Source organism: Oncorhynchus mykiss, chromosome 4, assembly GCF_057628025.1.
Source record: "Oncorhynchus mykiss isolate SJ-2025 chromosome 4, ASM5762802v1, whole genome shotgun sequence".
NCBI lineage: Eukaryota > Metazoa > Chordata > Actinopteri > Salmoniformes > Salmonidae > Oncorhynchus > Oncorhynchus mykiss.
In genome coordinates this window covers 34,829,255-35,301,569 of record NC_143025.1, presented here as the reverse complement: position 1 = coordinate 35,301,569, position 472,315 = coordinate 34,829,255, and the positions used below count along the sequence as shown (strand labels likewise).

Below are 472,315 nucleotides of genomic sequence, written 5' to 3'. Positions count from 1 at the left end.
TGTCAGGTTGGGTGTGAAGCGTCGCTGCACAGCTATTTTCAGGTCTCTCCAGAGATGTTCAATCGGGTTCAAGTCCGGGCTCTGGCTGGGCCCCTCAAGAACATTGAGGGGGAAAAAAGCCACTCCTGCGTTGTCTTGGCTGTGAGCTTAGGGTTGCTATCCTGTTGGAAGGGGAACGTTCACCCCAGTCTGAGGTCCTGAGCGCTCTGGAGCAGGTTTTCATCAAGGATCTCTCTATACTTTTCTCTGTTCATCTTTCCCTCGATCCTGACTAGTCTCCCAGTCCCTGCTGCTGAAAAACATCCCCACCGCATGATGCTGCCACCACCATGCTTCACTGTAGGGATGGTGCCAGGTTTCCTCCAGACATGACGCTAGGCATTCAGGTCAAATAATTGAATCTTGGTTTCATCAAACCAGATAATCTTGTTTCTCATGGTCTGGGTGCCCTTTGGCAAACTCCAATTTAATCAATTTTAGAATAAGGCTGTGACTTAACAAAATGTGAAACAAGTCAAAGGATCTGAATTGTTCAAATACACTGTATGACCTTCAAAATCATATACAGTTCTGTAAAAATTGTCTCATGAATTCAAGCAATGACCGGTTCCTTGAACTTAATCTCAAACGTTCTGTGTAAATCCTGTTTTGGGCTAACCTGTGAGGTTTGCTGGTACAAACACTGGGAGAGTCTTCTCCTAAGACAGTAATAATTCAGTTGACCGTTTTACTCCATATAGAGGTAAATGTATCACTACTGTGATTTAATGGTATGACGTATTAAGCTCTCAAGCTATCCGAAAGTGTGATTACATATACTGCAAATTGTAGTCATAATTGTCATAAGCATGTCAAACATCGTTAACCAGTGTAATTAAATAGTAATGGAACCACCAACAAATAACACCAAAACAGGACATAAGCAAGGCAAAAATTTACTGAAACAAAAATTGTTTACAAAATGCATGAATGATAATATGGAAGAAGTCCAGCGTTCATTTATCACAGACACAGGAAAGAGGTCAACGTTCAAAAGGTCAAACACGAACAGGCCAGGGAACGGTCCCAATGGTACCCTACTCCCTATATAGGGAATAGGGTTCCATTTGGGATGCTGCCAAGATCCCTAGAGTCAACCGTTTATCTTTCAATAAACTACTTATTACAATAATTACATCTCAGTGTCTTCCTGGCTGTGAATATAGAACATGTATCATTATAAAACAAAGCAATAGTTATTTTTGATAGAAAAGTAATTTTCCTCCATGTATTATAAGTCTTAAGTTTTTCCATACTATTGAATGATGATGATAAAAACCTTTTGCTCAGTGGTACTGCTGTGAATGTGGGCCTTTATAACTAACTGTAACCCATACTGTCAGTTCTGTGACTCACACACTCAATTAGGGTCACAAAATGCTGGGAACTTTCTCAAAATTCCCACGTTTTCCAGAAATCCCAGATTGGGTATACCTAGATTTCCTGCTTATTCCCTCCTGATTCCAGGCATATTCCGACCAGGATTTCTGGAAAACGTGGGAAAATTTTCCAACCCTACACTCAAGACAACAGCAGTTTACAGACAAACAATGAAGACAATCTGAAAGCCACCTTATCCTATATCCTATCCTAATAAGTGCATCATAGTTGACGATCTTGGCCGAGTGGAGATGGGTAAGAACATCTTATAGATGTAGAATTCACAATAATATTTTCAAACATGTCCCCCCCCCCCCTCACAAAATAGCAAATTGCAGCACACAACTATTAAAATGTCCTCTCAAACTGGACTTAAATAAAAGTGCAATGCACAACTTTCATTAAATGAGTAAAGAACCAACTTGGAAATAAATGGAGAGCCCACAGCAATTCTGAACAGGCTATTTCCAATTCATCGCTATAGCAAAAATAGAACATACATCATAATCGTTTTGAAACCTCTACAGCATTGCAACTGACAAACTGTCTGTATTGCAGAAGTTACTTTTAGTTTCTCCAAGCACCATATAATAAATATGCTGGTAAAAAAAACAACTCAAAATGGAAAAAGCTATATTCAATGCATTCCTACAAAATGTATAGGAATGCAGTCAACAGTGTGAATCTGCTAAGAGGAGGCAGTATTAGTTACTAAAATGGCATTGCACCTCCTTGAAATCAAACATAGGTGCAAGTAGCACCATAAACTATACTGAACAAAAATATAAAGCGCAACATGTAAAGTGTTGGTTCCATGTTTCATGAGCTGAAATAAATGATGCCCAGAAATGTTCAATACGCACAAAAAGCTTATTTCTCTCAATTTGTACACAAATTAGTTTACATTCCTGTTAGTGAGCATTTCTCATTTGCTAAGATAATCCATCCACCTTACAGGTGTGGCATATCAAGAAGCTGATTAAACGCCACTATCATTACACAGGTGTACCTTGTGCTGGGGATAATAAAAGGCCACTAGAATGTGCAGTTTTGTCACACAACACAATGCCACAGATGTATCAAGTTTTGTGGGAGCATGCAATTGGCATGCTGACTGCAGGAATATCCACCAGAGCTGTTGCCAGAAAATGTAATGTTCATTTCTCTACCATAAGCCGCTTCCTTCATTTTAGAGAATTTGGCAGTACATCCCATTTCTGTCTGTAATAAAGCCTTTTTTTGGGCAAAAAATTCATTCTGATTGGCTGGGCCTAGCTCCCAAGTGGATGAGCTTATGTCCTCCCAGGCCCACCCATGGCTGCGCCCCTGCCTAGTCATGTGAAATCCATAGATTAGGGCCTAATTTATTTATTTCAATTGACTGATTTCCTTATATGAACTGTAACTCAGTAAAATCATTGAACTTGTTGCATGTTGTGTTAATATTTTTGTTCAGTATACATAGGAAAATATATACATATGTACGTAAAATAACAACTGGCAAACATGGTCAAATATTGAGTCAGAAAACACAAGTGTTTGAGGATGAGTGGCAATAACTTTTGTGTCTGCTTCACTCCCTTGAAGAAATCCTTCCTACCACTGAATTATATTGAGTGAATTGTTACTATCAGAAAGTTTACATCTTGTTTGGGAGCAAAAATCAAGGGCCAATATCACTTCATTCAATACACAAATTACTGATACTGGGCACTGGCAGACTAGCATAAAATGTGACATGGATGGTAATAACCATAGGGACAGGTTTCCTGGACACAGACCAAGCCTAGTTCTGGAAAGATATTTTTGGTCCAGGACAAGGCTTAAACAGTGTCTGGGAAACCAGTGCCTAATGCTGGAATGATGAAGGGATGAATTGAAGAAAAAGACAGTCTAAACTAGGGGTTGGACAGTTATTTTCAGAGGAAGTCCTTTAGTCAGAGCTACACTTACTCACTCAGTGGATAAATTAAGGTAAAGTGAGCAGAAGTCTGGATAAGGAATATCAGTGCTGGTGATTTGTTGGTAGAGTAGGCTACTTCATGCTGTAGTCGGCAGGCTACTCCATGATGGCTCTGTAGATCACAGGTTCGATGTAGTCTCCTCTGTACCGTGAGTTGATCACTCTCTGCCTCTTCGACTGCTGGATGGCCTCCTTGTCCTCAAATATACCATCGAAACGCATGTCTGACGCTTTGGACTGGGGAGACGGGGCAGGGTACACACGGAAGATGAGGATTACTTCATGGTCCATTGTCACAGGGAGAAGACTCATTAACAATTGACAAACATGCTGGAGAATAAGATCCAGTAGACTGCTACAGTAGAGTGAAAAAGTTCAGAGTTGATATACAATGTACAAAGGTTAGCAACTTCGGATTCAGTATATTGGATAGCTCACAGTACACTCACCAGTCTTGACTTGACTCTCTTGGGCAGCTCCTCATCCAGGGTATAGACATCATCTCTCTTGGCTGTTAGTTGTGACCCGTCTTCAAACTCCACCTACATCAAACAACACCATCAATGCCAAAATAACCACATTTGATGTCTCTCATAGCAAACAAAATAATGGTTTCATCACAGATGTTTGATGTATTGCTTGCTATGAGTTTTAAACCATCTGGGAAAATGGAGCTGATCAATTAGATAGCAAAGCAGTCTTTCATATAAGACTGTAATCTCTTTCTGCATAAGGTATATTGTTGCTACGGGTGAGTATGAATACTGTTGCAGTACCTGGTACATTTGGATGACGTGAGCAGCCACAAACTTAGCCCCGTAGACTAGACCATCTGTCCACCGGACCTGCACTACCTCCCCCTGCGATGGGGGGCCTAGCTGGGCACAATTCCGGCTCTGACAACAGAAAACAACATTAGATACAATTCTACGAACATACTATTTAGCAAGCACCAAAAAGGCATCACACAATTTCAACCAATGTGTAGTACAGAGCTGGGATGATAAACCGAAAGTTACAGACATTGACATGGCCTTCCTCTTACCGAAGCATTTTGTGTACGTCTGTAATAAACAATGTGATAGACAACATTCCTGTAGATTGTTCTAAAACCATTATTTGGTCAACAGTAATAGCCTATGCATCATGTTGATTCGTGCTATGAAAGTATCTGCCTGTCCCTGTTTCGCTGTCAGCTGCTGTGTGAGCGAGCCACTCTCACTTCCTCTCCCCACTGTGCGCACGGAGGAGGGAAATATGCATTCTGAGAAGCACAAGCATATTAACGTTGCTCAAAATGCAATTGCGGAGAAAAAGACTACTGTTTTTCAAAACCACTACTATATTTCTCACCTCTTTATATTAAGTTCATGGCACCACTTTACAACTGGATATGTTACATGAAATAGCTTAATTTTTTAATCATAGGCCACCATCTCAGCTGTCTTACTTGGCACTGGAAGAAAATGTTCTAGAGCCCTGCCGCTAATTTAAATTAACTGTCCATTAATGATTGTTATCAAGAAAAATAGTTACATTCATCACAATATTACTGTTTGTCCATATCGCCCAGTTCGAGCACCTCCACCCCAAAAAAATTGACCATTATTTATCGCCTATTCATCGTTATCACAACAAAACCAAAAAACGGGTACATTTATCACGCTGTGGACTGTTGTCCATTTTGCCTAGCTCTCTAAGCAATCAATAAACTAATCATGAACAGCATATGAACTACTGAACCGTAAGTCTCCTTACCACGATGTCCTCGGGAAAGAGGTTGTCGCTGAAGGAGCCGTCATCAAAGTTGACCTCATAGAACGTCTCCTTGGAAAGCTGCACCACGTCACACTGGTAGTAGCGGCCATTTTTGTGCTTACAGATCACCCTCTGTCCCACGGTGAGCTCATGCATGGCTGCTTTGTTACGCTGAGAGAGGAGAGAGATCAGTGATGATTACATGGTCATCCACAGGATTAGCATCAAATAAGAACTATCAACCTCTTTGGACTGGAAGCACATGGGCACACTTGTGGGAGTTTTCACTCAAATTTAAAACCTAGTCATGTTTATGCAATACAATGTGGTGAGCACAGTCCTGAATACACTGAGTATACAAAACATCCAGATAAATCCAGTTCAATCAGTGTAGATGAAAGGGAGGAGACAGGTTAAAGAAGGATTTTTAAGCCTCGAGACAATTGAAACATGGACTGGGCAAGACAAAATATTTAAGTGCCTTTGAACGGGGTATGGCAGTAGGTGCCAGGCACAGCAGTTTGTGCCAAGAACAGCAACGCTCTGGTTTTTCCACACTCAACAGTTTCCCGTGTGTATCAAGAATGGTCCACCACCCAAAGGACATCCAGCCAACTTGACACAACTGTTGGAAGCATTGGAGTCAATATGGGCCAACATCCCTGTCGAACACTTTCGACACCTTGTAGAGTCCATGCCCCGACGAATTGAGGCTGTTCTGAGGCCAAAGGGGAGTGCAACTCAATATTAGGAAGGTGTTCATAATGTTTGCTATACTCAGTGTATATAGAAGGTTTAGAAACTACAAGGCAAAGTATCAGAAGAATGTTCCCAACTAAGTCCCAAAACAGAGGCCTTCAGAGTTCCCCGTCTGGTGTATAGCTTCCTCTTTCTGAAAGACACCAAGTAAAGTACAACTGATGTATACCTCTGTCTGAATAGGGCCCTTGTGCCGGCAGCAGGTGACGTAGACCACGAAAGGCCACTCGTCTGGCTGCATGAGGACCCCAGCGGCCTGGGCACAGGTAGGGTGGTAGGCCGTAGAACAGCGGCCATGGGAACACTGCACACAGCACCCGGACGTCTTCTTCATCCTCTTCTTACAGTAGTAACATTTCTGCACATCACAGATAAGCATAAGAACATGCTCAGAGAAACAGGAAAGGGAAGTCTGACAGGGAAAACTAGGCCTGTATGTCCGGTCAAACAGTATACAGTAGCATGCTACATTCTCTTCAAATACAATGGCTGTCATGTTTCCTGTGAAAGGGCTAAATTCAGAAATAAGGCTTTGCAGAAAGAGATGTCATTTCATATCCCCCTGATATGACATGTCAGAAGTTCTGACTGACTGGGCTTAAATCCCAAACTCACGACATCCTCTAAATAGCCTAGTCTCTAGTCCAAGAATGGGCAAGTTTGATGGGGGTGGGGACCACAGATCATTTCCTGCACTTCTACACATTTTGCCATAGGGTGGAGAGAAATGTTTACAGATTTGAATATGATATCTCAGTGAGGTCCCCCGGTCAGTTTAGATAGCTGGCCGCTAAAATAACTTAGCACTCTAAACTATTTTTTGCAGACATGGGCTAATTGAGTGACTATCAGTGACTCATATAGAGGAGGATGTGTCAACTATTCTCAGGTTTTGTCATGCAAATAACATATTACTTTGACATAATATGCTGAAGAGAAGATATTCCGCCACTCCACTCTTTTCAGTTTGCTCCTCTTAATGCACCTTGGTTGGAGAGTGAGGTTGTGAGTTCCTATCCCTTAGCACGTAATAACATGTTGATGGTTTGTCCTCTGACAAATCAACTGTAAATTTCGGTGTTCCTCAAGGCTCCGTTTTAAGACCTCTGTTTTCACTATATATACAGTGAAGAGAACAAGTATTTGATACACTGCCTATTTTGCAGATTTTCCTACTTACAAAGCATGTAGAGGTCTGTAATTTGTATCATAGGTACACTTCAACTGTGAGAGACGGAATCTAAAACAAAAATCCAGAAAATCACATTGTATGATTTTTTTAAGTAATTAATTTGCATTTTATTGCATGACATAAGTATTTGATCACCTACCAACCAGTAAGAATTCCAGCTCTCACAGACCTGTTCATTTTTCTTTAAGAAGCCCTCCTGTTCTCTACTCATTACCTGTATTAACTGCACCTGTTTGAACGTGTTACCTGTATAAAAGACACCTGTCCACACACTCAATCAAACAGACTCCAACCTCTCCACAATGGGCAAGAACAGAGAGCTGTGTAAGGACATCAGGGATAAAATTGTAGACCTGCACAAGGCTAGGATGGGCTACAGGACAATAGGCAAGCAGCTTGGTGAGAAGGCAACAACTGTTGGCGCAATTATTAGAAAATGGAAGAAGTTCAAGATGACGGTCAATCACCCTCGGTCTGGGGCTCCATGCAAGATCTCACCTCGTGGGGCATCAATGATCATGAGGAAGGTGAGGGATCAGCCCAGAACTACATGGCAGGACCTGGTCAATGACCTGAAGAGAGCTGGGACCAGAGTCTCAAAGAGAACCATTAGTAACACACTACGCCGTCATGGATTAAAATCCTGCAGCGCACGCAAGGTCCCCCTGCTCAAGCCAGCACATGTCCAGGCCCATCTGAAGTTTGCCATTGACCATCTGGATGATCCAGAGGAGGAATGGGAGGTCATGTGGTCTGATGAGACAAAAATAGAGCTTTTTGGTATAAACTCCACTCGCCGTGTTTGGAGGAAGAAGAAGGATGAGTACAACCCCAAGAACACCATCCCAACCGTGAAGCATGGAGGTGGAAACATAATTCTTTGGGGATGCTTTTCTGCAAAGGGGACAGGACGACTGCACCGTATTGAGGGGAGGATGGATGGGGCCATGTATTGCGAGATCTTGGCCAACAACCTCCTTCCCTCAGTAAGATGGATGGATGGGTTGTGGCTGGGTCTTCCAGCATGACAACAACCCGAAACACACTGCCAGGGCAACTAAGGAGTGGCTCCGTAAGAAGCATCTCAAGGTCCTGGAGTGGCCTAGCCAGTCTCCAGACCTGAACCCAATAAAAAATATGAAAGTCCATATTGCCCAGCGACAGCCCCGAAACCTGAAGGATCTGGAGAAGGTCTGTATGGAGGAGTGGGCCAAAAATCACTGCTGCAGTGTATGCAAACCTGGTCAAGAACTACAGGAAACATATGATCTCTGTAATAAATATTAAGTTCTGCTTTTCTGATGTATCAAATACTTATGTCATGCAATAAAATGCAAATGAATTACTTAAAAATCATAATGTGATTTTCTGGATTTTTGTTTTAGATTCCGTCTCTCACAGTTGAAGTGTACCTATGATAAAAATGGCAGACCTCTACATGCTTTGTAAGTAGGAAAACCTGCAAAATTAGCAGTGTATCAAATACTTGTTATCCCCACTCACACCTCTTGGTGATGTCATTCAGAAACATCATGTTAACTTTCACTGCTATGCGGACGATACACAGCTGTACATTTCAATGAAAATTGCCCTCCCTGGAAGCCTGTCTTTCTGACATAAGGAAGGGGATGGCAGCAAATGTTTTACATTTAAACTCTGACAAAACAGAGATGCTAGTTCTAGGTCCCAAGAAACAAAGAGATCTGCTGTTGGATCTGACAATTAATATTGATGTTTGTACAGTCATCTACGTAAATTTGCAAAAATGTATCCCTTCTTTTGTCACTTCTAGATTAGACTACTGCAATGCTTTTACTTTCCAGCTACCCGGATAAATCACTAAATAAACTTCAGTTAGTGCTAAACACGGCTGCTAGAATCCTGACTAGAACCAAACAATTTGATCACATTACTCCAGTGCTAGCCTCTCTACACTGGCTTCCTGCTAATGCTAGGGTTAATCTCAAGGTTTTACTGCTAACCTACAAAGCATTACATGTGCTTGCTCCAATCCATCTTTCCGATTTGGTCCTGCCGTACATACCTACACATACGCTACGGTCACAAGACGCAGTCCTCCTTATTGTCCATAGAATTTCTAAGCAAACAGCTGGAGGCAGGGCTTTCTCCTATAGAGCTCAATTTTTATGGAATGGTCTGCCTATCCATGTGAGAGAAGCAGACTCGGTAAGAATCATCGCTTCAGTAGGTCCTATGATTGAGTGTAGTCTGACCCAGGGGTGTGAAGGTGAACGGAAAGGCACTTGAGCGACGAACCACCTTTGCTGTCTCTGCCTGGCCGGTTCCCCTCTCTCCATTGGGATTCTCTGCCTCTAACCCTATTACGGGGGCTGAGTCACTGACTTTCAAGGTGCTCTTCCATGCCGTCCCTAGGAGGGAGTGGGTTGAGTCTGTGACGTGATCTTCCTGTCCAGGTTGGCGTCCCTCTCGGGTTTGTGCCGTGAGGGAGATCTTCGTGGGGTGTTTCAGGGTAGTAAGTTGGTGGCTAAAGATATCCCTCAAGTGGTTTTGGGGACTGTGCTTTGGCAAAGTGGGTGGGGTTATATCCTGCCTGGTTGGCCCTGTCTCGGGATATAGTCGGACGGGGCCAGTGTCTCCCGACCCCTCCTGTCTCAGCCTCCCGTAATTATGCTGCAATAGTTTGTGTCGGGGGGCTTGGGTCAGTCTGTTATATCTGGAGTATTTCTCCTGTCTTCTCCGGTGTGCTGTGAGAATGTAAGTATGCTCCCTCTAATTCTCTCTCTCTCTTTCTCTCAGAGGACCTGAGCCCTAGGACCATGCCTCAGGACTACCTGGCCTGATGATTCCTTGCTGTCCCCAGTCCACCTGGTCGTGCTGCTGCTCCAGTTTCAACTGTTCTGCTTGCGGCTATGGAACCCTGACCTGTTCACCAGACGTGCTACCTTGTCCCAGACTTGCTGTTTTTGACTCTCTCTCTACCGCACCTGCTGTCTCTAACTCTGAATGATCGGCTATGAAAAGCCAACTGACATTTACTCCTGAGGTGATGACCTGTTGCACCCTCTACAACCACTGTGATTATTATGATTTGACCCTGCTGGTCATCTATGAACGTTTGAACATCTTGGCCATGTACTGTTATAATCGCCACCCTGCACAGCCAGAAGAGGAATGGACACCCCTCAGAGCCTGGTTCCTCTCTAGGTTTCTTCCTAGGTTCCTGCCTTCCTAGGGAGTTTTTCCTAGCTACCATGCTTCTACATCTGCATTGCTTGCCGTTTTAGGCTGGGTTTCTGTATAGCACTTTGACATCGGATGATGTAAAAAGGGCTTTATAAATACATTTGATTGATTGACATTCACTGTGTTTAACTCACCAGTTTAAACCTCTGTAGAGGAATCCCACTCAGATCCACAGGGCTTCTCTCAGTGATGTTCACAAAGCGAGCCTCCAACACTGCTACTGCACACAGCACATGGACCCACCTACAACACACAAAAACATGTCAACACACACAAAAACATGTCAACACACACACACACATCGTTAGTGGCTTATAAACTAAACCCTAGTAGATATATTTAATTAGAACGTCTAAATATGTGAACATAAATCAATATACTGTTGATTAGAGTTGTAGAGTAAATGTTCAATGTGTGATTACTGATTGCTAGACTAGACCACTCCCTGATCTAAGGAAATTTGACTGGCACACAAACTTACTTGTTGTTGTTGGCTTTCTGCAAGGCTCCACCCCTCAGCGAACACAAACAGCAACTCTGCAAACAGGAAAACAAACTGTCAGCCCTCATCATCCAAGTCATCTAAACATAGATGTGGTTCCTGCTACCTGATGACCAGTATCAGTTAGTCACATATCATTAGGAGACTACCGCAAACACTACTGCCAGATCTAATGACTGTTTAGAGTACTGCAAAGTTTGCAAACACTATTGACAGTGACAGTAACAGAGATTTGGGCCAACTAGGTGAGGTGAGTCATACATAGAGAAGGGCCACTGAGCTGTTGTAGAGACAGACACTAACCTCAGTCATGGCGTTGGCCTTACAGCGAGCACACTTCCAATCCTTAGTAACAATCTTTGGATCCACGCCATAACAGCCTGGTAACACAAAACCAAACACCAGGTCAGGGGACAAAATTAACATAGCATACACCAAGAGCTAGTTTGGGAGGACGATTGGCAGACAGGCATTGACAAAGTCTTAAGTCTTTCCTTCTTAATGTTGTTGTCCTGATCTCAATGACAGAGCAGCATTCACTTTCAGTCCCCGAGCCAAAACACACAATTCGCTCAATCCTGCCAATGACGCATTGGCATCAGTCATTACTATGGTAATTCAGTATGGTGCTACACATACCTCTAATAATCGAAGGTTAAAGATAAAAATCCTAAAAATAGAGATGTTTCTATTTTATTTGCACGTTTAGTATTAATTGATCTCTTTGCTATGTTTACTCCCTAAAGTGTTCCCATTCCCTTTAATTAGTGCATTGAAGACATCGTCCCCACAGTGACCATACGAGCATACCCCAACCAGAAGCCATGGATTAAATGTGACATCCACACTAAACTAAAGGCTAAAGCTGACACTTTCAAGTAGCGGAACACTAATCCGGACGCTTATAAGAAATCCCGTTACGACCGGCTATGACCTCCAAACAGGCAAAGCGCCAATGCAGGACTAAGATTGAATCCTACTACGCCGGCTCTGACGCGCAACAGATGTGGCAGGGCTCACAAACTATCACAGATCAGAGGGAAACCCAGCCGTGAGCTGCCTAGCGACGTGAGCCTACCAGACTAGCTAAACACGTCAAGGCAGACCACACGGAACCATGCATGAAAGCACCAGCTGTTCCGGGCGACTGTGTGATCTTGCTCTCAATAGCCAATGTGAGTAGGACTTTTAAACAGGTTAACATTCACAAAACCGCAGGGCCAGATGGAATACCAGGACGTTTACTCCGAGCATGGGCTGACCAGCTGGCAAGTGTCTTCACTGACATTTTCAACATATCCCTGTAATACGTAGCTCTGTAATACCAACTTGTTTCAAGCAGACCACTATAGTCCGCTTGTCCAATAATGCCAAGGTAACCTGACTAAATTACTTTTTCCCTGTAACACACGTCCATAGCCATGAAATGCTTTGAAAGGCTGGTCATGGCTCACATCAATACCATCATCCCAGACACCCAAGACCCACTCCAATTCGCTCCTGCCCCAACAGATACAGAGATGAGGCAATTTCTATTGCACTCCACCCTGCCCTCACTGGACAAAAATGAATACCTATAAGAATGCTGTTCCTTGAGTATAGCTCAGCATTCAACACCATAGCCCCCTTCAAGCGTATCACCAAGCACAGGACCCTGGGACTGAACAACTCTCTCTGGATGCTGGACTCCCTGACAGGCCGCCGCCAGGCGCTAAGGATAAGCAACAATACATTCGCTACGCAGACAATCAACACGGGGGTCCCACAGGGGTGTGTGCTGAGTCCCCTCCTGTAATCCCTGTTCACCTACGACTGCGTGGTCTCACACAATGGTGGTAGTACTTATCACCGACAACGATGATGCAGCCTATAGGGAGGAGTTTAGAGACCTGGAAGTGTGGTGCCAGGACAACAACCTCTCCCTCAAAGTCAGCAAGACAAAAGAGCTGATCGTGGACTAGAGGAAAGGGAGGGGTGAGCACGGCCCCATCCACATCGATGGGACTGTAGTGGAGCAGGTTGAGAGCTTCAAGTTCCTCCGTGTCCACATCACTACAGAATTAACATGGTCCACATACACTCTTTACAACTGTGTGGGTGTATGACAGGGCTTACTCCCCATCCAGGAGGCTGAAAAGATTTGGCATGGGCCCTCAGACCCTCAAAGTTCTAAAGCTGCACCATTGAGAACATATTGACTGGCTGCATCACCACTTGGTACGGCAACTGCAAGGCACTACACAGGGGGGTTGAGTACGGCATTGTCAAAGACTCTAGCCACCAAAGCCATAGACTGTTCAATCTATTTCCTGCACCTCAAGCGGTACCAGTACACCAAGTCTGGAACCAACAGGACCCTGAAGCTTCTACCCTCAAGCCATGAGACTGGTAAAAAGCTAATCAAATGGCTAGCCATTCTACCTACGTTGATCCTTTTTTGCAATGACTATGCACACACTGGACTCTACCCACACACACACACAAAGCACATCCACACATGCATACTGACACAAACACAGCTAATGTCTTATCTATCCTGTTGCCTAGTCACTTTACCTACCTACATGTTCATAGCTACCTCGTACTCCTGAAAATCAACTCAGTTCTGGTACTCCCTGTATATAGCCATGTTATTTTTACTCATTGTTATGCACTGCATTTATTCCTCATGTCACTATTTCAAATTGTTGGAAAAGGACCCGACAGTAAGCATTTCACTGTTAGTCACGAAGTATGTGATTAATAAAATGTGATTAGATTTGACAAGCTTAGGTCCAAAATAAGCCCATAGAAATGCACTGGGCTAATTTTAGAAACGTCTCGCAGTGCCTCTTCCTTTCCGGTGTATATCAAATGTGTCAGAGTAAAAGAAAAAAAAAAAACAATTCTAGGCCTGAAACAGCCTGTAGTTAACTCCTCTAAATCAAGTCTGTCCAAACAGCTTGCTAGAGTAGAGTATAGCTGTTAACCCTGGTATTACAGTTAAGGGTACAGTACAGCCTATGATCTCTCCAACTATAGCTGTAGGTAAACCTGTTGACTAGAAGCTTTCTGAAGGCTTCTAATACCCTACGTACACAACGCAGTTGCACACCTCTGCATAGTTGTTTTGCTACGCCACAGCTATTTTGCATTGCTACTTGTAGTTCATCTATGCATACGTACGTAGGGTATAAACGAGGTTTGAGGGTCTGCAAAAACTATGAGAGTACGTTATGTTGCGAGTACTGACTGGTGTGTAGTTAGTTAGTAAGTAGTACTGACTGGTGTGTATGCGGACACTGCAGTGGGAGCAGCTGATGAGCAGGCTGGTGCCGTCTGGCTCCAGGTGAGGGGTGGTGGGCGCCAGGGCTCCAAGCGCCTGCTCCTCAGCACCCTCCTCTGGCTCGGTGGTGGTAGTGAAACACATCTCAGCGATCAGAGGCTTAGTCCTCAGTCTGCCTCCAGGCAACACCACTGGAGTGTCCTTACAGTCATCAGCACACTCCGTCTGGAGATTTAAAAAATAATCATATTTAGCACCACTTGGGAGGACAATGGAGGATCATTTAAAAAACATTTTTACAGTTATTTTTTTTAACTGTTTTTTGGTTTTTAATCGCTTTGATGTAATTTTCACAGCTCTTAGTACTAAACTCAAAACATCAACAAAAAGGCAGTTGTTTCAAAACTAACCACATTTTCAATTGACTAAGTACAACACAAAATCAGTCCATTTTCACCAAATTTAAATCAGTGTCATCTAGAAATACATATTTTGCATTGCAATACATGTTCATATAAAGTAATTGCCTGTCACAATGCACTGCTCACATTACTTTTGATATGATTCTCTTCTGCAAAAATACATTTCACTTACTGAATCCAACTGTTAATTGATGACCACTTAAATGTTTGGTAAACCTATAGATTTTACATGTAAACTGGTTTGTCTACTACAGATTGAGAACTGCATCATGAAAATGTACATTGTAAAGTAGAAACATAAAAAGTATGATTTACACTACCGGTCAGAAGTTTTAGAACACCTCATTCAAGGGTTTTTCTTTAGTTTGACTACTATCTACATTGTAGAATAATAGTGAAGACATAAAAACTATGAAAAAACACATGGAATCATGTAGCAACCAAAAAATAATAATATATTAATATATTTGAGATTCTTCAAATAGACACATTTTTCCTTGATGACAGCTTTGCACACTTTTGGAATTTTCTCAACCAGCTTCATGAGGTAGTCACCTGGAATGCATTTCAATTAACAGGTGTGCCTTCATAAAAGTTAATTTGTGGAATTTCCTTCCTTCTTAATGCGTTTGAGCCAATCAGATGTTTTGTGACTAGGTGTATACAGAAGATAGCACTATTTGGTAAAAGACCAAGTCCATATTAAATGGCAATAACAGCTCAAATAAGCAAAGAGAAACGACAGACCATTACTTTAAGGCATGAATATCAGTCAAATTGGAAATTTCAAAAAGTTTCCATAACTTTTGAAAGTTTCTTCAAGGGTAGTCTCAAAAACCCTCAAGAGCTATGATAAAACTGGCTATCATGAGGACCGCCACAGGAACGGAAGACCCAGAGTTACCTCTGCTGCAGATGACAAGTTCATTAGATTTACCAGCCTCAGAAATTGCAGCCCAGATAAATGCTTCAGAGTTCCATCCCATTTGGTTTGGGCTTAGTGGGACTATAATTTGTTTTTCAACAGGACAATGACCAAACACACTTCCAGGCTGTGTAACGGCTATTTGACCAAGAAGGAGAGTGATGGAGTGCTGCATCAGTTAACCTGGCCTCCACAATCCCCTGACCTCAACCAAATTGAGATGGTTTGGGATGAGTTGGACCGCAGAGTAAAGGAAAAGCAGCCAACAAGTGCTCAGCATATGTGGGAACTCCTTCAAGACTATTGGAAAAGCATTCCAGGTGAAGCTGGTTGAGACTGCCAAGAGTGTGCAAAGCTGTCATCAAGGCAAAGGTTTACTATTTGAAGAATACAGAATATTGAAAATATTTTATATTTGAATTTGTTTAACACTTTTTTGGTTACTCCTTGATTACATACGTGTTATTTCATAGTTGTGATGTCTTCACTATTATTGTACAATGTAGAAAATAGTAAAAATAAATAAAACCCCTTGAACGAGGTGTTCTAAAACTTTTGACGGGTAGTGTATACTCAAATTAACTACAATGATGACTTAAGAATTTAGTTCACAGTAAGTTTTTTTTTTAAATCAGATATTGAGAAGATCAGGGATGTACTGTATGTAACAAATCAAAGTTAATTGGCCACGTACACGTTAAAGCAGGTACAGTGAAATGCTTGAAATGCTCCTAGCTCCTACAGTGCAGTAATTTAATATAGTGGAGTATTTGCATATGATCTCAGTGATCATTGTCCCATAGTCTGTATAACATGCTGACCAGACCGGACACGTCGCGTGCGCGAGCGTCACAAAATAAATGTAGAAATCCATGTTATTCAATTATTGCGCGCCAACGAGCGTCTGGAAGGAGGAGGAGAGATGACTACAAATGATTCGGTTGGCCATTTTATGTGTGGATTAATTGTCGGAGTAGAGGACCTTGTGCTTTTCAGGTAAAATGTCAATGTTTATATCCAAGGACAAATTAGCTAGCAACAGCAAGCTAGCTAAATAGGACAAATTAACTAGCTAAATTGCCATACATGTTTAATGCTTTTCGACCTGTCCCCAAATTCATGTAATTGGTTCAGAGTTTGTTTTGATATTTTAACCTGTGTGTCGTGATCGCGTTTGATGTTGGGGGATAAAATACATTTATGCACGATGTCGGACGCGCGCAGCCGGTTTGGGTTCCATTTTAGAGATACGAAACAGCAAAATACAAATTCATGTTTAATTAAGATAACATTTCAAAATGTTTCTGCTAAGGGTTTTTACATGACTGTCTCCTGTATTCCTGACCAAGTCTTGGCTTTAGAAAATCCCTCCTCCATATTTGTTCTCCTGGCAGATAAACACGCCCCTATTAAACAATTAAGAGTCAAAAGATACAGTGCATTCATAAAGTATTCAGACCCCTTGACTTTTCCCACATTTTGTTACATTACAGCTTTATTCTGAAATTGATCAAATTGTTGTTCCTCAATCTACACACAATACCCCATAATGACAAAGCAAAAACAGGTTTAGAAATGTTTGCTATTGTATAAAAACAAATCAACTCCCCGAAATCATATTTAAATATGTATTCAGATACCTTACTCAGTACTTTGTTCAAGGGCCTTTGGCAGATATTAGAGCCTCAAACCCATGCCAAATCTTTTCAGTCTCCTGAGGGGGAAAAAGGTCTTCAGAATTGTCTTGGTGTATTTGGACCATGATCATTTGTTGGCGATGTGGACAGCAAGGAACTTGAAACTCTCGACCCGCTCCACTACCATCGCGTTATATGAACTGCAACTCAGTAAAATCTTTAAAAGTTGTATGTTGCGTTTTATATATTTTTTCAGTATATTTCACAGTAAACATATTTTGGATCAATGGTTGTGTGGCGAGAGAAGATTACAGTCAACATAAATGTGAAATTAAAGGTTCTGAATGTAAGACTGGCTGCGTTACAAGCTTTACCATTTGAGTTTTGTGACAGAGTTTAGAAAATTCACCACATACTATACTTGTGAAAATAGTACCAAAGCGATTAATAAAAAGGGTAGAATTCAAAAAGTAAAGTTTTTATCTGTGCACTCGGTATGGCCATGGAGAGACACAGCAATAGAGCTAAATTCAGACTAGGCATAGAAAACATGAAATACCAAATTCACTGTTCAAGAGTACTGAGTGAGGTATACTACAATACAACTACTTTTCTCCTAACGCTAAGCGAAGAAAATAAATCACCTAATAAGAGCTTTACTCTCGTTAGGAATTTACTTTAGGAATCCCTTTGAGACTAATGACTGAGAGGATACACACTTTAGCTTCCAAAATCCCCTGTTAAAGTGTCTGAGTGCTGAGTGTCTCCTCCTCTCCTGCTGTTGAGCACTCTCCTCTACTCTCCTTTCCTCCCTCCTCACCCGCTGGTAGGTCTGGAACAATGAGCACACGGAGCAGTATGGGACCTGGAGGCCCATGCGACGGTTGTACTCCTTCTCTCTCTTCAGGCTGGGGGGTCTGTTCTGCCACAGATGGACAAAGGGCTTGGCCCACAACTCTCCCTCTAACCCATCCTCTTCTACTGGGGGCTGCTCTGACAGCTCTAAAAACAACAAAACAAAGATTGTCTAGCGTTAGCACAAGCCATATCCAAAGCGACTTACAGAAGTGTCGATATTGACAGTGGCCCATGAAGGAAATCAAATCCACAATGCTATATGCTCTAATCCCCTGAGTTATTGGAACCACAGACAGTTCTAAAAACACACACAGACAAACTACTATCATCTCATCGAGTATGCAAACATCGAGTGAATGATGCTCTTTTCTATTCAATGCCAGAACATGCCTGACACTGCTTTCCTTAGATCTTATCCAATATTTAGGAAAAGGAAGCCTAACTTGGGCTGAACTATGTGAATGAAGAAGTAATATTTGCATTCACCCTCGTCACTCATGCTGTCCTTCATCAGAGGGTGATGGCGAGGCAGCTTCCCCAGTTTGCTTTGCACACCTTCATCCTCCGCTACCTCTTCTGCCCCCTAGTGGAATAAAAGGGGTTAACAACATAATCATTATAGCGCTGATTCATTGAACATGTACAGTATATAGCTGACCTCAGAAAAATCATCATAAAGCCAATCCTACAGACAGAGGTTAAGTGACGTGATGTTTGGACACTACTCCTCTTTTCCTGCGTCTCTGCTCCTCCACCCCTCTCACCTTGCTGTCTTCCTGTTCCTCTGCTTCACTATCACTACTATTGCTCCTCATGTCCTCCTTGCTCTCTCCCTCGCTGTAGTCTCCCTTGGCGTAGCTGTGGACATGCAGCACGTCTGTCGGGCTCAGGGTCCTCTGGAAGAGTCGGTGAGCAGAGCTAGGGCTGTTGGCTGGTGCTGGAGGCTTCACATCCTCACTGGGGCCGGCCTTCTCTGAGCTCTGGGAGGAGGGGCCTGGTACTGCTGGTTGGGTTGATTGACTGTTAGTCTGTGGCTGAGACTTAATTAGAGTGGATTTAATAGAGTTATTGGCTTTCATCTGAAGTGCTAGCTTTCGGCTGGCGTTTGTGTTTCGGTTGGTCTGTGCGTTGGGTGGTAGCTTTGTTAGCTCAATTTTAACGTCCTCCGGCTTCGGCTCTGAAATAAACAACAAACAACATGAAAAGCTGGAGGCACAAGGCAATGTCTAACTCAGTGGTTCTCAACTGGTTTTTGCCTCGGGACACAAATTAAAATCAGGTAGTCTGTTGAGACCCAATATTCGCAGCCAAAGTACAATCTGGAACACTATTTGTAAAGCTATATTGATAGTAAATGTGGCAATTATGAAAAGGGAACAACATTACCACCTCTATTTGTCAATAATACATATTTGCCCACATTCTTGATGAAGAATGTTAATAAACTCACTGTCTTGAGACCACAAAATCAACCATAATAGTGCTTCTATATTGAAAATACTGTGACTGATTTTTTAAAATAAATTCAGCGATAAAATGTTTTAAATTTTAAGTTCATTATCACTTCTACACACTTTCTACCTGGTTTACGTTGTTTAATTAAGAATCCGCCCCCTTTTTTCAATTTTAGCCTAAAATGACATACCCAAATCTAACTGCCTGTAGCTCAGGCCCTGGAGCAAGGATATGCATATTCTTGGTACCATTTGAAAGGAAACACTGAAAGGAATGTTGGAAAATAACACAATAGATCTGGTAAAAAATAATAGAAAAAAGAAAAAAAACATTTTGTATTTTCTTGTACCATCGTCTTTGAAATGCAAGAGAAAGACCATAATGTATTATTCCAGCCCAGGTGCAATTTAGATTTTGTCCACTGGACTGCAGCAGTGTATGTGCAAAATTTTAGACTGATCCAATGAACCCATTGCCTTTCTGTTCAAAATGTTGTTTCAAGACTGCCCCAAATGTGCCTAATTTGTTTATTAAAACTTCAGGATAGGGGGCAGCATTTTCACTTTTGGATAAATAGCGTGCCCAATTTCAACTTCCTGCTACTCATCCCCAGAATATAAGATATACATATTATTAGTAGATTTTGATAGAAAACCCTCTGAAGTTTCTAAAACTGTTTGAATCATGTCTGTGAGTATAACAGAACTTATGTAGCAGGCAAAACCCAGATGACAAATCATTCAGATTTTTTTTATTTTTGAGGTCACTGTCTATTCAATGAGTTTTCATTGGGAAACTAGTTGGGAAACTAGCCAAAACTATTTCTAAGGGACTTGTTTGCAGTTCCTACCGCTTCCACTGGATGTCACCAGTCTTTAGAAATTGGTTGAGGTTATTCCTTTGTGTAATGAAGAAGTATGGCCATCTTGAATGAGTGTCATTTGAAGTCTACTTTTTGAGAGAGGAGCATGACTTGAAAAGTAGCGTGAGTTTGTTGTCTTACTGTATTGATTGTCCCGTATTCAATTTGATGGATTATTAACGTTTAAAAATACCTAAAGTTGTATTACAAAAGTAGTTTGAAATGTTTTGGCAAAGTTTACAGGTAACTTTTGAGATATTTTGTAGTAACGTTGCGCAAGTTGGAAGCTGTGTTTTTCTGGATCAAACGCGCGAAATAGACATTTTGGATATATATCGACGGAATTAAGCGTACAAAAGGACCATTTGTGATGTTTTTGGGACATATTGGAGTGCCAACAAAATACGCTCGTCAAAGGTAAGGCATGATTTATATTTATTTCTGTGTTTGTGTAGCGCCTGCAGGGTTGAAATATGCTTTCTCTTTGTTTACTGTTGTGCTATCAGATAATAGCATCTTATGCTTTCGCCGAAAAGCATTTTTGAAATCTGACATGTTGGCTGGATTCATAACGAGTGTAGCTTTAATTTGGTATCTTACATGTGTGATTTAATGAAAGTTAGATTTTTATAGTATTTTATTTGAATTTGGCGCTCTATATTTTCCCTGGCTATTGGCCAAGAGGGACGCAAGCATCCCCCCTATCCCAGAGAGGTTAATAACTTTTCATGTTCAAAATTGTGCACTCTCCTCAAATAATAGCACAGTATTATTGCACTGTAAATTGGACAGTTCAGTTAGATTAACAATAATTTAAGCTTTCTGCCAATATCAGATATGTCTATGTCCTGGGAAACGTTCTTGTTACTTACAACCTCATGCTAATCGCATTAGCCTACGTTAGCTCAACCGTCCCGTGTACGGGACACCGATCCCAAAGAAGTTTTAATTAAGTTCAGACTGGACTATTTATTGAATGTTTTTATTCAGACACCTGAGAACCATTCAAAACCTCCCATGACCCAAATTGGGGTTGCGACCCACCAGTTGAGAATCGCTAGTCTAAATGATCTCCCTCAAGTCAATCTGCAGTAGACTAGTGTCAGTCCCTTTTTAATTGTTTGGTAGCATAGTCAAAGATTAACTGAGGTACCTTACCTTTGTACCTCAGTCCATATACAGTATTTATGTATAGATTGAATCTGGTGGGTAATTATTTTTTTCAGTGAAGAACAAATTCTTATTTACAATGATGGCCTACTGGGGAACAGCCTTGTTCAGGGGAAGAACATAATTTTACCATGTCAGCTCGAGGATTCGATCCAGAAACCTTTTTGGTTACCGGCCCTAAAGCTCTAACCACTAGGCTACCTGCTGCCCCTTAAGGGACAAAATGAAACTGTGGTTCTGGTGTTATACTTTGTATTTCATGTTATTGAGAAGCTTCCCATGAACACAATTGCTCTTATTTTATGAGATATCTTATTTTAAAGTGATCTGAAAAGTTCAAAAAAGGTCAGACAGGTCAACGTTAATCTCTAGTCAATAAGGCACCAAATCACATGTCTGGTTTCTTAAATTCAACACTTTTTTGTCCAATAACTCAAGATAGGTTGGCCATACTGTTCTGGGAAAAAAAAAAAATACTGCTATGCAAATGATGCATTTAATATGCAAATGTAGCATTACAGAATACAACATTCCAGTAATTTAAGCCCAATCATTTAAAGTAGGGTGGTCATATTATTAACAAATCTTAATGCTTTATGAAAAACAGAGACTAACAATCAATGAAATTAGAATACAACTTCTAATACTACTTTACGCAAATATAATACATAATATGCTAATTAGTCTGTTCATTTAAAGTAATGCGGTCATATTGTTTTATGCAGAACTAGGAGTTCACACAGAGGAATAGGGTACAGCCCGCGCACACACATTTTCACACAAACACACAGGGGGAATAGATAATCATGAACAAAAAAGTAAGGTTACTATTTACCAATTAGTAACTGTTAGGCTGTATACTGAATATACAAAACATTATGAACATCTGCTCCTTCCATGGCAGACTGACTAGGTGAAAGATATGATCCCTTATTGATGTCACTTGTTAAATCCACTTCAAATCAACCACCACCCAAAGGAAATCCAGCCAACATGTCAACTGTGGGAAGCATTGAAGTCAACATAGGCCAGCATCCCTGTGGAGTTGAGGCTGTTCTGAGGGCAAAAGGGTGGGGGTGCAACTCAATATTAGAAAGGTGTTCCTAATGTTTGTTATACTCAGTGTACAATCACAGTTATGTTGGCTGTCCCACAGAATTAAATGTTCTAAGCACAGCATGTGCTTTAAATTTGGGCTCATATCGCGTAAATATCACAACATGCATATTTGATTTTTAGACATGGTTAACAACTTCCATACTCATGTTTTAAAATAATGTATGTATTTTGATGCCCACATTGACATTAAGAGAAAATTGAATTTGTTTTTTATAATTTTTTTGTATAATTATTGCATAGCGTCCATCACGGGGTCACCTAACTGAGGTACCTTTGTGTGCTGGGGTGTGTCCTCCACTCCACTTTTCCAGCTTGACTTTCTTTTGCGCTACCTCTCCTTCCTCCTTAGCTTGCTCAGCGTCTTCATCCTCCTTTGCCTCCACAACTGCTTCCCGCTGGCGCTTTTTCCCAACCTTCAGCTTCAGGTTGCTGTAGCACAGGACAGAGAGGGGAACTGTCAATGTTTTTTATATGTCTCTTTTGAGACACTAGCTCAAAGTGGTGAACAAAGAATTAATAAATTATTTTATTTGATCATTTAAAAAAAAAGGGGAAATCTGCAGTAGAAGCAACAAAAAGTGTTGGGGAAATGTAACAAATTCATAGACAGAGCTTTGGATGCAAGGACTGACCATCCATGATATCACAAGTATAGTTTAAAAATCAGGAATTTAACCTTTTCTTGCCCAGGAAACACCCCCAGTGTAATCAACATTTTCAAATGGATTTAGTAGAAATTCTTTCATTATTTTGACCCCCCCACATTATAATCCAAGATGCTGGTAACTAACCCAAGATACACCCCTGGTGTGGTTTCCAGTGGGAGCAAATGAAGCATAGTGGGTAGAACAAGCAAGGACGTGGGAATAGGGGGCGTTCTAGCATGTATTTTCTACACATGCAAAGTATGCACAGTAGATACAAGACACTAGTTATTGCACACTACTCCGAAGTGTGTAATAACTAAATTCGACCCTTCTAAACACTGCAATGTCAAGTCCACAAAACTTAGTGCCCTCTGTTCGTAACGGATTCTAGTTTTGGGTACAGAAAACTGTATCGAGTTCGACTATTTCAACAATGAGAACATTTGCAGAAAGTCGGCCAAGTTTCATCTACCGCCATCTTCACCAATTTCTCGCCACTGGACATCCTCTCATGGTGGTTGGAAGTTCTAAACGGATGCTTCAGATACAGTGCCTTCAGAAAGCAATCAGACCCCTGGACTTTTTCCACATTTTGTTAGATTACAACCTTATTCAAAAATGTATTATAGTTTTTTCCCCTCATCAATCTACACACAATACCCCATAATAACAAAGCAAAATGTTTTTAAATAGATGTTTGCTAATTATTTAAAATTAAAAGACTGAAATATTACATTTACATAAGTATTCAGACCCTTTACTCAGAACTTTGTTGAAGCACCTTTGGCAGCGATTAGCCTCGACTCTTCTTGGGTGTGACGCATAAGCTTGGCACACCAGTATTTTGGGAGTTTCTCCCATTCTTTTCTGCAGATCCTCTCAAGATCTGTCAGGTTGGATGGAGAGTGTTGCTGCACAGCTATTTTTAGGTCTCTCCAGAGATGTTCGATCAGGTTTAAGTCCGGGATGTGGCTCAGCCACAAGGACATTCAGAGACTTGTCCCGAAGGCACTCTTGTGTTGTCTTGACTGTGTGCTTGCGGTCGTTGTCCTGTTGGAAGGTGAACCTTCTGTATATACAGTGCCTTGCGAAAGTATTCGGCCCCCTTGAACTTTGCGACCTTTTGCCACATTTCAGGCTTCAAACATAAAGATATAAAACTGTATTTTTTTGTGAAGAATCAACAAGTGGGACACAATCATGAAGTGGAACGACATTTATTGGATATTTCAAACTTTTTTAACAAATCAAAAACTGAAAAATTGGGCGTGTAAAATTATTCAGCCCCTTTACTTTCAGTGCAGCAAACTCTCTCCAGAAGTTCAGTGAGGATCTCTGAATGATCCAATAATGACCTAAATGACTAATGATGATAAATACAATCCACCTGTGTGTAATCAAGTCTCCGTATAAATGCACCTGCACTGTGATAGTCTCAGAGGTCCGTTAAAAGCGCAGAGAGCATCATGAAGAACAAGGAACACACCAGGCAGGTCCGAGATACTGTTGTGAAGAAGTTTAAAGCCGGATTTGGATACAAAAAGATTTCCCAAGCTTTAAACATCCCAAGGAGCACTGTGCAAGCGATAATATTGAAATGGAAGGAGTATCAGACCACTGCAAATCTACCAAGACCTGGCCGTCCCTCTAAACTTTCAGCTCATACAAGGAGAAGAATGATCAGAGATGCAGCCAAGAGGCCCATGATCACTCTGGATGAACTGCAGAGATCTACAGCTGAGGTGGGAGACTCTGTCCATAGGACAACAATCAGTCGTATATTGCACAAATCTGGCCTTTATGGAAGAGTGGCAAGAAGAAAGCCATTTCTTAAAGATATCCATAAAAAGTGTTGTTTAAAGTTTGCCACAAGCCACCTGGGAGACACACCAAACATGTGGAAGAAGGTGCTCTGGTCAGATGAAACCAAAATTGGCAACAATGCAAAACGTTATGTTGGGCGTAAAAGCAACACAGCTCATCACCATGAACACACCATCCCCACTGTCAAACATGGTGGTGGCAGCATCATGGTTTGGGCCTGCTTTTCTTCAGCAGGGACAGGGAAGATGGTTAAAATTGATGGGAAGATGGATGGAGCCAAATACAGGACCATTCTGGAAGAAAACCTGATGGAGTCTGCAAAAGACCTGAGACTGGGACGGAGATTTGTCTTCCAATAAGACAATGATCCAAAACATAAAGCAAAATCTACAATGGAATGGTTCAAAAATAAACATATCCAGGTGTTAGAATGGCCAAGTCAAAGTCCAGACCTGAATCCAATCGAGAATCTGTGGAAAGAACTGAAAACTGCTGTTCACAAATGCTCTCCATCCAACCTCACTGAGCTCGAGCTGTTTTGCAAGGAGGAATGGGAAAAAATGTCAGTCTCTCGATGTGCAAAACTGATAGAGACATACCCCAAGCGACTTACAGCTGTAATCGCAGCAAAAGGTGGCGCTACAAAGTATTAACTTAAGGGGGCTGAATAATTTTGCACGCCCAATTTTTCAGTTTTTGATTTGTTAAAAAAGTTTGAAATATCCAATAAATGTCGTTCCACTTCATGATTGTGTCCCACTTGTTGTTGATTCTTCACAAAAAAAATACAGTTTTATGTCTTTATGTTTGAAGCCTGAAATGTGGCAAAAGGTCGCAAAGTTCAAGGGGGCCGAATACTTTCGCAAGGCACTGTATATATATATATATACATACACACACACACACACACGTGTGATGGTGAGAAAATGTTTTTGTCTAAATACAGCTTTCGACGAAGCTGTGAGAAGAATTAAAACTTGGTCAAGCTTCTCTAGTGTTAGTTACTTACTCTGAAAAATAAGAACCTAACATCATCAAGGATGTCTATACAGTGACTTGCGAAAGTATTCACCCCCTTTGGCATTTTTCCTACTTTGTTGCCTTACAACCTGGAATTAAAATTGATTTTTGGGGGGTTCGTATCATTTGATTTACAAAACATGCCTACCACTTTGAAGATGCAAAATATTTATTATTTTTATATTGTGAAACAAACAAGACAAAAACAGAACCCTTGAGTGTGCCTAACTATTCACCCCCCAAAGTCACTACTTTGTAGAGTCACCTTTTGCAGCAATTACAGCTGCAAGGCTCTTGTGTTAAGCTTGGCACATCTAGCTACTGGGATTTTTTTCCCATTCTTCAAGGCAAAACTGCTCCAGCTCCTTCAAGTTGGATGGGTTACACTGGTGTAAAACAATCTAAGTCATAACACAGATTCTCAGTTTGAGGTATGGGCTTTGACTAGGCCATTCCAAGACATTTAAAATGTTTCCCCTTAATAAACCACTCGAGTGTTGCTTTAGCAGTATGCTTAGGGTCATTGTCCTGCTGGAAGGTGAACCTCCGGTCCCAGTCTCAAATCTCTGGAAGACAAACAGGTTTCCCTCAAGAATATCCCTGTATGTAGCGCCATCCATCATTCCTTCAATTCTGACCAGTTTCCCTGTCCCTGCCGATGAAAAACATCCCCACAGCATGATACTTCCACCACCATGCTTCACTGGGGATGGTGTTCTCAGGGTGTTGGGTTTGCGTCAGACATTTTCTTCGATGGCCAAAAGGCTCAATTTTTGGCTCATATGACCAGTGTACCTTCTTCGATTTGTTTGGGGGAAGTCTCCCACATGCCTTTTGGTGAACAACAAACATGTTTGCTTATTTTTTCATTAAGCAATGGCTTTTTTTCTGGCCACTCTTCCATAAAATCACAGCTCTGTGGAGTGTACGGCTTAAAGTGGTCCCTGAGACAGATACTCCAATCTCCGCTGTGGAGCTTTGCAGCTCCTTCACGGTTATCGTTGGTCTCTTTGTTGCCTCTCTGATTTATTCCCTCCTTGCCTGGTCTGTGAGTTTTGGTGGACGGCCCTCTCTTGGCAGGTTTGTTGTGGTGCCATATTCTTTCAATATTGTAATAATAGATTTAATGGTGCTCCGTGGGATGTTCAAAGTTTCTGATATTTTTTTAGAACCCAACCCTGATCTGTACTTCTCCACAACTTTGTTCTTGACCTGTTTGGAGAGCTCCCTGGTCTTCATGGTGCCGCTTGATTAGTCATGCCCCTTGCTTAGTGGTGTTGCAGACTCTGGGGCCTTTCAGAACAGGTGTATATATACAGACTGCTCAAAAAAATAAAGGGAACACTAAAATAACACATCCTAGATCTGATTGAATGAAATATTCTTATTAAATACTTTTCTTCTTTACATAGTTGAATGTGCTGACAACAAAATCACACAAAAATTATCAATGGAAATCAAATTAGGTCTGGATTTGGAGTCACACTCAAAATTAAAATGGAAAACCACACTACAGGCTGATCCAACTTTGATGTAATGTCCTTAAAACAAGTCAAAATTAGGCTCAGTAGTGTTTGTGGCCTCCACGTGCCTGTATGACCTCCCTACAACGCCTGGGCATGCTCCTGATGAGGTGGCGGATGGTCTCCTGAGGGATCTCCTCCCAGACCTGGACTAAAGCATCCACCAACTCCTGGACAGTCTGTGGTGCAACGTGGCGTTGGTGGGTGGAGCGAGACATGATGTCCCAGATGTGCTTAATTGGAATTCAGGTCTGGGGAATGGGCGGGCCAGTCCACAGCATCAATGCTTTCCTCTTGCAGGAACTGCTGACACACTCCAGCCACATGAGGTCTAGCATTGTCTTGCATTAGGAGGAACCCAGGGCCAACCACACCAGCATATGGTCTCACAAGGGGTCTGACAATCTCATCTCGGTACCTAATGGCAGTCAGGCTACCTCTGGCGAGCACAAAGAAATGCCACCCCACACCATGACTGACCCACCGCCAAACCGGTCATGCTGGAGGATGTTGCAGGCAGTAGAATGTTCTCCACGGCGTCTCCAGACTCAGTCACGTCTGTCACATGTGCTCAGTGTGAACCTGCTTTCATCTGTGAAGAGCACAGGGCGCCAGTGTCGAATTTGCCAATCTTGGTGTTCTCTGGCAAATGCCAAACGTCCTGCACAGTGTTGGGCTGTAAGCACAACCCCCACCTGTGGACGTCGGGCCCTCATACCACCCTCATGGAGTCTGTTTCTGACCGTTTGAGCAGACACATGCACATTTGTGGCCTGCTGGAGGTCATTTTGCAGGGCTCTGGCAGTGCTCCTCCTTGCACAAAGGCGGAGGTAGCGGTCCTGCTGCTGTGTTGTTGCCCTCCTACGGCCTCCTCCACGTCTCCTGATGTACTGGCCTGTCTCCTGGTAGCACCTCCATGCTCTGGGCACTACGCTGACAGACACAGCAAACCTTCTTGCCACAGCTCGCATTGATGTGCCGCACTACCTGAGCCACTTGTGTGGGTTGTAGACTCCGTCTCATACTACCACTAGAGTGAAAGCACCGCCAGCATTCAAGTGACCAAAACATCAGCCAGGAAGCATAGGAACTGAGAAGTGGTTTGTGGTCACCACCTGCAGAACCACTCCTTTATTGGGGGTGTCTTGCTAATTGCCTATAATTTCCACCTGTTGTCTATTCCATTTGCACAACAGCATGTGAAATGTATTGTCAATCAGTGTTGCTTCCTAAGTGGACAGTTTGATTTCACAGAAGTGTGATTGATTTGGAGTTACATTGTGTTGTTTAAGTGTTCCCTTTATTTTTTTGGAGCAGTGTACTATACTGACATCATGTGACACTTAAATAAAGTCAACCTGTGTGCAATCTAACTAATTATGTAACTTCTGGAGGAAATTGGTTGCACCATATCTTATTTAGAGGCTTCATAGCAAAGGGGGTGAATAGATATTTAGACTTGTTTTCGTGCTGCTGTGCGTTTTGTTTCTAACCTTACTTTGCTACCTGCCAACTTCCCAGTTTTTACTTTTTAATTACCATTTATATTTTTAGTTTTCCCCACCTTGCTCGACTTTTTCACTCTGGACACTTTATCTGGACGTGTTTCGTCAGGACCTCCACCAGCCGAAGCTAAGTAAAAACATTAACATGATGCCTTCTAATTGCAGTCGCTGTACTCATAATATACAGGAGAACGATCGCCTTACAGCGAGGATAGCTGTGCTGCTAGCCTAGCTTCAGGCTCAATCGTTAGGCAAGGGTAATTTAAGTGTAGGAAAGAATGAAAGTGTCTGTGCCACCAGTAAGTACAGATAGTAGTATAAATCCCCTCGCACAGTCCCCGCAGCCAGACAACTTTCTCATGGCTTCTGGAAGGAAATGCTGTAGGATTGCTCAACCGGTGTCACTCACTCATTCAGCCGAAAGAAACCTTCAACCGGTTCTCCTCATTAAGCAGCGAGTCGGAGTCAGAGGCCGAGCCTTCTCTGGTCTCTACTCCTCCCATTATGAGGTCTGAGACGCTGAAGCCTCCCACCATTAGCTCTGACAAATTGAAAACACTAGTCATTGGCGACTCCATTACCCGCAGTATTAGACTTAAAACTAATCATCCTTGGAAGCCTGTGTTTCAGACATAAGGAAGTGGATGGCTGCAAATGTTCTACTTTTAAACTCGGAACAAAACAGAGATGCTTGTTATAGGTCCCAAGAAACAAAGATCTTCTGTTGAATCTGACAATTAATCTTGATGGTTGTACTGTCATCTCAAATAAAACTGAAGGACCTCGGTATTACTCTGGACCCTGATCTCTTTTTTTTAACAAACATATCAAGACTGTTTCAAGGACAGGTTTTTTCCATCTACGTAACATTGCAAAAATCTGAAACTTTGTCCAAAAATAATGCAGAAAAATTAATCCCTGCTTTTGTCACTTCTAGGTTAGACTACTGCAATGCTCTACTTTCCGGCAACCCGGATGAAAACAACTAAACAAACTTCAGTTAGTGCTAAACACGGCTGCTAGAATCTTGACTAGAACCAAACAATTTTATCATATTACTCCAGTGCTAGCCTCTCTACACTGGCTTCCTGATAAGGCAAGGGCTGGTTTTACTGCTAACCAACAAAGCATTACATGGGCTTGCTCTTACCCATCTTTACGATTTGGTCCTGCCGTACATACCTACACGTACGCTACGGTCACAAGACGCAGGCCTCCTTACCATCCTTAGAATTTCTAAGCAAACAGCTGGAGGCAGGGCTTTCTTCTATAGAGCTACATTTTTATGGAATGGTCTGCTTATCCATGAGAGACGCAGACTCAGTCTCAACCTTTAAGTCGGCCTCGTCTCAGACAGTAAGTTGGTGGTTGAAGATATCCCTCTAGTGGTGTGGGGCTGTGCTTTGGCAAAATGGGTGGGGTTATATGCTGCCTGTTTGGCCCTGTCCGGGGGTATCGTCGGGCGGGGTCACAGTGTCTCCCGACCCCTCATGTCTCAGCCTCCAGCATTTATGCTGCAGAAATTTACGTGCCGGCCGGGCTAGGGTCAGTCTGTTATAGCTGGCGTATTTCTGCTGTCTTATCCAGTGTCCTGTGTGAATTTAAGTACACTCCCTCTCAGAGGCGGACCTGAGCTGTAGGACCATGCCTCAGGCCTACCTGGCCTGACGACTCGTTTCCCCAGTCCACCTAGCCGTGCTGCTGCTCCAGTTTCAACTGTTCTGCCTGAGGCTGTGGAATCATGCCCTGTTCACCGGACGTGCTACCTGTCCCAGACATGCTGTTTTCAACTCTCTAGAGACAGCAGGAGCAATAGACTCTGAATGATCAGCTATGAAAAGCCAACTGACATTTACTCCTGAGGTGCTGGCCTGTTGCACCCTCTACAACCAAAGTGATTACTATTACTTGACCCTGCCGGTCATCTATGAGCATTATAACAGCCAGAAGAGGCCACCCCTCATAGCCTTGTTCCACTCTAGGTTTTCTTCCTAGGTCCTGGCCTTTCTAGGGAGTTTTTCCTTGCCACCGTGCTTCTACACCTGCATTGCTTTCTGTTTTAAGCTGGGTTTCTGTACAGCACTTTGTGACATCAGCTTATGTAAGAAGGGCTTTATAAATACATTTGATTGATATGCACACACCACTTTCCGTTTTTTATTACAAGTTATTTTTTGGACAATTTAATTTATGTCCATTACATGACATCCAAATAAACATCCAGTTAAATTACAGGTTGTAATGCAACAAAATAGTAAAAACAGGAAGCGGGATGAATACTTTTGCAAGGCACTGTACTTTGCTCCGTTCATCTTTTCCTCAATCCTGACTAGTCTCCCAGTCTCTGCCACTGAAAAACATTACCATAGCATGATGCTGCCACCACCATGCTTCACCGTAGGGATGGTGCCAGGTTTCCTCCAGACGTGACGCTTGGCATTAAGGCCAAAGAATTCAATCTTGGTTTCATCAGAACAGAGAATCTTGTGCCACGATACAATCCTGTCTCGGAGCGCTACGGACAATTCCTTTCGACCTCATGGCTTGGTTTTCGCTCTGACATGCACTGTCAACTGTGGGACCTTCATAGACAGGTCTGTGTCTTTACAAATCATGTCCAATCAATGGACTTTACCACTTGTGTACTCTTGTTGTAGAAACATCAAGGATGATCAATGGAAACAGGATGCATCTGAGCTCAATCGAGTCTCATTGCGAAGAGTAAGAATACTTACGTAAATAAGGCATTGCCGTTTCTAGTTTTAAAAAACCTTTAGCTTTGTCATAATGGGGTATTGTGTAGAGATTGTTTTATTTAATCTAGTTTAAAATCAGGTTGCAACGTAACAAAATGTAGAAAAAGTCAAGGCATCGGAATCTTTTCCAAAGGCACTGTATATACATCCGGCGAGACATCTGTCTCACTTCTACATTAATGTGGATGTTACCCTGATCACAGATAATCCTAAATGACTTGTGAATAATGACAGAAAAAGTTAGAGGGCCAAAGGTCATACCCCCAACACATGCTAACCTCTCACATGCTAACCTCTCACTAGTACCAATAACAGGGGAGGTTAGCATGGAGCGTTGGTGATTAACACTGGCCAAATGAGGGTAGATTTTGTAATTGGTGGGTAAGAATGTATATTTTACCTACCACATTGGCCACACACTATTTGGCAACAGTTTTATTTATTATCCAAAGCCCACCTGTCGAATTGACAAGGCAACTTAAGTATGACTTTGTCCTCGTGTTTCTTGGCCATTTAAATATTTTGTTCACATCCTATTTTGGTTTTCAATGTTAATTTGAGTTTGCTGCAACATTCTGCTGCTAAGTGCCCGAGTTACCACTGAAACGGCCTGTCCCGGGCCAGCTGAACCACTGTCTCATCTAACGATTGCTCCATGGTCAATCAAGCACACTCTCCAAAAACTGTATTCATTAACTTTTAGTCACTGTCTCTCCTAAATTTGTGTGCTTCTACATTTCTACTTAGAAGCACATCATGTACTCCTTGTAAAAAATGTTAGCGTAGAGCCCTGAACTATAATAATAAATAGTCCGTATCACTCAGCATTGTGGCAGGGAAGGAACTTTCTTGATGTTCATCTGTTTGTATTATTGGATCTATACCAAACAAAAATATAAAAGCAACATACAACAATTTTACTAAGTTACAATTAATAAGGAAATCAGTCAATTGAAATAAATTAATTAGGCCCTAATCTTGGGAGCCAGGCCCACCCACTGTGGTGCCAGGCCCAGCCAATCAGAATGAGTTTTTCCCCATAAAAGGGTTTTCTTACAGACAGAAATACTCCTCAGTTTCATCAGCTGTCCAAGTGTCTGGTCTCAGACGATCCCGCACTTGAAGAAGCCGGATGAGGTGGTACTGGGCTGGCTTTGTTACACGTGGTCTGCGGTTGTGAGGCTGGTTGGATGTTCTGCTAAATTCTTGAAAACAACGTTGGAGGCGGCTTATGGTAACAAAATGAGTATTCAATGCTGTGGTGGGCATTCCAATTGCATGTGGCATTGTGTGACAAAGCTGCACAATCTTAATGGCCTTTTGTCCCCAGCACAAGGTGCACCTGTGTAATGATCATAATGTTTAATCAGCTTCTTGATATGCCACACCTGGCACGTGGAAGGATTATATTGGCAAAGGAAAAATGCTCACTGACAGGGATGTAAACAAATTTGTGCATTCAATTTGACAGAAATTAATTTTGTATGGAACATTTCTGGGATCTTTTCTCACATGATGAGTTCATATTTTTGTTCAGTGTAAATTGTCTTAACAGACGCAGTTCACAAAAATAAAATTAAGCGACATACCCCTTTACTTATTAGTAATAAGGTGTAATCATGGAGAAAAAAAACGAACTTGTTGGTAAAACATTTTTTTTTAAATACTTAAAAGTACCAGCCACTCAGATTTTTTTTATCTACCTCCCACAGTGGCTGGTGGACGAAAAATTATTCCCACCCTGTTAACATGTGTTATCTTTGACCATCTAACTTTCTCACTCATCATTATTCACAAATCATTCAGGATTATTCGTAATCATTTTTTACATTAAAAGTGACTCCAATGACAATGCATTATTTACCATTAATTTCTACTGGGAACAAAATGATCAAAACAACCGAATCAAACTGCCAATGCATCCAACAAGTGTGTAGGATCACAAGCTTGATAGTCATTGCGTTCTAGGAATATGAGACCAAATACTAAACTTTTGACTACTTTATTTATAAGGATCTTTAGGTGCCAATAATTTTGACCCCTACCGTTAAGGGAAAAAAGTAATACTTGTATATAGTAATACTATATTTTCAAAGAAACGTGGGTCATCCTTATTTGGACCGTATAGGTTAATAGGCCATATCGGTTTAAGGTCCAATAACATTTTAAATCATCCATCGACCTTGATCTGTTTGGACAATTTGTACATTTGGATCAAAATGACTGTTAATATTCACACCTTTTGAATTTCTTTGCCCATGGAAATTTTTTTTTTTTTTTAAATTCACCCCCCAGTCCTTTTTCCACACAACTTCACGTAAAATTGTTGAATGAGTTTCCTGTAAACAATATAAATTATATTCCTTCTCTTTTAGCCAGGTAAATACTTATCGTCTTTTCTTAGTGCTAAGCCATTACAATTATAACTGGCTAATACTTATTTCACCACAATGACATACAAGTTTCAAATCTATTTATCATATATATATACACACACACACACACACACATATATATATACATAGATACATAGATACATAGATACATAGATACATAGATACATAGATACATAGATACATAGATACATAGATACATAGATACATAGATAGATACATAGATAGATAGATAGATAGATACATAGATAGATAGATAGATAGATAGATAGATAGATAGATAGATAGATAGATAGATAGATAGATAGATAGATAGATAGATAGATAGATAGATAGATAGATAGATAGATAGATAGATAGATAGATAGATAGATAGATAGATAGATAGATAGATAGATAGATAGATAGATAGATAGATAGATAGATAGATAGATAGATAGATAGATAGATAGATAGATAGATAGATAGATAGATAGATAGATAGATAGATATACACTCATCGTTAAAAAGTACCATAGTGATTGAGTGTCCATATATAGCTATACCATGATTTGTGCATTGCTACTAAGTAAACCTGACAGGGTAAGTGAGAACAGTAAAGTACAGACCTAGTCTCCTCCTGTGCAGTGGTGCCTGGGGTGTCCTCCTCCTGGTCAGGGGCCTCGCTGGGGCTTGGACCCTCCTTCCCAGGCTCCCCTGTCTTCTCTCCCGTCAGGAATTCAGCAGCCTCTGGCGTGGGCTTGGAGTGGTCAATAGGAATGTTGTCTTTCCCTGCCTTCCATGCCTTGTAGCGATCTGGTTGGAACTTCCTCACAAACACATCCATGGAGATCTTCACCATGTCTTTACGGCACGAGCACTGGGAGAGATAGGACAGGGATTGGTCATGAGAATATAATACAATAAATGCCACTTACTAGACTCTTAGCCAAGGCAGCTTACAGTAAGTGAGTGAATGCATGGATTCTTTTTTTTTTTATGTGATACTTGCTGGAGTTAACTTCTCTAGGGTAGGGGGCAGCATTGGGAATTTTAGATGAAAAGAGTGCCCAAATTAACCTACCTGCTACTCTGCCATAAAAGGTAGAATATGCATATAATTAGTAGATTTGGATAGAAAACACTGAAGTTTCTAAAAATGTTTGAATGATGTGAGTATAATAGACCTCATATGGCAGGCAAAAACCTGAGAAAAAAATCCAACCAGGAAGCGGGAAATCTGAGGTGTAGTTTTTCGACCCTTGCCCAATCGAATACAGTGTCGATGGGGTCATGTTGCACTTCCTAAGGCTTCCACTAGATGTCAGTCTTTAGAAACTTGTTTGACGCTTCTACTGTGAAGTGGGGCCGAATGAGAGGGGATTGAGTCAGAGGTCTGCCAGCAGCCACGAGCGTTCACATGAAAGCGACCTGCGTTCCATTGCATTTCTGAAGAAAAAGGAATTCTCCGGATGGAACATTATTGAATATTTATGTTAAAAACATCCTAAAGATTGATTCTATACACTAACGGAACGTTTTGCTAAAAAAGCTAATAAAAGTAGATATTTGGACATAAATGAACATTATCGAACAAAACAAACATTTATTGTGGAACTGGGATTCCTGGGAGTGCATTCTGATGAAGATCAAAGGTAAGTGAATATTTATAACTATTTCTGACTAATGTCGACTCCAACATGGCGGATGCGGTCTCTGCCTGGCCGGTTCCCCTCTTTCCACTGAGATTCTCTGCCTCTAACCCTATTACAGGGGCTGAGTCACTGGCTTACTGGTGCTCTTCCTTGCCGTCCCTAGGAGGGGTGAGTCACTTGAGTGGGTTGAGTAACTGATGTGATCTTCCTGTCTGGGTTGGCACCCCCCCCCTTGGGATGTGCCGTGGCGGAGCTCTTTGTGGGCTATACTCTGCCTTGTCTCAGGATGGTACGTTGGTGGTTGAAGATATCCCTCTAGTGGTGTGGGGGCTGTGCTTTGGCAAAGTGGGTGGGGTTATATCCTTCCTGTTTGGCCCTGTCTGGGGGTATCATCAGAAGGGGCAACAGTGTCTCCTGACCACTCCCGTCTTAGCCTCCAGTATTTATGCTGCAGTAGTTTGTGTCGGGGGCTAGGGTCAGTTTGTTATATCTGGAGTACTTCTGTCTTATCCGGTGTCCTGTGTGAATTTAAGTATGCTCTCTCTAATTCGCTCTCTCTCTCGGAGGACCTGAGCCCTAGGACATTGCCTCAGGACTACCTGGCATGATGACTCCTTGCTGTCCCCAGTCCACCTGGCCGTGCTGCTGCTCCAGTTTCAACCGTTCTGCCTGCGACTATGAAATCCTAACCTGTTCACCGGACAGTGGTAGAGTGGTAGAGATACTTTTAATGATCGGCTATGAAAAGCCAACTGACATTTACTCCTGAGGTGCTGACTTGCTGTAAACTCAGATTTGTGGATATAAATATGAACTTTACCGAACACAATACATGTGTAACATGAAGTCCTATGAATGTCATCTGATGAAAAGCATCAAAGGTTAGTGATTAATTTTATCTATATTTCTACTTTTTGTGACTCTTTGGCTGTGTTTTTCTGTGACTTGGCTCTGACCTACCATAATCGTTTGGTGTGCTTTCGTCGTAAAGCCTTTAAATCGGACACTGTGGCTGGATTTACAACAAGTGTATCTTTTAAAATGGTGTAAAATACATGTATGTTTGAGGAATTTTAATTATGGAATTTCTGTTTTGAATTTGGCGCCCTGCAGTTTCACTGGCTGTTGACAGGTGGGACGCTACCGTCCCACGTACCCAGGAGATGTTAAATCCATAACCTTGCCTTTGCTAGTGCCATGCTTTTACCAACCACACGACAAAACACCATTCACACACACAACCATATGACCTGGAATCACACATTCAATGTGTTAATTCATTTGTACATATTAATTCATCTGTACATACCAGTGTGGCTATTTTGCCATAATCAATCCATCGCTGTGTGGCAAAGTTGGTGGACTCTGCACAGTTGAAGCCGTGGTTGAAACCAGCATGGTAGCCAAAAGGGAAGGTCACTATGAACTGACCTGCCTCCTGCGTGATCTAAACACACAGACACACACAAGTCAGACCACTGATCTAAAGAGGTGGACACTAGGGTTGGGTGATGTCAATCTTTGTCCTATAGTGATTAAGTGCACACAAACAGTGATATGATGGTATCGGCCAACTCCCCCAACAAGAACCGCTAGCGCGAGCTCGCTTGCGTCAGGAAGGACCAGCAGAATCATGACAAAGGTATTTTAGAGCCAAACCTTTTTAAAGTTGCCTATTACGCTATGTTCGAGCCGTGGCGAGAAAGATTGTGCCCACACACAAGTGACAGTCAAGGAGCCTCAACTGCAGAGCACACAACTCTGCTGTCCCCAGAATTGTATGAATATTCAATGAGTCGCATTTTAATAAATGCTCTCTTATTATGCCTAGGCTTCTATACATTGTAGGTAGGCTGTAGCCTACATTGCTAATAATAGGCTGTGGAAATAGGCCTACTCTACGCATAGTTTCTTTAATAAGCTATACGCTTTCTTTTGACTTCATTCAATTCTTCTATCTTGATATTGCTTGCTCAATTTCACTTTTTTGCCTACATACAGTGCTTTCATAAAGCATTCATACCCTTTAACTTATGCCACGTTGTTACAACCTGAATTCAAAATGGATTAAATAAAACATCACACCCATCTACACACTATACCCCATATGACAAAGTGAAAACATGTTTAGACAATACAGAAAATCTAATTTACTTAAGTATTCACACCCCTTTGCTATGACACTACAAATTGAGCTCAGGTGCATCCCATTTCCTTTGATCATTCTTGAGATGTTTCTACAGTTTGATTGGAATACACCTGTGGACAATTCAAATGTTTGGACATGATTTTGAAAGAAACACACCTGTCTATTTAAGGTCCAAAGGTCGACAGTGCTAAGTCCAAAGAACTGTCCGTACATCTCAGAGATAAAATTGTGATGATGCATATATCTGGCGAAGGGTAGAAAACATTTCTAGAGTGATGAAAGTTCCAGGAAATGAAAAAAAAATATTGAACTACCTAGAGCCGGCCATACGACCAAACTGAGAAACCGGCTAAGGGCCTTGGTCAGGTAGGTGACCAAGAACCCAATAACCACTGACATAATTACAGAGTTAAATTGCTAAGACTGGAGAACCTGCCAGAAGGACAACAGTCTCTATAGCACTTCACCAATCTGGGCTTTATTGGAGAGTGGTCAGACAGAAACCACTCATGAGAAATTAAACACGATAGCACGCCTGGAGTTCGAAAAGACACATGAAAGACGTGGCAAAAGATTTTGTAGTCTGGTGAGACAAAGATTACGCTTTGGCCTGAATGCAAATCACTATGGCTGGTGAAAACCAGGCATAGCTCATCACCAATCTAACACCATCCCTACCGTGAAGCATGGTGATGGCAGCATCATGCTATGGGGATGCTTTTCAGCGAGAGGGACTGGGTGGTAAAGATAGAGGGAACAATGAATAGAACCAAATACAGGCAAATCTTTAATGAGAACCTGCTTCAGAGTACAAACAACCTTAGACTGGGGCAAAGATTTACATTCCAACAGGACAATGACCCCAAGCCATGCTGAAATGGAATGTGAATGTCCTTGAGTGGCCCAACCACAGCCCAGACTTGAATCCCATTGAAAATCTGCCGAAAGACTTAACACAGATGTGCAAAGCTGATACAGGCATACCTAAGACGACTCAAAGCTGTAATCGCCGCCAAAGGTGCTTCTACAAAGTATTAACTCAGGGGGTGAATACTTATGTATGTAGCTTACAGTATAGCCAGAAAGTTTTTGGTCAGTAAAGCTGATTGTATTATGCCATTGAAAGAGAAGTCACCTTCTCAAATGGTATGCCGTATTTCTTCAGGATGGAGGGTGAGATTAGAGTCATCTTGTGCCGCAGGAAAGCTTCACAGCTCTGAGCACTCCCAGGGAAAAACCCTGCATGAGAAGAAGTCAATTATGTTAAGAATTCTGCTGACTACTCTGGACATAGATACACAATAAGGAAAATTATTTTCAAGTACCTTTAGCGAGACGCTCCAATCTCTTCCCATGTTCAGGGGGAACAACATACCTGTAGAGAGATAAGAGCAACGATGTCAGTGGTTGTCAAGATGCTATGTGTTAGGTAAGTAAATAAAATAAGCTTTGTCCTAGCCAGAGCGGCCCATAGGGTAGTATGAAGCAGCTCGATGTACAAATACACCTCCTGGACAAGACGCTAGTGTTGGGTGTTACGTATAATAATAACAACCCACACACGTTTAATTTGTAAACTGTAAAATCGACATACAGTAAATATCTATTGGTATAACTTCACTGCACTGAACCTTCTGTTTTTCTAACTATGCAAAATAAATAAAACTAAACTCTACCAGGACTTGGGCTCTCCAAAGTGAAGGTAGTTGATGCTGTAGAGATCCATGTCTTCAGTGTGCCAGGCGAAGGTACTCTTCCACATGCCAAAATACAGGTAAGGAGTGTTTACCCCTTTGATCTTGATCCCACTCTCTCTCTCCACAGTGTCCAGGATAGTGTTCAGATGACCAATGTTCCACTCTGTCACGTCCTAAGAGAGAGAAAGCAGAGACGATGTTGTTAAAGGCCCAGTGTAGTTGAGGTTGGAAAAATACTGTGAAAATGATAAGAGCGGTTTCAAAAGGCAGCCTGAAATGTAAGCCTGTTGTGGTGGGATGGAGTTTTGGCCTGCTGGTGACATCACCTGGCGTTACATTTGTTAATAGACCAATAAGAGTTCCAAACCAATAACAGCAGTTTTCAGTTTCTCTCCCCACTCAGACCACTGCCAGACAATCCTAGAAGAATTCTTGCTTGAGAAATTGCTCTTTGCTGAGAAGCTATGTTCTCAATTAAAATGGTCAAAAAGAAAACGGTTGTACAGTCACAAGATACTTCATTTTTACCCAGAAATGATTTGATATTGATATAAAAATGGCTGCTTTGGAACTTTAAGGGTGACGACATTGACATTTAAACAGAAGGCTGTGGGTTCAAATCCAAAATGGAGCCAAATGGAGGGCTGATGTTTGGAGAATACATTGGTAAAGTAAAAGCTTGTTTAATGACAGTGAATGGTCTATTGAAATAGAATTAGAACATGGAATGGTCATGGAATGAGATGGAAATCACTCACTGGATCATAGAGTGTTCCGTTGACATCCGCTCCATAGAGAGGGGGGTTAAAAGTCAGGTTCTTCCAAAACTTTCTCTCCAGCTCATCAAAATCCACATATCGGGGGTTACAGAACCTACAACAAAAGTAACAGAAGATAACTAAACAAGTAGGGCTGTATATGTTTCCTTTTCAAGACGATTCGATACTTTTCTAGATACATGCCATGGACTCCAATACGATACAGGAACGATTTGGTGCGACTCAGTTTGATTAAAAAATTAATCGATGCAATTTGGTTCGATGCACTAACATTTGCTGCATAAACATTAATTTTTCATTTGAAATTAAAATCTGCTGAGCTATGGTGTAAACTTGGGACTATATCAAAATGGGGTAGGCTGGTTTTTCAATATTGTCAACACTATTTCTTGGAAATTTCTCCAATACATTTTAATATTTGTAGCTACTTTCAGTTAATACCTGCAGTCAACTTCTGTAATACTTAGATGTAAGGTTCTAATTATCAGTAAGAACAAGACACTATGAAAGCTCAAACCAAGTTTATTCTTCTCAAAGGATCGAACAGCTGAACAGACAACATATTCACATAAAGCACTGATATTTAACCCTTTCTCCAATGCGGAGTCTCCTCCGACACATCTGAACAGCCAATGCATCTGTTGCTAGTAAGAACTTTAGTGATACCCATTCTTCCTCACTTCATTTGACCTGATCTCAGCCCCAAAGTGCTCACTCCAACTCACGGCTGTCATGGTGACTGGTACCAGACTGTCTCTTCTCCCAAAAGATCCCTGATGGCTAACAACAAATCCTGACAAAGTAAATGTTACACATTACCCTCTCTTCCTCAGTGACATGAATACCACATTATGAAGTTCCCCAGAGCAGTTGAGCCAGTCACGTGTTTGTTTGTAAATAGCATAACAGGAGAAAGCAGGAGCTGGTGAGTCCATAACGTTCTAGAACTATGGGCAAGTCTCTGTTGTGCAACGCACAGGAGGTGATGAAGTTGCACTTGTATGAAATTCAATGGCTAAATGTTTGCCATAAGCTAATGGATTTCTGCCAGAAGTTAAAACAAGTTCTGGAAGAGATGCATACAGTTACCATTTTCCCCCCCTTTGCTACCTACTAGCGGTTTTTCCTCCTCCATTATCCCCCTCTGCTCAGTGTACACAGAAGAGCATTCATCACAACTTTGTTGATTTGCACAGTTCCCCCCCCCCTCGCTCACTCACTTTTGCTTGGAAATGTCCGAACTCACCAAAAATTACATTTAGTAGCTACTAACTATGCTTGCATAACTTTGAGCTGGCTTTGCAATTAGTTATGTTCGCTTTCGCTCGTTACCGTTTAGCTAAACACTGTCTATGTAATGTCACTATTAGTTTGTGCTAATTTTGTTAGCATTCTGGTAGAGGCCCAATGGGATGCTCTAACTTTGCCGCCCCTTGTGGGCCATGCCGGTAATACCGTAAATTCAGGGATGAGGAGGACGGTATGACGATATGAAAATCTGGATATGGCCCAAGCCTACTTTGGTGTATGTACTATGTAGCAGTGCTGAGCCACTGATATGCAATTAACTAATCTTTGCAGATTGTGTTTGAGCTAGTAATGTATCAATATTTATCATTTACAAATAAAAAATACACACTGCATTCAGAAAGTATTCATACCCCTAGACTTTTCCTCAAAACACAACACCCCATAATGACAAAGCGAAAGTCAATATATTTACTAAAAACATATCTTATTTACATAAGTATTCAGACCCTTTGCTATGCGACTCGAAATTGAGCTCAGGTGCATACTGTTTCCATTGTAGAAACAGCTCATGGATGATCAATTTGAACAGAGTCCACCGGTGGTAAATCTAATTGATTGGACATGATTTGAAAAGGCACACCCCAGTCTACATATTGTCCCACAATTGCATGTTGGAGCAAAAACCAAGCCATGAGGTCGAAGGAATTGTCCGTAGAGCTCCGAGACAGGATTGTGTCCGCACAAATCTAGTGAAGGTACAAAAACAAATGTCTGCAGCATTGAAGGTCCCCAAGAACAGTGGCCTCCATCATTCTTAAACAGAAGACATTTGGAACCACCAAGACTCTTGCTAGCCAAACTGAGCAATTTGGAGAGAAGGGCCATGGTCAGGGATGTGACCAAGAACCCGATGGTCACCGACAGAGCTCCAGACTTCTTCTGTGGATATGGGAGAACCTTCCAGAAGGACAACCATCTCTGCAGTACTCCACCAAATCAGGCCTGTACGGTAGAGTGGCCAGACGGAAGCCACTCCTCAGTAAAAGGCACTTACAGGAAACTCAGAACATGAGAAACAAGATTCTCTGGTCTGATGAAACCAAGATTGAACTCTTTGGCATGAATGCCAAGCACCACATTTGGAGGAAACGGGTGGCAACATCATGCTGTGGGGATGTTTTTCAGTGGCAGGGACTGGGAGACTGGTCAGGATCGAAGGAAAGATGAACGGAGCAAAGTTCAGAGAGATCCTTGATGAAAATCTGCTCCAGAGCGCTCAGGACCTCAGACCGGGGCGAAGGTTCACCTTCCAACAGGACAACGACCCTAAGCACACAGCCAAGGCAATGCAGGAGAATCTTCGGGACAAGTCTCTGAATGTCCTCGAGTGGCCCAGCCAGACCCTGGACTTGAACCCAATCAAACATCTCTGGAGAAACCTCAAAATAGCTGTGAAGCAGCGCTCCACATCCAACCTGACCGAGCTTGAGGATTGGGAGAAACTCCCAATATAGTTGGGCCAAGCTTGTTTTTATTTCATCTTTATTTAACCAGGTAGGCCAGTTGAACAAGTTCTCATTTACAACTGACCTGGCCAAGATAAAGCAAAGCAGTGCGACAAAACAGACTTACACAATCAAACGTACAGTCAATAACATAATATCGTCATACCCAAGAAGACTCAATGCTGTAATCACTGACAAAGGTGCTTCAACAAAGTACTGAGTAAAGGGTCTAAAATCCTATGTCAAATCCTATGTAGATTAAGGGGGAAAAAAACAATTGAATCAATTTTAGAATTAGACTAATGTAACAAAATGTAGAAAAAGTCCAGGTTCTGAATACTTTCCGTAGGCGTTCCTTTGTCCAGGTGGGAAAAGGCAGTGTGGAGTAGGATTGAGATTGCATCATCTGTGGATCTGTTGTGGCGGTATGCGAATTGTAGCGGGCCTAGGGTTTCTGGGATGATGGTGTAGATGTGAGCCATGACCAGCCTTTCAAAGCACCTCATGGCTACCAACGAGAGTACTACGGGGTAGTCGTCATTTAGGCAGGCTACCTTCACTTTCTTGGGCACAGGGGCTATGTTGGTCTGCTTGAAACATGTAGGTATTACAGACTCAGTCAGGGAGAGGTTGAAACTGTCAGTGACCACACTTGCCAAATGGGCCACGAATGCTTGGAGTACACTTCTGGCCCCGCAGCCTTTTGAATGTTGACCTGTTTAAAAAGTCTTGCTCACATCGGCTACAGAGAGCGTGGTCACACAGTCATCCGGAACAGCTGGTGCTCTCATGCATGCATGCATTCAGCCCGTCTGGTAGGCTCACGTCACTAGGCAGCTCGCAGTTGGGTTTTCCTTTGTAGTCCGTAATAGTTTGCAGGCCATGCCACAGCCAACGAGCGTCAGAGCCAGTATAGTAGGATTCAATCTCAGTCCTGTATTGACGTTTTGCCTGTTTGATGGTTCACCGGGATTTCTTATAAGATTACGGATTAGTGTCCCACTCTAGCCTTTAGCTCAGTGTGGCTGTTGCCTGTGATCCATGGCTTCAACAGTGTTTTGAGAAATAAAGCCAATATTACAACCATGTGTAGCCTATAACAATGTATCATGTGTCCTATAACATGTACCATGTGTAGAACTTTGTTAACAATGTGAATGTACTATATTACAACCATGTGTATAACTATGTTAAAAATGAGTACCATGTTTAACAGTGTGAAAGCTCACTTGTCTGTGTTGGCAGTCTTGCGGAACTCTCGGACGGTCATGGGTTTCTTTTGGATGTTGTACTGTGTGAAGAGACCGGACTGGCCAGTCACCACTTGCTGTATAGGAGCAGGGATCACCAGGTCATCTATGTCATCATAAGTACGTCTGGGCTTCCAGTCTTTGGGTGAAATAACCTGCAACACACACACACACACAAAACATAGCATTGTCTTAATTTATGCAGAGTGTATTCTTTATAGAATGGGATATAAACATTTGAAACATAATATGCATAAGCAGTCATCATTCTATCTTCAGAACAAACACACACACACACACACTAACCTTAGCCATTCCAGCTCGGTGAGCTCCTTGTGACTCCATGTAGGCGATGTAACGGCTGAAGTCCTTAAACTCCTCCATGGAAGGGTGAAAGGTCATGATCTTGGAGCCAGGAGTCTGCTGGGATGCAGTGTCTGTTGCCATCCTGGAGTTGTCCAGTGTCTGCAGATCAGAGCAAGAGAGAACATGTGTCTGTGTTAATTGCATCACATTTTGATAGCCAATCCTTCACCTCTGACTTATCATTTTGTGTTAAAGGAAATGTTCACCCATTTTGAATGTTAATTTCTTGTTGTGCATCTGAGTGATGTCCTACCGATTCCCAGGGTCATTTCATGTTTATGTTAGATATTGGTGTTCAAGCAGGCAGAAATCCAGCCGGTATGCATAACACAGCCATAAAGTCGCTCTCACTACAATGAAAGTTAACAGGAATAAGACTTACATCGCGAAATCATACATTTCACATTCAATATTGGCTGATGTCATAACTCGGAGGACGTCTTCTCTCGAAAAGGGCCATTGATATTTTTGTGATATTCCTACCTCAAGAAATGTGTAATTTAACAGAGGGTCTAGCACATTTTTCCTATTTGCCTGCCTCCTTAGTCCAGGGTGCATTGCATGATGCCGCTGTCAGAGATATTATAAGAATCCAAGGAAACTATATCTCCCTTCTAACACCCCACCCAGCAGACTGTCAACCAATCGCTTTCACCTTGTCATGCTGCGTCACGCAGTTGCTAAGATAATCTTCACGCAATCCCTTCTCAAAGTCAGTGTCAAATGTGTCTATTTTCCTCGAAAGTACGTAATGTCACGATTCCAAAGTTATACGATTCTACAGATAGCAAGTTAAATTCTCACATCACGGAAAAGATTTGTAATGTCATACTTCTTGCTGATGAAATTCATGCGCCCTATAGTCTCACATTCACTTCTTCATGTCAAAATAATGGTGCCAGATGGGGGGAATCCCGTTTTATGAGCTTCAAACGAAATAAACAATGAGGAAAACAATAACAAAATTGCCTAACTTATTTTGTACATAATGTTGCTGCTACTACTGTCTCTTATGACTGAAAATAACTTCTGGACATCACAACAGCGGAAGGTAGCCTAGTGGTTAGAGCGTTGGACTAGTAACCGAAAGGTTGGACTAGTAACCGAAAGGTTGCAAGATCGAATCCCCGAGCTGACAAGGTAAAAATCTGTCGTTCTCCCTCTGAACAAGGCAGTTAACCCACTGTTCCTAGGCCGTCATTGTAAATAAGAATGTGTTCTTAACTGACTTGCCTAGTTAAATAAAAGGTTATTAAAAATTACTAAAAGGCGATTGCTCACTTCGAACTGGATGAAGATTTTCTTCTTTAACTTCTTATGGCTGGGGGGCAGTATTGGGTAGCTTGGATGAATACGGTGCATAGAGTAAACTGCCTGCTACTCAGGCCCAGAAGCTAAAATATGCATATTAGTAGTAGATTTGGATAGAAAACACTGAAGTTTCTAAAGCTGTTTGAATGATGTCTGAGTATAACAGAACTCATATGGCAGGCAAAAACCTGAGAAAAAAATCCAACCAAGAAGTGGGAAACCTAAGGTTTGTAGATTTCTTGTAGAAGTCTTTGCCTATCCAATTTAGTGTAAAATTTGGTCCGATTGCACTTCCTTAGGCTTCCACTAGATGTCAACAGTCTTTAGAACCAAGTTTCAGGCTTCTACTGTGAAGGGGGAGCGAATAAGAGCCGTTTGAACCAGGTGTCTGGCAGAATGCCATGAGCTAAGTCTCACGTGCGGCCGTGAGCACGAGCTCTGTTACTTTTCATTTCTAAAGACAAAGGAATTGTCCGGTAGGAATATTATTGAAGATTTATGATAAAAAACATCCTAAAGATTTATTCTATACATCGTTTGACATGTTTCTACAAACTGTAATGGAACTGTTGTCTGAACTAAGTGCCTGTGCCTTGTGAATTTGTGAACTAAACGTGCAAACAAAAAGGAGGTATTTGGACATAAATGATGGACTTTATCGAACAAAACAAACATTTATTGTGGAATTGGGATTCCTGGGAGTGCAAAGGTAAGTGAATATTTATAATGCTATTTCTGACTTCTGTTGATTCCACAACATGGCGGGTATCTGTATAGCTTGTTTTGGTCTCTGAGCGCTGTACTCAGATTATTCCATGGTGTGCTTTCGCTGTAAAGCTTTTTTGAAATCTGACACAGCGGTTGCATTAAGGAGAAGTATATCTATCTTTAATTCCATGCATAACACTTGTATTTATCAACATTTAGGATGAGTATTTCTGTAAATTGATGTGGATCTCTGCAAAAATCACTGGATATTTTGGAAGCAAAACATTACATGCCAATCTAAACTGAGATTTTTGGATACAAATATGAACTTTATCGAACAAAACATACATGTATTGTGTAATATGAAGTCCTATGAGTGCCATCTGATGAAGAGCAAAGGTTTGTGATTCATTTTCTCTTTCTGCTTTTTGTGACTCCTCTCTTTGGCTGGAAAAATGGCTGTTTTTAATGTGACTAGGCACTGACCTAACAATCGCATGGTATGCTTTCGTCGTAAAGCCTTTTTGAAATCGGACACTGTGGTGGGATTAACAACAAGTTTATTTTTTAAATGGTGTATAATACTTGTTTGAGGAATTTTAATTATGATATTTCTGTTGTTTGAATTTGGCACCCTGTACTTTCACTAGCTGTTGTCAAATCGATCCCGTTAACTTCTTATGGCTGAAATCCCGTTAACACATTCTACCACTAAGCCATAAGACTGCTGAACAATTAATCAAATGGCCACCCGGACTATTTACATTGACACCACCACCCTTTGTTTTTACACTGCTACTACTCACCGTTTATTATCTATGCAGTCACTTTACTCCTACCTACATGTACAAATTACCTCGACTACCTGTACCCCTGCACATTTACTCTGTACTGGTACCCTCCTGTATATAGCATCATTATTGTTATGTGAACTGCAATGGTTGGTTAAGGACATGTAAGTAAGCTTTTCACACCTGATGTATTTGGCACTTGTTACAAATAAAATGTGAATTGATGGAGCGCATTTCTTTTACCAGAATCGCCCAGAATGTACCGTGCAACCCTTTGACGTAGCATGGGCAACATTTCCCCATCTCTTCAAAAGTATATCTGCCATTGCGAATGTCAGACTCCAAGCACATCGATCCGCAAATTGACCATGGTGAGATTGTAGACTCCTAAATTGACAGCTGTAAAATCGCCTAAACAAACTGCACTAACTAGCTACGTTACATGCTGATCTTGTCCTTGGTATTATTGTGTGTAGCTATGTTTGCTTGCTAGCCAGCCAGCCAAACCATAGAGGGCATTGCATTGCAGATTTTGTAGTCAATTTGAGCTGCATAGCATAGCATTCCCAGAAGGCATGAATCATTAAGTCACTGTTGGTTTTACATTTAAGACATGACTCTGCCGTTGTGCTATAGCATTTGTGAATTCTGTCTTTGTATAAATTATATCAGGAATAATTAATGGACTGTAGCTACTGTGGCATTGCATCGTTGATAACATATACAGTCTCGACCACCTGTCGCACACCAACTGTTTGTGTAAACTACTTAACACTGCTTGCTTAGCGAGTACCACTTCCTTCCGATTTGGCCCATACCCAGCGCAAACATTATTTTTTTATTTTCCACCACGTACCACTGGGGACTGCCTGGTTGGGAAACACTGATGTAGAGGGCTACTCAGGGAACGAGCTTGAGTTGTGTAGCTACTGGATCTGCTCCTTCACAATGTGTGGCACCCACTTAGGTGATGCCTCAGCAGCTCTGGGTGCCAGAAAGCTCACCACACACAGTTCAGAGTAGTAGTCAGTCGTCCTCACTACGAACCTTCTGCCTCAGTACTGCATTCCTTTCCTCCAGTGGTCACCAACCGGTCGATCGCAATCGACTGGTCTATCGCCAAACATTTCTGTAAAAAAAAAAGCCTTTTTTAAATTAAAGAATTCCTCGTAGTTGGTGGTAGGTGCACCCAATCTGCTGCCCTGAGCGGCGAGTAGGGGAAGTGTTCCGATTTTGAAGCATTTCAAACTCTGCCTTCCGGGGCCTACCGCTGACCAATCGGATAGCTCAGATTACCGTGTCTACAGAAATGAAGCAGGTGTAAAAAGAAAGCTACAGCAAAAAGATTTCAAAATCATGATTAGAGTAGGGGCTGTCCCCGACAAATTTAAAGTTGTCTGTTCTTTCGACCAATCTACTTGTCAATTTAAGTGTATTTTTCCACGTTTTAATAACATCAACTATATGTAAGCTACTGAGCTTAAGACACACAAATGACCTGAGCCAGAGATCAGGACAGCCTAACCAAACAAAAAACAAAAAAAATTATATTGCCAACTATGTAAAGAAAATTGCCTACATAATGCCTACATAATGCCAACAAATAAAAACATAACAGCCTGCAGGTAGAAAATATACTAATACAAATAAATATCATGGCCTGTCTGCAAGGAAATTGAAACATTGTATCAGCCTAAAATGTGCTAACAAACTTGCAACATTGTATATCCTGGGCCCTCAGAGTTTCCCAGGCCAGTGAGCTCCAGACAGACACAGCTGTAGGCTATTTGCGCAAGGGATAAAAAGTAATCAGGTAGGCCTATTATGATGTTTCCACCGGATCAGAGGATTACTTTTTTTTCTCCACTTTTCACACTGATAGGAAAGGAAGTTAGCTGGAAAGATTGTTCAAATAGGCTACATTGAGGAACTACAGTCACTCAATGGATGTAAAAACAGACTGTTTACTTGCTGTTTGAAGTGAAGAAAAGATTACTTGGAGAAGCTCATTAGTGGTGGTTAGTTCAGATGTGGTTAGTTCCAAAAGGGCACATTTATAAGTCTACATTAGCGCGCAGGACAGGTAGCCTAGGCCTACTTCTATGCGTAAACAAGGTGCGCGTCCTAACTCAACATTGAAAGAAGCGCTCCAAACCAAACACAATTAATAAAATTGACAACTCGTAAATGTAATGAAATAAACCAAAACTTGTTTCTCATAAGTGAAGCCCATCAACCTGGGGCAGCAGGTAGCCTAGTGGTTAGAACGTTGGACTTGTAACCGAAAGGTTGCAAGATCAAAGCCCCGAGCAGACAAGGTAAAAACTTACATGTAAAAATCCACTGTTCCTAGGCCATCATTGTAAATAAGAATTTGTTCTTAACTTACTTGCCTAGTTAAATAAAGGTTAAAAAAAATAATTTAAAAACAGCCCATCGACCGACCAGTTGACTAAATGGGGTCAGCCCTAGACTCGGGAGAGACTCAACAAATACAGCAAAGAACAGCTGTTTTTGAGTGAGTTCATGTTTAAGTTCTGTCAATACTTTTTATAGGCCATAAAATGTGCGTTCATCGTGCTACAACCAGCATTGCATCTAATGAACGAGTAGAAATGTGCATCAATAGGATTTCATTTTTATTATTAGCAAAAAAATTTATCAAGGAATATTTCACTTTCTCTGTTCATAGGAGTAACAGCATGAATTTGTTCATGAGGCAGAAATAATGCAGTGCAACTAAGTTTCGCCATCAGCTGGAACACAGTGTCCCTTTTTGGTCAGTGTCAGAAGAGGAAAGGGAGAGCGGAGGGATGTTGAGCAGCGGACCCTCATCAGTCTGCTGCTCTCTCCCTCAGCTGAGACTGACCATCAGATGCAGGCACAATCAGCCCAGTAAAATAAAGCAAATTATTTAACTGTGCTCACTCCGCTGTGCCTCACAAGTAATGCAACAGCAACAGATCATATATCCTACCTTAAATGTTTTAATATAACTAACAATGCATTGGCAGGGCAATTCAAGCAAAGCCAATATGCAGTGATAACATATTGGGCCTATAGCCAACTGCACAAACCTCATTGCTACGGTACTGCTTAATGTTGCATAGGATTACTTTTTTAAAGTAATGTTCCCCAAAAATATAAGCGGTGGATCTCAGCTTGCACTTTGACTAAGAAAGTGATATTTGACTAAGAAAAGATTGGTGACCACTGCTTTGCTGCAGCTTCCATTCCTCTCGAGCTTCAGGTGACTCTTCAATTGATATTTTCAAAAAGGATCAGGCACCAGCAGCCAGGTGAAACAAAAAAGCTGCTACAGTGTCCAGATGCATCATTGAACAGAAACAAATTAGCCAGCTAAAGTAGCTAGCTAAGCCATAATGACTTTACCTGCCAGTCCATCTGCACATCTGTGGGTCAAAACCACCAGAAATATGCAATAAAACTCAATGTTATCAAAAACAAAACAGCTGATAAAAAAAAACGTACAAATAAATGTATATGTACATATTTACAGGAGCTCTCTGCTTAGTCTAACGTTACTACTATGGCAACTACAGAAGTGTATACTATCATCACACAAAAACACAGTAGAAGAAATACATATTGTGGGGCCAGGTAGACAATGTCGTCAATTACTTCAGTTCAGAATGCTAACGACACGTTAGCTAGTTAAAGTTAGCTCTTGGCATACTAGCTAGTTAACTAGCTAGATGCCGGTCGTCACTAGTTACCACAGCCAGAGTCATAAACCCCGCCTATTTCTAAAATGTATCTTCTTAACATTTTATTTTAAACCGAACCTTACCAAACTGCGAACCTTATGCATAACTTTCAAGTAAGACTAAAAAGCAAATGTTTGTTTTAATGAGTTGCGATAGTCATTTTGACTCTGTGGCTGTAGTAACTAGATACTGACAAATACCTAACGTTAATATCAGCAACAACAACTCAAATTTAAACGAGACAGTTAGCTAAAATTATCTAGCTAACGTTACCTCGCAGTAAGCCTTTACTAAATTCTGATCTCCTCCGTGAGACGGTAGCTAGCTTCGTATGATGCTAACGTTGTTGTTGTCTTAACTTTTCCTTCCTACAACATAAAGCTAGCATGCTAATATTCCTCAAGACAGCTAACGTCAGCGAATTGCGAAGTCCCTGCCCACTCGCAGATTGGACGAAATCCTGATGAAATTAATTCCTACATTTGTGATTGGTTGAATGCCAAGTCATTTAACGACGGGCCCAGTGTTGTCACCTACCCCCAGAAAAGAGCGTTAGCAAGATGCCTTACAAACCTAGCCAAATTAATAATTGTTTACTTAATAATGTAATTCAGCTATAGCAAAGACAAAGTAATAGTAGTTGTGTCATGTCATACTGACAAACGTTAAAGATAACGCAACAACTGGTAACGTCACAACTTTGAGAAGCAAGTAACGTTAGTTAGTACGTTACGCTAACGTAGTTTTGACTAAGAGCGAAGACCATTTTCAGCAACATTACTTATCAGTAGTTAGCTACTTTTGTTTAAAATATTAACTTACGCTTGACGACCAAGTAATGAGTGATTGCTACTTCAAAATCTCCAAAAGCAGAAGATTATTTGTTCACAATTCACCATGGGTAGGAAAGATTGTCCTCCATTAAGTTACCCAGTGTCGCACGCATGCTCAGTGCGTGTTTGTGCACAATGCTTAATGAGGGCGTATCCAACGCTCAACCGAGACCAATCAAAATGCACTATTTTGCTATGACTCCGCCTTGTTAAATTACTCATGCCCTGCAAATCGATTTATATGGTATAAATCATTAAAAAGTTGGATGATGTAAAGAAAAAAGATTAAGTCTAGGACATCTAATTTCTCTGTACAAATACCAAATCCTAAAAGTGTAGTCTTTCCGTGATCTGTTTTTTCCACAATTTAAAATATTATTTAGCAACTGAATCTGGTTAATGAGTGCCGAATAATTAATAATGTAAATTGTATTATCTTTATGTTCAACACAGTGAGTATTCCTCTTTGGAACCTGGAGTTTACCCAACATGTCACCTAACATTGTTCACCTAATACCTTTTTAAAAATATTTTTTGTTGTTGAAATTGCACTGTTGGTTAGAGCCTGTAAGTAAGCATTTCACTGTAAGGTCTACTACACCTGTTGTATTTTGCGCACTTGACAAATATACTTTGATTTGACATGTCGAACTGTTACTGTAGATCTGAACAATTCTCAACATCCTCCTAGTCACAATGCTGGTACCTACTTACTACTGTAAACCAAAATTCATTGTTTCTATCATTTTGTGACCATAATATTCCAGGGGTTCTGTCAGGACAGAGTGGCTGTATAGCAGTGTGCATTGGCTGGAGGGGTATCCACCACTATCAAGGGGATGGATAAAGGGGGAGCAGGTCCATGGACGGATGGGGGTGGGAAGACAGGGGAACAGTGTGTGTGTGTGTGTGTGTGTGTGTGTGTGTGTGTGTGAGTTGTGACTGCATGTTTGTGCGCGTGAGTGCATGTGTGTGTGTGTGAGTTGTGACTGCATTTTTGTGCGCGTGAGTGCATGTGTGTGTGTGTGTGTGTGAGTTGTGACTGCATGTTTGTGCGCGTGAGTGCATGTGTGTGTGTGTGTGTGTGTGTGTGTGTGTGAGTTGTGACTGCATGTTTGTGCGCGTGAGTGCATGTGTGTGTGTGTGTGCGTGTGCAGGGTACAGGCAAATCTCAACACAGGACAGTACATGGAATGTCCACAACATAGACAAAAAAGACCCATGCAACCACCACATTATAAAAAACCAAATTTTTCAACTTTATTAACATCAAGGTTTTTGCAACATTTTTTTCCTCTCCTTTTTATTAACAAATAGAAAAAAGATTGAACCCCTACGTTACTATTCGAAGACAAAGTGAAATGAATCCTGTTTTGTAGTCCATTCTTCCGGGCCCACTAAATCCAAATTCACCTCATTTTGCAATTCTATAGTACCACTTAAGAAAGAAAAGCTTGACTATAAGGTAGAGATCCTCCACCGTACATTGATGCTGCTTCTTTGTGTTACAGGAGAATTTCCTTCTGTACCACAGTGAGGAGATAATACAGTATAGTACAGCAGTTATACCATGGATGTAAAGTCAGTGACAGTCAGAAGAGACGTTCATCTGGGTTGTTGTCAGTTACTGTATCTGCAGAGCTGGCCAGTCATTGGGAGTTGGACCAGTCGTTTGCAGATGGACATGTGCAGTTCATAGTTCAGAATCAGAAGGGTAATCAGAAATACATGGATGAATAACTGTCTGTCTGGACACTTCAACACTTCTCATAGGATGGTTGTTGTTGGGGCTGTACATTAGTCTGTGATGTGGAGCTCTGTATATCTGCTTCTCCAAACTAGGTATAGCTTGTCAGATCAGACCAGAGCCAGGGTCCCAGTTCCTCTGTGACATTCGGGAGTGATGGTTTGGTTCAGTCAACCTCAGGCCATGCTCGACCTACCTGGATATAACAGAACAAACAACTTTTCCATGTACCGGTAGTATTCTGTATTTATTTCGCTGTGTCTAGAGTTTGGACCGGAGCTCTTTGAGCGACAGGCATTGAGAAAATCACAGTAAACAGTTATTGGGTATCTGTACATGGCAGATTTTTCAAAAGTCATCAAGATTAGCCTATTCAGTTTTTTAACCATACAGTGCATTTGGAAAGTATTCAGACTCAGATAGTATTCCGATTTTGTTACATTACAGCCTTATTCTAAAATTGATGAACTAAATAAATAAATAATTTAATCAATCTACACGCAATATCCCATAATAACAAAGCGAAAATAGGTTTTTAGAATTTTTTGCAAATATATTCTATTTTAAAAGCAAAAATACCTTATACCTTATAAGTATTCAGACCCTTTGAAACAGGCTGAGACCAAAATTGAGCTCAGCTGCATCCTGTTTCCATTGATCATCCTTGAGATGTTTCCACAACTTGATTGGAGTCCACATGTATTAAATTCAATTGATTGGACATGATTTGGAAAGGCACACGCCCGTCCATATAAGGCCCCACAGTTGAAAGTGCATGTCAGAGCAAAAACCAAGCCATGAGGTCGAAGGAATTGTCCATAGAGCGCAGAGACAGGATTGTGTTGAGGCACAGATCTGGGGAAGGGTGCCAACAAATATCTGCAGCATTGAAGGTCCCCAAGAACACAATGGCCTCCATAATTTGGCAAGTAGCCTAGTGGTTAGAGTGTTGGGCCAGTAGCCAAATGGTTGCTGGATCGAATCCCCGAGCTGACAAGGTAAAAATATGTCCTTTTCAGAGGCAGGGACTGGGAGACTTGTCAGGATCGAGGGAAAGATGAACGGAGCAAAGTACAGAGAGATCCTAGATGAAGACCTCAGACTGGGGCGAAGCTTCACCTTCCAACAGGACAACGACTTTCAGCAAACAGTCAAGACAACGCAAGAGTGGCTTCGGAACAAGTCTCTGAATGTCCTTGAATCTGCAGAGAAGAATGGGAGAAACTCCCCAAGTACAAGTGTGCCAAGCTTGTAGCCTCATACCCAAGAAGATTCGAGGCTGTAATTGCTGCCAAAGGTGCTTCAACAAAGTACTTAATAAAGGGTCTGAATACTTATTTAAATGCTCTGTTTTTATATATATATATACATTTGCAAACATTTCTACAAACCTGTTTTTGCTTTGTCATTATGGGGTATAGTGTGTAGAGTGATGGGGCGAAAAAAAGTTTTTATTCCATGCTAGAATGGTAACGTAACAAAATGTGGAAAAAGTCAAGGGGTCTGAATACTTTCCAAATGCACTGTATATAGGTTTATTTTATAGTAGTCCACTAACTCTGGTGTATGTGTTTGATCTCTTTTTGTGGAGATGGCTGGTCGTTTTGTAAAGTACCAGGAAGTGAAAAGGCGTATAAAAGATTGTCCCCCATATACCACTGAATACTACCAGAGAATAGCGAACTTTAGAATATTATAATTATGGTAAAAAATAAAATTATTATTAGCAGCTCTGAGTATGCATACGTCTCCAGTATTAATAATAACTCGGAGCATATTAAAAATTCATGTCCCCTGTGCAAAAAAAGACAAGTAATTAATTTAAAATAAGACACGTTAAGACATACAATAACCAAAGTATAAATGATTAGACAATAAATTCAAAATAATAATAATAATAATCACATACTTATAATGGGTAATAATTTTGATATTGATGCATAATAAAAGCAGAAAAATAACCGTTGCTATATCAGCAGTAGTAGGAGGCAGAAATAGTGATTTTATGTTGTGTGCATTACGTATAGAGACGTCAGAATGAAGCACACTGAGCATTTAGATAATTTCTTGAGGAGTAGATTTTAGTAGTGGAGGGTTTTAAAGCAGGTTTATTATGCCAGTCAGTCCAGGAGTACTGCTCCACCTGATTGAAGGTTGCCCAGTCAGACTTGTGCTCTCTCTCTCTCCTCCTCACCCCTCTCCCTTCTTCCTCCCCCCTCTCCCTTCCCCCCTCAGGCAGTTTCTGGACTTTGTCAGCCGGGTGTATATGGCTCAGAAGGGACACACTGGCGGCGCTCCGGAACCCCAGGAGTCCCAGTGCATTCTGAGAGTGATTATGTTGCATAGTGGTCAAAGCTGCCAAGGTACTCCAGAGCTGCCCTGTAGCACAACTGGTACTGGTCCTGGGAGGGAAACAAAGAGGGGCAGAGCAGTGTCGGTCAAGAGAGTGATCTACAATCACAAATAGAGCCACGTTACCCCGACCTACATGGACAAATTACCTCAACTCAACTGTACCACCGCACATTGACTCGGTACCAGTACCCCCTGTATATAGCCTCGTTATTGTTATTTTATTATGTTACTTTTTATATTCGTTTATTTAGTAAATATTTTCTGAACCCTATTTCTTGAACTGCATTGTTGGTTAAGGGCTCGTAAGTAAGCATTTCACGGTAAGATGACCTGTTGTATTCGGCGCATGTGACAAATAAAATTTGATTTGATTTAATAGTTCTGCATTTGCCTAGGAGAGTATTCGTAGCAATATGTTGAAATAACTACACTTTATTAATCTAACCCCACATCCCAGTTTCCTCCCGATATCTGCCTACCTTCCTCTAACATTATGGCACAGTATCATGACAGGACATCACACAATATAAATCTGATTCTATATAGTCCTATCCCCTCTCTAACCAGTCTATCCCAACATACTGTAGCGTTGTGACTGCATTGTACCTCTGTCTGCACCATGGCAGGTCTCTGGGTCCTCAGTGTTTTGGCGGTATGGAAGATGTCCACCACCCCCTCGTACCTCATCCTCTCCAGCACGATACTCAGGGTGATGAACACACCAGTCCGCCCAACACCAGCACTGTGGAGGAGCAAAGAGAGGGTTATACACAGTAGATGCGCACACACGAGCACACACACACACACACACACACACACACACACGTATGCATAAATACACACACGTATGCATAAACACACACACAATGGTAATTATCATTGGTGTCCCTTACCTGCAGTGCACAGAGATGGGTCCATCCTGTCCGAACTGTTCCTTGGTTTTATGCACTTGGCCAATGAAGTCGATAAAGCCCTCTCCAGTTTTTGGCACCCCTTGTTCTGGCCAATCAGTGAATTGGAACTGCCGAATGGTCCTGGACTGGCCATCCTTAGAGGTGGTGAGGAATGGATGATGGGCATAAAGTGAGTATTTTCTTTAAGCCTTATTATTAGACATTATAAAGGCTCATACATGCTTATACAGCTACATAAAGCATTATACCCACAGAATTTGAGTAATGTTACCAGTATTGTTTTAGTGTGTTCTCAAGCTACTAATGTCTTTACTGTAACGTGCAGAAACTATTTCTACACACAGAACATCAGAACATAACCACAGTGCAGAGATAATTATATGTGTACAAACAATTCACTGGGAAAATATGCTTAGCGTACAGCTATGTACAAAAATTAGCCCTTTGCATAGAGCAGAGAGAGATATACGTCACTAGGGAGAAGAGGGAGGATGGATGGAGAGATGGACTTACCCTGGCGTCTGTGACCTTGAACTCTCGGAGGATGTACTGGGGCATGTTGTACTCAGCCATGGGGTCCACTACAAAGTACTGGTACCTAGCAGAGCGCTCAGCAGGCCAGTACTGATGGCACTTTTCCTAAGAAACAGAAAACAATGACAGAACTGTCATATCAACAATTCCATCCATTAGTGTGTGTGTGTCCATGCATGCGTGTGTTTGTGTGTGCTTGTATTAACAGTGTATGTACAGTATCTATGCCACTCACCCGTCCCATCTCTCTGAGTTTGGTGAGCATGACGACAATGGTAGAGTTGTGTTCCCACAGCATCCTCCAGAAGTCCTCTGTGGTCTCTGCTAGCGGGCCCTGGGTGGCTATGTAGGCCTTCTGTTGCCTGAGAGACACGGAACACGAGTTACGTCAGGATACAGGAAAGGCCATGACACAGGGAGTCAGGATAACATCATAACTACAAAGGATATAAGGTACACTTCAATACATCCCCATAGACCTAGAGTATCCACGCTGAGCCCTGTGTGGTCCTACTGTGATCTGAGAGGCCCTTGTGCTGATAATGGGGTCTGGGCTTGGTGTATTTTCATTATGTTATGCTGCTGACAAATTAAGTTCCTATTCTCTTCAAGGCAGTGAGAACCGCAGCGTTGCAGCTGGGATCCAGTTCCACTAGATCAACAGTAGAGGGCAGTGTGAAGCTGTGGGAGTAGTGGCGTTAATGTGATTACGTTTCTGTCAGGAATCCCGACAAACATGTGAGAGTCAGCCCAAGACGCATACATTCGTACTGCCAGACACACACACACACACACACACACACACACACACACACACACACACACACACACACACACACACACACACACACACACACAGCAGGAAATGAGTGACCATGAGATTACAGCAGCTATATGGTCTGCTCCTCCATGTTATAGGCTACAGGAGGATACAGTATAGCCATACATCATTGCTTATACAACCATACAGAGACAGACAGTGCATTCTATATGAGGCATGAAGTACAGTATAAGGTGCTGCTGGAATTGTGATTTCTATCTATCTAAGGTGCTGCTGGATTGTGAGTTCTATCTATCTAAGGTGCTGCTGGAATTGTGAGTTATATCTAGCGAAGGTGCTGCTGGAATTGTGAGTTCTACCTGTCTTTGCCCTTACTTTTCTGAGTAACAACTAAGAACAGCCTCAGCACAATGTTCAAAGGGTCTCTAACATCTGATAGGTTTGACTGACACAAGGATATTCAGTTTCTTCAGCTGAATTATTGGATTCTTAGTGTTCTGACATAGCAATAGCAATAAAGAAATGAACAGGCAGGTATAGAGATCCTTGCTCTGCCAAGACAGTATGTATGTAATGTCTGGTGTGCACAACATCGTTATGTCAGTGGCATATGTACATAATGTATGTAATGTCTGGTGTGCACAACATCGTTATGTCAGTGGCATAGCTGGCAAGAGACTAGATAGTTTGAATTACCACCTCAGGATATCAGAAACTTAACCAGAATGACATCATCATCATTGCGTCATCATCATTATCCTCCCCTTCTTCATTCCCCTAAGTCATTCTGATCCCCTCTGGCACTTTAAAGATGTGATGCCTGCCTGCCTCCCACGCAATAGAATACTAACACCTACAATCAGTCCCAAATGGCACCCTATTCCCTATATAGTGCTCTACTTTTGATCAAAAGTGCACTATATAGGGAATAGTGTGCCATTTTGGACACAAGCCAACACCTCTCTGTCACTCTTAATTACCGCTACATGAATTAAAGAGGAATTACATTCACATTCCTTCTCCCCCTCCTCCTCTCTTCTTTCCCTTCTCTCCCTCAGGTGGGGCAGCCCCAGGGACATTATTAGGCACAGAAGAGGTGTGTGTGTGTTTGCTTGCTTGCTAATGTGTGTGTGTGTGTGTGATGAGAGGTTGAATGAGGAAATCCAAATAGAAAACCCTCAACAAATCCTCCAAAAAGGAGGAAAGCTCCTATTCATTCAGACATTCACTCATTAGTGTGTTGTAGCATTGTGGATTATTGCCAATTACAGTGTTTACACTTCCATGAAGGAGACTCTCTATGGGACCACTCTGATTAGGTATTAATATATGGGACAATACCTGAACAGAAGCCCCCAAGCACCTCACACACACTTTCACACTCAACTATACACACGCGCCCACACAGGAATTGGCAAAAATCACAAAGAACAATTACAAAATACCCTAAAGACCAACATATCAAAATAAATTACAACATACGTTTACAAAGCATTGTATTTCTTTTAAAATACAAAAATAGATTAGAAAGTCGACCCGTTAAAAACAACATCACTCTCAGTAATGGTGACAGAGACTTGTTGCTTGCTATGACTGCGATATGTCTTTTTTATTTACCTTAGATGAATGCACTGCCTGTAAGATTCCCTACATAAGAGTGTCTCCTAACAGACACACTTATCACACCATAGTGCCATCAGACGTCTGATACCAATGAACCGCTATATAAAAAAAAAAATGGTATTGAAAAGTATTTTGGTATTTTGAAAATACCAATTACAGCTCTCGAAAGTATCTCGTTACAAAACACATTGGATTGTAGTTCAGGCAAATAAAATTGTAAATACAAAATACGTATTTCAAATATATTCAACAGAAATACTGCCCATCTCTGTGCACACATTAATGCTCACTTGCACGCACACACCCAGCTGTATATTACGGAATTCTCAAAACCTTCCCATCCATCTCAGTAAGAACAGGTGCTTCATTTCACTGTTATTTTTCCAAATATCAACAAATGTCTTTAAAAGAGTGTTTCCCATACAGTAAAGGAATGTGGGAATCAGCAGACAAGAATAGAGTCATCACAATGAGCAATAACTTTATTCCTCTTCCAGGAGTAGTTTGTCACCTGTCACAAACAGACTATTTATTTACCACGGGAGAAATGTGGCAAGCAATGGACAGTACTGCCACTATGACCAATTTGCCCTGACAACTGACACAACAAGGGAGACAGACAGGAAAACACTGGTCTCCATGTCACACCATAATCCACTGCTGTCAGCCGCTGCAGGAAAGGTCCACCTCCTTGCTCATTAGAGGAGCTGTGTCTGCAGGATGGATTCGGTCTTCTCCATTTCTATTTCATCTCCTCTATTCTCACCATCCTCCATCTCACTTATTCTAGTCTTCAGAATATTTCATGCCTCATTTTCACAGTTTGAATCTCCTCTCTTTCTCTGCCCTCCCCCTCCTCTACTCTACCCCCTCTCCTCCTCTCCTCTCTTCTCGTCCCTCCTTCTCTCCTTTCCTCATCTCCCTCTCTCTCACCTGTATCCATCGATGAAGCTGGCGTTAATGTAGTCGGAGCCCTCCACACCTCTGATAGGCTGCAGATACACGCGGGTGGACTCAAAAGGCATGATGTTCACCAGCCGGTTCTTGAACTTGTTACAGGGGAGGTTGGCGCTGATGAATCTTGAGGTATGTGCTTTAGAGTTAGACAGTTTCTGGAGAAGGAAGGGAAGAGGAATGGACAGATTTAAGATACAATCTGGGATGTTTTTGGGCAAAATGGCAGCCCCGTCACTTGTTTTGGTATACTGTTGAGGGATGCATGGAAGGATGCATGGATTAAAAACATGGCCCAGATTAAAGAACTGTGCGCTACTGTAGAGAAACACCAACCCTTACCCTATAATTACTGGACTGGAGTGCACCCACGGGGTGCAGTCAAATTGCCTCTAACCCGACGACGACTGTTGCCACAGCTTGTCCCTGACGCCCACCTTCCTTCCTTCAAAGTTGTAAAGCCAGGGATCCCAGCCAGCCTAGCGCTGCTGTATATGGGCAGGGATTTTGGAGGGCATAGGGGCTAACACTATTATTGATGCATGAAAATGATGAGCTTTGAGTCAAGCCCCTATGTTCTCCATCTTCAAATAACTGCCTGCTGACACTGGCAACGCCGAGCTCTCTCTCCTTTAAACTCACCCTAAGTGTCGACGCCACAGCCACATACGGAGACGTCAGGGAGTCGAAAACAAATACTCACACAACATTTGAGACGGCTGTTAAGAGAGATGCACAGGCCTACAGTATATCCATGTGAAAGCTATGGAATAGCAATCCAAAACCAAAGCAAACTTTTAAAATGTAAAAGCATTTTCTCCCAAATGAGAGGGGGATAGTTTTTATATTTTTGCTGGCTTTGCTGACAGGGTCCTCTTAATGTGATTCTCTGTCAGTAGTTAAAAAGAAAAGTATACATTTCAGACCTTGCTTGCGAAACAAATTTGCGAGTGGTACTGAGCATCAAAACCTAATTATACTCGCTGCGGATTTACAATCATCCTGCTTGCTGAACAAGTTTGACCCACATCATTTCGGTTATGGTGGTGAGTACCCCAGAAGGAGGCTGGTTAGAGCAGTTTTGTTTTCCTATGGCGGGAGGCTGTGAGTGGTTGCACCCCAAATGGCACCCTAATCCCTACATAGCGCACTACTCAGAGCCCTATGGGCCCTGGTCAAAAGTAGTGCACTATATAGGGAATAGGGTACCACTTGGGATGCAGACAGTGAGTATCTGAGGGGGACCAATACAGTCGTTGGAGCCCAGTGGTATAGGCCCAAGCCCAATCCCAGGATGCATCAGCTCTCCAACCCACTGAGGCTTTATCTACAGGCTGTCAGCCGGTCAGCCTGCCCCAACACTCCTCCCTCACTAGATCACTCTCTTTCTCTCTGTCTCTCCATCCCCCGAGCCTCTCTCTTCTCTTCCTCCCTTCCTCATTCTCAGTCTCTCATCCCCAGTCCAGAAGATTAGCCTCTGAAACAGAACACCCCTCCTAAGAGTTAGTGTGAGGGAGAGGAAAATTCCTCCTCCTCCTCCTCCTTTTCTTCTCCTACTCCTTGTTCCAAACACACTAAGACATTAACTTCCTGCCCCCCACTGCATCGTACACACCGAAACAACAACAACTCTGTTGTTTCCTAACTAAATGCCCCAGTTAGTAACTGTACCAATTTTGTAGTCATGTCACTTAAACTCTAGCATAACCAGTCAATTCCCAAGTCCCTAGCATTCGAGTCTGATTTCAAGGCTGCACTCCGACAATCTTCTAGTTAAGTTCATAACATGGAACTGAACTGTAATGTACAATGAGACAGGCTGCTACCACACTGTTTGCACTGTCCTTCCAACTGCTATGGTCGTTGTTTCCATCTGGGACCAGGCTACAAAGCAGGGCTGTTGCCTTATTCTCAAACTCCATGTTTTGTTATTCTACCTTGAACTCTAGCTCCATGGCGGAAACGGTGCCTCCGGGCGTGACCTGGGTGAGCTTCTGGATGTGTGCGTACAGGTTGCGTGCAGGGACCTCTGTGTTACCGCAGGTGGCTGCTTCTAGCAGGGCCTCGTGGATGAAGACGTACTGGTCCTCCGTCTGCACCATGTAGTTCCTCTGAGCTCTCATACACGTCACATGACCGTAGATATCCACAGACTTCTCATGCTTCATACGCTCCAGCATGGCTTCGATCACGATGAAGCAACCGGTCCGCCCTACACCAGCACTGTGGGGATGGACAGAGCACTGTAACTATTACACAGACAGGAAACTGTAACTATAGAGCCATGTACAGTACACTGACAGGAACAAATGGAATAAAAAAGAATGTGTCACATGCGCCGAATACAACTGGTGTAGACTTTACGGGGAAGTGCTCGCTTATGAGACCTTCCCAACGATGCAGAGTTTCAAAATAATGAAAATAATAATATATAAATCAAATAGTAACACGAGGAAGGAAATAAATACACAAGAATGGAGCTATGCAGTATACAGGGAGTGCCAGTACCAGATCAATGTGCAGAGGTACAAGGTATTTGAGGTAGATATGTAAATGAAGGAAGGGTAAAATGACTAGGCATCAGGATATAAATAACAACAGCAAATGATGTGTGTAAAAGTGTGTGTGTGTGTGTAAAGTGTAGGTTTGTGTTGTGTCGGTATGCGTGTGTGTGTGTGTGTGTGTGTGTGTGCATCTGAATGTGTGTGGCTTTTGTGTGGGAAAAGTCACATATCTGTGAGATGGTTCTGGCTTAGGCTTATTTCCACCAGTGGAAAGAGCCTCAACAGCGCAACTTCAGTGAACCCTGTTCTTGGGCAGTTTTATTGACTTCATTCCAGGTGTTTGCAGTGAAGGAGATGTGTCTAAGATGGGGGTTACCTGCAGTGGACCACCATGGGCCCTGCATCTGTCGGGTTGCAAGCCTTGACCCTGCGCAGGAAGGCCAAGGTGGGGGTGGGGTACTCAGGCACTCCATGGTCCGGCCAGGCCATGAACTGGAACTGACGAACCTCTCTCTTCTCACTGGAGCCATTCTGGTAGAGCAACGTATCAGAACACCACAAACGCACACTGGTGGCCACATTCTGGGTAGTCTCTATGACAAACATTTATATTTACAACACCGAGTTAGCTAGCAAGAGATTTGATAAAAGCTCAAGAAAACATTCCGGGATCATTGCCCTCCAGCTGGTCAAGAGCTGGTCACTCTTGGGCTACAACACACACTATACCTCTACATGTGTGGCTCTTACCTTATAGATGGTGAAGGTGCGTACGCTATAGGTAGCCAGCTCCACAGTGTCCAACATGGTCACCTGGATCATCCCATAGGTCTCTGTACCCCGACTGGGCCAGTACTGGTCACACTTCACCTGTACACACACAGGCAAAGAACAATGAAGTTCATCCTCAGTGTAGAATAGTATTACTGACACTGCAGTCACAGTAAAGGAACAGTGGCAAGGACTAGGGGTGAGAGAAGGGGCTAGTGTTCGGGTAATGGGACAGTAAGGGACTGGGGCTGATCTAAAGAGAACAGCTTGAGCTGCTTCTGCTCCACTGTGTAATTTTCCCTGTCCTGGAGGATGAGAGGAGAGACTTCCACTCGCAGACACTGAACAATGAATATCTCTGAGCATAGCTTTAGCCTAAGAGCATTGACACAGAGTTACAGTAGGTTGATAGGACAGGGACTAAATCTGCCTGAGGGGCCTAGTGTTTTGGTGAAATGGGACAGGGACTGAGAGGGTCAGTGTTATAGGACAGGGACTGAGAGGGTTAGTGCTATGGGAGAGGGACTGAGGCTAAGCGACGGATGACAGCTTGGACTGCTTCTGCTCCACTGTGTCATCCATGTCCTGGAGGGAGAGAAGGAGAGAGAAAGAGGGGAGAGAGTGAAAGCAGAGAGAGATTGCCAGCTGGGGTTCAGTGGCCCATCTCTAGGGGAATCTAGGCCCAGGGACCCTAGCCAGCATGACTGGTGCCTCTCTTCTCCTCCAGACCTCTACTCCAAAGGGCCATTGGTCAGGGCTTTGTGATTGGACAGCAGCCTGGTGCTCCAGGGTCATTGGTCAGGGCATTGTGAGGGGGCATTTTGATTGGACAGTCTGGTGGACAGTAGGGTCAACACCTGGATACATTCCAATGAACATCCCAAACACACACAGTCAAGAGCTAACTGGTACATTTCTTACAAACACAGACCATGTACACAGATAATAATATTCCTTTTTTCATTCGTTTTATGTTGATCTGTTTTACAGGAACATTTCCCAACATCCACCCAGACTAGTGCCAGTTGGAAATGGCTGCTGTCCCTAAAACTATTGAAGGTTGGTACTGTGCTCTGGTTGTTCATAGTGAAGGGGGTGTCACTGCGTCCCGGCCATCCCCATGTCAGTCGCTATGGACAGTCACATAAATTCCTGTGGTGTGTTCTATTTCAGGTCCTCCCCTCCCGTTAATTTCCTCTCTAGTGAGACGGATAGTAAAAGGGGTGAAAATTGTCATGTCTAGATGGCTACAGCTTTTGTTAAATTGACGTCAAAAGTTTAATTGTTTAGCATTAGAGGTAAGCCTAAACCTTTTCCTAATCTTAACCTAATACTCCTAACCTGCTGCATGAATTATCCTAAATCTGCTACGAAAGTCAATTTTGATAAAAGCTGTATTCCTTCTAGACAAAACCGGTGAAAATGGAGGTTATCAGAGGACACATCGGTGGGGTTGGGATATTACCAGCAGACACCTTGCTGTGATGATGATGACACACAGGGGCCAAGATTCAAAGGTGAAAGGTAATTGAATGATGAGTTGACCCTTCATGGGGCCAGAAAGACAGGTGTGATGTTAAGTTTGGCAGGAAGCTGTGACACTATGGGATGACCTTTAGGTACAGAGTTATTAATCCTGCTAGACAAAGTAGGTGTTTGTTGGTGTGAGTGTGTGTGTGTGCGTGACACATTTCCATCTGTCTTGCTGCCACCATGCAGTCAGAGTGTCAGTTATTTACAGAGTCTATTCAAATACCTCGATTAGGATTTTGCCACCTAACAGTCGACGCTCACACCTTCTGTCCATTAGAGAGCAAGGGTGAGACTACTGGGATTGTTACAGTCTGTGAGTGCAGGGTCAATGACAGCAGAGGGTGAATCAATGGTCAGGACGTGTGTGTGTGTGTGTGTGTGTGTGTGTGTGGGGGGGGATTGTGTGTGTGTGTCCTGAGACATTGTGTGTGTGTGTGTGCACGTGTGTCAGCAGGTAGCCTGGCGTTTCAGAATGTTGGGCCAGTAACCGGTAGGTTGCTGGTTCGATTCCCAGAGACGACTGTCACGCCCTGACCATAGTTTACTTTGTATTTTCTATGTTTTGATTGGTCAGGGTGTGATCTGAGTGGGCATTCTATGTTTCATGTCTTGTTTGTCTATTTCTATGTTCAGCCTGATATGGTTCTCAGTCAGAGGCAGGTGTTCGTCATTGTCTCTGATTGGGAACCATATTTAGGTAGCCTGGGGTTCACTGTGTGTTTGTGGGTGATTGTTCCTGTCTATGTGTTTTTCACCAGATAGGCTGTTTTAGGTTTTCGTTACGTTCATCACGTTCTTTATTTTGTAGTGTTTGCATTGATTCGTGGTTTACGTTTGTTCATTAAAACATGGATCGCAATCTACACGCTGCATTTTGGTCCGACTCTCCTTCTCATATAGAAAACCGTTACAGAATCACCCACCACCAACGGACCAAGCAGCGTGTCAACAGGCAGGAGCAGCGCGAGGAGAAGCGCAATAAGGATTTCTGGACATGGGAGGAAATCCTCGACGGGAGAGGACCCTGGGCTAAACCAGGGGAGTGTAGCCGCACTAAGGTGCAGCGGGAGAAGAAACAACAGGAACAGCCCAAGGAGGAGTACAGTATGGAGTATACTACTTGGGAGGAGATCGACAGGTGGGCGGCCGACCCAGGGAGAGTGCCGGAGCCCGCCTGGGATTCGCTGGAGCAGTGCGAGGAAGGTTACCGTAGAATGGAGGTGGTGAAAGCAGAGAGGCGCTGGTATGAGAAGGCAGCACGGCGACGCGGATGGAAGCCTGAGAGGCAGCCCCAAAAATTTCTTGGGGGGGGGCTAACAGGGAGTATGGCTATGCCAGGTAGGAGACCTGGGCAGACTCCCTGTGCTTACCGGGGGGCTAGAGAGACCGGACAGGCACCGTGTTATGCAGTGGTGCGCACGGTGTCTCCAGTGCGGGTGCATAGCCCGGTGCGGTATATTCCAGCTCCGCGTGTCTGCCGGGCTAGATTGAGCGTCGAGCCTAATGCCATGAAGCCGGCTCTACGCAGCTGGTCCCCAGTGCGTCTCCTTGGGCCGGTTTACATGGCACCAGCCTTGCGCTCGGTGTCTCCGGTTCGCCTGCATAGTCCAGTGCGGGCTATTCCACCTCGCCGCACTGGCAGGGCGACCGTGAGTATTCAACCAGGTAAGGTTGGGCAGGCTCGGTGCTCAAGAGCTCCAGTGCGCCTGCACGGTCCGGTTTTTCCAGTACCACCTCCACACCCCAGTCCTCCGGTAGCAGCTCCCCGCACCAGGCTTCCTGTGCGTGTCCTCGGCCCAGTACCACCAGTGCCAGCACCACGCATCAGGCCTATAGTGCGCCTCGCCTGTCCAGCGCTGTCGGAGCCCTCCTCCTCTCCAGCGCTGTCGGAGTCTCCCGCCTGTTTAGCGCTGTTAGAGCCTTCCTTCTCTTCAGCGCTGTCGGAGTCTCCCGCCTGTTTAGCGCTGTTAGAGCCTTCCTTCTCTACAGCGCTGCCGGAGTCTCCCGCCTGTTCAGAACTGCCAGTTAGCATAGAGCTGCCAGTTAGCTTAGAGCTGCCAGTTAGCAAGGAGCTGCCAGTCTGCAAGGAGCTGCCAGTCTGCAAGGAGCTGCCAGTCTGCATAGAGCTGCCAGTCTGCATGGAGCTGCCAGTCTGCAAGGAGCCGCCAGAGCTGCCAGTCTGCAGGATGCCGCCAAAGCTGCCAGTCTGCAAGGAGCCGCCAGAGCTGCCAGTCTGCAAGGAGCCGCCAGAGCTGCCAGTTAGCATGGAGCAGCCAGGGCCGCCAGTCAGCATGGAGCAGCCAGGGCCGCCAGTCAGCATGGAGCAGCCAGGGCCGCCAGTCAGCATGGAGCAGCCAGGGCCGCCAGTCAGCATGGAGCAGCCAGTCAGCATGGAGCAGCCAGTCAGCATGGAGCAGCCAGAGCAGCCAGTCAGCATGGAGCAGCCAGAGCTGCCAGTCAGCATGGAGCAGCCAGTCAGCATGGAGCAGCCAGAGCTGCCAGTCAGCATGGAGCAGCCAGTCAGCATGGAGCAGCCAGAGCTACCAGTCATCATGGAGCAGCCAGAGCAGTCTGCCAGCATGGAGCAGCCAGAGCTGTCAGTCAGCATGGAGCAGCCAGAGCAGCCAGTCTGTGTCGACCAGTCTCTTCCAGATCTGCCAGTCGTCCAGACTCTTCCAGATCTGCCAGTCGTCCAGACTCTTCCAGATCTGCCAGTCGTCCAGACTCTTCCAGATCTGCCAGTCGTCCAGACTCTTCCAGATCTGCCCGTCGACCAGACTCTTCCAGATCTGCCCGTCGTCCAGACTCTTCCAGATCTGCCAGTCGTCCAGACTCTTCCAGATCTGCCAGTCGTCCAGACTCTTCCAGATCTGCCAGTCGTCCAGACTCTTCCAGATCTGCCAGTCGTCCAGACTCTTCCAGATCTGCCAGTCGACCAGACTCTTCCAGATCTGCCAGTCGACCAGACTCTTCCAGATCTGCCAGTCGACCAGACTCTTCCAGATCTGCCAGTCGTCCAGATTCTCCCAGATCTGCCAGTCGTCCAGATTCTCCCAGATCTGCCAGTCGTCCAGATTCTCCCAGATCTGCCAGTCGTCCAGATTCTCCCAGATCCGCCAGTCAGCCAGGATCTTCCGGAAACGCCAGTCAGCCAGGATCTTCCGGATCCGCCAGTCAGCCAGGATCTTCCGGATCCGCCAGTCAGCCAGGATCTTCCGGATCCGCCAGTCAGCCAGGATCTTCCAGAACCGCCAGCCAGCCAGGATCTGCCGGATCTAACCACCTGCCTGAGCTTCCTCTCAGTGCTGAGCTTCTTCTCAGTGCTGAGCTTCCTCTCAGGGCTGAGCTACCCATCTGTCCCGAGTTACCTCTGTCCCGAGCTGTCCCTCTGTCCCATGTTATCATTGTGGTGGGTAACCTATTTAGGGACGTTTAGGAGGGGGATTAAAACTGTCATGGAGTGGGGTCCACGTCCAGCGCCAGAGCCGCCACCGCGGACAGATGCCCACCCAGACCCTCCCCTATAGGTTCAGGTTTTGCGGCCGGAGTCCGCACCTTGGGGGGGGGGTACTGTCACGCCCTGACCATAGTTTACTTTGTATTTTCTATGTTTTGATTGGTCAGGGTGTGATCTGAGTGGGCATTCTATGTTTCATGTCTTGTTTGTCTATTTCTATGTTCAGCCTGATATGGTTCTCAGTCAGAGGCAGGTGTTCGTCATTGTCTCTGATTGGGAACCATATTTAGGTAGCCTGGGGTTCACTGTGTGTTTGTGGGTGATTGTTCCTGTCTATGTGTTTTTCACCAGATAGGCTGTTTTAGGTTTTCGTTACGTTCATCACGTTCTTTATTTTGTAGTGTTTGCATTGATTCGTGGTTTACGTTTGTTCATTAAAACATGGATCGCAATCTACACGCTGCATTTTGGTCCGACTCTCCTTCTCATATAGAAAACCGTTACAACGACAAGGTGAAAAATCTGTTGATGTGCCCTTGAGCAAGGCACTTGACCCTAATTGCTCTGTATAAAGGCGTCTCCTAAATGACTTAAATGTATTGCTGAGACAGTGTGTGCGTGTTCAGTCTCTCACCCTTGACTTCTCCTCCAGCCTGGTCATCATGACAATAGTGTTGGTCCTCTGCTCCCACACCATCCTCCAGAAGTCACTCAGGGTTTCAGGAAGCGGGCCCTGTGTAGCGATGTAGTCGTTCTGCTTCCTGTAGCCGTCTATGTAGTTAGCGTTGATGTAGTCGCTACCTGGCACTCCTGTAGCACGGTGAAGGAAGGCAGTGTTTGGAAACATTAAGGTTGCATCCCAAATGGCTCCCTATATAGTGCACTTATTTTGACCCCCGCCCATAGCGCAATGGCACTCCATCACTTCTTCCCAAATGGCACTATCTCCTATAGTGCGCTACTTTTGACCAGGGCCCATAGGGCTCTGGCCAAAAGAAGTGTGCTATAAACAGGGGATAGGGTGCTATTTGGGATGTCACCTAGCAGGCGGGCAGGTTTTCAACACGGTATCAACACCCCCTTCACAGCATGAAACAGCTCCACTCAGCACAACACATTAGAGAAGAAAGACACATCCACAACCAGTAGGATGCAATGACATTTATATCACTGACTGACTCCAAACTGAGACAGACGGACAGTGAGGGAGAAAGCATTGTCACACCTGGGGATTGGGTTGAGAGATATATTGTTGTGACATGTCTTTGCAGTGGGTAGGAGCTTACTGTCTGCAGACTTGGCTTTGGATATTCTTTATTGAGACAGCCTCACTTAGTTAATACCATCACAATACCTCCCACCACCCCTCCCTAAAAAGCAAAACATCACCTAAAAAACGTTTTATTGACAGGTGCTCACTTATTTCATAACACATTACCTCCCCGCATCCAGTTATTAAAAAGCGAAAACACTTCACAACAACAACAACAAATCCACCAAACATACCGTCGACGGAGGTGAGGATGACCCTGGAGTGGTCGTAGGCGATGACATTTGCATAGCGGTTCTTTGGCTTGTTTACTTCCAGGTTAGAGTGTTCCCACGTGAACTGCTGTCCAGGGTCTACGGACTGATGAAGGGGGGATGGAGTGAGAGAGTGCAAGGGAGAGAGAAGGGAGAGAGAGAGAAGGGGAGAAAGAAAGAAGGACAGGGGGAAGGAGAGAGAGATAGAGAGAGGAGGAAGAAGAGACACATTGTAATTTTTCCTGTCATATTTCTCAAAACTCAATAGCCTTGCAGTGTTTTGTGAGGAAAGTAGGTTCGGTATGTTTAATTCTAAAGGATGATGGAGGCACCAGAACATTCCCCATCCTTTTCAATGTCTGTTCTGTAATAAAAGCAGCCCTATGTGATCCCACAGCACTCTTCCTTCCCCCCCGGGCTGTTTGAATTAATTAAATCACCTCTCCGTCGTGGCTCTACCATCTCTGGGCCACCTAATTGTCACGTTCTGACCTCTATTTCTGTTGTTTTGTATTTATTTAGTATGGTCAGGGCGTGAGTTGGGTGGGCAGTCTATGTTTGTTTTTCTATGTTTTGGGGCATTTCTATGTTTTCGGCCTAGTATGGTTCTCAATCAGAGGCAGGTGTCATTAGTTGTCTCTGATTGAGAATCATACTTAGGTAGCCTGGGTTTCACTGTGTGTTGGTGGGTGATTGTTCCTGTCACTGTGTTTGTTGTCACAGGATAGGACTGTTTTGCGTTTTCACATTTCTTGTTTTTGTTAGTTTGTTCATGTGTAGTGATTTATTAAAACATGAATAACCACCACGCTGCGCTTTGGTCCGCTTCTCTTCCTCCTACAGACGAACGCCCTTACACTAATGGCCAAGGAGAGCTTTGCTGATGAAATCAAGATGTCATGGAGGTGAACAGAGCAGAAACAACCTCTATCAGTGTTCTTGAATCTACCCAGCCTGAGGTCACGACCTCCAAGCCCTTCCACACAGAGAGGGGAGATCACTCAGGATGAATATAACACCGTGGTCGAACCACAAACCTAGGAAATAGGAAATATCTATGCTGTAACAAGCTAGTACAAATCAGATGTCCAGAGACCATTGAAAGAAGTTGAAACAATATTTACTGGTGGAACGATGTCGTATAGAGTACAGTACAAATACATACAGTATATAGAAGTAGTCTACACTACAATATGTGACACAGTGAGGGAGAGCTGAACATATGGTAGGCAGGGCATGGGTAAGCCACGGCTACGCAGGTTGATGATTCATCTGAGCCCTGTATCGATCCCTGGCACTGGACAAAGGCTCTGGTCCAACTAAATAATGACAGACACTACATTGTTATTCATTATTGACCATTCTGTTCTGATCACTGATCTCACATCATACTGAAAAACAAATACATACGCTCTCCCCCAACCGCATCACTGTCTCGCCTCTCTCTTTCACCTTCTCGGTCTCTCTCCTTATCCCCTCTCTGTCTTGCCCTCTTTCTCCCTCTCCTCTCCCTCCTCTCCCGCTGCCTCTCTTCTTCGCTCACACACACACAAAGGAAAAGGCTGCACATTCTGGTTGTTTCCTCCTGACTGAATGGCTGGCTGAGAAGGCATGTGGGACCCGTCTGTCTGCTCATATCAATGACAATGGTGAGAGAGGTTGAGCGCACATCTTATTTAACAGCCTGTTAGGCAAAGCTTTTGCTGCGTTGCTCTGACAAACAACACACATTATTGCTAATGCGCCCAGTGGATGTGAATATCAGTTACCGTGGATGCCACTGCAATCACGCTCTCTCCCCGACACCGCCGCATTTCCATCCCTCTTAGAAACAAAAACAGGCACCCACAAAACAAAAGCCCAGAGGGCCGCCACCATGTGTACCTCCGTGAGGAAGAGATACCATGCTAACGCTTGGCACAAGAGGCTGAATTTACATAGGCGAGGAAAATTGACTTTGACATTTGAAGAGCCCTTAGCTTGTTTTCCACTAGCTGTGTGTGTGCGTGTGTGTGTGTGTGTGTGTTTTCCACAAGCTGCATCCTAAACCAGCAGCACGGTGATGCTTCAAGAATAGCTCCTGTATTTCAGCTGATATCAAATCCTGTCAAGACACTTCATACAGTAACTGACTGTGGCCCAAATGGCCCAATATTATTCCATATATAGTGCACTAGCTTTGACTAGAGAACTACGGACCCTGGTCAAAAGTAGTGCACGACATAATGAACAGGGTACCGTTTGTGGCATACACTACTTATATTGTGTCTTTTGTGATGCTTAAAATACTTCTATATTGCTGCTTCAGTTAGCAAGGTGTACTATTCTGTGTCCATAACAAATACATGTTTTATTTAAACAGCTTCTCTAAGGAGGGTGATAATACATTGCAGGATCATAATTAGCTATTTCCCTGCTAACATGCACAAACACTCCACCCACACGTGCACTGATACAGTACAAACATGCTTACACACACACACACGTACACACACACACACAAACACTGTTAGGAGTGTGTATTGGAGGCGAGGTCAGGTGCAGGAGAGCAGAGTGTAGTGAACAGGCACACTTTATTCCAGTCAAATAACAGCACAAAGTAACATAAAATGTGTCCAAAACACGGAACATAGACAAAAAGGTAATGCGCTAACAATATCCACAATATCAAAATATACGTAACACAAACAATCCTACACACAAACATGGGGAACAGAGGAATAAATACATTTGATTTGATTGGGGAATGAAAACCAGGTGTGCAGGGAACAAGACAAAACAAATGGATACATGAAAAATGGAGCGGCGATGGCTAGAAAGCCGGTGACGTCGACCGCCGAACACCGCCCGATCAAGGAGAGGAAGTCGTGACGCACGCACGCACGCGCACACACACACACACACACACACACACACACACACACACACACACGCACACACACACTATGGCTGACAGTGTCTGGCCGAGTGGCTGAAAGACATTGTTTGCTGTCTTTATCAGACTTAAGTAATTTCAACAGTAAATTACTGTAGAATGCACAGTAAAATACCTTAAATGTTTATTACAGAATTAATGATGGTGCATTGTGGGAAACTGTTGTGGGCTGCGAAAGAGTCTCTGGGACATTAACATATTTAAGGCTTGCCTTGTAAGAGGCTATATTTGTTGCACCAGTGAGTGAGAAACCGTACAGAATACACTAATATATATTCTATTTCAAGAATTTTATAAACCTTGTCCTGAAAACCTACAGTATATTACTGGCCAAATGTTGCCAGAAATGTTACTGTAATTCAGAATACTGTACCATACTGCCTTTTGGAGCTCCAAAAGCATTTTAAACATGAGTGAGAGTATGATATTGTTTCTGACCCATTAACATATTTTGAGGTTTGTCTTGAAAGAGACTCTACATTTGTTGCACCCGTTAGTGAGAATGCTGTACAAAATTAACTGATATGTGGTAGTAGTTCTGTAAGAACTTAATTTATCTAGGGAGCAGATCAGAGTGGGAGCAAGTCTCAAACCTTTAATGGTTGAGTGGCTAGCCATGTCATTTTCATCTGTTTTGCCATGTAATCACTATGAGTTTCGTAGTGATGGGAAACCGAGGCTTTCTGAAGGCTTTGGCGCTTTCATCAAATTGTGCTAAAAAACGGTTAAATACTCTAAGCTTCATTATCTGTTCACATTGCACATTAGTGACATCTGCTGGTCAGAAATAAATAGCAGCATTCGATTATCACAGGTATTCTTTCTCTGTTTCAGTCATAATATCATGGTCGTTGGCTTAAGTAGCCTATAATCAGTTGGAATACCAGGTTTGCATCTTACATCATGCTTCCATTTTTTTGCCTTCAAGTTGACTATTTTTCAGAAACTGAATCTATGGCAATGTTTACGATGCTTAAGACAGAAGCTTATACTAAATAATGCAAATTGTTTTAACAGAAATGCAGAAAGAACAATTTTCTAAATAGTGTGCCTTCAACAGGACTCAAACGCATAACCCCACATCAGTGAATGTTCCATTGTTCCCTACTCTACCTGCTAAGCTACCGGTCAGGTGAAAAATATTTTGTACAAAATCATAAATATATAGAAATATACTGTCCAGTCAGTGTTTGAAAGCAGCTTGGAATCGAAAAAACCCCCCACTGGAACCAGGGTGAAATCAGTAGAATCTCACATTTTGCAACACATGGTTTGAAAAAGTATGTGATCAAACTAAGCTTCGTACATCATTGATTACATACTTCTGATAAAATGATACACGCATCGGTACACTGCTTCGAAGTTAGCTTCTTAGCGATTTCAACTCATGCCTTAGATCTCTGGTATCAAGCATAACATCTCTACAGGTTGGAAGCGTTTGTTAACAGTTACAGAAACATTTTTACTTGCTGTAAGGACAAGTGCACCCGCTAAATGACCAAAATGTACACGTTTAAATGAAAACTTGCAAAGAACACTGGGTAATATGTCACTGGGTATTTACAGTAATATGCTGTAATTGTAATTGGTACTGTTACTTAAATTACAGTAACATTTTTGGTTCCATAAAATGGTTTTCAGTAGCTGTTACTGTAAAATGAATTACAGTAACTTACTGGCCAATTGCTGCCAGTAAGTTTCTGTACATTTTACAATAAATGTTGACATAAATAACATCACATCCAGGCCCTCGTTGAATCAGAGGCGTATTCTGGAGTCGGGAGACAGGTGCATCTCAGGTTGCCTCCCAAATGGTAACTTATTGTGAGTCATGGTCCAAAGTAGTGCACTGAATAGGGAATAGGGTCCCATTTGGGGTGCATACTCTGTTGTATCTATGATAAATACAGCAAATAATGTCTTTCAGCCACTCGGCCAGACACTGTCAGGCATAGTGTGTGTGTGTGTGTGTGTGTGTGTGTGTGTGTGTGTGTGTCAACGCGTAAGCGTGCTGTAATTTATGTCAGCTGTCGACAGATCCACCGAGGGAAAAGCAGACACATGGGCTATAACAGTAGATCGAACGCACTAGACATGTTAAACAGACCTATTGTTTGCTATAACTGAAGAAAAAAGCATTTCCCATTCTTTTTCAGATGATATCCTAATCTAGCGAGGCACATTAGGAGGTGATTGTGTCTGGTGAACAGCCTGATTAATACCTGCTGTCACTCCCCAGCGTACATTACCAGACAAGTCCTCTCATAAATTGTTTGCAAATTCCCAATCCTAAACTGTCATCTCTGCGTGAATCGGCGCTCCCTGAACATATGGTGTTGCTTCCTTCCTCTGTGTCAGCAAAAGGCATCAGTCCCCACTACTGAGGAAACGTTTGAGTTGGACAGCATGTGCCAAACAGAGTAAGGCACAATCAACTAACAACTGTAATTGTTTTCACCTGTCTGAATACAGCTCAGGCAAGGAGAATGAAGGATTCCTTAATGAGAGTCTTGGACTAGTGCAAGGCAACACTCACCACTCAGTAGCAGGCAGTGATCATGAATCACTCATCGTATGCTTATGAAGAAAGGTGTGTGTGTGTGTGTGTGTGTGTGTGTGTGTGTGTGTGTGTGTGGTGCCCATATAAACCAGAGTGAGAATTTTAGCTCAGACTTTTTACTAGCTATTTGCATAATTCTACTTAATTCTACCTAATAACAAAGTGGGGGAAGGGGGGTTCAAGCTTAAAGTACAGAATATTACTGTATTTTGTGTGGATACAGCATTCTCACTCAAGAGTGCAACAAATATAGCCTCAAATGCAAGTCTTAAAATACATTAATAAGCCAGACTCTTTCCCAGCCCACAACATTTTCCCACAATGCACAATCATTAAATCTGTAAAAAGACATTTAAGGTATTTTATTGTGCGTTCTACAGTGTTTTACTGTTGAAATTACAGAAAAGTCTTACAGTGTGTGTGTGTGTGTGTGTACGCATGGTTGTGTGCGCTTGTCGTTGTTGTTTATGGAACCTGTCTACAGATCCACCGAGGGAAAAACAGCCACACAGGCAATGCAGTGAATCGAACGCACAAGACATGTTAAACAGACCTATCATTTGCTATAACTGAACTATGCAGTGGTATTCAAAAAGCGTCTCCCATTCTTTTTCCCGATGATATCCTAATCTAGCGAGGCACATTAGGAGGTGATTGTGTCTGGTGAACAGCCTGATTAATACCTTTCGTCACTCCCCAGCGTACATTACACAGCCAAGCCCTCTCATAAATTGTTTGCAAAGTCCCAATCCTAAATGTGTCATCTCTGCGTGACTCGACGCTCCCTGAACATATGGTGTGGCTTCCTTCCTCTGTGTCAGCAAAAGGCATCAGTCCCCACTTCTGAGGAAACGTTTGAGTTGGACAGCATGTGCCAAACAGAGTAAGGCACAATCAACCAACAACTGCCATTGTTTTCACCTGTCTGAATACAGCGCAGGCAGGGAGAGACTGGCGCAAGGCAGCACTCACCACTCAGTAGCTGGCAGTGATCATGAATCACTAATCGTAGGCAATTAAGAAGAAAGGTGTATGTGTTGCCCATACAAACCAGAGTGAGAATTTTAGCTCAGACTTTTTACTAACTATTTGCATAATTCTACCTAATTGCTAAGTTCACCCTTTAAAATGACAACAGTTGACAAAGTCTGGGCTTCTTTCCCAACCCTCACCACTGAAACATAATTGAAACAGTATGCATAACCTATTAAAGACATTAAAGACACTCTGACGGTACTCTGACGACTACTACACTTTGAGTGGTCATGACCGTATTAGAATTATACTTATACAAATGTGTGTGTTAGAGACCAATCACAGACTCCCGCTCTATTCCAAACGGCAGAACAAAGTGTGTGTGTAGATGAGCAATGTTCCAAATAGGCCTAGCTTGTGCATCACTATCACAAACTATCACCAGAGAGGAAGAGGTGAAGCGCGAGGATAACCTCTGTCCAAAATCTGCCCCTGCCAGATAAGCAGATCTTTTTGCATGTAAGTCGATGAGAGAGTGTCAAATTACATGATGCTTATGTGATCAAATAGCATAATGTCTAGGTTGTTACAAATGCACTCTTATAAGTGGACACACGTGCCATTCTGCAACTTAGTTGTGCTTGTTGTTCACACAAGTATCTGCTCTCTCACTGGCTAGAATGGTCCCACCTGATCTTGTCTCCTGCTGCCTGCCTTCCATATTTTAGGACATGTATTTTCATTGTTAGAGCGGTTACTTGAACATCTTGTCAATATAATAGATAATCTTAGCTATCACGAGCCAACAAGAGTGAAGAAATTCGAGGCAGAGACATAAAGACACCATAGAGACACCCCCAAAAAAAATCTGATTGGGGAAGGCCCACTCTGGTCTGCTTATTGAGCAAAACATCTCACTGGCATCTCACTGGCTCAGCATAATAGAATCCGCCCTATGGTTGCGTTGCGTTCCCCTGCCGAGACGTTCTATGCATCAACCAATGGTTGCGTGCCACGTCATCGACTGTGTCATCGACCACGAAAGGGTTCTACCTGGAACCAAAAAATGTTCTTCAAAGGGTCATGGGGACAGCCGAAGAACCCTTTTAGTTCCTAAATAGCACCTTTTTTTTCTAAGAGTGTAGTGATAAAGACAGCCAGTGGTTGCAGGGCAGTGTGTGAGCCATAATCAAAGTGTCAAGCTAATCCGTTGAGAGAGACTATAGATCTAGAGACTACAGAGACTACAGAGACTACAGTATATGAGCGAACTGAGTTGTAGACAGCCAGTGGTGATCAGCAGGGCAGAGTAGTTACCTCATACTCCTGTGAGAAGCGGAGTCCGTCGTTGGCCTTAAGTCGCTCGATGTGGTTAGCCAGATCAGTGGTGGAGATGAAAGGGTGCTCCATCATCCCTGAAGGAGTGAGAAAGAATGTTACCTATTTACAGCGGTACATAAAACTTTCCTTAAGCTATGGATGAAAAGTACAACACAGTGTGATATATGGACGCACACACACTTGCAGCAGGTTGACGTTTATTGGGATGAGAGTGGTGCTGGAGGCAGAACTGAGCGATTTCTGCTAGATGTGCCAGCTGCAAAATCAAAATTGGCTATATTGTAAACATTTATGAAAACAAAATGTGCTTTTTGATCCTAATTTAAGGTTAGGGTTAGGCATTAGGGTTAGCAGTGTGGTTAAGGTTAATGTTATGTTTAAAATCAGATGTTGTGACTTTGTGGCTGTGCAAGCTAGTGACCGTTCTGCAGAGCTGCCTCCAGAACAGCATTCATGACGAAAAAGCTAACCTGCACACATGCATGCACACAACAGACATACACACACTGAATGTGAGATATGCAACCAGTGAACTGATGCAAGTGTGATGACAAAGCACAGAGCTCATTGAGAGAGGTGATATGGAAAGAAGTGTGTGGAGAGAGAGAGAGAGAGAGAGAGAGAGAGAGAGCGAGAGAGAGAGCGAGAGAGAGAGGGGATGTTCAGAGCATCATGCTTTAACAACAGGTCACTTTCCAATTTTCCATGAAATGGTAATTGCAAACTATCCCTTGCTATAGCTACATAAGACCAACATCTTAATACATTAGTAATGATATTGTCACAAAGCAAAACAATACTTTAGAAAATATACCATATACAGTGCCTTGCAAAAGTATTCGGCCCCCTTGAACTTTGCGACCTTTTGCCACATTTCAGGCTTCAAACATAAAGATATAAAACTGTATTTTTTTGTGAAGAATCAACAACAAGTGGGGCACAATCATGAAGTGGAACGACATTTATTGTATATTTCAAACTTTTTAACAAATCAAAAACTGAAAAATTGGGCGTGCAAAATTATTCAGCCCCCTTAAGTTAATACTTTGTAGCGCCACCTTTTGCTGCGATTACAGCTGTAAGTCGCTTGGGGTATGTCTCTATCAGTTTTGCACATCGAGAGACTGAATTTTTTTCCCATTCCTCCTTGCAAAACAGCTCGAGCTCAGTGAGGTTGGATGGAGAGCATTTGTGAACAGCAGTTTTCAGTTCTTTCCACAGATTCTCGATTGGATTCAGGTCTGGACTTTGACTTGGCCATTCTAACACCTGGATATGTTTATTATTGAACCATTCCATTGTAGATTTTGCTTTATGTTTTGGATCATTGTTTTGTTGGAAGACAAATCTCCGTCCCAGTCTCAGGTCTTTTGCAGACTCCATCAGGTTTTCTTCCAGAATGGTCCTGTATTTGGCTCCATCCATCTTCCCATCAATTTTAACCATCTTCCCTGTCCCTGCTGAAGAAAAGCAGGCCCAAACCATGATGCTGCCACCACCATGTTTGACAGTGGGGATGGTGTGTTCAGCTGTGTTGCTTTTACGCCAAACATAACGTTTTGCATTGTTGCCAAAAAGTTCAATTTTGGTTTCATCTGACCAGAGCACCTTCTTCCACATGTTCGGTGTGTCTCCCAGGTGGCTTGTGGCAAACTTTAAACAACACTTTTTATGGATATCTTTAAGAAATGGCTTTCTTCTTGCCACTCTTCCATAAAGGCCAGATTTGTGCAATATACGACTGATTGTTGTCCTATGGACAGAGTCTCCCACCTCAGCTGTAGATCTCTGCAGTTCATCCAGAGTGATCATGGGCCTCTTGGCTGCATCTCTGATCAGTCTTCTCCTTGTATGAGCTGAAAGTTTAGAGGGACGGCCAGGTCTTGGTAGATTTGCAGTGGTCTGATACTCCTTCCATTTCAATATTATCGCTTGCACAGTGCTCCTTGGGATGTTTAAAGCTTGGGAAATCTTTTTGTATCCAAATCCGGCTTTAAACTTCTTCACAACAGTATCTCGGGCCTGCCTGGTGTGTTCCTTGTTCTTCATGATGCCCAATTTTTCAGTTTTTGATTTGTTAAAAAAGTTTGAAATATCCAATAAATGTTGTTCCACTTCATGATTGTGTCCCACTTGTTGTTGATTCTTCACAAAAAAATACAGTTTTATATCTTTATGTTTGAAGCCTGAAATGGGGCAAAAGGTCGCAAAGTTCAAGGGGGCCGAATACTTTCGCAAGGCACTGTACATTTGCTACCAGGTGATATATAGCTATTGATCCTGAAACAAATGATGCTGAAATTGTAACCTCAAAGTGCGGGACTTATAAACAGAACACATACAGGTACAGTATATCATCTTTTTCAGCGGTAAAAGAGCTCAGGGATTGATGCAGGAACAATCTTTCATCTCTGCTTGTCCTCAAAGCAATAGCAAATGGAGTATCCTCCAAAATGACAGGACAGACCGAGACACAGACACCACTAAACAACAAACACATTCACAAATGTCTCAAACATATAATGTTGATTCAAATAATAAATGAATTATATCATTGTCAATAGAGGCTCTATGCATATTACTGTGTTCTTATCTTATTGGCTTATTATTAAAGACCCTAAGCTCTGACCTCTAAACCCTGACTCTCTTCTATAACCCCTGACCTCCCACAAACAGCCATCCAATCAAACACTCTGGATAGTTCTCAGCCAGCGGTGACAGGTAGCAGTTCTGAGGCCAGCCTGTCGAAAGGAAGTGACACAGCTAGTGGGGATGAGGGGGGTGGGAGTGCAGTGGAAGGGGGTGGGAGGATCCAGCCGACTGAGCTACAAATCAGATGATCACAGAGAAGGTGCAGCTAGCATGGAGCCGAGATGAGATGGCCTTAGTGGGTGACATACAGAAATCAGCAGTGGAGGATGAATAGAGAGGGTGGAGGTGGGTGTTCTTGGAGGAGGGGGGGGGGGGGGGGGGGGTGTTCCAACTCAGCTCCCAAAGTAGCACCATCACAACACTTGCTGTCGGTTTTGGTGCAACAGTCACTGACTACATGTACTAACTACTGTATGTACAGATCAGGATCAGTTCTAACACTAATAAGTAATTGATGGGTAGTTATAATTGTCCTATTACAGCTCAGACTGTGCCTCAGGGGGAGTTGAGATATGCAAGAAAAAAAATCACATTTCCAATTTACACATACATATAATCCACACTTGTACATGTGTGAATTGGAAATGTGTTTTTTTTGCATATTCCAACTCCCCCTGAAGCACAGTCTGAGCTGTGATTGTGCTACTGAGAGAACTGATGCAGAGTGACTCAGAGATCAGAGAGAGAGAGAGAGAGAGAGATCAGAGAGAGAGCGAGAGAGAGATCAGAGAGAGAGCGAGAGAGAGAGAGAGATCACAGAGAGATCAGAGAGAGAGAGAGAGAGAGAGAGAGAAGGAAAGAGGATATGCTCAAATAGGTAGAAAACACAGGAGGAATGAAAACTAACTTGGAGTGTTCGGACAACTGAGGGCACTGGAACCTGTGGGGAGAAGATGGGGGAGGTCGGTGTGTCATACTCAACAGCCAAAACCAGAGGGATCATTCATGTTAAAGGGGGAAGAGAGGAAAAGGAGGGGAGAAGAGGGTAAAGAAGGATTAGGAGAGAGATAAAGGGGGATAGAGAAAGAGCACCAAGGTTTTCAGAACTGAAGAGAGTCAGTTTGTTAGGCTGAAACTGAGAGGAATGATGCAATTCCAGGCGGTCTCCATCCATGACAATAGCCTGGATCCAAACTGAATTGTTTGATTTCACCTCATGGTATTGGGTCCGGGCTACCATGACAGTAAAAAGGTACCATAACACATAACTGTCTTAGACATAAGACAGACTATACTGTATGTACTACTACCCTATATTAAAGTATCATATAGTGCTTTAGTATGCAACAGAGGCATCGATAGTGAAGAACTGAGCTATTAGGACACGCCTGATGTCTAGCGCTGTTCTTCATTGTTGCTCATGAAGGACACACAAGGTAAGAGGCAACCTAGTCAACAACATACCTGCCTCTAATTGTGTAAACAACATCAGACAGGTCCCCCACTGCTAGAGACCCACAAGCTGCCCATCTAATAGCACATTACTAGAACAAATACTAAAGAGGATCCCTGTGAAGGATCTAGCTTCAAAATACCCCAGCGTGGAGGGGAGAGAGATGAGATGAAGGGTTAGAGAGAGAGAGAAATAGAGAGAGAGAGAGACGGCATAGAGTAAGAAAGAGTGACAGCAGGAGACAGAGTGAGAAAGCGAGAAAGAGGGCGAGAGAGCGCACAGGAAGAAAGTGCTAGAGAGAGAGAGAGGAGAGGAGGAAGCACAGGAAGAAAGTGCTAGAGAGAGAGAGAGGAGAGGAGGAAGCACAGAAAGAAAGGGCGAGTGATTCTGTGGGCTTATATTCGAGTTCAACGCTGCGTCCAACGGTAGTTAATTAGCAAGCTGGGTCATTGCAGCCCATTAGAAGAGACACAGCCTGTGTCCCAAATGGCACCCTATTCCCTATATAGTGCATGACATTTGACCAGGACCCTGCTTGCCAGTTATTTATTTAAAACATAAGTTTATTTGCCCGCCTGGGTATTAAAAAGGACAGGCGGCTATTTGAGACAGCTTTTAATTGAAGTTTTACGGTATGATAAGAGACCATTTAGGCTTCTTAAGGTCATAAATGGAAGTTTAGAGGGAGAGGACATCTCAACTTTCAGACTAAAACCAGCGCTTTGAGTTGTTGATCGACAGATAGTACCTTCCATCCGCAACTACAGTATCTCTCTTTGCATAGAGCACACCAACTTCACCTCAACCCAAGTACTACAAATACTACAAGATTGATATGATCCTATACATTAGGCCTTGTTAACTTACAATAACAAAGACAAGATGATGACATCCACACAGAAAATTCTCCGGTTTTAAAAACAAAAACAAATAACACTGAGAAAGTGTGAAATGAACACACTGCTTAATGTATTTCCGAGAATACCTTAGCTTTCGAGTAAATTGTAGTTACCACCCATGACTGTATTTGTTTGTGACAGAGACATCATTGCTGCATTTATCCATTTTTGGTTCCATGGACTTCACCAAGTGAGATCCTAATTGAATATGTTATTACAATTTTTTTTTTAAAGACATCCTCCAGTGATTTTTGAACTTCTCCTGTTGAAAAGAAATATCCCAAGTGTAAAATACAGTCATGTCCTCACACTAAAGGGTACACAAATTATGTTTTAAGCAAAATAGTGGTGTTATGACACAACTGAAAACTTCAAGGAGTAGGGAATTCAATAAATTGGTTTGATGGTATTGTGATGTCATCCGCCTCCCCCCTTGCGTGAGGAACAATAGAGAGCAATAGTGAACAAAAAAGAACCCCCCCCATTTGTGCTGTGCTATGTCATGACTTAACTGTACCACCTATTGAGATGTGCCTTTTGTTAAGTAAATCAGATGTTAAATCATGTGAAAAGGAGACTGGAGTGCCACTTTAGCACAACGCCATACACATTTTATAAGGCTTTACTTTGAGTGCCGAGTTTTACCCAAATACAGGAGCCTGGAACTCATACACATCGCTATGAACCAAAACCATGACAGTCATTAACATGTTTCCCAGTATGCTCTATTGCGGTTTGATTTAAAAAAAATGGTTTGTTTCATTATCTGTTTGTGCATGTACATGGATTAATTATTTAATATTATGCCACTCAAATAAAAATGACAAATATTTTCTAAACTGATCCAATATGTTACTGAGAATTATTGCACCTGTTACTGAAATGGCTGTTCTAGTTTAGATGCTTTAGCTCAGGTCTCGCCCACTTCGTTCCTGGAGAGCTACCCTCCTGTATGTTTTTGCACCAACCCCAGTTGTAACTAACCTGGTTTAGTTTATCAACCAGCTAATTATTAGAGTCAGGTATGCTAGATTAGGGTTGGTGTGAAAACCTATAGGATGGTAGCTTTCCAGGAACTGGGTTGGAAAGTCCTGCTTTAGGTAGTCTCATAGTGTAGTCTTCCCAACCCATTCTGAAAACAGGTTCCAAAAGTTATATTACTACACTGGCTGGATTCCAATAGAACATACAAAGGTGATGTGTAAGTCACCATAATGTGACTTGCAGGCCCTATGTGGCCTGTAAACCACAAGTTTCAGGCCATTGTATTACACACAACAAAAGGTTTAGATTTGTGCCTAAAGGGGTACAAACACGTGTAACTGTAGTGGTACTCTGTAAGGTCATCCTTTGTACCTTTTTAAGTGCATTAATTGTACCCCAGTTCATACCTCAGGCCAGGAAGGAATTAGGGTTATCAAAATTGACTGGTTGAATTATTTCAGATTTCCCTCTTCCATTTCCAGGAAACTTCCAACCAGGATTTCTGGAAAACCTGGGAAATGTATCATCATTTTTCAATTCTACCTGCAAGGTCACATTATGCCAGTTTGCAAAGTGATGAGTAATTCCTATGGAATCCAGCCAGAGTTAGGATATCCAACAGTTGGCGGTTGTATTAATCTCCATTCGGAATGACTTCCCAGGATTAGGAACATTGTGCGGAGACTACCTAAGACATTTAAACTGGACCAAACTTTTCAGTAACGGGTGCAAAAAATGTAACTAGCGCCCCCCAAGAAATGTAACTAACGCCCACCCAAAAATGTAACCTTTATTTTTCTAGGCAAATCAGTAAAGAACAAAATCTTATTTACAATGATGGCCTACCCCGGCCAAATCCTAACCCGGACAATGCTGGGCCAATTGTGCGCCGCCCTATGGGACTCCCAGTCACGACCGGTTGTGATACAGCCTTGTATCGAACCAGGCTCTGTAGTGACGCCTCTAGCACTGAGATGCAGTGTCTTAGACCGCTGCGCCACTCGGGACCCCCCAATGCATCAATGCACGTGCACAAACATAGATACTGAAACAAACAATTCCAAAACCCAACCTGCAATAGAGCATGCTGGGAAATATAATAATGATGGGTGTGGTTTTGGTTCAAAGAGATGTATATGAGTTTCAGGTCACTCTATTAGTGTAATACCAGACCCTTAAAATAAGGCCGTATGAAATGTGTAAGGTATTGTGTTACAAATACAATTTTTTTTATCACTTGGTGATGTCAGGAGGGCTGAAAATGGATGAATGCATCAAGCATATATCTCAGTCACTAACAAATATAGTCATGGGTGTTTTTTTATTTGAAAGATCAGGCACTCTGGGAAATATTTGAATAAGGGTTTAAACTAAGCAGTGTTAATATAACACGGTTCCCGATGTCTATATGGGTCCACAAACTCAATACTTTCAGTGTTGATTTAACACTCAGTGTTTATTTTATTTTATTTTTACACTGGAGAATGTGGTGTGCAGTAAAGCAGGTACATTCCACCGATGATAGTCGGCATAATTGAATGTCGACAATCTTTATTTTGAGATAACCAGCATCTGATATTATTCTAATTTAGCTGAATCTAATTTAGCTGCATATACACTGAGAACTCAGATGGTTTTCCTATTACATCTTCCAAAGCTGTCCAAAGCTGTCCTGTCCATCTTCCAAAGCTGCATTACACTGCTTCTCCTATCAAAGTAGTTACAAAAATCTACACATTTACCAGAATTTATCAAAGCATAAGAGTGTGACCAGTGGAGGTGGCTCGAGGCCAGGTTTTATAAGCAACCTTGTTAGAGATTTGAGTGTAGGCAAAGTGGAAAGTTTGGCCATGGTTGCTAAACTTAAGTGCGTCTGTGTGGGTTGTTTTGTCTGCTCTACAAGATCTCGAAGTTTCCCTTCGAAATTCAACGTACTATGGATGAAGGTCTATTTTTGACCCGTTCATTCTGCATGGTCACAGGGTTAATTCTGTGTGGTTACAGGGGTGAAACGGAAACAACTCAAGGGGTTAACTGCATGTGTTCATTCCCGAGTGGTTAAGGTTAGGACTATGGTTTAAGGGAGGCTCAAAACAAAAAGAATGAAAAACAACACACTATTACCATCAGGTATCATCAGTATTCACAGTGTTCTCGCGGCTTGCTAGAACATTGTGAACTGCGATAGCGCAGTGGTCTGAGCAGCGTGCTCCGACACCGAGAATCATGGGTTTGCTCCCAGTGTTTTTTTGGGGGTGAGTGCAGAGAACGGCCTATCGACGTTCTTAGGATCTTTTCAAACGGCCAAATTTTCAGTGTGTGTCTAGTGATCAGTCTGGTCTGCTAGTGTGTCTGGGTGGGTGAGTTTGTGTTTGTGTGCGTCTATACCTTGTGTCTGGTAGTTAAGTCGTCTCATCTCCACAGGGTCAGAGGAGTGGGCCAGCAGAGAGTCCTTCACCCCAACAGAGTGCTCATCCTTGGCAGAGGGAGATGCTCGTTTCCTGGGGAGAGAGGCAGGGAGGATAGGCCATGAGAGGAGCTGTAAACACAGTATATTCTCTGTTCCAAAATTCACACTACTATTTAGAATGTAATGTATTTGGCATGTATTCTAAGTGGCATGCTAAAAGGCCTTTAGACATTGGAATGTAACCATACAGCAGGGGCCTGCTGGCTTGGGATGGTCAACCCCTTACACAGATTACCCATCAGAACCCAACCCAAAGACTGACATCTGTTTATTTCTGCAATCATGTGGAAGATACCAGATACCGAGACGATGCTCAATTTGCAGGTAGTTAAAAGTCATGTTGAGATTTGTAACTTCCTGAAGCAGAGGCACACATCTACTCTTCAGAGTCAGATCAGAATCCCAGAATCGCATTTACACATACCCGGAAATTGACTTAATGAATAGGTGCTTCCAGTAATAGACTATGTCCAAGACAGACAAGACACAAAGTCAACATACAGAATGCATAATATAAATACAGTACACATAAATAAGTACATTTGTTTTATGTCCAAAACTGCACCATCCCTGCTATATAATTCCCAAATTTTGACCATAGCCACAGCCCTCAGCTCTGGTCAAAAGTAATGCGTTATATAGGGAATAGGGTGCAATTTGAGTATGCTGCTGTTAAATAACACTGTCTGCCGGGCTGTGTTCGTTGGTTCCCCAGATGAGGCCGTTTATGTGTGGAGGGCCCAATTTACTGTCTACACAGCTGGGGGGGAAGTGGTGACACAGTTTTAGGTTTACGCTCATTAAAACCTCTAATTTCCCCCATATGAATGTGTGAAAACAAACAGTCTGAGCAATTAACGGATCAGTTGCAGTGACAGACTAGCAAGGCTGGCTAATTACAGAGGTGGAGAGAAAGAGAGAAGGAGGGAGGGAAGGAGAGAGGGGAGTGGGAGAGGGAGGGACTTGGGGAAGAGGAAAGGGGGATGGAGTAGCGAGAGGAGAGAAAGAAAGAGAGGGAGAGGAGGAAGGAAAGTAGGAAGAGGGGAGAGAGAGAAACAGAGAGAGAGCACATCTCCTCCATTCCCAATGCACACGTCTCCTAGCGCTAGCATGATAACTGAGGCCTTAAGTGTTGACATGTTACAGCTGCTGCCAAGCAAATGCATTAAAGCCTGCATTCGTTTCTCTGGGTAGCGCTAACATTACGCTAACATGTCATGTGCAGCAGCCTCCATCGCTGAGTGCTGCTGCTGATGTGCTCACCTAACTCTGTCTCAGGGGCAGCTATTAGTGATGCCATGCTATCAAAGCTGTCTATGAGAGGTGTCAGTCATGTTACTAGCCCTAAACTTACAGTTTATATACACCTTAGCCAAATACATTCATACTCATTTTTTGACAATTCCTGACATGTACTCCTATAAAAAAATTCCCTGTTTTAGGTCAGTTAGTATCATCACTTCATTTTAAGAATGTGAAATGTCAGGATAATAGTAGAGAGAATGATTTAAGCTATTATTTCTTTCATCACATTCCCAGTGGGTCAGACGTTTACATACACTCAATTAGTATTTGGTAGCATTGCCTTTAAATTGTTTAACTTGGGTCAAATGTTTTGGGTAGCCTTCCACAAGCTTCCCACAATTAGTTGGGTGAATTTTGGCCCATTCCTCCTGACAGAGCTGGTGTAACTGAGTCAGGTTTGTAGGCCTCCTTGCTCGCACACACTTTTTCAGTTCTGCCCACACATTTTCTATAGGATTGAGGTCAGGGCTTTGTGATGGCCACTCCAATACCTTGACTTTGTTGTCCTTAAGCCATTTTGCCACAACTTTGGAAGTATGCTTGGGGTCATTGTCCAATTGGAAGACCCATTTGCTTCAATACCCATTTGCTTCAATATACAGTGGGGCAAAAAAGTATTTAGTCAGCCACCAATTGTGCAAGTTCTCCCACTTAAAAATATGAGAGAGGCCTGTAATTTTCATCATAGGTACACTTCAACTATGACAGACAAAATGAGGAAAAATCCAGAAAATCACATTGTATGATTTTTAATGAATTTATTTGCAAATTATGGTGGAAAATAAGTATTTGGTCACCTACAAACAAGAAAGAATTCTGGCTCTCACAGACCTGTTACTACTTCTTTAAGAAGCTCCTCTATCCTCCACTCGTTACCTGTATTAATGGCACCTGTTTGAACTTGTTATCAGTATAAAAGACACCTGTCCACAATTCAAACTGTGACACTCCAAACTCCACTATGGCCAAGACCAAAGAGCTGTCAAAGGACACCAGAAACAAAATTGTAGACCTGCACCAGGCTGGGAAGACTGAATCTGCAATAGGTAAGCAGCTTGGTTTGAAGAAATCAACTGTGGGAGCAATTATTAGGAAATGGAAGACATACAAGACCACTGATAATCTCCCTCGATCTGGGGCTCCACGCAAGATCTCACCCCGTGGGGTCAAAATTATCACAAGAATGGTGAGCAAAAATCCCAGAACCACACGGGGGATTCTAGTGAATGACCTGCAGAGAGCTGGGACCAAAGTAACAAAGCCTACCATCAGTAACACACTACGCCGCCAGGGACTCAAATCCTGCAGGGCCAGACGTGTCCCCCTGCTTAAACCAGTACATGTCCAGGCCCGTCTGAAGTTTGCTAGAGAGCATTTGGATGATCCAGAAGAAGATTGGGAGAATGTCATATGGTCAGATGAAACCAAAATATTACTTTTTGGTAAAAACTAAACTAAACAAAGAATTCTGAGTTGCATCCAAAGAACACCATACCTACTGTGAAGCATGGGGGTGGAAACATCATGTATTGGGGCTATTTTTCTGCAAAGGGACCAGGATGAGTGGTCCGTGTAAAGGAAAGAATGAATGGGGCCATGTATCGTGAGATTTTGAGTGAAAACCTCCTTCAATCAGCAAGGGCATTGAAGATGAAACGTGGCTGGGTCTTTCAGCATGACAATGATCACAAACACCGCCCGGGCAACGAAGGAGTGGCTTTGTAAGAAGCATTTCAAGGTCCTGGAGTGGCCTAGCCAGTCTCCAGATCTCAACCCCTTAGAAAATCTTTGGAGGGAGTTGAAAGTCTGTGTTGCCCAGCAACAGCCCCAAAACATCACTGCTCTAGAGGTGATCTGCATGGAGGAATGGGCCAAAATACCAGCAACAGTGTGTGAAAACCTTGTGAAGACTTACAGAAAACGTTTGACCTCTGTCATTGCCAACAAAGGGTATATAACAAAGTATTGAGATAAACTTTTGTTATTGACCAAATACTTATTTTCCACCATAATTTGCAAATAAATTCATAAAAAATCCTACAATGTGATTTTCTGGATTTTCTTCCCTCATTTTGTCTGTCATAGTTGAAGTGTACCTATGATGAAAATTACAGGCCTCTCTCATCTTTTTAAGTGGGAGACCTTGCACAATTGGTGGCTGACTAAATACTTTTTTGCCCCACTGTATTCACATAATTTTCCTCCCTCATGATGCCATCTATTTTGTGAAGTGGACCAGTCCCTCCTACAGCAAAGCACCCCCACAACATCATGCTGCCACCCCCGAGTTTCATGGTTGGGATGATGTTCTTCAGCTTGCAAGCCTCCCCTTTTTTCCTCCAAACATAACGATGGTAATTATGGCCAAACAGTTCTATTTTTGTTTCATCAGACCAGAGGACATATCTCCAAAAAGTATGATCTTTGTCCCCATGTGCAGTTGCAAACCGTAGTCAGGCTTTTTTTATGACGGGTCTGGAGCAGTGGCTTCTTCCTTGCTGAGCGGCCATTCAAGTTATGTTGATATAGGACTCATTTTACTATGGATCTAGATACTTTTGTACCTGTTTCCTCCAGCATCTTCACAAGGTCCTTTGCTGTTCGCCAATTGATTTATACTTTTTGCACCAAAGTACATTCATCTCTAGGAGACAGAACGCGTCTCCTTCCTGAGCGGTATGATGGCTGCGTGGTCCCATGGGGTTTATACTTGCGTACTATTGTTTGAACAGATGAACGTGGTACCTTCAGGCATTTGGAAATTGCTCCTAAGAATGAACCAGACTTGTGGAGGTCTACAATTTTCTTCTGAGGTCTTGGATGATTTATTTTGATTGTCCCATGATGCCAAGCAAAGAGGCACTGAGTTTGAAGGTAGGCCTTGAATTACATCCACAGGTACACCTCAAATGGACTCAAATAATATTAATCAGCCTATCAGAAGCATCTAAAGCCATCATTTTCTGGAATTTTCCAAGCTGTTTAAAGGCACAGTCAACTTAGTGTATGTAAACTTCTGACCCACTGGAATTGTGATAAAGTGAATTATAAGTGAAATAATCTGTCTGTAAACAATTGTTGGAAAAATGACTTGTGTCACGCACAAAGTAGATGTCCTAACTGACTTGCCAAAACTATAGTTTGTAAACAAGAAATTTGTGGAGAGGTTGAAAAACGAGTTTTAATGACTCCAGCCTAAGTGTATGTAAACTTCCGACGTCAACTGTAACTGCAGTGCACTACTTTCGACGAAAGCCCTTAAGGCTCGGGTCAATAGAGCTGCACTATACAGGAGATAAGATGCCATTTAGGACACAGCCCCGGAGATGGACGGCGAGATGAGGATTGTAATGGAGATCGTAATAAAGCATGGAGGCAGGAAATAAGGAAGTGTGGGAAAGCGTGCTTTGTTATTCTGACTATTGCCTAGGAAACGACATGTAATTTGAACTCCACTTTTTGCATTTAGCTTGCAAGGCATCAGGGCTGCAGGTGTGTGTGGGTGTTGGTGGGGGGAACCGGGCAAACGAGAAACCACAGACTATGAACTCTCAGAGAGATGTAGCTCAATAGATCAACAAGATCAAAGACATTTTTCAAAGCTGCCTGTAAACATTGCCCACACACGCATGCACATATTTGCATGCTCACACGCGCAAACACTGCATGCGTGGACATACACACAGATGCACACACATAGACACACAACCAGTCAAGAGCCAGACATGTCTCCTGTGAAAAAACACAACACACAGTCAAAGAAAGGTGTGATGTGTGATAGTGATGGGAAGTTCAGTCAAAAGAACGATTCTGTAGACTCATTTTGTTCATTTGAGTCAGTAATGGCCAGAACACGCAGGACCCCACAGCAGCGAACGATGAACTGAAAACTTGAAAGAGTCCTGATTCTACAAGCCTCTCGTCCATCACAGTTGGCAGGCAGGAGCCCCTACCGGCGAACGATGAACTGAAAACTGTCATAATCCGACAAACCTCTCGTTCACGTGCCGTTTACCGTGGTGTGCTTATTGAAGCTGTCATTTGTGACGGAGACTTGTTGTTTAAACAACGTAGGCCTACATTTGTTGATTGCTAGGGATACATATAAGATGATGTCTTTATACATTTGAAACAAGGTCTAGTTGTGGCACACATCCGGACTAGATTGGGAACGACTGTTGGAGGAGTGCATTGCTCGACTGCCGTGAGGGTGATAAGCACAATATGGTTCGCAAACTGCAGCCCCCCCCCCCCCCAAACTATTTGTTCTCGAGTTCAAGTTTGTTGAGTAGAGGCTGTTGATGCTTTGATTCTACAAAGCCGATCCCATCACAACATTCAATAATTAATGAATTGCGTTCATTCCTGCACCATGAGATGAATTGTCAGTTAACACATATTTTTATCCTCTACGCTGCCTGCAGCATGACCTATTTTCCTTTGAGTAATTATGACAGACAGTTGTTGGTCAGCGCACATCTCTAGAGCTGTTGAGTCGGAGGACTGTATATCAATCCTGCTGCTAGCAGGCCAAAAGAATGACTAAAATGAACGAGTCACTCAGAAAAACGAATCATGACTTTCGAGTCAGTAAAAAGAGTAGTAGAAAAAGAATCGATCGCATACTGGACCTCGCTATGTGTGATCTTGACAGTGTAGTAGAAACAAAGGGCATGTCAGTCTGTCACTCTGTCACTCTGACTCTCTACATCAGGCATCAGTCAGAACAGAACAGAGTGGCGCAGCCTGACCCAGAAGCACATCTTATAGAGGAGTAAAGGCATCTGTCCACATGCTTGCCAGCTCAACTACCTTTTGTGACTTTTTTGTTAGTTTGTGTGAGGGTTTTATCAGTTGTTCGGGCACAACAGCAAAAAGTTCGAGGCAAGCCGAAGTCAGTAGCCGAAGTCTACTCCCATTCGTCGGTGATTGGTCAACAGCAGGGGTTCTTCAATTAAGTGTTTTTTTGTTGTCAGTCAACGAGAGACGAATCGGTTTCATGCACATTTTTCCCACTTTAGAAATACTGCAATAACGTCTTAATTTGATGTAAAAATGTATTTTTTTTCAAGCGAAGGTCTTTTAAGGGACTATGCAAGCACACTCGTTCAGCCAGCTGACGCCTTAGCATGCTGACGCCTTAGGGGGAAGGGAGAGGAAGCGTGTGCTGCAGATTGACAGCCAAGCCAGGGTTGAGAGGGGGGAAAGTGGTGTACGGGTGTAAAACAGGAGAGAAGTACTAACCTTTCTTGTTTGCTGCGTCCACAGAAAGCAGGGGGAAAGTGAGCGAGGGAGAAAACAGAGAGAGAGAGAGAGAGGAGGATTAAATTACAGGGTTAAAGCATAGAAGCAGTGGATGGGGAACAGCATCTGGCTAATACAAGCTCTTTACTTCACACCTCCCTCCATCCCTCATTCCATCCATCCATCTCTCCCTCCCACCCTCTCTCTCTCCCTCTCTCCTCCAATCTCTCAGCCCTGCGGTTTTATTCAGATAATAACGCTGACATTTTGAAAATGAGTTTTTTCCTCCAGGGGCCCAGATCTCAACCCCTGTCACTGTGATCATCTTCAACAAGTGTTTAAATATATATTTTTTCTTTTTTACAACCCATTCTCTTAAGATACATCTGCTGGGATTTTTTTTTTTTAAAGGAGGATCTACATATCTGCTATGTGGGGAATTCAGGAGATAATGATGTTCTATGCATTTGGACAGGCTTGATGATGGTGCACTCTGCTCTCTCAGGTTACTTGAGGTAGATATTGTACTAGCTCGGGGGAAATACAGTAGGTTGCATCCTGCAACTAACGTCCCGGTATCAACTATGTTATCCTACTACATTGTGTGGACAGATGAGGATGGGGTTATTATATAATAAGCTGTTTCGCCTCATATACTTTTACAACTGTTGAAATGTCTATAGATCTGCCTATTGTGTTTTGTTTTGTAGCGTTTACATTCATTTATATTTGAATACAATCCATTCCAGCAAAATGTCTTCCAAGTCATAAAAAGTTGCTATGTGTCCTGGCATGGACATCAGAGAGTTATAGGCCTGTGCAGTCAAATAGGCATGTTAAATTGGGACACTTCAAAAGATTTCTTCTCATTTGCTGTGAAGAAATCCTCCACCCTCCTGCCATCTAAGTCAGCCTTGCCTGGACTTTTCCACAGAGAAATACTTTGAATTACTAGTTCAGCTGAGTTCAGCTTATTACTTTCCTGGGTTGTTGTGTAAGAGCGAGTTGAGTTCTGGCTCCTTCTGATTGCCAGAGTGAGGAGAATTAAGGTGAGGCCAAGCATTTTGGAATGCTTTTTTAAATGATTAAGTCCTTTTTAATGATCAAGTCAAACACATGATTCCCTTTTTTGTTCAAGCAGAGCTGAAGCGTCTAAGAAGTAAGGAGAGCTACACTACCACAAGCCCAGCAACTCAAAGACTGAACAAACAGTAAGAGAGAAGGGTGACAAAAGAGGAGAAGAAAGTTGAACAGATAGAAGAAGACAGAGAAAGGAGGACCAGCTCGTCCCATCCCAGCAGTGTGCTAGCTAGCTGAGATTTCATTATTAGCGGAAGAAGCATATGGAACCCCTGTTCTTCCCTCTCTCTCTTATGCTAGCTCAGTCAGAAGCTCTAAGGACAGCTACATGCAAAGAGAGCAGCGAAAACACGGCTGGGCCAACTCTGGGAGAGCATAGCCACAGGCACCTGACTGAGATACCTCCCATATCAATACCCACTCCAAGGAGAGAGTCTCACAGAGCCTATAGGACTTCAGGCTGAGGCTAGATGAATGTCTATCTGTCTTGATGGAGTAACCACTGAACTCCAACGAATGCAGGCCAGTCAAGTTCTTCCACACCAAACTCAACAAACCATTTCTGTATGGACCTCGCTATGTGCATGGGAGTATTGATTGTCATGCTGAAACAGGAAAGGGTCTTCCCAAAACTGTTGCCACAAAGTTGGAAGCACAGAACCATCTAGATCGTAATTGTACGATATAGCATTAAGATTTCCCTTCACTGGAACTAAGGGGTCTAGCCCGAACCATGAAAAACAGCTCCAGACCGGAATTCCTCCTCCACCAAACTTTACAGGTGACACTATGCATTCGGGCAGGTAGCATTCTCCTGGAATCCGCCAAACCCAGGTTCGTCCGTCAGACTGGAAGATAGTGAAGCGTGATTCAACATTCCAGCGAACACATTCCCACTGCTTCAGAGTCCATTGGTGGCGAGCTTTACACCACTCCAGCCGACGCTTGATATTGCGCATGGTGAGCTTAGGTTTGTGTGCGGCTGCTGTGTGCGGCTGCTCGGCCATGGAAACCCATTTCATGAAGCTCCCGACGAACAGTACTTGTGCTGACGTTGCTTCCAGAGGCAGTTTGCAACTCAGCATTGTTGCAAACGAGGACAGAAGATTTTTACGCGTTTCGCGCATCAGCATTCGGCGGTCCCGTTCTGTGGGCTTGTGTGGGCTATCACTTCGCGGCTAAGACGTTGTTGCTCCTAGACATTTCCACTACACAATAACAGCACTTACAGTTGACCAGGGCAGGTCTAGCAGGGCAGAAATTTGACAAACTGACTTGTTGGAAAGGTGACATCCTATCATGGTGCCACATTGAAAGTCACCGAGCTCTTCAGTAAGGCCATTCTACTGCCGGTCATCTATGGAGTTTGCATGGCTGTGTGCTCAATTTTATACACCTGTCAGCAACGGGTGTGGCTGAAATTGTCGAATCCACTCATTTGTAGGGGTGTCCACTTACCCTTGTACATACAGAGCATTCGGAAAGTATTCAGACACATGTCGTTGAGTTACAGCCTTTTTTAAAAGATGGATTAATAAACTATTTTCCTCATCAATCTACAGACAATTCCCTTCAATGACAAAGCGAAAACACGTTTTTAGACATTTTAACATGTAAAAAAAACAACAACATTTATTCAGACCCTTTGCAATGAGACTCGAAATTAAGCTCAGGGCCATCCTGCTTCTATTGGTCATCATTGAGATGTTTCTACAGCTTGATTGGAGTCCATCAGTGGTAAATTCAATTGATTGGTCATGATTTGGAAAGGCACACACCTGTCCATATAAGGTCCCACATTTGCCAGTGCATGTCAGTGCATAAACCAAGTCATGAAGTTGAAGGAATTGTCCGTAGAGCTCCGAGACAGGATTGTTTTGAGGCACAGATCTGGGGAAGGGTACCAAAAAATATCTGCAGCATTGAAGGTCCCCAAAAACAGAGACTCTTCCTAGAGCTGGCCTTGGTCAGGGAGGTGGCCAAGAACCCGATGGTCACCCGGGCAGAGCTCTAGAGTTCCTCTTTGGACATGGGAGAACCTTCCAGAAGGACAACCATCTCTGCAGAATTCCACCAATCAGGCTTTTATGGTAGAGTGGCCAGACTGAAGCCATTCCTCAGGTAAAAGGCACATGACAGCCTGCTTGGAGTTTGCCAAAAGTCACCTAAAGACTCTCAGACCATGATAAACAAGAATCTCTGGCCTGATGAAACCAAGATTGAACTCTTTGGCCTGAATGCCAAGAGTCACATCTGGAGGAAACCTGGCAACATCCATACGATGAAGCATGGTGGTGGCAGCATCATGCTGGGGGAATGTTTTTCAGTGGCAGGTAATGGGAGACTCGTCAGGATCAAGGGAAAGATGAATGGGCCAAAGTACAGAGAGATCCTTGATGAAAACCTGTTCCAGAGCGCTCAGGACCTCAGACTGGGACGAAGGTTCACCTTCCAACAGGAAAACGACCCTAAGCACACAGCCAAGACAACACAGGAGTGGCTTTGGGACAAGTCTCTGAATGTCCTTGAGTGGCCCAGCCAGAGCCCAGACTTGAAACCGATCAAACATCTCTGAAGAAACCTGAAAATAGCTGTGCAGTGACACTCCCCATCCAACCTGACAAAGAACAATGGGAGAAACTACCCAAATACAGGTGTGCCAAGCTTGTAGCTTTATACCGAAGAGAATGCGAGCCCGTAATCACTGCCAAAAGTGCTTCAACAAAGTACTAAGTAATGTGTCTGAATATATATGTAAATGTTATATTTCTGTTTCTTATTTAAAAAATAAATAAATTAGCAAACATTTCTAAAATCCTGCCTTTGCTGTGTCATTATGGGGTGTTGTGTGTAGATTAATGAGGGGGAAAAAACAATACAGTTGTTTTATAATAAGGCTGTAACGTAACAAAATGTGGAAAAATTCAATGGGTCCGAAAACTTTCAGAGTGCACTGTATGGTGTATAGTGCCAAGAATACATTTTTTGCACTTTGCTTTAAGTACATACAACAACTTGAAGGTGTTATTTCTATAAAATGACAGTATACTGCTGTTTTCTGATTTCAATTCGTTTTATATTTTTATACTGTGACCACACTTGGTTGAGTGCGTCAATATTTCTGCACTGCCATCGGGTTCATGGTTATCCCTTGGAACATGAATTAACACTCTCAAAAAATGGGCTATGGTACAGTGTTGTTCCCTGCGGTGCAAAAACAAAGTGAAAGGTACACTTCCCAGGTACACATATGAACTCACATGGTACAGTTCGGTACCTTGTAAGTATAATCAGACATGTTTCTACCCAACTTTTAGAATATGAAGTACGATCACCATTCATCAGTGGGGGCAATGTACTGGTGGGGCTCATTAGCATATTTTGGGATGAGGTCAAATACACTATCCAAAAGTATGTGGACACCCCTTCAAATGAGTGGATTAGGCTATTTCAGCCACACCTGTTGCTGACAGGTGTACAAAATCGAGCAGAGCCTTTCAATGTGGCACCGTCATAAGATGCAACCGTTCCAAGAAGTCAGTTCGCCAAATTTCTGCCCTGATAGAGCTGCCCCGGTCAACTGTAGGTGCTGTTATTGTGAAGTGGAAACGTCTCGGCACAACAATGCCTCAGCCGCGAAGTGATAGGCCACACAAGCTCAAAGAACGGGACCGCCGAGGGCTGAAGTGTGTAGCACATAAAAATTGGTTGTCCCCTGTTGCAACACTCAATACGGGTTCCAAACTGCCTGTGGAAGCTACGTCGGTGCATAAACTGTTAGTCGGGAATGGGTTTCCATGCCCGAGCAGCCGCACACAAGCCTAAGATCACTATGCGCAATGCCAAGCATTGGACGGAGTGGTGTAAAGCTCGCATCCATTGGACTCTGGAGCAGTTGAAACGTGTTCTATGGAATGTTGAATCACGCTGCACGCATCACCATCTTCCAGTCTGACAGACAAATCTGGGTTTGGTGGATGCCAGGAGAATGCTACCTAACCCACTGTAAAGTTTGGGGGAGGAGGAATAATGGTCTGGGGCTGTTTTTCATTGTTCAGCCTTGGCCCCTTAGTTCCAGTGAAGGGAAATCATAACGCTACAGCATACAATTACATTCTAGACGATTCTGTGCTTCCACCTTTGTGGCAACAGTTTCCTGTTTCTGCATGACAATGCCCCCATGCACAGAAATGGTTTGTCAAGATCGATGTTGAAGAACTTGACTGGCCTGCTCAGCCCTGACCACAATCCCATCGAAAACCTTTGGGATGAATTGGAATGCAAACCGTGAGCCAGGCCTAATCGCCCAACATCAGTGCCCGACCTCACTAACGGTCTAGTGGAAGCAAGTCCCAGCAGCAATGTTCCAACATCTAGTGGAAAGCCTTCCCAGAAGAATGGAGGATTTTATAGCAGCAAACTCCATATTAACGCCCAGGATTTTGGAATGAGATGTTTCGACGAGCAGGTGTCCACATACTTTTGGTCATGTAGTGTATATGTGCATTTGTGCCAACTGTCATGCCGATGCAAGTTAACCACCTCTTTTGATACTGTCTGCTCTACACACGTGAGTCTGGAGAGACATTTCTACTCCTCACAATTGTGTAGCGAATTCTACTAGATGAAATGCCAAAATGAGTACGTCCTGGCATTTAAAGCACACTCGATTTTCGAAATTTCACATACTATCAAAGTTTGTAGTTATCAGTTGTGTCCTCACTGCCTTTAGCAGTAATGTCACTTTTTTTGAGAACACAAGCACACATGTACAGTTGCGGGCACTTGTGAAAAACGATCCACATCAAACACTAGAGTGCCGTGACGCACATTCATTGCAGCAATGAAATAGTTGGCGCGGCAGTGTATTTACCTCTTGAAGAGCAGGATAGCGATGACGATGATGATGATGAGTACGACGGCCAGGACAGGGCCCATGACCCACAGCATCTCTGGGTCCTCAGCATGGCGAGCCATGCCGCTGTGGAGCTTCACTGTGATGGGGTCCGAGTATGGGCTGGCCGCAAACGTCTTCTGCTGCAGGAGAGAAGAAGGAGGAGGACACCACACAGAAACCCCTGTTCAGAATGGAGAGGCTTTATCATTTGGTTGGAGGCTGAACACTGCTCTATTAACCTTGAGACCTGTGTAGTCTCAAGCCCGTTGGAGTACTTTAGAGCTCTGTTGCTCTTGTGTGCTATCCCTTGTCCAACCCAGTGCCTGATTGAAAGTCAGTGGCTGACATCAGTTAGGCGCCTGGAAACGCGGTGCTAACTCAACGTGATGCTATCGTAGCCCTATACAGAGTTCTTCACAGCTCTGCCTTAGCCCGTATCTAACGCTGTGTCTGGTGGAGACTAACATCAGCCAGGCATCTGGTGAAGGAGAGAGAGGTGTATTTGTAGCTAGCTCCATTCTTTAATAGAGTGAAAATTCCCCAACCTGTCAGCCACAAAGTGACAACAAGCGCAGTTACTTTAAGCTATTTACGCTTTGCAAATTGATCCATTTAGCTTTGTTATGTGACGCCAGCATCATGCCAAGCCATATCCATTGTACCCAGCCTCTCTGGAAAAAACTTGAAGATGAAAAGGGGATCTGTGGTACACACACACAGAGAGAGAGAGAGAGAGAGAGAGAGAGAGAGAGAGAGAGAGAGAGAGAGAGAGAGAGAGAGAGAGAGAGAGAGAGAGAGAGAGAGAGAGAGAGAGAGAGAGAGAGAGAGAGAGAGAGAGAGAGAGAGAGAGAGAGAGAGAGAGAGAGAGAGAGAGAGAGAGAGAGAGAGAGATCACAGAGAGATCAGAGAGAGAGAGAGAGAGAGAGAGAGAGAGAGAGAGAGAGAGAGAGAGAGAGAGAGAGAGCGAGAGAGAGAGATCACAGAGAGATCAGAGAGAGAGAGAGAGAGAGAGAGAGAGAGAAATTTATGACAACTCCCTTTTTAATGGGGTTTTAATGCCTTTTTAACTGATAAAAACATTAACTGGTGCTGACAAAGGCGTTCATTCCAGTTGCCGTAGAAACACACAGAGCACTGCAGTCACTACATGTGCCTGCTTACTGTGGTGGCACAGACGCAAGCCGGGAGAGAGGTATAGGCTTACTGTAGCCTAAGTGCTGATGCAGATGAAGCTACTACTAAATACACTCAGAGAGTAGTACACATATGCTGCGAGCAGATAAACAAACTCCAGATCCTGCCCCTGTATCAGCAATCGCCCACTCACAACTGCTCCATGGTAGTTAAGTCTGTCCCCTTCCCCTCGCTCCTCTCTGCCCCTGACCCTGAGTTATTTTCAGCCTCTGTTGCTCTCTTCTCCTGCTCTTCCCCTCCTCTAACCCTGCCATGTCAATTAGTGAGACTGTGATATACTGTACTGACGCCAGTGAGACAGAGTTGGCCCCGGGTTCTCTGCTGGCTTCCAGAGGGCGTGATAAAAGTTGTCACCTTTATCGGCTTTGTCCTCAGAGGCCGCTGATGCGCATCCTCCCCTGCACTAGTCACCCTCTCCGGACACAGCAGGGACTACACACAATGACAGAGTCTAATCCTCCATCAAGATCTCTCTCTCTCTCTCTCTCTCTCTCTCTCTCTCTCTCTCTCTACCCATCTCTCTACCCCTCGCTCTACCTCTCTCTCTGTCCCATTTGCAACCCCTTTGCTGTCTAAGACGTGTTGCTAAAATGATTGTTTAATAACTGGCAGAGGAAATCCCAACAACTTTCACTGAGGCCATGCCAACAGGTTTACATGTGGCTAGCACTTGTCAGGCCCAGTTGAGGAGTACTCAAAACAAGGGTTACTGTCGAGTCTTCTGAATGTTTCACCACAGCATAAATTGACGTCTTCAAAGGAAACATTGAAAATATGCATCTGATATTGATGAAGATGGTTGCAGTCATATCCTGCATAAACAAAGGACTCATATGGGCCAAAAGCCTTTGCACAAAGGTTCAAGGTCAAAAGGTCATGGTGCATCCCATATTCTGATACCTGCTGAGAAAGACCTGGGGTCTTGATCGACTCAATGATAGAAACAGCCATGAATAGCCTGACATCTCTGAGAACTGTTCATGTTGAGCTCATTTCTCGGCTTCCTCTTTCTCTCTCCATCGCTTCCAGGCTCGTCCCTCCCTCTTCTGTCTCGGTCTCTCTATTCTCTCTCTCCCGGGCTCCTCTTCTCTCTCTCTTCTCCGCAGCTCATTCTTATACTTTTGGCAATGTGCAGCAGGCAGTGCAGCACAAAACTTTATTTGAAAAATGGCAGCAGTCACGCCTCTTAGACACAGTGGATGGAAGCCCAAACAAAAGAGGACATTTAGATATTCTCAGAGAGGGGGGAAACTTTGGGAGTGATCAATTTGAGAAGCACTATCTGATAGAAACACAGCCCATAGAGTGAGTGAATAATGTACTGCCAGCGCCTCTACATTTACAAATGCAGCATGGGAATGCTGTGTATTGGAGAGATAATAAAGTGAGTGAAAAGCAGAGCTGATGCGGGGAAGGGAAGGGAAGGAGAGAAGACCGAGGAGTGCATAGGGTGAATAGTCTTATTTTTTCCCAATAGTTTCTCCCACAATAAGGCTTCCTACTGGGCACAACACAACATTGAAACATGAACATTTGGGTAATATTTGGCTGAGATGTGGATCAATGAGATTTCAACCTACAGTACGTATATTCACCCACTCAAAAAGACAGCCAGAGGTTGGTTGAATTCCCAACGTGCAATCACTGTGCTTTCAACCATCTAAAAGCACCACCAAGTTCCAATGGAAGAACCACGTCTGTTTTCCGGTTTAGTCGTCGCCTAAATGTGTGTGAGGCGTAGATTTGTTTAAGACTACCAAGAAACACTCTGTGTGACCCTGATTCAGCCCACTGTAGTAAAAAGTTAAGAGGTCTCTCAATAATCATTCTCTCGATAACACATTGGAAGTAATACGTGGCACATTTTCAAGAGCTTGGGACCATACGTTTCTATCTGCATTTGTGTCAAAATGTAGTTGTTGACACAGCGTTGTTATTGACAGAGCGCCACTTGCGTCATGACTGCATCGGTAAGGACCAAAGAAACTCATGGTCATCACTCACCACGTCAGGTCATCAGATGCTCCAATAAAACATGTCTCTGCAAAAATAAATAAACGCTAGCGAGCTAAGTTTTTCCTCTTTGGATCTGTGTTTTGGATGTATCCAATTTCGGTTTGTGTGGTTGCTGGTTGAGCTTGATGTTACTTTGTAGCAAGTAGGGTCTGTGTGTGTAGGCGCTTATTGCGTCATGATCGCTATTTTAGAATGCCCTTCTGGCCAATCGGAAACGAGTATTCACCAGCTCTGCGGTATAAAGTACTCTAAATACCCCAGTTCATGTTGATAAATCCTTAAATTCAATAATTGAGGGTTTGGAACTTTGAAGCCATTTATCTCAGAATCATAATTTTGCAGATAGGTCCTAAAAAGTCATTGTCAATGAGAGGAGATCAGTGTAACATTAAACACTAAGATGATTATTGAACATATCGACAACGATCCCCTCTGGGTGTGTCTGAGGTGAGGGCAGAGCACCAGGACCCCCCACTCCCCCCTCCCTTAATCCTCAGGCTACGACCTCTCTGTCTGTGTCTCGGTCTCTCTCTTTCGTCCTGTCTCGCTCTCGTTCTTTCAATCTGTCTCTTCCTCTATTTGCCTCTGTCCATCTCCCTATTTTCATGGCGTCTCTGTCTCTCTGCCTCCCTCTGTGTCATTTAAACAACTCTCTTTTTCATCCATAAAATCTCCCCATAAAAAAAAGAAAATCTCATCCATAAAACCTTTACTGCATTCCTCTTCTCTTAGTACTGTATATTATTTCCCCAAGGCTCCCTCTACCACTCTCCATTCCTCCATCAGACTTATCTCTCTCTCTGTACCCCTCACTCTTTTCACCCCTCCATCACTCCCATCCGGTTCTCTCCAGTCCCCTCAGATGAAACTGACACCCTTTCTCTCTAATGCTACCTCCCCTCCTCCCTCTCTCCCTCTCTTCCCTGCTGTAAGTGATCACACTGTTTATATGGCTTGTTTCTTTTATCCAATTTCACACTTCCAGGCATATTTACCAGCCAAGGGAGCCACATAAAGCTGCAGTGCCCTTTTGCTCCAGTCTCCCGCCTCCCTCTTCCTCCTCTCTCCTCCTCCTTCCTCCATCCTGCCATCAACCCTGCCATAACTATAAAGCTGAGCTCACTTCCCTGTTTTCCCATGAACGTGATTAGCCTGCTATTTTATCTGGCCAGGCATGACTTAGATTCAATAATATTTCACTTTACTGGGTCACAGATCTGTTATGTGTCTGTCTGTCACTCTGTTAAAGAGAAATAACCACGTTCTAGCTGAACAAAAACACAATACACAACTCTCCTTTCTCTCCACAATGTATTGCTTCCCAGAAGATGAAGAAAGGCATAGCAATGGGCTGGCACTGTCGAGAGTTGGTGGTCCAATGGTTGTAAAAATCGATTTATGTTTTTGTATTTTTTTATCAACCACGCCATCATTTCCTCATGCAGTATACAGTGCATTCAGAAAGTATTCGGACCCCTTGACGTTTTCCACATTTTGTTACGTTATACTCTTATTCGAAAATTGATTACATACATTTTTGTTCCTCATCAATCCACACACAATACCCCATAATGACAAAGCGAAAACAGTTTTTTTTTTTTTACCTTGAAATTGGGCTCAGTTGCATCCTGTTTCCATGGATCATCCTTCAGATGTTCCTACAACTTAATTGGAGTCTACATGTGGTAAATTCAATCGATTGGACATGATTTGGAATGGCAGCTGTGCAGCGACACTCCCCATTCAATCTGACAGAGCTTGAGAGGATCTACAGAGAAGAATGGGAGAAACTCCCCAAATACAGGTGTGCCAAACTTGAAGTCATACTCAAGAAGACTCGAGGCTGTAAAAGCTGCCAAAGGTGCAAAAACAAAGTACTGAGTAAAGGGTCTGAATACTTCTGTAGGTGATATTTCATAATTGTATTTTTTTGATTTTTTTTTTTGCTTTGTCATTATGGGGTATTGTGTGTAGATTGATGAGAAAAAAAAACACAAAACGTGGAAAAATCCAAGGGGTCTGAATAGTTTCCAAATGCACTGTATGTACAGTAAATAGATAGGGGAGACGTGTTTTGAGGCTGAGGAGCTGTCTGAACTTCTGCAGTGAAGACCAAGGACACCAGTGAGTGCATGCTCTAAATGACGACCACACTGAGTGAACTCTGACTGCGACGCTGGCTCATAGTTTCTCTGTGACACGTAACCGTGACTCACTACACAGACGTGAGTCACACAGTGCTGCTGCTTCATGCAGCGTGTGGCATGGCGACGCCAGCGGAAGTCTTGGCTCACCTGTTATCTAGCTGTGTCACTGAGAGACGCGAGGAGTATCGCAACAACAAAAACAACTGATTGTGCTAAAATCAAATAATTGGCTGGCTGCACTGTGTAGAATACACATGGCAGACTCAAGGGGCATTTACAGTATATGACACATCCTTACTGTTGTATTAACAGTACTAGTCTTTTGAGTTTGATTCTACATTGGATGTTCATGTATCTCGGGGATGGTGATACCGTATGGAAGTTGTGTTTGTGACAGGACTACAGTATCTATAGATAGGGAGAAGTGGTTGTTTCACTTACAGATTCGTGGCCTTTGAGGGCAGCCAGTACGAAACAGAGGTACTGCTGCTGGCCCGGTAGTGGCTTGTTGTAGAAGCCGTTGTACTTCTTCTCGTCTCCTAGAGGGAAGGTGTCTGGGAGAGCATCCATCTTGGCAGCGATGTAGGGTCTGAGGAACTCTTGGGTCTGTCTCCTCTTCAGGCTCTGGTCAGAACTAGCCTCCAGGAGCTGACATGACATCAGAGAGAAATACTTATCTGCACCCCAAATAGCGCCATTCTGTATGTGCACTATGTCGGAAATAGGGTGCCAATTGGAGCGAAGACTCAAAGATACACAATCTCCTGCCATTATGGCTTTGAGCAAGGCACTTCACTTTATTATCTATCTGTCCAGTTTGGGGTTTTGTTTTTATTCTGTAGCAACTATATAGTCAGTAATATAGAACACGCATACTGTTCACATCAAATAAATATGTGTTCATAAACTGCGCCCATAGGCCACAATGAATTGTGCTTCTAGGCTCACAGGTGGGTTAAAATCTTACACTGCAAATGATGCATAGAGTAATTCAAGTTTTATAACATCTTGGTCCTGCAGCCAGGTTTCACACTTGTCCACAGTGAGCTGCTCCTCTCTTGTCTCTCTCACCACTCGCACCTCTTTCTGACCTACAGCTGTGGTGAGAGGTCATAGCTTTATTAGACAGTCTCAGGAGTGTGTTCCTGTGTGTGTGTGTGTTTGTTCCTGTGTGTGTGTGTTTGTTCCTGTGTGTGTGTGTGTGTGTTTGTTCCTGTGTGTGTGTGTGTGTTTGTTCCTGTGTGTTTGTTCCTGTGTGTGTGTGTGTTTGTTCCTGTGCGTGTGTGTGTGTGTGTGTGTGTGTGTGTGTGTGTGTGTGTGTGTGTGTGTGTATATATGTCTGAAGTATTCTACAGTTCTACTGACTCCTAGAAAGTCCACGTTACATTTTTATGTGAACCCCCCCCCCCTATAACCTTGTTTCTCTTCTCCGCTCTTCAACACGACTTCAACCGACCCATTTCATACCGAAAATACAGTTTCTCTAGTCTATAAAACGGCAGCAATAGCAATGTTTTAGATTGCAGAGAAAGAAAAGGCTTTGACAATGAGAGAGCAGATCTTGCTGTCTCAAAGGTGCTTTGGATGCAGGCATATTTATTTAACGCGCTCTATGGTTTTTGGATATTCAAGAGGCTGCACTTTTTCTGCAGACGACAGTAGATTGAGAGAAAGCAAACTCACGAGAAAGGTATTGAAGCCCAAAAGGTCCACATTAATAAAACAAAGCAAAAAAATGCTATGAGCAGCTATTTAGGAGTGTTTTAAGTGCCTCAAACACTCAGGAGAAGCAAAACTTGAAATGAAAAATAAAAAGCTTATTTTTTAAAAATGGAAATCACCATCCTGCCCAGCATAGACAAACTGTTAAGGGCAAAAATTGCAATTTACATGTGTAGTGAAAGCTGAGAATTCTGTAATCAGCAATTCACAGCATGATCTGTCGATATCGTCTTGTTCTTTTTTTGGAGGGGGGGGGGGGGGGGCAGAGACAAAATATATGAGGTGTTTTAAAGATGCTTCATATTTAATGGGCTTGGTGCTATGGAAGAAAGGGATTTTTTTGGTCTGTGCCCAGAGGAGGTGCAGTTAACACACGCACACACACGCACTCACCTCATCCAAGTCCATATCTTCAGGGTTCTCCCACCTGTGTAGTGTGGCTGGTGTGACAGGAACCACCACTATGTAGTAATATCTGTAGAGAGAGAGACAGGCAGGTTGAGCACGACCAGGGTGTTTGTGTGTGTGTGTGTGTGTGTGTGTGTGTGTGTGTGTGTGTGTGTGTGTGTGTGTGTGTGTGTGTGTGTGTGTGAGTGTGTGCGTGCGTGTGTGTGTGCGTGTGGTCTAACTTTACTATCCTTTTGGGTTCCAAAAGTCCTCTCATCGGATAGTAAAACAAGGAACATTTGAATAGTGGGGACATTTCAACCGGTCCCCAAAAGGGAAAAAATTAGATTTTAGGTTTAGATGTTAGGTTTAGGGTTAGGATTACAATTAGGGTTAGAATTAGGCTGAGGAGTTAGGGGCTAGGGGTTAGGGGTTAATGTTAGGGCTTGGTTAAGGTTAGGTTTATGGAAAATAAGATTTAGAATGAGAATAGATGTTTTGGTCCCCACTTGGATTGTAAAAACCAATGTGTGTGTGCGATGCAGTGAGTGAGCATGAGTGTGTGTGTGTGCATGGGTGCATGCATGTGTGTGTAACACGCTGTCCCTTTGGGTAAGCCTGAGCATATCTCAGATATCTCTATTGTCATAACATTCAGGCTCTGCTAAGGCCTCAATCCATCCATACTCGAACATAGATATGTAGTTTCTCATACCAAATAATGAATCCCCTGATAGGCGAACACATGTATGCTATGCACACACACACCTCCCCCCTCTTATGCGTCAACATCTTTGCCCAGTTAAACCTATGTAGTTAACTTCTGTCACCAGAGGAATAGTAGGATAAGTTTGGCTTTGGCTCGGATGTTTACTCTGGCTCTGTGTGTGTGTGTGTGTGTGTGTGTGTGTGTGTGTGTGTGTGTGTGTGTGTGTGTGTGTGTGTGTGTGTGTGTGTGTGTGTGTGTGTGTGTGTGTGTGTGTGTGTGTGTGTGTGTGTGTGTGTGTGTGTGTGTGTGTGTGTGTGTGTGTCTGGCTCTAATCCAGAGTGTGATGAAAAGGTCTGGCCAGGGCATTAAGATACTGATTGTATTGCTAAATTCGTTTTTTTGTTTTTTTTTCTCACTCATGCTGGCGCTGCTTATTACGGCTTAGATGTTCACAGTTTCTTTTTAGAAACAAACACTTGAGTCCAAGTAATTCACAAGTCTGCCTGAGTAGTAGGGGTAAAAAAAAATACATTTTCTGAAATTGCAGGTTCTGCATTGGGCCTCTGATTTTTTATTAGTTAACATTTGAAGTGAACTCTTGAAGAAATTGCTTTCTGCTCTAATGGGAGAGTAGCATAGAGCTACAGTAAATCCAATCAATCCAATCAAATTTTATTTGTCACATGTGCCGAATACAACAGGTGTAGACCTTACAATGAAATGCTTACTTACAAGACCTTAACCAACAATAGAGTTAAGAAAATACCACAAAAAAAGAGTAAGAGATAAGAATAACAAATAATTAAAAAGCAGTACAGGGGGTACCGGTACAGAGTCAATGTGCGGGGGCACCAGTTTCAAGGTAATTGAGGTAATATGTACATGTAGGTAGGGTTATTAAAGTGACTACGTATGCATAGATAAAAACAGAGAGTAGCAGCAACATAGAAGATAGTAATGCAAATAGTCTGGGTAGCCTTTTGATTAGCTGTTAACAAGTCTTATGGCTTGGGAGTAGAAGCTGTTTAGAAACCTCTTGGATCTAGACTAGGCGCTCCGGTACCGATTGCCGTGCGGTAGCAGAGAGAAGAGTCTATGACTAGGGTGGCTAGTCTTTGAAAACGTTTTAGGGCCTTCCTCTGACACTGCCTGGTATAGAGGTCCTGGATGGCAGGAAGTTTGGCCCCAGTGATGTACTGGGCCGTTCGCACTACCATCTGTAGTGCCTTGCGGTCGGAGGCCGAACGGTTGCCATACCAGGCAGTGATGCAACCAGTCTGGGTGGTCTCCATGGTGCAGCTGTAGAACCTTTTGAGGATCTGAGGACCAATGCCAAGTCTTGTCAGTCTCCTGAGAGGGAATAGGTTTAGTTGTGCCCTCTTCACGACTGTGTGCTTGCACCATGTTAGTGTGTTGGTGATGTGGACGCCAAGGAACTTGAAGCTCTCAACCTGCTCCACTAAAGCCCCATCGATGAGAATGGGGGCGTGTTCGGTCCTCCTTTTCCTGTAGTCCACAATCATCTCCTTTGTCTTGATCACGTTGAGGGAGAGATTGTTGTCCTTGCACCACACGGTCAGGTCTCTGTCGTCCTCCCTACGGGCTGTCTCATCGTTGTCGGTGATCAGGCCTACCATGTTGTGCCATCAGCAAACTTAATGATGGTGTTGGAGTCGTGCCTGGCCTTGCAGTCATGAGTGAACAGGGAGTACAGGAAGGGACTGAACACGCACCCTTGCGGGGCCCCCGTGTTGAGGATCAGAGGTGCGGATGTGTTGTTACCTACCCTCACCACCTGGGGGCGGCCCGTCAGGAAGTCCAGGATCCAGTTGAAGAGGGAGGTGTTTAGTCCCAGGGTCCTTAGCTTAGTGATGAGCTTAGAGGGCACTATGGTGTTGAACACTGAGCTGTAGTCAATGAATAGCATTCTCACATAGGTGTTCCTTTTGTCCAAGTGGGAAAGGGTAGTGTGGAGAGCAATAGAGATTGCATCATCTGTTGATCTGTTGGTGCGGTATGCAAAATTGGGTTGGGTCTAGGGTTTCTGGGATGATGGTGTTGATGTGAACCATGACCAGCCTTTCAAAGCACTTCATGGCTACAGACGTGAGTGCTATGGGTCGGTAGTCATTTAGGCAGGTTACCTTAGTGTTCTTGGGCACAGGGACTATCGTGGTCTGCTTGAAACATGCTGGTATTACAGACTCAGACAGGGAGAGGTTGAAAATGTCAGTGAAGACACTTGCCAGTTGGTCAGCACATGCTTGGAGTAAACATTCTGGTAATCCGTCTGACCCAGCGGCCTTGTGAATGTTGACCTGTTTAAAGGTCTTACTCACACTGGCTGCAGAGAATGTGATAACACAGTCGTCCGGAACAGCTAATGCTCTCATTCATGTTTCAGTGTTATTTACCTCGAAGCGGGAATAGAAGTGATTTAGCTCGTCTGGGAGGCTTGTGTCACTGGGCAGCTCGCGGCTGTGCTTCCCTTGGTATTCTGTAAAAGTTTGCAAGCCCTGCCACGTCCGTCGAGCGTCGGAGCCGGTGTAGTATGATTCGATCTTAATCCTGTACACAATCCTGAGAACACTTTGCCTTTTTCATGGTTCAGCGGAGGGCATACCGGGATTTCTTATAAGCTTCCATGTTAGAGTCCACTCATTGAAAGCGGCAGCTCTACCTTTTAGCTCAGTGCGAATGTTGTCTGTAATCCATGGCTTCTGGTTGGGGTATGTACGTACAGTAACTGTGGAGACAACGTCATCGATGCACTTATTGATAAAGCCAGTGACTGATGTGGTGTGCCATCGGATGAATCCCGGAACATATTCAAGTCTGTGCTAGCATAACAGTCATGTAGTGTAGCATCTGCTTTATCTGACCACTTTTTTATAGACCGAGTCACTGGTGCTTCTTGCTTTAAGCAGGAATCAGGAGGAATCAGGAGGATAGAGTCAGATTTTTCAGATTTGCCAAATGGAGGGAGAGGGAGAGCTTTGTGTGTGGTGTACATTTTTTTCCCTCTGGTTACACTTTAACATGCTGATTGAAATGAGGTAAAACTGATTTAAGTTTCCCTGCATTAAAGTCCCCGGCCACAAGAAGCGCCACCTCTGGATGAGCGTATTCCTGTTTGCTTATGTCGGAATACAGCTCATTGAGTGCGGTTTTAGTGCCAGCCTCGGTCTGTGGTGGTATGTAGACAGCTATGAAAAATGCAGATGAACACTAGGTCGATTTTGTGGTCTTCAGCTTATCATGAGATACTCTACCCCAGGCGAGGAAAACCTTGAGATTTCCTTAGATATCGTGCACCAGCTATTGTTTACAAATATGCATAGGCCCCCGTCCCATGTCTTACCAGAGGCTGCTGTTCTGTCCTGCCAATAGTGTATAACCCGCCAGCTGTATGTTCTTAATGTCGTCGTTCATCCACGACTTGTTGAAACATAAGATATTACAGTTTTTAATGTCCTGTTGGTAGAATATACGTGCTGTCAATTCTTCCCATTTATTTTCCAGCGATTGAACATTAGCTAGCAGGATGGAAGGCAAGTGCAGATTAGCCACTCGTCTCCTGATCCTCACAAGGCTCTCTGATCTCTTCCTGTGAAACCTTTTCCTTTTCCAGCGAATCACAGGGATCTGGACCTGGTCGGGTGTCTGTAGTAGTATATCCCTCCCGTCCGACTCATTGAAGAAGAACTCTTCGTCCAATTTGAGGTGAGTAATCCCAGTTCTGATGTCCAAAAGCTCTTTTCGGTCATAAGAGATGGTAGCAGCAACATTTATGTACAAAACAAGTTATGAACAACGCGAAAAAACAAACAAAATAGCATGGTTGGTTAATAAGAGCCGATAAAGCGGCAGCCCTCCCCTATAGCGCCCGTTTTAAATGTGTCTTACTAGCACAGTTTTTTTTAGATAGAGCCTATTCTTTAAGGTTTTTACTAGTAATGATTGCAGGACAGCAGGCTGGCCTGGGACAAAGCCAGCCTTATCCCTAATAGTGCTCTCTCTACTGCTATACCACTGAAAATAAACGTGAAAATACCAAGGTGGTTATGAACTGCTCACACAAAATAATACTACAGTTGACTATAGAATACTACAGTACTTCCTATAGAATCAAGTAGTCAAATGTAATATACTGTAGAATACAAATATTACACACTGTATTTTCCCTCGATCGTGTGTAGTACTGTAGAATGTTGTAGTATCCTGTAGAATACTATAGTGAATACTACAGTATTATTCACAAAAGAACACTGTAGCACAGTACTACAGTAAAGTCTGCAAAAAACAGTAACTAGTAAATACTACAGTATTCAATATGCATATACCCTGCCCATTCCCTTCCCCATATCGCAATTTGAGCCACCCATAAGTGAAAAACCTAAATGCCAGGTATGGAAAATAGCATAAACTTTGAACTATCTGTTCAGCCTGACCAGTTATTGAAAATGTGATCTTATTATTTCTCCAGTAGGTTTCTTGAAGAAGAAACACTATAGTAAATACTGCAGTAATGTAGTCAAAAACACTATAGTTAATACTACAGTAAAGTCTGCAAAAACACTACACTACAAAAACACTATAGTATTTATGCCGTAGTGTAGAATACTATAGTATTTATTCATGTTGATGTGTAGAATAGCGGGACGTATATAAAGGCACTGGAGTTGTTCTCCAACCAGGCGGCCCTGGAGGACACAGCTTGTGTATGCGTGCGTGCGTGCAGATCCTCATCCTCCATAAATCCTTCATCATCCTCGTGCTCATCTGAGGATATTGATTTAGCATTAGCATGGAAAGCCATGTTTTTTTTCTGTGTGTCTGGTGAGGAAGGCCTTCTGGACCTAAATTACAGCGAGCTCAGCCTCTTTAGCCTCCGTTGTGCGTCATCTTCTCTCTGTCCAAATCATCTCTCAACTCCTTTAAGTGCTGGGTGTTACTTTTAACAGTATAGCTCTGGCCTCCAGCCAAATAGATGAACAGATGAAGTAGCACCCAGACAACATACAGTATCAACACTTGACAACTCATTCTCTATCCTTTCCTGTTCTTCTTTTTGTTAAACCTTTATTTAACTAGGCAAGTCAGTTAAGAACAAATTCTTATTTTCAATGACGGCTATGGTGGCAAAATTGCAAGATTATGCTATAATACTTTAACTGCATCAAATGGTTGTTTTATTTCAACAGAATAGAGTATTCTTAACTATTGCGTGTGTGTGTGTTCTACTGAGGATGGGTCTCTGGGAGATAACACTGACAGGAGATTTACCATGTCTTTTGGGTGATAAAACATAAAGAGCATTCCAGAGCATGAGTTAATGTGTCTGTTCTATACCGTACCAGGGAGAGATGGCTCCAGTTTGGAGTCGGAGGGACAGACACTGGTCTATAAAACGAAAACCGTTGACACAGCAGATACTGTCTGCTATGTATTATAGGTATCTTTCATACAAATGTTAACCTTGTGACCCATTCTATATATCTGTTGTTCGTCATGTAGGTTGAAAGGGGGTATAACTTGGCTAGAAAAGACCTTTGTACTTTTGTCTCACCACTCTCAACGGGTCATCAGAGACGGTGATGGGCTGACCAGCCATTGCTATTGCAAAGCTCTCACTATTAAAGATTTAGTTTATGTATAACTCTGACTTGTGTGATAATTTTGTCTCTCCTCATTTGATAGTAAAGAAATGAACCACCACACGGCCTAGGAACAGTGGGGTAACTGCCTTGTTCAGGGGCAGAACGACAGATTTGTACCTTGTCAGCTCGGGGATTCTAGCAACCTTTTGGTTACTAGTCCAACGCTCTAACAACTAGGCTACCTGCCACCCCCTATCTTCTTAAGGACATAGTTGGGACAGTTGGTGTTGGAGGATTCATGTTGACTTGTTGCTTACAACTATAGTAAGCACAGGATGGATAAGTAAGCACGGGATGGATAATACAAGTAGTGGCAATAATAGATATTACTAATAGGTATAGGGATTTAGATAGCCATCTTGTATACAGTGGGCTCAGATGGAGATCCCAGACTAAGGAACAATCGCCCCCAGGTCCCCAGTTAGAGGTATAGGGACACAGCAGGAGTAACATATTTATAACCATGCCACAATGCAGACACATCAGCATTGAACAGGATGGAAGTTGGTTATAGCCCTAGTTCTAGCAGTGAGAGTGATGGTGGTAGTGACAGTAACAGCCACAGTGTTTATGGGACAGACCTGACAGGGGCGGTGGTGGGGACTTTGGGCAGGGTGATGGTGAGCTTGCCCCCCTCCTCTGGGTCGTGTTGGTATTGGATGGGTTTGGTCTTGAGTAGGTCCGGGGCGGTCCTGATGGAGACCTGCTGCTGTAGACCCCCAGCACTGTTCCCTCTAGACATCAACACAAAGCTGTAGTCTGTGTCTGGCTGCAGCCTCGTGATCAGCTTCCTCTTCAGGTTCCCCTGCACCTCCACACTCTGCTGGTTATACAGTATCTAGATAGAGACACAGGGAGGAGTGCTTAGTTATATACACACACACACACACATATATATACACACACACGTACACAAACACACACACGTACACAAACACACATACAGTACCGGTCAAATGTTTGTACACCGCTACTCATTCCGGGGTTTGTCTTTATTTGACTGTTTTCTACATTGTGGAATGGTAGTGAAGACATCAAAACTATGAAATAACGCATATGGAATCATGTAGTAACCAAAAAAGTGTTAATAAAACCTAAATCTATTTTATATTTGATTCAATACCAACAGTTAATTTTCTTTGGGTCCCCGCTCACGTGGGGTAGGGATGAGCAGGAGTAAATCATGTACTCAAGTACATGAACTGACATCAACACTTTTCAAATACTATAAAACTATTTGGTCAAAATGTTGTCTTGAAGACAATGTTCATTTGCTTTGAACCTAGTGTTCCATTTGTACATGTCACAGGAGGTTGGTGGCACCTTAATTGGGGAGGACAGGCTTGTGGTAATGGCTGGACCTGAATCAGTGGAATGGTATCAAACACATTAAACACATGGTTTAATGCCATTACATTTGTTCCATTCCAGCCATTATTGTGAGCCGTCCTCCCCTCAGGCATAATAAACTATATTGAAAAGAACACAGATTTTGATTTGGAACCTGAAAAATGTGCCTTTCAACTTACCGAATTGAGCCTTGTTTGAAAATATCACTGTTTAAGAAAAACTGTTGCGGACGTGAGATGCGAATCACTTCTCAATATTCTGTTATATTTTATTATAAAATAGGTGTCTTGACTGTGATAAGTGCTAGGGAAATAAGTGCATCTTGTCTGCTAAATTTACAAAACAATGCTATGCCATTGCACAGCTGTAGGCTTCGTACAGAAAGCGACATGCGGCTGAGGTTACTCCCTTTTTGAAGAGTATGATCCACGATATAATATAACCAGTTGAGATTAGAGTTTTAATACATTCATCTTAAATGGCATTTATATTTTTATTGACTGAATATATATATATATATATATATATATATACACACATGTGTATATATATATATATATATATATATATATATATATATATATATATACACACACATGTATATATATATATATATATATATATATATATATATATATATATATATATATATGTGTGTAGTTGAAGTCGGAATTTTACATACACTTAGGTTGGAATCATTGAAACTCTTTTTTCAACCACTCCAAAAATGTCCTTTTAACAAACTATAGTTTTGGCAAGTCGGTTCGGACATCTACTTTGTGCATGACACAAGTAATTTATCCAACAGTTGTTTACAGACAGATTATTTAATGTATAATTCACTGTATCACAATTCCAGTGGGTCAGAAGTTTACGTACACTAAGTTGACTGTGCCTTTAAACAGCTTGGAAAATTCCAGAAAATTATGTAATGGCTTTAGAAGCTTCTGATAGGCTAATTGACATCATTTGAGGCAATTGGAGGTGTACCTGTGGATACATTTCAAGGCCTACCTTCAAACTCAGTGCCTCTGCTTGACATCATGGGACAATCAAAAGAAATCAGCCAAGACCTCAGAAAAATAATTGTAGACCTCCACAAGTCTGGTTCATCCTTGGGAGCAATATTCAAATGCCTGAAGGTACCACATTCATCTGTACAAACAATAGTATGCAAGTATAAACACCATGGGACCACGCAGCCGTCATACCACTCAGGAAGGAGACGCGTTCTATCTCCTAGAGATGAATGTACTTTGGTGCGAAAAGTGCCAATCAATTCCAGAACAACAGCGAAGGACCTTGTCCTGCTGGAGGAAACCGGTACAAAAGTACCTATATCCACAGTAAAACAAGTCCTATATCGACATAACCTGAAAGGCCGCTCAGCAAGGAAGGAGCCACTGCTCCAAAGCCACCATAAAAAAGCCAGACTACTGTTTGCAACTGCACGTGGGGACAAAGATCGTTCTTTTTGGAGAAATGTTCTCTGGTCTGATGAAACAAAATTAGAACTGTTTGGCCAAAATGACCATTGTTGTGTTTGGAGTAAAACGGGGGAAGCTTGCAAGCTGAAGAACACCATCCCAACCGTAAAGCACAGGGGTGGCAGCATCATGTTGTGGGGGTGCTTTGCTACAGGAGGGACTGCTGCACTTCAGAAAATAGATGGCATCATGAGGGGGGAAAATGATGTGGATATATTGAAGTAACATCTCAAGACATCAGTCAGGAAGTTAAAGCTTGGTCGCAAATGGGTCATCCAAAATGGACAATGACTCCAGCATACATCCAAAGTTGTGGCAAAAAGACTTACGGACAAGTTTACTTTGAAGCAGTGTGCCTGCTTGTATTACTTTATTAGAAGCACGTGATCAATGACGTGCAAAGCTTCATTTTTACAAACAACCACGTAATTGGTTTGGTATTGGTTTTGGTAGAAGGCAAAAAGGCTACCCTGCACACCTGCTATGGCGTGTAGGACGTCATCTATAATAATTTGTCTGTTTTAAATTATTTTGACCAGCAGGTGCCACTACTGTACACTGTGTTGATCAAAGCCTCATGAACCTATTTTTGACACAATTAGCTGTCAATGCTCAATGCATTAGAAAGCTTAGTTTAGTTTCCCAATCACTAGGTGGGGGTATTGCGTCTAACACTGGTTGGCACACCACCATCAAATCCCAGCAAAGAAGAAAACATTAAAAGTAACATTTAACTTATTACATATTTGTAAATCCAAACAAAGGCTTTAAGGAAACTCATACACTTCTGAGAGTATCATTACAACTACAAAAATGTAAAAGTTGACCTTTGTTATGTGATAACTATACAACAGAACCAGTGAACAGAAATGACATTTACTCTCATGGTTGTCAAAAGAAAAAATATCTGGAAGCCACGCCCCTACTTAACTACGCCTCCAGTCTTCCCGCTCTGACCCAATGGGTCATATCTCAATAACCAAGCAGTTAAGAAAACAACCCAAGTAAGTGACACAACACCTGCAACAAAGTAGTTGTGTCAACCAAACAACCCAGCATTTTTTAGAGTGCACTATGATTTTATTCTCCCTTCTTCCTTGTGTCATTTTCTATATGAACCTCATGACAGTTATGGACCACGTGTGATGGAATATAAATCGTAACCTATTATTTAAAGCTTGGCCATATCCTTCCTCATTCCCATGATATTTCAATATATATTTCAATCCTAGCCCCTCCATTGTGTTGTGTGAGCCTTCTTTCCATTGTCCACTGACAAAAGTGGCGTCACTCACGCATAATGCAATTCCCTCAATCTGTGCAGGAGAAAGGCACGCTATCAGGATGGAGTTGTCTTTACTTACTTTGAAAGGCACTTGAGACTTGTATGTTTCTGGCACTTCCCAAGTCAGCAGCACTGACGTCTTCATCACGGCTTTCACACCAAAGTTTTTGGTGAACTCTGGGGAAGTTGGGGGAGAAAGAGGGTGAGGCGGAAGAGAGAGGGGTGAGATTGAGGGAGAGAGGAGGGTGAGGTGAGGCAGACAGGGTGAGGTGGAGGAGAGAGGGGTGAGACAGAGGGAGTTGGTGAGAGAGGGTGAGTTGGGGGAGAAAGAGGGTGAGGTGGGGAGAGAGTGAAGAGAGAGGTTAGGTGGGGGAGAGACGGGTGAAACAGAGGTGACGGAGACAGAGGAAACACACAGAGGGTAAATTATAAAAGAGCACTGTCATCTGTACTTGCTGTAACATGATAGAGCTAGGGGAACCCTAGAGCATCTTGGGAGATAAAATAGTAAGGGACACAAAGCAGATAGAGAGCAGACAAACAGATTATGAAACGAGTCTCTGGAGAGATATCTAATTCATAATAGTTCACTAATGTTCAGTGACCCATACTTTGTAATGGTAACATTAAGAGATGTTATTGCATTTACACTTGAACATAAATATATGCATGATAAAACATCAGGGGAACTACTCACATGAGTGTTCCTCTACATTAAACTTCACTGTAACTGGTGGGTGTAAAGCAGTGGGATCTGAATCCCAGTATCTGGTAGCTGCCTCCTAGACCTCTGTGCATTAGATTTGACTATGAATAGCTAGTAGCAGGAAGCTTAGCATATATTTCCACATCAGCCATATGTGCCCTAATATGAACATGAAAGGAGTGTTCCATGGTGCTGATGTACTGCTGTACTGGTTACGCTGGACTGGTTCTGCCACTCTTGTCCAGTTGCCACCAGCTTCCACACACACAGTTACGCATCTGTTCCTCTCCCATACCATCTGCTCTGTGTGTGTGTGTGTGTGTGTGTGTGTGTGTGTGTTTGCATGCCTGTGTGCATGTGGGTCTGGTGTTGTCTGCATCTGTGTGAGACTATTTATACAGATAAGCAGAGCTCATAAGGCATGGAGGTCGACACGATCATGCTCTCAGTATGTGTGTGTGTGTGTGTGTGTGTGTGTGTGTTCGCATGCGCACACTCGGGTTTGTGTGTACGCCTGCATTGCGTATGTCCACCGCATACTCACCTGGCATGGCGGTAGACATGGTCCTGCTCTGTATACTAGGACTGATTGGTCCCCCTCCCTTGCTGGTGAATGCCCTGATCCTGATATCATAGGTGGTATCAGGCTGCAGCCCCATGATGGTCATCTGGGTCTCTGTCGTGCTGTTGAGGCAGATAAGATAAGGGAAGATAAGATACCTCTGTTTTAGGACGATGGACTATCCAAGATGAACTTCATTGAGATAAAGTGAGGACTTTCTGTGTTAAGTGGTTTATCAATGTCTCAGAAGGTGTTTACATTTTTTTATTTACATTGGTATTGAATATTACCTGTTGGTGTGGTTCTGCTGGCTGTTGATATCTCTGTACACCACAATGTACTGGACAATCTTCCCGTTCCTCTCAGCCAGCACCGGAGGCTCCCAGGCCAGCTTGGTTGTGGTGGTGGTCAGGCCCACAACGCTCAGGTTCTGGGGGTAGCTACTGGGCACATCGTCAGGCGTGGTAATCTCCTTTGCGTACTCCTCCCCGTTGCCCACCCGGTTTTTGGCACAGAGCTTGAAGATGTAGGTGGCGCCCTTGTGCAGGCCGGTGACGGTGAAGTGGTCTTCTATCTTCTTGAAGTCTTTTACGGTGAACGACTCCTCCTCCATGCGTTTGTACTGCAGCTGGTAGCCCATGTGCTCTCCCACCATCTCCTTCGGAGGTTGCCACTGGATGAGGGCTGTGTTACCGATGGTGGTGCTGATCATCATAGTGGGCCTGCCTGGGACTAATGGGTAAAGAGAGGGATTAGGATCATTAGGATAATGACATAAAAAATACTTTAAAATGACATTGAACACACCTAATGGGCCCTGGACGAAAGTAGTGCACTATATGGGGAACATGGTGCCATTTGGGAGGCAACCATTGTGAGCAGTCAGAGTAAAAGGGCAGTTTCAGGTCAAGCCAGTCAGAGTGAGTACTACTGCACATTCACCATTTATACTGGTCCTGAGTGCTCTGGAGCCGGTTTTCATAAAGGATCTCTATGGACTCTGTTCATCTTTGCCTCGATCCTGACTAGTGTCTCAGTCCCTACCGCTGAAAAACATCCCCATAGCATGATACTGCCACCACCATGCTTCACCATAGGGATGTTGCAGGTTTTCCCCAGATGTGGCACTTGGCATTCAGGCCAAAGAGTTCAATTTTGGTTTTATCAGACCAGAGAATCTTGTTTCTCATGGACTGAGAGTCCCTTAGGTGCCTTTTGGCAAACTCCAAGCGGGCTGTCATGTGCATTTTACTGAGGAGTGGCTTCCGTCTGGCCACTCTAACATAAAGCCCTGATCGGTGGAGAATTGCAGAGATTGTTGTCCTTCTGGAAGGTTCTCCCATCTCCACAGAGGAACTCTGGAGCTCTGTCAGAGTGACCATTGGGTTCTTGGTCACCTCCCTGACCAAGGCCCTTGTCCCCAGATTGCTCAGTTATGCAGGACGGACAGCTGTAGGAAGAGTCTTGGTGGTTCCAAACCTCCTCCATTTAAGAGTGATGGAGGCCACTGTTTTCTTGGGGACCTTCAATGCTGCAGAAATGTTTGGGTAACCTTCCCCAGATCTGTGCCTGTCTGTCTCGGAGCTCTACTGACAATTCCTTTGACCTCATGGCTTGGTTTTTGCTTTGACATGCACTGTCAACTGTGGAAACTTATACAGACAGGTATGTGCCTTTCTAAATCATGCCCAATCAATTACATTTACCACAGCTGGACTCCAATCAAGTTCTAGGAACAGCTCAAGTATGACCAATGGAAAGAGGATACACCTGAGCAAGTTTTTTAAATACATTTGCAAAAATGTACATAAACCTGTTTTCGCTATGTCATTATGGGGTATTGTGTATAAATTGATGAGGAAAATAATAAATGTAATCAATTTTCTAATAAGGCTGTAATATAACAAAATGTGGAAAAGGGGAAGGGGTCTGACCCTAACCTTACCAGAGTGCACTTTCCGAATGCACTGTATCCGTTTTATTATTATGCATACGACTTTCTCCTACTTGTTATTTTAGATTATATTTTTCATTATGATGATATTGATATTTGTACTGCAGTGCCCTTTTGGAAGAAAACATTCTCTTTCACAATAATCACCTGATCAAGAAGGAGCAATGATTTAGCTGTACACACTTGCTCCTGTGTGTGTGTGTTTGTGTTTGTGTGTAGCTCTACACACCTGCTCCTGTTGTGGTGACCACCTTGGCCTTACTGCGTGCCCCATCTCCCTTGGTGGTGTAGGCTGCCACAGTGACAGAGTAAGAGGTCTCAGGGAGCAGGCCAGTTATGACAGTCTCCTGTTGGAGAGAAATGCACAAACAGCCCATGTCAGACTAATGCTATGATGAGATGATGCCTAACACAATGGCCCAGCCTTCATCCACTGTACTGTGTTCAGTACACTCTGGTAGGGTTAGGCAGTCAAGCGCACACGCACACACACCATACGTCAGTGTAGCATTTGAAATACTCTCAAAGCATTGCATTTCTTTCTGAGAAATGGTTGCAGAGAAGGTAAAGGAACAAACAAAGCTCAAATGGTTTGAAAATAAATAGAGAACAATTTTGGTACTCCCATGTTGCTGTGGTGACATACTGTAAGAACTGAGATTAAACCTTATACACTCAGTGGCCAGTTTATAAGGTACACCGCCACATGGTTCGCTTCTAGAAGTGAGTCACGTGGCCGAGGCTTGCTATATAAAGCAGGCAGACAGGCATTGAGGCATTCAGTTACTGAACGTTAGAATGGGCCAAAAGAGTGACCTAAGCAACTTTGAGCATGGTATGATCGGCAATGCCAGGCACGCTATTTCCGGTATCTCAGATATTGCCAGCTTCCTGGGCTTTTTACGCATGACAGTGTCTAGGGTTTACCGAGAATGGTGCGACAAACAAAAAACATACTTTCAGTGGCAGTCCTGTGGGCGAAAACAGCTCGTTGATAAGAGGTCGAAGGAGAATTGCAAGAATCATGCACGCTAAAAGGCTGGCCACAAACAGGAAAATAGTGGCACAGTACAATGGTGGTGTGTAGAACGACATCTCGGAACACACAACTCATCTGTCCTTGTCGACTCCTATCAGGAAAAAAAAGAAGAAGCCGCTCCAGTGGCCACGCAATCACCAACACTGGACAATTGAGGAGTGTAAAAACATTGCTTGTCCGACAAATCCTGGTTACTATTACTGCTGATGGCAGAGTGAGGATTTGGCGTAAGCAGCATGGCCCCATCCTTCCTGGTGTCAACGGTACAGGCTGGTGGCGATGGTGTAATGTTGTGGGAAATGTTTTCCTGGCATATGTTAGGTTCCTTGATACCAATTGAGCAACGTCTCCATGCCCCAAAGAATTCAGCCTGTTCTGGAGGCTAAGGCAGGTCCGACCCGGTATAATATGGGTGTACCTACATACTGGCCACTGAGTGTATATACTAACTGTGTTCATTGGATTATTGTAAGAGGGGTCAGCTTGGTACTCATAAACTGCTTGGGAAGAAATCTAAAATTGATCATTCTTCAAGATGATCTGTCCTCATCGTTATATCTGTCGTCAAGATTGGCTGTACTCAAGATTCCGCCTCTACTTGTTCTACGTGATGAAGAGATACATATTCAATATGATTCACTTTATTTACTATGTGTCTGTGTCCCTCAGGTGCAGAAACATTAACATTTGGTTATATTGTCAGATGGTAGGGTCATTGCTGTATTTTACAACTTACCCCAAACAAGGTTGCTGAAAGAAATGAAAGAGATACTGTCTGTGTGAAGGAAAAAGTACTGTTGCCATAACAGACATTTTAGAGTTGGATAGTACTCATCACTCATGAGGTTACTGTGTCTCAGTACTGTCTGAGTCATTTTCTAAATATATCCTCATTCTTCATGATTTTTAGGTATACAATCCAGAAATCCAGAAAAAGCATTTGACCAGTGTGGAATTACACAACAGAAAAACAAATACAGTTGTCACAGATTTGATCACACGTCTTGCAAATGGCACCCTATTGCCTATACAGTGGACTACTTTTGACCAGGTACCCATATGGCTCTGGTCAAACGTAGTGCACTAGGGAATAGGGAGCCATTTGGGACACAGTACAAGTCAGACACTCTTGAAGGTAAGTCAAAGTGTTCCAAGGTTTTCCCTGTCTCTCTCTCTGACTGGGCAGAACCAAAGGCTTTAAAGCAGTTTGTATCTAACTGTCAATTGTTGGCTATAACAAGCAAACCAATAAAAAGTCAACACTGAGCACATCATACATAAAACCCAAGCACACATAGACAAACCGCACAAACATACAGTACATGCACATGACACAAATAAAAAATGTAGATCTCTCTCTCTCTCAGCTTGTTACCTGTATAAAAGACAACTGTCCACAGAAGCAATCAATCAATCAGATTCCAAACTCTCCACCATGGCCAAGACCAAAGCGCTCTCCAAGGATGTCAGGGACAAGATTGTAGACCTACACAAGGCTGGAATGGGCTACAAGAACATCACCAAGCAGCTTGGTGAGAAGGTGACAACAGTTGGTGCGATCATTCACAAATGTAAGAACTGTCAATCTCCCTCGGCCTGGGGCTCCATGCAAGATCTCACCTCGTGGAGTTGCAAAGATCATGAGAACGGTGAGGAATCAGCCCAGAACTACATGGGAGGATCTTGTCAATGATCTTAAGGCAGCTGGGACCATAGCCACCAAGAAAACAATTGGTAACACACTATGCCGTGAAGGACTGAAATCCTGAAGCACCCGCATGGTTCCCCTGCTCAAGAAAGCACATATACATGCCCGTCTGAAGTTTGCCAATGAACATCTGAAGGATTCAGAGGACAACTGGGTGAAAGTGTTGTGGTCAGATGAGACCAAAATGGAGCTCTTTGGCATCAACTCAACTCGCCGTGCTTGGAGGAGGAGGAATGCTGCCTATGACCCCAAGAACCTCATCCCCACCGTCAAACATGGAGGTGGAAACATTATGCTTTGGGGGTGTTTTTCTGCTAAGGGGACTGGACAACTTCACCGCATCAAAGGGACGATGGACGGGGCCATGTACCGTCAAATCTTGGCTGAGAACCTCCTTCCCTCAGCCAGGGCATTGAAAATGGGTCGTGGATGGGTATTCCAGCATGACAGTATTCCAGCATGACAATGACCTAAAACACACAGCCAATGCAACAAAGGAGTGGCTCAATAAGAAGCACATTTATGGTCCTGGAATGGCCTAGCCAGTCTCCAGACCTTAATCCCATAGAAAATCTGTGGAGGGAGCTGAAATAAGCAAAGAGAAATGAAAGTCATCATTACTTTAAGACCAGGTCAGTTAATCTGGAAAATGTCAAGAACTTTGAAAGTTTCTTCAAGTGCAGTCGCAAAAACCATCAAGCGCTATGATGAATCTAGCTCTCACGAGGACCGCCACAGGAAAGGAAGACCCAGAGTAACCTCTGATGCAGACGATAAGTTCATTAGAGTTACCAGCCTCAGAAATTGCAGCCCAAATATGTGCTTCACAGAGTTCAAGTAACAGACACATCTCAACATCAACTGTTCAGAGGAGACTGTGTGAATAAAGCCTTCATGGTCACATTTCTGCAACGATATTTATTGGTTGTCCTTTGGTCCAAATTTGAGATTTTTGGTTCCAACTGTTGTGTCTTTGTGAGACACAGAGTAGGACACTGGTACCCCTGCACATTGACTGTGTACCTGTACCACCTGTATATAGCGCTGCTATTGTTATTTACTGTACTGCTGCTCTTTAATGTTTTGTTATTCTTATCTCTTACTTTTTTTGTAGGTATTTTCTTAACTGCATTGTTGGTTAATTGCTTGTAAGTAAGCATTTCACTTTAAAGCCTGTTGTATTCGGTGCATGTGACAAATAAAATATCTCCACATGTGGTTTCCAACGTGAACCATGGAGTAGGAGTTGCGATGGTGTGGGGGTGCTTTGCTGGTGACACTGTCAGTGATTTATTTAGAATTCAAGGCACTCTTTGCCAGCATGGCTACCACGGCATTGTGCAGCGATATTCCATCCCTTCTGGTTTGCGCTTAGTGGGACTATAATTTGTTTTTCAACAGGACAATCACCCAACACACCTCCGGGCTGTGTAAGAGCTATTTGATCAAGAAGGAGAGTGATGGAGTGCTGCATCAGATGACCTGGCCTCCACAACTACCCGACCTCAACCCAGTTGAGATGGTTTGGGATGAGTTGGACTGCAGAGTGAAGGAAAATCAGCTAACAAGTGTTCAGCATTTGTGGGAACTCCTTCAAGACTGTTGGAAAAGTTTTCCAAGTGAAGCTGGTTGTCCAAAGCTGTAATCAAGGCAAAGGGTGGCTACTTTGAAGAATCTGAAATATGAAATAGATTTTGATTTCTTTAACACTTTTTTGGTTACTACATGATTCCATATGTGTTATTTCACAGTGTTGATGTCTTCTCTATTCTACAACGTAGAAGACAGTAAAAATAAAGAAAAACCATTGAATGAGTAGGTGCAAAAACTTTTGACTGGTACTGTAATTGTTTAATTTACTGTAATATTTGTATTTTTTCATGTGTTGATTAATTTCATGCTACACAAAAAATATAAGTAACATACAGTTTTCTAAACTAATTCAATCTGTTAGAGTTTTTTGCGCTTGTTACTGAAATTGTTGTTCCTGTTTAGATGATTGAGGTCGTCTCAGTATTCAATCTTCTCTACTCTGGCAGTCATTCTGAATGCAGGTTATGGGTAACTAACAATTACACTTGTTGGATAACCCGGGCTGGATTCCAATAGGAATCACACATCACTTTGCAAGCCAGCATAATGTGACTTGCAGGCCTGATGTGGCCTGTAAACCAGGAGATTCCTAACATCACTCTGTTAGGGTATAACTAGGCCCTTAAAGAAAGGCTTTATTATTTACAGTATTGTATTCTCGTAAATATGTATATTTTAAAGGCTAATTAGGCTGGTGGAACCCTTCATAAAGGGTTCAAAGAACCCTCCAAAGATAAAAGGGTTCACTGTAGAACCCTTCAAAGGGGTTCTTGGCAGAACCCTCCATAGAGAGTTCTAGGTAGAACCATATACAGGGGTTCTTTGAAGAACCCTAAATAAAGAGTTCTAGTCAGAACCCCCTGCAAAAGGTTATACCCAGCACAAAAAAGGATTCCCCTATGGGGACAATCTGAAGAATCCTATATGGTTCTACACAGCACCTTTTTTTTCTTAGAGTGTACTTTTGACAAGGGCCCATAGGGACACAGGAATGCTTTTGTCCAGGGCCCATTGGGACACAGGCATGCTTTTGAACAGGGCCCATAGTGACACAGGCATTCAAGTAATGCAATATCAAGGGAATATTGTGTCATTTGTGATGAATGAGCTTGAGACGGAAGAGCGAAAGTCAGAGACAGGAGCTGGGTTTCCAACTGAGAACACCCAGAGAGACTCATCCACCCATCCCTCTATCCCCCCATCTCATTCACCCATCAGCCTACCACCCATGGTGCCAGCTTGTAAGTGCCTGGGGCATGGAGCTCAGCACAGCCCTCCGAGAGCAGATGAGATAACAGACCAAGAAACTGCAGCTAGCAGCCACAGGAATGACATGGCCAGCTCTGCTTTCCAGAGCCCAAACCAATCTTTAATTATGATTTCATGGCTGTAGCCTCTCACATCTTTATTGCATGATAATCATAAAAATAAGGCTTTCCCTTTCTGATAATTATGATGCAGCCATGTAATCACAGACATGCTACTGAGCAGAGCAGGCTGGCGTAGTAGGCTATTTTGAGCAAAGATCGCCCACTTAGGGTTTAAGAAGCAGCCGTCTCATCTTCCAGGGGGGGGGGGGGGGGGTTCAAGATGAGAGGGAATACGAGTCATCTGGAGCTATTAATTTTCTTTAAAAAGCCTCATTATTTTTATCGTACAGTATTCCTTTTTAGTTTTGGCGCTGGAGTGGTTTCTCTCTTTCATTTGGAATAAAAATCTAATCAGGCTCTTCTCTCTTATTCAAATGCAGAGGGATCGGGGGAGGAGGAGGGGAGGGACGAATATCGGGTTCTCTGGGAATGTAGGGATGGATTCCCAAGGAGGGAATAGATTAAACATTTAACATTAAGACAGACTGCATCCCAAATGGCACCCAATTCCCATTTTGACCAGAGCCTATAGGGCTCTGGTCAAAAGTAGTGTACTATAAAGGGAATATGGTGCCATTTGGGACGCAGCCAAGACATGATGAAAGATTCTATTCTGCATCCAAGGGAACTCTGTCCTGGCTTGTTTAACTGAAGCCAATCAAGTTGTCATGACTTCCAGTTCCAGTAGACTCCAGATCAAACGCTCTGGTCCTCTCCACCTACTTCTTTCACCCCTCTCTTCCACCTCCTCCTTTTTCTAAACCTCCACCCTAAATCACCAGGGGTTCCTACACTGTGAAATCCAAGTGTTTAGGATCTGAACACATAACTAAACACTTTTCTGCAACACTTTTTAAACACGTCAAGACATTTATAATTTATATAAAAACACGTCACAGTGTTTGGATTGTAAACACCAAATGCCCGTGTCAATTTTTGCACGTAAATCTTGGTGGGGCAACACATTTTTTTTATTTGGGGACGCATGCCGGCAAAGCCACTACACAACACAACACTAAACAATTCATTGATTGCACTATAACGGTGACAAACTGTGCCCACAAAATGTTAGGGCCTACATAAAGCTGTCCCAACAGCAGAGTCACAACAGCAGTCCCAAAACCTTGCCACTGCTACACCTGTCTATCAGCAGAGCCCCGTCTGGCAGCAAAACAGCTAATTCAGGCTCATTTACTGCCTTTAAAAAAAGCATAGCTGAAATGGCTGACTTGCTTAAACAAATGTGGTTTTTACTGACAATTGAGATGAACAAACTATGGCATAAGGGGACGACAAGCAGATAAGAGGCAGATAAGAGGACGGCCATAGTCAATCTAAATATTTGTTAAGCACTTTTTAAATGTACAGCAACAGAATTCAGAACATGGGCCATTCTTACAGTGTTCTCCCTGTACACCAAGTCAGAACCATAGGATAAATAAAGTGGGCATAAAAGCAGACAATGAAAGCTCTTACAATATTCAAAGATGACATTTCTCTAAACAGGTTATAGGCTACATGTGCACCACCAAGTCAGAACAGTAGGCAAAATTAGGAGAGGAAAAGGGAGCAAATTATTAGGGTCAGGCACATGGGCTACTAACAGTTTAATACACAACATACACTTAGTATTACTTTCTTATCTGCAGTATAGGTATCTCACTGGCATATTACATCATTTATGTAGTTGTGTACAATACATTTTTGGAGTCACCTTGCTGTGCTCATTTGAACAGGAAGGTGGCGCGGGAGTTCTTCGTGGGCAAATTTTGTCGTCAAACTTTGTCATCAAAGTCTAGCATTTTCTGGATTTATGGTGCTTTCAAGACAACTGGGAACTCGGAAAAAACAAGGTTGAATCATGATGACGTCAGTGACCTCCAGGTCGCGGCTCTAGTAAGAGGCCAGAGTTCCCGGCTTGGAATTCCGAGTTGGACGACCTTTCTAAATGTATTTTCCCAGTCGGAGCTCGTTTATTCCCGAAATCCCAGTTGTCTTGAACTCACTGAAGTCAGATTTCCCAGTTCCAAGTTAAACAGTTGTTTTGAGCACGGCAGAAATTATGCTGGATTGACAACATGGCCAATGTTGAATATTTGTCATTTTAAGCTTGGAAAAGAGACCACCCTTAAAGCCAGAAATGGGACCACACACCCACTCCATTGAATAGCAGGGTAGTGATTGCTTTGCAATGCTTGCAGTTAGCCACTGATTCCTTCCAAACCACTCAATGTTGAATTTGCGATTTCCAACTTGTTGTTCTATGTTTATGTCCAATGGCCGAAGAGCACCGAAATATTGTATCTATAATTTCTCTTAATTATTTCTGTTCATAGGACACGGATTAAAAAGGATTTGCCAGTATATTGTTGATTTGATTCATGATGATAACTGCTAACTAAGATTTTGAAAGTAGGATGTTGACATGATCAGTTCAATCAAAGCTACTGTAGATATAACCTGATTTGACGTCATTTTATCAATGACCTTGAACCTTCTTGGATGGGCACTTCTAATGTTAGCACCCAAGGGGCTTGAATTTTCAAGCTCTTACCCTTAGATTTTGGCAGTGACGTAGTGTCCCCATGAGTGACAGAACACTAAGCCAATCACGGCGCAACAAGAGAACATTACCAACCCCTACGCTCTGTATTTTCCACCGGCTGCCCCCACACTACCACAGAAAGCTCTAAGCTAGGCTGAAAGACCTGAATTTTGGAACTGCCTTAAGAAATCAAAAAATAAACCATGTTTGTATGCGGCTTTAACTCAATGATTATTATTATACATGGTTTGAAAACTGATATGTTATATCCCAAAATAACCTTACCAGTCAAAGGTTTGGACACACCTAAGGGTTTTTCTTTAATTTTACTATCTTTCTACATTGTAGAATAAAAGTGAAGACATCAAACTATGAAATAGGACATGGAGCCATGCAGTAACCAAAAAAGTGTTAAACCTTAACTAATTTGATATTTGATATTCTTCAAAGTAGTCACCCTTTGCCTCGATGACAGCTTTGGCATTCTCTCAACCAGCTTCATGAGGTAGTCATGGGAATTGGGAATTGATGGGAAATGATGTAAATATATCACTAGCCACTTTAAACAATGCTACCTTATATAATGTTACTTACCCTACATTATTCATCTCATATGCATACGTATATACTGTACTCTATATCATCGACTGTATCCTTATGTAATACATGTATCACTAGCCACTTTAACTCTGCCACTTTGTTTACATACTCATCTCATATGTATATACTGTACTCGATACCATCTACTGTATCTTGCCTATGCTGCTCTGTACCATCACTCATTCATATATCCTTATGTACATATTCTTTATCCCCTTACACTGTGTACAAGACAGTAGTTTTGGAATTGTTAGTTAGATTACTTGTTATTACTGCATTGTCGGAACTAGAAGCACAAGCATTTCGCTACACTCGCATTAACATCTGCTAACCATGTGTATGTGACAAATAAAATTTGATTTGATTTGATTTTTAGTCACCTGGAATGCATTTCAATTAACAGGTGTGACTTGTTAAAAGTTAATTTGTGGAATTTCTTTCCTTCTTAATGCATTTGAGCCAATCAGTTGTGTTGTGACAAGGTAGGGGTGGTACACAGAAGATAGCCATATTTGGTAAAAGACCATGTCCATATTATGGCAAGAACAGCTCAAATAAGCAAAGCGAAACAACTGTCCATCATTACTTTAAGACATGAAGGTCAGTCAATCCAGAACATTTCAAGAACTTCGAAAGTTTCTTCAAGAGCGGTAGCAAAAACCATCAAGTGCCATGATGAAACTGGCTCTCATGAGGACCGACACAGGAATGGAAGATCCAGAGTTACCTCTGCTCCAGAGGATAAGTTCATTAGAGTTAACTGCACCTCAGATTGCAGCCCAAATAAATGCTTCACAGAGTACAAGTAACAGACACATGTCAACATCAAATGTTCAGAGGAGACTGCATGAATCCGGCCTTCATGGTCAAATTGCTGCAACAAAAAAAAAACACTACTAAAGGACACCAATGAGAAGAAGAGACTTGCTTGGGCCAAGAAACATGACCAATGGACATTAGAAACACTGTCCTTTGGTATGATGAGTGCAAATTAGAGATTTTGGATTCCAAACACAGAGTAGGTGAACGGATGATCTCCGGATGTGTAGTTCCCACCGTGAAGCATGAAGGAGGAGCTGTGATGTTGTGGGGTGCTTTGCTGGTGAAACTGTCTGTGATTTATTAAGAATTCAAGGCACACTTAACCAGCATGGCTACCACAGCATTGTGTAGTGATATGCCATCCCATTTTGTTTGTGTTTTTCAACAGAACAATGACCCAACACACCTCCAGGTGGTGTGAGTGTTATTTGACCAAGAAGGAGAGTGACGGAGGGCTGCATCAGATGACCTGGCCTCACAATCACCGGACCGTAACTTCTCTAGGGTAGGGGACAGCATTCGGAATTTTGGATGAAAAGCATGCCCAAATTAAACGGCCTGCTACTCGGGCTCAGAAGATATGATATGCATATAACTGGTAGGTAGATTTGGATAGAAAACACTCTAAAGTTTCCAAAACTGTTAAAAAAGTGTTTGTGAGTATAACAGAACTGATTTGGCAGGCGAAAACCTGAGAAAAAGACATTCAGGAAGTAGTTTTTTTGTTGGTTTTGTAGTTTTGTATTCAATGCCATTACAGCATCCATTGACTAGGGACTCAATTTCCAGTTCCTATGCCTTCCACTAGAAGTCAACAGTCTTTAGAAATTCTTTCAGGCTTGTATTCTCATAAATGAGGGAGTAAGAGCAGTCTGAATGAGTGGACCCTACCGTGTCGCAGAGCTTTTTCATGCGCAATCCCGAGAGAGTGCATTTCTTGTTTACCTTTCAAATTGACAACGTTATTGTACGGTTGAAATAATATAGATTATTTAGGCTAAAAACAACCTGTTTCTATGAACTTTACGGATACAATTTGGATTTTTTTGTCTGCCTGTTTTGACTGCGTTTGAGCCTGTGGATTACTGAAGAAAATGTGCAAACAAAACAGAGGTTTTTGGATATAAAGATACATTTTATCGAACAAAAGGAACATTTATTGAGTAAATGAATGTCTTCTGATTGCCACCATATGAAGATCATCAAAGGTAAGTGATTCATTTTATCTCTATTTCTGAGTTTTGTAACGCTTCTGCTTGGCTGGTTACTGTTTGTAATAATTTGTCAACTGGGCTATATTCTGGGCTGGGTATGTTCTGGGCTAGGTATGCTTTCGCCGAAAAGCATTTTATAAATCTGACACCATGGTTAGATTAACAAGAAGTTAATCTTTAAACCTATATAAAATATGTTTTGTTTTCTGAATTTTTATAATGAGAATTTCTGCATTTGAATTTGGCGCTATGCAATCTCACTGGATGTTGGCCAGGTGGGACGCCCACATACCCTAGAGAGGTTAACCCAATTGAGGTGGTTTGGGATGAGTTGACCCACAAAGTGAAGGAAAGCAGCCAACAAGTGATCAGCATATGTGGGAACTCCTTCAAGACTGTTGGAAAAGTTTTCCAAGTGAAGCTGGTTGTCCAAAGCTGTAATCAAGGCAAAGGGTGGATACTTTTAAGAACCTAAAATATAAAATAGATTTTGATTTGTTTAACACTTTTTTGGTTACTACATGATTCCATATGTGTTATTTCATAGTTTTGATGTCTTCACTATTATTCTACAATGTAGAACATTGTAAAATGAAAGAAAAACCATTGAATTATTAGGTGTGTCCAAACTTTCGACTGGTACTGTATATACAGTTCGCCAAATACATTTAAACTCAGTTTGACAATTCCTGACATTTAATCATAGTAAAAATTCCCTGTCTTAGGTCAGTTAGGATCACCACTTTATTTTAAGAATGTGAAATGTCAGAATAATGCTAGAGAGAATGATTTATTTCAGCTTTTATTTATTTCATCACATTCCCAGTGGGTCAGATATTTACATATAGTCAATTAGTATTTGGTAGCATTGACTTTAAATTGTTTAACTTGAGTCAAACATTTTGGGTAGCCTTCCACAAGCTTTCCACAAAAAGTTTGGTGAATTTTGGCCCATTCCTCCTGACAGAGCTGGTGTAACTGAGTCAGGTCTGTAGGCCTCCTTGCTCGCACATGCTTTTGCAGTTCTGCCCACAAATGTTCTATAGGATTGAGGTCAGGGCTTTGTGATGGCCACTCCAATACCTTGACTTTGTGGTCCTTCAGCCATTTTGCCACAACTTTGGAAGTATGCTTGGGGTTGTTGTCCATTTGGAAGACCCATTTGCGACCAAGCTTTAACTTCCTGACTGATGTCTTGAGCTGTTGCTTCAATATATCCACATGATTTTCCCCCCTCATGATGCCATCTATTTTGTGAAGTGCACCAGTCCCTCCTGCAGCAAAGCACCCCCACAACATTGGCAACATGATGCTGCCAACAGTGCTTCACGGTTGGGATGGTGTTCTTCAGCTTGCAAGCCTCCCCTTTTCCCTCCAAACATAACAATGATCATTATGGTCAAACAGTTCTATTTTTGTTTCATTAGACCAGAGGACATTTCTTCAAAAAGTACGATCCTTGTCCTCATGTGCAGTTGCAAGCCGTAATCTGGCTTTTTTATGATGGCTTTGGAGCAGTGGCTTCTTCCTTGCTGAGCGGTCTTTCAGGTTATGTCGATATAGATACTTTTGTACCGGTTTCCTCCAGCATCTTCACAGGGTCCTTTGCTGTTGTTCTGGGATTGATTTATACTTTTCGCACCAAAGTAAGTTCATCTCTAGGAGACAGAACACGTCTCCTTCCTGAGCGGTATGACGGCTGTGTGGTCCCATGGTGTTTATACTTGCGTACTATTGTTTGTACAGATGAACGTGGTACCTTCAGGCTTTTGGAAATTGCTCCCAAGGATGAACCAGACTTGTGGACGTCTACAATTTTTGGAGGTCTTGGCTGATTTCTTTTCATTTTCCCATGTTGTCAAGCAAAGAGGCACTGAGTTTGAAGGTAGGCCTTGAAATACATACACAGGTACACTTCCAATTGAATCAAATGATCAATGATCAATTAGCCTATCAGAAGCTTCTAAAGCCATTACATCATTTTCTGGAATTTTCCAAGCTGTTTAAAGGCACAGTCAACTTAGTGTACGTAAACTTCTGACCCACTGGAATTGTGATACAGTGAATTATACATTAAATCATCTGTCTGTAAACAATTGTTGGAAAAATTACTTGTGTCATGCATAAAGTAGATGCCCTAACTGACTTGCAAAAACTATAGTTTGTTAACAAAAAATGCTACTGCTACTCAGGCCCAGAAGATAGGACATGCATATAATTAGTAGATTTGAATGGAAAACACTCTAAAGTTTCCAAAACTGTTAAAATAATGTCTGTGAGTATAACAGTACTATTCTTTTGAAAGGCTGTTTTTCCATTGAAAGCCCATCCACCATACAAAAACTTGGGGCCCAGTCCATGACCTCTATGGCTTCCTCAACATGTGACCAGTCTTTAGGCATTGTTTCAGGCTTTTACTCTGAAGAATGAGGGAGATACTGCACTTTCAATCAGTGGCAAGTGGAAATTTCCATTCATCAGCCATGTGTCTGATCGTGAACGCACCTTTCTTGTTTCTCCTTTCCTACTGACGAAGCTTTTGTCCGGTTGAAATATTATTGATTATTTTTGACAAAAACAACCGTAGGATAGATTTTAAACATTGTTTGGCATGTTTCTACTAACTTTTATTCTACTTTTAAAAACTTTTGTCTGGAATTAGTGCACGCGCCTTGAGTTTCTGTGGCTAGGAGCTGACCTAACATAATCACAAAGTGTGCTTTCGCCGTAAAGGATTTTTGAAATCTGACTCAGAATTTGCATTAAGGAGAAGTTCATCTATAATTCCATGCTTAACACTTGTATCGTTTCTCAATGTTTATGATGAGTATTTCTGTTATTTGATGTGGCTCTCTGCACTTTCACCGGATGTTTGTTTGAGACAATGCATTTCTGACCATAACGTGCCAATGTAAACTGAGATTTTGGGATATAAATATGAAACATACATGTATTGTGTAACATGAAGTCCTATGAGTGCCATCTGATGAAGATCATCAAAGGTTAGTGATTAATTTTATCTTTATTACTGCTTTTTATGACTCCTCTCTATAGCTGGAAAAATGCCTGTGTTTTTCTGTGACTATGTACTGACTTAACATAATCGTTTGGTGTGCTTTTGCAGTAAAGCCTTTTTGAAATTGGACACTGTGGTTGGATTTACAAGAAGTTTATCTTTAAATTGGTGGATGTATGTTTGAGGAATGTTAATTATGTGATTTCTGTTGTTTTGAATTTGGCGCCCTGCAATTTCACTGGCTGTTGTCGAGGTGCGAGAGGTTAATGACTCCGACCTAAGTGTATGTAAACTTCCGACTTCAACTTTACATAAGGTCACTTAGAAATGTCCTTGTTTTTGCACGTTGTGTTGGCTAACCTAAGTTTAACATTTTATAAGGCTAATTGATCATTAGAAAACCTTTTGCAATTGTGTTAGCACAGCTGAAAACTGTTGTCCTGATTAAAGAAGCAATAAAACTGCCCTTCTTTAGACTAGTTGAGTATCTGGAGCATCAGCATTTGTGGTTTTGATTACAGGCTCAGTTTACTTTCTTCTGAAACTCGTCAGTCAGACGAGTATGAGTTGTATGAGATCTTCAGTTTCTAGGCAATTTCTCACATGGAATAGCCTTCAGTTCTCAGAACAGGAATAGGCTGACGAGAAGAAAGTTCTGAACGCTTAGGATATACAGTATAGGTGTTCACAAATGAACAGGACATTTGATTGAAAGTAGTGGGAGACACATTACTAGGTCTGGCCAGAAAATTACACACAAATAAGCTATATTAACACAATTTTTCTTGGGAACCAAAACAAAAGAAGATTTACAGCAGTAATGCCTCTGAGACGAGAGGTGCTACTGGTTCTCACGCAACATGACGACACTACTGAGCCATGGAGAGAGTGCTGCCAAGACACACACACCTGTGCGCAAGTATTCACACACGCACACACACCTCCCCCACACACACAAAAATCAACCTGCAACAAAACATGCTGGGAAATATGATAATGAGGCCCCACCCACGTCTTTTTCACTCAGAGAGTTACTCACACAGTCGAGTAACAATAACACCACGAGATTTAAAATATTTATTGAATCAAATGTCCTGTTTCGTTGTGCTGAAATGTAGCCGACATTCCTAACACTAATCTGAATAAAAGGCATAGAAAGTTACATCAAAGACTAAATGCACTCTAAAAAGGACGACGGGAAAGTAAACACTAGTGTTTAAATCTGAACACTTAGACTATACATTATTTGTGTTCTCCTGGTTGGAAACTGACTGGAAAAAGCTGACTATCATGTTTTAATCTTGCATTCTAAACGCCTGTGTTTAAGATGAGAACACCTATCGGCACGTCAAAATGTCTAATATTTTGGTTTTAAACACTGACATTTAGGTTATAAACGTGTCACATGTTTTTTGTTTTTACAGTGTACGCCACTGTCTTACAGTTACACGACTATCAGGCCTAATGAACAACTATACTGCTGAGTTGGTGTTCACACGGGAGCTCTGAACAGTCACTTTGGTGTTTTATTCATTTTTAGTAACTGCCTGAGAATAGCTCTATGATGACAAAGTGGCGAACATAAAGGGTGTGTTCGTAAATTCAATCTGGAGTGCCAGAGTGTGCTCAGAGTGCGCTCTGGGCGTTCGTAAATTCAGAGCTTTGTCAAGTTGTCCATTTGTAAATTCAGAGTGTTTCGCTCTCGGAGAGTTCAGAGCGCACCCTGGACACTCTGGTGAGGAGTCGGCTTGATCTGAGTGTTCTGACCTCACAACGGAAGTCCAGCACCCAAGCTAACTGGCTAACATTGGCTGGCTTGCTAGCTACTTCCAGACACAAATAAGAGAACAACTCACTCTGACCATTTTACTCACCCTTGCAGAGCTGGTTAGGCTGTTTTCATGTTATCCAGAGGGTTGGTGACTGTGCTGCTGGCAACAATTTAATGACGTTTTTTTACTGATGTTTACTGACACCGGCCATATTCATCAGATTTTGAGCGTTCGTAAATTCATCAGTTGTTTTAGGCTCTGGCACACTCACTTGAGAGTGCTCAGAAATCAGAGTAGATAGCCAGAGTGAATTTACGAACGCACCCAAAGTAAGATACATTCTAATCTCGAATGCGTCAAATCTCCACAGCCTAATACAGTATCTTCAATTCTGAAGCTACGATGACATAATGAGTGATGCATCAATATTCCATTAGCGGCCTATTATTGACACACATCTCCCATATAAGTGTGATGGGTTCTGGGAAACTGAAGATACATTCATCTGGAGCTGTGGTTGTGGTTCCATAAGTAGCCACAGAAGAGAGGCCAAGAGAAGGCAGGAAGCCTGAGCTCCTGCTCCTAAAAACGCTGTGCTTAGTCTGCAGACTCTGAACTGACAATCTGGAGTTGTCACTACCTGTTCGGCATTAGGAACAGATGCTCCAGTCAGTCTGATACCTTTTTCTTTCCCCTCGCTACAATCTGAAAAGCTCCGGAGCAGACATTTCCAGTCCCGGTGGGAGTTTCTGTGCTGTTTGAACTGGATTTCCCTTTGACACTGTAAGGTGAGTCAGGGACCTCTGTCTCTACTAGGACGGTATCAGAATACGAAGTGAGATACGCACGCACAGGAGCACGCACATATGCCGGAGCGCGCACGCACGCACACACACAAACACACACACACTCTCTCTCAATTTGCCGACAACAACAATACATAACATGAGAAAAACAAACAAACAAACACACCATAACAGTATGCATCACTGAGCCATGTGCAACTTCCATTACAGCATATAAACATACAGGAAAAGGAGTTCACAGGGCAGTCAATTTGCGGGAGACAGTGTATTCAACAACACAACATAACATTAAGTTCAGCAGCCCTCACAGTCCCAGTGGCCACCACAACTGTAAATCCACTTCTTACTAAAAGCAAAATGTGGTTGAGGTGATTCAAGTGTGGCAGCGGAGAGCTCTGGACTCAGGAGCCTCTGTTAGCTAAAGTTGTGTTTCTGTTTTCTGTTTGACAGAGCACAGCAAGGTTCAGGACTATTATAACACAACACGCACGTCTGTTTGTATGTGTGTGTGTGTGCATGCGTGCGTGCGTATGCGTGCCTGTTTGCACAACCATACCTTACCTGGCAGGTAGACAGAGAGCTCGACAGGTATTATTCTGACTGGGGAAAGTAGTGGGAGACACATTACTTGGTCTGGACAGAAAATTACACACAAATAAAACACCTTTTTTTTCTTGGGAACCAAAACAAAAGAAGATTTACAGCAGTAATGCCTCAGAGACGAGAGGTGCTGCTGGTTCTCACGCAACACAACGACACTACTGAGCCATGGAGAGAGTGCTGCCAAGACACACACGCACACACACCTCCCCCCACACACAAGCCGGTGTGCACACACACACACACACTCACCATGTACAAAGTGTGTGAGTGCACATGTGTGTGAGTGCACATTAAGCAGTGTGCATCATGTCTTCAGCAGCACTTTCTCACCAGCCGCAGAAACAAATAAAGAGAACACAGGGCCATCTGGGACACGGACTAGAGCTCACAGTTCTGCCTCAGTACCCCCGGGGCTCCACGCCTCCCAACCAGAATCCTCACACATTCCCCCAACACTCCCCACACACTCCCCTACCTACACCCTCAACACTTGCACACTCCGAGCCCTACACCGACACACTCCCAGCACCACCAGCCAATCTCACACAACACACTTGGTAAGTAAGGAGTCCAAGCTGATTGGGAGGAAAGGAGAGGGGGGGGGTCTACATGAGAACTTCACAACAGGAGATGAAAAGTTCAGTTGAACTCTGGACAGGGACCTGCTGTGAGAAGGTTGCTGACGGAATGAAGAACGGAGAGTAAAGGTGGAGAAGCATGACTATCTATGTGTATATGAAGGTCTAGATAGAAAGAGGATGCAGAGAGATAGATAGTGAAAATAGAGAGTGGAAATAAGGGGTGAAAATGGCCTAGGGAAAAAAGGGGTATGGAGAATGGAGCGGAGGGAATTGGACTTGGCTATGGCATTGTAAATATGCTCCGTTAAGGTCACGTGTAGGTTATGCCTCTAATATCACAGTATTACATGGCGTTTTCAGGAAGAGGAGCAACTCCATACAGTTATATAAAGGACATAACAGGGTGGAAATGGTCAATTTCATGCCGTTTCACAAGACTTTCCGCTACCACAGACAGTATGTCCTGAGTCTGGCAAGAGATACTTCCCTGTCTATCTCTTTCAATTCTACAGCTAACTGCTCCTAGTCTAACTGCTTGAGGGAAAGGGAAGGAGAGAGTGTTAGTCCCCAGACAGACAGTGAGATGGAGAGAGAGGAATTGGGATAGAGATGGAGAACAGAGAGCACTCCCAACGGCCCTCACTGACGGCACCGCACCCAGCACACACTACACATGTCTCCTACTCACATAGTCCGTCGAATCCTCAACGTTCCACTAATGATAGGGAGCAGACAGAATGGAGGGAGAGAGGTCAAACACAGAACAGCACAGACAGAACAAAAAAATAAGTGATTTAAAAAAAAATCCGTAGTTAGGAAAAGGGCCATAGGCTATACTACAGGCACTACAATAGTGGCATGCTCAATGTGTCTGTTTAGGTAATTAGTGACTGGTAGAGAGGGAGAAGAAGCTCGATGGGGGAGGGAAAGGGTTAACATGCAGTAATGAATACAGGTAGATGGGTGGAAGAAGGGTGGTTGCTCTCCACAGCGCCATCTAGTGAGCACTGCACCATGTCCTGAGGGGGAATCTGTGTTGGTGGGAGTACCCTGCTGCTACACCTACTGTGTGGGTTCATCGATCAGAGTTAAAGGCAATTATCAAAACACAAGGTCAGTCTTCTGTTTAAGCCAAGAGAACACTGCCAACTTACCTGCAACGTTCTTCCAACCTCCTGCAACCCTTGAGAAAACGTAAAGGTTCCCAACAAATGCATAACTCTTAAAAAAATGGCCTGGTTTTGAGACACAAATCAACTGCCTTGTTTTTCCATTGGTATAATTGAAGCCTTTTTTATATTTCAGGTGGCCAATATTAAAGAAGGTTGACATCAAAGCCAGAATGATACGATAAGAGACAAAACAAAAAGGAAGATTGGCAATAAAAAGAAAACACTGCCTCTGAGCTGAGCACGCTGCTAATTCTTAAATAGGGTATGGAAATAGAATGCATTCATTATTAGAGTCTAACTGGGTCTTCAAATGGCTGACTATAACAAGCTCTCTCAGAGAGAGAGAGAGAGAGAGAGAGAGAGAGGCTCCTAAGGATGCAACTCCCATGACATTACACTTCAGATCTCGAAAATACTGGCAGAGATGGTATGGGAACTAGAGGGAGGGAGATTACAAAGACAATAGAGCGAGTTAGAGGAGGAGATTTGTTGCGTTCTTTGTCTGATCTGTGCTTCTTCTTCCTGTTTATTCCTTTCATACTCAATACTCCACCGCACAACACAACATATACTCAACCTCTCAGCTTCCTGCCTCATACATTACAGAAGACCATGCAGCTTCCAGAGGGGTGGCTTTAAATGCGGAAGACACATTTCAGTTGAATACATTCAGTTGGACAACTGACTAGGTATCCCCCTTTCCCAGTCATGTGTGTGCGCGCGTGCATGAGTGGAAGAGTCTCACTGAGAGAGAGAGAGAGAGAGAGAGAGAGAGAGAAAGAGAGAAGTAGAGAGCTCAAGATCCTCTCCTGTGCTGCTGTAATGTGTCTGTCATTGAGTTGAGATTACATTTCACCTTCAGAGGTTAGAGCCCTTTTGCTTATTCAGCAGCCAGTCTGGGGATTAAATTGTTCTCCTTCGCTGTGAGGTACCTGCACCACCTATTCCCTTCATTCACACTTCCCTTTCAAATAAAGCTGGACAGAGCCCCTTAAACTCTACATTCAGGCTCCAGCCCCCTCCCAGCCCCCCAATAAGCTTGCCCTGTCCATCCCTAATCCCCATACTTCCCAAGCCAGACCTAGCCAGTAGAGGCTATTCATCCTCTAAGTAAAGGCAGTAATGGTTGATAGAGATTAAACTTAGTCTGTCTCTCTCTCTCTCACTCTCTCTCACTCTGCCTCTCTCTCTGACTCGCTCTCTCGCCCGCTCCAACTGAAACCCACGACACGTAGCAGGTGCCACAGCAGAATTGATTCAGAGACACATGGGATTTGTATTCCACTCCACGACCTTGCTGACTAAAGGAAAATAAAAGATAAAGGGGCACGGCGGCACGGCGGCACGCTTCTTTTTTTCTAGCTGCTTAGAAAAATGACCTTATCATAAACAAGAGCTGCAGGGCGGGTGTACTGCTGGGCCTGCAGGGCTGGGGACAGCGAGCTGAGAATCAGCTATATAGCCGGGTCCCCTATTGGAAGTGCACGTTGTGCACTAAATCATGGAAAGATGCATCATCATAGTACAGCAAACACTAGGCAGAATAAAAAATAGTCTGAGGAACTGTCTCTCTGTTTCCTAAAGTAACTGCTGTGTTCCTTCACTAGGAATGATTCTGTCTGGAATTGTGTGTTCATATCTACCCGGAATCGTAATATCTCCCATTTAGAACTTTTGATCATACACTATTTCCTTCATAGCAGTCTCAGTTGCTTGGAAGAACAGTTATTGAATGGGATAAGCTTATTCCAGAAGCTGAAGTGACATTTTAAAAACATCTTTGGCAACATCCTCAGATAGAGCTACAGACATTCTGTGGACTTATACTGTATGTGATGTGAAAAACTCCCGAAACAGAAATGACTTAGCCGGAGGCTATTCCGTCACACAACACAAATGTTTATCTCCAGAACCCATAAAAACACTTGACAACAAAGTCAATAACCCGAAGATGAGGGAAGGGAAAGGGTCAGGTAAAAGATTGACACATTGTCCTTACACAGTGAACCATGAGAAAAGAGAGTGCATTTCGCTTAAGTTGAGCGGAATTGAGTGGAAAAGCTCTTTGATAGAACATTTTGTGAGTATTTACTATAGTTTTTAAAGGAGGAGGTGGGGAGGTGAAGAGTGTAGGATGGGACTGAACTCTATATGACCCTGTAGCCTTGGAGTAGCTGCCCGTCTGTGTGTGAGGTCACGGCTGTGTGACAGTGGTCCCTGAGGGCCAAACTGAACACGTCAAAGTCACTTTAGCCTGTTTGACCCCGTGTGAAATTAGTTAGTGAGCGGAACTGGAAGCCCTGACCGGTAAACAGACTACCACAGAGCGCTCCAACACTAATAGACCATGTGTTTGTGAGTGGATGTCTGACAGAGGAGGTGTTCTAAATGGCACCCTATCCCTTATATAGCGCACTACTTTTGACTAGGGCATAATAGGGCTCTGGTCAAACGTTGTAAACTATATAAGGAAAAGGGTGCTATTTGGGATGTATCCTCTGCCTGGGCACTGTTCATGCAGTATGTGTCACACAATGCAGGTCAAAAGGTATTCCACTGCTTGAGCCACACACTCACTGACACCAGAAAGGTCAATGCTACTGGACTGCAGGACTCTGGACAACACTACAGCGATAATCTACTCTGCCCTGCTGCACAGTTCCATGAATAGGAAACTAGACCTTTCAATTTGCTGTTAGCAGAGGTCCTCTAACTCCAAGGTCATGGGTTCAATTCCCGTAAGGATCGCATAAACTAAGTGGCATACAGTACCTAGTTCCTCTTGGAGTGACTATAAGTACTGTAAACCTATAAGGAGCCACTGGTCTGCCTGCACTTTAGTTCTAGATAGTAATGCTACTGAACAATAAACTGAACAGTACTGGACCCAAAAACCAGATTGGAATTTTTCAATAATACAGTTGGCACTTACTTTTTTTTTTAGCTGTTTGAAAACCAATATCTCTTAAGAATGGGAGGTTGGAGATTGGCCAAAAATTGCAAAGAGCTGAAGAATCTAGATTACTTTTCTTCAGAAGGGGTTTCACAATGGCAGTTTTTAGTGCAGTGGGGAAAGTGGAATGATTACCAACAGCTTGTACTTCTTCTGATATGCAATTAAAAACTGTTTTGCAGAAGGTGGAGGGGATAGGATCGAGAAGGCAGGTAGAAGGCTTACGTTGTGATATCACTTTCTTGAGCATGTCTGTGTCAACCAGGGAAAATAAATCCATAGTGCCTTTTGCCTGGTAGACTGGGGCACAAATCATCAAACTTCTCATCAGGTTTCGCTTGACTGATACCCAGCCTATTGTTTGTTATCTTATCTCTGAAATATGCTGCAAATGCCTCACATTTAGATGTGGAGGAAAGTTCACATTGGTTAGCTGAGGTAGGATTTATCAGGACACCAATGGTCGATAAGTGTCACGTCCTGACCTTTTTTTATGTCGCTATTTTAGTATGGTCAGGGCGTGAGTTGGAGTGGGGATTCTATGTTTGTTCTGTGTGTTATAGTTCTATGTGTTTGGCCTGGTATGGTTCCCAATCAGAGGCAGCTGTCAATCGTTGTCTCTGATTGAGAACCATACTTAGGTAGCCTGTTCCCACCTGGTGTTTGTGGGTAGTTGTTTTCTGTGTTTTCACCATACAGAACTGTTTCCATTGTCATTTCTTTCCTTCACTTGGTTATTTTGTATTTTTTGTGTTCTGATATAATACATTATCATGGACACTTTCAACGCTGCATTTTGGTCCGATCCTTCCTACTCCTCCTCAGGCGAAGAAGAAGTTAGTTACAGATAAGAGCACTCACAAATTATTCTGATTATTAGTGATCAATTTAGGACAATTAGCCCATCTGGCATTTCTAATTGCCAAGTTGCTCTCTCAGAATATCATAATGGACCTGCAACTTTGAAAGAAAAAGCCTCAGAGATGCTCTGTCAGGATGAATTATCTGGGCAGATGTTGCTAAAGGAGCCAATAATTCACAGACCGCAGCAACAGAGGGAAACTTTCAGAATAGCAACCCAGAGAAAAGCATTAGGGTGCAAAGGTCTCTCTCAGAATGCCAAGTTGCTCTCTCAGAATATCATAATGGACCTGCAACTTTAAAAGAAAGCCTCAGAGATGCTCTGTCAGGATGAATTATCTGAGCAGATGTTGCTAAAGGATCCAATAATTCACAGAACGCAGGAACAGAGGGAAACCTTCCGCACAGCAACACCGAGACAAGCATTAGGGTGCAAAGGTCTGCCAGGATGTGTTGTACTTTTCTTTATTTCATCATTCCTCTGACACCGAATAAAACAAAATATATGGGATAACAGCTATAGGATAACAAATCCTTTCTATTTTATAATAGAAACAACAGTAGACTGTATAGTGCCTGCTTTTTCCAACTTAGAACTAAAGACCTCAGCTGAAAACATCCTTTTAAGTAGCAGACACTTATAACACAGTTAGTGCAGCACCCACACTGACACAACATCGTCTCATTATAAAATTGCTATATCTATAGTTGATAATACAATTTTCCTTTGTGCAATGTATCTCATCATTTCCTGTGATCAAATTACTTTCTTCCTGGCACTTGACTGTGACAGCTCTCGCACTCTCTCGCACTCTTTCGCTCTCTCTCTCTCTCTCTCTCTCTCTCTCGCGCTCTCTCTCTCTCGCTCCCTCTCCATCTGTCCATCTCTCTTTTAATGAAGTGTGTCCCATTGGCTGTCCTGTAGAAAGCATAGCGACTACAATCCTTTTCGGAACATTTAGTTTTGTTGGTGGTCGGTCGTCCAGTGAGCTTTCAAACATTACTGTGGTCATGCACGGCAGTAGGCGGTATATGTACTGCTGCGGTTAGCTTCACACACAGATGCCTGCCTGAAACATATTGAAGCATGCCTGGCAGCTCTCCTTGAACATGACTAAGGAAATACCTCAGGGATACATGTTACATGGTAGGAGAGAAGACTATCTCGTTGTTAGAAGCAACTGTACTACTGTTAATAAGCAGCACTATAGCTTTCGACTGAAGTGTTTGGAAAGTATCTGCTGGCTACACCTGTGTAGAAGACACAAACAACTAACAACGTACACAACTGGGACCTTCAAGTGGTAGCTATTTGTCAAAGAGAATGTGTGTACTGCCATTTGTGAAGTTACACCACGCACTGTGAAGGCAACCAGAAAGAGAGAAGGGCTCTTCTCTCCTCTTTTCTCTCCTCTTTTCTCTGTGCAGTAAATATATGCCAGAGTGTGGGCTTCAAGCACCAATGCTGCCCTTGTTTATAGGTAATCACCCCTTACCACCCACACACAACGACACTCTCCCTCCCTCTCTTTTTCTCTCCTATCTTTCTCTCTCTCTTTTTCCTCCGCTCTCTCTTCGATCTCTCCCTCCTCTCTCTCTCTTTCTCTCTCCATCTCCTTCTCCCCCTGCCTCTCCCAGTGACCAGTCTCTGCTGAAGCATCCGTTTTTTTCCCGAGCTCCAGGAGACACAGATTAGCGTTTGATAGATTAGGACCGTTTTATCTGATCAGACAAGCCTTCCGCTTCACAACCATCAAGCCTTCCGCTCCAGGTGTCCAAAAATAGGCCTGACTTCAAACCTCAAAACAACCAGCGTGTAGAAAAACAACACTCTGTTTGTTCACGAGCAGAGAGAGAGAGAGAAAGAGAGAGAGAGAGAAAAGAGAAGGAGAGGGAAAGACACAGGAGAGAGTCAGGTATAAACAAAAACGATATAAGCGTCGTAAAGCACAGGGCAGGGAGTTGGCAGGCAATTAAGCCTTTATGTTCCTCAGTGTCTCTAACCCCCACGGCCAATAATTTGATATGGTGGAATTTACTCTGTCATTAAGGGTTTTGTCATAAGCGTGACGAAGAGAGCAGTAGTCCAAGCTTGATTGCTGTTCTATAGAGACCATCCACAGCCACAGTAAAATGGCGAAGGGATTTTAAAAGCTTCCTTCAACTGATAAACAACACACTACTAGGCCTACACTCCAAAGGGGTTCTTCGGCTGTCCCCATGGGAGAAGAGAACCCTTTTTGGTTCCAGGTAGAACCCTTTTCGGTTTCCGAACCAAAAAGGTTTCTTCAAAGGGTTATCTTATAGGGACAGTAAAATAACCCTTTTAGGTTCAAACATTGAGAGTGTAGAGTGATGACAGCTTATAGTCTAGCTAATGTGTTCTCTAGAGTTTCTCTATCACTAAAATTCTGTTCTCTCTCTCTCTCTCTCTATGCCCTTGGTCGGTAGGTCTATAGTGATCACAGCTTCTAGTCTTGCTAATATGTTTCTCTGCAATGAGCTTCTCTCTGTCCTTGGGTGTGTAACACTGTGTAAGCAACCGAGGGGAATGGTTATGGCCTCTTTCGAACAGATCTAGTCCCCAGACTTCATCAGTAGCAGTGGCCAGAGAGCCTGTTTTTCATGGAGCTGACAAGGACGCAGGCACCATAAATATGGACACAGCACAGCCAGCCGCCATGGTATGAGGAGCTCTCCACTGGCATAAAGATCTGAGCCTGGCAAAACAGCCCACTTAAAGTGATTCAGCACCGCACCAGGGACGGAATCAATCCATCACATAAAATCGTGTGATGTGTATACGACAGACCGAGAGAGATCCAACAACACAGAGTGTGTGTGTGTGTGTGTGTGTGTGTGTGTGTGTGTGTGTGTGTGTGTGTGTGTGTGTGTGTGTGTGTGTGTGTGTGTGTTGTATATGACAGAGATCCAAACAACACACCGTGGAAAGATTCAGCCAAATAAGGCCACATGCATGGCAGAACAGATTCCAATGAAGAGGACTAAGGAAACTACTGCAGTATTCTAAAATGAAAACGCTCCACTGGCTTGGCAAGATACAATTAATCAGATACATTACAGATAAAAACAGACAAAACTCTATGAATGAAGGTAGTAGGAAAAGAATGTGTGTGTGTGTGAGTCTGTATCGTGGATGTTTGAGTATGTGTGTGTGTCTGTGTGTGTGTGTGTGTGTGTGTATTGCTCCACACTGTACGTGTAGAGATATGTCGATTCAGTGACTTATACTTATATGCCAAGTGTGCAAAGCTGTCATCAAGGCAAAGGGTGACTACTTTGAATAATCTCAAATATAAAATATATTTTGATTTACTACATGATTCCATGTGTTATTTCATAGTTTTGATGTCTTCATAGTAAAAAAAAAAAAAAGAGTCTGGAATGAGTAGGTGTATCCAAACCTTTGACTGATACTGTACGCACATTTAAAACATTTTGCGTGTGTGTGAGTGCGTGTGCATCTATCGGTAACACATGACATACACACAACAAATAGGTCCCATAGGGGCGAGGCGTTGTGACGTGAGGTTTTGCTTTATTTGTTTTTTGAAACCAGGTTTGCTGTTCACTTGCACTATATGAGATGGAAAGGAGTTCCATGCAAACGCGGGTCTGTATAGTATTGTACGCTTTCTTACATTTGTTCCGGACCTGGGGACTGTGAAAAGACCCCTGGTGGCATGTCTGGTGGGGTAAGGGTGCGTGTAGTGCTGTGTGTAAGTTGACAATGCAAACAATTAGGAATTTCCTTCACATGAATGTTTCTTGTAAAAACAAGAAATGATGCAGTTGTAACGAGTGCGCTGAGAGTCGGGAAGCAAGTTCAGGGAGTGAGTGTTTTAATAAAACAAAACGTAACATAATACAAAACAAGAAACACTAACAGCACCCAGACGAGAAACAGAAACAATGACCCCTGGTGAAGGAACCAAAGGGAGTGACATAAATAAGGCAGGTAATCAAGGAGGTGATGGAGTCCAGGTGAGTGTCATAATAAGCTGATGCACGTAACGATGGTGACAGGTGTGCGCCATAACGAGCAGCCTGGTGACCTAGAGGCCGGAGAGGGAGCAAAGTAAGTCTTACTGCCACAGTAAGTGGCAGCAGTAAGTCGTTCCTTATCTCTTAGCCCTCGAGAGACTGGCATGCATTGTAATGATTTTAGCCCTCTGAATACAATGAAGTGCAAAACCTGCCTCTCAGTTCTTGGCCAGCTGAAGCTTAGCTAAGTCCTTCTTTGCAGCACTTGGCCATATGACTGGACAATAACCAAGATAAGATAAAACTAGAGCCTGCAGGACTTTCTTTGTAGAGTGTGGGGGGGACAAAAAAATATAAACAAATATGAGCCTTCAAGCCCTTTTAGGGCAACCGGCCGTGATTGGGAGTCCCATAGGGCGGCACACAATTGGCCTAGCGTCGTCCGGGTTAGGGCAGGGTTTGGACGGGTTAGGCGGTCATTGTAAATAAGAATGAGTTATTTACTGGCTTGCCTAGTTAAATAAAGGTTAAATATAAAAAAGCACATTCACTCACAGGGTGAGATATACAGTGCCTTGCGAAAGTATTCGGCCCCCTTGAACTTTGCGACCTTTTGCCACATTTCAGGCTTCAAACATAAAGATATAAAACTGTATTTTTTTGTGAAGAATCAACAACAAGTGGGACACAATCATGAAGTGGAAGGACATGCTGCGTTTTGCTGCGATTACAGCTGTAAGTCGCTTGGGGTATGTCTCTATCAGTTTTGCACATCGAGAGACTGAATTTTTTTCCCATTCCTCCTTGCAAAACAGCTCGAGCTCAGTGAGGTTGGATGGAGAGCATTTGTGAACAGCAGTTTTCAGTTCTTTCCACAGATTCTCGATTGGATTCAGGTCTGGACTTTGACTTGGCCATTCTAACACCTGGATATGTTTATTATTGAACCATTCCATTGTAGATGTTGCTTTATGTTTTGGATCATTGTCTTGTTGGAAGACAAATCTCCGTCCCAGTCTCAGGTCTTTTGCAGACTCCATCAGGTTTTCTTCCAGAATGGTCCTGTATTTGGCTCCATCCATCTTCCCATCAATTTTAACCATCTTCCCTGTCCCTGCTGAAGAAAAGCAGGCCCAAACCATGATGCTGCCACCACCATGTTTGACAGTGGGGATGGTGTGTTCAGCTGTGTTGCTTTTACGCCAAACATAACGTTTTGCATTGTTGCCAAAAAGTTCAATTTTGGTTTCATCTGACCAGAGCACCTTCTTCCACATGTTTGGTGTGTCTCCCAGGTGGCTTGTGGCAAACATTAAACAACACTTTTTATGGATATCTTTAAGAAATGGCTTTCTTCTTGCCACTCTTCCATAAAGGCCAGATTTGTGCAATATACGACTGATTGTTGTCCTATGGACAGAGTCTCCCACCTCAGCTGTAGATCTCTGCAGTTCATCCAGAGTGATCATGGGCCTCTTGGCTGCATCTCTGATCAGTCTTCTCCTTGTATGAGCTGAAAGTTTAGAGGGACGGCCAGGTCTTGGTAGATTTGCAGTGGTCTGATACTCTTTCCATTTCATTATTATCGCTTGCACAGTGCTCCTTGGGATGTTTAAAGCTTGGGAAATATTTTTGTATCCAAATCCGGCTTTAAACTTCTTCACAACAGTATCTCGGACCTGCCTGGTGTGTTCCTTGTTCTTCATGATGCTCTCTGCGCTTTTAACGGACCTCTGAGACTATCACAGTGCAGGTGCATTTATACGGAGACTTGATTACACACAGGTGGATTGTATTTATCATCATTAGTCATTTAGGTCAACATTGGATCATTCAGAGATCCTCACTGAACTTCTGGAGAGAGTTTGCTGCACTGAAAGTAAAGGGGCTGAATAATTTTGCACGCCCAATTTTTCAGTTTTTGATTTGTTAAAAAAGTTTGAAATATCCAATAAATGTTGTTCCACTTCATGATTGTGTCCCACTTGTTGTTGATTCTTCACAAAAAAATACAGTTTTATATCTTTATGTTTGACGCCTGAAATGTGGCAAAAGGTCGCAAAGGGGGCCGAATACTTTCGCAAGGCACTGTATGTGTGCGTATGTGTGTGTTTGTGTGGGTGTGCACATCCGTGTGTGCTTGCGTACAGGGTTGTGTGCGTGCATGCATGTGTAAGTGCTCATGAGTGTGTGTGTGCATGCGTGTGTGTGTGTGTATATATGTGTATGTGTATGTGTATGTGCGTCATTGCCTGCATCTGGGTGTCACAGATGTGATCGGGGGATGCAGAATAGCTGCTCCTTGCCCAGATAAGACAGGAATGTACCTCATGAAGGAAATCAGAGGTGAAACTTATCTCTGGGAGAGAGAAAAAAAAACACAACGTGAAATGACATGAACGATAGGCCCTCACACAGTACGTCTACTTGACCTTTCAGCTTGGCCAAGAAGTGGTGCAGGATGTGAGTGTGTGTGTGTGTGTGTGTGTGTGTGTGTGTGTGTGTGTGTGTGTGTGTGTGTGTGTGTGTGTGTGTGTGTGTGTGTGTGTGTCAAAGACGAGATGCAGCAGCCATCAAGGAACAGGGATTTAAGAAGTCATCTTTGGGTGGCTGTCTGATAGCAAGGTCACGGGAAATGGTTGGTCACGGCAAAAACAGTAGGTTGGTGGAACCAGCCCGATCTCCCTATAGCTCCCATTTTGTTTCACTGTGAAGTAAAAGGAATCGTCAGATCAACATGCTAGGGATGCGAGAGTTGATCAATTCTAATTAAGACATGTGTAAGGGTCAAAGGGCTCTGGTCAAACGTAAGTGCACTGTGTAGGGAATTGAGTAACATTTTGGTACAGCTTTACAGCTTTATGGAAAAATACATGCTAAGGTGTAAGGTTCAGAGACAAAATACATTCACAGCACGTCAATACAAATATCAGTGATGTGGATAATAGCTCTGCCTGAACGAACCGCTGTGACTCAGCATCAGAATCAGACATGGCAGTGAATTGTGAATTGTCTCATTGTACATCTCATCACACCTCTATACCTACCATGTCAGCTAGGCTTGTCTGCAGTTATCTGAGGAGAATGGCAAAGGGTGCTAGCACTGATAAGCTGGGAACTGGAGGAGGGCTTGACACCGTGTGCTTGACACTGTGTGCTTCAGAGAGAAGGAAGGCATGCTCTCACAAGCTCCTAATATGACTAGAGATCCTCTTATAAGCATTCCTAATACAACGAGAGAGAGAGCGAGAGAGAGAGAGAGAGAGAGAGAGAGAGAGAGAGAGAGAGAGAGAGAGAGAGAGAGAGAGAGAGAGATGTGTGTATATGTGTGTGTGTGAGCAACCCTAATCAGGATTAAATCTATGCTTTTTCATATTCCTCATTTTCGAGTAATACTAAACCCAGCAACAATATGAAATACAATAATGTTCCTAGAAAAACAAGGCAGTGAGTTGACATTCTCATCTACATAAAAGGCAGACCAACCCGCATTCATATCTACATAGAATATGCATTTTCATCATCAGCATAGCTAGAGACTGAACAGAGTTATCTTGGTATTTCCATCCCTGCCTTATTCCACTGAAGAGGAAATGGAAAAGGGGGATTTGTTCACTGTGTTTTTTAAAGGCAAATACATAGGAAATACACAGGTCCTTTTCAATCACGTTAAGAGGACTGACTAATTAACTAATCATAGTGATTACCTGACCACCATTCTCTGCCACTGACAGAGAGTAACGATCATTCCTTACTGAACAAAATCTCCGCCAGTTCTCCATTATGAGTGACTAAGAACTGTGTGAGGTGAATGGGAGGGCTCTTTGAGAGTTTGAGAGACCTGGGTGGGTTCTTTGAGCGTTTGCTTGAGCCTTCCTGGAGTGCCAAATGGCCGGGCAAGCTCAGCACATCTTACGTATTCATTGTTTTGCAGTTAAAGTTGTAGAAATATTTCAAATACCATTCGAAACCCAGGTCTGACTGGGACACTGTGGCACTGGCAGTGGGACAGTACCTGTGCATCGGGTAGGGAGACGTCCATGATGTTGGGCTGGCCTCGTGGCGCTCCATTCTCCAGTCGTGAGAAGACCACCTGGTACCCCCTGATCTGCCCATGCTGTTTCACCTGGAGGGGGGGCTTCCACATCACCCTCAGGGCTGTAGAGTTCAGGGCATCAGCCTCCACCTTCCTGGGAGGGGCTCCGGGCACTGGGGGAAAAGGATAACAGGTAACAGAGGTTACATAATAAATTGAGCGTACTGCAGGTAACAAGTTAAGCTTCAACTCTGACTGAGGGTTACAGCTAGGCTTAAACCTGTGTCCAAAATGGCGGTGCGTATTTCAGATGTAACCAGAGAATAATTTAAGATGACCAAGCAAGCCTGTTTCAAACACTGTGCTCTGTAGCTAGCTAGATCTCTATCGGAATGGCATCAAAGCTTCATCAAAGAAACATACCTATTGAGAAACATTGAAAGGTCTGTGGAGGTTCAAAGGTAATATGAAGGTAGCATAGTTCCCTTTGAAGGTTAGATAAATCAAAGCGTCTCGTGGTTTCTTGGGGGGGACATCAGCGGCTGGGTTGAGTGGCCAGACTTACTGTTTCATGGCAGAGGAAGAGCAGAGCTGCTATTTAAACAGGCTAATTATGAGCTGGATGCATGATCAGCTACCCGGGGAGGTTTTAAGTTAATACAACTATGACGTCAATAGAAATGAGCGGAGATAGATTGGCTTGATAATGATAGTCAATAGGAAGCAGCGGAGAGTGAGGAGGAAAGGACAGGAAGCGGTAAAGGAAAAGGCCTGTATTAAGAGATTAATACATAGATATAAGCAGACTGTTAGTGTAGTACTCTACACCAACGCAACACTACATATCCTAACGGAAAGGAAAAGCTCAGTATCTGCCAGTCAGCACTATGCACAGCAGCTCTGCTAATTGGAACCATTTAACCTCATAATACATCTGCAAGCTTCCAGAATCCTGCAGAATCCTGCCGCCTCGGTCGACCTTCAGAAGAACAAAAGTCAATATGGCTCTTGTATTAACAGATAAATACAAAGCCCAAGTCTACATCCCAAATTGCACCCTATTCCCTGTGCAGTGCACTACTTGTCAAAAGTAGTGCGCCGTGTAGGCCACAGGGTCCCATTTTTAGAACACACGCCATGCCTATGTAAAATGGAAGAGGAACTGATGTAGAGAACCCCAGCACGTATACACAGACACACTCATGATGCTGTTGAAGTCTTTGAAGTTCGGTCTTCAAGGATTTCAATCCAGAGTACTGCTGGATGTAAATTGTTCATCCTGTCTTCAGACTTGTCCAAAGTGTGCGTACACTGACAAAATTGCCGGGTTATTTGGATGACCCAACCGCTGGGGTTGTAGGCATTGGGTCACTTATCAAATCAAAATCAAATAAAATGTTATTTGTCACATGCGCTGAATACAACAGGTGTAGGCCTTACAGTGCAATGCTTACTTACAAGCCCTTAATTAACCAACAATGCAGTTTTAAGAAAATATCTAAAAAAAAGTATGAGATTAGAATAACAAATAATGAATTAAAGAGCAGCAGTAAATACCAATAGCGGGGCTATATACAGGGGGTACCGGTACAGAGTCAATGTGCAGGGGCACCAGTGTCGAGGTAATTGAGGTAATACGTTCATGTAGGTAGACTTATTAAAGTGACTATGCATAGATAATAACAGAGAGTAGCAGCAGCGTAGAAGGAGGATGGGGGGGCAGTGCAAATAGTCTGGGTAGCCATTTGATTAGATGTTCAGGAGTCTTATGGCTTGGGGGTAGAAGCTGTTTAGAAGCTTCTTCGATCTAGACTTGGCGCTCCGGTACCACTTGCCGTGCGGTAGCAGAGAGAACAGTCTATGACTAGAGTGGGTGGAGTCTTTGACAATTTTTAGAGCCTTCCTCTGACACCACCTGGTATAGAGGTCCTGGATGGCAGGAAGCTTGGCCCCGGTGATGTACTGGGCCGTACGCACTACCCTCTATAATGCCTTGCGGTCGGAGGTCGAGGAGTTGACATACCAGGCCGTGATGCAACCCGTCAAGATGCTCGCGATGGTGCAGTTGTAAAACCTTTTGAGGATCTGAAGACCCATGTCAAATCTTTTCAGTCTCCTGAGGGGGAATAGGTTTTAGTTGGGTTGTTTTCTTTAAAAAGAGCAAGGTTGGGAAGTTGATGCTGGGTTATTGAGATATGACCCAGCCGGTCTGATGAGAAGACTGGAGGCGTGGCTTTTTAGGGGTGGGGCTTTCAGATAGTTATTTTTGGATACCGTGACAGTCAATGTAATTCTGGTTGATCTGTTCTGCTATGTTGTTATCACATATTGAGGTTGAACACTAACATTTTTGTAGCTTTGAGAAAGCGTACTAGTTTCTTAAGAGCCTTCGGAAAACCCAATGTTGGGATGATTACCACTTTGTTATAGTATGCAAATAACAATATGCATATTATATTTGAAAATTTAAAGTGCAAGAATTTTAAAGAAAATGTTTCATTTGCAGTGTACGAACATAATTGATAAAGATGGATGGCCAAAAATAACTATCTGAAAGCCACATCCCCAATTAGCCACACCTCCTGAAAATAACCTAAGGATTACATTAAAAAAAGACCCAGCTGCTGGGTCGATCCAACATGAAAATGAATAAAACCCAACTCATGGTTAAATTAACCCATGTTTGGGTAATCCCAATATCCCAACATGTTGGGTTATCCATGCAACCCAACTGGCTGGGTCAAAATAACCCAGCGTGTGTTCTGTCAAATATTTACCCAGCGATGGGTTTCCTAATAACCCAAATTGGGTTATTTTTTACCCATCATTCTTTTTAGAGAGTAACAATAAACCCTATTGTTTTCAAACAACATACTGTCATCTCTCAGTGTTGGGGCTGCACAGGGATGTTGGACTCAAACTGAGGGCAGCTGTGATAGTTTGTCTCCATCTTTCTCCATCTATTGCTCCCTCTCTCTGCTACCCAGCTCTCTTTCTTTCTCAATCCTTCCCTGGCTGTCTGCTACTCATCAGAAAGACAGAGAGCTCCCACTCACTCCCATGGAGTCTCCATGGAAACCGAGGTGCAGAGACAGAGTAGGTTCATGCCATGTTCTCTTGTTTCTAGAATGTCCCCTCTACTCAGGTCCACATGAATGAAGTTGCTAATGCACTTTTTCCCAGAATCCCACTGCATGAATGCAATCAAGCGCACATCATGTGCTTGTCAGCTCAGGGCAGCGGGAAAGTGATTCAGCAGGTAATTCAATAAAGATCTGGGACAGATTGGGAATGTATAGGCAAAGTCAGTTAGGGGGTCACTCATCCCACTGTAGCAGAGGAGATAGAGAGGAGAAGAGAGAAGGATCTGACGGTGGCCATGTTGTCAGTAAGTTTTCAGAACCCTTGACTTTTTCAAAATTTTGTTGTGTTCCAGCTTCACCTGGAATGCTTTTCCAACAGTCTTGAAGGAGTTCCCACATATGCTGAGCACTTGTTTTCCTTCACTCTGCTGTCCGACTCATCCCAAACTATCTCAATTGTGTTGAAGTCGGGTGATTCTTGAGGCCAGGTCATCTGATGCAGAACTCCATCACTCTCCTTCTTGGTCAAATAGCCCTTACACAGCCTGGAGGTGTGTTGGGTCATTGTCCCGTTGAAAAAAAATGATAGTCCCACCAAATGCAAATCAGATGGGATGGCGTATCGCTTCAGAATGCTGTGGTAGTCATGCTGGTGAAGTGTGCCTTGAATTCTAATCTCCTTCGAACAACTGATGTTGAGGTGTGTCTGTTACTTGAAATCTCTGAAGCATTTATTTGGGCTGCAATTCCTGAGGATGGTAACTCGAATGAACTTATCTTCTGCAACAGAGGTAACTCTGGTTCTTCCTGTCTTGTGGCGGTCCTCATGAGAGCCAGTTTCATCATAATGCTTGATGTTTTTGCGACTGCACTTGAAGAAACTTTCGAAGTTCTTGACATTTTCCTTATTGACTGACCTTCATGTCTTAAACTAATGATTGACTGTCGTTTCTCTTTGCTTATTTGAGCTGTTCTTGCCATAATATGGACTTGGTCTTTTACCAAATAGGACTATCTTCTGTATACCACCCTTGCCTTGTCACAACACAACTGATTGGCTCAAACGCATTAAGAAGGAAATAATTTACACAAATTAACTTTTAACAAGGCACACCTGTTAATTAAAATGCTTTCCAGGTGACTACCCCATGAAGCTGGTTCAGAGAATGCCAAGAGTGTGCAAAGCTGTCATCTAGGCAAAGGGTGGCTACTTTGAAGAATCGAAAATATAGCTGTTTGAAGCAGGTGTACAAAACCAAAAGTAAAAGACAAACATGAAACTTAAGAACAGGAAGAATAGAAATAGAGCACATAGAACAGTTCTAATGCTTCTTAGACTTGCTTTTAATGACAAGATAAATCTATAACTGACATTTCTTGGGTCGCCCAAAAAGTATTCAATCCCTTTCTTAAAGCAAGCCTTAATAAATTCTGGAGTAAACATGTATCACATAATAAATTGCATGGACTCATTCCGTGTGCAATAATAGCGATTAACATGATTTTTGAATGACTACCTCATCTCTATACCCCAGTGAATTTCAAACACAGATTCAACCACAAAGACCAGGGAGGTTTTCCAATGCCTCGCAAAGAAGGGCACCTATTAGTAGATGGGTAAAAACGTTAAAAAGCAGACAATGAATATGCCTTTGAACATGGTGAAGATATTAATTACACTTTGAATCGTGTATCAATACACCCAGTCACTACAAAGATACAGGCATTCTTCCTAACTCAGTTGCCGGAGAGGAAGGAAACCGCTCAAGGATTTCACCATGAGGCCAATGACTTTAAAACAGTTACAGAGTTTAATGGCTGTGATGGGAGAAAACTGAGGATGGATCAACAACATTGTAGTTACTCTATACTCCATTTTACTCCATAAAAAACCTACTTGACAGAGTGAAAAAAAGTTAGGCTGTTCAAAATAAAATGTTCCCAAAACATGCATTCTGTTTTCAACAAGGCACTAAAGTATTACTGCACGAAATGTGGCAAATTAATTAACATTTTGTAAATCCAACACAACACATTACTGAGTACCACTCCATATTTCCAAGCGTAGTGGTGGCAGCCTCATGTTATGGGTATGCTTGTCCAGTAATTGTTAAAGACTGGGGAGTTTTTCAGGATAAAAAATAAATGGAATGAATCTAAGAACAGGCAAAATCCTAGATGAATATCTGGTTCAGTCTGCTTTCTACCAGACACTGTGAAATGAATTCTCCTTTCAGCAGGACAATAACCTAAAACACAAGGCGAAATCTACACTGGAATCATACTAAGAAGACAGTTGATGTTCCTCAGTGGCCGAGTTACATTTTTCACTTAAATCTACTCGAAAACCTATGGCAAGACATGAAAATGGTATTCTAGCAATGATCAACCACCAACTTGACAGAGCGTGGAGAATTTTGAAAATAATCAATGGGCAAATGTTGCACAATCCAGGTGTGGGAAGCTGTTAGAGATTTACCCAGAAAGACTCACAGCTGTAATCGCTGCCAAAAGTAACATGTATTGTATCTAACATGTATTGACTCAGGGAGTTGAATACTTATAGAATCAATATACACTGCTCAAAAAATAAAGGGAACACTAAAATAACACATCCTAGATCTGAATGAATGAAATATTCTTATTAAATACTTTTTTTCTTTACATAGTTGAATGTGCTGACAACAAAATCACACAAAAACTATCAATGGAAATCAAATTGATCAACCCATGGAGGTCTGGATTTGGAAAAATTAAAGTGGAAAACCACACTACAGGCTGATCCAACTTTGATGTAATGTCCTTAAAACAAGTCAAAATGAGGCTCAGTAGTGTGTGTGGCCTCCACGTGCCTGTGTGACCTCCCTACAACGCCTGGGCATGCTCCTGAGGAGGTGGCGGATGGTCTCCTGAGGGATCTCATCCCAGACCTGGACTAAAGGTGTCTGAGGATCTCATCTCGGTACCTAATGGCAGTCAGGCTACCTCTGGAGAGCACGGTGTTGGGCTGTAAGCACAACCCCCAACCTGTGGACGTCGGGCCCTCATACCACCCTCATGGAGTCTGGTTCTGACCATTTGAGCAGACACATACACATTTGTGGCCTGCTGGAGGTCATTCTGCAGGGTTCTGGCAGTGCTCCTCCTGCTCCTCCTTGCACAAAGGCACTACGCTGACAGACACAGCAAACCTTCTTGCCACAGCTCGCATTGATGTGCCATCCTGGATGAGCTGCACTACCTGAGCCACTTGTGTGGGTTGTAGACTCCGTCTCATGCTACCACTAGTGTGAAAGCACCGCCAGCATTCAAAAGTGACCAAAACATCAGCCAGGAAGCATAGGAACTGAGAAGTGGTCTGTGGTCACCACCTGCAGAGCCACTCCTTTATTGGGGGTGTCTTGCTAATTGCCTATAATTTCCACCTGTTGTCTATTCCATTTGCACAACAGCATGTGAAATTTATTGTCAATCAGTGTTGCTTCCTAAGTGGACAGTTTGATTTCACAGAAGTGTGATTGACTTGGAGTTACATTGTATTGTTTAAGTGTTCCCTTTATTTTTTTGAGCAGTGTATATTAGTGACATTACAGATTATTTTGTGTAGATCATTGACAAAAATGACAATTACTGTAAATCCATTTTAATCCCACTTTGTAAGAAAACAAAATGTAGGATAAATTAAGGGGTGTGAATACTTTCTGATACTTTCACTGTAGGTAAAGCAGACTACTGCAGGTCCCGGTCCATCTGACATGACAGACATCCCAGCACACTGCTTGATATGTGTCCCCAAACCATCAAGAACAGCCTGACAGTTGCTGCTGGATCTCAATAACTATAGGCTGTGAGATTGGCTTCATTTTATTAAAACAAATGAATTGAGAGACAGAGGCCCAGCCATCAAGGCCCAGTGCACCCTAACCACAGTGTCACAGAACAAATTAGACTTCACTGTGATTGGACAGGGTGCCAGGCAGGCAACTGTGGGTTCTGCTGTACTGTGGGGGTGGGAGGATTATTGGTGTGTGTGTGAGAGAGAGAGAGAGAGAGAGAGAGAGAGGAGAGAGAGAGAGAGAGGATGTAGAGGGATGAAAGAAAGACAAAGAAGAGAGATTGGACAGGGAGGGATAGAACAGAGGATGCCACTGCACTGAGAAATGGACAGATGCTGGAACAATCCAGGGAGAGACGAGAGCTCAAAGTCAAACGGACGCAGAGAGACGGAAAGAGATGAAAAGAGTGTGAGATTAGAATGCAGTGGGTGTGCAGAGGAAAACTGTAGCAGAGAGAGAGAGAGAGAGAGAGAGAGAGAGGGGGCATGGGAGAAATAGAGGGAGAGAGAGAGACAGAGAGAGAGAGTGAGAGAGAGAGAGAGAGAGCGAGAGAGAGAGAGAGAGAGAGAGAGAGAGAGGGCATGGGAGAGAGAGAGGGAGAGAGAGATAGAGAGAGAGGGGGCATGAGAGAAAGAGAGGGAGAGAGAGAGAGGGAGAGAGAGAGCGGAGATGGAGCGAGAGGTGGAGATAGAGGGAGGGAGAGAGCGAGAAGGATTAAGAGAGGGAGGGAAGGAGGGGGAGGGGGTTGATGGAGTGAGATGTAGAGAGAGAGAGAGGGAGAGAGAGATGAAGATGGAAAGAGAGGTGACACAGTGAAGGTTAGTGGATGTGAGTGAGTGGGAGAGGAACAGTTTGCCTAACTAAAACGATGCTTCTGCTCGTCTCTTGTGAAGCATTATTGGCTGTTTCTACTCTTTAAAGCCCTGCTGCCACTGTGAAGACAAAGAAAAACAAAGAGAGGGGAAGATATGGATAAAATCCGAGAGAGAGAGAGAGGGAGGGAGGGAGAGATGGCGATAATGCGATAAAGAGACCCTGCTATAGCCATTACATCAGTCCCTGTAGCTCTCTGACCCGAAACAGGACCGTAAAAGACCTGCCTCTACCAGAATGCAAAAACATGGGAACAACGAAGAGAAAGGAAAGCAGCTGCTAGATGAGTAGTCATTACAATTCTCTCTGCCCTAGCCACCACCCACACATCACTCTACCACCCACACGTCACCCCCCCCCCCCCCCCCCCCCACCACCACCACTCACACACACACAGTGGAAAGCCTAACATAATTAATAGGCAAGGGGAAAAGCGAGAGACAGGAAAGATGAAATGGGGGAAGAGAGGGAGTCAGGAAGATGTCAAGAGCACATGCTGTCTTCATTTGTTAGCTGTGGTCACCACAGACAGACGGGCGGCTGGAGAAAGATGCAGAAAAACCCTGTTTTATCAGATGGAGGGAAAAAAGGAGGAACGGCTCCAGTCCCCACACTGTGCTGACGGACGGACAGCTGGAGAAAGAAGAAACACAGTGAAGAGAAGAGGAATTACCCTCAACACTGCACTGTCAAATCCGCTGATACTTTCTCCATTGGTTCAGGAAAAGAGCCTATTGTATTCCTGGTTACGATGGAGCCCCTTGTAAGAATGTTGTGTAATGGCATCTTAGACTTAGTGGACACAGATGCTGGACTGTGCTGCTGTAATGTGAGGCGGTATGCTCTATGTGCGCCCGAAATGGCATCCAGTTCCCTATATAGTGCACTACGTTTGACCAGAGACCCATAGGGAATAGGCTGCAATTTTCGGATGTGTCCTCTGTCAGTAATAAACACACAGAGTGTGCTCGCTGGGTGATGCAAAGCTGACCATCCTTGTGGGCTAGCCTCCGACAGCCCATTTATCCACTCACCACAGCACTTCAAACTAAAGCTTTATCTGCGTGAGGAGATGGAGCCTGTCAGATCCCCACTCAGACTCAGGCTCATCACCAGACAACACAGACCGCCCAGCCAGCTACCAGGCTAGAAAAATGACAGCATGCTCAAAGACAGGAAGAAGAGAGTGGTCAAAGAAAACCAGACAGGTCATTAGAAAGAGTAGAGCAGCGGTAGTAGTAGTAGAAGAGTCCCGGCGCTGGGTTAGTGTCAGTAGTGTGCCCAGAGAAAGAGGGCCTTGCCTGGCTAGAGAGAGGCAGAGAGGCCGCTGGGGAAGGCCCAGTTGAGAGCAGTAGTAGTAACAGTTGTGGCAGTAGTTGTACTACTACAACAGCAGGGCTGGGTTAGTGCCAGTATTGCTTCGCCAGGAAAGTCCCCAGCCTGACCATGGCAGAGAGGAGCACACATGCCGGACAGAGGCAGAGACAGGTCAGGGGAAAGCAGCAGCAGTAGTATTAGTAGCAGTAGAGACCCGGTATCAGGCTGGGTTAGTGCCAGAAGTGCTTCTCCGGGACAGGAGGCCCTTTCCTGGGCCCAACCATGGACATACCATCCTCCTTGGTCCTGATCCGGGCTGCAGGGCTCTCTGGGCCTGGGCCTACGTCCGTGTGAGCCCTGACCCACACCTGGTATTCTGACCACTTCTCCAGGCCCTCCAGTATGTAACTAGAGACGTCTGCCCCGATGTCCGATACCTCGTGGCGCTCCAGGTCCTCTCCAGTTGCGGCCTTGTAGGCCAGTGTGTAACGGACAATGTCCCCATGGCGGCTGGCTGCAGGGGGCGCTCTCCAACTCACCTTGATGCTGGTGGAGCTGAGGCTCAGCAGGACTATCTCCTGGGGCGGGGCTGAGGGGGCTGGGGGGAGGGACACAGGGAGGGAGCGGGGTCAAACAGGAGAGATTGGAGAGGGATGGAAGAGGAGTGCATCCCAAATACCACCCAATTCCCTTTAAGTGCACTACTTTTGACCAGGGCTCTGGTCAAAAATAGTGCACTACTGTATAGGGAATACGGTGCCATTTGGGACACATCCTAGGCCTTCTGGACTGGGAGGGGGAGCGCCATATACTGTAGCCTATAACTCTTTACCAATGTGTGTTAGAGTAATCGTGTGTGTAAGGCAGCCTTGTTTGTTTTTAAAGGAGGTATAGTAGGTGTATATATAAATACATATGAATAATTTTTTATCAAGTGTTTTTCTTCAGAAGGTGTGGTTATTTTATTTTCTAGTCTGTTGGCTAAGCCCACAATCTTACACAGTAAAACAAATACTTAAAATGTAAAACAGGCACATAATATAAATGAGCAAAATAAATGTTTCAGAATATCACGACACAGTGAATATGAACAATGGAAAGGTGGTGGGTGGGTGAGGGATACTGAGGGAGCACTGTGTGACAGAGGAACTTTAACATGCCTGCTTGTGATTCTGGCAGCCAGAGCACTGAGGCAGCAGGACACAATATGCTTTCACTAATGAGTCATGTCTGGTTGGTTGGTGTGAAAGAGCTAATCCTTGACAGCCCATTATTTCCTTTCAGAATACAGATGCCCAAGTGATGAACAAATCCAGATTGAAACAGAGTAGAAACAATCTACAACCCAAATGGCACCCTATTCCCTACATAGTGCACTAGGTGGCTGAACCTTTTTGGGTATATTCATGTGGGGGTGGATGAGAGGAAGAGACTATGTGTGGGAGACAAATTGCAACAGCTACGTTTCAAATAGGAGCAGGGTTGTAAGAAATACAAAAAGATAGAAGAGAGGGAGGCAGATATAGAGAGAGGGAGATATAGATATAGAAGAAGGAAATAAAGACAGGGGCAGATAAAGAGAGCAAGAGAAAGAAATGGTGAATGGGTAAGAATATTGAGGACAGAGATAGTAATAGAATTGTGATTTTGAGAAGCAAGGGGAATAGAGCAGAAAGATTGAAATACAGTGAAAAGGAGGAAAAGTGGAAGTTATTGAGACAAAGACAGATAGAGAGAGACACTTTGCTGTGTTAGAACCCTTGAAACGGTGACTCGGTGACTCCGTGTGTCAGTGGGCAGGCAGATAAGAGACTGACTTCAGAGAGAGAGAGAGAGAGAGAGAGTGAGAGAGAGAGAGAGAGAGAGAGAGAGAGAGAGAGAGAGAGAGAGAGAGAGAGAGAGAGAGAGAGAGCTCCATTTCGAGACCTCTGTTCCTATGGGAATCAAAGCCCTGTCTGGTCCCTCAAAAGTAGTGCACTAAATCGAGAATAGGGATCCATTTGTGACGCAGACTGGCTCCCCCTTTCCATACATGAAGGTTTTGACAGCTGACAAGTAAAACAAATGGCTCAGAATAAGCTCTGATTCGTTTTAGGGAACCCATCATAAATATTTCAGCTTCCAACCCCTAGATTTCCTGGAGAGCCTGCTCGGTGATGTGAGCGGAGCCTGAGGCCGTGACAACAGCAGAGGTGCAGCAGAGGGGGCTGGTTATGTGCTAAAAACTCAATTAAGGGGAGCTGTTCGATGCTATTAGTGTCGGGTAGGCGACAGTGATTGTGTTGGTGGATGCCAAGGCCATACATAAAGACGTATAGTACAGTAGGGGTGCCGTGTTTCATGATAAACTATAAAACCATAGTAACAAATGATGGTGACATTTATGAGGCTGCCTTGTCTTCTGTGCAGCAGCCTGTTTGGGGTTGCTGGGTTCTGCATCATACTGAAAATGAGCATGTTCTGTGTATGTACTCAGTTGAATGTGGCGCAATGGGTTTATCATACTATTTGTCAAAATGTGCAAGGGTCTACTGGTAGTGATTTGTTATCGAACTGACTGCAAATAGGGAGAAGGAATGTTCCTCACAGTGCTGGCATGTACTGTACTTGTCAGGGGAGAACGACTGCCCCCTCTCATTGATGCCGCTGAAGTTCAAGGCCAACCGCTGTATTCCAGGCATTGTTTCCCCGTTATAGTGAATAGAAAAATGGCAATCTTCATGGTCAATCTTTGTGTAAGACAATCATGGTACAAATAATTCATTCTAATACACCAGATGTATGTTCTTGAACCTAATATTTTCAAATTGCAAACAGAAGTTGGAAGGATAAGCCTGCAGTACCCCGGTCAGGCCTTCAACTTGAGCTACTCAATGAGAGTGGGCAGCACCGAGCTAGCCTGCTAGCTAGCTCAAACTGAGCACGTCATGTCTCAATGAGATGTCATCTTAACCGACATCATTTTGTCTCAATGCACATAGGAATGAACGGTGTCACCTGATCGATGGTTTTGTCCATTCATAGGACACACATAGGATTTTCCCCCTCAAGATCAGATGGGTTTGAGGTGCAAAATATGACCTACCTTTTGTGTCCACCTCAATGAGGCATTGACTACACATTCTTGTAAGATGCAGAAAACTTCATTAAAGTCCTAGAGTAAAGCTTGGTCGAGCGAAAGGGTTGCACGTAGAAGAAGAAAAAAAAACTCTGTGTCTGGGCGTTGGGGTGTGGACCAAAAAGTAGTCAGCTCCAGGTAAAGAGAGGTAAAAAATCTATAGGTTTGGGTCTGGGAGTTGAGGCACAGTACTTACTGGACTGGGCAGTCCTGGCCTCAATAAGTTGGGTGTAGACGCCAAGACCCATCTCAGAGCGAGCAGCCAGGGAGAACATGTAGAGGGTGTCTGGCTTCAGACCCTCCACAGCATAGGACCCCGCTGGAGGGAAGGTCACGTGGAGCTGAGGAAGAGAACAGGCATTATAGACGTTAGTAAAAGTCTCGGAAGAGTCGAGAAAAAAGGACCCAGAAACAAATGTTGTCGGCACTAGCAAGATCGCTACTCTATTTATGTTTATGTCTGTCGCTAGAGATTGTTAAAAAGCACAATGAGAACTGTAGATATTGTAATCCTCAAAGTTAATATGTAACACTTCCACATAAAAGGTACACAAAGTAGGAATTACATTTCGGATCCTATATCGCATTTGGAACATCTGAAATATCTTCTAGATAGTCCACTGAGTAAAACATAACAGAAGCATGAAATGTTTCATGGTCCTACGAGACGGATTACACTATTCCTGGAGTAGGGGGATTGCATTATCAGTAAGGGTAGGATGTGCTGGGGACAGGTTTAAAATTGTAATTTACCTTATTGCCAGAGTTAGCCTCCCAGTACATGAGCTCGTACTTGGTGATCTGGTCCTGGACAGGCCACAGCCACGACAACATGATGCGGGTGTCCAACTCTGCCTCTGCCTCGAAGCTAGATGGCTGGGCTGGTACTACAGGAAGAGAGAAAGAGAGAGAGAGAGAGACTTTACCTCTCAGGATACATAGGGGTTACGTCTTAATTCAGCCGCAGCATGCACTTGTGCACTCCTTCCCATCCATCTAAAAGCATTGGAATGTCTTACACCAGTTATCTTCTTTTAACCACAAAGGGAAGTACACACTTTGGACAGAGGGGTTGATGACATGGACTGGGACAAAGTGAATTACTCAGTGTGGAATCATATAGACTACGGTAGAGTCTGCAGACGCGCTGTGAGACACAGGAGATGCGCTGTGCTTTCGCATGAATCACTCTGTAATAGCGCTGAGACTACTGTTTCACAAGTACCAGCAATATACAGAACACCTTCGCAAGTGGCTCCTTTATACCTTTAAAAGCTCGAGTACATCCACAGTACAAAGAAACCAATTCAGAAGACTGTTTCTGCACGGCAAAATAATTCAGTGGCACTGCATCACTTTATCACCTTTCTTCTCAAATGTGTCAGAAGAGGAGGAAACTGCAGAGCAGACACCTACTTTGTTTCTTGGAGGACACAGCACAGTAGATAATATGCCCTTGTGGATATGGATTGTCACTTAGTGAAAAGTGAAACCTCTACTTGGGAGACTTGAGCTTGAAGATTGTCCCACAGTCGAGGGTGGTTAAGGAGCGGAAACAGACCTAACACACAAAGTGCCCCCTGTTTCATACAGTGTCTACTTGCCATCTAGGTAGTGTCCCTTCTTCATAAGTAACAGTGCCCGCTCACCACTCCTCGGCTACACAAGTTGTACACTTACCACCTAGGTAGTGCACTAGGTACTGTCCCTCCTTCAGAGTGTCCACTCACCTCCCTGCTGGGTTTTGACCTGCAGTACATCAGACGGAGGTCCGTCCCCTACAGAGGTGAACCCCAGCACCCTGAGGCTGTAGGTGATATCTGTGGTCAACCCTGAGATGGTGGTCAGTCTGCTGTCATCAGTGTTATGTTTGTGCCACGCACTCAGCGGGGCTCCGAGGTCAGAGCTATAGTACACCCGGTAACTGAGGAGGGGGTTAGAAAATCAATCAATCAGCCAAGTTTACAAAATGGAAGATAAAATCCTCAGACGAAGAGACCTGTTAAATCAACCTTTAGCTGTATGACATTTATAAAGCATGTAGGCCTCATAAAGAGTTTATAAAGGCTTCATTAAGCCTTAAAAATATATATTAATAGAATAGTCTTATAGCTAAGACCCTACCCTCTGATCTGTCCATTAGGCTCCTCGGGAGGCTCCCATTGGACCAGCATAGTGGATGCGCTGAGCATGCGAGCCTGTACAGCCAGCGGTGGAGAGGAGGGAGCCTGCTCACTGGTTCTGGTGTCCACGAGGCTGCTGGGAGGGCCACGCCCAATGTTGTTCACCGCCATGACGTGGAACTCATACTCAGAGTAGGGGCTGAGCCCTCCGATGCTGTAGCGGGTGGTGGCTACTCCGTCAACCTAAAACATAATGACATCATAATAATATGGTCATTTAGCAGACTCTTTTATCCAAAGTGACTTACAGAACTGTCAACATTGACCATGACACTTACTGTACATTCAGCATATGTGGGGCATGCAGGAATGGAACCCACAACCATGGTGTTGCTTGCACCCACTGAGTCATTCAAACCATTGGAACGTACCTCCTGGAAGCCGTTGTCAGAGACCTTGGCCCGGTACTGGATGACGTAGTAGGACACAGGCTCAGGGTTCCCGGAGTCCCAGGTCAGAGTGACGCTGGTGGCTGTGGTCTCAGTCACAATCAGGGAGGTGGGGGGCTTGGGCAGGGCTGTCAGATAGACCATTGGGGAGGGAGAGAAATACACAGGTCATGGAAGCTCACAACAGCAAAACGATACATTTCTGTTTTCATGGACAATAAAGTATACTATTCCATTCTATTCTATTTTGTTCTATTCCAATATATTCTCTGATCCTTCGTCCAGTCCTGCTAACATTATACTACAAATAAAGACGTAAAATAGGCTGAGAGTGCTCTATCTCACTAATGCAGGCCCCAGAGCTGTGAGCAGCAACACGAGCGAAAAGAGCGAGAAGGACAGCACTCACATCCTATCAGTCAATCACTGTTCAGAGCCTGTCTCTTTCAGTACCTCACCTATCACTGGAGGGGCCAAGCCAGCCATGTTCATTATCTCCCAAAGCAAAGTGTCTCTCAACCAGTGTGACCATTCAGCGCTCTCTCTCTCTCTCTCTCTTTCCCTCTTTGTTGCGCTCTCTTTCTTTTTCTCCCACTCGCTATATATATACATATATAGAAAGCCCATTATTTCCTTCTTTGCTATCTAGGGCAAAACGTTCTCCTTCAATTAAGTTGAGAGTCAGAGTCTTGAATAGATAGATGAATAGAGTAATGAGTCTTTTCTATTTTATTTTATTTACATATTGATCCCCCAAAAACTATTTCAGGGCTTGGAGCACACCTTTGGCAAAAAGACAAATGTGTTCAATGTGAGGTAATTGAGTATCAATACAAAATTACAATATTTAAGGAGTGTAAAGATACTGAAGAAGAGTTTTTGTTAGTCTTGAATAAATAACCAACGTAGAAAGCAGACTTAAGTAGACTGACTGAAAATCAATGTAAAATGGAGTGAACTGAATGTATGTTATCTTGGTGGTTTTGTGCTAGGATTTCTTTTTTTTCTTTCTTTTTTTGAATTTTACCCATTTTTCTCCCCAATTTCGTGGTATCCAATTGTTTTAGTAGCTACTATCTTGTCTCATCGCTACAACTCCCGTACGGGAGAGACGAAGGTTGAAAGTCATGCGTCCTCCGATACACAACCCAACCAAGCCGCACTGCTTCTTAACACAGCGCACATCCAACCCGGAAGCCAGCCGCACCAATGTGTCGGAGGAAACACCGTGCACCTGGCAACCTTGGTTAGAGCGCACTGTGCCCGGCCAACCACAGGAGTCGCTGGTGCGTAATGAGACAAGGACATCCTTACCGGCCAAGCCCTCCCTAACCCGGACGACGCTAGGCCAATTGTGCGTCACCCCACGGACCTCCCGGTCGCGGCCGGTTACGACAGAGCCTGGGTGCGAACCCAGAGACTGATTGCACAGCTGGAGCTGCAGTACAGCGCCCTTAACCGCTGCGCCACACGGGAGGCCAGTGCTAGGATTTCTTGAGAGGGTTTTCTTTTCATATTTTGCAATTATTTTACCTTCTGTTGACTTGCAAGGTGACATATTTCAAGTGAGTGTGGTATATGGCCAATATACCGCAGCTAAGGGCTGTTCTTATGCATGACGCAACGCAGAGTGCCTGGATACAACCCTTAGCCGTGGCATATTGGCCATATACCACAAACCCCATAAGTGTCTTATTGCTATTATAAACTACTTACAAATGTAATTAGAACTGTTAAAATATGTATTTTTGTCTTACCTGTGGTATACGGTCTGATATACCACAGCTTTCAGCCAATCAGCATTCAGGGCTCAAACCACCCAGTTTATAATACATGATATAACATATAGTATAATATTAATGTATTTTTTTTCTGCACTCGCAGAGCATTTGAGTTTGAAACACTCAAGATGTAGGTCCATTCTGCAAAGAAAGTGATTATCTGTCCCTTTACCTCATGGTAATGGTAATGTACACACTCTCCCAGGTTTTCTTATTTCCCTCGTAAATGGAAAGAGGCTGCATTGTAATAAAATTGTGGCTGAAAATGTTAGCTAAATCACTTTTGTGTTGTGCATTATTGTACTACTGTCAGAGTCCAAATGGTTCTGCTAAAGTAAGAGGTAACAAACAGCTCGCCTCCAGACGTCAGATGGGCATTAGGGATGAGACACTGCAACCCGAGAGGTTTTAGAGAAAGAGATCAACCCTACAGCCGCAGCCCCCGCCCCCCCCCCCCCCCCCCCACCACCCCAACTCCCGACGCCTTGGTTGACATCTGCTATTGACATCTGCTATTATTGCCTGCATCCCAAATGGCACGCTATTCCCTATATAGTGATTACTTTTGACCAGGGCCCATGGTGCTCTGGTCAAAAGTAGTGCACTATGTAGGAAAAAGGGTGGCATTTAGGACATAGAATTATGCGCCATATCCAAAAAAGGCAAAAGAAGCTTGAAAAACTTTTGAAACCCTGACAGTATTGCACTGAGTACTGAGTGATGTTAAGTTAGAAGTTAAACTATTTTAGGGCCTATTATGCATGCATCACATATACAAAGTTGCGGAATACTTATTCATCAGTAGGTGTGAGTCTGTAGAGAAGAGAGAGCCTCTCCCAGGACTTGAAAATATCCCACCATCTGTCAACACTGTGAGTGATATCATGAGCTAATTGGGGAGTTGTATTTTGCTTACACTTTAAAACATTTCCTGCAGCAATTGGCCAGTAAGTAACGTTGATTTATTTTAACCTACAGCTACCATAATCCATTTCATGGTAATGCATTTTATAGTACCAAAAATGGTACTGTAATCTAATTTACAGCATATTATTGGATTTACGCATGCAGCGACGTATCACCCAGTGTTCCTTGAAAGTTTTCATTTTTAAATGTACATTTTGGTCATTTAGCGGGTGCTCTGGTCCTTAACAACATACAGTCAGTGCACTCAACCACGGTAGATAAAACAAACACATATTACAGTCATTGCAAGTCAAACGTTTCTATAACCGTTACTGAACATGTTGTTGTATTTAAGGATGCACTGGTCTTCAAAATAATCATAATTACAACAATACATCTCATGATATGATTCTGAATATCTATGGAAAGTGCCAATACAATAGTGAGATATTCACGTTAACTTAATGCCAGAGCAATGAAACAAAGTACAAGTGACTATTAAACTGTTTAAAAAAAAATCCTACAGTAATTACAAGGGATTAGCGCAAGCAGGTTGGCTGTATACATTTGCATATTATAGCATACTAATGAATACCTGGTGTTTAATATCACTTGTACTTCTAGAGGCCTGGACAAAGGCTGCCAATCTGGCCATTATTACAGGGCTAAACAGATCAAATGGACATGGAGAAATAGTCAACCATTAAAAGGTTTAAGAACCGCCACTACTCTGACCTGTTCCCTATATACATTTAATTGTTAGGGAACTACTACCATATATCACTTAAAATGGTACAGGACTCTCACTAACAGGCAAAACAAATATAGCCACTGACAAGGCACACCTTAAAATACAGAATGTTACTGAACCAGCTATTCTTTCTCTTCCCACAATATTTCTCAATGCACCATAATTTACAGTATGCTGCAGTGAATTTAAAGCAAAAACATCAATAAAGTATTTCATTGTTGAATTCAACTGAAAATCCATTCAGCATTTGCTAATGGTGAATATTTAGTTATTTATTGCAGCATACCAACTGATATTTGGTGTTTTATATCACTTTCACTTCAGGCCTAAAGAACGGCTTCTAAACTGATGGTGACTACAGGGCAAAACAGATCAAAATGAAATTGCTAGCCGCTCAACCGTTAAAGATTTGAGACTTGCTGTCACTCTGATCTGTTCCCTACATAAGTGCAATTGTTAGGGAACCACATATCACTTAAATTGGTACAGCACTCTCAATGGGTGCAACAAATATAGCCTTATACAAGACATGCCTCAAAATATGTTAATGCTTGAGAAACATTACCACACACCCACATGTGGTCAAAAGGTTGTTGATGCTCCAAAAATGCAAAATTGGTACCGAATTCTGAATGACAGTAAATTACTGGCAGCAGTGCCAATAAGACACTGTCAAGTTTCAGGACAAGGTTGGTAGAATTGAGAAAATATAGTATATTACTGTATTCTGTGGGGGTACAGCATTCTCACTCACGGGTGCAACAAATATAGCCTCTTACAAGGCACGCCTTAAATATGTTAATGAGCCAGAAACTTTTTCCTCACGCAAAACATTTTCCCAAAATGCACCATAATTAATACTGTAAAACACATTTACAGAATTTTACTGTACATTCTACAGTAATCTACTGTATTCAGTTTATACAGCATCACATTGGTGATTAATACAGTAAGTTACTGATAAAATTACAAAAACAGATAACAGTGTACTTTATTATTTGTTTTTTGATAGTCATATTGTGTTTTGTTAATATTACCATAGGGCCCCATTCATTCAGAAAATATGTCTCCATTACTAGAAGTAGTAGTGCTTTCCTCTTCAAAAAAATCTTTGAAATAACTGAGATTCTCTATAATAACTCTAGTGAATTAATGATTGGTTAGACTGATAGGTATTTGAGCGTCACAAATACTCTAATATTATGTGTTGTTTCAGCCAGTGCAAATATTAATCCCTAAAAGAAGGAACTGACTTCATTATCTCTCCATGTACTCAACTCACTAAACTCAGAGGATGTAGATGTAGAGATGAGATGAGAACTGATTTGGGCTTCAAGCATTTCACATGCAATGAACAAAGTAGTAAATGAAATGTTCAACTGAGTCTTTGGCCAATTCGATCTGGAATCATTAGCCCATAGCTAAGACCCTTCCTTAAAAAATAAATGAAATATGACTTTGTGCTGTTCATATTTGAAGCAGTGAGATAGCCTACTGTATTTCCCAAAAGCAGGATCCCATTGTAATTGGAAAGTAAACACAAAAACGCTTTGCTCGCTAGTTTGTCATCTCGCTACTTTGTCATAGTTAGGTTTTCAGGAAGGTAAAGTTTCAGCCATATTGAATTATTGATGACAGTATTAATGAACACACTGTCATCTGTGCTGTAAAAATAGAAAGTTTCACCATGACTGTGTAATGAAACCATGAAAAGTAGAGCACCTAAGCTGAAATCGTTTGGAGGGTGCTTCAATGTAAATCCAATGTAAGTGCTTTAAAACAGAAATGAAGTCGTCTGAAACACCCAAAGTAGTTCTTTAACCTGAAAATGTGGGTTTTAAGAGAGTGTTGTGAAAACACTTTATTAGGTTTCAGTGCATGCATGTAAAAGTTAGCATCAAAACACAAACACTATGTTTATCATACAATCAATGGTATTGAAATGCAAATGGTTTACAGCCTAAACATTGACGGTTAAGGGCCTATGGAGAATATTTTTTTGTGGAATTCCACCTTTATTTTTTCAATGCTTTATTTAGACAGATTAAAAACAGGATGGGGGGGGGGGGGGAGTAAGATGATACATTTTGTGGGAATTGTATCCACTCAACCACACAGCCACACTGTTAGAAATCATTTTTGGGTGAATTTATAATAATACTTTTAAAAACATATACTGCTAGAACCGCTAAAGCAGTAATTTTGACTCCTCATGAATTATAATGTGTTATTACTCTGCCATGTTTTAAGTCATGCCCCCCTCCATCCTTGACTTTTCCTAAATAAATCCATACAACACACTGTTGTTATTCGAATCTTAACATCACAAACAGAACTGGAGTTATAACAAGTTTAAGGAGGGCATGTCATTTTTTTTTAATGGTTTTCCCACATTCCCCCTCCTTCTCCAAACAGTAGGGCCTGCTCCTCTCCTTCTCCAAACAGTAGGGCCTGCTCCTCTCCTTCTCCAAACAGTAGGGCCTGCTCCTCTCCTTCTCCAAACAGTAGGGCCTGCTCCTCTCCTTCTCCAAACAGTAGGGCCTGCTCCTCTCCTTCTCCAAACAGTAGGGCCTGCTCCTCTCCTTCTCTAAACAGTAGGGCCTGCTCCTCTCCTTCTTCCCACAGTTGAAAGTGCAATGCCCATCTGATAATCACCCCGATAATTGCCACGAAACTGAACCCAAACTATACCAAAACTCATTTCACACATATAACAACAGATGAAATAAATGAAGTAAAGTATGATGGCTTTGAGTTGATGAACGAGGGGAAACGAACAATGCATAATTATGTAGTCACCAATTGTGAATGAAGAACAAGGCGAGCCATTCTATTGCATTGATCCAGTCTAATTCAAATCTTAAAATGATATGTACCCTATTTCAGCCCACCAAATAAAAGCAGTCTTATCAGTCTACTCTGGCCTACTTGGAGTAGGTTACCCAATGAGAGTGTGCGTAATTGTAGATGCTGAACGGCTTTCATCTGGGAAAATATCCACATCGGGCAGTAGGTGAGCGAGTGTCAGAGAATGTGGTGATGGGGCTTGTGGAACCTTACATTGGAAATAGCCAAAAATGTCACCATGGACAATTTCTTAACTTCACTGCCATCGGTGAACAATTTGCTTGCAAAGAAAACAAGTCTGGCCGGCAGCGTGAACAAAGTGAGACAGGAGTTCCCTCCCTCTGTGCAAAATAAGGCACCTGCACAGCAGTTGTACTCCACAATGGAGATGAAGAATGACAAGACAATGGGAACACAAAAAGAATACCGGAGACTATTACATGCTACAAGCAAGCCAACGTATGTCAAAGTGGGTCAAGCAAGTGAAAGTTACAAAGACTGTTAGGACAAGGAATAATGGCTAAATAAAACCTAGCTGACACCATGTAATGTATGCATGAGCTGACAATGATGGACTATTTCTGACTGCTGTTATATCGACACTTCTATTCATTGTAATGGCATTATTGCTTTTGTGCCGAGTTTGACTATTTATCAAGACACTTGGCGCTTGTAATGATGTTTAGGCTACTGATGTTCTCATCATTTGACCGCTCGTCCTTTGACCGTTGGTCTTGGTGATTGGGGTATTAATATCATTTTTGTCATTATAAAAAGAAGCTGTTACCATGTTTCAACACATATGTTTTCTGTTTTATACAGTGCCTTGCGAAAGTATTCGGCCCCCTTGAACTTTGCGACCTTTTGCCACATTTCAGGCTTCAAACATAAAGATATAAAACTGTATTTTTTTGTGAAGAATTAACAACAAGTGGGACACAATCATGAAGTGGAACGACATTTATTGGATATTTCAAATTTTTTTAACAAATCAAAAACTGACAAATTGGGCATGCAAAATTATTCAGCCCCCTTAAGTTAATACTTTGTAGCGCCACCTTTGCTGCGATTACAGCTGTAAGTCGCTTGGGGTATGTCTCTATCAGTATTGCACATCGAGAGACTGAAATTTTTTCCCATTCCTCCTTGCAAAACAGCTCGAGCTGTTTTGCAGACTCCATCAGGTTTTCTTGCAGAATGGTCCTGTGTTTGGCTCCATCCATCTTCCCATCAATTTTAACCATCTTCCCTGTCCCTGCTGAAGAAAAGCAGGCCCAAACCATGACGCTGCCACCACCATGTTTGACAGTGGGGATGGTGTGTTCAGCTGTGTTGCTTTTACGCCAAACATAACGTTTTGCATTGTCGCCAAAAAGTTCAATTTTGGTTTCATCTGACCAGAGCACCTTCTTCCACATGTTTGGTGTGTCTCCCAGGTGGCTTGTGGCAAACTTTAAACGACACTTTTTTTGCCACATTTCAGGCTTCAAACATAAAGATATAAAACTGTATTTTTTTGTGAAGAATCAACAACAAGTGGGACACAATCATGAAGTGGAACGACATTTATTGGATATTTCAAACTTTTTTAACAAATCAAAAACTGAAAAATTGGCCGTGTAAAATTATTCAGCCCCTTTACTTTCAGTGCAGCAAACTCTCTCCAGAAGTTCAGTGAGGATCTCTGAATGATCCAATGTAGACCTAAATGACTAATGATGATAAATACAATCCACCTGTGTGTAATCAAGTCTCCGTATAAATGCACCTGCACTGTGATAGTCTCAGAGGTCCGTTAAAAGCGCAGAGAGCATCATGAAGAACAAGGAACACACCAGGCAGGTCCGAGATACTGTTGTGAAGAAGTTTAAAGCCGGATTTGGATACAAAAAGATTTCCCAAGCTTTAAACATCCCAAGGAGCACTGTGCAAGCGATAATATTGAAATGGAAGGAGTATCAGACCACTGCAAATCTACCAAGACCTGGCCGTCCCTCTAAACTTTCAGCTCATACAAGGAGAAGACTGATCAGAGATGCAGCCAAGAGGCCCATGATCACTCTGGATGAACTGCAGAGATCTACAGCTGAGGTGGGAGACTCTGTCCATAGGACAACAATCAGTCGTATATTGCACAATTCTGACCTTTATGGAAGAGTGGCAAGAAGAAAGCCATTTCTTAAAGATATCCATAAAAAGTTTGCCACATGTGGAAGAAGGTGCTCTGGTCAGATGAAACCAAAATTGAACTTTTTGGCAACAAGGCAAAACGTTATGTTTGGCGTAAAAGCAACACAGCTGAACACACCATCCCCACTGTTAAACATGGTGGTGGCAGCATCATGGTTTGGGCCTGCTTTTCTTCAGCAGGGACAGGGAAGATGGTTAAAATTGATGGGAAGATGGATGGAGCCAAATACAGGACCATTCTGGAAGAAAACCTGATGGAGTCTGCAAAAGACCTGAGACTGGGACGGAGATTTGTCTTCCAACAAGACAATGATCCAAAACATAAAGCAAAATCTACAATGGAATGGGTCAAAAATAAACATATCCAGGTGTTAGAATGGCCAAGTCAAAGTCCAGACCTGAATCCAATCGAGAATCTGTGGAAAGAACTGAAAACTGCTGTTCACAAATGCTCTCCATCCAACCTCACTGAGCTCGAGCTGTTTTGCAAGGAGGAATGGGAAAAAATGTCAGTCTCTCGATGTGCAAAACTGATAGAGACATACCCCAAGCGACTTACAGCTGTAATCGCAGCAAAAGGTGGCGCTACAAAGTATTAACTTAAAGGGGCTGAATAATTTTGCACGCTCAATTTTTCAGTTTTTCATTTGTTAAAAAAGTTTGAAATATCCAATAAATGTCGTTCCACTTCATAATTGTGTCCCACTTGTTGTTGATTCTTCACAAAAAAATACAGTTTTATATCTTTATGCTTGAAGCCTGAAATGTGGCAAAAGGTCGCAAAGTTCAAGGGGGCCGAATACTTTCGCAAGGCCCTGTATATATATATACTGTAAAAACATAGGCAAATTGTTTCAGTGAGTTGTTAATTTAATTTTACCAAAATAATCCAATTTAACATGTTGCTCAAAATATATTTTATAAGGAAAACCAAAGAAAGAGAAAATCGAGTGATTAAATGATTCATTGGAAGTCTTTCATTTTTATCACCTTGCATTTCATATCTTGCCGTATTACTCTGCTTTTAGAGGATTGTGGGTAAATCATTTTTATACTTTTTTATTCTTTCACACAATGCTGTATACATGTTTAAAGAAAGAAAAGTATATTTCTATATTAGTATTAAGCTTGTTGTGCCATTAGGTGCAATGGATCATGATTCATGAATATCAAGCTCTTATAGTGCAGTCCAAGACATAGTGAGACATTTTTAACATTTTCATCTAATATTCATATAAAATATCTCCTTTGGATGTTGATCTTGATCCCGATCCATCTATTGATTTTGGATGTTGACATGTTGATCTTGAACGAGGGCTACTTTGCTAGATACCAAACATAGCTAATTCACTGCATCCCAGGCTACGTGCACCATTTTTAAATTGATGTAGTTCTGTCCTTGAGCTGTTCTTGTCTATTAATATTCTGTATTATGTCATGTTTCATGTTTTGTGTGGACCCCAGGAAGAGCAGCTCCCACCTTTGCAACAGCTACTGGGGATCCTAATAAAATACCAAATACCAGGCAAAACAAACACTCAAACTCCCACACCCCCTCTCTCACACTTCTCCCAGCCCTCTCACCTTTGACGGTGATCTGTGCAGTGGTCTCGATCATACCAAGCGACGATATCGCCACACAGGTGTAGTTGGCAGACTGGCGAATGTTGGTGACCTCCAAAACATTCCTCCCAATGGGCATCTCTTCTTCCTTAGTCAGGTCTACCACCCCCATCATCCACTTGACGTAGGGCATGGGTGCTCCCACCGCCACGCACGTCAGGTTCACGCTGCCACCCGGCATCACCTCGTGGTTGTTGGGAGGGATGGAGAACCGGGGTGGCACACGCCTCACTGCAGGGGGAGAGCATAGGGGTGTGAGAGGCAGAAGAAGTGGAGGTTTGATGGGAGACACTGCATGGTTGGCTGGGATAGCTCAATACCTCAATGGTCAGGCCTGGCTGTTGCTGCAGGGTATACCACTGTTCTCTGGGACAATAGAGGCCTATGGCAACTCTGCTATAGTTAGTTAGGGTGGGACCACATGTGATGTATCTATTACTCAACAGTGAAATAGGACTTTCCTCCCCTTTCATGTTAAATTTGCAAAAAAATGCCTAAGGTGGCCTATAAGGCTAGTTTTCTCACGAGTGCCTTTGGATTTCCTTCTTTGGTATGTGGATTAAGACACACCTGGAGCTTATTACTGCTGTTAAGTCTATAGCTTCCCTACCATACTCAGAGTAAGCTAGCTATCCAACACTCGTTTTGTCTCTAAGTGTGAGTGAATAGAAGAGGTTTCTTCTCCCTTGTTATCTACCATACACCATTAGAAGTCCCCTTAAGTGCTGGGAAGTACTGCTCATTATGTCTGAATTAATGTTGCAATGCTACTCACTTTGCAGGCATTAAATATACATAGCTCAACGGCATGGCAGCAAAAGTGCTCACACACACTCCTTGACTAGGAAGGCTGAGAATGGTCACAAAATGTGTTTCAATGTGGTATAATTTAAGTTTAGAGTCTGAATATTCTGGCCTTGAGGGGCTTAGATTGTGTCTTACGGGGTTTTCACCATGTTTCTTCTTGGTCTAACTAAATAGAAGGGGAAGGGAGATCTACATGCTGTGTGAGTCAAACAGGGAGAGACACAGAGGTTTATGACAGATCTGACCTTGTCCCCAGGCTCACATTTCACATAAAGCCTGGTAACAGTGGCACTTTTTGGAATTTAGGTTGTGTGGATTTACTGAGTGACATGCTAATCTATTCAAATTCTGAGCGAAACATAACTTTGAGGCGTGGCTCTAAATTGAGGCGGGAGAGGGTTGTCACTAGTTAACACAGCCATAAAGTCATAAACCCTGCCAATTTGAGCAATTAATCTTCTTAAAATCTGATTTTAAACCTAATTCTAACATTCACCCTAACCTTAATCACACTGCTAACCGTACGCTAACCTTAAATTAACTTGACTTTGTGGCTGTGGAAGCTTGTGGAAACCTGCTGCAGTATCTTTGCGTTAGAGATGTTGCCGATGACTGTGACATGTCTCCTCTCTAACGCTCAGGAAGCTCAGATTCAAACTCCCATTAGACAGCTATGCAAGCGTTATAATGTCAAAGTAGGTTCGATACGTTTCCCTGAGCAACTATCTTCACTTACTCCCGTTATGGCTGGTATGTACTTCCAAAAGAGGTGTAAATAGAAATGTACAAGCAACCAAAAACATTACTAGTCGCCACCTCCAATGTATAATTTTTGCTGGGCAGAGACGTCAGTCAGTTCAACGTCTATTCCACGTTAGTTCAATGTCATTTCATTGAAATTATGTGGAAACAACGTTGACTCAACCAGAGTACCAAGTGAGATGTATTGAGCTGTTGTATACTTCCGACAAACAGGTCGGAAACACAGCAGGGTATAGCTAATGTTGTATAATTTGAGAGCGGTACTACTTTGAACAAATAAACTGAAAGAGGATGTATGTGCACATAATGTCTTCATTTGGCTCACTCAAGCACAGCAGTAAGTTAATTAGCTCCAACCAAGTGAGGAATCACTGTGATAAATGAATGTGTATTTGCATGGGCTCAGTCAGTCAGTGAGGAGAGGTGATAGATAGTCATGTTGGCTGTCGTCTCTGCAAAGACAAGGGCTGCATTGTCTGTCTGCTGGGACCAGAGGGAAAGAGAGAACCATCATTTACATTTTAGCAGAAACTCTTATACAGAGCAATTAGGGTTACCTGCCTTGCTCAAGGGCACAGAGAGTTTTCACCTAGCCAGCTCGGGGAATCAAACCAGCAACCTTTGGGTTACTGGCACAACGCTCTTAACCGCTAGGCTACCTGCACGCTCTGTGATACAGATGGCTGGCATTAACATGGGTTGCCACGGAGACGGACATCGCCTGAGCACGTGACAATGACAACAGGGGGGAAAACAGAGGGGGGGAAGGAGGAGAGGAGGGTAAGAGACAGAGAGAGAGAGGGAGGGCGAGAGAGAGAGCGAGAGTGGTGAGACGAGGGGAGGGGGCTGGCTGTTCGAGGCTGGGTATAGGCCACAGTTATGTGCCATTCCGTGATTCCAGTTTAGGGTGATCTCAGGTCAAAAACGAAGAAAGTCGGAGTTGCCAAACTTTTAGATATATCAGGGTACCACTACTGCCAATCTCATACTATATGACTGTATTTCTGTGACTATAACCTCACAGAGCGGAGGTTGTAAGCGGAGGTTGCAAATCGTTGTGCAGGTGAGGCACAGCAAGCAGCAAAAACCAGGCCTTGACGTTTCAATTCCCAATTGATCTCCCAACACACACACAGATGGTCTGCAGGATCTCACATTAAGCTACCCGCAAAACGATCCCCTTTCAGACAGCGCTGAGACTCTTAATCATCAGTAAGATAACTAACGTTCCCAATTTTCTCTCTTTGCTCAGGAAAAATGCAAGGTTGCAGCCCAACAAAGAGCCGCTCGCTGAGAAAGACGTTGCGTCCCAAATGGTACCCTATGGGTTCTGGTGAAAAGTAATACACCATGTAGGGAATAGGGTGCCATTTGGGATGGAACAGGATTTCAATTGGGATGCAAGGGGAGAACTCTAGCAGACCCCTGTTTTGTGCTTGAAGATAAAATAGAGGCAACATTATTCACATCACAACTCTTAAAGTACTGTGTTTATCATCATGACTAAGAAATCACCTGCTTATTTCTTTACAACAGCAAAATGATGCAGGCATAGTAATGTAGTACTTACAGTATTCTAGGGCCCACCGGCCCTGCCTGGCTGACCAGCAGTTACATCTAAATACTGTAAATATCTCCAAGCTGGTTTTGAAGCTAGCATGGCACCAAAATAGTTTTTTCTTCTTCTTCTAATACAAACATCTCAGTTTTTATGTGACTTGAATGGTGTATGGGGTGTGAGGTGAGGTTGCTACCCTCTTCTCCCTTCTCTCTCTCTCTCTCTTCCTCCATCCTTTCACCCCCCCCCCCCCCCTCCTGCAGGACTGTAGTCTACAGGAGGGCAACAAGAACTGAGGGACTTCAAGATAGCCATAATGAACCACAGTTGGGTGTTATCTAACAAAATCACATTTTTATTTAGCCTATGTCCTGAACATGGGCATTTGCAATCTTTCTCTACTGCAGTATTCACCTTACCTTACCTAAGTAGAGACTTAGATTTTGCATTTCTTTTGCATGTTTTTTGTGTGTATTGTATGCATACTGTATGAGTGCCATGTGTACCATCTCTGTATGCAGGAAGTCTGCGTGTGATTCATTCAAGTCAAGTAAATGCTGAGATTTTGAGATTTATATATCTGTTCCTCTGTAATCAAATTGAGGCCAATGGTCTACTAACTCTGAGCTTTTCAGAGGAAATTAACCAATGTGTTAGATTGGAGTCTGTGAGCTGTCAACGTGACATGCTGGACAGCGCAATGCAGGGCAGGAGGAATCATAACAAACCAACGTTAGTCACTGTGTACATTATTAGAAGGATGTGGAGGTTGGAGGTTACCCATGGATATGGAAAATGGTCACAGCGTGACATGATAGTTGTTGTTGATTGGCTGACTGAGTGAGGTTATAACAAGGAGTTATCTGAGTTATTATTGGCTATGGAGGACAAATGTTAAAGGTTAAAGGTCACCAGGAAGTGGTGGAGGAGGAGAACTCGTCATCGTCGTAGAAGCGAGTGACACTGTGGGGTATAGTCACTGGTTTCAAGTGAACAGGAAGTAGTATCAGCAGTAGCAACATGAGAAGCTGGCAGTTATAATGCAGACACACACTTATCTTCATTGGCATGCCACAGAGAAAGAGGGGGAAGAGAAAGAGGGAAGGGAGGAAGGATTTGGGATTGGAAAAAGAAAAGGCTTTGGAGCTGAGGGGGGTAGGGTTTAAAGCACAATCGTGGTTGCACACAGATTTTAGGCACACAAATATTGTCAAGCAAGGCATGCAGCAGCCCAGGCACAAGGCAAGCAAAGCATCAAGCCAATTACTAACTAGCTACAGAGCAGCTATGATCATGATGAGGCTGTGGAAAATCTCCCTGGTCTTTGTGATAGAATCTGTGCTTGAAATTCAGTATTCGACTAAGGGACCTTACAGATAATTGTATGTGTGGGGTACAGAGATTGGGTAGTCATTCAGAAATCAAGTTAACCACTATTATTGCACTCAGACTGAGTCCATGCATATTATCATGTGATTTGCTAAAGACCCAGTGCTGTCAGAATTCTGTTTTGCCTGTGTTTTTTTGTACCATATTGTAACATGGCTGACGAAACTAACACTGTAAAAGTGTGAAAACATTTCCTGATAGTTTCTGGTTGCATGGGCGGGAGTTTCAACTTTCCATGGTGACATCTCCGTGAGGTATATTGGTTAATAGACCGATAACAAAGAGAGTTCCAAGCCTCTCTGCCAATAACAGCTAGTTTTCAGTTTTCCCCTCACCACTCAGATGACTCCCAGACAGTCCTAGCAAAATACTTTTTTTTGTTACTAAAATCCATTTTTGCCCATTTTAATGGAAATCTATTACATTAAGGTACTTAATACCAAGAAATTTTTTGATATTGATACAAAAAGTCCCTCCTGAACTTATTTAGGCTTGCCATGACAAATGGGCTGAATACTTTTTGACTCTAAAAACAAAATTTCACTTTGGACATTATTGGGTATTATTTGTAGGTCAGTGACACAAAATCTCAATATAATCCATGTTATATTCAGGTTGTCACACAACAGAATGTGGAAACAGTAAAGGGTTGTGAATACTTTCCGAAGGCAATGTAAGTTAATATTTCTCTCATATCTCACAGAGAGGAAAGGAATCAGTTAACTGTCTTAAACGTAGTCCTTTTTTTTTTATTCGAGAAAAGACATGAGACTGTCTGGGATTAATGGGAGGTAAATTGTCAGAGGGCACAGACCTCCATTTTAGAAAGTGCCTTGCTGATGTGTGAGTTGGCTGGAAGTGTGGGTAGCTGAGACGGTTTTTATCCATCTCTCCCACAGAGAGACACCTTCTCAGCTCAGCAATTTAACCCTAGAGGCGCCAACATATTTTTGCTTAAAAGCGACAAATTGGTAATGATTGCAAAGTACCACTTTAATAAACCTTTTGTTACACAAGTCAATGGTTGAAATCCCCCAAAATAAGCATATATTTAAACAGGTAGAACACTGCCACACCCCCCAGGGGCCAAATCTGGGGTGGCTCCATATCTACAATACCATTCAAAAGTTTGGACACACCTACTCGTTCAAGGGATTTTCTTTATTTTTGACTATTTTCTACATTGTAGAATAATAGTAGAGACATCAAAACTATAAAATAACTAATACGAAATCATGTAGTAACCAAATTTAAAATAAAAACAATCTAAATATACTTTACATTTGAGATTCTTCAAAGTAGCCACCATTTGCCTAGATGACAGCTTTGCACACTCTTGGCATAATGAGGTAGTCACCTGGAATGCATTTCAATGAACAGGAATTTATTTGCTTCTTAATGCGTTTGAGCCAATCAGTTGTGTTGTGACAAGGTACAGAATATAGTCTAATTTGGTAAAAGTCCATACTATGGCAAGAACAGCTCAAATAAGCAAAGAGAAATGTCCATCATTACTTTAACCTTCCTGCTGTGTTCCGGACAAATTGGACTGATTTGTCTCTGAAAAATGTAGTTCATTTAATATGATTGTCATAAGGTTCCATGACTTTGTCCACACAGGGCACCTGAACACACCAAATACATTTAGATGATTTTCATTACATTTTGGGTGTTTTATTGAACTTTTCTACACCTCTGGTGGTCCCGGTCAAATATGACCTGTTATTACAAATTAATGGGTGAGACTACAATTAGTGTAAAAAATTTAGTTCAGGCACATTCCCATTCATCAGACGGACACACTTCCTCTCCACAGCCCCACATGCATGTGTGTTCGAGTGCACGCACGCACGCAAGCGCACACACACACACACACACACACACACACACACACACACACACACACACACACACACACACACACACACACTGAGTTCTTGAAATGTTCCTGATTGACTGACCTTCAAGTCTTAAAGTAATGATTGACTGTCATTTCTCTTTGCTTATTTGAGCTGTTCTTGCCATAATATGGACTTGGTCTTTTACCAAATCGGGCTATTTCTGTATACCACCCCTGCCTTGTCACAGCACAACTGATTGGATTAAATGCATTAAGAAGGAAATAACTTCCACAATTGTGCTTTTTATGAGGCACACCTGTTAATTGAAATGCATGCCAGGTGACTACCATATGAAGCTGGTTGAGAGAATGCCAAGAGTGTGCAAAGCTGTCGTTAAGGCAAAGGGTGGCTACTTTGAGGAATCTCAAATATTAAATATATATTTTATATTTATATATATATTTTTTTCATGTCACAACACAACTGATTGGCTTAAACGTATTAAGAAAGAAATAACTTCCACAATTAAAACACAACAGGATGTTTAAGACAAAAAGGTCAGTCAATACGGAAAAGTTTAAGAACTTTGAAAGTTTTTTCAAGTGTAGTCGAAAAAAATCATCAAGCGCTATAATGAAACTGGCTCTCATGAGGACCGCCACATGAAAGGAAGACCCAGAGTTACCTCTGCTCCAGAGGATAAATTCATTAGAGTTAATTGCATCTCAGATTGCAGCCCAAATAAATTCTTCACAGAGTTCAAGTATCAGACATCTCAACATCAACTGTTCAGAGGGGACTGCGTGAATCAGGCCTTCATGGTTGAATTGCTGCAAATAAACCACTACTAAAGGACACCAATAGTAAGAAGAGACTTGATTGGGCCAAGAAACACGAGCAATGGGCATTAGACACCAACAATAAGAAGAGACTTGCTTGGGCCAAGAAACACAAACGGTGGAAATATCTCCTTTGGTCTGAAGAGTCCAAATTTGAGATTTATGGTTCCAACCGCCAAGTCTTTGTGAGATGCAGAGTAGGTGAACTGCATGTGTGGTTCCCACCGTGAAGTATGGAGGAGAAGGTGTGATGATGGTGTGGGGGTGCTTTGCTGGTAACATTGTCTCTGATTCTTTTCGAAATCAAGGCACACTAGACCGGCATGGCTAACACAGCATTCTGCAGCGATACGCCATCCCATCTGGTTTGCGCTTAGTGGGACTATCAGTTGTTTTTCAATAGGACAATGACCCAACACATCTCCAGGCTGTGTAATGGCTATTTGACCAAGAAGGAGAGTGATGGAGTGCTGCAACAGATGACATGGCCTCCCCAATCACCCAACCTCAACCCAATTGAGATGGCTTGGGATGAGAAAAGCAGCCAACAAGTGCTCAGCAAATGTGGGAACTCCTTCAAGACTGTTGGAAAAGCATTCCAGGTGAAGCTGGTTGAGAGAATGCAAAGAGCTGCAAAGCTGTCCTCAAGGCAAAGGGTGACTACTGTGACCTCCCACTCTGTCTGCCATATTCTGTCTCTTTGCTCTTGTTTTCCTTAAAAGTGGGAGGAGCCGGGAGGGTCATTAGTGAAATAGAACACATGGGCTTGGGTGTGTCCCAGGATGAATATACCTCTTCCCCATTCATTGGGGAGACTCTCTCCATGCAGACAGATTTTGGTTGTGGCATTTTTGTGGCTGTTTTTGGTTGTTTGCATTGGCACCTTTCAACATCCCTCATTATCACATTCATGCACTCAACCACTCACTTACACTTCTGACTACTGACTACACACACCGTTGTTAATTATATTTAGTTTACTTTAGTTAATAAATACATTTTGTTATTCCTTATCTCCACGTTGTCTCCCTTTTTTTGTTACGAACTTTGAGCCGGTTCGTGACACTATATAACTATATTTTGATTTGTTTAACACTTTTTTGGTTACTACATGATCCCATATGTATTATTTCATAGTTTTGATGTCTTCACTCTTATTCTACAATGAAGAAAATAGTAAAAAATAAAGAAAAACCCTTGAATGAGTAAGTTTGTCCAAACCTTTGACGAGTACTGTACCTCTGTGCCAAATTTTGTGTTTTTTATCACAAAGTGCACTATTGAATCAAAACGTTCAGCGTTGCACCACAAGTAAAAGAAAGATTGTATTTCATTCCTCCATTAAAAACAGAGAAAACATGGTAAATTGTTTGCTTGACAAAGTCCTACACTTGTGAAGGACGAAAAAAAAAGTTTGGAAATTATGACATTTTAGACTCCTTTGTCTCATAATTGACCCCTGTTGTTTGGGGTTACGCTTGAAACTGGAAAAAAAACTACTGAAAAACACACTGGGTCTTTAAACAGATTTGTTTGCTTTATTCTCATCTTCTCCGCAGTCTCTCCCTCTCTGTTCTCTGCTCACATTGTTCTATGAACTAAATCTGGAATACTGCACTGAATGTTGAATCCAAAATAAACAATCAAAGCTGCTTTAGCCTGATTAAATATTGAAAACTCAAAAGGCTTTTCACTGTTAACCAGGATAACACAACATCTTCTACTAAATAGGAAAATCGTTCCAGGGTGGTGGGAAAAAGGCACTTACTGAAATTTGAACTTGTATGTAAATAGTACTGATCTCTTAAGCTTCATGCAACATCTATTCCCTGAACCCAGATGTAAAATACCTAAAAGACAATGAGAAACCACTGTTGCAGAAGACCAATGATAATGCATTGCATCAGAGAAATCTCAGTGAGAGCCCATACGCTTCTCATTTTCATAAACCATGGATATAACCAAGGCTGCAATTCTTTCTAATGGTAGCTTATTGTTACTCCCAAGATGCCAAAGACTGTATGGTGGAGAGCTATGCTACCAGCTGATATACTGTGTGAGAGTCGAGTCAAGGTAAGGTAAAATGAGAGTTGTGCAGTCAGCTAGACTGGGACCATGACGAGTCCATGTGGCAACACAGATGTGAGGGCTCAGGCTCACAGTGAAATGACACCCTTGTCCCTATATAGTGCCACACTTTTGACCGGAGCACTTAAGGCGCTGACCAAAAGTATTGCGTTTTATAAGGAATGAGGTGCCAATTGGACACAGCCATGGTTGGACGGACACAGTGTGAACATAGAGGATGCTGGGATGGAATAGACACACCCTAGGTGATGTGAGGATCACCTAAGGAAGTGGGCAAGGAAGATACATAACAGACTGAAGCTGACAGGGAAGACACATCCATGCCAGAGATATTCAAAGACCTATAACAATGTAGATGGTGGAGGGTTTAGGGTGGAGGCAAGCAGCATAGCAGTAGTAGAGAGGGTAGCAAGTAGATATAGGGTAGGAGATGCACAGTGGAAGTTCAGGTTGGTAGAGGCAGGAAGGTTCCTGGGAGGCCCATCAGGCCGGGACGGGCCCGTGGCACCCAGCGTGAAGCTGGGGGCGCTGCCAGGCTCCAGCCCACCGGGCCTTGGCATACCATGGGGTATCAAAGGAGGAGCAGGAAGGTAAAGAGTGAAAAAAACCAACCTTCTCGTTGATCTGAGAGGATTTGGTGAGGTTTGGATTGTTTTATGGATGGCGAAGTGCGATGATGATGGGGGGAGTAAAGAGAAAAGAGAAAAACCAACAAGAGAGAAAAAGGAAGAGGAGGAAGAAGACAAGGAAAAACAGAGAGAGTAAAACAGGAACATTTTCCACTTATCCATAATAGAGAGAGTGAGGAAAACACTATGGAGACAAAGGCCAGTGCACTGATAGCCACACTCCAAAAACACACGCATAGCAACATCTCATACAGTACAGACATAAATATAAACACACACACACACTCCTCCTAGCCCCCCCCCCCCCCCCCCCCCCCACACACACACACACGTACTCCTCTCTGTTCCTGACTACTCTCATGTTCTCTAAGCCCTTCCCTTCAGACCCATCGGCTGCTGCCTGTGTATTAAGATGCCATTAGACAGTCAGAGATCTGCGTCCCAAATGGCACCCTATTTCCTATATATCGCACCCCTATGGGCCCTGGTCAAAAGTGGTGCACTATAAAAGGAATAGGGTGCCATTTGGGTCGCAGGCAGTCTCCCTGGCTGACAAGCGGACTTCATTATGCACACAAAGCAGATACTGTTCTGCTGTTAGCTAAGGCAGCCACATTTATTCTGTCCATTGACACCTTCTTAGCAGAGCCACTGAGGATAGCAGAAACAGAGAGGCTGGATGTGAATACAAACATCAAACATGGCCGTCACTAGCTCTGGACTAGTCATACACTCAGAGTTATTGACTCGCACCCAAAATGGCCTGACCACGGAGTTGTACACCGACAACAGAGAGAGCTCTATGCATCACTCACTCAATGTTGAGGCAATGGCCTCATACCACTGTTGTGTGCTGACAGAATTTATCAAATGCGTCACGGTGGTGAAGTCTTTAACCAGTATGAGTGATTGTGGCATTCATGATGTCCTATACATTATGTCCCATGGGCACAGTCCTATACCTACATGAGCAGAGTATAGTGCATCTAAAGAGTCTATGCATTCTAGATGTGGTTCATTTGTATTAAAGCTGGTTTCTAATCTTGATCTCTGCATGCGCACACACACGAGCGCAACCCCACACACACACTACATAAAGACAAATAAAAGCAGACACACATACGTACACAAGTTTCAGAGAAACTCAGAAAACCCCAAGACACATGAAACCTTGGGTGACACTTGGGAAAGACATGGGAAAGCACACAGACAATGGTATAATTATTTTTCTATAGCAGGATAAGCATTTGTGTAATGGACACTCCCATATACAGTCTGTGTATATGATATAACACAGCAATGGACATGGAGTCAGTGCCAAGGACACGCCACACACAGAGTGATGATCAGAAAGCCAAAGCTGAGAGAGACAGACAAGAGAAAAGGAAGAAGTACAAATATAGGAAAAGAAGAAGAGAGAAGAAATCTCTCTCACTCTCTCCCTCTCTAGCAGCAGAGAGAGCGCTTTCAGGCACCATCGTTTGCTAAGGAAATTGCACCCCTGGTAGAGTGGTGTAATACCTGGAGAGATAGAGGTTAGACCCATTCAGACAAGAACACGTTGTACAGAGACAGAACAACCCAGTGTTACATTATACAGAAACAGAGATTTGTAAGAAAACACATAGGAAAGAAGCTGGTGGTCTTGACCTTGATGACTTCAGTTGTAGGTTTAGTAGAGTGATGTTTCAGCACAGTGCATGAAGGGTTTTTATTTTTCAAATGATGTTCAACAGTATAGTTAAACTCCATGGCAACGCATTATGGACTGAGGGTTGGCAGTGAAAAATAATCAAAAATAATATTTCACAGTGTAAAAAACACTCGAAAAGACTCTTTCAGTTCTCAAAGGCAATTCCTCTCCGGGAGTGAGATGTAATCTACTCTATATGTGAGAAATTGATGCAGGCATGGGTGGTGAGAAATACTGCAGGATTTTAACACATATGTACAGTATACACCTACACACATACTGCAGGATGGTCACATGCGCATGTGCGCACACACACAAACACTCACACACACTTATAGTCCACACAGAGGCAAACAAGTACACAATGTCTTACTCTGTCACTGGGCAGGTGCAGGCTGATTACAGAACACTTATACATATATATATTAAATGCCATTCATCAACCGGACCAATTCTAAATCTGTATTCCCTGCGACAGCACTCCCTCTGTCACTTGGTCCGAGTTAAGGGTCTGCGTCCCAAATGACACCCCATTCCCTATACAGTGCACACATTTTAATCAGGACTTTGGTCAAAAGTAGTGCACTACATAGAGAATAGGGTGTAGGGAATATGGTGCCATTTGGGATGCAACTAAGATTGAAGGAGAGCCCAGCACCAAGGAGAATGACAGATGTATCTTTTCTAAGAGTTTTTCCTCACATTCCTTTTTATCGCTGAATGGGTTATGTATGTATTAATCTGGGAGAATTTACGACCTGGACTGACAGAGGCAGTTACCAGGTTTACACCTCCAGAGGATGTTTCCTCTCTGTAGGTCAGAGGTCAACCATGGGACAATTTACCCAGAAGGCATGCACTGCAGTGCAGGTTGGTCATCACTAGTTACCACAAAGTAATAATTATGGCATTTCTACAATTTTATTTTCTTAAAATCTGACTGAAAACCTAACCCTAACCTCAACTCTAACCTTAACCATACTTCTCAATTTATGCCTAATCCTAACCTGAAATTAAGACCAAAAGGCACATTTTTTTATTTAATGTAGACAATTCTGACTATGTGGCTGTGGTAACTAGTAACAACCGTGCAGGTTAGGACATTGCTTTTATACTGTGGTATAGGTCTGTCAGATACCTGAATAATTAATTAAAAGCCTTTGATGCTGAAGTTATCTAAAGAAGTTAGCTGGAGGGAATATGAAATGAACTTTAGAATTATACCTCTGCAAGAAAATCACATTATCCTACCGGAAGCAAGTTAACATATCATTTGAAGATCAAAGTAATTGATGTGATGACAGAAATTAAGACTTGATTATGACACTAAGAGGAAAGGGGAAGGGGAAAAAGTAGGGAACTTGTCTGTCGGCCATGCATTAAAGACCAACATTGGTTCAAGAAAATTGTGATGAATAAAAAAGTATACCCGTTTCATTTAAGGACCAAAAAATTGACAGCTGTGCCATAGATGTTGCAAAATAGTTGGGATTTTCAACGTACCGATTCCATGGCACATGGTTTATGAACTAATATGCAAAATGACGCCGGATTCAAAACGTATACAGTATACAAAATTCTTACAACCAATAGAATGTTATATATATATATATATATATTCCTATAACCTTCCCAGCTCTGCAGATTTAGCTGCGAAGAGACAGAATCATTAGATCATTTGTTTTGGTACTGTCCATAAGTAGCTTGTTTTTGTTCACAAGTCCAGGAATGGCTGAAGAATTGCAAACATTTACCTGGAGCAAACTCAACAAATAGCACTACTGGGTGATCTGAAAAGTCATAGTCAATCGATCAATAATGTAGGCTTTTTTCCGTCGAAGGAGAGGAGGACCAAAATGCAGTGTGGTTAGAGTTCATGGTTTTTAATAAGATAAACTAAACATGAACACAATTGCAAAAACAACAAACGTGGCAAAACCCGAAACAGTCCTATCTGGTGCAGAGAACACAAAGACAGGAAACAATCACCCACAAACCCCAACACAAAACAAGCTACCTAAATATGGTTCCCCTATCTGAGACAATGACTAACATGCCTCTGATTGAGAACCATATCAGGCCTTACATAGAAACAGACAAACTAGACACACAACATAGAATGCCCACCCAGCTCACGTCCTGACCAACACTAAAACAAGGAAAACACAAAAGAACTATGGTCAGAACGTGACAGGCGCAGTGGTTAAGGGCGCTGTACTGCAGCGCCAGCTGTGCCATCAGAGACTCTGAGTTCGCGCCCAGGCCCTGTCACAAAGGGCCGCGACCGGGAGGTCCGTGGGGCGACGCATAATTGGCCGAGCTCTGCCGGGTTAGGGAGGGCTTGGCTGATAGGGATGTCCTTGTCTCTTCGCGCACCAGCGACTCCTGTGGCGGACCGGGCGCAGTGCGCGCTAACCAAGGTTGCCGGGTGCACGGTGTTTCCTCCGACACATTGGTGCGGCTGGCTTCCGGGTTGGATGCGCGCTGTGTTAAGAAGCAGTGCGGCTTGGTTGGGTTGTGTATCGGAGGACGCATGACTTTCAACCTTCGTCTCTCCCAAGCCCGTACGGGAGTTGTAGCGATGAGACAAGATAGTAGCTACTAAAACAATTGGATACCACGAAATCGGGGAGAAAAAGGGGTAAAATTCAAAAAAAATTATAATGATGTAATAGTAGAAATTATGAGAATAGAAATGTTTGGAACTTTTGTGAAACATCACAGCACAATTAAAAAATATATGGCAAATAGATATCCAACATGGATGGTGTTAAGCGATAGATGGGAGGGATTGAATGGAGCTGAAGGTTGGGAATAATAAAAATGAATAACAAGATAACTAATGTAAAACATACTGTGTCTGTAAAACGCATATAGGTTCAGAACTTTTGTGAAAGAAATAGATTGAAGAGGTTGAGGTTAGAGAAAGGACAAGGGTAAAAACAAACTAAAGGTAACTATTGTAAAATAGACTGTGTCTATGAAATGTATGCATAAGTTGGAAGTAGAAGCATAAGCGTTGTTGTTCACTAGTTTACTCCAATTGGGGGAGGGGTGGTAAGGTTAGAAAGTAAGAAAGGAAAATATATATATTTTTTAAAGATGTGTATATACAGTACCAGTCAAAAGTTTGGACACACCTACTCATTAAAGGTTTTTCTTCATTTGTACTATTTTCTACATTGTAGAAGAATAGTGAAGACATCAAAGCTATGAAATAACACATATCATGAAGTACAAAAAGTGTTAAACAAATCAAAATATATTTAATATTTGAGATTCCTCAAAGTAGCCACCCTTTACCTTAACGACAGCTTTGCACACTCTTGGCATTCTCTCAACCAGCTTCATATGGTAGTCACCTGGCATGCATTTCAATTAACAGGTGTGCCTCATAAAAAGCACAATTGTGTAAGTTATTTCCTTCTTAATGCATTTAATCCAATCAGTTGTGTTGTGACAAGGCAGGGGAGGTATACAGAAGATAGCCCTATTTGGTAAAAGACTAAGTCCATATTATGTTAAGAACAGCTCAAATAAGCAAAGAGAAATGACAGTCCATCATTACTTTAAGACATGAAGGTCAGTCAATACGGAACATTTCAAGAACTTTGAAAGTTTCTTTAAGTGCAGTCCCCACAACCATCAAGCGTTATGATAAAACTGTCTCTCATGAGGACCACCACAGGAAAGGAAAACCCAGAGTTACCTCTGCTCCAGAGGATAAGTTCATTAGAGTTAACTGCACCTCAGAATGCATCCCAAATAAATGCTAATTAATTCTGTGTTCCCTGTCCAAAATGACCGCCCCATTACAGCTGATTATAAATCCATAATTATCCATACATCATCACCTAATGTTGTGTTAGATCTTTTTATATACTTCAGTTCTTGTGACCCAGAGTTACCTCTGCTACAGAGGATAAGTTCATTAGAGTTAACTGCACCTTAGATTGCAATCCAAATAAATGCTTCACAGAGTTTAAGTAACAGACACATCTCAACATCAACTGTTCAGAGGGGACTGCGTGAATCCGGCCTTCATGGTCGAATTGCTGCAAAGAAACCACTACTAAAGGACACCAATAGTAAGAAGAGACTTGATTGGGCCAAGAAACACGAGCAATGGGCATTAGACCGGTGGAGTCCAAATTTGAGATTTTTGTTTCCAACCGCCGTGTCTTTGTGAGACACAGAGTAGGTAAACGGATGATCCCTGCATGTGTGGTTCCCACCGTGAAGCATGGAGGAGGTGTGATTGTGTGGGGGTGCTTTGCTGCTGACACTCTCTGTGATTTATTTAGAATTCAAGGCACACTTAACCAGCATGGCTACCACAGCATTTTGCAGCAATATGCCATCCCATCTGGTTTGCGGTGACTGAGAGTGATGGAGTGCTGCATCAGATGACCTGGCCTCAACCAGGACCTCAACCCATTTAATATGGTTTGGTATGAGTTGGACTGCTGAGTGAAGGAAAAGCAGCCAACAACTGCTCAGCATATGTGGGAACTCCATCAAGACTGTTGAAAAAGCATTCCAGGTGAAGCTGGTTGAGAGAATGCCAAGAGTGTGGCAGGCTATCATCAAGGCAAAGGGTGGCTACTTTGAAGAATCTAAAATATATTTTGATTTGTTAAACATTTTGTTGGTTACTACATGATTCCATATGTGTTATTTCATAGTTTTGCTGGCTTCACCATTCCTCTACAATTGGGAAAATAGTGAAAATAAAGAAAAACCCTTGAATGAGTAGTTGTGTCCAAACTTTTGACTGGTACTGTATATATGTATGTACATGTATTTATATGTACAGTGGCTTGCGAAAGTATTCACCCCACTTGGCTTTTTCCCTATTTTGTTGCCTTACAACCTGGAATTAAAATAGATTTTTTGGGGGGGTTGGTAAAATTTGATTTGCACAACATGCCTACCACTGAAGATATAACATATTTTTTGGGTGAAACAAACAAGAAATAAGACAAAAAAACTCAAAACTTGAGCATGCATAACTATTCACCTTGCAGAAATTACAGCTGCAAGTCTCTTGGGGTATGTCTCTATAAGCTTGGCACATCTAGCCACTGGGATTTTTGCCGATTCTTCAAGTCAGAATTGCTCCAGCTCCTTCAAGTTGGATGGGTTCCGCTGGTGTACAGCAATCTTTAAGTCATACCACAGATTCTCAATTGGATTGAGGTCTGGGCTTTGACTAGGCCATTCCAAGACATTTAAATGTTTCCCCTTAAAACCACTTGAGTGTTGCTTTAGCAGTATGCTTAGGATCATTGTCCTGTTAGAAGGTGAACCTCCTTCCCAGTCTCAAATCTCTGGAAGACTGAAACAGGTTTCCCTCAAGAATTTCCCTGTAATTAGTGCCAGCCATCCATCATTCCTTCAATTCTGACCAGTTTTCCAGTCCCTGCCGATGAAAAACATTGCCACAGCATGATGGTGTTCTCGGGGTGATGAGAGATGTTGGGTTTGCGCCAGACATTGCATTTTCCTTGATGGCCAAAAAGCTCAATTATAGTCTCATCTGAACCGGGGTATCTTCTTCCATATGTTTTGCCTTTTGGTGAACACCAAACGTGTTTGCTTATTTTTTCTTTAAGCTGTCACGCCCTGACCTTAGAGATCCATTTAATTCTCTATTTGGTTAGGTCAGGGTGTGACTAGGGTGGGCAATCTATGTTTTCTATTTCTTTGTTGGCCTGGTATGGTTCCCAATCAGAGGCAGCTGTCTAAAGTTGTCTCTGATTGGGGATCCTATTTAGGCAGCCTTTTCCCACCGGTTGTTTGTGGGATCTTGTTTTTGTGTAGCTGCCTGTGAGCAGCCCAGAACGTCATGTTTTGTTTTCTTCTGCATTGTTTTTGGTGAGTTGCATATTTATTAAACATGTGGAACTCGAAGTACGCTGCGCCTTGGTCCATTCATTCAGACGATAAGCAATGGCTTTTTCCTGGCCACTCTTCCATAAAGCCCAGCTCTGTGGAGTGTACGACTTAAAGTGGCCCTATGGACAGATACTCCAATCTACGCTGTGGAACTTTGCAGCTCCTTCAGGGTTGTCTTTGGTCTCTTTGTTGCCTGTCTGATTAATGCCCCTCTTGCATTGGTCCATGAGTTTTGGTGGGCTCTCTCTTGGCAGGTTCGTTGTAGTGCCATATTCTTTCCATTTTTTATAATGGATTTAATGGTGCGCCGCAGGATGTTCAAAGTTTCGGATATGTTTTATAACCCAAACCTGATCTGTACTTCTCCACAACTTTGTCCCTGACCTGTTTGGGGTGTTCTTTGGTCTTCATAGTGTCACTTGCTTGGTGGTGCCCCTTGCTTAGTGGTGTTGCAGACTCTGGGGCCTTTCAGAACAGGTGTATATATATTCTGAGATCATGTGACAGATCATGTGACACTTAGATTGCACACAGATGGACTTTATTTACAGTGCCTTGCGAAAGTATTCGGCCCCCTTGAACTTTGCGACCTTTTGCCACATTTCAGGCTTCAAACATAAATATATAAAACTGTATTTTTTTGTGAAGAATCAACAAGTGGGACACAATCATGAAGTGTAACGACATTTATTGGATATTTCAAACTTTTTTAACAAATCAAAAACTGAAAAATTGGGCGTGCAAAATTATTCAGCCCCCTTAAGTTAAAACTTTGTAGCGCCACATTTTGCTGCGATTACAGCTGTAAGTCGCTTGGGGTATGTCTCTATCAGTTTTGCACATCGAGAGACTGAAATTTTTTCCCATTCCTCCTTGCAAAACAGCTCGAGCTCAGTGAGGTTGGATGGAGAGCATTTGTGAACAGCAGTTTTCAGTTCTTTCCACAGATTCTCGATTGGATTCAGGTCTGGACTTTGACTTGGCCATTCTAACACCTGGATATGTTTATTTTTGAACCATTCCATTGTAGATTTTGCTTTATGTTTTGGATCATTGTCTTGTTGGAAGACAAATCTCCGTCCCAGTCTCAGGTCTTTTGCAGACTCCATCAGGTTTTCTTCCAGAATGGTCCTGTATTTGGCTCCATCCATCTTCCCATCAATGTTAACCATCTTCCCTGTCCCTGCTGAAGAAAAGCAGGCCCAAACCATGATGCTGCCACCACCATGTTTGACAGTGGGGATGGTGTGTTCAGCTGTGTTGCTTTTACGCCAAACATAACGTTTTGCATTGTTGCCAAAAAGTTCAATTTTGGTTTCATCTGACCAGAGCACTTTCTTCCACATGTTTGGTGTGTCTCCCAGGTGGCTTGTGGCAAACTTTAAACAACACTTTTTATGGATATCTTTAAGAAATGGCTTTCTTCTTGCCACTCTTCCATAAAGGCCAGATTTGTGCAATATACGACTGATTGTTGTCCTATGGACAGTCTCCCACCTCAGCTGTAGATCTCTGCAGTTCATCCAGAGTGATCATGGGCCTCTTGGCTGCATCTCTGATCAGTCTTCTCCTTGTATGAGCTGAAAGTTTAGAGGGACGGCCAGGTCTTGGTAGATTTGCAGTGGTCTGATACTCCTTCCATTTCAATATTATCGCTTGCACAGTGCTCCTTGGGATGTTTAAAGCTTGGGAAATCTTTTTGTATCCAAATCCGGCTTTAAACTTCTTCACAACAGTATCTCGGACCTGCCTGGTGTGTTCCTTGTTCTTCATGATGCTCTCTGCGCTTTTAACTGACCTGTGAGACTATCACAGTGCAGGTGCATTTATACGGAGACTTGATTACACACAGGTAGATTGTATTTATCATCATTAGTCATTTAGGTCTACATTGGATCATTCAGAGATCCTCACTGAACTTCTGGAGAGAGTTTGCTGCACTGAAAGTAAAGGGGCTGAATAATTTTGCACGCCCAATTTTTCAGTTTTTGATTTGTTAAAAAAGTTTGAAATTTCCAATAAATGTCGTTCCACTTCATGATTGTGTCCCACTTGTTGTTGATTCTTCACAAAAAAATACAGTTTTATATCTTTATGTTTGAAGCCTGAAATGTGGCAAAAGGTCGCAAAGTTCAAGGGGGCCGAATACTTTCGCAAGGCACTGTAACTAATTATGTGACTTCTGAAGGTAATTGGTTGCACCAGATCTTATTTAGGGGCTTAATAGCAGAGGGGGTGAATACATATGCGCGTACCAATTTCCTGTCATTTATTTTTTAGGATTTTCTGAAACAAGTTATTTTTTTCATTTCACTTCACCAATTTGGACTATTTTGTGTATGTCCATGACATGAAATCCAAATAAAAATCCATAAAAATCGATTTAAATTACAGATTGTAATGAAACAAAATAGGAAAAACGCCAAGGGGGTGAAGACTTTTGCCATGCACTGTATGTATGTATGCATATGTATAATTATACTTGAAAAAAAATATATGGGGATTGGAAGTGATGAAGACAAAAACATTGATGGAAGCTACAATCTATCTGCAACATTCAACATCTACCCCCTAAAAAAGACACTAATGAATAAATATTATTTCTATGGAAATGGATAAATGGGAATTTACGATCAATGTAGATATATTAGAATGGTCTCAGTTATAAGGACAGACGCTAGGAGACGAGAAGTAAGTACAGGGAGTGAAGATTTCATGGATAAACTGACATATAACAAAACAAGAACAGCGTCTGGACAGGGGGATCAAAACGACATTAATGCAAACACTGGGAAGAAACTAAGGACGTGACAGATATAGGGGAGGCAATCAATAAAGGGAGCCTGACGGGCCTGGGAGCCCAAGGCATGGGAGCCCGACCAGCCAGCTGAGGTGTGGGAGCCCAACGTGCTGTCCCAAGATGTGTTAGCTCGACATGCCGGCCCGAGATGTGGGAGTCTGACGGGCCGGCTGAGACATGACGTGGGATGGGAGCATTATGAGCCGGCTGAGAGGCGTGGGAGCCCGACAAGCCGGCTGAGGAATGACGTGGGATGGGAGCCTGCCAAGCCAACCAAAGCAAAAAAAACTCTCGAGCCAGCTAAGGTATGGAAGCCCGACGAGCCAGCTGAGGCACCCCCGGTACCTGGGCCTGACGTCACCAACCCCAACAAAAAACAAAAAAACTCCCTGATGCATTCTGTAAGGACAGATGCTGGGAGACGAGAAGCAAGTACAGGGAGCGAGGATTAATGGATAAACGGACATACAGTTGAAGTCGGAAGTTTACATACACTTATTGTGGGAAGGCTACCCAAAACGTTTGACCGAAGTTAAACAATTTAAAGGAAATGCTACCAAATACTAATTGAGTGTATGTAAACTTCTGACCCACTGGGAATGTGATGAAAGAAATAAAAGCTGAAATAAATAATTCTCTCTACTATTATTCTGACATTTCACATTCTTAAAATAAAGTGGTGATCCTAACGGCAGGGAATTTTTACTAGGATCAAATTCCAGGAATTGTGAAAAACTGAGTTGAAATGTATTTGGCTAAGGTGCATGTAAACTTCCAACTGTATAACAAAACATAGAACAGCATCTGGAAGAACAGCGTCTGGACAGGGGGATCAAAATGATGGACAGGGGTAACAAAATGACATAAATGCAGACATGGGGAAGAAACTGAGGAAGTGACAGATATAGGAGAGGCAATCAATTAAGTCATAGAGTCCAGGTGAGTCCCATGAAGTGCTCATGCACGTAATGATGGTGACTGGTGTGCGTAATGATGGGCCGGCCGCCTGGTGCCCTCGAGCGCCAGAGATGGGGAGTGGGGGAGAAGTGACATCAGTAACATAAAAAGTTGTGAATAACTTAATTATTTGCCCTTGGTGAACCTTTCCAATGTGTTTGCGATGAGCACGGTAAAAACCTGTGGGTATGCATAAAACAGGGACACAAGGAACCAACTTGAGTTGAATCATGGAAAATTGCCTTTGAGAACATGATTTTGACTGGTGGAATAGAGGCTAATTGAATTTTTACTGCCGAACATTATTTTCTAAAAGACCAACGGGGTTGAGTTTGATATGACATCAGCCCTGTTTGCTTTGTAGTAGTAGAACAAATAGGCAGTGGACTAAATAGGAGATAGAGTGCCATTTGAGACGCAGCCATAGAATGTGTCCTCAGCATCCTGTTGATAGGGGAATTTCCTACACTCAGAATGACAGTAACCAACGAGGTGTCTATTTCCTGTATGTGTACAAGACTGCATATGTACCACCAGCATATAACAACTCTCTCCACCTCACCAAGTCTGCATCCCAAATGGCACCCTATTCCCTATATAGTGCATTGCTTTTTACCAGAGCCCTATAGGGAGTATACAATCACCCAGGAGAAAAGAAAAGATACAGAAAAATAAACACCCCCACAGAGAATAGACAAAACATTAGGCTGAGCCTTTCACTAACTGGTTGGCTGGGTAGGTGCTCTATTATTCCAGTGAGGAAGTAGTTGGTTGGCATTTGTCAGTTTCCAGACAGTGAATAGATCCATGTGGAGTATTTGTATAGCTAGACCAGGCTCGCTGTGGAGAGGAGTGGGTTAACTTGACCAGAGAGCAGACCTGGTTGTGTAGCTGTGGAGTGGGTTAGCTTACACTAGTCTTTAGCGCTTGACCAGAGAGCAGTGATGGAAGTGATAGATTAGAATAGATACTTTATGGACAGGTGGATGGCCCCCACTGTTAGCACTGACCCGCTCGCCAGGCAGGGAGGGCTCTTACCTCTCACATATAGGTTGGCTGGAGCCGAGTAGCGGGTCCCGGCGCTGTTGACCGCCACACACTCGTACTTGCCCTGGTCCGACTCCTCGCTGTTTTCTATTTGGAGAGCTCCTGAAGGGAGAGGACACACTGTCAAGGCTCAGAGTCCACTCAGATGGATACATGGTTTGCATATCAAATGGCACCCTTTTCCCTACATAGTGCACTATTTTTGACCAGAGCCGTATTCACCCTGGTCAAATGTAGTGCACTATATAGGGAGTAGGGTGACATTTAGGACAAAATGCAGTTAATGCACACTGAAATGTGTGTTCAGACTTACACTACTTCAAACTCACACACACACACACACACACACACACACCCACACACACACACCTTGCCAAAACAAAAATACAAATAACCAAGCCGACTTTTCATACACGTACAGTATATATCAGAACAACTGACGTTTTGAAAACAGACCCATCCAGCAGACAGACATTTTGGCAACATTGAGAAAGACCAAAGCATAGACAGGTAAGAGGACATTACACTTCTTATTAGGGACCTAAATACTGCAGAAACGATGCAATATCAAGTTTCATGAAGTACCCATAAGTGGTAATTAACAGGAACTATAGCTCAGCCTGACGTTACAGTAAGACTGGACAGAGGAGAAAAGCAAATCAAGAAAAATACATACAGTAATTTAAAAGTGAGGAATTCTAAACCTGCTGTCTCATAAACAAGAAAACGTATCTTTATCTTCTCACTTGTCAATACTAAAGTCAAATACAGGCCTAAGCCATTCTGTGAGTAATGACAATGTCAGTACAGAGAGATGGGAATCCCTAAGAGTTCTGCTGTACTTCAACGATCTCCCCATCACTCTGCCAAAGCTTCAGCCTTCAGCCTCACAGATTAACTAGCCACAAATCACTAATCAATTCTGCTTTGTTCACCACTGATTAGTTCTTATCACCTGCTCTACTGTTAGTGACAGTGGGGATGGCAACCATTTTTCAAACAATGAGGAAACAAATGAGTTCAAACAGACTAGGGGAGTGAAAGACTCTTTTATTCCTACTCTTGTCGACAGTCCTCTTTGGCCGTCCCTGTCTAAAACGGACGACACATGAAGACTGGATCTGGAACACTTACCTGTTCCTGCTCACTCAGAGTGATCACGTGGTTTATCATTTTCTTTGACCATTTACCAAAGCATTTTCCTTTATACAATGAACAATTATTCATATACAGTCGACTGGATCGATTTTGGCAGACAACATGACTGTGTGTCTGGTGTTCATGTACAGGGATGCTCTTGATCGTGATGTTACACACATCATGCAGTTTGAGATCAGTGGCGGAATATTAATAGAAAATAAATGTGAGAATATATTTCAGAAAGTAATCTGAAATGCATCATATGGGATGAGTTTGTCACACAACTGCTGATAACATTTGGACATAGAAAAAAAAGTGTGTGGTGACATCCATGTGAATCTGGAGTTAGGTGAGATGGATGGGCGCCCAGAGATATCTTCATCCAGCAGCCACCATGTTACAATCATCTAGAGGATTCTGCCTGAGATGTGTATCCTGCTGCTACAAACGTCACATATACGCAGACAAGCCTCCGATTGGCTCATTCATACCCCCTCTCCCCTGTAACTACCCCCCCCCCCCCCCCCCCCCCCCCCCCACACACACACACACACACACACACAGAGCCCAACTCAGGTAAGACTTTCTTCGATGTACAGTTCTCTTTCCAAGGTCTTAGCTTTCTCCCTCTAGCCTTAACTTCTAGTGATCAACGCTTGGTGTAGGCTAGGGCAATCCTGTTTCCGATGTGCGAAGAGCAGAGGAATGCAGCAGTGGCTGGTTATTGCCTCATAGTTACATCTGGAAAAGGATAATATGTATTATCCTTTTCCATTCCTCTTTAATTGGATCTTGTGGCACAGTGCACTACTTTTGTCAAGGGCCCATTGGGCTCCGGTCAAAAGTAACGCAGTATAGCGAATAAGGTGGCATTTGGAACACGTTTCCTTTCAGCACGTTTTCATGGCAGTGAGATCCCTTGATGAGATGAGATGTTCTTTATCTCTGGAGAGAGACAACGAGGTGAGCAGCAGGCAAATTGGGAAGTTCCTACTGACCCAATCACCAAAGCCTGCTCTCGCTTTTCTCCCTTGTATAAAATGAGCCAGAGGTATAAGACAACTTCTCAGTCAGCGAGATGGTCTGCTTCCCCAATGGCACCCTATTCATAGTGCACTACCTTTTGACTAGGGCACTATGTAGGAAATAGGGTGCCATTTGAGGCGCAGCAATGGAGATTCTAGGACCCTCAATAAAGAGTGTAGCTAGCTGACAGAAGCTCCACTCTCACTCTGCCCAAAGAAGTTGAATCTTTAATAATGCAATCTAGTACCTCTTCCTCCTTCCTGCCTCTGACTACAGCCTCTCAGGACAGTGCTCAGACAGGGGTCATCGTTGACCACCTCTAAAACACATCACAGACTACTAATCATAGCAGGTGTCAATCCCGCCATACGTTGGGAATGGAAATACAGTAATGTCAGGCTCATCGCGAGGAGTCTAGGAATATAAAAACTGAAAGAGTGGTCAAGAGATCACGATCCACGCTCAGGATAGAGCTGCCATTCAAAATGTGAATCATATGTTTTGTTAATCTACAGTTTAAGCAGGTCCATCTTTCTATGGGGTTACAGTTTTCTTAGGTGAACGTTAAGACAGTTTAATTTGAGTGGGATGTGTAGTAAGGATTTTGTAGATTCGTTATTTGACGTTTGTGTTTTTAGAGGTGCCATTGACCAGACAGACTTACAAAGGGTCATGTACTGATGTGGAGAAGGAGTCAGGGCCCAGAGAGAGAGTGAGACAACTGGTGATGAGGACATTGTGAGGTGAAAGGTGGAGGGAATGGAGGAGGATAATGAGGAGGAGGACAGGAAGGATGACGTGAGTGGACAATTTTTTTGTGTACCCAGCATTCTTACCTCTGATTGGTGTACCACCTGGAGAGGTAATTTGAATGCAAATAAGATTAGAGAGAAGCATTAGTACAAAGATGAAAGAAAGAATAAAGAGAACAAACCGCAGAGTGAAGAAGAACTTGAGTATTGAATTCCAGAAGCTATTTCTCCCTCAACACGTTTATAAAAAAAATAGCTTTTTACATTTCTGGATATTACACAATTTTGTGTTTTGTTGTGTTGGGTGAGAGTACCAGAGTGGTAACAGAGTGGTAACCCGACTAAGGGGCAAGATTCTACTTCTGCTCTGCACTTGCCTGCTGTGTGCTATAATCCGGACTCTTTATGTTGTGTACACCTGGATATTTGTTTTCTCCCCATCATTTTTTATGCTGTACACCTGGCTATTTGTACTACTGAGCTGCGGGTCTGCTATGATGGCAAAGCTACTTATTCTCCCCACCTGCTTGTTCGTGTTGATGGCCAGGTGTTAACATCAACCTTGAATAGTGATTCGCCGTTCACACAAAACAGGCCTGTTTCTGGCTGTTACCTAAGACATTCTGATAAGGTCTACAGACTAACTCTAGACAGGTTAACTAATCTGGGCTGTTCAGCTTCCTGTCGTAACGAGGTTAACACCAACACAGGCTACAACAGTATCTGATGTAATACTAAGAAACCTGTGCCCTGGAATACAATAGCCTAAGTTGTGATATTGCTGCTGCATTGTGAGAGAAAGTCTTAGGTGGGTGCAGTGTTATTCTTTTTTTTGTGGACCACCCTCTAACTAATTAGCTGCATAAATAATATATTGTTTGATTTCATTGATTATTCTTGTAGTTGTTAGTACGGGGTCATTTGGGCATATTTAGTCATATGCGACAAACGTTGGAGGAGTCGGTTTGGTTACTATACAGATACACACGATCTGGATAATAAATCCAAACCAGTATCCACTCATTAAACAGGAGCATAGAGGTGGAGGAGAGGGGTTGAGAAAAGAGGACGGAGAGCCCCCTAAAAGCTGTGTGTCCCATGTTGATGAGGTCATCAGCAGCTTAAAGAGGACTGGGTCTACGCTGAGACCTGCCAGGACAGACATACAGCCTCCATGTACTGAGCCCAGGTTGGTTTTAGTTCAGTATGACTATCACATGCTTTGTCCATGACAGATTTCAGTGTAGCAGGTACTAGGTAAATTGTGAAAAATAATAGTACTTTATTATGTTTTCGCAATATCCTGGATACAGTAGGCAGGTATTCATTTTCCTATATGTTGAAGAAATACATTGGGGTTAATGCACAACAATAACCTATTACCGTGGATTTAATTAGTCCATGCTCTGCCTTCACAAGGACATAATATTATGACCGTATATATTTAACACATTTTATCATGTCATCATTATCCATATACATATTCATAATAATTCAAGGATGGCATAATAAAACTCAGCTAATTATGTTACTAGCAGGCTGCAGTGGAGAGAATCACCTAGGCTGTGTCCCTAATGACCCTCTATTTCCTATATAGTGTACTACATTTGAATAAAGCCCCTTTCAAAAGTATTGCACTATAAAGGGAATGAGGTGCACTATAAAGAGGTAAAGGTGACATTTGGGATCCAACCCTGGTGAGTCAGGAGGACCCAGAAGAGTTTGAGTGACTACTCCACACACAGAGCCGTGGCCTGGTGCACCTGCTACTCCAGGAGTATTTACCGGAAAGAATAGAGGTTTAGCCACTTCTAGAGACACTAATCCTCCTCCTCTTCCACTCCTACTCCTCTCCCACACCTCTCTTCCTCCCTATCAGATCCCCAGGACAGCAGAGGAGGAGTGTCAGGATGAGTGTCTGTTTGCTTTTTGTGTGGCCTGCATTGTAAACAGTGTTGATCGATGTCAGGGGCCAGACTTCCTGGTTTGGACAAGCCTATCGGTAATTACCGGGAGACAATGACATGTTTAAGACTGCATCCCAAATGTCACCCTATGTAGGGAATAGCATGACATTTGGGATCCAGACTTAGTAGACGGGGGACAGAGCTCTGAGCTTCATTTGACGCAAAAGACACATACTGACTTGTCTTTCATTTGCTACCAGAGTGCAAAGGTCTCAAATGGAAAATTTTGGCTATTAGCATTCCTTGATGGATAAAAGGTCCTATAATAGGGATACTAATTTATGAGCAAATGTAATCTCACGAGCGCGTAATGAATTGTATTGGAACAAATAAATTGCTTGAATGTCAAGTTGACCTCTGACAGACATTTAGCGAACGGGCAGCACTTAAACAAGAAGAGAAAAAAGAGACATGCCCATTTGGGCTTGACTGCAGTGGGATTATTGTGCATCCCAAATGGTACACTTTTCCCTACATAGTGCCCTACTTTTGACCAGAACCCAGGGCTCTGGTCAAAAGTAGTGCACTATGATGGGAATAAGGTTACAGTTAGGAATGCAGCCGATGTGTGACGAGGAAGGCAAGCCAGCGCTATGAACCAAATTGAAGAAAATTGCTGTGCTGTCATGTTAATAATACATCATGGCGGGAGGATCTGTCTTCACCTGAGGCCTCTGCAGCTGAAGCCTGCCTGGGGAAATCCTCCAGCTTCCACAGGCTTCAAAGCTACACATAGACTGTGTCCCAAATGGCATCCTACTCTCTTTATATCCCTTTATAGTGCACTGCTTTTGACCAGAGCCCTATAGAGTTCTATACAGGGGATACGGTGCCATTTACAATGCAGACCAGAGATATCCTACTGCTTCTCTCAGCCTTTCCTCTCTCTGTGTCTGTGGATAGGAGCCAGAGGTGAAACACTGCAATTATACCTTTGTTTCTATATTATATTCTATGCTGCCAGAGCTGGGGTTCAAGAGTTGATGCCTATCTGGAATGCTTTTGGAGGTTGCATTGATGCTAAGGGTTTAGGGAGTAGGGACCCAGACTCATACATATTTGTGCACTGTTTCCCCCTCAAAACTGACTGTAGGGAGGGGCGTAGGCCTATATAGGCCTATAGTACAAAGGTATGAAGTGCACAGCCGGACAGCTTTGCTGCGCCTGCCTTACTGACTAAATAAGTGCTTGGAAACAGGCCACCTTTCTGAGTTGTACTGAGCCTTGTGGTTAGTTATAATTTTAAGACGAATGGCTGCCTGCATCTGGTACTGAAGGCACCACAGGCACAGAACAGCAGCAGCAATCCCTTTCAGGAGCCACTGGGGGAATTACAAAGCTGTATGCAGTTAAATGAATGTAGAAAAACACTTATTCACAACTTTAAGGAGTGATTTGGCAATTACATTTTAAATGTAAAAAATACATTCTACACAAATAAATGTATATTCTCATCATTGTTCAACACAGCGTTGGAATATATATTGAATTTTAGTGATTTTATTGCGTGTGTTTAACATGGGGCAAAATACTGTGTGTGTGTGTGTGTGTGTTTCTCAGAAATAACCATGTACAGTATGTGGGGACCGTGCGGAGACTCTGTACCTGAGCGGAGCTGTTTGATTCTTCCGTTGCTGCTGTTGATATCTACAGGGAGGAAGTCCTTGAACCAGGAGATCTCTGGGTCGGGGTTGCCACTGGCAGCACACAGCATGGTGGCTGTACGGGTCCGCTCTACAACCTTCAGCTGGGGTCCCATATCTATGGTGGGGAACCCATGGGGAATCTGGTCCTCTGGAGACACAGAGAGAGAGTGGTGGTTAGTGTATATGATATACTGTATATAATACAATGATAGTTTTAAGGTAAGTGGACCCTGACACGAGTGAACATAGCTTGCTGGTCGTCCTTGGTATAAAAAAGTTGAGAAACACTGAACGAAGGCACCAGTCATCCATTAAATGCATTCTCTCTCACACACACACACACACATACACACACGTAGCCTGTGACTTCTTTCCTTCACATCTTGATATGTGAGACCACCCCATCAGTCATGGTCTGTGCTCTCCTCTGTGATTGGCCTGTTCATCCCACAGCCTTGAGCTGCAGTGAGGTGGTTGCCTTTAAAACACTGTGAAATACATCCCCAATGTAAATATGGCTAGGCCAAGGCGTGACTAATCCACCTATGGAATTTCTCGTCATGGATCTGTGGAGAGTGAGGCCGGAGTGCGAGACGCAATTTCACTCTGGATGAATTGCATTCAGATAGAGAGGGTCCCCTGCTTTCCCAGGTATGATCATCTGGAAGGATAAGTGTGGTCAAATGCCAGCCTCTGCCAAATTCTGCATAAAAACGTAACACAATCTATGCCTGAAATCACTTTCCATGCTTCCCTCCTTCTCCCTTGTGTGTGAAAAGAGGAAATACACCCCATCTCCAGGTACTCTGGAAAGGGAAAGCTCTGAAGGAAATAAGTTGAAAGGACCTTGAAATAACTGACGCAGAAGCTTAGGATATCTACAGTATATATTGTAAGTAAACTGGTGAAGACAGGACCAGGACAAGGATCAGTACCAGGCATAACCGTTTTTGTTGTTGTACTTTTTACCCCTTTTTCATGATATCCAATTGGAAGTTACAGTCTTGTCCCATCGCTGCAACTCCCGTACGGACTTGGGAGAGGCGAAGGTTGAGAGCAAAGTGTCCTCTGAAACACGACCCCGCCGAGCCACAGTGCTTCTTGACACACTGCTCGCTTAACCCGGAAGCCAGCCTCACCAATGTGTCGGAGGAAACACCGTACAACTGGCAACCGAAGTCAGCGTGCATGCGCCCGGCCCGCAACAAGGAGTCACTAGAGCGCGATGGGATAAGGACATCCTAGCCGGCCAAACCCTCCCCTAACCCGGATGACCCAGGGCCAACTGTGCGCCGCCTCACGGGTCTCCTGGTCGCGGCTAGCAGCGACACAGCCCAGGATCAAACCCGATTTGTACTGATGCCTCTAACACTGTGATGCAGTGCCTGCTGTGCCACTCGGGAGGCTCAAGCTTCATGTTTCTATTGAAACCTATTTAATTTGCTGTGTTTTGCTGTTTAAATAAAAACCCAACTTTTTCTGAAAAAGTATTGTTAATCGAATCCTGCCCCTTTGCCAAGTTTGTTGCCGTTACAGTAATTAACAGGTTTCAATGGGACAAGCTAGAGTACAGTAACTTGAACGCTTGATGGATAAGTGACATTGCAAAAGACATCGGCAACCGTGACAGACAGCAGCCAAGCCCGTATTGATGAGCAAGGGGATGTGACAACAGTATATGCGTCCCAAATCACACCCTATCTCCTATGTAGTGCAGTACTTTTGGCCAGAACTGTGTGGTACCCGGTCAAAAGTGGTGCACTATAAAGGGAATGGGGTACCATTTGGGGACGCATGCCACTACCTGTTGTTACCCTTGTTTGACAGTAACCTGAGGCAGTGTGAACAATGGTGACACTGTGATTCTGTCAATACCAGGTACTACAGAGGGGAAAGTCGATAGCAGGTAGTGTAAAGAGGGGGTAATTTCTTAGGATGAGGGTGTCTATTAGTCCTGCAAAGAAACAGAATGGGAAAGGGAAGGGAAAGGGGATACCTAGTCAGTTGGACAACTGAATCCATTTAATGTGTCTTCTGCATTTAACCCAACCCCCCTGAATCAGAGCAGAAAACCTCAAGTGTGAAAGGACAATAATTGTGTCCCCAATGGCACCCTATTTCCTTTATAGTGCCCTACCTTTGGCCAGAAACCTATGGGTCATTTTTGGTTAATTTGGGATGCACACAATGATGCAAACGTCTGGCTCAGAAGAGTAAAGAAGAGTTCAGAGAGACACTGGGAAACCCTCTAATAAAGAGACGGGCTGTGAAAGGGAGGTGGGATCCCATGGAGAGAAAGAGACACATGAACCCTGAGGACTCTGGGGAGGGGCTGGCTGGCTATGGGAAACAACTGTCATGTGAATCAGGGGACTGAAGAAAGGGGTTAGCTGGCTGGCTGGCAGTTTGGCAGACTGTCTTGCTGATTGTCACTGGGAAACACCTACTGTAGCCTATCACTGTTGCTCCTCCCTGGGCTCTGAGGCTCTGACTTAGGTAAGAACTGCCTGTTCTCTCCCCCCTCACACAATAAGAGCTGGAGCTCCATGAGTTGTCGTCTCCATACCCACTTTGAAAGAAGTTAATTGTCGACTGGCAAGGACGCCTGGAGGTTCTGTGAGGAACCATTCGCCCCGAGGAAGCCTTTGTCTTTTCAGTGTCTCACTAAGAGATGGCATACTGTAATAGTACCCCAAGGGGAGCTGGGGATGTGCCCTGGTCTTTATCATTATGGAGGAGAGGGAGGAAAGAGGGTAACGCAGCCTTCTTAGAATGCCATTGCAAATGATTTAAACGGTGTCAAATCCCATTCTTGCTGTCTTACCATCTCTGTCTCTGCTCCCATACCATACTTGGGAGAGAAAAAAGTAATTCACATGCCCCACATGCTTCAGCAACTAATCCCATAGGTTCCTTTACTGTCGCGGTCTTAGGGGAATACTGACTGTCGGCTTTGCGGTCTGTAGGAAACAACATCTACACTTCGCTGATCCTCATCACTGAGGACCCACAAGGGTGCATGCTCAGCCCCCTCCTGTACTCCCTGTTCACCCATCACTGCGTGGCCATGCATGCCTCCAACTCAATCATTAAGCTTGCAGACAACACAACAGTAGCGGGCTTGATTACCAACAATGACGAGACAGACTACAGGGAGGAGGTGAGGGCACTCAGAGTGTGGTGTCAGGAAAACAACTCAACGTCAACAAAACAAAGGAAATGATCGGGGACCTCAGGAAACAGCCGAGGGAGCAAGACATCTGCCATTTCCAGCTACAATAGTCATTTACAACACTAACAATGTCTACATTGTATTTCGGATCTATTTAATGTTATTTTAATGGACTTTAAAAAACAACATTTCTAAGTAACCCCACACTTTTGAACGGTAGTGTACGTTATTGCAGCAGACTATGATCGTTAATGTCAAAAGTTGTACTGAAGTCTAAGACAGCCCACACAATAATTTAGCTTCAATTTATTTTATTGTCAATCATCAGTCATTTGTGCAAGTGCTGTGCTTGTTGAGTGTCCTTGCCTATAAGCGTACTGAAAGTCTGTTGTCAATTTGTTTCCTGTGAAATTGCATTGTATCTGGTCAAACACCATTTTTCCCAGAAGTTTACTAAGGGTTGGTAATAGGCTGATAGGTCGGCTATTTGAGCCAGCAAAGGGGGCTTTACTATTCTTGGGTAGCGGAATTACTTTAGCTTCCCTCCAGGCCTGAGGGCACACACTTTCTAGTAGGCTTAACTTGAAGATGTTGAAAATAGGAGTGGCAATATCGTCCGCTATTATCCTCAGTTATTTTCCATCCAGATTGTCAGACCCCAGTGGCTTGTCAGTGTTGATGGACAACAATAATTTTTTCACCTCTTCCACACTGACTTTACGGAATTCAAAAGTACAATTCCTGTCTTTCATAATTTGGTTTGATATACTTGGATGTGTAGTGTCAGCATTTGTTGCTGGCATGTCATTTCTAAGTTTGCTTATCTTGCCAATGAAAAAGTCATTAAAGTAGTTGGCAATATCAGTGGGTTTTGTGATAAATGAGCCATCTGATTCAATGAATGATGGAGCCCAGTTGGCTTTTTTCCCCAAAATGTTATTTAAGGTGCTCCAATTCGGTTTACTATCATTCTTTATGTAGTTTATCTTTGTTTCATAGTATAGTTTATTTTAATGTTATTTTGCTTAGTCACATGATTTCTCAATTTGCAATACGTTTGCCAATCAGTTGGGCTGCCAGACTTACTTGCCATACATTTTTCCTCATCCCACTCAACCCATAAAATTCTTCAATTCCTCATCAATCCAAGGGGATTTAACAGTCATTTTCTTAATGAGTGCGTGCTTATTAGTAACTGGAATAGGCAATTTCAGAAATGTGTCAAGTGCAGCGTCTGGTTGCTCCTCATTTCACACCACAGACCAGCAAATATTCTTTACATAATCAACATATGAATCACTACAAAACGTATTGTATGACCTCTTACACTATATTAGGCCCAGCCTTTGGAACTTTAGTTTTCCTAGATATGGCTATTATATCATGATCACTACATCCTATGGATTTGGATACTGCTTTAAATCAAATTTCTGCAGGATTAGTAAACATGTGATCAATACGTGTTGACGATTTAATTCCTGTGCTGTTTGTCAATACTCTGGTAGGTTGACTGACAATCTGATTCAGGTTGCAGCCACTGGTTACAGTTTGAAGATTTTTCTTGAGTGGACAGCTTGATGAGAGCCAGTCAATATTTAAATCACCCAGAGAATATACTTCTCTGTTGATATCACATACATTATCAAGCATTTCACACATATTATCCAGATACTGACTGTTAGCACTTGGTGGTCTATAGCAGCTTCCCACAAGAATGGGCTTTAGGTGAGGCAGATGAACCTGTGGTCACATTACTTCAACAGTATTTAACATTTGATCGTCTCTAAGCTTTATATGTACGTGTTTCTTTATACAGACCGCAACACCACCCCCGTTGGCATTTCTGTCTTTTCTGTACATTTTATAACCATGTAATGCTACCTCTGTATCATCAAAGGTATTATCTTAGCCTGTTAAGGATATGGCAGACATACGCCCCCTTTGGAGAGATTGGGTACCCCTAGTAAACTGGAAAAAAATCTGTCAAAAATTGCTAATATATGCAAATAAAAAAATTATATGCAAAAAAATTATTATTGGATAGAAAACACTCTAAAGATTCTAAAACCGTTGGAATTATGTCTGTAAGTATAGCAGAACTCACAGGGCAGGCATTCTTCCAAACTAGTTTTTGTGGCCATGAAAGTTGGAGCAACTTTGACGTCATGGCCCCCACCCTTCCCAACCAGTTATGATTCTGGGGACACTTTCTATCTCTTCCGCTAGATGTCCTCTTTCATTAGAGCCCGCGAGAATTGACCCTATGGGAGTGAAATTAGTGCGTGCCACGAGAGAATAGGCTGTGCGTATGGGCGCGAATTGGTCCCAGCCATTCCTTTGTTCCAGCACTCAAGAGAAGAGCAGACGATGGCCGATTGAATTGAAGTTTGTTTTGCGTGTCTAAAACATCATAAAGCTTGCTTCTGCACTTAGTTTGACCTGTTTAGTCGACATATAATATGTAATTTTGAAGTTTTGATGCGCAACTTTTCCGGACCAGAGGACGTTTTGGGTGCATTTCAGCTGATGTTATTAGCAGTAGCTAATACAAAGACGCAAGACTTGAAACCAAACGATGTATTGGGTAAGTATGAAGCCTTCCAGAACATTCTGAACGAAGACCATCGAAGGTAAGGGAATATTTATGCTTAAATCTGTGTTTCTGTTGACTCCAACATTACGTGGAAATGTAGCTTGGAACTGAGCGCTGTCTCAGCATATGGAATAGTGTGCGATTTCTGTAACGTTAAAAATAAATCTAACACAGCGGTTGCATAAAGAAGCAGTGTATCTTTCTAACTATATGTAGAACATGTATATTTAGTCAAAGTTTATGATGTCTATTTACGTTATCTTGCCGCGCTACATAGATTTCCTGCGGGCATTTTTGAGTAATTTCTGAAGGTGAACTCACTGTAAATGGACATTTATGGATAAAAATGGCATATTATTGAAAAAAAAAAAAATGTACTGTGTAACATGTCATATTACTGTCATCTGATGAAGATTTTCAAAAGGTTAGTGAGCGATTTATTTTTTAATCCTGCGTTTGTTGATTGCATGTTTTGGCTATTGAAATGAGCTGTGTCTGGTGGTGGTTTTACATATATATGTGCTATGTTTTCGCCGTAAAACATTTTAGAAATCTGACTTGCTGGCTAGATGAACAAGGTGTTTATCTTTCATTTGAGCTATTGGACTTGTTAATGTGTGGAGGTTAAATATTTTTAAGAATATTTTTGCGTTCCATGCGCCACCGTTTCAGCTGAACGTGGGAGGGTTGATTCCCAATTGGGAACCAGTATCGTAGACAGGTTAGTGAGTTTCAGAGATACTCAGAATATGAATGTCTTCTGCTACAAGCAAGTTGTTGACTTCATGGACCATGTTTCTCAGATTTGGATGGACTCTGTCATTCCTGAAGAGTATCTTCTGTTTCCAGAAGGTGTCAAAGTTATCTACATGTATACAAGTGACTCCAGCAGAGCTACAATACTATTTTAGCCAGATGTGTAATGCCAGTAGCCTGCTGAATCTTTCACACCCAAGGTCCAACGATGGTACTGGACCTGAAATGATTGGCCGTTTTTTGGAGTCTTTTAATGCTAAAATTAGTTCTTTAAAATAGACTTTCAGATATTCCGAAACTAGCCCTCCTGATGTCATTTGACCTTACATGGACTACGACAGTGTCAGCTCCCGTCATCTGTCATAGATCAGTCAGTGGCAGCCTTGTGATATACTGTACTCGTGCTCCTGGGTAGCACAGGGTTTTTGCCTTGTGAACTAAGATGTTTCTCACCATAGAGCTGCCTATGATGACAGCTGGCGATGTTAAATGGCAGCCTCACGGAATGATGAGGGTGGGAGCTCCGAGGATCTGAACCCAAGGTAGAAGCCACTGGAGAGGGAGACAGGACAGAGGACGAAGACGTAGGTACTTCCGGATCCGATCTTGAATGGGAAGCCCCAAAGGAAGAAGGCGCTGGAACCTCTGGATCCAGGGCGGAAAAGCCGTTTCTGGTCTGTGTCAGGTCGGGCTCAACATCTCCAAGGAGAACCCCGTTGCCAGAGGACGCTTACTTCAACTTCCACGACGAGTGACGCTTCTCCATGGTTGGTTGGCTGGGTCGAGAATAGCTTCGTTCTCCAGGGAAGGGGGAGACCCCTTCGGGGATGGTACCCTGCTGAGCACCGGCCAGTCGGCTATGGAGAGCCGACACGGCGGCGACACTTCCACCAGACCAGAGTGGTCTCCGAATACTGAGGTGGAAGAAAAATAAAAAGTAGGCGGGTGTGGATTCCCCAGTAGCTTGTGTAGGTTTACTAGTTCCTTGCTAAACTGGTAAACAATATTTAATGGAATGGGTTAACGTTAGTATAAGAGCAGCATAAATGTATAGTGTAGAACAGTCCTGGACTGCAATAGAACACCCAGTCCACTTCTACTGTCTGTGACTACACATAACTTAGCTACAGTGATGGATCATTGTCATACAGATACTACTTTGCCATCCTGAACATGACACGTCAGCAACACTTCCCAAACTACCAGACAATTCCACCCTTGTCACTGCACCCTGACCCATAGTCAGGTGAGGCCTGGTTGGTTGGTCTCTCTGAGAGAGAGAAGCTTTGTTTGAAATGGTACCCTATTCACTAGATTGTGTACTATTTTTTTCTGACCAAACCAAATGCACTATAAAGGAAAAGGATGCCATTTCAGACACAGCCAGAGTCTGACCTCAGTGTAATGGCTGGTGGTTGAGACATGTGATGCTCAGGGCATGCTGCGAGAGAGGAGCAGAGAGAGCCTCTCCACACTGAGACTATTGTTCTCTACAACGCTGCTGTGACAAGGTGTTTGGCACAGGTTACAGCCACACATTCCTCTTGTAATGCACCAGCCTGTTTCGTCAAGAGCACACAGAAACACAATCAGCCCAGATGAAGACAGGCCCGGGGGGGACAAGAGGATGGGGAGGTAGGAGGGATGTGGACGGAGGTTTGAGGTGGAGAGTGGTAGAGACACACAGAGCTACAGGTACACAGTACAAAATAATTATTGGGATTCATCACACGGCGAGTTAAAATCAAAACCTCCCTAGTGTACAGTGTCTTCGGAAAGTGTTCAGACACACGTTGACTTTCCAAATTTTGTTACGTTACAGCCTTATTCTAAAATTGATTAAATTGTCAATCTACACACAATACCCATTATGACAAAGCAAAAACAGGTATTTAGACATGTTTGCTGAAATGTCACATTTACATAAGTATTTAGACACTTTACTCAGTACTTTGTTGAAACATCTTTGGCAGCAATTACAGCAACAAGTCTTCTATGATATGATGCTACAAACTGGGCACACCTGTATTTGGGGAGTTTCTCAAATTCTTCTCTGCCGATCCTCTCAAGCTCTGTCAGGTTGGAGGGTGAGAGTTGCAGCACAGCTATTTTCAGGTCTCTCCACAGATGTTTGATCGGGTTCAAGTCCAGGCACTGGCTGGGCAACTCAAAGACATTCAGAGACTTGTCCTGAAGCTACTCCTGCGTTGTCTTGGCTGTGTGCTTAGGGTCGTTGTCCTGTTGGAAGGAGAACCTTTGCCTCCGTCTGAGGTCCTGAGCGCTCTGGAGCAGGTTTTCTTCAAGGATCTCTCTGAGCAAAGCTCTGTTCATCTTTGCCTCAATCCTGACTAGTCTCCCAGTCCCTGCCGCTGAAAAACATCCCCACAGCATGATGCTGTCACCAACATGCTTCACCGTAGGGATGGTGCCAGGTTTTCTCCAGACATGAGGTTTCTCTCAGACCAGAGAATCTTGTTTCTCATGGTCTGAGAGTCTTTAGGTGTCTTTTGGCAAATTCCAAGCGGGCTGTCATGTTCCATTTACCGAGGAATGGCGTCCATCGGGTCTGATTGGTGGAGTGCTGCCGAGATTGTTGTCCTTCTGGAAGGTTCTCCCGTCTCCATAGAGGAACTCTAGAGCTCTGACAGAGTGACCATCGGGTTCTTGGTCACCTCCCTGACCAAGGCCCTTCTCCCCACCGATTGCTCAGTTTGGCCATACGGCCAGCTGTAGGAAGAGTCTTGGTGGGTCCAAACTTCTTCCATTTAAGAATGATGGAGGCCACTGTGTTATTGGTGTTATTTTTGGTACCCTTCCCCAGATCTGTGCCACCACACAATCCTGTCTCGGAGCTTTATGGTCAATTCCTTCGACCTCGTGTAGACAGGTGTGTGCCTTTCCAAATCATGTCAAATCAACTGAATTCACCACAGGTGGACTCAGGTCGTTGAATCATCTAAAGGATGATCAATGGAAACAAGATGCACCTGAGCTCAATTTTGAGTCTAATAGCAAAGGATCTGAACACTTATGTAAATAAGGTATTTCTGTTTTTAAATTTTAATACATTTTCTAAGTTTCCAAACACCTGTATTCACTTTGTAATTATGGGGTGTTATGTGTAGATTGCTGAGAATTTGTATTTATTTAATCCAGTTTAGAATAAGGCTTTAAGGTAACAAAACGTGGAAAAAGTCAAGGGGTCTGAATTTTTTCCCAAAGGCACTGTATATATAGGTCCCACTTAAAAAGTGTTAAATCAATAGTTTTTAAAGTGTAGATTTATTTTACACTTCACAGTTTAGACAGATAACATTTTAGCATTATTCCGATTTGAAAACAACACTAAGCAGTGTTGTGCCCTTAACACTCCTAAAAAAATGTATGTTCTTACAGCGTTAATCCATATACCAATGAAACTTTTCAGCGTTGGAAAATGAATAGCTATGGCTCTAATGCTTTATTTCCAGTAATGTACCGATAAACCAAAGTTTACCAGTACATACTGTACTGTACCTTTTTACAGTAATTTACAGGTAACTGGCTACCAGTAAGTTACCGTAAAAACACGTTTTTTACAGTGTAACTAGGCATTGAGGGACATAGTGAGTAAGTAGGCATTTGTACAGCTCTGGAACATGTATAAAGAAGATGTATGAAGCAGAGTTTATGTTCTTTGTCAGACCTCGGGGGCAGACATAGTGATGACTGTGTGTATTTCTCACCCTTCCCTGATGTCTACCACTCCTTAATTACCTATTCTGCTACCCTCTCTAGCTCACTCTGACTGTCTGACACAGGAACATGCAGGACTACAAGACAGCACAGTCGGCAACATCTCCCCTGATTTGGTGGAGTGCCCTGAAAGGGCGGGCTCCTACACTGGTGATGTGTGTGTGTGTGTGTGTGTGTGTGTGTGTGTGTGTGTGTGTGTGTGTGTGTGTGTGTGTGTGAGGAGAGAGAGGGAAGTGTCTGGCAGAGAAACGCACCTGCCACCACATGGCCCCATCTTTAAGCAGCAGCTCTCATGGTGCTGTTTACATGTAAAGTGCACCATGAGCCAGCCCAGCGATGCTCCATCCTGACAGACAGAGAGAATTCCCCTGATAATGAATATAGAATTATGGAATCAGAGAACATTGACTGAATGCGAATGTACATTCTATAATTATATTTCTGTCTGCTGATCTCTGTGTTACTGCAAGCAGATGTGACCTCTCTCCTGAATTTCTCTTAGGGCTGACAGGTCCCTCAGACCAGGGTTCCCAAACACGTATCAAAGTCCCAATGCAAAGTTACACCTCACTTTTCTATTTTTTTAGTTAATACATAAAATTCCGAAGAATGCCGAAGTCATGGCGGAAAAAATATTTGTGGTTGTGGCATAATATGGAGGACCAGCCTATTCCCTATAGTGTAAACTCCAACAGAAATAAACTTCCAATGTATAACTTCAAATTAAACCAAATCGTTTGCACTCATGACTGGTGGTTTCAATTAAATGTTCTGCCAACTTACAAGCAAATACTTATGAATCAGTGGAGGCTGCTGAGGGAAGGACGGCTCATAATAATGGACAGAACGGAGAAATGGAATGGGATCAAAAACATGGAAACCATGTGTTTAATGTATTTGATACCATTCCACTGATTCCACTCCAGCCATTACCACGAGCCCGTCCTCTCCAATTAAGGTGCAACCAACCTCCTGTGTTATGAATGTATTGTTACAAATCAGCTTTGCCAGGTTGCTACTAACATTAGCCATACTAGTCTGACAACACTATCCTTACCAGCCTGCTAATGTTATGTTAGCACTGTGTGAGTCAGCCAGTTGCTATCAACACCTAATTGACTCCTACATTAAAGTAAACCAAACGTTTGGAAATACATAACACCATCTAACCAGTTATCTTAGCCAGCAAGCCAGCCAGCTAAAGTTAGCTGGCTAGGCTAGCTAGCAGACTAAAACAACTATCTATCTTAGCTAACCACCCAACACACGGTTTACATAGCTAAGTAGTTAGCCAGAAAACAACTCGTCTAGCACTGGCAGGAAACCACAGAACACAACAACAACAAAAAGACAGCAGATATAAAGTGGAGAGAGCAGAGACTTACCGATTGACAGCTGAGTTAGCTACCAAAGTCAAAGGAGAGCAAAGGAGAGGCCTTCAGAGGGAAAGTTCTGAAAGTTCTGTTCTGATGGTTCTGACTTAGAATATGTGTACTACAAATACTACAAATACCTAAGTGTCTGGTTAGACTGTAAACTCTCCTTCCAGATTCACATTAAACATCTCCAATCCAAAATTAGTTCTAGAAGCGGCTTCCTATTTCGCAACAATGCATCCTTCACTCATGCTGCCAAACATACCCTCGTAAAACTGACCATCCTTCCGATCCTCGACTTCGGCGATGTCATTTACAAAATAGCCTGCAACACTCTACTCAACAAATTGGATGCAGTCTATCACAGTGCCATCCGTTTTGTCACCAAAACCCCATATACTACCCACCACTGCGATCTGTACGCTCTCGTTGGCGAACTGCAAAAATCACTGAAACTGCAGACACATATCTCCCTCACTAGCTTTAGGCACCAGCTGTAAGAGCAGCTCACAGATCACTGCACCTGTACATAGCCCATCTGTAAATAGCCCATCCAATTACCTCATCCCCATACTGTATTTATTTATTTATCCTGCTCCTTTGCACCACAGTATCTCTACTTGCACATTCATCTTCTGCACATCTACCATTCCAGTGTTTAATTGCTATATTGTAATTACTTTGCCACCATGGCCTATTTATTGCCTTACCTCCCTTATCTTTCCTCATTTGCACACAATGTATATATACTTTTTTTCTACTATATTATTGACTGTATGTTTGTTCATTCCATGTGTAACTCTTTGTTGTTGTATGTGTTTGCTTTATCTTGGCCAGGTCGCAGTTGCAAATGAGAACTTGTTCTCAACTAGCCTACCTGGTTAAAGAAAGGTGAAATAAAATAAATACAAAAATAAATGTGGGTATTACTACTATTTTATTTAACCTTTGTATAACCAGGCAAGCCAGTTAAGAACAAATTATTATTTACAATGAAGGCCTACACCGGCCAAACCCGGACAACACTGGGCCAATTGTGCGCCGCTTTATGGGACTCCCAATCACGGCCGGTTGTGATACAGCCTGGATTCAAACCAGGGTGTCTGTAGTGACACCTCTAGCACTGAGATGCAGTGCCTTAGACCGCTGTGCCACTCGGGAGCCCCAAACTATGTGGGTATTACTCCACAATGTGGGTATTACTACACTATGAGGGTATTACTACACTATGTGGGTATTACTACATTATTAGGGTATTACTACACTATGTGGGTATTACTACACTAGTTACAAATGACGGAAAACCACTACTGCAACACTCACTCACTCACTCACTCACTCACTCGCTCGACTACCACTACTGCCAAACGCACAGGAGAAGAGGAGATGCAGTGTTTTGCATGGATTATGTGTTTTTTTTCTTTGTGGATGTACATAATAGCTCACCAGCGCCAACAATTAATTTGGAATGTAATTACATGCTAGCAGCTAACTTTAGCCAGCATGGAACCAGCTAGGTAGAACCTGTTCTTCATATGACGTTGAGAAATAGTGCATTGTGGGTAGTTCCGAAGATACCCGGAAATAAGTTAATATCTAAAAATGCTAAAACATAACTATGTTTGTAGTTATAGGTAACCAGATCGTGACTACAACTAAGTCTTTGACCACACTGTGTCGTTATTTTGGTGAGAAAAAATGAATGCTTCCTACCCCTTAATCAAGGAGATGCCAGAGAACCCCAGGGGGAATTATATGCTCTTAATAAGATCTCCCTCCCTGGCAAATTAAAAGAGCACCAGCAAGTCATAATGTCAGGGGCAGAGAGAAGGGGACAAGAGGGTTGTGTGTGTGTGTGTGTGTGTGTGTGTGTGTGTGTGTGTGTGTGTGTGTGTGTGTGTGTGTGCGTGTGGACGGTCGTGGACGGTCATCGCAGACAGCCAAGAGGTAACAGCCACAGAACTCAGATGAGAAAGGAAGTTGACAAAGACCTTGGCGGGGAAGGGAAAACATTCACTCAGCGGTTCACAAATTAAAAGCAACAAGCAGTTCCCACATGGGCTGTGTACCTTTCTCTAATGGGAAGAGATTGATTCCAGCAGTAAGGAAGAGGCTTGTGAGAGATCAGGCCACCTACTGCTACAGGTCTAATAGCTGCGCTGAGAGAGAGAACCACGGCTGTTACAGTGTGCTCTCTCTGTTTGAGTCCCAAATACCACCCTATTATTTTTAAAGTGTACCACTTCTGACCAGCGCCCAAGGACTCACAGGCTCAATAGTAACGCACTATCTAGGGAATAGGGAGCCATTTGGGATGCATCCTCAGCCTCTTTTATACTACAATAGTACCTGAATGACTACCGCGGCACATGGAGTGGATATCTCTTTCCCTAACACCGAAATTACCTTTGTTGTGTTTTATTCACTCTCAATGGAAAGTGACCAATTCTCCAGGAGGGTTAGAGGAGGTAATGGACGAATGTCCCTGAATGCCCTTGAACTTTCTGTCATTGTGTTATGTCCTCACCGACTGGGTGGCGCATGCGTGAGTGTGTGTATGTGCATGCGTGTGCATGTGTGTATGTGCGTGTCCTCACCACGACTGAGTGACCGGGGTATTTTCTTTAGAAAACCACTCTAGGAAACACAGTGGTACAAGCTTCTCTGAGCTGTAATTGATGGTGCTGATAGAAAACAGGTCAACACAACAGAAGAAAGCATTATAGAGAGGCCTCCAATCTCTATCACATCAGCATACATGACCAATAGGACCTCCCTGTCCTCCTCTCACCGGTTGCATCTCAAATGGCACCCTATTTCCTATATAGAGCACCTCTTTAACCAGGGCCTATTTCCTATATAGAGCACCTCTTTAAACAGGGCCTATTCCCTATATAGTGGGGGAATAGGATGCAATTTGCGATTTAGACAGGAGTTATGTAACCACTCCCTGAGACCAGTCCAACTCTGACACACACTGACACGCCGTCACTTAACCTGGGAGATAGAATTTAGGCTTAAGAGTGTTTTAACAATGCTTCGTTCCTACAATGGACGAAGATGTAACATGCGTTTCCCAAAACACCCCGCAGAGACAATGTTCGCTAAGTTCATCGTTGGAGCATACTGATAGGATCGAAAGAAAGGGAGCATTGCTCTCGGATCAGCTTAACCATTCAAGTCTTACCTTAACCTTACAATTATTTCACAATGCTGATGACTGATCAGCTCATAGAGAAATGTTACCACCTTCGGCTGCAAATGTTGAGGCGGCTTATTCTAATGCTTACCCAATAAAAATTCACAAAATCACGTTAGGCTACACATCATGCATAATATTAAGATAAATTTCAGGCAGTGGCATATAAGTAACAAAACATAACAAAAAATAGATTGAACGTTAAATGTATTTCAATACGATTAAAATAAGCCTATAGCCTACTGTTTATATTTTAATGTAGTCATCTCGATTTTCATTTCAGGCATCTTTTTATGTCGCTTGTCTGTATCAATTGCAAAGACATTGTCAACATTGTTTTTCTAGTCAACTTTGCTCTGATGTTATCAGCAGTCACAGAGAGACGGATAAACAATGTGATTCTATGTTTAGCGGAGATCTTCTGTGTATAAAGTGATGCGGGAGGGCAAAAAAAGCACCCTACAACGCACTTAGCAGTTCTACGGTTGGTCTGAGGCAGGCAGGCATTAGATTACGAGCATTTTTTTAAGTGCAACATTAATAACGATGGTTTTGGGAAACAACTCTGAGATCTAACGATGCTTCTGCAAAGGATCTAACGATAAACTTAGCATTAAGATGCTTTTGGGAAACCGGGCCATGTCCCTCATATCTCTACACCGTCAGGGCATAATTGGGACTTGTGACAGGGGGCGTGACACGGTGACTGTAATACCATGGTAACACCATGACCGTTGATGCAGCAATAGGAGCCATGGCGACACTGAATACGTCTCAAAAGGCACCCAATTACCTATTTAGTGCACTACTTTAGACCAGGACCCATAGGGTGCCATTTGGAACACAAACAGTCTTTTCGTCAGGCACTGTGAAGATTAGAGCCTCACATAGGTATAGCTACTGAGAGGAAAATAATTTGCCGCTGTCTTCCAAAGCCACAACCAGGCTTCCGACCTTCACTTGTTTTCATCAAGCATAATTAGTTGGATGAATTTATTTGCATTGCAAATCTCTCCAAGGATTAGAGATGGAGGGAACATTAGGGAGAGGTAGAGAAGAGGAGAGAGGGAGATTGTGTCTACACACACACACACAAACACACACACACACTTAATAGCAACACAGCTCCTAACAAGCCTTTAATAGCTGCTGTTGGAACTGAAGCCTTTGAAGAGGCCTCCCCTCAGGTTTACATAAGTCAGCTGAGTTTACAAATAGGCTAGCACTTAACACTTTACACCCTGGACAAATCTGCATAATCACTCATCACCTGGGTGTGTGTTTAATAATGTGTGCATTGTATACTAATTATGTTATAGTTATAGTTATAGTGAAACACTAAGCATGAATTTCCCAGTTATAGTTATAGTATAATTATGTTATAGTGTATGTGTGTCACCTTGGACCTAAACAAATTGTGATAGCAATTCAGAAATAGGATTTGTTCAATGGTCCATCCATCCATCTACACTACATATACAAAAGTATGTGGACACGCCATTCAAATTAGTGGATTCAGCTATTTCAGCCACACCCATTGCTGACAGGTGTATGCAATCTCCATATAAACATTGGCAGTAGAATGGCCTTACTGAAGAGATCAGTGACTTTCAACCATCATAGGATGCCACCTTTTCAACAAGTCAGTTCGTAAAATTTCTGCCCTGCTAAAGCTGCCTCTGTCAACTATAAGTACTTTTATCGTGGAGTGGAAGCATCTAGGAGCAACAATGGCCCAGCCGTGAAGTTGTAGGCCACACAAGCTCACAGAACGGAACTGCACAGTCTTGAAGCGCGTACTGCGTAAACATCGTCGTCCACGGTTACAAGACTCAGTACCGAGTTCCAAACTGCCTCCGGAACCAACGTCAGCTTTACAAACTGTTCGTCGGGAGCTTCATGAAATGGATTTCCATGACCAAGTAGCCGCACACAAGCCTTAAGATTCACCATGTGCAATGCCAGACGTTGACTGAAGTGGTGTAAAGCTCGCCGCCATTAAACTCTGGAGCAGTGGAAATGCTTTCTCTGGAGTGATAAATCACACTTCACATTTTGGCAGTCCAACTGATGAATCTGGGTTTGGCGAATGCCAGGAGAACGCTACCTTCCCGAATGCATAGTGCCAAATGTAAATCTTGGTGGAGGAGGAATAATGGTCTGGGGCTGTTTTTTATGGTTTGGGATAGGCCCCTTAGTTCCAGTGAAGGGAAATCTTAATGCTACAGCATTCAATTACATTTTAGACGATTCTGTGCTTCCAACTTTGTGGCAACAGTTTGGGAAAGGCTCTTTCCTGTTTCAGCATGATAATGCCCCCATGCACAAAGAGAGGTCCATACCTCTATCCATCCATCCAACAATGTGGCAGTAATGACCATGTCCATTTAACCTTCCAAAGCCATTCCACTGCTCCCTGACAGCAGCCCACCAGACAGCTACCCGCTTCACATCCCAACAGGAGACACGATCATAGAGCAATAGATGGCAGGGATATCACAATTAACTCTCCAAATAACATGATTTAAATTACCAACAGAATAAAAATCTAACTTTATTTGTCAGGAAAGCACTGAGATTAATTTAGTTTGCTTCCCACTGGCACCCTATTCCCTATACATCGAGCACTACATTTGAGTAGTACACTGTAGGAATATGGTGCCATTGGGATGCAGACTTAGAAATAGCTGAATTTGATAAATAATAAATAGTTGTTAATGTCACACCAAGGCTGTTCGGAGGAGAGGGAAAAGAGGAGAGAGGAGGGAAAAGGAAAAGTGTAAATAAGATGTTATTATTAATGACATAAATCTGACGGTTTAATTGCTTCTTTATCTGTTCGCAACATCCAGAAGGCATCCGTGTGTGTGTGTGTGTGTGTGTGTCTGGAGCCTGGAAGGCCTGTGTGTATAGGGCCTGTTTGGTGAGAGATAAACAGCAAACTAAGATGGCAGATAGCTAAGCATGAAATCTCACCGCTGCAGAAGCCCCCAGAAAGGACACACTGTACACAGTACATTTTGCAGTGTTAAATTAACACTTAAGGGTTCATGTAATTTTAACACTGCCTCAGATAGCATATGGTGCCACTCTAGAGAGTGTAAAAACAACTCTGATTAGAGTGTTACATTTTGAGTGTTAATGTAACACTTTACAGTATAAAACATTAACACTGTATTACACTTGCCAGTCTTACTCAAATTGAACACGTTGGGGTAATTAACACTCACAGTGTTATTTCTATTCAACACTAGTGTTAATCTTGAGTTAACTCCTATTAGTGTTATGCAATTTGCATATTTCCCAAGGCTTTTCGAGTGAATTGGAGAGTTGCCACCCATGACTGTATTTGTTAGTGACCGAGAGATGGTAGTTGAATTATTTTCAATGAAAAGACTATGACATTCACTTAATGGATACCAAGGCAAATGTAAAACATTACAAATGTTCCAGTTAATGTTACAGTACATGTATCACAAGGCCTTACTTTGATGGCCTAGTTCTATCCTAACACAATGGTTCAACCGCAACCTGCATTCAAAATGACTACCAGGGTTAGGAACTCTGGTAAAGGAGACTATCTAAATCATTGAAACTGGAACAACTATTTCAGTAATGGGTGCAATAAATCTAACTAACTGATTGGATTTGTTTAGAAAAATGGATGATAGCATAAGATTTTTTCTTAATAGGTGAATCTTGAATGGATATAAAAGCTCTCGAAGGCACAAGTGTTATTATGTACAGCTTGTTTCACGGTTTACAACACAATGTCATCCTACTAGACACACGACAAGTGTGTGTGTGTGTGTGTGTGTGTGTGTGTGTGTGTGTGTGTGTGTGTATGCAATTTGTGTACCTGCCTGCACATGAGCTTTTGTGCACTTTCGCTCTGTTCGTTTGTGACGAAACACTCAATCCCTTATATACCTAACGCATAATTTTCACCAATTCCGAATTCCTCTGATGAAATTACGCCCCCATAAATGTTCAACGGGAGCACGCGAAGCAATGCGCAGAGGATTGTGGGAAGGTAAGCGACGAGAACCCTACTAGTTTTTTTTTATAATACAAAAAATATATATATTTTTTTTTTTATTCAGTAACATGCAAAACATAAACATAACAGCCAGAGGAAATAAAAAATAAATTAAACTAATCCACATTATATCAATTCTAATACAGACATGTAGCGACTACATTTTTTAAACATTTTGTTTCGCTTACAATCAGAGATATTCCAAAATATGCATTATTCTGAAGTAAAGTTTTTATCCCAATATAGCTTTAATAACAGTGTCATATTCCTTGCTTGAAACCTCAAAGTTGTATCTTTCCATAAATTTTCTCTGCGTAAAAAGATATCCACTAATATTAACTAATTGGCTGACAAGGCCAATGTTTTTCGAGAACCATTTATGGTAAAATAACATCTTGTTTCTATGTAATATCGACCCATTGTTCCATATAAAACATTTATGAGGTGAAAATTTGTGTTTATACAACAAAGCCCAGCACATTAAAACCTGCTTGTGAAAAGCCACCAGTTTCACAGGAAGTTTACCCACAATACATGGACATTGTAGTAAAAAATTAAGGCTTCCGAACTTCTGAAAAACAAAATGAGGAGTAATATTCCAGAAACTATGAGGATTTTTTATGTACCTTTTAATCCAATTGACCTTTGATATCTGATTGAAGAGAGTGAAGTCTAAGACATTTCGACCGCCATCACAAACCCTGTTGGTGGAGAACCGTACTAGTGGAGCAATAGAAAAAGTTAATCTCTGCTCTATGCAAATAGCATGTGGCCACCGCTGCCGTTAACCAATCAGGTGATAAGGATTGCAGAGATTGTTGGTGTTGATGGTGGGTGAAGAGAGATTTTCAAAACAATGTTTTCTTGTGCGCAAGCTAGCTAGCTATGCATTTCAATCAATCTTAACCTCAAAACTGTGATCAAAGCCACCATTTGTGAACGTGTTGATTAAATTCAATTGTGAAATTTGCCCACCAAATGATAGAAATCACCAATAACACATATAACATTGGAAATGAAACACTAAGCATGAATTTCCCATGTAATATGCTACCAATTGGATTATGGTAATTTAACATTATGATAAACATTATAGTTTATGGCTTTTCATTATACCTGTTTCATAACATTAATGACTGTAGCTTACTTCCTGTCAAATACATAGCCCTACATTTAAAATGCACATGAATGGGTACTTTGGGTAAAGGACATTGTGAATTTGACTTATGGCTAAATCTCTCTTCACCCATTATCAACCCCAACAATCTTTGCAATCCTCCTCCGACATCGACCTTCTGATTTCTCAGAAAATAAAAGAGGTAGAATTACAACGCTCCCCATGCCCCATTATTATCCCTTTTCACTTAATTAGCCTACAAATTGTCAGCTCCTTGTTTTCATGTACAGTACATTACCTGGAATACAAAGGTTGGATTTGCACTAAGCTATTTCATGTCAGAAGAATCATGTAGAAAATATGGTTTATGGTTCACCTCCTATACATTATCTACTGGTATCATTTGATATTGGGATCATATAGCTAGCTCAACAATATGCACATTAGGTGTGAGTTTAACAATTCTCTTCTTCAGATGTACAATGACAAGCGACGCATTGCACATGCCCATAAGGCCAGTAATGCCATCATACTGTCAGTGGTGACCTCAGACATTCATGTCAGAGCCCCACCTGTTTTGACCCCCACCTGTTAAAAAAAAAAAAAGTCTGATACAAAAATAACAATTGCCCTGTTTTGCATGTCATTCTGTTATTAATTCTTGTCACATATCAGTTTAGCAAACCATGTAAGACATTTTTTTCCTTGAATTAATAAAGCAGCATACAAACTTTGTCTCTTTCTAGCTCCAATGCAACTGTTTCAGCCTAGCTCAGTGCTTCCTGTGGTGGAGGGGCAGCCAGCGAAAGCACAGAGTGTAAGCGTTGTTAATCTTCTCTGGTTGCACCGTGATTGGCTCAGGGTTCTGTTACTCATGAGGGTCTTACATCACCACAGAATGTACGGGAGAGCTAGGCAGTTCAGTAGAAGTGCCTGTCCAAGAAGGCTCAAGATCATTAGCCACAGATAAAATGACATCGAATCACATTATATCTCTCGTAGCTTTGATTGGACTGGTCACGTGAACATACTTTCAAAGTCATAGCTAGGAAGCTAGCTAGCTAGCTAGGTAAGCGGTCATCATCATTAATCACTTTGACAATCTATTGGCAAATCATTTTAAATCCTTGTCATATGAAGAGAAATTTGAGGTTAAATTGTCTCAGTGCTTATCGGCCATTACACAAACATTACACAAGTCGGAAATTGCAAAGTTAAGAATGAGTGGTCTGGAATTAAGCAGTGGCTAACTGCGAGCGTTGCAAAGCAATCATTATTTTGTGTAGTCCAAGTCTGGGTTTAAGGATTTTAAACATTGTGGCTCAGCTAAACACTGCATATAGACGAGCCATGACCTTCACAACCAACAGACAGACAGAGGAGAATAAGTACGTGCTTGCCAGAATTACTGCATGCATTAAGCAAGTCAGCCATGTAAAGGTGGCTGAATTAACTGCTTCACTGCCAGATGAGGCTCTACTGGTAGCCAAATGCATTGGTGGTAAGGTTTCACTCCATGGTGCTGAAAGGAAAGCTCCTCTGTCAGGGCAGCTTTGTGTCGGCCCTAACAGTTTTTGGGCACCGTTCGTCACTGTTATCGTGCATTTAATGTATTGTTTAGTGCTGTGTTGTGCAGTGGCTTCGCTGGAATGCGTCTAAAAAAAAAAAAAATAGGTTGAGTTTGTCCCACCAAGATTTACATGCTAAAATTGCCACTGCATTTGGTGATGCATGACATTATGATAAGCTGCAGAATGGGTTCACATGACTGATATCCTGAGACAGAACGACAATCAAATGGAACAAATTGGAGAGCTAACTGGACCAACAACAAAATATCCTCTTCACCCCTTATATTGCAGAATTGTGATCTGTGATTTAATGAACGTTGACACTAGTTCATCTTGAAACATCTTTACACACTTCACTTCAATGAATCGACATTGAATGAATCAACACATCATTTCAAACTGTATAAATAAGCTAACTCGTTTGCAAATGTTTGACATCTTAGCATGTGGGTTACTATTACTAAAGCAATCATTTCGGGTGAACAAAAAAAATACTCCATACTAGAATTGGCCAACCTTGCTCTATTCCCTGATCTACTGGGTAAGCAGACTTCTATTCCAGCCCTGCAATAATACACATTATTATCAACTCATTAGGTTTGACAAGTTGAATCGGGCATGTTAGTGCTGGGCTGGAACAGAAGCCTGCACACCCATCATACCTCCAAGAGCAGGATTGGCCTGCTCCAGTTGTAGTAAGTTTGTAGCCTACATTGTCTGTAACTTTTAAATGTATTATTGTACACAACATTTTCTATCATAAGTACACATACAACCCATGGCATACAAGGATGTCTCTTGGGACATTCACTTGGACCTCTTCAACTGCAGACAGGCTTTCACAGCTCTCCATATCTGAGGACAGACAACATGACAAAGAAACAGGTTTCTTATTTTACATTTAGATAGCCCTGACTATTATCTCTCTGTTTGTCTTCATAGTTGTCCTCTCTAGGGACTAGAACTGGAGAATCATTTGATAATGTGGTCCCACAACCTGACCAATCTGACTAGTGCACAGTCTCCCTTTTTTTCTGACAGCTGGAGCAGCAAATCATTTCATCGCTCTCAAGTGCATTTGGAGCATGTGTTTTTAATTTACAATGATAAATCGGCCTACATCAAGATAAACAGCTAACATGGCTAGCAGCTGATTAGCCTACACATAGCGGCCTGCTGTAGCTAACTTATAATACACAGTTTTTTTGTCATTTTCAAAATGTATTTACTTACTTGAATAGGTTCCCCACCTACGCCCACGAAGTGGACAATCTTTTGGAGCGAAGCATTGTCAATTGGAGGCACCGGTTCTGGTTAAAATATACTGTCACATTATGATATGTGTTTGGAATGTTACACACAACCTTATTCCATTCCACATTGCAGGCTCACTGCTCAATGTTCCAGAACCCTGGTCCGTGTGCAGAGAGGCAGACCTAGCTGTAATTGGCGTCAACGCTGCTTTAAAGGGTGGGGCGGATTTTTCCTCTTTAGAGCGCATTATGCACCCCGCGGAGCCGCCATCCATCATCCCAGGCAGCGAGGTGTTGCTGACACTTTTAACGGGATATCTCCTTTAATCCAGCCCAGGTATACAGGGCTCAGTACTGTGGGGTCTGACACCACCAGTTCAACACAGCATGGGAGTGGAGAGGACCACAGAGGGTGGCTTGCAGCAGGAGCTGAACTGCCCACTCAGCCGCCACTCAGGCCTTGTTGTTTTCTCTACCTCTATTGATGATGGTCAGTTGACTTCAGGACCGACAGACAGAGGCATAAAGAAAGACCGAGATGGTAAGGTGGAAAGAGCATTCTTAAGTGCACTCTAACATGGATTAGGATATCTGTTTATCGATTTGTAAAGGGGGAGATATGTGTGTGGAACAGAGGTTCAACCTCCTTGTGAAAGCATTGAGTAGGCATTGAATAGATTCCCGTTTAGAATTCTAATCGAAAATCTACAACAGCTCCTTAAAATCCCACTTTAACCACCCGTTTATATGTCCACAGCTAAGCCCACATGACTGTTTGTTTGTGGCCTTGGCATAAGGGCAGATAGAGTCAGTGTGTGCCAGCGTCTTGGCTCCTCTAATGACCAGGGAGAGAAGGTCATATCACAACCCAGCTGTCTACAAACACAACAGGCTTCCAATACACACACACACACACACACACACACACACACACACACACACACACACACACGTTTAGGCCCGTTAAAGGAGAAAGTTGTCAGATTTACATATTTTATAATAGCATCTTATTGACACATTCTCTTTTTAAAAAGAGAATGTGTTATGTGTGTTATGTGTTATGGTATGATATGGTGTGCAAAAAATGTGCTGGCATCGTACTGTAATTTACCAAGCTTAAATAAGAAGCATGTCCATGCCAAGACGTATACCATTAGTACATTACCACTGCATGTGGCAGGTAGCCTAGAAGATAGTGTGTTGGGCTAGTAACTGAAAGGTCACTGGTTCGTATACCCGAGCTGACAAGATGAGAAATCTGCTGATGTGTCCCTGAGCATGGCACTTAACCCTAATTTGCTCCAGGGGTGCTGTGCTAGTATGGCTGACACTGTAAAACAACCAATTTCACTGACCCTAGCTGGTGAGTGTACAAAACATTAAAAACATCTTCCTAATATTGAGTCCCTTGTTACCCTCAGAACAGCCTTAATTCATTGGGGCATGAACTCTACAATGTGTCTAAAGCATTCCACAGGGATGCTGGCCCACGTTGACTCCAACGCTTCCCACAGTTGTGTCAAGTTGGCTGGATGTCCTTTGGGTGGTGGACCATTCTTGATACATAGTGGAGTTTGGAGTGTGACTGTTTGAGGTTGTGGACAGGTGTCTTTTATACTGATAACAAGTTCAAACAGGTGCCATTAATACAGGTAACGAGTGGAGGACAGAGGAGCCTCTTAACCTGTTAGAGCTCTAGGGGCGCTATTTCATTTTTGGATAAAAAACGTTCCCGTTTTAAGCGCGATATTTTGTCACGAAAAGATGCTCAACTATGCATATTCTTGACAGTTTTGGAAAGAAAACACTCTGAAGTTTCAGAATCTGCAAAGATTTTTTCTGTAAGTGCCCCAGAACTCATTCTACAGGCGAAACCAAGATGATGCATCACCCAGGAATTAGCAGAATTTCTGAAGCTCTGTTTTCCATTCTCTCCTTATATGGCTGTGATTGCGCAACGAATGAGCCTACACTTTCTGTCGTTCGCCCAAGGTCTTAGCAGCATTGTGACGTATTTGTAGGCATATCATTGGAAGATTGACCATAAGAGACTACATTTTCCAAGTGTCCGCCTGGTGTCCTGCGTCGAATTCGGTGCGCAATTGCCAGCTGCTTCTACTTTACCATTTGATTCAGGGGAGAAAGCATGTGTCCAAGAACGATGTATCAATGAAGAGATATGTGAAAAACACCTTGATGATTGATTCTAAACAACGTTTGCCATGTTTTCAGTTGATATTATGGAGTTAATTTGGAAAAAAGTTTGCGTTTTGAGGACTGAATTGATGGATTTTTTTTGGTAGCCAAATGTGATGTATAAAACGGAGCTATTTCTAATACACAAGGAATCTTTTTGGAAAAACTGAGCATCTGCTATCTAACTGAGAGTATCCTCATTGAAAACATCAGAAGTTCTTCAAAGGTAAATGATTTTATTTGAAGGCTTTTATGTTTTTGTTAATGTTGCGTGCTGGATGCTAACGCTAATGCTAACGCGAAATGCTAACGCGAAATGCTAACTCTAGCTAGCTACTTTTACACAAATTATTGTTTTCCTATGGTTGAGAAGCATATTTTGAAAATCTGAGATGACAGTGTTGTTTACAAAAGGCTAAGCTTGAGAGATGGCATATTTATTTCATTTCATTTGCGATTTTCATAAATAGTTAACGTTGTGTTATGCTAATGAGCTTGCTGATAGATTTACACAATCCTGGATACAGGGGTTTTTTCATAGCTAAACGTGACGCAGAAAACGGAGCGATTTGTCCTAAACAAATAATCTTTCAGGAAAAACTGAACATTTGCTATCTGAGAGTCTCCTCATTGAAAACATCTGAAGTTCTTCAAAGGTAAATGATTTTTTTGAATGCTTTTCTGTTTTTTTGTGTAAATGTTGCCAGCTGAATGCTAATGCTAAATGCTACGTTAGCCATCAATACTGTTACACAAATGCTTGTTTTGCAATGGTTGAGAAGCATATTTTGAAAATCTGAGATGACAGTGTTGTTAACAAAAGGCTAAGCTTGAGAGCTAGCATATTTATTTCATTTCATTTGTGATTTTCATGAATAGTTAACGTTGCGTTATGGTAATGAGCTTGAGTCTGTATTCACGATCCCGGATCCGGGATGGGGAGATCAGAAAGGTTAAAGAAGAAGTTACAGGTCTGTGAGAGCCAGAAATCTTGCTTGTTTGTAGGTGACCAAATACTTATTTTCCACCATAATTTGCAAATAAATTCATAAAAAATCCTACAATGTGATTTTCTGGATTTTTCGTTCTCATTTTGTCTGTCATAGTTGAAGTGTACTTATGATGAAAATTACTGTCACTGTTACTGTCATTACTGTCTGTAGGCAAAGGAGAGTCGGACCAAAATGCGGCGTGTCTATTGCGATCCATGTTTATTTAAACTGAAGCAACACGAATCTAAATACAAAAACTACAAAACAATAAACGTAACGAAAACCGAAACAGCCTAATACTGGTGCACAAACACACAGAACAAGGACATCAAGACACTAAGGACAATCACCCACAAAACCCAACACCAAACAGGCTACCTAAATATGGTTCCCAATCAGAGACAATGACGAACACCTGCCTCTGATTGAGAACCATATCAGGCCAAACATAGAACTAGACAAACTAGACATGTAACATAGAATGCCCACCCAGCTCACACCCTGACCAACCAAAACATAGAAACATACAAAGCAAACTATGGTCAGGGTGTGACAGTACCCCCCCCCCCCCCCCCCCCCCAAGGTGCGGACTCCGGCCGCAAAACCTGAACCTATAGGGGAGGGTCTGGGTGGGCATCTGTCCGCGGTGGCGGCTCTGGTGCTGGACGTGGCCCCCACTTCACCGTAGTCCTAGTCCCCCACCTTGTCCGCTTCCGTGGCCTCCTCACTATGTCAACTCTTATCAATGGACAGAGGGGCGGCAGCTCGGGACAGAGGAGCGGCTGCTCGGGACAGAGGGGCGGAAGCTCGGGACAGAGGGGAGGAAGCTCGGGACAGAGGGGCGGAAGCTCGGGACAGAGGGGCGGAAGCTCTGGACAGAGGGGCGGAAGCTCTGGACAGAGGGGCGGAAGCTCTGGACAGAGGGGCGGAAGCTCTGGACAGAGGGGCGGAAGCTCGGGACAGAGGGGCGGAAGCTCGGGACAGAGGGGCGGAAGCTCGGGACAGAGGGGCGGAAGCTCGGGACAGAGGGGCAGCTGCTCGGGACAGAGGGGCGGCTGCTCCTGGCTGACTGGCGGCCCCTGGCTGACTGGCGGCCCCTGGCTGACTGGCAGATCTGGAAGAGTCTGGTTGACTGGCAGATCTGGAAGGGTCTGGTTGACTGGCAGATCTGGAAGGGTCTGGTTGACTGGCAGATCTGGAAGGGTCTGGTTGACTGGCAGATCTGGAAGGGTCTGGTTGACTGGCAGATCTGGAAGGGTCTGGTTGACTGGCAGATCTGGAAGAGTCTGGTTGACTGGCAGATCTGGAAGAGTCTGGCTGACTGGCAGATCTGGAAGAGTCTGGCTGACTGGCGGCTCTGGCGGCCCCTGGCTGACTGGCGGCACTGGCGGCCCTTGGCTGACTGGCGGCACTGGCGGCCCCTGGCTGACTGGCGGCCCCTGGCTGACTGCCGGCACTGGCGGCCCCTGAATGAGCCTACACGAATGAGCCTACACTTTCTGTCGTTCGCCCAAGGTCTTAGCAGCATTGTGACGTATTTGTAGGCATATCATTGGAAGATTGACCATAAGAGACTACATTTTCCAAGTGTCCGCCTGGTGTCCTGCGTCGAATTCGGTGCGCAATTGCCAGCTGCTTCTACTTTACCATTTGATTCAGGGGAGAAAGCATGTGTCCAAGAACGATGTATCAATGAAGAGATATGTGAAAAACACCTTGATGATTGATTCTAAACAACGTTTGCCATGTTTTCAGTTGATATTATGGAGTTAATTTGGAAAAAAGTTTGCGTTTTGAGGACTGAATTGATGGATTTTTTTTGGTAGCCAAATGTGATGTATAAAACGGAGCTATTTCTAATACACAAGGAATCTTTTTGGAAAAACTGAGCATCTGCTATCTAACTGAGAGTATCCTCATTGAAAACATCAGAAGTTCTTCAAAGGTAAATGATTTTATTTGAAGGCTTTTATGTTTTTGTTAATGTTGCGTGCTGGATGCTAACGCTAATGCTAACGCGAAATGCTAACGCGAAATGCTAACTCTAGCTAGCTACTTTTACACAAATTATTGTTTTCCTATGGTTGAGAAGCATATTTTGAAAATCTGAGATGACAGTGTTGTTTACAAAAGGCTAAGCTTGAGAGATGGCATATTTATTTCATTTCATTTGCGATTTTCATAAATAGTTAACGTTGTGTTATGCTAATGAGCTTGCTGATAGATTTACACAATCCTGGATACAGGGGTTTTTTCATAGCTAAACGTGACGCAGAAAACGGAGCGATTTGTCCTAAACAAATAATCTTTCAGGAAAAACTGAACATTTGCTATCTGAGAGTCTCCTCATTGAAAACATCTGAAGTTCTTCAAAGGTAAATGATTTTTTTGAATGCTTTTCTGTTTTTTTGTGTAAATGTTGCCAGCTGAATGCTAATGCTAAATGCTACGTTAGCCATCAATACTGTTACACAAATGCTTGTTTTGCAATGGTTGAGAAGCATATTTTGAAAATCTGAGATGACAGTGTTGTTAACAAAAGGCTAAGCTTGAGAGCTAGCATATTTATTTCATTTCATTTGTGATTTTCATGAATAGTTAACGTTGCGTTATGGTAATGAGCTTGAGTCTGTATTCACGATCCCGGATCCGGGATGGGGAGATCAGAAAGGTTAAAGAAGAAGTTACAGGTCTGTGAGAGCCAGAAATCTTGCTTGTTTGTAGGTGACCAAATACTTATTTTCCACCATAATTTGCAAATAAATTCATAAAAAATCCTACAATGTGATTTTCTGGATTTTTCGTTCTCAATTTGTCTGTCATAGTTGAAGTGTACTTATGATGAAAATTACTGTCACTGTTACTGTCATTACTGTCTGTAGGCAAAGGAGAGTCGGACCAAAATGCGGCGTGTCTATTGCGATCCATGTTTATTTAAACTGAAGCAACACGAATCTAAATACAAAAACTACAAAACAATAAACGTAACGAAAACCGAAACAGCCTAATACTGGTGCACAAACACACAGAACAAGGACATCAAGACACTAAGGACAATCACCCACAAAACCCAACACCAAACAGGCTACCTAAATATGGTTCCCAATCAGAGACAATGACGAACACCTGCCTCTGATTGAGAACCATATCAGGCCAAACATAGAACTAGACAAACTAGACATGTAACATAGAATGCCCACCCAGCTCACACCCTGACCAACCAAAACATAGAAACATACAAAGCAAACTATGGTCAGGGTGTGACAGTACCCCCCCCCCCCCCCCCCCCCCCAAGGTGCGGACTCCGGCCGCAAAACCTGAACCTATAGGGGAGGGTCTGGGTGGGCATCTGTCCGCGGTGGCGGCTCTGGTGCTGGACGTGGCCCCCACTTCACCGTAGTCCTAGTCCCCCACCTTGTCCGCTTCCGTGGCCTCCTCACTATGTCAACTCTTATCAATGGACAGAGGGGCGGCAGCTCGGGACAGAGGAGCGGCTGCTCGGGACAGAGGGGCGGAAGCTCGGGACAGAGGGGAGGAAGCTCGGGACAGAGGGGCGGAAGCTCGGGACAGAGGGGCGGAAGCTCTGGACAGAGGGGCGGAAGCTCTGGACAGAGGGGCGGAAGCTCTGGACAGAGGGGCGGAAGCTCTGGACAGAGGGGCGGAAGCTCGGGACAGAGGGGCGGAAGCTCGGGACAGAGGGGCGGAAGCTCGGGACAGAGGGGCGGAAGCTCGGGACAGAGGGGCAGCTGCTCGGGACAGAGGGGCGGCTGCTCCTGGCTGACTGGCGGCCCCTGGCTGACTGGCGGCCCCTGGCTGACTGGCAGATCTGGAAGAGTCTGGTTGACTGGCAGATCTGGAAGGGTCTGGTTGACTGGCAGATCTGGAAGGGTCTGGTTGACTGGCAGATCTGGAAGGGTCTGGTTGACTGGCAGATCTGGAAGGGTCTGGTTGACTGGCAGATCTGGAAGGGTCTGGTTGACTGGCAGATCTGGAAGAGTCTGGTTGACTGGCAGATCTGGAAGAGTCTGGCTGACTGGCAGATCTGGAAGAGTCTGGCTGACTGGCGGCTCTGGCGGCCCCTGGCTGACTGGCGGCACTGGCGGCCCTTGGCTGACTGGCGGCACTGGCGGCCCCTGGCTGACTGGCGGCCCCTGGCTGACTGCCGGCACTGGCGGCCCCTGGCTGACTGGCGGCACTGGCGGCCCCTGGCTGACTGGCGGCCCCTGGCAGACGGGCGGCACTGGCGGCCCCTGGCTGACTGGCGGCCCCTGGCGGCCCCTGGCTGACGGGCGGCACTGGCGGCCCCTGGCAGACGGGCGGCACTGGCGGCCCCTGGCAGACGGGCGGCACTGGCGGCGCCGGGCAGACGGGCGGCACTGGCGGCGTCGGGCAGACGGGCGGCACTGGCGGCGCCGGGCAGACGGGCGGCACTGGCGGCGCCGGGCAGACGGGCGGCACTGGCGGCGCTGGGCAGACGGGTGGCTCAGGCGGCGCTGGGCAGGCGGGAGCACCTGTAAGGATGCACCGGAGAGACAGCCTGGTGCGGGGGGCTGCCACCGGAGGGCTGGTGCGTGGAGGTGGTGGCGGATAGACCGGGCCGTGCAGCCGCACTGGAGCTCTTAAGCACCAAGCCTGCCCAACCTTACCCGGTTGAATGGTCCCGGTCGCCCTGCCAGTGCGGCGAGGTGGAATAGCCCGCACTGGGCTATGCAGGCGAACCGGGGACACCGTACGCAAGGCTGGTGCCATGTAAGCCGGCCCAAGGAGACCAGATGCGTAGAGCCGGCTTCATGGCACTTGGCTCGATGCCCACTCTAGCCCTGCCGATACGCGGAGCTGGAATGTACCGCACCGGGCTGTGCACCCGCACTGGGGACACCGTGCGCTTCACAGCATAACACGGTGCCTGCCCGGTCTCTCCAGCCCCCCGGTAAGCACAGGAAGTCGCCACACCTCCTGTGTGCCCCCCTCAAGCAATTTTTGGGGCTGCCTCTCGGGCTTCCTTGCCAGCCGTGTTCCCTCATATCGCCGGCTCCTCTCTCCGGCTGCCTCTGCTCTCCTAGCTGCCTCCACCTGTTCCCATGGAAGGCGATCCTTTCCCGCCAGGATCTCCTCCCATGTGTAGCAACCCTTGCCGTCCAATACATCGTCCCAAGTCCATTCCTCTTTGCGCCGCTGTTGCTGTTGCCCGTTACCATGCCGCTTGGTCCTGTTGTGGTGGGTGATTCTGTCACGGTTCTCTGTAGGCAAAGGAGAGTCGGACCAAAATGCGGCGTGTCTATTGCGATCCATGTTTATTTAAACTGAAGCAACACGAATCTAAATACAAGAACTACAAAACAATAAACGTAACGAAAACCGAAACAGCCTAATACTGGTGCACAAACACACAGAACAAGGACATCAAGACACTAAGGACAATCACCCACAAAACCCAACACCAAACAGGCTACCTAAATATGGTTCCCAATCAGAGACAATGACGAACACCTGCCTCTGATTGAGAACCATATCAGGCCAAAACATAGAACTAGACAAACTAGACATGTAACATAGAATGCCCACCCAGCTCACACCCTGACCAACCAAAACATAGAAACATACAAAGCAAACTATGGTCAGGGTGTGACAATTACAGGCCTCTCTCATATTTTTAAGTGGGAGAACTTGCACAATTGGTGGCTGACTAAATACTTTTTTTGCCCCACTGTATATGGAACCAAGTGTTCCTGCTACAACATGGGATTGTGTTACCACACAGATAAGAGAAAGACAGAGAGAGCAAAAGACAGAGAGAGAGAACAAAAGAGAGACAGACTTCTGAGTATTATTTGAATGGATAAAGAACAATTCCTAGAGCGCTGTGAGACAAGTCTGAACGCCAGCTATGTCTGTCTGTCTGGTTGGTCAGCCTCGGCCAGGCGCGGTGTGTGCGTCTGTGTTGTATCGGGTGATGGATGAGAATAATTAGGCGGAATGTCCGCTTGCACAGCGTGCGCCAGGGAGCGGCCAACACCAGGGGTGGACTCCTGCTCATATGATATTATAACAGTAAAGCATGCTTATTCACTGCCAGGCCCCTGGGCACTCCATCACCCCATCCGTCTCTCAGAGAGATGGCTGCCCTGAACCAAGGACTGGCTTTAGACACAGAGACTGGATCCTAAATGGTAACCTTTTCCCTATATAGTGCACTACTTATTGGCCCATCGGGTCCTGGTAAAAATAGTGCACTATATAAGGAATAGGGTACCATTTGGGACGTAAACATACACAAACAAACTGGCTAGCTCTAGGGAACAACACAGGAGGGGGAAGTAACAGGAGGCCACAATAACAACAACCTATCTAGCAGGGACTAACTTTCTCAAGTGAGCTTAATAGCCGAGAGACAGAGAGAGAAAAGTGTTACTCACTGGTCCAAGATTAGCAGCAAGAGAAGAGTACTTAGAATAGTACTGGATATAATAGAATAGTTATCAATTTGTCCATGTTTCAAAAGAAATTGAGGTGCTAAACTTACTGGTGTGAAATTGACAGTGAGAACAACTGTTTGCTTACAAGTGGTTGCAATGTGCCCGAATGAATGACAAGAGGGTTCATGATAATAACAGTGATTTGTCAATTATATAATATCATGGGATGTTTTTGTTATTTTCAATAGCTGCAGTTGTTGAACTGATCCCACTCATTTTGGATTTGAAGGGCTACATTTTCTGACAGTTTTGTTTACTACTCAGATATTACTGACCCACTCCACTGAAAAATCTCCTTGTACTAGTCAGCCTGTCAAAACAGATTTGTTTGAAAGGTGTTGACAAATTACATGAGAGAAAATCAAGCTTTTTAAAGCATTAGCCTGGAATGTTGTTGTTTTAACTTATGCAACAGTGTTAATAGCAGAGAGAGAGAGAGAGAGAAAGAGAGAAATTAATTAAATTAATTTTAATTGATTGTTTTTCTCACACAACTACACACAATACCCCATAATGACAACGTGAAAACATGTTTCTGACATTTTTGCATATTTTTTGAAAATGAAATATCTAATTTACATAAGTATTCACTCCCCTGAGTCAATACTTTGTATTAGCACCTTTGGCAGTGATTACAGCTGTGAGCCTTTCTGAGTAAGTCTCTAAGAACTTTCCACTTTTGGATTGTGCAACATTTGCCCATTATTCATTTCAAAATTCTTCAAACTCTGTTAAATTGGTGGTTGATCATTGCTTGACAACCATTTTCAGGTCTTGCCATAGATTTTCAAGTAGATTTAAGTTAAAATTGTAACTCAGCAACTCAGGAACATTCACTCTCTTCTTTGTCAACAACTCCAGTGTAGATTTGGACTTTTGTTTTAGGTTATTGTCCTGATGAAATGTGAATTAATCTCCCAGTGTCTGGCGGAAAGGAGACTGAACCAGGTTTTCCTCTAGGATTTTGCCTGTGCTTAGCTTCATTCCATTTATTTTTTATCCTGAAAAACTCCCCGGTCCTGGACGATTAAAAGCATGTCCATAACATGATGCTGTCACCACTATGATTGAAAATATGGAGTGGTACTCAGTAATGTTTTGTATTGGATTTGCCACAAACATAACACTTTGTAATCAGCATTACTTTAGTGCCTTGTTGCAAACAGGATGCATGTTTTGGAATATTTAAATTCTATACAGTCTTTTCACTCTGCCAATTAGGTTAGTATTGTGGAGTAACTACAATGTTGTTGATCCTTCCTCAGGTATCTCCTATCACAGCCATTAAACTCTGTAACTATTTTAAAGTCAACATAGGCCTTATGGTGAAATCCCCGATTGGTTTCCTTCCTCTCTGTCAACTGAGTTAGGAAGGACGCCTGTATCTTTCTAGTTACTGGGTGTATTGATACACCATCTAAAGTGTAATTAATAACTTCACTCAAAGGGATATTCAATGTATGCTTATTTAATTTAATTTTTTACCCATCTACCAATAGGTGCACTTCTTTGGTAGGCATTGGAAAACCTCCCTGGTCTTTGTGGTTGAAACTGTGTTGTGAAATCCACTGCTCGCCTGAGGGACCTTACAGATAATTGTTCGTGTGGTTTACAGAGATGAGGTAGTCATTCCAAAATCATATTAAACACTATTATTGCACACAGATTTTGAATCAGAAAATTTAGGCTTACCATAACAAATGGGTTGAACAACTCAAGACATTTCAGCTTTGTCTTTTTTTATTAATTTGTAAAAATGTCAAAAAAACATTTCCACTTTAACATTATGGGGTATTATGTGTAGGATAGTGACAAACAATCTCAATTGAATCCATTTTAAATTAAGGCTGTAACACAACAAAATGTGGAAAAAGTAAAGGGGTGTGAATTCTTTCTAGATATAGAGATATAGAGATATAATTGTATATATATATACATATATATAAATAAGAGAGAGAGGTATGTCTCTACTGGTCCTAACTAGGACTGTGGAGGTCAAGCAAATAACTGCCAGTCTCAGGGTAATTGACTGTTAACTAACTAATCTCTTGGCTTCCGCGCATAGCCTACAAGCCACTGATGCAGAGCTTTGGAACATCTACATTTAAAAAAGTTGAATAAATCAATTTAATAGATCCTACACCAGTGGCGGTCAGTGCTCTTTATTTTTTTTCATGTGCATGGCCATATTTCTATTACAGCATATTGGATGACAGTCATTCATATTCTATTCACCCAGTTCAATGTAACATTGATAGGTTTAGGCTACTACATGATACAAAAATGTTTGCTATACCCATCATGAGGTTTCTACAACCAGGTCAAGATTAGCTAGCTGCACTTGCTAAGTAAGTGAAACTGAAAGGGGAAATAAATTACGAAATCTCTCTCTCTCACTCTCTCCCCTCTCTCCCACCTCTCTCTTCATTTTTGAATAAATGAATTTGTTCAAAACTGTTCAGCTATTGTCTCTCTCTCTCTCTTTGAGTTACCTACTCACAACATTTTATGCACTGCATTGCTAGCTAGATGTAGCGTATGCTTTCCCTACTAGATTTATTCTCTGATCCTTTTATTGGGTGGACAACATGTCAGTTCATGCTGCAAAGAGCTATGGTATGTTGGCGGACGTCCTCTGGAAGTAGTCATAATTACGTCTATGGAAGGGGTTGAGAACCATGAGCCTCCTAGGTGTTGTATTGAAGTCAATGTACCCAGAGGAGGACAGAAGCTAGCTGTCCTCCACCTACACCATGGTGCTACCCTACAGATTGCTGTTTAGGCTACTGTAGACCTCCATTGCAAAACAGTGTTTTAATAAATTATTTGGTGAAGTGAATATATTTAGTATAGTTTTATCTAGAGGATAACTTTTTCAATGTTAAAAAAAATCATATAAAATTCACAGAGGAGGATGGTCCTCCCCTTCCTCCTCTGAGGAGCATCCACTGGCCTACACCATCGCTATAAATACAGTATTTATTTTAGACAGGTCTAAAGAAACATGATATTAAGAAAATGTAGTCTATTTCAGAAGGACAGAATCGCATACTCTGAGTTGTCCTTATGTTAGGCCCTGATATGGCTATGCCATATGGTTGTGGGCTACACTAGTTCATTTAGCAGACAAGAGTTGCTTAGAATTCTGTGGCATTCTATTTTATAATTTTATAATATGAACAAAATAATTGAACATAGCTTAATAAAATAGAAGGATATTTTCTACAAAGAATTTCAAAAGAAGTGTGCACAATTAAGCGATTAACAAAGAAACTGATCCTCCTATATGCTTCATTTTGAGTTATTTAAGCAACTTTAGTTGTGATACAAACTTCGGGCTATAGGTTTTGATTTTTAATACATTCTATGGCTGCATGGTGGGACTTCAATGATGATTTGAAAAAAGTTGCAAGCTGCACACACTTCATCATTCTCTCATTCACAATTTGACAAGCACTTAATAATATTCTCACCAGGCCTCGAATTTCCCGGCGGCATACCCCTTGTGTGGCCATAATGCCCCCTAAAAAACGCATGCCTTTTGGGACCAAAGTGGCCTTTGTGCCCTTGGTCTGAATATAATAATTATAATTCCCTTCTCCCAGTAAGAACATGAGACCATCACCCTGTTGGAATATTAAATTAGGGATTATATTACAAATGCAATTAAATAATTTAGTATCCATTTTATTTTAAAGATTATATTATAGGTTTTATAATCCAGAGCATTCAACCCTACCTCACTTTGGATGCTACAAATTACTGATTTTCTTAAATAATGAGGTCCATTCCTCCATATGAAGTTAAATTGTTTAGTGTCGAACCATTTTAGGCAAGGGAGGTATAAACTAATCTGGGCAGACCTTCAGATTTTGACAAAAGCACACATCCAGACACGCAACTTTCACTGGGACAGGGAGGGGGACATGACCCTCCCACATTCTGTCAGGTAGCAGTATCTAAAAGCTGTTGTGTGTATGGAAATGTTTTGTAGCGTTTTGTTTGTCCCGTTTCAACAGAAGTAAATTAACTTGGCTAATTTTAACCTGTTGATGTAGCTACCATTAGAGCTAGCCAAAAGTTGGCAAACTTTAGCTATTATTTTTGTCTCAATAACACTAGACCTGAATCAAATGATGAAACAAGCGGCCAAACCATTGAAGCCTGATATTCTGACATTTTTTGATAGCGCAATGTGAGTTTTTATTAGAGTCAGTATAGCGATAGCATTATTGATTGTCAGTTTCCTTATGTAGTTCCCTACTTTTTACACTGACATGGTATAAACAGCTCTACAGGCTCCACTGACATGGTGCACAGTCAGTACACAATATTATAATCATCATGTCTTAGCAGGGTCAGACAGCCAGGGAAGACCAGTCTACGGAGCTCAGGTGAATTTTGCAGTATAGTATAACAATCAGTGAATGGATACAAAGATCCATCTTGAGTTGATGGGTAGGCTACAGTCTGAGATCTGGGAATAATGGTCATTTCAATTATTGTACCATTGATTCTATTCCTGGATTATATAATGTATAAATGAAAACCAAGGTAATTCTTTGTAATGCCTCATCTGAGCAGGATGAGATGGTGACAGGGGTCTCAGCACGGTCAGGAAGCCAGGGAAGAACAGTCTGTGACCACTGAGGTGAACTTTTTCAGATGCAACACTTTATTCTCTCTGTACTGCAAACACTGGACAACCCAGCAACTTCAAAGACTTGCAGCTATTTTGGCAGTCTGACAAACCTCTAAAGTTGTAATATTTTCCTAATGACACAAAAAATGACAAACAAAAATGTAAAGAAAACCTGAGAGACACTGTAAGGAATATATACAGATATGTTTGAATGCCCAGTCATGTTCATATAAACTCAGACATAAATTACTTCCGTTTAAGACCATCCATAGAACATACTACTGTATATGCCAGTTATACTGAATATCATGCACAGAGAAATGTAATTGCTCTGTTGAAGTTGTACAACACAAAAGGGGACATATTTGAATTTGTTATGATCATGTGAAGGCTGGCTAAATTCTGGCAAAGAGTACATTCTTATATCTCAGCATGTCTACAGATTCTCCCTTCTCCCTGTTTTTGTTTGCTTGGAAATGTTGATACTGGAGACTGTTATAAGAAGAAACTGTGTAAGCATAGCATTTATAGTGGCTAAGAAATGCATTACCATTCATTTGAAGGTTGGTTATCCTCTGACAATGTCACAAGGGATTGCAGAAATGTTGTGTCACTAGATTTGATTTATTACAAGATTAAGGGTATACTGTGCATCTTTCAAAAGGTCTGGGAGCCTTATATGGAATACTGTATGACAAAAGCGGTCTGTATGGAAAACATTACATAGTAGAAGCGTACATTTACCGTTAATTTCCATAATTTCTAATCTGCAATATATATATTTTTTACAGTAATTTCTGTTAATGCATTCAATATATTATTATTGCTGTTCTTTACCATTGTCAATGTCAGAGTGGACATGTGTTTTGGAGAACGTACAACCTATGCTACACTTGTGATAAAGTTTTGTCAATTTATTCATCATCTTTTGTTTGAAACTCTCCTGTCAATGCACGCCTGATTACTCATATAGAAGTAGAACTAGTCTACCTGGCCTGTACACAAATGTAGGCCTATAAATGAGCCCATTTGGGGGTGTCAGATAGTATTTATAATTGTCTTAAAACCTCTTAGGGATAGGGGGCAGGGAGCAGTATTTTCACGTCCGTATGAAAAGCGTGCCCAAAGTAAACTACCTGTTACTCAGGCCCAGAAAATAGGATATGCATATAAGTGATAGATTTGGATAGAAAACAAAACATCTATCCACAGTTTCGGGTTAGGGTAGGTTTTAATAGTCATAGAGGGTACTACATCTCCTATACACTTCCTGATTAACTCAGTAACCGTATCAGTATATTCGCTAATGTTATTCTCGGAGGCTACCCGGAACATATCCCAGTCCGCGTGATCAAAACAATCTTGAAGCGTGGATTCCAATTGGTCAAACCAGCGATGAATAGACCTTGGCATGGGTACTTCCTGTTCGAGTGTTTGCCTATAGGAAGGAGAGGAGCAAATCTGTTCAGTAAATTTGCGCTTTGGTAGCGTTTTCCTCAAATATGCTTTGTTAAAATCCCCAGCTACAATAAATGCGGCCTCAGGATATGTGGTTTCCAGTTTGCATAGAGTACAGTGAAGTTCTTTGAGGGCCATCGTGGAATCGGCTTGAGGGGGAATATCCACGGCTGTGACTATAACCGAAGAGAATTGTCTTGGGAGGTAATACGCTCGGCATTTGATTGTAAGGTATTCTACGTCCGGTGAACAAAGGGACTTGAGTTCCTGTATGTTTTCACAATCACATCATGAGTAGTTAATAATGAAAAATACACCCCACCCTTCTTCCCGGAGAGATAATTATCCCTGTCTGCACGATGAACTGTGAACACAACTGGCTGTATGGACTCAGACAGTATATCCCGAGAGAGCCATGTTTCCATGAAACAGAGTATGTTACAATCCCTGATGTCTCTCTGGAAGGATGTACTCGGCCTCTGCTCGTCAACTTTATTATCCAATGACTGAACATTAGCGAGTAATATACTCGGAAGCGGTGGGTGGTGTGCACGCCTCCTGAGTCGGACTAGAAGTCCACTCCGAGTACCTCTTCTCCTCCAGTGATGTTTTGGTTTAGCCTCTGGAATCAGTTCAGTTGCCCTGGGGGGTTCGAACAAAGGAACTTATTTGGGAAAGACGTATTCCTGGTCGTAATGCTGGTACTGCTGGTGAGTTACCGCCACTCTGCAATCCAAAAGTTCTTCCCGGCTGTATGTAATAACACAAAAATAATTATATTCTAATAAGGTAAGAAATAACACATAAAAAAAACTAAATACTGCAAAGTTGCCTAGGGGCTAGAAGCTCGGCTGCGCTTTCTATCGGCACCATTTTAGGAGATGACATTCTGGGACGGTTACTAGCAGACAAAGGGAAATGGGACTTGGGATGTTTTTTAGGCAAAACACAACTACAGGGTATAGAATGAGATAGACACTTTAATTAGAAAACAATTCTTAATTGTTTTGATTTGTGCAATACTAAATTATAAATTACAAATCCCATGTGATGATAATACTTCATTCAATACCCTTCTTTATGAAAGAGACAAACTCATGAACTCTGTCAACCTTAAATCTGTCATGTAACAGCGTTCTTACCCTTTCAGCCCTCCTTCCCACCACTTCTCCCTCCCCCCCATGCAACCCATCGGGAGATTCTAATTTGGACAAAAGACCGTCCTCTCCTCGACTCCTCCATACTCTCTCCTCCATGACCCAGACACAGATAAGGGATCAAGGAGAGTGCCAGTTCCTTAGTAAGCAAATGGAAGACAGTCCTCTCCTCCTCGATAACCTCCTTCTGGCGAGGACGCACAAGTCTATCTTACCTGAGTCCTTCCCAGAAGAGTTTTGATATCTGCCACACCCCTTTTGAATCAGCTATTGTTTACTAGGAGAAAAGTGTATAGATTTTTAGAAATAATGTGCTACTTATCCATTTATCTATAAAATGTCTTGCACAACTAGCTACATTCGTTTTTTTAATCACTTTATACATTTCTTTTGGGATTCCACCCTGTAAACGTAATTTGCCTGATGACATGCGATTGCCGAAGAGTCCCATTTCAAGTGCATTTTCGGCCCCTTTCCCTCACCTCGATTACCTTTGACCTTTTTCAAAAGGGGGCCAGCGAGGACAGAGCAGAGAGGATGCAGGAGCTGAGCAAAGCCAATTGAGAAAAGGCCAATGGGTGAGGTGTGGGTTGTGGAGACAGGTCTCCCCATGCTAGTGAGGTGAGGGCTCCTCCGTGCCTGATTTATATAACACATATAATAGTTGTTAATTAATTAGTTTATATGTGTGCCAAGACATACTCAACACAACATGCCCAGGAGCTTCTTCTGTATATTTCGGTTTCTATTCTCTCTCTCTCTTTTTTCCCCTTTCACCACTCCTCACTAAGCACCCCTCTAAGTGCCTTAAACTTTCAGACGACACTGTGAGAAAGGAAGAGTCTCTGTGGTACTTGTATAGTGGTAGAGAGTTTCATATATATTGTGTTAGTGAACATGAGGCCCGGGTGTATTATGTTGGTCCATTTCTGTAATCCCATATGTAATGAAATCGCTTACAGTATTTCTAGAAAACATAAACAGCAACAACACACAATGAAAAGTAATTTAAACACATCAAAAACTGTGTTTCTGACTCCATCATCTATGATGTGCAATGCTCTCATTTGGGAATGTTAACGGGCTCTTGCCTCAAATACCGATAGATATTAGAGTTTACTGCAGTGAAAACATCAAATGACAAACTCAGACAAACTTGTCCTTTGAATTTTTTTTTTTTAGGGGGTAGATCAGCTTTAATATTGCAGATAGATTGTGGCTTCCATCAAGGTAATTATCTGCATCATTTCCAATTCCCCACATAAAAAGGTGCATTCGGAAAGTATTCAGACCCCTTGACTTTTTCCACATTTTGTTACGTCACAGACTTATTCTAAAATGGATTAAATACATGTGTGCAGCATTGAAGGTCCCCAAGAACACAGTGGCCTCCATCATTCTTAAAGCTGTCCACCCAGCCAAACTGAGCAAACGGGGGAGAAGGGCCTTGGTCAGGGAGGTGACCAATAACCTGATGGTCACTCTGACAGAGCTCCAGAGTTCCTCTGTGGAGATGGGAGAACCTTCCAGAAGGACAAGCATCTCTGCATCACTCCATCAATCAGGCTCCCCATCCAACCTGACAGAGTTTGAGAGAATCTGCAGAGAAAAATGGTTAAAACTCCCCAAATACAAGTGTGCCAAGCTTATAGCGTCACACCCAAGAGGACTCAAGGCTGTAATCACTGACAAAAGTCCTTCAACAAAGTACTGAGTAAAGGGTCTGAATACTTATGTAAATGAGATATTTTATCCATTTTAGAATAAAGCTGTAAAAAAAAATATATATATAAAATATAGTTTTTTAAAAATCAATTTGTATATTTGAGTTTAACCTTAATATTAGTTATAATATTTGTAATGTCTTTTCTGGTCGTTTTAAAAATAACAATATTTTTGAGATTATATCATTTTCATATAGCCGAGAGTGAGCGGTTGTAATCTGAATAAAGGGAATTATTGAACATGGTGTGATACATTCTTACTAATCTGCTAGAGAACCAGTTCTGATTGAAGTATAACTTTTGTATGACTGATGCCTTTAGTGAGAGGTCTAACGCTTTAAATTGTATATATTTTTTGCTCATATAATTTAAAAAAGGTCTCTCTCTCCTTCTCCCTCTCCCTCCTAGCAGTGGAGCTGGCAGCTATGGCAGTTGAGTTCATGCTCTGGCAGGAAACAGGTGCGTGAGGAACACCACATGACCCACACTCTGACCCCTCACGCTGGGGCAGTTCAGGGACCTCAGGAGGCCCCCAACCCCATTAAACACCCAACAACAGCCTCCCTTGACCCCCTACCTCTCTTCTGGTATTCCTGACCTCCCATAGCCTCTACCCAGCCTGGCCCTTCCGTGGTCTCTCTCCAACAATTAGCCAACTACCAGGTCCGAATGCCACCTCTAGATCCCCCACTCTCCACCTGCTGCTACTGTCATTACAATGCTGTTACAGTCCTCGGTTTCAACAAATGTGTTGCAGGGTTCGACTACCCACCATCAGCTTGCTGCTGTCATTACTATGCTGTACAGTACATGCCATCCTTTTCATGGTCTTTGGGAAATATTTTACAGTACCTGACTACCAGTGGTGGATAAAGTACCCAATTGTCATACTTATATAGACATACTTATATATAAAGTATAGATGGCTTAAAATAATATTTCTTACTCAAGTAAAAGTCAGACAGAGAAAAACTACTTGAGTAAAAGTCTTAAAGTATTTGGTTTTAAATATACTTAAGTATCAAAAGTAAATATAATTGCTAAAATATTTATTTATTTAACTAGGCAAGTTACTTAAGAACAAATTCTAATTTACAATGACGGCCTATCAGAGAACAGTGGGTTTGTTCACGGGCAGAATGACAGATTTTTACCTTGTCAGCTCGGGGATTCAATGCAGCAACCTTTCGGTTACTGGCCCAACGCTCTAACCACTAAGCTATCAAAAGCAAAGGTATAAATAATTCAAAATCTGTAAATTAAGCAAAGCAGATGACACAACGTTCTTGTTTTAAATGTTTACGGATAGCCACACTCCAACACTTAGACATTATTTACAAAAGATGGGTTTATGTTTAGTGAGTTCGCCAGGACAGAGGCAGTAGGTATGATCATGTGTTACCTTGATAAGTGTGTGAATTTGTAGAGTTTTCCTGTCCTGCTAAGCATTTAAAATGTAATGAGTATTTTTGGTTGTCAGGGAAAATGTATGGAGTAAAAAGTACAATATTTTCTTTAGGAATGTAGTGATAAAGTAAAAGTAGTAAAAATATAAATAGTAAAGTAAAGATACCCCCCAAAAAGTATTTTTACTTGAGTTCTTTACACCACTGCTGACTACCCAACATCAGCTACACAGGGTCAGACTGGGATATAGGGCTAGTTTTATAGAGGGCTATGCTTCACTGAAGACTGATTTAACTCCCTGGGTTTTAGTCTGTAATTCATACGCTTTCTGTTAATCTGTTCTGAAGCCTGACTTTAATCTGTCTGGATCCCAATCTGACACATCCTATAGCCCTGGCTGGGTGATATATGCAGCACAGTTAGATAGTTCATGTTTATGTTAGTCACTGAAAAAACAACATTACAGCAGATGAATGACCCTGATGTTGTTTCATGTACCTAACAACAGGTCATGTAGCTAAGGAAGACATGAAGGACATCACAGCACAGGAGAGGTATGCTGGACATGTAAATGTGTCCTTAGCCTCCCCCCTCCTTTCCTCCCGTCTCCTCTCCCTCCTCCTCTATCCCTCATTTTAGATTTTTCTTTAACGGGGCTCTTCTCTTCTTCCCCCCCTCACAGAGCTTTTGAAGGAAACAAAGGCTGAAGGGCAGAAAGGGTGTATAGGCGTCTAAGTCTACGTCAGTGGCTACATCCGAAATGGCACCCTATTCCCTGTATAATGCACTACTTTTGACCAGAGACCTCCAGTGTGGGCCCTGGTCAAAAGTAGTGCACTATATACGGAATATGGTGCCATTTGGGACGTAACCTCTGTGTCTTACGGTCAGGTGAGACAGAGATCTATCTACCCTGGAGACTGACAGGCAGACAGACACAGGTCAGGCACCGTGACGTAGCTTTAACAGAGAGAGAGAAGGAGACAATGGCTGTGTTCGAGAGCATCAAAACCGTAATGTATCATGGGTAAATTGTGACTGACTGACTGATCGACAAATAATAACAAGTAATTATTTATGATGCAAGGTGATTTGTAGATCAGTCAGTTGGCGATCTCCTGCAAACGTTGGCTGCAATGTCGAACAAGCCCAGAGAGAGAGGTGGAGAGAGAGCGAGAAAGAAAATATTTGACTGGGGAGAAGACTAGCACAGCATTTCGAGGTGTGAGAGAACTGTAATGTTGTTAGTTTTCTGACACAAAATGGCACCCATGCATCACCTGGGATAATGTTTAGTCATGATGTAGTACACGCTTACTCATGCTGTATTCCGTCGTTGGGTGAAAACAGCTAACCTTGCCAGTGTTCCAAATGGCACCATATTCTGTACATAGTGCACTACTTTAACAATCTCTGGTCAAGTGTAGGGAATAGGAAGCCATTTGGAACACATCCAAGGTTAGCTGTAGTTTAGAGACTTACAGGCTAGAAACGTACAGGCTAGAGACGTACAGGCTAGATACCAAATGGCACCCTATTCCCTATATAGTGCACTACCTTTACATTCTTAAAAATAAAGGTGCAAGCTGGAACCAAATAAGATTCTTGAGAGCGATGCTACAGGAAACCATTTTAAAGTCTCTGAAGAACCATACATGGGATGGTTCGTTGAAGAACCGTACAAACATTTAAAACCGGAAAGTTTCGGTCCGACAGGATCGGAATTGAATAGCCCTGCTGTAAGGTTTTAAGCCTTATTTGCACAATTCCCAGGGTGCCTTTGGAGTGAATTGTAGACTTGCCAGTACTACCAATTTCTGTGTTTGCTAGTTACATAGATATGGTTATGGCAATGCATTAACTTCTCTCACAATACCCCATAATGACAAAGCGAAACCAGGTTCTTTGTAACGATTCTCTTCTTGTGAAGTAGAGGCGGACCAAAGCGCAGCGTGGTGGTTGTTCATTGTATTTATTGACGACACTATACATGAACAAACTAACGGAAAAAAACAAGAAACGTGAGAACTCAAAACAGCCCTGTCTGGTGCAAACACAAAAACAGGAACAATCACCCACAAACACACAGTGAAACCCAGGCTACCTAAATATGGTTCCCAATCAGAGACAATGACGAACACCTGCCTCTGATTGAGAACCATATCAGGCCGAACATAGAACTAGACCAAAACATAGAAAAACAAACATAGACTGCCCACCCAACTCACGCCCTGACCATACTAAATAAATACAAAAACAAAGGAAATAGAGGTCAGAACGTGACAGTACCCCCCCCAAAGGTGCGGACTCCGGCCGCAAAACCTTGACCTATAGGGGAGGGTCTGGGTGGGCGTCTGTCCGCGGTGGCGGCTCTGGCGCGGGACGCGGACCCCACCTCGCCATTGTCTCAGTCCGCCTTATTGTCCGCCTCCGTGGCTTACACACCATGCCCACCCCTCTCAATGACCCCACTGGACAGAGGGGCTGCTTGGGACAGAGGGGCAGCTTCTCGGGACAGAGGGACAGCTGCTCGGGACAGAGGGACAGCTGCTCGGGACAGAGGGACAGCTGCTCGGGACAGAGGGACAGCTGCTCGGGACAGAGGGACAGCTGCTCGGGACAGAGGGACAGCTGCTCGGGACAGAGGGACAGCTGCTCCGGGCGGAGGGGCTCTAGCGGCCCCTGGCTGACTGACGGCACTGGCGGCCCCTGGCTGACTGGCGGCCCCTGGCTGACTGGCGGCACTGGCGGCCCCTGGCTGACTGGCGGCGCTGGCGCTGGGCTGACTGGCGGCACTGGTGGCCCCTGGTTGACTGGCGGCCCCTGGCTGACTGGCGGCACTGGCGGCCCCTGGCTGACTGGCGGCACTGGCGGCCCCTGGCTGACTGGCGGCACTGGCGGCCCCTGGCTGACGGGCGGCATTGGCGGCTCCTGGCAGACGGGAAGCTCCGATGGCGCCGGGCAGACGCGAAGCTCTGGCAGAGGCGCCGGGCAGACGGGAAGCTCCGGCAGAGGCGCCGGACAGGCGGGAGGCTCCGGCAGCGGCGCCGGACAGGCGGGAGGCTCCGGCAGCGGCGCCGGACAGGCGGGAGGCTCCGGCAGCGGCGCCGGACAGGCGGGAGGCTCCGGCAGCGGCGCCGGACAGGCGGGAGGCTCCGGCAGCGGCGCCGGACAGGCGGGAGGCTCCGGCAGAGGCGCCGGACAGGCGGGAGGCTCCGGCAGAGGCGCCGGACAGACGGGAGGCTCCGGCAGAGGCGCCGGACAGGCGGGAGGCTCCGGCAGCGCTGGAGAGGAGGAAGGCTCTGGACGGATGGGCCGGAGAGACAGCCTGGTACGGGGAGCTGCCACCGGAGGGCTGGGGTGTGGAGGTGGTGACGGATAGACCGGGCCGTGCAGGCGCACTGGAGCTCTTGAGCACCGAGCCTGCCCAACCTTACCCGGTTGAATGGTCCCGGTCGCCCTGCCAGTGCGGCGAGGTGGAATAGCCCGCACTGGGCTATGCAGGCGAACCGGGGACACCGTGCGCAAGGCTGGTGCCATGTAAGCCGGCCCAAGGAGACGCACTGGAGACCAGATGCGTAGAGCCGGCTTCATGGCACTTGGCTCGATGCCCACTCTAGCCCGGCCGATACGCGGAGCTGGAATGTACCGCACCGGGCTGTGCACCCGCACTGGGGACACCGTGCGCTCCACAGCATAACACGGTGCCTGCCCGGTCTCTCTAGCCCACCGGTAACCACAGGAAGTTGGCTCAGGTCTCCTACCTGGCGTAGCCATACTCCCTGTTAGCCCCCCCCCAAGAAATTTTTGGGGCTGACTCCCGGGCTTCCATCCACGACGCCGCGCTGCCTCCTCATACCAGCGCCTCTCCGCTTTCGCCGCCTCCCGTTCTTCCTTGGGGCGGCGATACTCTCCTGGCTGAGCCCAAGGTCCTTTACCGTCTAATTCGTCCTCCCATGTCCATACCTCCTCGCGCTGCTCCTGCTGCTGCTTTCTCCTTTGCCCATTACCACACCGCTTGGTCCTGTTGTGGTGGGTGATTCTGTAACGATTCTCTTCTTGTGAAGTAGAGGCGGACCAAAGCGCAGCGTGGTGGTTGTTCATTGTATTTATTGACGACACTATACATGAACAAACTAACGGAAAAAAACAAGAAACGTGAGAACTCAAAACAGCCCTGTCTGGTGCAAACACAAAAACAGGAACAATCACCCACAAACACACAGTGAAACCCAGGCTACCTAAATATGGTTCCCAATCAGAGACAATGACGAACACCTGCCTCTGATTGAGAACCATATCAGGCCGAACATAGAACTAGACCAAAACATAGAAAAACAAACATAGACTGCCCACCCAACTCACGCCCTGACCATACTAAATAAATACAAAAACAAAGGAAATAGAGGTCAGAACGTGACATTCTTAAACATTTTTGCTTATAAAAACAGAAATACCTTTTTACGTAAGTATTCAGACCCTTTTCTATGAGACATGAAATTGAGCTCAGGTGCATCCTGTTTCCATTGATCATCTTTAAGATGTTTCTACAACAGATTAGAGTCCATCTGTGGTAAATTCAATTGATTGGACATGATTTGGAAAGGCACAAACCAGTCTATACAAGGTCTCACAGTTGACATTGCATGTCAGAGCAAAAACCAAGACATGAGGTCAAAGGAATTGTCTGTAGAGCGCCGAGACAGGATTGTGTCGAGGCAAAGATCTGGGGAAGGGCACCAAAACATTTCTGCAGCATTGAAGATCCCCAAGAACACAGTGGCCTCCATCATTCTTAAATGGAAGAAGTTTGGAACCACCAAGACTCTTCCTACAGCTGGCCGTCCGGCCAAACTGAGCAATCGGGGTGGAAGGGCCTTGGTCAGAGAGGTGACCAAGAACCCAATGGTCACTCTGACAGAGCTCTAGATTTCCTTTGTGGGGATGGGAGAAACTTCCAGAAGGACAACAATCGCTGCAGCACTCAGGCCTTTATCAGAGAATGGCCAGACAGAAGTCACTCCTCAGTAAAAGGCTCATAACAGTTACTTGTAATTGGCCAAAAGGACTCTCATACCATGAGAAATAAGATTCTCTGGTCTGATGAAACCAAGATTGAACTCTTTGGCCTGAATGCCAAGCATCGCATCTGGGGAAAACATGGCACCATTCCTACTGTTAAGCATGGTGGTGGCAGCATCATGCTGTGGGGATGTTTTTCAGCGGCAGGGACTGGGATGTTAGTCGGGATTGAGGCAAAGATGAACGGAGCAAAGAACTGAGAGATCATTGAAGAAAACCTGCTCCAGAATGCTCAGGACCTCAGACTGGGGTGAGGTTCACCTTCCAACAGAACAACGACCCTAAGCACACTGCCAAGACAACGCAGGAGTGGCTTCGGGACAAATTATATCAAAATCAAATCGGTCACATACACTTGGTTAGCAGATGTTAATGTGAGTGTAGCGAAATGCTTGTGCTTCTAGTTCTGCCAGTGCTGTAATATCTAACAATTAATCTAACAATTCCCCGTCAAGTACTTAATACACACAAATATAAAGGGGTGAATGAGAATTTGTACATATAAATATATTGATGCAGTAGATGGTGTAAAATACAGTATATACATGTGATCTGAGTAATGTAAGATATGTAAACAATATTAGTGACATTATTTAAAAGAGGCATTGTTTAAAGTGACTAGTGACCTATTTATTAAAGTGTCCAGTGATTGGGTCTCAATGTAGGCAGCAGCCTCTCTGAGTTAGTGATTGCTATTTAGCAGTCTATTGGCCTTGAGATAGAAGCTGTTTTTCAATCTTTCGGTTCCAGCTTTGATGCACCTGCACCTGTACTGACCTCAGTGGCTTGGGTGGTTATGGTCCTTGATGATCTTTTTGGCTTTCCTGTGAGGTCGGGTGCTGTAGGTGTCATGGAAGGCAGGTAGTTTTCCCCCGGTGATGTGTTGTGCAGACCGCACCACCCTCTAGAGAGCCTTGTGGTTGAGGGTGGTGCAGTTGCCATACCAGGCTGTGATACAGCCTGACAGGACGCTATCAATTGTGCATCTGTAAAGGTTTGTCAGGGTTTTGGGTGACAAGCCAAAATTCTTCAGCTTCCTGAGGTTGAAGAGGCGCTGCTGCGCAGGAACTTAAAACTTTCCCTCTTCTCCACTACTGTCCCGTCGATGTGGATGGGGGATGCTCCCTCTGCTGTTTCCTGAAGTCCACGATCATCTCCTTTGTTTTGTTGACGTTGAGTGAGAGGTTGTTTTCCTGACACCACACTCCGAGTGCCCTCACCTCCTGCCTGTAGGCTGTCTCGTCGTTGTTGGTGATCAGGCTGTTGTGTCATCTGCAAATGATGACTGAGTTGGTGATGATGACTGAGCATGGCCACGCAGTCGTGGGTGAACAGGGAGTACAGGAGAGGACTGAGCACACACCCTTGTGAGTCAATCGACATAGACGGGACAGTAGTGTTGAGGGTCAGCGAAGTGGTGATGTTGGTGGCGATGATATGATCCTTGACTAGCCTCTCAAAGCACTTCATGATGAAGGAAGTAAGTTCTATGGGGCGGTAGTCATTTAGTTTAGTTATCTTCACCTTCTTGGGTACAGGAACAATGGTAGCCATCTTGAAGCATGTGGGGACAACAGATTGGGATATGGAGAGATTGAATATGTCTGTAAACACACGAGCCAGCTGGTGTGCGCATGCTCTGAGGATGCGGCTAGGGCCAGCAGCCTTGCGAGGGTTAACAAGTTTAAATGTTTTTCTTAAGTCAGCCACAGAGAAGGAGAGGGGGGCACACAGTTTTGTTAGCGAGCCGCGACAATGGAACTGTATTATCCTCAAAGCAGGCAAAGAAGGTGTTTAGTTTGTCTTTAAGCATGACGTCGGTGTCCGTGATGGGGCTGTTTTTGTTTTGTAGAACGCGATTTCCTGTAGACCTTGCCACATGCGTCTGGTGTCTGAGCCGTGGAATTGCAACTCCACCTTGCCCCTTCTTTTGAGGGCCTTGTTTTATCCTAATACAGTGACCTGAAACTCATAGTTTAGAGGCCACATCCAGTCTGTAAATCACAATATACGGGCGTGCAAAGTGATGTGTAATATCTAGTGGGATCCAGCAAGAGTAGAGATAAATCAAAAAATGTATTTTTTATTTACACACTCATTCAGAATGGCTATCGGGTATTGGAGGTTATGAGATGAGACTAGCTCAAACATCTAAACTGGAACAACAATTTCTGTAACGAGTGCAATTAAGTCGCAGATTGTAATAGTTTAGGAAAATGTATATCATATATATATATTTGAGTACCTTAATTAACCAATCAATGTACATGCAAAAACATAGATATTGAAAAAAAATATTTTTTTTAAATCAACCTGCAAGAGAGCATGCTGTGAAATATGATAATGACGGGCGTGGTTTTGGTCCAACTCTGGTTATTAACGGCAACACTGGGGTTCTTTTACATTGCTAAGTATTACTTTAACGCTTGAATCCACACTAGGAATGTTACTCTGAAAAATGAATACTAGTTAACACTGGCCAATTTTATGTGTTCTATGAAGGGACACATCTGCAGACTTCCATACACTTCAAGAACCTTTTAGTATTCTGAAGAACCGTAGATGCCACATCAAAAACCTCACACTTAACTGAAATATTATTTATCAAGCAAGAGTTTACAGTGGCTTGCGAAAGTATTCACCTCCTTGGCATTTTTCCTATTTTGCTGCCCTACAACCTGGAATTAAAATTGATTTTTGTGGAGGATTGTATAATTTGATGTACACAACATGCTTTGAAGATGCAAAATATTTTTTATTGTGAAATAAAACAGAAATAAAACCAAAACAATCAGAAAACTTGAGCGTGCATAACTATTCACCCCACACCCCCCCACAAAGTCAAAACTTTGTAGAGCCACCTTTTGCAGCAATTACAGCTGCAAGTTTCTTGAGGTATGTCTCAAAAGCTTGGCGCATCCAGCCACTGGGACTTTTGCCCAATCTTCAATGCAAAACTGCTCCAGCTCCTTCAAGTTGGATGGGTTCCACTGGTGTACAGCAATCCTTAAGTCATTCCATAGATTCTCAATTGGATTGAGGTCTGGGCTTTGACTAGGCCATTCCAAGACATTTAAATCTTTCCCCTTAAACCAGGGGTGTCAAAGTCAAATGGACGGAGGGCCAAATAAAAAAATCAGCTACAAGACGAGGGCCGGACTGTTCGAATGTTCATTGAAAAATGTTTAAATGACGCATATAGTCTAGTGAACCTAATTGAACCTACTGAAAACCTAACAAATATATTACAATATGATCAGATAAATAAAGCAATATTTTCTTATGGCTCTGTCAGTAATCTTTAATTTTCAACAGACACAAAAGACAAATTTCCTTTATATAAATATCCCCATAACATGAACATTAAATGAAAGAAACCGGTATTCAAGGCACCATCAGTAGACTATATTTTCTATTTTAGCAAAAGTGGGCTAAATTTACTTCAAAGAAAAAACAATAATAGCAATTTTCTATCATCCACTCAACTGAAATATTTTTAAAATATAATTGGATTGAAATACAAAAAAATAAAGTGCAAAAATCTATTAATCAAAAACAACACTTTGTTTAAGGAGAAGTAACATGCAGTGAAAACAAATATTAAATTTTAACTTTTAAACTTGAACTGAGTAAAAACTCTAAATATGTGATTGCACAGTAATGTTCACTTGTTTGAGGTTGAGGGTGATACTTGGTGGTGTCCCATCTTTTCCACAAGTTCATCAATGTTCGGGGTAAGGCTCTGAGCTGAAGAAATCCTCAGAATTGAGTGGAGGTGTTCAGCAGTAAGTCGACTTCTGTGTGATGTTTTGTTCAGGTTCATCAAAGAAAACAGTTGTTCACACAGGTATGTGCTGCCAAACATAGACAACGTTTGAGCAGCCTGGATGCGCAGCTGGGGCATTGTGCCGGGGAGGAAACGGGCGAACTCCGCAGCACCCACTGCCGCATATTTTGCCCTCAGTGCATCATTGCATTGGAGGTCAATCAACTCCATTTGGAGGTTTGGTGGTGAGCTTTCCACGTCAACAGCAAATGGGTTACCGAGCAGTTCCAACCTGCTTTTTTGTGCTTCAAAGTCAGCAAATCGGCGTCGAAAGTCAGCGGCAAGCATACCTATTTTATCAGCCAACTGTGTGCTCGGGAACGCACTGGTAGAGAGCTTCTCTTTCATGGTCTGGCAGCTGGGAAAGTGGCTCAAATTTTCTTTCCGCATCTGCGTCTCCCACAGAGTCAGTTTGGTTTTAAATGCCTTCACTGTACTGTACATATCAGAGATGACACGATCCCGACCCTGCAGCTGCAAGTTTATTGCATTCAGATGACTCGTAATGTCACACAGAAAAGCCATTTCACACAGAAACATTTCGTCTCGGAGTTGTGTTGTGTCTTTCCCTTTGCTGTCCAAGAACAGACAAATCTCCTCACGAAGCTCGAAACATCTTTGAAGCACCTTTCCCTGGCTTAGCCATCGCACCTCTGTGTGATAAGGCAAATCACCATGCTCCGTTTCTAACTCCGTCAGAAATGCCTTGAACTGGCGGTGATTCAAACCTTTGGCTCTGATAAAGTTAACTGTGCGCGTGATGATGCTCATTACATGCTCCATTTTCAAGGCTTTACCGCACAACGCTTCCTGGTGTATGATACAATGATAAGCTGTCAGCTCACCTGTCGCGTTTTCCTCTTGCATCTTTTCCCGTATCTTCGCCACCAGTCCGCTCCTGTGTCCACACATCGCAGGTGCTCCGTCGGTTGTCAAACCCACGAGTTTTTCCCAAGGCAGCTCCATCTCATTTACACATCTTGACACCTCTTCATACAAATCATGCCCCGTAGTTGTGCCATGCATAGGACGTAAAGCCAAAAACTCCTCTGTCACGCTTAGGTTGGAGTCCACTCCGCGGATGAAAATTGACAACTGGGCAATGTCAGAAATGTCGGTGCTCTCATCCACAGCCAAGGAATATGCAATAAAATCTTTTCCCTTTTTCACAAGCTGCTCTTTTAGATTGATGGACAACTGGTCTACTCTCTCGGCAATGGTGTTTCTGCTCAGACTCACATTTAAAAAGAGTTGCCTTTTTTCTGGGCAAACTTCGTCACAAACTTTAATCATGCAGTTTTTGATGAAATCCCCCTCCGTAAATGGCCGGGCTGATTTAGCGATCTCTTCTGCCAAAATAAAACTGGCCTTTTGTAGCCTTTGTTCCATGTCCATATTCTTGTTTTTGTCCGCGTGTTTCGTTTCATAATGTCGTCTCAGATTATACTCTTTCAGTACCGCCACACTTTCTCCACACAGAAGACACACAGGTTTTCCAGCTACCTTCGTGAACATATACTCCGACTCCCACCTTGTTTGAAACCCCCGGTTCTCAGTATCCACCTTCCGTTTTGCCATTTTTGATGGGTATCTGAAAGTTAATTTTACTGTGATGCTGACGACTGCTGTGCCAATAAATATTGAAATGAAGCAGCCTACTGCTCGGTGCGTCACCTTTGCATTGTGGGAAATGTAGTATTGGTGCGTGTAAAAGATCTGCGGGCTGCCGGCTTGCTGCGGGCCGGTTCTAATAATAAATCAAGATCATCCCAGGGGCCGTAAAAAACCTTCTTGCGGGCCGGATGTGGCCCGCGGGCCTTGACTCTGACATATGTGCCTTAAACCATTCGAGTGTTGCTTTAGCAGTACGCTTCAGGTCATTGTCCTGCTGCAAGGTGAACCTCCGTCCCAGTCTCAAATCTCTGGAAGACTGAAACAGGTTTCTCTCAAGAATTTCCCTGTATTTAGCGCCATCCATCATTCCTTCAATTCTGACCAGTTTCCCAATCCCTGCCGATGAAAAACATCCCCACAGCATGATGCTGCCACCACCATGCTTCACTGTGGAGATGGTGTTCTCGGGGTGATGAGAGGTGTTGGGTTTGCGCCAGACATAGCGTTTTACTTGATGGCCAAAAAGTGCAATTCTAGTCTCATCTGACCAGAGTATCTTCTTCCATATGTTTGGGGAGTCTCCCACATGCCTTTTGGCGAACACCAAATGCATTTGGCACTGTACAAGGAACCTTAAGAGCTTAGTAAGAACCATTAAAGAACCTTTATTTTTTTCAGTGTAGGGAATAGGAGCCCTATTGCATGTTACTGATGGAACAGTAACAGGCAGCAGCACCACAGACAAAATGACCTATCTGCTGCTCATATCACTTTACTACATTAGTCATGCTTTCTCCTTCCACCTAAGCAAAATAAAGTTAAGAGAAAATTCAGACCGTAAAGTGACCGTAGAGTGGAAAAGTTAACATCCCACATCTATTTTTCTCCATAATATAATATAGTATGATATTAGGCAGACTGAATACAGTAAATCATTGTAGTTTGTTTTTTACATTTCCCGATCAATCATAAGGATACAACAGTCATTCCTGAACATGTCATTAAGACATGTTTCTTAATGGCAAGAATAATCAGTGATGTGTATGTATTATGCTGATTAAGTTAAAACACACAGAGGGGGTGACTGACAGCATACAACGATGCATTTAATATGTCTATAAGTCTATGAATCAGACCTGGACATTCTCCTGAAGATCAAACTCTCACATATTATTTCCATTCCCACAGCATAAATATTACAGCATAGCTGAGCCATACACTGAAGTATGATACAAAGGCCTGGATTCAATCAGATCAAGCGTTAACCTGCAATAGCTGACACCCGCATGATGTTTTGGCAGTGTCAGAGGTATAACTACATTGGCTGTCAAATTTGTGAGCAGCTGTTCTTGATCATTTTCACAAAGCCCCCACACGGTCCCACACGTGATAGAAGTTCAGAATGAGAAAGTGTAGGCTAAATAAAAAATAATGAAGCTCGAATTGAAAATCATTAAACAAAGTAATGAGGATTTCTATCAGCCTAACCGGACTGTAGATTGTATCTCACGTTCCAGTGTTCAAACTTGTAAACAGGCCGCATGGGATTTCTCTTTATGTGACTCTGCGCAGCAAAGTCCGCTTTAGGTATAATGCCTGGAGTGCTTGTAGATTTTACAGCTCCAGTGCAGTTCCACTTCCGACACCACCAAAACAATGGCTATGCAGATGTTGACTAAAGCAGTTCTGATTGAATAGAGCCCTAACACTGTTAGTTCATAATTTCTGATGTTTTCTTACACACTCATTTTCCTGCAAATCATTATGCAATCCAATGACATATTCTGCCAGAGGCATTGGAATAATAAATATGTTTACAATTTGACTGCTTGCGCAATAGTGTGTTTTGAACTCTTGGGGAAAAAAACCCACACACAAATAGCTGGATTAATGTTTCCTACTCCCATAGCTGCTCCTCTTCCCTGCCACCCAGATAGTAACCATCATACACACTGATCAAGGTCACAGTGACATCAAAAGCCATCTGTACACAATATCATGGCCAAGGCAGACAGACATTTTGCTGGTGTTATTTTAGATATTCTGTTAGAGCCAAATTGACAAAGTATATATCCAATACATTCAAGAGCAGTCCTGCAAAATGGCATTTCAGAATACACACTGAAGAGATTTTTCAGAAGGACATCAACAGCAAAAACAATCTGAGTCTCAAATAGCATCCAATTCCCTTTATAGAGCACTACTTTTGACCAGATATGGTGTAATATGGGACACACACCAATGAGGGAAGTTTATGTAGTGTAAATAACACAAGTGTCTGGTCTCAAGTACAAGAGCATATGCATATCGAGTTTAAAGTGTCTCCCAGAGCAACACTTCACCTTTAAAAAGAGAGTTTGCAGTGTTTGCATGTACAGAGCTCTTCTGAACCCTTAGAGACATGGACCCGGACAATCACTTGTGTCGACTCTTGACGTGCTGCTGATGGATAGAGACTAGAGACTGCCAAGTTCAGCCTGGCGTCTGTGTGTGTGTGTGTGTGTGTGTGTGTGTGTGTGTGTGTGTGTGTGTGTGTGTGTGTGTGTGTGTGTGTGTGTGTTAGAGAGTGATAGAGAGGACAAATCTCAAATCAGTCGGTTTGGACTGGTTAGCTACCTGGTGTTTGTTTGAACATGCAGATGAAGTGGTCGATGAGGTCCTGGATGCTAGCTAGCGTAAAACGGCAAAGTGCCGGCCTCACTGTCCTCCGTCATTAGCGTGTTGATGTTATGGGTAGCTATGCTGGAGAAACCTGTTTTCCCCTTGTGTGGTGTTCGGGACTGTGGGACCCATTTTCAATGTTTACTAAAAGGAAAATGAGGATCATGTCTCTGTCAATACAGAGTCTGACAGTGAGTTGGAAGAAGAGGATGAGATTGACCCTCAGCCAGACCCAGGACCAGCCGTCAGCAACCAGCTCAACAGCAGCCTGCGGGAAAAGAGATATGGATGTAAAAAAAAAAGTGAAATTGAATGGTCTTCTTGCCAAAGGAATGAGCCACCCCGCATGGCTGCCAATGTGATAAGGATGCAACCAGGGCCGACGCGGACGACGGTTACTCGTAAAATGTCTTCTTTTGAACATCCCAGACACCATCCAGAAAATCATTCTGGACTGCCCTAATTTGGAGGGAAGGCGTGTTTTTGGATAGAGACGGAAGGAGATGGACCAAAGTAATTTACATGCATTCTTTGGGGTTCTTAACCTTGCTGGTGTTTTCAGATCCAATGGGGAATCCACAGAATCCCTGTGGGATGCAGAAACTGGCAGATAACTTTTCAGTGCAACCATGTTTCTGGAAGATTTCCACATTTTTTCCACGATTATCCGCTTCGATAACCGAGACACCGACCAGCTGAGTGAGTGATATGTTAGTAAAATTGCTGAACTAAGTGTCTTCATCATTCTAGATTGCAGCAGGAGGCAACAAGGAGAAGAGCTGCAATGTGTGTCGACCCAAAGACCGGAAGATACAGTACGGAAGCATCAAGTGCAAGAAATACATTTGTAACACACACACAGTAAAACTCTGCCCATCATCTGGTGTGTAGACCAACCATAATTTGTGTTCAATGGGGCTCCATAAAATACTGTATGTAAAATTTGTCCTTCCAATTTGTTCAGTTCAAAGCAATAAACATCAAGTGATGAAAACCTTGTTTAATTTATATTTGTTCAAGATAAACACGATTTATTCCATCCATGTCTTGATTAGAATTTTAAAAAACGAATAGCGCTTTGATTGATAAATGTGATCTAGCAGAAGTAAATGGCAAATATTCACCATGTATGCTGCCTATATCGCTTGTAATTGATATTAGTCAACATCTAAGCATTACATTCTTTTTGACGTGAATTGTTACGGCGGTGTTGTTTTAAAAACGAAATAAAAAGCCCATCAGACCCACGAACATTGGGTTAATACACAAACACACACATTCCCTGGGTCGCTCTACCTCTATTATCCCTTCTCTCTCTCCCTCACTACCTCTTTCGCTCCAGCAGGTGTGCTGGTCTCTGTGTGTCCTCTTTATCCTCCACTCATTATGTCCTGCTCACATCCCTCTCTCCCACCCTCTTTCCTCATTTTCTGCCTCTTGTGCTTATACAAGACCCTACACAAAAAGAAAACTCCACCAGCAAAAATCTGAGTACAGGCCCATTGCGAGACATTTTGATTAGGTCTGTCAAACGAAATGTAAAAAAAATATACATAGTTAATCACAGGATTTGCTGTGACTAATCGCAAATTCAGAATTGATTCCAATTGAGCTGTAATTTATTATCTTTTATACAAAAAAGCATTACACAAATATTGACATCTTGATTTTGTCCAAAGCAACGGTTAACAAAATGGTTGCCATATTGTCCCTGAGGCATTGTAATGTGAGTACAGGACAGGTTTGGAATGTTCAATCCATTAACCAAAAGCCATTTAAATGGCACTACATCTACAGCAGGTCAAATGTTTTTCAGCCATTCAAATAATTCACGTTAAGAGCAATCCAATTCTAATCGTCATATTGAAATATGATGGGTGTAATTGATGTGTCTGTTAGCGAGCTCCTTTACCAGAACCCCATCTCAGCTTGCAGCTCAAATGGCACACTATTCCCTATATAGTGCACTACTTTTGACCAGGACCAATGGCACCCTATGGGCCCTGGTAAAATGTAGTGCACTATGAAGGGAATCGGGTGCCATATGGGCCGCACACCTGTCTCAGTGTGCCGGTCACTGCAGTGTTAGACTATCCAGGTGATTTGCTGTGGGATCATAAACTTCCTGGAGTAGAGTGGTAGGGAGTGACATGACTGTTAAATGCTGCTCATCATTCACATTTAATTAGACACACACATGTTTTTTCTAAATATTACCAGGAAAGTTAATTGCATGTTTTGGTTTTTGCCCTAGCACTACACAGCTGATTCAAATAATCAACTAATCAGAAAGCTTTGAACATTTGAATTAGCTGTGTATAGTTAGAGAAAAAAAACAAAGTGTGCTCCCCTTTGGGGCTCGGGGACTGAGTTTGGGAAAAGCTGAGATAGCTTGGGTTGACTTTTAAAGGTTCAATAAAGAACCATGCTCATAAGGTTCTAAATGGAACCTGTATGGTTCTATAAAAAATTTACTTTCCTAAGGTTTATAAAGTACCATTAAAAAAAGGTTCTATATAGCACCAAAAAGAGTTCCGCTATGTTTACAACTCTTTTTTTGAGCTATATACTCTAGAACCCTTTTGTATGGTTCTTTATAGAACCTTCATGGAGAATGTTTCTATAAATAAACTTTCTCAATCTGAAAGGTACTTTGTAGATCCTTTTGAAAAATCACACAATTTTTTTTATTTATTCTGGTCAACCATATTATATAGTTAAAATTCTATAGGTCTAATTGTGTTAATTGCCAAGTTGAATCAAGTGAGCTACCTAGAACAGCTGGGGGTTTTTGAAGAGAGAATTGAGAACCACTGACTGATTAAGTCAACCATTCTCAATTGACACAATGCCATATGCAGTTTGCGAACGATTCGTTACTTTTGAACGAGTATTTTTGCTGGCTCGAAAGGCATGATTCATTTTTCTGAGTGACTCATTTATTTTTGCCGTTCGTTTGATAAGTCATACAGCAGTAATTAATAAACGCCCATCAGGCTCAGACAGCGGCCCAGTCATATGCACGCAGGAAAATAGATCATGAGCATAGAGAAGAAAAATACATGTTTAGAATTGATAATTGATCGCATGGTGCAAGAATGACAGCAAATACTTGATTATTGAATGTTATGGACACAGCTTTAGAACCAAAACACAAACTCGAACTTGAGAACAAATCATTTGGGCACTGCAGTTCGCAAACAACTGTGCTTATGACCTTGCCCAGTAACTCGGACACCTTGCTCTGGCCAAACGTTAAGCCATGCCATGGACGTTAGTTTCTCCTCAGCAATGAGAAGTATGTAGCAAACGACAGAGCAGTGGAATAATTTAGTGTCATCAGGCTAATTATCACCATCACCAGCAGTCAAGAAATGCATTCTGCCAAGAGTCGTTCACATCTAGCCTGGTTGCGGCCACAACTGGTCCTCATTTAAAATGTAGCAATAAATACTCTTATTTGTATGCCTAGTAATCACCAAATGTACACTGTTTAAAGCACACGCTAACAAGTCTCAGTCACAAATGAATAATAATTATATTTATATATATTTTTTTAACCCTTATTTTACCAGGTAAGTTGCCTGAGATACATTCTCAAATATAGCAATGACCTGGGGAATAGTTACAGGGGAGAAGAGGGGGGATGAATGAGCCAATTGTAAACTGGGGATGATTCTGTGACCTCGACGAGAGCCAGATGGGGAATTTAGCCAGGAACCCGGGAACCCTTATAGGCTGACTACACCGCTCGTGTCGCGTGTGCGAGCGTTGCAAAATACATTTAGACATACATGTTATTCAATTATTGCACCCACACTGCTCACGTGCGCCAACGAGCGTCTGCGTTGCCAAGGGCTAGAATAGGAGTCAGTTCTATTAGTGACGCAGATGGCGCTGCAAGTCCTGCCTCTCCCATCCCCTCATTGGTTTATAGAAGCGGGTACCCACGTGCCATCTCCTCATTGGTTATACCCACATGGGCGACTGAAAGACAAATGAGGTCAGTGGCAGTAATGCACCTAATTTATGAAAGATGCCAATTGCAATATAAAGTCAAGAGAAAAAAAAGCTTGGAAGGAGGAGAGATGACTAGAAACGATTTGGTTGACCGTTTTCTGTGGGGATTAATTGGCGGAGTGGAGGACCTTGTGCATTTCAGGTAAAATAACAACTCAATATTATCCCAGGACAAATTAGCTAGCAACAGCAAGCTATCTAAATAGGACAAATTAGCTAGCAAGTGCAAGCTAGCTAGCTAAATTGCCATACATGTTTAAATCTTTTAAATCTGTCCCCAAATTAATATAATTGGTTCAGAGTTTGTTTTGATATTTTAACCTGCGCGTCGTGATCGTGTTTGTTGTGGGGGGACAAAATACATTTGAAAGATGTCATGGCTATAGAAGATCTGATAGGCTAATTGACATCATTGAGTCAATTGGAGGTGTACCTGTGTATGTATTTCAAGGCCTAACTTCAAACTCAGTGCCTCTTTGCTTGACATCATGGGAAAATCTAAAGAAATCAGCCAAAAATGGTCAACCTCCACAAGTCTGGTTCATCCTGGTGAGCAATTTCAAAATGCCCGAAGGTACCACGTTCATTTGTACAAACAATAGTACGAGAGTACAAACACCATGGGACCACGCAGCCGTCATACCGCTCATGAAGGAGACGCGTTCGGTTTCCTAGAGATGAACGTACTTTGGTGTGCAAATTAATCCCAGAACAACTGTAAAGGACCTTGTGAAGATGCTGGAGGAAACAGGTACAAATGTATCTATATCCACAGTAAAACGAGTCCTATATCGACATAACCTGAAAAGCTGCTCAGCAAGGAAGAAGCCACTGCTCCAAAACCGCCATAAAAATGCCAGACTACGGTTTGCAACTGCACATGGGGACAAAGATCGTACTTTTTGTAGAAATGTCCTCTTGTCTGATGAAACAAAAATAGAACTGTTTGGTCATAATGACCATTGTTATGTTCTGAGGAAAAAGGGGTAAGCTTGCAAGCTGAAGAACACCATCCCAACCGTGAAGCATGGGGATGGCAGCATCATGTTGTTGGGGAGCTTTGCTGCAGGAGGGACTGGTGCACTTCACAAAATAGATGGCATCATGAGGGAGGAAAATTGTGGAAATATTGAAGCAACATCAATACATTAGTCAGAAAGTTAAAGCTTGGTTGCAAATGGGTCTTCCAACTTGACAATGACCCCAAGCATACTTCCAAAGTTGTGGCAAAACAGCTAAAGGACAACAACATCAAGGTATTGGGTGGCCATCACAAAGCCCTGACCTCAATCCTATAGAAAATGTGTGAACAGAACTGAAAAAGCGTGTGTGAGCAAGGAGGCCTACAAACCTGTCTCAGTTACACCAGCTCTGTCAGGAGGAATGGGCCAAAATTCACCCAACTTATTGTGGGAAGTGCAGGCTACCCAAAATGTTTGACCGAAGTAAAACATTTTAAAGGCAATGCTACCAAATACTAATTGAGTGTATGTAAACTTCTGACCTACTGGGAATGTGATGAAAGAAATAAAGGCTGAAATAAATAATTCTCTCTACTATTATTCTGACATTTCACATTCTTAAAATACAGTGGTGATCCTAACTGACCTAAAACCGGGGATTTTTACTAGGATTAAATGTCAGGAATTGTGAAAAACTGAGTTTAAATGTATTTGGCTAAGGTGTATGTAAACTTCCAACTCTACTGTAAATGAGTAGAATGATTTATTATTTTGACTGGGCAAGTAGAGTAGAGTCTGTAAAAAGAGCCAAATATCCAATCACTGAAAGACACCAATATTGGCCATTCATATTTAATGCATAGTACCATAAAACATTAGATAAACTAGAATGACACTCACTCATGTTTGCACAAAAAGCTGTGCGTAAACCATGCCCCAAAATATTTTAATGAGCCGCCTCCCCTACATTTTAATTACGACCAAAAGAGCAAAGAACCCTTTTGTGAACTGTAAATAACCATTGAAGACCCCAATGGTTATTTAACTCATTGTAGTTCCACATAGAACCATTGCTCTTCCCAAAGAACTCTTGAGGAACCCAATTTTTTGTGTGTGTATGCTGTAGTAATTTATTACCTCCAGTGCTAGACAGTCCTAAGGGACCCTCCACTGCCACTCCCTCGGTCTTTCTATCTCCCTCTCCTCCCTCCCTCCTACCTGGATCACTCTCGCTCCCTCTCTGCCCTTGCTTCTTTCCTCAGACTCTTTCCCCCATCCCCTCCTCCCTCGTTCCCCATCTTTTTTTCTCTCCCTACAACCTCTGTCGATAACCCCCCCCCCTTCCTCTCACCTCCCTCCCACTCCTCCTCCTATCATCTCACTGGGCACGTCTCCAGGTAATAGCGAAGACAGAGAGAAAACAAAGTGAAGATGACAGAAGTAATTTTGGATCAGTGCTTAGCCATATGGGCTGAGGACAAACCACTGGGCTTTGCTTCATAAATAATACAGATCACACCATCTGCATCTTTCAAAAAGCAGGATACCAGTTTTTGGTCTGGCATTTTCAATACTTTATCCAGTGTCTGCGTTCAAACAATTGACCCCAATCCATGCACCTCCATATTCGGAATAACCCCAGGGAACAATGTTACAAAAAAATACAGGATCAGGCCCAAATCCCCGTCATTCGCGTGAAGAAGAGACGCCAATACAGGGACGCAGTTCCGGTTGCCTTGTGAGAATTTGTTGACGAGTGGTTAACACGCCTCTACCATCCATCCTACTGGCCAACGTGCAATCATTGGAGAATAAACTGCATGAGCTACGTTTGAGACTATCCTACCAACGGCACAATAAAAACTGTAATATCTTATGTTCCACCGAGTCGTGGCTTAATGACGACATGGATAATATAGAGTTGTCTGGGTTTCCTTGCACCGGCAAGACAGATCTGGTACCTCTGGTAAGACAAGGGGTGGTGGTCTGTGTCTATTTGTCAATAACAGCTGGTGTGCGAAATCTAATTTAAGTGCAATCACACAACAGGGATTATTTATTTTATGAAATTGTGAAGTTGTCATTTTTCCTCTAATTTCTGCACAAACTGTTAGAAATCGTCTCAGGGAAGCTCATCTGCATGTTTTTGTCCTCACCAGGGTCTTGACCAGACTGTAACCAACTTCAGTGGGTAAATGCTCACCTTCGATGGCATCTGGCACGCTGGAGAAGTGTGCTCTTTACGAATGAATCCTGGTTTCAACTGTACCGGGCAGATTGCAGACAGTGTGCATAGTGTTGTGTGGGCGAGCGGTTTGCTGATGTCAACGTTGTGAACAGAGTGCCCCATGGTTGGGCAGGCGTAAGCTATGGACAATTATGGAAATATGAATGGACAGAGAAACCATGACAAGATCCTAAGGCCCATTGTCTTGCCATTCATCACGTCATATTTCAGCATGATAACGCACGAGCCCCATGTTGCAAGGATCTGTACACAATTCCTGGAAGCTGAAAATGTCCCTGTTCTTCCACGTCCTGCATACTCACCAGACATGTCACCCATTGAGCCTGTTTGGTATGCTCTGGATCGATGTGTCCGACAGATTATTCCAGTTCCTGACAATATGCAGCAACTTTGACCAGCCATTGAAGAGGAGTGGAACAATATTCCACAGGCCACAATAAACAGCCTGATCAACTCTATGCGAAGGAGATGTGTCACGCTACATGAGGCAAATGGTGGACACACCAGATACTGACTGGTTTTCTGATCCACACCCCTACCTATTTTGACTGGGCAAGTAGAGTAGAGTCTGTAAAAAGAGCCAAATATCCCATCACTGCAAGACACCAATATTGGCCATTAATATTTAATTAATTGTACCATAAAACATTAGATAAACTAGAATGACACTCTCACTCATGTTTGCACAAAAAGCTGTGCGTAAACCATGCCCCAAAATATTTTAATGAGCCGCCTCCCCTACATTTTAATTACGACCAAAAGAGCAAAGAACCCTTTTGTGAACTGTAAATAACCATTGAAGACTTTGACCAGCCATTGAAGAGGAGTGGAACAATATTCCACAGGCCACAATAAACAGCCTGATCAACTCTATGCGAAGGTGATGTGTCACGCTACATGAGGCAAATGGTGGACACACCAGATACTGACTGGTTTTCTGATCCACACCCCTACCTTCTTTAAAGTATCTGTGACCAACCGATGCATATCTGTATTGCCAGTCATATGAAATCCATAAATTAGAGCCTATTGCATTTATTTATATGTACTGATTTCCTTATATGAACTGTAATGCAGTAAAATCTTTAAAACTGTTGCACGTTGTCTTTATATTTTAGTTCAGTGTACTTGTAAATAAAATACAAATCATAAATAGTGTTAACAATAATAATAATACAGATCATACCTGTGTCTCAAATGGCACCCTATTCCCTCTTTAGTGTGCTTTATAGGGTAGTGTACTACATAGGGAATAGGCTGCAATTTAGGACAATGCCCATGATAATAACTACAGAGATCAGTCAAACACTGAGTTTTGATTGGTTCAACATTTGGTCTGGGTAACCTGTGATCTATGTACCAAGTAAAGAAATAAAGCCTGCATGATGGAAGATGTCTCTTTAGATGAAATGTTTGTCAAATAAATCCACAACAAAGAGAGATGAGTGTTCGACTTTATTTTTCATTTGTATAACCCCTGGCCTCTCCTAAAATACGGGCGATTCCAACGAGAACATATATGGGAGGATTGCAGCCCTACTTGGATATCTATGTACCATGACCACCCCTATAGTTGATGGACTAATCCACCCACCCAAGCTTCTCTGTTTACAAAGACTGTCGTCCACAAGAAGGACCTGGAAACCGGAGGACCTGGAAACTAAGCTTGGTTCTATCTAATTCAGTAACTGACATTATACATAACATAACCCCTGCAAAAAAAATATTTCAAATTCTATTTCAGATTCAATATATTCCCTCAGAGGCCTTCCTTTATCAAAGAGACCATTTTTATGAAAAACATTTGATAAATAGATTCAGTCCCACCGGGGTAAGTTATTTGAGGAAGCAGTATTCAGTGTTGAAATAATCATTCCTAGTAATGGCACCAAAGCTACATCAGCTGTCTTTAAAGGTACAATGCAGCTGTTCTTACCTCAATATCATATCATTTCTGGGTAACAATGAACTACCTTACTGTGGTTGTAGGACTGGCACAATTACCGTATAACTGTGTAACCGACGGTTATGGATGAAGAATGTCAAGAAAAGAAAATAACCGTCACAACCGTTTTATTTTCTGAAGACGGGACGACCAGGCATTCGTGCGGTTGAGTCCGTTCTTGTGATAACATGGACTCTTAACAACATGACTAAACTTTGTTGCCCATTGCTGAAACAAGCAAGGTGTTGTGTCAAAATAATTAACATAATGGGCTAGGAACCTCTATCCCTGGTAATATGACTAGTAAACCCTTGTATTGTCATGCAATAATTTCAATAGTAATGTAGAATCTTCATTTAAAGTACATTACCAGTCAAAGGTTTCATAACACCGACTCGTTCAAGGGTTTTTCTTTATTTTTTTTTTACTATTTTCTACATTTTAGAAAAATAATGAAGACATCAAATTATGAAATGACACATATGGAATCATGTATTAAGTTTCAAACAAATCAAAATATATTTCATATTTGAGATTTTTCAAACTAGCCACCCTTGACCTTAATCACAGCTTTGCACACTCTTGGCATTTTCTCAACCAGCTTCATAAGGTTGCTTTAAAATGGAATGCATTTTAAAAGTTTGTCAAAGGTTAATTTGTGGAATCTCGAGCCAATCAGCTGTGTTGTGACAAGGTAGAGGTGTATAAAGAAGATAGTCCATATTATGGCAAGAACAGCTCAAATAAGCAAAGAGAAATGACAGTCCATCATTAAGGTCAATCAATCTGGAAAATATCAAGAAGTTTGAAAGTTTCTTCAAGTGCAGCCGCAAAAACCATCCAGCGCTATGATGGAACTGGCTCTCATGAGGACCGCTACAGGAGAGGAAGACCCAGCGTTATCTCTGCTGCAGAGGATAAGTTCATTAGAGTCCCCAGCCTCAGAAATTGCAGCCCAAATGAATGCTTCAAAGTTCATGTAACAGACACATCTCAACATCAACTGTTCAGAGGAGACTGCTTGAATTAGGCCTTCATGGTCAAATTGCTGCAAAGAAACCACTACTAAAGGACACCAATAATAAGAAGAGACTTGCTTGGGCCAAGAAACATTAAACAGGTGGAAATCTGTCCTTTGGTCTGATTAGTCCAAATGTTCGGTTCTAACCGCTGTGTCTTTGTGAGACGCAGAGTAGGTAAATGGATGATCTCTGCATGTGTGGTTCCCACCGTGAAGCATGGAGGAGGAGGTGAGATGGTGTGGGGGTACTTTGCTGGTACCACTGTTAGTGATTTATTTAGAATTCAAGGCACACTTAATCAGCATGGCTACCACAGAATTATGCAGCGATACGCCATCAAATCTGGTTTGCGCTAAGTGGGATTATCATTTGTTTTTCAACAGGACAATGACATCAACACACCTCCAGGCTGTGTAAGGGCTATTTGACCATGCATGAGAGGGATAAAGTTCTGCATCAGATGACCTGGCCTCCACAATCACCCAACCTCAACCCAATTGAGATGGTTTGGGATGAGTTGGAACACAGAGTGAGGGAAAAGCAGCCTACAAGTGCTCAGCATATGTGGGAACTCCTTCAAGACTGTTGGAAAAGCATTTCAGGTGAAGCTGGTTGAGAGAATGCCAAGAGTGTGCAAAGCTGTCATCAAGGCAAAGGGTGGCTACTTTGAATATAATATATTTTGATTTGTTTAACACTTTTTGGGGGTTTTACATGATTCCATATGTGTTATTTCATAGTTTTGATGTCTTCTTTCTACAATATAGAAAATAATACAAAACAAAGCCTTGAATTAGTAGGTGTGTCCAAACTTTTGACTGGTACTGTATGTTATTGAAATATATGATCATACATTTTTAAATATATGTCACGTTTATATACAGTATGGGTTTTAAATATATGATCATATGTTTCAAAATATACAGTAGGCCATGTTCTTTGATATATAAGGCCATATACTAATTTTCCGTATGGGCACCCTAGCCAGTCTCTCTACCAGCAGTATGAGTGGAGAGGGAGAAGAGGAGTTAGAGTTCTAACTCTGTGTAATCAGGCCCTTCATAAATTGGTTAATTCCTCCTCCGGACCAGTTTTCACTGCAGGAACCAGGAACCATTTAATGGGAACTATTCAGGCCTGGTCTGGGCTGTCCATGACACCCCAGTCTGGCCCAGACAATTACATGCTGGAATTGTGAGTCCAAGTTCAAGTGTGATCCTGATCTTGAAATAAACTAACCCTTGTGTGTGTATGATATTGTAGCATCAGAGTGTTAGTTATAACAGTATAACCATACTGTACATGGTTTAAAACAGAATCAAGGTCAGCTTGTTTGTAGAACTGTATGGAAAATGATTGGGAGGATGCTGGAGTTACAACATACAGTAGAAAACTCTCTCATGTTAACTTTTTCATACAGTCAATGATGAAAAATACAGTACGATAGTTCCCAGCAGCATCACTACTTCCCAAAATGGAGGTACCACTGTATCTCCATTGCAGCTTACTTCAACCAGCAGACAAACAGTATTATTGTGATTGGGACCTTCCAGATTCACTCTTTACTAACCAGAGTAAAGGAAGCCTCTTGGCACAACATAGTCCTGCTGTCCCTGATGTGGGGACTATATCCACTTAGCGGGGTTTGTTGATGGTCGAGGAACACCAGTTAACAGCAGAGACCAGGGCAGCATCCCAAATGGCACCCCTTTCCCTATACAGCGCTTTACATTTGACCAGAACCCTTTTGGGCTTATGAGCTCTATGAGCACAGTGTGTCTTGGTCAAAAGAGGTACACTATATAGTGAATAGGGTGCCATTTTATACTTGAAAACTTGATTTGGGACTCAGACCAGCATAGCTATGATCACTGCTAGCCATCAGCAGTCAGTGACTTCCTTATTCAAGCCACTCTGTACTCTGATGTTCCTGCACAGAGTGATAAAGCCAGGCCTGACCACGGGAATTAGACTGTGTGGGGCCCCGGTCTCATCTCCATGATAGCGTGAGGGCAGCGGTGACACGTGCTGGGCTGCCACAGTAATATCCTTCCTCCACTCTTTGGCTTAATCTGACATGGGTTAGAGAGGCCGAGGCTGTGTTACTGGAGGGACGGAGATCACTCTGGCCTGTTGAGTCTGGTAATAATCTGTTGTTCACACCACTGAACACAGCAACAACCCACACCTGCTCAGGAAGACTGGATATTTGAGTCAGCCTGGAGTGCCAGAATACAAATTAACACCAACATGGGACAAGATGAGACAGTGACAAAGAACGCAACACCAGAATCAGTAGCAGCAACACCAACCACATAACACACAGACAGCGACAGTATAGCGCAGCATTTTTTTGTGCTATGGACTGGAATGTACTTACTTAGGCATCACCATCAATATGCAATACACAATATCTCTTCGGCATCACCATCAATATACGATATCCAATATCCCTCAGGCATCACCATCAATATGCAATATATAATATCCCTAGGGCATCATCATCATCATACAATATCCTTTGGGCATCAATATCAATTAACAATAATGATCCATTTCAGAACATTAGCAATAGTGGTGTGCTGGGGAATGCGGACTTAGGAATGCCATAAATACTCCACAAATGAGGAAACTCTTTCTCCTCTATGTTTAACCCTCTCGCCATATCTTAGTGTTGACTATCTCTCGGTTTCTGTCTCTCCTTCAGGCTTCAGCCTTTCTCCCAGTGTGCACTTCATGACGAATGCCTCGCTCTCATTACCCACAGTCTCTCTCGCTCTCATTACCCACAGTCTCTCTCGCTCTCATTACCCACAGTCTCTCCCCCTCTCTCTCTCTCTGTCTCTGTCTCTGTCTCTGTCTCTGTCTCCTGTGGAGGGAGACTGAAGAGTCTGTGAACTGTTTCTAGGTCTGCGGCTCTGTGGGTAACAGTGGCTAGACCGCGGCCGACCTGACTCCCCATTCCACGGACCCAGAACTCCCCAGCATCCAGAACCGGACCAGCTGCTTGAGGAGGAGGGGACGCACTGCAGACCTTGAGGTGAGTAGTTCTGCAGAGGCAAGCCTTACTCCCCTCTACCATTGGCCTGCAGCCCTCCCACTGCAAGCAGGTCTCAGGGGAGTACCATCACTGATCTCCAGGTCTTGTGTTTCCAGGTGTGTCTGTTTACTCCTCAGGTTGTCCTTCCATCGCTCTACAGATCCAACACCAGTCCCAGTTCCAGCACCAGACCCAGTCACAGCACCAGATGAGGTGCAGAGGAGGGACCAACAGATATTAACCTGGAGCGAGTGGACCACATGGGAGTGCCATCACTGTCCTTCGGGTCTGGGGCTCCCTTGTGGGTCTGCTTGCTCCTCAGGTTGTCTTTCATCCCTTCTGCAGATCCAGCACCAATTCAGATACCAGTTTCCAGCACCAGCACCACCTTCACATGGAGCGAACAGACCACAGGAGAGTACTACCATTTGGTTTCCCTGATTTGAATTGAGTACTTATTGTTTGAATTGTTTACTATTTTACATTTTAACTTAATGATGGATTTAATTTGAACTTGTTGAACATTTAAAACTTCATGAAAAAACCAATGAAAAAACCAAAAATATCTATCTGAAAGCCACGCCCCCAATAGGCCATGCCATCTGTCTCATCTCCTCCACTCATCCATTACGCTCACCAATCTTCTCTCCTCCTGTCCTCTCCTCCTCTCACCATCCATTACTCTCACTACTCTCCTTCTCTCCTCCATCATCTCCACTCCCTGTCTCGGCTCAACCTCAGGGAAGAAACAGGAGTTCTGTCTAAAACATCACTGCTTTCTTTCCGGCATCCTCCTGATCCCAATCCTTCACATGCTGATGTACAGTAATGTGTGAGTGGGAGCAACTTGACCCAAGCACAATCCTTTTATCCATGAGTCAGCCTACAGTCAACCATCAGCCATGTCCCTCTCCCGAACACATCACACTCGATACACCAGGAGGATGTCTTCACACTGTACTCAGACAGCATGTCTGCCAATCATAGCAGCACTATTGTTCAACACAGACAGACTAGGGTTGCTTTCCAAATGACTCCGTACATAGTGACTTACTTTTGTCCAGAGCCCTATGGCTGCCCAATGTATATGTCCCAAATGGTGCCCTACCCTATGTAGTGCACTACTTTTGATCAGAGTCCTGAGCCCTAGTCAAAAGTAGTGCACTATATAGGGGATATGGTGCCAATTGAGACACAGATTAAGACTGATCAGACACCAGTCTAGTACATGCTACAAAGCCCCCCTATCTGGCTCCTCTGTCTATCTGCATACATTTACATCCGACTGATGGTAATTCTGCCATTAATCTGATCCTAGATCAGCTTATACCGATCCCGGTTAACACCAATAACCTCAGCACCCAGCCACACGCCTAACAAAACCTTTGGTAGTTCTGAGAATGTGTCCCAAATGACACCCTATTCCATAGTGCACTACGTTTGACAAGAGTCCTATGGGTACTAGCCAAAAGCAGTGCACTACACAGGAAATAGGGTGCCATTTGGGACATAGACTGAAGTCTTGGGGGTTTTCCGGCTATATTTACTGAGCAAGCCAGGAAGGAAGCCAGCCAGCCTGACGGTATCTACAATATCGTCTCCTAGTCCACATAATGTGTTCCTAGGTGATTTGGTAAAACCCTGCCAGCCGGCCAAATGTTTGCAAATATTTCACTATCAATTTGAATGTGGATAAAATAATTGTTGTTTCCACTGTCAGGAGAGGAAAAAACGAATTTCACACAGACCCCTCTACAGTAGCTATAAGCTTCAGAACAAAAACAATTCCTGCAGTCAGATTGTAGATTCATGGTTGGAAAGTGTAATAAAATAGAGATGTCAAGACACATCTCTAATCAGTACATCTAACAGCTACGGGCGAATCACAAACGGATGTATTGTTTCTATTTCATCAACCAAGCAGGCTACCAAAAGTAGCAGGACATAAAACGCCCTCTCCACTCTGATCAGTGGTGCAGACATCCCGACATCGTTGGAATCTGTGTGGACATATTGAGCCTCGCTGATCAAGACAGGGAAACTCCTTGTGGCGGGAATAGATGAGGAGAATAAGAGAGATGAGTGAGACAGATACAGAGAGAGAGAGGGAAAGAGGGAGTGAATTTGTGCCTGCGCATATGAGTGAGAGCGAGAGAGAGAGAGAGAGTTAGAGAGAAAAAGCTTTATAAAAAGAATGATCGAGAGAGACAGAGAAAAGGAGTGAGAGAGGTGTATCGTACCTTCCAGGACGGTGAGTTTGGCGCTGGTGTTGATCTCTCCCACACTGTTGATGGCAGTACACTCATAGATGGCCTCGTCCCTGTGGGTCCTCAGGGGCTGGATACGCAGGACGGACCCTGAGCCGTCGTCAAACTCTATCACCTGGACACACGGATGGGGAGAGGAGATAAAAGGCATTACAATCAGACCTATGGTCGTCCTGTGACTAAGATTCAAATCTAAACTGATTTAAACGGTCATCTTAGCACAGGCATCCCTTTGATCGCTATTTCATCAATACGTACAGGACCACCAGAGCACTGTAGAGCCCACTGTGCCAAGGGAACACTCCTTGTTGGATCACTGGCAGGGGGACTAATATAGGGGTAAGAACTTCTACTTACTACGTAGGCGGGACTGAGGAACTGGGTTTATGACAAGAGTACAGACTATGCTCCAATTCTACCCAGTCTGCACAAGAATACCTGGCATACCTGACCATACCTGACCAAGGCATACCTGACCAAACTCAAACTCTATTAAGCCATACCAAATAGAGACTACTCTATTCTGATCTCAATTGAAAAGGACCCTCCGACATTGCATGACTTTGTTGCTGCCCTATGCTCCACAGGCAGGGAGCTAAGAGGAGTAGGTAAGTATGATCTGATACAATCACCCGATTAGAGAGAAATATGTTGTATGAAATGATGACCCTGAGTGGACAGCAGATATTTCAGGAAGGCCTTTCAGGAAGCCAGCCTTTAGGGTGGTAAAGAATTAGAGGTCACAGGTCAAGGGAGGGGGTCTCCTAAACTTCCTTCCACTGCAGTGGAAACTCTCTGACCCAAACATCCACATGAGAGGAAGAGAACATTCCAGAACATTCTTTACTCCAATGACTGGATCTGTGTCAGTCGAGCACACCTAGGTTCAAATAGTATCTGACCTTTTTCAATCCCTTTGAGCGTTCACTTGAGCCTGCCTAGAGTGCCAGATAGGCTGGGTTATCACTGAAGGGGCTATTCTCTTTGTTCCCATATTCATAACTCCAAATTCATAATTAATATACACTACCACTCAAAAGTTTGGGGTCACTTAGAAATGTACTTGTTTTTGAAGGAAAATCAAAAAAATTTATCATTAAAATAAAATAGATCAAAATACAGTGGAGACATTGTTAATGTTGTAAATTACAATTGTAGCTGGAAAAGGCAGGTTTTTTAAAAATTGATCATTAGAAAACCCTTTTGCAATTATGTTAGCACAGCTGAAAACTGTCGTGCTGATTAAAGAAGCAATAAAAATGGCCATCTTTCGACTAGTTGAGAATCTGGAGCATCAGCATTTGTGGGTTTGATTACAGGCTAGAAAGAGGAGTGGCAGGCCACGGTGCACAACTGAGCAAGAGGAAAAGTAAATTAGAGTGTCTAGTTTGAGAAACAGACGCCTCACACGTCCTCGACTGGCATCTTGTTTCAGGAAAATTAGCATATGTCACGTGTCACTACTTCACAGGAGAGCCATTTGAACGTAAACTTTTTTTGAAAATCAAAATGCGTTTTTTGGGGAAATGCTTCTTGAACATGTGAACTTTCATGTGCCTTAATAACAAACTTGTATGCCATCTGTAAATATGAATACAGCTGTTAAATTACGAGCCTAGATGGTTTAGCCATAGAAAAAGCCAGCAACCTTCCCGCTAGCCATGATTGGTTGAGATAATGAGTGGACTGGACATGCCGAAAGATGAGTTCGTATTGGTCTGCCGCTTAGCGCGGATCTGTCTATTTGAGCTGGTCAGTATATGTAGGTAATCCTGTGTAACACAGCTTTTAAAATATATATATATATATTGCGTATTAGAAGTGTTGCTCCCCACATTCTGGAGGACCGAGTTTTGAAATCAGTGGAATTAGAGCATGATAGTTAAGGAGATGGAGAAAACACCTGTCTCTGGATTACATCTTCAAACTAAGGGCAACCATGGCATCCGTGACAGAGAGGAGCATCCCATCCATGTATAGGGACAAGAGTCTAACAAGCTACATTTTTTTATAGCAACCTGGTTGGTTAGCTGCCTGCAGATTCATGTATGGTAGTAAGCTGGGATAATGGTTAATTGTTTGTTTAGCTAGCTAGCTACATGTCTTAACAACACATTCCACTATGCAAGTATCCATTTCAATAGAATGTTCATGATTTCAGCTGTGGATAGACGTAGCTTGTATATTCGCTCTAGCTATCTACTCTGATTTCAGAGCACTCTTGTCTGAGTGTGCCAGAATGCAGAATAACAGACAAATTTACAAACGCTCGAAACACATTGAATATGAGCGGTGTCAGTAAACGTTGACAAAACAGCATAAATTGTTGCCAGCAGCACAGTTGCAGTCACCAATGCTCTGGACAACATAAAAACAGCCTAACCAGCTCTGCTATGGTGAGTAAAATGGTCAGTGTGAGCTGTTGTCACATTTGTGTCTGGAAGTAGATAGCAAGCTAGCCAACGTTAGCCACTTAGTTTGGGTGCTTGACTGTAATTGATAGGACAGAACGCTCGGATCAACCCTTAAAGAGATGGGTGGGGCTAAAGCTTAAGAGGGTGTGAACGATGCTGAATTGGGTGAAGACAATGAAGAGCTCTCCAGTAGGTGTACCAAAACATTCAAAGGCCATTTTCTCAAACGTGAGGTTTCAAGTTTATCAACTTTCAAAGCAGAATTACTTTCCCATTGTTCCTCAACTGTAATGTATGATCATGGTTGGGTAGATTACTTTCTAAATGTAATCCGTTACAGTTACCTCTCCAAAATTGTAATCAGTAACGTAACTTTGGGATTACCCAAACTCATTAACGTAATCTGATTACATGAATTTACTTTTAAATTACTTTCCCCTTAGGGACATTAGAAGAAGACACAAATATATGTTACCAATTGAATGACATCTATTACAGAAGAAATCAATGTTGAAGTTTACATAGCTGGCCATATATGGATGTTAAATGTAACTTTATGGGTTGGTTATGTAGGCTTCTTCTAACCCATCACTTTCTACCCATATAATAAAATGATTAAATGATATCAGAATTCCAGTCATTCCAAAAAATGTTACCCCCCTTGATCTTCAAAAATAGGAGTTGGAAATATGGAAGCATATATTTAAACAAATTGTTATACCTGAGCATAACTCCAAAACTAAGGACTTATTAGCCAGCCCTACTCTGTTGTTTATGATTTTGTTGTCATGGGGAACAACAAATGAACGCTATTTACTATAGGCCTACATTTTTGTTGGCGACACTTTGGTATCTTGATAATATGCAGCTGTTTAAAGGGCAAATCCACAGATTAAATGGTAACAAAATGGTCAGCATCCTGGAGTCGTCTCTTCACTGTTGACGTTTTGGCCGGTGTTTTGCAGGTACTATTTAATGAAGCTGCCAGTTGAGGGCTTGTGAGGCGTCTGTTTCATAAACTAGACACTCTAATGTACTTGTCCTCCTGCTCAGTTGTGCACCGGGGCCTCCCACTCCTCTTTCTTTTCTGGTTAGGGCCAGTTTGCGCTGTTCTGTGAAGGGAGTAGTACACAGCGTTGTACGAGAGCTTCAGTTTCTTGGCAATTTCTCATATGGAATAGCCTTAATTTCTCTGAACAAGTTTCAGAAGAAAGTCTTTGTTTCTGGCCATTTTGAGCCTTTAATCGTACCCACAAATGCTGATGCTCCAGATACTTAAGTAGTCTAAAGGCCAGGTTCTTTTCTTCTTTAATCAAGACAACAGTTTTCAGCTGTGCTAACAACATTTCAAAAGGGTTTTCTAATGATCAATTAGCCTTTTAAAATGCTAAACTTAGATTAGCTAGCACAACGTACAGAAGAGTGATGGTTGCTGATAATGGGCCTCTGTACGCCTATGTAGATATTCCATAAAAATTTAGATTTGTATTTTGTTGCATTGGCCTATTTATTTTCTGCAACAGCACACTCATCCCTTACTGTAAGCAAGCTAGTGCCAGTGACTCCTGACTCCAGAAGTCAGTTGAGTGCGTGCTTGAGGCGGGAGGGAGGGGGATATAAGATTCAAGAGAAATTAAATTAGCTAGTTTGAGGTCTAATGTGTTCTTTTTTTATGTATATAATTTTAGACACAATAAATAAAATAAAGTCTTCCAACTAGCTGATAGTCCCCTTTTTGCCCTCCTTTCTCATAAGAAGGCAAAAGGGCAGGTACTCGAGCACTGGTTGAGCTCGATCTGTGCACATGCCTGCTGGTCTGTCTGTTTCTCTGCCAGTCTGCCTGCCTGCCTGTCTGTGTACCTGTACCTATCTTGTCTGAGCAGGGTCTCCGCATCTTGTCTCTGCATTGCTTCAGGTGCTTCTTTGGTGGAATAAAAGGCAGACAGAGCGAGAGAGGGAGGTGGTCACTCAACTGACAATTGAAACAGACAGACTTGTGGTTGAGTGCTGCTTTGAAACAAGGATGTGGGTATGCCCATAGAATAAAAATGAATCTGGTAATGTAATTAGGAAAGGTTTACTATGTCTGCTTCGTGTTCCTACAGTTTTTCTCAACCTTCTCTGTACGGGCAAGCTGATCCATTCTCATTTATGGGTGAGGATTAGCTATGTAGCTAAACTCTGGTGAAAAATCTGTTGTACATCGTATATGTCAAATTAAATAAATACAATACAGTAGTAGACCATGTACCTCAAAGCGCTGAGAGCTGACTTTCTTGCCCTTCTTCATCCAAGTGATGCGTGGCTTGGGATCGCCCACCGCCTGGCATACGAAGGATGCCACGCCTCCCGAAATACCTGTCTGGTCATCTGGAGACTTGATGAAACTGGGCATGCCTGGGAGAGAGAAAGAGGACATCCAATGTCAATCAATCAAAAAACTCCCTAGGAGGATGAAACCTCCGAGAAGAGGCCAATACTCTGCTGACTGAACTGGGTAGAAGTTAGGAATACGTACAGTAGGTCTTCACATACAGTAGGACCATGAAGACCAGACCAAAAGCAAGAGAAAGACAACAACAACACAGGAGCATACAGCTCTGGGCAGGTTACAGGGCATTCAGATTTCCCTACCAGTTGATGTTCAAGCAGTAACAATGTGTTTTCAAAATCGGAGACCAAACTGCCTGCAGCCAAATCAAGTCAAAAAAGTCTGTGAGTAAAAAACAGTCCAGTGCTGTATTGTCCTTCCTGTCTTGTATTGTGTTGTTGCCATAATTCCAGTGCCTGTAAGTCTCACTCTCATTAATAGTCATACAAAACTAACAGATACTACTCTCCCTCTTCATGCCTGAACAAACCAGCCCTGTGTGCCCTGGTCAAAAGTATTGCACTAAATATGGAATAGATTGTCATTTAGGACAGGATTTCCCAAACGCTGTTCTTGGCCCCCCTCTGGTTTCACGTTTTGGTTTTTGCATTAGCACTACAGAGCTGATTCAACTAATCAATGCTTGATAATGGAGTTGGTTATTTGAATCAGCTGTGCAGTGTTATGGCAACAAATTATAGTGTCAAGAGTTAAATTAACACTGTAAAGCATTAAATGAACCCTATTGGTGTAAAATAATCTCAGTGTTTGTGTTAATAACCAGAGTTGAACCAAAACCATGCCTGTCATTATCATATTTCCTAGCATGATCTATTGCAGGTTGATTTTTAGTATTGTTGTTTCAATATCTATGTTTTTGCATATACATCCATTGATTGATTGATTACTCTTATGCTATTCAGATATACATTACATACATTTTCCAAAGCAATGCCATCTGTTAGTTGGACGTTTTGCGCCCGTTACTTAAATGGTTGTTCAAGTTTAGATGTTTAAGGTAGTCTCATATAGTACTGTTCCCGACCATTGGAGTCATTCCAAGCGAAGGTTGAGCGTTCAATCTGCCTGCTAGGGGGCAAGGATACCCCCAGCTCTGCTAAAACCATTGACAACTGCGTAATTTGATTGTAATATAATCACATTTTAAAGAGCGTAATCAGAACTACACATTTCTGATTATTCCATGGAAAAAATATCACATATTTAGCGCTATCATCTGAGTTATACAGCACGTAACTGCATGCTTTTCATGATCAGTAAACATCAATTGATCGTGTAATTTCAGATAGATAGTTGGATATTTGAGTGATATAAAATAAAAGTGAACTATACCTGGAAAGTATGATTGGTTAAAGTTAATTTCCCATCCTTTGTGAGCTCTGCCTGTCAAGCAGCAAAAGGGCACATTTGCCGATGTACTGATAATGTTTACTTCGCAAGCTACTTATAGAAATGTTGTACAGTTGGCTAAACATAGTAGCAAGTAGACCAAATGTACTTTTTTCGTAGGCCTACCAAGAGAAGTTAGCTTACATTGTCCCCTTTTCAACAATGTTTTTAAGAGTGTTTAATAATCACAATTGCAGCTGACAGACATGATAGCTACGCTACATTGATTGATGGACCTCGGCAAATTGGCTAGCTAGCTAATAACAGATCACGTCAATATGGCTAGTTAACAAGCTAACTTTCAGGGGATAAACTAAATGGCTACATCCAAATATTGTTTGATTTGCTTGCCAGCTACACTCTGCTCTTCCCATGACATAGACTGACCAGGTGAATGCAATGATCCATTATTAATGTCACCAGTTAAATCTACTTCAATCAGTGTAGATGAACGGGAGGATACAGGTAAATAAAATATTTTTAAAGCCTTGAGACAATTACGACATGGATTGTGCATGTTCCATTCAGAGGGTGAATGGGCAAGACAAAAGATTTAAGGGCCTTTGAATAGGGTATGGCAGTAGGTGCAAGCGCACTAGTTGGAGTGTGTCAAGAACTGCAACGCTGCTGGGTTTTTCATGCTCGACACCTTGTAGATTCCATGCTCCGACAAATTGAGGCTGATCTGAGGACAACAGAGGATGCAACTCAATACTAAAAAGGTGTTCCTAGTGTGATTTGCAGGCCAGATGGGGCCTGTAAACTATGAGTTTCAGACCACTATATTAGGGTAAATCTAGACCCTCAAAAGAAGGCCTTTTGAATTATGTCTTGTATTGTCTTAAAACATTTCTGATTTGGGATTTTTGAATGGTTATTCAAAGAACCATCCCATGCATGGTTCTTTAGAGATCCTAAAATGATTCCCAAATGGCATCACTCTCAAGAACCTTATTTAGTTCCAAAATAGTTTTTTTTTAGTGTGTAGTATTCTGCCTATTGTTCTCTAGCTTGTGTGTGCTTGTGTGTGTGTGTGTGTGTGTGTGTGTGTGTGTGTGTGTGTGTGTGTGTGTGTGTGTGAGTGTGTGTGAGTGTGTGAGTGTGTGAGTGAGTGAGTGAGTGAGTGAGTGAGTGAGTGAGTGAGTGAGTGAGTGTGTGTGTGTGCTCCTAGCAGTAGATGCATTATGCAGAGCTATGCCTGCCCTTGGCCTGTTTTCAGAGAGCAGGAGGGCTGTGTACTGTATGTCAGTCTCTGTGTTAGGGTGCAGTTACAGAAAGTGTCTTAGTGCACTACTTTTGATCAGGGCCCACTACTTTTGATCAGGGCCCATTGGGGTCTCATCAAAAGTTCTGATTTATTAAGGGAATAGGGTTACACTTATGACACAGCCACAGTATTTGTAGGATGAGGAAGGGGCACAGAGGGTAAATAAAATGTGATGTGTGGGCGCTAGATGTAGGGAGTAGTGAGACATAGCCAACTGTAGTGTAATTACCACCCGTCTTTCTCTCTTTTTTCCCCTCCCGCCATCCCTCCCCTTTATCCTGCCCCAAAAGATCCTCCTGGCGTCAGCGTTTCTCCTAAACTGAGCGCTTATGTCACCGCTGTAACTCTGACAGAGACCCTAAGCGAGCGTTGAGCTCTCCTCACCGCTCTATGCTGTCCTGTGATGATGTAATGTCGACCATGTTCCGCTCCGTAGACTCTACTTCCCAAATGGCACCCCTTTCCCTACATAGTGCAAAACCTTTGACCAGGGCCCATAGGGCACCCTATCTCCTATGGGTAGCGCAAAGGTAATAGGCTGCCATTTGGGACACATCCTGAGATGATACCATAGCAGGCTCCTGTCCCTGCCATTATTGTTCCTCTCCTGTGGTTTGTGGTCTGTGGCTGCTATTCATACAACACATCCCACAAGGTATTATGTGAGAGACACACACACACACACACACACACACACACGAGCGTGCGCGAAACAATATTGTGAGTTGAGTCGTTCAAAGCACATAACACCTCTTCTCACTTTAAGTGGATACAGCTGAAGACAGTGGCAATATCCGACACCCATAATAGCATACTACATACTTAAACTACATATTATGTACTCATCGTCGCATACTATTTAGCACCTACCGTTTAGTAAAAAGGATGCAGTGTACCACAACCGCAACACAGTAGTGGCTCCTGACAGGCTGAGTAGGTTGGACCTGCCGAGAATTAAATACATTTTTCTAAACTCTGAATAGAATAGGAATGGAGCACGTTGGGGAGTAACGGATTACAAAAAACGGTAAATGTAATCCACTATATTACCAGCTAAAATATTGTAATCAGATTACAGATACTTTTGAAAAACTAGATAATTACTTCGAGTAATTACTTTTACATTCAGAAAGGATGTTTGCGAGCAACAAAATATTTGATACTTCTCTGTTTACTCAAGGACATTCAAATCAGCATTGAAAAAAAGGTGCAAGTTTAAGTTTGTTCCAAGTCAGAGACCACTATGATGACACACCAAATGTGTTTGATGGATCAAGGGAAAAGAGCAGGAATAGGCTTTTGTAGGCTACAGTTCTTAACTATGTCTTCCAATGGTGCGACTGCTGTCTGCATCCAAAGATTATCCAACACGAATAAACGCTTGGAGGTAAGGATGACAGCAGTGGTGTAGCCTACGGGGGCGATACAGATATCACTTATTATTGATATCTACTTAGTGCATTGATGTGAATCACACTGCTGCTCTCTCATTTAGCTATTTGCGCCTTACGGATTGAGGTTGCTGTGGATGGCTGTTTACAAATCGACATGTGTATTTGAACCCAATAATGGTTCAATTTAAAAAAAGTTTAAGCTGCCTATCAATCATTGTTTTTGAAATCAGTGGACAGCCAGTGAAAAATGCACTCTTGCAACAGATGCATAGGGCAGATCCAAGCCTAGGGAATAAAAGTGGATATTTTATTGCTCAAACTAAATCATAATGATAAAAAAATCCATAGGCCTAATGGGCACATACTCAAACTCACACAGTTTTGATAGACTTAAAGGGGCAGTCTGTAGATGCTACATACATTTTTTGACATATAAATCATATTTACACTACAGTTAAAAAGTTTGGGGTCACTTAGAAATGTCATTGTTTTTCATGTCCAATCAATTGAATTTACCACAGTTGGCCTCCAATCAAGTTGTAGAAACATCTCAAGGATGATCAATGGAAACAGGATGCACCTGAGCTCAATTTCGAGTCTCATAGCAAAGGGTCTGAATACTTAAGGTATTTCTGTTTTTATATTTAATACATTTGCTTTGTCATTATGGGGTATCCATTTGAGAATAAGGCTGTAACGTAACAAAATGTGTAAAAAGTCAAGGGGTCTGAATACTTTCCGAAGCCACCGTATTTATTAGTGAAACCAAAGAGCTGTAAATACATTCAATCAAATAGCCTAGGACATACACTCGAACTTTTCAAATGTTCAAATCAAAAGGCTATTGCACAGAAAAACGTGGATAGATGGGTGCATTGCAAATTCAGAACCGCTGGACCATAATGACATCAAAATGACTGCTGCTTGATCCATAAATAAAATAACTAAATAGGTAGCCTAGACTGCAAAACTAAAACAATCCATATGTTCAAATCAAAAGGCCTGATTAACATGACATCAGTAACGCAGCCACATCCCGAATCCCCAGTGCCGATACATTCAGAAATAAAATATGGTTTAGTACTTTGTTTAAAAGCTCTGACGAAGGCTAAGAGAAGTAGAAACACTATGCTATGAGAAAACAGAAATCCACTTTGGATAGAAAAATACTTATTTTTTCAAAGATGTAGCCTACGATGCAATACTTGGGATCATTTTAGGGAGAACAAAACCATCTTACCCTACATTTGTACACCACTATATGTAACAGTATAGCTTCTCGCCCCTAACTGGGCTCGAACCAGGGACCCGAAGCATCGTTACCTACTGTATCACTCCACAAAAGCCGCGGCCCTTGCAGAGCAAGGGGAACAACTACTTCAAGGTCTCAGAGCGAGTGACATCGCCGATTGAAATGCTATTAACGCGCACCCCGCTAACTAGCTAGCTATTTCACATCGGTTGCACATAGAAGATTCGCTATTCGGCATCTTCCATATTATATAGCCTGGCTTTGTGGTTTGGCTGCTTGAAGAGAACTAGGCCCTATCACTCACAGCCCACCTATTCCAAAGCATTGTGGGAAAGTGTGCATCGAATTCTACTAGATGAAGAGCTGAAATTAGTATAACATCAAGGAATTTAAACCATACTCGATTTTCAAAAATTCAAATACTCAATTTTCGCATACTGACAATGCGTTAATGCGCAATTGTGTTCTTTTCCGTATTTTTCTTTCTTTCGATAGCGCATCCCCATATCTAATTGAACAGCCGTTCTCAAAGCCAAAAATATTATGACATCCAAGAATTTAAGGTATACTATATTTTTGAAATGGTGCATACTATTAACCATTATTTTTTTGCACACTCAAACAGCCTATTATTTAGGACGCAAGTATGGGTATTCAGACACAGCAAGTGTGTAAACTATTTATTGTAGGTAAATTGGCTCCATTGATAACAATGGCTATCAATACTAGTTTAACTCACATTGTTTAACCAAGAGGCACACATATACTTTATGTCATACTGTCCATTGGAACTATACTAAGCCCTAAACCCACCATGCTAGAGCTATGACAAATCCCATAAAGTTAAATATAATTAAAATCCCCGCCATCATCATCATAAACAACACTCCATATCTAACCGTCTCTAATAGGGTGCTGCGTGTATACAGCACAGTGAGTGGTATCCATAAGGAGGGATATGCTATTGCACACACACACACACAGACAATACAGTGGAAGAAAGAATTACACCCTCCTTAGACACAGCCATACTGATAATGCAGCCACGGCGCTCTCTCTCTTGCCTTCTCGAGGCTCATATAATGAGAGATATATGCCTTCTGTTTGACAGTGAATTGTTTCATCTTAATCTATATATGAAGAAAGAAAGAAGAAAGAAAGCTTTTGATAAACCTCCAACACTGAGAGAACTACAGTAATACCATGACATAAGCATGCTCTATGGTGGTAATTAAAAATGGGATGTAATAAATGTATCACTAGTCACTTTAAACAATGCCACTTTATATAATGTTTACATACCCTACATTACTCATCTCATATGTATATGTATATACTGTACTCTTTATCATGTACTGCATCTTGCCTATGCTGTTCGGCCATTGCTTATCCATAAATATATACTGTATATACTACAGTGGGGCAAAAAAGTATTTAGTCAGCCACCAATTGTGCAAGTTCTCCCACTTTTCCCACTTCTCCCAAAAGATGAGAGAGCCCTGTGATTTTCATCATCACTTCAACTATGACAGACAAAATGAGAAAAAAAAATCCAGAAAATCACATTGTAGGATTTTTAATGAATTTATTTGCAAATTATGATGGAAAATGACTATTTGGTCACCTACAAACAAGCAAGATTTCTGGCTCTCACAGACCTGTAACTTCTTCTTTAAGAGGCTCCTCTGTTCTCCACTCGTTACCTGTATTAATGGCAGCTGTTTGCACTTGTTATCAGTATAAAAGACACCTGTCCACAACCTCAAACAGTCACACTCCAAACTCCACTATGGCCAAGACCAAAGAGCTGTCAAAGGACACCAGAAACAAAATTGTAGACCTGCACCAGGCTGGGAAGACTGAATCTGCAATAGGTAAGCAGCTTGGTTTGAAGAAATCTACTGTGGGAGCAATTATTAGGAAATGGAAGACATACAAGACCACTGATAATCTCCCTCGATCTGGGGCTCCACGCAAGTTCTCACCCAGTGGGGTCAAAATGATCACAAGAACGGTGAGCAAAAATCCCAGAACCACACGGAGGGACCTAGTGAATGACCTGCAGAGAGCTGGGACCAAAGTAACAAAGCCTACCATCAGTAACACACTACGCCGCCAGGGACTCAAATCCTGCAGTGCCAGACGTGTCCCCCTGCTTAAGCCAGTACATGTCCAGGCCCATCTGAAGTTTGCTAGAGAGCATTTGGATGATCCATAAGAAGATTGGGAGAATGTCATATGGTCAGATGAAACAGAATAGAACTCCAAACTCAACTCGTCGTGTTTGGAGAACAAAGTATGCTGAGTTGCATCCAAAGAACACCATACCTACTGTGAAGCATGGGGGTGGAAACATCATGCTTTGGGGCTGTTTTTCTGCAAAGGGACGAGGACGACTGATCAGTGTAAAGGAAAGAATGAATGGGGCCATGTATCGTGAGATTTTGAGTGAAAACCTCCTTCCATCAGCAAGGGCATTGAAGATGAAACGTGGCTGGGTCTTTCAGAATGACAATGATCCCAAACACACCGCCCGGGCAACGAAGGAGTGGCTTCGTAAGAAGCATTTCAAGGTCCTGGAGTGGCCTAGCCAGTCTCCAGATCTCAACCCCATAGAAAATCTTTGGAGGGAGTTGAAAGTCCGTGTTGCCCAGCAACAGCCCGAAAACTTCACTGCTCTAGAGGAGATCTGCATGACGGAATGGGCCAAAATACCAGCAACAGTGTGTGAAAACCTTGTGAAGACTTACAGAAAACGTTTGACCTCTGTCATTGCCAACAAAGGGTATTTAACAAAGTATTGAGATAAACTTTTGTTATTGACCAAATACTTATTTTCCACCATAATTTGCAAATAAATTCATTAAAAATCCTACAATGTGATTTTCTGGATTTTTTCCCTCAGTTTGTCTGTCATAGTTGAAGTGTACTTATCATGACAATTACAGGCCTCTCTCATCTTTTTAAGTGGGAGAACTTGCACAATTGGTGGCTGACTAAATACTTTTTTGCCCCACTGTATATATTACTGCACGGTCGGAACTAGAAGCACAAGCATTTCGCTACACTCTCATTAACATCTGCTAACCATGTGTATGTGACCAATAAAATTAGATTTGATTTGCTCATTTGCTTGTCCACCACCATGGGCAATAGTGTGTAATTCCACTGGGGAACCGAGTTTTACACTTCCGCCTCCATGAACCAATACTAAAAGAAACAAGAACACAGCCCAGTCTCTGGGGGAGAGTTGCAGACTAAGGGACAGGATAGATATACCACTGTCTGTCGGTCTGCCAGCTACCTCCACTCTTATATCTGTCCTGAAATAAAAACAACTGCAGGGTTGAATCAATATTTTTCGACTGGCACAGTGTCACAACAACAACTTCAAAATGTCTGTCTAGGAGTGGTCCTATTAGGTAGTATAGAAAGAGAAGGAAGGTGATGTGACCGGGGATGGGAGGGGGCAGTATTCAGGAGGACAAGGTTGCCCTTTAAAATACAATGTAAGAGGAAAAGAGAGCAGAGAAAGACATGAAGAGTGAGAGAGAGAGAAAGAGTGTGAGCAAGCAAGAGAGAGAGAGAGAGAGAGAGGGAGAGAAGAGAGAGTCGCAGCGGTGGTGACGTAGGTTCTCAGTCTGCGGGATGCGGTGGGGGGACAGAGGTTGAGTTCACACCATTATTTAGCTATTTATTTCGTATGGTCACAACATCCTGACCCCTGGGTCGTGACATTCTAAATGTAAACCGTGCTTAGCTTGTAAAAACGTGCTCTGCTTTCCCTCTCCTTCAGCCCCACGCTTATATGACTGACAGCTGTGAATTCTCTCTCCACCACAGTCACACGTGACCCTGTGACTATGCTGAATGTCTTCTTTTTTAGAAAGAGGGAGAGAGAGAAAGGTGAGAGAAGAGATACACTCTTACAAAAAAAGGGTTCCAAAGAGGTTCTGCGTGTAGGGATAGGGTACTACCAATAACTGTTTAATTGCAGGGATAATTTTCAGAATTGTTTGTTTTACTGTTATATCTGTTGTTTTTTTACATTGATTGGTTGATTAATTTTATGCTACAATAAGATAAATAACATACCATTTTCTAAACTAATAAAATCTGTTAGTAGTTGGATTTATTGGACCCGTTAGTTACTGAGATGGTTGTTCCTGTTTTGATGATTGAGGTAGTCTCAGTATTCAATCTTCCCTACCCGGCAGTCATTCTGAATGCAGGTTGGGAGTGATTAACAATTCTAGAGAGAGAGAGAGAGAGATTAGAGAGAGAGAAAGAGAGAGAGGGAAAGAGGTGTGTGTGTGTGAGAGAGAGTAGATGGTAGGAGAGAGAGGAGATACAGACAGCTGAAAGAGAGAGAGAGTTAGGTGAGAAAGATTTGAGAGCGAGAGACTGGTGAGCGAGAGAGAAAGAGAGAGAGAGTGACAGAGAGGAGATTGAGAGAGATTTGAGAGAGAAAGGAGAGATAGAGAGAGAGAAAGCTGAGAGCAAGAGAGAGGAGAAAGAGGAGATAGAGCCAAACTACGTTGTTCCTCAAAAGAACAGACATGGAAACAACCACACAGTAAGCTGTATAACATCAGAAATTCATACAGAACAGCACAGGAGAATACCAAAAAGCAACATGTAACCAAAATATCCAAACACTTACATAACTTTCTGGATAGCACATTCACTCACAGTAAAGAAGGCATCAATCTAGCAGTAAAAACATCAACTATATATTCAGGCAAACATCAAAAGAAGCACAACTGAAATTGATTAAAAAATATAATAATAAAAAAGACCACAGATGACAACTGGTTTGTTGCAGATTGTAAAATTATAAGGAAAAAACTTAGAACACTATCCAACCAAAAGCATGGAGGCACAAATAATGATGAATTACGCCTTCATCACTGTGAGACTTTAATACTCTATAAAAGTACACTCAGAACCAAAAAAGCAAAAAAAAAGCTATAAAGGACAATCAAAATCAATTGGACTCCCCAATTACTGACCAGGAGCTCTAGAAGAAACTTGAGGCCCTCAAATTTTAAAAAAGCATGTGGACCTACCTGATGGCATCCTAAATGAGATGCTCAAACTCAATTGGCTATATTAAAACTGTTCAATTTGATCCTGAGTGTAGGTTGTTTCCCTGACATCTGGAATCTTGGACTCATTACACCAATCTTTAAGAACGGAGACAAAATTGACCCTAACAATTACAGAGGCATTTGTGTGAACAGTAACCTGGGGAAGGTTTTCTGTAGTATTATAAATGTAAGTGTTCTAAACTTCCTTAATAAGCACAATGTCTTGAGTAAAAGCAAAATTCTATTTATACCAAAACATTGCACGACTGATCATATTTACACCCATACACACCCTGATAGATAAACATGTCCACCAAAATAATACCAACATATGCACTCGACTTCCAAAAAGCATTTGATTCTATTTGGCATACAGGACTGTTTTACAACATTATTGAACGTGGTGTAGGTGGTAAAACATATTATATAATTAAATCAATGTATACTGGCAATACGTGCAGCATTAACATTTTCAAGAAAATAATAGAATTCTTTAAGAAGGGGCGGGGCCTTCGCCAGGGTTGCAATCTGAGCTCTGCACTCTTCAATATTTACATCAACGAATTGGCCACTATTCTAGAAACATCCTCAAGACCTGGTGTTAGTCTCCCCAATTCAGAGGTTAAATCCTTACTCTTCGCAGATTACCATTACCTGCTGTCACCCACTGCACATGGCCTACAGCAGAGCCTGGACCTGTTAGAGCAGTACTGCCAGACCTGTGCCCTGGCAGTAAACCCCAAAAAGACTCAAATAATTACTTTCCAGAGAAGATCCAGATCTCAGGGAATTAGACCAAAGTTATCAATTGGTACAAAACATAAAGAGTACTGCACACACTACAATTACTTAGGTTTAATAATAAGCTCAACTGGACACCTTAATGAGGTTGTGAATGATCTGAGAGAGAACGCACACAGGGCATTCTACGCCATGAAAAACAAATTCAAATACCTATTGAAATTTGGCTAAAACAAATTAAATGTGTCATTGAACCAATTGCACTTCATGGCAGCGAGGTGTGGGGTCTATTTCAAAACAAGATTTCACCAAATGGGACAAACACCGCATTGAAATCCTGTAAGATTCCCCTACATGTCCACAAACAATGCATGCAGTGCAGAATTAGGTCAATATCCAATAATAATAAAACTAAAAAAAGAGCAATTAAGCTTTGGAAACATCTGAAATACAGTGACCCTCTTTCATATCATTACCAAGCCCTGCAATGCCAAGAGCTGAGCAAAGAAAAGAGTCACCTCATCCAGCTGGTCCTGGGGCTGAGTTCACTAACATGTTCTACTGACACACTGAAGCCTCAGTACCAGAACATCCAATGAATCAGAATAAAACAAATTACAACACAATCAAAACAAACATACATTGCTTATTGGGAAACAAAAGCACAAGCACAAAGCAAAATAGCAATGCTATCTGGCCCTAAATCGACAGTACACCATGGCAAACTATTTGACCATAGTTACGGGGCGGCAGGGTAGCCTAGTGGTTAGAGCGTTGGACTAGTAACAGGTTGCGAGTTCAAACCCCCGAGCTGACAAGGTACAAATCTGTCGTTCTGCCCCTGAACAGGCAGTTAACCCAGGCCGTCATTGAAAATAAGAATTTGTTCTTAACTGACTTGCCTGGTTAAATAAAGGTAAAAATAAAATTACTGATAAAAACTTTAGAAAAACCTTGACAGAGTACAGGCTCAGTGAGCACAGCCTTGCCTTTGAGAAGGGTAGACACAGGAAAACCTGGCTCCCTGTAGAGGAAAGGCTGTGCAACCACCGCACAACAGCAGAACCTGAGACAGAGCTGCATTTCCTGAAAAAATGTCAAAAATATAAAACAATTAGAGAGTGTCATTTCCCCAAATTTGAAACCCTTATTCAAGGTTTCAAAGACATCTCTGATGAGGATAGGCTACCCGTCCTGTTGGGGGAGGACGCACAGAGCTGTGGGTTGGCAGCGCACTACATTGCTGCCTGCCATGTCCTCTACGGTATCCTTACTGTTATTGTTCAATGTATGGTTACTTTGACCCTTGGTTATTGTTGTTACTGTTGTACCTGTGGCATTTTGATTCTTATTACTTTCAAATGGTAAATATCCAAAGTAAGCTTTGGCAATATGTACATTGTTACGTCATGCCAATAAGGCACATTTAATTGAAATTGAGAGAGAGAGAGAGAGAGGGAGAGAGAGAGAGAGAGAGAGAGAGAGAGAGAGAGAGAGAAATGTTTTGCCTCCTATATACATTCTTCAAGGACGTGCCACTTCCAGTTAAAGGGGAGAAAAATACTGTGTACATATTGAAGGTAAAACAATTGACCATGCCTACAATGTTTCATAACACATTATGTGTTCAGATCCGTGTAAGGGGTTTGCGAGCTCGCCATGCATATTGAGTGCTCAGGGGCCGCTGTCTCCAAAGTAATAAATACTTAATCGTATGATCACCATTTAATCATAAATAGATTCAATTTGAGCTTAAACACGATTCACCTTCTCAGTAAAACACCATTTATCGATCCTGTATTTCTGGAGAGTATCTGTCTGGATTCAGTCAGTCGTGTAGCCTTTATCAGAAGTCAGAGTTAAGCTGTCTAACTGATTTCATTAGTGGCAGATGCTTGGTGCAAGGCATATGTTTGTTAAAATGGCAGCCAGATTTGGAGGATTTGGTGTCAATTCCACATATTAGGAATAGAGTACAATTACAACTCCCTCTCCACATTTTAACTGCTAGCTACACACCAACTATTCCAAAGTACAGTGGCATCCAACATAATAATCCCTTCTTTAGAATATATAATCAGACAGAATGAAAAGTCGAGAGATAATCTGGATTTTGTAAAGATCAGGCGGATCTCTAGCACATCCACAACGACCAAACGGAATGGATCAACATAAAAGCTCCCCAATATGACTGCCAGCCTAAAACACACACTGCTGTCTGAGGACCCCTCAGGGTTGGCCTGGGCAGAGTTGTACAATTCTTGTTCCAGAGTACACACAGCCAATGACCTTTGAACCTGAACTCATGGGGGTGTAGTATAAACAGACAGTACAGTAGCCCAAGCTGCATGCGTTCACAGTCCTGTATTGCTCAGTTGGTAAGCCTTTAGCACAAATGTTATGGGTTCAATTTCCGCAGGGATCACAGTCACATGTACTAAAAATGATTCATGTTTAGTAAGCTTTATGGTTCTAACAATGTACTGTATGCACTTACTATACTGTAAGTCACTTTGGATAGAACCATCTGCTAAATGGCTTACTGTATCTTCTACAGGAGCCAGGAGGCAGACAGACTGTTCCATTGGCATGCAGTGCATCTAGAGAAGCTGTTATAGCAAGAGCCCGGCAATAAAACCAAATGAGGCAAGGAAACATTGTGTTTTGTGCTCCCTGCGGAGAGGACGCATCTTAGGACATTATCTAGGACGATGGTAGCTCTGCTCGGTCTAGTGTAGTATCATTATGCAGTGGGAAAGAGGTGTAGCTACTGTACTCACTGTGTTGGAGTCACACACACACACACACACACACACACACACACACACACACACACACACACACACACACACCTTGTAGAGGTACCTTAGGGATTGGGTGTGATAGCAGACAGATCTCTTCACACCACAGTCAGCACACACAGGGTGTGTCCCAAATGGCTCCCTATAAAGCACTACCTTTGATTAGACAGAGCAGTGGTGGAGTGGAAGCAGAAGGGAGAGAAAGAGAAGGACAGCTGGGAGTTTGAGTGCAGCTGGGAGGCTTTCCTTACATCTGGAGCCATTAGCTCTCTGTCCCTACAGCCTTGGAACAAGAGAGAGAGAGAGGGGGGGGGGGGGGGTAGAGAAAGGATGAGGGCTGCCTGCTTCCCTGCAGCGCATCACCAGAAAATACCTCTGCATCAAAAATAACACAGCACCCACAGAGAGCTTTCCAGAACAGAGTGAATACTGAATACACCCGAACAGCCATTACTCTGCATTTACACAGTGCTAAGTTGACATTGCCTGCATCCAAATTGTACCCTACACTCTATAAAATGCTGGGTTGAAAACAACCCAATTTGGGTAATTATTGGAAAGATCACAATGTTGGGTTATTTTACCCAGCCAGTTGGATCAGTTGGGGCGTGGCTTTCAGGTAGTTTTTAACCACCCGTGAGAGTAAATGTAATTCCTGTACATCTGTTCTGTTGTATAGTTACAACATGTCAAGGTTGAACATGGATATGTATGTAGTTTTAGTGAGGTTTATAGGATTGGTTCCTGAAACTCAATGCAAATCCAATTTTTGGGATAGATATCATCTCATTATAATATGAGGTGGAAATGCCTTTGTAAGTATTCGGCCCCCTTGAACTTTGCGACCTTTTGCCACATTTCAGGCTTCAAACATAAAGATATAAAACTGTATTTTTTTGTGAAGAATCAACAACAAGTGGGACACAATCATGAAGTGGAACGACATTTATTGGATATTTCAAACTTTTTTTACCAAATCAAAAACTGAAAAATTGGGCGTGCAAAATTATTCAGCCCCTTTACTTTCAGTGCAGCAAACTCTCTCCAGAAGTTCAGTGAGGATCTCTGAATGATCCAATGTTGACCTAAATGACTAATGATGATAAATACAATCCACCTGTGTGTAATCAAGTCTCCGTATAAATGCACCTGCACTGTGATAGTCTCAGAGGTCCGTCAAAAGCGCAGAGAGCATCATGAAGAACAAGGAACACACCAGGCAGGTCCGAGATACTGTTGTGAAGAAGTTTAAAGCCGGATTTGGATACAAAAAGCATCATGGTTTGGGCCTGCTTTTCTTCAGCAGAGACAGGGAAGATGGTTCAAATTGATGGGAAGATGGATGGAGCCAAATACAGCACCATTCTGGAAGAAAACCTGATGGAGTCTGCAAAAGACCTGAGACTGGGACGGAGATTTGTCTTCCAACAAGACAATGATCCAAAACATAAAGCAAAATCTACAATGGAATGGTTCAAAAATAAACATATTCAGGTGTTAGAATGGCCAAGTCAAAGTCCAGACCTGAATCCAATCGAGAATCTGTGGAAAGAACTGAAAATTGCTGTTCACAAATGCTCTCCATCCAACCTCACTGAGCTCGAGCTGTTTTGCAAGGAGGAATGGGAAAAAATGTCAGTCTCTCGATGTGCAAAACTGATAGAGACATACCCCAAGCGACTTACAGCTGTAATCGCAGCAAAAGGTGGCGCTACAAAGTATTAACTTAAGGGGGCTGAATAATTTTGCACACCCAATTTTTGATTTGTTAAAAAAGTTTGAAATATCCAATAAATGTCGTTCCACTTCATGATTGTGTCCCACTTGTTGTTGATTCTTCACAAAAAATACAGTTTTATATCTTTATGTTTGAAGCCTGAAATGTGGCAAAAGGTCGCAAAGTTCAAGGGGGCCGAATACTTTCGCAAGGCACTGTAAATAATCCTAACATTCCAGAAGAATGTGTAAAATGCAAAAATGAAGGAACCATTACATTGCCAGTATGTGAATTTAACATGATGAACAGGAATGACATTTAATCTAACGGGCAGCCAATACGATCCATCTAAAAGCCACACGCCTAATAAACCATGCCCCCTGAAAATAACACTAAGGATTACATAAAAAAAGACCCAGCTGCTAGGTCAACCCAGCATGAAAATAATAAAATACCCAACTGATGTTTAAACTAACCCATGTTTGGGAAATCCCAACATGTTGGGTTATTCATTCTTCCCAACTGGCTGTTTCAAAATAACTCAGTGTGTGTTCTGTCCAATATTTACCCAGCGCTTTTAACCCAGCATTAGGGAGCCATTTGCTGAATAAGCGAGTGGAGGCAAAACTGCAGCAGACCGGACAGCAATCAAGAAGTCAGACCCAGCTACCAATTCTTCACTCAGTGAATACTATTAACAGGCAATTTGGAGCTAGGAATCAATATACACACTGGAGTCTAACCAATCTGTTCCCATTAATAATGTATCCAGACACTTACATGTGGACTCTCATTTAGACCCTTACTGTAATATGTATTTGTCGAGTAGGATTGTAGGTGATTGGAGTGGGGCAATACATTGTGTTAATGTGGTTTGTTGCACTATTAGCAACACATACTGTACAGCAAAAACGAATTATGAAACATATATTTAGTAAAAAAATATTTTTAAAATACACACTCAAGCTTTTTCTTAGCTACTGAATCTGTTGGGTAAATGTGCCCAGGAGATGGCAATGTTTCAAATATTCCTAGTTTGTGGATCACTAGCTAACAGGGAAAAAATGACTATGTAGCAAACTTGATTCTTCTTACATGTTCCACTAAAGTTAAACACATTGGATTGGTTTAAACTTGGGCGAGAGTTTCCTTTCAACATAGGTTAGGTAACATTTAAATTATGACCTATGACCTGACCCATCATCGTATGTATTACTGCCCCCCAGTTGCAAGAAGTGACATCCCCAAAAAACTTGCTTTCTGTCCCTAACACTAAAACTAAAACAAAATAATGTACAAATGAAATGGAAATACTTTTATACAAATACAACTTTAAAAAGCTAGCAAATCAGGTTTTAAAAGAATCTGAAACTAAACTGGATTACAAATTAAAATCAGATAGAAATAAAAAGTTATATAAAAACTCTAAACTATAATAACCTTGCAGTACAGTACTGTTAATATCGTTCTTTACTTCCAGTTTATTTACTTAGACACATTTGTAATTGTTTCTTGGTCATTGTAATGGTCAATACTTTTAATGTGAAAACCCATCGAATTCTGCAACATTTAAAATGTGCCCATTAAAACCTGTTGTGACTAGGGGGCAGTATTTTCATTTTTGGAAAAATAACGTTCCCAAAGTAAACGGGATATTTTGTCAGGACACGATGCTAGAATGTACATATAATTGACAACTTAGGATAGAAAACACTCTAAAGTTTCCAAAACTGTAAAAATATTGTCTGTGAGTATAACAGAACTGATATTGCAGGCGAAAGCCTGAGAAAAATCCAATCCGGAAGTGACTCATGTTTTGAAAGCTCTGCGTTCCGATGCGTCCCTATTGAGCAGTGAATGGGCTATCAACCAGATTACTTTTTCTATGTATTCCCCAAGGTGTCTACAGCATTGTGACGTAGTTGTACGCCTTTGTGTTGAAGAATACCCGTAAGCGGCTACATTGTGTAAGTGGTCACCTGATGGCTCTCAGAGTGATTCTCGCGTAAACTACAGAGGTAGCCATTTTTCCTTTTGCTACTACTGAAAAACCAATTGTCCCGGTGGATATATTATCGAATAGATATTTGAAAAACACCTTGAGGATTGATTATAAACAACGTTTGCCATGTTTCTGTCGATATTATGGAGCTAATTTGGAATATTTTCGTGACCGCAATTTCCGGTCAATTTCTCAGCCCAACGTGAAGAGCAAACGGAGCTATTTCGCCTACAAAAATAATATTTTTGGAAAAAAGGAACATTGGTTATGTAACTGGGAGTCTCGTGAGTGAAAACATCCGAAGCTCATCAAAGGTAAACAATTTAATTTGATTGCTTTTCTGATTTTCGTGACCAAGTTACCTGCTGCTAGCTGGACATAATGCTATGCTAGGCTATCGATAAACTTACACAAATGCTTGTCTTGCTTTGGCTGTAAAGCATATTTTGATAATCTGAGATGACAGGGTGATTAACAAAAGGCTAAGCTGTATTTCAATATATTTCACTTGTGATTTTCATGAATAGGAATATTTTCTAGTAATATTTATGTCCGTTGCGTTATGCTAATTAGTGTCAGTCGATGATTACACTCCCGGATCCGGAATGGGTAGTATCTAGAAGCCAATTAAAAGTATTGACCCTTACAATAACCAAGAAACAATTTCAAATTTGGCATCTCACCAAAACACCAACTACTTATCTCTGTCGCCTTTCATCTAAACCTCCCCTGGCTATAGGGAATAATTGCTAGAATAAACCGTATTGTTTATGAGCTCATTGCTTCATGGGTGGTTTAGCTAGAATGAGCAGCGTGTTTTCTTCATCCAATTACTTCCATAGATTTAAGCAATTGTACACGAGAGGGCATGCTAAACTATTTTTTTTGCACTAATACGCTGAAACAGAAAATAAGATGCCCATTTTTTTTGTTACAGGCTTACCCATGCTAAACAGGTTTTTTACTCCGGCTTAAAACACGTCTCAACCAATCACAATTGTTGTTTTGACCAACCTGTTTTAGAAGATGGCATAATGAACAGTATGGACAGAACAGGACATTGGCCTTCAGGGGAAGGCTGCAGCTCGGGGGCTGTCCTGCTCTTAACAAAAACGGTGGCGTTCTCAATTGACCCAGGCATATAAGAGGAAAATAGAAAAACTGTGGACAGGAAAGTGCTCTTCTGTTTTGGGGACAGTGGCCTTCGGCAAGCCATCCCTGCAGCTCTGTTCTACTCTGGTCTGCTCTTCTATGTACACAATGGTGATGCTCTGACATGACTCAGAGACATAAGAGGAAACATGGATATGTAAAGGTTAGGTTCTATAAAGCAAATAACGCCTATAGAAAACCAGCTATGCCAAACCACAGCCCTTGTTGTTGAGCCATTGATTGACAGAAGGCAGGAAGAAAAATCCCCTGGTCCAACGTGACTCTATCTCTCCACCAAACATACTGTATATATGACAGTATGTTTGATGAGGAATGACCGAGTACAAATTGGCTGCTCTGAATTACCCGAGTGTGTGCTACAAATTGGTGGTTGTGCAGGCATCAGTTAATTCCTTTGCAGTGCAACGCTCTGAGACCTAGTGAAAAATGCTATCCAATGCACAGTCAGGACCCAATTAAAACCGGACAGGACTCTTCACAATCACATCAAGTGAGCACCGCAATTTTAGGTGGGTGGGACTTATTCTGGGCCTAGAGTAAGATCACATCGTCTACTTTATGTTTTTCTTTAAGAAAAATATGTTCCTAATCCCAAGCATGAATCAAAGTTCTGCTACATGTTTTCAAGGACATATAGAGGATAACTAGATGGGTTTGGATCCTTCAGCACGTTACAACAACACACTACAATTTGTCCACTTCCCATTGCCCAGAACAAAACAGTGTTCATTTCTTTCTCCTTCTTTCAGAGAAAATAAATAATTCAACACGAGGAGAGAGTCCTTCCCGAGATAAACCCCATGTGAAATTACCTTTCCTTTATTCCCCGTTGTGAAGTGCATTAAAGTAATGGTCCTCTTCAAACTGACTTTCGTCCCAAATGGCACCCTATTTCCTTTACAGTGCACTACTTTTGACCAGATCCCTATGGGGCAGTGGTCAAAAGGAGTGCACTAAAATGGGAATAGGGTGCTATTTGTGACACACATCACCAGGGTTTCCAATTTCCAAGCTATTCATGCTGGCTACTGTCCACATCGCCATCAATATACATTATAGAAATGTTATCGATATTACTGGCTGGCAAATTCGGATTAATTGTGAAATGTTCTCTCGTGTGGATGACTGCCATGATGATTGTCAGGTAGAAGCGCGTCGATAATGTTTGGGCAAGTAGAAAAAAACACTTAGCCAGCCGGCGAACAGACACAAACATTATTACATGAAATACTATGCCTAAAAAATATTGTGAAAATGAACTTGAATCATAAGTCTGATGATATCCTATTGCTATTGTATCATTGTTCTCAGAGATATGAATCATAATGTATGGTTTACGCTTTCAGTGTAATTGCTCTTATAAAAGCAGCAGCCTATCAGGATTTATATCTAAGACTCAGAACAATAGACAGTTAAACAATGAAAAATTACAAGGGCTCTTATTTCAGTACTAAACGGGTAACTCACACAGTGTATATTGCCTCAAGGCGTAATTTCTACTGGTACTTGAGAAGTCAGGAAATTACCACCTAGTATTGTAAGGGCATGACTCACAAGATGGCCCCTATCTACTAAAAGGCTCATTTGGTATTGCCAACTACTTTAAAACATGTTTTATTGGCAAGATTAGCAAACTTAGGCATGACATGCCAGGAAAAAATGCTAAACCTACACATCCAAGTATAACTGACTAAATTATGAAAAACAAGCATTGTAATTTTGACTTCCATAAAATGAGGAAGAGGTGAAATAAAATATCGTTGTCTATCAACAATCACAAGCCACCTGTGTCTGACTTGGATGGAAAATTACTGAGGATGATAGCGGACAACATTGCCACTCATATATGCCATCTCTTCAATCTTACAAAAAAGTGTGTGCCCTCAGGCCTAGAAGGAAGCAAAAGTCATTCCGCTACCCAAGAATAGTAAAGCACCCTTTACTGGCTCAAATAGCCGACCAATCAGCCTCTTACCAACCCTTGGTAAACTTTTGGAAAAAAATGTGTTTGACCAGATACAATGCTATTTTACAGTAAATAAATGAACAACAGACTTTCAGCATGCTTATGGAGAAGGGCATTCAACACGCAAGGCAATTATACATATGACTGATGATTGGAAATTGATAATAAATAGATTGAGTGAGCTATTTTGTTTAGACTTCACTGTGACTTTTGACATAATCAATCATAGAATGCTGCAGGATTTTAAAAAATAAGTTATGGTTTAACATCCCCTGCTATACCAAGGATTGAGAGTTAATAGTATAACAGAACACAGAGGGTGTTCTTTACTGGTAGCCTCTCCAACATAATCCAGGTAGAATCAGGCATTTCCAGGGCAGCTGTCTTGGCCCCTTAGTTTTTCAAATCTTTACGAATTTCTCTCCAGTAGCTCTGAGTAAAGCCTGTGTGTGTCTATGTATGCTGATGACGCAACACAAAACACGCCAGCTACTCTACTATAGCTAGTGAAATAACTTAACAAAGAGATGCAGTCAATTTCAGAACGGGTGGGAAGAAATAAGTTAGTCCTACATATTTCAAAAACAAAAAGCATTGTATTTGGGACAAATCATTCACTAAATCATAAACCTCAACTAAATATTGCCATGAATAATGTTGAAATTGAACTGGTTGAGGAGATTAAACTGCTTGGAGTAACCCTGGAAAGTAAACTGTTATGGTCAAAACATATTGATGCAGCAGTAGCTAAGATGGGGAGAGGTACAGTGCCTTGCGAAAGTATTCGGCCCCCTTGAACTTTGCGACCTTTTGCCACATTTCAGGCTTCAAACATAAAGATATAAAACTGTATTTTTTTGTGAAGAATCAACAACAAGTGGGACACAATCATGAAGTGGAACGACATTTATTGGATATTTCAAACTTTTTTAACAAATCAAAAACTGAAAAATTGGGCGTGCAAAATTATTCAGCCCCTTTACTTTCAGTGCAGCAAACTCTCTCCAGAAGTTCAGTGAGGATCTCTGAATGATCCAATGTTGACCTAAATGACTAATGATGATAAATACAATCCACCTGTGTGTAATCAAGTCTCCGTATAAATGCACCTGCACTGTGATAGTCTCAGAGTCTCGTCAAAAGCGCAGAGAGCATCATGAAGAACAAGGAACACACCAGGCAGGTCCGAGATACTGTTGTGAAGAAGTTTAAAGCCGGATTTGGATACAAAAAGATTTCCCAAGCTTTAAACATCCCAAGGAGCACTGTGCAAGCAATAATATTGAAATGGAAGGAGTATCAGACCACTGCAAATCTACCAAGACCTGGCCGTCCCTCTAAACTTTCAGCTCATACAAGGAGAAGACTGATCAGAGATGCAGCCAAGAGGCCCATGATCACTCTGGATGAACTGCAGAGATCTACAGCTGAGGTGGGAGACTCTGTCCATAGGACAACAATCAGTCGTATATTGCACAAATCTGGCCTTTATGGAAGAGTGGCAAGAAGAAAGCCATTTCTTAAAGATATCCATAAAAAGTGTTGTTTAAAGTTTGCCACAAGCCACCTGGGAGACACACCAAACATGTGGAAGAAGGTGCTCTGGTCAGATGAAACCAAAATTGAACTTTTTGGCAACAATGCAAAACGTTATGTTTGGCGTAAAAGCAACACACCATCCCCACTGTCAAACATGGTGGTGGCAGCATCATGGTTTGGGCCTGCTTTTCTTCAGCAGGGACAGGGAAGATGGTTAAAATTGATGGGAAGATGGATGGAGCCAAATACAGGACCATTCTGGAAGAAAACCTGATGGAGTCTGCAAAAGACCTGAGACTGGGACGGAGATTTGTCTTCCAACAAGACAATGATCCAAAACATAAAGCAAAATCTACAATGGAATGGTTCAAAAATAAACATATCCAGGTGTTAGAATGGCCAAGTCAAAGTCCAGACCTGAATCCAATCGAGAATCTTTGGAAAGAACTGAAAACTGCTGTTCACAAATGCTCTCCATCCAACCTCACTGAGCTCGAGCTGTTTTGCAAGGAGGAATGGGAAAACATTTCAGTCTCTCGATGTGCAAAACTGATAGAGACATACCCCAAGCGACTTACAGCTGTAATCGCAGCAAAAGGTGGCGCTACAAAGTATTAACTTAAGGGGGCTGAATAATTTTGCACGCCCAATTTTTCAGTTTTTGATTTGTTAAAACAGTTTGAAATATCCAATAAATGTCGTTCCACTTCATGATTGTGTCCCACTTGTTGTTGATTCTTCACAAAAAAATACAGTTTTATATCTTTATGTTTGAAGCCTGAAATGTGGCAAAAGGTCGCAAAGTTCAAGGGGGCCGAATACTTTCGCAAGGCACTGTATGTCCATAATAAAGTGCTATTCTGCATTTTTAACAACAATATCAACAATGGCCTATAGGCCCTCGTCTTGTCGCACCTGGACTATTGCCCAGAAACTATTAGAAACTATTGCCACAAAGAGGGACTAGGGAAAATTACAACTGGCCCAGAACAGGGCAGCACGGCTGCCCCTTAAATGTACACGTAGAGCTAACATTACTAATATGCATGTCTGTCTCTCATGGCTCAAAGCAGAAGAGAGATTGACTTGTTTTTGTGAGAAGTATTAACATGCTAAATGCACTGAGCTATCTGTTTAAACTATTAGCAAAAAGCTCGGACACCCATGCATACCACCCAAAAGACTTGCCACCATAAGTCTCTTCACAGTCCCCAAGTCCAGAACAGATTATGCGAGGTGCACAGTACTGCATGGAGCGAAGCTACGTGGAACTCTATTCCACATCAAGCAATTCAGGACTCTGAGGAGTCCGTTTAAACTACACACAGGTACAAACACACATAACATACACACATGCACACCTGGATTGTGTGTTGTTGCAGAGTAGTGGTCGGCGGGCACACAGATAATGTATTGCGAAATTGGTTGTAAAATGTATTTTAATGTTTAAAAATGGTATTAGAAATGTATACTACTGCATTTTTTCTGAAACCCATGAAGAGGATGGATCCATAATAAATGCAAATACAAATACCTGCTATTATGTGTTAAGCTGTAGCAAATGGCACCCTATTCCCTTTATAGTGCACTACATTTAACCTGGGCCCTTCAAAATTACTGCACTATATAGGGAATAAGATGCCATCTGGGACACCTTTTGTCTCTGCACTCAGCTGTGGTCCAAGTCATCAACAACAGAAATATATCCTCTCTCCCCCGGTCTTCAGCTTTTAAGAAATGCTGCATGGACAGAATCACGATTAAGTGCAGCTTTAAGTAGAAGACCGGTATGAGAGGGCTCTTAGCCTGACAGGAAAGTGCCATTAGAGGCTTGTTTAAGGCACACACATATTTATCCATTGACTGTTGTAGTTACATTGGCCTGGAACACAAGGAGATGGCTTACTGTTCAGTATGTTAGTCCTAATGATAGTGTGTGTCAATGGAGGCTCTTCAGAGGAGGAAGGGAAGGACCATCCTATTCAGTGAATTACAGGAAATGCAATTAGCATAATACAAATATGTTAAGACAAAAATCAGATATCTGTTTTTTTCGATTGGATGCTTTACTAATGACTTGCCACTAGCCCTGGATGTTCTTTGACAAAACTGCACGTTTTAGAGTGGCAATTTATAACCCCCAGCACAAGGTGCACCTGTGTAATGATCATGCCATTTAATCCGTTTCTTGATATGACACACTTGTCAGGTTGGTGGATTATTTAAGCAAAGGAGAAATGCTCACTAACATGAATGTAAATACATTTGTGAGCAGAATTTGAGGGAAATAAACTTTAATTGTATATGGAAAACTTCCGGGGTCTTTTATTCCAGCTCATGAAACATGGAACCAACACGTTACATGTTGCATTCATATTTTTGTTCAGTGTATATTCTTCAAACTACAGGAGAGGGAGGTAGATTATATATTGTTTTCTTGGTTTTATAACTTCAGTGCAATACATTTCAATTTGCCTTGCTAACTTTGGTAGCAAGTACTAACGTTAGCTAGCTACCAGAGAACAGTGTTCTCTGCCAGAATGGCTAGCTAATGCTAACAACAATGTAGTGGATTTTTTGTTGAAGAACCATTTTCATTGCTCACATTAGATTCAAGTTTATTCGAAAAAGCTGCATCGATCATGTAATGGACGAACGTCTGCGTATTCAACCTGCGCGACACGAGAAGGTAAGAAGAAACAGAGTCACAAGCAGTTTATCGGCAAGAGTTTTTATTTATGAAATGGAAAGTTCAGCTAAGAAGGGCAACTATAAGGAGCTTGTAGAGGTAATTGCACATTACGATGCTTAACTTGCTGAGCATATGGGAGTTTATACTGTCTTTGGAATGTCGAAAATCAATTCAGAATGATTTGATCGCTTCCATTGCATCCATTACAAGTGAGATTAAAAAAAGAGATTGACGCAGCGCAATTTTTCCCGCGCACTGAAGTAAACTATCCACTTTCCTCCGGTTTGCAATTGCAACAAATAATCTGCTCAGACCCCAACCAAGGAGCATCAAAAGTCGTGCTATAAATTCACAGACAACACAAAGCCTACCCAAGGACATCAGAGGACAAAAATTAGTTAACCACCTAACTGAGGAACTCAATTTACCCTTGCGCAATACCCTAGATGCAGTTGCACCCCTAAAAACTAAAAACATTTCTCATAAGAAACTAGCTCCCTGGTATACAGAAAATACCCGAGCTCTGAAGCAAGCTTCCAGAAAATTGGAAGAGAAATGGCTCCACACCACACTGGAAGTCTTCCGACTAGCTTGGAAAGACAGTACCGTGCAGTATCGAAGAGCCCTCACTGCTGCTCGATCGTCCTATTTTTCCAACTTAATTGAGGAAAATAAGAACAATCCAAAATTTATTTTTGATACTGTTGCAAAGCTAACTAAAAAGCAGCATTCCCCAAGTGAAGATGGCTTTCACTTCAGCAGTAATACATTCATGAACTTCTTTGAGGAAAATATCATTATTATTCCAACTAAACTACTGAAAGAGCTGCTTCCTGTGCTTGGCCCTCCTATGTTTAACATAATAAACGTCTCTCTATACACCGGATGTGTACCAAACTCACTAAAAGTAGCAGTAATAAAGCCTCTCTTGAAAAAGCCAAACCTTGACCCAGAAAATATCAAAAACTATCGGCCGATATCGAAATCTTCCATTCCTCTAAATTTTTTAGAGAAGGCTATTGCGCAGCAACTCACTGCCTTGCTGAAGACAAACAATGTATACGAAATGCTCCAGTCTGGTTTTAGACCCTCATCATAGCACTGAGACTGCACTTGTGAAGGTGGTAAACAACCTTTTAATGGTATCAGACCGAGGCTCTGCATATGCCCTCGTGCTCCTAGACCTTAGTGCTGCTTTTGATACCATCGATCACCACATTCTTTTGGAGAGATTGGAAACCCAAATTGGTCTACACAGACAAGTTCTGGCCTGGTTTAGATCTTAACTGTCGGAAAGATATCAGTTTGTCTTTGTTAATGGCTTGTCCTCTGACAAATCAACTGTAAATGTTGGTGTTCCTCAAGGTTCCGTTTTAGGACCACTATTGTTTTCACTATATATTTTACCTCTTGGGGATGTCATTCGAAAACATAATTTCACTGCTATGCGGATGACACACAGCTGTACATTTCAATGAAACATGGTGAAGCCCCAAAATTGCCCTCGCTAGAAGCCTGTGTTTCAGACATAAGAAAATGGATGGCTGCAAACTTTCTACTTTTAAACTCGGACAAAACAGAGATGCTTGTTCTAGGTCCCAAGAAACAAAGAGATTCATTTGACAATTAAACTTAATGGTTGTACAGTCGTCTCAAATAAAACAGTGAAGGACCTCTGCGTTACTCTGGACCTTGGTCTCTCTTTTAACAAACATATCAAGACTGTTTCAAGGACAGCTTTTTTCGATCTACGGAACATTGCAAAAATCAGACACTTTCTGTCCAAAAATGATACAGAAAAATGTATCCATGCTTTTGTTACTTCTAGGTTAGACTACTGCAATGCTCTACTTTCCGGCTACCCGGATAAAGCACTAAATAAACTTCAGTTAGTGCTAAATACGGCTGCTAGAATCCTGACTAAAACCAAAAAATGTGCTCATATTACTCCAGTGCTAGCCTCCCTACACTGGCTTCCTGTCAAGGCAAGGGCTGATTTCAAGGTTTTACTGCTAACCTACAAAGCATTACATGGGCTTGCTCCTACCTATCTCTCTGATTTGGTCCTGCCGTACATACCTACACGTATGCTACGGTCACAAGACGCAGGCCTCCTAATTGTCCCTAGAATTTCTAAGCAAACAGCTGGAGGCAGGGTTTTCTCCTATAGAGTTCCATTTTTATGGAATGGTCTGCCTACCCATGTGAGAGACGCAAACTCGGTCTCAACCTTTAAGTCTTTACTGAAGACTCATCTCTTCAGTGGGTCATATGATTGAGTGTAGTCTGGCCCAGGAGTGTGAAGGTGAACGGAAAGGCTCTGGAGCAACGAACCGCCATTGCTGTCTCTGCCTGGCCAGTTCCCCTCTTTCCACTGGGATTCTCTCCCTCTAACCCTATTACAGGGGCTGAGTCACTGGCTTACTGGTGCTCTTTCATGCCGTCCCTAGGAAGGGTGCGTCACTTGAGTGGGTTTAGTCACTGATGTGATCTTCCTGTTTGGGTTGGCGCCCCCCCTTGGGCTGTGCCGTGGCGGAATCTCTGTGGGCTATACTCACCCTTGTCTCAGGATGGTAAGTTGGTGGTTGAAGATATCCCTCTAGTGGTGTGAGGGCTGTGCTTTGGCAAAGTGGGTGGGGTTATATCCTTCCTGTTTGGCCCTGTCCGGGGGGTTTCATCGGATGGTGCCACAGTGTCTCCTGACCCCTCCTGTCTCAGCCTCCAGTATTTATGCTGCAGTAGTTTATGTGTCGGGGGGCTAGTTTGTTATATCTGGAGTACTTCTCATGTCTTATCCGGTGTCCTGTGTGAATTTAAATATGCTCTCTCTAATTCTCTCTTTCTTTCGTTCTCTCTCTCAGAGGACCTGAGCCCTAGGACCATGCCTCAGGACTACCTGGCATGATGACTCCTTGCTGTCCCCAGTCCACCTGGCCGTGCTGCTGCTCCAGTTTCAACTGTTCTGTCTGCGGCTATGGAATCCTGACCTATTCACCGGACGTGCTACCTTGTCCCAGACCTATTATTTGACCATGCTGGTCATTTATGAACATTTGAACATCTTGGCCATGTTCTGTTATAATCTCCACCCGGCACAGCCAGAAGAGGACTGGCCACCCCTCATAGCCTGGTTCCTCTCTAGGTTTCTTCCTAGGTTTTGGCCTTTCTAGGGAGTTTTTCCTAGCCAACGTGCTTCAACACCTGCATTTCTTGCTGTTTGGGGTTTTAGGCTGGGTTTCCATACAGCACTTTGAGATATCAGCTGATGTACGAAGGGATATATAAATAAATTTGATTTGATTTAAAACATTGCCCCACACCTCTGGGACCTATGGTGCAACCAGTCTGCTGAGTTGAACTTCATGGAGAAACTTGTAGTAGCTTTGCTGTAATGAAATGTGTCTGATATTTGTATTTATAGCTTAGTCCCCTCCTGTCCCCTGATTCCAGAGGTGATGACCACTCCACTACCATTGTCAACTCTCTCCTGACATGAACTGAAGCCATGTCTCATGTGCCCGCTCATCCACTGGCACATTGAATGTTTCTTCTCCAAGCACTCTGTTCCTGCCAATTTTCTCTCATTACCGTATGTAGAGTCAATCAAATACACAAACACAATCACATTACCACACATCGATGATTTTACTCCTTGTTGGACTAACTCATTCTTAGCTATTTTGTATAACTGTGTAGGGTGTTGTGTTATTGTTTTTTGTCTTCCCATGTCAAATCCTGTCCTGCCCTCAGTGGAAGAATTGAGCTCTTTTTCAACACCGTTCATCCATGATGAGCCTGTCCTGCACTGAAGCATATGGACACCTCAACCCCTGTCCTGCACTGAAGTCAAGTCTCTGAACACGTCAACTCATGCCTTATACCCTCATTTAATCACTGCTGTAATCCCTTCCCAATTCTGTAAGTTTCCCTCTCATTCCCATTCCCCATAATATTGTACTATAAATGTCTTTATAAAATGCTTTAGGTTCAAATAATTCATCTTTGGCGATTTTTGAAATACGCTTTGTCATCTCCATGCAGTCCATGCCTATACCGTGGTCTCCCATCTTCCTAAATTTTTCAAGTCACAAGCCTTTGCTGGTGTGCGTGTGTGTGTTTGAGAAGCAAAGAGAGAGAAAGAGATCCAGATCAAGAGAGAGAGAAAGATAGCGGGAGATATTGAGATCCTTATCAAGAGAAAGAGAGGTAAGGTAAATGACATACTGTACATACAAAAATGTATGTTATTTGTCTTTGTGAAGCATAATATTAATCAATCAATCAATCAAGATGGTTGTTGATCATTGCTAGACAGCCATTTTCAAGTCTTGCCATAGATTTTCAAGCCAATTTAAGTCAAAACTATAACTAGGCCACTGAGGAACATTCAATGTCGTCTTGGTAAGCAACTCCATTTGGCCTTGTGATTTAGGTTATTGTCCTGCTGAAAGATTAATTTGTCTCCTAGTGTGAATAAGGTTTTGGTCTAGCATTTTGCCTGTGCTTAGCTCCATTCCATGTATTTTTTTTTTATCCTGACATCTTAAAATCATCGACATAAAAATGCATGAGAATCTAAAGCTATCTGTCCGCCAATTGAAGCTTAACAGAAGTTGGGTGATGCAGCACCACAACAACCCAAAACACAGAAGTAAATCAACAATAGAATGGCTTCAACAGAAGAAACCTTCTGGAGTGGCACCAGTCAGAGTCCTGAAATTAACCCGATTGAGATGCTGAGGCATGACCTCGAGAGCGGTTCACACCAGACATCACAAGAATATTGCTGAACTGAAACATTTTTGTAAAGACAATGGTTCAAAATCCCTCCTGACAGTTGTGCAGGTCTGATCTGCAAAACGTTTGGTTGATGTTATTGCTGCCAAAGTAGGGTCAACCAGTTATTAAAACCAAGGGTTCACATACTTTTCCCACCCTGCACTGTCAATGTTTACATGGTGTGTTCAATAAAGACATGAAAACATATAATTGTTTGTGTGTTATTAGCTTAAGCAGACTGTGTTTGTCTATTGTTGTGACTCAGATGATCAGATCAAATGTTATGACCAATTTATGCAGAATTCCAGATAATTCCAAAGGGTTTACATACTTTTTCTTGCCACTGTATATCGTTATTATGATGTGCATCTATGACTGTGTGTGTGTGTGTGTTTGATTTTACTCTCTTTGTGGGGACAAGAAGTCTTCATTAGCATAGTAAAACAAGGAAAAGTAGGCCAAGTGGAGGACAGCATGAAGGAAAAAGGCTATTTTAGGGTTAGGGATTAGGTTTAAATTGGGGTTAGAATTAGAATTAGTGTTGGGGTTAGGATTAGGGTTTACTAAAAGTAGTTTTTTTTATCAAAATCATTTGTTTGGTCCCCACAAGGGTAGTAAAACGAACATGTGTGTGTGTGTGTGCATGCCTGCATGCATGCCTATGTGCGTTTGACATATGTATGTGAACAAGAGAACTTGAACAGGGATATGGGGAGTAAAAGCCAACCTGGCTCATTTAGTTTCACAGCACAACCCACTCCTCCCTGCCTTATTTTTTAATCCTTTAAAACCTGCCAGTTCTCCAGTGTTACTCACTGAAGTGGCTGACAGCATGAATTGTCAGGCGTGTACCTCAGTAACTCCCTTCGGCTCGGGGGTGCAGTAGAGAATAGGGTCAGGGTCATGATGTGTTTTCATATTGGTTACTAGCCTAGCTCAGCAGGAAGTAATACAACGTAGGAGGGAGCAGGTACCTACAGTTGAAGTCGGAAGTTTACAAACACTTAGGTTGGAGTCATTAAAACTAGTTTTTCAACCACTCTACAAATTTCTTGATAAAAAACTATGGTTTCGGCAAGTCGGTTAGGACATCTACTTCGTGCAGGACACAGATAATTTTTCAAACAGTTGTTTACAGACAGATTATTTCACGTATAATTCACTGTTTCACAATTCCAGTGGGTCAAAAGTTTACATACACTAAGTTGACTGTACCTTTAAACAGCTTGGAAAATTTCAGAAAATTATGTAATGGCTTTAGAAGCTTCTGATAGGCTAATTGACATCATTTGAGTCAATTGGAGGTGTACCTGTGGATGTATTTCAAGGCCTACCTTCAAAATCAGTGCCTCTTTGCTTGACATCATGGGAAAATCAAAAGAAATCAGCAAAGACCTCAGAAAAAAAATTGTAGACCTCCACAAGTCTGGTTCATCCTTGGGAGCAATTTCCAAACGCCTGAAAGTACCACGTTCATCTGTATAAACAATAGTATGCAAGTATAAACCCAATGGGACCACGCAGCCGTCATACTGCTCAGGAAGGAGACACGTTCGGTCTCAGAGATGAACGTACTGTGGTGCGAAAGGTGCAAATCCATCCCATAACAACAGCAAAGTACCTTGTGAAGATGCTGGAGGAAACAGGTACAAAAGTATCTATATCCACAGTAAATCGAGTCCTTTTTCTACATAACCTGAAAGGCCTCTCAGCAAGGAAGAAGACACCGCTCCAAAACCGCCATAAAAATAAGCCAGACTACGGTTTGCAACTGTACATGGGAACAAAGATCATACTTTTTGGAGAAATGTCCTCTGTTCTAATGAAACAAAAAAAGAACTGTTTGGCCATAATGGCCATTGTTATGTTTGGAGGAAAAAGGGAGAGGCTTGCAAGCCGAAGAACACCATCCCAACCGTAAAGCACTGGGATGGCAACATCATGTTGTGGGGGTGCTTTGCTGCATACGGGACTGGTACACCTCACAAAATAGATGGTATCATCACGGAGGGAAATTATGTGGATATATTGAAGCAACATCTCAAGACATCAGTCACAAAGTTAAAGCTTGGTCGCAAATGTGTCTTCCAAATGGACAATGACCTCCATCATACTTCCAAAGTTGTGGCAAAATGGCTTAAGGACAACAAAGTCAAGGTATTGGAGTGGCCATCACAAAGCCCTGACCTCAATCCTATAGAAAATGTGTGGGCAGAACTAAAAAAGCGTGTGCGAGCAAGGGGGTCAACAAACCTGACTCAGTTACAGCAGCTCTGTCAGGAGGAATGGACCAAAATTCACCCAACTTACTGTGGGAAGCTTGTCGAAGGTTACCCAAAGCATTTGACCCAAGTTAAACAATTTAAAGGCAATGCTACCAAATACTAATTGAGTGTATGTGAACTTCTGACCCACTGGGAATGTGATGAAATAAATAAAAGCTGAAATAAATCATTCTCTCTACTATTATTCTGACATTTCACATTCTGAAAATAAAGTGGTGATCCTAACTGACCTAAGACAGGGAATTTTACTAGGATTAAATGTCACTGGCGTTTGCCCAGTGTGGCCCAGTGTGGGCAGCCCATATCTGGTGAAGGCAGCCCTCACTTTGCCTGAAATAAACCCAACTTTTCCCAGAAAATATCCACCCAATGCGGGCAAATATATTGGCCCCATGTACGCTGCCCACATTGGGCCGTTGCACCTTTGCTATTTAATATGATTTTTAAAAAATGTATAATTATTTATGACATTCATTTAAATGCACAAATTGCATAATTTTAAAGCCTTAAATGTATTTAGTGAATATGATGCATTTTATCAGAAAGACAACCAAGATGATATTATGGTACTATCATATTTATAGTAAATATATACAATGCCTTGAGAAAGTATTCGGCCCCCTTGAACTTTGCGACCTTTTGCCACATTTCTGGCTTCAAACATAAAGATATAAAACTGTATTTTTTTGTGAAGAATCAACAACAAGTGGGACACAATCATTAAGTGGAACGACATTTATTGGATATTTCAAACTTTTTTAACAATTCAAAAACTGAAAAATTGGGCGTGCAAAATTATTCAGCCCCTTTACTTTCAGTGCAGCAAACTTTCTCCAGAAGTTCAGTGAGGATCTCTGAATGATCCAATGTTGACCTAAATGACTAATGATGATAAATACAATCCACCTGTGTGTAATCAAGTCACCGTATAAATGCACCTGCACTGTGATAGTCTCAGAGGTCCGTTAAAAGCGCAGAGAGCATCATGAAGAACAAGGAACACACCAGGCAGGTCCGAGATACTGTTGTGAAGAAGTTTAAAGCCGGATTTGGATACAAAAAGATTTCAGGAAGAAAACCTGATGGAGTCTGCAAAAGACCTGAGACTGGGACGGAGATTTGTCTTCCAACAAGACAATGATCCAAAACATAAAGCAAAATCTACAATGTAATGGTTCAAAAATAAACATATCCAGGTGTTAGAATGGCCAAGTCAAAGTCCAGACCTGAATCCAATCGAGAATCTGTGGAAAGAACTGAAAACTGCTGTTCACAAATGCTCTCCATCCAACCTCACTGAGCTCGAGCTGTTTTGCAAGGAGGAATGGGAAAAAATGTCAGTCTCTCGATGTGCAAAATTGATAGAGACATACCCCAAGCGACTTACAGCTGTAATCGAAGCAAAAGGTGGCGCTACAAAGTATTAACTTAAGGGGGCTGAATAATTTTGCACACCCAATTTTTCAGTTTTTGATTTATTAAAAAGGTTTGAAATATCCAATAAATGTCGTTCCACTTCATGAATGTGTCCCACTTGTTGTTGATTCTTCACAAAAAAAATACAGTTTTATATCTTTATGTTTGAAGCCTGAAATGTGGCAAAAGGTCGCAAAGTTCAAGGGGGCCGAATACTTTCGCAAGGCATTGTATACAGTACCAGTCAAAAGATTGGACACAACTACTCATTCATGGGCTTTTCTTTATTTTTACTATTTTCTACATGGTAAAAATAATGGCAAAGACATCAAAACTATGAAATAACACATATGGAATCATGTTGCAAACAAAAAAGTGCTAAACAAATCCAAATGTATTTTATATTCTTCAAAGTAGCCACCCTTTGCCTAGATGACAGCTTTGCAGTCTTGGCATTCTCTCAATCAGCCTCATGAGGGAGTCACAGGGAATGCTTTTCCAACAGTCTTGAATGAGTTCCCACATATGAGCACATGTTGGCTGCTTTTCCTTCACTCTGCGGTCCAACTCAGTTCAAACCATCTCAATTGGGTTGAGGTCTGGTGATTGTGGAGGCCAGGTCATCTGATGCAGCATTCCATCACTCTCCGTCTTGGTCAAATAGCCCTTACACAGCCTGGAGGTGTGTTGGGTCATTGTCCTGTTGAAAAACAAATGATAGTCCCACTAAGCACAAACCAGATGGGATGGTGATTCGTTGCAGAATAATGTGGTAGCCATGCTGGATATGTTTGCCTTGAATTCAGTGTCACCAGAAAAGCACCCCCACACCATCACACCTCCTCCTCCTCCATGCTTCACGTTGAAAACCACACATACAGAGATAATCCATTCACCTACTCTGCGTCTCACAAAAGATATGGTGGTTGGAACCAACAAATCTCAAATTTGGACTCATCAGACCAAAGGACAGATTTCCAACGCTTCAATGTCCATTGCTTGTGTTTCTTGGCCCAAGCAAGTATTTTCATCTTATTGGTGTCCTTTAGTAGTGGTTTCTTTGCAGCAATTGACCATGAAGGCCTGATTCACGCAGTCTCCTCTGAACAGTTGATGTTGAGATGTATGTATTACTTGAAATCTGTGAAGCATTTATTTGTGCTGCAATCTGAGGTGCAGATAACTCTAATGAACTTATCCTCTGGAGCAGAGGTAACTCTGGGTCTTCCATTCCTGTGGCGGTCCTCATGAGAGCCAGTTTCGTCATAGCGCTTGATGGTTTTTGCGACTGCACTTGAAAAAACTTTCAAAGTACTTTAAATTTTCCGTATTGACTGACCTTCATGTCTTAGAGTTAAATTAATGATGGACTGTCGTTTGTCTTTGCTTATTTGAGCTGTTCTTGCCATAATATGGATTTGATCTTTTACCAAATAGGGTCATCTTCTGTATACCTCCCCTACCTTGTCACAACACAACTGATTGGCTCAAACGCATTAAACACATCCAAATGAACTTTTAACAAGGCACACCTGTTAATTGAAATGCATTCCAGGGGACTACCTCATGGAGCTGGATGAGAGAATGCCAAGAGTGTGCAAAACTATCATCAAGGCAAAGGGTGGCTACTCTGAATTATCTCAAATATCAAAGTATTTTGATTTGTTTAACACTTGTTTGGTTACTACATGACTCCATATGTGTTATTTCATAGTTTTGATGTCTTCATTATTATTCTACAATGTAGAAAATAGTAAAAGAAAGAAAAACGCTTGAATGAGTAGGTTTGTCCAAACCTTTGACTGGTACTGTATATATATTTTTTTCAAAACTGTCAAGTCAACACATCCGTCAATGCTGCTGTGAAACATGGCAAACACGAGATAAAACAAATAAGAAATGATATAATTGATGTAATTTCAATGTTGTTTAAGTTGCTTTGTGTATTACCAAATTAGCTTGACATGATTTGCACTACTCAACGCATCCAGGTTTCTTGACATAGGCACTTCAAAGAGCTTCCTGGTAGTTAGCCCTGAGAGAGGCAGGTAGCCTAGTGGTTAGTGTTGGACAAGTAACCAAAAGGTTGCAAAATCGAATCCCTGAGCTGACAAGGTAATAATCTGTCATTCTGTCCCTGAACAAGGCAATTAACACACTGTTCCTAGGCCGTCATTGAAAATAAGAACATGCTCTTAACTGACTTGCCTAGTTGAATAAAGGGAAAAGAGAAAAGTATGTTCTCAATTCATTGTCATTTCTACCCGAAACAAATATTAAGGGTGATATTTTAGTCCCTTAAAAGGCTATTTTACATGGGAATCAGAATGACTGTTTGAGACCTTTAAGGGTTCTTTTGTGTGATGCCTGATTTTTTTGACACTGCCAATGATGAAGTCTTTAAAAATACTTAAAGGTAGTCATGTTACGTTTCATAACGGAACTCTGAGGCTTACATCGAAATCGCTAAGCAGCTAACTTCCGAAGCAGTGTGCCGATGCGTGTATCACTTTGTCAGAAGTGCGTCATCAATGACGTCCAAAGCTTTGTTTGATCACATGCTTTTCGAACCATGCGTTGCAAAATGCGAGATCCCACTGATTTGGCCGATGTTCCAGTGCTTTCTCCGATTCGAAGCTGCTTTCAAACACTGAACTCTAATGGACACTGTACTTACAAATGTACACTGAACCAATATATAAAATGCAACATTCAACATTGTCGAAAGATTTTACTGAGTTACAGTTCATATTTAGAAATGAGTCAACTGAAATCAATTAATAAGGCCCTAATCTATGGACTTCACATGACTGGTCACAGACTGGTCACAGACTGGTCACAGATACATTTTTAAAAAGGTAGGGGCGTGGATCAGTAAACCAGTCTGTATCTGGTGTGACCACCATTTGGCTCATGCAGTGCGACATCTCCTTCGCATAGAGTCAATCGGGATGTTGATTGCGGCCTGTGGAATGTTGTTCCTCTCCTCTTCAATGGCTGTGTGAAGTTGCTGGATATTGGCGGGAACTGGAACACGCTGTCGTACACGGCGATCCAGAGCAATGGGTGACATGTCTGGTGAGTATGCAGGCCATAGAAGAACTAGGATGTTTTCAGCTTCCATGAATTGTGTACAGATCCTTGCGAGATGGGGTAGTGCATTATCATTCTGAAACATGAGGTAATTGCGGCGGATGAATGGCATGACAACAGGCCTCAGGATCCCGTCATGGTATCTCTGTGAATTTAAATTGCCATCGATAAATGCAATTTGACATCAGCAAACCACTCACCCACACGACGCCATCTTCCCGGTACAGTTAAAACCGTGATTCATCCGTGAACAGCACACTTCTCCAGCGTTCCCGTAGCCATCGAAGGTGAGCATTTGCCCACTGAAGTTGGTTATGATGCCAATCTGCAGTCAGGTCAAGACCCTGGTGAGGATGAACGAGCATGCAGATGAGCTGTTGTAGGCTCACCCATGTTGGGCTGGTGTGGGCTTGGTGTAGGCTAGCCCGCGTTGGTCTGGTGTGGGCTTGCCTGTGTTGTTCTGGTGTGGGCTAGCCCGCGTTGGTCTGGTGTGGGCTAGCCCGCGTTGGCTGGTGTGAGCTAGCCCGCGTTGGGCTGGTGTGGGCTTGCCCGCGTTGGGCTGGTGTGGGCTTGCCCGCGTTGGGCTGGTGTGGGCTTGCCCATGTTGGCTTGCTTGCCTGTCCCCACCTAGCTCACAGAATACCCACTTGGGGCCAATGGGGTCATGTTCACTGTGTACACTCTCCAATTAGTGGTGTATTACTGCTTGGCTATCTCTTGACTGCTCTGGCAGCACTGTGTGTTTGTTTATCCCTGGCATATTAGCTGCCATGCTTTGTTGGTTTGGGAGATGAACAACTGATAAACACTGGCATAATTTAAACTGGATTATATACTTGAAGACACACACACACACCACACACACACAAATAAACAAACAAACACACCCACACCAAGGCTCACACACACACACGCAAAAACAAACAAATATGCAAATATGCATTATGTATCCATCCGATAATGTTCAAATTATGCTTTTGATCTGAAATCAATCCCATTTTTAATGGATCTTTGATATGCAATCCAAATAACCAAACAACCGAAGGACCAAAAGAAGAAACAAGCAAGTGCCATTTAGGATGCAAAACCGGTATTTTCCTTCCTGTGTCACACTGTTCCATGTAGCCTTTTAATAGTATCAGAGCCACAGTGTGCATCCCAAATGGTACCCTTTTGCCTGGTCAAAAGTAGTAGGGCATAGGGAACAGGGTGCCATGTGAGACACAGACACAGCAGCTTTAGACTGGAAGTGCTAAGACTGATATAGATACAGTTATATTTCAATACAGAGTGAATCAATTCACATTCTTAGTCAATTAGCCTCTGTATCAACAGTAGACACCAAATCTAATAGTAATCTTCTGGGATATCGCTCTGTACCTCGTCCACCACCTCCTCCTCCTCATTTTCTCCGTCCCCTCTCCTCCTCCTCCCTCCCCACCTCTCCTCCTCCCTCTTCCTCTCCTCGCTCCACACGTCTGCTACTCTAAGCCTTTAGTCTTGTCTCCTCCAGAGTCTCAGAAAGGCCAACAGAAGATTTTCTCTCTGCAGTTTGATCCCTGCAACCACAGTCGATTCTGTTCCATCACCTCCTCCCCATGGCTACAGGGGGACCTTTTCTCAACCAAACATGCTCAGTCAGGCATGAGCAGAGAATGGAGAGGTGGGAAGAGAATTAGGGGAGGGAGAGGAAGGAGGGGAGGAAGGAGGGGAGGAAGGAGGGAAGGAAGGAAGGAAGGAAGGAAGGAAGGAAGGAAGGAAGGAAGGAAGGAAGGAAGGAAGGAAGGAAGGAAGGAAGGAAGGAAGGAAGGAAGAAAGAAAGAAAGAAAGAAAGAAAGAAAGAAAGAAAGGAAGGAAGGAAGGAAGGAAGGAAGGAAGGAAGGAAGGAAGGAAGGAAGGAAGGAAGGAAGGAAGGAAGGAAGGAAGGAAGGAGGGGAGGGGAGGGGAGGAGAGGGGAGGGGAGGGGAGGGGAGATCCTATCATTCATTAGATATATTTTGATTTATTGAAAAGGTTTTCTATGTCTGTGTTGGGCTAGCAGAGCTAGGAATGACAAGAGAGCTGTCATAGTGTCTATGTAATGCCACTCACTTGTTGAGCAATGAAGCAGCTAACAGCTAGCTATCAATCGGCTCAATTGTAGCTTTAATAGTAGAACCTTCTCCTCCAGTCCTTGATAAAATACTGTCTGAATGCAGAAAAGTATCAGTCTGTGTGTGAGAAATTCAATAATATGAAAAACCTAAATTTGGAAAGAGCCTGAATGCAACAGCAACATAGGCATTCATGTTTGTTCTGATAAATAATTCATTATTCTTCTCTGCTCTGTTCTCTGTTTGCGGCCCTTAAAACTACCTCCCATCCACACAAGTCGGGGATAAGTACCACACAATGACTTGAAAGGTGAAGGGAAAAGGAGACAAGAGAAAGAGAGAATTTTTTGTATTATATTTTGCAGATAATCAAGCAATTTGACCCGTGGGAGCAGCATGCACAAAGACTTCATACAATTTGCCTGCTGCGCGATGGCGCAGAAGAGGTCTAGAAGATGGGGTGGGCAGAGAGAGAAAGTCACAAATATTAACACATTGGGGACTGTGTCTCTATGACACTGTGTCTAGGGGTTGCAGCAGCATTGTACTGTAGAAGAGAAAATCCAATCGTTTCTCCAACCCCTCGCTTCAGAACTGAGGACCAGGCAAGGACCTGCTTTAATATTTAGGGACAGTGTTAGTAAACAATTTGTTTAAATCTATACTTCCATATTTCCAACTCCTATTTTTGAAGATCAAGTGGTGTAACATTTATTGGAATGACTGGAATTCTGATAGACTTTGGATTTTAATGTAAAGATATCTCTTAATCGTATGTAGTAGAAAGTGATGGGTTAGAAGAAGCCTATATAACCAACCCATAAAGTGAAATTTAACATCCATATATGGCCAGCTATGTAAACTTTAACATTGACTTATCCTGCAATAGATGTCATTCAATTGGAAACATACATTTGTGTCTTCTTCTATTGTCTCTTAAGGGGAAAGTAATTTAAAAGTAACTGAATGTAATCAGATTATGTTATTGAGTTTGGGTAATCCCAAAGTTACATTACTGATTACAATTTTGGAGAGGTAACTAGTAACTAATGGATTACATTTCAAAAGTAATCTACCCAACCATGATCATACACTACAGTTGAGGAACAATGGGAAAGTAATTCTGCTTTGAAAGTTGATAAACTTGTAATCTCACTTTTGAGAAAATGGCCTTTGAATGTTTTGGTACAGCTACTGGAGTGCTCTTCATTGTCTTCACCCAATTCAGCATCGTTCACACCCTCTTAAGCTTTAGCCCCACCCATCTCTTTAAGGGTTGATCCGATCGTTCTGTCCTATCAACAACAGTCAAGCACCCAAACTAACTGGCTAACGTTGGCTAGCTTGCTATCTACCTCCAGCTCACACGGATCATTTTACTCACCATAGCAGAGCTAGTTAGGCTGTTTTATGTTATCCAGAGCATTGGCGACTGCAAATGTGCTGCAGGCAAAAATTTCATTTTTTTTGCCAACGTTTACTGACACAGGTCATATTCAATGTGTGTTGAGCGTTTGTAAATTTGTCTGTTATTCTACGATCTGGCACACTCAGTCGTGAGTGCTCTGAAATCAGAGTAGATAGCCAGAGCGAATTTACCAGCTACGTGAACATTCTATTGAAATGGATACTTGCATAGTGGAATATTTAGTTAACCTGTTAGATCTCTAGGGGCGCTATTTCATTTTTGGATAAAAAACGTTCCCGTTTTAAGCGCGATATTTTGTCACGAAAAGATGCTCGACTATGCATATACTTGACAGTTTTGGAAAGAAAACACTCTGAAGTTTCAGAATCTGCAAAGATTTTGTCTGTAAGTAACCCAGAACTCATTCTACAGGCGAAACCAAGATGATGCATCAACCAGGAATTAGCAGAATTTCTGAAGCTCTGTTTTCCATTGTCTCCTTATATGGCTCTGATTGCGCAAGGAATGAGCCTACACTTTCTGTCGTTCGCCCAAGGTCTTAGCAGCATTGTAACGTATTTGTAGGCATATCATTGGAAGATTGACCATAAGAGACTACATTTTCCAAGTGTCCGCCTGGTGTCCTGTGTGGAATTCGGTGCGCAATTGCCAGCTGCTCGTACTTTTCCACTTGATATAGGGGAGAAACCATCTGTCCAAGAACGATGTATCAATGAAGAGATATGTGAAAAACACCTTGATGATTGATTCTAAACAACGTTTGCCATGTTTTCAGTCGATATTATGGAGTTAATTTGGAAAAAAGTTAGCGTTTTGAGGACTGAATTTTCGGGGTTTTTTTGGTAGCCAAATGTGATGTATAAAACGGAGCTATTTCTAATACACAAAGAATATTTTTGGAAAAACTGAGCATCTGCTATCTAACTGAGAGTATCCTCATTGAAAACATCAGAAGTTCTTCAAAGGTAAATGATTTTATTTGAAGGCTTTTATGTTTTTGTTGAAATGTTGCGTGCTGGATGCTAACGCTAATGCTAACGCTAAATGCTAAAGCTAAATGCTAACGCTAGCTAGCTACTTTTACACAAATGATTGTTTTCCTATGGTTGAGAAGCATATTTTGAAAATCTGAGATGACAGTGTTGTTTACAAAAGGCTAAGCTTGAGAGATGGCATATTTATTTCATTTCATTTGCGATTTTCATGAATAGTTAACGTTGTGTTATGCTAATGAGCTTGCTGATAGATTTACACAATCCTGGATACAGGGGTTTTTTCATAGCTAAACGTGACGCAGAAAACGGAGCGATTTGTCCTAAACAAATAATCTTTCAGGAAAAACTGAACATTTGCTATCTGAGAGTCTCCTCATTGAAAACATCTGAAGTTCTTCAAAGGTAAATGATTTTATTTGAATGCTTTTCTGTTTTTTTGTGTAAATGTTGCCAGCTGAATGCTAATGCTAAATGCTACGTTAGCCATCAATACTGTTACACAAATGCTTGTTTTGCAATGGTTGAGAAGCATATTTTGAAAATCTGAGATGACAGTGTTGTTAACAAAAGGCTAAGCTTGAGAGCTAGCATATTTATTTCATTTCATTTGCGATTTTCATGAATAGTTAACGTTGCGTTATGGTAATGAGCTTGAGTCTGTATTCACGATCCCGGATCCGGGATGGGGAGATCAGAAAGGTTAAACTTCTGGACGCTACCCATCCCGGTACCGGGATAATTGTCATTAGCAACCGCTGAACAGCATAGCGCCACAGTCAAATAATATAACAAAAAAATATTTATATTAATGAAATCACAAGTGCAATATTGCAAAACACAGGTTAGCCTTTTGTTAATTCATCTGTCGTCTCAGATTTTGAAATTATGCTTTACAGTGAAAGCAATGCAAGCGTTTGTGTAAGTTTATTAATAGCATAACATAACATTATGTACACTAAGCATTAAGAAGCTAGGTCACGAAAATCAGAAAAACAATCAAAAAAATGGTTTACCTTTGATGATCTTCGGATGTTTTCACTCACGAGACTCCCAGTTACATAACAAATGTTCCTTTTGTTCCATAAAGATTATTTTTATACCCAAAATACCGACGTTTGTTTGTCGCGTTATGTTCAGAAATCCACAGGAAAGAGCGGTCACGACAACGCAGACGTATATTCCAAATAATATCCATAATGTCCACAGAAACATGTCAAACTTTTTTATAATCAATCCTCAAGTTGTTTTTAAAATATATATTCGATAATATATCAACCGAGTGTGTAGCTTTTTCAATAACAGTGGGAGAAACAATGGCCGAGTGCCCCCACCTATCCACTTACGCAATGTGATCCTTCACAATATTTTTTCAAAATGAAAGCCTGAAACTATGTCTAAAGACTGTTGACACTTTTAGGGAAGCCATAGAAAAAGGAATCTGGTTGATATCCCTTTAAATGGAGGACAGGCATGCTGAGGAACAGAGAGGTTTCAAAATAAGAGGCACTTCTTGATTGGATTTTCCTCAGGCTTTCGCCTGCAATATCAGTTATGCTATACTCACAGACAAAATTTGTACAGTTTTGGTAATCTGACAATTATATGCATATTCTAGTTCCTGGGGCCGAGAAATAGGCAGTTTCAAATGGGTACGTTTTTTAAGCCAAAAATGAAAATACTGCCCCCTACACGCAAAAGGTTAAGACATGTAGCTAGCTAACTAAACAAACAATTAACAAACAATTAACTTGTTAAAGATATGGCTGACTACTGCCCCCTTTGGAGCAATTGCGTGCCCATAGTAAACTGAAAAATGTTTTGTCAAAAATTGCTAATATATGCATATAATAATTATTATTGGATAGAAAACACTCTAAAGCTTCTAAAACCGTTGGAATTATGTCTGTAAGTATAGCAGAACTCACAGGGCAGGCATTCTTCCAAACTAGTTTTGTGGTCATGAAAGTTGGAGCAACTTTGACGTCATCGCCCCCACCCTTCCCAACCACTTATGGATCTGGGGACACTTTCTATGTCTTCCACTAGATGTCCTCATTCTGTAGAGCGTTTAATCCCGCGAGAATTGGCCCTATGGGAGTGATTTGAGTAAGTGCCGCAAGAAAAAACCTGTGCGTTAGGGCGCGAATTGGTCCCAGCCATTCCTTTGTTCCAGTACTCAGAAGAAGGACAAACAATGACCGGTTGAATTGAAAATTGTTTTGTATGTCTATAACATCCTAAAGCTTGGTTTTGCACTTAGTTTGACCTGTTTAGTCGACATTTAATATGTAATTTTGAAGTTTTGATGCGCAACTTTTCCGGACCAGAGGACATTTTGGGTGCATTTCAGCTGATGTTATTAGCAGTAGCTAATACAAAGACGCAAGACTTGAAACCAAACGATGTATTGGGTAAGTATGAACCTTTCCAGAACATTCTGAACGAAGACCATCGAAGGTAAGGGAATATTTATGCTGAAATCTGTGTTTCTGTTGACTCCAACATTAAGGAGAAATGTAGCTTATATCTGAGCGCCGTCTCAGAATATTGAATAGTGTGCGATTTCTGTAACGTTAAAAATAAATGTAACAAAGCGATTGCATAAAGAAGCAGTGTATCTTTCTAACTATATGTAGAACATGTATATTTAGTCAAAGTTTATGATGTCTATTTACGTTATCTTGCGGCGCTACCTACATTTTCTGCGGACATTTTTGAGTATTTTCTGAACATGAATTCAATGTAAATGGACATTTATGGATATAAATGGCATATTATCGAAAAAAAAATGTACTGTGTAACATGTCCTATTACTGTCATATGATGAAGATTTTCAAAAGGTTAGTGAATGATTTATTTTTTAATCCTGCTTTTATAATTTTATATTTTCTGGGAAAAAATGGCTGCCTCTTGTCTTGGTTTCGGTGGTGGTCTAATATAAATATGTGGTGTGTTTTCGCCGTAAAACATTAAAAAAATCGGACATGCTGGGTAGATGAACAAGGTGTTTATCTTTCATTTGAGCTATTGGACTTGTTAATGTCTGGAGGTTAAATATTTCTAAGAATATTTTTGCGTTCCATGCGCCACGGTTTGAGCTGAACAGGGGGGGGGGGGGGGGGCGTCTACAGGTTTTAACCAAATAACCATAATCCCAGCTCATGACTTTACTACCCTGCGTGAATCTGCAGGCAGCTAACCAACCAGGTTGCTTTAAAAAAAAATTGGCTAGTTAGACTTACCATCTTACATGGATGGATGCTCCTCTCTGTCACGGATGCCATGGTTGCCCTTAGTTTGAAGATGTAATCCTGAGACAGGTGTTTTCTCCATCTCCTTAACTATCATATTCCACTGATTTCAAAACTCGGTCCTCCAGAAAGTGGAGAGCAACTCTTATGCAATTCTAATACACAATATCAACAAACAAAAAAGATGCGTTAAACAGGTTTACCTACATATACCGACCAGCTCAAATAGACGCGCTACGCGGCAGACCAATCCGAACTCATCTTTCGGCATGTCCAGCCCACTCATTATCTCAACCAATCATGGCTAGAGGGAAGGTTGCTGACTTTTTCTGAGGCTAAACCAACTAGGCTCATAATTTAACCGTTGTATTCGTATTTACAGATGGCACACACGTTTGTTATTAAGGCACATGAAAGTTCACATGTTAAGGATGGCATTTCTGCCAAAAAACCCATTTTGATTTTCAAAAAAAGTTTACGTTCAAATGGCTCTCCTGTTAGTGACATGCGACATATGCCCATTTTCCTGAAACAAGTCACGTTTCATTATGCCTTATTTTGAGGGCCTTGTTTAACCATAATACAGGGACCTAAAACTCATACACATAAGTTTGACCCAAACCATGCCCATCATTATCATATTTCCCAGCATGCCACACTGCAGGCTGATTTTGTAAAATTGTTTGTTTCAATATCTGTTTGTGCATGTTCATTGATTGATTGATCTTATGCTAAAAAATATAAATATGCTTTGATTTGATAAATAACATTCATGTTTCTAAACTAATCCAATCATTTAGTTATGCACTGCTTAAAAAAATAAAGGGAACACTTAAACAACACAATGTAACTCCAAGTCAATCACACTTCTGTGAAATCAAACTGTCCACTTAGGAAGCAACACTGACAATACATTTCACATGCTGTTGTGCAAATGGAATAGACAACATGTGGAAATTATAGGCAATTAGCAAGACACCCCCAATAAAGGAGTGGTTCTGCAGGTGGTGACCACAGACCACTTCTCAGTTCCTATGCTTCCTGGCTGATGTTTTGGTCACTTTTGAATGCTGGCGGTGCTTTCACTCTAGTGGTAGCATGAGACGGAGTCTACAACCCACACAAGTGGCTCAGGTAGTGCAGCTCATCCAGGATGGCACATCAATGCGAGCTGTGGCAAGAAGGTTTTCTGTGTCTGTCAGCGTAGTGTCCAGAATATGGAGGCGCTACCAGGAGACAGGCCAGTACATCAGGAGACGTGGAGGAGGCCGTAGGAGGGCAACAACCCAGCAGCAGGACCGCTACCTCCGCCTTTGTGCAAGGAGGAGCAGGAGGAGCACTGCCAGAGACCTGCAAAATGACCTCCATCAGGCCACAAATGTGCATGTGTCTGCTCAAACGGTCAGAAACAGACTCCATGAGGGTGGTATGTGAGCCCGATGTCAACAGGTGGGTGTTGTGCTTACAGCCCAACACCGTGCAGGACGTTTGGCATTTGCCAGAGAACACCAAGATTGGCAAATTCGCCACTGGTGCCCTGTGCTCTTCACAGATGAAAACAGGTTCACAGTGAGCACGTGACAGACGTGACAGAGTCTGGAGATGCCGTGGAGAACGTTCTGCTGCCTGCAACATCCTCCAGCATGACCGGTTTGGCGGTGGGTCAGTCATGGTGTGGGGTGGCATTTCTTTGGTGGGCTGCACAGCCCTCCATGTGCTTGCCAGAGGTAGCCTGACTGCCATTAGGTACCGAGATGAGATCCTCAGACCCCTTGTGAGACCATATGCTGGTGCGGTTGGCCCTGGGTTCCTCCTAATGCAAGACACTGCTAGACCTCATGTGGCTGGAGTGAGTCAGCAGTTCCTGCAAGAGGAAGGCATTGATGCTATGGACTGTTCCGCCCGTTCCCCAGACCTGAATCCAATTGAGCACATCTGGAACATCATGTCTCGCTCCATCCACCAACGCCACATTGCACCACAGACTGTCCAGGAGTTGGCGGATGCTTTAGTCCAGGTCTGGGAGGAGATCCCTCAGGAGACCATCCGCCACCTCATCAGGAGCATGCCCAGACATTGTAGGGAGGTCATACAGGCACGGAGGCCACACACACTACTGAGCCTCATTTTGACTTGTTTTAAGGACATTACATCAAAGTTGGATCAGCCTGTAGTGTGGTTTTCCACTTTAATTTTGAGTGTGACTCCAAATCCAGACCTCCATGGGTTGATAAATTTGATTTCCATTGATAATTTTTGTGGGATTTTGTTGTCAGCACATTCAACTATGTAAAGAAAAAAGTATTTAATAAGAATATTTGATTTATTCAGATCTAGGATGTGTTATTTTAGTGTTCCCTTTATTTTTTTGAGCAGTGTATTTATTGCACCAGTTACTGAAATATTTGTTCCAGTTGAAATGCTTTAGGTCAGGAATCTCAAACTCTGTTCCTTGGAGAGCTACCATCCTGTAGGTTTTACTCCAACCCCATTTATAATTTACCTGATTCATCCTATAGACCAGCTAGTTATTAGAATCAGTTGCGCTAGATTAGGGTTGGAGCGGAAAAACTACATGACTGTTGCTCTTCAGGAACAGGGTTGGAGAGCCCTGCTTTAGGTATTTTCCTCACAATGTTCATAACTCTGGCACTCATTCTGAATGATGGTCACACGTGTACAACCTTCAGGAGTGAATCTAAACATTATTTTCAGACACTGTAGTACAATGGCCTGAAACAGGCCTTCAAATCACAGTATGCTTGCAAGGTGATGTGCAATTCCTTTTGGAATACAGTCATTGCGGGGATAGCCAATTTGTAGAACTTCTAATCACCTGAAACCTGTATCCAAAATAACTGCAAAGGTTTGGATAACTGACCTATCAGACTACCTAAAGCATCTAAACTGGAGCAACCATTTCAGTAATGGGTAGAATATGTCCCAGTAACACATTGGACTAATTTAGAAAATGTTTGTAATTTATTTTAAACACACATTAATTTTGTTTATATTGTTTGTATAATTTTTGTTGTTGTATTGTTTGTACAGTGCATTCGGAAAGTATTTAGACCCTTTGACTTTTTCCACATTTTGTTACATTACGATTGGATAAGATTTATCTATACAGTATGAGGTCCCACAGATAACAGTGCATGTGAGAGCAAACATCAAGCCATGATATAAAAGGAATTGTCCGTGGAGCGCCGAGACAGGATTGTGTCGAGGTACAGATCTGGGGAAGTGTACCAAAAGATTTCTGCAGCATTGAAGGTCCCCAAGAACAGTGGCCTCCTTCGTTCTTAAGTGGAAGAAGTTTGGAACCACCAAGACTCTTCCTAGAGCTGGCCACCTGGCCAAACTGAGCAATCAGGGGAGAAGGTCCATGGTAATGGAGGGGAGCAAGAACCTGATGGTCACTCTAGTCAGGGTGAGGGAATGATGAATGGAGCAAAAATATGGAGAGATCCTTGATAAAAACCTGCTCCAGAGCGCTCAGGACCTCAATCTGGGGCGAAGGTTACCTTCCAACTGGACAATGACCCTAAGCACGCAGCCAAGACAATGCAGGAGTGGCTTTGGGACAAGTCTCTGAATGTCCTTGAGTGGCCCAGCCAAGCCTGGACATGAACTCGATTTAAAATCTCTGGAAAAACGTGAAAATAGCTGAGCAGCGACGCTCCCCATCCAACCTAACAGAGCTTGAGAGGATCTGCAGAGTAGAATGGGAGATACTTCCCAAATACAGGTGTGCCAAGCTTGTAGCGTCATACCCAAGAAGAGTCAAGGCTCTAAACGAACCCAACGGTGCTTCAACAAAGTACTGTAAATGTACATTTAAATGTAAAAACCTGTTTTGCTTTGTCATTATGGGGTATCGTGTGTAGACTGATATGGGAAAAATAACAACTAATATATTTTATCGTAACGCTATAACGTAACAAAAAGTGGAAAAAGTCAAGGAGTCTGAAAAGTTCCGGAATGCACTGCATATCTTTGTATTTTAAATGTATGTGACTGTCCTTGTCTATCAGTGTATCAGTGTTTTGTTTCTTTGTTTTGTGTTTTTTGTGGACCCTAGGAAGAGTAACTGCTGCTTCTGCAAATGTTCCCTCAAAATAATGAGTTATGAAATACATATGGTATTGTGTTAAATATATTTTAAAACTTATGTTAACATTTTCGCTTAGGCTCTCACTTGGGGAAGTCCATTGGACTGAAAATTGATGAATGCAACAACCATGTCTCTCAGTGTTAATTTGTTTGCTAATGCTAAGATGTCATTGATAGATGTTGTTGGTACCAGTTGCACCATAGGATACTAGAGCAATAACTATTGATCAAGTGGACTTCATCTCATGAAAAATTACTGTTAGATTTAAATGATGCAGATGAGCAATGTTGACATGTGATTAGTATATCTGTATAATTACCTATTGTTGCCCTATTGCGGTCTGAATGTAGTGAAAGTGGTTATTTTATTCAGGAAAATGTGAAACCGGAAGTCCTGCCGCTTGTGCAGTCAGCATATACATTTACAAATATTTATACATAAACTTGATACATTAAGTAATTACTTTAAGAATGGTTACCTGCTGCATTCAAAGATAACCAACCTACAGCATTAGACTAAACTTCACTTGCGTCATCCTTGTGGTACTGAGAGATGAACATGGTAATGCTTTCACTGATTGCACATAAAGCTTTGTTATCCAACCAATCTTGTTTCCTGTCTTTCATCCTGTGAACCCCGTTCATTGCTTCTCACAGCTATATTAGTGTTTTTATTCTTTCAAATAATTCAGCTGTTTGATTGACCTTGTCTGATGTAATGAAATGAATAGAATAGTCCCAAAAGTTCATATGAAGAAACCAGATCATCTAAGCAGTCTCAATAAATTGCTCAAATTATTTGAAAGAAAACAAATACTTTTTGAATCCAGGCCTTCTCCAGTCTCCATCACATCTCTACAATATCAGCATGTGAAAGATATACACCTAGTTGACATAACAAAACAGCATCGCTCTCAGGCCCCTGTGTGCAGCCTGATAGATACTATAATCATCTAGGCCACAGGGATTGGTGGAAGTCATTTTGGCAAAACAGTTGTGTCTCGCATTCATGTAATGATGGCACCGAAGCAGACACATTGAGCACACATTTGGCATGCCAAAGCTTGTTGTGCTAATTACATATGCCACCAACAAAGACCTTTCCTGACCGGGACAGTCACTCAATACTGGAATATAAAAGATAACCAGAATCCCTGGACATGTGAGTAGATCTATTATTAATTAGGTAGCAATGCTGAGTGTGTGCTCAGCTGGAAAACGAGGGTGTGGGGCTTTTGACAATCCAGTAAGGGGTGCATGTCTAACGGACTCTCAGCTGGCTAGAGATCATGTGTGTGGTGTAACATTACTGATTCAAATAACCCATGGAATGTACTGATTCAAAGAAACCAGATTACATTTCATAATATAATTCATTATAGGGCTATTAGATTGTTAGTATCAATTGCAGATCTCCTCTTATGGGAGCAGGTAGTATTGATAGTCTATGCTCGCTAGCTAGTTAGATAGCTAAGTAATTATGTTATCAGATCTACTTCGCTAGCTAGTTCTTAACAGTGTCTGGGTGTCGGCGTTTCAGAGCAAGTTCTACCATAATTTACCCCTGGGAATGCTGTTTCATGATGTTGTGTCCCTAGAGTAGCAATGTACAGTTGAAGTCAGAAGTTTACATATACCTTAACCAAATACATTTAAATTCAGTTTTTTCACAATTTCTGACATTTAATCCTAGTAAGAATTCCCTGTTTTAGGTCAGTTAGAATCACCACTTTATTTTAAGAATGTGAAATGTCAGAATAATAGTAGAGAGAATGATTTATTTCAGCTTTTATTTCTTTCATCACATTCCCAGTGGGTCAGAAGTTTACATTATTAGTATTTGGTAGCATTACCTTTAAATTGTTTAACTTGGGTAAAACATTTTGAGTAGCCTTCCACAAGCTTCCCACGTTGGTTGAATTTTGGCCCATTGAATTTTGGCCCATTCCTCCTGACAGAGCTGGTGTAACTGAGTCAGGTTCGTAGGCCTTCTTGCTCGCACACGCTTTTTCAGTTCTGCCCACACATTTTCTATAGGATTGAGGTCAGGGCTTTGTGACGGCCACTCCCATACCTTGACTTTGTTGTCCTTTAGCCATTTTGCCACAACTTTGGAAGTATGCTTGGGGTCATTGTCCATTTGGAAGACCCATTTGCGACCAAGCTTTATCTTTGTGACTGATGTCTTGAGATGTTGCTTCAATATATCCACATAATTTCCCTCCCTCATGATGCCATCTATTTTGTGTTGTGCACCAGTTCGTCCGGCAGCAAAGCACCCCCACAACATGATGCTGCCACCCCCGTGCTTCACGGTTGGGATGGTGTTCTTCAGCTTGCGGGCAGCCACCTTTTTCCTCCAAACATAACGATGGTCATTATGGCCAAACAGTTATATTTTTTCTTCTTTAGACCAGAGAACATTTCTCCAAAAATTGGAAATTGCTCCCAAGAATGAACTTGTGAAGGTCTACATTTATTTTCTGAGGTCTTTGCTGATTTCTTTAGATTTTCCCAAAGAGGTAGTGAGTTTGAAGGTAGGCCTTGAAATGTATCCACAGGTGCACCTCCAATTGACTCAAATTATGTCAATTAGCCTATCAGAAGCTTCTAAAGCCATGACATCATTTTCTGGAATTTTCCAAGCTGTTTAAAGGCACAGTCAAGTTGGCGTTTGTAAACATGTGATATAGGAAATTATACATGAAACAATCTGTCTGTAAACAATTGTTGGAAAAATGACTTGTATCATGCACAAAGTAGATGTCCTAACCGACTTGCCAAAACTATAGTTTGTTAACAATACATTTGTGGAGTGGTTGAACAATGAGTTTTAATGACTCCAAACTAGGTGTATGTAAACTTCTGACTTCAACTGTATGATCTGTGTAGTAATATTATTCAAATCAGAAATACATTTGCTAGTTATAGCTAGCTAACTTTGAACCTAGTTTGTTAGCTTTAGCTACCTGCAACTTCCTACTACAGCAATGACAATGTTTGTATTGGTAGTAGTATGAGTTTGAATTATGCCGGTTCATTGTTTAGCTATCTAGCTAGCTTCATGTCTAAACAAAAGACTCCACTTCTGCCAGATTATTACATGACCCATCAAATTAGTCTGGGGGTGATTACGGCCATCTATTTTATTTCATGAACATGTGTACATGTCTAGACCATAGTGACCCATCCACTTAGCTAGATATGGCTGGGGGGTGGTTATAGCATTTCCTTAATATGAACCATCAATTTAGACAAGTGTGTCTGATAAGCATCATGTAATAATGATACAATATTTATTACATATTTTTATCTGGACAAGTTCTGTTTTTGATATTGCTACTATGCAAGTAACTACATCACTGTACCATTTACACCTCTATATCGAGTGCATCTGACAAATAAACTGACATTTTATTTGATATAGCACATGTTTGCCACATGGCCGCACATTTAAATCTTTAAAGAGATGGGTGGGGCTAAGGTTTAGGATGATGTGAATGATGCTGAATGGGTGTAGACAAAGAAGAGCTCTCCAGTAGGTATACCAAAATATTCAAGGGACATTTTCTAAAAAAGTGGGGTAACAATTACTTTCCCGTTGTCCCTCAACTGCAGTGTATGATATACCATTTTCTAGCTCTGAGTCTCTATTTTTATCCAATGTAAAAACAAAATATTTTAAAAACATTTCAAATGATGCTGCATAAGACCGAATCGAGGCGGTCAGTCACATATTTTAATGTGGTAACAATCCACATGTCATGCTTCACGTGAAATTTAGGATGATTTTTAATGGAAGGAATAAGTTAAACAGAAAATTGAATATTCCTGGCTGCGGCGTGTGTATGTTGTGAGTGTGCATGTGTGTGTGTGTTGTTAGGGAGGATGAGCGCCTGGGAGTAAATCCACTCACTCACAGTTCACAGTTCGGTACTCCATGTGAATGCACATCGAAGAGTCAAAAAAACATTTTGGCACATAAATTGAAGAAGCTGAAGCTTGAAAATAGCTGGTGCTGCCAGAAAGAATGCATGGTTCCATTGAGAGAAACCCTCTTACTCTACCTAAGATTGGGTTCTATCTCTAGGCCATCAGAATGTTAAACAGCCATCACTAACATAGAAAGGCTGCTGCCAACATGCAGACTCAAATCTCTGGCCACTTAAATAGGCAGACTTAATAAAGGTATCACTAGTCACTTTAAATAAAGCCACTTTAATAATGTTTACATATACTACATTACTTATCTCATATGTATATACTGTATTCTACACCATCTACAGCATCTTGCCTACGCCATTACTCATCCATATATTTATATGTATATATTCTTATTCATCCCTTTACATTAGTGTGTATTTGTGTGAATTAGGTAGTTGTTGTGAATTTGTTAGATTACTTGTTAGATTTTACTGCATAGTCGGAACTAGAAGCACAAGACTTTTGGAACACTCACATTAACATCTGCTAACCATGTGTATGAGACCAATAAAATTTGATTTGGTTAGATTTACTGACACACAGTAGCCTACACCATGATGTTGCCAGTTACTTGACCAGCTAAACCTTGCCATAGCTGCAATATTGTTTGTACATTTCTTAGCTTGATAAAAGTATTAGTGATTGAGATTATCTTAAATTTGAATTTGAACTTGAACTCCAATCCCACTAGATAACTGTTATCTTCCCAATGCCATTAATAAGTAGATTCCATGACTTTACGTCAGCACAAGCAAAGACAACGGGCTAGTTCGTTAATTAAATAGCCTGTCCCATATTTGCTACATATGTTGAACATGTTTGCAGTCCACATTGTTCTAGTGCCAAGGCGTTGATGCAATCAGCCCAGCCGGTAATACGCTTGAGTGTCCCCCAGAGACCAGTTTCTACATAAAACATCCTCCTATCAGGCTGCAAAGGCAAAGAATTCCTCCTTTACTCGATTTAAAGGGGGCCGCAAGAAATAAAATTGAAAAATATGCTTACTGGCTTAATAAAATCTACCCTAGACCTAATGTTTATTGCAGTGGACATGGACATAACAATTGTAGTCAATAAGCAAGCTTAAATTCACTAGGCTATTAATGAGCCCTAATAGACTGTGTATAATTCTAATCAAATTCTAATAAAAACCAAATATCAACATGTTTTAAATAGCCTATGTCTAAATGCAGTTACAGACATGATAATTGGTCCCCATGGATGTATGATACAAACAAAGCAACTTACACTATGGAGGGTTTTACGCAAGTCCAAACTTTTCACAGGAGCTGGATAAATATCCAATATAAAGAGAAAGGGGGATTGTCCATTTTCTGTTATACTGCTCGCAAATGTTATGTTGTATAAACATCATGGAACCATCTTACAGATAATTTTTTTCACTTATCTAGAAATATACATATTTTTTTTACCCCATTTTCATGATATCCAATTGGTAGTTACAGTCTTGTCCCATCGCTGCAACTCCCATATGGACTCTGGAGAGGCGAAGGTCGAGAGCCATCCGTCCTCCAAAACACAACCACGCCAAGCCACACCGCTTCTTGACACACTGCTTGCTTAACCTGGAAGCCAGCTGCACCAATGTGTTGGAGGAAACACCGTACAGCTGGCGACCAAAGTTAACGTGCATGCGCCCGGCCACCACAAGGAGTCACTAGAGAGCGATAGGACAAGGACATTCCAGCCGGCCAAACCCTCCCCTAACCCGGATGATGCTGGGCCATATGGGTATCCTGGTTGCGGCCGGCTGAGACACAGCCTGAGATCGAACCCGGCTCTGTAGTGACGCCTCTAGCACTGTGGTGCAGTGCCTTAGACCAACTGCACCACTCGGGAGGCAATACATTTGGGTTTTAATCAAATTAAACAAAAAAAACGATCAATATTTGTTTTTTTAAACAACAATATTTCTAAATAGGATCGAGTCAGAACCATGATATCAGAAATGTCTTCTCTCATTACATGGCATTGAGTGCACACTCAGGCCTAATTATCTTTATGCATAACATTCGCACGTCTATACAAAATAATAGGCTCCTGTTAATTGTATTGTTGCCTATGTGCGAGGCAGATAAAAAAAAATAACATCTGCTGTTGATATGGCATTATAGGAGGACTGAATAGTTTGGAGGAGCTCGTCTTTGGTAATTGGACAAGGGGCGCTCTTTGAAAATGGGGATGGATAGCCTACTTGTGAATAATGAAAAAGCATGAGTGCAAAACCCTTTAAAAACCATTCTCAGTAGACCATCTAAACCCCTTTATTCATAGGCTACTTGTGGCTTGATTAAGGTGAAGGTAGGCTATGCTTGCTTTTTAATTAAATTAAATAAAATGGGGGGAAACCAATCATTTTTTCATGTTTCTAAATATGTTCTTCACCGGCACAGAAGGCACATCTCTCCGTCCATAGGCACTGTGCTTCATGGCTGGATAGGCTACACGTATTCTCTCAAAATCCATGCCATTATCAACTACGTTACCATTAGAAACTGCTTTTTGTGGGTTTTAAAACGTCCCATTAGCGCTGCATGAAATTGACACTTTTGTGCTTGTTCTTAAGGACAAACCTCAAATTTTGCCACCCCTCCCACCTCAACACAATTGAGCTAGACAGTTCAATTTCCAAACCTGGTCATGGGGCTGGACAATGTGAGTGCGCCATTTTTTACATGACTCCAATATCTTTTACTTTTCTCCTGTTCTTGTTGACCATGTTAATGTTGTGTAATATACCAATACAAAGAGACAGATCGAGAGATTGCATTACAAAGATTTCAATGAATAGGTGTCATCTCATTAATTTTAATTTGAATGGTTCCATTTAAGAAGTGTTTTCGAATGCGAACCACAACATTTTCTATCTTACTGATCTGAGCCAAATATTGCATTCCAAATGGCACACTATTCCTTTTATACCCTCATGGCACTGGTTAAATGTAGTACACTATATATGGGATATGGTGCCTTTTGGGACGCAGAGGGCGATGTACCTGATCTACAAGTCGAATATCACCTAGATATATGGCACCAATAAACACATTGTTGCGTAATTTCACCTGATAGGAAAGTCGATTACATCAAACCGCAACCTGCTCTCAGACCATTTCATATTATTCTGTAAGTAAATCTGAGATACTCCATTTAGTAGGATATGTTACGTTTCGTATGGTGTGTATTCATTTGTGGATGTCCATCACCATTTTGTCTAAACTTCTGTTATGAATTACAATTGATATTATATGCTACAAATTTGCAAAATGTACAATATCTTACAAATTTGCAAATCGTACAGCATGTTACGAATTTGCAAAACCAATGATATGTTAGGAATTCTACCTATGTGGCTAGGTGACTAATGTTAGCTAGCTAGCTAGCTAACGTTAGTCAGGTAAGAAACGTTAGCCACCAAGACAAAAATCTAGAATTCGTAACATCAAATCAAAATAAAATCATATTTTATTGATCATGTACACATACAGTGCCTTGCAAAAGTATTCGGCCCCCTTTGAACTTTGCGACCTTTTGCCACATTTCAGGCTTCAAACATAAATATATAAAACTGTATTTTTTGTGAAGAATCAACAACAAGTGGGACACAATCATGAAGTGGAACGACATTTATTGGATATTTCAAACTTTTTTAACAAATCAAAAACTGAAAAATTGGGCGTGCAATATTTTTCAGCCCCTTTACTTTCAGTGCAGCAAACTCTCTCCAGAAGTTCAGTGAGGCTCTCTGAATGATCCAATGTTGACCTAAATGACTAATGATGATAAATACAATCCACCTGTGTGTAATCAAGTCTCCGTATAAATGCACCTGCACTCTGATAGTCTCAGAGGTCCGTAAAAAGCACAGAGAGCATCATGAAGAACAAGGAACACACCAGGCAGGTCCGAGATACTGTTGTGAAGAAGTTTAAAGCCGGATTTGGATACAAAAAGATTTCCCAAGCTTTAAACATCCCAAGGAGCACTGTGCAAGCGATAATATTGAAATGGAAGGAGTATCAGACCACTGCAAATCTACCAAGACCTGGCCGTCCCTCTAAACTTTCAGCTCATACAAGGAGAAGACTGATCAGAGATGCAGCCAAGAGGCCCATGATCACTCTGGATGAAGTGCAGAGATCTACAGCTGAGGTGGGAGACTCGATCCATAGGACAACAATCAGTCGTATATTGCACAAATCTGGCCTTTATGGAAGAGTGGCAAGAAGAAAGCCATTTCTTAAAGATATCCATAAAAATTGTTGTTTAAAGTTTGCCACAAGCCACCTGGGAGACACACCAAACATGTGGAAGAAGGTGCTCTGGTCAGATGAAACCAAAATTGAACTTTTTGGCAACAATGCAAAACGTTATGTTTGGCATAAAAGCAACACAGCTCATCACCCTGAACACACCATCCCCACTGTCAAACATGGTGGTGGCAGCATCATGGTTTGGGCCTGCTTTTCTTCAGCAGGGACAGGGAAGATGGTTAAAATTGATGGGAAGATGGATGGAGCCAAATACAGGACCATTCTGGAAGAAAACCTGATGGAGTCTGCAAAAGACCTGAGACTGGGACGGAGATTTGTCTTCCAACAAGACAATGATCCAAAACATAAAGCAAAATCTACAATGGAATGGTTCAAAAATAAACATATCCAGGTGTTAGAATGGCCAAGTCAAAGTCCAGACCTGAATACAATCGAGAATCTGTGGAAAGAACTGAAAACTGCTGTTCATAAATGCTCTCCATCCAACCTCACTGAGCTCGAGCTGTTTTGCAAGGAGGAATGGGGAAAAATTTCAGTCTCTCGATGTGCAAAACTGATAGAGACACACCCCAAGTGACTTACAGCTGTAATCGCAGCAAAAGGTTGCGCTACAAAGTAAGGGGGCTGAATAATTTTGCACGCCCAATTTTTCAGTTTTTGATTTGTTAAAAAAGTTTGAAATATCCAATAAATGTCGTTCCACTTCATGATTGTGTCCCACTTGTTGTTGATTCTTCACAAAAAAATACAGTTTTATATCTTTATGTTTGAAGCCTTAAATGTGGCAAAAGGTCGCAAAGTTCAAGGGGGCCGAATACTTTCGCAAGGCACTGTATTTAGCAGTTGACAATGGCATGGATTTTGAGAGCGAAAGTGCAGCCTATCCAGCCATCAAGCACAGTGTCCATGGAAGGAGAGATGTGCCTTTTTTGAACATAACATTTATTGGTTTCCTCCCCCATTAAGTTTAATTTGATTAAAAACCAAGCATAGCCTACCCTCCCATTAATTAAGACCAAAGTAGCCTATGAATAAAGGGGGTTTAAATGGTCTACTGAGAATGATTTTAAAGGGTTTTGCACTCATGCTTTATCATTATTCACAAGTAGGCTATCCATCCCCATATTCAAAGAGCGCCCCATGTCCAATTACCAAAGACGAGCTCCTCCAAACTATTCAGTCCTCCTATAATGCCATATCAACAGCAGATGTTATTTTTTTTATCTGCCTCGCACATAGGCAACAATACAATTAACAGGAGCCTATTATTTTGTATAAACGTGCAAATGTTATATGTAAAGATAATTAGGCCTATGTGTGCACACAGTGCCATGCAATGAGAGAAGAGATTTATGATATCATGGTTCTGACCTGATCGTACTTTTTCAAAAATAGATTGATTGGTTTTTATTCAAATTAAACAACAACAACAAAAATGAATTAGATAGATTCACCGTTTAGGGTGAGAAAGTACATGGCTCGAATGCAATACGGTTTTGTCTGCTATTTCTGGAGAAGTGCAAATATGATCTGTAAGATGAATCCTTGATTATTATAAATCATAACATTTGCGAGCAGTATAACAGTGAATGGACATTCCCCCTTTCTCTCTTCCTCTTTATATTAGATCTTTATCCAGCCCCTGTGAAAAGTTTGGATGTGCTTAAATGCCTCCATAGTCTAAGTTGCTTTGTTTGAATTATACACCAATGGGAACCAATTATGGTGTCTGTAACTGTGTTTAAACATTGCCTATTTAAAACAAGTTGTTGTTTTGTTTTTATTAGAATTGTGGTCTTTTTAGGGCTTATCAATAAACTAGTGAATTTAATCTTGCATATCGACTACGTTTGGCATGTCCATGTCCAGACTGCAATACACAGTAGGTTTCGCACAGCGTTTTATTAAGACAGTAAGCATATCTTCCCGTTTTTGTTCGGCGGCCACCCATTCAATCGAGTTAAGGCATTTTCAGCCTGATAGGAGGATGTTTTATGTAGAAGTCGTTCTCAGGGCTACACTAGAGTGGGCCGATTGCGTTGACACCTCGGCACTAGAACAATGTTGACTGCAAACATGTTCAACATATGTAGCAAATATGGGGCAGGCTATTTAACAAACTATCCCATTGAGTCTTTGCTTGTGTTGGCGTAATGGAATCATGGAATCCATTTTATGGAATTGGGAAGATAGCAGTTATCTAGTGGGATTGGAGTTCAAGCTGACATTAGATGTGTATCTAATCACATAATTAATCATACATTTAAGATAATCTCAATCACTAGTACTTTTATCAAGCTAAGAAATGTACAAACAATATTGCAGCTATGGCAAGGTTTAGCTGGTCCAGTAACTGGCAACATCATGGGGTAGGCTACTGTGTGTGTCAGTAAATCTAACCTAATCTCAGGTAGAGTAAGAGGGTTTCACTCTACAGAACCATGCATTCTTTCTGGCAGCCCCAGCTATTTTTAAGCTTCAGCTCCTTCTCGCATTGCTAGCTGTCCTCCCTTAAAACTATAAACAATTTTTGTGCCGACAAAACATTTTTTCTACTCCTCGATGTGCAACCCCACAGAGTATCTAACTGAACTGTCAGTGAGTGGATTTACCACCAGACACTCATCCTCCCTGACACACACACACGCAGACACACACACAGCGGCCCGGAATATTACATTTTCTGTCTCATTAATTCCTTCTATTAAAAATCATCATAAATTTGACATGAAGCATGTCACGTCGATTAAAGAGAGTACTGCTCCCCCCTAGGATGCTGTGCAGTAATGAGATTACTGTGGTGTGGTGGTGGTGTGTGTGTGTGTGTGTGTGTGTGTGTGTGTGTGTGTGTGTGTGTGTGTGTGTGTGTGTGTGTGTGTGTGTGTGTGTGTGTGTGTGTGTGTGTGTGTGTGTGTGTGTCTGGGTATGTGTGCTTGTATGTGCGTGTGTGTTTGCGTGTGAAGGTGTGGGTGGATGTGTGTGTGCCTGTGTGCCTTACTGAAATGGGACTCTCATGGGAAACACCCAAACAACATGATTGCATTAGCTCGTCTGGTTCATGGATTCACCCTCTTTGCTATCTAGCTACTTTACCTCACCCCAGACCTGACCTTTACATATATCAATCAGGAATCCTAACAAATGCTTAATGCATTTGTTGGTTACAATAATGCAATCTTCAATTTCAACTTGTAAGTGTAAGACATGCACGGTATAGCAACATGCTGCTCAGAAGTCAGTAAAATAAGACAGCCCATGCTTTAGTCACCCTGGGGACACCAACAATGTTTGTTGGAGAGAGAAACAGTTGATATTCCAAGTCTAACAATGCCCCAACCCATCAGTCATGGGCAGGGGGGTTGGGGGAAGGGTAGCCTGATCTCTAGTCACTGTAACATGTGGTAGTATAAGTGCCTGGGTTTCATGCACTGTTGCATCATTACACTTCAGCCTACTGAATACTGTAACGAAGAAGCTGACAGGCTAGAGAGGACAGGGTTGAGCTGTACTGTTTAAACTGATAGATAGGTTACTAGGATGGAAAGGACAGGGTTACATTACAGTCATATTCCTCTTTATGTCTGGCACTTGAGAGTTCTAAAAGTCCCTGCCATTTTCTGCCCCGTGTGCCCTTAGAATAATGTTGGATGACTGAGGAGGGGTTAGAAAAACAAGAATGCTAAGAAGGCTGTCTGAGAGAAACCCTCATAGAATCACTGGAATTCATTCATTCATTAATGAAGAAGGCTCAGAACAAACAAAGAGTTAGCGAGTCTTCCTTCAGAGCACAAACAATGTTCCCCAGAACACAAAAGAAAAGCTGATAGGGTTCTGGGATGGTCTCAAGACTCACTGTTTTCACACGGTCTAAAGTCAAGATATCTGACTGGTATCACAAGCAGTGAGAGGTCGAAAAGATTCAACAATGGTAACCAGGTGAGTAAACAGCAGAGAGAGATCAGCCATGTCAGAGTCTGGCACTGCTGATGGATCACAACAGGATGGACCATTACCTAGGTAAAATCTGTTTAGGTTAGGAGGCGATAGATATAAGAGTGAACAAACGGAACACTTAGTTCAAGCAGGGATTTAAATAATTGAATGTGTCACCGCATTGTTTCCTTAACATCCTCAGTTTACAAATTGATAACGTAGGCCTATTGCCTGCAGGACTTTGTCTATGGAAAATACCTCTGCAAAGCTATACTACTACAGGAGCCATACCAGAAAGCAATGTGATGTGATTACAAACAGTTTACAGACAGTTCTAGTGTCATTTCAACTTTGCCCAATGACCTTTTGAGCTGCGGCTAGTTGGGGGAAATGGTAAGAACAACTGGTTCATCTCTGGTCATACAAAACAGCACTTTTCTCTCTGGTGCATATCAGGTGAAGGTATCCACGGAAAGAGAATTAGAGAATCATCAACAATATATCTCTATGGCAAATCTTCATTGAGCAAGCTTTTTAGTCCAGGACCAGGTTTAATCTGGATCTAGGAAACCAGCCCCTATAGTCTAGGAAACAAGCCCCTATAGCCGATGGAAAATACCTCCCCAAGCTATACAATAACAGGCAGAATGTTCTCTGTGGAGGTAATATCATGGTGCTTCTGACTGTCTGCGTGGGATGATGTAATTTCAACCATCTTTCCCCACTGGGATTATTTCCATTGGCTAGTTACATTGTAATCATAGCTGGTACATCTCTAGTGAAACAGCACTGCACACTTCTCTCTGCACACTTCTCTGGTGTACACAAGGGCAGACTGACCATCTGCATTTCGGGCAAATGCTAGAAGGGCTGGTCCATTTTTAGACTAGTGGGTCTGTCTAACTTAGTTTTTTTTTGCAAAAATGATCACTATCTGGCTAATTATGGGGGTCTCAAGGGAAAAAAATGGGCCAGTGTGTTAGAAATGCCAGAACTGATTTCTGGTCTCAGTCTGCCTCTGGGTGTACACAGAAATAGTATAAGAATACTGTGCATATACCGCACATATCTATGGAGGTATCATCGATATGATTGTGTTACTCACTGTCTGCATGGGATGGTGATGGCAGGGCCAGACAGCCCAGGAGCAGGATAAGCACGGCCCCCCTGGCGAGGGGATATTCTGCCCGCCGGTGGTGCGGCGCCATAGTCCAGGTGTAGGCACTCCTCTCGCCTCTGTTCTCCTACCGACACTCCCACTCCGCTCGATGGCTAGGAGCTCACACAATCATAGTGACAGCTGGGAAAGGAGACAGGAGAGAGATGGCGTTAGTATTGCATGTTCATTTAGTTATTTACCAGAAAGTCTTGTCCATGGAGACTTACAATCTGTGTGCATTCAACTAAATACGTAGCACAACCAACCGCATAGCACAGCCATTGCAAGTCAAATCAATCACAGTCATTGCAAGTCCAATATATCACTGTAAAATAGTTCAAATGGCCACTACTTGTGCTACACAAATCTCAGTCTCACCGTTGGTTCAGAATTATCCAATAGACCAGACTAAAATAGGACTACATATGTAGATAGGTAAACACAAGGTAGACAACACAGACATTAAAAATGGTTCCTACAATATGTAGAATGGGGCCCCGGGGAACCTAGATACAAACACCCACACAGCAGATACACTCTGGGGACCACCGGTGACAGGCCCGTAAGGGAGAGACTTTGTGTGTGTGTGTGTGTGTGTTTTCCAAAACATTAACACATTGGAGGAACACATGGTTGTTGGGTCCGCCAGGAATCGTCACACACCCACACACACAAACACACACACATTCGCTAGTCATCTTCCGCATAATTACAGTTGAGCACCTGCCTCTCACAAATGGACCGCAAATCACAAAAAGGCACCACGCTTATGCAAGCCATTTATGTCATTTTCTTCACATTTCTCTCAGATAGACAGAGCCAAACATTAACTACAAGGCTTCTGCGCTGCCAAGACTGCCATAGGTACAGTCAATCTCTGTTTGAAGCCTGTCCAAGGCAGAGGCGGTCGGGAAGGTTTAACCCTCAACAATGACTTGGTGATGTTGTCCTTTCATTCACACAATAGTCTGAATGATTGGATTAATAATACAATAATAGAAATAGAGGAGAGTGACAAAAAGGATTTGACAGAACGTAATCCTTTACATTCAACTTGAATAACTGAATTAGCTGAATATTGAATAGCAAATCCACTGTGTCATTTCAATGAGCTAGCTTTGCTCAAACTTATAAACGTTGGTTAGGTGGACTCTTTTTCCCCCACACCATGGCAATGACCCAGGGGTGGCAGGGTAGCCTAGTGGTTAGAGCGTTGGTCTAGTAACCGGAAGGTTGCAAGTTCAAACACCCGAGCTGACAAGGTATAAATCTGTCATTCTGCCCCTGAACAGGCAGTTAACCCACTGTTCCTAGGCTGTCATTTGCATTTAATAGGGAATAATAGGGAATATGATGCCATTGGAATGTAATCTATGGGAAGATCTCAATTGCAAACGTCGGGTGTCCTCTCTCCTTGTCTCCTTCTCAAAACCCATTGGAGGCAAAGATCAGAGGAGAGGGCCCTTTGACCTCCTCCAATGGGTTTTGGGGAGGAGAGGGTTATTCCAGGCTCATTGCAAGCCTGTATTTCTCTCAAAAGTAGTGCACAAATTTGTTTACATCCCTGTTAGTGAGCATTTCTCCTTTGCCAAGATAATCGATCCCCCTGACAGGTGTGGCATATCAAGAAGCTGATTAAACAGCGTGATCATTACACAAGTGCTGGGGACAATGGAAAAAACACTCTAAAATGTGCAGTTTGTCACACAACACAATGCCACAGATGTCAAGTTTTTAGGGAGCATGCAATTGGCCAGATAATTGAATGTTAATAAATATACCATAAGCCTGCCGCCAACGTTGTTTCAGAGAATTTGGCAGTATGCTGATGTCAACATTGTGAACAAAGTGCCACATGGTGGTGATGGGGTTATGGTATAGGCAGGCATAAGCTACGGACAACGAACACAATTGCATTTTATCAATATACAGTGACGAGATCCTGAGGCCCATTGTCGTGCAATTCATCTGCCACCATCACCTCATGTTTTAGCATGATAATGCACGGCACCATGTAGCAAGGATCTTTACACAATTCCTGGAAGGTAGAATTGTGTACTATTTCCCATTTCTTCCATGGACTGCATGCTCACCAGACATGTCACCCATTGAGCATGTTTGGGATGCTCTTAATCGATTTTGTACGACAGCGTGTTCCAGTTTATGCCAATATCTAGCAACATCGCACAGAGATTGAAGAGTGGGACAAATTTCCACAGGCCACAATCAACAGCCTGATCAACTCCATGCGAAGGAGATGTGACGCGCTGCGTGAGGCAAATGGTGGTTACACCAGATACTGACTGGTTTTCTGACCCAAGCCCCTACCTTTTATTTAAGGCATCTGTGACCAACAGATGCATGTCTGTATTCCCAGAAATGTGAAATCCATAGATTCGGTCCTTCAATTGACTGATTTCATTACTTTTAATACAGAATGAAAACATGTTGTCCTCAAAAGTGGGTGTGTGCTTTGGATGAATGCTGCCATTCATGGAGATACAGCCAGTGGGGGGTGAAAGTGATGTCACTCCTAAGCCATTATTTTGAAGAAAGTGTTGTCATCTTTGCGGGAAAACATATAATTTAATTGAGGAGGTTGACATTGCGTAGACCTACATCATCCACTTGCAACCTGACTAAATACATATAATTTGAATTATGACCCTCATAACCCTCATAATGAACATGTTAATGAAAAGAAGAAAAAGGCAAAAAAATAGATATTGACTTGCATGTGAACGTCTCTCTCTCTCCTCTTAGCATGCAGGCAAAAAAACTTCAATTACAGAACAAACAAATCTTTCACACTTCAAAACGAGACGGTTTTCAAGAATTGTGATGTGCCGTTTGCTCAGTTGCTCTGTCTTCCTGTGCCTTCATCTCAAAGAGTTTGGTTGAAAGCATCTCACGGCATCAATAGCATCCGCAGCGCTCCCCTGTCCAAAATCATCTCTCTCTCGAAACAAGATGGTGCCACTGCATGAGACCTCCTCGCTGAGACAGCTAGCTGGAGAGTCATCACTTTCATCAGAGCTTTCACTTCTGAGACTTCTAACTTCATTGATTCAATAACAAACAGACTCATGAAACATACATTGCCTGACTGCGCCTTATTGGGAGATTATCAGCCTCCCTTGAGGCTTCAACAAACAAATTTAAAAACATATGACATGACGATCAGGATCGTTGCGCCCTAATGAACACATCCCAGGTTTAGAGAGCCATCTTTATGGGGTTGAAACTAAGTAGTGATGTTTGTCAGTGACAATTAGAGAGAAACAAGCACACTCACCCATACATGCAAGCCATAAACTCTAATTGTAAATGACTGGGTGATGAGTTGTTGGTTTGGTGTTTGCGTAAAGTGTATAAGACTGTGGAAAATAATTCCTTCTCTGTTCTATACAGTGCCATCAGTAAGGCAATGATATAGCATCGTGTGCAGGAGGCTACTTTAATTTATTTCACTAATGTGACAGGCGGTCTGACCTGTGAACTATGAAGTGATGCATCTACATTATGTATTCTTAGATCATATGGTGCATGTACGCTAATTCCAGACAACATGTTGTTTGAGTGCATTAAAGGATTTCAGGGAAATGATAGCCACACGCACACACACACAGAAATGCGCTTACGCACGCGCACACACACACACACACACACACACACACACACACACACACACACACACACACACAGAGAGCCTCAACAAGACTGGACTGCTCTAAAACCCACTCATCCATCCACAGGCAACTTGTTTTATTGTTGCTAGATTGATCTGTAATCTTGTTTAATCCCCATATTGCAAATTGACTGCTTCATGTCGGATAGTGTTACCATTTCAAACAGTTTGTTAATTCGAAATCTCTACTGTAGGCCCATAGAGTGGATCTGTCTACTGCTCAAATGCTGAAAGGAAAAGTAGCCTAGTACTCTATAAATGTATCAGTGCTTTATATTTCAATACATCATACTTAAGCCAGCACTTTGATACACACTATATCTGATTATGACAGCGTTGCCATTTCATAGCCTTAATACAGAATCTATCTGGGCCATTCATTTATGTAAATGAAATACCTCAGAGATAACACAGGTTGGGTGATATCTGGAGAAGAGGTCCTTTATGTAAATGGATAGTTAAATCCGGTCAATATTATTTGACATAGTACTATTGCTCTTCATTCATTCATTCAAATCCCTTAAAGTGGAGGTTTATCCCAATATCAGTTTTTTTTATACATTGGCTTAATAGAGTCGATGTCCATGCTGCAGTTTGAGCTACACATTAATATATACATTTCCACTATGGAAAGGTGTGAATCTCACAAAAAGGCACTTTGGTTGTTTTTCTCTAGGATGCCTGTCACGGATCCCTCTAGAACTTTCATTGCGCACACCTGGCCCCTATTCCCACTGATTATATTTGTATACATGTGCCCTTCGTTCACCATGGTGCTGTCCATTATTGTTACAATGTCCGTTGGCCGTGTGAGTACCTGTGCCTTGTTGTTTTGGCTTCTGTGCCATTGTAGAGCGCAGATGATTATGGGTCTCATTCTGTGTGATAATCATTGTGCGCTAGTGTTATTTCGAGGTACTCCTAGCTTTTTTGTTTGGGTTTCAACCCTGTGTTTTGTATACGTGTTTGTTTGGTTTTCGTCCCCTGCCTTTACATTACACGTTGTATTGTGGGTAAGACATTTTTTAAAACGATTACGCATTCCTGCGCCTGTCTCCCGACCCATTATACCAACATGACAGAATAATCAACCCTTAAGTGAGACAGCGGGAATGGCCCGCCCGACGAAGCTGCGACTGGTCCGTTCAGCACCGCTGCAACTTCGACAGCTGTGACTGGGTCGTCCGAAGTCGCCACAATGGGTCCGTCCGACTATGCAACTTCATCAGCTACAACCGGTCCATCCGATGCCATTGCTACTGGCCCGTCCGACGACGACGCAACTTAGGCAGCTCCATTGGGTCCTGATCGACCCACACTGCGTTCCTGTGATCGTCCTCGAGGCCGGTGTTGTTGCGCTGCGTATGCAGCGTGTCGGGGGGGTACTGTCACAGATCCCTCCGGAACTTTCAGTATGCACAGCTTTCCCTTATTCCCACTGATTAGTACTTGTATAAGTGTGCTTTTTGGTTTCCATTGGGCTGTCCATTATTGTTACTATGTCTGTTGGTGCGTGTGTGAGTACCTGTGCTGTGCGTTGTGGCACGGATTGCGCAGATAATTACGGGTCTCGTCCTTGGTGTTATTTATTTGAGGTACTCCTCGCTCTTTTGTTTGGGTTTCTACACTGTATTTTGAATACGTGTTTGTTTGGTCTTAGTTCATATGCCTTTACACGGCATGCAGTAATTTGGGTACAATAAAAACGTCTATTACGCATTCCGGCGTCTGTCTCCCGATCCATCATGCCAACGTGACCATGCCCACAAGTCTCAAAACACTCGTCTGAAGGTAGCCCGGTACCAGTTTAAAAAATGAAGTATATATGGAAGAAGTTTAATGACAATATTTGTATATGCTGTATATGGGTCAAAAAACAATAGAATTTCCTGATCTTTCTTATATCTCTCAGATACATGACAGACACTTCCTTTTGCTAAAAATTTTTACTATCTGTTTTTCCATGTATGAATCTGTTATTCAGTGGGTTTCTATGGACTAATAGCAGTAAGGTCAAATTCAATGTTTCATCAAATCAAATCTATATTTTTTTATCCCTAAAGGGGTGCTAAAGTTCAAAATCAAATAGCAAAATTATACACACACACACACACACAAAGAGAAATTTAGATTATGTGTGCTACTGATTGAACTCAGCCAGCAGCTCCTGAAGAGGAAGATCACCATGGTTGGCACAGTTAGAAAGAACAAGCTTGAGCTCCCCCCTGCACTCCTCGCAACAAGGGGGAGAGAGGCCTTCTCATCAAAGTTTGCCTTCACCCCCACCACCGCTCTAGTTTGTTACCTCCCAAAGAGGAACAAGAATGTGGTCCTCCTGAGCACACTGCACAAAACGGCTGAGATCAGTGATCGGGAGGAAAAGAAGCCAGCCATCATCCTGGACTACAACCACAACAAAGGAGGCATAGACAACCTGGACAAGGTGATTGGAACTTACAACTGCAGGCGGATGACTGCCCGCTGCCCCCTGGTCATCTTCCATAACTTCATTGATGTGTCCTCATACAATGCCTTCGTGATATGGAATAAGATCAACCCTACCTGGATGCCTGATAAGCGGGACAAGAGGAAGGTGTTCCTGGAGCAGCTGGGAAAGGCACTTGTGACCCCACACATTCAAAGAAGGGAGCGCCTCCCCCTCACAGCAGCGCTACTGAAAGCTGTTCAGGGGGCTGAATCTTGTCCTGATCCACCTGAGGCTGCAGCTGGGGCAGGCAAGAGGAGGAGATGCTAATTCTGCCCCCCAAAGAAGGACTGTAAAACAAATAATATGTGCTGCACATGTGAGAAATACAAAATCTGCAAAGTCCATTCACACACACTTGCATACTGTCCTACATGTGCTAATTAGAGTTGATTGTTTTATGTTCTTCACGTTTTTGTTTTGTATCTATTATCTTATTTTATTATTATGTATTGTTGTTGTTTATACACCTTGTGGGTGGGAGCAATGGATAAAAAAATGGGAGGAGACTAGTATTTTGTAGTTGAATTCCTCATTGTACAGTATCTAAGAATGTGTATCACTATGTTGCCAAAAAAGTTAATGACTGTTATTGTTTCCCTTCATAAAATGCATTCTAAACTACTTTCTGCACATTTCTGCTACTTTCTTAGGCTATACAAGTGTGATCTCTTCCTAAATAAATGTATGTTTTCACCTATGCAGTACCTGTAGCAACAATATGAATAATAATAATCAATTAGGACAGGTGTGTTGTAATACAAATGAGTGGTGTCCACTGATTAAATGCAGTTTTCTGCATTGTGAAGAGGGAAAACCCAGATATTCAAAGTCTGTGATGAATCACAGGTTGTTTCTTGATGCAAAATAGATTGTGGGTTTAAAATTCAATAAAGATGCTTTATTTCAGGGGTTTAGTGAAGGCAAGTCATTTTTTACCCTTAGGACAAGTGGAGTATACAGAATGTTAAGACTACACAAGGGTTAAAACGAATTCTATATGTTAGCTTAGTAGAACCCCAAATAGCAAAATTATCCTGAAGACTACAAGTACCCTGCTTCTATGTCAGATCACTGATTTTCCCTATTCCTTAAAACACCCCATAGCTACTACTTAGAGGATCACACACGGTATCAGTCAAACACTACTAGAGACTGAAGTTAAATTAACTCTTGGGAGTTTTCTGCCTGCTTTGTTGCTTTGTCTCAATGACACCCTGTGACGACTGGTGGTTCGAGAGAGCCAAAGTCAAGCGTGTTTACAGCTGAATGCTCTTTGGGGGGGACTGATATCTTTTCCCAGCAGATGGTACAGGGCTGGGAGGATGTGACTCCCCTAGGGAGAATCTCTCTCTCTCGCTCTTTCTCTCTGGAGGACAAACCATCTCTAAAGAGGTTAAAGTCTCATCCTCCACAGCACAGAGAAAGGAGGATGATTTAGTGAAATGCTAGGCTATCTGAGATCCCACAGTAGCTCGATTAACATTGTACATCTTACATTCCTGTACAGTCTACTGATACTCCACTTACTTACTTCATTGAACCCCATTTAGCAGTGAACATATCAACAGTAATAACCTCAGAGACACTGTGGGAGGTGAAAGACAAATCAGGGGGGGTAGTGAGTCTAATTCCCCACAGCACAGAGAGAGGAGGATGATTCAGTGAAGAACTACACCCACTAAGCAGTTACAGTCCTGCAATGTCTTTTGGACGTCTTTTTTTGGTCCTCACCGGACCAGCTGTCTTTTTTTGTGTAGTCCAAGGACGTTGATTCTTGGTCCGGTCCGGACCCAATCTGAACCAATCCTAATGTCTATTTGGCCCAAACATACACGTCTATGTTTGGTTCAGATTTAGTCCCAGGGATGTTAATAGATCGGCAAGTAAGGGTGCTCTCGAGCGGCTAGATGTTCTTTACCATTCGGCCATCAGATTTGCCACCAATGCTCCTTATAGGACACCACTGCACTCTATGCTCTTCTGTAAACTGGTAAACTCTGTATACCCGTCGCAAGACCCACTGACTGATGCTTATTTATAAAACCCTTTCAGGCCTCACTCCTCCCATCTGAGATATCTACTGCAACCCCCGTCCTCCACATACAACATCAGTTCTGCCAGTCACATTCTGTTAAAGGTTCCCAAAGCACACACATCCCTGGGTCTCTCGTCTTTTCAGTTCGCTGCAACTAGTGATTGGAATGAGCTACAACAAACACTCTTATCTCAATCTCTTCATTCAAAGACTCAGTAATGGACAGTCTTACTGACAGTTGTAGCTGCTTTGCGTGATGTATTGTTGTCTCTACCTTCTTGTCCTTTGTGCTGTTGTCTGTGCCCAATAATGTTTGCACCGTGATGCTGCCGTGCTATGTTGATGTCTTAGGTATCTCTTTATGTAGTGTTGTGTTGTCTCTCTTGTCGTGATGTGTTTTGTTCTATATTTTAATTAAATGTTTTATTTATTTTAAATTCCAGCCCCTGTCCCCGCAGGAGGCCTTTTGCCTTTTGGTAATTTGCAAATAAATTAATTAAAAATCCTACAATGTGATTTTCTGGATTTTTTTTCTTCTCATTTTGTCTGTCATAGTTGAAGTGTACCTATGATGGAAATCACAGGCCTCTCTCATCTTTTTAAGTGGGAGAACTTGCACAATTGGTGGCTGACTAAATACTTTTTTGCCCCACTGTATGTTCACTGGAAATAGTGTACATTTAACACTTTCCAGAGTTAGATGGACACCATTGAGTTTCACACGCCGATAAGACACACTTTCTCTAATACACGAGTATGAGTTGGACACCTAAGTCTCCCTAATGTCCAGTCCAGTCTGTAATGCATAACAAGTATGACCTTCTACTACAAGATCATGAGTGTGTAACCAACCCTATGAGAAAAGGTTGAATGTGAGCATCTGAAAGTCCTACAGACACACACGGGGACCTAAACACAGAATTAATGCAGAATATGAACACATTCCCTTCACAAAACAAACCCTTCTGCTCTCGTACAGCTGTGCTAATGAGTTGTGAAAGGGTAGTTGGAGTTTTATAAGAGGGAGGAATGTACTCTCTTCACACATCCAACAGTCTCTTGGAAGGAGACCGTAGCTGAAAAGACAGGCGGGAGGACCAGACAGCATAAGAGTGCTCCCATACTTAAGAAAATATGGATGGCTATGATGTGGGTGTGATGAAAAAGTAGGGGTCCTTCCAGCAACCCATATTTAAAATAAGTACCGCCTTGTAACCAACATCGGAGAAGGCGTGGTTGCAGAGGGGAGTGGTTTATATTGCGGAAAAAGCTACTCTACTGGTGCCAACATTTGACTGTAGGGTGTCAGCAACTACACTGAACCAAAATATAATGGCAACATGCAACAATTTCAAAGCTTTTACTGAGTTACAGTTCATATAAGGAAATCAGTCAATTGAATTCAATTAGGCCGTAAGCTATGGATTTCACATGACTGGGGATAAAGATTTGCATCTGATGGTCACAGATACCGTCACATAGAGTTGATCAGTTTGTTGATTGTGCCCGGTGGAATGTTGTCCCACTCCTCTTTAATGGAAGTGCAAAGTTGCTGGATTTTGGTGGGAACTGGAACAAGCTGTCATACACGTCGGACATTGCTGCAGGGACTTGCTTCCATTCAGCGGCAAGAGCATTAGTGAGGCCAGGCACTGCTGTTGGACGATTAGGCCTGGCTTGCAGCCAGCATTCCAATTCATCCCAAAGGTGTTCAATGGGGTTGAGGTCGGGGCTCTGTGCAGGCCAGTCATGTTCTTCCACATCGATCTCGACAAACCATTTCTGTATGGATCTTGCTTTGTGCACAGATACATTGTTATGCTGAAACAGGAAAGGGCCTTCCCCAAACTGATGCCTCAAAGTCAGAAGCACAGAGTGATCTAGAATGTCATTGTATTTTGCAGCGTTAAGATTTCCCTTCAATGGAACTAATAGGCCTTGCCAGAACCCTGAAAAACAGCCCCAGACCATTATTCCTCCTCCACCTAACTTTACAGTTGGCACTATGCAGTCGGGCAGGTAGCGTTCTCCTGGCATCCCCCAAACACAGATTTGTCCTTCAGACTGCCAGATGGTGAGGCTTGTGTGCGGCTGCTCAGCCATGGAAACACATTTCATAAAGATCCTGACAAACAGTTATTTTGCTGACGCTGCTTCCAGAGACAGTTTGGAACTCGGTAGTGAGTGTTGCAACCGAGGACACACAATGTTTAAGCGCTACGTGCTTCAGCACTCGGTGGTCCGTTCTGTGTGCTTGTGTGGCCAACTACTTCATGGCTGAGTCGTTGTTGCTCCTAGGCGTTGCCACTTCATAATAAGAGCACTTACAGTTGACCGGGGCAGCTCTAGCAGGGCAGAAATGTGACGAATTGACTTGTTGCAAAAGTGTTATCCTATGATGGTTCCAAGTTGAAAGTCACTGAGCTCTCCACTTAGACTATTCAACTGCCCACGTTTGTCTATGGAGACTGCATGGCTGCGTGTTCAATTTTAAGCAATGGGTGTGGCTGAAATAGCCGAATCCACTAATTTGAAGGGGTGTCCACGTTGTATATATAGTGTATTATATATAAGTACCTGTTGCAGTAGTGTGTATACATTATATGCACTACTGTTCAAAAGTTGAGTCACTTAGAAATGCCCTTGTTTTTGAAAGAAAAGCAAATTTGTTGTTCATTAAAATAACGTGAAATTGATCAGAAATACAGTGTAGACATTGGTAATGTTGTAAATCAACATTTTTTATGGAATATCTATATTGGCATAAAGAGGCCCATTATCAGAAACCATCAGTCCTGTGTTCCAATTGCATGTTGGGTTAGCTAATCCAAGTTTATAATTTTAAGGTACGTTAAAGGTACGGGAATATTTATAATGTGATTTCTGATTTATGTTGACTCCAACATGGCGGATCATTTTATTTATTTTCTGAGCGCCGTCTCAGAGTGTTGCATGGTTTGCTTTTTCCGTAAAGTTTTTTGAAATCTGACACAGCGGTTGCATTAAGGAGAGGAATATCTATATTTCCATGTCTAACAATTGTATTTATCTACAATTATAATGACTATTTCTGTAAAATTATGTGGCTCTCTGCAATATCACCGGATGTTTTTGGAACTAGTGAACGTAACGCGCCAATGTATACTGAGATGTTTTTATATAAATATGAACTTTATCAAACATACATGTATTGTGTGACATGAAGTCCTATGAGTGTCATCTGATGAAGGTTAGTGATTCATTTTATCTCTATTTGTGCTTTTTGTGACTCCTCTCTTTGGCTGGAAAAATGGCTGGGTTTTTCTGTGAGTTGGTGGTCACCTAAAAATCATTTGTGGTGCTTTCGCTGTAAAGTCTATTTGAAATCGGACACTGTGGTGCCCTGCACTTTGTGTGGTGCCCTGCCCACTTTGGCACCCTGCACTTTCACTGGCTGTTGTCATATCGATCCCGTCAACAGGATTGCAGCCCTAAGAAGTTTTAAGCAATGTTTTTTTTCTGGCCACTTTTTCTGGCCACTCTTCCTTAAAGCCCAGCTCGGCTTAAAGTGGTCCTATGGACAGATACTCCAATCTCCAATCTTTGCAGCTCCTTCAGGGCGGCCCTCTCTTGGCAGGTTTGTTGTGGTGCCATATTCTTTCCATTTTTTAATAATGGATTTAATGCTGCTCCATGGGATGTTCAAAGTTTCTGATATTTTTTTAGAACCCAACCCTGATCTGTACTTCTCCACAACTTTATTCCTGACCTGTTTGGAGATCTCCTTGGTCTTCATGGCGCCACTTGCTTAGTGGTGTTGTAGACTTTGGGGCCTTTCAGAACAGGTGTAAATATACTGAGATCATGTGTCAAATCATGTGACACTTAGATTGCACACATGTGGACTTTATCCAACTAATTATGTGACTTCTGAAGGTAATCGGTTGCACCAGATCTTATTAAGGGGCTTCATAGCAAACATCACTTTTCACACCACGGATAAAGTGTGAGGATAAAGAAGTTTACTTTCAGTAAAGTTTGGAGCAGGGAGCTGGGACCACTGTGGTGTGAGTGTTGCTGCCTTGCTTTGCAGAGGGACCAGTAAGAATCAGGCCCAGTTAAGCACTTCTCTACACCACAGTGGCTAATTACTAGAGCATAGAGACACGGAGAGCAGAGTGACAGTGGGTATGTATCCCAAATGCCACCCCATTTCCATATGTAGTGCAATGCTTTTGATCAGAGCTCCATTGGCCCTTGTCAAAAGTAGTGCACTATGTATGGAATATGGATCCATTTGGGACGCAGCCTGAAAGAGCATGCCCTTGAGTTCCCTTGAAATATTATGAGAGCGAGCAGACGAGTCTTGGAGGACATGCTATCACAACACATCGCACTGCCAAGCCCAGCCTGAGACTGAGCCTCAGCTGTCATAAAATATTTATGAAATAACGTTGCCCCCAGTACAAAGTATTGACACACAAGATAATGGTGTGATTACACTAATAAGGCTGAATCATGGAGGAGGATGGCGGGAGGGGAGAGAGGGACAGTGACAGGGAGAGTGGTAATGAGAGAGTCATGGGAGGGAGAAAGGGAAGGAGGGATGGATGGGATCTGGAATGTTGCAGGATGGAGTGACAGAGAGAGAAGTGGGAATGAGAGAGTGGCAAGAGAGAGGTAAGGAAGAAGGGAGGAAGGGAGGGAGGGAAGGAGAGAGGGACATAAGAGTGTGTGAACTAGTCATAGGAAGGAGGGCTGGAGGGAGAGAGGGATGAAGGGAGGGAAAGAGGGAGGCTCAGTGGGGATTCATTAACGTGATCCAGGCTACATGTCATAGCTTCAGAAAGCAGTCTTAGTCTATGTTCCAAATGCCACCCTGTTGCCTATCACTATATAAAGAATAGGGTGGCATTTGGGCTGTAGCCTGGGTCCATGTCCGAGATCCTCTGGCTGGTCTCATTACGACGACTGTCACGGCCAGTTGCATGGCCGTTTTGATCTCTTCCTCTCATACTGTCCAGCTGAGCAGTGCAAAAGTGGATCAATATCTGCCTTAATAGTGTCTTCTGATCACTTTCACACTGCCCCAGTCTTAAAAAAAACAGGACTAAGAGTCTGGACAGACAGAGGGGTGGGGGATAGGGTCAGTATCTCTTTTGAGATCCCAGCCCTGGTTGGTGTATCAACAGGCAGAGGGGGAGAGAGCCAGGCCAAGTCTGCATATACTAGGGCCAGGCTTTGTGGTCTCGTGGTCTTTTGAGGTAATAGATTCAGCAGCGGTCACACTAATGTAGGCCTGACTGTGAATCTAATGTGTTTCAATAGAGCTCAATGTGTGTGGTCAGGTGAAAGTAATTAATCGGGTCACTGTTTGAAACCTCTGTTGTGTTGCAATCTCAGAGCATTATGTAGGTCTACAAATCCACTGAAAATGTAAATTGTACACACTTCTATGCAAATTAAGCAGGACAGTATGGGTATGAAATATGAAGTTGCCTCCATGTATTTGATTGCATGCTAATGTTGATGCAGCTTCTCTGTGAGCTGCTATAAGGGAGGATAGTCTACATGTTAATAGACATTTCAGATGTTCTTTTTGTATGCCTTAATAACCCCTAAACATTCGGTGAGTGGAGAATAATTACTTAGAGTCAGATATATACTGTCTATAACCAAAAAGATTGGAGACAATGAGGTTAAAAGACTGAGTAAAGTAGCTCTTGGGTGAGTCATCTCAGACAAATTATACACTGAGAAATGCACATAGAGCAAGCTTGCTAAGCTTGAATTCTTCCAAATCACTACACAACGGTGAGAAATATATGTACAATATGTTGAAAACTTTAAGCCAAGACTACAGAAAAAACACATTAAGACGTGATGGCTGATAACAATTCACGTGCCCTTCACACATTTCCACACCTCTTAACCACAGACGCAGTAGCAAGCGGGTTTCTTTCCCTCGAACATGTACAAGAAGCTTGTGAAGTTGTCTGAGCACTCCACAGGTGAAGCATGATTTATAGTGTGACATAGGCTACATACCAAATGGGACCCTATTCCCTTTATAGTGCACTACTTTTGACCAGAGACCTATTGGTCCTGGTTAAAAGTAGTCCACTACAGTATATAGGGAATAGAGTGCCATTTGGGAAGCAAACACAGAATAAGTAAATGAACAAATGAGTGACCCATCGTTTCCAGCAGCACAGTATAGCAGCCTCAAAACGCTATGTACTTTTCATTTTGATAGTTGCAGGCAGCATTACTGAGTAGTTATATACTTCTTCCACACTCTTTGAAACTAAACTACCAGAAATAGCTTAAATTACCTGCCAATATTCCTGCATTCCAAATGGCACCCTAGTCCCTATACAGATGTAGGATCTTAATTGAATCATCCTGTTGCAGGAGAACGTTCCTGCCATGCAGGACATTTGAAATGTGTAGTTTATTTGAGGTTTAAGTTTGTGACAAAAAATGTATCCACCCCTACAAAAATGTCAATTAATTATAATCCACATAGTAATTCACATTTCCTGTTGCTGCAGGGTAATTTTCCTGCTGTAGCAAACTGGCTCAAATTAAGATCCTACATCTGTATAGTGCACTAGATTTAACCAGAGCCCTATGGGCCCTGGTCAAAAGTAGTGCACTATAGAGGGAATAAGGCGCCATTTGAGACACAAACCAAAATGTATAATCTGCTGTAGCTGAAGCTTTACTCTGAACATTCACGCTATTTGCTGCAAATCAAGTGATAACTAAAAATCGACAGTGACACAATATTAGCAGAAATGTTTGGCGAAGAGTGCCTAGAGTGCAACACATCTTTCATTTCATTATCTATTCATTGTAAATACTTGGCAGTTGTGCTGAGTTAGGTACACTGGGACAAGTCGTACTCATTTGTGAGGTACACACACACACACACACGCACACACACACACACAAACACACACACACACACACACACACTATCCTTACATTACATCAGTTTCTACTGAACGCATGCAATAAAATGGTATAAGGCTCTAAGATAAAGGGAAGTCTTCCACTACTTCTGCTCCAAATGGATGCGTTATGCAACTCAGACAATTTCTACTGTTGGGTGAATGAATGATGTTAAAACACAATGGAGGGTAATAAGAGCAAATTGTGACAACAATCAGCTCTAAATGAAATGCTATGGTTTCGTTTGGCTGCTTTCTTATGTCTCTGTCCTAGTCACTTTAACAATTCAGCAGCCCCAAACACACACACGGTGTATGTGAAGGATATCAAAAATGGCTGTGTTATCTGTACATTGTCACTTCTTTACAATACTCCTTACTCCTGCCTCTACATCTGCACTGCTTGCTGTTTGGGGTTTCAGGCTGGGTTTCTGTACAAGCACTCTGTGACATCTGCTGATGTAAAAAGGGCTTTATAAATACATGTGATTGATTGATGAAGCGGCAAATACTTTCACACACGTTTGCTTTAGAAAGGTAAGGGTCACTGCATTGATTATTGAACGCTGACTGCAATATTTACTTCCATTGACTGGCTGCACTTGAAGCTTAATCACATAAAAGCTACAGCTTCATCAGGTGCATCTGAAAATCCCATTCATTAAGGACAGGCACAGATCAATTTTCTGCATGGACAGTGTCGATGCAATCAAGACGACCGACATGCCATTCTTAGATTAAAACCTCTTAACGCCGAAACAAAAGGCTGCACGGTCAGCTAATATGCTTTTGAATATTTCATTTCAAGGTTTTGAAGCTATGACATTGACAATCGAGAATTTCTTTGGGTCTGCAATCTCCCATTCCTCTCAAGCTTAAGGCGACTCATCAATTGATGCTTCCAAAAGATCAGGAACCGGTATCCAGGTGAAACAAAACACATTTTACAGCTAAGCCTAGTGGTCAAAACCACTAGGAATACGCATGCAACTAAATGTTAGCAAAATTATAATAAGATTCAAATTAAAATAACACTTAAGATAACTAAATATGTACATATTTACAGGGGCTCTCTGCTTTAGGCTGCTATTAGTGTGCCATGGCCAATACAGTGCCTTAAGAAAGTATTCATACCCCTGGACTTATTCCATAGTTTTCTGTTACAGCCTGAATTTGAAAAAATTCTCACACAATACCCCATAATGAGAAAGTGAAAATATGTTAAGACATTTTTGCAAATGTATTGACAATTAAATATAGAAACATCTCATTTACATAACTATTCACACCCCTGAGTCAATATTTTGAGGAAGCAGCTTTGGCAGCGATTACAACTGTGAGTCTTTCTGGGTAAGTCTCTAAGCGCTTTCCACAACTGAGTTGTGCAACATTTTCCTATTATTATTTTCAAAATTCTTCAAGCTCTGTCATATCGTTTATTGATCATTGCTAGACAACCATTGTCAGGTCTTTTCATGTAGATTTATGTAAAAACTGTAACTCGGCCACTTAGGAACATTCACTGTCTTCTCGGGAAGCAACTCCCGTGTAGATTTGGCCTTGTGTTTTAGGTTATTGTCCTGCTGAAATGTGAATTCAACTCCCAGTGTCTGGTGGAAAGCAGACTAAACCAGGTTTTCCTCTAGGATTTTGCCTGTGCCTGTGCTTAGCGCAATTCAATTTTCCTGAAAAACTCCCCACTCCATAACGATTACAAGCATGCCCATAACATGATGTAGCCACCACTGTGCTTGAAAATATGGAGAGTGGTACTCAGTAATGTGTTGTATTGGATTTGCCCCAAACATAATACTTTGTATTCAGGATAAAAAGTGAATTGCTTTGGCACATTTCTTGCAGTATTGCTTTAGTGCCTTGTTTCAAACAGGATGCATGTTTCAGATTAATTTGATTCTGTACAAGCTTCCTTCCTTCCCTCTGCCAATTACGTTAGTATTGTGGAGTAACTACAATATTGTTGATCCATCCTCTGTTTTCTCCTATCACAGCCATTACACTCTGTAACTGTTTTAAAGTCACCATTGCCCTCCCGGTGAAATCCCGGGACGATTTCCCTTCTCTCTGGCAACTGAGTTAAGAAAGACACCTGTATCTTTGTAGTGACTGGGTGTATTGATACACCATCCAAAGTGTAATTAATAACTTCACCATGCTCAAAGGGATATTCTTATTTTTTTTTTACCCATCTACCAATAGAGGGGTTGTATACTTATTGACTCAAGACTCATTTCAGCCTTTCCTTTTTAATTAATGTGTAACAATTTCTAAAAACATACTGTAACTCCACTTTGACATGATAGGGTATTGAATGTAGGCCAGTGGCAAAACAAATCTAATTGTAATACATTTTAATTCAGGCTGTAACACAACAAAATGTAGAAAAAGTCAAAGGGTGTGAATACCTCCTGAAGGCACTGTATATAGACATGGGCACAGACGGGCATAATCTTTCCCAGGCACTTGTGCAGTATGTACACACACAGGCACACACGTCGCATTGCTATGCTGATGTATAAGGCTGAATGGTCGTTAAAAAAGGACAATTATCACCATCAGATTCTAGTGTCCACTAATCCCCACAAATGGAATTGCCATTCCATTTCATTCTAACAGCAAGAGAAAAACAAAGTGACAGTAATACCAGCCTGCCACTTACTATAGAGACAGTATAAAGAAAGAGAGTTGCGTATGTGTATGATTATGTGCATGGGTGTGTGAGTGAGTGCGTGTGTTTGCTATGTGCATGTTAGTGTGTGTGCTTCGCGCCAACCTGTCACTCATTTGTTTAGAGAGCCATGCTGTCTCAATGGGCACCCCGGGGAGGGGCTCGGCTTTGGCTCGGCAGGCCTCCCCTCAATCACACTCTAGACTAAAGGTTAGCCGCTAGCAGTGGCCCTGTCTGTGCCGATTCCCAAATGGAACCATAGTGCACTACTTTTGCCCAGAGCCTAGTGCATTATAGGAAATAGGGTGTCATTTGGAATGCAACCTGTCTATCTGCCACAGATACACTGTAAAACATTTCCTGTAAAATTGACAGTAACTTACTGACACCAATTCCCCATTAATTTATTCTACAGTACAGTTACTGTAATCCATTTTACATTACCAAAAATATTACTGTAATCTAATGTACAGTTTATTACTAGAATTACCCATGAAGTGACATAACACCCAGTGTTCTTTGCAAGTTTTCATTTTTACATTGACATTTACATTTTGTTCATTTAGCCGGCGCTCTTGTCCTTACCGCATTCAACCACGGTAGATAAAACAAACACATATTACAGTCATTGCAAGCCAAATGTTTCTAGAACTGTTACTGAAAGTGTTGCTGTAGTTAAGGATACACTGGTCTTCAAAATAATTGTCATTAAAACAAGATATCTTCTGATATATCTCTGACCATCTCTGGATAGTGCCAATATAATACTGAGATATTCATGGTAACTTGACGCCAGAGCAATGAATTACAGTACAATACAGTTACTATAAAATAGTAAGAACATTTTGACCGTATTTTACCGTAATTACAAGGGATTAGAGCAAGTAGGTTATGTGTAGGCATTTGCATGTTAATTAACTATAGTTCTTCTATATCACATACATTTTTAGAGACCTAATCAAAGGTTTCAAACCTGTCCATGATTACAGGGAAAGAAAACAGATCAAATTTGACATGGGTGAACATTAAATGGTCAGATTCTTATATAGATTTAATTTGTTTGGGAACTACTGCCGCATATCACTTAAATTGGTACAGGACTGTCACTAATGGATGAAACAAATATAACCATTTACAAGGCATGCATTAAAATATGTTAATGAGCCAGCGATTCTTTCTCCTCCAACAATATTTCTCCACAATGCACCATATTTTACAGTAACGCTGCAGTAAATGTATAGCAAAACCACAATACAGATACATTATTGTTGAATTGTATTCAAAATACAAATAAAAAATTGCTAATTGGTCATATTGTATTATATATTACAGTGGTTACAAGTCCAACGCTCTAACCACTAGGCTACCCTGCTGCTACCCTGCCGCCCCGGCAGGCTGTATACCCTCCGAGCTATTTGTTTCATGTCTCAGGTAGCCCACGAAACCCAGCATGTATAGAATGCAATAATTTACAAATGTTTGCCATATTCTAATAATTCTCCTGTCAACATATCACTAGGGATGTTACGTTTGATACTGGAGCGCCGAGGCATGCGTCAAAATCGCTAAGCAGCTAACTTCGAAGCAGTGTGCCTATGCGTATATCACTTTATCAGAAGTATGTCGTTTGATCACGTGCTTTTTCAAATTTAGTTTTTTGAATCCCACTGATTACGCTGCGATTCTGGTGCTTTCTTGGATTAACCTACTTTCAAACGCTGACCTCTACTGGATACCGTATTCATACATCTAGTTAGGATTATGTACATGTAATTACACCTGACCAGTAGTTTAGCAAGTAGAGTAGGCAACTTTGGAACAATCAGGATTGTGAGGGTGTGACGTCAAATCCTGTTGAAGGCACACTATTTTGAAAATATTGAAACCACAGTTTCTGCAATGTTGTTCAAAAATGTAATTGTATTTGTATAGTATAAGCTACTGTCTTAAACTTCCTATAATGCCATAGATTTCATTTGAGAAAAATAGTAAACTTGTATGATGTAAGATTCAAAACTGGCAATCCAGCTATTACAGTGTTTTATCCCTAGGACCCATTTCTCAATACTTAGGCCACTTTTTCAAAACTCTTCACACAGTTCTCCTAACCAACTTTCAGCTTGGCACAGCAGTTGATTTCACATCCAAAATGCACTAAAACTACCAAAACACTTCATACATGTCTCAAATCAACTCAAAAACACTAGAACGTAGCATTACACAACGTTTCTCTTTTGTAAAATGTACTGTATTTACTAAACAAGAATGACATCTATCTACTGTTTAGAATTCACTGCAGTATATGTTACAGGAATTAATCAGACATGATGCAATATGCTTCAATATGTTTTATGCCATTTTTTGGCATTGCGTGATTCCAAAATCAAGAATTTGTATATACACCATCTACCAATACAGATATAGTAGCAATGCTAGTCAACCCTGTCTTCTGCATTTGGCCACAGGTTCTCATCCACATCACAGCTTATGTCATCTTGGGCAATACACCCAGGAAAGAATCTTTTGGCATGCCTGGTCCATCCCTGGAAATATTCTGAAGATATGTTCAGGCATCCCGTATTCATTGCGTCCAGAAGGGTCATTTGATCATGTGGATGGTGGTCATAAACCTTCCACCTCCATGAGGAAAGTAATTCCTCTATGGGGTTGAGGAATGGAGAGTAAGGTGGGAGGAAAAGTGACACCATCCTGATATCGGCTGCAAACCACTCTGTGACTGCATGGGAATGGTGAAATGCCACATTGTCCCATACAATTACAAACGTTGGCCTATTTCGCCTCACTGCAACCCTTTCCTCACCTGGCACAACCCTTCCATAGAGGTCATCCAGGAATGAAATGAGACGCTCTGTGTTGTATGGTCCAATTAGCAGTTTGTGTAACAGCAATCCATCAGAGGATATTGCTGCACACCTTGTGATGTTGGCACCCTTCTGGCCTGGGACATCCACTGTGGCTCTTTTCCCAATCACATTCCTTCCTCGCCGCCATGTTTTGGCCAAGTTGAAACCAGCCTCATCCACAAAGATGAATATGTGGTTGTTTGCCTGGCTTCAATCTCTATGACTCTCTAAAATAAGGCAACATAAGAGCTATTACGGTAGTTTACATTATTCCTAAAAACATGCCATTGTGTACCTCTGCCCTGTTAGGTTCAAAACCAGTTCTGCATTTTATAGTCATCTTACCTGGACATATTGGTTCCTGAGTTGCTTGACTCATTCAGAGTTCCTCTGGCTGGGTCCATGTTTACATTACAGTACAGCATTATTCCTAAGATGTCCCCTTTTGTATAGATGGTAATGACTTTGAAAGACTAACACCTGGGTAGGTGTTCAGCTACAATCGGAATCCGCTGTGCCTGGTCTAATTGTTTTGATAGTATTTCATTTTTTAGATTTGAAATGCGGTATTGCTGTAGAAATGTAGCAAATTGCTGTCTTATTCAATGTTGTGTTATGTTAGGTTTTCAACTTAAGTTTAACAGTTTTGAAAAGAGTATGTAAAGATGTTCTAATTGGCCTATAGGTACATAGAGTTTTGGTGATGGTTGTGTCTGAGTGAGAAAATAATGAATGACATTTGAAAGATGTAGTCAATGAACGTATTACATGCCAAAGCAATGGAAAATTATCCACAGTTTAGCCCACAGACTGCTGTTGTGCTCACTGCGTGAAGAGTTTTGAAAAAGTGACCTAAGTATTGAGAAATGGGTCCTAGCGATTGTAAAAAAAAACAACTGCAAAGCCAATGAATTATCGCTGCACCACAGAGTTTTGATGAAATCAGTAGTGGAAAAAATAAATGTTGATAATCACACATTGATATTTATTGCTGACCACCAGATGTCACTAATGTGTATTGTGAACAGATAATGAAGCTCAGAGTACTTAATTTATTTTGGAAAGCCTCAATGCTTCAAGAAGCTTCATTTCCCAATCACGGTCCGTGCCACGGTGAAACTTGCTCTCCTGGAGATCTGAAATAACTGGATGGTGAAACTTGCTCTCCTGGAGATCTGAAATAACTGGATGGTGAAACTTGCTCTCCTGGAGATCTGAAATAACTGGATGGTGAAACTTGCTCTCCTGGAGATCTGAAATAACTGGATAGTGAAACTTGCTCTCCTGGAGATCTGAAATAACTGGATAGTGAAACTTGCTCTCCTTGGGAACTGAAATAACTGGATGGTGAATCTTGCTCTCCTGGAGATCTGAAATAAGTGGATGGTGAAACTTGCCAGCCGACCAGAAAAGCAAGGCAAAGCAATTCAGGCATTTTTGAAAGTCAGGACAATCCTTGTCCTGCAAAGAAACATGATTTTTATAGTTGGATTTTGCAAGCCGTAGGCATTTAAAATCAAACGTGAAGTGGAGCTTTATAGTTACTCGGTGACATCATGCCCCGCATACCTTCAAAACGATTCGGCAATCATCATTTATTCCAAAAACACAGTTTCCATCATCTTTTGAAATAAAGAAAAAAAATCCAGCCCTGTCAAATGGATAAAAATGTTGATCTTTAGAAAATGTCTCCTATATCTGCCATTTTCATTCTACATGTCGCAATGAATAATTTTAGTGACATTGCTTTTGTCAAATAAACCTGGGTTAATGGTAACCTGCCTAGAGAATAGGGCAAAACAGATCTAAAGGACATGGTTAGCCACTCAACTGTTAAATGTTTGCAAATTGCTGCCACTCTGATCTTCCCTCAATATAAATGTAATTGTTGGGGAGCCATTACCACATATCACTTTAATTGTTATACGACTCTCACTGAAGGGTGCAACAAAAATAGATACACACCACAGTGAAAAACGTCAAGACCACACACCACAGGACGTTGGTAGCACCATAATTGGGGAGAACGGGCTCGTAGTAATGGCTGGGGTGGAAGAAGTGCAATTGTATCAAACACATGGTTTCCATCTGTGTTTGATGCAATTCCATTCGCTCTTTTTCAGCCATTATTATGAGCCATTCTCTCCTCAACAGCCGCACACCCACTAGTGTTCAAAGGTTTCTGGTGGTAGAAAAATGCAGTATTGCTACTGTACTCTGAATTACAGAACATTACTGGCAGCAGTAGATTATAAATTATTGTATAGTTTCAGGACAAAGCTTGTAACATTAATATGTTACTGCATTTTGTGGGAGTACAGCATTCTCACTCATGGGTGCAACAAATATAGCCTCTTATAAGGCACACCTTAAAATATGTTATTGAACCAGAGAATATACAGTGGCTTGCGAATGTATTCACTCCCCTTGGCATTTTTCCTATTTTGTTGCCTTACAACCTGGAATTAAAATAGTTTTTTGGGGGGTTTGTATCATTTTGATTTAAACAGCATGCATCCCACTTTGAAGATGCAAAATATGTTTTATTGTGAAACAAACAAGAAATAAGACAAAAAACAGAAAACTTGAGAGTGCATAACAATTCACCCCCCCCCAAAGTCAATACTTTGTAAAGCACCCTTTTGCAGCAATTACAGCGGCAAGTCTCTTGGGGTATGCCTCAATAAGCTTGCCACATCTAGCCACTGGGATTTTTGCCCATTCAAGGCAAAACTGCTCCAGCTCTTTCAAGTCGGATGGGTTCCGCTGGTGTGCAGCAATCATTATGTTATAACACGGATTCTCAGTTGGTTTGAGGTCTGGGCTCCAAGATATTTAAATGTTTCCCCTTAAACCACTCAAGTGTTGCTTTAGCAGTATGCTAAGGGTCATTGTCCTGCTGGAAGGTGAACCTTCATCCCAGTCTCAAATCTCTGGAAGACTGAAACAGAATTCACCTGTATTAAGCACCATCCATCATTATTTCAATTCTGACCAGTTTCCCAGTCCCTGCTGATGAAAAACATCCCCACAGGGGATAGTGTTCTCGGGGTGATGAGAGGTGTTGGGTTTGTGCCAGACATAGCGTTTTCCTTGATGGCCAAAAAGCGCAATTTTAGTCTCATCTGACCAGAGTACCTTCTTCAACATGTTTGGGGAGTCTCCCACATGCCTTTTGGTGAACACCAAACATGTTTGCTTATTTTTTTCTTTAAGCAATGTTTTTTTCTGGCCACTCTTCCGTAAAGCCCAGCTCTGTGGAGTTTTCAGCTTAAAGTGATCTTATGGACAGATACTCCAATCTTCGCTGTGGAGCTTTGCAGCTCCTTCAGGGTTATCTTTGGGCTCTTTGTTGCATCTCTGATTAATGCCCTCCATGCCTGGTCCGTGAGTTTTGGTGAGAGGCCCTCTTGGCAGGTTTGTTGTGGTGCCATATTCTTTCCCTTTTTTAATAATAGATTTAAAGGTGCTCAATGGAATGTTCAAAGTTTCAGATATTTTTTATAACCCAACCCTGATCTGTACTTCTCCACAACTTTGTTTCTGACCTGATTGGAGAGCGCCTTGGTCTTCATTGTGCCACTTGCTTGGTAGTGCCACTTGCTTAGTGGTGTTGCAGATTATACTGTAGGTCCTTTCAGAACAGGTGTATATATACTGAGATCATGTGACAGATCATGTGACACTTAAATTGCACACAGGTGGATTTTATTTAACTAATTATGTGACTTCTGAAGGCAATTGGTTGCACCAGATCTTATTTAGGGGCTTCATAGCAAAGGGAGTGAATATATTTTACTTTTTAGAATTTTTTTAAACATTTATTTTTTTATTTCTCTTGAACAATTTGGACTGTTTTGTGTATGTCAATTATGAAATATAAATAAATATCTATTTAAATTACAGGTTGTAATGCAACAAAATTATTTTGCAATGCACTGCATGTGCAGTAAGCTTATTCTTGTTAATCTAACTGCACTGTCCAATTTACTGTAGCTATTATAGTGTAATAATACCATACTATTGTTTGAGGAGAGTGCATGGTTAGGTACATTTGGATCATCTTGATACAACATCATGCAATGGTTCATTGAATCAGTCTAAAACTTTGCACATACACTGCTGCCATCTATTGGTCAACATCTAAATTGCGCCTAACCTGTAATAGTATGTTATGACCTTTCTCTTGCATTGGGCCAAAAAAAATGCATGATTATTTCTTTGTATTATCTTTTACCAGATATAATGTGTTATATTCTCCTTCATTCATTTCACATTTACACAAACTGCAAAGTGTTTCCTTTCAAATGGTATCAAAATATGCAAATCCTTGCTTCAGGTCCTGAGCTACAGGCAGTTAGAGTTTTCGGTGAAAATGTAAAAAAAAGGGTCCGATCCATATGAGGTTAAAAAAGTATTCAACCTCTGTCAAGTTGGTTGTTCATCATGGATAGGCAGTCATTTTCAAGTCTTGGCATAGATTTTCTTCCTGATTTATGTCAAAACTATAACTAGGCCACTCCGGAACATTCAATGGTATCAAATGCATCACTGTCTGGTATGGCAACTGCTCGGCCTATGACTGCAAGGCAGTACAGAGGATAGTGTGTACGGCCCAGTACATCACTGGTGCTAAGCAGCCTGCCATCCAGGACCTCTACACCAGGCGGTGTCAGAGGAAGGCCCTAAAAATTGTCAAAGAACCCAGCCACCCCAGTCATGGACTGTTCTCTCTGCTACCGCATGGCAAGCAGTACCGGAGCTCCAAGTCTAGGTCCAAGAGGCTTCTAAACAGTTTTTACCCCCAAGACATAAGACTCCTGCACAGGTAATCAAATGGCTACACAGACTATTTGCATTGTGTCACTCACTTTAACTATACCTAGATGTACATATTTCCTCAAATAGCCCAACAAACCGCACATTGACTCTGTACCGTACCACCTCTGAATAGCCTCGCTACTATTATTTTACATAATACCAATTTTTTACTTTATTTTACCGTTATTTAACTAGGCAAGTCAGTTAAGAACAAATTCTTATTTTCAATGACGGCCTAGGAACAGTGGGTTAACTGCCTGTTCAGGGGCAGAACGACAGATTTGTACCTTGTCAGCTCGGGGATATGAACTTGCACCCTTTCGGTTACTAGTCCAACGCTTTAACCACCAGGCTACCCTGCCGCCGGCAAAAATTGCACTGTTGGTTAGGGCTTGTAAGTAAGCATTTCACTGTAATACCTGTTGCATTCGGCGCACATGACAAATATACTTTGATTCGTTTCGATCTTGGTAAGCAACTCCTTTGTATATATGGCCTTGTGTTTTATGTTGTCCTGCTGAAAGGTCAATTTGTCTCCCAGTGTCTTTTGGAAAGTAGACTGAACCAGGTTTTCCTCTGGGATTTTGCCTGTGCTTAGCTCTATTCCATTTATTTTCATCCTAAAAAAACTCCCTCATCCTTGCCGATGACAAACATACCCATAACATGATGCAGCCACCACCATGCTTGAAAATAGGAAGAGTGCTACTCAGTGATGTGTTGTGTTTGCTCCAAACATAATGCTACATATTCAGGACATTAAGTTAATTTCTTTGACAATTTTTTTGCATGTCTACTTTAGTTCGTTATTGCAAACAGGATGCATGTTTTGTCATATTTTTATTCCCTATAGGCTTCCTTCTTTTCATTCTGTCATTTAGGTTAGTACTGTGGAATAACTACAATGTTGTCGATCCATTCTCAGTTTTCTCCTATCACGGCTATTCAACTCTGTAACTGTTTTAAAGTCACAATTGGTCTCATGGTGAAATCCCTGAGTGTTTTTCTCCCTCTCCGGCAACTGAGTTAGCAAGGATACCTGTATCTTTGTTGTGACTGGGTGTATTGATACATCATCCAACGTGTAATTAATAACTTCACCATCCTCAAAGGGATATTCAATGTCTTTTATTTCTTCATATTTTTACCAATCTACCAATAGGTGCCCTTCTTTGCGAGGCATTTAAAACCTCCCTGGTCTTTGTGGTTGAAAGTTTGTTTTAAATTCACTGCTTGACTGAGGGTACCTTACAGATAATTGTGTATGGGGTACAGAGATGTGGTTTTTCTAATTTCTAAAAACATATTTCCACTTTGACATTATGGGGTATTGGGTGTAGGCCAGTGGCACAACGTCTCAGGCTGTAACATAACAAATGTGGAAAAGTCAATTGGTGTGAATACTTTCTGAAGGCACTGTGTTTGCTTATTGATGATAGCTATAACCAGAAGAACAGAACGCATGCACAGCAAAATTGAAAGTGTTAAACTAATTCACTGTAGAGTTCATTTTAATACTTTTGCGGTGTGTATATGCAAACCACTCTCAACGGAGTGAATTTCACAGTTTGCAAAGTGTTCAAATGTTAACATTTAGACATTGTTTCTGTAAACCAATACCAAGTAGAAAATTAACACTGACTGTGTGAAATTGCCGTGGCCATTTGAGTTGGTAGAGCATGGTGCTTGTAATGCCAGGGCAGTGGGTTTGATTCCGGGGAACCACCATACTGTATATAAAATGTTTGCATGCGTGATTGTAACTCACTTTAGATAAAAGCGACTGCTAAATGGCATATATTATATTAATTCACAATACTCTGGCGTGAACTAATAAGCATTTCACTCTACACTGAAGGTTACTAATAGGCATTCCACTCTACCCTGGAATTAATTAATATTTCAATCTACTCTGGAGTGAAATAGAAAATCATTCACTCTACTGTTGGGTGATCAATCACAATTTAACTCTACAGTGGAATTAAATATATTGAAATTGTGTACGATATATAGCATCATTTGTATATTTCACGCGGTGCCTTTTCGTTTTGAGTGAATTGTAGAGTTACGGCCCGTGACTGTATTTGACAGTGACAGAGACATGGTTGATGAATTCTTTCCTTTCCAGGACTCTTGGCTTTCACCAAGGGAGATCCTAGGTGAATGTCATCATTAAAATGAAACACTATACATTGCATATATCACAAGGCCTTTACACCCTGCACCGCTCACATCGTGTGCGCGAATGTTGCAAAATAAATTTAGAAATCTATATTATTCAAGTTTGGCAATCACACTGCTCACGTGCATCAATGAGCGTTTGCGTTGCAAAGAGCTAACCAGCTAATATGGAAGTCAGTTCTATTTGTGACGCAGATCGCGCTGCAAGTCCTGCCTCTCCCATCTCCTCATTGATTATACCCACATGGGTGACTGAAAGACGAACTGTGTTGTCGGTCATCGTGGTAATACTATGAAGGTTTAGATGCCAATCACCATATAAGTTCAAAGAAGAAAAAACCTGGAAGAAGGAGAGATGACAAGAAATGATTCGGTTGACCATTTTATGTGTGGATTAATTGTCGGAGTAGAGGACCTTGTGCATTTCGGGTTAAAGAACAACTCAATGTCACAGGACAAATTATCTCGCAACAGCAAGCTAGCTAAATAGGATAAATTAGCTAGCAGGTGCAAGCTAGCTAGCTAAATTGCCATAAATCTGTAATGCTTTTCGACCTGACCCCAAATTAATGTAATTAGTTTAGAATTTGTTTTGATATTTTAACCTGCATGTGGGGGGACAAAATGGTGTGGGGGGGACAAAAGAAATGTATGCACAATGGCGCACGCACGCAGCCGGTTTGGGTTCCGTGTTACTGATGTTCTAATTTTACCCCAACACAGTGGTGTTAAGGAACTCCTAGTTTAAGCAACTCCTGGTTTACAGGATGCCTGCACATCAGGCCTGCAAGTCACATTATAATGCAAAGTGATGTGTAATTCCTATTGGAATCCAGCCAAATGTCAGAATTTTTATTCATCTGCAACCTACATTCAGAATGACTGCCTGAGTGGGGAAAATTGATAAGGGAGACTACCTAAACCATTTAAACTGGAACAACCATTTCAGTAATGGGTGCAATAAATCTAAACAACCAATTGGATTAGTTTAGAAAAAATGATGTTATTTATCTTTGCATAGCATAAGATTAATCAATGCACATGCAAAAACACATATATCAAAAACATATGGAATTGTTTTAAGATGGTCATACCATTGATCATTTAGCACTTTGATTTTGAGCTTAAGGACTGCTTTAGGCATCCATTTTTTTCTTTCAAATTATTTGTTTAAATTATTGAATTTGGACTGTACTCCTACAGACCATAGAATAACACATTCATAAATGGCAAAAAAGACAGTCAAAAAATGAATCATGAGGACTACGGTTTTGAAGTGTTTGTCCTATTTATAGGAGATCAAAGAAAACTCAGGAAATACTAATATATATATATATATATTAGACCGTATGTAGATAGATATGTATATATATATATTGACTCAAGACATTTCTATATATATATACAGTGCATTCGGAAAGTGTTCTGACCCCTTGTCTTTTTCTACATTTTGTAACGTTACAGCCTTATTCTAAAATGTATATAAAAAAAAGTTTGTCATCAATCTACACACAATACCCCATAATGGCAAAGCAAAAGTAGGTTAAGAAAAACAGAAATATCACATTTACAAAAGTATTCAGACCCTTTACTTAGTACTTTGTTAAAGCACCTTTGGCAGCGAGTACAGCCTCGAGTCTTCTTGGGTATGACGCTACAGGCTTGGCACACCTGTATTTGGGGAGTTTCTCCCGTTCTTCCTTGCAGATCCTCTCAAGCTCTGTCATGTTGGATGAGGAGCATCGCTGCACAGCTATTTTTAGGTCTCTCTAGAGATGTTCAATCTGGTTCAAGTTGGGCCACTCAAGGATGTCCCGAGGCCACTCCTGCGTTGTCCTGGCTGTGTGCTTAGGTTTATTGTCCTGTTGAAAGGTGAACCTTCACCCCAGTCTGAAGTCCTGAGCAGGTTTTCATCAAGGATCTCCCTGTACTTTGTTCTATTCATGTTTCTCTCGATCCTGACTAGTCTCCCTGTCCCTGCTGCTGAAAAACATCCCCACAGCATGATGCTGCCACCACCATGCTTCACCGTAGGGATGGTGCCAGGATTCCTCCAGACATGATGCTTGGTATTCAGGCCAAAGAGTTCAATCTTCGTTTCATCAGACCAGAGATTGTTGTTTCTCATGGTCTGAGAGTCCTTTAGGTGCCTTTTGGCAAACTCCAAGAGGGCTGTGATGTGCCTTTTACTGAGGAGTGGCTTCCGTCTGGCCACTCTACCATAAAGGCCTGATTGGTGGAGTACTGCATAGACAGTTGTGCTTCTGGAAGGTTCTCCCATCTCCATAGAGGTACTTTGGAGCTAGGTCAGAGTGACCATCGCATTCTTGGTCACCTCCCTGACCAAGGCCCTTCTCCCCCAATTGCTCAGTTTGGCCAGGCAGCCAGCTCTAGCAAGAGTCTTGGTGGTTCCAAACTCGTTTCATTTTAGAATGATGGAGGCCACTTTGTTCTTGGGTACCTTTAATGTTGCAGACATTTTTTGTACCCTTCCTCAGATCTGTGCCTCAACACAGTCCTGTCTTGGAGCTTTACAGACAATTCCTTCAACCTCATGGCTTGGTTTTTGCTCTGACATGCACTGTCAACTCTGGCACCTCATATAGACGGGTGTGTGCCTTTCCAAACAATGTCCAATCAATTGAATTTACCTCAGGTGCACTCCAATCAAGATGTAGAAACAGGATGTACCTGAGCTCAATTTCGAGTCTCATAGCAAAGGATCTGAATACTTATGTAAATAACATATTTTTTTTTTTTTAAATACATTTGCAAACATGTCTAAAAACCTGTTATTGCTTTGTCATTATGGAGTATTGTGTGTAGATTAATAATGGAAAACATTTTTTTTGACACATATTTCACCCCTTATTTGTGTTGGAACAAAACTACCTCCATACCTCCATTCATTTGTATGGGTTTTCTTCAGACGAGTCCCATGACATGTGGGGGTCGTAGAGCAAAACTGAGAACACCATCCTGTTCGTGAGAGTCTCATCCTTCCATAGAGTGAAAGGCTAAACCGTTCAGAAGCTACAGACGTTTTTGTGAGAAGACACATTTTCAGGATGTCTTCTGGTCTGACAAACAACACTGTAGCTCTGCCACTTTCCACCGCAGATGCGGAAGGGCGACATAGGAGGATTCGGTGGAATGACACGCAGCTCATGCAAAAGAAAACAGATATATTTTTATTATGTTTATTATATTGGTGCACTGGTGCATCAATTGACTATTTTAAGGAGTTTACAGGGTGAATTTAACTCCTGAATCAACACTAGAAATGTTATACTGGCCAATTTGCTGTGTATAGAATGCAGATATAATGTGATCCTGGCGCCATTGGACATGTTGAGGGACAGAGTGCCACGGCTGAGCCCGGCTGAGGGACCTGTCTCTGGACTGTGACACCTGACTCCTAGAGAGACAAACAGTGCGAGAATGGCCGTATTCGAGAGCATCAAATCCAAAATGCATTGTGGGAAAACGGTGATTGACTGACTGATCTACAAATAATAACGAGCAGTTATTTATGATGCAAGGTGATTTACAGATCAGTCAGTTGGCAGTGGCATGCACTGTCAGCTGCAATGTCGAAAAAGCCCTAAGTTTCTTTCTAGTTTTGACAACGGTTGTTGACAACTGTACCATTGTGGCTAACCCTGACGCCTTTCGTTACCTTAACCTCATTCTCTTAACCTGCCACGCTAATTCACCTAACCTGCCATGTTAATTATCCTAACCTGCCACGTTAGTTATCCTAACCTGCTATGTAAAGAAGTAATATGTGTTGAGAACCCATCAGTCTCATAACACCGGAACTGACAATGGCAAGTATCAATGGACTGACCAATAGGAGGCACCAATGGGCGTTTCCTGATATCAAGAAACGCAAAGCTCAAGAAATGCTCCGAATTGCGGTTTTGCAATTACACTATATTGATCATGTGTGTGTGTGTGTGTGTGTGTGTGTGTGTGTGTGTGTGTGTGTGTGTGTGTGTGTGTGTCCATGTATGTGTGTGTGCTGTGACCCTTCACGTTTCCCCGATATGTCACTGCTATGCCCAACCACAGCCTGAGTGACAAGGGGAATTAGCAGAGTTTGTATTTAACAGTGTTTATTAACCCAGTCAAGTGCCCAGCTGTCGTTGAAGGATATGTCACCTAAAAGGCCACGTTACCTGGCCCATGGAACTAACAGCTGGCCAGTCAAAAAGGTGGGTTTGGCACTTTGTTTGTTGCCAATGCACCTTACTAGGTCCAAATATAAGGCTTATCACTTTATAGGGGACAGATTAAGATGTGACACATCCAGCATGATGAAGATGAAGATTCCATGTGTTTTTGAAAGCCTTTGTTGCCAATTACAACATCACCATAGGAGACAGAATAGGATTAGATTTTGACACTTGGCGTGAAACTAAATTTGAATACATTCCATGCTATGTTTGTGGCAATCTCATTTTCACATGCACTGCAGTACAGTAGGGACATGTCTTTATATGTACATGTGTTGCAATACACACCAGAAACATACTACTCCAATCTTGTTTCCCAGTACGAACATGTTTTCACATATTTATTTCACAACACACACCAACAACTCTGTCTAAACAATCTGTGCGTTGTGCTTTCTGACTCAACCATCTCATGCTGCCAGACTGTTGCCATATGTAAATCAGCCTTGGAACAGAAGCCTTTATAGTCTCTCTCTGCCCTGTTTGAGATGTGGTCCTCCTAGCCACTGCTAGGTCCTGCATATCTATCCCAGTCTCCCTGCACAGCGGTACACTGCAGATTAAAACCCATCTCTCTCTTTGGAGTGGCTCGCAACTGCGACATTAGCACTGTTGAATCCTGGTACATTATAATTGCTTCCCTTTGGAAATATAATTTAATACACTAATTTAGGTGGCCCCAAAACGACATCGATGTTCCTTGATTTGGTCCCAGGCCTTGCTGTGCTGCTCTGTAGCTCCACAAAGAATTGTTGACTCAGTGTGCATCCGAAATGGCACTCCATAATCTATGTAGTGCACTACTTTCGACCACAGCCCTTTGGACTATGTCGGGAATAGAGTGCCATTTCCAACGCATCCATGGCCTGAGGTTAAATGGGTTCTTTTTCTGTATTATGTGTAAACAGGACAAAGACAAAACACAGACTACTAGGCTTTTTTCTTTTTCTGATGTCATTGTAGTAACACAATTTCAGTCAATTCTTCACAATCTGCAGACGATTATTTGATTTTGACTTTGATTTGATTTTGTTTCAAAGTATAACAAAGCTCAGAGGATAACACATGAATGTTTTATGCATGACTTATTTCCAAACTAGTCTTCAAATGAACTTCTTCGTTGTCCAGATATCCAGAATTGTATTTAACAAGTAAAGAATGTCTACTCTATCTTGATTAAGAACTTGAATGCTTCCAAATTGTACTTCATGTGTTAGCGTTTCACTTGCTAGCGTTTCATTTGTACCTTATCTCATAGCTGTAAAATCCATGTTTTGGAGGTTTTCGTGTTGACCTAAATTTGCCTTAATTCCGGAGCTAGAGAGCAATGCAAGTGCTGGGAATAAATTAGGCAGAGAGGGCTCATTATTCGCAGTAATTGATTAGGACGTCATGATCTCAGACCTGTGGAATTAATCTAATGATTGATATGATTTGTGATTGATGACTACAGACTTTAATAGCATTCCGTTAATGTATCAATGCTTTCTGAAGGGCACTTCCTGTTTCTGTGCTCCAGCAGGCAGCTGATTAGCTGATGACTTGAGTTCTAGAATTTGTCCCAAATGGCACATCATTCCCTCTCATCAAAAGTAGTACACTATGCAGGAAATAGGGTGCCATTTGGGACAAAGACAAACAGACTAGTGTTCTTTTCTACTCAGCAGCCCCTGCAGCAATTGGAACCCAACTACTATAAACCTGTCCAACAGCGTGTGTCTGTCGGTCTCCCCGAGCTGTTCTGGTGCCAATCACCCGTCAACGTACATGTGTTCAACAGCCTTTAACCATCCCGTCTGATAAGGCTGTTTAACAGTCAGACATTTTCAATGTTAGAGAGCGAGCGAGAGGCAGGATAGGCCTCCAGGAGTACACATCAAATCAAATAAAATGTTATTTGTCACATGCGCCGAATACAACAGATGTAGACCTTATAGTGAAATGCTTACTTACAAGCCCTAACCAACAATGCATTAAAAGAAAAAAAAGAATAAGAAATAAAAGTAACAAATATTTAAAGAGCAGCAGTAAAATAACAATAGCGAGACTATATACAGGGGGTACTGGTACAGAGTCGATGTGTTGGGAAACCTGTTGGTCGAGGTAATATGTACATGTAGGTATAGTTATTAAGTGACTATGCATAGATAATAACAGAAAGTAGCATCAACGTAAAAGGGGGGGAGGGGGTGCAAATAGTCTGGGTAGCCATTTGATTAGATGTTCAGGAGTCTTATGGCTTGGGGGTTAAAGCTGTTTAGAAGCCTCTTGCCATGTGGTAGCAGAAAGAACAGTCTATGACTGGGGTGGCTGGAGTCTTTGACAATTTTTAGGGCCTTCCTCTGACACCGCCTGGTATAGAGATCCTGGATGGCAGGAAGCTTGGCCACAGTGATGTACTGGGCCGTACGCACTACTCTCTGTAGTGCCTTGCAATCAGAGGCCGAGCAGTTTCCATAACAGGCGGTGACGCAACCAGCCAGGAGTCTCCCAATGGTCCAGCTGTAGAACCTGTTAAGGATCTGAAGACCCATGCCAAATATTTTCAGTCTCCTGAGGGGGAATAGGTTTTGTTGTGCCCTCTTCACAACTGTCTTGGTGTGCTTGGACCATGTTAGTTTGTTGTTGATGTGGACACCAAGGAACTTGAAGCTCTCAACCTGCTCCACTACAGCCCCGTAGATGAGAATGGGGGCATGCTCGGTCCTCCTTTTCCTGTAGTCCACAAACATCTCCTTTGTCTTGATCATGTTGAGTGAAAGGTTGTTGTCCTGGCACCACACAGCCAGGTATCTGACCTCCTCCCTATAGGCTGTCTCATCGTTGTCAGTGATCAGGCATACCACTGTTGTGTCATTGGAAAACTTAATGATGGTGTTGGAATCGCGACTGGCTGTGCAGTCATGAGTAAACAGGGAGTACAGGAGGGGACCAAGCAAGCTCCCCTGAAGTGCCCCCGTGTTGAGGATCCACGTGGTGGATGTATTGTTATCTACCCTTACCACCTGGGTGTGGCTCGTCAGCAAGTCCAGGATTCAGCTGTAGCGGGAAGTGTTTAGTCCCAGGGTCCTAAGCCTGTTCCCGGGAAAGCAGTATATCCTTCTCGTCGGACTCGTTAAAGGAAAAATCTTCTTCCAGCTCATGGTGAGTAATCGCTGTTCTGATGTCCAAAAGTTATTTACGGTCATAAGAGACGGTAGCAGCAACATTATGTACAAAATAATGTTAAAAAAATGAGTTACAAACAATGCAAAAAAATATATAAAAGAATATCACAGTTGGTTCGGAGCATGTAAAACATCAGCCAACCTCTCCGGCTCAGTTAGTTAGATTGAATGGCAAATTTAAGATCTGCTCAATGCAGCAGCAGCTCTACACTGCAGTGCAGTAACATAGTAACATATGTTTCCTTATCCAGCTACTAGCATGGTGTACTACTCAAAGCCTCAGACAGTACTGGCCCACATCATCTTTGATGCATTTTTAATAATGGCTTCACACTCTGTTCTACTTTTATCTCTCTGGACTTTGAAGCAGAGTGGTGAATGTGCAGGCTAAGACCTAATAAATCATAGCTCTTAACAAGACACTAAGGTTGTGGGATTTTAGGCTCTGACAGAGGCACATGAAGCCACAGAATGGACTTTCATATGCAGGCTTGGGTGTGTTACTTTCTAAATGTAGTCATTTACAGTTACTGGTTACCTCACTAAAATTGTAATCAGTAATGTAACTTTTGGATTACCCTAATTTAGTAACATAATCTGAATACATTCAATTACTTTTAGATGACTTTCCGTTTAAGAGGAGTTAGAAGAAGACAAAAATGTATGTTACCATTTGAATAACATCTATTGCAGGATAAATCAATGGTAAAGTTTACAAAGTTGGCCATACAGTTGAAGTCGGAAGTTTACATACACCTTAGCCGAATACATTTAAACTCAGTTTTTCACAATTCCTTACATTTGATCCTAGTAAAAATTCCCTGTCTTAGGTCAGTTAGGATCGCCACTTTATTTTAAGAATGTAAAATGTCAGAATAATAGTAGAGAGAATTATTTATTTCAGCTTTTATTTATTTCATCACATTCCCAGTGGGCCAGAAGTTTACATACACTCAATTAGTATTTGGTAGCATTTAAATTGTTTAACTTAGGTCAAACGTTTCGGGTAGCCTTCTACACGCTTCCCACAATAAGTTGGGAGAATTTTAGCCCATTTCTCCTGGCAGAGCAGGTGTGAATGGGTCAGATATGTAGGCCTCCTTGCTCGCACATGCTTTTTCAGTTCTGCACACAAATCTTCAATAGGATTGAGGTCAGGGCTTTGTGATGGCCACTCCAATACCTTGACGTTGTTGTCCTTTTGCCACAACTTTGGAAGTATGCTTGGGGTCATTTTCCATTTGGAAGACCCATTTGCAAACAAGCTTTAACTCCCTGACTGATGTCTTGAGATGTTGCTTCAATATTGAGCCCTCATGAAGCCATCAATTGTGTGAAGTGCACCAGTCCCTCCTGCAGCAAAGCACCCCACCAACATGATGCTGCGACCCCCGTGCTTCACGGTTGGGATGGTGTTCTTCAGCTTGCAAGCCTCCCCCTTTTTCTTCCAAAAATAACTATGGTCATTATGGCCAAACAGTTCTATTTTTGTTCATCAGACAAGAGAACCTTCCTCCAAAAAGTATGATCTTTGTGGCTTCTTCCTTGCTGAGCTGAGCTTCCTTGCCATTCAGGTTATGTCGATATAGGACTCATTTTACTGTGGATATAGATAATTTTGTACCTGTTTCAGCATCTTCACAAGGTCCTTTGCTGTTGTTCTGGGATTGATTTGCCCTTTTCGCACAAAAGTATGTTCATCTCTAGGAGACAGAACACATCGCCTTCCTGAGCAGTATGACGGCTGCGTGGTCCCATGGTGTTTGTACTTGGATACTATTGTTTGTAAAGATGAATGTGATACCTTCATGCGTTTTGAAATTGCTCCCAAGGATGAACCCGACTTGTGGAATTCTACTATTTTTTTCGGAGGTATTGTATAATTTATTTTGATTTTCCCATGATGTCAATCAAAGAGGCACTGAATTTGATGGTAGGCCTTGAAATACAGGTACACATCCAATTGACTCAAATGATGTCAATTAGCCTATCAGAAGCTTCTAATGCCATTACATAATTTTCTGGAATTTTCCAAGTTGTTTAAAGGCACAGTCAACTTAGTGTATGTAAACTTCTGACCCACTAGAATTGTGATACAGTGATTTTAATCTGATACAGTGAAATAATCTGTCTGTAAGCAATTGTTGGAAACATTTCTTGTGTCATGCACAAAGTAGATGTCCTAACCGACTTGCCAAGAACAAGAAATTTGTGGAGTGGTTGAAAAATGAGATTTAATGACTCCAACGTAAGTGTATGTAAACTTCTGACTTCAACTGTTTATGGATTTTACATTTTACTTCATGGGTTGGTTATGTACAGTGGCTTGCGAAAGTATTCACCCTCTTGGCATTTTTCTTATTCTGTTGCCTTACAACCTGGAATTTAAATAGATTTTTGGGAGGGTTGTATCATTTGATGTACACAACATGCCTACCACTTTGAAGACGCAAAATATTTTTTATCGTGAAACAAACAAGAAATAAGACAAAAAAATGAAAACTTGAGTGTGCAAAACTGTTCACCCCCCCAAAGCCAATACTTTGTAGAGCCACCTATCGCAGCAATTACAGCTGCAAGGCTCTTGGGGTATGTCGCTATAAGCTTGGCACATCTAGCAACTGGGATTTTTGCCCATTCTTCAAGGCAAAACTGCTCCAACTCCTTCAAGTTGGATGGGTTCCACTGGTGTACAGCAATATTTAAGTCATACCACAGATTCTCAATTGGATTGAGGTCTGGGCTTTGATTAGGCCATTCCAAGACATTTCCTCTTAAACCACTCAAGTGTTGCTTTAGCAGTATGCTAAGGGTCATTGTCCTGCTGGAAGGTCAACCTCCATCCCAGTCTCAAATCTCTGGAAGACTGAAACAGAATTTCCCTGTATTTAGCGTCATCCATCATTCCTTCAATTCTGACCAATTTCCCAGTCCCTGCTGATGAAAAACATCCCCACAACATGATGCTGCCAACACCATGCTTCACTGATGGTGTTCCCGGGGATGATGAGAGGGTTTGGGTTTTCGCCAGACATAGCGTTTTCCATGAAGGCCAAAAGCGCAATTCTAGTCTCATCTGACCAGAGTACCTTCTTCCATATGTTTGGGGAGTCTTTCACATGTATTTTGGCGAACACCAAACGTGTTTGCTTGGTTTTTTTCTTCAAGCAATGGCTTTTTTTCTTGCCACTCTTCCATAAAGCCCAGCTTTGTGGAGTGTTCGGCTTGAAGTGGTCCAATGGACAGATACTCCAATCTCCACTCTGGAGCTTTGCATCTCCTTCAGGGTTATATATGGTATCTTTGTTGCCTCTCTGATTAATACCCTCCTTGCCTGGTCCGTGAGTTTTGGTGGGAGGCCCACTCTTGGCAGATTTGTTGTGTTGCCATTATCTTTAAATTTTTTTAGTAATGGATTTAATGGTGCTCCGTGGGATATTCAAAGTGTCAGATATTTTTTTATAACCCAACCCTGATCTGTACTTCTCCACAACTTTGTCTCCTGTTTGGAGAGCGCCTTGGTATTCATGGTGCCGCTTGCTTGATGGTACCCCTTGCTTAGTGGTGTTGCAGACTTTGGGGCCTTTCAGAACAGCTGTATATATACTGAGATCATGTGACAGATCATGTGACACTTAGATTGCACACGTGGACTTTATCTCACTAATTATGTGACTTCTGAAGGTAATTGGTTGCACCAGATCTTACTTAAGGGCTTCATAGCAAAGGAGTTGAATACATATCCACGCACCACCTTTCCATTTTTTTCTATTTTTTTTAAACAAGTTCTTTTTTTCATTTCACTTCACCAATTTGGACTACTTTGTGTATGTCCATTACATGATATCCAAATAAAATATATTTAAATTATAGGTGGTAATGCAACAAAATAGGAAAAACGCAAAGGGGATTAATTATTTTGCAAGGCACTGTAGATAGCAATAATAAATTAAATCTGTATCGCCATAGACTACACCACTGCTGTCATACTTACTTCCAAGCATTTGTAAATTGGATTATCTGTCACGACTTCCGCCGAAGTTGGTCCCTCTCCTTGTTCGGGCGGCGTTCGGCGGTTGAAGTCACCGAACTTCTAGCCATCGCTGATCCACTTTTCATTTTCCATTGGTTTTGTCAAGTCTTCCATCACACCTGGTTCCAATTCCATCAATCACATGTTGTGCATTTAACCCTCTGTTTGTCCTTGTCGGTAATTGTTTCTTGTCGTGCTTATGCACGGTATGGTGGTATTTACCTGGTTTTGTTTGACTCATTTATTGTATTGTTCTGTTGACGGTGGTTTATGGATATTAAACGACAGCGTTTTAAATCAGTTTTCGCCCTCCTGCGCCTGACTTCTCTGCCGCCAGTACGCACCTCACTACATTATCTTTGGATGCAGTCGCACCATTGTAAGATATAGCTTGGACTGTAGCCTACAAAAGCCTATTCCTGCTCTTTTCCCACGATCCACCAAACACAGAATAGTGGTCTCTGAATTTTGGTCAAAGAGGCACTGAATTTGATGGTAGGCCTTGAAATACAGGTACACATCCAATTGACTCAAATGATGTCAATTAGCCTATCAGAAGCTTCTAATGCCATTACATAATTTTCTGGAATTTTCCAAGTTGTTTAAAGGCACAGTCAACTTAGTGTATGTAAACTTCTGACCCACTAGAATTGTGATACAGTGATTTTAATCTGATACAGTGAAATAATCTGTCTGTAAGCAATTGTTGGAAACATTTCTTGTGTCATGCACAAAGTAGATGTCCTAACCGACTTGCCAAGAACAAGAAATTTGTGGAGTGGTTGAAAAATGAGATTTAATGACTCCAACGTAAGTGTATGTAAACTTCTGACTTCAACTGTTTATGGATTTTACATTTTACTTCATGGGTTGGTTATGTACAGTGGCTTGCGAAAGTATTCACCCTCTTGGCATTTTTCTTATTCTGTTGCCTTACAACCTGGAATTTAAATAGATTTTTGGGAGGGTTGTATCATTTGATGTACACAACATGCCTACCACTTTGAAGACGCAAAATATTTTTTATCGTGAAACAAACAAGAAATAAGACAAAAAAATGAAAACTTGAGTGTGCAAAACTGTTCACCCCCCCAAAGCCAATACTTTGTAGAGCCACCTATCGCAGCAATTACAGCTGCAAGGCTCTTGGGGTATGTCGCTATAAGCTTGGCACATCTAGCAACTGGGATTTTTGCCCATTCTTCAAGGCAAAACTGCTCCAACTCCTTCAAGTTGGATGGGTTCCACTGGTGTACAGCAATATTTAAGTCATACCACAGATTCTCAATTGGATTGAGGTCTGGGCTTTGATTAGGCCATTCCAAGACATTTCCTCTTAAACCACTCAAGTGTTGCTTTAGCAGTATGCTAAGGGTCATTGTCCTGCTGGAAGGTCAACCTCCATCCCAGTCTCAAATCTCTGGAAGACTGAAACAGAATTTCCCTGTATTTAGCGTCATCCATCATTCCTTCAATTCTGACCAATTTCCCAGTCCCTGCTGATGAAAAACATCCCCACAACATGATGCTGCCAACACCATGCTTCACTGATGGTGTTCCCGGGGATGATGAGAGGGTTTGGGTTTTCGCCAGACATAGCGTTTTCCATGAAGGCCAAAAGCGCAATTCTAGTCTCATCTGACCAGAGTACCTTCTTCCATATGTTTGGGGAGTCTTTCACATGTATTTTGGCGAACACCAAACGTGTTTGCTTGGTTTTTTTCTTCAAGCAATGGCTTTTTTTCTTGCCACTCTTCCATAAAGCCCAGCTTTGTGGAGTGTTCGGCTTGAAGTGGTCCAATGGACAGATACTCCAATCTCCACTCTGGAGCTTTGCATCTCCTTCAGGGTTATATATGGTATCTTTGTTGCCTCTCTGATTAATACCCTCCTTGCCTGGTCCGTGAGTTTTGGTGGGAGGCCCACTCTTGGCAGATTTGTTGTGTTGCCATTATCTTTAAATTTTTTTAGTAATGGATTTAATGGTGCTCCGTGGGATATTCAAAGTGTCAGATATTTTTTTATAACCCAACCCTGATCTGTACTTCTCCACAACTTTGTCTCCTGTTTGGAGAGCGCCTTGGTATTCATGGTGCCGCTTGCTTGATGGTACCCCTTGCTTAGTGGTGTTGCAGACTTTGGGGCCTTTCAGAACAGCTGTATATATACTGAGATCATGTGACAGATCATGTGACACTTAGATTGCACACGTGGACTTTATCTCACTAATTATGTGACTTCTGAAGGTAATTGGTTGCACCAGATCTTACTTAAGGGCTTCATAGCAAAGGAGTTGAATACATATCCACGCACCACCTTTCCATTTTTTTTTATTTTTTTTAAACAAGTTCTTTTTTTCATTTCACTTCACCAATTTGGACTACTTTGTGTATGTCCATTACATGATATCCAAATAAAATATATTTAAATTATAGGTGGTAATGCAACAAAATAGGAAAAACGCAAAGGGGATTAATTATTTTGCAAGGCACTGTAGATAGCAATAATAAATTAAATCTGTATCGCCATAGACTACACCACTGCTGTCATACTTACTTCCAAGCATTTGTAAATTGGATTATCTGTCACGACTTCCGCCGAAGTTGGTCCCTCTCCTTGTTCGGGCGGCGTTCGGCGGTTGAAGTCACCGAACTTCTAGCCATCGCTGATCCACTTTTCATTTTCCATTGGTTTTGTCAAGTCTTCCATCACACCTGGTTCCAATTCCATCAATCACATGTTGTGCATTTAACCCTCTGTTTGTCCTTGTCGGTAATTGTTTCTTGTCGTGCTTATGCACGGTATGGTGGTATTTACCTGGTTTTGTTTGACTCATTTATTGTATTGTTCTGTTGACGGTGGTTTATGGATATTAAACGACAGCGTTTTAAATCAGTTTTCGCCCTCCTGCGCCTGACTTCTCTGCCGCCAGTACGCACCTCACTACATTATCTTTGGATGCAGTCGCACCATTGTAAGATATAGCTTGGACTGTAGCCTACAAAAGCCTATTCCTGCTCTTTTCCCACGATCCACCAAACACAGAATAGTGGTCTCTGAATTTTGGTCAGACTCGCTTTCGTTGAACAAATTTAAACTTGCGCCTTTTTCCAATGTTGATTTGAATGTTATTGATTCAACAGAGAAGCTTCAAAGATTTGTTTTCGCTAATATACTTTCTGAATTTCAAAGTAGTTATCATGGAAGTTATCATCTAGTTTTTCGAAAGTATCTATATTATGATTACAATATTTTTGCTGGTAACGAAATGGATTACAGTTCGTTTTTTTGTAATCCCTTACATATAACAGATTACATGTAATCTGTTACTCTCCAACCCTGCTCATAGTGATGGCAGGGGCTAGTATTGAGGAGCTCATGAGCATGCTGTAGCACAGAGAGAGAGCACTACTATTAAGCTCTACAGGAGTGGATTTGAGACCCACACCCCTCCCTGCTCTCTTTCTCTCTTTCTCCTCTCTCTCTTGGTTAATCCATCCTGACACTGGGTGGCTGCCCTATAGTATGTGCAGGGAGTAGTAGTGAGGCTGGCGTAGATCTCCAACAGTTTGCATGGCTTTCCTGAGTAAAATCACATCCGCATCGATGTCTTCAAACCAATGTCTTCAAACTATGTGCATCAAGACCAATTCCTCTGCTTGGATTGTAATTATGCAGTTTGTTTGATTTTCTCATGATGAGGACCTCTATATTGTTATTGGGAAGCCTTTCCACCATGGCATGAAGGAGAATTATGTTATAGCTTGAGATTATACTGCAGGCTCTTCAAAGACATTGAGCTGCTAATTGCTGATTGTTGTCAACAGACATTTTAATAGAAACCATCTTGAGGGTCCTCTCCTCTCTGTAATTAAGTCATATCTGCAACCTATTCCCTATTTTGTTCACTACTTTTGACCAGGGCCCAAAGGCCTCAGGTAAAAAGTATTGCACTATATAGAAAAATAGGGTGGGATTTGGGACACAGATATGACTTATTTACAGAAAGAGGAGGACCCTCAAGATGGTTTCTATTAAAATGTCTGGTGACAACAGTCAGCAATTAGCTGCTCTATGTCTTTGAAGAGCCTCTACTATAACCACAAGCTATAGCATAACTATCCTTCATTCCACATTCAGGGCCAGAGAAATCCAGACAACAATCATCTCTGACTGTAAGGATATTGTATCTGTGGTACAGTGTGAGGGTCTGTATCCTGCCTGCTTCCCTTCCTGCCTGCCTGACTGGCTGTGTTAAAAGTATAATGTATCTGCTGGAGAGTGGTGGGGGAGATAGGCCTGTATCATCCCTGCCTCCCTGCCAGGCAGTCAGGCTGTCCAGGTTAGGATGTCTGTCATGATATCACTGCTGCTGCTCCTCTCACACTGCAGGGATTTATTTTTTTATTTCACCTTTATTTAACTAGGCAAGGAAAGAGGGAGAGAGAAAGAGACACGGTTGAAAGAGGAGTCAAAGGAGAAGAAAGAGGAAGCCTTCCCTTAACTGCCAACCTCTCACTACATTTAGGACTTTCCCACAGTCTTAAACATAAAGGTGCAAGTTGGAACCAAATAAGGTTTTTGAGAGTGATGCTATAGGGCAAGTGTCATACTCATGCCACAGAGGGCTGAGTGTCTGCAGGTTTTTGCTCCACACTTGTACTTGATTGATAAATTAAGGTCACTAATTAGTAAAGCACTCTCTTCACCTGGCTGTCTAGGTCTTAATTGAAAGGGAAAAAAAACTGCAGACACTAGGCTCTCCATGGAATGAGTTTGACACCCCTGCCATAGGGAACCATTTTAGGGTCTCTGAAGATCCATAAATGTGATTGTTCTTTGAAGAACCATTAAAAAAATCCCAAATGAGAATTGTTTCGGCCCTCCAGGATCACAATTTAATTGCCCTACTGTAGGGTTTTAAGCCTTATTTGTATAATTCCCAGGGCGTCTTTCGAGTGAAATTTAGAGTTACCAGTACCACCCATGAGGACTGTGTTTGCTATTGACAGAGACATGATTCCATTCCATTACAATGAGCCTGTCCTCCTATAGCTCCTCCCACGAGCCGCCTCTTCTTCACACACACATTAATTATTTGGTACCAGATGACAGCATTGGCTGTGACTACTTGTTTGTTGCCGGCTTTGACACAACATCCTCGGCCCAATGTCAGGCTGAAAAGAGGTGGCTGCTGCGTCGTGTCAGGCTGGTGACAGGCCCCTGTCACCTCTGGCTCTGGAATCAAGGGGGGGGGGGGTCGGGTGGGGTGCAAGTCGTCACTCCACTCTCCATTTTACCGACATAAGAGACAGATCCCGATCTTGACATAGCACTCATCTTCTCCCGATCAAAGACACAATCTGTCTTCCTATGCTACACTGTTAGCTACTTTTCAATTTTATCAGTAACTCACTGCATTTGTGTCATGATGTGAGAACAGCAAGAATTTGTGTCACTACAAAGTTTAATGGTTTTAAATGACTGTCTTGTATTTTCTGGATAACTCACTTGTAGCATTTGCTTGCAGTAGGTCTCTTAAAAAAAGAGAAGCTGCTCAAGGTTATTAAACAGAGGCGCCAAGTTATTCTTCTTTTGTTGATATCAGGTAACGTGAAACATACTGTAACTCTGGCCCCGATATGCAATGTCTCCAAACCCCCTTTGATTTAAAATCTGGTCTTGGCATTTTTCATTTAAATGTACGCAGCCTAAATCCACTGAAGCTGATGTAATTGTGTTTTCTGATACCTCAGCAAGTCTGTTCTTGATAAGGATATTTGTATAAATGGTTCCAATGTGTATCGCACTGACTGAGTGGGGGTGGGGGTGTATATAGAAAGGTGGGGGTGTGGCTATATATTTAAAGACTACATTCTTTGTAAGTGTGGCAAGGCTGAAACTATTTGTAAACAGTTGGAATTTCTTGCTTTGAATCTTGAGGTTTCAAAGGGTCTCTCTGTAACTGTGATTGGCTGTTATAGACCTCCCTCTGCTCTCATGATGCATTTTCTTCTCTGATGCACCTTATGTCTAAACTTCTTTATAGTGAAATGATCTTGATTGGTGATCTCAGTAGGTGTTGGTTAAAGTCTGTGCCTGATGATTTTAAAATGTATTGTAATTCTATGAATCTTACCCAGTTGTTAACTCACCCACCCACCCAAATCTCAAATGTCCAGAGAAATCTACCCTGATCGATTTGATATTGACAAATGTTCCACATAAATATTCTGCGGTTGGTGTTTTCTGTTATGATTTAAGTGACCATTGTGCTGTTGTTGCTGTTAGAAATACAAAGGTTCCTAAGACAATCCCACACTTTATTCTTAAGAGAAATTGTAATAGTTCTAATGAGCAGGCTTTCTTTCATGATTTGTTTTATTTTGACTGGAGAAAGATTGAGTCTATTCCTATTTGGAAAATTCCTGGAAATTCTTTCATTATGTTTTTTTCCAAATAGTAAACAAACACACCCCATTTCGCAGTTTCAGAGTTACAAGCTGTCTTGTATTATTCACAAATATAATCTAGCCTGAGCTAAGGCAAGGAAATCATGTTCTGATGCTGATTTGCTTCTTTTTAGGCAGCCCACGAAACAATTATTCTTCTCAGGAATATTTGATGTATGTTACCACTGATAACCTGAACGACCCTAGAAAGTTTTGAAGGTTATTAAGTCTATGTCTGGTAACAGTAATGTCAATGAATTACCGTCATGTGTATCGAAGGACTCTTGCTGTATATTACAAAACTGAACTGCTGAATTGTTTCAATGAGCACTTTGTATCATCTGGTAGGCTGTTTGAGTAGTCTCTGTGTCTGTACAACCCTGTGTGGATAAACCGGTTAGAGCTGGTCAAACCTTTAGCTTTTTGCCATTCTCAGTGCAGGAGGTACATAAAGCCCTGAAATCCTTAGATCAGAGAAAACCTGCAGGTCCTGAACTTCTTGATCCCTGATTTGTTAAACTGGCAGTTGATTTCATAGCTGAACCACTTACATCTCTGTTCAATCTAACCCTGGAATGTAATAAAATATGAAGTCACCTCCTTTGCATATGAAGTCACCTCCTTGGCTATGAAGCCACTAAATAAGATCTCGTGGAACCAATTATCTTCGGAAGTCACATAATTAGTTAAATAAAGTCCACCTGTGTGCAATCTAAGTGTCACATGACCTGCCACATGATCTCAGTATATATACACACCTGTTCTGAGAGGCCCCTGAGTCTGCAACACCACTATGCAAGGGGCACCACCAAGCAAGTGGCACCATGAAGACCAAGGCGCTCTCCAAACAGGTCAGAAACAAAGTTGTGGAGAAGAACAGATCAAGGTTGGGTTACAAAACAATATCTGAAACGTTGAACATCCCACAGAGCTCCATTAAATCCATTATTTAAAAAGGGAAAGAATATGGCACCACAACAAACCTGCCAAGAGGGCCTCTCACCAAAACTCACGGACCAGGCAAGGAGGGCATTAATCAGAGGCAACAAAGAGACAAAAGATAACACTGAAGGAGCTGCAAAGCTCAACAGTGGAGATTGGAGTATCTGTCAATAGGACCATTTTAAGTCATATTCTCCACAGAGCTGGGCTTTACGGAAGAGTGGTCAGAAAAAAAACATTGCTTGAAGAAAAAAATAAGCAAATGCGTTTGGTGTTCGCCAAAAGGCATGTGGGAGACTCCCCAAACATATGGAAGATGGCACACTGGTCAGATGAGACTAAATTTAGCTTTTTGGCCATCAAGGACAATGCTATGTCTGGCACAAACCCAACACCTCCCATCACCCCGAGAACACCATCCACAGCATCATGCTGTGGGGATGTTTTTCCATCGGCAGGGACTGGGAAGCTGGTCAGAATTGAAGGAATGATGGATGGTGCTAAATAGAGGGAAATTCTGTTTCAGTCTTCCAGAGATTTCAGACTGGGATGGAGGTTGACCTTCCAGCAGGACAATGACCCTAAGCATACTGCTAAAGAAACACTCGAGTGGTTTAAGGGAAAACATCTAAATGTCTTGGAATGGCCTAGTCAATGCTCAGACCTCAATCCAATTGAGAATCTGTGGTAAGACTTAAAGATTGATGTACACCAGCGGAACCCATCCAACTTGAAGGAGCTGGAGCAGTTTTTTCTTGAAGAATGGGTAAAAATCCCAGTGGCTAGATGTGCCCAGCTTATAGAGACATACCCCAAGAGACTTGCAGCTGTAATTGCTGCAAAAGGGTGCTCTAAAAAGTTTGACTTTGGGGGGGGTTAAGGCAACAAAATAGGAAAAATGCAGAGGGGGTGAATGGTTTCGCAAGCCACTGTATCAGGTATGTCTATATCCTGGGAAATGTTCTTGTTACTTACAACCTCATGCTAATCCCATTAGCCTATGTTCGCTCAACTGTCCTGGGGGTGGACAACAACGACACTGATCCCCATTTCAGGAAACTAGGCATATGTCGTAATTCACAACTTCACAGAAGAGCTATTTTAATGTTTTTTTTTTAATCAAAATGTGTTTTTTGGTCAGAAATGTTTTCTGTAACATTTGAACTTTCATGTGCCTTAATAACCTACGTGTATGCCATCTGTAAATACGAATACAATTGTTAAATTACAAGCCCTGTTGGTTAAGCCACAGAAAAAGTCAGCAACCTTCCCACTAATGAGTGGGCTGGGCATGCAGAGAGAGTAGTTTGGATTGGTTTGCCATATAGATGGTTTCTGTCTATTTGAGCTGGTCAGTCTGTTTTGGTAATCCTGTCAAACTCAGCTGTTTTAAAAATGTATCATGTAGTGGAGCTGCATAAGTGTTATTCTCCACTTTCTGTGTGTTGTTCTCCACTTTCTGGAGGGTTGAGTTTTGAAATCAGTGGAATTAGAGTAAGATTTTTTTATTTTTTTTATTTCACCTTTATTTAACTAGGTAGGCAAGTTGAGAACAATTCTCATTTACAATTGCAACCTGGCCAAGATAAAGCAAAGCAGTTTGACACATACAACAACACAGAGTTACACATGGAGTAAAACAAACATACAGTCAATAATACAGTAGAAAAATAAGTCTATATACAATGTGAGAAAGTGAGGTGAGATAAGGGAGGTAAAGTTTTAAAAAAGGCCATGGTGGAGAAGTAAATACAATATAGCAAGTAAAACACTGGAATGGTTGATTTGCAGTGGAAGAATGTGCAAAGTAGAAATAGAAATGATGGGGTGCATAGGAGCAATATAAATAAATAAATAAATACAGTAGGGAAAGAGGTAGTTGTTTGGGCTAAATTATAGATGGGCTATGTACAGGTGCAGTAATCTGTGAGCTGCTCTGACAGCTGGTGCTTAAAGCTAGTGAGGGAAATAAGTGTTTCCAGTTTCAGAGATTTTTGTAGTTCGTTCCAGTCATTGACAGCAGAGAACTGGAAGAAGAGGCTGCCAAAGGAACAATTGGTTTTGGCGGTGACCCGAGAGATATACCTGCTGGAGCGCGTGCTACAGGTGGGTGCTGCTATGGTGACAAGTGAGCTGAGATAAGGGGGGACTTTACCTAGCAGGGTCTTGTAGATGACCTGGAGCCAGTGGGTTTGGAGACGAGTATGAAGCGATGGCCAGCCAACGAGAGCATACAGGTCGCAGTGGTGGGTAGTATATGGGGCTTTGGTGACAAAACAGATGGCACTGTGATAGACTGCATCCAATTTATTGAGTAGGGTATAGGAGGCTATTTTGTAAATGACATCGCTGAAGTCGAAGATTGGTAGGATGGTCAGTTTTACAAGGGTATGTTTGGCAGCATGAGTGAAGGATGCTTTGTTGCGAAATAGGAAGCCAATTCTAGATTTAATAACTTTGGATTGGAGATATTTGATGTGAGTCTGGAAGGAGAGTTTACAGTCTAGCCAGACACCTAGCTATTTGTAGTTGTCCACATATTCTAAGTCAGAGCCATCCAGAGTAGGTATGTTGATAGCTAAAGAGATGGAGAAAACACCTGGATTACATTTTCAAACTAAGGGCAACTGTGGCATGGCATCCGTGACAAGTCGACACGTCCATCACGCATGATGAAGCTGTTCTAGCTAGCTCCATTTTCAGATATTACACATTTCTAAATTTGACAGAAAGTGGTCTCATTTCAAGCTAAAGTGTACTGTTAGCTAGCTAGCTAACGTTAGCTGGCTGGCTCCCTAGCTAACGTTATGTCTATGAAGATATTATTCATATCCCAGAGACATTTGCTTTGCTAGTTAGAGCCTAATATTAGCTAGCTAACATTGAACATGTTTGGTTAGCTCTCAGCAGATTCATGCACGGTAGAAACGACATGATTTGGAACTATCTAATGTTTGCTGACTGGCTCGTTAGCTAATGTTACGTAGTGTGTAATCTTACACGTTGTTTACCTAGCTAGGTTCATTGTTTATGTAGCTAGCTGTCTTAAGCTAAAGTGTACAACACCCATTGAATATGGCCGGTGTCAGCATACATTGGCAAAAAGCGTTATGAAATTGTTGCCAGCAGAGCTGGTTAGGCTGTTTTATTGTTATCGAGAGGTAAACAAATCATCGGCCAGAGTGTCAACTGTGCACTCTGAACGCTCCGACAGCGAAACGAGATGGGTGGGGCAAAAGCTTAAGAGGGTGTGAACAATGCTGAAGGGGTGTAGACATTCAAAGGCCATTTTCTCAAAAGTTAGTTTACAAGTTTATCAACTTTCAAAGCAGAATTACTTTTCCATTGTTCCTCATATTTAGTGTATGATATACTATTTTGTAGTCTCTACTTTTATCCAATGTAAAAAACACAATTTCAAATGTTGCTACATAAGACCAAATCCAGGTGCTGAGTCACAAATACTGTACAATCCAGGTGTTCAAAGCTCTTAGATGGATGGAATGGAATATATTAAATTATATCAAACACATAACCACCCCCGCACCAAAATAAATGGTTTGATACCATTCCATTCACTCAATTCCACTGATGTAAATTAGATATTTCTGTATTTCATTTTCAATAAGATTGCAAAAATGTAAAATATGTTCCCACTTTGTCACTATGGGGTATTTTGTGTAGATGGGTGATATAAAAATGTAATTCATTTTTTAATTCAGGCTGTAACACAACTAAATGTGGAATAAGTTAAGGTGTATGAATACTTCCTGAAGGCACTGCATATCAACATGATTCTGCTTTGCTTCAATGTAACTAGCTAGCTATGAATAATAGTCAAATGTAACCTAATAAGCCTTAATGCATTGCCCAAATGTATAGTTTGATAAACTGTGAGAAAAGGCAGAGAAGGTTTTCACGACACGTGTCAGACATTTCTCATACAAGAATCATTGATGAATCACACAAATGCAGTGGTTCTTCCTTTAAACGTTGTGGGGTACTGCAACACAGCTTGCGGGGTGCCGCAGAATTCTATGGCACGTTTTTTAAGTGTCAGCCATTGTTTCCAGAATGACACAATTTACCACAATCTGCCACCATCTACCACAAATGGTCGCAGCATAAACTCAAAACTTTTAAAGGAAGAACCACTGTGCGTACTGTACATTAATGATGAAACATACTTAAAGAACCCATCCCCCATACAGTACCTCAATTTTATTGTTACATTGTACTAACTGCCAGGCTTGTGAAGTGAACATATAACATGGAGTATGGCTGTTTCCTCTTAGGACACAGCCAGCTCTCTCTGCATTCACATGGCGTGTCTGGACAGGAATCCTCAGCCTGTCTGTTGCTCTCTGGATGGAGCCTATAATTTGTCCCAAATGGCCCCCTACTCTCTTTTTAGTGCACTACTTTTGACCAAGGCCCATAGGGCTCTGGTCAAAAGTAGTGTACTATAAAGGGAATGGGGTGTCATTTGGGGGGGGGACCACCCCCAGGTTGGGCCTTCACCATCACATCTCCTTATACCATTTCAAAGACACTTCATGGTTTCCCCTGTTGCTGAGCTACCTGAGGTGGCCAATAGACGGGAAGAGAAAATGAAGAAGAAGGGAGACTTGGAGAGGCTTCCCAGTACACTGACACAAACCTCCATATCAATAACAGTGTCAAGACATGGGAGAGAGAAAATATTTTTTTAGGAAAATTAGTTGAGAAAGTTTAGAGAGCCTCGACCACAAAAGAGCCCCTGCTCATACAGGCACTCTATAGCCTCACGTGTTCATTGCCTTATAGGCTACTTTGTGGTTCAGAATGGGGATGAACACTGGTTTATAAAAAACTTTGACAAGCATGAGCCAGATCAAGCCTAATTGGTGTGTCCAACTGCCAGATGGGCGGCTCCCATTTCAGACAAGACAAGCAATAGATGCACTTTTTGAAAATGGCATTCCCGGCGTAGTGCACTATTTATGAAGCACTACACAATTTTTGTGTTGGATGTTATTTGGGACTCCAAATAACAAAACTCCAAATCCATAGACAGTCACTATCATAAATAGCGAAGGCTTGATAATCAAATGGTGATTAAATTCCATCTATTTTGAAATCTTCTTCAAAAGCTTATGGTTGGAGGGAGAGGCCTTTGAATCCCCACTTCAAAGAGCAGAGACATAAACAGAAAGACTGCCTTCATAAGAAAACCAAATTACTAGTTTTACAGAGAAACATTGGTTTGATCCACATCAAACTATTGTAAACCGTTACACTTAAACCTCAGGCTACAACCTGTGTCTGTGCGTGCATGTACCTTCTTGCTTGGATGTCTTTGTGTGCGTGTATATTCTTTGTGTGTAAGTCATGAGTGTCTTTCCATAAATGTGTCTCTCTCTACGTGACATATAGGATAATATAACACATTAGATCTGGTAAAAGATAATACAAATAAAAAAAACTGTTTCTTTGTATTTTTCTTGTACCATCATCTTTGAAATGCAAGAGAAAGGCCATAATGTATTATTCCAGGCCAGGTGAAATGTATATATTGGCCACTAGATGGCAGCCGTGTATGGGTAAAGTTTTAGTCTGATCCAATGAACCATTACATTTCTGTTAGAATTTTTGTATCAAGGCAGCCCAAATGTGCCTAATTGTTTTTTTATAACTTGTTCAAAATTGTTAAAAATTGTGCACTCCTCAAACAATAGCATGGCATTATTTCACTGTAATAGCTACTGTAAATTGGACAGTGCAGTTAGATTAACAAGAATTTAAGCTTTCTGACAATATCAGATATGTCTATGTCCTGGGAAATATTCTTGTTACTTACAACCTCATGCTAATCGCTTTAGCCTATGTTAGCTCAACCGTCCCGCAGGTGACCCACCAATCCTGAAGAAAGGAAAGGGTTAGGCACTAGGGTTAGCATGAGGTTAAAATTATTGTTCAGGTTAGTGTTAAAAATCAGATTTAATGACCACTGTGCAGAGCTGCATTCAGAACCAAGATTCATGATGAAAAAATGCTAACCTGCAGACCAGAACACAAACATAGCCTCCACAAATGTGAAATGTGTTGTTTTACAGGGATTAGCTACATTAGTGGAGGAATCTGCAATGCAATTAACCTGCCGTGAGCACAGCAAAGCCTGCTCTCAGATTCCTGCTGTATGGCATCGGGCTGGGGGCCAGGGTTGACGAAACAGGCAGACGGGGGGCTCAGGGGCTGAACAGGGTATGGTAGTAGGTGCCAGGCGCACCAATTTGTGTCCAGAACTGCTCACTACTGGAATTTGTTCCCTGCCTGTATGGACCCGTAGAGATTTTTCCTCTGTTAGCTAGGGGTCACCTGCACACACACACAGACTGTGTCATTTTGAATAGGAGCTAGCTGGCTGTGAAGTGGCCCCAGAGTGAGGTATAGCAACATATAGGCCACCAAGAGGTAAATGGTGACTTCTCTAAATAAAAGACTAACAGACTGTAGAGATGGATTGTTGAATCAGCCTGCTTACAATATCCTGCATCCTATTCCATATGGGCCCTTGTCAAAAGATGGTCACTACATAGGGAATAGTGTGCCATTTGGGACACAACCGTATGCCTAGCTGCTGAAATGCAATCTCTCCCTTGAGAAGCTCTCAGTTTTCTGGTGAACAAAGTAAGAGACAGCTTGTTCAGGGAAACTACCTTTTCACCCAAATACATGTCTATCTGATGGAGTGCATTATCAATGAAAGAAGAACGGGTTCACCAGTTCATAGAAACTGGCCTATTTTCTTTATCATTTGACTACTTACTCTACCTTTAAAAAGTTTGGGGTCACTTAGAAATGTCCTTGTTTTGAAAGAAAAGCTCATTTTTTTGTGCATTAAAATAACATCAAATTGATCAGAAATACAGTGAAGACATTGTTAATGTTGTAAATGACTATTGCAGATGGAAACTGCAGATTTTTTATGGAATATCTACATAGGCGTACGGAGGCCCATTATCAGCAACCATCACATCTGTGTTCCAATGGCACGTTGTGTTAGCTAATCTAAGTTCATCATTTAAAAAGGCTCATTAGAAAACCCTTTTACAATTATGTTAGCACATCTTAAAACTGTTGTGCTGATTTAAAGAAGATTAAGATGGGCAGAAAAACACAGACAATGGACAGAGGAACTCTGCCTAGAAGGCCAACATCCCAGAGTTAACTCCTTACTGGTAACGTTGAGACTGGTGTTTTGCGGGTACTATTTAATGAAGCTGCCAGTTGAGGACTTGTGAGGCATCTGTTTCTCAAACTAGACACTCTAATGTACTTGTCCTCTTGCTAGCTCCTATTTCTAAGTGACCCCAAACTTCTGAACGGTAGTGTATATCCCTTTTGAAAACAAATTAATGTTCTCATTGAGGCCACTATCTTTCATGCGGAACATTCACAAAAAACAATGCTTTCATTCCTTATCTTCAGAAGAATATATTTAGATTTTCCCAAGCAGGCAGGCACAATAAAAAGTTGAATTACAGTTCCTTTATTTAACCTCTTGAATCTTTATCTACTGCATTAATGCCAAGTTGCGAAACAAGTATAGCTTTCTAAAACTGAGGTTGTTATTTAAAAAAACTACAGGGATAGTATAGATACTGGTTTTGGGTGAAGTATGCTAATATTACCGTGGGAGATGGGGACTTGTGGAGAACACACACAGGCCCCTTGAATCTACATGCTCACACACAAACTCTCAACTTGGCAACTTAGTCTCACCTTAGTACAGGTATCTCAGGGCAAAGATTGGCCAGAGGACAACTATTAGAGGCGCTAGTCTTTAGTCGACGCTCTGTGACTGCTTTGTGTGTATGTATGTGTGTTTACTTTGACCAAGTGGGGTTACTTTGTTAACAGACAGAAACAGTTGAAGTCAGAATTTGCAATTCTAACAAGACCAGACAGACAGATCTGGCTCTAGATAAAATAACAAAACTGAGAATCGCTTTAATCACCAAAATATAAATTCATCCAATACCAACTTTCCTTTAAATTCTTTGCACTTGACCACTTCTGCTATATAATACATTTTCAGAACAACAAAACAAAATGCAGTAAAGAGCCACACTTACCCATTTCAATGTCCAAATGAAAAATACACAATAAAGGAAACTCCTCAGGAAATAAAACTTGTCTTTGAAACTGCTGTCATTCCTCAAAAATACATACAAGATTCTACTCAATATCCTTTAGTCCTTTAGCACAAAACCTCAGTCAGTCTGCAGTCAGAGAGAGAGAGAGACCAGGGTGGTGGGGACTAGCCACTACAGGTGGAGGGAAAGAAACTGGGAAAGAAGGAAGGTTGCAGCATTTCAGGTTGGCTGCTAAGTAGTCTAACTCTGGTTGTGTCTTTACTCCTTTGCCTCGAGCTGCCTGGCCCTCTCCTTACTATGCTGTGTGAAATGGCCACCGTCTGTAAAGATTCCACTGAATCCTACCAATGGTGTGGGGAGCCTTGCTGGGGTCACTGGAGCTCAATCTCTCCTGGGACACTCTCCAATGAATACCCACAAAGTTCTGAACAGGCCAGCAAAGCCACTGCCCATGCTACACTGTGATGTCACAGGTGTTGAGTTTCAAGCCAGGGTTTTGGGGGAGGTGTTTTCAGGGGTCTGAGCCAATGGGAGGGTTTGTTGCAGGTTTGATTTTACACAGGTACAACCAGACTCCTCCAACTCTCTCCCACCTAACCTACCACTGATTGGCTGAGAAGAAAAGAGAAGACAGAGAGACAGAGGGGTTGGGTTGGATTGGGGTTTAGCAAAGCATGTCTTGAGTATGTAGAAGTCGTTATTTGCCTGAAAACATGCAGACTGACTCTCTCTAACCAGCTGGAACGCTAATCCTGTTTGTGAGGTGAAGGAGTTTAAAAAGAACACTCATTGATTTTCAGTTTAAACTCAACCTGTCTGAAAAAATAGAATAGAGCTACAGTAAAGACCATTCAAATAATGGTACAGACACAGAGAAATCTGACTACGGTAGGTAGTTAGCACAGCAGGAGGCCATTCCCTCTTGCTAGAACAAAATACTTCCCTACAGTGTACCAACCTGGTACAGACAAATCTTCCGTGTCTACTTGTAGAATCGCAATGCTCTTCAGTGGTTGAGGTCTTGACTTTGAGCCAATCAGAGAGCACGAACCTCCATGTGGGGGAGCCTACAGAATTGACAAGAAAAATGGAAAAAGAGGTTCCTTTTCCTGGTGTACTCCACCCCCTACTATTAGAATAAAACTCTTGACTGACTCATGATGGATCTCCTCTCACTCTTTCCTTTCCACCTTGCTCCGAGGGATGGATGACTGAGATATCCGGCTGGAGCAAATACATTAATTTAAATTTTTATTAAATTAAAGATGCCAATAAAGCAAACTGTTGGGGCATTTCGATTTTTATACTCCAGTTGAAAGTACAAAAAAGAAATAGCAATGTGACTTGTATTAAACACTATTACAATGTTTAACATTGTGTTAACACCATTTCACAATAATGTTTTCTGAACCAAAAATAATAATCTTAGCCATTAACTATTAATCATTCTATAGTTCAGATTAAATCATTTGGTGTCATAAACCAATAACAAAGAATGCAGAGAACAAGGTAATGCAATTGTACCAGTGTATTTTGATTTCCATTATGGAGACTCCTATTGGATAAATGTGGCAAGACCACTTGTTGCAACCAACAAATGTTGAGCTAGTTTTAAGGACTTGTGGGTGAGTTTTGAGTGGTAATTTAACTGGAAAATGTAGCTAGACCTGCCAACCATGTGCAGAATAGAGCTTTCTTTTCTAGAACAAGTCTTTACATCTAGCTAAGGCGTTTTGTGCTTGAATAAGTGTTTGTTTTGTTAGGTTCCGTTTGATAATGAACACCTGCTCATAAGTTAGCTAGCTACTGTAGGCAGTCACATACACTATATACAAAAGTATGTGGAAACCCATTCAAATAAGTGGACTTGGCTATTTCTGCCACACCCGTTGCTGACAGGTGTATACACTCGAGCACACAGCCATGCAATCTCCATAGGAAAAATTGGCAATAGAATGGCCTTACTGAAAGCTCAGTGACTTTCAACATGGCACTGTCATAGGATGCCACCTTTCCAACAAGTTCATCAAATTTCTGCCCTGCTAGAACTGCCCCGGTCAACTGTAAGTGCTGTTTTTGTGAAGTGGAAACATCTAGCAGCAACAACGGCTCAGTGATGAAGTGGTAGGCGACACAAGCTCAATGAATGTGACCGCCTAGTGCTAAAGCACGTAAAAATGGTCTTTCTTTGGTTGCAACACTCAATACTGAGTTCAAAACTGCCTCTGGAAGCAAGGCAGCACAGGCTGTTTGCCAGGAGCTTCATGAAATGGGTTTCCATGACCGAGAAGCCACACACAAGATTAAAATTATCAATGTGCAATGCCAAGCGTCGGCTGGAGTGGTGTAAACTCACCTCCATTTGACTCTGGAGCAGTGGGAACACATTCTCTGGAGTGATGAATCACGCTTAATCATCTGGCAGCTCGACGGACACTACCTGACGATATGCATAGTGCCAACTGTCAAGTTTGGTGGAGGAGGAATAATGGTCTGTGGCTGTTTTTCATGGTTTGGGCTAAGCCCCTTAGTTCTAGTGAAAGGAAATCTTAACGATACAGCATACAGTGACATTTCAGACAATTCTGTGAATCCAACTTTGAGCAAACAGTTTGGGGAAGGCCCTTTCCTGCATGACAATGCCCCTGTGCACAAAGCGAGGTCCATACAGAAATGGTTTGTCGAGATTGGTGTGGAAGAACTTGACTGGCCTACATAGAGCCCTGACCTCAAACCCATCGAACACCTTTGGGATGAATTGGAACACCGACTGCGAGCCAGGCCTAACTGCCCAACATCAGTGCCCGACCTCACTAATGCTCTTGTGGAAATCCTTTCCAGAAGAGTGGAGGCTGTTATAGCAGCGAAGGGGAGATGAACTTCATACCAATGCCCATGATTTTGGAACGAGATGTTTAACAAGCAGGTGTCCACATACTTTTGGTCATGTAGTGTACACTTCATATGAAAAGAATGGGGTGGTAAATGCAGCACAATACAGAGAACACTAAATGCTTTACCAAGCTAGCTATCTAGCAAGATGATGAAGAAATAATGCAATTCACTCTCCATTATCCCATATTGCCAGTGCCAGTTTGCTTGCAAGCTAATGTTAGCAAAATGGTAAGCATTGTTGATTAGCATAACAGAGCTTGCTAGCTACTTGACAGCTAACTGGCAGCTGGTTCGTTTAAAAAATGGATCCATTGTGATTTAATTACGCTAGTTATCTAGTTGTGGCCATCTGGTTAGTATCAACAAGGGATTACTTCAAATTCTGGCTAACTAGCAACAACATTACCGTCATCTTGCTAGTTAGCTTACATTAGCTACAGCAGGCACAAGCCGAACAAGCTACTCCCACCTGGTGGCCTGTAGGATTTAAACAAACTAAATCGGCGATAGAACAGTTTTACGAGAACAACAAAAAATTAGCACCTCTGCCACAGTGTCTGTCGGTAGTTAAGTACCTATCGGCAGTTAGATTTATTGGTAAGTCTGACCCTTAACCGGTTCTTCAGAGGGAACAATCTAATGCCCCTTAAATGGCAAGTCACCAAGAAGAAAGCATGAAACAAAATGTATATGAAAAATAATGAAAAAGTGAGTTAATGCTGCAAACTTTTATCCAAAGCGTATTGTCTTGAGTTGAAGGAGCTAGTGAGAATGTTTTCTTGAGCATGGTACTGATTGCTTATGACTGAGCGGTGCTTCAACTAAACACAGAATCAACCTCTCTGGCTGTCCACTTACAACCTGTTACAGCAGCCTGTAGAGTCCACGTATGTGTCTCAGTCAAGCCAAACTAAACAGAATGCATTCATTTGTTTACTTGAAATTGGTAGTGATTACTTATAAATAGTGCCTCAACTGAGCACAGAAAAAAATGTTTAGACTGCACTGTAAAACATTCCCTTAAAATTGTACTTTAACTTACTGGCAGCAATTGGTCAGTAAGTTACTGTAATTTATGTTACAGTACAGCTACTGTAATCCATTTATGGTACCAACATTTTACCAAGCCAGTTACTGTAATCTAATTACAGTACCAAATATAATTACATCATATTACTGTAATTACCCAGTGACATATTACCCAGTGTTCTTTGCAAGTTTAAATTTTTACATGAACATTTTGGTCATTTAGCAGCGGCTCTTGTCCGATGCTCTTGTCCTGGAAGGAGTCCATCCAAATCATCTTGGTTCCTGGACCCTGTCCATGCATTTCAAGGCTGCATTGAGACAATGACTTATCAGTGACCCAAGCCCTGATCAAATAATCCCTGCCATTGTGTCGCTGAATTGTCGTATTGCTGCTGCAAATGTACATTGTCCCAGGGGTGTTGGCAGTCATAATATAAGTAACCTAATTTATGTCCCTCTAACTCCCCTAAATACCTCTGTCAATCCTACAGCTATTGTCAGCAGTAATTATACGCTTTTGAACCTGAGTTATGCTGTTAGCACTGAGAAGATTTGCCCTAGTAGGAAGCCCACTGTGTGCAGTTCACCCTGCACTATCAGTTTGAACATAAATATCACTGTCATGTCTACCTGTGAGAGAATGTAGTGATCATAATAAAGTAGCCATATCTAGGAAAACCAAAGTTCCAAAGGATGGGCCTAATATAGTGTATAAGAGGTCATACAAGAGGTTTTGTAGTAATTCCTATGGTAAAGGGGAATTTAGGAATAAGTCTGGCTGCACAGCATTGTAAATTGAGAAATCAGGTGACTAAACTGAACAAAAGGTTTGGAGCACTTTAAATGACATTTTGGACAAAAAGGCAAACTCAGCTCCATCGTTCATTAAATCAGATGGCTCATTCATCCCAAAACCCACTGATATTGCCAACTACTTTAACAATTTTTTCATTGAGAAGACTAGCAAACACATCCATGAGTATCAGACAAAATTATGAAATGTTTTTGTAATTTTGATTACCGTAAAGTGAGTGTGGAATAGGGCTGGACGATATGGCCTAAAAATCACATCTCGATTTCTTTCACATTTATGGGCGATTCACAATATATATATATATATATATATATATATATATATATATATATATATATATATATATATATATATATATATATTTCTCAAAATAAGATGTTGAAAAATTTTGGTTACAATGCATTTCAAACAGTCAGCAATAATATAATGAATTCTGGGTGTGTGAAATTAGGCTAAATATAAGCCCCAATAATAATTTAAATATTTTGTCAAAATAGTTTAACCTGCTTTTTCGCAATAATCACAGATCTGGCTTTCACGTCTGAATGTGAAAAGGGCCTTTTTGTTACAAATTTGAACAGAACCATGCATAAAGCACATTCACTAATAATAACTTATTGTAGCAGGCATTATAGACAATTATCACAGGTGTCACGCCCTGACCTTAGTATTCTTTGTTTTCTTTATTATTTTGGTTAGGTCAGGGTGTGACATGGGTGATATGTGTGTTTTTGTCTCATGCTAGGGTGTTTGTACTGTCTAGGGTTTTTTGTAGATTTATGGGGTTGTTTTCATCTAGGTGTTTATGTTGGTCTATGGTTGCCTAGATTGGTTCTCAATTAGAGGCACGTGTTTATCGTTGTCTCTGATTGGGAACCATATTTAGGCAGCCATCCTCTTTGTGTATTTTGTGGGTTATTGTCTATGTTATGTTGCACGTTAGCACATTGTTTATATAGTGGTCACGTTTGTCTTAATCGTTTTGTTGGTTTTTGTTTAAGTGTTCTTCATTAAATAAAGAAGAATGTATTCTAACCACACTGCGCTTTGGTCTACTCCATACGACGATCGTGACAGAATAACCCACCAACCAAGGACCAAGCAGTGTGGTAACGGACAGCAGCAGTAATCGCAGGACTTCCGGACGTGGGAGGAGATTTTAAACGGGAGAGGACCCTGGGCACAGCCAGGGGAATATCGTCGTCCCAAGGCAGAGCTGGAGGCAGCGAAGGCAGAGAGGCGCAGGTATGAGGAGGCAGCACGGCGGCGTGGTTGGAAGCCCGAGAGTCAGCCCCAAAAATGTATTGGGAGGTGGCACACAGGGAGTGTGGCGAAGCCAGGTATGAGATCTGCGCCAACTTCCTGTGTTTACCGGAGAGCGAGAGGGACCGGGCAGGCACCGTGTTATGCTGTGGTGCGCACGGTGTCCCCGGTGCGGATGCATAGCCCGGTGCGGTACATTCCAGCTCCTCGTATCGGCCGTGCTAGAGTGGGCATCGAGCCAGGTGCCATGAAGCCAGCTCTACGCATCTGGTCTCCAGTGCGTCTCCTCGGGCTGGCATACATGGCACAAGCCTTACGCATGGTGTCCCCGGTTCGCCAGCAGAATAGGCCGCACTGGTCGGGCTACGGGGAGTATTCAACCAGGTAAGGTTGGGCAGGCTCGGTGCTCCAGATCTCCAGTGCGCCTTCTCTGTCCGGTCTATCCGGTGCCATCTCCACGCACCAGCCCTCCGGTGGCAGCCCCTGCACCGGGCTTCCTGTGCGTCGCCAGAGCCCAGTTCTCCCTGTTCCTCCTCCCCGCACTCGCACTGAGGTGTGTGTCCTCGGCCCAGTACCACCAGTGCCGGCACCACGCACCAGGCCTACAGTGCGCCTCGTCTGTCCTGAGCTGCCAGAGTCTCCCGTCTGTCCGGAGCTGCCCCTCAGCCCAGTGGGGCCCTTTAGTAGGGCTGCCGTTCCTAGGAGGCCACAAAAGCGGAAAAAGACTATGGTGGAGTGGGGTCCACGTCCAGCACCCGAGCCGCCGCAGTGAAAGAGGCCCACCTGGACCCTCCCCTTTAGATTAGGTTTTTGAGTCCGCACCTTTGTGGGGGGGTATTGTCACGCCCTGACCATAGTATTCTTTGTTTTCTTTATTATTTTGGTTAGGTCAGGGTGTGACATGGGTGATATGTGTGTTTTTGTCTCATGCTAGGGTATTTGGACTGTCTAGGTTTTTTTGTAGATTTATGGGGTTGGTTTCATCTAGGTGTTTATGTTGGTCTATGGTTGCCTAGATTGGTTCTCAATTAGAGGCAGGTGTTTATCGTTGTCTCTGATTGGAAACCATATTTAGGCAGCCATCTTCTTTGTGTATTTCGTGGGTTATTGTCTATGTTATGTTGCACGTTAGCACATTGTTTATATAGCGGCCACGGTCGTCTTAATCGTTTTGTTGTTTTTTGTTCTTCGTGTTCTTCATTAAATAAAGATGAATGTATTCACACCACGCTGCGCTTTGGTCCCCTCCATACGACGATCGTGACAACAGGTCTCATAAACAATCTCTCAAGCAAAAGCCCACATGCTAATAAGTAGCCAGCTGATCTTTATTTCAATTGGATCTATTTGCTACTGAACAAGGCAGAACAGATGTATTGTTATGAACACACGCTTCTTTCTGTCTCCAACTGTTTGAACAGCATGATAGCCTGTCCACTTTGTTCAGATGTTGAAATCAAGTGGCCTACCTTATTTCTCAGAATGAGAACGAGTTGGCAGTTTCCTCAAATAATTGTGTTATATGCCTGTTGCACATTTATAAAACACAGACTATACAGCTAGTGTAACAGTCTTTGGCTAAAATGCTTCAAGCACTTCCTCCTACCGCAAAACTGAGCAGTGTGTAGTGTCTGCTCTGCGCGCAATTTGAATAGTTGAGAAATAAAAAAAAGTAGCGTTCAAGAGGTTAACTTCTCCTCTTACAGCAAAATAATGTCTCAATGTGTTTCGGTGTTCACATGACCGATTCTGTTGGACGAATCCTCAAATGCAAATAGTGAGTTGAAACGGCTTGTCAGAGAGGAGGAAGTGATCTCTCAATTTAGCTAGTGTGCGTGGCAGGAGAGGTACTTGATCTGCGTGTGTGTAAACAGGGTGGGAAGAGGTGAAGCGATAGTATTCACTCTCGCCAAAATGTGTCCAAAATAATCCCAATGCGTATCTATGGGCATATTTTAGACCTAACCCAGCTAGGATTGAGGAATCGGCCAAGATGCGAACTGATTGAATCAGCCAGGAATCGACTCAAAATTAATGACTGCCCAGAATCGGCCCAAGTACATCGGCCCATTTCTGTCTACCGGGATTCAGCCAACTTTTTACCAGAATCCCCCCAGATACGGTCCGATGCAAATTTAAATAAAAGTATACCAAACTACCCAATTTAGTAATTTTTACTATTATACATTTTATAAATACAAATTATACCTATCCACAAAAACAAAACATGTACAAGGCCCACCACAGCGCGATGACATCCCGGCCCGCCAAACCCTCCTCTAACTCGAACTATGCTGGGCCAAATGTGCGTCAACTCATGGGTCTCCCGGCCACGGACGGCACGGGTCTCAAACCAGAATCTGTCGCAAGGCAGTTTGCACTGCGATCCAGTGTCTTAGACCGCTGCCCCACTCGGGAGGCGCAGCTTATCAATTGCCTTGCACAAAGTATCAAAATACTAGAGTACTACACAGGATTCTTAAAGAATTTAATTTAAATGTTAATTGTATTTTTTTATCACGGAAACATTGAGAAAATATTGAGAAAATAAATAATGAAATGTTAATTATATAAAGCAGCCCATGTAATAATCTGCTAGAGAGTAGCCCCAATGGGCCCGAGCCCCAAGTAATACATTTGGGCCAGATAACTATCCCTGGAATCACACCGAGCCACATGTAATACAGTGCCTTGCAAAAGTATTTACCCCCTTGGTGTTTTTCCTGTTTTTTTCATTACAACCTGTAATTTAAATTGATTTTTATTTAAATTTCATGTAATAGACATACACAAAACATTCCAAATAGCTGAAGGGAAATGAAAAAGGTAATTGTTTAAAACAATTCAAAAAAATTAATAACGGGAAAGGTGTCACACCCTGACCATAGTTTGCTTTGTATGTTTCTATGTTTTGTTTGGTCAGGGTGTGATCTGAGTGGGCAGTCTATGTTGAATGTCTAGTTTGTCTGTTTCTGTGTTTGGGCCTGATATGGTTCTCAATCAGAGGCAGGTGTTAGTCATTTGTCTCTGATTGGGAACCAATATTTAGGTAGCCTGTGTTGTGTTGGGTTTTGTGGGTAGTTGTTTCCTGTCTTTGTGTTTGTTGCACCAGATAGGGCTGTTTCGGTTTTTACACATTTTGTATTATGTTCATGTTTAGTTTTCTCATTAAAAAACATGAACTTCAACCACATTGCATTTTGGTCCGCCTCTCCTTCCAAGGAGGAAAACCGTTACAAAAGTGGTGCATGCATATGTATTCACCCCATTTTCTATGAAGCCCCTAAATAAGATCTTGTGCAACCAATTACCTTCAGAAGTCACATAATTAGTTAAATAAAGTCCACCTGTGTGCAATAAGTGTCACATGATCTATCATAAGATCTCAGTATATACCTGTTCTGAAAGGCCCCTGAGTCTGCAACACCACTAAGCAAGGAGCACCACCAAGCAAGCGGCACTATGAAGACCAAGGAGCTCTCCAAACAGGTCAAGGACAAAGTTGTGGAGAAGTACAGATCAAGGTTGGGTTATAAAAAATATCAGAAACTTTGAACGTCCCACGGAGCACCGTGAAATACATTATCAACAAATGGAAAGAATATGGCACCACCCTAGCAAGAGAGGGCTGCCCACCAAAACTAACGGACCACGCAAGAGGGGCATTAATCAGAGAGGCATCAAAGAGACCAAAGATAACACTGAAGGAGCTGCAAAGATCCACAGCGGAGATTGGAGTTTCTGTCCATAGGACCACTTTAAGTTGTACCCTCCACAGAGCTGGGCTTTACGGAAGAGTGGCCAGAAAAAAACCATTGCTTAAAGAAGAAAATAAGCAAACACGTTTGGTGTTGTGGGAGGCATGTGGGAGACTACCCAAACATATGGAAGAAGATATTCTGCCCCGATGAGACAAAAATGTAGCTATTTGGCCATCAAGGAAAATCCTATGTCTGGTGCAAACCCAACACCTCTCATCACCCTGAGAACAACATCCAAAAGTGAAGCATGGTGGTGGCAGCATCATGCTGTGGGGATGTTTTTCATCGGCAGGGACTGGGAAACTGGTCAGAATTTAACGAATGATGGATGGCACTAAATACAGGGAAATTCTTGAGGGAAACCTGTTTCAGTCTTCCAGAGATATGAGACTGGGATGGGGGTTGACCTTCCAGCAGGACAATGACCCAATTGAGAATTGAGAATCTGTGATATGACGCTTAAAGATTGCTGTACACCAGCGGAACTCATCCATCTTGAAGGAGCTGGAGCAGTTTTACCTTGAAGAATGGGCAAAAATCCAAGTGGCTAGATGTGCCAAGCTTATAGAGACATACAGACTTGCAGCTGTAATTGCTGCAAAAGGTGGCTCTACAAAGTATTAACTTTGGGGGGGTGAATAACTATGCACGCTCAAGTTTTCTGTTTTGTTGTTTATTGTTTTTTGTAAATATACAAATATTTAGCATCTTCAAAGTGGTAGGCATGTTGTGTAAATCAAATGATACAACCCCCTTAAAAATCTTTTTTTTTAAATTCCAGGTTGTAAGGCAACAAAATAGGAAAAATGCCAAGGGGGGTGAATACTTTCGCAAGCCACTGTACATTTGGGCCAAATAACTAACACAGGAATTGGCCGAGCCCTAAGTAATATATACATTTGGGCCAGATAACTCTCACCGGAATCGGCCCAAGCCCCAAGTAATACATTTGGGCCAGATAACTCACAACGGAATCAGCTCAAGCTCAATCTCTGCATGCTAGTCATAAGTAATACTGCTGAGGGCGGCCAAGACTCGGTCCACATGACGTCGGCCGAGTCTGATTCTCAGCTGTGTGCCCCGACTCTCAGCCGGAATCAGCCCAGATCCACTGTGCTAGCTGGGAAGCTTGTCACCTGCCTTTGTGCCTTTGGGACAACAACTTTAATTGTTAGAACAGAGACATGAACATCTAGTCATTATATTCAGATCTATGTTGTAAATGGGAGGTGCACACAGCACAGAAGGAACAAATGAGATGAGACAAAAAAACATGAGAACAAGAGGACATAAACGCTGAAAAAATGAAAGATACAAAAAACTTTGGTTCTTGCAATAAACACATTTGGAATATTGCGCAAAAACATACATTCAAATGAATCAAATGTATTCAATAAATATCATCCAGACCTAGCGTGGAAAAGGTGAAAAAATGGATTGTTTTCTATCATTAATGACAAACCGTCTTACAACTTGGACGAAAAATGACTGAGGATGATAGCGGACTATATTGCCACTACTATCTGCCATCTCTTAAATCTAAGCCTACAGGAAAGTGTGAGCCATCAGGCCTGGAGGGAAGCAAAAGTAATTCCACTTCCCAAGAACAGCAAAGCAATCAAACAGCTGACCAATCAGCCTGTTACCAACTCTTAGTAAACTTTTGGAGAAAATAGTTTGACCAGATACAATGCCATTTCAACAGTAAATCAATTAACAACCGACTTTCAGCAAGTTTATAGGGACATGTAAACACTTACACAAATGATAATTGGCTGAGAGATATTGAAAATAAGAAGATCATAGGAGCTGTTAGACTTCAGTGCAGCTTTTGACATTATCGATCATAACCCTGCTGCTGGAAAAACATATGTGTTATGGCTTTACATCCTCTGCTATATTGTGAATGTCTAACAGAACACAAAGACTTTTCTTTAATAGAAGACTCTCTAACATAATCCAGGAAGAGTCAGGAATTCCCCAGGGCAGCTCCTAATATAAAAAAAACTTAAAGCATTGTATTTGGGACAAACTCTAAACCTCAACTAAATATTTTTTTGAATAATGTAGAAATTGAGCAAGTTGATTTTAGAAAAGGCTGTTGCGCAGCAACTCACTGCCTTCCTGAAGACAAACAATGTATACAAAATGCTTCAGTCTGGTTTTAGATCCCGTCATAGCACTGAGACTGCACTTGTGAAGGTGGTAAATTACCTTTTAATGGCATCAGACCGAGGCTTTGCATCTGTCCTCGTGCTCCTAGACCTTAGTGCTGCCTTTGATGCCATCGATCACCACATTCTTTTGGAGAGATTGGAAACCCAAATTGGTCTACACGGACAAGTTCTGGCCTGGTTTAGAACTTATCTGTCGGAAAGATATCAGTTTGTCTCTGTGAATAGTTTGTCCTCTGACAAATCAACTGTAAATTTCGGTGTTCCTCAAGGTTCCGTTTTAGGACCACTATTGTTTTCACTATATATTTTACCTCTTGGGGATGTCATTCGAAAACATAATGTTAACTTTCACTGCTATGCGGATGACACACAGCTGTACATTTCAATGAAACATGGTGAAGCCCCAAAATTTCCGTCTCTAGAAGCATGTGTTTCAGACATAAGGAAGTGGATGGCTGCAAACTTTCTACTTTTAAACTCGGACAAAACAGAGATGCTTGTTCTAGGTCCCAAGAAGCAAAGAGATCTTCTGTTGAATCTGACAATTAATCTTAATGGTTGTACAGTCGTCTCAAATAAAACTGTGAAGGACCTCGGCGTTACTCTGAACCCTGATCTCTCTTTTGAAGAACATATCAAGACCATTTCAAGGACAGCTTTTTTCCATCTACGTAACATTGCAAAAATCAGACACTTTCTGTCCAAAAATGATGCAGAAAAATTAATCCGTGCTTTTGTCACTTCTAGGTTAGACTACTGCAATGCTCTACTTTCCGGCTACCGGGATAAAGCACTAAATAAACTTCAGTTATTTTCTAAATACGGCTGCCAGAATCCTGACTAGAACCAAAAAATGTGATCATATTACTTCAGTGCTAGCCTCCCTACACTGGCTTCCTGTCAAGGCAAGGGCTGATTTCAAGGTTTTACTGCTAACCTATGAAGCATTACATGGGCTTGTTCCTACCTATCTCTCTGAGTTGGTCCTGCCGTACATACCTACATGTACGCTACGGTCACAAGACACAGGCCTCCTAATTGTCCCTAGAATTTCTAAGCAAACAGCTTTTTTTATGGAATGGTCTGCTTACCCATGTAAGAGACGCAAACTCGGTCTCAACCTTTAAGTCTTTACTGAAGACTCATCTCTTCAGTGGGTCATATGATTGAGTGTAGTCTGGCCCAGGAGTGGGAAGGTGAACGGAAAGGCTCTGGAGCAACGAACCGCCCTTGCTGTCTCTGCCTGGCCGGTTCCCCTCTTTCCACTGGGATTCTCTGCCTCTTACCCTATTACAGGGGCTGAGTCACTGGCTTACTGGGGCTCTCTCATACCGTCCCTGGGAGGGGTGTGTCACCTGAGTGGGTTGAGTCACTGATGTGGTCGTCCTGTCTGGGTTGGCGCCTGTTTAAACGACAAGCCACAGCTCAGAAACCCATGCATACCCCACAAGACATGCCACCAGAGGTGTCTTCACAGTCACGAAACCCAGAACAGACTGTGGGAAACACACAGTACTACATAGAGCCATGACTACATGGAACTCTATTCCACATCAAGTAACTCATGCAAGCAGTAAAATCTGATTAAAATAACAGGTAAAACTACACCTTATGGAACAGCACAGACTGTGCCTTGGCAGCAGCTAATGGAGGATCCATATTAAAATATAAATACAGTCGATGAACTCAACCAAGGTTGGAAAAAAAAAAACATTTCACAGTGATCGCAAGTTAAGTTCCTGAAAATGTTGTATTTAAGGATACACTGGTCTTCAAAATAATAGTGATTACCACAAGATATCTTATGATCTCTGACCATCTCTGGATAGTGCCAATACTTTACTGAGATGTTCACGGTAACTTGATAACAGCTTACTGTAAATTACTAAAATATCAAATCAAGGAAACACAGTACAATAACATAAAAGTGACTAATAAACTGTAAGAAACCTATTTTTACAAAATGTAACACTAATTCCAAGGGACTGGAGCAAGTAGGTTGGATGCTAGGCATTTGTATATTACAGCATAATAATAAATACTTGGTGTTTTATATTACTTGCACTGCTAGAGGCCTAAAAAAAGGTTTCCAAACAGGTTGTGATTACTGGCCAAAACAGATCAAACACAAATGGTTACATATTCAACCATTCAAGGTTTAAGAACCACGGACCCTCAGATCTATCCCCAATAAACATTTAATTATTAGGGAACTACTACCACATATCACTTAAATGCGTACAGCATTCTCACTAACGGGTGCAACAAATATAGCCTTTTACAAGACACCGCTCCAAACATGCGGCATGGTACTGTGTTCTGAAATACAGTAAATTGGTGACAGTAATTGGCCAGTAAATTACTGTAGATTTTCAGGTCAAGGTTTGTATAATTCCTAAAATACAGTATAATTACTGTATTCTGTGGTGGTACAGCATTCTCACCTAGAGGTGCAACAAATATCACCTTTTACAAGGCATGCCTTGAAATACTGTATGTTAATGACACAGAGACTCTATCCCTGCCCACAACATTTTCCACAATGCACCATAATTAATTCTGTAGAACAAATTCAAGGTATTTTACTGTGCATTCTACAGTGTTTAGTGTTGAAATTACAGAAAAGTTTTGGTGTGCAGCTCTTGAAAGAAATCAAATAATATTTGAACCTATGTCTGGTAACAGCAGCATGTACAGTGAATCTACAACCAGGCTCACGCTCATGCTGAACTAAAACAAAGCACAACTGTAATGCCCCTGAGACCGTCATACTCGTACTGCCGCGGCTGCTTTGAGAGAAGGACCCATTTCAAATGAATATCACAGCACACCTTTTCAAAAGAAACATTCTCATGTTACTCACTGACAGATTTGCGATGCCAGAAAAATGAGCCCCATACAATTTCATGGGGTCGAAAGAAACATGAAAGTGTGTGTGTGTGTGGGAGAGAGAGAGAGAGAGAATAACCACCTGACAGAGGAAGCAGATGAGGCTGATTGGATTTCTTCCCCCATTCCAATTACATGGACACAAACACACGCAAGCAGGCACACAAACAAATACGCACACAGGTCTGCATGATTAGTAGCGTGAAGTGTTGGTTAATGACCGTCTCATAATCATTCTTCATAAACAATGTCAGGAGGAAATCCAATCATCTGTGAACAGGAACATTACTTCCCATGCCTACAGTTATGCTGCTTCTGGAACTAGTCAGGGTACGAGTCACAACTAATGAATTGAATGGTAACACAATCTGTGTTTTGAACACATTTGGCGAGTAAAAATTATAACTCTTATGCACCCATACTAGGGTGTACTGTATGTAGCCTTGTTACTAAAGAAGAGAGAATTCTCATCCCAGATCTTAAAAAACCTCTCAGATGTGAAGTCTCCTGTTTTGGGGACCTGTGTGGTTCTGGGAACCGTTCAGACCGAAGTTTTCGCTTATAAATCGATATGTGGACACTATAGATCGAAATGGCTTGTAATTGAGCGGGAGCCCTGATTCTCACGGACACAGGAGTATGTCTCCGATACCACTTGAAGCTGGGATGTCACTCCTACCATTTAATTCGCTCTTCCGACTAACCACCAATTCCTGGCTGAACCCAGCAAATTCAGAGATTGATTTACAGTTGAAGTCAAAAGTTTATATACAGTTAGGTTGGAGTCATTAAAACTCATTTTTTAACCACTCCACAAATTTCTTGTTAACAAACTATAGCTTTGGCAAGCCGGTTAGGACATCTACTTTGTGCATGACACAAGTCATTTTTCCAACAATTTTTTATAGACAGATTATTTCACTTATAATTCACTGTATCACAATCCCATTGGGTCAGAAATGTACATACACTAAGTTGACTGTGCTTTTAAACAGCTTGGAAAATTCCAGAAAATTATGTCATGGCTTTAGAAGCTTCTGATAGGCTAATTGACATAATTTGGAGGTGGGCCTGTGGATGTATTTCAAGCCCGACCTTCAAACTCAGTGACTCTTTGAAATCATGGTAAATCAAAAGAAATCAGCCAAGACCTCAGAAAAATAATTGTAGACCTCCACATGTCTGGTTCATCCTTGGGAGCAATTTCCAAATGCCTGAAGGTACCACGTTCATCTGTACAAACAATAGTATGCAAGTATAAACACCATGGGACCTCACAGCCTTCATACCGCTCAGGAAGGAGATGCATTCTGTCTTTTAGAGATGAATTTACTTTGGTGCGAAAAGTGCAAATCAATCACAGAACAACAGCAAAGGACCTTGTGAAGAAGCTGGAGGACACAGGTACAAAAGTATCTATATCCACAGTAAAACTAATTCTATAGCGACATAATCTGAAAGGCCACTCAGCAAGGAAGAAGCCACTGCTCCAAAACCGCCATAAAAAAGCCAGACTACGGTTTGCAATTTCACATGGGGACAAAGATTGTACTTTTTGGAGAAATGTCATCTGGTCTGATGAAACAACAATAGAACTGTTTGGCCATAATGACCATTGTTATGTTTGGAGGGAAAAGGGGGATGCTTGCAAGCTGAAGAACACCATCCCATCCATGAAGGACGAGGGTGACGGCATCATTTTTTGGGGTGATTTGCTGCAGGAGGGACTGGTGCACTTCACAACATAGATAGCTTCATAAGGCAGGAAAATTATGTGGATATATTGAAGCAACATCTCAAGACATCAGTCAGGAATTTAAAGCTTGGTCGCAAATGGGTCTTCCAAATGGACAATGACCCCAAGCATACTTCCAAAGTTGTGTCAAAATCGCCTAAGGACAACAAAGTCAAGGTATTGGAGTGGCCATCACAAAACCCTGACCTCAATCCTATTGAAAATGTGTGGGCAGAACTGAAAAAGCCTGTGCAAGCAAGGAGGCCTACAACCCAGACTCAGTTACACCAGCTCTGTCAGGAGGAATGGAACAAAATTCACCCAACTTATTGTGGGATGCTTGTGGAAGGCTACCCAAAACGTTTGACCAAAGTTTAAATTGTTTAAGGCAAAGCTACCAAATACTAATTGAGTGTATGTAAACGTCTGACCCACTGGGAATGTAAATTAAAGCTGAAATAAATCATTCTCTCTACTATTATTCTGACATTTCACATTCTTAAAATAAAGTGATGATCCTAATTTACCTAAAACAGGGAATATTTACTAGGATTAAATGTCAGGAAATGTGAAAAACTGAGTTTAAATGTATTTGGCTAAGATGTATGTAAACTTCCGACTTCAACTGTACAGTCAGTAATGTCAAATTATTTATAGATTTAAAAAGTTTAAAAACTTTCTGATTGTCATAGATGGACAGTAGTAACATAAGATGAAAGGCGAGTTCCTAACAAGTTCAGGAAACCAAGCTACAGCAGACGTTTTGATCAAGAGACCTTCAGAAAATGTACACATTTTCTCTAGCAATAAACATACAAATACATATTTTACAGTTATAAGGAATTGTGGCATCTTATATCTAGTTGTTTTATAAATTGATTTGAATTCAAATCAAACTTTATTTGTCACATGCGCCGAATACATTAAATATAGACCTTACCATGAAATGCTTAATTACAAGCCCATAGCCAACAGTGCAGCTCAAGAAGAGTTAAGAAAATATTTACCAAGAAAACTAAAAGTAAAAAATAGAGTAATACAATGAAACAGTAACAAGAGGGGGTACCGGTACCGAGTCAGTGTACGGGGATACATGTTAGTTGAGATAATTTGTACACGTACTGTAGGTAGGGGTGAAGTGACTATGCATAGATAATAAACAGTGAGTAGCAGCATTGTACAAAACAAATGGAGGGAGAGGGGTGTCAATGTAATAGTGGTGGCCATTTGATGAATTGTTCAGCAGTCTTATGGTTTGGGGGTAGATGCTGTTAAGGAGCCTTTTTGTTCTAGACTTGGTGCTCCGGTACCGCTTGCCGTGAGGTAGTAGAGAAAACAGTCTATGACTTGGGTGACTGGAGTCTGACAATTTTTTGGGCTTTCCTCTGACACCGCCTATTATATAGGTCCTGGATTGCAGGAAGCTGGGCCCCAGGGATGTACTGGGCCGTACGTAGTACCCTCTGTAGCGCCTTACGGTCAGATGCCAAGTAGTTGCCATACCAGGCGGTGATGCAACCAGTCAGGATGCTCTCGATGGTGCAGCTGTAGAACTTTTTGAGGATCTGGGGACCCATGCCAAATATTTTCTATGTTTAGAAAAAATATAAGTAATTTAAAGCTTTTTTCATGCAGTTTTGTTGAATAGGCGGCACATAATATAAAATATTTTATATTTGTATCATATTTGTACTTTGTACTTGAGCTTGTGTCCTCAAAGGTGAATACACCACAACAATGTATAACTATTTTTTAACAGAAAGGTGAGATTTTAACATTACTAGTTACTCTTATGATAAATACTTACTTTTGGGAATTATATAGATTACATTTAGTTACATTTAAGAGGTTTTAAGCAACTAAAGCCAGGATGCAGAAATAAAACAATTGAATCGAATTAAAAGATAACACACACACACACACACACACACACACAATATTTGGAGAAATGTAAATAGGCACACCAACAAGGTAGACTACTGTAGAGGTATTAATTCTCTACATTATGTTGAGTGCATATTCACTCTCTATGAGCTACTAAAATATGACTTTTCACTGACACTTTTTATTACTGGAGGGCTATGTTTAAAGACAGCCCTTGAATGGCAGGAAATGGTGCTATTTAAATATCCAGTATTACCCCTGCCATTAAGCATGTGCTGAGGGGCCCATGTCAAACCCCCTCAGCTTAGAGAGAAGACTGTCATGGCGCATTTCTACACAAGATGTACCTGTGTTTTATCCCAAAAAGGCTCCGATACTTCTGCTTCCATCTACAGTGCCTTGCGAAAGTATTCGGCCCCCTTGAACTTTGCGACCTTTTGCCACATTTCAGGCTTCAAACAAAGATATAAAACTGTATTTTTTTGTGAAGAATCAACAACAAGTGGGACACAATCATGAAGTGGAACGACATTTATTGGATATTTCAAACTTTTTTAACAAATCAAAAACTGAAAATTATTCAGCCCCCTTAAGTTAATACTTTGTAGCGCCACCTTTTGCTGCAATTACAGCTGTAAGTCGCTTGGGGTATGTCTCTATCAGTTTTGCACATCGAGAGACTGACATTTTTTCCCATTCCTCCTTGCAAAACAGCTCGAGGTTGGATGGAGAGCATTTGTGAACAGCAGTTTTCAGTTCTTTCCACAGATTCTCGATTGGATTCAGGTCTGGACTTTGACTTGGCCATTCTAACACCTGGATATGTTTATTTTTGAACCATTCCATTGTAGATTTTGCTTTATGTTTTGGATCATTGTCTTGTTGGAAGACAAATCTCCGTCCCAGTCTCAGGTCTTTTGCAGACTCCATCAGGTTTTCTTCCAGAATGGTCCTGTATTTGGCTCCATCCATCTTCCCATCAATTTTAACCATCTTCCCTGTCCCTGCTGAAGAAAAGCAGGCCCAAACCATGATGCTGCCACCACCATGTTTGACAGTGGGGATGGTGTGTTCAGCTGTGTTGCTTTTACGCCAAACATAACGTTTTGCATTGTTGCCAAAAAGTTCAATTTTGGTTTCATCTGACCAGAGCACCTTCTTCCACATGTTTGGTGTGTCTCCCAGGTGGCTTGTGGCAAACTTTAAACAACACTTTTTATGGATATCTTGAAGAAATGGCTTTCTTCTTGCCACTCTTCCATAAAGGCCAGATTTGTGCAATATACGACTGATTGTTGTCCTATGGACAGAGTCTCCCACCTCAGCTGTAGATCTCTGCAGTTCATCCAGAGTGATCATGGGCCTCTTGGCTGCATCTCTGATCAGTCTTCTCCTTGTATGAGCTGAAAGTTTAGAGGGACGGCCAGGTCTTGGTAGATTTGCAGTGGTCTGATACTCCTTCCATTTCAATATTATCGCTTGCACAGTGCTCCTTGGGATGTTTAAAGCTTGGGAAATCTTTTTGTATCCAAATCCGGCTTTAAACTTCTTCACAACAGTATCTCGGACCTGCCTGGTGTGTTCCTTGTTCTTCATGATGCTCTCTGTGCTTTTTACGGACCTCTGAGACTATCAGAGTGCAGGTGCATTTATACGGAGACTTGATTACACACAGGTGGATTGTATTTATCATCATTAGTCATTTAGGTCAACATTGGATCATTCAGAGAGCCTCACTGAACTTCTGGAGAGAGTTTGCTGCACTGAAAGTAAAGGGGCTGAATAATTTTGCACGCCCAATTTTTCAGTTTTTGATTTGTTAAAAAAGTTTGAAATATCCAATAAATGTTGTTCCACTTCATTATTGTGTCCCACTTGTTGTTGATTCTTCACAAAAAAAATACAGTTTTATATCTTTATGTTTGAAGCCTGAAATGTGGCAAAAGGTCGCAAAGTTCAAGGGGGTCGAATACTTTCGCAAGGCACTGTACATTTCTCACTGGCCCATGGCTCTGGTGGACCTGCTCTCACCTGGGGCCAAAGCCAGGCCACTGGTACTTTTCAGATTGCTAACTGTGAACGTTAACATCTCTCACAAAGCATCTGTTTTGATTATGCAGAGGTTTTTGATTCTGCTCTTCACAAGTCCTCAGTGTGACAATCTAACTGGAAACACAATTACACTAGCTTTCATTAACATAAAACTGTGGCGACACTCTGGTGTGCCGGTAAGTCTCCATGGAAATGCAGCATCAGGGTGGTGAGCACTGGTGAATAAATACTACAGCACAATGGAACCGCACCACACAAAGGGCTGTGCAAAGGCTGTAGGATACTAGAGAAATAGTAAACGCCTTCTTTTCTGATGAGAATGCTGGGGAGAGACAGAGAGAGAGGGGCGGGGGGGGGGGGGGATAGAGAGAGAGAGAAGGGGAAATATTTACATTTAACATTTTAGTCATTTAGCAGAAGCTCTTATCAAGAGCGACTTACAGTTAGATGGGGAGAACGAGTGGGAGAGCTAGAAAGAGAGAAAGGGACGGGGAGAAGGAGAGTGATAGAGACATGGGTAGGGAGTGAGAGAGAAAGAGGAAGAGAGAAAGTTTATAACAACACACACAACAAATACTTTTTCATCAGTTATCCCAAGAGGTATTGACAAACTGGAGATGCATTTAAACAGCTGAATTAAAAGAGGAAATTAGTCAATGTGAAGGGCAAAGCCATAGCATCCGCTCTCCTCTCTCTCTCTCCTCCAGCTCTTCTCAGCACACTGACTGACTTCAAAGGGCAGGGGTGGTGCAGAGTAACACACATGTGCCCCATGGCCTACTCATCACGCATGCACGTGACACACATTGCATGCACGCGGAGGAAACGCGCACAAGCACACACACACTTCCCTGGCTGTCAGAAGATGACATTCACCCAGTCTAACAACCAAGGAACCTTTTGGTTTTCATTCTCTCTCTCCTCTATGGAGAGTTAAGTAGGGAGCAGCTTTGGCTCTTGTCACTTTATAAGGTTAGAGAGGAAACAGGGGATTTGGGAGATTTATGCCCGGGCTGTGTGATCCTGTAGTGTGACGCTGTGTGATGCTACTGTGATACCGTATGACGCAAGGAGGTGTCATTATCATACACCGAATGGATTCTCTCTTTGTTGTTCTAATTACAGATGCGGCCTCTTCCACTACACTGGGGAATCATTAGAGGGCTGTCTCAAGGCTTTCTGTTGGCTCTCTGTCACAAATTAGACGCACAATGGTAGCACAGACTCAAACATCCGTCACAATTACCTAGACCAGACTAGCCTAGTCCAGCTCAATGCAGCTCAATTGTAGCCCCACCCCTAGCCCCAGCACCACCCCCGGACCCAAACCCAACCCAACCCAACCCAACCCAAAACCTAAACCCCTCACAACCCAGTCCCGGGCACAGCACAGCACAGCACAGCACAGCCCACCCCACACCTCCACAGGCTTCTCACCCAAGCCTGTTGCTGACCTTTGTCTCATATCACCACTTCACTTTGGTTCTGTAGTTGTTTTTCTACTTTTCAACAGAAGATGCTTCTTAAATGTAAAGCTTGTAAAGAATATTGATATTCTTCAGTAGTTTGAGGAGGAAAATAGCCTTGAAACCTGTGTTGCGCCAGTATCAACATTGCTCTCTATAACCTTCATAACCATCAGCCAGCCTGCTAGAGTGAAGAGTTAGTGCCCAACACAATGGCCAATGTTAGCTGGTGTTTTCAGTGTACCATTTCTAGTATTGATTCAAGTGTTAAGTTAACACTCATTGGTGTAAAGGAACCCCAGTGTTGGTGATAATAACTAGTGTTAAACAAAATCCACAGCCATCTTTATTATATTTCCCAGCATACTCTATTGCAGGTAGATTGTTTGAATTGTTTGTTTCAATATCTATGTTTTTGCCTGTACATGTACTGATTAATTAATGTTATGCTATTCCAATAAAAACAACATACATTTACCTAAACTAATTGCACCCATTACTGAAATGGTTTATCCAGTTTATATGGGTTAGGTAAGTTAATTTCTTAACCTTCCCAACCCGGCAGTCATTCTGAATGCAGGTTGCGGGTAAAAAGAAATTCCAAATGTTTGATGTCCCCAGTCTACCTGGATCATTGCTACTCTCCCTTCTGGGATGGCTAAAAAGCCCTCCTTCTCACTCACTTTGGCAAACCAGATCACGCCTCCATTCTGCTCCTCCCCAGCTATGGGCAAATACTTAAGAAAGAAGCACCCATGGTAAGGAATGTTCAATGTTGGTCTGACCAAACAAAGTCTATGCTTCAAGATTGTTTTGATCACGTGGACTGTGTTCCGGGTCGCCTCTGAGAATATTATCGACATATACACTGACTCAGTGACTGGGTTCATCAGGAAGTGCATAGAGGACGTTGTTCCCACTGGAAAGATGAGAATTTATCCAAAACAAAAATCGTGGATATATGGCAGCATTCCCACAAAACTGAGATGGAGTCGTAACTCAATGGCTCAGACACAGGGACCACAGACAATCAAGTATTACAAAGGGAAAGACAGCTATGCCGTGGACAATGCCACCTTGCTCCCGGACAAGCTAAACACCTTCTTTGCTCTTTTTGAGGAAAACAACATTGAGCCACCAGCCGCTTACGAGGACTGTGTGCTCTCATTCTCTTTTGTTGCACACATATCCAGTAAAAATGTTGGAATACAATTTTTTTTAAGTTTGACTGCAGAATGTATTATGTAGCATTGATGTAATGACACGGACGATCTGATTGAGGAGTAAATAATTTGTGTTAAGTGTATTAACCCTTATCAAGGCTGCAGGTCCAGACGGCATCCCAAGATGCATCCTCAGAGCATGTGCAGAACAGCTGAATGGAGTGTTCACGGACATATCCAATCTCTTCATAACCCAGTCTGTTATCCCCACTTGCTTCAAGATTTCTACAATTGTTCCTGTACCCAAGAAAGCGAAGGTAACTGAAATAAATTCCTATTGTCCCATAGCACTCACTTCTGTTATCATGAAGTGCTTTGTGAGGCTAGTTAAGGACCATATCACCTCCACCTTACCCAACACCCTAGACCAAGGGTATTCAACTCTGACCCTATGAAGTCCGGAGTCTGCTGGTTTTCTGTTCTACCTGACAATTGATTACACACACCTGATTTCCCAGGTCTAAATCAGTCCCTGATTAGAGGGGAAGAATGAAAAAACGCAGTAGCGTTGACGTCCAGACTTGAGTTGGCTTTGACGTCCAAACTTGAGTTTGAGGGCCCTAGACCCAATACAATTCACATACCGCCCAAACAGATCCACGGACGACGCAATCGTCATTGTACTGCACAATGCCCTATCTGGACTTCCTGAGGGGCCGAGCCCAATTGGTGGAGGTAGGCAACAACATCCCCGCCACGCTGACCCTCAACATGGGGGTCCCACTGGGGTGTGTGCTTAGCCCCCTCCTTTACTCCCCGTTCACCCATGACTGCATGGCCACATACGTCTCCAACTCATTCATCAAGTTTGTTGACGACACAACAGTGGTAGGCCTGATTACCAACAATGACAAGACAGTGTGATGAAGAGAGGCTTACGAAATTGAGTTTGGCCCGTAAGATCCTCACAAACTTCTACAGATGCACCATTGGTAGCATCCTGTCGGGCTGCATCACCGCCTGGAATGGCGGAGAGTGGTGCGGTCAGCCCAATGCATCACCAGGGCACATTGCCTGCCCTCCAAGACATATACAGCACTCGGTGTCACAGGATGACCCTCAGCCACCTGAGCTACGACCTGTTCTCCCCACTACCATCTAGATGGTGAAAAAGAGTACAGGGACCGAGAGACTGACAAACAGCTTACATCTCCAGGCCATCCAACTGTTAAACAGTCACCACTAGCCAGCCTCTGCACAGTACCCTGCCTTGAACCTTAGTCACTGTTACTAACCGGCTACCACCGGGTACTCTACCCTGCACTTTATAGACTGCTGCCTTGTACATAGAGTCAGTCATTGAACTATATTTATATTCTGGGCTCTGACATTGCTCGTTCTGATATTTCTTAATTTCTTTATTTTTACATTCTGGAATATGTGTATATTGTTTCGGATTTCTAGGTATTACTGCACTGTTTGGAGCTAGAAACACAAGCATTCCACTGCACCTGTGATAACATCTGCAAATTTGTGTAGGTGACCGATAAACTTTGATTTGATTTCAATTGGAATTACACATCACCTTGCAAGCTATCATAATTTAAGTTGCAGTCCTAAAATCTACTCAATTTTAAAACTAGGGCCTTAAAATATCACCTAATTAAATACATATTGTATTCATGAACTAAATTAGAATGAGGGGATATTCAGGAAGAATTTACTTGATGAAAACCACAATTTAGATAATTAATTAATACAACAATGATGTCATTGTCCCTAACAAATTGTGTTATGGGTGGTAAAGCTACAATGCTCTTGAAAGGTAAGGCACTCTGGGAAATATGCAAATAAGACTTCCCACTGAGCAGTGTGTTAATTTATTACAGAAAAGTGTGGACCCATTTAGATATTGGGAGAGTGTTAAATTTAAAGAGTAACTTTATTGAAAACCAGATGTTTTAGGCAGTGAAGCTAATCGAATAAACGTGTAATTTACCATTATGGATGAAGAACGCGATGAAAATGAAATTACTGTTCAAATCATTTAAATACGCCTACATTCATTTTTTATTAACTTTACCTTCAGCAGATAAACTTGCCCTAATAGCGGAAGTGTTTACGAATGATTTTAAGCAATTGTTTTGGAACATCATCTGTCTGCATCTCCTCCTCTTTTCAACTGTCATTTGATAATCGAGCAGCTAATCGTCTTAATTTGCGGGGTGTAGAAGCCTGGGCTATGCTATGGCACCTCAGTAAAACATATAGTTTGATGTGTATACTTATACAATGCACGTTTTCATTGCTTGCTAGTAAATAAATAAATCTGTTTTTTTTTAAACAGGTTGGATGTGTCTGACTATTAATTAATAATTGAACAGCAATCGACAAGGTTGTTCTGGCTATAATACGCGAATGTCGTGTCAAATGGACAATGCATCAATCCTATCCAACCTGCATGGTATAATTTGATAAGGAATCTTTCCTTAATTTATCGACTAAACAACACTGATAAATAGGCTATGGATATTTTGCATGTATTTGTTTATATTTTAATGACTGTCAACTTACTCTTCACACTATCATGTAGCTCTTTCCCCTTAATACTTTCTTTGCCAATTGATTATCTTATTTCCTAATTTCGGAAAACCTAAGGTAGGCCTAGGTTTTTTTTATACGTTTTAAAGAAATAATAAATATTTGCTCTTGTATCATACATACGCTGGTTGCATTGAATGACAGATCTTTTTACGGGTGTGTGCGTGTGTGAGTTCGCCGCTTCTATCTATAAGGCCTATGTGTCCAATCAGAAAGTTTCCTAAAGTATCCTGTGTGGAAAAATAAGCTGTTGCCCAGTATAAATTGTTATCTGGGACACTGCCAATGCCAGGTCTATAGGTTCGTTGTGTGAATTAATTAATTAATTTCTCTCTGTCTGTTTTTTTTATGTTTGCAATGCATCATTGCAACAAGGTATCAATTTACCCCATGTGATCACATCACATCAGAGCTGGTCTACACGTCGCTCTCGCCATTCAAACTCCTCCGCCAGTTCATTGCCAAAGCTGTTCATTGCCAAAGCTTTCATAGGCATTCAACAAGCAAAATGATCGATCGATGCTTCTCTACTTTAATAGACCTAGGCCAATTAGTTTTTTTTAAAGGCTTGAAATAATATTCAAACGATATTGCTGTTCAATTGTCGATTGAAGGGCTACTCGTTCAAGAGCTAGAGAGATGGGAACGAGATATGGCAGTGGAGCTGTCAGCGGAGATGCGTGAATTGAGCAAGAAGGTTACAGCGAAGAAGACATTAGAAGTTAATGAATATAGTAATACATCATTCGTATAACTTTATACAGGCCTGCTAAAGTGAATCTAGGCGACCAGCTGTGCTATTGGCATCCCTAAACGATAAATAAAAAAATGCCCGCCGGAGTTTATACCCATATCAATAAGTGGTTGCACAGAATTAGATAAAGCACTGAAATTAAAATGCTGTGTCAACATAGCCAACAATTGTTTCATTAAAATTGATCAACAGCTGATCATTAGGCTTGGACAGGTTGCGTGCATGTGTTTCTATTTTCTAATTGTTGTCAATTTCATTTTCATGCTTATCTCATCTGTCTCTATATATTCCCCTTCAAACGTTCCTCATCAATATATATGATTAGCTACATTGATTTAGCGTTATCCTATAATGTAGACAATTTTGTTAGAGCCTAGACAAAGGATTTGAAGTTAAGGCAAGGTTTTTAATATGTTTTTTGGAAAGGACAAATGTGATTTGCTTATGTGCCTGAGTGTGATGCGCTGCAGGCGGTTTTGATTGATGGTTCCTTTTAGGTGGATGGGTGTGCGTTTATGAGTTAACACATTTTCTATGTCCATTCAATAAAGTATCCTACAATAGTTATAGACCGCCTGGATTTCATCTCTTCGATCAGATCGAAAATAAGAACCGTGTCTTGTTGCAGGGTCAGCGTAATATGCGAGGAATGACTACAGGTGCCTGTTGTGTGTTTTGTGCAATTTAATGAAACATAGCAAAGCTCCGTTCACGAGTCATCCTATAGGATGCATAGCCTTCATCCTAATATTTTCAGCAGCATATTATTTTTCCAATAGTATTTTTTTTTAATTCTCATTACTGCATCCTCTCTAGTCACTTTGAACAACATATTGCCACAGAAAACGACCGCAGCAGCGTTGGTAGCGTTATGCGAATTGTTTAGAAAAGTGGAGGGAAAACTGCATTGGACTTGGTGTGAAATACTTAGTGCGTCAAATTTCTCACAAATCTCACATTTCTTAAATTATTTACTAGACTAATATTTACGTAATAATTAGCTAATAACTTCCAAAATGATAATGAAATGCTACTGATAATAACGAAATGTAATGATAATAGTGAAGTTGCAGAGAAAAGCTACATGATACTGAGCTGGATGTTCCAGTTTAGATGGTTTAGGCAGTCTTGTTAGGTCCTCAACCACAGCAGTCCATCGGAGTGCAGGTTGTAGGGGATAGAATACTCCAATTGTTGGATATCCTCTCTCTGGCTGGATTTATGTGTTTACGTGTTCATGTGTAGGGGCCTGAGGGCACACAGTGTGTTATGAAATCTGTGAATATATTGTAATGTGGACCCCAGGAAGAGTAGTTGCTGCTTTTGCAACAGCTAATGGGGATCCATAATAAATACAAATACAAATGTGTTTAAAAAGTGTTCTCGTTTACAATCTAAACACTGCGACATGTTTTCATTGAAACTCTAAATGCCTTGATTCATTTAAAACGTCTTACAGCAAAGTGTTTAGTTCTGTGTCCGCATCCTAAACAAATGGTTTTTACAGTATAACAGTCAAGTTCTGGCCTGGGCCTGTCAGTCACCCATATAAGATGCACTGAAGGGGAGCTTGGGGAGTCTACACTCTTAGAAAAAAAGGTTTGCAGAGGGATAGGGTTCGACCAATAAATGTTTTGATCAGAAGAACCCCTTTTGGTAGACAAGGGTTCTTTGTAAGGCAAAGGGTTCTATCTAGAACCTTTAACATCCTATGAACTGCATTTGGAAGATAATGTTATTTCATGATTAGTTGGAAGGCAAGAAGGATTCTAAAAAAAACATCATATATAATATTTCCCAGAATGCTCTATTGTAGGGATATTTTTAGAATTGTTTGACTGTTATTTCTGATGTTTTTGCATTGATTGGTTGATCAATTTCATGCTACACAAAAATAAATAGCATACCATTTTCTAAACTAATCCAATCTGTTCGTAGTTATTGCACCTGTTACTGAGATGGTTGTTCCTGTCACGGACCCCTCCGGAACTGTCATTACTCATACCTGGTCCATATTCCCATTTGATTAGTAATTGTATAAGTGTGCCCTTTGTTCACCATTGTCCTGTCTATGTCCTGTGTTGTTTTGGCTTTCGTGTGCTGCGTGTATTGTGCGGGTCTTGTCCCGTGTGGTATCTTTGTGCAATTGTGTATTTATTTGAGGTTATTTATTTGTATTCATCCTTGCTCTTTTGTTTGGGTTTCCCCCCCTGTGTTTTGTATATGTGTTTGTTTGATCTTCGTCCCTGTGCCTTTTACAGGGCACGCTGTAATTTGGGTCAATAAAAAACACTATTACGCATTCCTGCGCCTGTCTCCCGATCCTTTATTCCAATGTGACAGTTCCAGTTTAAATGATTGAGGTGACGTAGTCTCAGTGTTTAATCGTGGTTAATCTTCCCTACCCTGGTAGTCATTCTGAATGGCGGATATGAGTGAATAACAATTCTACTTGTTGGATATCCTAACTCTGGCTGGATGTCAATAGGAATTACAAATCACTTTGCAAGCCAGCATCATGTGACTTACAGGCCTGTAAACCAGGAGATTCCTAACACCTCTGCGTTAGGGTTTAACTAGGCCCTCAAAGAAAAGCCTTAGAGATGTAATGTATTGTCATAAATCATAACATTTTTAAAGGCTGGTGGAACTGTTCATAGAGGGTTCTAGGATGAACCCTCCAAAGATAAAAAGATTTTCTGTAGAACCATTCATAGACTGTTCTGGGAAGAATCTTTAGATGATAAAATGGTAGAACTATATGCAGGGGGTTCTTTGAAGAACCCTATGTAGAGAGGTATAGATAGAAACCGCTGCAAAGGGTTCTACCCAGCACCAAACAGGGTTACCCTATGGGGAAAAACCAAGAACCCTGTTTGGTTCTACTTAGCACCTTTTTTTCGAAGCTAGAGACGAGGGTACATTGTCAACCAGGGTGGAAAGCGTTAGCAGAAAAGCTCACAGCATCAGCACAACCCTACATCAGGGCTGGAAGCGAGGACAATTTACGTGTCCCAAATGTCACCCTATTCCCTATAGAGTGCACAACTTTTGACCAGAGCCCTATGGGCACTAGAAAGGGAAAGGGTGCCAATTGGAACGCACTCGAGTAGTCACGTCCGGTCCTGTGTGTTCTCTCTCTTAAAAGGGCTCCTAGAAGTAAGAAGCATTACAGGCATAACAAAGCCGTGCGATTCCTACAGGAAGTCACCTTTGACCTGGTGCTGCAGGCTGATGACATTAAACATGTAAGGAATTGAGGAAGAGGGTCGCTAAATCTCTGACTTCCAGCCATACAGATCACACAGAATGTCACAGGGTTTCTTCAGAGGAAGAGAGATGAATAAGAGTTTCTGTGTGGCCACGGCACACAAGACAGGACCTTGACATTTTTCTCTTTATGAGTGTGTGGAGGTGTGGGGGAAGAGAGGGAGAGGGTGTGAGAGAGAGAGAGGGAGCGAGAGAAACACTCCCCAAGGCAGAATAGAGGGGAAGAGGATAGGGGTTTTCTGTTTTATTCCACACTAATGAAGTGTGTGAAGAAATATAATATACCTACAGTAGGAAGCTATGAACAAGGCAGTTAACCCACTGTTCCTAGGCCGTCATTGATTATAAGAGTTTGTTCTTAACTGACTTGCCTAGTTAAATAAAGGTAAAATAAAAAATATGTGTGTTTGGAGAAATAACCATGGGACTGAGCTTTACTCTCTACTGCACTCCAATTCAAATTTGGACCTTGAAACCAGTTCCACTGCTTTTATTTCATTATTCCCTTCATATCAGGGATTGATTTAGACACCAGGTGGGTGCAATTCATTATCTGGTAAACCAGCAGTACTCCGGACTTTGTAGGGTAAGATTTCAATACCCCTGTGCTACAGTATCTTCATGTAAAACCTGTAACGTACAGTAAGAGTGTTTTGGCATGGAATTATCTATTAAGACCTCACCAAACAAATGTAATGATCACTGTTCATCAAGCCTCCGGAAACATTTTCACCAAGCCATGTACGTTTTAGACTCCTAGTTCCAGTTACATTTCCAGTTGAATCTCATCTAAAAGTGTGCTTGAAGGACAGAGTATTGTTGTGGCCAGTTCAGTTATTGGAACTTCCAGGGCTGCATCTCGCAATTATGATGTAATGATGTTAACATTGACTTTGTTTTAAAAACTTCTACTCAATTAGCTTTTACTCACTCAACTTCTGCCAGTCCATTAGGAATACCATGTTACACTACAGGGAGACAGTTTGCACGTCTTTGTAATAGGACTAAGGACTACAGAGCACTGTGGCTATAGAAAAGCCATTAATTCAAATCTTCTGTTTGAAATTAGTCAAGTATCGGTCGTAGAATCACAACTGTAAGCTGGCGATCAACAAATGCATCCACCTAGAAAGCCCTCAACCTTTTACTGCAGTGGGCTAAATCAGGGTAACACAGTGATTCTTGGTAGTCTTAAGAAAATCTACTTTGAAACAAAAGTATACGCCTCACACATATGATTGTGGGCTTAAAAAAAAGAAGACACCTGTACCATGTCAGATATGGAGTTGAAATGTATTCATTTTTGAGTTTGCCTCCCAATATTACACTTCATACACACCACAGAAGACTGAAATAGAGCAAAACTGTTTTACATAGAAACACCTGATTATTAATGATAAAACGTGTGAATAGCATGGGCCCAAAGAGGCTTAACCCGGCCCAGTGTAGCCCTGAACAAAGAACAACACATCATTAAACCACAACCAGAGGTGGAAGAACAACATCTCCAGACTAGCTATCTATGACTCTGGCTATATCCACCTCTATGCACAACTTTTATAGCATTAGCATAGCCCTGTGACTGAGCCTGAACAGCCCGGATCAAGGAGCATTGTCCTCACACTGGTGTGAGATAGATCCCAGGGCTGTCATTGGCTGGATGTGTCTAACAAGGTGCCTGTGTGAGAGCAGACAGGTATGAGGATAAACCACCCGCCCAGTAAGGGTGGGCCTGTCAAATGAATGTATCTTATCACAGCTGGTGTGCGTCCATAAATGCCACCCTATTTCCAATGTAGTGCACTATTTTTTTTTACCAGGGCCCATTGGGCTCTGGTCAGTAGTGCACTATATAAGGAATAGGGTGATATTTAGGACGCAGTCATGGTCAATAAACCCTTGCAGCAGCGTCTGATGAAAGATGTATTCATGCTCAGTGTATTGATCTCCAGCATGCATGCAAAATTGATTTTATTACTGTAATGTGTCACTGTTTGTTGGGCCCCCGTGGAACTGAATGAATCATAAATTGAGTTTTACATCAAGGGAGTTTTCTCTCCAATATATACATTTGTTTTGGAGGTATGTGTGTGTGTCTGTGATTGACCCCTGCTTTGTTGACAGGATTAGCCTTAGCAGGCCAAGTAAAGTCTTTAAAGATGTGTGTGTGTGTGCACAAGCATCAACATCTGCTTGTCTGTGTATGCTTGTGTGTGCTTGTGTGTGTGTGTTTGTCGTGTCTGTTTGTTCATGTGTGGGAGAGAGACTGTGTGTACTCTTTTTGTCACGCATGCCTTTTCATATTTCACTGTATGTACAGAGCCATGCAATATGTTGTGTGTATAAGTATACATACATACTGTATGTGCTTTTGTGTGTATATGTCTACAGTGCCTTGCAAAAGTATTCACCCCCTTGGCGTTTTTCCTCTTTTGTTTCATTACAATCTGTAATTTAACTGGATTTTTATTTGGATTTCATGTAATGGACATACACAAAACAGTCCAAATTGGTGAAGTGAAATCTAAAAAATTACTTGTTTCAAAAAATTCAAAAAAATTAATAACAGAAAAGTGGTGTATTAACCTCCCTTGCCATGAAGCCCCTAAATAAGATCTGGGGCAACCAATTGTCTTCAGTAGTCACATAATTAGTTAAATAAAGTCCATCTGTGAACATTCTAAATGTCACATGATCTGTCATAAGATGTCAGTATATATACACCTGTTCTGAAAGGCTCCAGAGTCTGCAAAACCACTAAGCAAGGGACACCAACAAGCAAGTGGCTCCATGAAGACCAATGAGATCTCCGAACAGGTCAGGGACAAAGTTGTGGAGAAGTACAGATCAGGGTTGGGTTATAAAAAATATCAGAAACTTTGAACATCCCACACAGCACCATTAAATCCATTATAAAACTTGGAAAGACTATGGCACCACAACAAACCTGCCAAGAGAGGGCTGCACACCAAAACTCATGGACCATTCAAGGGGGGCATTAATCAGAGAGGCAAAAAAGAGACCAAAGATAAACCTGATGGAGCTGCAAAGCTCCACAGCGGAGATTGGAGTATCCGTCCATAGGACCACTTTAAGCAGAACACTCCACAGAGCTGGGCTTTATGGAAGAGTGGCAAGAAAAAAAACATTGCTTGAAGAAAAAAATAAGCAAACACGTTTGGTGTTCACCAGAAGGCATGTGGGAGGCTCTCCAAACATATGGAAGAAGGTACTCTGGTCAGATGAGACTAAAATTTAGCTTATAGGCCATCAAGGAAAACACTATGTCTGGCGCAAACCCAACACCTCTCATCACACCGAGAACACCATCCCGACAGTGAAGCACGGTGGTGGCAGCATCATGCTGTGGGCATGATTTTCATCGGCAGGGACTGGGAAACTGGATGGCACTAAATACAGAGAAATTCTTCGTTTCAGTCTTCCAGAGATTTGAGACTGGGATGGAGGTTCACCTTCCAGCAGGACAATACCCCTAAGCATACAGCTAAAGCAACACTCAAGTGGTTTAAGGGGAAACATTTAAATGTCTTGGAATGGCCTAGTCAAAGCCCAGACCTCTATCCAATTGAGAATCTGTGGTACGACTTAAAGATTGCTGTACACCAGAGGAACCCATCCAACGTGAAGGAGCTGGATCAGTTTTGCCTTGAAGAATGGGCAAAAATCCCAGTGGCTAGATGTGCCAAGCTTATAGAGACATACCCCAAGAGACTTTCAGCTGTAATTGCTACAAAAGGTGGCTCTAAAAAGTATTGCCTTTTTTTTTTGGGGGGGGGGGGGGTAGTGAATAGTTATGCACGCTCTAGTCATCTGTTTTTTTGTCTTATTTCTTGTTTGTTTCACACAAAAAACAACATATTTTGCATCTTCAAAGGAGTAGGCATGTTGTGTAACTAAAATAATACAACCCTCCCAAAAATCAATTTTAATTCCAGGTTGTAAGGCAACAAAACAGGAAAAATGCCAAAGGGGATTAATACTTTCGCAAGCCACTGTATGTGCTCACACCTTGTCAGTTTGTTGCTGGAGGCAGTCAGCAATATGCTGGAGTGACTGAATGTTTAAGCCTCCTACTTTGCACCCTATTCCCTACATAGTGCACTACATTTGAACCTTATGGGCCCTGGTCAAAAGTAGTGCACTATCTAGGGAATAGGGTGCCAATTGGGATGCAGATGGATAGAGGAGGATGTTGTCCCTGGGTGCTGTGACAAGAGTGCAGTGTCAGCTCTACAGCTCTGTTGTATCGCTACCTCACAGATACTGCTGGCTACACCCCCCTCTGGGAGGAAATCTGCCACACTATCTCTCCCCTTTTCTCTTTCTATCGCCCTTTTACTCACTCCCTTATTCTCCTTCGTTCTCTCTCCTCCCCCTTGCCCCTTTCACTCCATCTCTCTTTCTCTCCCCCTCTCTGCCTCTCTCTCTCTCTTTCCATCTCACTCTTTCTCTCTACCCCTTTTCTACATATATACACCACCGTTCAAAAGTTTGGGGTCACTTTGAAATGTCCTTGTTTTTGAAAGAAAAAGCAATTTTTTTGGTCTATTAAAGTAACATCAAGTCGATCAGAAATACGGTGTTGACATTGTTAATATTGTAAATGACTATTTTAGGTGGAAACGGCAGATTTTTTAAATGGAATATCTGCATGCTGTAGGTGTGTACGGAGGCCCATTATCAGCAACCATCACTCCTGTGTTGCAATGGCACGTTGTGTTAGCTAATCCAAGTTTATAATTTTAAAAGGCTAATTGATCATTAGAAAAACCTTTTGCAATTATGTTAGCACTTCTGAACGGTAGTCTATATATATTTAATGAAACACACCCAGACTTCACCTTATAACTGAAATTGTCAAGTATGAACTAGCTAGCTAGCTTGATAAAGTACTGACAATTCCATTTGGGCTCGTGAAGTTATACAACCACCATTTTGCCTATATTGATGCTGTTACAATAACAAAGCAGTATGATTAAAAAACATATTTGTGAAACCATGATGTGATGAATGACAGGATTTGATGTTGCATGTAAATTCAATGTTGTTTGAGTTGCTTTGTGTATCAGCAAATATGCTTGAAATAATGTCACTGCAACACTGCTCATGCATCCATGTTGCTTGACATAGACATTTTCAAAGAACTGTCCGTCAAGGTGAGCTACCCGCCCGCTTAGCATACTAGCTCCCCACCCACTCAGCCTGTCTTTTCAGACTTTCTGGTAGTTTGACATGAGAGAAAAAGCACACACAAAAAAAAATGTGGAGCATTTTTATCTGGAAAAAAAAGTTATGGCTGATGTTTTAGTCAATCAAAGGGTGACTAAAACATCAGTACGTTAAACTAAATACACTATGCAAAAGATTAATTGTTGTTGAATATTTTGTTTGTCAATAGATTATTGTGTTTCCATCTCCTGTCTTGGTATAGGCTCTGAGATTAAATAGGCTATGATGTTGCGTTCCTATCTCACATAAATACTTCAGCATACCCATACTGTCTAGGCTACTTGTGTATTTACTTTTGAGCATGCTATTGAATGAGCGATGGAAAAAATGATAGCCTAATATTTGTTGTGTAGTAGGAATAAACCAGTCATGTCAGCAAATATGATTATGATTTAGGCCCATATAATAAAACTCAAAGAAACATATTAGGCTACATGCTGGTTTATTCCTACTACACAACAAATATTAGGCTACCATCCTTGGCAAATGCATCTGTTTAATCATTAGCCTACATTTTCACATTTTTATTAGCCTGCCTTTATTACAATTACTGTGGGTCAAACACCTCCATTTCCCCCAAATGACAATATTTTCTTTTAATACAATTCTTGAATCACTTGAAGATGTGCATACGCGTGGGCTGAGATTTGCGTGGAGATACACACACTTTCCTGTCAAGTTTAAATTTGATAAATACCAACGTTTGCAGGAAAAGTGGAGCACGCAAGGATTAAAGTATTTTGTGTGTGTATGTAACTTTGAAAAATGAGAACCCAGGAGTGTTCTAACGCTACTGTGTTAGGGTGTATTTACCCAGGAAAGGATCTTGTGTTAATAAGAAATTACACTGAGTGTTAAATCAACACAACGTATGGAATCTGTGGAATAGAAGTCTTCTCGGATCCTGGCGTAGACTCTTATGGGTTAAGATGATTTATAAATGACTACCACATCTCTGTACCCCACACATACAATTATCTGTAAGGTCCCTCAGTCGAGCAGTACATTTCAAGCACAGATTCAACCAGAAAGACCAGGGAGATTTTCCAGTGGTTCGCAAAGAAGAGTTGATTGGAAAATATATATAAAACCAGACATTGAATATCCCTTTGAGCATGGTGCAGTTATTAATTACACTTTGGATGGTGTATAAATACACCCAGTCACTACAAAGATACAGACGTGCTTCCTAACTCAGTTGCCGGAGAGAACAGAAATTTCAACATGAGGCCAATGGTGATTTTAAAACAGTTACAGTTTAATTGCTGCGATAGGAGACAACTGAGGTTGGATCAACATTGTTGCAGTTACTCCACAATACTAACATTTATGACAGAGTGAAAAGAAGGAAGCCTGTACAGAATAAAACATGCTCCAAAACATGCATCCTGTTTGCAGTACAGCACTAAATAAATACTGCAAAAAAAATGTGGATACAAATAAATATAATAGAGCTAAATACAGGCAAAATCCTAGAGGAAAACTTGGTTCAGTCTGCTTTCCAACAGACACTGGGAGACAAATTCACCTTTTTGCAGGACAATTACCTAAAACACAAGGCCAAATATAAACAGGAGTAGCTTACCAAAATGACATTGAATGTTCCTGAGTGGCCTAGTTACAGTTTGGACTTAAATTGGCTTGAGAATCTATGGCAAAACTTGAAAATGTCTGTCTAGCAATGACCAACAACCAACTTGACAGAGTTTGAATATTCTTTTTAAGAATAATGTGTGCAAAGCCTTTAGAGACTTACCCAGAATAACTTTATTCAATGCCGAATGTGATTCTAACACGTATTGACTCAAGAGGTTGAATACTTATCGAATCAATATATTTTAGTGTTTTATTTTCCATAATATAAAAAAACATGTTTGGATTTTTGTTCCACTTTGACATTACAGAGTGTTTTATGTAGATTGTTGACCAAAAAATACAAATAAAACTATTTTCATCTCACTTTTTAACACAACATTTTGAAAAAGTCAAGTGGTGTGACTACTTTCTGTAGGAACTGTACATTTTTTCAAAACTAATCCAATCAGTTACTTTGATTTTTGGCACCCGCTACTGAAATGTTTGTTTACGTTTAAATCATGTACAGAGATTTGCAGATGTTATCGCAGGTGCAGCGAAATGCTTGTGTTTCTAGCTCCAATAGTGTAGTAATGCCTAGTAATAAAAAAGGTAGAAGAGGTAAAGTTTCCTTTCTCTTGATGGTTGAGCTTCATTACCGCAGCGTGGCCAGGAGGATTTGTCCAAATGCGATAAACTCTGACTCATATAAACTACTGGGGAATTACCCAACATTTATGTGGCAGACAAATGGAATTAAGATACTTTGTCAGCGTCCCAAATGGCACCGTATTCCCTATATATAGTAGACTACTTTTGACCAAAGGCTTATAGGCCCTGGTCAAAAATAGTTCACTAAATAGGGGATAGGGTGCCATTTTGGATGTAGCCTCTTCTGTCTTTGAGCATGATACGTTTTCACATTTAGAAGATACGAGTGGAATATAGCATATCATTCACAGGCAATTAGAAATGGTCATTCATTCTCTTATGTCCTTGGATTACAACATCTATCACATTCTAAGATAGATTGTGCAGCAATTAATGCACATTCATTAAAATATTAATTGAAGTCTATTTCCCTACATGCTACTCCATTTCCTTATTCTGTAATGAAGAAGAGCAGTGTAAGTCAGTACATATTGTGAAGGAGAGGATGTGATCCTCACACAGATACAGCTTTGTCAATGGCCCCACCATAACTTCCAGACGGGCTGTCAAAGTATTGACAGCTGGCTATAGTCTGAAGTGGCAGATACTACTTTCCAGGTGTGTGGACGCGTAGACTAAGCTACCATTAGAGAGGTGAATGGCTGGCCACCTGTTAGGATAGAGCAGGGTCACAAACTATAAACCACCTGAGGTCTTCATGTGAGCCAAGGGTAGAGTATACAAGGAAGAGTATCTAAAAGATACCTGAATCTGGATACAGGTAAATGGACTGTTATCTCAAGTGTCTTTCAGTGTCTGGTAGAGATTTACAGTGATGTGAGGGTGGTCCAACCATAGATATACATCATCAGGCCCACCCTGCTTTGTAGGGTGGTGTCGGAAAGTGAAGTGAACTCCGCACAGTCATCATGCATCACATCTGACTAATGGCCATGCAATCAACAGCCTCCATGTTAATAACAGGCCTCTCTCTCCAACAATAACAATGGTCCATCATTAGGCATAAAGAGAAACGACGTCAGAATGTGATTTTGCAGAAAACGACACAGCCTGGGAGGTTGTGTTCTGTGGATCTTTTGCAATTCTTCACGTCCTCTCTCCTTGCCTTGAGAATATTTTAGGTTCCTCCCCTTTGACCTCCTACTCCAACGCGTTTTGAGAAGAAGGTGAGGAGAGAGGACACAATAAATTGAGGAAAGACGAATTGAGAATGAGCCTGAGTCCTATCCAAGGCTAGGTAGTAGAGATCTATCTGCATTGTAACTCCACTGATCCCCGAAGACAGAAATTAGCTATAATAACAGCACAGGTCCATGCTCATCACTAAATCCTCTCACCTTTAGTTCCATAACTGCCCAAGCAAACCTGTCCCCTGAATCATCTGACCAACTACACCTGTTTCACCATACAGTGGCCCTGGGTCCACGGCTCTCACTGTGTGGGTGTCCCAAATGGTACCCTATTCCCTATATAGTGCACTAATTTTGAAAAGGGTCTATAGAGAATAACAAAATACTTTTCCTTCACCTGAAAAAGCCCATTTGCAGAGGTTAGTTAGATGTTTACCTATTCTATTTGAGGAGCATTCTTGCTCTATCATCTTTTTAAAGGAGTCAAGGTCATTACACCATTCAATTCCCCTCAGCACAAAAAAAGACAAAGTTGCTTAGGTCAATAGACCACTTAATTTAGCATTTTACTCAATACAAGCCCTATTATAAAAACGACCAGCCATATAAGCGCTTCGATCCCAATAACATTGTTTAAGCTTCTCTTGAATCACAAGACGGCACAAAAGGAGTGCTTGGTATCATGCATGTTGTTTTTAAGAGAAGGTCCTTGATATTCAAGTGCATGATCGAAACGTCCATTCGAAAATACTGGCTTTAGAACTGAAACCAGACAAAGATAAAAGTCATATCAACCTTCAACAACACTCAAAACAAGACCACGTGTCCATTGTCTAAACCCAGAGACCAAAACACAGTGATTTTTCAGGTCATAATAAGAGTGTGGTTCTGCAGTGGGTGAAAGGTTCCTGATCTAGAACTAAAGGGACCTATGCCCCCCCACACACAACAAATGAGTCTCTTTCCTCCTATAGCCTGTCCTATATCCGTCCCTGCACATTAATACAAATCTACTCTAAATCTACCCTGGTCCAAAGTAGTGCACTATAAGGGAATAGGGTGCAATTTGGGACATAGTCTGAAGTCTAAGTAATTTATGTTTACAGTGGTCTCGTCTCGTCTGCATTAGCTACCTGGAACATGGAACATGGACATTTAATAATTCAGTGCTGGGATTGGAGGTGTAGTCCTATAGCTTCATTAGAAGCATATTTCATTGGGAGAAAGGATTGGTTTCAAAAGGACTTCTGGGTAATCCAGAAAAATCTAAGACATTTTGTTTGGCGGGATACTAAAGCTAGATGCAACACTATTCACCTTCTTTTGTTTGGATTTTGTCAATAGTATAAATTAACAGGACGGAATTGTGTTGGTGCAAAGCCCAAATCCTTGTCTACTCTGTTTTCAGGAATAGGTTGTGAAAATAATCCCAAAATATTCCTTTTGTCAGCAGCAGCACATGATGGCTTCAGAGAGAACAAGAGGAGGAGGGATATGAGCAAAGCTTTTATGAGCACAGAGAGAGAGAGAGAGAGAGAGAGAGAGAGAGAGAGAGAGAGAGAGAGAGAGAGAGAGAGAGAGAGAGAGAGAGAGAGAGAGAGAGAGAGAGAGAGAGAGAGAGAGAGAGAGAGAGAGAGAGAGAGAGAGAGAGAGAGAGAGAGAGAGAGAGAGAGAGAGAGAGAGAGAGAGAGAGAGAGAGAGCACAGCTACAGGCATTTTAGTCCGTGCATAGGATTCCCACAGGGGAATGATTCCAGCTAAACCTTCGCAGCCAGTTAGAGAGAAGAATAAAATCAATTTTGGTTCTGCTGAATACATTTCGGAGCAGAGGAGCTCAAATCCTTCACGGAACAGGAGGTGGCCTGGATCCCTCTGTCCCTCCACCTGCAAAACGAACAAAGCCAAAATGCCTGCTCTTCTTTTCCCTCTACCCCTTTAAACACTGTCCTTGGTGTCCATATTGGGGCTTAGCTGTACCCTGTACCAGGTCGGTAGCTGGTGTGTTCAGTGCCACGTGATGCCCATTGAAACAGATGGCTGCCGAGCACACAGGCGCTGTGGGCAGCCTCAAGTCCCAGCCCTCGGCTTAGGCAAAAATATACATGGGGTTTTGGACTGGCTGCCTGCCTGCCTGCCTACCCTGCCTGTGTGTTTCTCTGTGCTTTAAATTACACCAGGCTCACAGGCAGTCCCGTATGTGGTGATTAGGGCTTGACGGACCCCGGCCTCATGCCACTCAGATTGACAGGCAGTTGATTGACAGGCAGTTGGCAGGGTAGGGAGCTGGCAGGTTAACCTTAGCCGGCCGTAGCCGAACGGCCGCAACCACTATGATTTCAATATTTTACAGGTCATTACAACACTCCACAAGGCAGCAGGTCATAACTTACACAACTGGCAATACACAGCAGGACTGGACGGTTAACATAGAAGCAAGCAAGTCTTTGTAATGGCGTACAGTAGGTGTACATTTACTTTTTTGTTATTCAACTAAGGTAAGACAACATGTCTACATATGATCTATTTGTTTATGTAAAGTACACAATTTCAGTACTATTCTCTCTTGACTATTCCGCCTATATGGCACCCTGCATGGATGTAATAGTGTAGGGCATTTTTTTAAATAAGTTTTTCTGCACTTGACCCAAATTGGAAATGTACCGTCCCATGACCCAAATCATCCTCCAACGACTCAAATGAAGAAATAGTGTGTGATTATAGATAACTCACCTCACATTCCCAGGGCTGACGTTGTGTCCCGACCAATAGTTTAAGAAACCCTGGTGTGGGGAGTTATGGTGAGTCAGGGACCCTCCATGTGGCTGAGGTTATGATTTTCTCCACAATAAGCAAAATAGGCTCTCTTTCCTTCTCTCTCTCTCTCTCTCTCAGAATCTCTCTGAATCCCTCTCTCTCGCTGAATCCGTCTCTCTGAATCTCTCTCTGAATCTCTCTCTCGCTGAATCCCTCTCTCTCTTTCTCTGAATCTCTCTCTGAATCCCTCTCTCTCGCTGAATCCCTCTCTCTCTGAATCTCTCTCTGGCTGAATCTCTCTCTGAATCTGATGAATGCTTATCAGCCCAAAATAAACATAATTCATAAATTGCAAAACTAGGATGCTGTAGGCTCGATGCTTTCTTCTTCTCTGTGAACAATACCTCAGGCTGAGGTGCACGGATGAGGAGATCAATGAAAGTACTCTCTGAGAGCTCCGAGAGAGATGAGAGCATTGAGAAAGTCTAATGCACATCCCTTACATTTCAGTATGATCATGCTTTTTTTGTATGCATGAGTGGGTTGATCAATGCCCATGATGGTTTGAGATACAGGAAGGTTGACTAACAGGAACTCTGAACACCCCTATCTGTATCTATACAGATGTGATTTATTATGCGATGTGTAACATGATGTATTACGTCAATGTGTAACACATTGGTTTGGGTTACAGAATGGCACCGGTGCCTGCAATGTATTCTGCTGAGACATACACACAAGACTGTATGGAGAAAAACTCAAGCAGGATAATGTATAATTGCCTGTTTAGCATGGGAAGAGGCTCGCTAGTGTTGCTGCTCGAGAATGGCATGCAAAACAAATCAATTAGCTCACACATTCCACAATAGTGTGGGAGAGAGAAAGGGAGGATTCTGGTCCTTTGCATTCCTTCCTACAGATATCATGAAAAGGAGAGAAAGTGTGGATAGACAAAGCACAGTAAACAAAGTAAGCAAAAATATTGTAATCAGATTAAAGATACTTTTGAAAAACTAGATGATTACTTCTTGGATTTATTTGAAATTCAGAAAGAATACACCATGACACCTATCTGTTTTCTCAATGAAATTAAATTCAGCATTGAAAAAAGGCACACGTTTAACCCTTGTGTGGTGTTCATGTCTTTGTTATTCACCCAGTGTTCACAGTCCTGTTGGACCCACAACATTATTGGGTTTTTAAACAATACAGCCATAAAAATTTCAGTAAAAATACTCAATACTTACAACTTAGATTTGGACTTATATCAATTACAAGCAATATAGACAGCACACATGGTTAATATTTGCCATTTACCATTTAGCAATAAAAGCGCTATTCGTTATTTTTTCATAAAATGTTTTCCAATTATAATCAAGACAGGGGTGGAATTAATTATGTTTATCTTGAACAAATATAAATGAAACAAGGTTTTCATTACTATTGACATTTATTGCTTTGTACTGAACAAATGGGAAGTTTACATTCAGTATTTTATGGAAATGATAAATAAGCCCCATTGAACACAAATTAAGGCCGGTCTACACACCAGATGAGGGACAGAGTTTTGCAACAACATCACTCACACTTACTTCCGGTATTGGAGTTATCCGTTCTGTGGGTTAGGCGGATGGGGCACCAGCATCCTCCTCCTGTATCCTCCTCACAATGGCTGCAGAAGCTGGGGTCCTTGGGATATGATGCCTCCTCTGGATTTGAGGTCTTACCAGTGCCTCTCTGTTCCAATCTAACGTGTTGTATGCTGAGATGTCCAAGATGTTGAAGAGTATCACAAGTGGCCAGTGTAGGGTTCTTTTTTTGCAGCTGTAGCCAGTCACCAGCTTGTCTAAATCATCCAACCCTCCCTTTGTGGCATTGTAATCCATTAGGATTTCTGGATTTCTCCCATCCCTGTGCAGCGTACTCATGAGTACCACATTTTTGCCTTTCTTTGGCATGTAGGACGTGTCGGCTATGAACACAAACTTAGAGGAATTGATAGGTCTGTTCTGTGTATTCAACAGCTCAGATGGGAGATCTGGCTTATTTTGTCATACTTATCGCATGTGATGTTGGGCCATGGAGTTCCTTTGTCACGTCCAGGACAAACCGCATGCATCCATTGGTTCTTTTCAGGGGCTCCTCCATCTGGCTTCCCCCGTATACACTTGCAAGTTTCACACATATGATGAAGAGGCATCACAGGCAGCCCAGATCTTGATTCCATATTAGAACGTTATGTACTGCCTGAAGGGGCGGCGGCCCCTAAATGGCATAAGCTGCTCATCAACAGTAAGATTGGTCCAGGGTTGTAAAACAGGGGAAGGCGGTCCACCCACTTGTCTCACACTGACCTGATTGCGGGTAGCTTGGATTGGTGTCTCGGTTACGAAACAAAGAATCCTGGAAATAATGTGAACGTTTTCCAGAGACATTGTTGCACGGAAAAGTTCTCTGCCAGTTTCTGCATCCCACAGGGATTCTGTGGATTCCCCATTGGATCTGAAAACACCAGCAAGGTTAAGAACCCCAAAGAATGCATGTAAATTACTTTGGTCCATCTCCTTCCATCTCTCTACAAAAACAAGCCTCCCCTCCAAATTAGTGCAGTCCAGAATGATTTTCTGGACGGTGTCTGGGATGATCAGTCCAAAAGAAGACTTCATGTCTGGCACATGAGTAACCGCCATCCGCATCGGCCCTGGTTGCATCCTTATCACATTGACAGCCAAGCGGGGTGGCTCATTGCTTGGGCAAGAAGACCATTCAATTTCTTGACATCCATATTTCTTCTCTTGCAGGCTGCTGATGAGCTGGTTGCTGAAGGGCTGGTCCTGGGGCTGGCTGAGGGCAAATCTCATCCTCTTCTTCCAACTCACTGTCAGACTCCGAATTGACAGAGGCATGATCCTCATATTCGGAAAATTCTTCACCTTCCAAAGTGGAAGACACACCCTCCACACTATCTTCTCTCTCTGCAAAAAAAAGGATTTTAAAGGACCTCTGAGCAGAGATCATTTTGCCACACTGATTGATCGTGGTAAGGGGTAAGAAGCCACACATGCAATGCTATTTATTTGTTGTGTCCCTCCCCCAATTTGCACTTGGCTGGGGTAGAGTGTGGAAAAATATTGACTTCTGTACAATGTATCGAAAAATGTATAGAAATAATGTATTTTAATAACATTGTGCAGGTTTCCGCTAGAAATGGTTTAGTTTCACACACTACCAAGGGTAAAGAGTGCAAGAAAAGTGGGAGACAGGCAGCGAGACAGACAGGTTCTTAGTGCTATGTTGAAACAGCAGGCCCAGGGAGGAGGAAGACAGAGTGAGGGCACACAGCAAACCTTTTTGTTTAATTTTTAACTTGTTTCACCTACACACACCCTTTTCCACACTTTTATTACCCTCCCTTGGACCCGAACACCACATACAGTATGTCAAATAAATGTGTAGGTTGGTGCACAGTGTGCACTCAATGAAAATGTGTTCTTTTACATGTTGTTCACAGAAAAAGAGCTAAGGCCAATGAGTCTCAGGTTGAGAAAATAATGAATTGTATCATTTTTATTTTAGTAAACATTGATAATGGGTCCCACAGACCCAAACACCACACAAGGGTTAAATCAAATCAAATCAAATGTATTTATATAGCCCTTCGTACATCAGCTGATATCTCAAAGTGCTGTACAGAAACCCAGCATAAAACCCCAAACAGCAAGCAATGCAGGTGTAGAAGCACGGTGGATTGTAAAAACTCCCTTGAAAGGCCAAAACCTAGGAAGAAACCTAGAGAGGAACCAGGATATGAGGGGTTAAGTTTGCTCCACCTGGATGAGTCTGAGCACAAGTCAGGTACCACTATGATGACACACCAAATGCATTTGATGGATCTTCTTGTATTCTTCTAATGGAAAAGTAATCTAAAAGTAATTTGTTTACATTACTGAGTTTGGGTAATCCAAAAGTTATCTTACTGATTATGATTTTGGACCGGTACTGTACCTAGTAACTGTAACAGATTACATTCAGAAATTAACCTTCCCAACCCTGTCTGTCAACAAGGAATACCAAGAGGTGTTTACCATAGAAATAAAATGAAGTTTGACTTGAATAGGTAGTCCATTCTAGAGATGTTTTTTTTTAGTTCACACCACTCACCCTGTTGGGTAACAAAAGTATATGATGATTTAAGACCAATAACATGAAGCTTTAATAAAGCCCAACCAACAGGAGAAGTGGCACTCATCTACTAGCTGTCTGGCCAGCTTGATTTTAGACCATGAAACTACAATGCATGTCTTAAGCACTGAGATGGGACCTATGTCAAAAACAATATGAAACTTGCAAGAGAGGGGGGGGGGGGGGGGGGACGACTACAAGGTACCAGAACTCATTAGTATTTTATTAGGATCCCCATTAGCTACTGCTAAAGCAACAGCCACCCTTCAAGGGGGCCACAAAACCTGTCAACAGGACTTCAAAGGCTCCAGGAGGGAAACAAACACTGTGTTATTTGTGGATCTGGGCTTTAATAAGAAAACTATTTTCTAATTGCACTGAATTAGCCGCGCCAGAGTTCATGCTCAGAGGTTCACAGGATACGTGTTAACCAACTCCAGCGCCAGCCAGCCTCTGAAATGGGTGCCCCACTGATGCCTTGCCAAGCTCGCTAGTCAGGCAGCATACCACCGTGATTTGTACCCACTTAATTAACGCTAATGAGTGCAGGGTGCCGTATCATAATGGTAGCTCTAACCTGAACCAGGTCAGTGGCTAAACGAGTAGACAGAAGTTAAAGGAAAAGCCTTGGCCTTGGTCTCTCTGCTCTATAGTTGTGGAATGAGGAGGTCAGCGCTCACAAATTAAATACAGTTATTTCAGCCAAGCCAAGGTTGTTAGTTTGTCAACTACTTGGACAGAGGTACTTGACTTCTTACGGCATATTCCTGACATGAAAGCTTGTATAATGTGTGAATGTCAAGTCTCACCAGTAGAGCAAATTAAGTTAACCAATTGATACGAGGCATAGAAAATAGAAATCTAACATCAGGAAGGTTCAGGCTTTGGACTAAAGCCTAAACTAAGAAAAAAAAACATGTTAAGTCCCTATTCAATAAACACATTGTGTGGTTGCCATTCATTTCCTATGCTTGTGGATTCACATTGAGATTTGGTTCTGATTCTTTACATGTGTGGAGTGTTCCGTTATAATGTAGCAATGCACTGCATCATGTAACACTGCCCTACCAGACTTCCCTCAAACCACACCTCACGTTATCTCTCACTTTCTGTTGCTTTCTGTCACTTTCTCTCTCATACTTTCTCTCTCTCTCTCGAATGCACGCCCACACGCAAACGCAAAAATGCACTTGGCAGTGGATATCCATGATTAAGTACAGGCATAACTTGTTTGCAGTATTGCACACAAAACCAGTTACTGTTTTCATGCAGAAAAAAGTCTGAAAGTGAAACATACGTCCCTCAGAACGCCTCAAACATAAGCATGAACCTGTAGCAATGGGGCAGTCATGCATCCTGTCAATAGGGCAGTCATGCATCCTGTCAATGGGGCAGTCATGCATCCTGTCAATGGGGCAGCCATGCATCCTGTCAATGGGGCAGCCATGCATCCTGTCAATGGGGCAGCCATGCATCCTGTCAATGGGGCAGCCATGCATCCTGTCAATGGGGCAGCCATGCATCCTGTCAATGGGGCAGTCATGCATAGTATTATGGAAGAGTAGTTTGGACAGCCAGTGGACGACTTTCTCACCACACTGTGTGTGTGTGTGTGTGTAGTGAGGATCAGTGTGGCAATTGGCTAGGGGGACGTACTGTATTGTGCGTGTGCATGATCAGAAACAGGGTGTGTGAGTAATTGTTATTAGTGCAGTAGAATTATTTCTCTCTATCTCTTGCTCTCTCTCCAAATCGTTTCCCTCTGCACAGCTATATGTGCCTGTGTCCATGGGTCGTCGTAAACACACTCACACCACACACAAGCGGAGCAGATTGCTGGTCCACTCGGCCCTGCCCAAAACAGTGGGTCACATCCCCTCAGAGCCACAGACCACAGCCTGCACAATAGAGACCGGCCAGAACCTACCCCCAGCCTGTCCAGGGCCTGTCCAGCCTGTCCAGGGCCTAAAAGGAGGAGCGCTGATCTAGGTACAGGCCCCCTTTCCCCTTACTCGTTATGATATAAGACGCTAAACTGATCTTAGATCGGCACTCCTACTCTCAGATGCTTTCTGGATTCAGGCCCTGAACTTATACCAGCCTGCAGAATGGAGGCCGGCCAGAACTTATTTCAGTCTGCCATCTAGGCAGGGGCCAAACAGCTGGCATAAATGGACGTCACAGTCGGGCACGGCTACTGATTGTCAGAGAAATATGAAGGGGAGTAGAAGGCATTCAACCAACATGAGTCAAAGTGTAACTAGCAATCAAAACAGCATTTGAAGGGAAAACGCAGGACTCTCACTCACCACAATGTTTTATTAGCGATTTTCAAATGATAAATATGACGTTTCATCCGTCAATGGCCTTCATCAGAATGTCTTAAAGAAATGTGGCCTTTTGGCCTTATATCCTCAATTATGTGTAATTCATATTTCTCAATAATGATCACATGGGGGTTGGGTGCTGCATAGAGTATTGATTGTTATTTTAAATAAACTTAAAGAAACGTTCTCTCACTGTCAACTGCGTTTATTTTCAGCAAACTTAACATGTGTTAATATTTGTATGAGCACAAGACTCAACACCTGAGACGTAAACTGAACAAGTTCCACAGATATGTGACTAACAGAAATTGAATAATGTGTCCCTGAACAAAGGGGGGGGGGGGGGGGGGACAAAAACAAAAGTAACAGTCAGTATCTGGTGTGCATGCCATCTGCATTAAGTACTGCAGTGCATCTCCTCCTCAAGGACTGCACCAGATTTGCCAGTTCTTGCTGTGAGATGTTACCACACGTTTCCACCAAGGCAACTGCAAGTTCCTGGACATTTCTGGGGGGGAATGGCCCTAGGCCTCGCCCTCTGATCCAACAGGTCCCAGACGTGCTCAATGGGATTGAGATCCGGGCTCTTCGCTGGCCATGGCAGAACAGTGACATTCCTGTCTTGCAGGAAATCACGCACAGAACAAGCAGTATGGCTGGTGGCATTGTCATGCTGGAGGGTCATGTCAGGATAAGCCTGCAGGAAGGGTACCACATGAGGGAGGAGGATGTCTTTCCTGTAACGCACAGCATTGAGATTGCCTGCAAGGACAACAAGCTCAGTCCGATGATGCTGTGACACACCGCCCCAGACCATGACGGACCCTCCACCTCCAAATCGCTCCCGCTCCAGAGTACAGGCCTGGGTGTAACGCTCATTCCTTCGACGATAAACGCGAATCCGACCATCACCCCTGGTGAGACAAAACCACGACTCGTCAGTGAAGAGCACTTTTTGCCAGTCCTGTCTGGTGCAGCGACGGTGGGTTTGCGACCATAGGCAACGTTGTTGCCGGTGATGTCTGGTGAGAACCTGCCTTACAACAGGCCTACAAGCCCTCAGTCCAGACTATTGTGGACAGTATGAGCACTGATGGAGGGGGTGTGCATTCCTGGTGTAACTCGGGGAGTTGTTGAGGCCATCCTGTACCTGTCCCGCAGGTGTGATGTTCGGATGTACCGATCCTGTGCAGGTGTTGTTACATGTGGTCTGCCACTGCAAGGACGATCAGCTGTCCGTCCTGTCTCCCTGTAGCACTGTCTTAGGCGTCTCACAGTACGGAGATTGTAATTTATTGGCCTGGCCACATATGTGTTCCTCATGCCTCCTTGCAGCATGCCCAAGGCATGTTCACGCAGATGAGCAGGGACCCTGGGCATCTATCTTTTGGTGTTTTTCAGAGTTAGTAGAAAGGCCTCTTTAGTGTCCTAAGTTTTCATAATTGTGACCTTAATTACCTGCTGTCTGTAAGCTCTTAGTAACAGTGACCGTTCCACAGGTGCATGTTCATTAATTGTTTATGGTTCATTGAACAAGCATGGGAAACAGTGTTTAAACACTTTACAATGAAGATCTGTGAAGTTGTTTGGATTTTTACAAATTGTCTTTGAAAGACAGGGTCATGAAAAAGGGTCCTGAGTGTACTACCAGCTGATCTGTATTCCAAAGTATGAAAAAGCTTAGGAAATGAGCAATACCGTCTATTTGATGGGGGTGTGAGAGAAGCCATTGTGAATGTAGACAGGGGTTGATGGGGTAGGCCCCTTAAGATTGGTAGCACAACTGCATGTGACAGGAACACTGTAAGAGCAAGGGCGTAAAGAGCTAGTGTGCTTCCCAAATGGGCCCTGGTCAAAAGTAGTGCGCTAAAAGGGAATAGGGTGCCATTTAGTATGCAGTCCTCCTGAACTAGAGGGCTAAAGTGATATTGCTGTTATCAGGGCCTATCTGCCTTGCATTGTGTGTTCATACAGTATACAGGGCATGGTTGTGCTTGTCATGCAGACAACACCCATCTTCTCTGGCATTCAGCTGCAGCTATCACAGATTGAAACATCACAAATGCCTTCGACCTTAGTTTTACAATGTGACAGTAGAATTTAGCTGTAGCCTAGCACTGGTCGATACATCAGGATGCCTTCCACGTTATTTGTAGAATGAGATAAGATATTTCAGCTGGCAATATAGCTACATGGGAAAGGAGGCTCTGGGTTATCAGCTTAGTTGTCAATGTATTGATTTAATAAAGCAATGAGTGGTGGGTGTGAGTGCCTTTGCTTGATCTCTCAGTTAAAGGCATGAGACACCAATATTCAGAAACCCCTAGAATTTGCAGGGGATTACAAGCCTCTATAGTCCCGACTGCTTCCAACACACACGCACATCTCTTATTGCATGCCGACAGCTAACTAGGTCATGTCAAGACATTGTCAAGGCTTTTGGATGATATGCCATCATCAACCACTGTCAACCGGTTTCACACTGTTTAAAAAGGATGAAATGTGCCTACAGTGTAATTTCCTGCTTTCCGAATAGTGAGTCCCATATCCATGGTTTACAAATCGCCAGAGAATAGCCAGAAAACAACACTTACCTTCTCCACATATATTACCCCCACATAGGGAATCTATCTTGGGTGATAAAAACTAATACAGCAAAGCAGAAAAAACAGGACAAACATGCAATGGCTGCATCTGAAATGGCACTACACTGTAAAAACTCTAAAAACAACCCAGTGCTGGGTAAATAGTGGAAAGAGCACACTTTGGGTTATTTTTGACCCAGCCAGTTGGGTCACTTAGTTGTGTTGCGCTATGATTCACCGGGTGAGCTCTGAAGACTAGAGGTTTGGCTTAGTAGAGGTTTGGCTTAGTAGGGGTGTGGCTTTCAGATTATTGTTTTTGGCTACCCGTGAGAGTAAATGTTATTCCTGTTCATCTGATTTTTTGTATTGCCTTTCTTACAGGCCAATTGAATAAGACAGCTACATTTCTACAGCTACATTTCTACAGTAATACCGTATTGAAATATATTCCAATACTAAAAAATGAAATACTATCAAAACAATTAGACCAACCACAGCTGATTCCCATTGTAGCTGAACACCTACCCAGGTGTTAGTCTTTCAATGTCATTACTATCTATACAAAAGGGGACATCTTAGGAATAATGCCGTACTGTAATGTAAACATGGACCCAGCCATAGATAGAGAAGTGGCTGACAGAGGAAGAAGAGTGGCTGGGAGAGAGAGAGAGAGAGAGAGAGAGAGAGAGAGAGAGAATTAGAGGAGTATGTATGCATGGTGGAAGAAGACAGAGGAAGATCAAGAGCTGTAGTCTAAGATGAGATTAGGGCTACTATAACTGATCATTTAATAAATCATGGCCTATCAATGAGAGAGGCTGGTCTGAGAGTGCACCCAAATCTGCAACGCTCAACAGTGGCATCTACTGTGAGACATTTCTGGCAAAACAACAGGTAAGATGTGCATTCTAACAGGAACAGATACAGCCCTTGGTTCTCTCCAGACCTGACTGCCCTTGACCAGCAAAAAAACATCCTGCGATCTGCATTAGCATCGAATTTGCTCCCGTGATATGTAACTTTTCAGGGAAGTTAGGAACCAATACACAGGCAGTTAGGAAAGCTAAGGCTATTTTTTTCAAGCAGAAATTTGCATCCTGTAGCACAAAGTCAAAAAAGTTGTGGGACACTGTAAAGTCCATGGAGAATAAGAGAACCTCCTCCCAGCTGCCCACTGCACTGTGGCTAGGAAACGCTGTCACCACCGATAAATCCACTATAATTGAGAATTTCAATAAGCATTTTTCTATGGCTGGCGATGCTTTCCACCTGGCTACCCCTACCCCGGTCAACAGCCCTGCACCCCCCACATCAACTCGCCCAAGCCTCCCCCATTTCTCCTTCACCCAAATCCAGATAGCTGATGTTCTGAAAGAGCTGCAAAATCTGGACCCCTACAAATCAGCCGGGCTAGTCAATCTGGACCCTCTCTTTCTAAAAATGATCTGCCGAAATTGTTGCAACCCCTATTACTAGCCTGTTCAACCTCTCTTTCGTATCGTCTGAAATTCCCATAGATTGGAAAGCTGGCACGGTCGTCCCCCTCTTCAAAGGGGAAACACTCTAGACCCAAACTGCTAAAGACCTATATCTATCCTACCCTGCCTCTCTAAGGTCTTTGAAAGCCAAGTTAATAAAAAGATTACCGTCCATTTCTCCGCTATGCAATCTGGTTTCAGAGCTGGTCATGGGTGCACCTTAGCCACGCTCAAGGTCCTAAACGATATCATAATGGCCATCGATAAGCGACATTACTGTGCAGCGGTATTCATCGACCTGGCCGAGGCTTTCGGAGGGCCTGTTGTCCGGACCTCTGGCAGTCTCTATGGGGGTGTCACAGGGTTCAATTCTCGGCTCTCTTCTCTGTATACATCAATGATGTCTATCTTGCTGCTGGTGATTCTCTGATCCACCTCTCTACGCAGATGACACCATTCTGTATACCTCTAGTCCTTCTTTGGACACTGTGTTAACTAACCTCCAGACGAGCTTTAATGCCATACAACTCTCCTTCGATGGCCTCCAACTGCTCTTAAATGCAAGCAAAACTAAATGCATGCTCTTCAACCGATCGATTCCCGCAACTGCCTGCCTGTCCAGCATCACTTCTCTGGACGGTTCTGACTTAGAATATGTGGAAAACTACAAATACATAGGTGTCTGGTTAGACTGTAAACTCTCCTGCCAGACACACATTAAGCAAATTTAGAATCGGCATCCTATTTCACAACAAAGCATCCTTCACTCATGTTGCCAAACATACCCTCGTAAAACTGACCATCCTACCGATCCTCGACTTCGGTGATGTCATTTACAAAATAGCCTCCAACACTCTACTCAAGAAATTGGATGCAGTCTATCACAGTGCCATCCGATTTGTCACCAAAGCCCCATTTACTACCCACCACTGCGACCTGTATGCTCTCGTTGACTGGCTCTCGCTTCATACTCGTTGCCAAACCCACTGGCTCCAGGTATTCTACAAGTCTTTGCTAGGTACACTGTCCCCTTTGAGAGGAACCCTGAACGAGTCAAGCAACCCAGGAACCAATATGTCCAGGTAAGATTACTATAATATACAGATCTGGTTTTGAACAAAAACCAAACAGGGCAGAGGCACAAAATAGCATGTTTTTAGGTATAATGTAAACTACCGTAATAGCCTAACTCTTGTTTCCTTGTGGATTTATTTTAGAGAGTAATGGAGATTGAAGCCAGGCAAACACCCCACATATTCATCTTTGTGGATGAGGCTGGTTTCAACTTGGCCAAAACACGGCGGCGAGGAAGGAATGTGATTGGGAAAAGAGCCACAGTGGATGTCCCAGGCTAGAGGGGTGCCAACATCACAAGGTGTGCAGCAATATCCTCTGATGGATTGCTGTTACACAAACTGCTAATTGGGCCATACAACACAGAGCGTCTCATTTCATTCCTGGATGACCTCTATGGAAGGGTTGTGCCAGGTGAGGAAAGGGTTGCAGTGAGGCGAAATAGGCCAACGTTTGTAATTGTATGGGACAATGTGGCATTTCACCATTCCCATGCAGTCACAGAGTAGTTTGCAGCCGATATCAGGATGGTGTCACTTTTCCTCCCACCTTACTCTCCATTCCTCAACCCCATAGAGGAATTATTTTCCTCATTTTATTTATTTTTATTTCACCTTTATTTAACCAGGTAGGGAAGTTGAGAACAAGTTCTCATTTACAATTGCGACCTGGCCAAGATAAAGCAAAGCAGTTCGACACATAAAACGACACAGAGTTACACATGGAGTAAAACAAACATACAGTCAATAATATAGTATAAACAAGTCTATATACGATGTGAGCAAATGAGGAAAGATAAGGGAGGTAAAGGCAAAAAAAGGCCATGGTGGCAAAGTAAATACAATATAGCATGGAGGTGGAAGGTTTATGACCACCATCCACATGATCAAATGTCCCTTCTGGACGCAATGAATACTGGATGCCTGAACATATCTTCAGAATATTTCCAGGGATGGACCAGGCATGCCAAAAGATTCTTTCCTAGGTGTATTGCCCAAGATGACATAAGATGTGATGTGGATGAGAACCTGTGGCCAAATGCAGAAGACAGGGTTGACCAGCATTGCTACTGTAACTGTATTGGTAGATGGTGTATATTCAAATTCTTGTATTTTGGAACCATGCAATGTAAAAAAAAAAAATGACAAAACATATTGAAGCATATTGCATCAAGTCTCATTAATTCCGTTAAAATATACTGCAGCGAATTCTGAACAGTAGAGAGGTGTCATTCTTGTTTAGTAAAAACATTTTACAAAATAAAACGTTGTGTGTTTTTTTAGGTCATTGTTTTATGAGTGACAAAGTGTGCTTGTTGGGTGACAACCTTTGCTTGTGTTATGGAAGTATGAGTTGATTTGAGACATGTATGAAGTGTTTTGGTCATTTTAGTGCATTTTGGATGTGAAATTGAACTGCTGTGTCAAGCTGAAAGTTGGCTAGGAGAACTGTGTGAAGAGTTTGGAAAAAGTCACCTAAGTATTGAGAAATCGGTCCTAGCGATTGTAAAAAACTATAATACAATACATTTATCTTAAAGGGAAAATCGCCTAAAAAAATTATATTCTGGTATTGTTTTCAGCAGTCCACTTTATACATTCCCAAAATGTTTTGCATGTCAGTGGTGAACTTTTTAAGACATTGAACTTCAAGAAGCAAAGTGTTACCAGCCACATCATCACGATGATGCAAAATGTGCAGATTTCCCAGATGCCTTCTTTTGAGGACCTAGTGTGACCCTAATACAGTGGCCTGAAACTCATAGTTTACAGCAGTGATGTGAACGAGTTGTTATTTTTGAACCAATCTTTTTTACCGACTCAAAAGTCATGATTCATTTTTTTCCAGAGTGACTCGCTCATTTTCGTCTTTTGTTTGAACAGTTGGGCTGGCAGCAATGAGTCATGCGGCAGGATTAATACACGCTCCTCTGGCTCAGACAGTGGCTCCAGAGACGTGCTCCAACCACCAACTGTCTGTTAGAAGCACGCACTAAGATAAAGAAGGAAAAGACATGTTTAGAACTGACAATTGATAGCATGGTGCAAGATTGAATGCAACGAATTGATTATTGAATGTTATGATAGACACAGTTAGGATAGACACCGCTTTTGTAGAACCAACAAACTCGACGTCGAGAACAAATCGCTTGTGGGGATGCAGTTCGCGAATGATAGCTGCTTGTGCTAATCACCTTCGCGGCAGTCAAGCAACGCGTTCCGCCAAGAGTTGTTCATAATTTAGTCCGGTTGCGGCCACAACGAGACCTCGTTTCAAATGTATCAAGACATAATCATATTTGTATGCCTAGCAATCAATAAAATGACATTGTTTAATTTAAAGCACACCTTTACAAGTCTCAGTAACAAATGAGGTCTCCAATAAGCCCCCTATGGTGAACGACTTATGACTCTTGAGTTTTTTTCATTTCATTCGGTCGCAAGTAGGGGGTCTTGCGTGTTGGGTAATACTGACTCCAATGAACAAAATTAGGCAAAAGACTTGTTCTTTTGACCGAACGAGTCAAAAAGATCAGAGTCAGTAAAAAGAGCCGAACTTCCCATCACTAGTTTTGGCCTGCAAGTCACAATATGCTGTTTTGCAAAGTTATCCTATTGGAATCCAGAGTGGGAATAGTCAATATTTGAAAAGGTTTATTCATGCACAATCTTCATTCAGAATGATCACAAGGATTAGGAGATTACCTTAAACATCTAAACTGGAACAACCATATCAGTAATGGGTTCAATAAGTCCAAGTAACAGACGGGAATAGTTTAGAAAAATGTATGTTTATATTTGAGTAGCATAAAATGTATTAATTAATCAATCAATCAATGTTCATGCAAAAACATGGATACTGACAAAACTATTCTAAAACATGCAATAGAGCACACTGGGAAAAATGTTAATGATGGGTGTGGTTAAGGTTCAAATTTGGCTTTTAACACCAACACTGGGGTTATTTTACACCACTGAGTGTTAATGTAACACTTTATAGTGTTTTGTAAATCTTGAATCAACACTAGAAATGTTACACTCAACACTAGTTGCACACAGCAAATTGGCCAGTGTTAACTAGTGTTGATTTTTCAGTGTAACATTTCTAGTGTTGATTCAAGATTTACAAAACACTATCAAGAGTTACATTAACACTCAGTGGTGCAGGCTTCCATACATTTCAAGAACCTTTCAGAATTCTAAAGAACCGTCAAGAACCACACACATAACTCCAAGGTTCTTTATTGGACAAGAGTTCTCAAAGGAACCCTCCAAACCTTACGGCAGAGGAATCTTTATTGTGTCAATGTAGAATTGCAAAGGCACACATATAATGCACATTGCATATATAGTACAGTATATACAGTAAACTGAGTGTACAAAACATTAGGAGCACCTTCCTAATATTGAGTTGCACCCACTTTTGCTCTCAGAGCAGAATCAATTCGACGGGGAATGGACTCTACAAGGTGTCGAAAGTGTTCCACAGGGATGCTGGCCCATGTTGACTCCAATGCTTCCCACGGTTGTGTCATGTTGGTTGGATGTCCTTTGGGTGGTGGACCATTCTTGATACACATGGCAAATTGTTGAGCGTGAAAAACCCAGAAGCCTTGTAGTTCTTGACACACTCAAATTGGTATGCCTGGCACCTACTACCATACCCCATATAAAAAGGCACTTAAATTCACCCTCAATGGCACACATACACAATCCATGTCTCTTAAAAATCCTTCTTTAGCCTGTCTCGTCCCCTTCATCTACATTGACTGGATTTATCAAGTGACACTGATAAGGGATCATAACTTTAACCAGTCTATGTCATGGGAAGAGCCGGTGTTCCTAAAGTGTTGTACACTCAGTGTGCATTTACTCAGTAGACTTCACTTTAGCAGAGAGAAATACACTGATTACAACAATAAACTGTTTGACAGTGAACAAATCGACCCCATTCATTTCCAATTTAATACAATGAACATGCTCAAATGAAATAAAAGCCTTTCTATTTTAAAAGACAGAGTGAGTGATGGTCAAAGTCTGACTCAAATTATTCAAATAAAATTCCACTTAGGCCTTCAGTATGTAAAACTGGAAAATGCTGTGTTTTGTATGGAATTTAGTTCTTAAAATACGAAGATACTAAACTGACTTTTCATTTGGTGGATATCATTGACCTTGAATATTATGATCACAGAACATAACAGACGATCCCCATTGGTGTTCATCCAAATTACAAACAGTGTACAGGTGGATGCGCCCGTGAACTCATATAGCACAACATGTCAAAACCACCACAATCTGCATCACTCAAATTGGCTTCTTCTGCAGCCCATCCACAGTATTTTAGTTCCATTTCTGATCATTTTGTTAACTCACAATGTTAACATAATTGGTTGTTTTCATTAACTGGGTGGCAGACAAATTGCATTTTGCATCTCTTTCGGTCTCTGTCCATGTGCACACAGTCACTCTTTCTCCGTGCTCGTTGTTTGATCTCCATCTCGATGCGCCGAGCAAAGACAGAGGGGGGAAGCGGTTTAGTGGTTCAGCATGACAGGGCACAAAATGGCAACGGCTCGTCCAAATTAGGCCTTGGCGTGTGGCGGGACTGGGATGCAGGGAGCCGGGGGGATGACACACACAATCATCCGTGCCACACTGCAGATTAATTTGAGCTAAAGACGCTGCCGAGCAAACGAGAAAACGAGAGAGCGAGCAGCCCCCGGAGGCAACAGTCACCAGAGGAGAGTGTTAAAATTCATCACAGGGCAGATTCAGGCCCCGGCCCCAGACTGGAGACGTACAGAGAATAGGCTCACTGCCATAACACGGTGACCCTCCCACACTTAAAAGAAAGGAATGCGTCAGCCAGACAGCCACTCACAAAGTACAGACCACCAAACGCTGTCCATGGTGCTGAAATTGCGACATGTCGATAAGGCTGCCTATCAAATCGATGATAGGCTTTCTGTGGTGCCAGGGCATGTAGTCTATAGCTTTGCTTTAGCTAATGGATACATGTTTATTAGTAGGCCTAATTGGTCATAATTTTCTCATGTTAAGCCTAACATTTCACAAAGCTATGCACAGTGTCGCGAGGCTGCCATTTAGACTGCTGTCTGGCGGCAATAATGTAATTAATTGTTCAGTAATTAAAGTTGAAAATTCTAACATTATAGATTGTCAAATAAATGCTCAATACAACAGCATACTAATCAGCAACCAAGTGTTTATATATACAGTACCAGTCACAAGTTTGGACACACCTACTCATTAAAGGGTTTTTCTTTATTTTTTTACTATTTTCTACATTGTATAATAATAGTGAAAACATCAAAACTATGAAAAAACACATATGGAATCATGTAGTAAAGTATATTTTATATTTGAGATTCTTCAAAAGTAGCCTTGGCATTTTCTCAACCAGCTTGATGACGTAGTCACCTGGAATGCATTTCAATGAACAGGTAGGTGCGCCTTGTTAAAAGTTAATTCATGGAATGTATTTCCTTCTTAATGCGTTTTAACCAATCAGTTGTGTTGTAACAAGGTAGGGGTGGTGTACAGAAGATAGCCCTATTTGGTAAAAGACCACGTCCATATTATGGCAAGAACAGCTCAAATAAGCAAAGAGAAATGATAGTCAATGATTACTTTAACATATTTCAAGAACTTTGAAAGTTTCTTCAAGTACAGTCGCAAAAACCATCAAGCGCTATGATGAAACTGGCTCTAATGAGGATCGCCACAGGAATGGAATACCAGAGCATAAGTTCATTAGAGCTACCAGCCTCAGAAATTGAAGCCCAAATAAATGCTTCAGAGTTCAAGTAACAGACACATCTCAACATCAACTGTTCAGAGGAGACTACATGAATTAGGCCTTCATGTTCGAATTGCTGCAAAGAAACCACTACTAAAGGACACCAATAAGAAGAGACTTGCTTGGGCCAAGAAACACAAGCAATGGACATTAGACCAGTGGAAATCTGTTATTTGGTCTGATGAGTCTAAATGTGTTCAAACCGCCATGACTTTGTGAGTGACAGAGTAGGATGATCTCCACATGTGTGCTTCCCACTGTGAAGCATGGAGGAAGTGATGTGATGGTGTGGGGGTGCTTTGCTGGTGACACTCGCTGTGATTTATTTAGAATTCAAGGCACACTTAACCGTTACGGCTACCACAGCATTCTGCAGCGATACATTATCCCATCTGGTTTGCACTCAGTGGAACTATCATTTGTTTTTCAACAGGACAATGACCCAACACATCTCCAGGCTGTGTAAGGGGTATTTGACCATGAATGAGAGTGATGGAGTGTGCATCAGATGACCTGGCCTCCAGAATCACCCGACCTCAACACAATTGAGATGGTTTATGGATGAGTTCAACCGCAGAGTGAAGGAAAAGCAGCCAACATATCGGAACTCCTTCAAGACTGGTTTTCCAACAATCCAGGTGAAGCTGGTTGAGAGACTGCCAGGAGTGTGCAAAGCTGTCATCAAGGAAAAGGGTGACAGTACTACAGTACTTTGAAGAGTCTAACATATCTAATATAATTTGATTTGTTTAACACTTCTTTGGTTAATACATGATGTGTTATTTCATAGTTTGATGTCATCACTATTATTCTACAATAGTAAAAATATAGAAAAACCCTGGAATGAGTAGGTGTGTCCAAACTTTTGACCGGTACTGTACCATTCAAAAGTTTGGCAGACCTACTCGTTCCAGGATTTTTCTTTGTCCTGTATAGCCTATCTGAACCAGCATGACATGAGCCATCCTCGCGCTCTCTCCCAGCTAGCATAGAAAGTTTTCTATGAATGGCATTTAATACAGTCCGTCCACCTTCAAAACACTCGCTTACTAGGGAGTGTTTCATTATGCAGTGTAGCCTACATTCTAAAGATATACAGTTGAAGTCGGAGGTTTATATGCACGTTAGCCAACTACATTTAAACTCAGTTTCTCACAATTCCTGACATTTAATCCGAGTTAACATTCCCTGTTTTAGGTCACTTACGATCACCACTTTATTTAAAGAATGTGAAATGTCAGAATAATAGTAGAGAGAATGATTTATTTCAGCTTTTATTTCTTTCATCACATTCCCAGTGGGCCAGACGATTACATACTGTCACACCCTAACCGTAGATTGCTTTGTATGTTTCTATTGTTGTTTGGTCAGGGTGTGATTTGGATGGGCATTCTATGTTTGTATGTCTAGGTTTTTGTATTTCTATGTTGCCGGGTATGGTTATCAATCAGGGACAGCTGTCTATCGTTGTCTCTGATATACTTAGGTAGCCTGGTTTTCCACTTTTAGTGGTGGGTAGTGTATTTCTGTTTAGTGTTTGTTTCACCTTGCAGGACTGTTTCTGGTTTTCCTTTTGTTATTTTTATATTCAGTGTTCAGTTCCTTAAAATAAAGATGAACACGTATCCCGCTGTATTTTGGTCTGACGATTCCTCTTCTTCCGATGAAAGCCGTTACACATACACTCAATTAGAATTTGATAGCATTGCCTTTAAATTGTTTAACTTGGGTCAAACATTTCGGGTAGCCTTCCAATAGCTTTCCACAATAAGTTGGGTGAATTTTGGCCCAATCCTTCTGACAGAGCTGGTGTAACGGAGTAAGATTTGTAAGCCTCCTTGCTTTTCAGTTCTACCCACAGATTTTCTGTAGGATTGAGGTCAGGGCATTGTGATGGCCACTCCAATAGCTTGACTTTGTTGTCCTTTAGCCACAACTTTGGAAGTATGCTTGGGGTCATTGTCCATTCAGAATACCCATTTGCGACCAAGCTTTAAGCTTTAACTGATGTCTTGATGTTGCTTCAATATATCCACATAATTTTCCCATGATGCCATCTATTTTGTGAAGTGCACCAGTCCCTCCTGCAGCAAAGCACCCCCACAACATGATGCTGCCACCCCCGTGCTTCAGGGTTGGGATGGTGTTCTTCAGCTTGCAAGCCTCCCCCTTTTCCCTCAACATAACAATGGTCATTATGGCTAAACATTTCTATTTTTGTTTTATCAGACGAGGGCATTTCTCCCAAAAGTACAATCTTTATCCCCATGTGCAGTTGCAAAGCGTAGTCTGGCTTTTTTATGGTGGTTTTGGAGCAGCGGCTTCTTCCTTGCTGAGCAGCCTTTCAGGTTCTGTTGATATGTGACTCGTTTTACTGTGGATATAGATACTTTTGTACCCGTTTCCTCCAGCATTTTCACAAGGCACTTTTCACACCAAAGTATGTTCATCTCTAGGAGACAGAACCTTCCTGAGCGGTCTGATTGCTGCGTGGTCCCATGGTGTTTATACTTGCATACTATTGTTTGTACAGATGAACGTGGTCCCTTCAGGCATTTGGAAATTGCTCCCAAGGAGGTCTTGTTTGATTTCTTTAGATTTTCCCATAATGTCAAGCAAAGAGGCACTGAGTTTGAAGGTAGGCCTTGAAATACATCCACAGGTACACCTCCAATTAACTCAAATTATGTCAATTAGCCTATCAGCAGCTTCTAAAGCCATGACATCACTTTCTGGAATTGTCGAAGCTATTTAAAGTCACAGTCAACTTAATGTATGTAATCCTCTGACCCACTGGAATTGTGATAGTGAATTATAAGTGAAATAATCTGTCTGTAAACAAGTGTTGGAAAAATTACTGGTGTCATGCACAATGTAGATGGCCTAACAGACTTGCCAAAACTATAGTTTGTTAACATTGGGGAGTGGTTGAAAAATGAGTTTTAATGACTCCAACCTAAGTGTATATAAACTTCTGACTTCAACGGTATATTATTTAGCTAATATTTAACTGCTATTTATAACTTTTTATAAAAATGACATCAAATAGCCTAACAATGAGGAAAAAAGTATTCGGCTTTAGGATACATTTTGCCACTATGTATTAATGAACTCAGCAGATTTTATCTGGCTAATAGCCTACATAAATTAAATTAAATCCAGCTTCTTCTGAAGTCCTTCTTGCTGTATATCTCTGTTTCTCTTTTTCTCTTTCTTTCTCTTAGAAAAAAGTATCTCTGCTTGTCACGTTCCAGTACATGGCCTGTACTGTAGGTCCAGGTTGCAGGCCCAACTATTTTCTATATACTGAGTATTGACAACCCACGCAGTCTTTCCTGAGACATTATGCACCATATGTCCATTGAGAAGATATACTAGAGATCAAGATATACTAGAGATATTGTTCTGTTGCTATTGCAACCACACAACTCAAACGGCGGTTCACCAATATGAACAAAATCACAAACTGTTGTTTTAGTTTGACATGTTGTCCACTAAAGATGATATTCTGTTTGCATCTGCCAATTTATTGGCTGTCCAGTATCCAGACGACCTGTCCCAGAGCTTCCTATACAGTTAATCTCTTTCCGTAACGTGTTGAGGCCGGCAATTAAGGAGAATGCGAGAGGCCCAATTAAAGATGTTGCAGAACTGCTGTATTTGAAGCACGACTCCCTTCTGCCCAGTTTCCCTGATTTTGCTATGGCAATCAAGCTGTTTTTGACCAGCCCTGTAACTGTTGCTTCTGTGGAGAGATTGTTTTCTAACTAAAACTCATAAAGAATTGCCTAAGAAGCATTAGGCGCTTGGTCTAACATGCACTTTTAAACACCTGAGTAAGCTCAACTCATTGCAGTGGTGCCTTCACAGCCTTGACCATGACATTTGTTCACCAATATCCCTTTACTTTTAATCAGTAAAAAAATGTTTTTTTCCAAGTCCTGAGGCACTTTGATCAGTCACATTCTTGCAGCCCAAGAAACAAATACGGTAGCACTTCACTTGACACCCAGCTTCATAACACGTTATCACATGGCCATAACCATGTCATATGTCATAACAGCTGACATAACTAGTCATAACTAGTCATAATATGGTCATAACACTGTCATGATACAGTACTACAGTGAATAGGCTCCTACTTCCATCCATGGTACAAACCACCCAACATCGGCATAGAAGAGCTCAGTCTGTAGCCAGAAATGCCATCTTGTCGTCAACGTGCCATCTAGATTTACTACAGAGGGGCTTCACTTCAAAGGGTGCAACCCACCCACCTTCTCTGGTGAAGAAGAGATATGTCTATAGATGCCTTCTTGTGTCCCTCAACCAGACGATTTTGACTTCTTCAGATGGACCTTCCAAGGTACTCTGTCTACAGACATGCCTTTTTCTGTCCCTCTGCAAGCTGTGTAAAGGACATGTACACTCTAAGAGAAAAAGGTGCTAAGTAGAACCATACAGGGTTCTTTAGTTTGTCCCCCCATAGGGGAACCCTTTTTGGTGCTGGGTAGAACCCTTCGTAAGAGGGTTCTATCCAAACTATATGTAGGGTTCTTCAAAGAACCCCCTGTATATGGTTCTATCTAGAACCCCCTATGAAGGGTTCTGCCTAGAACCCTCTGAAGGGTTCTACAGATATCCCTTTTATATTTGGAGGGTTCTTAGAACCGTTTATAAACCGTTCCACCAGCCTTATTAGCCTTTAAAACATAATTATTTATGACAATACATACTGTACATCATTAGGCCTTTCTTTGAGGGCCTAGTCATACCCTAACACAGTGGTGTTAGGAATCTACTGGTTTACAGGCCACATCAGGCCTGCAAGTCACATTATGCTGGTTTGCAAAGTGATGTGTAATTCATATTGTAATCCAGACAGAGTTAGGATATCCAACAAGTGGAATTGTTAGTCACCCGCAACCTGTATTCAGGGTGACTGCCAGGGTAGGAAAAAATTAATACTGAGACTACCTCGATCATCTAAACAAAAACAACCATCTCAGTAACAGGTGCAATAAATCCCCATTACTAACAGATTGGATTAGTTTATGAAACTGAATGTTATTTATATATTTTTTGTAGCATAAAAGCAATCAACGAATCAACATAGATGTAAAAACACAGGCATTACAGTAAAACATATACTTTTTAAAATCTCCCTGCAATAGAGCATAATGGGAAATATTATATATGGTTCTATGTACAGTGAGGGAACAAAGTACTTGTCTTCCAAAAAGGATTCTTCTGATCAAAATGGTTCTTGGATGAACCCTATCCTTCTGCAGAGAAGCCTTCTGAAACCCTTTTTTCTAACAGTGTAGGTATCCTTTGAAAATATGATCATGCCATCATGGTGATCCAGCTATCATAGCCATTGTCTAAAATACATACAGTATGTATTAATAGTGTACAGTATGACTTTCGGGCCTCTTAGCGTATTCATAAATACAGTGATATGAATTGTATTACCAAGTATGTATTTGTGCAGCACAGTGATGTTTTACCCACAGCAGTAGCTATCGAAAAAAGGAAATTCATAAATAAGAAAAGTATTCACAAATTACCAATTCCGTAATTGTGAATGATTGTAATTGCTTTCATTGTGACACAGATCGGCATATTTAAAAGTGAGCTGTTAAAGCCTCTTCACAAAAATCACTGCAGCGGCACTAAACTTTAATTGACAACAAATCTGTAACAAGGGAGGAAGATCATCAGTATTCAACAATTACCACCAAAACACTTCCAAGTGATTTATCCCACGTTTCATGATTCAGATCTGTCTTACAAGCAAGCAGCCTTTGAAAAAGCATCCTACCTTATGTAAATACAACAAAAAGAAAATTCCTGATGCAAATAGAAACATTCACTATTAAAGCTGATTTAAGGAGAATATAGCCTGGATTGCATCCCAAATGGCACCCTATTCCCTATATAGTTCACTCCTTCCCTATATTTTTCACTGCTTTGGACCAGAGACCAGAGTATTTCCAAACTAGTACACTATAAAGGACACTCAGAAATGCTCCTGAGTGGTGCAGCAGTCTAATGGCAATGCATTTCCATGCTAGAGGCATGACTACAGACCCTGGTTCAATCCTAGGCTGTTTCACAACTGGCTGTGATTGGTGGGCTCACAATTTGCCCAGCGTCATCCCGGTTAAGGGAGGGTTTGGCTGGAGTAGGCCGTCATTGTAAAATAAGAATTTTGTTGTTAAATAGTTAAATAAAATAAAAATGTGGGGCACAGCGACTGTGTGCAGGCCATTCTGTCTTTTCCAGAGTCAGTGTGACGTAGAAGTCCGTCACTGGCCGCGGGCAGCATTTGGTACTTTAACTCACGCACACATTCATCACTCCTCCTTGCTCCGTTATAAGATAAGTTAACAATGTGGGTCGACACACAAATTAACTTCTGTCTTAGTACATACATTTCACACTTGTCAGTGTTCATATTTAATATAAGCAATATTTATTATACTTATCTATGTTGTGGATGAGCACGTTGTTTGTTTGTTTATTTGTTTGTTTGTTCTGTTCCTCTCTCTCTCTATCTCTGTAGCTTCCGGGTATGCTGGATAAGGAACCGAGCTAAGGGAATTGGGCTGACTTTGTAGTGCCTGTCCCGAATGGTTCATTCATGTAAATGGGCATATTGAAAGACACTGTCAGTAGTGATGTAATTTGGTAAATGTTATGTTGTGAAATTGCTTCATAAACATGTTGCAATGTATATAATTTAGTATGTTTAGTTACATGTAAAATGTAGGTTTGACTAGGTAATTGCTTAATAGGCCCTACAAAAGGAGCCTATCTTTCAGTTCACGGAGAGGCATTTTGGATTGAGCTGTGAATGGGGCAGTATTGATTTTAGCTGTCCCATAAGGTATACGTTTGATGGCAGTACTGTTGTTTTTGTTCCGTAATCACTTTGTAAATAAACACCCTTGCATAGAAGAACTTTTGCGGCTCCGCCATCTTTTTTATTTTGAGAGAGGTTAGGTTTTCCTAACGGAATCGTCTGGGGAAGAAGAGGTCAAGTATGAGAAACTAGGAGCACGACCAAGGGGCCAGACACAACCAGAACCTTTTGAGCTACCGGTTGAACCAGCAGATACAGTCATAAAATACCAGTTGACTGAAGGAGCAGTTGGGGGACCAGAACCACACCCAACCATGGTAGCCCTTCTCCAGCAACTTTTCACCTGCCTTGAGAGGGATGAAGACCTCAAGCAGGCGTTCCGGGGTCTATGCCAATCAATTACAGTATATGACCACTGTCTCGACGATTGACTGTATTTTAACCCAATGACCACTGATCGTCTTGAAATCTAGCTGGGTAGATGGCTAATGAGCAGAGGTAAACAGCAATATCCCATGGTTCCTTGTTGTAAGACAAACCTTTCCCTTGAACGCTGGCGAAAGGACCGTTCTTTCGCCATTGCCAATTCAACCGTGAAGGAGCGACTCTTATTACGCACAGCAGTATTTCGGTGACTTACACCTTCAGCTGTCTATTTATCCAACATCATGGCGAATAAGTCAAGGAAAGCTAATTCTAAGACTAGATATACGAATGTAGAAACTACTTTAGAGGAAATTGATCGTTTAAGTGAGATCTGATTTTTGAAGATTCCATTAGCTCTCATAGCTTTGATTCTGAAACTGAGGCATATTTTTTGAACGGAGAGGACATTGTTTTGGACTGGTAAGTTGCTCTCATGCTAATGCCGTTGTTTGAAATTAATAAAATATTATTTGTGATTGTTTTTACATTTTATTTGCAATATATAAAGATGTAATGAAATGGGTAAAGTACATATTAGCTAGTCATTGTGAGTGAGGGTCTGTTTGTTTGTATGAGAATGACCATTGTGTGTGTGTGTAAAAATGGTATGGTGTATAAAAATGGTATGGTGTAGAATGCAAACCCATACCTCTCAACACAGCCAGCATGCTTCCTCCAATCAGTCTACATTAGAGGGAGCATCAAGGAGCTTGCTGACTACAGCACCACTGCACCAAGCCCTGTCCCTTCTACTCCTGCCACAAGTGTTCATCTGCCCAAATATATTTGTGCAGGCATGGATGTGCCTAAGGGCCAAAAGGGCACAGCATGAAGGCGTTGCTGTGTTTGCAAGATGAAGTCTCCCATCACATGCACCACATGCTCAGTGACCCTCTGCTTTACATCAGAAAGAGACTGCTATGGCATCTGGCATCAGCATCAGAATATTATCTTGAGTTTTGGCAAAGTTGGTGGGGTTATATGGCAAAGTGGGTGGGGGATATATGTTATATCTGGAGTACTTTTCCTGTCTTATCCGGTGTCTTGTGTGAATCTAAGTCTGCTCTCTCTTTCTCTCCTACTTTCTCTCGGAGGACCTGAGCCCTTGGACCATGCTTCAGGACTACCTGCCATGATGACTCCTTGCTGTCCCCAGTCTACCGGGCCTTGCTGCTGTTCCAGTTTCAACTGTTCTGCCTGCGGCTATGGAACCTAAACTGTTGATTTTTACTCTTGAGGTGCTGTCTTGTTGCACCCTCTACAACCACTGTGATCTCCACCTGGCCCAGCCAGAATAGGACTGGCCACCCCTCATAGCTTGGTTCCTCTCTAGATTTCTTCCTAGGTTTTGGCCTTTCTAGGGAGTTTTTCCTAGCCACCGTGCTTCTACACCTGCATTACTTGCTGTTTGGGGTTTTAGGCTGGGGCTGAGGAAGACTGAGGGTCTTCCAAATATTGAACGTGTGTAAATAGTTACCCATGTTATTTTGTAAATGTATATTTTTTTCTCATTTTTTTCAATTTTTTTGGGGGGGAGGGGGGTGTGTTAGAATACCATTTTTGTATTTTGTATATAGTTTCAAAATGTATACCTTCACCAGTTTGGCCACTTGGGTACATTTGGGCTACTTGTGTGGGACACCTGGGTGACTTCATGATAAATGTCATGTAGCACACATTTTGGAAGTTATCATTCTGAAACCTTGCCCAATTACTGTTGCCCTCTTATATTTTTCACTGAAATTGTCCCCATCATCCTATCTGAATGTTTTTATCTTGTTCATTTTAAAGATGATACAAAAATAAAATCGTATAGTTTTTTTTCATTGTTTTATCTAAACCAGATCTATTGTGTCATATTCTCCTACATTCAATTCACATGTACCCGAACTTCAGAGTGTTTTCTTTCAAATGGTACCAATAATATGCATATCCTTGGTTCTGTGCCTGAGCCACAGGCTGTTAGATTTGGGTATGTCTTCAGTTGGAAGTTGCACAGTATGGGGTAGCTCTAAGAGGTTTTAAATAAAAGTAGAACTCGTCAGTGAGAGCCCAAGATTGGGTCTTCCAACACCAGGACGACAAAGGCTCGACGCAACAGGGACTTCAACTCCACAGCAGGATCCCCAAGCAGTGATGAGGCCAGCACCAGGAGACCAGTCCAGCAGGGTTCCAGCATTCCTGAGGAAGGAGCCAAAGATGCCCTCATACCAGCTAGGGGAGGACATTGAAAACTACCTGCTGAGGTTTGAGCGCATGGCCAAGACGTGGCAGTGGCCGGAGGTAGAGTGGGCCTGCAGGCTTGTCCTATTGCTCACGGGCAAGACCTTAGAGGCTTACACAGCAATGGATGAGGGGCTGTCCAACGTCTACAAGGGCTTGAAGGAAGCGCTGCTGGTGAAGTTCGACATCTCCCCAGAGACCTACCGTCAACGCTTCAGAGCTGCATCGACGCCATCGGGTGAGACGCCGACAGAGACGTACCACCGCCTCAAGGGTCTCAACTTTTACAAGTTCTACCACATGACAATCGAACCTGGGTCCGAGAGCACGAGCCCAAGGTGGGCTTATGGCAGCCAAGCTAGCACTGCAGTACCTTAATGCACGTAAAAGGGGGCCCACCACAACCTGCAGCACCCGCTCCAAGGAGTCTCAGAGACAAGGGACATCAGAGAGGTAACTCTGGGGGTTATGTGTCTGGGAGGAGGGAGTTAAGGGATCATGCAGTTCATTCTGATGGGAGGGGTCTGACCTGTTTTAGCCCTCAAGGAAGAGGTCCACACCATGATAGAGATGGATGTTGTCGAGCCATCTTCAAGTGAATGGAGCAGCCCTATTGTCATTGGCCCAAAGAAGAATGGCTCTTTGCGCGACTGCATGGACTTCCACAGGGTGAATCTCCCAGTTGGATGCCTACCCCATGCCCCGCATTGATGACTTACTGGAGAGAATAGGTAGAGCTCATTACATCACCATATCGCATGGTATATAAATTGTTGAGATTAATTCCTGCTTAGAAGCCGCAGTGGTTCTTCTTTCACTGGAAGGAATCTGGGTTTGTATTCATTAAGCATATCAGAGCAGGTGGGCTGATCTAGGATCAGCCCCCCCCCCCCCCCCCTCCATGTAATCTCATTCCATTATGCTCAGAAAAGGCCAACCTGATCAGCACTCCTACTCTGAGACGCATTACAAGACCCTGTAGTGGTAATCAGTGGGGGTCGCTGAGGCAGTACCTCTTTCAGGAGGAAGATATTTTACCTTAATAATCATGACTCCATCCACTTTGACTTGATTGATCATGCGGCAGGGTTGACAAGACACACAATTAAAACAGTGTAAGGAGAGTAATTTCACTCTAATGGCACGACTGATTCAAACGTAATGATGCATCGAGAACAGACGTAATGACCCTACTAATCTAAGTGTGATTTAATGATGCACATACCCATTGTAACTCAATTGAAAATAGAATATTCTGGCTCGATGATTGTGAGACACAAATGCATGGCAATAATGACAATATCAAAGCAATTTATAATTCCCCTCTATTCCTCCTCTCTGTATCTTTCACTGACTACTGGAGGTACAGCATTAGTCCTGGATAATGATATGCTAAAATAAAACTCTCCCATCAGTGTCTGTGAGAAGAGATTGTTCTTTTGAGGCGGAAGCCAAGCCGAGCTGTATCTTTCTTCGAGGAGGAAGGAAGGTGTATTCGGGGGGAGCTGTCACTTTGCAGGAATATGTTTGGCAGGAGCACAGAGAAGGGGGACATATTTCACAGCAGAGCAGCAGCAATGGAGCCAGCCTGCCTGGCTGCCGCTAGTGCTTGTGCCATCTCGGTCGTGCACAGACTCGCGGCAACTGTCGTCTTCCTCTTAAAGACAATCCTCTAGAGTCGACGCCTTTGTTAACGCTCAGCCTCCTGCTTGTCACAGTCTCCTGCCTGTCACAGTTCACTAAGAGAGGATTCTTTTCACAAAGGGAAAATAGTCACACGAAGCAAACTTTTATCTGCCATTATTTGTAATATAACCAGTCCCACCCTGCAGGTTCCAATACCATATATTTTCTATGTAATAAGAGCTATATGGATACGGATATGAAAACAGTTTACACAGGAACATCTGTTGATGTTTGCAATGTGTTGAGGGAGTAAAGGTGCCTCAAGGTCAAAGTTTTTAATAGAATGTACAATTGTTTCACAAGACAATTTTTTTTTATTGACACACTGATTCCCAATCAATGCACAAGGTGTGACAAGTAATTTAAGCTTCATTCAATCGGTAAACAAATAATTTCCCCGTCTAATGCGGAGTAAAAGCACCCCCCCCCCCTCCCTCTTTCTCTCCCTTTCCTGCCTCCATCTCTCCCTCACCTCCATGGATGTTGGGAAGTGAGGCAGAAATGTGATATTGTCCAGCCGACTGTTTGGGAACCGGCCGTTCCAGACCAGGGATGGGCAACTCCAGTCCTCGGGGGTCGGAGTGGTGGCCACAATTTATTCCCATTCCTAGCAAACACAGCTGATTAAACTATTGCATTCTAAACTGAAGATCATGATTAGTTGATTTTCGGAGTCAGGTGTGTTAGATGGGGCAAGGCCCCCGAGGATTGGAGTTGCCCGTCCCTGATCCAAACCATTGATTATAGTTTCTGTCCCTTAATGCAAGGTTTGTTTCCCAAACTCGGTCCTGGCTCCCCCATTGGTGCACATTTAGGTTTTTGCTCTAGCACTACACAGTTTATTCTCTCTGGGGGGAGAGAGAGTGAGAGACAGACTGACAGCAGCCAGGCGCTCCGGTCTGATAGAATGCATCCCAAATGGCACCCTAGTCTGTATATAATGCATTACTTTTGTACAGAGGCCTATAGAGCCACATGAACTAGGTACTCTATGGGCCATGGTCAAAAATAGTGCAATAAATAGGGAATAAGGTGCCATTTGGGATGCAGACTGACAATCACACTGAAGTGTTGTGGGATACATAAGCAGAAAATAACCCCATACCTACTGTAAAATATGATGGTGGATCTTTGATGTTACAGGGCTATTTTGCTTCCACTGGTCCTGGGGCCTTGTTATATGTGTTACTGGTTCATCCTCAGGTTAATCCATCTCATTGATCTATTGGGATCAGTTTTCTGGACCTAGACTAAGCCTATACTTAAAAGCACTTTCAATTAATTAAGAATCTTGCTTTTTTTGTCCAGGAGTATGCTTAATCTGGATCTGGGAAACCAGTCATTGTTCCTACTGCACCAGATGGGAAGACAAAATATGATGTTCTAGAAATACATACACTTTTCAACAGTTTTCTGCATTCTTTTTTGTTTATGTTTATTCAAAGAAATCCAATTACACAATTGAACTAAACAGTTGAGGATTCAGTTCTGAGTAACTCGGCTGTGAAGGCAAACTTTGATTGATCACCAATTACAAAATATATGGTAAAAAGTGTATGAAATAACTAACCCATACTTTTCTTTTTGCAACTGTGTATGTACAGTAGCTTCTATCTTAAGGAAATATATCTTTAATAATATACTCATGGGTTGATGGAAAAGCAATAGATAAGAGAACAAAACAACAGTTCATCCTTGTCCTGAACACATTAAAACACAGTCTCCCTTCCTTCTGGCAGCTTGCAAACAACATCCACACGGTCATAAATCCACTCGCTCTTTTTGTTTCACGCCTTTAAAAATGTATAACTGAAATAAACTTGAACTGTGGCCATGGAAATGCTTATATCATCTGCCAGCTCGGTGCGGCACCGCCAGTAACACTGTCGTTGCTAACTATTCGCTGCTTCGTGGCCCATAAATCACACCACCGGAAAGTCTGTACCGGAGCCCGGTGGCCAGAGGAGAGAGAAGTACGTTTTCAGACCCATTTAACACTGATAATGCCTGCCGTTTCCCACAGGCCCCTGTGGGCCGCAGCTAGGGCCAGTCATGAATCACTACCTTCCAGGCCCTCTACCTCCAAGCCAGCGTCCCTCTCTACGCACGCACACACACACACACACACACACGCACGCACGCACGCACGCACACACGCCTCTCGCTATACTCCCCTACTGCTGACATTGCTCAGGCAGAAGGTCAGAACCACACAGAGCCATGGGGAGGGGTGGAGAGGTGGGAGTGGGGGGGGGGGGGGCAGAGAGGGTGAACGAGGGTGAACGAGGGTGAACGAGGGTTAAGAGGTGAAGAAGAGGGATGATGACAGAGAGTGGTCGAGGAGGGGGTTAAAAGTTGTGGAGGGTATTTGTTTCTGTCCCTCCCTTAGCTCCTGTCTGTTGTAGATCTATAATAAATGATTCTGTGCTCACTGCTGGTGAGGTACGATCTTTTAATAATCCTGTTGATGTGTGTGTGTGTGTTTGGTACTCAACGCATTGCATTCAACCACTCAATTGGTCATGTAGCTAACACCATACAATCCGGATGTGCTGTACCTAAGCCAATAAAGTCCATCACACAAGGCCAATAAATAGAGCAAAGGTTGCCGAAGAAGCCTAGTAATTCAAGTTCCTTCCTACAACATAGACTCATTTGACCTTTATCTCTGTCCCAGGTGACTCGGGTGTTTCTCTCCACAGGGTCACTGCAGCAGGGCCAGGTATTCACAGGTAGCTTGGCTTGAGACTGTGCTGTAGACAGACCGACCCAGATGGCCAGAGTGACACAAGAACAGAGTGGAGTCTAACCATAATGCCAACACTGTGACCTTGCTACAGCTATGGCAATCTTGAAGAAGGATCCTCATATTAAATCACAAATATACTCTTAGAGCCTAACGGAGGTGTATAGCTACATTTGTACTGACAACTTTATTATTTTGAAACTTTTCAAAAGCTTAATTTGGTGAGAAAAAAAAACTAAAACCTGAGTATATCTCAGAAAATATTTGATGTCTGCATAAATGTACCTCCTGATTGGGTTTTCCTCTCCAGCTTCACTTTGTTGGACTGCAAGGCCACACTTTACTTATCTGGTCCAATCAAATTGGTTGTCACTATCAGGCCAAATACTGGGAACCAATCAAAAAGGATGAGGCAGCATCATTTACCTAAACAACACTAGACACATCAGAAATGTCTGAAGAGACTTTTACATAATATACACTACATGACCAAAAGTATGTGGACAACAGGTCTCGAACATCACATAAATAATCATGGGCATTAATATGCAGTTGGTCCCCCCTTTGCTTCTATAACAGCCTCCACTCTTCTGGGAAGGCTTTCCACTAGATGTTGGAACATTGCTGCGGGGAATTTCTTCCATTCAGCCACAAGAGCATTAGTGAGGTCGGGCACTGATGCTGGGCGATTATGCCTGGCTCGCAGTCGGTGTTCCAATTCATCCCAAAGGTGTTTGATGGGGTTGAGGTTAGAGCTCTGTTCAGGCCAGTCAAGTTCTTTCACACCGATCTCAATAAACCATTTCTGTATGGACCTCGCTTTGTGCACGGGGACATGGTCATGCTGAAACAGGAATGGGCCTTCCCCAAACTTGTGCCACAAAGTTGGAAGCACAGAATGATCTAGAATGTCAATGTATGCTGTAGCTTTCATTTTTCACTTCACTGGAACTAAGGGGCCTATCCCGACCCATGAAAAACAGCCCCAGACCATTATTCCTCCTCCACAAAATGTTAGTTGGCACTATGCATACAGGCAGGTAGCGTTCTTCTTGCATCCGCCAAACCCAGATTCATCCATCGGACTGCCAGATGGTGAAGCGTGATTCATCACTCCAGAGAAGGCTATCCACTGCTCCAGAGTCCAATGGCGGCAAGGTTACACCGCTACAGCCAACGCTTGGCATTTCGCATGGTGATCTTAGGCTTGGTGCGGCTGCTCAGCCATGGAAATCCAGACCATGAACCTCCTGAAAAACAGTTACTTTGCTGATGATGCTTCCAGAGGCAGTTTGGAACTCGGTAGTGAGTGTTGCAACCAAGGACACTCAGTGGTACGTTCTGTGAGCTTGTGTGGCCTACCACTTGCGGCTGAGCCGTTGTTTCTCCGAGACGTTTCCACTTCACAATAACAGCACTTATAGTTGACTGTGGCAGCTTGAGGAGGGCAGCAATTTGACCAACTGACTAGATGAAAAGGTGGCATCCTATGACGATGCCCCATTGAAAGTCACTGAGCTCTTCAGTACTGGCCATTCTAATGCCAATATTTGCCTATGGAGATTGCATGGCTATGTGCTCAATTCTCTACACCGGTCAGCAACAGGTGTTGCTGAAATAGCCAAATCCACAATTTGAAGGATTGTCCAC

At 42.3% G+C, this 472,315-nt stretch overlaps 3 protein-coding genes across 11 annotated transcripts; 1 reads left to right on the top strand and 2 right to left on the bottom strand.

The window, feature by feature from the left end:
• Positions 1-919: 919 nt before the first annotated feature.
• On the bottom strand, positions 920-52,345 carry LOC110521735 (lysine-specific demethylase 4A). Of its 5 annotated transcripts, none has more exons than XM_021599552.3 (23): positions 52,191-52,345; positions 48,688-48,769; positions 44,771-44,929; positions 44,444-44,619; positions 40,438-40,552; positions 39,659-39,852; positions 39,308-39,357; positions 39,118-39,221; positions 37,143-37,280; positions 34,808-35,058; positions 22,803-22,960; positions 18,690-19,102; positions 18,412-18,508; positions 17,888-18,069; positions 14,083-14,308; positions 11,122-11,198; positions 10,798-10,853; positions 10,451-10,559; positions 6,069-6,257; positions 5,141-5,311; positions 4,159-4,278; positions 3,832-3,924; positions 920-3,619 (listed from the first exon to the last, which is right to left on the bottom strand). In XM_021599552.3, exons 3-23 carry the CDS (start codon positions 44,909-44,911, stop codon positions 3,479-3,481), a joined length of 3,201 nt encoding a protein of 1,066 aa, XP_021455227.1. In that variant the 5' UTR covers positions 44,912-44,929; positions 48,688-48,769; positions 52,191-52,345; the 3' UTR covers positions 920-3,478. The 5 variants fall into 5 exon arrangements, with proteins under 5 accessions (XP_021455227.1, XP_021455228.1, XP_090088029.1 ...); XM_021599553.3 differs by lacking the exon at positions 52,191-52,345 and adding an exon at positions 51,642-52,035; XM_090231903.1 differs by lacking the exon at positions 6,069-6,257.
• Positions 52,346-53,436: 1,091 nt separating this feature from the next.
• Positions 53,437-398,576, bottom strand: LOC110521733 (receptor-type tyrosine-protein phosphatase F). 5 transcript variants are annotated; one of them, XM_036968462.2, is made up of 37 exons: positions 398,093-398,576; positions 343,392-343,586; positions 281,460-281,605; positions 276,768-276,909; positions 205,204-205,392; positions 201,716-201,733; positions 198,705-198,815; positions 176,367-176,636; positions 166,290-166,435; positions 165,860-166,101; positions 165,466-165,659; positions 164,489-164,622; positions 163,932-164,076; positions 160,910-161,215; positions 151,488-151,681; positions 121,042-121,159; positions 119,149-119,590; positions 118,841-118,980; positions 117,670-117,767; positions 114,050-114,306; positions 107,106-107,187; positions 105,432-105,638; positions 99,610-99,773; positions 87,026-87,138; positions 82,209-82,241; positions 78,686-78,783; positions 70,881-71,004; positions 70,009-70,184; positions 64,364-64,483; positions 63,990-64,144; positions 63,047-63,332; positions 61,089-61,267; positions 57,987-58,113; positions 57,731-57,856; positions 57,197-57,351; positions 56,910-57,045; positions 53,437-56,350 (listed from the first exon to the last, which is right to left on the bottom strand). In XM_036968462.2, exons 2-37 carry the CDS (start codon positions 343,492-343,494, stop codon positions 56,282-56,284), a joined length of 5,745 nt encoding a protein of 1,914 aa, XP_036824357.2. In that variant the 5' UTR covers positions 343,495-343,586; positions 398,093-398,576; the 3' UTR covers positions 53,437-56,281. The 5 variants fall into 5 exon arrangements, with proteins under 5 accessions (XP_036824357.2, XP_090088027.1, XP_036824364.2 ...); XM_090231901.1 differs by lacking the exon at positions 201,716-201,733; XM_036968469.2 differs by lacking the exons at positions 160,910-161,215; positions 201,716-201,733.
• Positions 398,577-463,236: 64,660 nt separating this feature from the next.
• On the top strand, positions 463,237-469,680 carry LOC149983995 (uncharacterized). The gene has a single exon (XM_090231902.1). It carries the CDS (start codon positions 466,147-466,149, stop codon positions 466,609-466,611), a length of 465 nt encoding a protein of 154 aa, XP_090088028.1. The 5' UTR covers positions 463,237-466,146; the 3' UTR covers positions 466,612-469,680.
• The last annotated feature ends 2,635 nt before the right edge of the window (positions 469,681-472,315 follow it).

What these genes read in the sequence shown, in the direction of transcription:
- LOC149983995 (XM_090231902.1), top strand. Translation starts at nt 466,147, where the DNA reads ATGAGGCCAGCACCAGGAGACCAGTCCAGCAGGGTTCCAGCATTCCTG.
- LOC110521733 (XM_036968462.2), bottom strand. Translation starts at nt 343,494, where the DNA reads ATGGCGCCGCACCACCGGCGGGCAGAATATCCCCTCGCCAGGGGGGCC. An exon ending in GGCCAGGACTGCCCAGTCCA is followed by an intron (nt 161,216 to 163,931) that starts GTAAGTACTGTG and finishes CCCTCCCCCCAG; the next exon opens with CCCCCTCAGCCCCGCCCCAG. An exon ending in GGCTGGAGGAGAAGTCAAGG is followed by an intron (nt 64,484 to 70,008) that starts GTGAGAGACTGA and finishes GTGTGTGTACAG; the next exon opens with GTGAAGTGTGACCAGTACTG.
- LOC110521735 (XM_021599552.3), bottom strand. Translation starts at nt 44,911, where the DNA reads ATGGCAACAGACACTGCATCCCAGCAGACTCCTGGCTCCAAGATCATG. An exon ending in ACGGCATACCATTTGAGAAG is followed by an intron (nt 37,281 to 39,117) that starts GTGACTTCTCTT and finishes CTGTGTGTTTAG; the next exon opens with ATCACGCAGGAGGCAGGTCA. An exon ending in AGAGAGTCAAGTCAAGACTG is followed by an intron (nt 3,620 to 3,831) that starts GTGAGTGTACTG and finishes CCGTCTCCCCAG; the next exon opens with TCCAAAGCGTCAGACATGCG.